The sequence below is a fragment of the Astatotilapia calliptera genome, chromosome 23 (assembly GCF_964374335.1).
Source record: "Astatotilapia calliptera chromosome 23, fAstCal68.1, whole genome shotgun sequence".
Taxonomy (NCBI): Eukaryota; Metazoa; Chordata; class Actinopteri; order Cichliformes; family Cichlidae; genus Astatotilapia; species Astatotilapia calliptera.
The window spans coordinates 22,927,071-23,503,786 of NC_137443.1; the positions used below are offsets into that span (position 1 = coordinate 22,927,071).

At 41.7% G+C, this 576,716-nt stretch overlaps 6 protein-coding genes and 3 long non-coding RNA genes across 11 annotated transcripts in view; 6 read left to right on the top strand and 3 right to left on the bottom strand.

Moving 5' to 3' along the window:
* Positions 1-2,392: 2,392 nt before the first annotated feature.
* On the top strand, positions 2,393-48,804 carry LOC113015963 (Krueppel-like factor 7). Its single transcript, XM_026158358.2, has 4 exons — positions 2,393-2,772; positions 32,063-32,690; positions 42,337-42,460; positions 48,598-48,804. Exons 1-4 carry the CDS (start codon positions 2,671-2,673, stop codon positions 48,647-48,649), a joined length of 906 nt encoding a protein of 301 aa, XP_026014143.1. The 5' UTR covers positions 2,393-2,670; the 3' UTR covers positions 48,650-48,804.
* An 18,115-nt stretch (positions 48,805-66,919) lies between these two features.
* On the top strand, positions 66,920-69,819 carry LOC113016291 (putative methyltransferase DDB_G0268948). Its single transcript, XM_026159019.2, has 6 exons — positions 66,920-67,169; positions 67,288-67,448; positions 68,419-68,632; positions 68,761-68,864; positions 68,948-69,085; positions 69,613-69,819. The coding sequence occupies exons 1-6, from the start codon at positions 67,062-67,064 to the stop codon at positions 69,698-69,700; spliced, it is 813 nt and encodes a 270-aa protein (XP_026014804.1). The 5' UTR covers positions 66,920-67,061; the 3' UTR covers positions 69,701-69,819.
* Positions 69,820-73,011: 3,192 nt separating this feature from the next.
* Positions 73,012-81,545, bottom strand: LOC113016739 (receptor activity-modifying protein 1-like). The gene is made up of 3 exons (XM_026159815.2): positions 81,186-81,545; positions 78,834-78,972; positions 73,012-73,462 (listed from the first exon to the last, which is right to left on the bottom strand). The coding sequence occupies exons 1-3, from the start codon at positions 81,238-81,240 to the stop codon at positions 73,207-73,209; spliced, it is 450 nt and encodes a 149-aa protein (XP_026015600.1). The 5' UTR covers positions 81,241-81,545; the 3' UTR covers positions 73,012-73,206.
* Positions 81,546-84,774: 3,229 nt separating this feature from the next.
* Positions 84,775-451,620, top strand: LOC113016400 (receptor tyrosine-protein kinase erbB-4). Its single transcript, XM_026159217.2, has 27 exons — positions 84,775-85,206; positions 262,393-262,544; positions 301,019-301,205; positions 328,958-329,092; positions 331,355-331,420; positions 334,157-334,275; positions 335,018-335,159; positions 335,873-335,986; positions 338,882-339,008; positions 342,686-342,759; positions 343,512-343,602; positions 345,894-346,099; positions 349,372-349,504; positions 353,648-353,741; positions 357,909-358,063; positions 364,833-364,877; positions 373,432-373,564; positions 381,474-381,596; positions 383,244-383,342; positions 390,471-390,656; positions 424,300-424,455; positions 429,611-429,686; positions 429,889-430,035; positions 438,330-438,427; positions 438,592-438,762; positions 441,542-441,827; positions 442,865-451,620. Exons 1-27 carry the CDS (start codon positions 85,140-85,142, stop codon positions 443,701-443,703), a joined length of 4,221 nt encoding a protein of 1,406 aa, XP_026015002.1. The 5' UTR covers positions 84,775-85,139; the 3' UTR covers positions 443,704-451,620.
* On the bottom strand, positions 359,493-363,206 carry LOC113016401 (uncharacterized). Of its 2 annotated transcripts, none has more exons than XR_013905110.1 (3): positions 363,165-363,206; positions 359,742-359,953; positions 359,493-359,658 (listed from the first exon to the last, which is right to left on the bottom strand). It is a non-coding gene; the product is annotated as an uncharacterized LOC113016401 (long non-coding RNA). The 2 variants fall into 2 exon arrangements; XR_003271232.2 differs by lacking the exon at positions 363,165-363,206 and adding an exon at positions 361,619-361,756.
* Positions 451,621-531,417: 79,797 nt separating the features above from the next.
* LOC145424179 (uncharacterized) lies at positions 531,418-532,429 on the bottom strand. The gene is made up of 2 exons (XR_013905150.1): positions 532,301-532,429; positions 531,418-532,125 (listed from the first exon to the last, which is right to left on the bottom strand). It is a non-coding gene; the product is annotated as an uncharacterized LOC145424179 (long non-coding RNA).
* A 1,103-nt stretch (positions 532,430-533,532) lies between these two features.
* LOC145424178 (uncharacterized) lies at positions 533,533-536,917 on the top strand. Its single transcript, XR_013905149.1, has 2 exons — positions 533,533-533,629; positions 535,329-536,917. It is a non-coding gene; the product is annotated as an uncharacterized LOC145424178 (long non-coding RNA).
* A 24,639-nt stretch (positions 536,918-561,556) lies between these two features.
* Positions 561,557-571,412, top strand: lancl1 (LanC antibiotic synthetase component C-like 1 (bacterial)). Of its 2 annotated transcripts, none has more exons than XM_026159276.2 (10): positions 561,557-561,676; positions 562,007-562,153; positions 562,243-562,360; positions 563,354-563,564; positions 564,393-564,540; positions 564,688-564,834; positions 565,240-565,422; positions 567,626-567,802; positions 568,583-568,655; positions 570,679-571,412. In XM_026159276.2, exons 2-10 carry the CDS (start codon positions 562,067-562,069, stop codon positions 570,753-570,755), a joined length of 1,221 nt encoding a protein of 406 aa, XP_026015061.1. In that variant the 5' UTR covers positions 561,557-561,676; positions 562,007-562,066; the 3' UTR covers positions 570,756-571,412. The 2 variants fall into 2 exon arrangements, with proteins under 2 accessions (XP_026015061.1, XP_026015062.1); XM_026159277.2 differs by having other exon boundaries at positions 561,565-561,684.
* Positions 571,413-575,231: 3,819 nt separating this feature from the next.
* mylz3 (myosin, light polypeptide 3, skeletal muscle) overlaps positions 575,232-576,716 on the top strand; it is a 3,190-nt gene continuing 1,705 nt past the window's right edge. The window contains exons 1-2 of the mRNA XM_026159374.2: positions 575,232-575,576; positions 575,943-575,970. Of these exons, the coding sequence (XP_026015159.1) occupies positions 575,574-575,576; positions 575,943-575,970 (31 nt within the window). The 5' untranslated portion in view covers positions 575,232-575,573. The remainder of the gene's footprint in view (positions 575,577-575,942; positions 575,971-576,716) is intronic.

Below are 576,716 nucleotides of genomic sequence, written 5' to 3' on the forward strand. Positions count from 1 at the left end.
GTCAACAGTTTACACATGCTGTGTTTGAAGTGTGCTTAATTTAATTTAATTTAATTTTAATGGGGAAGAAAATATACAGATTTCATAAGTTTTTTTGTTTTGTTTTGTTGAAAGAGTCAACAAAGAGTTTTAAACATGACATTTAGAAGATCAGAAGATGGTACACTGTGGTGATAAAGGGACGGACATGGCATTACACAGGTAAGCTGTGGTGTTTAAATGATGCTCAGCTGGTATTAAGAAGATATCCCCCACTTCATTACACCAACACCAGGCAGGATGGATCCATGCTTTCGTGTTATTTACACCAAATTTTGACCCTGCCATTTGATTGTTGCACCAGAACTTGAGACTCCTCAGACCAGGCAATGTTTTACCAATCTTCTGTTGTCTGATTTTGCTTAGCCTGTGTGAACTATAGCCTCAGTTTCCTGCCCTTAACTGACAGGAGTGACCCCTGGGTGTGGTCTTGCTCTATTGCTGTCTGCCTTCAAGGTTTGATGTGCTTTCAGAGAGAAGCTCTTCTGCATACCTTGGTTTTATTGGGTGGTTCTTTGGGTTACAGTTGCCTTCCTATCAGCTCAATGGAGACTGACCATTCTCCTCTGATGTCTGACATCAACGAGGGATTTTCTCTCTGAGAACGGCCGCTCACTGGAGATTTTCTCTTTTTTAGACCATTTTCTGTAAACCCTAGAGATGGTTGTGTGGGAAAATCCCAGCAGATCAGCAGTTTCTGAAATACTCAGACCGACAAACATAAATTGTCTTTCTTCTTCATTCTGATGCTCAGTTTGAACTTCAGCGAGTCATCTTGACCATGTCTCCATGCCTAAATGTGTCATGTCTCTGCCATGTGAGTTTAACAGTTAAACAGTATAGTTTGTGTCTGATGGCAGACTGACGTCATTATTATAATGGAAATTCACCATGAATATAAAATTTTTCACACAGAACAGTAAAATAAAAATAACAAATAATACGCAAGCACGTTTACGCACACAATTTAACCTAAAACTGCTGCAATGAACAAAGCGCCAGCAAATTTAAACTCTACACCGTACGCGGTGATTTAAAAACAAACAACAACAACTTAACAGTCTTAGCCCTTTGTCAGTTTTCGTCTGCCTCTTTGATAAACCCAAGGAACCGCATGAAGAATGCATAAAAACAACAGGATTTATCTTGTAAATATTTTACACCTCAGTCAGCCATGAAGAGATTCCCTAAACAGGGGCGAGCACACTTCGACTGTTTTCCAGAAAGCACATGGCAACTGTAGATGTCTCTGTCATGTGTTTTCCTCCTGCTATATGTTTTTATTACGGTAAACTCATGAAATTCTGACTGGGCTACAAGATGATTGTGGGTGGTGGTGGTGGGGGGGAGGGGGGGGGGGCTCACAGATAAAGAAAGGTGAAGATTTGAAAAGAAAGCAGGAAGACAAATAGAAAGGCAGGGCAAAGAAAGATGGAGTGAGTTGTGTCAAATGGATAAATGTCAGCAGGAACTTCATCATCTGTCTCCCTCCCGAAGATGCCATGTGTAAATTGCGGTGCCGGGGCCCTCAGCTAGCCTTCCCCTAGCGCTGTAATAAGATTAGAGACAGCAGCAGTCTCTGCCTCTCTCCTTGTGTGTGCGAGGGACTATTGAGCCCGTGTGGAAGTGTACAATTTCGATGGCTTACACGGGGCGCCGGCGAATAAGCGGGATTACTCACACCACCAAACAAGACTCATGGTGGAAGATTTGGATACTTATTTATCACTCCACACACACACACTCGCAGACACACTGTGAACTTTTCTTTTTCCCACCACGTTTTGCTGTGTGGGTCACTTTAATGAGATTCCTGCCTGTACAGTAATAGCACAGTCTCTGCAGAAGCCCTGAAACAACATTACAGGAGATTAAAACACCATTAAGTGCGATACGTTGACTCTAAACTCATTAAAAGCATAATCCCTGCAGGAATATGCTTTCCTATATTCCTGCAGCTCTTTTTTATAATTAAACATTTGCACTGTGGGGAACAATATAGGAGGCTATCAGCACCGCTCCTCGCTCCCGTTTGTTAGCACATGATGTTTACACCACAGCTTCGCCTCTCAGACTAGTCTTTCAGACCTTCATCCAAATCTAATATACCCATCCATAAATAGCTCACCTATCGAGCCCATATTTGGCGTGAGTGACTGGACACGGGAGCCAATCCTGCCCGGCGAAACCCCCCCTCCAACCCCGCCTCTGCACGCTCTCCCTGCCGCTCTAACGCCTCCCGAACCGCCCATTCGCCTTAAAAGGGGCTTGACTGACAAGCCGAACCACGCCCCTTCGTTTACCAAGCCCCACCCCCTCCTTCGGTTCCCCTATCGCGTGTCTATTTTGGCAACACGGATACGCATGGAGCCTCCATCACCTCCAGCCTCCTCTTTACGCACCGACTCCCGAGAATGCGCGCAGGTACGGGGAAGCCAGCCGCCTCGCTCAGCCGTTAACGTCCCTGTTTAAGGACTAATATGAAAGAAGTGGATTTAGAGGTCTGACAGAGCCCAGAGAGGAGGCACATACACACATATATAGATTTTTCCTCTTCTTCTCCTTCTTCTTCTGCTTCCCACCCCCTTCCCTGTGGATCATTCTTGTTTTCCCATCACCAGAGCGTAAAGCATGGATGTCTTGGCGAACCACAGTATCTTTCAGGAACTTCAGCTCGTGCACGACACCGGCTACTTCTCGGCCATGCCTTCGCTGGAGGAGAACTGGCAGCAGGTACGTGTCAACTTTCAGCTTTCAGCATCGGCTGTGCCAGCTTCAGCCGCGAGCTCGCAAATTTGCGCTCGGGATGCACAACTTTCAAAGAAAAAGAAGAAACACGCACTCGTGTATCTGGCAGGTTTTTCCCGATAAATGAGCAAAGTGGATAAAATGCGGACGCAAAGCAGCGCGTAATAAAGCTGTCAAATATGATGTAAGGGGAGGTGAAGATGAGCACTCGAACAGGGAGTGAATTAGACGTAAATAATAGATTTGCAACCTTCAGATTACTCAGGTTTGAACCCTCGTGCACGAAAAGAATTCCCCTCTCCTATCCATAATAGATCCCCCAACGCGTCTGGCTCTGTAGCAGCAGTTTAAGTGTTAACGGGAAGAAGGAGGTGAGGGAAGAAGCTGTCACCAGTAATGTCCACATTTTTTTATTTGTTCATATTTTTTAAATCCCCCTTTTGCTTCATCAAATTCAGCGGGTGTCTACGGAGAGATGCTGTGTAAAGCTTTGGGTTTCACGCGGCCACATGGCGCCGGGGTGCGCGGAGAGACTTCACGCCATCTGCGCTTACGCGTCTCTTCTTCTTCTTCTTTCTTCTTTAGTTTGTAAAACTGTTTAAAAAATGGCACCAGAGCTGGGTTTATTTATTCATTGCGTGGTGGTGATGATGGTGTGGGTGTGTGTGTTAGAAAAAAAATCTTCAAATCGGAGTTTTTTTTAACGAACAAATGATTCATTTTTACATTTTCCCCCTTCACTGCTTCGGTTTGGTGTCCCCCTGTCACTCAGAGGAGGGACATCTTCCCCCAAACATGCCTCCTACTTTCCTCTTTTCCATTTGTGTGTCCAAATAAGAGCCCACCTGCATTGCTGCTGATGATGCTGATGCTGGAGAGGATGCTTTCCATGCTGCACTTGAATTACCGGACAAGGAGGGGGAGAAAAAAAAATCACAGCACAGAAATCTGACGCCGGTATTGTTCATGAAATATGAGCTTGAGTTTTTCCCCACTTCTATGCTCCACGAGTAAAGGGAGGGAGGGGATGGAGAGAGAAAGAGGGAGAAACCGGTGCGTGACTGGTTGTGGCCAAGCAGCCTAATTGGCATCCTACTGTTAGCCACCGACGCATCTTTTCATAACAAGTCTCCAACTCCCTGCCTATCCTCCTGTCAGGGGATTTTTTTCTTAAATTGCATGTGGGGGGCATCATATGGAGTGAATATCTCTCTCTCTCCCTCTCCCCCTCTCCCCCTCTCTCTCTCTCTCTCTCTCGCTCTCTCTTGCTTCTCACCCACAGCCTGCATTTTAAAATCAATACCTAATGCAAATGGAAGAGAGAAGACAGCTGGATATGTGGGCAAAGCTCTTCTCTGTGAGGGTGGGAAATGTCAGCTCTCTTTTATTGGAATCGCTGTTTATGGGCTCTGTTTGGTCTTTGACTGTTTTAGATTTAGATCGGCTCGTTTTTTGCCAGGATGTCTGGCATCATTTTGTGTGATTAGCTGTAGTTTTGGGATTTTTAAAAAAAATGGTAAACGTAATTTCATAGATGAATTCTGTGACTGAATCTGCCCTCAGCCTGGGCTAAATGGAAAGATCAAACTGACCGTGACCTGCCTTTCTTCTGGCTAATACAACTCTGGGACCTTGGTGATGTTGCCTTGCCTGCAAATTGCCCACATGCAGTGTAGTTAAGTTAAAGTTAGCTGGCTAACTTCAAACCAGAGGCATTAAACAGAGAGACAAAAAAAAAGACAAATACTAAATAATGCCTTGAGGCGACTGTTGTTGTGATTTGGCGTAATATAAGTTAAACTAAATGGAATTGAATGAAACTACTACAAGATAGCGCTAAATACTTAAAACTTTTTAAACTTTTTAAACTGAACCCAGAGCAGTCTCTGGGGGTTGCTTAGGAACCCCCACACCCCCACAAAGCTAACTGTTGCACACTCACAATAAACAGCTAGTACGACTCACCTCCTCTTAAATTGATGTTACTTGTTTTGTACAAGATTTGCATATTTTACTTTCTCATAAGTAAGGTTAACTTAATGTAGAAATGTAACTGAGAGAGGTTCTACTTTTTAAATGTTCTTTTGTTTAGTGTTTTTGACTGGAAGTGGCTCCATTGTGTCTGGTCTAACAAGTGAAAGATCCTCGCTTTGGTTTTGGGAGGCAACACAAATCCAGAGATGGCTGCTGACTTTTAAGACTTTGCTTCTAGAAGAATTGTAGCAAAATGGAAATGCTTGTTGGCCTACTAAGGTGTAAGGCAGGTGGTGTTAAACATAACACCACCTGCCTTACACCTTACACCTGCCAGGGCCAAAATTCACCTGGCAGAGACTCCAAACCAGCCCAGTGGATGGCTTTGGAATATGTGAGGGAGGACATAACTTTTGGACTTTTAACTGTATTTTCACAAGTTTTACAGCTTTATGTACCGATAAAGACCGCCAAAATGTCCATTCACAACACACCAAAGAAATGAAATTGTAGATTTTTGTAATTTAAAAAAATTACCTCTTCCAATTTAAGTCCAAAGAGTCCTGCACTTTTTTCTTATATTAAGATGTCTCACTGATTAAATGTGTACCTCAGTTTCTGAAACTGGAGTTTCACCAGTCCGGCCCACATAGGATCAAAGTGGTCTGTATGTTGCCAGGAATGTAAAATAAGTTGGATATCTGTAAATCATGTAATGATGTGCACAAATGAAGCTAACTGTTACGTTTCATTTCTGTTGTAACAGTTAAGAGTTGGGTGTAGTCTCAGAATGAAAATTACTGAAATCTATAATTTAATTACTTTGGTTATTGTGAATGGCCATTTTAGAGCTCTTTATGAGTAGGAAAAGCTTTAAATCCTATTGAAATATAGTTAAAAGTCCAAAATGAATGCCTTCCTTCACATTTTCCCAAACCATCCAGTGCCTTCAGACTCTGGCCTCCAGGCCTTATGTTTGATGTCTCTGGTGTATAAGCTGTAAAACATGTAAAGATGGGCGCAAAACAAAAGAACATTTTCCTTCTATAGTAACAGTTTAGAGTTTGGGGGCAGTAACATTGTCAAGTCCAACTCAAGTGTGTTGTCATTATCCCGACTCTCAGGCATGCAGTTTTTACAGTCGCCTCTCAGTTGCTTTACAAGATGCATGCTTTCCTCAAAGCATTCAAAGCCTCCAGCCCCATTACAAATCACCAGAGGAGAAGGTTTCTTCTTCTTTTGGAAAAACTATCTATAGTTTAGATAAGAAGATCCCTGCAGCCTTGAGAGCAAAAGGATTTGAGCTTTGCAAATCGATCATTGTGCTCATCGTAGCAGCATGAAGATGCCACTGAGCTCCCCTGAATACAGGAATTATGAGCTGTGGCTTGCCTTAAAAGCTCCGTCTCCAGCCGAGGCCCTGCAGTTTGAGCGGTCCCCTCTGTATTCCAGGCACAATTTAGAATTCGATGCTTTTACGGCGGCCTGATGGCGAGATAGGAGGCCGTTGTTGTCGGCCCCTAAATGGGTCCCTGAGACGCGATGGCAAGAGTGATGACTGTGTCCCCTGTTGGTGTCTGCGAGGCATGATTCAGCCGGTTATAGGGGGATGGGGAGAAGAAAAGCAGTAAAGTGTTTTTGGAGGTCTGCAGATGGTACATTTGAGGCTGCTATTTGTTCCATTATTGAACCTAATAGTGCCAAGCTGAACTGCGCGCTGTCTCGCTTCCAAATCCCCGTACAGTTGGCTGTTCAGAGTTGGAACAAAGTGCGGGGCTGAGCTGGATTTGGAACAAGCAGAGCCGGTCAGAGCGCACTTATTATTTGTGGGACCCAGTTTCTCTCAAAGCAAAGAGCGCACGTGTTATTCTGCTGTCTCGCTGTCTTGGCTTCTCTTTCCCATGCTTGTTTAGGCTCCTTTGTAAACTGGCATTTTGGTCAGAGAAAGCCTTGGTTGGCTTTTGCTGTCGGTTTGCCAGCATCTGTAAAAAAAAAAAAAAGAAGAAGAAAAAAAACATCTGGATCAGATTTCAGGCCGACATGATGGATTTTTCAGTCTCCACTGATGACGTGTCCCAGTCCACCGCACCTGACCCTGATGGGCAGGATTGTAACAGGACACCACTGATGGCTCTCGGTCATTGACCTCGGGACACACTTTATACCCTCCAACACATATATTATCCCTCAGAGGTTCAGCACACACACACAGAGTACACACATGTAGTGCGACTGCCTGCACAAGCAAAATGTCTGCACGTTGCTTGACGGTGCATTATGGAGCTCCTATATGAGGACAGGCTGTTCATGGCAGCCGCAACCTCCATAAGCGAGCCCGCTTGCTCAGATGCATCCACTTACATCCAACTGGCAGCGAAGGCGACTCCGTCTGGGACTGAGTGGGGGGGTGGGCGGAGGATAGAGGTGGAGGAAGTTGCAGAGCATGCACATTCTCTCCACTGCAAGATTTTGCATTTCACAGTCTGGTGGGTTTGAACCCCACCCCCCCACCCCAGGAGTGAGGCGCACATATAGAAAGACAATCAAAAGGGTGGAGAAGCAGGATGTCCTGATGCTCAGAAGAAGTAGGGATGCTGATGGATGGAGTCGTTTCACATTTTGAGTCAGAGGGAAAAGTCGCACCACACTGGGCTCGTTTAAGCTGGAGTCAGGGCCAAAGAAACATAGAGAAAATACCCCCACTCACCCCAACACCATCCTCCTATAGAGAGACAGCGGTGAGGACTGAGAGAGCGAAGGAACCGCGCACATCCATACGCATCCACGTGCAGCCTTGGATATGTGTGTGTGTCCCAGTATGTTATGTAATCCTCAGTAGGCCACAGCTGCTTTCTCACACACAGCAGGCATGCTGGGGAGAGCAGCCAACTTGCGCTCCCGCCGCCCACCTTCCTGTCTTCCTCCATCCCTGGTTTTCCCCTTTCGCTCAACCCCCCCCTTTCCCCCCTTATTTTCTTCCTGCTTATAGATTTGACACAGTATGGATCTTTTGATCTCCGTGGGGCTTTCGTGGAGTACCTGCATCCACCACTTTTTTGGACCTTTGTCTCAAGTAATGAAGCTCTGGAACAGGTCTCGCGTGTTCTCCGTGACCTTTCGCCGCCTGAGATCTGATGTAATTTTATGCAAATTAAAATTAAATCAATCCTGTAGCCGGCACAGTTCAGCAAGGCAGAGGAAGGACAAACCCGGGACTTAATCTTATTTGTCTCAGAAGAGTTCCTGCGAGTGTTTTTTCGTTCCCGGCGTGTTGCTTTATTAAAATGTCACATCAACTCTTAAGTATGAGATGCGGAATTCCCCGAAATCGAGTTTGGGCCTTCTCCAAAAAGGCGAGGGTGGAGGGAGGGAGAGAAACATTAATTGTGTTTTAGTTTAGCTGACGTCTGGCTCTGTTCAGCCGTCTTCCATATTCATGTGCTACCTCATGATGCTGGAGTTCGGAATTGATTCCTTGCGGTGTTTTGTTTTTTAACCCGAGATCAAGCAGGAGATCTTGGAGATGGATGTCACGTAGAATGTGTTTAACATAGCCTGCTGGCCCGTGACGCAGCGAGGCATGAAAGGGAGTCTTTGTGCGCCGTTGCACACAATGCAGCGTCTTTGCTGGACTCTTCTTAAATGTTTTCAGCCACAAGGTTATCATTCTGATAAATGTGTGTGTGTAGTTAAAGAGCAACAAGTTCATCTAATTAGCAGACACAGCAAAAGCTGATGAGATAGTCATTTTGGAGGAGCTGCATTGCGCTTACATGCATGTCATTCATTATTTTTACCTTTTTCTTAATGTCTAGTAGAGGTGAGCGCATAGATCCAAATATCGCTAGTATCGATAGCAACACTGGTATCGGTATCAGATCGATACCAGCGTGATAGGATCGATATTTTGTTTCTGTCCTTAAAATTATTTTTTTTCTATTTTCATTCTTTTGAAGAAGAAAAACATTTGAACCTTTCTGTGTTGACTGTCACGTCTATTTTATTTATAGCCTATAGCACACTTAAACAATAGAAGCTGATCCAAAGTGCTTAAGAGACAGACACATTTACAACCCAGGTCTCCAAAAACTAAAAGCAGTTTCAAAATACATGAAAAGCAGAAAGGTTTTACAGTGTGTTTTTTTGTGTTAACTAATTGTTGTGGAAAGTAAAAATAATGTCTCACTGCTCTAGTGCTTTATAAAAGGTGCTGGTGTCAGTATCAGCAATACAGACCCTGTATTTACCTGGTATAGGATTGACACCAAAATTTGCAGTATTGCACAGCACTCGTGTCTAGAGGTTAGAGCCTAGTGTGTATTGCACAGGCCTGAGTGTTTGCTGCTACACGCGGGGGCCACAGGCTCATCATTTCACGTCAGGATGCATTTTCTTTGTATGCACACACAGTCGCGGGCAGGTGCACAGGTTTGTGTGCGTCTGTGTATCCTGTGTAATGAGATGTACGAGCGACCCTCTGACCCAGTAACATCCATTCTGCCATAAGAGCACTTAGTGAACTCTGCCACCTCTGTCTCATCACTCAAGCAGCCGAGAGGCAATTGCCAGTGATAGGTGCCGGCTACTGCTTTATGGGCGTTGATGAAAAGGTGGGAAGCGCTGATGAAAAAGAGGAAGTATTCATTTGTCTGACTCTCCGGTGACTGGCGCGTCAGAGAAAAGCCAGAGTAGGTGGTGTAGGAGAAAATGGCAGAGGGTTGGTGGGGTTGGGGGTGTTGGTGGAGGGAGAGCGGTGAACAAGCACATCTTTATGTATGGCTTCCGTCTGCGAAACGCTCTGCCACCCCAGGTTTGATTAACAGTGAGAAGAGAAGCTAGTCATTTTTTTCGCCTCACACCACCACACATGGCTTGGCAATGATTTTCACATCATTTGAGGCGAAATCGGGAAGCCGTTACAGCACCTTACAGTGATCCGACATGCTTCGCTGCTGCCATCCGGCTTGGCAACCGCAGGGAGGAAAGAGAAAGGAAGAGAAGTCTCAGACACTCATTTTATGCTTTGGAATCACCACCAACTCTCTCCCTCTCTCTTTATCTCCTGACTGTCTCTCTCTCGCTGTCTCCCTTCTTTGCTCTTTGACAAATTCTGAGAAGGCACTTTTGACGAAGTCACAGCCGCCTTGTTTGATTTGCCCTGCTCTAACCCTCATTTAAAGTCAGTCTCACTACAAAAAGTTGAACTCAGGAGTTACGCAATCAAAATTTGGCACAAAGCTGAATAAAGGCCCTTTAACAGGGAGCGTGTCACGAATAAAGCCGAAAAATAGTTTTCCTTCTGCTATTTCAATAAAGTTTATTGCCGTGAAAGGGTAGGATGACAGTGAGCTCCATGTTTGCAGCTCCGATCATGAGCGAGCAGATTAAGCATGTATCGGTGGATGCTGGCAGGAAGATATGTAGTCTTGGCCTTCTCATAACAAGCATAGCAAAACTCTAAAACATGGATTTAGCAAAATAATCACAGCCAGACTTATGATGTTGTTTGGTTAGTTAAAAGTGTCAGCTTTACAGAAACATTTCTTGAAGGCCTTAAAATCCACAAGGTCAGGTGAGCCATTTAGGGTTAAGGTTAGGTTAATCTCTATAAACACATGCTTTTTTATGAATATGCAGAATCAGTAGGAAAAAGGCATTTACAAAAAAAATTGGCCACTGAAAGATGAAGATTTTGCTTTTAAGTAACTTTTTGAAATTTTCCTGTATCTGCAAACAATGATTGGCACATGGCAGAGGAAGTCCTACCTGCTGGTAGGAAAGTGAAAAAGATTGGCCATTATCCCCCGACTCACAGTCATCAGTCAATAGCTGATACGTTCCAGTGGGGGTTAGGGATAGTTTACTGTTTAACCCATTTAATATTTTTTCCCTGTTTAGTTTACTCACTAACTTTATAAAAAAAACTGTGAGGCAAAAAATGCACAGATGACAGGTGAGTACTGTGCAAAAGTCTTGAACTACCCCTCATTTCTTTATATTTTGCTTCCAATGACTTTTTTGTAATTTTTTTAAAGTGGTTTTGACCAATAGTTCTCCAGGCTTTCTGAAGGGCTTTGACTGCTTTTTCATTCCTTTTCATCCCAGTCCTTGTACCTTTTTCAGATTTTTTTTTCTTAACATGTGTCTATGACTCATTCAAGCATAAGAAAGGCTCCTAAGTCAAGGGATGAGCCAGTTTTGTGGGAAAACCAATTTTAAATTGTGTCTTTAGGCACTTTTTCACTAGCAGCCTGTCATAAAAGCACAATTTGTTTCAATTTCTTTAGCTAAATCTATGAAAAATGCCACACGTAACACAGTTTGACAGGTAAAATTATATTTTTGCACCAACAGGTGATTCTCAAAGAGCTGTTAGTTGAACCTTGTCATATCTCGGCATGGTGTGCATGTGTCATTAAAAACTGAAACGTATAGTCAGGTTTTTGATCCACCATGCAAAACCATCTGGAAATCATCTGATTGGCCACAGCTTCATTTTTTAGCCCGACAATGATCCCCAAAACACTGTCAATGCAGTAAAATCATACCTGGACAGAAAAATACAGTAAAGTATTCTCAGTCATGGATCAGTGTCCCTTAGGCTACGTCCACACTAGCCTGGATAGATTTAAAAATGGCATTTTCATCTGAAAGGGCTCCGCGTCCACACTAGCCTTTTCAGTCATTTTCACAGAGTTGTGCGTCCACATTGAAACGGCCGGAAACGCTTATGTTCCAGTACTGCGCATGCGTGAAACGCAAGGCGATTCGAACCTGCCTCATTTGTGTCTACAGTTTATTTACTTTCTGGCTCTTTGAAAAGTTGCAGCAAACTGTTGAGGAAAAGCACCGAGTTTTTTAAATGGACTAACAATGAGGTGGAGTTGTTGCTGCGAGTAACACAAAAGTACAAAAGTACAAAGTTGCAAAAGCGAGTGAGAATTAAAGATTTGAAGAAAAGCTATCTGAAGCATGTACAGACTGATATTAATCTTTAATGCGGCTATCAAAATTGAGAGCAAACAAAACAACTGCTGTATAATGCCCTCTGCTATCTTTGTTTAATTAGTCACATGACTTAAATGTGTCATCGTTTTCAAAAAGTCTCAGTTTTCGCTGTCCACACTGCGATGTGAAAGCACCGTTTTCAAAAGTATGCGTTTTCGAGAGCGTTTTCAAAACACTGCGTTTTCCTTGAGTGAAAACGCCGTCTCAGTGTGGACGCGAGGCCAAAACGGAGAGAAAACTGCATTTTCAAATGAAAATGCGTAACATCATTGAAGCAGTGTGGGATCATGTTGCCAGAGAACAGAACAAAAGGCAGAAACATCCAAAGAAGAGCTTTGAATGTCCTTTAAGAAGCCTGGAGAACTATTCCTGAAGACGACTTAAAGAAATGACAAGAAAGCTGCCTAAGAGAGTTCACACCAAATATTCATTTTTAAGATGTTTAGTACTGTACAAACCCTGTTTTTGCCTTATATACTGTGTTTCCAGGTGTGTTTGCACACGTTTCTTGTTGTATTTTTCAATGAGAATGTGTACTCTGATTTCACTCCTACCTTTCCAATCGGATCTCCAGTGGTATTTTATATCACACTGATGAATTTAGTCACAGATTTCCAGTTGCAGTCACAAGTAAATATTAAGGTAATCCTACACTGTTGCCATGTAGCTGCTGGCACATTAAACATTTCTTTCTCGCTACACCCAGCTGGAGTTAAATCCCACCTTGTTTGTTTTATTTTATTCAAATAGTAGAATGCAATCTAAAAGACCTTGACAGTTTTAAAAAAAACTGTGAGTAACAACAGAAAGTAACTAAGAAAACCAAGTGTTCCTGGATGCTCACATATTCAGAAATCCCTTGGCTTTAATAAAGCCCACACATCCACACAATGTCCAGGCATTTTGGAGCCATAATCGGCTGTAGCGTTTGAAGCGTTGCATCCCCCTCCTCCAGCCTACCTGTTGCTAGGCAGCCTCAGCAAGCAGGAAGACCAGTTTTGGACTATTTGTTTGTTTAGCTGTCAGTCTGTGAGGCTAATCCCACCCCGAGAGACTTCTAGCCATCCAGAAACCAGAAATCCAGACATGTGGACCATCTCGCTTCAAAGATTGCAAAAGAGAAAGGGGCAAAAAGAGATGGAAAGGGGGGTGGGGGAGACAAGGGCAATTTGCCCAGAGTAAACACCGCTGCTTGTTGATGTCATCTGAAGTCATCAATCACGGCTCTAAGCTCTCTGTGGTGACAGCGGCAAGGACGTGACACTCTCTGAAACCGGCTGGATGGCCTATAAAGCAGGACAGTCAGCAGTGAAGAACAACGGCAGACTTTGTCGACGACGTGCTGTAAAAGTATTACAAAAGGATGTTATCTCAGATTGAGGTCGGACTCGGTGTGTCCAGTAAAGACATAACAATGCCAGTTATTGGTGTGTTCGACTTTCAGGTGCATGACATAAGCTCCTAGGAGTTTGTGGGTCTTTGCAGATTTGTATGCAATCCCGACTGTGCTTTGCATGTTGGCTGACATGCAAAGCCGGTCTGCACTTGTTCCCCCAGTGCAGTGGCTTGGTACTCCGAAGCTGTCCGGCCGGTTGGCCAGAGTGACAGGGCATTTTCATCTGTCATTATATCGCTCCCTCACTTTATCTCTCTAATGATTGATCTATTTGTTCTTGCAGCAGTCTCTGTTTCCTTTATCTCCTTTTGTATTTTTGTGTCATCCTGTTCCCTTTTCACCCATCCTTCTTTTATCTTTCTTATCTCCTTCATCTCGTTTATGAGATTCGGTTTCAATCTGCCTACCCCGATGTATTAGTTTCTCTGTCATCCTCCTCCTCAAAGCTGTTTCACATCATTCACTTAAAATTTAGAGAGCATCATACCTGTTTTGGCAGCTCGCAGCCAGGGGTGAGGACTCAGCTGGATGCTCGGAAATAGATAAAGCATGTTTTCCATTGTCAGCAGCTGACGCTAAATTCTCTGGAAGATTAAACTGGGTCCCAAATTACCCTAAAGACACAGATATCTCAAGCCAACTGGGTATGTCATGTAGTTTCAGTCATTCCAAGCCCCTGCAGGGTTGAGTTGTCTGAAAAAGATATGACTTGTTTCCTCGAAACCAGACGGATTCAGCTTGAATTGGGATTAGTCCGTATGTCAGAGCCTGAAAGCGCAGTTTTTCCACTATGAAAAATAATGTTTTAACACGCTTACTTGGGGGGAAAAAGGATGTTATAAGCGTTGACAGACAGAGGGGGTGAGAAGATTGCGCACCCTTCTTAACTCTTCGAGCGGCCTGGGAAGTGCCCTTCTGTGATTTAATGAGACCTGTGGGAAGAGCCATTCATCAGCATGACGGCATACCTCTGTTTCCCATTGTTCTGTTCTCGTATGTGGAGAGCACTGTGTGTTTTAGCCTTAATGATGGGCTGGCAACCCTTTGATTAGATGAATCTCCTGGTGCTAATTAAGATTTAGGCTGCCAAAAGACATCTGTATTTATGCCTTCCTCCCTCGCTTGTTCCCTAGAAGTACGTGTGTGTGTGTGTGTGTGTGTGTGTGTGTGTGTGTGTGTGTGTGTGTGTGTGTGTGTGGGGGGGGGATTTTGATATTGTGGCCTAAACTGGGAGTTTGGGTGGTGTCTGTCTTGTGGTCGACATAAGTGCAGGGCCTTGAGCAAAATGAGCATGGGTCATCCGAATACCAGAACCGTTGTCTTTTTTTCCGAAAATGCAGATTTTTTGGAATAGCATGTGGGTATAAAATCTCCCTGTCTAGTCATTTGGCTTGAATCGCAGTCGTTAAAATAAGGCATAGCTCTTTGATGCATTATTATAAGATATATTGTATTACAGATGGTGATAACATGCGGTACAAAAGATTTCCCATTTCTGTTTTCGTTGCACCGAGTCTTTTAGAGAAGGTGATCTGCTGCCCGTCTAGCAGGTGGATAACAGTTTGTTCAGTGACCTCCTCTCCAACACAGCTTAAAGAGTGTCCCAGAATAGACACAGGCCATCTAGCCATCCTCTTCCTTCTGACTTCAATCACCATCTCTTTGGTCTTATTCACATTTATAAGCCGGTGATTCCTCCCAGACCAAAACATAAAATCATCCGCCAGTGCACCGTACTCCTCCTCCTCCTGCCCATCACTGATACATTCACCCACTGCAGAATCATCAGAGTATTTCTGTAGGTGGCGTGACCTGGACTTGTACTGATAGTCTGAGGTGGACAAGGTGGACAAAAATGGATACAGCACAGTCCACCTTGGAGCTCTTGTACAATAAAATCACCGCACAGAGAATTTGTTCCCACATTTAAAAGTAAAGTGAGGGCCATGCTGTAAAAAAGGAAAGAATGTGGCAGTTTGGTGCAAGAAATAGAGATTTTCTTTCAACTTTTGAGGGAAATTGATGATAAAATGATTTTCATTGTAAACTAGAAGAACTATTAATACTAAAATATCCTCACCCACTGAAAAAAGAGAATTGTTGGAACAACATAATTGTATTAAGTCAACTGGTAACACGTGATGAACTTAGATCAATCCAACAAATTTACAACACAAAAAAGGGAAACTTAAGTTGCACAAATTTACTTAAATAAAAATATCAAGTTAAGGGAACAGGTTGTAATTTCAAGTAGGTGGGAACAACAAACCACCGTCAAAAAATCAGAAAGAGTAAGAATCATTTAAAACATTGCATTAGGTTAACTACAACTCAAACACCCTTTTTAGGAAGTCAGCATTCAATCAACTACTGCTATTTTGTCAAAGCTCTTAGGCTTCTGGACCTGATGGGATGTTACTGCCAACTAATTTATAGTCACTTAAATCAGAGAAGAAAAAACATTAGACTAGTCTAAAAGGCAACCTTCAGAAAACGCTGAAACTTAGCCGACAAATAGTTGTTGAAATGTGCAGCACTCTGCCTAATATGGCAAACACCCAACGTCAGATTTTGGCTAACCTTAGCAATACTAGCAGCAGTAGCCTTAAGTTTTATCCACACTAGCGTCAACATCCAGATACAGAATTTATCTACACCTGGCTTCTGTAGCACCAGTTATCATGGCCATCATCATGTTTTCGCATTGTTATATCACAGCAGATATTCGTATTTATTCATTTTTTCCTTCAAACCTAAAACTGAAGCACAGACCCAAGTGTACTTGCTTAAATGTGTGCGGATGTGGCTTCTGTAGCCTTTTTTACTCACATTTTCTCAAAAAAGAGAGAATCCATTATTCAATGCTATATCAATGAAAACAAACTATCTCTGTGGGGATCTGTGTCAAATCTTAGCAAAACACCATAGATGTGTTTTCCCTCATCTTTTAACTAAACTGATGGTGTCACATAAATGTTTCACTACCCAATTCCCCCCCTGTGCTTATTTTCAGAGGAAAACAGTTTGATAACTTATGCTAACAAGAATGAAGGCATCCCCACCCTCCGCCTGACCCTCCCTTACATCGCTCCCCCATCCTCCAAGCTCATGTGGCTACACGGCATACGCTCCCGCTCACCAGTTTACCACTATGTGTTATTCAGTCTATTGCCCCAGATATTATTTCATTGTAAAATGATGCCAATTAGTAAAGCCAGTCGCCAGTGGCTGTGGTCTGGCTCCTTCTCCGTTCCAGCGGGGAAAGTTATTTGGGTCGGCAGCTATTTTCAGCCTGTGATGTTGCCTGGAATACTTCAGGGAGCAGCCACTGTTTTATAAGAGAGCACATCAATAATTTTCATTGCTATGTGTGTGTGTGTGTGTGTGTATAAGCAAGAAAGAGACAGAGACAGGCAGGGTTTATTGGGTTTATGTGTGTGTGCGTGTGTTTATACGTGGGAGAAAAGTGGCTTTTTTTTCCCCTGAATATTCAGTGGAGCAGGTGGTGCGTGTAAACGTGCGGACTTGTTCCTGTCTTAGAAACATTTCACTGTAACTGTCATGACCTCCCGTTAATTTAAAATACATTAATTTGCCAGCCTTTAAACTTTAACCCCGAAATCTTAACACGTCTTTTAATCCAGATTTCACCCTTTTGCCCTGTAATCACCCGCTTTTTTGTGCTGAAAGCTCTTCTTAGATGGGAGGAGGGGGCGTATTTACCAAGTATATACAGGACCGATATCAATACTGATGCTTTTAACCTATAAAGGCAGATGAATCATAATCAATTTGAAAATTCTGAACACATTTTAATGATCACTAAATCACTGTAATTTTTACCTTTCACAACAATTAGCAAACACACACAAAAAAAACATTTTCATGTATTTTCATGCTTTTCATGTATTTGGGGTTTTTTGAACACCTGGGTTGTAAATGCGCTCTAAAGCACTTTGAGTCAGCTTCTGTTTAAATATGCTGCAAATGTGCTATAATTAAAACCATTGTGACAGTCGGCTCAAAAAGGTTCAGATATTCAGAGGTATATGTTTTCCACTTCCAAAAAACCATTATTTATTTAACATAATTCAGTGAGCTGCATACTGAACTTAGATAATGAAAACAAAATATCGATGCCATCGCACTAGTATCTGTCCAATACCGATACCAGCATTAGCATCGATACTACTGATATTTGGCTCGATCTGTCCACCTGTACAACTCACCAGGCTAACATAGACCCTAAAGGCCAAAGTCAATGAGTTCCCAACACCTTTCTCAGTGTGTCTAACCCAAGTCCCCTCTTCTCCGCCACACACCTGTGCATTGTCATGATGAAATTGGGGTGAAAAGTCCTCACACTCCTGCTGAAAAGCCAGCCGCTCTGCACCGAGGGGTGAATGGGTTCAGCCTGCCGCGCTGCCCCCGCCCATCCTCATACAACCTAAACACACACACGCACACACACTTTCACTCACTGACTCTCACTCCCTCGCTACACTATCGCTTGGAGGGGAGCCCAAAGCAGCGGTGGCGGTGGTGGCGAGAAGACGTCTTTCAATATTTTAAGCAGCTTGCGCTAATCTTTGTCGCTCAGGTTTGTTTTGAAAGCAGCTACAGCCGGAATAAAGACAGAACGACAGCGGCCCCCACCTCCTGTTGTGCGGCTCCAAAAATGCGCACACCCTTGCGTAACTTTGCGTACACTCGCAACTTCCCCCCCCGAACTAAATCCACCTTGGCCTTGCAAGGCTGTGCCACTGACCTGCTTTTGCTTGTTTTCTTGCCACCCCCTCTTCCTCCTCCTTTTTTTGCTTCTTAGCTAACCCTCAGATTTGGTGTTGTAATGAGTGACAAAGGCTTAAACTGTGGCTCCGACAGGCGCACAGTTACACAACACTTGCAACGCAAAAGCAGGGTAAACAGAATCTGTGGCTTCTTATTCAGCACGTAAAAACAAACCGTTTTGGGCTCTTATCAGTGCGGGCACGGCGCCACAGTTGCACTTCACGGTGTGTGGACGTGATTGGGGTACCGAGCGGGCCCTCGCTGACTGCTACTGTATGAGGAGGAAACAGAGTTTTTCCGCTTCACTGTTCTCTTTATCTCCCTCCTCTAGCCCTCTGTTATTTTCGGCCCTCCTCCCCTGTCTTTCGCTGCTCGCCGCTCTTTTGTTTCTCCGTGCCTTTTTCCAGCCAAGGCCCCATTCTCTTGCCCCGTCATTGTGTGCGGTAATGAAGATTAGCCAGGCTGCCGCACACAATGGGGTCCCCACATCCGGAGCGCAGACTCCCCAAATCCTGTCGCAAGCTGCTCTAACCCCGCTGTAAAACCACTGTTGTCTCCGACCCCCACTATCTGAAAAAAAAAGCCACCTCATACATATACATGTTGTGGTTCATTCCCATTGACACGAGCGTACAAGCATGACCATATGTACTGTGCTGTGTTGAAAGCAAATGGCTGAAATGTCTCCAGATTAGATTAGGATGGTTTTGACAGCTGAGAGGGAGCACTTGGCGACTCATACGCCGATAAACAGCAGCTCACCCAAATCCAGTTAAAGAGAGACAGAGTTCCCCTCCCCAGCGAGTGCAACACGGCTCAGTCATCGGGATTATACACCCCACCCCTTCCTCCATGGCCCGCTATTCTTTTTTTTCTTTTGCATCTATCTCATCCTCTTCTCCTTCATTCATCATCTTCAGTCTCAAGATGCTCCTTCTCTTCTCTTCCCTTTATCCGATTTCACCCTCACCTCTCCTACCCTCGACTTAATGCCAGAACAAAGACATTTTCCACACTTTGTCACAAGCTATTTAGATGGAACAGGAGAGGTCTTTATATTCGGTGCACTTTTGTTGTATCCCGGGCGCTAAGACCTCTTAATAACGTCTGTATTGCTCTCAAGGTCGGCAGATCTTCTCGAGTTCAATCTGTTTAACTTGTCGAGGTACTTTTGGGCGTTTGGAGGATTCGCGTGGTGCTTTGTCTGCTGTGGAAAGGATGGATTATCCAAACGTGTCAGCAGTTGTTTACTGTAAGGAGTACAGTAGCAAATTTCCGCAAAAATAGTCACACGCCAGCTTGTCATGTACTGTACAAACAGCTTAAAGCAACAGCGGCTTCCATATTTAGGAAAAGCTGTGTGTATACTCATTATTTTTCCAAAAGTTCAAAATGTGATGTGGAAATTGGGAAAACTCTGATCTAAGCCTGAAGCTTATAGAAACCAAGCAGAACCTTGTTTCTGTTTTCATTATTGAACTAAGTGATCGCTCTACATTTTTTATGCAACCTTAAAAAATATTTGACAGACTGATAGAAGACCATCTACGTGTCCCACTCAGTAGCTTTTCTGGAGATTTATATGGTGACCCTGAGTGGTTAGATGCTTTGTTCAACTTCCTTTGTGTTTGTGTTTTGTGGGCTTTTGCAGCCATTTCCTATTTGCTTAAGTTACAGTTTGTTTGACCTCTGCGGTCCACCAACTGAGCCAAACTCATTCTGACCGGTCCACCAACTGTTCCCCATCAAATTCAGTTTCTAACCAAAGGGCAACCTGACCTGCGGGCCTGAAAAATGAAGCCAGTGCCAAAAACTGCATTTCCTCTAGTGGCTAAAAGTGAGTCAGGTCCATTGATGCCCATGTGAAATTCTGCAGCAGAAATAAGCATGTGTAGAGACTGTTGTGGTCTAGCTTCATTACATCTATACAAGTGGTTAATTTATATATAGCTAATTTGTTACAAGTGGATATAGGCCTAACACTGAAACCACTGATACCTCTGGGATAGCAGTAATGACAACGAAGGAAAAACAAGTTGTTTTTTTGTTTTTTTAAGTTTTAGGGGGTTTAATAGTTCCCAGACCCCCCGGGTACCCTTAATGACGAGTTTTGGCATCTCTGTGTATATCAATAAAAATGTGGTTCGATAACCTTTAGAACTGGATCCGAGTTTTTCCAAGGGTAGCTGCAGACACAGAGCCCAACCTCACTAACTCCTGATGCACACCCAGTTATTTTGTTCCATAAGCAGGCTTGAAATATGACAGAAAGTGCTCAGTTTAGAAAAGAGCTTCAAGGATTACTCCTAGCAGGCTTTCAAGGCGTAAAGAGCAACCATCTCGTTGCTCCACCTCATTTTGCAGCCCTCCTCAGCTCTGCTCCTGAGGGTTAAAACCTGTCCAATTCGACTGCTCTGCTCCGGATTTCACTCTTTATTTGCTTGGATTTGTACTCCACAGTCTGTCTTCTCGGTTCAACTACGATTCCCCCGCTGCTCTGCACAGCCAGCAACCCACACACACTCTGGCCCACTCTTCGTAACTATACTCGCTACAGTCCTCTGTACTTCGTGTTATAGCAGCCTTCATCTCAAAATGCAAGTAAACAAAAATGCATTCATAGAATTAGAATTAATGATTAATCACTTTATGCACCGACACACAGACACACACATACGCATATATATATGTATATATATATATATATATATATATATATATATATATATATATATATATATATATATATATATATAGTTTTTGCCCTCATAGTTTAGAAGCTTTAGACTGTAAATATGCTCAACTACTAAAGCTGGGATTTTGATTTCAATAACATGATTGTGCTTCGAGTGTTGTAACAGATTTTTATTTTTATTTTTTTTTACAGTTTTCTTCTTTTTGTTCGACGCAGTCTCTAATAAAGCCAAAAAATATGTCCAAATAACGGACATGGCATTTTTATTTGCTCCTGTTGCGCAGTCAGCTCAGCATTTCCCTCCATGATGCTTCTCACATGGTCAAAACGGTGTCGATTGGAAGTTCTGAATGTCAGTTTTGATTCATTTTTCAATGAAATGCCCAACTCTACTTACCAGGCAACCTACATATCGCAAATGTCGAGCCCAGCATTTTATGTTACCTTCTGACAGCGGTGAAATTGACTCATTTTGAGGCGTTTAATGTATAGACGGTTGTCATTTGTTTTTCTTTTTGTCCCGAGCGTCCAAAAATTCACTTTAAAGATGAATAAACCCATTTTAGGAAAGGTCATGAAATACAAGATGAACAACAGGTCATAGTGACCCGTTGGCACTTCTAGTGTTAAAGTCACATACGGTAAAGGTTCTGACCACTTTGAGTGACAGCTGTGGCTGGTTAGCTGTCTGCTACTCCTCACCTCAGCTCATTTTTAAATCACTGAGCCGGACCTCTTGACCTTCTTTGTGGTGTTGGTGCCTTTTGGAGCATTTTTAATGCAATTATTTAACAATAATACGGTTTGCTGTGTGGTTAATTGTGTTAAACATGCAGGAAGTCCATGCTGCAGTTCAGCTCAGTAAAATTCTATTATTTTAATAGAATCAACCGTGCAGTGAATGCCCATAGAATATAAAATGTCTCATGTGTATCTTTTACTTTCCCTTTTGTACTTTAATACATCGCGATCTCATGACAGTTCCTATACTTCCATATACTCACAACCTGTGATCTACTGATTAAAATTGACTGATTACTTGATTTCAATGTTGTTGTTTTTTCGTATTTCTCAACATTATTTTGTGTCCCTGAACATGATTTTTCCATCATTCTGCTCTCATGTGTCATTTCACCTAATTATGTTGTATATGTGCAGTGACAGTAAATATATCATTATTAAGTCCATGCAGTTTAACCCTAATTAGCAGATGCCTGTCTGTGCATTGCATCCGTGCAGTTTGTAGATGTGCCTTGCAAATTGAGCTTGTCAGCATTAGATAACTCTACCATTCCAACCACTTTAAACCATGCATCCTTACAGAAGTCCAGTGGGTGATGTCACCTTGGCCCTGTTCATTTTTTATATACAGCCTAGAGTCGCGCTAGCCACACACCAGCGTGCAACAACTTGAAAGTCCTAACAGGATGGTGGGCAACATGTGTGAACAGTTAGTGGACCTTGTGGTGACATTGTTTTTATCACTTGTATTATTTGTTCATTTATTTATTTCGTTGCCATCCATGTTGTTTTGTTATGGGAAAACAGAGTGGGAGGTCCCCGGTGTCAGGGTGATGGGGATGTGTGCCTTTCTGTTGTGTCGGCTCGGAGAAAGCAGTGGGAAATGTCTTTCTGCTCCATTAGGCAGAGGTCACCAGGTTTTTATGCTCTGAGTGCTCCATCATTGTGGCTTTCCTGCTAGATGAAAGGTGCTTTGAAGATCACACACAAACAGACACGCACACACATAAAGCTCCCATAACTGAGGCCTTACTTACTGTGCTCCAATCTAAAGCAAAATAAACCTTATTCTCTTACTGAGGCAGTCGCTCTGCGAATGTAACCGATGAGCAAACCCTGCTGGATTCGAGGAAAGCGAGTCCAGCAGAGCAGGGATAGAAAAACGGCGCCTATAAACAGCTTCGAGTGGCCATTGTGCCTATTAGTGCGCCCATCCAAACAAAAATTGACTGCATATAAAGGAGGTGTCAGGTTAACAACCAAATGTGCATTATTCCCTCAAACCCTGTCAGCAAATTGTGATTTAACAACTGGCAGTGTCTGTTATCAGCTCGAAGCCCACACTGTGTAAAGCCGCCTCGAGCTGCTGCGTTGCCAGGTTTTGACGGCGGCTCTGATTATTACTGTGAGGCTAATGTCGCCTGATAAGGCAGTGTGTGTAATTAAGCTGTTTCCGTAGTGTGTTATCGAAGCTAGGTGAGGCTCGGCTGCCTGGAGAGATGGAGCTGTTAGTCAGTGAGGAAGAGGAGGACGCCTGTCTCCTGTCTGTGGCATTTAAAGCTTCCTGTCCTTCTCTCCCCTGTTTTTCCTCCCTTACTCCAATCTGCAGCCTTTTATTTCCTTTTTTTGTTGCATACACCACCCTGTACCTCATCTTCAACTTAACCTAAATCAAAACCTGCTCATCTTCCACACACTGAGGCCTGTTTCTTCATCTCTCACTTGTCTGTCATATGTGTCTCGTCTCACCGATTTAACTCGGTTTCTCCTCCTTCAGCTCCTTCTCTTTGTGTCTCTTCTCCCTGCTTCGCTGCTCGGCAGCCCCTGCCGGGGCATCGGGAGCTCTAAGATCCCTCCCGGCCAAACACCGCACCCCCTGCTGCTCTCTCCACTGAGAATAACGCAGCAGCATGAGGGCGCTCCGCTATTCAGATCAGCATAGAGGAAAATGAGGCGTTATCTCCCACCTGTCTCCCCCACATCCACCCCCTCCATCCTTCCCCTCCTTCTGGCCCTGTAGGCAGGTTACCCGCTCATATGGGATCTGCCGATGACGCGATGCTTCTCTCCAAGGAGTCTAGAATCTGGGGGCCAGCTTTCTTAAGTGTGCAAGGAGCAAACCCTGAAGGGGAGCTTAGTCGGGAGGGCATGCTTTTTTGGAGATTTTATGTGTGTGTGTGTATATGGGTGAGATGGGGTTGGCGAGGGGGGCGGGTGAGTATTGCTCAGTGAAGCTATAGATTACCGTCTCTGTCAGCTGCGACGGCCACTGCTGATGAGCTCCTGCATGGTATCATTTGGTATCGATTAGCAAACACACACACACACACAAATGCACAAAAGCTTTTGGCGAGATGGCCGCCGCCTCGGGCTACTGGTCATTTAGCTGTCACCTCAAAGTGATGGTTTGGCCCGGCTCACCAGATCAATGCGAGACACAGACCTTATAACACACTTTGGGCAGGAAAACACACACATAGCGCACAGACACACTCTCAGACATGCTCTCCGAATCGAGTGCCCGCCCAAACTTTTACTTCGATACAAGTGGGAGTCGTGTTTCTGGATTACAGATAACAAGATTTAAAAAAACAAAAAAAACAACTGTCCTAAAATGAAATCCAAAGAAAAAGAAATAAAGGATAAGACAATCTGGTTACTTGGTCGGCTGCAGGCAAGATGTGAAAGCTGATATGATTGTTACCTACCTGTAGGGTAACGCTGTGATTAATTTCTCAGAGGGATTTTAATCACAGCCGATATCGCAGCGTTATTGCATTCACGCCCCGTGAAAAGAGGCCGAGGCCGCCCCATTTTCTGTGACCAATGACATTGTGTGATTTAAACAAAAGCATACAAGAGGCAATAAACAGACTGTCACTTGGATGCGACGCAACAAAAGGCAGAGAGAAGCAAAGCCGCATGTTAATACATGAATGTTACTGGCTTTTAAAATGAGTAATCAAACTCCTGCTACATATGAAATTGGCCAAAACAAATAATCAATGTGTCATGTTGATGACAAAGAGATTTCTTTAGGAGGGGGGGGGGTGACAAACAAAAGCGCATTCTGTGCAACCTCTATTTTGTTCTTCTGAAAGCTTCAAAAGTCAGCACGGCTAATGTATGCACCCATCTAAAGACATCACTCACGTCTGTGCTGTAAATATTGTAACAGCTTAGTTTTGTTTAACAGAAAAACTGAAAATAGAGGAAAACATACAGACTGTTTTCTATCTAAAGATAAAGATTGCTCTCAATCCAAGAAAAATTAGCCAGGGGAGAAGTACCAATATTTGCAGGTCCTCTAATGCCACTTGAGGCTGGCTGAGTCAGTACTCCTACAGCTCAATAGTAAAGTTGCAGAAAATCCTGTTCATATTCTCCATAGGGATTTTGATTATGAGACATAATGTTGTAACCATCCAAAGTTGGCTCACTGCGGAATCCCAAGTCTGTCTGATATCATCTTTATTTTACCAAAAAACTTGTTTTATCCACAATAACATGGAAAGAACTACTCTACCCACAGTCCAAAACTGAAACAGCAATGTTTCTGATTGATGGAGGTCCGTGTACCACGGAAATGTTTAAACCCTAAATTACAGTGTGAAACTTCACAAAGCACCTGAGCGGTGATTGCAGTCAGGAACTAAACACTGGGCCATACCTTCTATACACAGACAAACTTTATAATATACTGTAATCTGTTGTTATACAACACTATTATTAATCCTAGAAAAGCAACAGTAGTGGAAAGAATTGGTTGTCATCCATATTGGACATGATACAACCATTGGTTGCTAGGGGAAAATGTGTATTATTGTAGTGGTATGTGGATGTTTCTGACTGTTGTTGGATAAACTGGTTGCAAAGATGGTGTTGCACCTAAATCCCTGGTGGCCCCATGATCGGAAGGTCGGTGGTTCAAATCCACTGAACAGCTACCCTGCAGTACCCCTGAGCAAGGTACTGTCCCCACACACTGCTCCCCGGGCGCCCAATGACTGCCCACTGCTTCACTGAGTGAATGGGTTAAATGCAGAGAGGAATTTCCCCAAGGGGATCAATAAAGTATACTTTCTTCTTCTAAAACCTCCTGGTGGTTGCTTTGGTTGCTGGCAGGTTGCCACAGTTGCCTGTTGATTTTTATATTTTTCAGTCTGGGCGGTGTAACACACTTGATCCTGCATTGCCACCATAGTTGTCACACATCCAAAATGATGGACGAGTTAACATCAAGTGGTTAGTGGTCACGTGTCTCTAAATCTCAATAAACAGCCAATTTAACAGTAGAAATTAAAAGCTTGTTACAAGAAGACATTTTGGGTTTTGTTTCTGATTTCTTCTTTCGTAACAGCAACACAGGATCTAAACTTTTCAATTAGTCACCAGCTTTAGGTTAAAGTTTTGCTTTTTTGTAACATGAATTCAGACACGAGCAGTGGTAGCCACTAACTGTCTGCTAGGCGTCACGGCAGCTAATTCATGTCACTAAACTGCACCTCTTAACGATATTTGTGGCGTCATCTAACAAAGAATATTGCTATAACAGCCTATCTGAGTCTGTAAGAGGTCTGTTTGTGCATTCACACAATAAGCTAACTAAGCTAGTTAGCCTAAGCTGGTAACTTGGCACGATATCCTCCTAGTTAAACATTGTGGAACATATAAAACTTCAGTACTAATGTTATTCCAGAAACCAGCAAGTCGCATCATAGTGGCTACATAGATCTTTTACATACAGTGCTGCCAGATTGCCTGGTTGTTTACAAATTAGCCTATGCTAAGCTAAATTAACCAGCTGTTTGCTCTAGCTTTTATATTTTCATTTCTTTTCATATAGCTAAAGGCAAAAATCAAAGAAATGCCAAAGTTTTATGTCAGTATAAATATCAAACTGCTATATCATTACAAATATCTTTGCTTAAGATGTTTTCGTAGCATTAAATTTAAGTTTTGTTTTTGTTTTTTTATGACAGTCAGACTTCACAGTGTGTGAAATCTCTAGCCACTACCGAGACTTTAATTCTCAGGAAAACTAAATATCCATGCAACACTGCAAAGAAGGTGCTGCAGGGAATGATGGGTCATCTCTGAAAAGATGTGACAGCATCCCCCCCACTCTCACAGCCTCAGTGTATTTAACAATAGTTCAGCATCACCCCTCCTGCTCAGGACCTCCTTATAGCCCTGCCCTTTTCAACCCTGCTAGCATCAGCTCTGAATATTATTCATAGCACCTTGTCTCTATCAAGGCATCTGTAAAAACTAAACACGATCATCCTAAAATTAATGAGCCATATCCACCCCATTACATTTATCTGTTTAGTGGTGTTTTGGGCCTTCCTTTAGGGCATTATGCATGCTCGTCTGTTCATATTTATAACCCAGGCTTTTTATTAGCAGCGTAGTGGGGTGCTAACAGTTGGGAGGCAGCATGCGCTTTGATGGTGATGGCAGGCGGCTCAGCGCAGGCCAAATGTGAAGGGAGGTGATGGAGAGAGAGAGGATCAGCTGCCAGGCCAAGGGCCCCCATGGAAGAGGGGAGGAGTGAGAGCGAGACAGGGAGGAGGAGAAATGAGAAAAGTCAAAGTGTGAAGAGTGCAAGTGAGTGAATCGGGCCTGGTTCACAGCTCTCAGCCCACTCGACTTTGTGAAAGGCGTGTGAGTCTTGTGATCAGCGAATATTTATCACACCTGCTGTATTTTAAGCCTCACTAAGCAGAGGTGTGTTGTGCACGTGTGATTTCAGAGTGTGGCTCAGTAAAACAAAAGGCAGCAAAGGAGGAGGAGGAAAGGCAGTTTAGTTCAGTTGATATGAGCTTGATCAAAAAAATTTACATGAAACCAGCTTCATGATATTTTTATTTATATTTTTGTGCCTGAGCTTTGTGACTTTGGAAGCTGAAATGTATTTTCTCGTGGACCGTTAAATAAGATAACTGTTAGATAAATAGGAAATCTCACGAGTAGAAACTCATGCAGCATGGAGAAAAGACGCATGTCTGATGGAAACTTGGTCCATGTGTCGCTGAACCTTTTTAAAATGTTTCTGTGCTAAATGATCTGATAAAAAGGAAGTTCTTTTCAGCATAGACAATCTTTTGTTTCTTGTAAAGGTTATTTTGAGCATTCTGAAGCCACAGCATGAAATTAACCAGAGCTGTGCTCAAATTGCAAACGATGGTGAGAAAAACAAAAAAAATGGCTAGAACAGCCATAGTAATACAAAATTTAATGTAAGAAAACCCTAGAAAACTCACATCATCTCAGTTTTTGAGATGATGATTTTCTTTATTAAGGAATAAAAGTTATCCAAACCTACTTGGCCCTGTGTGAAAAGGTAATTGTCCCTTTACACTAATAACTGGTCGGGCCATACTTGACAGCAAGACCTGCAATCAAGCGTTTGTGATAACTGGCAATGAGTCTTTCAAATCACTGTGCAGGAATTTGGTTCACTCTTCTTTGCAGAATTGGTTTAATTCAGACACTTTGGAGGATTTTCCAGCATGAACGGCCAAAACATTTCAGTCTGAAAAGTCCAGACTTTGACTCGGCCACTCTAAAGCCTTCATTTTTTTTTTTTTTTTTTTTTGAGTCATTCTGAGGTGGACTCACTGCTGTGTTTCTGATCATTGTCCTGCTGCATAACCCAAGTGCTCTTGAGGTTCAGGCCATGAACTGATGGCCGGACATCCTCCTTCAGAGCAGAAGTCATGGTTCCATCAATTACAACAAGTCGTCCTGAAGCAGCAAAGCAGCCCCATCACACTACCACCACCATGTTTGACTGTTGCTGTGATGTTCTTTTTATGAAATGCTGTTACTTTTATGTCAGATGTAACGGCACTTAAACCTTCCAGAAAGTTCAGCTTTTGTCTCGTCAGTCCACAGAATATTTTCCCAAAAGTCTTGGGAATCATCAAGATGTTTTTGGCAAATGTGAGACGAGCCTTTGTGATCCTTTCTGTCAGCAGAGGTTTTCTCCTTGAACTCTCTCATGGATGCCAGTCTCTTTCTTATTGTGGAATCATGAACTCTGACCTTAACTGAGACAAGTGAGGCCTGCAGCTGTAAAAACCCTTAGAAGTGGCTTTGTAACCCTTTTCAGACTGATAGATGTCAATGACTTTGTTTCTCTCCTGTTCTTGAGTTTCTTTAGATCGTGGTGTGTTAGCTTTTTTCCCCCTAATAATGCTAACAACATCTACATACATAATACAAACAAACCTTTTTGTCACTTTTGGAATCCCAAACAATTTATCACCATGTTCATTACCTTGTTCGCTAATTCCTTTTTGGTTTGGTTAGCATGGTGCTGCAGTGATTTGCACTTCGCCTTACAATAAGAGGTTTTACACTCAAGTCCACCGCCTGCCTGGGACATTTTTGTATGGAGTTTGCATGTTATCCCTGGGTACTCTGCCTTCTTACAAATGTTCAAAGACATCCATGTTAGGTAATTATTGATTCTAAAGTAGTGTTAGTGGAGACCTGTACAGGGTGTACTAGACCCTCCCAAAGACCTTGAACTAGGTAAAGGAAATTAATCGATAAACTAAATATGATTAAAGATAATATTTAAAATTAATTAATTAAATCCGATTGATAATGAACAAAATTCCTCCTAAAGTTGGTAAGTGTATCTTTCTTTTGGAACATCCAGGAGCAAATGCTGCAGATGACTAGTTGATTCAAATCGAGGCTATTTTTAATGTGAAGCAACATTGCTAATGACTACACCACCGTGCATGTAGATCTACTGTGTACAAATGGCATCCACGATTTTTTCTCTTTAAATACAGAATACAACAGAAAAAAGAAAAACAACAAATGAAAAAATACATGGATGTCTGGAGTTGCTGGGAAGTCACCCAACCACCCGCTTGAAGGAGGAGGAGGAGGTAGAGGAGGAGGCGGGGCTGCTGGAACGGCCATTGGATTGTCTCAGCTTATCTTGGCTCGCATGAAGGAATCATCCCGAAAGCCTTTTAGGAAACGGACCCTGGCTTTGTGCAGAGCCAATTGATGCCGACTCTCCAGATCGGCGTTTGTCCAAATGGAGTCGAGGCGGGCCATGAGTGTTCCTTTATCCTGGCTGTTGTGGGATGCTTTGGCTCTTGATTTCACACACACAGATGCCAATTGCACATTCACTTCAGGCCACAACGAGCAGTTTATGCACGTGCGTAGGTGTTCACACAAACACCCGTACAAGAGCTGCATGATTACACACACGGTAGCGCAATTATACACACGCGCACTTGCAATAATTACGCGTGCACGCACACACACACACACACACACGCACACACAAGACACTGGCATAATTACATGCGGCCACATACATACACCCACACCACTTCACAGAGGAACTGCTGATCAACTGCATGACCTTCTCTCTAACAATGTTAATGTCACCACCTGGGGGAGGTTGGAGGGGGGGGGGGGGGGGGGCTTGATGGAGTGATTGGAGTGAAGAAAGACAGATTCAAAGAAAGAGCCCACGATAAGCTTGTATTGCCCATCACCGCCTCACCTGGGGCCCACTTTCATCCTCCGTGCAAGGGTTAGCGTCTTCCCATTCTGTGCACACACACCTTATACATGCAGGCATGCACACGCATGCAACGCTGGAGTACACCCCCGGCACCTCGCCGTGGGTCGTAACCGAACATTTATCGTGCGTGAACCCTCCCCTACGTGCTTGCGTGCAAGAGGCCTGTGCCTCGCCCGCTGACAGGATCCTGTTACGGCAAATGTCACACTCCCAAAAAGGATTCACCCCCCCATGGAGAAAATGAAGTCAAGACCTTCGCTCACACTGTGTCACTCTCCCACCTTGTCCCCCCACCATCACTCTCCTTCAGTCTCCTTTTTCCTCCTCTTCTTCTTCTTTTTCTTCTTCACCTTCCTCAGCCCCGCTCTCCACTTATCCATTTCTATCCTCTTTTCCGCTCCCTTGAACTATCGCTGCCTCGCACACACTCACCTTGGTTTGCAGTCCTCAGCATTTTGCCGAATAAAGTACCTTTTAACTGGATGGTTTTTAGCGGATAATTAGTCCTCACCTTGGGAAAGGAAGGGACAACAATGCAGGAGGAAAAAAAGAAAAGTAAAAAGAAAAGCAGGTTGATTTTTTGGGTGGGGGGGCAATCGGTGGATGGGCTGAAGGTGTTAGAGGCCATGCTGTAAACAGAGCAGGGTTGCGTTTTTTCTATAGCTCACTGACCGACAGGTGCTTCTCCCGTCACGTTTCGACAGCTTCAATATTAAATTCGCTCCCAAAGAGAGAGAGAGAGAACAGCGAGTGGGACGTCTCCCTTCTCATTCAGCGGAGCCATCAACGGCAAAGACCTCTCAGACGGCGCATGAAAGAACGTATTTTTTTAAAGCCATCACCAGGTAAAAAACCCCCAGCAAAAACAACATGTAGGCGTACAGTCTAGGGAGGAGACACGGTGCATTATCTTCACTTCTCGCTGTAGATGTGGTCCATAGCAGCTTTTTAATTTGATGTCAGTATGCAAATACTGTAAGCAGTCAAGAACAAAAAAAACCCAACAACTCCAAATCTCTTTTTGTTCCTGGAAGAAAATGACTTAAAGGAGAAATCCCTCGGCAACACACCCACCCCTCCACCTCACCTTCGAAACAGGAGAAGAAAACGTGCAGTTTTATTTTTAGAAGGTGCAAACAAGGAAAGGGGTGGTGATGGTGGGGTGGGTGCTGCTGTAAGATTGTAAATGTCTCTGATGTGTTCAGTCTGCACAACCTTATTCCTGATAATGGAACTAGCTGCTCTGTCTGTCAGTGCCTATTTACACACAAATGAAGTGGCGAGTTGCACGCGCCCAGTGGAGCTGCTAGCCTCCATCTCAGCTGTCAAAACGGGTTAGTGGCTACAAGCAAAACACAACGATCCCTCGGATCAAACTGTGGCCGGCCATTCAAATGTAATAGCTTCATCCTTGGACATGGAGCGTCTCTTTCCTCCCCCCTACTCCCCAACCCCACCGTCGCACGCTCGCTCTGCCTCCTAGAACCTTGCCGGCTTGTTGGAAAGTAATAGACTTCTCAGGATGCCAGTTCGCACAAATCTGGGATGCAGCCTTTTATTTGCCCTCCGCGGGGAGAGGTGTTTGGAGTAATAGGGATGAAGCGGACCATAACTACAGCTGAATAAATCTTCCTATCTTGGCTCAGTGGAAGCCTGTGTGCACATGGTTTGTCAAAGCTCCATAAAATGTTGTTTGATAGGAGTTCTGTACAGTTTAGGAGTTCTCCTCCTGCTTTCCCCGTTGCCTCCTCTTTTTTCTTTTTTCTCCTCCCGTGCTACAGCGGTTGCAATCAATCAGTGTTTAATCAGCCGTCTTGCTGGAGTTGCCAGGTAATCCTGGCTGTCTTGGTGGCTATCTGTGTTTGTGTGTGTGAGTGTGTGTGTGACAGCTGGCAGAGCTGCTCTGTTGCCTGTGTGGGTGAGTGGATGGCACCATGCAGGTTTTTCTCTGCACAGCATGTAAAGGCATATCGGATGATCTGATGGGCTGTTGAAATTGTCAAGTGGGATTTGAGAGCGAGGGTGTGCAAATGACCGAATGTGTGAATTTGCCTGGGTTAAATCTAAACCGAGTGTTTTTTCTCCCGCTTTTTCCCTCCTGTAGACCTGCCTGGAATTGGAGCGCTATCTGCAGACAGAGCCCAAGCGTTTGTCGGAGCTCTTTGACCAAGACTTGGATGGCCTCCTAACTCCAGCCTACATGAAGGAGGATGGAGAGGAGGAGCTGTCAGACACCCTGCTCCCCAGCCTGCCGAGCCTCCCAGAACCACCGAGCCCACCTCCGGTGATCCTTTGCCCTACTCGAAAGAACTTCCCTTCCCCTGGCGCTGTGAGGAGAGACCTCAAACCCAAAGGAAAAGGGCTGGAAAATGTAGAGGGCATGGAAGGGGTCCACCAGGCTCAGCTGAGTGCCGTCACCTCCCTGACACCTCCGTCATCGCCAGAACTCGGCCGACACCTCGTCAAACCCAACCAGACGCTGACGGCCTCGGCTGATGGGACACTCACCTTGAAGCTGGTAGCCAGGAAGGTGGGGCTTAGCGCAGCCAGGTTGGTGGCGGGGCACACGCTTCCTGTCCAGGTGAAAGATGAAGATGAGGGGGCTGCATGTGTGATCGGGGTTGGAGAGCTACCAGAAAACAAGAAGAGGATTCACCGCTGCCAATTCAATGGTTGCAGAAAGGTGTACACCAAGAGCTCCCACCTAAAGGCCCATCAGAGGACACATACAGGTAGGAAGTCTTCTTCTTCTTCTCTTTTTATCTGCTCCCTTTAGGGGTCACCCAAGCACATCATATGCCTCCATTTCATTTCTAGCATCCTCCTCCGTCCTTCACTGCATCCACAAATCTTTTTTTTCTTTTGCTCCTGCCTGGCATCTTCATCTTCAGCATCCTTTGTCCAACATATCCATTATCCTCTGCACACGTCCAAACCATCTCATCCTTGAATAAACCTGAACTTTCACTCTGATGTACTAATTTCAAATCTTGTCCATTCTGGTCACTCCCAATATAAATCCTGTCATCTTCAGTTCGGCCTCTGAACCACACTCTCCAAGCCATACATCATAGCAGGTCTCACTACCATCCTGTAAACTGTGCCTTTCACTAGTGCTGCTATGCTTCTGACACAAATCACCCCTGACATGCGTTTACTCTCTAGTGAGTCTCTAGTCCTGCTGACGGTCCCCTGGACAGCAGGTATGGGCAGCAGTCCTTGTCCTCTAGCCTCTGTAAGCTTGGTGCACAGGAGAAGGTTCTTCTTAGAGTCGTCCTCTATCTCGCTGTGGACGTCTAGAGCCACAAAAATGACTAGCCAGCCTTCTGGTATGGAAACATGACACAGGAAGACCTGAGTCTAGCTGGTTAGTAGCGACTGTACTTTCAAAATAAGAGGACAGAAATGTTCCACAAGTAAATACCTTGCAGATGGCATCACTCATACGCAATTGAATACGTAATGCATACATAGCATATAGCTTACACAGCACAGGGCACAATGTCAGATTCCCACTATTAGAACTACTACAGAAGTATTTATAGTCTTATCATACTGTATGTGAAATTGACACACAATATTAAGTTTTCATTTTCAAATATCTTGTCAATAATGCCAATAAATAGTTACCTTTTAACTCCAATTCTGAATTTGAGCAGAATAGTTGGGGCACTTTTCAGATATGATTTCAGTAAGCCGCTTTCAGCGCGGCAGCTCTGAGGGCGCCTCTACAATCACAGGTAGCCCCTTCATGAACCTGTAATAAAACTGACTGACGCTCATGGTTGGTGACAGGTTAAAAAGGCTCAATCCTGAAGCTAAATGACCGCTGCACGCCGAGCGAGACACAGACAGACACCGAAGATGAAAGAACAGGATTCAAAGAGTATTTTCTTCTTTTTTATAGCACACACTCTGACTCTTTTCTTGTCTTTGGATGAGCACTGAGTTGGTTTTTTTTTTTGTGTCCGACCATTTTTCTTCTACCGGTGATGTCTCGAAGCCTCGCCCACTCGGGGAGATGCGTTTAATATGTCGGGCAGTTCTGTAACAATCTTCCGGTTTATCACAGTCCGTGCTTCCACCCTCCTGGGTTTTCAAATTTTTAGATAACCTCACTTGGAAATACCGAGTGCAAATCCACCTGCTACACATTCTTGGAACAAAATGCACACAAAACGATAAGGAATGTGCAAGAAGCAGCAGCTCTGTAATCACAGAACAGGGTCTGTGCCTTATTGAAATATCAAAAATGAAAGATAAAAATGTGACGATTTGAGAAAAAGGCAAAAAATCCCCCCAAAAACCACGACTCTTATCCTCACTCTTTCTGCTTAAGTACTTCTCTGAGCCAAACCAGGGTAGGTCCTCCTTGTCAAGGTTCTTCACATGAAGGAAGGGGGGAGGGTTCAGAAGCTATAACTCTCCCGCTCCTCCATCTCAATCCCAAACCACTCAGACCTCTGTCAGGGAGCTGTCCTCTGTCTGAGTAAGTGCGCAGTGATGGATGGATTGACCTGGATAGGCTGCCATTTCCTCGGTTTATTTCAGGCCTTGCCGTCCTCTATGCGTTCTATAAGTCTAGGTCAGTGTTTCTCAATCTGAAGTTGTCAGATTTTGTTTTTACAGGGTTGGTAATGGGATCATTTTTAAGAACAAGGGAAATATTTTTCAAATGTAACTTTATATTATAATCCCATGAGGCAGGACATGAGGGATAACCATCTCAGCATTTTCTCCAGTGTGTCAGAGATTGCTGTTATTAACTTGCAGCTTATTTAATAATAATAATAAATTTTATTTATGAGCGCCTTTCAAGTCACCCAAGGACACTTTATAATAGGATAAAACACTTAGTAAAACAATGGGAGAATAAGAACAATAAAACAAAAGCACAAGATAAAATGAACAAACAGTGGATTCACAGTGAATATGCAGATTTGAACAGATGAGTTTTGAGTTGGGATTTAAACTGGGGGAGAGAACCAATGTTTCTTATTTCTGGGGGCAGAGAGTTCCACAGCCTGGGAGCAGAGCAGCTGAAAGCTCTGCTTCCCATGGTGGTGAGGCGGAAGGAAGGTACAGCAAGCTGGATAGAAGAAGAAGATCGAAGTGAACGGTCAGAACAGGTAGTGGTTAACAGGTCAGAAAGGTAAGGAGGAGCGAGGTTATGAATGGCCTTGAAGGTGAGCAGAAGAAGTTTGAATATTATCCGGAATTTCACAGGGAGCCAGTGAAGTTCCTGAAGAACAGGGGTGATGTGCTGGTAGGAGGGGGTTCTGGTGATAATGCGAGCAGCAGAGTTCTGAAGCAGTGGAAGCTTATGGAGGGATTTTTGGGGGAGACCATGCAGAAGAGAATTGCAGTAGTCAATACGGGAGGTAACAAGACTGTGGACAAGAATGGACGTAGACTGGGTGGAAAGAGAAGGAAGCAATCTGTTAATGCTGCGTAGATGGAAGTAGGCAGAACGGGTGAGATTGTTGATGTGAGATTTATAGGAAAGTGAACTGTCTAGGATGACACCAAGGCTCTTAACCTGAGGAGAAGGGAAAACTGTGGAGTTATCGATGGTGAGTGAGAAATGGTTCGCCTTCAAAAGGTTGGATTTGAGCTCTTCTGTGTGTCTTCTTTTGGTTGGCGAGCTGAGAGCGATGTTATTTTTGTTCGGTCTTTTCTCTTCCCCCCACACTCCGAGAGAGGCGTTCAGCGGTATAATGAGATGGATATTGACATGTGATAGGTAGCCATATAGCTGTTTCCTTATTTATTTTAACCGCGGGAGGTACAGCGAAGCGCGTCCATCATAGTAAATGAAGTTACAGTGACTCAAATTGGATTGGGCTCCCCCGCCTTCTAAATTTATCCACTGCTTGGTTGACAGATCACCAGAGCTGTCCAGCGAAGACGCTACATGCGACTTGTTTACCAGCTCTGGCTTGCCTCTTTGAAAAGAAGTCATCATCTGAGTGTGAGAGATGATGAAAACATCACACCCTATGTGTTGGAACAAATTTGCACAGACATGCCATCATTGATTCCCCCAGCGTGGTGTGTCTACAACCCTTGTGATTAGACTCCATGCCAACTGGGCCAGCTATGGGGGACCAGAGCCACCAGTGCTGTCCAGTCACAAAATCCATACAGACAAATCACAAAAAGTCTCAATTAAATGAAACTGAAATCCAGAGAGCTGTGTGGAGTAGTTGATATTAAAATGTATGTGAAGGCTGAACCGACCATAGGAATCTGAACATAGTGATGCTACAACATGATGTAAAAGTCTTCAGCCAACGCTCATTTCTTTATATTTTGTTTCTAAGAATTCAGACTTTCTTCTGATGTTTTAAAGTGCTCTTGAACAACAGTTCTCCAGGTTTTCTTTGGACATTGCCTGGTTTTCCACTCATTTTCCATCCACTCCTTGTACCTGACCATTTTCAGAGGAGAGTTTTTTGTTTGTTAAGCCACTTAAAACTGACCTATGACCCATTAAAACATAAAACAAAGCACTGAACCAAAGAGACAAACCACCGTTGTGTCTACGCACAACACACAGCGTAGCAAAAAAACAATTTTAAATTGTAACTTTAGACTCTTTGTTGTTACTTGACTTGCCTGAAAGTCTAAAAGTAAAATCATACCTGGATCCTGGATAGAAAAACACACAGTGGAGCACTATCAGTCATGGATCGGCCTCCCCAGAGCCCGGACCTCAACATTATTGAAGCAGTGTGGGATCATGTTGACAGAGAACAGAACAAAAGGCAGAAACATCCAAAGAAGAGCTTTGAATGTCCTTCAAGAAGCCTGCAGAACTATTCCTGAAGACTACTTAAAGAAAGCTGCCTAAGAGAGTTCAGACTGTGCTGAAGAATAAAGGTGGTCACACCAAATCATGACTTTCAAGCTCATTAAAATTGTATTTCCATGTATGTTTGCACATGTTTCAATACACTGCTGTGCCATTTCCATAGCAGAATTAGGAATGGCTCAAGACTTTGCACAGTACTGTACCGTAATCTGACATCCATACTATATTTTGTGTTTAACTCGGTTAATTAACAGAGTAAATAGCAGAGGGGGCACCTTTATTTGTCTTGTGATATCTTTGAATTTTGAGATGGAGCATTCCAATCCATAGTTACAGTTTAGGTCCAAACCTCTGGAAACTTGAAAAACAAACCTCCAAAAACAGCGGCTGCATGGCTTACTCATTACCAATGTATTAAGAAACATGTCTTAAGCTGTTTTCCCACATTAACTTCAAACAATTTTAGAAGAATTAGTTTGGGATCATTTTGATCCTTTCTCACACGCAGCACACAGCAGGAAATAGTCTGCCTCGGATGCGTTCACACTGTTGGAAGTACTCCGTGTGGTTTAGGCGATAGAGCTGCTCGGGTACAGCGTGTATAGGAGGCAGGACACATGATGAGCAGTGGATTCATCAAACAGACATTACAAAGACGCTGCACTATGGAGCTGCCTGCTTAAAGACCCCTTTCGGGTAATGTCTAGAAAACTTTGGAGCTGCAGTGTCAATCAGCTGACTGTTTGGGAAGTTGTAGAAGGCTGCAGGAGAAGGAGCTCACCTGTCAATCATCTGTGCTGACGCTGTATCGTGTCTGGAGCTAGCTTGGTCCTTCCCCAGTGAATATGTACCTATTTTATGAACCATTTAATAGTTATTAAACCAAGATAACACCCCCATTTTTCACTCTGTTTATATTTATTTATAATGGCACTAAGTTAATATTATGACTTGACCAATCACTTCAACTATAATTGATTTGCCTCTCTTTAACTATTTGTCTAATTGACTAATTGTTGGGAGTGTCTATCATTGCACACCTGAATAGACAAACAGAGAAAAATTAATGTGGCAACCTCTTTTTATCACCCCCCTCTCTACCCTGTAAATTATTAAGAAAAATTTACATTAAAATGATTTAATGACAGTGCCACAACTTCCATATAGCACCATTAAAAACACACTTCCTCCCTTCCCCCATGGAGCCTATCAGTGTCACGTAAGGTGCTTTAACATAAAAGCAGTGAAAAAAGAACATCTGTCTTGTTATTCAAACCGGGAAGGTAGAATGATAAACGGGGAAAATGTCGACTTAAGATGACAAAGGGAGCCACAAAAGCTGAAGAAAGAGGAGAAGAGCGACGTGGAGTGAAACAAAGAGTAGATGAAGACAGAAGACAGGGATGGGGGAGGTACAGTGGAGCGACCCTCTTCAGAAAAAGACAGCAGTGCCACGGGCTCCCCCATTCACTGAGCCATTATCCTGACAAGTTTAAAGATGTCATTACTCAAATCCTCTTTTTCTTAGTTGTTATTTCCATAAATTACTGACGGAGAAAAGGCAACGATTTAATCTGGAATTAGACGGGCTGAGTTGAAATGACAGTGCCCTGTAGAGCTTTTTGTGAATAGGCTTATGGGAGATAAGGAATGGTACAATTAGATTTTGGGTAGGGTAAAACACGAGGACTGTTGGGTTATTCTGCCTTCGCTCTCTCGCTCTTTCTCCTGTTTCTCATCATTTTCCCTCTCTGGCTCTCTCCTCCTCTCATTCTGTCTCGGTCTTTTAGCCAGTACGCTGTCTCTCTCTGCATGTTCGCCTCTCTATCGGGCTCATATTCTGTCACTCTGCTCTTTTGCCACTTTTAGTTTTTTTTAAAAGGGGGTCTAGGTATATGTATATATATTTTTTTATATTCCTGGACTCTAATTTTGTTCTGATTGGCTGCCTTTTGTAAACAGAAAGCTTGAACAACAGTGAGGCGGGGCTTGTGTGCCTGACGTGACCATATTAGGAGTATCAGCTCTAAGTGACATCATACAAAGGAAAAAGTAGAAAAAACTGTCTGAAAAGGAGCATTTAGAGTAGAAACATGATCAGGTAGAAATGGAGGCTAAAAGCTGGACTCCTCATCACTGCCTTTGTTAGCTTTGTGTTAGCATGCTTGTCTTTGCAGATGCTAGCAAAGAGCTGAAGTTGTGTTAGGAGTGTAACGCGCTTGCTTCTATCCTGGTTACCATCATGCTCTTGTCCTCTAGTCCAACGTCAGACTATTTTTTTTTCTTTGTACCCGCCTGGTGTGCAAATAACCGAAGAACCTTTGTAACACAAGTAGTGACATAATTTCAGTAATAACTCTACCATATATTTTTGATGTAAGGCTATCTCTGTTATGATTTATTGTGAGAATGATGGCACCTCATTTGGCCTTTACGACCACAAATAGGCTCTTTCCACTCTTATTCTTTTAAAATATTACAATGTGTCTTTGGATATGTGAGAATATTTTTTCAATCAACTACAAAACTAATTTAAAGTGCCTTTTAAAAAAAACCTGCCAGGCACTGTGTTAGAAATGATTAAGCCTTTTATGAAAAAAGGCTTCATCCCATGCTTTCCCATCATCCTCACGTCTCTTACTAACGCACTTCAATTCTCCATTACTTCCTCCATATTTCATCTTTGTCTCTTCCCCTCGCTCATCTCCGAGCCAGCAGTGCTGGTTGCGGGGCTGGCGCCTATAAAGCCGCCTCTCCGAGAGCCTCTGTAATGACCTCTGAGACCCAAATGCCCTGCTTCAGCGTCAGCTAATGGAGGGAATGTAATTAACTTCACCACTGGCACCTGAGAGGCTGGAGAGAACGGGCGCATGGGTGCGTGTGTTTGAGCATTCGGAAGTAACAGATTACGCCTAATGGGATTACGGTGACTCAGGAAACACCCAGTTATCAGATTATGGATGAGAAATATGTGAGCACTCATTTGATTATTTTAAAATAAAAAAGCATTTGTAAAGATGGAGGGAGGAGGGGGTGGAGTATTTTGATTTTATGCATTTCTTCCCTGAAATGAAAAGGGAGAAGTGCCGGTTAATGGTGGATTTTATTAAATCATTCGGAATAAATAATTGTTTTAAAAAGCAGCGCCCAACTGTCCACAATCCTGATTCTTTAAATCATAACAATAATCCACTTAGCTCAATAATCTACATTATACAGGCAAAGTAATCCAAAAGTAACAGAAGGTAATCAGATTATGCTGCTGGGTTCAGGCTAATCCAGTGGATTAGGTTACTAATGGACGTTTAAAACTGTCAATCAGTCGAACTGTATGTTTTTACAAGTAGCATTTCCAGTCCGGTGTCTGTTTGCAGAGGCGAGTGGGTACCTGCTCTACTTCACTGTTTGGGCATCTTGAGAGAGAGCGGGAAGGGTGGATTTTTTTTCTAAAGGGGGGGGGATGTTGCTAGGCAACGGAGGCAGTGTATCGTTGGAGGAGTCGGTAGCTGAGTGGTTATGTACTGCTGCAGGCTCTGGTCTCTTAGTGCCCCCCTCCTCCTGCACCACCACTACTACTTCCACCACCATCATCGCCCCCTCAGCCCCGCTCCTCACCCCCGCCTCTTGCCCTGTACAGCTCTACGGCTACCGTCGCTAGGCAACTGCCTCCGTGCTCTGCCAGCGTGCTCAGTAATTGGCCGGTGGCATGGCGGCGTACCGTTGCCAGATCCAGCCAGCTGCACTGCCTCCTCATGTTTCACCACATACCCCCTACCCACCCCACGTCTCTCTTAGACATACACTCACACACAGATACACCCCACCCCCCTTGATCCCATTGCTAGGCAACGGATTCAGGCATTTCTGCCTCCCAGGAATTTCATTGGCCAGAGTCGGATGGCCCAAACCTGCAGCTCTGGGATGGAAGGGGACAAGACTAATTTCTGGATTTAGACCAAAAGCACTTTAAACTCTACAGTTTTTTGTTAAAGGGACAGTTCACCGCAAAATCGAGTAGTTTTTTACATTTATATATATACATATATATATGTATATATATATCGATATAGATATACATATATATATTTTGCCTCTGTTCTGCAGTCCTATTTATCAATCCAGATTGTTTTAGTCTTGCCCAATTGTGGCGCTATTGTGTGTAACTCCTGATCCTAGAAACAAAAGCGGTCCAGGAGAGCAAAAAAAGGTTAGGTAGTAAATGAGAATAAACCAAATTGACTGATAGACTCAGCAGACTCATATAAACTTACATTTAAACCACAAACAAAACTGATGGCCTAGACAGAGTCATCTTGGTGACTTAAATATCCAAAAGAACTACACTGAATGGAATAAATGGCACAGGTGTACCAGATCCACTGAAATTAGAACACAGGAAGTTGCACCATTTAAGTTCCCTCTTAGCTGATCTGCAATGGAAGCTAACTGTTGGCAGGGGGGTAATGAAATTAATAAATTATATAAAAATACAAAAAATTGGGGTTTATCTAAATATAAAAATAATGTTAATAAATGTTAATAAGTCATGTATGCAAAGTTTCATTGAGATTGGCCAACCCATTAAGGAGGAGATGGGGGTAAATACATATACATATGCAATGGATACGCTCCCATCATTACAGTCAGATCTTCAAATAAAAGCAGGTACGCTACAGCCAAAATCAGCATATAGACATGGTTTATCACTTTAAAAAAAATTGAAAAAGAAAGAAAGTACTGATTATTTTAGATCCGGCCTGAAATACTATGTGAATATCTCCCACATTTGGCTCACAGATGTGGCCCCTCCTTACTTTACACAAGCTCTCATTGCAGTTTTGACAGAGCAGTTGATCTATTGATTTTGTCCCTTTAGATAATCGCATTCAATGAATTAAGCCAGTAGTCGTGGTGAAAGCGCTCGAGCAGAGTTGGTCAGCCTCGAGCACCAGTCCAGATGGGATGTGACTGATGCAGGTGACATCTTCGGAGTTGGACGCAGCTGGCGGATTGTGGCCTCCTTGCCATTATGTGTCTGGCCTAATTATCACTACCCCCTCCTTCCCTACCAGCATATCTGCAGCCTCCTTTGCCTTAATCCACTTCTGCAACACTTCTCTCCTACTCTACTTTTCCCTCCCCTGGTCTCATCTCACCTCCTCCTCTCAGTCTCTCATCCACCTTGCCTCTAATCCTCACCCCTCCCTCCCACCCTCCCTCCCTCTCAACCTCTTCTCTCTCAACCCTCCTCTCCTCTTCTGCATGTTCAGCAAGATTGGAGACCAGTGGGAGCTTCTCCATCTCATCCCATTGCTCTCTTTACAGTCCCTAAAAAAGGAAATGGTGACAGGAGGCACAGGGATCTTTATCAGACTGGAAGCTAACATGCACTCACAATATACAGGACACACTCATTAAAATAAAAGCTCTGCCAATATCAAACAGGAAGATAAAGGGTTAGCGGCAAAGAGCTTTTTGCATGGGCGCAGAACAACAAATAAGCGTGTGATTGGTGTATGAGCGATCAAACAGGTGCTCACGTGTGCTTTTTTTTTACCCCCTAGGTGAGAAGCCATACAAGTGCTCGTGGGAGGGCTGCGAGTGGCGATTCGCCCGGAGCGACGAGCTGACGAGGCACTACCGCAAACACACCGGCGCCAAGCCTTTTAAGTGCAACCACTGTGACAGGTCTGTCAAAACATGCCTCTCCCTCCTTCTCCGTGTCTTATATGTTTTTCTTCACTTTTTTATCCGAGCGCTATTTGAAGTACTTCCACAAGCACAGCAGGCTGTGTTTTAACATTGTGTTTGGTGTAGTGAAGACAAGATGCTGGTTACACACCCCGAAATGTGTTTTGGTACTGACCCAGTTTAAAAGTGTGTTGGCAGGATTACTAATGTGCGCTCCAAGACCCAACTCGCTCAGTGTTTGAGCGAGTTGAGCTCAGTGTTTCAGCTCTAGACCCACATTAGGGACGGTGCAGCATATTAATAGTGAATTTACACACATGATGATAGATAGTCTTTATTTGGATTCAGAGCGGGACAGAGGTGTAAAATGAGTTTCATTAGCAATGAAACACCTAACAACCTGGGATATTAATTTAATTTGCAGGGTATTAAGTAAATAAATACTGGCTTTATTATCAGAAACACTGGCAATAAAGAAAAGATAGACACAGCCTTTGAGGGTGAAGCTGGTGCTATAGTCCATTTAATCTGTGCTCTTTTTTTGCCCAGCAGGGGGTCACTCGTCTGACTGTACAGAAATCTGGCAAATTATCCACATTTCTCATTTCTTACACACTTAGGTTAGGGTCTCGATTGTTAGCTTAGAGTTTTATTTAATACATGATGAAAAGGTACATAAGGCTATCCCGGGTAAAACTTGAGTCTTCAAGTGTGGACCTCACTGACCATCGGGTGATGTCATGGCTATCTTTTATATACAGTCATTAATCTCAACAGTCACTGACTTTAGTTTAAACAGTGGAAATTGGTTGAATTTGTAGATTTTTAGACATTTACAGGAGGGAAATGTATTTGGGGAATTGTTGAAGCCACCATAACCCTAAATACAGGTGTAAGTGTGTGTGTGGGTTACTGGAAATAAAGCCCCAGGCTGGCCCAGTGATTGGGCAGGCTTTCCGGTGAACTCGATAATCCCTGTCACCTGAAAAGTCCTTGTGCAGAGCAAGCTGAGCATCCGAGAAGTTTACCACACAAAAACAAAAACAACTAATGAATTTAAAAAAAATTTGTTAATTAACTTTAACTAACAGCTATTTTAGCAATAAACAGAAAAAAATATATAAATCAATAGTAAAGTCCTAATTTATGGTTTATTTATGTAACTAGGAATCCAAACAATCACAGGACCTCTAAAGAACAGGCACTTGGAGAAAGGGGAGAGGAAAACCACCATTTTAATAGGAAGAAACCTCCAACAGAACTATGCTCATGGAGCACCCATCCTCTCCAACTGGTTGGGGGTTAGGGGAAAGAGAAGAGAGTAGAGAGAGTCAGAACAAAAGGGGGAAAAAATGATTGAATCTTTAAATGACATCTTTTAAATGTGCACATTTAATGTTGCAAATGAGAGTGTTTTAAACCAAATCACAACCTTTTCCTAAACCTACCTAAGTTTGATGCTTAAATACACAAACTACAGTCTCCAGGTGATTTATAACCTAACAACTTCCTGCATATACTGCTTTTAACAAGTATTTTCAATAACAGTTTGATAATGCTCCCATATTGTTTATAAACCTACAATAGAAACAGTTGTGAAACATTAGCGTTAAATATTTGCATTTTTGTTCGTTAACATTTTAACAATAATTGTTTTTTTATGATAGTTATGATGGACTATTGCCATTAAACACTTTGCAGATCATAGATAATGTTTTGTTTGCTGTTTTGAATCAAACATCATATGAATCTCAAAGTCATGCACCTTTACACCCTTGACTGTCACCGGAAAGAGGTGATCTGTTATAGTTTGACTGTGACTCTTCCTAATTAGGCACCTTGGCCTCTGTTTAATTATGAAGCAAAGGGAAAGGGCTCCTTAAATCTGGTTCCACTGACCAAAAAAACCCCCAAACATTTTAAGGCAATTATTCACTTTTTAAATGATCAGCTTGCTGCCGACACAAAAATCTTTACTCCTATTTTAATTACACCCTGCTGTCTGTCTTTGATCTGGCCCTCGCTGACACCTCTGGGATCTCTGAGCAATATTGTCTACAGGAGCTACCACAATGCAGCAAGGCATCCCATGATAAAAAGCGTGCTTTTAAAGGATTTCATCACACACAAAAAAGGAAATTTAAAAGGTTCTTTTTGTTATTGCGCTACAGAAGAAAAAATTTTAATATATATATAGTAGTACCTGCAAGGTAAATACCGCCTTAAAATGTGCTTCCTCTGCTATACAGAGGCTTTTTGGTGACTTTTGTAGCTTTTTTTTGTATATATGTCCTTGGGTATGTGAGTGAGAACATGCAGTTATATTTTACGGTAGTAAACCATTTTATGGAGATCTTAGCAGAAACACCAAAATAGCTCTATGATGGCAACCAAACAGCAGTATTATCCTGTAAAGCTCATATTTCACAGTACAGCGCTGGATTGTTTTTACATTAAAAAGGAACTGCTGTCGTAGTTACAACAGGCACATTTTAATCCTGCTTAAGCTTCTCTCCAGTGCCTTATTGTAATTTAACTGGAAAGTTTCTTTCATTTGCCATTAACATACGGATATGTTTTCTATAAAATACTTTTATTTACTTTTACTTACGTGCTTACTTAAATTTATCTTCATATTTACTTTTTTTTAACTTACATTTACTTGCATGTTTTACTTACATTTGTTGCCATTCCTTCATTTGTTTCACTTACATTTGTCTTCACCCAAATTATTCTTGTAATTGCATCTTTTACATTGTGCTGACAGCCTTGTTTTAATCAATCATTTTCTTCTTTTTCTGGAAATTACATGCAACGCCATTTAATTATTCATGGAGCTAGAAATTAGGGAATAAAGATGTCATCTATTGTCAAAAACCGCTGCGAGCAAAAAACAGTGTGTGTCTTTTAAAGGACAGTGCAGTCTTTTTTGACAGTTTCAAAACTGATCACAGTGCAGGGTGTTATTGAATATATGACTTCTTGAATCATGCATAGGTTCATTATGAAAGGACAAAAAGAAATTCCCTCCTCACCTAAGGTACTTTGCCTTGATGCCTATTGAAAAGTGTGTATGCATATGTGTGTGTGTGTGTGTCAGGGGGCAGAGGGCCATGCAGTGTCAACTTAATCAGGTCTCAGCTGGAGAGACTGTAAATACAGTATCCCTCCCCCCTGATTTCCCACCTCCCCCCGCTACCAGACCCCCCTACAGGCACATCCCTAATTTGGGCCCACCTCTGTCATGTGTCACAGGATGTCCAACCCCTCCAGCCTAACACACACACACACAAGTGCACACACACCCTGCTGAGATGAAGGAAGAGGGGAAACAGGGGAGACAGAAAAAAGTCAGGGTGGAAGATTGAGGATGGGGGAAGTTGGGGGACGAGGGAAGGAGGAGGCAGACCTACGGTGTGCCAGCTGGTGTCGTGCCCCCGAGTCGTGACTCATACTTTACCATCTGTCTCAGCGAACGCACTCACAGTGACACACACACACACACACACACACACACACACAGAACACCCATGAATGTCTTCTGAGCCGTTCATTTATCCCACATGTGTTTGTACGGGTGCACACACTTGTGCGCACAAAGACAGTAACACACACACAGGTATGACAGTAAGACGGATGACTGGTGGCTCATCACATGTGACTCTCTCTCTTGGCCAAACACTGATTCATCAAGACGTGTTAGACAGTTCCCTCTGTCTCAGTGGAAAGAGCCAATCTGAAACCTGTGTCAAAAAAAAACAAGGTAGGAAAGGAACATCTTCTAGAAATTCATGACATGAAGGCATTAAGTGATAAATGTTAGAATCTGAGTTCAAAGAAAGACTATGGTATGTTACGATTGAGCTATAAAAATTCTTAAATTAACAGTCAAGGTTAAATTAACTCACATCCACGGCTATCATAAACCTCAAAAGCCTTCTGACTAATATTTAGAGGCGACGTCTCTAATGGCAAATAGGAATCACACTGCATAATCTTTGGGAAAACTGCCCTGCTTCTTACTGGATTTATTACCTCAGTAAACACTTCTTTCATGTGTTTGTAGTCTCTAGTATCAAGTCTTATTCTGGACAGCATTGTTCTCATTTTTAACTCATTTGGTCATAGAACCGATGGGCTTGTGCAATGATGAGGCGTCCATCATTTATCTGTACCTGTGTTCAAAGCAATTGCTAATTCTCCTAGAGAGGTGTCAGATTTTAGATGATCATTGTGTGCATGGTTTTTTTTACTAAGGCAGAGGTGGACAATTAATTTCCCCAGTGGGCCACATTAGAAACTGGGATTGTTGTGGAGGGCCACACCAATAACCTGAACTCAGTCAAACTCGGTATTAATTTTATCCCTTTGTAAGCTTGTGGGCACGACCCTCCACAACAGTCCCTGGTTCTCACGTAGCCTCTCGGGAAAATTAATTGCCCACCCTGATTGAAGGGGCCTCACCCAAATTTTGCTCAAGGTCAAGGTCATATTGATTGTTTTATGAGCACTTTCATTTTTAGAATGATCACTACTAGGGTATTCGTCAGATTTTTGTGAACTTGTATGGACTGCTCATGCTTATACTCAGACGAGTGTAAGCATTAGAAACTGGGACTGTTGTGGAGGCCCGCGCCAATGAACAAAATTCTGCTCCACATTAAATTTATCTCTCTAAAAACCTATTGGTGTGGTCCGGCCCTCCACAACAGTCCTAGTTTCTCATGTGGCCCTTTGGGAAAATTAACTGGCCACCCCTGACCTAAGGATTCTTAATCCAAATCATGCTCATCATCAAGGTCATATTGGCCATTTTACGGGAACTTTTTATCAGTTGATTTTAATTCTCATTAGTTTGTGCAATATAGCCAACCAATAGCAACAAAACTTATAACTTGAGCAAGAAGAGCTACTACCACGTGGATATTCTGATTTTAATTATGGTTCCAGGCTATTCTTTAAGATGTAGCTACCTTCTGATTGACAACTTGTTAATGAATGGTCATGCAGTGGTTTTTCAGTCAGATCCAGCCCATGCTTGTGATGTTTCTTCAACTGGTTGCACCCTGTCTGATATGTAGATGGTGTCAAAATGCTGTATAAATAAGAGTGTATTAGCTATGAAACACTTTCAATATTTTCCTTGAACCTTTAGTGTCATACTCATCTGTAACGGCTGGGAGTGATGCACTTTAACACTAGCGTGCTGTGGTTATTTATTCTGTCATAACAAAGGGACATAAAAGCAGCAGCTATTTTCTTAAACTTAGCCTTTCTTCTGTTTAGAGACACTTCCTAAAGCATTAGAAGCTTTGAAAATTCTGCAAATTGGAAGCTGTTTGTTTCTTTTTTCTGCACAGCATTAGTAAATTCATCCACTTTACTCAACTCTAAACCAGCCTCCGCCTCCATCCAAAATATTTCTCACACACTAATCAGCAAAACATCCAACTTCCAATTATCTAAAAGAAAGCAACACTTTCTTTTTGGAAAGCACTGCTTCTCTGGGGAACGAAGCTGTAGTGTTAGTTCAGCGAGCATGCCATAGAAACGCTGTTGATCTGGAGATGAAAAAGTAGGTCTCATAATGGCTGCATCTGTATGTAAGCAAGTGTGGCATAAACAAAACACCAGCTGAAAGCATATATTATGTCACTTTGTGGCAATCAGGTTGAAATAATCATTAGTAAAAATTATTTTTAAAACCCTCCCGGAAAAAAAAAAATAGGCCGACGTACTTCCAGAGCAATTCCATTTTTCACTCTGCAGCTACGCCCCAGCAATTCTGCAAGCCTGATTTCAGATGAGAGGCTTTGATTCATCTAATTTAGCTATCGTTTTACAGCACATGTTTTGCATGCTGCTCCTCCTCCCCACCACTACCACCACCACACTGTTTCAACAGATCCATCTGCGGGCTCTCTAGTTATTCATGCCGCAGCTGAAGTCATTAGGAGTGCTGCTGAAAATGCTGATTATGAATTAGTTACACATATACTAATTGCGTGTGCATTAGTGGCTCAGCACTCACTAGCTAACAGCAACATTTAGCTCAATCGACAAAACAAACTTCTTCCCCTTGCATTGGTAACGAGCTAACAAGCTGTTCTCTGTTTCTCTGTCTTTGGTTGCAGGTGTTTCTCGCGGTCGGATCACTTGGCGCTACACATGAAGAGGCACATCTGAGAGATTCGGGAGAGGTCAGCGGAAGAGTGGATGGAAGAGAGAGGAAAAGGATGGAGGCAGAGTGGAAGAAAGAGAGGAAACGTCTGCAGAAAAATAACACCTTGGATTTCAGAGAGAGACAGCAGGACGGATTGAAAAAAAAAAAAACAAGAAAACACAAGATCTGGTCTTTCTCGACTGGAGAAATTGAAACCACACAGGGACTACAGACAGAAATACAGGCAGACAGACAAACTGATCCTAAGTGGCTCTGTCAATCTGTGCACGACCAGTTGGTCCATGATTCCACGGTGACACATCTTCACCTCACAACCATCCCCCCAACTCCCCTGTGTCGTTTTGTGGACTATACAGACGCTCCATCCCACCCTTCATATGTGTCTCAGAGGGGATGTGACATGACGAGCGGCGGGCCACGTGCCTGTAGTTGGCAGCTTTTTATTTCTCACCCTTTGCAGTCTTTGCCTTGCTGTGGTCCCTCTGTGAAATGCTTCCAGCCCTGTTCATGCAGCAGTGCTCCACATGCCAGCTAGGACACCAATGCCAAACTGGACCAGTTGTACTGTAACTCTGGTGTACTGCGAGTAGTACTACTGTTACAACACATATTATTATTGAAAAGAAGAGTTCATTCATTGTCAATAGCAGTTCAGCCAAGCAAGCGCAAAGGCTGACTTTCACTCCCTCAATACTCACCACACCCTTTAGAATTCACCATTTCTTATATATCCAACAAATATTTGATAGTTTTCATCAAACATCTGTCTTATCTGCCAACTGAATCCATTCATAAATCCCTATGACTTCATGGCATATGAGCACTTGCTTGAATGGAGCGTTCCAATAGATCTCGAAGACTTGAAAATGGGAGTGTGCCCCACTGATGTGCTGTGAAGACTGACTGAGGTCATGTAGGCGGTTAGCTTGCTCTATGAACTTCCTTTTACCGGTTACGACTAGGCAAGGCTAACTTACCTACACTGTTACCTACACTGCGAAAGACTCCTAGAACATCAGCTGGAACTGAGTGGTTCATGAGATGCGAGATGGCTCTTAGGAGTGTTTTTCCTCTCTGGGATCTTAGCTCTAATGAGTTGTTGTCAAAAAACTGTTGCGCAATTGACTCTGTTGGCAAACTTTTGTAAAAATTTATCCACTGTCTTGAACCGGGAATTAATTAGGGACTCAACAAACGATGGCTTTCACGTACCAAATGAGCGTGGACAGCCAAATGCACAAGTTGAAGCAGCTAGCTTGCTGCGATAGCACACCGAACACAAACGAAAATCACTATGTACGTAAAGGCTATTTTATTTCTAGGAAATAGTTCTCCTGTTTTTTTGAAGAAAAAAAAAACAGTTTAAAAAGACAGCGTTGGAGAATTCACTGGCAGCCAAAAAACAATTAAACAAAAAAAAACCTCTGCAGTAGATGCCCAAAATGATCTCTTTGCACTTAAGAGTGATTGGCAACTAACTAGCCACTAGGTTCTGTCCTTTTCATACCATCCTTGCATACTACTTTTTCCAATTTAGCAGCTCTTAGCCTTTTGAGAAACAAATAATAATTAAAAAAAAGCACCATTTAACAGCTCTTTAAACATGGCCCTATGCAGAACAAAGGACATTCCCGATCAACATGTAGGACTGAATGCAGATTTCTACTCTGCCAGAAATAGAAGAACTTTTTGGAAGAAACAAATTTAACATGTTGCTGGGCCCAGAGGTGTGGTTGGTAAGATCATACAAGGCACCATTTGTATTTATACTTTTTTACTGTTAAAATGAATAATGGGATTTGGAAAACTAGCTAGTCACACCTGGTAACTTTTACTGGACCACTAAGAGGTCATGAGTATGGATTTCCAGTGGGTCTGGAGTGTGTTAGGGGAGGATCGGATCTGCTCAGTCAGCAATGATAACTGCCCCATCAGCTCACAAAACTGCAGTGGAGTGAAACCCACACGCACAAAGAGACACATACATTCACTCTGAGAAAACTGGAATTATCATCTGTCCTGTGTGACCTGACTTTACTTAGATACAACCAAGACTGATAAAAAGGTCATAAATGTCTTCGTGTCGCAGATGAAGGTAAACACAGAAGAGAGCTTGAACAAAAGTAGACTGTGAAGATACTGACGAAACTTTACTGAGGACAGTTGCGTCAAAGCGTAAATTCTTTATTTTAAGACTTTAATTTGTGTGCTTCGCTTTGAAGCAAAAGTTAACCTGCATCTGTTTGCATTTTGGAATAAAATACACAACATTTACTTTACTCTGTTACACCGGAGGCACATAACAGTTTGTGCATTAGTGCAGTCTAGCTCAATATTTTCTAGACACGATATAGTAGTGGCTCTGAAGGTAGATACAGCGTCAATAACTCCTTCACGTAGTGAACTTATTCTAAATGTGGAAGCAAGTCTGACGTTTATTTGTTCTTGAGCAAATACCTGTCAGATAACTTGTTTTTTCTCTCTCCTGTCTTTGCAAGGTCCATTTGCAAAGACAAAAGAGACTGACCACTTAGTTTTAAGGAGGCCAAGATTTTTCGCAGGCCTTCCAGATTGAAACTACTGTTAGTATTTAGCTGTGTCTCAACTTGCATACTTCCATACTTGCTGTTTGCAGGTGTGTTCCTTGAGGAAAATCCATTAGCTAAGTGAGGCATGGTAAAATGCTGCTATCCACTTGTTAAGTCCGACATTATTAGCCATTTCCAGGTCTAAATGCTGCTTCCCTTCCCAAAACACCAAGGCACCTTTAGAACAGTTGAAATTCTTTCAGCTCAAATAAAAACAATTACTATGGCTTTCTTTCAAGTGTAACAATAAAGATTCATGTCTAGCCTGAAGTATTCTAAAAATAAATAAATAAATAAAAAGACAATAATGCTATACATTTGGACAACAACAAAGATGGAATACTAAATAGTAGCAATGTTTGGAGAGTTAGAGACATTTGACTAATGGGATAAATGGATATTTGCACATAATAAGTGCTACCTGGTGGCTAGCTGCAGAGCTATAGCTAATACAAATGCAATAGCACAGGGAAGATGATGGATTTAAACTGTTCTCCGTGTTGAGGAAGAAGGCAAGAAGCTGTCCACAACTCGAGGTTAGTTATTTTTTTTGCTGTGTGGTTTAGCTAAAAAAAAAAAGAAAAAAGAAAAATCTTGGTCCTAAGCTTAATATAGTCACTGAAATCTGAGCTAGCCTAAGAGTGATTCTTTGGGTTATAGTGCACATAATGAGCTTTTAAAAAATGAGCTTAAAGACGTGATGCACATGAATATAAAAAACTTTAAAAACAGCTTTTTTTTCTATTAACTAAAACACAGCACAAAGCATTACGGCCTCAGACAATGCAGTAAATGCTTGGACCTGGAGACAGGGTTGATACGTCGTCACTTAACTAGTAGATTGTCAATTTATCTTCCTGCATGGAAAATTACTAACATAAGTATCGGAATTGAGACACAGATTAGAAAATCATGAATACTGGAAGCATTTTATATTTGGAAATGATGATTTGGAAGTCTTTCATTTCGTACCAGGCTAGCAGACCCAAGTTTTTCCTGCTTAGCTTCTCTCCTCATGTGAAGATGAAATGAAGAATTCAAGTTTAACCTGTGGGTTAAAATTGTATCATCGATGGCAGCTCTATGTGTGCGTATTTGAGTATTTCAACAGGGTGTTGAAGTGAACTGTTTCAACTGAATGGGAAAAGGGGGATTTATTCATTTATTCTTAGATTTTTATTTTGTTTGGTTTGGTTTTTTTGTGTGTTCACGCTCCTTACTATTCAAGGATAGCGGAATATTTTGGACTGAAATTTTAAAAGTTTAAAGATATGGATCCCAATGACAGGACAGTTTAAAATTTTGCCTGACTCTTGTTGTGAGCTGACAGAAACATTTTTTCTCTTCATGTATCTGCCGGGAGCTCGAGAACTGGGATTTCAAAAGTGAATGTGTTTTCTTGGAAAGGTCGTTTCATGTCGTCTCTGAGGATGCGGTTCAGTTCTGTGTCATCTTAATGAATGATTGTTAATTCTGCCGTGCCTGTGTTTTTCTTCGTCCGTTTGTATTTGCACTCTGAATTTTTTGGAACGCCCACTTGCATATCTGCTGTTTTTTGTCCGCTTGTGCACCATACTTCACACGATGACCCCTCGGTGATGAAACACTGGTCACGAAAGTCTGTATAGTAGCCGTTTTTTTTTAGCACAAAAGGTACATGCATACACGCTTCACGGATTCACATACATTGCAGATGTGCAGACAAACCTACACAAGCCGCATGCCTGCAGACACGCTTGGGCGCATCCACAAATGCGCAAATATGTACAAGCACATCTCGAATCCACGCACTCACAAAAACACATACAGACACAAACACCTATCCTGCGCTCTCCTTGTGGGTTTTTCCTACACCTTGTGAGAGTCGGAGATCCAGACTGCAGCTCTTGCTCTCAGCAGAGGGGGGTGCACACGCATTACTATGTGTGACACCACTTCTGTTTCCACCAGGTCTGAATTTTAAATCAAACACACCCCCGTTTTTCTACCAGCATTCTCTCATCACTTCCCCCTCTTCCTCCTCCCCCTCCTCCTCTTTGCCTCCCTACCCCCTTCCTTCCATTTTCTCAGATATGATCCCTTTCAACTCCTCTCCTCTGTCCAACCCCCCCCACCCACCTGCCTCCCAACCACCCTTCCACCTCCACCTCCCTTCTATTTTTCTCCTCTGTTCTCTTTCTCCTTTTCTTTCTCTGTAAAAAGTGTTTCAAATTTATCATTTGTATATTATGATGTATGGGTACGATAATGTTCTTTATTATGGAAAAATGAGAAAGATTTATTTTTGTTACCGGTTTGTTTCATAATTCCTTTTTTAAATTGGTATTGTAATATCTCTATGCAAGGAACTGTTCGGTGAATCGTTTTTATTTAAGAATGTAATTATGTGTAATAAATGGTAGAAGCAGTTTGGCATGGAGTATTCATGGTTCTTGGCTGGTCTTTTAATGGCAGTTTCATCCTGTAACAATATGCACCTAATCATCCATCTTCACATAGAATATTTTATGATTTCTTATCAAGTCTCAATCACAGAGCCATTCAGATTGTTAACAATACGCTCCTAGAGGACGTTCCACAAACCCTTTCGCTTTTTCTTCTGCCCGACCAGAGCACTCGCAGGGACCGAGTGATTTGGGTTTGCTGCAGTTAAACCAGCTCAGTAAAAGTGGGCAGGTAATTTCATTTACATCCTCCTATTTCTGCTATTTGCAGTAAACCACCCTTGGAAGAGTAAAAAGGGCTCTGATTTATCGTTTCTTTTGATCAAACACGGGAAATGGGCCAGAATACCTTTACTTTGCCTCAGTGCGCACTCTCGTTGTCTCCCTCCGAGGAAGCTACAGCATGTTAATTATATCTGGTACCAACCAAGGTGATGACTTATCCGCTATTCCTGCCTTTTGACCATGACTAGCTGATAAAAGGCTAATCGAATAACTAATGGCTAATTAGGGAGTAATTACTCCCTGGTAAATGGCCCTATGCAGCGTATTAATTCTCCTTGGGTCTGGCAGTGAGAAACTCCCATAAGGTTTTTTGTTTCATTTAATGCTCCCTAATTGAAATGGGCACCCTCATCAAGAAGCTTACATGTATCTGTCGAACTTAATGTTCTTTTATCTTTAATTACAGACAGGCTGCATATTATCTACCTAAATATACCTACTATGTCAATCGCAGAGACACATTATGAAATTAGAAACGATAGAGTCATTTTTCAATAAAGGTCGCACGTCCCCTGAATGGCTTTCAATCGTCATTTTCATTCCCCATGATGGAAATGAGGTTGTATGTGAGTTCACAGCAGAGCTAAATGGTCAAAATGTGTTCTGGCAGGAAAAAGACCAGAGAACCACATTCACACTAGCACATATATTCATAAAAGTACCATCATACAGGGTAATGTTATTGTTGTAGGGCAATGGGCAAAATTCTTTCGGTGCATTTAACTCTCAATTATGGCAAATGTCCGTAGCAGCTTGGCAGGGCTAAGATTTTTTCGCAGCATTTAGCTGAGCCTAACAAGAATGTAATGGGTGTTAAACAAATTAAAAAATTACTTTATAACTTATTGTGGGAAACATGAATGACTGGATTTCTTGGCAATCAAAGCCATTTCACTCAAAAGCCATAAGTCCCATTTCCTCCCCCCATTTTTACACTGATGTTGTGCTATTGCCTTAAATTGCATGTTGCCTGATTTAGACCTAGAACTGGTTACAACACATTTCTACCACCGGTGTCAATGCCAGAAAGCTGGTAATGGCAATGTAACACAAAACTGTTGGCCATAACATTGGAACCACCAAAGTCAGTGGCTATGGGAGGTAGTACCTAGGTGCTATGTGCAACCACAAGAAACTCCCGAGGGATTGCAGACAAGGTGAACAGAGCCTGGTGTTAGTAATCTTCTTCAAATTAACTACTATTTTTTTATAGTAACAATACATAATTTTCAGTCCCAAATTGTCAAAATGACAGCTTGTTCGTCAAAAGCACCAAGAAACAACTTGCTATGCACCTGCACCCACACTGTGTACGTGAAAAAGTTTAAAAACTTGCTGATTCAACACCAGAGCCACTGATATCAGTAAATATGGGAATAGCTACCATAAAACCAAGACCTTCATAGATGCAGACGCACATAAAATGACATAATACAAACCAATACTACGTAATATTTTGTTCAGAATCTAAAATTGGGGATGCTTCTTAAAATGCATGAAGGCTGAAATTTCACCAAAAAAGCACTGACACAATGTCGATGGAAAACATATAAAAACCTGGTACTAGTGCCTAAAAGTTGCAGTGGCATGGCCACAATCACAAAATTGTTCCCCCCATATTAAAGCCACTAACAACAGTGGCTGTCTGGAAAGACTAAAGCAAGAAATATGCAGATGATTTGCACATTAAGCCCCCAGATTCTGTCTTTCATAATCCTCTTCCTATAAAAATGACCCCAACTACTGTTGTTTAAGGTTTGTCTTAGCCTAACTTAAGCTTTTGCCCCATGAGTAGCGTAAGACAACTTGACAACTCCCTGCTAGTGCACTCAAATATGGGTGATCTCCTGCAATCCCTCCAGGAGGGTCAGTGTTCCGTGTGTTCCTTGGACATTAATTCTTCTTTTTTCCCTGTGGATTCCAGGTCATGCCCTGCCTAGTAATGTCTAGTGATGTTAGGCTTTCTGAGGTGTGCCCAATCCAGCTCCACTTTCTTCTAAAGATCTGTGTGGCTGTTGGTTCCTGATTTTTTCTTATCCACGGTCTTTTATTGACAGTCTTCTCTGGCCACTGGATCTGCAAGATTTTGTACAGACATCTGTTGGTGAATGTCTGTAGCTTGTGGAGCATTAAAGACTATGTAATACTGAGTGAAATCTTGGTTGTCTCTTAAAAAGCAGCGAGACAGTTTACTTGGGTTTGGGTCTTATAGACCTGTGATGCCAGCCTAGTCTATCTCCTGACATGTAAGATTATCTTTCTGCCAGTCTGATTCCTGAAACAAGTCAAGAAAAATACCTGAACATCAAATGGAATCAACCCCAATGGCATTTTCAATAAGTACTGCAAAAATATATTCATAAATCCATACACACGCACACAAAAAACCCTCTTTCAACTCAGTCCCATAGATTTCATTTCGTTCACAAATGCAAAAATCCAATCCACTTCATGTTTTACTAATCCCAAGTAGTTCACTGAACAAAAAACCCCTCAACTTCTGGGTTTTCCTGTCAATCTTGTGTCAATCCAAAACAAAAAGTGTGCCTGAGATTTCCAAAAAATATTGAAGCCAACAAAAACAAGACACAAAATAAAGGCAAGCAGTCAACCAGCTCAAGAAGGATCAATCAGCTGGTTGGACTTATGGCAAATAGGTTATTTTGATTGTTCACACTCTTGGTTGTTCAAGTGTGAGTAATATTGGCGGAAAAGTAAGAGAACCAACAAACCCAGTAGGATTCAGTCTCTGTGGATCACGAATGCATCCATCCAATAGTTATTGAGATGTCTCTTTCTGAACCAAAGCAGTGGCTTGACCAGGAGAAATATCATATCATCCCTCAAGCCATGCTAGAGGCTAAGAAAAGGATTCACACTGGAGCCTAATCTGATGGACCCGATGAAATAGCATTAAAAAATGGCTCACAATAGCCCCAAACCATGTCAGATCACACAGTTAGAATTGAAAATCCAAAATTAAACAACAACCCATTCCATGTATTTTCTGCTTTCCTGATAGCACTTGACACTCAGTGAATACAACGGAATTAATGCAGACACAGTGTGGAAAGAAGTGGATTTGTTATCCAGCTAATTACACCAGGGATGCCAAGCAGAATAATCTGAATAATAGGAAAACTGAGTTGATAAACAGAGCTGCTGAATCCTTGATTATGTGTATTCACTCACCCTGTCCCCTCACCCTGTTGCATCAAAGATAACATTTATCTGAATCAGGAAAAACTATAGGATCACATCACCCATGATAAAAGCTCATCCTATCCTAAATATGGATTTCAATCTATAGTAAATATATGAATAAACAGTAAATGCATCAGAATTTAATAAAAGGTGTCGACCTTTTTATGTGCATACACCTTTTCGTACATGCATCATTGACAACCGCATGCTTTGTATGAACAAAAGAGCTCTCTGTTTTTGGTTTTCCCAGGTATCAGGCAGGTAAATTATAAATTATTTGACAGACGAGGCCATTAAGGTTGTAAGAAAAGGCCTAGTTCTGAATTGGAAATTAAACTTAAAATGAAAAATGTATCATTTAACGATAAAAAATTCAAACCACATAAAAAAAATCCGCTTTTTAAGCATACTGTGTCATTGTTCAGCACCCCACAGGCGTACGACTATGCCCTTGAATCGTCTATATCTCTGCTCTGCTATTCACCCACAAAACACCTGAGCACATTTCAGAAACGCTGTCTTTGTTTTATATACAATGACTGAGCCATGGTTCCCACCACTGAAAGAGGGTATAAATGGTGTGAAGCACTGAATTGAAGCATCTGTTATGAAAGAAACCTGAATTCTTTAGGCAAGGCAGTGATTCACCTAACCAGTAGAATATAAAGCCCCCTTTATTTTACATGAGGTTGTGCAGTAGGAAATTTCACAGAGGGAGCTGCCAATGCCTGTGGGTGTCTTGTAGGTGTCTGGCAGCCATATAGTGATGTTGTTGTCACATCTGGCAACATAGAGATGCCGGCATACTGAGAATCTGCAACAAGTTTAAAGCCTCCCTCATCCTGTCGTAATCCATGCTCCAATCATCAGTGCTATCTGCCACTGTCTCCAGTGATAACAAGAACTCCTTAGTAAGATTATTAACTACTCAGCAGCTGATATCCATGAAGTCAGGCTTCAGTCTTTAGTTTCAAATTCAAGAGCATCAAAAATCCAAACAACGCTTTTGTCCTAACAGTGTTTGTGAGTCGTGGATTCTTTGGTTCCATGCCATGAACAGGCAAGCTCTTAGGTGTTTCCAATTATTGGGAATATGTCGAGGTGGCCCTCTGTAATTAAAGCCTAATCATGCTGGTGGATTCAGAGAAGCATCCTCATCAAGCTTTCATTACTATCCCTCCTTCTGATGCCTAGCAGCAACCCAGCCCCCTTTAGGAATGCTCAGATGGCCTAGTGCCAAATCAAATCAAGGTATTTTTTGGCTTTAATTTAAGAAGGCATTTTTGATTTTCTAACTACAATATATTGGGGGAGATTGGAGGGGGGAGGGGGTAATCCCCAGTCTCCAGTCCTATTGTTAGGCTCTAAAAGCAATTTTCTAAAGGTTCTTTGAATGCAATTTTGGTTGATTCTTCTGTCATATTCTTGTAATCTGACAAAATTCTTTAAACTAATTGCTTCATCCTTTGAACAAGTTGCACAGGCAAATATGTTCTCCCAATCATACACAAATATGAACCAATAAACCAACAATGTGAACCAATAAACTACTTTTGATTCAGTAAAAATTTTGTTTATCCAATGTCAGCAAGCACTTGGGGACAGTGACGAGGAAGAACTCCCTTTCAGCAGGAAGAAGCCTCAGTTAGAACTTGGCTCAGAGAGGTTTGTAGAGCAGAAAAAAGTAAAAAGTATAGAGTTGTCATTTTCCTATAACAATGAACATTATTAGTACGAGTACAATAAGTTAATTTACTAGCTGTATACTGGAGCCTAATCAAGGACATAAGGCCTCAGCCATGTAGACCTAAGGACCTGTTGGCAACTATCTGGCAACCACTGGTCAATAGGGGAGAAAAATATATATATTCCCAGATTGGTTGAGAGTCTGCTGACAGTGGCTGTCAAAACAGTTGTCAAAGCTCCATTCGTGGAGGTCTAGAAACCAGTCAGCAACCTGCCGGTAAGCATTAGTCACAAGGAAAGAGCATGTATTTAGTGACTAGTTGGTTGGTTGTTGCTGGCAGTCTCTAGCATCAAATTGGTTGCAAAGAGATACATGATGCTGCACTGAAAACCTCCTTCACATTGCTTTGGTTGCTAGCAGGTTTCTGCAGAAGATGCCTGTTTGTCTGCAAACACTCATAAACTGTCAAACTAGCAATCAAACAGCAGAGAAACTGAAGAATCTACTATTGTGACCAATTTCACAGAGCAACAGCCACCAACCACTCACCAGCCAGTTAGGAAAGACACATTTTTCCGATCGACCAATCTCTAGGCCTGTGTGACTGAGGCCTAACATTCACATTCACATCTACACCCCCAGAGCGAGTTGGTGCTCGGTTGCATCTGCATTTGATTGATCACTGGGGGGACTGTTCAGCTCTTCGCCCTTTCACTTATTTGGCTTTTCATTTAGATATAGAGCTGATGTCTAGGCTCATTAAATCAGCTGTGTATGGGGTGACTCGATGACTCTAGAAAAACATTTAAACAAACCGTGGCTGATTAAAAGCTGATTCTCTCGAATGATTCAGAAGCTCAGCGGCGTATTCCTTGCTATTGGGTTTCCCTGCCCACTATTTTAGGCTAAAACGATTGCTTCTGAGATGAGCTCAATTCATGAGTTGCCACCAAAATAAACACTGTCAATCTTTGCAAGATATATGCAACAATAGCTCTTTTTTTTTCTCTCCCAGAATGGTATTGCATTCCAGCTGTATAATATGCATGAGTCTGTACTTGTTTTTCCCTTCCAGCTTCTAAACGCTCTTCCACTTCAGAGAGAGGTTCGAATGAGACTACCGGTGAGCTCTTGTGTTCGGAGAGAGAGACCGAGCAGCTGGATAGGCTGGTGGCCTTGTGCTCTGAGACAGCTCAAATACAGAGTCATATGAGAGCACCTGGCCCTTCTATAAGCTGCTTGTTTGACAGACAGCACAGACACCTGGAAGCCCAATGAGAGAGTGCAGTGTAAAAGCCACTGCTGCTCTACAGAGCCATGCATTATGCAGGAAGCTCTCTCTCTCTCTGTTTCTCTCCCTCTGCCCTCTGCTCTGCGGTAAAAATAGATCAGCAGACCTGAGCGTTCAGCTCTTTTTTATGCTTCTCACTTTTACTTGGATCTCACCAGGTGCGGTGGCTCTTGGCTCCCTGCTCGCATTTCTTTGCCTGAATGTTTGTGTATCTGTGTGCGGGTTTAAACACGCACGTGTTTGCACACTCTTTTGAGAGTGTGTGCATGCATGTCTGCATGTCAACCAGGGCTGTTTTATCAGTTTTCCACTGAACTCGGCTTTCAATAAAAGTGGGATATTAGTCTCACACTGGTATTTCCAACCATTGTGGTGGGGAGGATATTATTTGGCAGTCACAGGTGGCGTGGCATTTGTAAAACCGCCGATAAAGCCTACACTGCAAGACCAAAAGTATGTGGACATGGCCAGGCTTATGAGTTTGGGGCTAGTGGGGTCCCTTGCCAACATGAAAACAAAGTTAGCTTCATAAAGATGTGTCTTTTCCAGTTTGATTAGCCTGCCCACAGAGCACAAACTATAACCGAAATCTAGCATCTGTGGAAAGAACTGGAACATCAAATATGAGCCTGGACCTGATCGGCCTCATCCAACATCTGCGGTAGGAAATCCCTGCAGCCACATTCCAAAACACTGCAGCGAGCTTAGCCATTAAAAAGGTTATGAACTGTAATAATTTTGATGTAAATCAAATTAGCTTTTTACGTTTATCCCCATTTTGCATCTGTTGGAGTACAGATGGAGCCTTTAATACGAGACTTCTTCAGAAACTGGCTGTACATATCTCAGTCTTGGGGTGTCGTGTTGGAAAGATAACAGTTATTTCCGCAACTTTGAGTTTCTGATATTTTTAGATTCAACGAGAACATTACAAATAATAGATTAAGAATAATAGTGCATTAAACATTTAATACATGCATGTAAGTATGCATAAACATCCAGCCTGCATAGGCATGTATAAAAGTCCCCTGCTGCTGAGCGCAAAGGCTCCCTGAAGATCATTGATCCGTGTCAGTGACCACAGTGATCTCTGCCTTCTCCCTGATTGCCATTCTACTGCTAATTAAACAGTCCTGCTTAACGAGTTCACGTTGATAACGAGGTTGGAGGGAAAGGTCACCCTGTCACGCTCACTTCAGCTGGACACCGTCAATAAAAAACCCTACACAGAGGTAATCATCCAAAAGTTAAAGAAAGGCAAGAGACTAAGAAACAGAATGTGGTGGTGCAGACTTACGTCGGCCATCAGAATTTGATTGGCTTGAAATATCACTTATTGATGTGAGGGAGAATACTGTTCAGCAAATACATATTTTATCTCTTTTAGCCATACGGTTACTAGTTTTCTGTGCTTCCTTTCATTATTTTAATTCTGTGCCTTTGAATGTTAATCCTTTGAAAGAGTATTTAGACCATCACAGAACACTAAAACTCTGCAGTGAAGCTCAGACTAATGAAATTCATTTTGCGCATTAGCAGCACTTTGTGATGTAATATAATGGCGACTATGTATGTTTCTTTTCCCATTATCTATAAATTTACATAACACATAACTGTTTTGTTTTTAATCTACTTGAATCAAAAAGATTCTTAACACTGCACATGATTTAATTAATAAGTTTGTCTTTTTTTTCTTTTATTATTTTATTTGATGGTCACACATCTGTATGTTCTCGGAAACTTAAATCAGCCAGCAAGGTTGCTCTTATATATTTAAGGTTTTTATATATGTAAGGGTTCATTTTATCTTGGAATAAATTAAGATAATCTGACAGTAAATGGCAGAATCACAGACACGTCCTGTAGACGTTTTCTTTGTGTATCTCACAAGCTAATCTTCACTGTGGTCCCTCTTTCAACCTCTTTCAACAAGACTAAAGTGCTTTTGCTGTGTTTTTCAAGCGAGCCTATGAACGTCCATTGAGAAGCCTGGAGCCAAGCACACACTCACACGACCTATATCTACTATCTGGCCTGCGCATCATTTATCTTACAGCGGCAGAATCAGGATAGATTGGTTCAATTAGACTGGCCTTTAATGTAATCTGTTTAATCCATTTCTATCATCAAAGCCAATACCTACCGCTCTCCTCTGAGAGTGGGATTAGCTGTACGAGTGCATCTCGGAGCCAGCGTCTCAGCTATAAAAATGGAGCCTCTGAGTCAACCAGATCTCCTCAATACTTGCGATATTTGTTTTCTTTACAAGTGGCTGTTAAGAAAACAGAGTGTCTCAGTGACGTTTTAATGGGTGAAGATTTAAGATCCTCATATCCTACCAGAGATTGCAAGCGCTGTTTGGCACAATGCCTGGTGGCCCAGTAAAAAGACAAGGAAAGACTTGGCTTCCGTTTTATTCTCTTCAGTTGATTTCATGCCTTTAATTGGGAAAAACCAGTAGCCTACAGAGCTGCCCCAAACATTCATTAAATCTGAGAAAGTTTGTGTGTAAATTCAACCTCAAAAGCTAGTGTACCTCCAAATTAGTCTTATGCCAAACACATTTTAAAATTAGATAGATACAAACTGTAGGCATTATGTAAACTTACATATTATTCCACTGTAAAAACATGCTCTTTCCATGTGAGCTAATATTTTTCAGAATGATTTAGAATTATAAGCTAACCTAACTCACTGTGACAACCAAATGAGTCATTTTGGACACAAAGCTTCAGTTTAAGGTGTGAATTTGTAAAATTTAACCTAAATTGATATCAGTAAGGTTTATTTCACAGGATATTTTAGTTTTGAACAATATTCACGCTAATCGAGCTAAATGTGAAACAGGCTAATATCTATACAATTCAAGCTAAATTGTTAATTTTCATTCAAGTTTTTACATTATAAGAGTTAACAAGATATGAATTTAAATTTCAGTTTAAATTTCTGGTGTTTTTACTGGTTTTACAATTCACATCAATTCAGATCATAATAATAAAATAGTGGTCTATAGTCTAATAGTATAGTTACAGTGGTTTTCATGTCAAGATGTGTGTAGGGGGTTCCAAACATTGCTTTCTATTGGGTCAAAATGATTCTATTGGGAGTTCTAGTATTAGCTAATAATAAGTTGTGTTGTGATGCAATTTTGTTTATTCCACATTTAACAACATACACTATATCAGACCTTCCCAAAGTGTGGGGCCCGCCACCTAGGGGCGCAGAGCCATGCCAGGGGATGAAAAAGGGGGAAAAAAACAAAACGCTTGGACACTGCTAGCACGGGCGCCTACAGAAACACAAAGCAGGAGATGAAGCATCGCTGAATATGTTTCCAAGCCAACTTCATTCTAAGCCAAAGACTAGAAAATATGGTGAAGCAAATCTTCCCTTTGGCTTCACCTGCACAAGTGCCGAGGTAGGCCTGCAGAATTGGTTTTCCCTTCGTCGGGAGCAGCGCTGGGCTGTTTAAATCACGGGCAAACAGTATCCCACATTCGTGATTTTTAGTTCACAAACACTTCTTGTAATGACTAACTACTCCTGACATTTTGGAGATATACATACTATACTATACTTTATACAGTAAAGTTACAGTGGGATACAAATAACATCAGGCTGATCCTGCCACGATTTGTTCCCCCTGTCTAAATCACGGACAAACAGTATCCCACAGCTGTTTATGTTTACCTATTTTGCACAGAGAGACATTTTTTGAAAAATGTATTGATACCAATGTTGAATATTATTACACAGGGGAAAAAAAAAACCACACGTAAAATAATCACACCGTGACGTCTCTGCCTTTCTAAATGGAGGGACAGTAACTGCGTGTGTATATGTAAGCGTGTAAAACCTGCAGATGGTAAGATTAACGGTATTTTGTCTCTATCTGCAATTCATCTCATGTAAACAATAACTTGGCGCACAGCGTGACGTGAAAAAAGGCACATACCTTTGACTTTGCATGACGAACTCTGTATTCCTCGTCCACACGTAAAAAAATCTCCGTTTTCGGTGATTCGAAACGCCGTTTACGCGTGGACGAAACAGCTGCGTGTTCAAAAATACCCGTGTAGGTGTGGACGCAGCGTAAAAGAGTTAGTAGTTTATTTTATTACTACCTGTAATTTATTGCAGATTACTTGTATTTGCTTAATTGTTTACTAAATGTTTGAGGTGTGAAATAAATAAACCGCAATGGAGCAAAACATGGGTGTGTGTGGTTGGAGGATGTGTTCGTGCGTGTGCACGCTGGGGGGCGCGAACATTTTTTTTGTAAAACAAGGGCGGCCCAGCAAAAAAAGTTTGGGAACCGCTGCACTATGTGATGAACAAAACCATTTTAGCAAAAGTCATGAAATATCAGATTGAGGATTTTTAAGGGTCTTTAGACGATTAATAGTTACTCTCATGCCAATTTTAGTGTTAAACAATAGCTAGCTATATGGGTTTTTATGATTATTTAGGTTAAAACTGCCATAAAATAATATATAAGCTTAAATAGTATTTCTTTTTTAATGCAGACACAGGTTTCAGAATGATTAGAAAATACACAATTAGGCTAACCTAACTGATTATGCTAACACAACCGGTTCAGTATTTTGGTTCAAAAAGAGGTCACAAACCTTACAATCAACTTTCTTCTTTTGTGAAATGTAACTTGGGTTATGAGTTAACAGATGCCAATTTTATGGGCCATAAACCATCTTAAATTTAAACAACTTAAGCTAAATGGGAAGCAAGGTAACAGGCTAAAATTAGGTATATGCGCAATAAAGTTCTGCAATAAATATGCAATACATTTGGTAGATATTAGTTAGTATTTAGTAGCAACTCAATTTGAAATAAGGGCTATTTTTTCTGGTGAACCCTTTCTTAGTTTAGTTGAATGGAAATCCCCTCTTATTAACACTTGTGCTAATAGCCAGGCTAAATTTAATCTCCAAATGGCTTCAATACTACACTCTCAGAGACTGTTTTCATTTGGGGGTTTCCATGATGCTTCCTTTATAATAGTGTGCTGAAGGAATCATGGGTCTGTGAAAATACTTCAAAAGCCATGACAAAAATTTCCCGCCCTCAAAAATATCACGGCTTTCAGACTGTTTTCTAAATTCATGGATTCCATCCAACAGCTGCAATCTGCTTCTACCTGCTGAGATTTCCACAGGGAAGTGGGATTTTATACTCAATCCCCATCTATCCATTCCCCTACCCTGCGTGTTTCTGTACTCACGCTGTCTGAAGAAAGAGGAAATGAGTGTGTGGGTATTTACAACTGCACATACATCTATTTTTTGGTTTGAATGCATTTTTATGATTTATACTGTACATACTCATCAGCCCTTATCGCCTTGCCCATAATTCCTGCCTTTTAAAACAGATACAAATTTAGGAATTCTACACTATATAATGTGCAAAAAATATAATTTTTCTTTTTCATTTCACCTGCTTTCATGGGGGGGAAAGCCACGTTTAAATAAAGTATCTGTAATAAATTCTCCTCCTGCTGTGGATTACCTGTGTGATTGCTTTTCAGTTGAAATTCCCCATGCAGCATTAGCAACACTGCTTGTCACAGTCGATGGAAGCGCTCCCATAGCTCTTTTTTACTGTGTCGGGACTGCCTGCAGATATTAAAGCAATATGTGAGGCTGTTTGTCTGACTCCACTGGCTTTGTGTTTTAATGACTCCTGTGTGTGCGTGTGTGTGTTTTTGTGGGGACACTGTAATAAGACATGGTGATAAAGACTTGGTGCAACACTGGTTTGAGCAGAAACACGTACATGGATGGCAACTTTGTGTTGCCATCACACACACACACACACACACACACACACACACACACACACACACACACACACACACACACACACACACACACATACAGAGAGAGAGAGAGAGAGAGCAGTGACCAGTTTAAATTGAATATAGCTGACAGGTTTGATCAGAGTTGATTGATTTGCAGGGCTGCACGCAGCCTCATGGTGAGGGTAAGAGTTGGACACCTTACCGGAACCTCCTCCTCCGTCTCCTCTTTACTCCAACCCCTGCCATCTCTCTCTCTTTTTTTTTTAACACAACCCTTATTGCAAACCATATCTGACAATAGATATTGAACAGGGAAGCAGGAAGGATCAATGTTTGTTGATTGGTAAGAAAATACAAGGCTGAGGCTGTTTGAAGAGCCTCCAACTTAAATTACTTCAGGATGTTCTTGGAACCAAAGTGTGAGGTTGAACAGATTATATGGAGTCGATCTGCAGGAGCAGATACATTTTTGAGTATAAAATATATAATAAGAGTTTTTATCAAACTTTAATTTTCTCCAGATAGTCATAATATCAATGTACAACTCTGTGTAAGAATAAACAAGGAGATGACTTCTTTCAAGTTCAACTGATGAAAAATTTGTTTTTAAATTATTTTCAGCAGCTGTCTGCTTCTTCAGCACACAGCATCATATCTATGTGAGCATTTACTGCCATCTGCTGATTGTTGCCTAAAGGTGCAGACGTATGAATGCACAGCACTGAATCTGTAGGAGAAGTAATAATAATAAAAATGCTTATCCATTCTTGACCAAAACTATAAGACAAATGCTATGTTTGAATATAAAGTCCTGAATATTTTTTGTAATATGCGTGTAAAGTTAAGCTTATTGTTGCCTGTGTAATGCATGTCATTCCCATCGTCATGTGCCACCTAGTTGATCATTAACTGCGACGCTACATTTTAAAAGAATTGATCCCATGCATAGTTTAATTGCGAGCCGTAGCACATGGTGCACAGTGCACAGCTCTGGCAGTTAATCTTCAACTCGGTGGTTAAATAAAGACGAGCTCAAAGTACCGAGTCATAGTATTCAGTCACATATTGCATACAGTCTGCAGGCACACTGCTGGAGCAACATGGCTGTGCGGCTCTTTGAGGGGAAAGATCATGCAGCGGCTTACCTGCAGTACAGAGTGGCACCCCAGGAGCTGGTCAGCACAGTTATGAACTTTATGGAAAAAAGGGTATGTGTTTATGCTTATGTGCTTGATAGCATTTGAACAAATCCTGTGTCTCTATCTATTAATGTTCTATTACATTCAGGCAGTTAAATGTACTCTAAAATCACAGCATTTCTCTTAGACACCAAAACCATTCAACCTTGCACTGGATGTAGGCTGTGGATCGGGGCAAGGGACGACCCTTTTGGCTCCATACTTCACCAAAGTGGTTGGAACCGACGTCAGCCCCGTCCAGATAGAGACAGCGCAAGCCAATAAGAACCCTCCAAATGTCTCATACAGGTGAAGGGGAACAAAATGTGGTGGATGTGAAATAAAGGCTGTGATTTAGATAAACCAATGTGTCAAAGGTTCTGTGCTTTCTTCAGCATCTTCATTATGTAATTATTTCGTTTTTTGGGGCAGTTCTTTAAGTAAAGGCTAATTTACGTCAATCATTCCTTGATTGTTGTAGATGAAGATAGCTTTAGATAAACATGGTTGTAAGTTCTTTGCAAAGAGCTTACCACTTTGGGTAGCATTCTCAAACAAAACCATCATAGAAGATCAAATTCTAGTGTTACAGGGGTCACCGGTGGCCTCATATTATCCATGGGACGTGGCCTTGATCAGAAGCACTTGGACCCGCAATCAGTACCAGGCAAAGTGGTCTTCTATAAGTCCCACACCCACCTGTCAGACAGATATTGACACATATTGATGTTCTTAACTTCAGCAGGTTGTTTCATCCGATCTGAGGTTAGCATCATGAGAAGGTCTTAGGTTTGAATCCAGGCACGGGTCTTTTCTCCCCTTCACGGTCCAAAGACAAACATGGAGTGAGATTAGTTGATTATTCTAAATTGACCTTAGGTGGGAAAGTAAGCGTGAATGGCTCTTACTCTATGTGTTTGCCTAGCAAGAGATTAGTGACCTGTCCAGGGGGTGTTGAACCTGCAACACCTGGGATGGGCTCCACTCCCACTTTCTGACTTGGATGGGCTGCAAATGGATGAGTGGTTTTAAATTTTGAAAGAAAACTCCAGAGAAAAAAGTGGCGACATGTTTGCACTGCCCTTGGAGACTTGAGCCCTAAACTAAATTACCAGCATTGAATTATATTATTCCTCTACAAATGGAAGAGAATCCAAATAAGATCATCCACAAAAGCAAGAATATGCTTTGTTATTCAAAGCTTTTCCCTTATTCATCTCTCCCATCTATAATGGGCCCTATTTTTTCCTTGTCCTGACTCTGTTCACCTTAACATCAGGCAGTGTCCAGCAGAAGAGCTACCATTTACATCTGGAGAGGTGGACCTTTTGAGTGCCATGACAGCAGCTCATTGGTTTGATCACCAGCGGTTCCTCAAGGAGGCTGACAGGGTGCTGAAGCCTGGAGGCTGCCTGGCTCTCCTTAGCTACACCATGGACATGGAGCTTGAGTACGGAGACATCTCCAGCACTCTCAATGACATATGCAAAGAGGTTCATCCCAAATCTAAAAGCTCATGTGCAGAAATAGAGTACTGATGTAGGTTTTCAGCCACTATAAATGAATGCTTTCCCCAAAAAGCTTTAAAGTTTGTCTTTGCTTTCTTTCTTTGTCCCACCAGTTTTATGGTGCCCTGCTTCCATTCCGAGATCCCTACATTGGAAAATCCTCTAAGAAGATCTACCTAGACATGTTCAACTCCTGCTCTTACCCAGACAAAGAGTGGTGAGTTCTCAGAAGCTTTGCCAGAAGTCGACTTCAGTTACATTGACCAGAACATACTTATTTATGAGTCCAAATGTGTCCAGGAACGAGTGCCTGCAGACGAAAAGAACCCTGCCATTGAGTCAATATATTGGCATGGTGGAGACCTTCTCCAGCTACCAGAAACTGAAGAATAAGGACCCCGCCGAGGCCAAACATCTCTCTGACCATATCAGGAACAAGTGAGACATTGAACTTCACCAGTCTAGTCGTTAACTCCTGGCCTTGAACCCTCACCTCCCTTCACCTGGCGCTGACCGTTGATTCCTGTAATCTTCCCAGCTTAATTTATTTCTGATTATCAAACTGGCACAGTCTGGGGCATTAATCAGAAAAGCCAAACATTGCTTGACTAAGCTTAACTGTTGAAGGCTTTTACTGCTTTGATAATATAGCCCCCATTAATTCCCCCGCCAGTGACATGAGAGAATAGCTCAGCAAGCACAATATATGGAGGAGAATTGCTGAGCCATAACTTTTACATGGATATAAGTATGACATTGTATTTAATTACTGTTAAAGTTTGGGAAGATTTAAACAGTTTCACTTTGTTCTGTCTCTTTAAAGAGTTTCACCTGCATGTTTGCCTAATTTAATGAAGGATAGAGCCTCTGGAGGTTGCTGTTAATTTACAACTTCACATAATCTGTCATCCAATAGTTCCTCTAAATCATAATGAACCATTCTGTCTCTCTGTCTTTTATCCCAGGTTGATGTCTGCAATGAAGGTGTCCTCTCCTAAGACAGAAGTCATGATGATTATGCATTATTTCTACTGGCTGGCGTGCAAACCTTGATCACTCAGAATGCATGAATCCTGTTTAGGATTGCTTTCCAAGGTTTTTTAGCTCGTCACCACTTAAAACAAACAACTGCCTTGTTAGACCCTGATTTTTATTAAAGATTTTAACTCTAACAGAGTGCATTAGCAATTTTTTTTGTGTTATTTTTTAATTGTTTAGACCTACTGATGAGCGCCGTGTTGTACAAGCCTCACAGCGCTTCCTTTTTTTTTTTATCTCTTTCTGAAAATGCAAATCAGAATTTTCTATTAATATTAACTCGAATCTGAATGAAATGAAGCTGCTCTTCAGTTAATTTTAGACTACTGACTATCAACTGCCTTATAGAAAATCTGAGAGTGAACACTAGATGGAGCCATTTTGTTGTAATGAAGTCCATGAAAATCTCGTGTGCAATCTTAAAGTCTTAAGTTTGACAAGTATTGAGTGCACTTTTGTTTCTTTTTGTAATAAGTAAACTGCAGTAAAAGAAAAAGTTTCTTTAAGTGATGTGAAACCTCTGTGTACTGTAATGATATGAAATGTGAAGTTTATGAATATGTAAGTACCCGAGCCTCTATTTTCAAATTACAAGTTATTGAAGTATAAAATGATAGATAGATAGATAGATAGATAGATAGATAGATAGACTCTTTAATATCTGTCACGTGAGCGCAGTGTTGGCCACTGTTTGCAAAAATTATAAAATAACGATATAATAAAATGAGGATATTTATATTTACAGTGGGGCAAAAAAGTATTTAGTCAGCCACCGATTGTGCAAGTTCCCCCACCTAAAATGATGACAGAGGTCAGTAATTTGCACCAGAGGTACACTTCAACTGTCAGAGACAGAATGTGAAAAAAAAAAATCCATGAATTCACATGGTAGGATTTGTAAAGAATTTATTTGTAAATCAGGGTGGAAAATAAGTATTTGGTCAATAACAAAAATACAACTCAATACTTTGTAACATAACCTTTGTTGGCAATAACAGAGGTCAAACGTTTACTATAGGTCTTTACCAGGTTTGCACACACAGTAGCTGGTATTTTGGCCCATTCCTCCATGCAGATCTTCTCGAGAGCAGTGATGTTTTGGGGCTGTCGCCGAGCAACACGGATTTTCAACTCCCGCCACAGATTTTCTATGGGGTTGAGGTCTGGAGACTGGCTAGGCCACTCCAGGACTTTCAAATGCTTCTTACGGAGCCACTCCTTTGTTGCCCGGGCGGTGTGTTTTGGATCATTGTCATGTTGGAAGACCCAGCCTCGTTTCATCTTCAAAGTTCTCACTGATGGAAGGAGGTTTTGGCTCAAAATCTCACGATACATGGCCCCATTCATTCTGTCCTTAACACGGATCAGTCGTCCTGTCCCCTTGGCAGGAAAACAGCCCCATAGCATGATGTTTCCACCCCCATGCTTCACAGTAGGTATGGTGTTCTTGGGATGCAACTCAGTATTCTTCTTCCTCCAAACACGACGAGTTGAGTTTATAGCAAAAAGTTCTACTTTGGTTTCATCTGACCACATGACATTCTCCCAATCCTCTGCTGTATCATCCATGTGCTCTCTGGCAAACTTCAGACGGGCCTGGACATGCACTGGCTTCAGCAGCGGAACACGTCTGGCACTGCGGGATTTGATTCCCTGCCGTTGTAGCGTGTTACTGATGGTGACCTTTGTTACTTTGGTCCCAGCTCTCTGCAGGTCATTCACCAGGTCCCCCCGTGTGGTTCTGGGATCTTTGCTCACCGTTCTCATGATCATTTTGACCCCACGGGATGAGATCTTGCGTGGAGCCCCAGATCGAGGGAGATTTTCAGTGGTCTTGTATGTCTTCCATTTTCTGATGATTGCTCCCACAGTTGATTTTTTCACACCAAGCTGCTTGCCTATTGTAGATTCACTCTTCCCAGTCTGGTGCAGGTCTACAATACTTTTCCTGGTGTCCTTCGAAAGCTCTTTGGTCTTGGCCATGGCGGAGTTTGGAGTCTGACTGTTTGAGGCTGTGGACAGGTGTCTTTTATACAGATGATGAGTTCAAACAGGTGCCATTCATACAGGTAACGAGTGGGGGACAGAAAAGCTTCTTACAGAAGATGTTACAGGTCTGTGAGAGCCAGAGATTTTCCTTGTTTGAGGTGACCAAATACTTATTTTCCACCCTGATTTACGGATAAATTCTTTACAAATCCTACCATGTGGATTCATGGATTTTTTTTTCACATTCTGTCTCTCACAGTTGAAGTGTACCTCTGGTGCAAATTACTGACCTCTGTCATCATTTTAGGTGGGGGAACTTGCACAATCGGTGGCTGACTAAATACTTTTTTGCCCCACTGTAAATATAAATATCCTCATTTTATTATATCGTTATTTTATAATTTTTGCAAACAGTGGCCAACACTGCGCTCACGTGACAGATATTAAAGAGTCTGGAGACGTTTTGTGTTACTGCAAAATCATCTGTGAAGACTAGAGGGCAGCAGTTGTAGACGTGTCAGGTGCTTCTGCTCCTACTCGCACAAAAAGTCATGCTAGCAGCAGTCACAAGAACACTAGCAAAAAGCAAAACTGTAGGGATACGGAGAGAGCAATGCCCTGAGGTCTTGTTGTTGCCTCTCTGGCGCAGTTTTTATCACTGATTTGCACCAAACGACAGGACAGATTGATGCCGTTTAGCTGACTTTAACTGTCTTTGTGTTACGATAACTAAGTGCCTGCTTCATTGTAAATGTTGCCTCAAAAATGATTAATAAATACACTGTGGAATTTATTCAAAGGTAAACAAATATAGAGGAACTATAAAACTGTAACATTGTTTATTTTGGCTGTTAAAATTATTTCATACAGTTTCCTCTCTTCATCCTACATTTGTTTTCTAATTCCCGCTCTCCTTTTCATCTCTTCACCCTCCTCCGAATGGCTCCAATCACGTAAGTCTCTTCTACTGTCAGGTGTTATTTATGCAGATTGTTTGTAAGGGCCACGATGTCAGATGGTAATTAACATAAATGGCTTTAAAAGTCCACTGAATCCAATCTGACCCACTGGAAGGTTTTAGAAAATGTGAAGTAGAGGACACATTTTGAACTTTTAGCTGTATTGTCATAAGTTTTGCAGCTTTTCCTGTTGCTAAAAACTCGACCCACATTGCTGTTCATGCGACACCAAGGTAACTATGTAACTAATAAACAATTAAATAAATTCCTGTTTTTCCAATATCTGCTATAGAAATTTCTGTAAAAAGTGTTTTGTGTCCCTGACGTAGGCGTTTTCATAGAGGTGAACTTAGCCACCAGAAGTGACTGGACAGACAGTTTTAATACCAAATACAGAATTTATTTCTATTAACATCTTTCACAACATGCAATTGTTTCACTGCAGCTTCCAAATAGTCAATATGCTCAATATCAACACGGGAATATGAAAAGAAAATTAAAAGAGCATGCTTTATGCTTAAGAAATGTCTTCCGGAACGCTCTACAAGCCCAAACCTAACACTCTGACGGTCCCTATAGCATTCCCTGTGTGCGTTTGCTCCTCCACACCACTACAGCAGTCATGAGCAGGGTGACCAGTACAGGCACTGTGATAAATGGGGCGAGGATGCTAATCGGTGGGTCATGCAGGAGCCGACCAGTCAGAGCGCAGTCATGAAAGTAGATCTGATGAATCTCCATGAAGAAACGGTCGACTATCTGATTTGGCCAGAAGCAGTTTATCCTCAAGGCCACCTGGTATGTGCAGTTTGTGAGTCCCTCATAGATCCTGCAGAGGACAGCAGAGCACAGGCAGATTCATGCTGAACTTAGTATGTGTAATTAAAGAAAAGATGTTACTAAAGTTGATCCTTTTTCTGAATGTTTGGTGAAACATTTTAAAGTAATCAAGCTGAAAACCCAAATTGTTACAGAAATATCGGCTGGAATCTTGTGATGTCTTTGAAACGTCCTTTCAGAGAGGGAATAGAGCAGGGTATTCCTGTTGGTGGGGAGAAAAAAAGGCAAAAGAGTGTCTAGAATTACCAGTGGGCTTAACACTGCTAAATATAACTGCTAAGTAGTGAGGAGCAGAGGAAATGGAGATGCATACCAACAGGGTACTGCCCTTAGTACAGCATTGCACCATACCAGGAGAGATTCTGTTCCAGACGGCCACTGTGCCTAACTGTGTTTCTGAAAGTGAAGTGATCACAAAATCCAACCCTTTAACCCTCTGAGGTGTGAGCCTAAGCCTGCCGTACCGTACAGAAAGGCAAAAACAGGCAAAACTTGATCTTCTTGTTTACGGTTAGTTAGGCTTAGGTTTGGGGTCAGCACCAACGACGACTTCGACAATGGCCATCCTGAGATGGTTTAATGAAGCAGCTGTGGCTCAGTAGGTACAGCAGGTGATCTCTTAACTGGAGGGTTGGTGGTTGGATCCCTAGCTGCTCCAACCTGTTTGTGAACTGTTGTTTTACTTCCTTAATTTGCCTTTTCTCCCCCTTTGTGACTGTCGTCCCTGGGTCACTGATTTCCCCTATATCTCGTTAGTTCCTTGTGTATTTATAGCGTTGCATTACCTTTGTCATTTATCAGTCCTTCTCCCTCATCACCAAAAGGTTTTCCTGTGCCTCAGCAGCTACGTTTACATGTACCTTGTATTACGATTCTAATAAGGTCCAGTGCTGAAACTTTCAGAGACAGAAGCACAAACGTTTTCATAAATAATAAACAACTCAGGGTTTAGTAGCTCGCTCAAGGTTACTTGGACATGTAGGTTGGAAAAGCCAGGGACCATGACCCGCTCATGCCCCTTGCTGTGGAGCAGTTGTGGTTTAGAAGGTAGAGCGGGTCATCCACCAATTGAAAATTGGGTGATATGATCCCCAGATAATCGAAGTATCCTTGGGTGAGATACTAAACTCTGAGTTCCTTCCGATTCTTCTATCGAAGTGTAAGTGTGTGCATGACCAAAGGCATTTATGAATGCATGTGAGACTGGGAGAATGTGGCTTGCAGTAAAAATTGCTTTAAATGCTCAGTTAAAGAGGAAAGGCGTCATACGAGTACTAATCCATTTACCATCTGTGAAGTTTGTTTAAAAAAATAAACACAAAAAAAGTGAGAGAATTTAGAGCCACACGATGGCAACTACTGCGCTGAACAGGTGATGGATATCTGACAACAGGAAGATATGATCAGACTGGTGCCAGAAGTAAAATAGCCACTGAAGAAGATGAAAGCGCTTCATCACTTTATCAGGTCTCATGCTGTTACAATTCGGTGGCTGCGCATTGGAGCAAAGGAAATGAACGTCAAAATGCTAAACTTTCAGCTTCAAAACATTGGTCCATAAACCAGACGATGACAACTGTCTTATATTCAGTACACGACTGAAGTGGAGTCCACGTCATACCTAATTAAGGAAAGCTATAACAGGAGTAAAAAGACTGATTGTATTGAAATGAGCAATGGTACATGTCTGGTCTTTGAATTCATGTTTTACTTGTCATTATTACTATACAGCCCGAATCCACAAATATTTTTTCAATACTCGTAATTTTCTCTGTACCGGCTGTTTTCCTGTGAGCCTGAACAGTGGCGTCAAACGTTGTTGCTAGGAGTTTGGTGATGCAACTGCCAGCCCCTCCAGCCTGTGCAAATTCTTTATGAGTTACAACTGAGCACACATATCCATGGACACACACACACACACACACACACACACACACAGTTATGTGCTGGACCAAGTGAGGACTGTGAACCAGGAGGGAAATCACACAGTTTTGACAGCAGCTTCTTCTTTGCGTCCCCCGGCTCCCTTCATCCTCCTGTCTGACTCACTCCCTGACTGTCAGGGTTTGGAAACAAAGCCACCAAGTACTGAGACGATATAATGGCCAACAAATACAGTAAAGCTTTCCCCTGGTGTTGGTGCATGAGAGAGTAAACAGATAAACAGATAGATAAACAAGTTTTTTGCCTCTAATGAGCTCAGAAATACCAGTCTGTCAGTGCACCTGCTAAGATATTAGTACTCACTTAGAGGTGAATGATATAAACACGAGGCCTTAATGTTGGCATATTAAAGACTTATATAGTCTGGGTGTGAATCCAGAACACTGCCATCAGCTGCTTCTTATAGCTGTTTAACTGCGAAATGACTGAGATATCAAAAATCCTCATGCACATGACAGCATGAGGACTTCAGCTTTTCTCACCATCATTCTTCTGTTACACTGATGCCAACCCACTTTACTCTCTTCCAAAGAGCCAGACTTTCTTGTGATATTTTTAAAGTGTTCTTGAGCAACAGTTCTCCAGGCTTTCTGAAGGTCTTTCAAAAGTTTTTCTTTGTACAATGGCTGCTTTTCACTCATTTCAGTCCAGTTCCTGGGAGCCATCCAATCACTGAGGATGTAAGAGTGGACAACAGAAGACGTAGCAGGCCTAAAAACTATTTATAGCACACAAACAATATTTAAAATTCATGCCCTTAAGAAGTGTCAGGTCTTTAAGAGATACATCTGTGCCTTCAGCTCATTTATCTACTGTTCACTGAAGCCTCATCAAAAATGGTCTAAGTGGAAGGGTGGCTTCAGTGACAACAGGTCTGATGGAGTGATGAATCCACATATGACACTCCAGCCAGTGGTGTTTGGGATCTTGTAAAAAATTTTGGAGTTATGAATGCACAAAAGTACCATCAGGTTTTTATACACCATGTAATATCATCTGGAAAGCATCTGACTGGCAACAGCTTCATTTTTCAGCATGACAATGATCCCAAACATACTGCCAATGCAGTAAAAGACCTGTATAAAAAAAATCACACACAATACACGTAGATATTGAGGGCTAGCAGGAGGGACCATGCGCTTACCTGCTGCTCTCTGGCAGGTACCTCCATGCCCTCCTGGGTTTTAAATGCACCTTAGAACACACATGCATCAACACTACAATGAGCGGGTGGAGGGAGGTTTGGAGTCTTCTCCCACCCCCATTCTCTGCGGCCTGCTGGAGCGGGGGGGCTAGGAGGAGGAGTTGGCCGTCCGACTGCGGTCTGGAGTGTGGGGCCTCCCTGCTGCTGCTGCCTCCCCCCACCGCAGGGAAAAGGGTAATACCACCTGGGTCTGGGTGCAGTTCCCCCTCCTAGACCCAGTTCGTAGAGTACGCTTGGGGAGTGTGATCGTGTGTACAGCGTCTCTTTATGTCTGTCTCCACGTTGGTTGAGTGTGGAGTAAGTGCATATGAGAGCAAGAGGGTGGGAATGGATGTTTGTATCTGTGTGTGCCTGTATGTCTGTGTCTATATGTCAGGTTGGGTGTCAGGCGCCATCTCTCTGGGGACATCTCAGGCCCTCCAAGGTTTGGAGGCCTATCTCCCCCTACCACCACTTCCCCTGCCAGTGGCGGACTCCCTCAGACATCGCTGCGTTGGTGGTTCTTTGTGTCCGGGGATGGGCGTCCAGGTACACACCGGCTCACTCCTTGGCGGCCGCTTATCGGGGCCTGGAGCCTGGGGCTCGCTCGGGCCACTTCGGAGGTGGGGTGCCCTCAGCCTCTCGGCCTGGGGCTCGGTCACTCAGGCACAGCTGGCTGCCGGCGGAGCTCACGGGCGCGTCACTGCAACTCCCCCTGGCTTCTGCTCCGCGGCTGCTGAGTGAGCCCTCATCTGGGACTCTCCTCAGCTCTTTCTGGGACAGTGGCGCGGCTGCCCCTCTGTTGGTCTTCCTTGGTCTCTTGTGTTCTGGAGGCCTCTGGATGTCTGGAGTTTTGATCTCCTCCATACCTGCTTCATGCCCTGGAGGACGGGGCTGTGGCCCCCCCACACCCTCTAGCAGATCATTACATGAAGGAACCTTTTAAAAAAACAAGCGCGTCCATGCTCACAGGTGTACACACGGGTGATCACACCCACAAACTACACCCTTTTTGGCTCCTACCTCAAAGCACACTGTGTTCTGTTGATCTTATGTGCTGCACAATAATGTTTAATATTTAGTATTTACTGTCATATTCCCATATATCATTATGATGCTGTTTATTCTATTACTCTTGTTCTCTTCTGCTTGTTTTCTTTTTTCTTTCTCAGCAGGTGATCCAGGTGATTGATATATGCATTTTTTATTTCTTTTTTTTTCTTTTTTTTCTGCTCATTCTGTTGGTTCTTGTTTTTTGCCCTTCTCCCCCGTCCCTCTTCTCAGCTGTTTCTCTTTCCCTCTTTCTTTCTCCCCTTCTTTCCCCCAGTCAAGTCTGTCCCGTATTCAGTAAGTGAAAATAAAATAAACAAAAGGTGAATCAAATGGACCATTACGGCAAGGCTGGGATGGTCAGTTTGGTAAAGTAAATCCGTTGGGCATCTTTCTTTGCCTTTAGACAACAATTCTGATGGCAAAAGAGCCAAACGGGACAGGCAAAAAGAAAAAAAAAATCACACACAGTGGAACACGACTTCAATATCACTGAAGCAGTGTGGGGTCATGTTGACAGAGAACAGAACAAAAGGCAGAGACACGCAAAGAAGAGCTTTGAATGTTCTTCAAGAAGCCTGGAGAACTATTCCTGAAGACGACTTAAAGATATGACAAGAAAGCTGCCTAAGAGAGTTCAGACTGTGCTGAAGAATAAAAGTGGTCACACCAAATATTCACTTTCAAGCCCATTAGCTTACATGTGCTTACATTAATGCTGTATTTACATGTGTGTTTGCACATTTCAATAAATCACTGCACCTATTTCCTACTTTCAAGGCAAACAATTTAAAAATATGAGGAGTGGCTCAAGGCTCAAGGAACTCTGCTGTATGTAACAGCAACGTAATTATTTATTGAATTTAGCATAAGACAGCAAGTCAAAAAATCTCATTAAACTGATCTCAAAGCCAGCCAAAATAAGCTAACTGTTCAGTTGATATTGTTCTAATTGTGTACCTGGCAAACTAAGTTGCTCCACCCTGGCTACAGCCGCTGCTCCATCTGTAAGCTGCTTTGCAACACACAATATCTGCTGTTTACCAGGGTCTGTGTGGAGGTTGTGACTCTATAAATTGCAATTTTTTTTGACTTACAAGTACAGATTCATGCAGGAAAATTTGTGATTTTATGTCCCACCATGCGTTTCTTCCCTTTTGCATGTTCGAGTCAGTGAACTCACTCCATTGTGTCCTTCCAGCTGCACCATAAACCTCGATCCAGATTTTCCATGTTGAATGTGAAATTGGCCAAGCAGAGATCATTGATAAGAAACGTGTAGACTCCCCTGTTACAGCCAGACACTGATGCAAGGACTTGAGCTACAAAGTAGAAACAGAAGTAAGACAAAAGTATTTAAAAAAAATTAAAAAATATCTGTACAGAATATATATCTGTAGCAGCATATGTTTGTGCAGCAAACAAGGTCATGTCCTGGCAATGGTAATTCCTACTGGGCCATTTCTTCCCTATTAGACTGTTACTTTCACTAAGAAAAGATTTTAATTTGCAGGCAAAGTCCCAATCCCATTTGTTTACTTCAGAGATGCGTGTAAACAGCCTCTAAACGTGGAGGCAGACCGCGGCCATCCCGCAGGACTCGAGGCTGAATGTAGCACCACGGAGGAGTACAGTAGGAGAGGGAGGCTTAATCTGGTGTAAAACGCCTGCGTGGAAACAAACAGGTTGTTGTTACGATCGAGAAACATGGTGGATCTCCAGCCTGTTCGGGCCAGATAAGGGCCGACTGTGTGCCCATTATATTTGCTCTGTCCCTGCTGGCTCTCCCTGCACTCAAAGGAAGACTGAATGTGTTGACACGGGAGCTTCAAAAGAGATGCTACAAAAGAAGAATGTGAGAAACTGTTGTGGCAAAGCAAGATCTGAACGAACGCACAGTAATCTCCTGAAAAAGGAGTGAATATTAGCTTGTCTATCATCTACAGTCATGTTTCACCAGCCTCTGATGGCGACTGCCGCTTGGAGGATTCACAGTTGCCCCTCAACTTGGCTGTTAACCAGCATTGTATTTGGATTACAATTTCCAGGAAAATGGAGGCATAGTTTGACAAATGTTCTTCTGACTGAAGGTTTATGCTCTATTGACTTTCTGCCTTCAACTCTGTTAGATTAGGAAACACGCATCAGTCCAATGGGAATCTTAAATTCAGTCAGCGTCTCTGAGACTCAACATTTATGGATTTTAAAAGCTGATTCTCATGAATATTAGATGATGGGATTTGAAATCATTTCCACAAATATTAATGATCCATGCTGACATCTCTAGAGTTTTACAGAGAAGGGTCTGAAAAAGAGAGACTAGCCAGTGAGCATACTTTGAAGAGGCTGACCTAAAGCAACAGAAGACCAAACTGGGTGCCAGGCTTGTCAGTAAGAACAGGAAACTGAGGCTACAGTTTGTGTGGACTCAGAAAAATCGAACAATCGAAGATTGAAAAATGTTGCCTGGTCTGATGAGTGTCCATTTCTGCTCGGATTTTGATGTCAGCTGATGAAAGCATGGCGCCATCCTGCCTTATATCAACAGTTAAGGTTGCTGCTGGTGGTGTGATTGTGTGGGGGATATTTTTGTATTTGACTGAAGAACCTTTAAGCACCACAACCTACTCACATATTGTTGGTGATGTTTAGTAATTACAAATTCCCAATTGAATTTAGATTAGGTAATCGACTTCCTCTCTATAGTTTTTTCAAGTTTCAGCTCATTTTTGTAGGTTTCAGTAATTGTTTTTTCCTGGTAAGTTTATATCTAAATTCCTATTTCAAGTGAAATTCAACAAAAGCACAGAGTCCCTTTTGTAAATTATGGTCCCAAATGAAACACATCTTTTTCCTGAAAGCAACTGCTGAACCCACAACCGCTACATCATTCTTTAATAGTATATGGTCTTTCCTTCGAGATTAATTTAAGGAATTCCCAGTGTGTTTCTGGATCAATATTCCCAAAAGTTTCCCAAGAATTTCTTATTAGAGGTTCAAGCAATGTTGGAGACATAATCCAGTTTACTCTCTAACATGTCACATGAGTCATATGGTATCACGTTTGCCTTCATTTTCAAACATTGAAACAAAGTTATTGAAAATGTAAAACCATGAAATGCACTTCTTCACACAGCTGCTACTTATGTTTTTTTCTTTTTGACTGGTTACGTTCAATGACAATGGCCTGCTGAGCATGCAAGAAGGTATATGAGGGCAAATGCTAGTGAAATGTAAGGTTGAGTGAATAATGGTGGGTTTTTCAGAATTTCTTCCAGAAACAAAGCACATAGAGCATAGTGAACTTTTAACAAACAGATCAAGTCTATTCATAGACATTATCGAGAAACCCAAGAAAACAAAATCCCAACTTACCTCGTCCTTTTTTCTGCCATAAATCATCCAAGCCTTGTTAATAATTTCTAAATAGACTAACATTTCAAAGACCTGCTTTTTTTTTGTCAAAGAAAAACATAAACAAGGTTTAAGCTGAATCCACCTATAGCGACTCTCTGCCTGAGTACCATGGACTCACCTGCCATCAGCAGCACAAACCCTGCTTTCAGGAGCAAGGCGGTCTCCAGAGCCATGCTGAACACAAACCCCAAAAAGTTTCACGCGCTCTGCTCACTCCCCGGAGATCAGCGGCAAAGCCTCATTCTAACTCCAATAGCCAGAGCCAGTGAGTCGGGAACGTCACGGTGCCACCACGTTAGAAACAAATTAACCGCAGTTCACGGTGTGCTGTCAACAAGAAGGCGGCAACTGATTGTGTGTAAAAGCCCCCCTGACCTTTCTCTGTGGCACCCTCCTTTCCCCTCCTCGCTGCAGCCCTAATCATAGAAGCGCTGCTTGTCATCTGAGCCCCTTGTCCGGCTGCTTTCTGGGTGGAACTGCTCACAGGGGACAAAACAAAGTCAGATACCAAAATTAGTTCAGTGTACAGTGCATGCTTTATAGCAGCAATTTAGAGTCTGGAAAAAACACTGCTGTTTTAATCCCTCAGTATTTACGTTTTTGTTGAATAATCCAATTATAACCATTTAACATCTAGAATTTGGATGGTTTTCTTTCATATATACATGACTCTCACAGCAGAGGCCAACTGTGAGGTAGCATGTCATCAGACTCATCACGACTCTTTAATTAAATGTCACATTTTCCCCATTCCTTATTTGTATTAGGATTAATGCATTAGTGTGAATACCCAGAGACATCCCCGGCGGTGGGCTCACACTGGGACCCCATTTCACAGCAGCAGCACACAAAGGCAGAATTCCCATTTTCATGTCACACTCGTATCGGCACAAATCTCATGCAGCTCGCAATGTCTGTAATTGAATGTTTTATCTGAGGAATTTTGCACAGGAACAGATTGATTAGTATTCTCAGCGCTGCTCTGCATTGTGCTGCCACCCAGCGTGGCTGTCTCTGCCGATGGGTGTGTGAGAGAGTAATCCAGTGGCTCCGATGAGTGTTTTCATGTGGCTGACTTTACAGAGTGTAGACTGACAGAGTGCAAGCTGCATCTTCTTTAAGTTTGTAGGTATTGTGGAGCTAAAAAGCTTTTGTTCATTTTGGTGTTTGATAGTGAATTTGTTCATTTCCATGTCTGCAAACAGCAAATCTTAATCATGAAACAAAATGCTAATACTTAAAAGGTACTGTAAGTATTTTTGAGGTTATTTAATAACATTTACTACATATAACTTATGTAACATATAGCATATATTTAATAACACAGAAGATAAAGACATAAAAACCTGTGTGGGCAAAAAATGCCTTAAAACAAAACAAAGCAAAACAAAACACCAATTAAGTGTTGGCCTTTGTGAATAGAAAGATTATGACTCTTTTTTTCCCCCTTAGTGTGTGCACAGATGTAATTATTCTCAAGTCAGCAGGCAGCTGGTCCAAAATAACAGAACCACAGTAACTGAATGCTCAGCTTATTGTCAGCAGATTAGACACATGACTCTATCGTCTCTGGACAGCTGACAATTACTGGCTAAACAATAATAACAGCTAGTTACAAGTTAAGGTAATTATTAGGCTTGGATGTCCTAAAAGTAGCACTTTCCTTCTAAAAAAAAACATGTGATTACATTTTCACATGACAGTTTTTTCAATTAGTCCAACAATGTTAGCTCTGCTTCAAAAAACTTTTCATCAATGCCAGCTAACAGCAGCTAACAGAGGCTAACAGCAACACACAGAGGCTAACAGCAGCTAACATAGGCTAACAGCAGCTGACAGCAACACACGGAGGTTAACAGCAGCTAACAGAGGCTAACTGCTATTCTTGCTGTTAGAAAGGTTCAGCACATCCTCAACAACTCATTCAGTATCAGTGTCATCAGAAGTGAGCTTCACAGACCCATCAACTTGTATTGGACTCTTTACAGCCTCCTAAATATGCAGATGTGAACATCCAGATACTGTCCACATCTGTATATTTAGGCCGAGGTAAACAGCAGACTGACAGCTTACACTCATTACAGATCAACATTAACCATCCAACATGTTATTTATATGTATTTGATATTTATGTGTTAAGTTGATGAATATTGGACCATTTCATTATGCTGTATTGGAGTAGATTTGAAACTAGAAACAAAATCACCCGAGGAAAGAGTCGTCCCATCCTGATCATTAGGAAGACTACGGGTTTAATGCGTCTCCACATTTTCTTGAACAAGATTAAGATGTGTGACCAAACAAGGCAACTTTTCTTCTAGATTTTAACGGACAGCAGAAAAAGAAAAAATGCAGAATATTAACTCCACGCTTAGATTTGATCATTTTATTGTTTCAATGTTCATTTTTTTAAAACAGAAAACCTTTAGGCCCTGTGATAGACTGATGGCCCATCCAAGGTGTATCTATGCAACAACAGCTGGGACAGACTTCGGCTCCCTCATGACCCTGAACTGGGTGAGTGGTTATGAAAACGGATGGATACGTATTTCACTCTGTATCTGTCATATATTTAGTGTCACTGTGATGAAGAGGTTAGCGCTGTCACTTCATAGTAAAAAGTTCTTGGGTTTGAACTTGTGGCATCTTTTGTTCACTTCACGCTTGGTGGATTTTCTCTGGGTTCTCAGATTTCCTCAAACAGTCTAAAGACTACGTGTCATCTCATAAATCATGACACACTGCTCTGCTATGTTAACCTAATTAGGTTAAATAGGTTAAAAGTACTGGTATCGTTGTTGGCAATACTTGGTATCATATTGATGCCAAAATGTGCAGTACTGCACAGCACTACTCAGCAGCTTTATGATCAAAAGGCTCAGAACCGAGCAGTTCCCCGTGAATTCCCCTAGAGAGCAGCAAAGGACACTAAATAAACCATCCCTTCAGGCACCGTGAGGCTGTATCAAGGATGGTCCTCACACTAATTCTCCAATAGTTCCAGTTACGGTCGAGTTTTCGCCTTACACGGATCGCAAATCAATATCTTTTTGTCCTCGTCGATTCGCCAGCTCGTTTCATACTTTCACGTCAGTCCACAAATAAAAAGCAGAGTGCAGAATATCTGTGGGCAGACTGGCTTGTAAAATGAGTGGCCCTGAAAATGGTACACTGCTCCAGCTTTTTGCCTTCACTGCGGCTTCTTCCCACCAGCACAATCAAACTTTATAGGCTGTGCCTCGTAGCGGTGGGTATTTGCAGAGGCTGACCCTGCTGGCGAAGCAGGAAACTTTCGTGGTGTTGCTGAAACTACACTGTGGGGTGTTCCACTGATGTCTTCTGTCTGTCACATTATAACCCCTAAACAAACTACTTCCTACATCATGATCAGGATCAGATATTAAGTAATTTGTCTTCCCAGCAATAACGAAGAGCACAGTGGCCGACACAGCAGCCAAACAGAAACCAAAACAAAACCTGCTCCTAACAGGTGTATCGACGGCAGCGTTGGAGCTTAATAGCCAATCAGGAGAGGCGATAAGTAGTGTGGGCGGATTTCCAAAAGAAAAAAAAGTATTAAACGCTCCAAATCTTTTGGATGGGACTTAATAGGGCGAAGGAGGTGTCGGTCATTCCAAAGGAGGCGTGTTCAGACGCCCGATACGCACACGCATACGCACGCGCGCACATCGCGCCCCCCCCCCCATCCTCCTCCTCCCTCCCCCCAGCCACCGGCGCGATGGCAGTGTGAGGAGTAAATGGCTCAGAGTATCCGCGGTGGAAAGCGACCTAAACACTGGAGTAGGAACCGACACGCAAACAGAACGAGACGCGGTGCGTAAAAGCTCTCCACGGCGCACGGAAACGGTGCCAGGTGTCCAAGAAGCGCAAAAGAAGACTCCGACGGGGTTTTCTTTTTTTTCTTTTTCCTTCCTCTCTCTCTATCTCTCTCTTTCGCTCTCTCTTTTGGTTAATTTTTTTACGCGTGTGATCAACGAGGATATCTTAATTGGACATGTGAGTTACGGGAGTTAACAAGAGAAGCAGGTTTTTTTTCTTCCCGCCCCCCAAGATGAAGTTCTTCCCAGCTTGCGTCCTCGTCACTTTGGCGGTGATCGGATCCTGTGCGGCGCAATCAGGTGAGTGCTTTTTGGGGATGCGCGTCTCTGCGCCTCCGTTATTCGGTCAGGGTCTGACTTGAAAAGCACCGATGAAGTGAGAGTTGAGACATCCAAAGAGCAACAGAGCCGATCCTTTTCTGTCCCTGCAGAGACTTTAGCAATAATTCCACTAAATGATAACTGAAGGTCGCCGGGTTTCTGACTCTTTCTGGTCCAAAACTTAACACAAGTTCACATCCTGGCACGCTGGTGCTGATTTCAATTATCGCTCTCGCACCTACAGGAAACTGTCATTCAACTGCATCTGCGTAAAATAAAATAAAGCTCCCCAAACTGTCCTTCTTCTGTCGTTTTAACACAGTTTTATTTTTTTTCTCTTTTTTTTTACGCGAGATATGCTGGTTCGAAAACGATAACATCAAATGAAATCTCCCAACAAAGAAAAAACATCTGTCATCAAACAGACTGCGAATCTGCGCTGATTTAGATTATTTAGATCCCTTCACTAAGTATGAATGAATGCGCCATCGTTTCAGTTTAATTCCCCAGAAGACTCGAAGACTAATATATTTATATATAAGACTCGGGCTGCACCAGTGGCACAGTTTTTTTTAATTCCTTACTGTCTTTGAATAATTTAGATGTAGCAGATATTCTGAGGGCGATACAGGCAGTGGGAAAACATCTCGCTTTCATCATCATCATCGCGACCCCCGTGGAGTCGGTCCCTTGACGAAAATCACTTTAATGCTTCTTCAGCGTGCCTGTTTTGGCTTCGGATGCGTCAGTGACACTCGACAGTCAATTTATAGTAAAGTTAATGGTGTTTTATTTATGTGCTCTGACAGATCTTTCCTTTGGCGCCCCTGTAGGGTGTTTGCTGAGGTTTTAAATCCCGCTGGGATGTTTTGTTTATGATGCATGATTTGATTGCGCTCTTATTTGAAGTAAATCATTAAGTTCAACTTTTTTCTTTTCTCCAATGGGTTTTTGTTCCCACGCTTATTCATCGATAATTCTAATTTGATTTGGTTTGGTGTGATATCTCTTCTGGAATTCTGTCCAGTTATTTGGAGTTCAGTAAGTGATCCATAATCTGGGCTCTTAGTTGACACAATCAAGTGTTTGGCACAGACTGCTGAGCCAAGGAAAAACAAACAGAAACGCACTTATGAGGCGGCACAACAGGAAAGTTGTCAGATTCATGTTCAGAGGTGAATTTGGCCCCAAACTTCCAAGGATTCCAAATTAAATTCCTGGATGCTTTTCCCCCTTCCCGCCTCTAAAGACAGCTCTGTTTTTCTTTGGCCTCTGCACATACACACCACCTCTCTCTTTCTCTTCCTGAGTCCCGGTTGGATCTTTGGATGCAAGGCGATGGAGAGGGTGGATGCGCGGATGGATGGGTGACACCCGGGATGAATGGGGAAGTAAAGTGGGACCCTCGCTGGTTTATTTATTCTCCGTGCATGCACTCCCACTCCGGGATATTTGTGATGCAAATTGTAGCCTAGGAATCTGAGCTATGCCTCTTGGGGAAAATGTTGTGTTTGTGTGCATTGAGCAGTGCTGAGTGTGCTGTCTTTCCACTCTTTCCTATAACTACCCCACCGCCCCACCCCCATCTCTCTCGCTCTCTCCCTCTTTATTGTAGGTATAAAAAAATGACAGCACACATCATATATCAATCCCACGTGAAGCCGTGCGAGGGTGAAGTAAGTCAAGGCGAAAGATGTTCACTTATAAAATGGTGATTGAATCTGTCTCCTGCTGCGAGACAAATGTCTGAAGCGGTCCTTCCAGTCAGCCGGTCTACAGGGGTGCACACGCTGTGAACTATGTGGGCGCCTCATCTGTGCCAAGCGTGGATGTTTTCACACAGCCAGAGAGCTTTCTCATTTTCAATTAGACAAACGTGAAACCCACAAAAGTCATTCAGAGATCAGCGATGACCACGTGGAAACGGGCCTGATCAGCTTTCTCATTTTAAACTCATGGAAGGCGAAAAGAAAAAGAAAACCTTGGCTGACTTCTCTCAGCCCTAATGTTCCTGGTGATTTGAGACTAAAGAAGTAAACTGGCATGCGTGACAATGCATGAAATTTCCACCTGAGAGAACATCCCCCAAAATCAGCCAATTACAGCTCCCCGGGAGTGAGGTCAGAAGGAGCAAGCCTGTTAATAGAGATGCTTAGGAGGATTTGTACCTTTTTGTCCCCATAACCAGGACTGTGTGTGATTAAAGCACAAAAAACACACTGATGCTGTTGAACCTGCACCTAATTTAGTCAGAGCTTCTTATACTGACCGTCTTGTTTGAACATCATGCAGTTTGGGGTTTTAAGCACATATACAGCCTGGTCCTGGTAGCTTGAAAAGGGTTAAGGAGGCTAAAGCTGGAACTGAGCAGATCATGAGAGTGAGGTTGGTGGCTCGGTCTCCGGCTGCTCCAGTGTGCATGCAAAAGCTACCGTGGGTAGTATACTCAAACCGGAGTTGCTCTTGATGCGTTCGTCAAATTTATCGCACATAGAAAAGAATGACGTGAATGAGGCGTGTTGTATGAAAGCAATTCGAATAATATGCAAAAACCAGATCATCTACCGATTGGTTAATCCAGCCATCAGTTTGACTAACAGAGCCAGTCTGAAGCATGAATATAATATTCAGCTCAGCCTCATAAATTATATATTGGTGAAATAGTGAACTAATTAACTAAACTAATTGATTAAAGCTTCCTTCAGCTGCTCCTTTATTTGAAAGGGGTCACCAGAGCGGTTGGATCTGCATATGTGATTTTGCAATCAGTGTCTCCAACTGACATTTCACGTGTTAGGCAAACGTACTAACCACTACACTATGAAGCAATACATAAATTAATTCATAAATTCACTTAATTTCCACCTGGAAATAAAAAAGAAGGGGAAAAAAACCTTTGAGAATTCTGGGAATTTTCAAATTCAGCAAGTCTTCCATCAAAAAACCAGAGTGCGACTTCAATAAATCGACTTCCACTCAAGGACTTGGAAACCCAGAGAATGTGCCACACTTGGGATATCTGACCTGGTCCAAGTGCAGGGACTATGATTGTGAAAGAGTGTATCAGTGCAGCCGTACATCCCACTGATGTCCATTAAAAAGCACTGTAAAAAAACTTTTTTTTTTGTGGGGGGGGGGGTTGTATCAAACTTGTCTTTCTGAGGTCATGAATAAACAGTCACACTCTGTCCTTGTAGTTGTGAAGAGGGTTAGTCATGTGTGTTCAGTCAGATTTGCACTTGTTTGAAGGATGGGGGCGGCTGAGTTAGTCTCTTAAGTGTCTTGAGAAGATGTGCCATGAAAATGTCACATCACAGATGACGGCTTTCTCTTGAACACGTTGTTTTGGCAGAGCTCGACAGGGAGAATTTTTGGCTTGCAACTTTTGATTTCGCTGCATGAAAAGCGGTGTTTGAGTCAGCAAACGGGACTGCACATTGCTGCGGAGGTGCAGGTTAATGATTGTTTGCAGGAATTTGTAGGCCAGGAATTGACAGGAAATAAAGTTTTGCTCTGATTGAGAAGCTGGCAGTTGAGATGGTAACGTGTAGGTCAAAATGCTGGGTAATCAGGATCAGGATAGTGAGGGTTTGTTTCAGATGATTCCCAGAACTTAACAGGCTTTAAGCGCCTGGAACCTTCCAGTAATCGATGACGTCTACAGGTATTTAATGGGTGGAAATCAAGTTTTCCGTGCCACGTTTAAGAAAAAAATATGGTTACCAAATATATTAGCAAGTGATGACTCCTTAGTGTTGTGGCTAACATATTCACTTCTTGGTTCAATTCCAAACAGAGACACAAATCCCCTTTGAGGTTGAGTCAGGAAGGGCATCTGATGTAAATCTCTGCCTAGCCAAGCACGTGCTACCAACAGATATCTACCAGTGTTACCTTAATAAAAGAAGCACACACCGGTAGTCTCACCATCCTCATCTACCGCTTTCTTTTTGGTTTTTTTTGTTTACCTCTGCTTCCTGAAACAACTGGCTCAAACATTTTAATCCCTCCAGCTCTCGAGAGTGCCTCACAAATGCTGCACTCACACGTGTGTGTGTTTGGGTGACATTTAAAGATCTCCTGTGAAATGGCGGAGGGGGAGAAAGGGGCAGCGGGAAGGGAACCCGCTGAATGCCAGTATCAAATTACTGGGCGTTTGTCAGCTGGCACACACGGAGCTGGCCGAGGCTTTGTAGAAGACTGACGGAAATGAGAATTTATTACAAGCTAATTAAGCTTTTTTTTTGATAGGATCAGTCTAGACCGCGAGGCCTTTATTTGACAGCATGAGAGATGAGGGGGGTGAAGGAATTCAATCTTGCTCTAAATTAGTCAACACGGCTATCATAACTTGATATCTGCCAGGCTCGACCCGTGCCAGGCTTCAGCTGGATGTTTGTCATATATGCCGGTGCGAGCTGATGGAGATCTGTACAGTTTCTGTGCATTTGTCAGTGTCTTCTGCTGAAAGAGACGGAATAATGCACGGCAGTTTGCACAGAAGAATAATAATCGCAGTTCAGCGAGGGTGACATTGAGGTGTGGGCTGTTATTTTCTTCCTCTGTCATAACCGGACAGTCTCAGCGGGCCGTAAGGGAAGCCTTACAAATGACTATGTGATGCATGGGGGTGATGGAACGCTTTTCCAAGGCCTGAGACAGCAGCGCGCTACCTCTCATGGTACTCACCAGCTGAATCAGCACTCAGATTATTATCTGCACGGGCCGAACAAAGATGACGCTGTCCTCTCTCTTGCTCTCTTTTCCAAAGGAAAAAAAAGTCATCTCTTTTTGACTCCTACTTTTCTTTCCCATGCATTCAAGAGCGATCCGGCAACGTCACAAGCCCATTTGCTTGGCATTTTGTTCGCCCGCCAGCTGTACAGAGGGGCCTCTGTTTCTCGAGTTTGTGTCCCGCCCAAATATTTACATGCGGAATCACAACTGCACAGCATGGGAGGGAAAACATCCAAGACTCGGGTGCAAAATAGCGGCTTTATTGGCCTCTGTAATCATCCCGAAGCTTCTTCGTCTCTGGCGCCGTGTTTGTGTGTTTGGCAGGACAGACTTTTGAACCCCCTCCCTCCATCACCACCCCCCGTGCTTGTGCTTCCTAATGATGAGCAGGGCTGGCTTTGGTTGTGCCGAGCCATCCGGTGCCAACTCCTAGTGTGAGTTAGATTGGCCAATCGAAGCCTGGCACAGATGCCCCCCCGCCTTTTTAGGAAGACTTAAGTCTCGCCCGAAAACACAGAAGGATTTACTGTAAACATCAGCGCGTCCACGCACTGTTTACGTTTTTGCATGCATTTTGATTCTGCGACATTGTGAGCTGTGTGTTTTAAAGCGGAAGGCAGCTGTATTTTCTCACTCAATGTAGTTTTGGAGTTGGGTGGTTCTGATTTCTTTCTTTCCCTTTCTCATATACAAACACACATACACACACACTGAGTGAAGCATGGCCCGGGAAAAGAAAAGACAGGAAAGACAGAGGAATCTTTTTTTTCCTTTCCTCTTCTGTTTCTTCTAGACCACTGGAGGGTTTGTTCAACCCGCCACTTGTAATTCCACTCAGAGACAAATGCCTCCATCCTGCGTCTGAGGGGCTTCCTACACACACACATACACAAAACCCGAATTCACACACACTATCGAGCATCGCAAATACACACTGATCTTGCCGAGCAGTGTGGATTGGCTTGCACAACCTCCTTTACTTTGTCCTTTATTTCATTACCTCTCTTCCACTTTCTGTCCGGCACATTTGTCATCTCCTTTCCTTTTCCTCCATTTCCAAATCCCTTCGTCTGCTCTTCTCCCCTCGCGCACACCTTGTCTCCATCCTGCTCTCATTCATTAGCATCGCTCATTGTGTGTCTCTTTCACTTCCCTTCGCTTCTGCTTTTCTTTCCACATTTTATTAACAGCTTCTTTTTTATTTCCTCGCCTTTCCGCACTCTTTCTTACTCTGCTTCTTTCTCAAAAATCACTCACACACTCTCTCTCCTCCTTCTGTTTTTCATTAGTCGTGTGTGTGTGCGCGCGCGCAGGGCTGTCATCGAGCACACAGGGAGAATGGAAAACAGCTCATTTTTTTCCAGCTTTAATTACGACACCCAATTTGTTTCATGGACAACATGCTGTCGGCAGCTCCTTCACACACCACTCAAACTGTCACTTACATGTGTGTATGCGTCTCTCTGTGTGCAATCGGAGACTCGCAAGGGTTTAAATGGGTTTAATTTTGTGTCGAGTATTTCAGTAATTGCTCATCTTAGTCTCGGTTAGGGTTAGCTTTAAAACTTAATATGGGCGATCGTGGCTCAAGAGTTGGGAGTTTGCCTTGTAATCGGAAGGTTGCCGGTTCGAGCCCCGGCTTGGACAGTCTCGGTCGTTGTGTCCTTGGGCAAGACACTTCACCCGTTGCCTGCTGGTGGTGGTCAGAGGGCCTGGTGGCGCCAGTGTCCAGCAGCCTCGCCTCTGTCGGTGTGCCCCAGGGTGGCTGTGGCTACAATGTAGCTTGCCATCACCAGTGTGTGTGAATGGGTGGATGACTGGATGTGTAAAACGCTTTGGGGTCCTTAGGGACTAGTAAAGCGCTATATAAATACAGGCCATTTACCATTTAAAGATTTTTTAATGGAGACTCATTTATGACGACCTATTGACGTGAAAGCACGTATCGCTTTTACTCTCAACAAGCAGCGGGTGCTGCCATGGGCACCTCGCTTGTGCCAAAGCGCTCACGGGCGGAGGATAGTCCTCCCCCAGCTTCTATCAGGGCAGGAGATGTTCGCATCTATGCGTCCAAACTGCAAATGAATCGCGCATGAGCGAAGCCGCTGCTCCCACACCTACTGTAACGCAGTCAGTTCTTCTTTTACTATTATGTTGTTTTGTGGATCACAAGGTTTAAAACTACTTATAAACACACACACACACACACACACAAAGTAACTCCACCAGAGCGCTTATTTTGGGTCACTTTTGCCGGTCCAAGCCCAAAAAAAGGAATAGGGTTGGAACTGTGACATTAAAAAAAAAATTGCTAAAAGAAATTTAATTTGTAGTTCTGAATAAACTCTAAATGCAGGACATTTCTAACTCACTTTGTCTCTTCCACAATGTTATTTTTCTCTCCTACAATGTAGGTTACAATTACATTAGCATGACCAATTATGCAAATTAGGCAATGACGTCATTTAGTGACTTCTATCGACTTTTATGACAGCCAATAGCGATTTTCCTTACTGAGGAGTTGGCAACACTGCAAAGGAAGCTCTAGCCAATAGCTATCTGCTAGGGTTCACCTAAATATTACATGCCATAGCTAGTGATCACGTTTGCTAGCATTAGCTGATAAGTTATCACAGTTACTTCTGGCTCCAGAAACTAAACCGGTGGGTCAGGTCACAATGGCTAGATCTGCAATTTCATCAGCTAGATGCTAAAGAAGTCATTTTGCTTACTGGTTGTGTAAGCATAGTGGCTAACTGTGTTAGCAGCTAGCTGTATTAGCTAAACAGCCAAATGGCTGCTCTCTGGGAGTTTAAGTTTAACACCAGAAAAAGTCGCTAGAGTTGTTGCTAGTCGCTTTAGAAAAAAAAGTCGCTAAGGGGGTCTGAAAACTCGCTAAATATAGTAACAAACTCGCTAAGTTGGCAACACGGTTCCTTTGTCAACATCGACCTGCTAGCTAAAGTAGCTACACATCTAATAATGATCATTTTAGGCACTTATAATATTTAATTTAATTTGTTAAAACACTGAGCTTGGCTATCTTATGAAGGAGGAAATTAGCTGTAGAGACCATTTGTTTTGTTTTAGGCTATGAAAAATTTTGTTTTGTCTTGTTTCATTAGGGCCTTTTAACATGCAAGTATTCTATGGTGATTGCCTCACTTACATACACAGTATACAAGATGAACCTAGTTACTGTGATGTCGCCGACTGGTCCAGTTTTGAAGCCTCGACTCCAGCATCGCTAGCTTGGTTGAAAAAAAAACCAAACAGCTGTGACGAGTGGGGATAGGTCTGATTGAAGCTGCAGGCTCAGTGGCTTTTTATTTTTTAAATCAGTGTGACCAAAACCAGTAACTATGACCATAAACTCAGCAGCAAAGTGTTTAGGGTGGTCAAGATAGAAAATTATTTTCGCCTAGACTTCTATTGAGGTTTTTCATGTGACATCATGTGCACATTGCCCAAGAGTTTTCCACCATAATGGATATGATCCAGCCACTGGTTCCTTTGGAAAACAATGTCCTTCCCCAAATTAGTTAGTAGTACTTTCTGGATGAAAACTTGCTAGCAGACTACCATTCTTGGTAGTTTTTTTTTTTTTTTCAATATTTACTTTGAAGGCAAGCCTTTTTAATTTCCAGTTTACATCATACTTTTCAAGTTCTACTGCTGCTCAGCTAGTAGTTAGCTCACATTTGCAGATAGACATGAAAAATAGGCAACCATGGCAGTCAACTAGTGACCAAAGCAACCAGATTTTTGCCAGTCGGTTGAGGAGTATATGTTTTCCTGATCTGTAGACCTATGTGACTAGAAGTTTAACATTCATTTTCTATACAACTGCCATCAGCCTCCAGGAACCACGGTGGTCAGGAAGCACTAATTTTTCCTTCATGAACGGTGGTTGCCAGATATTCGCGAGACTAGTCGCTACATGTCATTTGTCCAAAATAGTAACTTAAGCAAATAAGTTAAGTCACATGTTGCAACCACAGCTATTGTCAATAGAACATTTTCCATCTCATCTTGATGTTTAAGTTAGCAGTAAGTCTTGTTTTATTTTTCCTTGAATGGGAAAGGCATTGCTAAGATCATATTGAACTGACAGGGAACCCAAAAAATATAATAGTGAACTACATAAGCAGAGTTGTTCATGAAACATGGTACCTGCAGGTAAAAATTATCTCTTTGCCGCTATAGCACAAGCATTACATTCACAATGGTGATTAGCACAAAGTCCAGAAGCTTTATGGATAATATTAGAGTGTTTTCTATCATGAGGTTTAGGTTCTGGGAAGGCCTGTGGTTCTGAGTTAAAGCTTATATGGAATCAGTGCGTGAGCTGCACAAATACGTATGTGTGCATATGCATCTATTTGTGTATTTGGGCTTGTGTATACAAGTGTTGAATTTATATTTGCAGCGCTGTGCTCAGGCATGGAGCCAACACAGGAAGTGGGACAGTGTTCAGCTTCCTTTGATTGGCAGCACTTCTTTGGTGAAGCAGGATCAAGTGCCATCGACTCCGTCTTTCACAAACGAGTTTGTCTGAGCTTTTTCTTTTTAGTTCCTTTGCCTTCTTTCACTTGCTTCCCTTTGCTTTCTGTTCTGTCTCTCAGCGCAGCACAATAGAGGGCATTAGAATCACAATAGACCCCCCCTCCCCCCGCCACCGTAACCTTGACAAAGGCTTCAGTTTTAATGAAAGTCTGTAAGAAGAGAAATGATCACTGGTCTCTAATCCCTCATCTGTGCATGTGTCGACCTGACAATTCAACCACGACCTGTAGATTTTTGTCATTACCTTCATTGTGCCCCCCCTTTTCTGTGTGACTGCACACACACACACATTTATACGCACGTTAACTCTGTGTCATATTTTATTTCAGTCTAGTTGAAAACTTAGCTATTTTGGATGTTTATCATTAGTTCACACAGTGTTGTGTGTCTGTGTGCGTGTGTTTGTGTGTAATCAACCCCGCCTGGTGTATTGTGTGTGAGCTAATCCCTAGTAAGATATTCACGGCAGCTAATCTGTTTAATTACACTACAAATTAAGGATATTTACTGTTCCAAGACTTTTATGCGACACCCGCCTTAATCAGGCCTTAATCTGTCTGGCGCTATGAGAGTGTGTATTAGGCCATGTGTGCGCATGAGTGTGTGTGTGCGATTGATACTCTGTATGCTTAGGCATGTGCGACTTTGTGTCTATCAGGCTGTTCCTGCCAGAGTCTGTCTGTATCTCTCTCTGCCTCGGTTGCTTTCTGAATATTTGCCCACAATTAAAAGAGAAAAGAAAACAAGAGATTATTGTTTTTTTCCCCAGTTGTCAGCGTGCCAGAGAAAGGCATCATTTACAAGGATTAAAATTTAATATCGGTAAGATGTTGCTCTGCTATTTAAAGGACGCAAACTCAGATCTACACGAGCGCTGCTCTCCGCGACTTCGTCTTGTGTTCTGCTAATTCTGCAGGATTAAAAATGTGTTCAAACCACGGAAACAAGCTGTGTTCTTTTGTTAAGGGCAGAATTATGGAAGCAGGCAGCTGCGGTGTGTGTGCACTTCACTGTACATTTGAAATGAACGCAGGGTTTGTAAAGTCTTTACAAGTGCCAGTCCCTACAGCAGTGTTTTGGCTCTTTATTGCGGTGCTTCATTTTTTAAATAAAAATTAACAACAAAAAAACCCAAAAAACAGTTTGAGCTCCTGTCCATCAGAGTGATGAAATTTTGAGATTGATGGAGTGTTTTGGCTAGCTCAAATTTTTTCACGACATACAGAAAGGTTTTAGAGTTAAGACCTGATTTTAGAGATGAATTTAGAATACGGTCTAAATGTGAGTTTATGGTGAGGGTGAGCAAAAAAAAAATTTACCTTAGTGTTTGCCAACAATTTTCCACAATATGCGTCTTTTTGTTTTAGTACAGTACAATAAAACTATTTAAAAATGTCAAAAAATGTGAGATATTATTTGGGGATGATTGGACACGTCTTGGTTGTCGTTGTATCATGAAGGATCAACGTTCGAGCATAAATGATGGACTAGCTGCATTATAACCTGTTGAGCTTTTGACAACACGCACTGTATTCTTGTATGGTGTCGATGATATTTTAGTACAAATAAACACCAAATAATCCTCAAAAACGTTGCACCGCTAGCTTGCTAGCATTCTCATTGCTGAAAACTGGTTGTTGGCCCCTTCTTATCTGCTACATAGTTAAGACGGCGGTTGTTGAGGGTAATAAATGTGCCTTAGAAAGTTCGGAGTAAACTCTCTATTTACTAGTAGTACGGCACAAAACTGTTGTCGTTAGTCTGAACATATTTATGCAAATAAAAATGTAAGAATTGAAGTATTGAAGATTTTAGAAATGTTACAGCCACACTAGTGAAACGGGTGATTGTGCAATTTACACTGAGCTTGTCATCTGTTTTTTGTTTGCAGTGGTTGCTTTGAAAACGGTGACCGGGTCTGCAACCACTTGCAGACCCGGTCGGAATCAGTCAGCAATTGAATGTAATTTGTAAAAATTTAGATTTGCACTGATAAATCAATGAAAACTGCAATTGTTTGCTGTCTACGTATGCTGAAATTCACATTAACTACGGACTCCAGGCGGAACCTTATAGATCCTCCTGCAATTTAACTGCAAAATGACAGACGCACTCTGCAACCTAACTTTTACATAGGCATACAACCAGTTGAGTTGAGTCCCCTATTGTAAAGAGATGCGTTGCGGATGAGTTGTGTTTACTGGTACACACTAGCTCAGGGTGATTTCAGCGTGTTAGTCTACTTTTAGAAATTAGACATCAGTTATTTGCAAACCGTTGCCAATCTATCGGAGACCTTTTGCCAATCCAATCCAATCCAATGAATGAGTCAGACCATGACTATTTGGAAATAGGTTACCTCCCACCAGGTGTGCAATCATCTCGCGATTCCAAGTGATCAACCAGAGGGTGAGGCTGTTGCATGGTCGACCTCTGGCCAATGAGCTGGTCGCCACAAATCAGCAATCACTGGGTAACCACCAATTTTTTTCCAATTGAGGGGAAGATTTCTAACATTTCTTACCTTACCTAGTCCGACTGAGCCATTTTGTGTACTTTTTGTTGGTAGGTGTGTAGTTTCTGTGGGGTAAGCTTTGATTTGAATTTGCCTCCTAAAGTGGTTCTGATTTGCTGATTTTATGTTTCAGGCCACTAAAAGTAGAATAATTGATAGAATTCCCTCAGAATGACCTATTTTCCACATTCAAGTTATGAAGATTTAAATAAAAAAAAGTTGAGTTAATTTCAGTTTGAATTTATTTCATGACCAATTTCTGCTAGGAATTGTTTGTAGTCACTAAGTATCCATGCTGAGATTTTGTGCTGTTGGTGTTTGCCAACTGTGATCTGCAAGCATGCATGGTTGTGCACCCGTTAGTTCTCCACGTGTGTTTACGGGTGTTTATGTACAGCGTTTTGTACGAGTTAGAGGTTGCGTGCTCAGATGGGGCACGCTGTCCTTTCTAAATGGCCCCGCCCGCGATGCTGACCTGTAATAAATGAGTGGGCACGAGAAAGTGGCAGGCATGACAGCTGACTGGGGAGGGTGGGAATAGAGAGGGAGAGAGAAAAGGTGGAGGTGTGTGTCTGTTCAGGGGAGTGTGTGTTTGAGAGCAAAGAGAGACAAAGCAAGACAAAGCGTAGGTAAAAGAGATGGAAATTCTCTAAGGACAGATAAGGAGGGAGCATGAGAGGATGATGGGGAGACAATGGAGGAGGCACTGTGGGTCGGTCGTCGTGAAACAATACCCTGACCAGAGGTGGAGACACTCTCTCTGTTGCCACTTGTTCTTTTTATGCTCATTACCCCCAACCTCCCCACATTTTTTTTCCTCTGAAGTCACCTTGCAGTCCAGTAGAAATATGGCCGCTCCTTTGGCGGGGTTTAAAGGTACATAAAACTCGTGGAGGAGAAGCCGTGGATGTGTGTGTGTTTATATGTGCGTATGTGTGGAGGCGAGTCACCTTCAGCAGTAAGAAAGATGAGGGAGCGCTGGAATGAGTGCATTTATAAGAATCTGTTTGTGCATTTCTACGGTTTTGTGCACCGGTTCATTAATTTGTCTGCAGCTGAGAGGCAGAAACACACACAGAGGCGCACACCTGAGCGCTCCCCCGCGTCGCAACTTTTAACCAGTTGCTCTGCGGCAAGAACGCCATCGCTCTCGGCAAGGTGAACGTGAGCTGATGGAGGGTTATTTGCAAGATGGGTTAACAGAGGGAGAAAGCAAGAGAGGTGGTCTAATTTCGGCCGACAAGGGAGATGAATCATGTGTGTTTGTGTGGTTACAGTATGTATATGTGTGTGTGTGTGTGTCCAGCAGAGGTTAAGGTGGAGTGAGAGAGGCAGTGTGCTGTCTCTGAGGAGCACAGCTATCACCGCCGCTGAACGCCCCAATTAATCAGCCAGGGCCACACAGGCTCTTACTGTGTATGCGTGCGTGTGTGTGTGTGTGTGTTTGTCCGGCATCCACTGTGTAATTGTGAAGTGTGTCACGATCAGTGGGATGTGTCACTGTTTTGTTCTGTACCCATGGATGATGCTAATGGGGTCACATGTGTATCTAAGGAAAAGCAAAAGATGGCAAAAGCTTTATCTATGTGTTTATATTTTTACCCTGTTTTGTGAATAGTAAAATTTGAAAAACATGTCTCCAAATGGATCTACAAATCTACAAAAACTTCAGCCCTAGAAGAAAACTGAAAACAAATATCTGCCAGCACTGTTTGTTGTATCTTTTCTGATATTGTTGGACTTCTGGTGACTTAGAAATGAAGAAGGGCTGGATATTTTTTAAAAACGTGCACCAGAATGACAGAAGAGTTTTTCGGAAATATAGACATAATACTATGAAGCATTCCTTCTAACAAAAGAAGCCTGTGTTTTTGTATCTTATACTTGGCTCAACTACACTGTAACAGAAATTTCCAAGAATAAACCTCACCAAATCGGCTGAATTTGATCAAAGAACGTGTATAAATGATCGTTGCTTGACTGTGTTTAACACTAAGTGACGCAGAGGCCTTGAAGCCTCATTTTTAAAGGATTACTTCAGTGAATTAGTTTTGCTTCTTTATTAAGTTGATTGACTCATAAGACAAGTTAAAGAATTGCCAAAATCAAAGCGTAATATTCTAAAGCTGACGATAATGCATGCGTAGTTTTAGCTTCCTTTATGAGTCATGTTGAGCTAATTATGCACAATCCTCTTTGACAGCTACATGTGGTTGGGGACCATGTGGTAAAGACTGGATGGTTATATGCTGAAATCAACACTAACTTGCCAGGATATGCTGGACAGAGTCTGACTGATAAGGGATTTTTAAAGACCCATACTGGTACCAATATTTGTTGATTTAAAAATGTGATATTCTGATATATTGGCCAATATTTTGTTGTGTTTGTGGCAAACACAACTGCAGAAACTGCAGAAGACTTTCTAGTGGGACGATACATCATCAACGCTCTTCCATCTCTTATTTACTTTTGAAATTTTCATACATCAGTTATTATAAATTAGATACTGATTAATAAGCAAAAAGCTATTACCAGACGTTAATATCAGCCCAGTGATTCCATGGTGACTTGGTTGAAACTGAAATAAAACCACTGTGTAAAACTGATCTGATTTGAGCAAAGAATGAAGGAGGCCATCTGTAGTATATTCATCTGGAACAGTTATCATTGAACAGAGGTGGTGGTCTATGACACCATCCATTCACCACCTTTACAGTGGTCTTGAGATCCCTTCCAGGGGAATTCAACCCCCACTCACACTTTTGGCCACGTGACCCTTCATAACTCATGTAGTGACAGGGTGGGGCAATGTCTCACAAAGGATTCAAACCTTGGCTCGTGTAACCCCAACAATTCGCATGATGACAGGGTGGTTGAAAGACTCTCAGAACCCTCAAAATGACAACCCCACTAGAGGAAGTACCTTTGGTATTAGAGGTGAAACATGTTCAGGAACCTAGAAGTCTTACTGTCTTCATATCACAGACTTCAAACTGACCTGGATGACTGAGAACCTACACAGACATATCTGATCTAAAGCGTTTCAGCCTACATTGTTGTTTTTCATAACGTACAAAGTTTTGTACCTTGTCCCATTAGACTACTTTTTATGCCTTTTATAATACTTGGGGGGGCAGGGAAAAAAGCAGCATTTTGATTGTGAAATTGTTTTCCAGCAAACTATACCGTTTTCTGATTAAACAGAACAAATTCTCAACTCCCATAACACCTTAAGACTAAGGTAAACACTACAGTTGCTTGTCTTGTCTTACATATTGCCTTGTCTATGTTATTCAAATAGTACTTTGAAACATTAAGATCTGCAGCATAATTCACAGCAGTGCCAAGTTATAAAAGAAAGAGAAAATACATTAAAATATTGATCAGCTTTATTTGAATAAAACTGTTATTCAGACACTTAAAATGTCTCTATAGCCGAGGTTCATTGTGAGTCCATTAAATTCCATTCTAGCTGCATGCATTCATGTGTCTTCCTGCAGATAAGGACTGTGAGAAAATCCTGAGAGAAGTCGGCACAAAGAGTGAATGAAAGACTGACAGTGAGACATTTAGAAAAGCAGAGATAAATATGAGGGCAGATGGAGTCGAAACGCACGTGGTTTCATCGTCCGGCGTTTCAGACAGCACTTCATACTGTCATGCTGCTGCCCTCTGTGAGCCTCTGTTCCGCCTGAAAATGGAATTCTCAAAAGGCTTTCACTCCCTTGAAATCATGTTTCAACCGGGGGGCAGTGGGGCATACAAACAGGTTCACTCACAAAAACTCATTGTGGTCCGTCATAGCATTTTGTGCCGGATTATAGAGAGCTTTTAGAGTTTTTCCAGTCAGGAAACACTTTTAATATTTAATATTCTTTAAATATAGGAAAAAAAAGTTATGAGCCTATTTAATGCAGAAAGACAGTTATTTGTTATCTTCCCAGGACTATTTTATTAACATATTGATTAGTGATTATCTTTAAGCTTTCAGTGCTGGTCTCATTATCTTCATGCGCTTTGGTTAGGATTTACCATCCATCTATTCTCTTCTACTTCTGGTTTCTTGTTTTCTTGTCTGGCCAGGTTGATGCTTCGGTGGTCCTGGATATCATTCAGCTACTTCTCCAGAGAGGCTCTTGGCCCACAGTTGAACATACTTCATTTGTGCCCTCTAGGACTTTAATTGGCATCAATAGTTTACCGCTAGGTATATTCCATGACTCAGTTAAATTCAGTTTTATTTATATAGTGCCAACTCACAACAACAGTTGTCTCAAGGTGCTTTGGATTGTACAGCAAACACCCTACAATAATACAAAGAACACAGAGAAAAACCTCAGCAATCATATGACCTATGAACAAGCGCTTTGGTGACGGTGGGAATGAAAAACTCCCTTTTAATAGGAAGAAACCCCCAGCAGAACCAGGCTCAGGGAGTGGTGGCCATCTGCCACGATCAGTTGGGGGTGAGTGATGGTGGAGTTCAACTGCTGCTCAGGGACTCACGGATGAAGCAGCTGATTTTGCTGCTCAGTGTTGTTTGTCATGAAGTATTTGGCAAATGTAATATTTGCAGAGAAGAAAAATGTCATGTAAGAAAGTATGCACAACTTGTTTCTTCCTTTTTTTTCATAAACAGGAAAATGCTGCTGCTGTATAGTAGGGTGGGGCACCTCCCCAAATGATCACGACATATGGCTGCCTCTCTCTTCAGTTGAATTGAATGGAGTCAAACAAGTCTGTCTTGTTTTCTTGGACACAGCCATTGATATACTGCTGGAAAAGCAATATTAGAGATAAAGCTATGAGTATAGCTATGAGTAACGCATGTAGTGAGACGTGGCACCTTTCCGAGGTGTAGAGCTATCCAATAACACATTGCTAAAGGAGCAAGTAGCAAGTTGCTAGCTCTATTCCAAAACCACCAATCAATCCCAAAAGGCTGATTCTGTTCATCTGGACGTAGCATTTCCACTTTTGGGATTTACTTACCCGGATAATTGAGCATGCATGAAGACAATTGCTGGCTGCATGTTATACCTTCCTAGAATTTATCACCAACTGTTTGTTTAAGAGTTTTCAGGTCATCTTTGATCTAAATATTGTAATATAATATATCATAATATCCCAAATTGGTGATTTTGTATTGATTTTGACAACAAACACAAGTGCAAAGCACACCTCGGGATATAATGCAATCACTGGTTTTGGACTGACAATAGCAGGTTGGAGAATGTTCATACATTGCTTAACTAGCAGAGCAAATCCTACAAACATGCAAAACATAAGTATCAAACATTGGCTGTGATTTCATGAAAATGCCAGGGATTCAAACTTTAGTAGAAAAAGTGAATGCAGTTGACTCATTTTAGTCATTTCACTGGCCATCAAGCTTCCCAGAGTAAGCAAGTGATTTCTGTCACAGCTACTTCTCTCAGACTAAATGTCACGGTTTGACGGAGCTAGCAAGCAGAGAATTGATGCAAAAACATTTTTTCTTTGAAGTGAAGATAAGACAGTGAGGCAAGGTTGTTGTAGTGAAAGTGCCAGACAGAGAATACGCACACACCTAGAGACAGGCACTGTCAGGCTAAGCAACACTTCCTTTCTGGGCCGAGATATCTACTTGCGCTACATGTAACATGGGTATACAGTAAGCACACACAGACACACGTACACATGGAAACAAAGACTCCAGAGAGGGAGAGAAACAGCAATAGTAAGAATAAAAGACGAAAAAGAAGCTCTCAACAAGACAGCAAGCGTGATGTGTGTTCTTCTAGAGAATTACCAGGAAAAGGCAAGCAAGCAGAAGAAAGGGGGAGAAAAGGCTTAGGTGAGAGGAAAGGAAACAGTTGCAGCCCTGTGGGCTACACAGACTGACAGAGGAGGAAGTGTGGCTATTTGCCTTTTCTTCTTCTCCCACCATCTGCCCCTTCGATTCTCTTATTTACTTAATTAGAGCGCTGCATCTCAAGGCCACTGCTCCCGAATGGCATCAGCTGTGCGTGTGTGTCTTTGTGTGTGTGACCTGTGCTGAGTATTAGCATGTGTGCACATACCTCAGGCGTGCTTGTGCATGGAACATCCTGTTTGTGAGAGCATATGCTTGTGTGTGCAGGTGTGTGCGTCTCCACTGAAGGCTTGTGTGCTTTTAGGGCTAACCAAAGGCGAGTGTTGTTCAGAATGGAAGGAACAGGTAAATGTAGCACCTTCCTCTGTAAACAAAACCCGGTAACGTGTGAGGTCGAAAAAAAATGAGCGGTGACCTGTATTTTGGCTCAAACGCACACCATTACAGCTTTCATTTATTTTTTTAGTGCCTGACTCTGGTAATAGAATTTAAGCTCTCCTAAGCTTGTGTTATTAATTACCCTGAGCTGCGCTAATCTCAACATGGCAGTGTTTTAAAGTATTAGTTGCCCTGGACTTACTGTCATGTGTTTGTCAAATCTGATAATTTGTATCTTTTATTAGCAATCAGACACTGTATCCAGGAGTATATGGATAATTTAGCCCACATGGTTTTTTGTCCATGGGTGTTATTAATGGTTTGGGCACATATGTTTATGTCATATGTATACTGGTACAATAGTGAATAATAATGAGGTCAGCATACATGGAAGTAATTCCTTATGCTTCAGCCTGCTCTGAATATTCACTTTTTTCTGCTCTTCTGCGTGTATGATATCATAAAGAGGCTCTAGCTTCAGTTTGGTCATTTAATGCCCCAGTCTCACAGGCATAGAGACCTAAGCCCTGAGTATTCCCTACTTTGTTGCAAGTGGTTGCTGTCAGTAGGGAACAATGTTTATTCTGTGACTGGTTGGTGAGTGGTTGGGGTAAGTTGATTGCTGTTGCTGAGTAAAATTGTTGGCAAACAGGGTGCTTTGGTTTCTAATAGACCAACTGGAGTTACCCGTAGATTGTGTGGAGGCTAATCACAGAGTGGCAATGAAACTACGTAAATGTAGAGTTGCACCTTTTGAAACATGTTTGTTTTAGTGGTTAAGCACAGCTTTTACATTGAACTTTTAGTATTAGCAAACACTTGGCAACAGTGGGAAGGAAAAACCCCTTTTTAACAGGAAGAGACCTCCGGCAGAACCAGGGTCAGGGAGGGGCGACCATCTACCACGCCCGGTTGGGGTTGAGGAAAGTGAAGACACTAAGTGGTAGTCTCTTCAGTCGTTTTCCATTAAGTTTAATGTGAATCCCGCCCACTTTGCGTCACCAGCAGTAATTTTTTCTTGCAGTCGCTTGAATTAGCCAAATATAAATCTTTTTTCTATAGCTGTGTAACTATGAATCACTTCCATTGTGTATGGTACATAGATAGCTTGAGCCTTAAACCTAGCTGCAATTGACATTTTCTGTTTGCGAGCAACAACCAATCAGAAAAAAGCGGCCTTAATGGGAAAAGGTGCTGCAATAAGATAAATACAGTGGGGCAAAAAAGTATTTAGTCAGCCACCGATTGTACAAGTTCCCCCACCTAAAATGATGACAGAGGTCAGTAATTTGCACCAGAGGTACACTTCAACTGTGAGAGACAGAATGTGAAAAAAAAAAATCCATGAATTCACATGGTAGGATTTGTAAAGAATTTATTCGTAAATCAGGGTGGAAAATAAGTATTTGGTCAATAACAAAAATACAACTCAATACTTTGTAACATAACCTTTGTTAGCAATAACAGAGGTCAAACGTTTACTATAGGTCTTTACCAGGTTTGCACACACAGTAGCTGGTATTTTGGCCCATTCCTCCATGCAGATCTTCTCGAGAGCAGTGATGTTTTGGGGCTGTTGCCGAGCAACACGGACTTTCAACTCCCGCCACAGATTTTCTATGGGGTTGAGGTCTGGAGACTGGCTAGGCCACTCCAGGACTTTCAAATGCTTCTTACGGAGCCACTCCTTTGTTGCCCGGGCGGTGTGTTTTGGATCATTGTCATGTTGGAAGACCCAGCCTCGTTTCATCTTCAAAGTTCTCACTGATGGAAGGAGGTTTTGGCTCAAAATCTCACGATACATGGCCCCATTCATCCTGTCCTTAACACGGATCAGCCGTCCTGTCCCCTTGGCAGAAAAACAGCCCCATAGCATGATGTTTCCACCCCCATGCTTCACAGTAGGTATGGTGTTCTTGGGATGCAACTCAGTATTCTTCTTCCTCCAAACACGACGAGTTGAGTTTATACCAAAAAGTTCTACTTTGGTTTCATCTGACCACATGACATTCTCCCAATCCTCTGCTGTATCATCCATGTGCTCTCTGGCAAACTTCAGACGGGCCTGGACATGCACTGGCTTCAGCAGCGGAACACGTCTGGCACTGCGGGATTTGATTCCCTGCCGTTGTAGTGTGTTACTGATGGTGACCTTTGTTACTTTGGTCCCAGCTCTCTGCAGGTCATTCACCAGGTCCCCCCGTGTGGTTCTGGGATCTTTGCTCACCGTTCTCATGATCATTTTGACCCCACGGGATGAGATCTTGCGTGGAGCCCCAGATCGAGGGAGATTATCAGTGGTCTTGTATGTCTTCCATTTTCTGATGATTGCTCCCACAGTTGATTTTTTCACACCAAGCTGCTTGCCTATTGTAGATTCACTCTTCCCAGTCTGGTGCAGGTCTACAATACTTTTCCTGGTGTCCTTCGAAAGCTCTTTGGTCTTGGCCATGGCGGAGTTTGGAGTCTGACTGTTTGAGGCTGTGGACAGGTGTCTTTTATACAGATGATGAGTTCAAACAGGTGCCATTCATACAGGTAACGAGTGGGGGACAGAAAAGCTTCTTACAGAAGACGTTACAGGTCTGTGAGAGCCAGAGATTTTCCTTGTTTGAGGTGACCAAATACTTATTTTCCACCCTGATTTACGAATAAATTCTTTACAAATCCTACCATGTGAATTCATGGATTTTTTTTTTCACATTCTGTCTCTCACAGTTGAAGTGTACCTCTGGTGGAAATTACTGACCTCTGTCATCATTTTAAGTGGGGGAACTTGCACAATCGGTGGCTGACTAAATACTTTTTTGCCCCACTGTATAGTTTATTTTGAACTTGGAAACATGCAGTGCTACTGCAGTACAGTACAAGAATAAAAATGTGAGAAATTAGTGTAACAGTCCACTTTAAATATACAGTATAAAGTGACATTTGTCCTGAGTTTAGTGAAGGTCCTCTTCTGGTTCAAAAGCAAGCCCCAAATTTAAAATCCTTCACTTCACATGTGAAGTCCTGAGTTATAACCCAGTTACCCCTTGAATGCCGCATAGCATACCAGCAGGGCTCTTTGCTATGAGAAGCCAGGCTACTCTTACCTGTAGTGACAAGGGTTTGGGAAAGTAGAATGGTAGGTAGAGCCTTCAGCTCTCAGGCAACCTCCTGGTTTGAGGAGAACAGTCCTTCCACTTGTATTTAAAATATTGTCGACGCTTTACCTTCAATTAAAAACAGCCTTAAGATGACTGCTGTTGTGATTCTGTGCTAGTGGAATAAATTAAGTTGAATTAACGCTCTAGTGATTGCATGGGAGCAATTAATTATACCGAACACCGCTTTCAGTAAAGACAATGTGAGCAGCTTTTTGAAATGTGCGGGGTTGTCATAGCAGAACTAACTCATGTGCTCTAGTTTCCTTAAGTTTTGCGCGACCTCAGTTTTGAAAACACGTGTCAGACCATTGGCATACATTGCCGAAAGGCGACCCACCATATGTGCATTTAAGTGGAGATTTAGCCGAGTCCAACTAATACAGAATACCAGTGAAAATACAACCGCATTGCAGGCTGTGCACACTTTCTTTATACTGCAGCGGTGGCTGGGGAATAACATCCATCATTTTTGTGATAGAGGACACTGACGGGCTGATATCTGATATTTAATAAAAGGCCAGTGTCTGCTAGATAAAATGGCAAGCCAATATATCTAACCCTACATAGTATGACTGTTAGAGCTCTTATATAACCATGTGCACTTGTTTTTGAACGCCAATGCAGAGGAAAGGTAACTGCGCTAAAGAGAAGGAGAACTGATATAGTAATCAATAATAAAAACCCTCAAGGATTATGGATTATGGTAATTATGTAAATAAGTGGCGTCTGACCAATCACAGTGCATACACAACACAATTGTGTACTGATTGTTGGTCCCAGTTGGGCTTTTGGTTCTTGAACCAACAATGAAGGCAGAGTAGATGGTGAGTTGCCACCGCCACGTTCAAGTGATTTTTCAAGTGCCACGGGGGAAAACAGACATAATTATTGTCTGGAGTGTTTCTGCCACTTTTGAGATTGTAATCAAGCTTTGGCACTTGTTTAGAGGGGTGATTGGAGGACACGTAAGCAAGACGCGACTAGGCCTGCTGAGGCTGACACGGGAAGGACAGACTATAAGTCGCTCTCTTCCCCTTTTCTTTCTGAATCTCGTCTTCTGACAGATATCATCTCCCGCATCTCTCCGTCTCATTTTCGCTGCCTGGAAGTTTTTGAGTGGCATGAGAGAGAACGAGAGAGGAGGAGGGAAAGTCAGCAGTGCCGAAAGCTGACATGGCATTCTAAGTTTGTAACTGTGCTGCTGTTGCTGTTTCGCAGCACGCTGCTTCCAGGCTGAACGCTCTTTGTTGTGTGACATCAAACATACGAGATACCACATTTGCACTCCTCCAATCCCTTGGCGAGCGAGATGAACTCGGCGGCTCCTTTAACTGTATACATGCCACCAGAGACAGCATAAAGTCCCATCGAAGACAAATGGGAAAATAAAAGTGAAAGGCAGCTCTTCTAGGAAAACATTATGGGGGTGTTAAATTTCTGACGCACATCCCAACTGTTAGCATATCAAGTTAATATGGGCCTTTTATAACCTCTAAGCTTTGGTTTATTTTACCATTATTTCCCTGCTGATTTGTATTCCCACAGAAGAAGCACCTGCAGAAGTTTTATATCTGCATCATTGCACTCGCTATCCTGAAAGTATATCTAGTTAAAAGGGAGAAGGGAGGGAGGCACTAACGAAGCTTTGTAAAAGATGGTGATGCAAGAACCCAGTTTTATCAGTGGGAGGGCTGCCGTAATCGGCTATCTAGGGGAGGGAGGCAGTGGGGGTGCCTAGTTATCAGAGCAGCTTCACAAAGAACCTGCGACAATGCAGAATAAAGTAGGAGATATGTAAGTGTGGAAACACACACACACAAACACACAGTGTGCAGCCCTGAAATTAGATAACATTCATTTTTAAATTCTACACCTTATTTTAAAGTGTTTGCTGCTTTGAAAGGATGAAGTAATTAATTATTTTGACACGCAGTGTCAGATCTTTTTGCAGATGGAACCTTTGAAGAGCTGGAGCGTAAAAATGTGGGACAAATTTTGTGCACATAGTAACTGTCTTGGCATCACTTTTATATTTTACTACAATGGCAAGTCAAACTAAAAAACTATCAAATTTTAAAAAACTCTACCATTTGATTGATTAATTGAAATTACCAATAAGATTCCAAAGCCTGCAACGTGACATTGTTTTTGGCACAAATAAAGTTGTGGTGATAATAGAGCCTGACCGCTATACAGTTTTACAACTGATACTGGTGTTTGGTGATTTAAAGAGCTGATATATTGGACAATATTTCTTTTTCTTTCTGCAACACGAAACAATAACAGATTTCACTAACATATGCTATGTGCAGCTTTTCTGATTCCTTATGATAAACACAGTAACATTTAAAATAATCTTGTTTTAGTGTCACAACAGCTGGTGGACTCGTTTACACCCTGTGTGATATTTTCACTCAGTTGTTGTATTTGTGGGGTTGTGGGAAGAAGCTGCACTCATAACATGGCTGAAGGGTGTTTCTCCTGTCTCTTCTTTACTTTTGAAATGTTCTTTTATTGACATTTATAAATGCTGATGTCATTACCGATATATTCGTCAAAAGCTAACGTTGGGTCGGGCTCAATTGTGACGATTGTGAGATTTTGGTATTAAACAACAAAAAACATGACTTCTTGCCAAGTGACAGAGTAGTGAGCATGCAGGAAACATATATTTAGACACTGTACAAACTAGTGCTGTCAGCGGCAAATGTCCGTTAGCGAGTTAACACGGATCACCCGGTGGGTGGGGCTGCACAGCGTCAACCTGTTAGCGCGGTTAGCTCATTAACACGTTAGCACCGTTTTGGCCTTCATAGCTGATTTCTCCCTTCAAGATAACTATAAAGAAGGTGAAGGTAATTAATTGAAACCAATTAATTCACTTAATTAACTGAAATTAATTGTTTAGGAATTTAGCTAGTAGCATTCTCTCTAGGTTTTAGCTCAGAACCAATCAGTAACCAACAAGCTACGGTACACAGAGAATTTAAATTTTCAATTATTGTGCTCTAACTATTAATTGCTAGATCCGCTTAATCATCAGTGAGTCATAATGAAGCACTTCTGGGTTTGTTTGCTGATGTACTTTCTCTGTGCTGTAAATTTAGCGTGGGACAATTCAAACCCAGTGGCAGGCTGATAGCAGCATTTCAGTTTAGTTCAATTGGATTTTATTTATATAGCACCAAATAACAACAACATTCACCTCAAGGTGCTTTATGGTGTAGGGAAAGACCTTACAACAACAGAGTGAAAACCCCAAGAATCAGGTGACCAAATAACTATGAGATAGTAATTTGCGACAGTGGGAAGGAAAAACTCCCTTTTAACAGGAAGAGATCTGCGACAGAACCAGGGAACGAAAAAAAAAAAATTAGGCAGCCAATCTAAATGCTGATGGTGTAATTTTTTTGTGGCTGTTATAAAGAACAAACATCATAAGTAAGAATAGATACTAAAATGTTAAAACAACAATTAGCTATATCTCTGCAGTTATTTTAACAAACTGGGCAAAAAGTCTGTGCTAATTTCAAATAAAACTCTATCTCAGATAGCACCCCCACATGATCTGATATCTCCATGATGGTGTTAGCATTCAGTTAGCATTAGTATAAAGGTTAGCTAATGCTATTGCAAACTATCACTGGGAAAAGCATAAGTAACTAAAATGTGGCTAACCGCAAACCTAACAGGATAATATATTCATTATATTAAGAGAGTTTGATATAAACAAAGGCATTTTCTTCTTTTTTTTCCCCCACAATACAAAGCTACGACATCACAACAACATGACAGGTCAGTTGCAACGTCGTGTTGCATTGTTATTATGATGACGCAAGCACGACACAAACAGGGGGATATCAGATACACCTAGCATTCCACCCTCTAACCCAAAGATGGTCACTCTTGGTCCTGAAAAAATAAGATGTTAATGGCAAAAACAGTAAATGTGTGGCTTTAAAGCCACCATTGCATTGCATGACATTACAAAAATATCTCTCATACACCCAAGCTATAGAAGCAGTTTCAAATAGCTCTATTAACATCTTCATTTGTGCTTTTGCACCTTTGCTAAATCTCCATTTGGATTTTCCTGTAAATGCCGTGACAGCTGCCATCCGCTGTGATCAGCAAGCTGTGATACTTAAAGATATTAGGTAGGGAACATTCCTTCTGAAAACTCCTCAGTATTTGAAGACAGCTGCCTGAGCAGTGAGAAGAAGAGCAACAACTTCATATGGGGTTGTGTTGTTTGCAGATGGGGGTGCTTGTGTATACACACATAGCGTTTTGTAGGCTGTTGCTGCGCACATATAGTGTATATAAGACATAATTTAGCACATGAAGGCCCATATTAAAGCTAATCATCATTTAACACCGAGTGTATAAACTGCATTCAGTGGCAGACTGCAGCTGTGTTCATATCAGCACAGATTCACAGTTGCTTCCAACACACTCAGATGCTATGAGACTACAACGCTGATATAAAACTATACTGGCGCATAAAACACTTACTGCTCATTTGCCTGTGTGTGCCTGTATAATGAGCATCTGTGCTGTTCTTATGTAACGTTATTACCTTTAACAGCGCACCTGTCTCTTCTACGCCTCAGATTAAGAAAGGAGATTTGCTTTTTTCATTTATTTATTTATTTATTCATTTCAGAAGGCCTTTTAAATGCCAGCCGGCAATTGTCTTGGTGGGTAGTTAGCAAAAAAAACCAAAACCTTATACACGCAAACCTGCACGCGCTCAAACACACACTTCGCACAGCAGAAAAACACATTCTGTTGGGAAAATAGTGCTGCTAATTAGTGGAATTAGCCACAGATCAAAAGGTTCAATTAAAAAGTGGTGTTGCTGCGCACAGGCAGCGGGCCTGATTTGCATCACAACACATGCTCAGCGCGGACAAGGCGGCAAGCGACTGGACAAGACCGAGGGACTCCACAATATGGTGTTCACCTTATAGGGAGCGCAATAATAAGCAGAAACAGGCATTAACAAAGTTCATTAAAACAAAATATACTGCAGGGAACTTAAGAAGGCGGTTGAAACAAAGCTTAAAGTTTGAGTGGAGTTTATTATTGGAACTGCCTTCCTAAAAAGAACCCAAGACTAGCAAATTGAGGGAAGCTTTTAATGCATGCGACACACATTTTAATTTGTCCAAATGGAGTCGCACATGTGTCCGCAAATGAATCACGATATTAAAACATGCACACACACACATGCGCGCGTGCTAATCAGAAGCATGCCATTAATTTGCACAGAAGCGCACGAGCTCTTAAAACCTGCCGTGCGGTCGTCCGTACAGTGCGTGTTCTTAGCCTTTTGAGCTCCAGGCTTAATTAAGAGCATAATTAAGTGTGTGGTTTTATGGCTTTGCTCAGCAGGGTGTGTCGTTCTGTTTTTCACACACATGTGTGCGTGTGTGTGCACATGTGCACGTTTGCATGCGTGACCATCCCGGGAGCGCCAAAACATTGTCTCCGTCATAGCTTGGACCAGTGTGGCCAATTCACAGCAGACCGCTAATTTACCATTTAAATACCACATGTTTGTCTCCTAATTAAATACAGCCCTGGCACCATCATGCCAACATCCCCCTGCACCCGCCACCACCACAACTGCCTCTTTTTTTTTTTCCCCAGATGCTGTTGTTCGCTTCAGATTGAGTTCCACAGTCTAAATGTCATGTCAGGTGTAGTGTGATTTCCTGCATTGTTTCCTGCATGATGGGTTCATAATAGCTCGAGTGCCATTTTTCTTGGAGGTAAATGTAAGTCTTTGATTCTTGTAGTGTGTTTTTTTTCTTCTCTTTCCCCTCTGTTGATCTCTCAGTCACCTTTTTATCAGTGACATTTGAGGATGCATATCGGAGCAGACTGTGTGTTTACATGCACATATTTGCATTTCCGTAGTTGCCGTGTGTTCAGCATAGGGATGGGTATCGTTTAGGTTTTATCCGATACCGGTGCCAAATCGGTACTTTTGAAATGGTGCAGGTGCTTAAATGGTGCTTGAATCAGTTACTTCCTTTGCACAGTATCACCTTAAAGCATTTGTTGCAGGCTGCTGAGTTTGCATCTTTTGCTGTGAAGTACAGCCAGCCTTTGACCGCTTTGCCTTGGGCATTTTTAATCTGTAGCTCTGCTCTAAAAGAACGTACGTATACCTGGGCCCGCCTACTTAATTGTGCGCTGCTTTTTGGACTGGTTACTACCGTTTATGTCAGAACCGGTACCCATCCCTAGTTCAGCAGTTGAAAAAATGAGCCGTATTAGCATTTTTTTGATATGCAAAGATAAGCAAAGTTATGTTTCTTGGCTAAACGAAAGTAGTCTTGCCTGCTGTGTGATGCTAAAAGCTACGAAATTGTAGGCTAATGCATTTTAACAGCTGCAGGACACGTCATACAAACAACTTAACTAGATTTTCTTCTTCTTGGAATCCCTGCATTTTTAGCTCATCCAGCCGAAGGATGTCATTGGCTAGCTGGTTCACAGGTCGCAAGAATTGCTACCGCTGCTAAAATATTAGTCGGAGTTTAATCAAACTCCCACACTGCTCTTTCTAGGGTGGGGACAGCCACATTTTTTCATTTGAGGGCCACACCCTGACCAATCGAATGGAAAGATGTGTTAAAATCCCTAAATTTTACAAACATGTCAGATTACATTATACTTCAAAAGGACACCTCGTTCCACAAATGAAGAGCTGTCTAGCTTTGTTAGAAAACTTTAACTTCTCTGTCTCAGTCTGTATGATCAATTAAAACCTCATACCACACAGACACATTGATACTCATGAAATGATTTTCTGATATGACAAGTGTATCTGAGTGAGACTTATGCAGCTTACAAGAGTTCAAACCTAAATGACTGAAGAAAGAAAATCTTGCCTAATATGTATTATTTAGCTACACATTTTGTAAGTGTATATGTATACAATGTCTTCCGCACATGGTGTATTACTAGGTCTATTTTAGTATTTATTTTTTCATCTACCTCAAGGAACGATGCAATCTGTAAACTATTTGGCAATTGAGGTGCTGTTATTTTTAAAGTTTGGTCATAGCTGATTACTGAACAATGGGATTTCCAAGCTCCTGTCATCCTGGGCTTTGACAGAATAACTGCCTTGTCTTGGACTGTTGCAGAGATTGTGCTCCTTGATTTGTTCAGATGCTCTAATGCTATGTCCACACGTACCCGAGTATTTTTGAAAACGCAGAATTTTCTATGCATTTGCACCTTTCGTCCACAAGTAAACAGCGTTTTTGGTCACTGAAAACTGCGATTTTTAAAAACTCCTGCCAGGGTGGAGATTTTTGAAAACTCTGTCTTTGCATTTACGTGTGGACGAGGAAAATGGAGAAAACGCAGCGTCAAAGGTGTGCGCCTTTTTTGACGTCACACTGTGCGCCACGTTATTGTTTCGGTGAAATGGATTTCTACGATGGCAGACTTAGACAAAATACTGTTACTGTTAATTATACTCTCTGCAGTGTTTACATGCTTACATATACAACGCAGTTTCTGTCCCTCCACACATAGTACTCGGTTCTGCTTCTATGCGCCATCTTGGTTTACTCTTTCCCACCCAGGCTTGTAGACTTCTGATTGGCCAACATTTGTACACGGTTAGGAATAGATAGCCACCTGTTGCTTTGGCATGTTCCTAGCAGCGTTTTTCTTTGTTTTTGCCTTTACGTGTGGAGGGGATTTTTTTTTTTAAACGAAAACGGAAAATCTCAGTTTTCAAAAATACCCGTGTACGTGTGGACGCAGCCTAAGTAAGTATGTAAGTAAATTTTATATATACAGCACATTTATAATCAAAGCGTTTCGTACCTTTAGTCTGGATTGTGTACTCCACCCAGTGCACGACTGCTAACACCGGAGTTATGTGATCATTCTTTGTTTGTCCCATTCAGTAATCTGGCTGCAGCATTTTGGACTAATTGTAAATGGGTAAAAGATGATTGGCTAACTCCAGTATACAGTGCATTACAGTAGTTCAATGGAGGGTCCCTGTACAGCTCGTGATAACTGGTTCATCTGCTGCTGTTAGCTTACTGAGGCTGCAGAACAGAACCAGGGACCATTGGAGTCTGCTGTTAAATCCATATACAGGGTAAGAAACTCAGTGGAGAGACGGGAGACACTTACTCCATCATTGTCAGTATATTTAGCATGATTTATTCACGTCAGCTCTTATTGATTTTTTTTTTGTACGTTTGTTTTTTTTAAAAGATGTCAGCTGCAATTGAGAAGGTCCTTGGACTGTATTTAGCCCACGTGTGTCATAGATTACTGGTCACGTTCTTAGTTGATTTTAATTTTTAGTCATTTTTTTTCTAAAATACATCTCTTTCTTTCTGTTCTCCACACATTTCAATGACCTGTAGATTGTGATGGAATCTGAGCTGTTGTAAAAATTGTGGTTTACCTCAATCTGTTTATCCAAGAAAAGGAGCTAACACACTGAGTAAAAACCTGGTACCATAATGGATGTGACATCTTGTGTATGTATGTGTTTTCTAAAATTGGTTATTTGACTTTTTTTTTCTTAGATATGTGTAATTCATATCTAAGACTTTTTTTTAATGACTTGTCATGTCATTAAAAAAAAAACAATCATCGAGGACTGCTCTTCAATGCTCTGCAGCTTCTTTTTTATTTCTCATTCCTGCTCTGCAGAGGTGTCAAACATTTGTCTCTTAACTAGAAATAGAGATACCTGCGTATAAAAAAAAAAAACAACAACAAAAAAAGATGAGTAGAAGTTGATGCAGTGATTAAACTTTTTTACTCAAGTAAAACTGAAAAAATACAGACTTTGAAATGTACTGAAAGTATAAAGTAGCTCTTTGTTCTAAGCTAACTGAACCTCATGTTATATTAATATAATGATAAAATAGTATTAAGTATCCTCTCCTCTCGTTCTTACATCTATCTCCATCTCTGAGAGTGAACTTATCACACATTAGCTCTTCTTTTATCTCCCTGGGAAGAAATGCACCTTTAGCTGAGCTAGCAGATGTGTGACAAGCTGCACAGAAACTGTTTGTGTGTTTGCTGATTTTTGTTAAACGGTTTGAAAAGTTGTATTAAAATTAGCTGCCAATTTAAAACAAAAAAAGACATTACTCCATTTACACTTGCTCTTCAGCAGTGCTAGCTAGAAGCTGAAAACAAGGATCACAACTTATTGACTTCTGCACGTTCAACACCATACTGGATCATTCTAGCCCATTTGAATCCCTCAGTAAACTGCAATAAATGATACATTAATCATGTGTTTTTTGTCTCTTTCATCTGTATGTCTTATATACAGTATTGGTTGTGTGCAATAAACACCAATGATCAATCTTTTTTTAATTGACAAAAAAACAGACATAAGTGATGACATTAAAACAAGGAAGAGAAGCACGATACAGAACATCCGAGTGTATGTATGAGTATGCAAATAAGTAGCTGTGGTTCAGGTGGGAGATTGGCTCGTCGTAAGGGTTGGTGGTTCAATCCATGGCTGAAGTATCCTTAGGCAACAAGTCCTGAGCTTCTCCTGGTGCATCTGTATCAGTGTGTGAGCATAACTTTAGTGCTTAGGCACAGAAAAAAGGTACTTGTGTGAATGAGGCTTGTATTAAGAAAGTACTATGAGTGCTCATATAAAGTAGAGAAGCATGAAGTACTGTTTCTCTCCTTAGTTAAAATTATACAAGCATGTATTTGGATGGATCAACAGTGAATTAAGTAACACATAAACACTTAGTCTTGGTCTACTGTAAGCAGGGAAAAGGAATCAGAAAATATCAATGCGAGAAAATAATAATAGCAATAGAAGAGTCAGATAAATAAACACATAAACAATAAATTAAAAAATGGAGGGATCAGAGGAGGGTGGACAAAGAATCCAGAGGTGGTTTAGCGGGGTGAGGCTGGCCAGTATTTTGTTACTATTCGCTTTTTGTATTTACCTTCTTCCTCATTTTTCCCAACTCTTCTCCACTTTATCTCGTGTATGTTATTGTTCCCTCTGTTTAGGTTCAAATTAGTTTCATGTTAGAAAAGCGCATTGCGATGCACAATATGTAATAACCACCCTCAAATGTGTTAATCCTGAAGTAATGAGCCTGTTATGAAAATATAAATTTAGGGAGTACCAGAAAATTCTACTTAAATATAGTAATGAAGTACTTAATTTGCTCCCACCTCTGCTGCTCTGACACATACCTGAGTACAGTATTAACATTAAGACCGAGACATCACTGTAGCTTTTTGTTGGACTTCTCCAGTTCCTGAGCAGCTTGCTATGTCTTTGCTAAGACTAATCTACGCTATATTGCCCAAAGTATTCACTCACCCATCCAAAATCATTGAATTCAGGTGTGGAAGCGAATGGGAATGACAGCAACTCAGTAACAAAGTGGTAGGCCACATAAAACCACTGAGAGGGGTCGGTGGATGCTGAGAAACATAGTGTGCAGAGGTCACAAACTTTCGGTAGAGTCAATTGCTACAGACTTCACATCTTTATGTGGAGTTCAGATTAGCTGAAGAACAGTTCACAGAGAGACGTCACTGGACTCTAGAGCGCTTATCTGGGTTTGGTGGTTGCCAAGAGAACAGTACTTGTCTGATTGCACTGTGTCAAGTGTAAAGTTTGGTGGAGGGGGGATTATGGTGTGGGGTTGTTTTCTAGGAGTTGAACTCGGCCCCTTACTTCCAGTAAAAGGAACTCTTAATGTCTCAGCATACCAAGATATTTTGGACAATTTCATGCTTCTAACTTTGTGGAAACAGTTTGTTTATGCTCCGTTTCTGTTCCAACAAGACTGCACACCAGTGAACAAAGCAAGGTCCATAATGACATGGATGAGTGAGTTTGGTGTAGAAGAACTTGACTGGCCTGCACACAGTCCTGACCTAATAGTACACTTTTGGGGTGAATTATTAGACTGTGAGCCAGGCCTTCTTCTCCAACATCAGTGTCTCACCTCACAAACGTGCCTGTGGTAGAATGATCAAAAATTCCCATAAACACTCTTAAACTTTGTGGAAAGCCTTCCCAGAAGAGTTGAAGCTGTTATATCTGCAAAGGGTGGACCCACATGATTAAATCCACTGGATTAAGACTCAGATGTCACTCAAGTTCAAATGTTAGTGAAGGCAGATGACCGAATGCTTTTGACAATGTAGTGCATTTGACATTTGCTCTTTTTTAGCTGCTCCTTCAATCACAAAGGGTGGCTACAGAAGATAGCTCAGCATCTTGACGTAGGACTTCTGTCTCCTTCTGGATTTGAACCGGTGATCTTTCGATTGTTAGGCGAATGCACAAAGTGCTAAGCAGCAGTTTCTGTAGAAAAACAAAAAACTACTACAATTTCTTGTGACAGCTTTATCCTTCCAAGCCTCTCATTTGGCTGATTGGACTGATGTTGTTCACAGAAACGTAAGTATTGTGACTTACAATAGGATTTACAGCAATGTAACAACATCATGATGCTACCGTGCTACTCAGCGAGGGCAGTCCTTGTTTACATGACAAGAAGAGGCCACTCATCCTGAAAATGTTAACATGGGTCAAGTTTAAGGATATGCACAATCCCCCCGGGCTGTCGTGTTTTTTACAGCCTGAACAGTCTTGTTTTGTTAGTTTGAGGGCATGTCCGTGCCCGCAGCTATTTTGTGTTCAGTGTGTGTGTGTGTGTGTGCATTTATTCCCATGCTGCTGCTGTCTGCTATGGTGGCAGTTTGTAGCTTCATGCTGTGTTAAATGGGAGTGTCCAGGCTGTTCCGAGGCCTCATTCATCAGCCTCACACAGGAACAGACCTGGCTGCTTGGAAAACCGCCTGGGACACACTAACACACACACACAAATACACACTCAAATGCTGGTACGAACAACCTCAATGGAACAAATAAAAGCTTGACAGATTTTATTAAAGATATGTAACCACATGCAGTTAGTGTGTCAAAATCCAAGCTGCACGCACCGACTTGACCTCAAATTAGGACAGTTTGACACCGTCTGTGACCTCTCCATCCTCCTCGGTTTGCCATCGGTATTTTTGCCACCGTCCTCAACCTCACTTTGCTATTTTGCGGCCGAGTCTTTCACGCCTGATTCCATCTGCTGCTTGGCTCCCGCGCCGTTCACGTTCACACTGCAGCTACCGGTTGAGCCAAGCTCGCGCTGGCCGGCACTGGTAAAGGTCCAAACAATCTCCTCCAGTTGCATCGACAAGTGTTAAAGTGAGGGAATAAAAATAAAACACATTTTCTTTGATAAAGTCGAAGGTTAGAGTGTACACAAGAGGCACCTTCTTTCCGTCTGGGTGCTAAATGGTTTTGAGAAGCACTCAGTTTTTTTTCTTTTTTAACATTAAAAGGTGTGAGATTTGTCTTTGCATTTTCAAGGACCTGTATTTTAAAAGGTTTTCATGGTGGCCTGTGAAGCCCCAATTGTTTGTATGCCATTTGGTGAACCCTTTTATTCAAACTGCCTTACAGTGCTGTGAGTGCATTCCTTATTCACCAAGTATGACTAAATATCCTTTTTTGTTCATTACATTATTTAAATCAACCACCTTGAGAGACCATTGAATTTCAACAGGTTTTTTTCTTCTTCTCAGAAGTTGGTTTTGAGCCTAACAACAGCACAGCTTCAGAGTTTAATGTTGAACTACTTTGAAATTACCAGGGGAATAGAGTATTTTAATAATGTCTTGCTCAGAAATGATTTCAAGTAAGATATTATTTGGAAAATAAAAAGCCTTTTGAAACTTTGGGATTGCTCTTAACTGAAGTAGTTCTTGCCTTAGTCGACCACATCAGGAACTACAGTCATTTCAGCTGGACTGCTAGGCCTACAGACAACACTGTATTATAATTTCTGTCTGCAGTATTCGCATGCAGGGATTTGCTCAAAGATAGAGGTGGGGGAAAAGCAGCAGCCCGCTCCCAGTGCAGAGCACAGCAGGGATCAATCATAACAGAAATTCAGACGGCATGAAAAGAAGGCGCTGTGGTGGGTTGCAAAGCAGCTTGGAGATGCACGGTGAGTTTGGGCTCATTTAATTTTGCTTATTAGAAGCTTACCAGGACACTGGCTGAACCATCAGCTGATGTAGGCTGACACTGAGATCAGCTGATGTGATAATGCAGCCACATTAATTCCACCGTCAAGGATTTGATTGGGTTTTTTTAGAGATGGGCCGATATTACGTAAATTACTGGATCGGATATCGGAGAGAAATAAAACATGTAATCCGATCCATTAAATATCAAAAAAGTACCTCACAAAACTTGCGACATGGCGTAACTCGGCTCACAACTGTAGCACGTTGCAGCAGTATGTGTCACGTGATAGAGCGGCTGTGTGTATTTGTAGCCTCGCTACCAATCCGGCATTTCATCTCTGAGGAAGTTATCCCAGAGAGAAGTAAAGCAAATGTGTGAGTTCATCTCTGAATGTTTGTAAAGCATTCGTTAAGCTTAACAACTGATATATGGAGCGACTGCCTCTTCTCTCTCCCTCCCTCTCCTGCTGCTACTTCAATTGTGAAACTGATCAATGATCAGCTGATCGGCTTTTCTGTCGCGACTCCGTCTCTCTTGTTTGTTTATCGCCCACTTTGCACCAGAAAGAGGAAACCAGCGGCTGAACAACAGCAGCACGTTTAAGCTTGATAAGCTGTTATTAGAATTTATTTAATATCACTTTCTACACCAGGATCTTTTTCTACGTAGCTGACGGCTGGTAACTGTCCAGGGGCGGATCTAGCAAAGTTTAGCCAGGGGGGCCGATAGGGCATTAACAGGGAAAAGGGGGCACAAAGACATACTTTTCTTTCTTATTCTCACTTAAAATGTCTAGCTTTTAATCAATAATTATCTGAATCTTACACCCAAAGTTTTATTCTGATGTAAAAGTATATAAATGTATATATTAGTGTATATAGTAACGATTAAGTCTAATATACCCTAGTAAGCTATAGTACTTTTTCCTTTGGGAAGGTACCATCTGTTCAGTCTGCAATTCTGTTGAAGAAAGATGTTGAATCTATTTAATTATTCTTCAAAAATAATTGATTTCTGGGCATTTTTTTCACACTGCATCAAATTAAAGTTGATTACGTTGATTAAGCATCATGAGGTGGAGGGTGGTTCCTTATTATTTTATTTTTTATTTTTTGCTGGGAGTTTTAGAACCCTATTAGTTAGGTTGCTTACTCTTTAAAATACCAGAATAGGGAGGATTGAGTAGGTTTAAGTTCATTAGATTGATCATTATTGCTGAACTATGAAATATTTTGGGTGCAGTGTATTTTTTGCATACAGGTATAACAGAATAGCTTTAGTGTTGTTGTTTATTTAAACTTGAGTATGAACTTATACAAAAATGCAGCAAGATATTAAAAAAACAGTTTTATTGATTAAAAAACACACTATATCAGATTCATATAGATATCGGCCGATATCCAATATTTATGATATCGGTATCGGTATTGGACATAAAAAAGTGGTATCATGCCATCTCTAGTTTTTTTTATGGGTAGAGTTAAGTCCATCCATTTAAATAGAAGGGTTGTCAGTGTATCAGTGTTGTTAAACAGGCACATTGTTTTTTAATGTGTGCATGAGTGTTGCATCAGTCACATGATGACCATTAACCAATGCTCCACCTTGACGTCAGAGTCTGCAAATCCAAAGCAACCGTGGATACTGATCCCCAAGTGTAGGTTTATGAATGTTAGAAATGACACTTGTAGTAAGAGTGCTTTGAGTGCTCAACTATGTAGAAAAGCACTATAGGGCTTTGGAGTTGACGTCACGCCGCAATGCATTGTGGGAGCGCAGCTCCATTTTCGGGGTCTATGAATCAAAACAAACACACTGTGTTGGAACGACGACGACAAGAAACATGCTTAAAAGCAGCTCAAAAGAAAACGGATGGTATAGAGACCGATTGCGTCCAGAGGCGAAGCAGCGGTACTTGAAAAAAAATAGAGTGCATCGCAAATCTGGACCCATATGAAATACGGCAGTGGAGTAAAGACCCAGATGACTTACCGCCACTGTCCTACCCCGATATCTTCACGTATCTTGTTTGTGGAGTAAGCGCTTACACAGCGAACCAGTTTCGTAATTACAAGTCACTGGAGGCGCACATCCAATTAACAAATGGCTGGGTGCAAGATTTGGCTATTTTCAAGCCGCCAAACTCTGAGTACGTCGTCAAAGTAAGTCAGCTGGAGTGCATCGAGTGAAATAGCCATTTTCCACCCCCCACCATAATTAATGTTACACATTTATCATTGAACTGCTAAAATATCGTTATCATATTATATGCCCATAATTGTAAAGTACATGCAAATTAACACATTGATAATCGGGTAAATTATTAACGCCAATTTGTGTCCTTCCTGTCTCATTTCATTTATTGTCTTTACATCAACCAATCAAGTCACTCCATTCTATGTTTGATCGCAATTTCTATAACTTCCGAGACCACCAACGATGATATTATTCAGCTATAAAGTGTGATGTGAAGATATTTAGAACTTACCGGAATGAAAATGTCTTGAGCACACCAACTGATATCTGGAGACGTAACAGAACTTGATATCAGCTCGTCTCACGGCTGCTATCCAGGCTAGACGCCTTCGTTTGGTAATATCCGATACATGAGCTCCTTCATGTTGCTTCCAGGTTGGGAAAGCATAAAAAGACAATCGAAACTTATTCCTGTGCCGGTCGTAAGATCGAACATTGCAGCCGACCGCACAGCAAGTACGAACCATGGCTATGCTTTCGCTCCTTACTTAGACCCCCAAAATGGTGGATCGGGCCAAAATCCTTTCCACGCCCACCCCCGTGACATCACGCTCCAAAGCCCTATAGAACAGCTGTCCCCAACCCCCGGGCCATGGAGTGGTACCAGGCCACAAGAGTTGAGGCTTGGGTGTGAAATTTATGGTTTTACTGTTTTTATCGTTAACTTGGTTTCCCTTGTGTTATGAATAAATCTTTATTTTTGGTACCGGTACTGGTTTGATTTTGTTGTATTTATCCACAAACACCTTAAAGGCCGGTCTGTGAAAATATTGTCGGACATAAACCAGTCCGTGGTACAAAAAAGGCTGGGAACCGCTGCTATAAAGCACCAGCAACACTTGAGTAGAGCTTAAAACTCTGAGCTAACATCCTCTCCCAAATCCAAAGCCTAGCGATGTTTAACCCTGCCTAGATTTGTCATTCAAACCAGTGGAATTTCAGTGGCTGGATGAAACGTTCAACATTAAACTTCTTTAAAATCAAGTGTCACTGTCAAATTTGACTTGGCCATTATTAACCAATCATCTCGTACTATTTTTGTTGATACCACTGTAATAAGGAATGTCTCACCAGAGTCTTGAGAAACTGATTCAGAGCTTCTCTCATCGCAGCAGTGTTTCTTTTTTAGTTTTTTGCTCCCATAAAGTAAGCGGGAGATTTATATGGCTCCCCTTGACCTTGAATTTTCTGTTTCATCCTTTTTTACTTGTAATGTTAACTTCTTTTTCACTGAAGACTTATGCCTTTGTAGTGTGAAATCACTATTCCCCATGCTGAGTCACGGTAAAGGAAAATGAAGACGGCAGTTTAAGAAAGACAGAATGAAGTCGGGGGTGGGTGGGAGGGGGAAGTGTGTTTTTTCCCCTGATGAAATCCTGTGACCGCTTTTATCATCCCTAACAATTTGAAAGGCAACATCAGCAGCGGTGTGGGCACTGGGAAATTTCCTTCTTCGATGAACGCTTCAAAACGGCGACTAGAGAGGGAAAAAAGCAGCGTCGTCTTTTTCCTTTTCTCTCGGGTCTTTTCACGAGAGAAAACGATCATTTCGGCGCGGTTAAACGGTCACGTTTTGATCCAGATGTTTCTGTTAACTCTCGCTAGAGGTTGCCGGTGTCATCTGTGTCATTTTTCTTTACCGAACCAGTCACGGCTTCTCTTTCTAATGAGGTTAACCCCAATCTGGTGGGCTGCCGTCTTCATATTGTGCAGAGATCAAAGCCTGTGTTGACTGCATAAAGCTTGTTTACTGTTGTCAGGTGACCTTCCTCCCCGCACAGTAATACGTGGCGCCTGACTCTCATCGCTTCATTTTCACCCTTTGTGCAGTGTGAATTAGTGAGAAAATACATGCGTTCCTTTTTAGGAATCTTTTAGACTCACACAGCTTTGCTTCCTGTGTTGGATCTTTCTTCTGTTTGCTTCTTTATGTTCTGTACTTCCTCTGTGAGGTCAGGCCCCTTGATAATTAGACACCCATGCCTCCCCTTGGGGTAGGGGGAGCTTGGTGAAACATGTGATTGACAGGGGTGATAATCAGCCTAATGGCATCTAGTAGTGGTGGCGAGGCCAGCTGCCTGCCAAGGTGTTGAGAAAGCCTGTGGGAGTAGGAGGGAGGCTGTTTCTTATCAAAATCCACCGCTGGTGCTTTGTATGTGTGTGTGGAAGAATCTGCCAGGATGGGTGCACAGGGACACCACCGTAAGATCAGCTTGACTGTGAGCTTATCGTGCCCGTTCAACCCTGTTTTCAGGAAACTTCGCTAAGAGAAGCCAAATTTTTTCTCATTTCTGCTCTCCTCCCTCGTTCTTTTCTCACACCTCCTTTCCTGGCATTCCTTGCTTACCCATGCAGCCGTGGAGGTGTCATTAGCGCCGTGTCCTAATTAGTCCAGTGCCAGCTAATTGTGCTTCTGACGCTGTGTCTCTGGGGAGGCAAGCCTTGCTAATTTCAATAAGAGTAAACAAGCAAACCGCTCCCCACTGATGGCTATGGATTAATTAGAGACCATCCACTGCACGTGCCCACTGAAGTAAAGGGGAGGGAAGTTTGAGGAGGGGGGAAACAGAAAGAGACAGAATTAGGGGGAAAAAAAGGAGAGGTGAAAGAGAGTTCGCTCTTCAGCGTTGTCACGCAACGCACTCGGAGACTGATGCTCGTTTTCCGGAATTACCATCACTTTCATTTTGTGCAGGCTTTTCCAAAGAACGGCCCTCTGAAGCGGCAGATTCTCAACTGAGAAAACAACGCCCTGGATGTGTTGTTTGTCACAGGTTTCGTTTAAAAGATTGAACAGAAGCAAACCAGCTTGTTTTCATCTCATTGAGAGATTAGTGCACGCTCAGGCCCCAGATCGCTGCCATAAAGACGGCTGTTTCTATATAGTCTGTTTTCATTCTCAGAGCTACTGTGTGTGTTTCTATAATATTTCAGGTTGACTGAGCGTCCGTGCTCCTTTTCAGCAGAATTTTGCCTCGTGTCCATGCAGTTGCAGACACACTTCAAAGCTCCTCCTGAGCAAGTACGACTTTTTTTATTCTGCCAACTGAGCTGTTACACTTCGGTGGTTCTTGTTCCAGTGCCTTGCTCATGGGAGCTTTGTGTTTAAGGTGAGCGGGGCGGAGGGGGGGGGCTTCATTCATTTCAAGGCTGAATGAACTGAAGAGAGTTGTAAAATGTGGTAAAATAGATGTTTTACGTGACGTTGCCATTTGATTTTCTTTTCATTTTTAACACCGGCTACAATTTCCGTACAATGTCGTTTAATACCACTAAAAACTCTGGCTTTAGGCCTAAGATACCTTTTAACCCAATAATCCCCACTCATGCCACACCACTCAGGCCAGAGGAAAACCACGAGCTTTTGATTTTTAGGTGAGCTGACACTTTATGAGGAACAAAACAAAACAAATAATAATGGTAAAGTTTGTAAAATAGAAGCAAAATATGAGTTACGATGCATTCTGAAGCAGATCTAAGACATCAACCCCAGTCAGTAAATTTATATCTGATAGCAGGGAACTTCAAATGCATCACTTCTTTGCTTTGTGACTTTGTTGTTGTTAAATGAATCACAGTACAGTCACAAGAAAACATTCAAACTATAACGCCACGATTTACCAACTTGGTCTGAAGATTTGAGGAAGCAAACACATGACGAGTTTTTATTTATTTATTTATTTATGTAGTTTCCTTATTAATTTTTTTACATTTTCTTTGGCTTTTCCCATGGCAGATGAGCTGATGTGAACGGTGAGCAGGTGCCATGATCACTTCCACCCCCATATGAGAAAGTCACAGTAGTCAGCAGTCAAAGGATAAACTGCAATGTGCTTGCATATCCATCTCTGCGCCTTCCTTTTTGTGCTATCTGTGAAATGCAAGTCCTCACATCTCACACTGCTGCAGACCGTATCGCACTCTCCCTTCGCACCTAATTAATCACGCTATTGAACTTAACGCCACTCAACAAAACCCAGTTAGCAGGGAGAGCGAGGTGATTTGCCATCAGCTCTCCCACATTTTACCCCCTTTTCCTTTAATCCCACTCCCCGCCAAACGCATGTGGGATTGCATGCAGGCGGGTTCGTTTTTCACGGTCCAGCGCGCACTGTTTAATCGGGTTCACAGAGGGTCCTTCTTTATCACCACGAGTCTGTCTTTGTGCCATTAGGTCAGGAATTAACAGTCGAGCTCCACATCCGAAAGTGATGGAGGAGGCTTGTAAATCTGAGGCCGCTGACGGGGTGCCCAAGAGATGAATGGACTTTCATTACCGGCCTCACTGTCGACACTTAAATGCACACGCATTCAGGTGTGCGCCATTAAAATGTAAATATAGGTGCTCCTTTGGGAAAAACAAAAATACTAAATAAACTGTGAAAATGTGGCTAAAGACGAGCTGTACACACACACACACACACACACACACACACACACACACTTGCAGCGCACATCCTCTCACACTCTTTAATGACAGCAGTTAGAGCTGCCTCGGGGGAGCCGAGGTGTGGGCGCTGACGTTGTGATAGACGGTTATTTTTCAAGAAGACGTTAAAGTTAGCGCTCTCAAGTGTGAGCGTTTCAAGTTTTGTCATCCAAACATGTGGCCGCTGCCTGTGTGTGAGGCGGAAAGAGAGGGAGCGAAAGAGGGGAAAAAAAGGAGGGGGAGAGATGGGGGTATTGGAAGGATTTATGGGTGTAATAATGGAATCTCAGCGGCTGGGCCATTGACACTGAGGCATTTTCTCTCATCCTCCTCCCATTATTAGATGGATGGAACAGGAGGGAGTAAGCGCAGCAACATATGGGTGGGAGAGAATGGCATGCTGTTGTGCTGAAGCGCAAATCACATACTTTGGGGATCGCTTTGCCTTTATATCATCCCAGGCATTCATACATCAAGCTACATAGTGTGCAAAAGTTTTGAGCCGCCCATCATTTCTTTGTTTTGTAACGTAAATGGGAAATGCAGTGATTTACTGAAACGTGCAAACATACATGGAAAGTAAGTATACTGTATAAGGCAAAAACAGAGCTTGAAAGTCAATATTTGGTGTGACCGCCTTTATGCTTCAGCACAGTCTGAACTCTCTTAGGCAGCTTTCTTGTCATGTCTTTAAGTCGTCTTCAGGAATAGTTCTCCAGGCTTCTTGAAGGACATTCAAAGCTCTTCTTTGGATGTTTCTGCCTTTTGTTCTGTTCTCTGTCAACATGATCCCACACTGCTTCAATAATGTTGAGGTCCGGGCTCTGGGGAGGCCGATCCATGACTGATAGTGCTCCACTGTGTGATTCTCTATCCGGGTATGATTTTACTGCATTGGCAGTGTGTTTGGGATCATTGTCATGCTGAAAAATGAAGCTGCTGCTAGTATTACACTGATAGTTGTGGAAAGTCCAAAACTTGTCTGAAGTTAGTGTAACTTTAGGGAGGCTGGCGCTGAGGATTCGTGTTCATCTGACAGGGCTGTGAAGTTAAATCACATGAGAAACCTTGATGCAGAACTCTATTATTTACCATTCAGGGTAAACTCATTCCACACATTACAATTCATGGTCTTCTTTTGCTGCTAGATAGGGTGCCACAGCTGTGCTAGTCATGCTAATTATGTTTGCATTCAGGTTTAGTTTTTGCATCTTTACACTCGGTTTCGCCCCTTATTAAAATCCACCGATATTATGCTACATAGCTGCGGCTTCCAAGGCCGCGATGTTGTACTTCCTGATTATCTGTGCTGCTGTAAACAACACTATGACTCCTTATAATAATGTGATTTGTTCTTAAGGTCACTACTGAATTAAACAAAATTGCTCAGGCGCTGTTTTCCTTATTCAGCTGACTGCAAATAGATTAAAGCTGTAAATTATGGCTCTGCCATGCTTTCCGTCCAAACTGCTAATGAAGGATCTCGTCGTAAACTCAATTAAATATCTAGAAGATGTTTACATACTTAAACTTGCTGAAACTTCTCTATCTATCTCCAACTTTATAGCTTTTTTGCCTCTCTTTGGAGGTAAATATAATATAATAGCCATAACCAATGGTTAATATGTCCATTCATCCAACTGCCCATATGTCTTTAGCTACTGTTTTTAAGTTAGCAAACTCTTATCATCCAGATGTTCCAGAAATTCCCCTCCAATATGGCAGATTGGCACAGACACTACTCACTGGCCATCACTGTGCAACAAACACCTGCCGTTTCATAATTAACACCTGCTGTGTGATAACAGTCACCTGCACTGATTATTTAACGGTGACAAAATTGAATGTAATGAATGGCTAAACGTTTTCTTTCATGTTCATCATTTACATCAAAGCAGCATGCTCTTCGCAGACGCACTCCCACTGCAGCAATGCAACTTTTCATTAGTATGATAATGTCGTGCTTGTTTTCTGAGAGGAGATGAAAACCCCCTGAAATATACACCTTATTTTTGCTGGTGTTTGTATCCAAATTTCTTAAAAGTCATCATGTAAACCTTGTGTTCATAATAAATGTGATCATTTCTGTTGTACTTACAGTGTAGTTACTGGGATTTGACTTTGTAGTTGATAAAACCAGAGAACCAGAAAGTCCATTTATTGGTTTCTTTAAAGATTTCAACTGTTCCAAACTACATAATGGTAAATGGTCTGTATTTGTATAGCGCCTAAGGACCCCAAAGCGCTTTACACTATACACAATCATCCACCCATTCACGCACTGGTGATGGCAAGCTACAGTGTAGCCACAGCCGCCCTGGGGCGCACTGACAGAGGCGAGGCTGACACTGGCGCCTCCGGGCCCTCTGACCACCACCAGTAGGCAACGGGTGAAGTGTCTTGCCCAAGGACATAACGACCGAGACTGTCAGAGCCGGAGCTCAAACCGGCAACCTTCTGATTACAAGACAAACGCCCAACTCTTGAGCCACGATCGCCCCTGACCACGATCGCCCCTGAGGCTGAGACATGTGGATGCTGGCTTAAAAGTTGATATAGAGTGGGTGGTTATATAGTCATATATAATACCATAGTTGCTTTACAAATGTGGTTCAAAACCTTTGCTAAATTAAGGTTGACCTCGTATGCATATAATCTGCCAACCTGCAGTGGCATTTAAATGAAATGTCAGCCTCTATTATACAGTTTAACATTTTCAGCCTCCCCTGTGTTATAATTCTTGTGTGGTGCGGTGGGATAGATCGTCAACATGTGTTACAACCCATTAAAAAGAGTTCTCAGGCTTGCTAAGTTGAACTCAAGAATAGATATACTGAAGGTAAATTGATTCAGCCACATTTCCTCTTGTACCCCTCCTGCACTCCAATGGAGAAATTCCTTAAAGTAAAGTGATGCTGAAGGCCACACAACTCAGCATCTAATGAGAGGAAATAACATGCAGGCCACAGACGAAAGCAGGCAATCACAAACTTAACATTTTGAATTAAGCTTTAAGTGCGCTTCCATCAACAGAGCCAAAAGCTCTTGAAATGTAGTCGCACCGCTCAGTATTTCGACTCCCGCCCTCCAGATCACCGCTTCCTTTCTCAACTTTTTCAAAAAAAAGTAGAGTGTTGGCAGGAGTGGCGTCGAGTTGCCCTCACGTTCACCCGCTGTTGTATTTCAAACAAGAGAGCGATTGAAATATATGCTAATCCTCAGCTTGTCTGTGCTGCTATCCCACAGTTCAGAGCAGAATAATATTTCCATAGCCGTGTGGGCATTTTTGAGGGATTAAACAGGGGTTAGGAGGTGGTCGGGGAAACCCGGGCAGCTCTACCGTGCACACACTGCATCAGCTGACAGTCGGCGCGGTAAAGGGCGTTTGTTTAACTGTGATTGATGCAGTGTCAGTAATGTGGGAGACAGTGGGAATCCAGATTAGAGAAAATGACCCATGGGAGGAGAATGAGAGATGGGTGGAGGGAGATGGAGCGAGCGAGAGAACGCGAGACAGGCGAAACACGGTCTCTGTGAACGCCTGATAACCCGTTTTCTCACTGCGACACATTTCCACTTTGAAGCCCGGCGTATTGCAGAAACTAAGATATGCACTAGTTTCTTTTTTTTTGCTCCCCCACGGTTTCCTCTTTAATCTGTGTCTCTTGTTTTGTAAAGAAGGCTTAATTTCAGCAGGACACTGCAATGGCAATACCCACAGCTTCCTTTTGAAAGTCCAATCAGTGACTGTAGCTGAACGGTTTTCATGCTGTGTATGAAATTAAAGTGACGCGGGCCAGTTGGACTTCAGTGCCGCTGTCATGACTGGAATTTATCTTAATTTTAAGAATTAAAGAAGTCGTTTAAGAGCCCAGGTATCCATACTGGTGTCAGAGGAAACCAGTAAAGCTTTTGATCATCCGTGGAAAGATGGTGTTTGATTTCATGCTAAAAAATGTACTCGTGGTTGTTGTTGTTTTTAAAGGAAAAATGGTGGGATATGGGTTTCAGTTAATTGCTGTGCGCTGAGATACTGGGATTGGCATTGATTGGGAATTCTCACTAAAATCTATCCCCATTTTCCCATGAATAATGCCTTTGGGAACATGGGGATTTTAGCATGTATGCGCTCAACACTGATGAATTATTCAAACCTCATTAACTCTGTCAAGCAGCGTTTTCCTTCAATTAGTTTTCATGCTCTAACAAAAGCTTGCAAACAATATTCAACAGGTTTAAAAAATCAGTTTCCAGTTTGCTATTAATAATAACCGTTGTCATGTCCTCCCATTATAGTTTAAAGTGATAAACCTGGACATACAAAGAGAACACATCCCTCTGTATGACAGGACTTGTTTTGCTATTTTCTTGTAAACATGTAATATGACAGAAGAAATAAATTACATCAAAATGAGTCATTTGCATGTTGTTGTGCTAAATCAAATTTTCATATTAAAAACAAACCACGCGTTTCCGTGAGAGGAGCAATGGCACATCTGTGGCCAAGAGTGTCAAAATGCTGCAGTCGCCTCTTCTCTTTTGTCATAGTCTGCTTTGGCTTTCATTTTTCTTTGGTTCTTTTCATTTGTTTGGCTGATTTTCACATTTTCCACAGATCTTCCTTAACTTTATCTATATCTGTATTTGGATATTCCATGTCTTTCTCTCAGTTTTTTGCTGTTTTTTCCTTGCTGTGTTTTTACTTCCTGCCTTGGCTCTTTTTCCGTCATTATTAATACCTGAATGAGTTCAACTCAGCTGTCTCCTGTGTGGCATCGTCATTTTGTATCATAGTTTTTCCAAGTTTTGGTTGCCCTTGTTGTCGTTTTCGACAGCTTGACCACACAGTGGGGGGAAGTTTGTCAACCAAGAGACTTTAAGTCATGGAGACCAGTTGGTAACCATCGGAAGTTGGGATTCAGCAACCAGTTGCAAGAGTTTTCTAAAGTTTGCTGAAAATTGTTGTGAAACTGGTCATTAAGTCCCATAGACTGGTCTTGGATCTCCTGGCAAATACTGGTCACTAGGAAAAAAGTCTGTATACCACAAGTTATTGGTATGTGGTTTCTTGAGATTGCTGGTAGTTCCTAGTGTGAAATTAGTCAAAGAGTGTTATACAGTGCTAAAAACCTTACTGAGATTACTTTGGTTGCTAGTAGGTAGGTTGCAGCAGTCACCTGCAGTTTGCAGTGGAGATGGCATCTATTCTGCAAATGCTCGCAAAATGATCGCCAACTGGTAGTGAAATTATTGTGAAACTTGAAAAAGCTGAAACAAGCAATGGAGACCACTTACCTTCAAAGTAAAAGCTGTACCTACTATAGTAACCAACGCATCTCAAAAGGAAGAGCTACTATTACAAGTTTGATCACAACTTGGAGAGTAAATGCGACCGTCGGCGTCTTTGAACATTTTTCCCTATTGACAGGAGGTTGCTAGGGGTCTGTCTGTAGTCCAGCGTGAACTGAGGGTAAATTTATAGGTGGGTTTCTTAATATCACTAAGACCTAGGAACAGAGCTAAAAGCTGTCTGAAAGCTACTGCATACATATTAGACTGAGTTAGAAAGATATTTATGTGATGCAGTCGATGAAATGACTACACATCTTGAAACTGGACCAGTGTTTTGGTGAGGGTGAGCTTGTATGATTCTTGCGGGTGAAAAAGGAGAAAAGGTATACGGGTAGTCCATCCGTTGTGGCTTTAAGCATGGCCCCAACAGAAGGTAATGGCCCTTATTCTAATTCTCTAAAAGATGAGGGGTACGAGAGGTTCAAATGCACAGACACAAGAGGGAGGAAGGGACAAAAAAGAGAGGCAGGGGAGGGATGGAGAGGCCCCATTCCATGCCTCATTGAGTCCCCATTCAGAACAGCCAGCACTTCATTAAAAAACAAAGGCAGAAAAAAAACGGGCCGCTTGTTGTTCATATTCCATCACGAAGCACAGAAAGCCCAAGGAGTGTATTTGTTTTATCACAAGCACTGAGCACCCGAGCGTATCTCCGAAGGAGGCGGGCGGCAATTTTGTAATTTATGATAATTGTTCTCTCCAAAAGTGTAAATATATTATGACGATTATTTCCAGGGACGTACGCACGCTATCCAATGTGACGTTTCATCAGATGAGGGCTGAAAAATTACTTAAGCTAAAATGCGTCTGATGCTGGCAAAGTGAGCGGGGCGGAATATGGTGTCAAAACACTTGTACTTTCACACATGAATGAATGTAGATCAGTCATACATGCGAGCCCAGCTGACTTCAAATAACTCAGCGGCAAATCATGGTAACCTTTTTTTTTTTTTAGCTCAAACCAGTCATTCATTCAGCATTTCCCCCACATGCCAATGTAGGGTTTCCTGTGGCTTTTGTAGTTTTGAATGAAATTTATTTGTATAATTTTCATTTATCACTTTTAATCAAATTTGGATTTAATCTTTGGAAACTCTCAAAATGTCTAACTGTAGTTGTACGTTTAGCACATACCAAACATTTATTCCTCCCTTTGTGTGTCTCATTTTATAATCTTATTTGTTGCACAGTAAAGATCATCATCATCATCATCGTTTATTTGTATAGCACTTTAAGATCATGAATAATCGGTTGTATACGTGTTCAGAAGTATTTTCTTTCCAAGGAGCCAGTCTTGTAATGATTTAAAGTACTCTTGAGCCCTGTTTTTCTAAACTTTCAGTCCAGTCTTTGTACCTGATCACTTTCAGAGAAATCTTGCTTGTCCTTTTCATTGTAGATTGGAGAACAACTTCTCTTCAGTGAAACTTTTCTCATAACAAGTAAAAACAGTGAGTCAGCCTGAAGCTTTACGGGAGTTTAGAAAGGGGCGAAGTTTATATAGTGCTAGCAGGTGGCAGATTGATGGTTTATTCTTTCTGTGCATCTTTAGTGGGCAGATTGTAAAGTCTTTGATGTTGGCTAATTAATACTTTATGCTAGCGCCACTGTTTGTCTTTACAACGACTCATACACAGTAATATTGTCATGAATCAAGGGACTTGTAAGCTGATGCAACAACACGATGATATCTTTGCTTCAGCGAATGCATCTTTAGTCTGATCAGTCAAGCACTCGTGTTCAGCAACCCTCGCCAGTTCCCCACCAAACAAGAGATTTTAAATGTTACTTGTCATTACCTTCTTTGATTATTATCGCATGAGTGGTTTGTTTTGTTGATTACAGATATTGATCCTGGGTACCCAGCCAACACTTGCCCCTTTCTACAGTGTCAACAATTACTAGTAAAGTATGAGTATCCTGCTTGGCCTAATTGCAAATTGTGGGTTTCCCTGTTGATTGTGGTCTCAATTTGCAGAAACAGTTTACAATATGGTGCAACTGCTGCTGTCCTTGTATGACTGAAAGACTGTGTACATGGTACACAAACCTCTGGTTTGTCAAGTTCAAGGTAAATTTAGTTGTTTTTTTTCCTCCTAAAACTCTGTTGTGGAAGGGTCAGAGCAAAAGAGCACGGTGAGTTCTTTTTATCCGAGTGTCTATCTTTGTGTCTCCATCCTCCACGTATTGATTGTTGGCAACCTTTCACCCCGACTGTGAGTAATGGAATTGCCTGTCATGGACACGGGCCCTGGTCAAGGTCTTGTAAATGCGCAACACATGTTTGCGTGAACTCACCAATCGATACCTCGCTTGCTCCCGTGTCATGGAGAATGGAGCCTTCCGCCAGGTTGTTTCTGTCAGGGCATTATCTTGATTCTGGAAAAGTCCTTGAAATTCAGCTGCATCCTTCTAGATTTGAGTGCAGAGCATCTACGTTCAAACGATTCCTTTTTTTACTCACACTTTTAAGAACATCCTCCAGTCTTTTGCCTGGTATATTTCACATTTTGTCTTGATTTGCTAGACAAACAGGTGTAATGGCTTGTGAAGGTAATTCTTGATGTATTTTTAAAGAGTTTACCTCTAAACGAGGCCCTTTGAACACAGTGGACACCTGCTCGCACAAAATGATTGCTGGCATGAAAGGAAGACGGAATCTTGAAGTTGTGAGTCATCTTAGGGTCTTTGCTTGCGAAACACTTCCTCGAGGAGTGACTCATGTTTGCTTTTGAAGTACTGATAGGTAAGTTTCAGGTTTATTCCTTTTTAAAGGATAATTTCTTCCAAAAAACTCTCACACTGACAGCTGCAGACACAGACTGAGAAAAGAGACTTGGGGTCGGTCCTGGAGACTCAGAGACCGAAATGAGATGACATATCACTCAAGAGTCTATCAAATTTCATTCTGACAGATGGGACCAGTGCGGGGAGGTACCGCCTGGTGATGGGAAAATTGCAGTAGAAAATAGGGCAGCCTGGATTACGGAAAGGCGTGAGGTGGGGAGAGCCATTACGAGAATGTTTGTGGTGGTTTCCGCAGCCATGGTGAATTTGTGTTTGTGTGTGTGACAACAAGAGGACTGTGGATATTTTTGGAAGGGGGGGGGGGGGGGGGGATCATCCTGAGCTATACACTGCAAAAAGAAAAAAGGGAAAAGGAAAAAAAATAGAAACAGGGCCAAAGAATTTCTTTTGCCTCTTAAACATCCACTCATCCATCTGTTAATTTTCTTAACTCCTTATTCAATAAGGGTTGGGTAGGGGGCTTGAACTTGTGTTTGCTGGTACTGAAGGAGAGGCCCATACTTGATTCTTGAATTGCAATAGAGCACCTTAGGCTGCCGACCTTTAAGCCAGCATCGCTCTAATTGGCTGCACCTTGCAGACAAAATATCTGGACAGCTACTTGGGTAAAAGAAGCTGGAGCTTACATCATACTGGGTTAGGAGTAGACAAACTGCCTGAAACACCAGCATTTTAATTATTATTTTGGCTCCTAGAGGCTGCTTGCACATACAGTAAACTCATTATTTGATCACCTGGTATGTTAATGCAATAATATAATCCTTATTTAATTTGACAATTTGAAAAATGCCTTAAATAATCGTAAATAAAAAATGCTCTGTAAAGTAATAACAAACCTTTGCATTAAGTTTTCTTGACCATTTATTAGTCAGCATTTGTATTTGCCGAGTGTGTGTCTGTCTGCACATTTTCAAAAGTTAATTATTTACCCAAATTTCAGGAATTCAGATAACTAAATAAATAAAGTAAAATCACAAGAAAGCTGGCCAGTAATCATCCCAACAAACAACCCACTACTCACTCGGCCAATCTCTGATGGCCAGTTTATTTCTCCGCCTGCACAATGCGAGTATAAATACATAGCATTTTAGAGCAATCTATCTAATATTTGTCGAGACATCCATGTGTAGTGAAACTGGCTTACAATACAAGATAAAGTGTGTCAGTATTGGTATTTTTTGTAGTGGAGATTTAATGCGACTCAGTGACCTTAACCGTCACCTGACACGCAAATAAAATGTACACACAAACACGAATGCCTGGAATCTGGATTCCCCTTGAAATAGCAGAACCTCTTGTGCTGTGCTGATGACACACACACACACACACACACACACACACACACACACACACACACACACACACACACACACACACACACCAGGAGAAAGCACCCAGAATAGCAGGCCTGCCACATCCATTGCATTCCAGTACCCAGCTGGCTGCCCTGAGGACACACACACACACACGCACACACACACACACACACACACACACACACACACACACACACACACACACACACACAGAGATACCCAGTCGCACATTTCACTTGCATATTTTTCAGCACACACATGGATAATCACTGACCCCTGCCAAAAACATACCGATACCTCTTCTCCCCACTACACATTACAGACTTGTCTCCCATTAGTCTGATTTGGTGCGTAGTGCTTGCTGCTTGCCTCACCCCATCAATAAACAATGCAAGTTCACCCTCACAGGGCCTGTAGCTAATCCCTCAGCTGTTTGGAGTTGGCAGTGGACAGCCGAAACACTGGAAAAGTCTGTTCCTCCGCCAATTGCAGCACAGATCAGATATCAATTTGTCAACAGAGCTGGCTGGTTGGCTGGACAGCCTGCTGGCTGACTGGCTGGCTGGCTGGTTGGTACAGCGCCTGAAGGCAGAGGTGAGTCAGCAACTCAGACAGCCAAGAGTGGAGAGCCAGCAAGTCGGTATATTCAGCTGCAGAGAGTCTAAACTCTGAACTTTTTTCAGAAAAGAGTACTTAAAAAGAGTTAAGACCATCTCCATGGAATATAAAGGTTTTTTAAAAAAGTTTTCAAATGGTTTAACATGGGTTTTTCTTTATGCTGAAAGCAGTCACAACAGGCAAAACAGTCAACTTTAGACTTGCAATACGGTGTCATAATGACAGTACCGCACATAAGCGCAAAGAACCTGTGAAATAAGACAACCAGGAACAAACATTAGCAACACTGAAACACTTTGAAGGATCATTAAGCTAAAATCTCTCCTTTGCTCTCTATTTCACCACTCGCAGTGCATCACAGGAAAACGGACGCACATAGAGCAGAGTGCAGCACACAAACACACACCAGGGAGGAAAGCACTGAAGAGAAGGTGACATTCAGTAGATGACAACCTGTTACATTACAGTGAAGAAGAAAAAAAAAACATTCCCAATAATGTTACTTCGTGATGTCACTTTTGTTTGGTCATGTTTAGTCGGAAGCGTTCAGTTTGAGTTGCAGTCTGCAGGCAAGCCGGTGAGGAAGGTGGCGAGAACTGCATAATTATAGATTATCTCAGAAATGACATTATGAGCTCCCATTCAGTGTTTTTACAAGAAAAAGAATAAAGGTAAGTTTTAAGACTTTTAAAAACAGGTGATGTTAGAACAGCCATCCTAACATGGGCAGGGAGGTAAGCTGAGCAGCTGGTTCATGGACCGCAGCGATCGTGAGCGAACATATGGAGTTAGGAGCTCAGTTATGTGTGGTGGTGCTGATCCATTAAAAGTTTCTAAAACAAATAATAAAACCCTTAAATGAACTGTCAGGACGGGGGAAATGTGCAGGTTCAGGTTAAAAGAAGAGCTGCAGCACTTTGGACTGACTGTAAGCGATTAAGTGCAGCTTTGCTAAGGCCACTATTGAGCATATTAAAGTAGTCCAGGTGCATGAAAGCATGAATAAGACTTTTTGATTCTGGATAAAAGTCTCAAATGATCAAAACTAGCTTTAATAACAGATAGTCTGCTTATGTAGTATAAAATCCAGTCCAGTTTGACACCAGTGTTAGTCACCGTTGGTTTCACATAGGAATGCAGGGGACCCGGGTCCAAGAGATTAACACACAACACAAACACCACTAGGTCTGAACACAACGACCTCAGTCTTGCTTTCGTTGAAATTTTTTAAAAATGTCATGCACAGGTATTTTGAGCCATTTATGGTTCCAAATACCTTCTGAAGATCCCACAACAGAAGACATTTTACTGCTATTGTTTTCTTTGTTTCCAGTGTTTACTCTCACCTCGTTCTCGGGCCACGCTGATCCTGAGAATTCGAGTGGGATGGCAGCATTACTGCATGAAAACCAGCTTGAGTCCTTGGATGATGATCTGTGAACACCTTATTAGCTTTCTCTGGTTTGAGGAGCGGGTGTTTTATGCTGTTGTGGGAAATCTCTAGTCAGTCGCAGATATTTAAATGGAAAAATTTCCCCTTGTCTTTTCTTTCCTCTGCTTTCGTTCCCTTCACTCCTCAACAGGTTGTGGTAGTTAGCTGCCCCTCCATGAGGTCTTTACCTCTTAAAAGGGAGTTTTTCTAAACAGTCACTTGGTGCTTGCTTACAGATGATCGGCAGACTGCTGGGGTTCTCTCTGTAATATTTTAGATCTTTACGTGATAATACAAAAAGACTTGAGATGATAACTATTGTAGCCTGGCGCTATATAAAGCTCACCATGCCCACCATATGTTTCCCTACAGCACAAAGTTGAAAGGGGAGTTATTTGGGATTTGGTAAGAAATGTCACATTGCTAAATTAACAGCGACTTAATTAATATTTAAGGTCAAACTCTATATAATTAATGCAATTATTCCATCTGAGAAATTTAAGCTTTTTTCACCTCGATGACCTTAATGCTGGCTGTTGGTGGGACTCATGTGATCCACTTCCCTCATGCCTTTCATCCACTGTTTTTGGACTGTGGCCATTTCCCCCTGTTGGGGCCGTTGTCAGATCACAAAGGCCTCATTTTCCATTCTTTTGGCACGTAACTGAATTAAAATCTATTACAAAATGTGACAGAGCCATTAAGAAGACGGATAGTCAGAGTACTCTGTGGGTTTGCCCCGCCCTTTGTCCACCTTGGGGCTCTCTGTCTGGACAAAAGCTTGCCCTCTGGCAGCTCCTGCTGGGCATGGGGCTGCGACCCGAGGCGGTAGGATAGTGCACGCACACATCTGTTTAGGGATTGAGGTGGCATTAATGCCCTGACAGTGAGAAGTGTGTGTGGCGGTAGACCTGCAAGACCAGTAGGATACGTAAGTAGTCCAACTGCCACTGCACTCTCAAACACACATACATACACGCATTGTACAACCTCTCTTGGGTTGGTGTTAGAGGACAAGAGGTGAGGGACAAAAGGGGAGGGTGGAGACATGATGGATGACAGAGGAGAACATTGTGGCAGGAGAACTCACAGCTCAGTGGGAGGAATTTATAGATCGAACAGAACAGTAAGTACTTGTCCGTGTCATCTCATGGAGAGTGTAGGCGTAGGTGCGTGTTTGCGCATACTTACGTGTGTGCATTGGGTTGTTTTCCCTCAGCCTTCCGAGATGTCTGGCTGGGAATGTTTTGTCTGCAAGTACTCATTAGCCGTATATGGAAAAGCTTGTTTTCTTCTACGCTTTTCCCTCACAATATATATCGTGTAGTTCCTTCCCTGCGCGGTCTGTTTGTAGCTGCTTGTTATTCCTCTCGGACTCAGGTGTGTTCGAGGAAACATGAGGCTGTTCAAGGTTTCCTCATTGATTTCCATTGCAGTGGTGCTGACAACATTTTTATTATTATTATTTGGCAGAATATCGTCAACCCTGGAGAGAGAGACAGAGAGATGTGAAGCTCAGAAAGGGAAAAGTCTTAAAATTAGAATCACGCGCGCAGGTTAAATTTCTCATCTAAGAAGACAATCATGCCAATCCATGTATTCCATGTTGTAGATGGAAAATGTACAATGTATCCCTTCCTTCTACAACATGGATCAACGCAGGTTTCATGAAGCCAACTCCGGACTTTATAAAAATGAATGCCTGGTGCTCATACAGGGTATGGCGCTGAGGGAAACTTCCCCAAAGCAATCTTGTATCCTACCTGAGGTAAAAAGGAGTTGCAATTAGAGCTATCCCCATTCTCTGGGGCCCTAGGATTTCAGGAGCTCATGTATGGCGGTCATCTATCACCCCTATTGACCAATTACTGTTCCGAGTCAACCAGCTTCTAATGAGCTGCAAAAACACAATGGAATAAGAGTCGATACCGTGCAAATAAATTATTAATCCATGCCTTAAATTTTTATTTGCTTGCTTGCAGTTACACTTGGCACGGGCTGAAAGGAATAGAGCAAAGAAAGGAGGTGAGGCTGTGGCTTTTCCTGTTTTCTCTCTCTTTTTTCATGAACTCTAGTGTGGTCTGTAGCCACTGCTGGATAGGATGGATTATCCTCTGAGCTTAATAGATTTGAAGGGAGCTTTCTCTGCTTGTCTTTGTTTAAGAGTGTTGCCTAGTGAGCGTCTAGACAACTTTTTCAGCTGAATTCCAGCCATTATCAATTCAAAAGGTGTAAGAAGTAAGGCTGCTGGGTAATGGAAAAAAATTTGCACTCATGGTTATTATGGTCAGTACTGAAGTAATTGTTCTAAGTAGAACTTGGGAAAAATTTTCTTCTCTAGCTAACAGAGGATTTAGTTCAGTTTTAAATATAATGATATGAAAACAAATTCAATAAATGTAAAAGTAAAATAGAGACGGTAGAGGTGGTGTGGATGTGGTCGAGACTCAGCTCCCAACTGGGGGTGTTTTTGACTGTGAAGCTCAGTTTGTACAAGTTGAGATAACGAGAGACTCAGGTGACAGTTGCATCGTGCACTTTGGAGACCTGCACAGCAAACACAAGGAAAGCAACTGACCTGGAGGAACGGGGTGGGGGAGGCCAACAGCCAATCGACACCTCGTTTACACGCCACTGAAAGTGGACCAGGTGGGCGACCATTGGATATCCAAAGACAAAAGACAACGCGAGTTCAAATGAGGACATGAAAGCAAACAACTCTTAATGATGTTTCATCTGTTCTGCTGAAACCTCCCTATGAGTTTTACTTCCTTTCGATCGCTTCTAGTAGAGACTCGTGTTCCACGATTCGAGTGACACTGAACTAAACTAGTGAATAAGTTATGGCAACACACCAGCCTTGAAGAAAACTAGCTTGAGCCCATCATTTGTCTAGACATGAATTTAAGACTATATGATAATTGCCTAGTTGGAAGGTATCTTAAGAGGTACGATCAAAAATTTGTCTGACTGCAACCTTGGCTGTCATCACCAGTGTTGGGACTAACGCGTTATTAAGTAACGTGTTACAGTAACTACGTTATTATTGTGGTAATGAACACGGTAACTAGTTATTATGCCAAACCGGGAACCTGTTACTCGTTACTGGGATTTAGATAGGCTCGTTATTCGTTACTTCGTGTTGTGGCTATCGCGGAGCTTCCACAGATTCAATAACATTAGCAAGTGGTGGAGGCCAGCAGGTGGATGAAGGAAAAGGGAGGCAGGAGGAGAGACCTGAAGCGGCCGCTGGTCCGAGAGTGTCAGGTGAACTGAACTTCAGGTAAGAAGTTATGACCTGCAGTCTCTCTGGGTCAGATATGAACCAAGTTTAGGTGGAGTTTATTTTCGTTATGCTGACTTTTTCATACTGCGTGCTAGCTAGCATGACGGAGTTTCTATACAGCTGGGTGGTGCTATGAAGTTAATGATGTTGAACTTTATTTTGTTCATAAGGTTAATTATTAGAGTTGCCAGCTGTCCTGTAAAAAACGGAATCGTCTCGTATTCAGAGAAAATATTGCGCGTTTCGTATTGAGGTGAAGAGGAACGCAGTTTGTCCCGGACTTCAGCTACAATGAAAAAGACACAAAGCTGGAGTTAATCTGTCTTTGCTGCACAGCTGCCTCTTCTTCTCTCATCCTCTCACCCTCCCTCTCCTGTTTCTACTTCAATCATGAAACTGATCAATGATCAGCTGATTGGCTTTTCTCTCTTGTTTATTTATCGCCCACTTTGCGCCAGAAACAGGAAACCAGCGGAGGTCGCGGTAAACAACAGCAGCATGTTTAAGCTTGATCAGCTGTTGTTAGAATTCATTGAATATTAATTTCTAGTATCAGCTGATGTTTGCTGGAGCCACAGCTGTAAAAAAAGCTGCTGGTCATGATGTCGGTTTGGTTATCTGGTGAGAGGGAAACATGAAGATGAAACCAGGAGATGTCCTTACTGGATCATCAGAGCTGAACAGGTGATGGAGAAACAGGTTTACCTTTTAGGTGACATGAATGAGTTGAAGGGAAGTTATGAACTGTTTCTGAGAGACAAATAACCCCAGGATCCTTTTTTAGTAGCTGACAGCTGGTAACTGTGCAGGGGCGTGTCTAGCAAAGTGTTGCCAGGGGTCCATGTAGGGCATTAAAAGGGAAAAGGGGGGAACAAGGAAATACTTTCTTATTCTCATTTAAAATGTCTCACTTTTAAAAAAATAATTATCTGAGTCTTGCAACAAACAATTGATAGATTGAAGCATATATACCATCAGAACAGTGTACATCACTGTCACAAGAGTGTTTATTTTCATTCAAAGGCTTTATGATTTTTCCTATAATGGTGGGCGGTCTCTAGTCAAAATGCCCGGGACGATTTTTTTGTCCCAGTCCAGCCCTGTATGCAGCTCATCTGCAGCCTGGTGTTACCTACATCTTCCTATTCAGAAGGCAGAATTTCTGAGTTCTGAGTACAATCGAAAGCACCTCGCCTGCAGTTTTTGTGTTGGATGTAAAAAGCAGGCTAGGATAGAATCAGGCGTGGGATTTCTCTCGTGGAAATATGCACATTATTTTTTCCTTTCTATTGGTAGGTGGCACAGTGCACTTGTGGCAAGTAAGCAAGTTAGAAGACTGGCAAAGTTATGGAAGAAACACATTAACAAGAGAATTCTGAGTAAAACCAAAGTTACTTTCCCTAGTAACTAGTTACTCTGAAAGTAACGAGTAACTTGAAGTAACTGAGGTACTTTTGATAGAAGTAACTAGTAATGTAACTAAGTTACTAATTTAAAGTAACTTACCCAACACTGGTCATCACCACTGAAGTAGTAGTAGAATACTCCACGGGAATCCTGTTTTTAATGGGGTCTGAATCTCCTTAACTCAAAATGGTACCGGTTAATTTTGGGGTAGGGGTCAAAGTGGCAAGGTGCCAAATTTGGTGATGGAGCTGATGTAGTGAATGATGGAGCACATGATTTGCATTGTGCCACTGCTGGATTCAAAAGAAGACAAAATAAGAGCGTAAATACAAAAACGGAATTGTTGTCTCCTAAAACTCAAGTAATTAAAGATATATATATTTATATACATTAACTAATGATTTAAGTAGCTAAACTAAAAGGCAAAAATATTCCATTATTTTGCAGTACAAAGTACTGTATTTGCACTAAGATGTACTTTGCTGCAATGTATCAAACTGCAGAAAGGGCCCTTTGAGTGAAACAATGAGCAAGGCTACACTTCACAACCATGAGTAATTGTTTCCGTCAGTGAAATGACAGGAAGTTAAGAAAAAGTGGCCTTTAGAGTCCAAAGTTACACCTTCATTCTTCTCATGTTCTCCATCCAACAGCCTGTAAATGCACTCCCTCTAAAGTAATGAATTTCTTTTCATGTTTAAACGGGTCTATTATTATTATATGTTATTTAGTCAACGTAAAAGAACGTGTGTTTTGATAACTGATTGCCTTTCTTGGTGAACTAAGTGGTGGTTTGAGACAAACTGAGACAAACAAACCTTTAAAATGGACCTCTGGGTTTTTACACCTTATATTTATTCAATAAAACCAAGTAATAAAGTCAAACAAAATCAGTCATTAGTAGCAGCCCTATAGAATTTCTTGGATAACAAACGAGTGAACCTCCTTATTGTCAACCTAGCCTTTTCCAAGCCATTAAAGTTATGAACAAACACATTGTCTTCCTTCCCACCGCCTGCTCCCGACTCCAAGTTTCTTTCTGGGCAGATTTGCAGATTTCAACCAACTGGACCCAAAAGTCCAATATTTACCTAATTGTTTCCTGTGTTTTCCTGACCAGCAATTCCCTGGTTGGTACTTCTGTGTGCTCACTGTAGTTGCACTCCACTACAACTGTGAACCCGAGATAAAGTAAGGATCCAAGTGAATTCAGAACATCAAAGGACGTGCAACTCATTAGCATCGTTTGACTCTTGGTATTTTGCCATGTTGTCTCTTCAGCTCATTTGCATTTCTGTGTACCTGTGCAGGAACTAGTGGGACTTAGATGCTGCAAAAGTGATGCTCTGTAACTCTCAGATACAAGACCAGCAAACTATCTCCTAAGATTAATCTTGTTACATTGCTAATACACACCATAGGGATCGGCATTAACAGCTACAGAAACTATTCCTTCAAATGTTCCCTTGAGTTCCGTATGTACATTTCATTTGTTATTTTTCTTTATCTTGCAACACTTATCATCTTTAGATGACTGTGTAATGTTGTTTAGTGGACTCTCTGTGGAATATACAGGCAATCACAAGCATCAGCTTGTTTGTCTATTATCAAGGATGTTTAAGGCTCTTTCTAATTGCTGTGGTGTCTCCTTAAATTCACTTCATAAAAGATTATCGCAGAGTGCTTTTTCTTTTTTCTCTTTTTTTTGCAGGGACCTGTGATTTTCTGCATCAGTTTACAACAGAAATCTGTGAAGTTCTGTACTATTTAGGTTTTTAATCATCACTCATTTATTTATACTGTATTTTGTAGGGAAATTGGAAATAGGTGCAATAATTTAATATAGTGTTCAAACATTTCAGGAATAGTTCTTCAGGCTTCTGGAAGGACATTCAAAGCTCTTCTTTGGATGTCTCTGCCTTTTGTTCTGTTCTCTGTCAACATCAACATGTTGAGGTCCGAGCTCTCGGGAGGCCGATCAATGACTGATAGTGTTCCACTTTGTGTTTTTCTATCCAGGTATGATTTTACTGTATTGGAAGTGTGTTTGGGATCATTGTCGTGCTGAAAAATGAAGCTTGTTAATCAGATGCTTTCTAGATGGTTTTGCATGGTGGATCAAAATCTGACTTTTCTGTGTTAATTATTTATCAATTTTGACAAGCTCTTCAACATAGCCCCAAACCACGACAGAGCCTCCACCATGTTTTACAGATGGCTGTAGACATTCACTGTTGTATCTCTCCCAACCCCCTCCATCCATACTGACAACAATTTGAACCCAAAAATATCACCACTCCCTCAGACCTGTTGCTACTGATTTTCAGTGCCGTTCTCGTAGAATATGGCATACCTCAGTCTTTTCTCCCTGTTTGAACAGTAGATGATCAGCTGAAGGTCTAGATGCATCTCTCAGGTCCTGTGGCAGGTCTTTGATGGATTATTTTACTAATTCTTAAGGACATGACTTTCAGATACTGTTCATCTGCTTTAGACATTTTTTTTTATTGCTGAATGATTCATGGGTCATTGTTAAGTGGCTTAATAAATCAATGGTACATTTATTTGGACTTGAGTAGCTTAGATGTGGTTCAGCAATAGTTGAGTGAAGTTGAGTGAAAATAAGAAGACCAGGTAACAATTACGTAAGGCTGGTCAGCAAAGCGAATAATAAGCCTCCAATAATAAGTGCCAATGCTGCCCTAGTACTGGCAGTATAGGTAGTGTGAACCTTCAATTCATATTCATATTTGCGAGTAAAAAGACTTGTAAAGGCTGGTTCCCTCCCTGAGTAAAGCATATATGTAATATGTAACTTGTCTTCTTCTGTGGTGTCTTTATTGTATAAAGAGATGCATACAGTTCCCTTCTAAAATCTGCACCTATATTCCAAACATTAATCACAGTGTTCCTTTTATTTGCCTATCTAAAGGGACGAGTGAGCTCCATCTGTTCTCAGATTGACCACTAATGTGGTCAACCCCCCCCCCCCCCCCCTTTTCCACCGTGTCTGTACACACACACACACACACACACACACACACACACACACACACACACACACACACACACATACCTGATATAAATAACTTGTACAGGATTTGTCTCCATTTAAGGGGATTTGGTTGAAAACTGAAGGGGGGAGAAAAAAAAAGGAGACAGATTATCATCCAAAGCGCTGTGACCTCTGGCTGTGCGCCTCTCTCGCTATCTAACTACCTTTAACTTTATTTGGCTGTCGATTTGAAGGAGCCTTGCTGGGCTGGCTGCTGCGACCGCACACACACACACACACACACACACACACACACACACACACACACACACACACGCACATACACTCCCATTCACACACAAACACACTGAGCTATCCACCCATATGGCATCATTTAAAACTCCTGGCAACTCATGTTTGTGTTTATCGGGACAACAAAGCCCCACTCCTGGACCACAATGGAAAGCAACTAAAAAGGTTTCCCGCTCAATTTAGCAAACACGCTAATAATTCATTCCACAGCTAATATTACACTGATAGGGGTCACTCGAGGTCATGGCTGGACTGGGCACCGGCTTCCACTGGGAATACTCGTCTCCGTTCAAACCCTTGATAGCGAACCAACCGTAGCTCCTATTTGATACAAGCATAGTGTTAGGTGCTCCGAGTTAATCCTCTGATAAGGAATTACTCTTCCTGTTATGAATTAATAAGTGGATTATTCTTGTAAAAAAACAAAAAAAAAAGTGTAAACAGTCAAACTGCATAAGGGCACTGCACTGCATTATCCTTGATGCTTGCTCTTGAACATATGTGGAATCGCATAGCACATATTCTCCGAAGGCAGGGGGGGAAAAAATCATTACCTTAAGTTCAATTATTCAATTCATTGAATTCATTATTCAGCATTGTTAAAATATAGAGCTGCTCCTTACAAGAAAGAGAGGCTGAGGATGACAAAAACTCAATTTTCCCGGGATTCTTTAAAAAGTACTTAAACTTGTATTAGTTTTGTCATTTTTAACGGAGGAAGTGTCATTTGTGTCTAATTCTGGAACAAAAAAAAAAGCGCCCATGTGTAATTGAAAAGAAGCTTTATTCGAATCTTTTCTTTTTTGATTCCAGCCTCTTCCCGGCAGCTCTGGTCTTGTTAGTGAGCTATGTGAAACAGCAGATTGAAGGCCTCGGCCATGTTCTATCAATAGTTTAAAAGTGCAGCCCTTTTTGGACTTAGTATTCCCTGCAATTCCTGTTATTCACACTGCCTGCCAATGAAGCCCATGCATCTTGGACTTGGCTCTGACCTGCAGGACAGCGAGCTTTGTGTGTGTGTGTGTGTGTGTGTGTGTGTGTGTGTGTGTGTGTGTGTGTGTGTGTGTGTGTGTGTGTGTGTGTGTGAGAGATTCTTGGGCGGTGTGGAGTTAAAGGGGGCAGTCATGGAGGAGGTAACGGTGATGATAATGACTCTGAGCAGAAATAGCAGGACCGCTTTGTACTCCAGGGCAGGCAGATGAGTTATTGCGTGAAGGCGCGTGTACAGTAGTGCTCCAAACAACAAGATCAAATGCACATACACACTGTCATGGTGACCTGCTCTAGAGGTCAGCAGTGTTAGCGCTCGGCTCCCTGGGCCTGGTCACAATGAAAAATAGCCTCACGGCATGCGGACTGTACCTCGCGCGTGTAAGGGCAACCTCGCGCGGAGTTCGTTCACGACGTTCGTCCATGTGTTCCATTTTAACCGTCCTCGTTTACCTCCCCACGCTCGCCTCCCTCTTTCTTGCGCTCCGCTTGCGTCCAAGCTTGAACTCGCCCTGGGAAAATGGAAAACAATCAGAGGCAAATTGGCGCACTGCCGCTGCCTGCCACACACAAGTGGAAGGGGAAGTGCCGAGTGCTCTTGCAGGGCGCTCGCTGGCAGTTAGCGAACAGCAGCTCGCTGATGGATGTGAAGCAGAAATGATGCACGCTGATAGCACTGTGCCTGTTTCGGTCCCCGTGAAAGATAGATTGAGAGCGAGCGCTCCTTTTTGCAAAGCATCTGGCAACGCGGCCCTGCAAAATGTATTCATGGGACCATTCACATTTTCTGAAGTGCAGTTTAAAGTACTCCTGGAAATAGCCCGGGGAGGACGAGCAGTCACAACAATGCACGGCCGCTGCCAGCTTTCCTGTGTGAAACAGACGTACTGCACACTGTTGTTTTCTATTTTGCAACTTAATTGAGTGAAAAAACAACTCTGGCAAACTTGCTCCCCAGGTTAAGAGCGGTCCAGCAGTGGAACCCGTTAGCAGCAATGATGAGCATCAACATTGTTTTCGAGCCTGGAGTTGCCTCGTCAGCGCCCACCTAATGGAGAGGTGCTGCACAAATTGACGGACATACGGGGCAAAGGTTGGGAAAGTCAGCTCACAGGTGTGCGCGAGCGGGAAGGAGCACTGCTTTTCTGCTGATTGGTGAATTCGTGTCCAGTTTTGTTGAGCTCGGCTGTTCCATGCCGGGTAGCCTGACTGCGAGCTGACCGAGCTTCGACTAACGAATCTCACTGTTTGCCTGTTTTTACCTCATCTCCACAGGTAATGGAGAAAAATCTGCCTGGTTGATAGTGACAGTGTAATGAGGTGAATTGTGCATCTGTGTGCACATCTACTTTGGCATTTTTTTTGCATAAGTTTACTTGTGAGTGGAAGATGAGGGCAAATGACAGACTTTATATTTAAGTTGACTGGTTTAGCCTCATTCTTGCCTCTTAATTATTACATAAAATGTTGAACTCTAAGCTTGAGTCATAGTTGTTATGACTACATCTCTCTGTCTCGCTAACTGCTGACAGGTAGCACCTGTTTTGCCCACTATGGCCAGATGGACAATGCTCTAATGCACCTGCCCCCTCTTGGTAGCATTACCGCTTTGTGCCAAGTCTCAGTGCTGGCAGCTGAACTTGAATACACACACACAGTTGGAGCTCATGGATGCCCCCTTCCTAGCTTGGCATGCCTTGTTCTGAAATGCAGACGTAGTAAAATTAAAGGTGTGTGCTTACTCAAGAGGTGGACTATAAACAGTAAAGGCTCAACCAGAGCTGGTATTCTGTCTGGTATTACTACGCTTGGGTTGTTGTATCATCAGTCTAGCAACCGGCTGTAGCCAGCATGTGAGGTATACCTGTTCAACTGCTCGTTAATGCCAATATCTAATCAGGCAGTCAAAACAGTCACAACGGCAAAAGTAAGTCAGATAACCACTTATGAAATCAAGGTATGCAGAAGAGAATCTCTGCAGCAGAAGACCACACTGGGTCCCGCTCCTGTCAGCTGAAAACAGGGAATCTCAGGCATCTCCGAAAACATTAGAGCACTTATGCAAATATGTGATGTTTTGATAAATCGAGCAGATATTTGAAGTTTACACAGCACCGTTCTCGCATGAAAATATCTTAAAAGTTTATTTTGTGACCCAGAAAGAATAATATTTCAAACTCCGCCACTCTGTGTTCCTCCGCCACTGCCTCGTTTGAGTTTTGGAAGAAATGGATTCTGGGATATTGCATTTCGTCATTTCGAGCTGATTGGAGACCAAAACAGCCAATCAGATTTTTTTTGCATCCAAGTCTGTGATTGGCTGGTTTTGTGGCACAAATATAACTGTACAGAAAGAGTTGAACGTGCATGGGCAGAAATGTTGAGACCGCAAGCAACACATTGCGAGCAAGCGCAAATGCAAAAACTGAGCGAGAGGGGCTGCTACTGTGTGTGTGTGTGTGTGTGTGTGTGTGTGTGTGTGTGTGTGTGTGTGTGTATGGATAATAGCAAACACTGAAATACATTTTTTGCACTCAGCAATGAATTTTGTTCACTCAAATCTAGCATTTCTTCACTCAAAATAAATTTCTCCTCAAAAGGCAACACTTGCACCTGCAAATTCTTTTTATGTGCGCTCAAATCTTTTTACGTGTGCTCAGAATAGTGGCACAAAAATAAAAAAGATGTTGTCTGCTCAATTTCTGACATTTGGATGGTAGAGTCAGAATTTGGTGTGAACAACATGAAAGCATGGATCCATCCGTTCAGGGTGGTGGTGTTATAATTGTGTGAGTCATATGTCGATGGCACATTTTAGACCCTTAGTGTTAAGTTATCATTGTTTAAACGCTTTATGACCATAGTGTTTCCATTGTCTTGATCTATCACCAGATCTCTGAATGGGCACCTTCTGGGTGGAACACAGTATCATATCATGAATGCACAGCAACTGTTTGATGCTGACATGCCAGTATATCTGACATGATGGCATAATATCATGTCAAATATAATGTAATATAATTAATATGTAAGACAAAAGATATGATTATTGATTTTAGAATAATCTATTAAGGGTCAGACGGGGGAAAGTGTTCAGTCTTACAAATATCTCAGAAGGATTATTGATCCAAAACTGAGTTTTGAAGCAAACTGTGAAGCTGAGTCCAAATAAAAAGGCACCAGCGTCTCTCACATTTGAGGAAGCTCATTTCCACGATGATTAGATTTTTATTGGCTTTTATGAAGCCTGTTTTATCCTTGTCCTTGGTGGCATGGTTTGGATATGTATCTGTAAGGAACAGAAGCTCACTCAATTAAATTGTTAAATGGTCTAAGGGTCTGATTAGTAGGCCATAGCTTAACTCCACTGGATATCAGACAGTTACAGCGGCTTTACTTGACAACTTGCACCCTTTGCACACACTTTCTTCCTTCTCGACAAAGGCTTCTAGTCCCAGCAGAAGCCTTTGGGACTAGAAAATGTTGAGATTCTGACAGCTGAACATTAAAAGACATTTTAGTGGAGTAACAAAGTTTAAAAACAGCTTTGCTCCAGCGGCCATGGCTTTGATAAACAAATCACAGCTTTGCTATTGTGTGTGTTGCTGTGTGGATTCTCTACTTCATTATGTTATATTATGTTTATTAGTTGTCTGTTGTCTGTGTTTGTTCTAAGTGGATGACTCACTTACTGCAGACCAAATCTACCAGTGGGTACAAATAAAGTAACCTGACCTAGAATTAGCAAAAGCTGAAAGAACAAAAATCACAAAAAATGAATTTTGTCACCACCAGTTGTTGATATATTCGATCTAGATTCAGTGTGTATAATAGTTCACATTTTCCTTCGGAAATCTAGTGGTTTGTTTGCATTTTAAACCACAGAAATATACACTGTGTAGCCACATACTAGGATATCAGATCTATTTTTTATACCTCATGGTTGGTTCAGTGTTCGGTTTTCCTTTCATTCCTTTCATCAAATAGGCTCCAGCTAGCTGTTTTCCCTTACTTCAAAGTAGTTACCATAACTGGGGTCCATGATTGAAATAATGAGTCCAGCCTTCCAGGCAAAAACCAGGGCAAAAGGCCCTGACGCTCACATCTGATATAGTGAGTCTGCTAACAGCTGAAGGCCTCTCTGCAACAGAATCTGACAGCTGAACATTAAAAGACATTTTAGTAACTCTTGCTGATCTGTTGAAGGAGGGGTGAATGTGTGTGTGGGCGGGGTGCCTATAATCCTAAAGCCCCCCCCCACACACACGCACACAAAGACAGGTGGTGAGCAAAGACAGTGGCGGCAAAACAAAAAGGGGGACTTTGCAGGAGTCACTCCAATATCCCGCTGAGACCCGGGAGGAGGCGGGGAGGGAGCCCCCTGGAGTAAAGGCAGGAACACCTGTGTTTACTGGCGCTTCAAAACCGAGAGATGAAGAGTGAGAGGAAAATATACAGAGAGGAGGCAAACTTGGCACGGAGTGAGGCAGAAAGCTGGTCTACTTCCACTCTTCTTTCCATTCAGTGGGAAGCATGTTTGATTCGACTCTCCGGTTTCCCCTCATCCCCCGGCTGAGGTTTTGACACCCCTTCTCGTTTTCTCCCCCCCCCCCCCCCCCCCCCTCCCTCTGCTGGGGGGAGGGGTGGATGCGATTGAGCTGATTGGTGCCTATCTTTATCTATCGGGCCCAGTTGCACGCCTCAAAAATGAACGCTTTAGAGGGGGACGCTTACCTGTCGCCTGTTACCTGTTAGGTTGAATTCCCGACAAAACACCGAATGTACCATCAAACTTGTGACTCACAGGAAACAGAAAAGGGGGAAAAAAACATGCAGAAGCTCCGATATAAAACCAAGAAAAACAAGCCAGCGCCCGGGGCCAGCTTCTCTGACAATATTTTAAATAAAAATTATACTTTCCCTTGGAGTGAGTCACCACCGCCCCTCTCTCCTCCCCTCCTCCCCCTCCGCCTCAGACAGAGGTCAGGAAGGTGTCATGTTTTCCTGAAGCAGAGGAGGTGGGCAGCCTTGCACCTGCTCTCACATTTTCTTGGTAGCTGTCTCCATTTCCATTTATTTATTTTATTTTGTGTGAGTCTCCGTATTATGCGATTCCTCTGTCAGCGCTGTCCGCTGCTACCTGATACAAGGACGGGTTAATACAGAGTTACAATGCACGTGTGTTTGAATGAGTGCCGTTATTAAAAAGCGACGCTCTCATGATATCGAGAGCTGCTGTAATTGATCTGGTTTTTATTGAATTTGCCAATATTAAAGTTGCTATTGACTAGTATATTCTGCTCTGAGGAAGACAAATTTACAGTCCGCGATTGTAACAACGCTTTAAAGACGGCGTTTTCTGCCTCTCGGCCCGAGCGTCCCTTCTCCTCTTCCTGCTCTGCTGAGCGAAGAAGCTGGAAATGAAAAGCAAGCGCAAAGGAGTATCTGTTATCTAATGTTTGCGGAGGAGGGAGACAGCTTCCCTGATCACGACCCTCCTTGTACCGGTGACAACGAGACGAAATGTGCCTTGGTATTGGGAAGGATGGTTGGACCGATTGCTTTTTTTGTCCTGTGACAGATACACTCCACATGTGTCACAGCTGTGGACCTGTCACCTCGTCGAAGGAGAGAAGATGAGATAGGGAGAAGCAACGGGAAAGAGGAAGGCAATAAGGGTGCCACCGCCAACAACGCTGACAAGCCTGTCTATCAGCGAGCATTAAAATAGACATCAGCCGCCAATCTCGCTGTCTCTTCTTTCCAACAAACTTCTATTGTTTTGCAAAGAGGTAGATGTCTAGGACCTGCCTTGCTAAATGCTTGCAGAGCACCACTCACTGTCACTGCAAAGTGCCTCTTCTGCAGCCTCTAACATAGTCATTTTATGTGGCTGCAGCAGGGCCTGATATCATAGACAGAATCCTTTTATTGTCCTCCAAGGCTACAGTGGCTGAATTTCCTTTGGCCCAATATTTGTACTTCTCAAGAAAAACCCAGGGTGGTTAAACTCTCAAGGGGCTGGACTACAACATCGATGTCGATGCTAAAGTCAGTGACAGGTGGTAACCTAAAGGGCTAAAAGATGAAGACAAAGAGTCAAAAGCTGCAGTTCCTTGACTGGCCACACGAGACTGGCTGTAAAAGTGAATCAATTGTATTAATATGTTATATGTCCAACTTTAGAACAGCAGTTTTGTTGTTTGTTGTTAATTTCACCCAATTGTGACAGCTGTATTCACTTGGCTGGAGATCACTTGTTGCAAAGCAAGCAATCCTACCATATTCAAATTTCAAATATTTAAGTCATATGAAGATGATTATGTCTATGTGGAAATGGGCTGATATATCCTGAGCATAACCATGTATAATATGGTCAAATACGTATTTTTCGGACCATAAGGTGCAAAACAAAGCAGTCAGATAAATCTTGCTTCCTCCACTTCTGTACCATTGATTCATTAATGCTGAATTCTCTTGCAGCTCCTCTATTTCCATGTTCTACTGCTCGACTGATAGCCTCGGGTTTAAAATCCGCTTCATACACATTTCTTAACAGGTGCTATTTTGCACCTGTATTACTCTGCGAGGCTCCTGACTACGGTAGCCGTAATGCTCCGACAATCCATCAAGTGGTGCGGCTTCGTGGTTTAGCAAAGTCATAGTAAAACATTTTTTGACAGATTTTTGAGCGCCGTGTACATAAAATCGGTTTGAGGTCAGTTAACACAACCAGAATTCATGCATAAGGCGCACTGTCGATTTTTGAGAAAGTTAAAGGCTTTTAAGAACGCCTTATAATCTGACAAATATGGTAATAATGACGGCCCGCTTGCATGTTCTACAAAAACTTGTGCTTTGGTGGGTATCTGATGGACAAACACCAAAACAGTTCACATCACTGAAGTTGCACCATTTTTACAAACCAATTCTGGTTCATCTGTTTCATTCAACGATTTGCTTTTTCCCTTCTCATTCTCCGTCACCGCCATGCTTTTTCTACCATGTGCGTATGAAAACAAAGCCAATGCGCATTTCATTTTCTCATCATTGCCTAACAATACTGGTATTACCATGAACCGTATAATCTGGCCCAGCCCTAGTTCACAGGTGCCTGTGTATCTGCACTGCACTTTTAAGTCCAGTTTTCTAAGCACTCTTGTTAGCATTAGCTTATTAGTTATCACATAAAATAGTGCTTCCTGGCTCTTTAAAAACAGTTACAGTCGTCATGCTAAAACCAAGCCTGTCTGTCTGCTTTAGCCTAGCATGAAGATGAGGTAAACCAAAGTTGGTACCAAAATAGACAACTTTTCACATGGATTCAACAAACAAAACACGAGATTTTGTTATCTCGGCACAGAAGTAGATTACTGATGGCTTAATGTTTAAGTATGAGATATATCGATATATTTGCTATGGCTATAATAGAAGTTTTCACTAAAGAAGATTTAGAATTTGGATTTCTTTGTATGTAACCTTAGTGTTCTGGTCTCTCTGCCTTCTCACCTAAACAAGCATCCCACAAGTTTACCTGTTTCTAAACATTTAAAAAAGTGTGGAGGAAAGATGCCAAATTTGAAGCCGAGAGCTGTTTACAAGGTCAGTTATGAAACCAAGCTGAGGTTATTTTGTGTTTGTGTACACATCACACCTTCTCATCTCAGGCTTTCTTTGGTTACAGTTTAAAATGTTTTGCAAATTCTCACTGCATGCTTGAGAATTTTCTGAAGTATTTAAGAGACACTGCGATGAATCAGAGACATTTTAATATTTATGCAGCACAGAAAGGAGACCTCTTGCAGTTTGTTCTTTGAAGCGCTTTCAGCAACTTGTCTTATAAACTACATCACAAGTGAGCATCAGTTGCTGACCTCAGTACAAGATTGATTCAGCCATACATTTAGGTGTTAGTCATGTGTCGTGTTTACTGCTTGTATTGACCTGCCTCAGGCTTTCCTCAACACAGAGGCACATCAATATAAACTAAGCTGATTTCCATCTGACTACCTCACAACTTAAGCTCAAAAGTCAGATGAACAATACCAAGTCAATACATTGACTTGTCACACTTTTGGTGACTTAACAAAAAGCCAAGTATTTAAAAAGCTCTGTGAACAGTCATAATAAAAGAAAAGTACACTCTGTGAATGTGTCACGTTTTATGTGTCAAGACAGGTTTTAAAATTATCTCAGTGTCACCTCAGATGAACAAAAGCACTTGACATGTTGTAATTATCTAATTAACAGCAACTAACCATGAATATAGAAACACTGTGTTACAAACTACATGCATCCCATGATTCAGCAGCTTGTAGAACCAACCTTTAGCAGCGATAACTTGAACTAATGGTTTTCTGTATGACTTTAATAGTCTCTCAGATCATTGTGGAGGAATTTAAAATGTCATGATAGTTCAGTTCAATTAGATTTTTTGCCATTTGTTTATGCACAGCTCTCTTAAGATCCCACCACAACACTTCAGTTGGGTTGGGGTTCTGTTGTAGATTTGTTTGACCCAACTTGGGACAAAGTTTAGCGTTAGGCTAAACCTTTGACTCTAGAATCCTTTGATATACAGAGGAGTTCATGACTGGAAGATGTCCAGTCCTGTGTCTCCAAAACAAGCCAAAACCATCACCCCTCCACCAATGTGCTGACAACTTGCATGAGGTCTTTGTCCTGATAAGCTGTGTTTGGTTTTGTGCATTATGATCCGAGATCTCCACCTCGATCACGTCTATCCAAAGGAGATTGTTCCAGAAGTGTTGTGAAACCTAACCTGTGCTGACATGTTCTCTTTAGAGAGAAGAAGATTTCCCTGCAACCCTTCCAAACAAGCCACACTTGTTCAGCCCTTCTCTAATTGAGCTGTCATGAACTTGTAACTTGAACATTAAACATGCTAACTGAGGCCTGTAGAGTTTGAAATGTAGCTCTTGGGAATTTTGCAGTTTCTCTGAGCATTGCTTTTTCTGACCTTGGGTTGAAGGAGACGTCCAGTCCTGGGAATACTGCTGACAGTCTTGAATATTTCTGTGAATAATCTTTCTCAATGTAGAATGATGGACTACAAATAGTTTGGAATATCTCTTATATCTCGTCTCGAAATTTATGGGCTGAAAGAATAATAATAAGAATAGTTTCCATAACTTAAAAAAAATGTTTACTATAATTGTAGAATTAATGAGCCTCTGGCAGTGCTGTCCAACAGCCATATATCAGGTGTCCATTTTTAAATTAAATCACTACGTTCTGTGTCCTACGGTGTTATATTAAGACGGTTTCCATTGCCAAAATGCATTTTATCTTTTGCTTATTGTCTACAACAGCATAGTGTGTAGGATCCAGTCTGTAAAGGTGTTGCTTGCATAAACTTCAGTTGCACAGCTCTAAAAATATAACACAATTAATTTATCATGTGTGAAAAGTGGGCGTATCTATGTATTGCAGATAAAGGGGCTCTGTTCCAGAGTGCACAAAGAGCTTGACTTGTTCTAGACTCGTGCTGGGTAAAAATATATACAGCTGAAATGTCTTCTCATTTGAAGCTTGACTGCTGCTATGTGTCTGTGTTTTTGAATTAAAAGCTCTGTAATGAACAGGGCTCGTGTAACCCGTTCATACCCCCCTGCTTGGAATCGCATTTGAGCTACTTGCGTTGACCCTCTCGCCTTTATACAGAGTAGAAATCAACAGTAGCAGCTTGTGAAGTGAAAGTAAATAAAGTTATTTTTTTAGTTTGAAAATTAAAAATGAAACGGTAGGACATCTCAAAGGACTTTGAGTTGGCATGCTGTGCCCTTCGTTTCCTCACATAATTCTTCTGGATGTTGTATAATTCTACTTGAAATGAATAGATTGGACCGCAGGTTAATTGGACTGTTGGCTGCTCAAAGGGGCTTCTTGTGAATTTTGAAATAACCTCCCAAACAGTCCGAACGTGCATGAATGCAGTGCATAAAGCAGGCATTTGCTGGAATGGAGGAGGTGCAGCTGGGGCACCCAGTGGACTATCTCTGCTATGCAGAAAGCATTCGGACTAGTGTCAGGGTCGAAGTATTTTTAACCGTGCCTGCATACACACAACCCACAACGCCATGTGCCACCTGCTGGACCACGTCAGCTGTTGAATAACGGTGGGCATGAGGGGGAGGGAGATGAGATGCCAAGATGTGTTTCATGTGGCCTTTATGGTATTGTATCTCTTTTATACTTCCACTGAATCTCTCTGGCCAACAGGTGGAGAAATAAAAAAATATATATTTAATGACCAAACACAAAATTGAGATTATAGATAAATAATAATATAAAAAAATATGGCAGTTTACAGGGAAAGAGCCAAGGTTGGTTGTTTATTCCACCCAGGAGAGCCAGCAGAGGTGGTGGGAGATCAATACTTAGCAGATATCGGTGGTGCTATAGTCGTTATTTGTTCTGAGCCCTTTGGCTGTGGACATTCCTCCATTAGGTGAAGGCACAGGAGGAGTCTCTCACTATTCTTTCCATTTCTGGCCACAGCTGCTCTCATAGAGTAAACCAATGTTCAGATTGCAGCAGCTGGGCCCACCTCTAAACAAGACTAATTGTAACCTGATTTCCCTCTGCACCAGAGCCAATTTGTGAAGGCACGGGAATGACAACTAATCAATTTCCAGATTTTTAAGTGAAGGTTTTGAAATATTGATTTGTTCCACATTGACTCATTTCGTGGATCCTCTTTTCTTCAGCTCTTCTTTGAGGGTAGTTTGTAAGTTCAGGACGCTTCCCTATAGAAAATCTGTTTTACCTTGTGCCTCGCTGATAGAAAAGATGCAATCTGAGCGCCTCGTGCTCTTGTCCTTGCGACTTTTATGACAATTGGGCTGCCAGAGAACCGAGGGCCGAAAGAATATGAGCCTTGCAGGAACAGCGAAAGCAATAGCACCAAGGTTACACACACCTAGTGCACAAAGCACTGTGTGGTGTATGTGTGCATGGCTGTTCATGTCTGCACAAGTGATTATCTGCTCTGGATGATTTGCAGCAACTTTGGTCATTGTGAAGGGGCAAGGTATCCTGCAGGTCAGCACTCAAGGGCTGTTTTGTTGCTCAGCAACTGCGCAGATTGTACAGTAAACATATGTGAGGGGGATTTGTATGTTTGTGTGTGCCAGTCCACTTTTAACTTTCCACTGAGCTCTCATGCACTGGACATGACAGGCCATTTTGAAATCTGCACCACTCTAATTTTGGGTGAGGTGTGGAGATGAAGGTCTGCTGATACTCGACTCTGAAGTATGGCCAAGGTTTCAAAAAAAAAAAAGTCACTGTATGTTAATTAGAGGTAGACCTATTGCCCAATAACAGCTGAGAGACACTCCAGCAAGAAAATTGATTTCTTACAATAAGATGAGACACTACAATTCTTTTCTTTTTTAAAGTAAAAAGATAAAAAAAAAAGTTGAATGGTATGTAGCCCAGTGAAATAATATATGATAAAATACCTTGAACAATGCGAAAGCTACTCTTAGATCAAAGTAATCCAATAAAGTCATAAAAATATGATTTTGAATAAAAAAATATTAAATAATAGCATTTTTTTTGTGATTTGGCACTATATAACTCAACCTGAATATAATATATAAGAAGCTGGATGTTTTTAAATCAACATGACAAAAACAAAAATATAAAATACTATATATACTAAAATATATACTAATTGTGATAAAAATATGATTGTGGTGCAGTCGCCGAGTGAAAAACGAAGCACCAAAACCAACAACTTTAAAGGCACAGAATTTACTTTAAAGGTTTGTATCACACTCTCCACAGTTTCATAACCACTTAGCAAGCAGTTGGTGAGTGTTTGCAGACAAGTCTGTGTTCCATACAAAGTACACCACTGCAATCTGCTAGTGACCAAAGCAATCACAAGGAGGTTTTTGGCACAGCTTTGTGACCAGTTTCACCCAGCAACAGTAAGCAACTGCTTGCAACAACTCTCTGTACTTTTTATGATGTCATACGGAGGATATGACGAGTCTCCTATTGCAAAGAAATCTGTCGCAAATGAGTTGTTTCCATTGCAACATGGTAGCAATATGTCCCAAATTATACACCGCTTGCATAACATCACCAATTTATCTGAGAGCGACTGTAAAGTTGGAATACAATTGTTTGGAGGTAGGTTGCCTCCTAGTAGGAAACCCATGCAACCACCTTGCAATCAACAGTATTTCCTCAGAATTTTAAGGTTACAAACAGATAGTCAGTCTTAACTAATTGACAGGGGAAAAAAGAAAAAAATTGCCTAGCAACCACTAATTTAACGTAGTTGCACGTAGGTTGCTGTCCTGCCGTCACTCTAGTGTGACTGAGCCATAACCGACGAGTGACGTCGAAGGAGCTTAAGTGAAGGTTGCAGTCATTTAAGAAATATTAGAGAAAGTAGAATATACTGCAGTTCATTTTCAGCTGGATTTTATTTGTACAAAATGCTCTGTCCACTGAGATTTGTTTAAATGAGACAGAACCGCCTGCTTCTTGGTACACATTCAGAGAAAGCACAAAAATTAATTCAAGGTCTATCTTCTATTATACATAAATTCCTTCAATTAAAAAAGTCCTTTCAAGACAAGTTGCAATAATAATTGTGTATGTTTTCAATTACAGCTCTTAGAAAATCAGCATTGGCAGGTCAGACTTTTAAGAAACTGGAAGCTGCCAAAACAAATGCAGTGAATTTGTTGCATTCAAAGTGGTAAATGAGATGTACTTTAGAGTACTTATAAATTCACTGGGTGCTGGTAATAGGACAAGTTTGAATCAACATTGCAACATTGCTGGGTTAAAAAATCCTCATGAAAAAAAAAAAGAAAAAACACAGAAGTACAGTGAAATCTATAAAATCACAAGATCATGTAGATCAGAGCCAGTCGTTTAGTAGTTTTGACTTGGGTAAGCTGAGAAAATGACAAGGTTACTGAGATGCTGTTATTTTATGCATAAAGAACAATGTTGCAGCTGATGTCAACATGTGCTTTAGTTAGACTGGATGCCCCTGTTGTCAACTGAAACTACCATAGCATGAAGCACTAGCTTAGGGCGAAAATAATGTTACCGACATTCAAAAGCCTGTCAGTCAGACCTTGATGGACCCATATGCACCAACATTTGATGATTTGCCAGCCACCTCTGGCATGGACAAACTTCACATGTGAAAGGCTCTCCTCTAGTCGCCACCATCAAGACTTGATGTAATGTGACAAGGACAAACATAATACGGCTGTTTCATTGTCTCTGATCGTCTATTGTTGCAGTGTATTACTGATATCAAGTCTGGCAGGGATCGGATTGCGTTCCGGCACCTGCGTCCCATCAAAAACAAACACAGGGGCTGGTTTGATTTGCTGGATGATTTCCAATCCAGCTGCTGCTCTGAAGGCTCGTGGGAGGGAAGGCGACGAGGCGACTGATGGTTGAAACCACGGCTTCTATTCTTATGTTTCAACTTTCTTACACTGGACGATTGAGCTTTACATACTTCTGACCATAAGACATGTAGATAAAATTAAGTACTTGAACAAACAAGCAAAATTGTTGGTAGCAGCATTCTGGATTCAGTGTTATGAAGGTTAATTTAATAATTTGATGTGGATATTTAAGGAATCTCCCTGTTGCACTCCATTTCTGTCACCAGTAAGTTTCAAGTCATTTCCAGCTGCTGGAGACTAGCGGCAGGCCTTTTCAGAAAGAATAACAGTTTTTTGTTATCTTTTCTTCCATCTTCCATCTCTCAATAAAATTTCCTTTCTATGATGTACTTGGATGATGGTGCAGGTTCTGTGATGTTGGCATTTTTTCTCCTGCTTCAGGCTGTTTACTTGCTTTTTTTTCCATCTTTCTTTTTATCAGTCCTTCCTTTTTACCCATCCTAAGCACTCTTTGAGCCGCACACTCCCATCTGTGAAAAAATCTTCAAACATATTCTGTCCACTGTTGGTTGTACATAGTGCACAACAGGTAATGTGACATTGGTTTGTAAAAAAAAAAAAAAAAAAGATGTTGGATCATCAGTGACATATTGTGATTCATTTTAAAAATTGCATTTCCAAGATTTACCAGACTTCACAGCACATTGCAGTAAAGTGGAAATATTTCTTTAGAGTCCTAGAAGACATATATATATATATATATATATATATATATATATATATATATATATATATATATATTAGGGGTGCAACGATACTCGTATCGATATTGAACCGTTCGATACAGTGCTTTCGGTTCGGTACGCATATGTATCGAACAATACAAAATTTGTAATTTATTTTATCAACTTTCCTTCTGACGATGCTGTCTGTGTTGAGCGCTCAGTGTATCTGCGTTCGACTACTCCGCCTAGGCTGCACTGTCGAGCGAGTAGTCGAACGCAGATACACTGAGCGCTCAACACAGACAGCATCGTTCGACTACTCCGCCTAGGCTGCACTGTCGAGCGCAGATCCACTGAGCGCTCAACACAGACAGCATCGTCAGAAGGAAGAGCGCAGGGCAAGCTAGTGAGACAGAAGTTAAGCTCTCCTTGCAACATGGCAAATTGAACCTCCCCCACCCTCATTCAGATCTGGCGTTTGGAATTATTTTGGTTTTCATGTGACGTATGACCCTGAAGGTAAGCGCGTCATGGACTAAAGTAAAACAGTATGTTGGATGTGCCACGCAATGCTCAATTACATGGGTGGGAACTAGTGTGTTAGCGCAGTTAGCTCGTTAACGTGTTGGCCGTCTAGCCCCACGCATCAGGGGTAGCTCGTTAACGGAGATTTGCCGTGTTGTGGCGTTAACGTCATTTCAACGAGATTAACGCTGACAGCACTAGTGGGAACACAACGAATATGACTGCACATTTACACCGACATCATCCTAGTGCAAAGACAAGTGGAAGCAGACAAAAACAACAAGCATGCATGCTACAAACTTTACCCGAGTCATTTAGACAGCCGTTAGCACATGATTCTCCTTATGGGAACCTGATATGTTTAATATTGTGACGAGCTCAGACAAGGAGGAGACGGAGGTGTCGTTTGGTCTTGCTTCCCGTGAGCTACCCAGGGAGCACAGCCGTTTATTGACATCTGCAGAAGAACACTGCCGCTAGCTAACTGCTCAGCGCGGCAACCGCACAGCAACAACAACACACAGGGCGCCCTCTGACCCCGGAAGGACACACCGTCGCAGCGAGAAGGCGTCACCTGTCACTATGGCAACATAAACAAAACATAACTGTACAAACAGAACCCCGAACAGCCCTGACCCGCTACATAGCCCCCACCTAAGGGGTCAGTCGTCCCCGACGACCCCATTACCCCACACAAAGTCCTGCAAATGTCCAGGTGCCTTCTTTTGGCGCACCGGCCGGTCACGACCGGCGGGGGAAAAGTCACTCGGGTCAGAACATGGGGTGCCACCATCATCCCACTTCTGACACCAATGTGGCGAGCTCAGACAAGGAGGAGACGGAGGTGTCGTTTGGTCTTGCTTCCCGTGAGCTAGCCAGGGAGCACAGCCGTTTATTGACATCTGCAGAAGAACACTGCTGCTAGCTAACTGCTCAGCGCGGCAACCGCACAGCAACAACAACAACACACAGGGCGCCCTCTGACCCCGGAAGAACACACCGTCTCAGCGAGAGGGCGTCACTCGTCACTATGGCAACATAAACAAAACATAACTGTACAAACAGAACCCCGAACAGCCCTGACCCGCTACAATATGCTGCTGAGAATATAGCCCAGAAGAAGCGTATAGTATAGCTTTTATTTTGGAAAGAGCCATTTCTCTGTAATAAACTCTCTTTTCCAAAGATGAGTGATTCCTCAATCAGATTTATTTTTTTAATTACTTTTGTTTCAGCAACATTAAATTTAAAAACTGTACTTTTGAGTTAAAATATATATTTATAATTTTAATAAATGACAAATTAAAAAGGCATGAACATTTTTTTGTATCGAAAAAATATCGAACCGTGACACCAAGGTATCGAACCGAACCGAACCGTGAATTTTGTGTATCGTTGCACCCCTAATATATATATATATATATATATATATATATATATATGTATATATATATATATTCTTTTGTTTTAAAGTGAGGTTTGGCTACTAAAGCTTTCTCAAAACAGTCGTATCTACACAAACCACTGAGCTAGTAAGTAAGTCCACACCCCAGCAACTTCAAACAAACTTGTCTGATAGTGTCATATTCTAACCCAGTATCATGACAAAAGGTGAAATAGATACAGTGGACTGGTGTGTCTATTTCACGCTTTGCCTCTCCTAAATGTGAAATCGACATGCATGCAGAAATTGCCTCACCAGCAGGGGGAGATCGTATATAGAAAGCCACGAAGTCGGTGCTGGTTAAAAAAAATTGTTAAGTACATTCGAGAGTCCTCGTCAGAATCGATTAAGCTAGGGGGCTAATGTGTGACATATGTAAATGTGTTATTAATGTATGTTTAAACACTTTCCTGTGATTATTTTAATGTTGCTGATTTTACTGCAGTTTACTGCAACTTCTGCATGTATGTTGCTGTAAGTGTGAAACGGACATGGTGGTCCGGTGTGTCTATTGTCGTGGCTTTGCCGTGATATTGGGTTGCATATTCATAAAAGCTGATGTATATCAACTCAGTCTTCAGAGGTATGTTAAAAATATCCTCTTATCTAGGAATAAGTAGCTGTTCTTTGGAATCAGTAAAAGTTTTCATGTCTTCCAGAAAAATCCTCTGATTGCATGATGTTTATTTTATTATATAATTAATGTAAATAAATAATTTAACATATAATTATAGTTTTGGGTTTGCATGTTTGCTCATTTATAAACCTCTCACTCACAGCAGCGATCACACTTCTGTTCACCTCGTTGTTGGCAGCTTTGAGCCTTTGATGGTAGATTTAGTTATTTTTAATAGCCTTTGGTGGTGGAAAAAAACATAGAAAGCACCAACCAACAAATTGAACAGAAAGCTGGCCTATAAGTGGAAGTCTGCTTTTTCCCACTGCAAACCTCTCTCTCTTTTTTCGTATAGTGAGCCACACAAAGCAACATAAATGAGAATCTTGCATGTGCATACTGTTTTTCTCATGGTTTGCTACCCAGATGAAGGCTGTACTCTACTCTGAATGATAATTTTATATATACATACAGCTGAAAGCACAGCCCAGCTGTGGCCTTTAATTCATGATATATGTTGAGTTTATCAGACAGTGTGGTTAATAAAATAATCATTTATCTGTGTCATAGTTGGGCTTATCAAAAGAAAACAAATCCATTAAGCATTGTTACATCTATGAAACTGTTTTAAACAAAATCTATGCACTTAAATTTTGTTTTTTTAAAAGGGTTGTGACATTTTTTTTAATTTTATTTTATTTTTACTTCATGCGTCCACCTGACCCCGCCTGCCCTGTTGGCAGCACTGCTAAGCTCTTGCTCTATTAGAAATGGTGGGCTTATAGGCTGCTGATGAGAAGAAGTATGAATGTGTAAAAACGCAGTGCATGACATGCAACGCAGACACGGGAGGATTATGTGACAGGCATAGCTGGGAAATAGAAGAATCACTCCATCACTGAAGCTAAGCTAGTACCTGCACTCTGTTGGCTAAGTTTTGTGGTGAAATTTCACTGAGCTTCTATTGAGACATAATTTACTTTAGGAAATATATAAATATATAAATACAGGCTGACAACTGGAAGCAGCTTGGATAAGGTGTGTGTTTATTATTATACTAATATGTCAACAAATTGATGGCTCATGTAGCTAAGTGATACACTAATTAGCCGTGTGAACCTGTGATGGCTAATGCCTGGTTAAAACTTAAAACATCATTATCTGGTAAAAAATTACAGTTGTGGTCAGAAATATAGACACACATACTCTCCATGGGCATGGATGTCATGGTAATTTGCGATCATTTGCAGCCTTTATTCATTTATTGCTCTGGAGAGAATTTGAAAGATTTGGTTGAAATTATGACTTCTGAGATGTTAAGATTAAAAAAATGGTTTGATGTAAATAAATTATCTTTGAATCTGACAAAAACGAAATTCATGATATTTGGCAATCGTCTAAAGGAGGATGAAGTCATTATGTCCATTGATGGAGAATTGATTGAAAGAGTTACTGAATTTCGTCTTTTGGGTGTAATAGTAGATGAAAATTTGACGTGGAAATCACATATTGAGTATATTAAAAAGAAGATGGTTAAAAGCATTTATATTATGGGAAATGTAAGAGATTTATTAGATTATAAAACAATGGGCATTTTATATTTTTCATTGTTTTTCTCATATTTTAGTTACTGTGTTGAAGTTTGGGGGAATACATATGAGAATACTATAAAACCTCTAAACTTCTTACAGAAGAAAGTGATACGAATGATTCATAATGTTAAATATAAAGAACATACAAATATATTATTTATAAAATCAAAATTATTAAAATTAGGAGATTTAGTGAAATTATGCACACTATTAATTATGTTTAAGGCTAAAAATAATATTTTGCCCTTTAAGTTACAAAGAGTATTTTTAATGTGTTCAGAGGGAGAAGATAGCAGAAGGAAATTTTATTTTAAGCATCAGTTAGCTAGGACTACACAAAGATTAATGAGTCCAACGGTTAGGGGTATACGACTGTGGAACTCTCTTCATTATAATTTAAAGAATTGTATAAGTTTACATTGTTTTAAAAAGTGTTACATGCTTAAAACGATAACTCAATATCAAGAATGCGAATGAAATTGGAGTTCATTGAAAAAGGATCCATTATAATTTTTTGTTTTATTTATTTTAATTTTATTTTTTTCCTTGTTACTATGTGGAGTGGTATATTCTGATTGTAAATTTGTTGTTTGGTTTGGGTTAGGACCGGAGATAAATGTTAATATTAGTTTGTTCCCTGATTTTTGGTGCCCACTTGTAATATAAGTTGTATTGTAGATAGGGGGCAGGGTTTAATAAGAATATTTTCTTCTTCCTGCTCCTTTTCACACATGGTTGTAGTGCTTTATTGATAGAAAGTGTGGTTGATTTGTTTGATCTGTTGTACCAAGTGTGAAATAAATAAATAAATGAAATGAAATGAAATTTCTTTGTACTGCTCTTTTTCCAGCATGGAATAATTGTACTGCATACATCTGAAATTACTTTACTTATTTTTCTTAATTTTCTGGATTTTGTCAAATCCACATAACTCTGGGAGTCATTTCCAAATGACTGCAGAGATCATCGTTTCAAGTTTTTTAGATGTCTATTAGATGTCTGTCTTACCACTTTGCCAAGGTCTGGAAGAAGACCCAAAATGTCACCTACAGATGAGACTAAACTGGTTGGGATGTTCAGGAAAAGCCCAGGAATCACCAAGGCTCAAGTACAATGGTGGACTGAGAGGGTGCTGACCAAGAAAAAAGCCCCTGCTCTAGAATTGATACCGTCAATATCAACAACACCAACAATTTGGAGCTTCCTACATGGAGAAAGGTTTTATGGTCAAACAAAACAAAGATTGAGCTGTTTGGTCACAATGATAAGACATATGTTTAGAATAGAAAAGGCAAGGTTTTCAAAAATGAAAACACTGTACCAGCTGTCAAGCATGGTGATGATAGCAAGGAAATAGGCTTCCTCCGAAGGCCATCCACCCTTCGGAGGAAGCCTATTTCCGCCGCTTGTATCCGCAATCTCGTTCTTTCAGTCACTACCCACAGCTCGTGACCATAGGTGAGGGTAGGGATGTAGATCGACCGGTAAATAGAGAGCTTCCCTTTCACACTCTGCACTCTCTTCACCACAACAGACCAGTGCAGCGTCCACATCACTGCAGCCGCAGCACCACTGTCTGTCGATCTCCCGCTACCTTCTGAACAAGACCCTGAGATACTCAAACTCTTCCACTTGGAGCAGGAACTCGTCCCTGACCTGGAGTGGGTACTCCACCCTTTTCCGACTGAGGACCTTTGCCCTCAGGTTTGGAGGTGCTGATTCTCATTCCCACCGCTTCACACTCGGCTGTGAACTGTTCCAGTGCGAGCTGGAGGCAATCACTCGATGAAGCTGACAAAACCACATCATCCGCATCAAGTTTTTGTTTTTTAAAGTCATTAAACATGTATGCTGTACAACGAGGCCACTATGGAAAAAGAACAGTTTAAAGAGATGATTAAAAGCCCAAAATGCCCATGATGAGTGTGTGTGAACCTCTGACCACAAATGTATTTCCTTTAAAGGTAATACATCCATTTCACTCTATACCTGAAGTGAGTGGAGAGTGTTTTTTAAGCAGCATCCACTCTAGGCTATGAAAGCATTCAGAGGGCACCTTCTTAGTTTAATTTGGACAAATCCAGGTCAGTTTTGCTGTTAGAAAGGAGCATCACATAACTGACAAGATTTTTTCTCCCTATGCATTCTGCCATAGCAGAACAGTACATACTGTCATCTCCGTTATCAGCCCCATACATCCCATAGTTGTCTTTCCCCTTGAACACACTGCTCATTTTTGTTTGACACTTTAATGCCTTACTGATTATCATTGAAAGTGGCATTCAGGTCCATGTAGAAGCGCTTGAGTAAATCAGCCCTATATTTTTGCTTTTCCTCAAAAACATAGATTGGTCCTTCTTTTTCCCCTCTCTAACCTTATTCATATTCCTCTCACAGCAACTGGAGACACCATACTATTGCTCCGTACAGTAATCCAATGATTTTCCTCCATGTGGTCGAAGTCACACCAAGACTCCACAGGTCTTTTTATCCCCAGTGGGAAATGAGCGGACATCACTCACGTTGAGGAGATTGTGGCCCGGGCTTGCCCAGATGCTGTCTTCAAATTGCTATTGTCTTCGCCGGCTGCACTGTGTGTGAAATTGTGTCTCTGTGACCGTGTGTGTGTGCGTGTGGATGTTCTCACCCGTTTCTGTTGATCGGATGAAGACCGAGATCAGTTGACAGGTTCAGGCTTTTGCAGAGTACTTACCTGTTATTAAGAGCTGATCCACGGCGATGCACAAATAGATACCCTTTCATGCATGTAGATGCAAACAGTTTAATCCTTTCAGGGTATTTTACATTTGATCAGAGACAGCAAACGAAAGGGATATAAAAGACAGGTTGGGAGGCTTTTTTTTTTCTTTTTTCTCAAGCACGTAGGTGTTTTTGCTTTGTGCATTTGTCTGAGAAAAGTCATCGGGGCATGCTGCTATTTGTGTTATTTGTTTTTCAGCTCTTGTGCTCGTGTGTTTGTGCACAGCGGAAGTCGAGGTGGGTCACGCCGGGAGGACAGGCGTCGGCTCATTTTTTATCCCTCTCCCGCGCGTCTCGGTCAGGGGAGGCTTTGTCACCAGCTATCTGCCTGCCAGCTCTGGGTATTGTTATTCCAAAGTGCAGGCCGGTTAACATTTCTCTTGTCACTGCTACATCTCTCCCACAACACAGCAGGAAGGGGGGGAAGCAGAAGAGGAAAGGAGATGCTCCCCTAATTCTCTGCCCTTTCCTTTCTCTCTCTTTATCCCCGTGAGCTTTGCAAAAAGAAAAAAAAAGCCTCTCTTTTTATCTTCTTCTACATCTGTTTAATAAAACACTGGAAGACTTTTGCTAAAACAGAGCTGATGCACTTGTTAAACTTTCCGGGTTGTAACTCAGAGCTGGAACCTTTCAAGAATAGTCATGAGCGCCACGAAGAAATTTTTGATTCCCTTCTTGAATATGATACGAGAAAACTTGTGATAGGCAGGTTTTTTTTGTTTTCTTTTTTAGTCGGTCATATTTTTCTGGGCTAACACTCAGCAGGCACCATAGAGAATCACGCTGAGTCTCCAGTCAGCAGTGTGGAATACAACATTTCTCATATCAGCCCGGGTCAGCCGAGACTTGTGATAAATACCTGTATTCATCATCAAACTTGGTATTTACAAATATAATTTGCAGCAATGATGAATGCCGCTGATAAGCCGGATTCAGACTGACTGATTAGGCCATTACCTTGTGGTAATTAGCAGTAACACTTTGACATGAGGGAAGCTGTAGGTGTTTGCCAGATGCACACATCCCTTTGGACCTTTTCGAGTTGATGACAGGGCTTTCTGTGCCCATATTCCTCAGATTTATTTACCCTGCTAGAGGCTGGCAGGCTCAATCGCCCTGCAGTAAAGTCTTTTACGCGGTGTGCTGTTCGATTGGGAGCAGCTCATAACTCAGGCAGTCTATCAAATCAATGGGTAGCGTGTTGAGCACTGATTTAGGGTGGTAATTAGAGATGTTAATTGTTTTCATTACTCAGGGCCGGGGGAGAGTAGCACCAAAGAGAGAGGATGGAATGGGTAGTTCTGCCGCTGATCGAGGGGTTGCATCACTCACAGGGAAGCTGAATGACCTCCACATTGCTTCCAGATGGTATCTCCATCTTTATGTGACCTCCACTAATAGTAAAGATTCGGTATCTTTGACCTGTGAGTGTCTTTTGTGTGCCTGGCATAGAACCAGGAGGGTTGCACTTTGATATATTGGCTTCTGTTAAACAATCAGCTCTGAGGTAGAACATGATTTGCAGCAGAAGGAGAGTATTAATGAATACTTAAGTGTGGTACATCATAGCCCCTGACATTTTCCTCTAACCATTTAAACATTATTTATGAGGGCACAACGAAATAACTTTGCACTTCCAAGGCGAAACCATAAACTTCCCAAATGGTTCAAAAGAGACGATTTTTTATGTACGGCAACAACTGTGGTGTATTTGGTTAAATGTCAAATAGCTGAAGTGCGCAGGTAGTGAATTGTTCTTGATGGAGGTCATGGTGCTTCAGCACAATAGGAGCAAATAGGTTGTATTTAAATGTTTAAACATGATGAGGTTCATTTCATCATTTGAAAAACATGGCCACTCATATGAGTTTCACCACAAAAGCGAGGCAGTAGTTGATGATACTGAATATCACGTCCTTGGATGACTGAATTGCAGCTCTTTTATCAAATGAATGCCGTTATTGGGACACACAGTGATGAGTCTGGAGGCTCTTTGTTTTAGTTTGTGCTCTGTTTTACTTTCAATGGTGGCTGTAATGAAAAATGCAGTTTTGCAAGACTGAATTGTGTATTTCTTTCTTTCTAACTGTTTTCACACATCGACTCCAGGCATAATTGAGCATTACATGGACGTTCTAAGAAGCTAAAGCTGGTGGAGTAAAGTCAATTCATACACAATACAGCCGATTTAAACTCACGCAGAGATCGGCCAGAAAAAAAATGGCAAAGTTCAGAATTATAGTCCGTGTGTGTGTGTGTGCCAATGGCTTTTACTTGGATGCTATAGACTAGTTCTAAGTGTGAAGCATTGTCTAATAATGCAGTGATTGATGATGATTAAGATCACAATCATGCAACAGATTAGTGGATAAACTATTAAATCTAACACACAAATAAAGAGAAACCAACTTATGATCCCCACCATGACATTCGATACATATATGTTTTATTAATTTGCAATTACGCCGAGATCTAAATTCGATTTGATCAAACACTATGATTCAAAAACTATGTGGCCCATGTAAAACACAAGGGTGCTAAAACCCTTCTGTCATTTAGAGATGTTTTACATTATTGTGGATGTGGTGCAGTGAGGCGGCTTTGTGTATGAGACAATCTTATGTCTTATGTATTTAACAAAACAGAGACATCGTGAAACTGAACTGTGAGCTCCCATTGGGCAATTCGTGTTAAAAGAGACTGAACCTCCACCAACACTTGAGTTATGAAGAACATCGAAGTAGCTACAATGATCCGGTTAAAGTCAATCAAGATGCAGCATTTTTAGTGGGGGAAATGTTTCATCGCTCATCCAAGTGACATCTTCAAGCTGAAGAAGTTGCTGCCCAGCAAATATTTTAACAGCGAATAACTATGGGTTGGCGGCTTTTTCTCAATGTCTAGTAATGGTTAAAAATACGTCTAACATGAAAGGTTAACCAACCTTGTTAGACTTTCTAGCAATAGAACATCTGTGTTCAAGAATTGTTTACTTCTATCCTGTAATTGAATAGAGTAAAAGAAAATGAACAAAATATTCATAAAAGGTTTTAAAAAAAACATAGTTCATTGGTGACTTGAACTCATAAGCTCACAGTTTCAAGCACCTTTTCTTTTCCTCCCGGGCACATACATACATACATACATACATACTTGGCCAGTACAATCCAAGTTCACCCTCCACGCAAATGAGACCAAATTCTAAATGTAAGTAAACATAAATAGCTCAAAACTGATGTTTTCTTCTGAAAAAAAAAAAGGAACAGGGTCTTATAATACAAGTCCATATACATAGAGAAAATGCCTTTAATTTCTTAATTGCATTAATCACGTCTATATTTCTTTCTTCCTAAGAGATAACACAAATAAAAACAGCACTGACAATATCGGCATCTGTCCTTCTCGTATGGTATCTGTTCTTTGATGACCAGTTTTGAAAAGAGAGGTGACTCTGGGCATTCAGCCATGTTTTCAGACTGAACCATAAAAAGAGGAAAAGACCCCAAATTATTTTCTAATTTATTCAATCTAGGTAGCTCCCTGTTGAGTGTTAGCTAAACACATCAAATCAGAGTTTGTAAAGAAGCGAGGTGTTTTTTGTGTACCTTAGTTGGTTTCTCCAATAATTATGGAAATAATGGCAGCCTTAAAGAAGGTTAGTATTCATTATGTTTCCTGACTGACTTCTAAAATAAGCAGTCTTACAAAGCTTTGACAGTAATAATGCCCTAAGGTTAGTAATGTCTGTTAATGTGACCAAAGAGTTGTCACTGAACTTAATATTTTAATTATATTCAACATCTTTTGTTAAGTCTCAAGTCTGGAAGCATTACTAAGTGCTTAGCTTTTAACATTTAGTTTATATTTAGTCATATTTTAAGAGAGCAGAAAAAGTCTTTTTCTGCTCTCTTAAACCACATTGTTAGTGCACTCAAGTATTTTGTAAGAGGAAGGGAAAGACTAAAACTTGATTTCTAGGGTGGTGGCCTGACATGCATAATAGGCTGTAACTGTGTCTTGCTTGGTCATAATGTTAATAAAGTAGCTTGTATATAGCCGGTGTGAACATATGCAGTTTTTCTCATTTGGCAGTACATGCAAAGACTCAGTTGGCTTCTGTCCTTCATACATTTTAGCAAAAATAACTTGTTTTATTTGCTCCAAGTTCAACATGATAAGAACTCAGTTTTACTCATGATGCCAGAGTAATGCAGAAATATCAGCACACAAGAGTAAAAAAGAAAAAGAAAAACAACAAACACCACTCACTCCAACTGGGATTCAACACAGCACTAAATGCTCCCCGGTTGCTTGTTAGGTACACCTGTTCAACTGCTTGTCAATGCAAATATCTAATCAGCCAATCATGGCAGCAATTCAGTGTATTTAGGCATGGTCAAGATGACCCGATGAGGTTCAAACTGAGCATCAGAAAGGGTAAGAAAGGTGATTTAAGTGACTTTGAAGGTGACGCGGTTGCCATGGTGCCCGACGGTTTGGTCTGAGTATTTTAGAAATCTGAAATCTATTGGGAGTTATCCACACAACCATCTCTAATGTTTACAGATGGTCTTAAAAAGAGAAAATATCCAGTGAGCGCCAGTTCTCTGGGTGAAAATGCCTTGTCGATGCCAGAGGTCAGAGGAGAAAGGCCACACTGCTCTGAGCTGATAGGAAGGCAACAGGAAGTCAAATAACCACTCGTTACAACTGGTGTGATGAGTCTTGATTGCAGTTTTGCATAAACATGAAAACATGGCACCAATCCTGCCTTGTATCAATGGTACAGGCTATCAATGGTGGTTGTGTAATGGTGTGGCGATATTTTCTTGGCACACTTTCAGACCTCTAGTACCACTTGAGCATCGCTCAAACACCACAGCCTACCTGAGCCTTGTTGCTAACCATGAACATCCCTTTATGACCACGGTGTACCCGTCTTTGGATGCTATCTACCAGCAGGATAATGCACCATGTCACAAAGCTTAAATGATCTCACACTGATTTCTTGAACATGACAATGATTTCACCATACACAAATGGCCTCCACAGTCAACAGATCTCAACTGAATCGAGTACCTTTGGGATGTGGTAGAACAGGAGGCTCACATCGTGGATGTGCAGTCGACAAATCTGCAGCAACTCTGTGATGCTGTCATGTCAACATGGCAAAATATCAGAGGAATGTTTTCAGCATCTTGTTGAATCGATGCCAGAATGAAGGAGTATCCCAGTACTAACAATCTGTACCTAATGAAGTGAGTGTATGCGGAGATAAAGGCTTGAAAAGTTGCAAATATTCAAAAAAATACAGCAACTAGCTTTGAAATCTTGGTCAAACCTTTCAATTGTTGATAAACTCATTGTATTCAAGCACTAACCTGTCACTATCCAAATGAGTACACATTGTACATAGATATGTACTAACTGTAGCATGTGTGCACAGTATAACATAGCCATGTTAGTTATATTGTCTTTGCCTGAGTTTATATTCTGGTTCACAGATCACTCAGACTTTATTTGTATCAGGGTTTGCTTGGCTGCCGAGCGTCGACCCTTGTGTCAATGTTGAAACTCCACACCCGACTGACCTATCTTATCCCTTCAGAATAATGAGCATGCAGCTCATTGTACATATCTGTAAGTGACATTTCTATTGGGCAAATTAGTGTCAAATGTTACTATCTTTGGACAGGGGAGTAAGACCTCCCTGACCCTATATGGTGAAAGTCCTCACTTCAGCTGATTTAGCTGTTTTTCCCCTTTCCGGCCCTCTGATTTTCCTGCTCATCACAGTTACTCCTTCATGTGAGAAATGCCGCTCTGCTGCCTTAAAAAGAATATGATCTGCAATCTGTCCATTTTAAATAAAGTTCTTGAGACTGAGTGTCTCTCGCTTTGGAAAGATGTTGATTTGTGTTTGTGATCTCTTTTATCTAAAGATTTTTCTCCTTGCCCTATGCAGCTGTGTGAAGTATTCTCCATGGCCTTGTACGAGACTAAATGAAATCACTCATTTTGCTGCTCCATGCATGATTAGACCAGCTTCATTCTGGTCTGATGTTGGGTCTAAAGGGGACAGACATTAAGGAAGGCGTATATGACAGCCTTAATTCCTTAATTTGTGCATATTTCTTCTGTAGGGGCATTCACACTTCTTGTCTGTGCATGAGAGGGGGGGGGGGGGGGGGGATCTCCTTGCATAACATAATATAGTGATTTAGTTGATCTATTGAAGTCTTTGAGCCGTGCCGCGATGATGGGAAACTGCAGTCAGGAGAAAAGTAGGCATTTGATGACCCCTGCATAATGCCTGTAATTATGACAGCAGAGGATGGACATGGAGTTAACGGAGCCACCACATCAAAACACACAAACACTGGAGCCTGCTGCGCACCACCTCATCTGAATCGAGGCAGTTGCCAGAAATAGCCCTGATTGGGCCCTGAATAATTCAATGTCATTTTTTTCCCCTCCCCTCCCTCCTCCAAAAGGACTTGGGGAGCAATTGATGAGAGCGGATGAATATTTAATGGCTCAGAGTCTCTTGGACAAGCCAGGGCCTGGGATGACAAGCTCCAAGAAATCAAACAGAGAAGAGGAGAATGAGAAAAGGAGGTTGCGCAGTCAGGGGCAGCACAAACACAGAGGGGAGATATGAGTTCATACGCAGGCAGAGGCAAATGGATCTTTGCCATACGTCTGCGAGCAGCCAGCGCCACCGCTTTCTCTCAGGCGGCTGTCTCAGCACATTGTGGCGCCTGGTTAAAAGTTAAACACAAAGTGTTTGACTGCCCTTGTGAATTAAACTTGGATACTTTGCAATACTCGCTTTTGAATGGTGTCACATTAATTATTAAAATGTTGGGTTTTTTTAAAATAAAGACATTAAATGTCAGCAAACTGACCCCAGTTAGTTGGTGGCAATAGTGAGGTCGGATTAAGAGTACATTTTTAGTGAATCATGCATGAAGAAATGAATTCAATACAAAACATACTTCTTTTTCTTAAAAGAACAAAAAATTAAAATTGTAGATACCCAAGTTGTGTGTTCTTGACAAACATATACACTTGATCACATTGAGGAATAAAAAAATAGGAATGGTAGATGATGTTCAATATCCTAAAAATGGGTCATTTAAACCCATTGCTATGTGGTTGCTATGCATGAATAATATGCTTATATGAATTTTAATGGCAAAACCTATCAAGTCATTACACATAGGCAGCCTTTTTTGCATAGAGCAGTGCACAAATGATCCACCAGTGGGCAGAAGCCATATCAGGTTGCATACACCAGCTCCTGCAGGAAAGTATGGTCTGTTAATAATGTTTAGGTTGTTGGCATGGCAGACAGGAAAAAAAAAACAATCATCAAGAAAAATTACTTCATGCTCCAAAAAATATTGTGAAAATTGATTTTTAAAAAGCTCCATTGATTTTATTGTAATTTCTATTTTTCTTAAAAAAAACAGGCCTGTTTCCCCAATCTTCTGACTCCGTGTCGTTCGAGGTCCCAGAGTCACTTAATTAATCAATGTTTTTTCTTTTAACAAGAGTTGTTTCTCCCGACTAATTGGAAATATGAAGCTCTAGTTTGTAATGACTTTCTCCTCTTAGGTTCAGTTTGATGATTGATTTTTTAGAAATTCAAATGTTCTTATTAAGGTTTAATTCAAAATCCATAAAACGCAAAGCTTTGTAAGAAAGCTTCTATTATTCATTATGTATTTAAACACCCAGTGCTTGCGTTCATCCACCAAATTAGACATTTTAAAACCAAGGAGGATCTAATTTTGATATCTGATCTACGATTATGTAACTTAACTCTACGACTGTCCAAGGAAATGAAATAAGTTGATGATAAACAGCACGTCATGCAGCATTGAGGGGTGCTGACTGCGGCTGACCGGTGGTCAGACTGCATGCTTGTGATTTTAGAGGAACTTAGATTAGTTTTGTTACCTTCCTCCCACACAGAAAAGGCAAGAGGTGAGATTAAATATTCTGTCCTCGGAGTGTTGATATTCATGTATATTCACTGCGGAGAACACTTTTTGAAAATGAACAATCACAGACGGAAAGGTCACCGTTGTGCTGAAGTAGTGCATTATGGGAGTGGAATAATTGCTTTTCTCACATTAGTTCCTATTGTAATGAAATCCTGGCAGTGGCCCGACGTTGAATGACAGATTACGCTATGGTTCAATCACGCAAGCGTGGGTGCTCGTGTGTGGGTGTCGGCAGTGGGTGGGGTTGGCGTGGGTCATTTACCATTTCTAAAAAAAGAAAAAGAAAAAAAAAAGTGTGTCTCCCCCCCAAAGTCTCCACATTAATCATTTGTATCATTTTCAGTCCTTTTTAACTAACTGCGCCACTTTCATCGAGGGTTTGTGCTGTTGCACTCTAATTGTTTTGAAGTGAGAGCTATTGTCTGAAGAGAGCGAATGAATAGAGCATAATGACTTGTAATGTGGCATATTTAAAGACACGTAGCACGGCCGCGGAGCGGTAATTTAGCCGCCCTTTTTCTTTTTCCCTCTGTCTGTCATCCTGAGCTTCTGAACGTGTGTGTGCACGAGTGCAGTTAAGCACTATTTCTTGGCGGCGCACAGATCTTTGAAACCCAACTGTGTTAATCATGGTTTATGTGTGGGAGACATCAAACCTCCCTTCCCTTCGCCTGCCTCACCCGCTGGGTTGCGCACGCACACGCCGAACACACAAAAACACGCGCACGCACTGATCTCTCAAGGGCACCTTCACCCTACCCAACCCCCCACCTGCGTTTACAAGGCTGACCATGGGCGATCAGTTATGTGCTGTGGTGTCTTTCTATTGGAGAGATGAATCACTTTATTTATCATAGACATTTTTACGGGATGTACATAACTCCTCTTGCATCAGCTCAGTATGTTTTCTACACTTACAGCTCTGCATCCACGCCAGCTCGATGCCCAATGTGACCACCATCATCTTTATGTCTCGTGTCTATAAGGCCACAGTGGATTTTGCTTCAGCGTAGCTTGGCTCTTTTAACCGCGGGGGCAAAAAGCTCGAGAAATGAGAAGTCAAGTCGAGAGAGGTCTGTCAGTTGGACATGTGACAGAATGAAAAGGGGAAAGTGTAGTGCAATGAAGAGGCGAGTAAGGAGGTGAGATGAATAGGCAATTACTTTTCTTCACCTGCGGCATCCCAGCTGGAAATGATCTCCATTTGGTTTGTGTTGCATTTTGTACTAAATTTTAGGTAAATCTGATTTCCACAGGGAAGCAAACCTGACATGTACCCTTTATGGTGAGAGGTGCAATGTGCGAGTGTTAAGTGTTGGCCATGAAGTGTGAAGGTGATCTTGGATCCCTGGTGTGCTTTGATTATAGAAGAATGGGGATGGATAATGTCATCATTTTTCATATGGGTCTACACCTGTAACACAAACAAACCCCCGTCGTTGTTGTATAAGATGATTTAAAATACATGCAGAAAACTTTATGGACAACTCCAAAAAACATGGGTGTTAATTTAGCAGCAATCAAAATAAAACAGATATTGGTTGCATGTGGACAGCAACAACCACCAGTCATATGAAAGTTTAGCTTCTTTTTATATTTGTCTCTGTATTTTTTAACATTGACCAGCAGTCAGAGCAAGAAGCGATTCCCTGATTATTCTGCAGCCACACTGAAAACCCTGCAAAATTGACCATTACCCCCAGAAGCTTAGTAGGTAAGGGCTTGCCATGGGGTCTTGCAGATTTTGGAAGTGTCTGTTAACCCTCTACTGTTGGGAATTCTTTGTCATGGACTACTTCTGGATCTTTGGCTTTTATTTCTTTCTTGTACAGCAGGGGTGGGAACTCCAGGCCTCAAGGGCCGATGTCCTGCAGGTTTTAGATATCACCCTGGGTCAAATGATTCGTTCATTACCAGGCCTCTGGAAAACCTCACTGAGGAGGCAATTTAGCCATTTAAATCAGCTGTGTTGGTTCAAGGCACATCTAAAACCTGCAGGACACCGGCCTTTGAGGCCTGGAGTTGCCCCACCCCTAATGTAGAGGCTTGCAGCATGAAGTGCACTTGAATGAGTGCTTGTATAACATGATGCTGTACTAATGCAAAGGCATTGAAATTTGATGGAATCAATTCTGTGCATGGACTTTTTTTTATTTATTTATTTTTGTAAATGCCCCATTAAAGCAGGTCTGTTCAAATTACAAAACCCTGTGTTGGAACATATGACATATGATATTGGAGGAGGACAGGGTGGATGGAGGGGTCAATAAAACCTGTGCAGTCTGGCTGATACAGGATTTTTAGGAGCGATATCAATACTTGATTGACATTCTGACATACAAAGCAGAAAAAGATTCCCCTAATATTTGTTATGTTAGTTATTTACTGATTTATGCTGTGCACAACTGCTTGGATTGGATTGGATTTCGTTGGCCATAAACTCAAGAAGTCCATTTAGTTTTGATTGTAATTATCCTCTGACCCAAGAAGGGCACTCTAATTAATGCCACAGTTATACTAGTGAAAATGGTGGCTCAAGGCTTGGGCAATATCACAATTATTGATGTGCAATAATCTTGCAGCCACTGAAGCAATAGCTGTGGAGATGGGAACCATGTCTGCAACAACTTGCAGTCAGTTTTCATCTTCAAAACAACGGCAATAAGATCCAATCAGTCTGCCATCAGTTTACAATTGTGAAGATGATCTTTTCTTGCAATCTGCTAGAATTAACAATTTATATTCAGAGTCCAGCTAGAACATCAGAGATTGCTTTTATATGGGAATTTAATCAGGATACAGTCAGTTCAGACAAGTCTCCTAGAAAGCAGACGATTTCAACATATTAGCAATCTGTCTGTGTTCATAAAACAGACTATAGTTATTTGTAGACCTTTGCTGGTCTGTCTGAGAGTGATTGCAGTGGGCCTGAATCAGACGACAGCTGTTTGGAGTCAGGTTGCCTCCCACAAGGCGACCTGGGCCATCGTCATTTGATTGAAAGTGATTAAGGGTGTTGCATGCTCAGACTTTGGGTGACCAGTTAGTCATTTCAACCTCTTGTAATCAAATGTGAAAAAATTCTGTGCAAACATGGGGATTTTCCCAGTCACCAGAAGATTGCTGTCTTATTTTTCTCTAGTCTGACTGAGCCGTGAAGCTGGAGAATGCAAAAATGTATTGTTGTTACGCCACCAGTCTGATTTTAATGAATCGCAGAGGATGATGCATCTTCTTCATGCCTGTCTTTCTCACTCTTTCAATGCATTTGTAAACCTTTCATTTCTGGAGGCACTCAGCCTTACAGCACATATGCTTCTCCACACCAGTGACAGCGACTAACTAACATGTTTAGGCGGACTTCTGTAGATGTTTCTTCATCCATGTGGAAGCTTATCCAAGCCCATTTTCACTGTTTAAACAAATTCGACCTTTATGCTAATGACTCTTATGATGATAAAGAGACTAAGGCGAAGGGAAGAAAAGGGAGAACAGCTCTTTCCACTCCTGTAAACACACACACACACATAGGCTCACCCTTCCTTTATGCTGATCACAGCTTTCACAATTAGACAAACTGTGATAACGCTGTTTATGCAGCGGGGAGATCCATAGCAATTATGCTTGGAGGGCATTTCTCCTCCGGTGCAGGGTGGCGGATGTTGCTTACGCTTCACACAGACGTCTGCACATGCTGTTTCACAAATTCATGATTCCTCTTTGGGGGGTTTGTAGGGCAAGGGTGTGTTCTCGAATCCCTGCTGGGATGCATTCAGGGACGAAAAGGAGACAAAAAGGAGGGAATTTATCAAGAAAAGGAAAGGAAATAAAACCCCTTGCTTAAAAAAACAACAACTTGTCAGCATCTAAAGAAACAAACAGAAAAAAAATCTTTAAGCAACATTTTAAGATGAACATTTGCTGTCATATTGTTACAGGAGACGTTACTTTTTTTTTTTTCCATTTGCCAGTTATAGGCTGGTGGGTTACTGATGAAAGAATGATAGGTGGTATATTATTATCTTCAGTTCCTCAGTCTGAGGTAAACACTACCTTCTTATTCACTCCATAGCTGCTTCACAATTTGAGGAAAACAAACACTGTGGGTCCTGAAGACAACATCATTTTTATTTTATGACTGCGCCTCGCCAGCTATTCCCTGACTGAGGTAAACTTTCAGCTGCGTGACACTTGGTTAGAGGAAGCTCACTTCTGGCCCTCTTCCACTTGCGTGAGCAGTATTATGTGAGAAATATATATGTTGTGTCCAAAAAGGTATGCTGCGAACACTGAAAACAGTCATTTTGTTTAATTATATTCTTTGTAGAAGCACAAATACATAAATAACTCTGCTGCACTCGAATGCAGTCGGTCACTAATCCCCTCCGCATCCTTGGGAGCCCCAGTTAATGAAGACTGACACATCCTTCCACCCCCCTGTACACATGCACACACATGCATACCCACTTACCCCTAACTCTGCTCTTCATCCACTGCCTTGTTGCGCAGTCACGATCAGTGCAGCTTGAGCTTCATGTGTTTGGGGGGAGAAAAGAGGAATAAGAAAGAGATAGACTCTTTTGATCACAAGATGCATTCACTCTGCTGTTCTCTCCAATACCCCACATCAACAGCAGAGGCAGTTGTTGACTGAAGGACACATGATTAGGAGTTTGCTTTGGGGGGGAGTGAAAAGTCCCATTATTGTTTGGTTTGGTTTATTTTTCCCTGAAAGAGTTCTAATACTCTCATTATATCTATCGATTAAATTATCCATCTGTCAATTTGTACATTTTTTTAAATTTATTCTGGGTTAGGGTGTGGCTAGAGCCTGTCCCAGCCAGCTGCCATAAGTCGAGAGGCTGGGTCACCTCTAGAAAGGCTGCCACTTTAGGCCAATTTAGGATCTTCAGCTAACCTAACATGCATGTTTTTGGACTCTGAGAGGAAGCACGAGTACCCAGAGAGAACCCAAGCTGGCACAGTGAGAATATGTAAACTCCACACAGAAAGGCATGAGCCAGGAGGCACAGTGGTAACCCAGTGTTTGCACTTCGTGTCACTGGGATAGCATGTAAGGTCACATATTAGTTGGAAACAAAAACACAGGACTTAGCTTTGACCAGTCCTGATATTCTATGGTTTTACTTTTCCTAACTCCTAAAGGATGTAAATGATGAGCTAATAAACAGTAGCATTAGCAGGCTAACAAACAACAACAGTCTTTAAAAGACAGCTAGCAGTGTCATTAAGCTAGCTAATGGCTACCTTTCACAGTCTTCCTGCATATACATCAAGTACCCACACAATTTGCATTTGTGTATAACTTGTAGACATTTTATCTCATGGATGTAGCTAACATAGAAGTGATTTATGGCTGCATTCTACCTGAAAAAAAGCTGAGGTTTCAAAAAAACTTCCATTCCTTTACTGTAGAAGTCTATGGGAGAAAAACAGCTTTAACTCTTTACCTGTGGGATCACTTATGAGCTCTGTCACTCATTTCCATCTAACATCTTCTTTTATGTCATAGTTCAAAATGGTTCAAAATAGAGGATTATCCATGCAATGAAACTGCACCATCATTGGCTAAAAGCTTGTGATTGTCAAGTGATAGCCAATGAGGATGCTGTTTCATTCTGTGTTTTTGCAGCCAAGATGGCAATGGTGGAAATGCTCATCCCAAGGCTTCAAAACGGGACATGGGTGACATCATTTATTCATACTATTCAGCACTGCAGTTTACATCACAAGAGTTTAAATCACAAAAAGACTTATAGCTATTATATCTTTCATACTGGCTAATTTCTTACCATGTTAGATGTAAATCTTAAATCTTAAATGACAGCAAAAGATCAAGTAGCCCTCCACAGTACAATCCTGACCAAACCTTTGAATTGTATTGTCTCATTTCTGCACTCATGCCTTTTCTCAGTCCCCGCCGCTGTGGCACTTGGCAGCTGCTCGGTTGCCTGTTCCCCGATGCGTCTGCGTCATAATTCTCAGGCTGGCTGTCTCTGATCGATGCTGAGTGCACCACTCCCAGATGTGGTTATTCCTGCCTCCACACTTATTTTGTTTGGGAAACTGAGTTAATTCGAGGCAGCAAAGGCGTGTGTGTGTGTGAGAGAGAGAGAGATTTGAATAGATAGGGACTCCATCTGCACCCTGCACCCTGTCTAATAAATGCCGAAAGTGTAGAGGGATTGCATGTCTGTCTGTTAAAATAACACCAGAGGTGGACCTCTTTATATGTTGATACAATCAATCGCAGCCTCTTTCATCTCTCGTCACTTATCAGGCGGTGAAAAAGACACAGATCTTCCTTCTTTCTTGTTGTCTCTTTCAGTCGCACGCACTCTCTTTCATTGTCATCCAGCACATTGATGTTACAGATATGAAAACCTATCCAGCAACAATCCGCCTGATCTTTTGCCTGATACATCAGAAGCAATGTCTCTCTTGTCTGACTCCAGCAGCAATAAAACACAATATTCTTTTTAGCATGCCCACACATACCACAGTTTTTCTTCCCTTCATATTATATTTGACAGATAAAGCCAATCTTTATTCTCATAAAGTGCAAACTAAAAAAAGAACACATTTTCCCCAGCTTTTTCTCCTGAGTGGCTGCAGGGTACACAGTGCCATCTAATGAGGGCTCTGTATATTTTCGGAAATGAAGTGCCTGACTACACTCACTACAGTTGTCCTGTCTAATTTGCTGAAAAAGATGCACCTAACCAACCATTTAGTTCACATTACCGCCTAAATTGGGAGCTGTGCGCACTCTGAAATGATTACACCTTACCAGACAATAAGCAGTACCAACTGACCAGCATTTTTTTTTCTTTTTTTCTCTACTTTTCAGAAGCAGGATCAGCGAAATGGGATATGTCCAATATCCCGTATCTCCCAGGGTCCCTTCACTAGCGTCTTTAGATGCAGGCAGAATGCCTAATAGCTTTTGCTAATGAAGCATAGGTCTCACTAGAAAACTATGCTCCAGGAAATCCTGGTTTATGCTGGACAGCCTGGTTGGTTGAAGTCCAGAAACGATTCAGAGCCTCTATGACTGAATCCAGCCCTTCTTCTTCAGCTAAAGTGAAGTGGAAATTTGCCCTTTGGGTGGAAATAAGACCAAAGTACCTGCCATGCTTTGGTTAGTTGTCTTTCTTTGCCTGGGCTGATGAAACCGAGGCCTGAATTTGCTAATGAGAAATCAATGAGTGTACGGCAAGAAGCCCGAGGCGCCCCTGCTCCTGCGGTGTCATTCTTTTCATTCTTTTCGCTGCCCTCCCCTGTTCCCTGTCTCTCTCTCTCTTACTTTAGCCTGCCTCCCGTCTCGCATTCGACTGTGCGGTGGATTTTTGACACATTTCTCTGAATTCGCTTTATTGCGATAAACATCATATGTCTTCCTTTGAAATAAAGATCAGAGTGGCGTATTTACTTTACTGGCCTATTTTTTTCCTTCCGCAGATATCTAGAGCTTTGAAGGAGTGTTTGTGTTTGTTTGCGTCAACCCCGTGTAAATGCTCCAAGTGTGATGGTGATCCCTCTATCTGCACACTGCGCTGTATCTCCAAACTAACAAATTTGGGGGGTTTTTATAGAAAGAAAAAAAAGAAAATTGCTTTTACCTGAAACAAATCACCCCTGTGACAGGAGGGGACTGTCAACACAAGGCTCCTATTGAAATGCTGCTATTTAACGCAGGAGACTTGGATGTTTTGTACTCTGTCACAGCCAACTTCAAGAGCTATTAAAATGTAAAACAAACAAAAAAAAACAGTTTGGAAAGTTTTCCCTCCGATGGAGATGATTTGCTTTCTGCAACAGTTGTGGAGAAAAGAAACAGAACAGCCACAGGTTGGCTAACAAATTTGAGAGCTAGCCTGCATTTGTACCTCATGCCGCAGTACCGTCTGCTAGTTTCACCCCGCGAGGCATTTTAATTATGAATACTACGACGCTGACATCATGATCTCTCTTTTGTTCCCTCTCTCTTCTCTCCTCTAGGTAAGCCAAGAATCCTCCTTGCATCCTTACCAATGTGGCTTCAGAAAGGCCCTGCAGTCATGAGTAATGTATGGCTTACTTACCGTGATTCATCCTCATTATGCATGAGCATCATATGGTAAATCTGGTTTGTGCCATTATTCATGGCACACCGTGGGTTATTCATTGGGATTAAAGCTCTGTGGAATCAACATCCAACAATTTTTTTTTGCAGTGTGAGAGTTAGAAAACGGAGGAGCTAGACAGGGAGAGGGTGTAACAGTTGCTCATTTGTAGAGCGCTCTTGGATGTGCACATCGCCATGTATATCCTAAAGAGAGGAAGCGATCATCTTGAGAAGGCTGACCAGACAATTCTCTTTTTCTTCTATCCCACATGTTGAAAATATCCCAAATTTTGAGTGGCTCTGCAGCATATGCACTTTTCTAAAGTTCATGCTTTTACACAATGCATGTCAAGGGAAGGCTTTGTAGTGCAGTCAAATTAGGTTAGCTTGTCTAGCTATTTTGTGTGTGTGTGTGTGTGTGTGTGTGTGTTTGTGTGTGTGTCATAACTGACCTACAAGAGGCTAAAAACAGGTATGCTAATCCATGGATGCATCCCTACTGAAACCCAATTACTTACCAGACAAAAGAGCAGCAGATATATTAGAGAAGACCGTTTAACATCTTGATAACAGTTTTGCATAAAAAATGTTTATTACATGAACTGGTTCAGATTAAATCTGCAAGTTCAGCTTCACGTTCTGCCTCAAGAACCCAACTGTTAAGTCCAGTGTTTTAAAAAAAAAAAAACAAATACTGAAAAATACAATATAATGACAACAGAGTACACATGGGATACTTTCTTACAGGGCACTCAAACAGCACTGTTATATAGTGACGCATCAACTGTGAATTTATGGGCTGATTGTAACTTTCATTGTTCCTGATTCTGTCTTCCTGTTCAGTCTTTATTTAGTTTTTGGCAATATTGAGGGGGATTGACCCATACCAGGCTGGATTAAACAACTTGAATGTGTTCAAAGTACACTTTTAAAATGTTAAACTTAAAAAAATGTAAATATGTATGTGTATATCAGGGATCTTAAATTGGTCAGACCAGTGACACTCTCATTTCTATTGCCCATTTACACATGTAAGGCCGATTCTGACCCTCTTGCCTTATGTTTGACACCCATGGTGTATTTTGCACCTTGTTCAGGCCTATCATATCACTATATATCTGTGTATATACAGTGCCACTTACATATCCCAGTGTACACAACCTACTGAAATTAGACGTAGCCATAGTATATTAATGCTATGTAAGCATTTCGTTGATACTTATAACTTGCGCTGTGACAATAAAGTTAAATCTTATCTACTCTAATCTACTTTGATAATCGAAGCCACATATTAGTTGAGGATTTGTGATTTCAAATTGCTGTTTCGCTGCTTTTGCTGTAGTGAAGTGATCTGATTCCACCACTGCCACAGCTGACATTTTCAGTTCATGTCTCGATTCGTCATTTTGACGCCGCACCGTGAAAAACCCAAGCCAAGAAACATCAGCTGTCATAATTCTGACAGATTAGTGGCAAACCTGCTAATTGTCCCAACAGAACTTGTTTCCCGCTGAGAACATTTTTTTTTCCCTCCCTGACAAACATTTTTCAAATGGCAGTCATTCCTACAATGAGCTGATCGCACACCAGTCAAAAACATACACTTTACATGACAATTACAAGCACCTTTCTGCGCGGCGGAGATAAGAGCGAGGAAACGAATTGACCCCCGTCCTCGCCGTGTTTCCGTCAACAGTTAATTAATACCTGCCAAACATCTGAACCTTGCTGCTGCTTTTCATTTTTGTGTAATTACGGAGCTCTTTGAATCGATAGATGTTTGCATGCACACACTCACACCCATGCGGGTTTTGCTTCGATTTTTTTCTTCTTTCTTGCATGAAATGACAAACACATCTGCGCTGCGGTTGATTTCGAGGTGATTAGCTATGCGGCATTAGGCGGCGGCCTTGTCTGGCCCTCCTGATGTTGCAGTCAAAGTGGCCGGGGTTACACGCAGGCCGGCATCAATACCCTATTAAACCCATTTGCTCCTCTTCAATCTCTTTTGATCTGAGGTTCATTGTACTCCGTAACAGCAAAGATCACACCGGCAAGTGTCAAGTCCTCAGCACTGACAGCCGCTTCCATATTTCTTTTGAAAGGTGGATGTTCACTGCACCATTTGCGGAATTAATGAGGCTCTAAGTTGCTGTCAAAGTCAGGTTTTTCAGTCAGATTCTTCTATCTCACACTGAGCCTTTAAATTTGTAAAGAATCACCAAATGAAGGCTTCAGGAGTAAGATTCAGCAGAAGATTGTGCTGCATGAATTTCAACACTATTTAAGCACGTAACTGTTTGATTTCACCTTATAAGTATTAGTTAGCGTTTAAAAATTCAAGAAGGGAGTTCAAGCCGGGCCAAGCTAGCATGTTGACTTAGAAAAAAAAAATCTGCAAACAGCAGCATGCTGTGTAGTCGAAACTGAGAGAATAGCTGAACAGAATATTTAATTCATATACTGACTCCAATCCAACACCACTCTTTGAAAATCACTATGCTGCTCTCTGGTTTATGGATGGAAAATGAAACAACTATGAGCTTCTGGCAGACAAACAGACCTCATGCTTGAGTGACTTCTTCTGTTTTGCTTTCTGTAATGGGTATGAGTGCACTTTGTGTTGTAATTTTGCCTCTAGGCTTACCGCTATAAAGAGTGTACTCCCTCAAGCACTGTAAACTGCTGTTGTTAAGATTACAACTTCATAATCTTACTTACACTGTTCAGACATTGTTTACGATACTGTCCTGCCTTTAATAGTGGTCTGCCAGTTGGATCGTCAGATCTGACAGCGCTGTCAGGCTCAGCTGTCCTGACTTAAATGCTAATTTGAAGAATTGTTTAGCATGCTAACATGGTGACATGCTAGACATGCTAAACCTTGGGCCAACGCATCAGTATGTGAGCATTTGTGCTTTACTGTGTTAATTGTAAGTCTTTACATTTTATTTATGGGGTTAGCTGCAGGCTAGTCAGTACTTTGTGCATGTGAACATGATGGCTAATTCCAGTAACCTCTTTTCTCCTTTAAATTTCATTTCGCCCGAGGTCTCTTCATGATAAAACCCGACAGCTGAGCAGCAGATTCATAAAAAAAGATTTTCTTTCAATCGTTTTCAATCCTAACAAAACTTAAATGTAATTATATATATATATATATATATATATATATATATATATATATATATATATTTATATGATCACTTTAGAGAGTTTGAACACTTTCAAAAGTAAAATGCTGTGTTTTTATGAAATGTCTTTCCTCTTCTGTTTTCCTGTGGGAGATAGCTGGAAGCATTTATTAATATGGACTGAACTGCAAAGGTCACTGGATTTGCTATTTCAAAACAGAAACCCAATAGTGCCCCCTCTTTTTATCACAAAAAAAAAGAAAAGTGGTCTGAAATATTCTACACAGCTTCCCTCCAAACTTCAAAATCCAGACTGAACTGCAGTGCTTCAGAAATGGTTCAGAGAAGCCGACACAGGATGCAGCCTAGGAGGAAGGATATCAAAAAGGGCCAAAAGGAGAAAATAGATTTCAAGTCTATCCTTTAGGTGCATCTCAGAATGGTGAGATAGCATTTTTATACACTCTTGCTCTTTGCCAGTGAAACCGGGGATGCAGTTGCATTCAAAGGTAGATCTTTACACTTTGGTGCAAGGTTAAGATGTCTTCGGAGAAGTTACTTGTACGGGACATTTTACCAAGAAAATTCTTAATGAGACATTTTGATTAACAAGCTAATATACAGGCGATTGTTGAGGATGTCGGACTAATTTAGTCCTTTCACTAAAGGGATTATTTTGACTTCACAGCTAGAGTGAATTTACCTTTGAGATTACTGGGAATATTACTGTCAAACCAATCAAAATTAGATCGAAAGCCAAGTGTTTTTTTTTAATGCACATAGAAAATCATCATCATTCAGTTCAGTTGCACAAACCAAATATCTGAGAATAAGAGTGCAGGAGTTGACCCGTCGCTAGATTTTATGTATATATCTTCAATGTGGTAAATCATGGGGTTGAAGATACATTTTGTGTAGGTTTTTCAGTCTCGTGATAAACGCGCTATGGTTTGACAAAAGAAAGGGTTGTTTGTTTGGGTTCCTACTTTTAGCCTGATGAAAGGTGCTCATAGATTGGTGGTGCTGGTACGTCGTTGGCATCAGATACAGATCGCCTCTGTGGTCTTGACCTTTCCTTGGCCATTTACTGATTTTTGGCTTCTTCCTCTGCCTTTACCCACTTTGATCAGATATTCATGCAGTCTGTCATCCAAAGTCTTTTCAAATCTCTGATTTCTTTCAGCTCTTGTCATTTATCACTTCATCCTTGCTCTCTCTATCTCTGTGGGAGCCCCCTCTGTGGAGTGTACAAGCAGAGATCTTAAAGCGTCGAGTGGTTTATGGTCCAGATTTAAAGGCTGTAGCTATGTTTTCACTTTAATCTGACATTTTCTCGGGGGGGGGGGGGGGGGGGGGGTTTGTCATCTTTTATACCATTTCAGCCATTTGTATACCGTGGTCTTTATGTTCCCATCTATCTGCATGTATCATGGAATAGCTTGCTTTCCTTTTTCATGGGAATTTGATGTTTAGGAAAGTTAATGTCACTCATCTTAATAATTCATTGATAAACATGCAAGCAACACAGTTTGGTGAAGGTTTAGTCCTTATCAGAGATAGATGTCAGGTGGAATAGAATTAATTCTCATAAGAAACTAAATCTGCTTTCTGGATGTAGCACGGCTCCTGCAGACACCTCTCTTTGGTACTTGAATTGCTAAAATTTGCATGAATTCCTTAAAGGTATAAAAATAAAAATTCTGTTTGCTTTGGCTTGAGCGCTTTTGGCAAAAACATCTCAAACGTAACTGTATCAAGCGAAGAAAGTGTATGTCAACAGTTTTTTTGAGCAGCTCTTTGCCAATTCTCTTTGAGTCCGTACTGACCCTTCACAGAGTTTCAAAACCAGACACATAAGTGGTGTTTTCGCGGTATGTTACCCCCTAGCGACCATGTAAAATATAAGAGATGTCCCCTGTGACACAGCTACTTCAAGCCATGTCTAGAAATCAAACACATCAAGGAGCAAGCTCACATGTTCTGCCACTCGGCAGCCTCACAGAAATCAAGGGAAACAGAGTTCAGAGCTGGGGAAATATACTTCCTGTCTTTGCCAGTTTCAGCGTGATGTACATTAATTCAAAGTCAAAGAGGGGAAGTGGTTGAATTAAAGTGCCAGCCCCCCCGAAGGATAATAAAGAATTGAGCTAGGAGGGTGAGAGATGGTGGAAAAAGAACAAGGGAGATGAAGTAAAAAAGGGGAGAAAAGTAATACGGAGGTGGAAATCTTTTACTGCTCATTCTCTCCTAATGTAAGGCTCCCATGGCAGAGAGACAGAGAGGGCATGTGCGGAATGGCTGATGAGTCTCCCGTTGCTGTCTCGCAGACAGACGATTCCTCCATTTTACCCTGAAAGGCTGTAAAAACGTAAGCCATAAGTTAAGAGCTGACGGCAGTGAACTTTTGGCCCTCGGTTGACCAATGTGCTGAAGTGGGCCCGCACCGAGCTAAGATAGACCCCTTAAATCAACTTTCCAGGGGTAAGAGGCACAATGATGGTGCCTCTGGCATTGAGGGTGTGTATGTGTGTATGACAATGGTGAATTGTTTCTTTTTTTTTACTTAGGTTGCACTTAAGGCCCTGTTTATGTTTGTGACTTTTTTGAATTCGCTTAGTAAAATGTTATTTTTAACGTATTTTTCTTTGAAATCTCTTAGTTGGATCAGTCAGGCTGTTGTGCAAAGGTTTCTCTGAAAAGTTTTTGCAGTGTAACTTTTATGATTGAATGAACCGAATTAAATGTGACCACAGTTAAGTATTTACAACATAACTACTGTTGATTGGATTGCAGCTCTCTAGGTGGGAAGTCCAAAAACTTGAAGCTGATGGGGGTGAAACTTTGGCCTTCAATTGACAAATGGACTGAGAGAGACAGAGACGGTTGAGGTGGACCCGTTATGAGTGTAACAGTTTTCAGCTGCGTTGACACAAAACAAGTATTAATGAAACTTGAGACTGTCTACCAAAGTCTGATGTAGCCCCAGTGTTACTCTTTGTTTTTCTTTTGGATCATCTGCCACCATTTGGATTATCTTCTTCCATCTCACATCCTCTTCTGACACACAAACCCTCTGCATGTCCTCTTTCACTACATCCATAAATCTTAGTGCCTACAAGCCTTTCCTTCTTGCTGCCTTCAAGCGTGCCTGCTTTATTTCCTCGTCCTTTGTCTTCGTCAAACAGAACAACAGTTGGCCCTGACTGAAATCGTTTATATAATCTGCATGTTTGATTTGTCTAAGATTTTTTGCCGAATGCTATAGTTGACTCAACTCTCCCTATTAATCAGCGAGTGGGTTCCTGATGTTACTCATTGTTAATTTTCTGGAAAACTTTAGCCTTAACTTGTTGGCCATTACTCCAGAAACACATGCAGTATAAAGAACAACTTTATTGGCTGTCCATCACATTTGGTGGCCTTCATTGAGGTCAAGGTTAAGACAACCAATATTAAAGCAGCTCTTTGTGCTGCAAGTGTTGCTTGAACTTTGACCTAGCCATCTGCAGCTGTGTTTGAAACTTTTACCCTGTTTCTAAGTGATTTTGACTATTTCCATCCGCCATCTAAGAAAGATAAAAGACAGCCCTGAAACTATACTGTAGATATGCTGAAATGTTTAAATTTACCAGTTTACCACCAGTCCAGTAACTGGTGATATATTAAGTACATGCCCAGTGGTGATGAACATAAGCAATTAGTCATGGCGGATCCAGTCTTGAAACTCTAACATGCCCAGTTTTATTGTATTTTTTTGCTTAAAATAATCATTTTCAAAAATAAACCTAATTTTGTAGTCAGTAAGACTCACATTTTTCAACTGAGGTCAAAAACTCAATAGAATATTGTTTAATGAGGCCTTCTGGCAGCCATTTGGGGAAAAAAGTGCATTCACGCATTGGCTTCACTTCTCACATCCAGAGTCTACGCCCTTTTGTTATATGCAGTCTATGAATGTAGCTCTCTGCCACCAGCACAGACCTTTCTGTTTCTCTTTTGTAACACTATCTTTGGCCTTTCTTAAAATGTGGTTTTATGTAACACTATATAAATAATGGGACCAATAATGTCCATAATTGAACATTATATGTCTTTTCAACCCGTTCTCACTCCCAAAGCGTAACATTTTACGCTAGGTGACAAATCGTCACCATATTACGCTTTCGGCTACCCACCACGTTCCTAAATGACGACCTCGGAAAAAAGAGGACATATGAGAACCGTCTGGACTGAATCTACACATGTTCGCTCTTTTTCTTCAAATCGCTTAGAAACACGCTATTTAACATCATTAAAGACCTGGTTAAGGTCAGGAATAAGGTTATGGTTAGGGCTAGGGATAAGGTTAGGTTTAGGGCTGGAATACAGGGCTGGAACGTCTATTACCGCGGGAGTGTCATTCACTGGATTCCAGCCATAACCCGCCGCGTACCATAAGAACGCCGAAGGTCTCCTTTCGCGTTCCTCAGGAACGCCGCGGGACGTGACAAAACGTCGACATGTTACGGAGTGAGAACGCTCTGGTCTTTTACTCTTTAATCGCCTAAAATGTGACCTTTCTTAGCTGCGACGGAGCTGTACACAAATAATCGACCATTGGGATAGGCGTTTGTTTGGTTTTAATTCTAGAATTTGGATGTTTGAATATTCACTGTTGATTACTAACAAAGTTCTGAGCCCAGAAATTAATATTTGAGACGTCCCCAGTCAAATATTCATTGTCATAAGATCTGACAGCCTGTTTGTGTGCTTCAGTGATGCTTCAGTTGCTGATTATTTCTAAATAGTTTTTTCTATCAAGTGTCCTTGGAGGCATGCTTTTGTGTGGAAGATAATCAGGCTTTTTCTTGACTAACATTTCAAAAGTTAAGGTTTAAATTTGCATACCAGTCAAATAAATAAATAAATGGGATACAATAAAGGTAGTGTCAGGTCTTGGTATTGGCCTCCTCTCCTCTCTTCTCCTCTCCTTTCTTTCCTCTTATTTTGACATCGGATCCCAGCGGAGCTCTACCAGGTCCACTCATAAAAGAACAAGTGTGCCTGTCCATATCTTTGACAGCCACACACGCTGAACAAAGACACACAACAGGCACGCACACCTCTCAGAATTACACTTGTCACAGTGCTCTTACTTGATGTGATCCCCTGATGCGATCCACAGATAGCTATGAAAAAAATGTTTAACCCAGCCTCCAAAAAAACCCCAAAAACCAAACAAAAAAACCCCGCACTCATACCTGACACACTCCCTTACTGGAAAACCAAGCATATCGGCGGTCTCTAGAGTCGAATTCACTTGAGGATATCTGAATGAAAGATAAAAAAGCCCGAAATACGCTGCCTTCTATGCCAGAAAGCTGTGCCTCTTCTTATGTGGGCCTGCGTAATGCTAGTTAAAATGCCTGGCTGTGGACCAGTAATGATAAGTGACCGCAGAGTGGTTTCAGCACAGTTTTAGCTGTGTTTGTGCAGAAGCTTCACATCCTCAGTCCTGGGAGATTATTGGAGGGAAGAAGGGAAGGGAGGAGGGTGGTATGCCATCCATGTCTTTCCCCTCTCTTTTCCCCCCCTCATCCTTCTCTCCCATCTTCTGTCTCCATAGGCAGACTGCAGAGTGATGACCCACTCCCCCACCACCACCCATCCCCACCTCCACCACCCTCAGTCTTAGCTTCCTATTCCCCTCAACAGCCTTCACATTCACGCACCACATAATCGCCGCCTTTCCCTCCCTCGCAAGGTCACTCCTCTCCCATTGTGTTACCTCTCAAGTCCTTCTCAAAAGGCTCATTCAGATCAGTTATGGGGCTTTTGTAAATATTTAGTGCGGGCATATGCCACGAACCTCATCATTTTCACTCGCTATGTAATTCACTGGTAGATTGCCATGGAGTCGGATCGTGTCCTTGGTGCAGAGATACCGTGGAGCTGTGAATACCCAACACCAGTCACAATAAGGGCACTGAAAGTGTTGCTCTCTGGATATACAGTAATTTCAGTTGAGGGAATTATATGCAGTCCTATTCAATCAAGTTTAGATCTGAGTTCACATTTAAAGCAAATGTAGGTATATTTCTTCCAAGGCTGTGATGCTATTTTTATTTCAGATGATTTCATTGGTGAAAATTCTTATGTATGATATAGAATACATGGGGATATGTGAGAAATGAGCAGCAGCACGGGGATGACTCAGGTTGATGATTCCTTGTTTGTCTGTTTGGACATACCTTTAGTGTAATGTCATTAATTGCTTTAGTTGGATACCAAAGGTAGTGACTCAAAGGTTCCTACCATTTCAAGTTTTTCATAATGCAAATATTTAACACGCTTGCTGGTTCCAGTTTTATTTGTGAGGAGTTTTTGGTGTGCTGTCATGACAATTGGAATACAGTAAGTTATTAAAGATTTTTTAGCAATATAAATATTATTTATTTTGCATTTTCATGCATAAATTGAGCATAGTGATATTTCTGGCACATTCAGTCCACAGTGTTGTCAGTGATCAGCTTTGAGCTTTCCATCCCAATAATCTGTGTAATTTTTGGCAAATTTCAAGGATTATTTACGTTGCCATAGCACATCTTGCATGGTTGCAAGCCTATTTGCAACCCACATTAACCAACTTCCTCCTTTTCATACTGTTTCTGACTTAATATCTATTGTCACAGTTGCCTGCTTTCTGCTGTACTGGGGGTGTTGCTGCTGCTATGCCTGCCTCATGCTAGGGCAGCGAGGTGATCTGGTGGTTGCTACCGTACAAAAAAATGGAAGTAGCTAATGTGACATCACACATTGTTTTCAGAATTTCTAACTTGAATCCTTGAGATGAGTATTTCAAACATAACTATCATGATTAAAAGACAAAACAAAAGAACAAAAACAAAATAGATGTGAGAATGATGGGTGTGTCTTACAATAAAACTGCACCCACTGGCTAATGACTTTTTAATCGCAAGCTGTTAGCCAATGAGAGTGCCAATTTACAGAAATGTCTTAATGTCTTATTCATTATGACCCGATTTGAGTGAATGATCCTATAAACTCAGCAGAAAAGTGTTTACAGGTGTTCACTCAGAATGCTCTGTTCCCATAAACGTGTAGTTGCAACTATAGTTGCAATCACAGCTATCGCCATCTGGTGGCCTACAGATAAAATGCAAGATTAAGGCACTTCCACACTGGCTTCGTTTTTCTGACCCAGAAGCTACATCCATGTTTTTAACCATCTATGGCTGCTCCAGATAGAAATAACAGTCTTCCTGTTACTAAACTGGTCCCAACTAAATTGGAGATCATCATCATTCACAATACAAAATCTGTGCTAATTCCAGCTTTCCAAACACTTTTATTACTTTTTCTGTTTTGAATAATGCTGCACTGAATACGAGACAGATTCTGACAGGGAATTGGACCAGTTTGCATATTTGCATTTGGATCACTGCCTGGATCTTTTGCTTTGGATATAAAGAAAGGCAAATTATGCCAGCATACACACTGTTCCACTGCATTATTATCACCATAGTATAAAGCATGATTAAACAACTCATAAACATGTAAAAATGTTAGCTCTGAAGGCAATTACGTTTTGATACAAGATACCGTGCTGCTGATTACAAATAGAAAGCATTTTGTTTGACTGTGTCTCCATACGGGTGTTGTAATGTGTGTACTTTGCCATTGGCATGATACAAGTTCACTGAAGCTCAATAAATGGTGTGGCAAACTGTATCAAGCAGAGCTCTCTCAGCGAGCTCATGAGATTGGTTGATAGATAGATTTCACACTCTGGTGGCGCTTCACACCAGCTTTGGTGTTTTGTCAGGGAGCATAACAGGTGATTATTCCACTTGGCTTACATAGGGTGGTGGGAGGGAGCTGGGGTTGATACTGGGAAGGGGGGATACTGAATGAAAGGGAGAGCCAGAAGAAGAACTAGAGGACATAAGTGTATAAAATAAAGAGAAGAAAGGGAGATAAAAAATATAAAAAGACGAATAAAAGAATAACTCCATCGCAAGGAAGGCAAAATGAAATAAAAAAAAAAATACAGCAATGTCCAAAACTCTTGAGCCACCTCTTTCTTTCTATTTTGCTTCTAAGGAAGGTCTTTCTGAAGGTCTTCTCTTTCATGCTTTTTCTGCCCAGTTCTCGTACCTGACCATTTTCAGATGAATATTGGGAGTTTTTTCAATCTGCTTAATACCCACCTATGAATCATTGAAGTATAAAAAAAGGCTCCTAACTCAAGGGAAGAACCAGTGTTGTGTCTACACATAACAACTTAGCAAAGAACCAATTTTAAATTGTATTTTTGGGCACTTTGTTACTAGAAGTCTATTACAGCTATTAAAAACTTGGCATATCTCAGCATGGTGTGCAGTGTGTTTGAGGAAACTGTACAAGTGGTGGACTAAAGAAGAAGTTGCAGACAGTGTCTGAAAATAATGTCCTTCATAAATCCACAACACAAGACCTTCAGATGATCCATCTACTGTTCACTGAAGACTCATTAGAAATGCTCTCAGTGGAAGGATGGCTGTCAAGAAGCCGTTCTTAAGGAAGGGAAACAAGGAGAAAAGACGGAGCTATAAAAATGACGCAAGAACTGGACTGAAAATCGATGACAACAGGTCTGATTGGAGGTCAAGAAATAGAAGAGTTTCTACATCCATCTGTAAGACAGTCTGTAAATATTCCTGAAGACTACCTAAAGACACGACAAGCTGCCTAAGAGAGTTCAGACTCTATTAAAGAATAAAGGTGCTCACACCAAATATTGATTTTCAAGCTCGTTTTTGACTCTGTTTTTACCTTATATACTTTCATTTGTTTTTTTCACATTTCAATAAATCATTGGGCATATTTCCCATCTTCCTAGCAAAATATGCAGACACAATGGGTGGCTCAAAGACTTTTGCAGAGTATTGTTCATTTCAAGTGCTCATTTTTAAAATGGCTAAATTGTCAAAACAAATAATTAAGAATTAGAACAATGTAGTTCGCGTCACTGGCTGTTTTCTTTTGTTGTTTGTTTTTTTCTGCGATTTTTATTATATTTTGTTAATTTAATGGTCTCCTTAAGGAGCATGCGCTACTGGCAACGGCCAGTTGGAGCTGCACTTTCTTGTTTCACTGATTAAGGTATTCACAAATCAACTTAAGTGATAATTAAGTCATGTTTACTCTTTTTTGGCCAATCGAACTGGACGGTCATACAATTATATTTAAGATGTAGTTGTGTGCACCCAGTTGATTATTTTGTATTACTTCATCTTGCTGCTTTGTTTAGATCCTGCGACTCATTTGTTTTAAAAAACAAAAACATCCTCTGTGATTGCATTTGCTGAAAATTTGTCTGACAACTGCTTGTTCCTGGACCGATGCTCCGTCTCTAAAAGCACTATTTTTCATCAGTTCTTTCTGCCAGCTCAACCTCGCTTCCTGTGAACCCTTCTAACCTCCATCCTTAGTTGCCTTTACAGTCTGTCTGTGCTGGACTCCTGACTTCCTTTTTGAGTGACAGGTGACAAAGGGTGCAGCGAAATGCTGCATCAGCGATGGACTCCCTCCCGTCTAACTACACAGGAAGGAGGAGCGGCAGGAACTCTTTCTAATTGGCAGCTGGCGATAGGTGGATGGCTTTACACGCACATGCATAAAGGCGTGCTTAAACATGACTGTAGAAGAGAAAGGTCGACAGTTACACAATTATGTGTAAAGTGCCAGTAGGTGTGCGCACACAGTGATATTTCATATGACATCTTCTACAATCTTTTTAGACCGACACATGCAGACACACACAGAGACACGCAAGTTGAATGACAGGGTCAGACAGCTTTGGACACAGTTGATGTTGGGAAAGTTGTTTCTTCCAGTTCAAATCCTCAATATATGGCTGAACAAGACCAGCAGTGAAGAGATGTTACTCTCCCTGCTCCCTCTGGACCCTCTCTCTGTCTCTGTCTCCCTTTATATCAATAGTCTACCTCCTGCTCTTGCTCTCTTTAAAACACATCACACCACCCTGCTCACGTTTACCTTTATTTCAGACATATCAGCACACACACACAGAGACACACTCTTACTGTTTACTATAAATGTTTGCATGCAGCGAGGTGAGTCCATATGCTTGAGCCGTGTTCACATCGATTTCACTCAACGTCCGGCTAATGCTCGAGAGCAGAACCAATCGAGTGTGTTATAGCTATAAAGGAGCTCACACGTATAATGGAGTGTGAGGTTGCAGAGGTTGCACCTTTAATTAATCATCAGCAAAACAATTTAATACGCACATGACATCACTGCACAGTAAGACCAGGAAGTAGCAGAGCAGAATATATGTGATTTTTGTGCCATAAAGTTAGCACACATAGGATAACAGTTTTACTGATTTGATGTGTTGCAAACTCTAAGGCAGGATGGAATATGAGGTAGTTAAAAGATTAGTTTTGCATTTTAGGAAATAAAAATATTCACTTCAGTGATTTTTGTATGTTATATGTGACGTTAATGCTAGCTAGATGCCGGTTAGACTTGCATAAAAAATTGGAAACAAAGAGCTTGCCTGGTTTTGTCCAAAAACACTTGTAAATCTCATTTTTTTAGGGCCTTGGTCACACAGGCCTGGAGACTGGTCAGTGAGATGTGTATTCCCAGACCAGTTGGTGACTGGTTGCTGGCTGAGGTGGGTGTTGCACAAAAAAGCCACCTCATGAGCGGCACATTCACGCGTAGTTTGCATGGAAGATGCAGATTTAAACTCCAAACGGTAGTTAAACTGGAAGCCTTCAAAGTAAAAGTTGTGCCTTATTTTAAAGGCACAAACCACTAAATGAGCAGTTCTTCACAAACAGTTTCGCCTCATGACAGCTATCAACCTCCCGCTACCACTTGCAACCATTTGTAACATGTAGGCCTGTAGGCCGCTGGGGCCTAACATGTTACGTCTGGTTTGTTTAATCTGTACAAAAAGCTATATGTATTATTAGCCACAATATATCACACTGTAGCTTTACTGACTTCTTAGTGCTGCATTGTCTCCTGGAAACATAATACTGATAGCTGTTGTCATTGTAAATATTCCAGATGTAATTTGATAATTAGTCAGTTTCAAAGGTACATGTGGGGAGAATTCAATATCTTATGGTGGAAATGTAGGAGTGTCCAGTCTTTGTGATCAAAAAAGTAGTACAGGCTGACTTTAGCCTATAACAGATGTGATGACATCACTAAGTTGTCCAGTATATTTCAAAATACACTTCAAAAAACATATTTTCTTCAGATTATTTAATTCAGAGTTGTGGAGGAGGCTGGAACATATCCCAGCTGTCATAGGGTGAGAGGCAGGATACACCCTGGAGAGGTTGCCAGTCTGCTGCAGGGCTAACACACAGAAACAGACAACCATTCACTTATACATTCACCGGTTAACCTACCAAGCATGTCCTTGGATTATAGACCCACACAGGCACAAGGAAGACCATTTAAACTCTACACAGAAAGAACCCAGGACCTTTTGCTGTGAGTCAAAAGCGCTATCTATCACCATGCCAACGGTGGAAAAAGATGCTCATGCTAATTAAGAAATTGTGTCATAACATAGTTTCTACAACAGAGCAGATCTCCCTCCATTGTTTACAACACAAAGTACATTACAGCAGATGTGACAGAAAATGCATCACAGCTGACACGACAGTGGTGCAGTCAACCGACATCATCACTGTAATCATTTCTTTTTATTCATATAGCGTCTTTTCTGCAAGTAATTGAAGTGACTATAAAAAGAAAAATAATATATATATTACATAAAACATAAAATCAATTTAAAATACAAACAAAAAATGTTACAAAGGTATTATCCATAATATGAATGAATAAAATGAGGGACGTTTTCAGTATAATCATTTAGTATGTTGTATCTTCAAGCTGATGCTATAGCTTGGTATATTTGTACTGGAAAACTGGTTCTTAGCTGTGGTAGATTTAATTTATATTTTAAGAATAGTTGTTAGGTGGTTGTTGTGCATGTATTACCCAACTTTTGCCGACATAAATGAGAAAACTTTCATAAACTGTTGTAGGTGCATGGAGGCTATGTATTATTAAAAGTCTTTAGGACACATTATTCACATTTGTTAAGAAAAACAAATATTTTTAATGAATTGCATTTGGAACATTGAGTTGGTTTGGAAATTTCTGAAAAAAATTGCACCTTTTGGTACAATGATTATAGCGAGAGTAGGTTGAATTTATTTTTTTTAAAGATATCTTTATTGTGTGATTTAGTACATGTGATAATCCACTGTAAACACTATTTGGCATTGTCCAAAATGATCCAAAAATGGATCTTAAAATGCAATATAACATCAATTAAGAGGTATAAAGAAATGTTTATGTAATAAACTTCAAGTGTCATGTTTGATACAAATATTTCCAACACAGTTTCACGATGAAACATCTGCATCTGTATCTGCATTGGCTAATTTTAAAGTTGGTTCAGCACAGTGAATAAGCCAAGTTCCATCTATAAAAGGGGTTCAGAAACAAATACACAAGTGAGCAGGGAAAGATTTCAGTATAAGACTTCTGTTTTTTCAAACAGTACCAGCACTGGCTCAAAATTTCAGTATGTCTCAGACTTTAAAAAGTAGCCATCGGTTCCTTCTTACACTTATGGGCATGTCAACTTCTCTTCTAAGTCTTAGCAAAAAAAAAAAAAAAAATTAAATGCTGAAGTAAATGTTTAAATTTGCTTCAGCATCCCCATAAGCATGCTTCGAGTGATGAAGCAGGTGCTATTTAAATGAAAACCCTGAAAGACAGTTTATGGGATAAATGCACCTCTAAGACTTTTTTTTAATCCAGGAGCTGCACAAAAGAAACATTTAGCTGCAAAGCAAAGGGAGGTCTGCTCACTGCTGCTGGTGTCCAACAGACTGTGTAGATCAGACTGAAATATTCAATTCCCCCCAGTTTATTACATAAAATTGTATTTTGGCAGCCCCAGTGCAGTAGGCGGACACTCCTCCTCGCACTGCTCTCAATCTATCCCCTTTCCATTTCTACTGTCAGCTTCTTTTACCCCTCTCTATGTTTCCAGCGCAGATGGCCGCTGCAGACGGTGGCACCGCCAGCGTGTGTGTGTTTGTGAGCACTCGGCAAGCCCTGTAGTACGCATGTTTCCCCCCAATGACAAAAAAACCAGACCACGTGCACACATATATGAACTCATGGCAGCACAGGCGTAAAGACGAACATACTTTTAGCTACCAGAGAGAAAACCCTTGTTTTAGTTTTTTCCCCGTCCCGTCGGTCTCCTCATGTTTGTTACATCTCTGCTCTCATTACAATTCAGTTTAGAGTTGGGTGCCTCTGTGTCATTCACACATACGTGCCCGGCACCGTCACAAACAGACACATAAACACATTGCAATTGTGTGAAATCCTTTGCAAAGGAAAACTGACAGCAGGCACAAACTGAATCTCGCTTTCTCTGTTTGTAATAATGACACAGTCCGTGCACAGCTTCTTAATTTGTATTTGTTTGCTGCTGTTTTATATCGGGGGGGTACATATACATATACACAGTGTTTACACTGCAATGCAAATTTATGCCAGCAAACATCTTTCAAAGGGCAACTAAACTGTGAGTGTTTTTGCTCCGGATGCCTCTGAGTTTGTCCCCACTGTCAGTGTTGTCGACTCTCCTCTCTGCTCTCTCCTCATACACACAGCGTCACCTCGGGGATGCTCTCACAAAGAGAGTGCCTAATGAATGTGGAAAATGAGAATACCAGTTTGATGAACTCTGTTACTCAATTAGTGCAATTAATTTTCCTGTGGCGCTGCTGAGTAAAATGGAGTCACGGATGATTGAGCCACTGTTTCGCTATCTTATTTTATTTTTAGGCAGCTGCCTGCGTGCATGCCGCGCGTGTGTCTCTGAGAGTGTGTGCGCGAAGAAGAGAGAGGCTCTGGTGAAGGAGAGAGATTTTTAGAGGGAGGGGGGGTTCATTTTGTTTGTGAGCGGAAACAGAGATTGTATTCTTGCCCGCTCGCTGCACAGGACTAGTTTTTTTCTCCTTTTCTACTCTAAGCTAATACTATTCGCGTCTGATTTAGCCTGAACTGAATTACAAATATGTGTGCATTGGAAAGATGTGGAGGCATTGAAAGAGGCTGATTCACTCTGATAATCCAAACAAAAAAAAATGAAGTGAAATGAAGAAATGAAATGCAATAACACTTATTTAATATGAGTCAAAGAGAATTTGTCTCAATAAAAAGACAAATAACAGCACCTCTGCAGCGTGCTGCATGCTGTAACCTGCTGTAAACCTGCATACAGTAACATGTTCATGTACACAGATCAACATGTTGTCCTTTAGATCTGCAGGTGTTGTAAAGTTGCACCGAGGTAGCTGCTTATGCTTTTGTTTTATTCTACATGTTCTAGACATTTATATGTGCACATTTTGTCTGTATATTACAGCTGTAAATAACCTTATATTACAGTAAAAGTGGACCACAAAATATGTTAAATGAACATTCGTACTGTTAATCAGCTACGTCTGTGCACGTTGGTGGGGGTTGCCGAGAAAAACAAATTAATCAGGTCTCTCCCCATAAGTCATACGAATAATGCTTGAACTTGTAAATAGGAGGTAAATTAATTGTCTGCTTACAGTGGCACTTATAGTGTCTTGTGCTTGCTCTTCGCTAGTTACTTCCTGCCATTAATTTTAATAACTTATGGATTTTCCAGTGACCTTACCTCAATAATCCTGTCCATTTTCATTCAAGTTTGTCACAAAAGCTTGCAAACTGAAAGCTTTTTCCAGATGAAAACGCATTCCTGTGAAAAACTAAGTCCACCCTTGCTGCTTCCATAGGAATTAAGCAGGTAAGTTGCAGCCAGGTGCTGATCATAGGCAAGTGTGAGCACCTCTAACAGACACTTTAGCACTATGCAGGTCTGGAGCATTCAAGCGTGTATTGACACAATGCCAAGGGGAAACTATATCAGCAAAAGCAATTGTTGCTGCCTATCTATCTGGGAAGTGTTATAAGGCCATCATTCTACACTGAAGCTCCTTTCTTTCTTTCGCTGGATGCCCTTCTTGATGTAACCCTCCTTTCTCTTTCTCCTTCTTTTCTCAGACCAGAAATCTTTACACGTGGAATGACTGTTTTAACCCCAACGCTATGGATAAAGACTATTTATATGTGAAAAATAAAACATCTGACAGTCTTCCCAGGGATGGATGCCCCTACAAATTCACCCCAAACTCAAACTGTACAATGGTCAGAGAAACTGCAAAAGAACCCAAGAGCTACATTTCAGACTCTGCAGGCCTCATTTTTCTCTTAGTAGAGACATTTGGCCATAATGCACAGCGGCACATTTGGAGAAAGCCAAACACAGCATATCAGCAAAAACACCTCATGCAAACTATCAAGCACAGTGGTGGAGCGGTGATTATTTAGCCATCTTGGAGTCACTGAGTTGACCAACATTCCAACCTGAAAGAAATACTATGGCCTGATCTTAACAGATCTATGCATAAATGAAAGCCAACAAACCTCGATGAACTAAAACTGTAAAGAAGACTGAGCCAAAATTATTTCACAATGATGTGAGACTGATACATTTATACAGAAAATGATTACTCTATGTTATTGCTGCTAAAAGTGTTTTTACAAGCTGCTGAATCATCAGGAGGACTGTTCACAGGACTGCAGAGAGGACCTCTGTCAGTACCCTTTAAAAATGTTGTGTTCGCTACTAATCTGCTGATATGCCTGCTAAATTCAAATAGCTAACTAATCTAAGGTCCCATAAGGTTTGATATCAACTCTAAGTGGACTTGCCAAGTATTCCAGTTAATGCAAATGACATACAGGACATCTGACTATCAGTGATGCACTATCTGTCACAGTTTGTCAACTCCTGCAACTTGTTGAGCCTCAGGCAACACTTAAGTCTTGTACATTAAAGGCAAATATTTGACATGCATACACACGGAAACAGTGTAGCAACACATCTAATGCCACTTCCTACAAATATACATCTGTCACTGTTAGCTAGCTGTTTGAGTGTTTGAAAATTGTTGTTTGGTCCTCTTCTTCCTACACCATAGCCGTAGAAGTCTACATTCAGCTTTTTTGATACCAGTTACTTGCAGTATGCTGCATGTAGCAGTACATGTCGGCGTGAATGCATGTATGCAATTAAAAGTAGTATTGATGTGGAAGTGAACAAACTAGGTCACAGCAAAAGTGTTAAATCAAATCTAGTTTTGCATAGTTGGTCTTTGGAGCCAGAAGTATGTTAAGTTAATTTATTTCATGAAAATGCATGTATTTTTACAATCTCCAGCCCCCACAGTCTAATGCCAAGACTGTGCTGAAGTCAGTGTTTTGCTGAAGCCATTTGGCCAGACCAGCTTCTAGCCGCCCTCTCAGACCTGTTACCATGCAACCACGTCAAAGTGCCTGGCATAGGAGGGCCAACAGGCGGGAACCCGGCATGCCCGCAGATGGTAGGGCGGTCAGAACAGGCTGCGAGAATGGTACCGCTCACTGTTCAGACACACACACATTCACACACGCGCAGTGCTGCCGACTGTTGCTTTGTGTGCTAACAGCCAGGCAGGCTCAACTCCCACTCTGCTCTCTGACAGGCTAATTATTGTGACTCGTGTTGTAACTGTTGGAAGACGTTGTTCTGTGGTCACCAAGTTATTCTGCAGGTAGATACAACGCTGGTTGTCAAAAATATCATGTTTCTTTCTGGGGATACATCAACATAGGGAATGAAATGTGTTAATAATATATATATATATATATATATATATATATATATATATATATATATATAGAGAGAGAGAGAGAGAGAGAGAGAGAGAGAGAGAGGGAGAGAGGGAGTGACAGAGGTGAAAAAGAAAGATGTGTTATGCAATCTTCTTACAGGACAGTCAGAATTAGAATTAGCATTGTTTGGTCAGATTTTGGCTAAAGCCAACTATTGATATCTTAGATGGTGCTTGAGAGAGATACACGAGGCGCTATTGTTTAAACACATGCGATCACATTCTGCAAACTCAACAGCCTTGTTGTATTTCAAAATTATGAGTGTTATATGGGCACGTCTCCACCCTCTTTCTCAAGTAGCGGTAACAATCAGCCTGGGAGCGACTTAAAACAAACACGGCTTTGAGTGACAGGTGGGTGCTTTGCGATGCCAGCACGGCTACGGTTGGCAGGCAGCGGTGACAGTCGTCCTGCTGCCACACAAGCTGCTCCCACTGGTGAAACTGCAGGCAAGTCCAGGCTGGTCACTCCTTCTTGTCCTTTACTCCCTCCATCCATCCATTGATCTATCCACCCGTCCTGTTTTCCCTCTATCACTAGTCTTCCTTTCGCTGTCCTTTTATTTTTTTCGACTCTGCCTCTCTAGGTTACCTTTTCTCTTTTTCTAACCCGCCATCACACTATTTTGATCTAGTATCTTTTCTTTTTTCCTCAACTTTCTCTCTTCTTTCATCTGTTCTCTTCTCAATTTTATTGAAAGGCTTGAAAGAGTGCCAAGTTGGCTCCAACTAAATACACCAGTCTTATCAGTCCTGTCACACCAGCATTCATGATCTTTGCACCATATATTTCCATAGTATATACAAAAAATCCCCCCAAAATGAGTATTGACCTAATTAAAAAGACCAGCACAGCAACCTGTAGGGTTTAGTTACAAGGTTATAGCTCAATACTAAAGGCGGTCTAAAAGATGGATGGAACTACTGTGATGTTACCTATTGGTAAGCAAAGTCTCGAGATGACCATTTTCCTCATTGCCATCTTTGCGAAACTGGATGTGACAAGCAAGAACTGGATCTGATTGAAAAACTGCTAGCAAAATTACAAGTTGCTACCCAATGAGTATACCTTGGATAAACCTCCTTGAAACATAGAAGTATAACTTTAAAGTGACTGAGCCCATAAACTGATGAGGAAAGAGTCTGTACTGGTCAAGTCAGTGCATCATTTTCCTACAGACTTCAAAGGCTTTTTGGTAGCATAGGTATCTCCCCCTGCTGGCTATTAGAAAGAATTCAGCTATAAATCACTTATGAATGAGAACCAGAAAAACCAGAAAAAAAACTTAAAATCTGATGAAAACACAAGATCTGGAGTTTAAAAAAATAAATAAAACCTCTTCATTCGAGTTTGAAGACAAAGTGATCTTTCAGAGGCTTAAAATGCCAGCTCATAGCTGGCTTCAGGTTCTCGCTATTTCCCACATATAAATGTTAAATTGGTGCTTATGTAGTGCTTTTCTACTCTATGTAAGCACTCATAGCTACAAGCCTCATTCACCCATTCACACACATTCATACAAGCACTTTTCTTCTACACCTAAGTGCTTTTGACCTCACACTCGATGGATGCATTGTTGGCAACTCAGGGTTCAGTATCTTGCGAAAGGATACTTTGACATGCACACTAGAAGAGCCAAGGATCAAACCACCATCCTTCCGAGTGGCACATGGCCTAATGAGCCACTCCCATACATTTTCTGCAGTATATTAAAAGACTTCTGAAGACTCCATAGAGTCTATCAAACATTGGATAAAATAATCTCTAATTTGCCCGATGTTGAAATTCTCTGAGACCTGAAGATCAGCTTTTTGGTTTCAACCTTGAACCAACATAAAACTTTTTCCATAGCTGTGAGAACATATTTTAAATCTTCAGTTTATCTGTAGTTATCCATCCATCCATTTTCTTCCGTTTGTCCAAATCAGGGTAATAGTTGGGCTGGAGCCTATCCTAGCAGTCAAAGGGCGAGAGGCAGCGGTACATCGTGGACGGGTCACAAATCTATCGCAGGGTAACGCAGAAAGAAGCACCCTATAAGAGCTGGGATAGGCATGTTCAGCAGTTTGCTAGTCTTCTGTGGTCAGATCTACTTCACTCACTGTGCAGGCACTACTGAGCTTATTTGGGCACGACCTAATCCTCATTTCCTCACGTCCTTCCTTGGATCTTTGCCTTTGATAGGTACTAACCACACCACATACCAGGAAAAACGCCACATAACCTGGAAACATATTCCCCTTTACCCTTCTCATTTCTAAGCCACTCAGAAATCTGAGCTTGTCCTTTTTATAGTCTACTTTAAGAAATGCCACAAATATGCCAACACTTCACGGGTGAAATCCTAACCAGATAATAAATGTCATCCACTTCACCTGTCAGCGGTTTTATTGCTGTGCCAGTATCAGTGTGTAGATACATGGACATTCTCAAACATGGACAAATTTAAACAGAAAATAAAAATTTCTGTAAAAACTACTACCTACACAGGCAGTGTGTAAAATCTCTGCGTTCTCTTGTGTGAGAGTCATGTTCATGCACCAACTAGCTTTTGTGCAAGAGAATGGCTATTAACCAGGACGTCCAGCATCTCTCTTGCCCTTGATAATACCACCTAATTAGGTTATATGCAGTTTTTACCTTGTTGCTTATGTTGTTTTCACATCAAGTATTTAACCACAGTTGGGAGTTCAGTGTGTTTATATCACATTAAAGGCATGTGCAATTTTTCTTATCATTGACATCCAACGTTGACAGTTGCTGCAGGTATGTTTTTTCTCTCATTTTTCCACTTCTCTGACTCTTTAGGGTAACCCATCTATCCTCTGAGTGTGTGTGTGTGTGTGTGTGTGTGTGTGTGTGTGGGTGGGTGGGTATCTCAAAAGGCCTTCAGGTCCTGTTCTTTATGGGTCTTGGCTTATCTATGTGATTTTCAGTCCGGCACTGTGAGCAAGTGAGTGGCGGACAAGGCACAGAATCGATCGACAGCCACCACATAGGGGGAGGAGACGTGTGTGTGTGTGTGTGTGTGTGTGTGTGTGTGTGTGTGTGTGTGTGTGTGTGTGTGTGTGTGTGTGTGTGTGTGTGTGTGTGTGTGTGCGTGCTTGTGTCTGTGTCATGCAGAATATTGCATTAGGGCTGCTCTGACTGCGTCCTAATTGTTAGGCTGGAGAACAGATGGCAACGAAAGCTATGTCTCCTCTTGGTTCCCTGGGTGTCGCTGACACACCAGAACACAAACTTTCATTCGTATATTAACAATTCTACTCTCCCCCACAAGAAATGATTTATGTTATGCAAAGTTATTGCGTTGGGCCCTTGTTTTTGGGTACAGGCTGTTTTACTCGGCATGGTGTTCTAATTTCGACTGCGTGTGTTTATGTGTGTCAGAGTGAAGGTCTGTTGAGGGACGTGGCACCCGTGGGTGGTGTTTTAGCTCAGTGTGTGTGCTGTATTGCTACACCTCCACATCACTGCAACACCACAGGGTTGCAGCTTAACGCCTTAACCACTACATACTGTATCTCCCTGAGATACACACATGCACACTCAAACAGAAATAAACACTTGTGGTCAGGAACCCTGCAGATCTGATTGTGCTATCCCTCTTGGATGCTTATTCGCTACTAGAGGACCTTTTGCCTGTCCTACACAGGTTGGGACACACGCTAACATACATGCACTTCATTAAAGAGGCGCTACTTACAATTCATCTTTACCACAATACAAATAATTTAAATACATTTAAGTAGAAGAATCGCTGCAATGAATCAAAAATCGTGTATTCAGACTAGAGATGGACCGATCCGATATTACGTATCGGTATCGGTCCGATACTGACCTAAATTACTGGATCGGATATCGGAGAAAAATAAAAAATGTAATCCGATCCATTAAATATCACGAAAGCGCCTCACAAAACTTGCAACACGCCGTAACTCGCCTCAGAACGTTAGCACGTGGAGCAGTATGCATCACGTGATAGAGCAGCTGTGGCATGTGGGACCTGTCGGTGGTCTGGATAGCATTTGGAGCTTCGCTAGCAACCTGGCATTTCATCTCCGACAAAGTTATCCTGAGAGAAGTAAAGCAAGTGTGTGAGTTCATCTCTGAATGTTTGTAAAGCATTCCCACGTTAAGCTTAACAAGTGACTGCCTCTCGCTCTCCTGCTGCTACTTCAATCGTGAAACTGCTTAATGATCAGCTGATCGGCTTTTCTGTCGCGAGTCCGTCTCTCTTGTTTGTTTTTGGCCCACTTTGCACCAGAAAGAGGAAACCAGCGGCTGAACAACAGCAGCACGTTTAAGCTTGATAAGCTGTTGTTAGAATTTATTTAATATTACTTTCTACTTGAGGATCTTTTTCTAAGTAGCTGACGCTGGTAACTGTGCAGGGGCGGATCTAGCAAAGTTTAGCCAGGGGGGCCGATAGGGCATTAACATGAAAAGGGGGCACAAAGACATACTTTTCTTTCTTATTCTCATTTAAAATGTCGAGCTTTTAATAAATAATTATCTGAATCTTACACCCAAAGTTTTAATCTGATGTAAAATGTATAGAAGTCCATTACTGTATATAGTAACTGTTAAGTCTAATATACACTAGTAAGCTATAGTACTTTTTCCTTTGGGAAGGTACCATCTGTGCAGTCTGCAATTTTGTTGAAGAAAGATGTTGAATCTATTTAATATTTCTTGAAAAATAATTGATTTCTGTGCATTTTTTTTCACACTGCATCAAATTAAGGTTGATTACGTCGATTAAGCATCATGAGGTGGAGGGTGAGAGGTGGTTCCCTATTTTTTATTTATTTATTTTTGTTGTTGCTGGGAGTTGGAACCCTATTAGTTAGGTTGCTTAATATTTACGCTAAGTACTAAATAAAATAAAATACCAGAATAGGGAGGATGGTGTAGGTTTAAGTTTATTAGATTGATCAGTATTGCTGAACTATGAAATATTTTTTTTTGCATACAGGTATAACAGAATAGCTTTAGTGTAGTTGTTGTTTTACACTTGAGTATGAACTTATACAAAATGCAGCAAGATATTTTAAAAAACAGTTTTGTTGATTAAAAAACACTATATCGGATTCATATCGGTATCGGCAGATATCCAAATTTATGATATCGGTATCGGACATAAAAAAGTGGTATCGTGCCATCTCTAATTCAGACTAATGCTACAGTCGCATTCGATGGTTAGACATCACAGCACGACTGCAACTGTCTTCAGTCTTGTTGCCTTGGAAGTGGTTGCTTTGAAGATGAAGTTGCATCTGAGACCAGGTGTGCGACCACTCGGAGGCAGTTGCCATCTTCAAAGTGAGTTTCATGCATCAAAACGGCGATAAAACAGAAAAACCTTGCAGTCAGTCTGCCACAAGTTTTAATCACAAGTGTGATTGAATAAGGTCAAGTTAGCAATTACACGCAATCTGTTTCTGATAATATGATGATTAACTGTGATAAGTTTGTAAAAATTGTAAATCTGTTGCCATCTGTTGCAAATCTGTTGTATACAACCTACATACACAGAAATTCCCATTAACATCTTACATTCAGATTCCAGCCAGAACCTCATAGATCTGAAACCAAAAATTCAGAAATTGCTCCACAAACAATGAACTAGTTGCTGCAGAACGATGATTTAGCTTCAAAGTGACATATGTGTTCATCAACACTGCTTTTACATTGGGTTCCATATAAACAGAATACAGCCAGTTAGCAATCAGTCGAATTAAGTTCCCTACTGAAAACAGACACTTCACAGATGTGGTATGGTTACTGCATGCACACAGCTGCCTGTGGGCGCCTAGCAGCCTCAGCACCCGTACTGCCCTCAGCCTCGTCATTTCTTTGACATTTAAGTATTTTTTCCATCCGAGTTGGAACAAACTGTTCAGAACAAACTCACCAGCACATTTTGACTGACAGTGTTTGGTAGTTTTCTCTTTGGGGTAGCTGTCATTCATTATTAAACTTCACAATGGATTAAGGAAGGACCAAACATAGGCTAAAGTAAAAAAGTGCTACTGTGGTTAGCCCTGAAAAAGTTTAAGGCTTAGTTAGCTTATGTGATTTTTGGGGTCAAGCGGCCAAACATGCCCACACTGAACTGAATGTAAACTATAGTGTACAAGGACAAGCATTTTAGTGTATGCATGTTCAGGAATTGCAGAGTGCTGTGTGCTTTGCTTTTCACATAACTGTTTGCTCAGACTCATGTTTGTTATGTGCCAGTCCCAAATGGGTTGTGCATTTGTACTCTTGGCTTTGACTGTGCTTGCTTGCTTGTGTGTGTGTGTGTGTGTGTGTGTGTGTGTGTCTTTTGGCAGCCGACTACTGCCTTTAGTTTCAAAAGCGTTTCATTCAGAGCCAGATAAAATCCCTCCTGCTTATACGGCAGCGATCAGACGGCGTACCATGCAGTCGTCGCTTCAGGCTAATGCACACACACTCGCTTGCTCACACACAGACAGACACAGGTGGGTTTCAGCCTCCTGATGCGTGTGTGTAGTCTGTAATATAGCTGAGGAGCTCATTACACATCAAGAGTTCTACTTTTTTTTTTTCATTCGCATCGTCATCTCTCAAGGAAAAAAAATGTCATGGGCGTAAAAGAGAAATGCACAAATGGATCATGGTTTTTCTAGTGGCTGCCTCCTATAAAAATTTATTTTAAAAGCATGTTTGTTTGCAGTAGGTAATTTTCCCCCTCTCTGCATTTCTACAGGAGGTAAATTTTGTAAATAATTCATGCATCTGGTACTATTAAGCCTTAAAGTTAGAAGTGTTGCTATTTTGATTGAGTGATGTGTCGCCACAGGTAGCTGTAGCTGTCTGCAAGGTCTCACCTCGTCTAATTGCAGTCACTGAACTGGACCTCTCAAGTGTGTTCTTGCCCTTCAGAGCATTTTCAATGAACTCATCTGACAAACTGGCTACAGACTGTTCCACAGTTTTGCTGAGTGTAGCTTGATTATTTTATTAGTTTGTTGCTAATCAGCTATGGTGTCTGTGCAATGGATGCAGCTTGCCAGCCACGTTCGCTACTGCTAGGGTATAACTTATCACTTCATCATCTTGTCCAAATATGGTCACTTCTGGCTCCACTCTGCTAACTTTGAGGCTTCAGAATCTGGAGTCCAGAAACAAATGGGTGTCTGTGTTTAATTCAATTCAGTATAGTGCCTGTTCACAACAACTATTGCCTCAAGGCACTGCATATTGTAGGCGACAATATTAAAAATATAAAACAAAAGAGAACACAAAACTACAAAAAAGAAAAAGAAAAAATCAAACGACCCCCTGTAAAGGAGCACTTGCAACAGTGGGAAGAAAAAACTACTTTTTAACAGGAAGGAATCACAACTTCCTAGAATTATTACCTTTAGGCTGCACTACTGTAATTCATTGTTAATGGGATTTTCTAAAATTGCGTCAACTAAAATGAATGAACGGTTTCTTTGTGTCACTTTGAGATAGAAGGCTTCTAATTTTAGCAAATTGACCAAATGAAATAAATATATATTTTTAATATGCACACTGAAGGACATATTCTGGTGAAAAATGATCCAAGATTCCTTACAGTGTTACTGGAGGTTGAGGTAATGCCAGACTGGTTAGTCACCATGTTTCTAAAAAATGTTAGAGCCAAATATGAGCCAAATGTCTTTAAGACATTTCTGTAATTCAGCTAATGAATTTGTGTCATCTGGCTTCATGTATAGATAAAGCTGGGTATCATCTGCATAGCAGTGAAAAAGCTGTGCCTTCTACTGATACTGTCTAGGAGAAGCATGTATAAACAGAACTGGTCCTAGCACGGAGCCCTGTGGCACTCCATATTTAACCTGTGTGAGGTTAAATATTGAGGAGTGTGTGAGAAGGGCTGCTAATTTACATGAACAAGTTGGAGTCTCAGTTAGATATGATTCAAACCACTGCAGTATCAATTTTTTTTACATACAGTCTATGAAGAAAACATGCAAATGAAGCCATTATCTGGCTCCACAACAGCAGGGCGGATATGCTAGTAGTTTTCTCTGTGTCTTAATAAGCTGTAAGAGATTTCTCATGAGTGTTGTGTACTCTATCCAGGAAATGTGCAAGTATGTGTGTGTGTGTGTGTGTGTGTTTAGGGGCAAATTTGGAGTAGTATCCAAAGTGCTCGAGGCATGTGGCTATTTGAGTATTTTGAGTATAATTTCACCATAATGCTTATGAGCATATGCTTGAATGGGTGTGACAGTGTTTGTACACGTGTTTGACCTCAACATGAATGTTATTTTTTCCTAATTAGTTTGTTAATCATCACTTTTCGATCCCCCCCCCCCCTTTGTAAAAATGTGCACGCTAACAGAAGGTAAGCAAAGTTGTGTATGTGCAGGAGAGAAATGTCTGTGGATGTGACAGATGTGTGTGCGTGTCCGTGTATATGTGTGAGTGGCTATCAAGTAATGGCCAATGGCAGGTAGAAAGGTGATGGATTGCCTGATTAGTGGTCTGGCAGGGCTCTCCTCACAGATGGGCTGGTAGATGCGGGCATCTGGCCCTGACATGCACACACACACACACACTTTTTTCCTCAATCTCTTGCACTCTCTCCCACACACACATACACAAACACTATACGGGCACATACATTGTACATACACACATACCTGCACATGTGTACTCTATAGAGACATGAATGCACGAATAAAACTTTTTTCTCTCTTCTTCCACCATCTGTCCCTTGTCTTCTCTCCATCCCTTCCTTGTCCTCCCTCTGTCCTTCTCTCTCTCTCCCCCGCTGTGTGCTTGGGTCCCCATGCTTTGCTCGTTAGTCAGTGTAATTACCAGGGAAGGGGAACAGATTAGGGTGTTTACGCGCCAGGATGTTTACATGGGCGGACACACATGCTGCCTGTATCACCGTGCAAGGGATTAAACACGCACACACGAGCAAGGCAACAAAACACATTAGTCTATCCATGACTCTTACAAATCCAAGCATGGGCATTATCCTTAATATACGCATACACATAGGAGGAGGCAGTGCAGATATGGCATATCCCCACATCGAAAAAAGACATGCACATTGTAACAGAATATACCTGCTGCGAGGAAAAATAAGTAGAGATGGAGCAGATGGGTTTATTATACATGTTTGCTTTTGATCCAAAGTATACATTTACCTGCCCCTCATTTGTTGTCAGTACATTTTAATTCATCAACATTTCTAATTAATCAGCATTTAGCATAAAAATCATTATTGAGATGTTCCAAGCTACACCCATGTTGTTGGGCTGGCTGATACAAGAATATGTAACTATGGAAATGTCATGCATGATCACAAAAGAGGATCTTGTGTTTTCAGGGAACAATAAGCTGAAAAAAGGGGAATTCAACTAAAATGAGTGCCTTGAAGTGTGCACTGTGCCTGAGACCGTAGGCTGCAATACAGCCTGACACTGCAGCTGCCAGCAGCGTCAACATCAATATGAACATTTGACTGAGCTTTTGTAAGTGAATTATTACAGAGGATGAGAGAAGAAAAAAAATGTGTTATTATGGATATTGTGCCCGCAAGGTCAGAATATCAACATCTTTTAGAAAGCGCCAGTGATTGCAGGCTGCAAGGATTGTAGAAAGAATTCTTCTCAGTTCACTTTAGGCCTCATTGCACTGGTTGGTGACCACCCGTTTGGCAATCATAGGTTGCTAGGGAAAAATGTGTTCACAGACAAGTTGGTGAGTGGTTGCTGGAGATTGCTAGGTAAAAGTAGTTGCAAAGACGTAGACGGTGCTGCACCGAAAAACCTCCCTGCAATTGTTTTAGTTGGTAGTCGGGACCAAAGCAGGACATCTTTGTGACTGATTTCACCTAGCAACAAAAGCAACTTCCAGCAAAAAAACACCAAATGGTCAGGGAAAACACATGTTTTTCTAACAGTTCCCAACCAGTCCACAGGCCTGTGTGACTTTGTGAGGCCTAACACAGAGTAAGAAAAAAAAAAGAGTGAACTTAGAGCTATGATGAAGTTTTAGAAATATACATCAGGAGCCACCATTAGTTAGATAATGGAGCTTACCTTATGGCAAAAATAAAACACTAAAAATGCACCGGAGTGCAGGTCGGTTATGGGTTCTGCTTCGACCTGTAATAGCCATGTGGTTTTAATGTTGTGGCTAATGAGTTTATAATGGATCTATACGGGTAAATCTCATTACAGTCAAAGGCCAATAGTCATTATATCCATGTATTTAATATATTTATGAGTTTTCAAGAAAACTCAAAAAAGAATCATGTTATATGATGAATCAGTTGTCACTCAAAAACAGTGTATAGATATTTAGGATTGATCCTCAATTGTTCAAACAAACTGAAACTCATTGTCAAATGGGCAATAAGACCTATAATTCAAACACAACCTGGAAAAATGTTGACACTCAAATGACAGACTGAAGGTCACTTTGAAGTTTAATTACCCCCAGGCTCTGATTTACCCCTTGCACCTTACGCATCCCGTGCTCCACACCCTCCGTGATTTCCTGCACGATCACCGCTCCGTCGCCATGAAATTTAATTCCGTGTACGTATTTCCATGTCAGACCTGCAGGTGCTCGCCCGCTGAACTGAGCCAAACTGCTGACGTGACACCACGGAACCTCTTTCACCGCTGTCATGAAATTTCCCACCAGGGTTCAAGCCAACCAAGCCCCCTCCAGGCAGGGCTCATCTGATTGCGCGGGGGGATTTTGTAATGCTTATCCCAGCATTTGATGGCCCCCCTCCCCAAACTCCTTGTCTCTATCTAGCGTGATGATAATGTCATGTGTCGTATGCCTATTCAGGCTCAAAGTAATATCATTTGCAGCGTTTTCCTCTCTGCCTTCAGCCCTCGCTCCATAAAGCTAATCACAGTGCTTGGCTTTGGATTGGGAAGGGCAAAGAGGGGAGAGAGGGGGCTGCTAGAGGGACGTAAGCAGGGGCTAATGGCATTTTAAGGGTGGGGAACCACTCCCATTACTTATGATAATGAAAAGCTAATGCACACACCTTCACCCTAAAGGTGGATGCGTGCACATATAGACAGACAGACAGACAGACAGACAGATAGATAGATAGATAGATAGATAGATAGATAGATAGATAGATAGATAGATAGATAGATAGATAGATAGATAGATAGATAGATAGATAGATATTTAAGCAGTTAAAGAACCATTTGGTGCCTTTGACTGTGAAATTTTTCCTCTGGGTGATACCATGCAGAGGACACTGAGACCTCATTGAGTTAATTAAACCACAGTGAAAAGATGTAAAGGAATAAAGCCTGAGACTCATCGAGTGGTGCCGCTGTAAAAATGCAATTTTCAAGTTATGAAGTTGTTTCATGCACTGAAAGGGGGTTTCATAGGAATTCAAATAAAAACCGTTAGCCAGACATCTCATAAACCGAAGAGCTTTTGGAAACTCTAAACTGGGGAGTCATTATACCCGAGGCAGGGACGAGAGCCTAATAAATGCAGTTGTGGTGTGAACGTACTTGGCCTGTTGTTGTTGATTTTTGGGAGAGGGTTTTCACTTTTTTTTGAAAGTCACCAATTAGATCTAGAGATGCGTCGCAGGTTTTCAAAGTATGAAGGGCTGTTTTGTACGACTAAACTCTTTATCTTTTTCAGATAAACTATCCCCATTCAACTCTCCATGCCGTTATTGCACGTGTAAAGCATGTGCGGTGACAGGCTTACAAGCTTATAAAAGCTTGTAAAGTTTTCTAAATCCTCCCCACATGTATTAATACACAGGCACACATCCTCCCGCCAGCTCCTTGGTTCCCCCCCGTCTGAGCCAAGTAGACAGGTTTTGTGTAAACAATGCTTCAAAAGTGGGTGAAGTGTCCAGAGAGATGAAGGAGCGCCGTGCCTCCTCTTCATCTGCCTGTCAGCGTTCTCCTCTTTGCCACATAACACATCTGTGTCGCCTACTTGTTGACTTCATATCCTCTAGCTGCAGCCCTGTTATTGTGCTGGGTGTGACCTCACAGTAGTCCACTGAGCTGGACTACTGTGAGTTTAATTAACTTTTCTTTTGGGCACTGGTTTTTAATTCCAGAATTAGCAGTTTGAGTTGCTACAATTGGAGGATTATATTGTACACGTAAAGTGTAGGAATGGGTGGAGTTAGGGGAAGAATGGCGTGGGAACAAAGGTGAATGGGTGAAGAACAGTTGATCGAGAATGGGGCTGGGAACCACATCTCGCTTTGGCATTTTGGGACCTCTGGATGGTTGCAATATTATAGGAATTCCCACTTGTAAAGCTGCCTGACAGCTGCTTATACCAAGTTTGTTTAGCCACAGTGCTGGATTGTTGTTAGATCTGATGTGCTGAGAGTTGAGAAACCAGCCATACTACTTCTTCTTCTTCAGTCTTTTTTCAGTAATACTGTCATGAACTTTTATATTTGACATTCTACCTGAGGCCTGTGGAGTCTGAGAGCTAGCTCTTAGGTTGTGTTGTAGATTCTCTAAACGTTGCATGGTTTGACCTTGAATGAATTTGATGGGACCTCCTTAGCTGATAAGATTGACAACTGTCTTGAATGTTTCCTCACTGCAGGTTAATAGACTTCAATGTGTTTGAACATGGCTTTATAACCCCTTCCCAGAATCAACGACAGCAACATTTGCTTTTTGGTTTATGATTTTCCTCCTTGGCAGTGTGTTAACACAAACCTGAATGCTCCAGACCTGCAAACTGCCAAAACGTCTGCTTCTATAGAGGTGCTTACACTTGCTAATGATCAGTAAATCAAATGCATTTGATTAGCACCACCTGGCCGCTCCTTACCCTCTTAGTTGCTATGCAAGCAGTAAGGGTGTAGTTCCTCTTTTATATGACTATATATATATATTTAAAACATGGCTGAAGTGGAACTCTAGCAGATGCTTCACTCTTTTCAGTAAAATATTGCAATAAGGACTGTGTATGGATCACAAGTATCTTGCAGTTTGTTGAGTTTGTTGTTCTATTTTTTTTTCTTTTTAGTGGTGATTTAATTTAATTAGTGGAAAACTGACAGTGTTGTGCTGCAGTTTATGCCGTGTCTGGTATATTGGACAGGTGTATGACCTGTCGGCTCCACAACAGTCACATTACTGATGAATTAAAAGTTTCCTGTTGATATCTAACAGCAACCACACCATTAACTGGACATAATCTAAAGACATTCTTGTGTCTTTAAGAGCTGGAAGAGGAATGAGAGCATAGTCTTATGATCAATACTAAAGACAAGACACTGACGCTGTGAAGCAAATTATCAAGTAGTTTCAGTGTTTTGTGTGTCTGATCTCCTGTGAATGAACATATAAAAATAACCCTCCAGTGGGTCCCTGTGATATTTATGATGCAACTATCAGGCCTCTACACTATATGTAGTAACTTACTGATTCATTATTGGTGTGTATAAGCTCACCGTTTCATCCAGATGCTTTAACTTTGAACTGAATGGCGTGAATAGTGTGCCACCACATATGCACATAGTTTTTATTTGATATTATGTGTGCTACCTTCTATATTTGATGTGATGTATGCAGCATGCATACCTGTGTATTCATGTCTGGATGGGCGGTTAAAACATGCTCTGAAGATATATGGTGTCCCACACCCACCCACCCAGTTTGTCCTCTCAAGGTCGGGAACTACGCCGTATAAAAAAAGGAAAGACTGGTCTTTACACGCTCGGCAGAACACGCCTACTCCCCATGCCCCAGTCATCCTCGCTCCCTCCCTCCTCCTCGTGACTTTTCTTTCTCCTAATTTCCGTCTTTGTATTCCTCTTCTCTCCATCATAATCCCCCTTCTGGTCCTCTTTATACTACTTTTCTCTCTCTGCTGTAATTAGTCTTCTGTCTTCTCTTTCAGCACCACGCTTTAGCTCTAACTGAAAAATGCTCCACCTATGCACAATTTAAACACACCATCTAGCCCATTCGTTTTAAGGCTGATCGTTAGGATACTGAGCACACTGTGCGCCAACTGTGTCGATTGTCCTGGAGCACAAGGACGGGAATCAGTGAACTGTTGACTGCTTTTTGTTACAGAAACCTATCTGCTTAATGACACTGTTGCACTATAGGGCAAAAGATGCTGTGCTTTCAAAAGTCCAAAGAATGGGCAGGTTTTACATATTATGCATGAACGTACAAAATGACTGAGTTTTTCCTGAGCTGCACAGTAGTAGTAGTAAATGGGCTGAAAGTGTAGTCCCAAAAAAAGAGTAAAATGCTGCAGCAGTAAAATTACCGTAAGTTACCATAAATCATCAGCAGGCTTTTACTGCAATTAACAAATACAAGAAAATATGTGCTTTTGATAATGCAGGACTTGACCAAAGGCACATTTTATAGTTATTTAATAACATTTTATTTATTTAAATTCAAATATTTATCTGAATTTTTAGTGTAATTTTTCTTTGGGCTATATACCCCTAACAGCACTTTGGTCAACTCCTTTGTTTTCAATGTGCAGTATAAATAAACTTGACCTTGGAAAAAGTCACAGAGGGCAAGCCTTCAAAAGGGACATAAATATTAAAAAGGAAAGGTAAAAAGGCCAAAATAATCATCATGATTATTCTGAAAAGTACTGAGATCGAGATTATTCATTTGATTTTTGTGGGAAAAATGTTTAAATACATTTTAAATCACTGTCAGGTAAACATATCACAGTGTTCACGTTCACGCCGTGCTGCATTCCTGCTAATGTACTGATCATATATTTGCATTAATGTAAAATTGATCCTCTTTGTGTACATAAATTGAGTCTCTTAGAAAAGGAAAAAACTTTGAAATGAAAATAAAAAACCTTACCAAAACGTAATAAAAACTTAAGTCTGCTTTTACCTGCCTTTTATTTAAGAAAAATCTCTGTTAATTAAAAAATCTTCAGAGACAAATTGCTCCCACAAGCAGAATATAAAGTTTTTCACCCCATTCATTGTACCTGCATGACGGGTGTGAATAAAAGTAGTCAGCTGTCTTCATTCCTTTAAAACAATTTGCATGAATTACTGGTTTTGCTTCAGAAAAATAATTGCACTAGCATATAATTTTGCCCAGTGTGTTAACCATTTTCCCTGAACTTTGACGGGCTGTACAGCCTCGCTTTTAGGGACGTTGGACAATTCACGTTAGCAACGATTGCATTGTTTTTCTTTGGCTTTCTGCATTCGTCATACTGCAGTTTGTGGAGTAGTTGTGTCGCTCTGGTGCATAAGCACAACTCAACTCACTTTTTAAATTACCAGGCATTTGATTTTTGTTTCAGCGGTCTGTTAAATGTTATATGTCTGTCTTTTAATATAGGGTTACTTGTCCAGATGATATTCAGGAGACTTTAAGCTGCCGGGTTCTGGAAAGAGCTGTGATTGGAACATGCAGGCATTTGCAGTATCAGCCAATGATTTTCATCTAATTTTGGACATGATCGGCTGATACTGAACACGGATGATGTGCCAATAGAACGTAAAGCAAAATCAAATCAAGAAATCTCCTAAAAACCTGACCTGAAGTTTTCAATATCGGCTAGTCATATTCTTCTTGTTGTGTTGTTGCTTCATGGTGTAGTGGTTTACACATTAGCTTAGCAAGCAATATTTTGCTAGCTCAGTTCCAGACAGAGACGCAAATCCCCTTTGAGGTTATATCTGAATTGAATTGAATTGAATGAATGCTTTATTGGCCATATGCAGGTTGCCCCGCAGAGGAATAGGACCCCCCCCCCCCCCCCTCCCCCTGACTTGCACACATAACAAAGGCATCACATGGAAATACAGTCGGGAGATTGGCAGCGTTACAGAAAAAAACACTGAAAAAAGTACACAACAATGGGGCTAAAATCTGCCAAATCAAATATGTGGTGTTACCTGCTGAAGTGACTCTTGGTGACAAGGAATCAGCCGAAAGTAGCTTATGTTCATGTTATATATATATATATATATATATATATATATATATATATATATATATATATATATATATATATATATATATATATAGTATATTTCTATTTCCATTTACTTGATACTGATTGGGGACTTTAATTTTTAATTAATAATAAAATATTATTATTTTAATATTACTTAAATATCCACCTGTACAAAGACGTATGTACTACAGGACACAGATGCATATGAATCATCACCAGCATATGCTATGAAAATGTTCTGTCACTCTTTTTTTGGGAGATGTGTTTAATTTCTCCAGTTGGGTAGATAGAGAAGCTGCATGAGCTTAAATGCCTGCCAGTCACTATTAGGCATATCCCATCCTGGGAACACAATGGGCAAGTAAAGCTGGTCTGATCAGGCAACAAGAAAGTTGGCAATCATTGAGAAAAGAGTGGCACAATAGAGAGCAGACGGTTGGATAAGGTAACAAAATGAAAGATCTGTGGAGCAGGTGAGGGGATCTGTGCAGCCATGGATTGATACGTTCGCTAATCCCCGACTGTGTTGACAGGTGGGTCCAGTCAACCCTTCAGTATCTCTTTGCCAAGCGAGGCCTTCGGCCCACAGCGGACAATCCATGCCAGGCTTCAGCTCTGGGCATGGGGGCCACTTTCAAGAGAGGGAGAACAATGTTTACTGGTCAGGGCTCCCTGCAAAATGTTATTGTTTGGACATGACTCACGGGCCTTAAGGGACTTTCAAAATCTGCCACAAAGACAGCAGTAAAATTGCCCCATCCACGCATGAGTGGATATGGATCACAAGGACTTCAGCTTCTCTTAAACTCCCAAACCAAGGTTGCTGCTTAAATCTCGGCATTCCAACAGCACATATATAGAAATAAGACTCATTAATTAACTAGGATGATAATTTGGCTTTCTACTAATGAGTGAGAGTTACCACCTGGAATGCAGGCTGCCGGTTCAATGGAATTTAAGAAAACGTTTTCACAATCAGATGTTCATCATGTTTAAATAATAATAACAAAAAAAGATTATTGGTAACTCATCCATATGTTAATCCTGAAAATGCCTTCCTCACCTGTGTATGTTATTTTCTACTCCTGGAATATCTGATCATTCCAAATCTGTTGGTTCTTCCTCATCCAACTAAGAAAATTATTTCTTTATGCTTTCTGCAGCCAACACATGAAAAGACCCTGTTGTATCTCAAACATGCACAGGGTATTAACCTCAAAACTCACAAATAAATAGCAAGTGAAAATGAAATAAATCAGTGAGTAAAAAGCAAAGTTCAAACCACTAAGCTCCCAAACGAGATTTCACACAGCTTGCATTCACACACCTGGCTGACTAACTTGTGACTCAATACCACTTTAACTCTACAGCTTCTAAGGCAGCACTTCACTGCTTGATGAGATCGTATCAACAATAGCCAATCATTCTGGAGGCAATCTACGTCTAACTGCTTGTTATCTAACGTTCATGCACATTTACACTCCAATAACTGCATCAGAAGCAGCTTGGGGTTCAGTATCTTGCTCAAAGATACAGACTGGAACCACCAACCTAACGATTAATGGATGACCTGCTCACAGCTGACTGAGCCAAGCTTCCATTTGCTATTGCTATGAACCAACCTGTTACTTACTTTACCATAAACAGGGATGCACAGGGACGCAGGTGATGTCCTCCATGGCATTTTGAACTATATGCTGCAGAGCTCCTGCGAACTGCCAAAACTGCTTTTATAGAGTTCCTCAAACTTGCTGATGAAGGTGTATCTGATTAGCAGAACCTGGATGGTACCTACCCTCTACGGAAGTAGTAAGGATGTTGTTGTTTTTTATGCACTGCTTCTCTATTTTGTCTTACTTTTCATTAAATAAACAATGAAATGTTTTGTGGTTCATCTCAGGTTGTATTTGCCTCATTTTTAGACCTGCTGAGGACCACACTGCTTTTATTATGTCCTTATGGATAAAATGTTAGAATTTACTGTGATTGTACATCCTCTGTCCAGTCCAGCATTGCTGCGGTCATAATGCATCGACCCCAAAGGACTAATTGTGCGTATTTCTGCAACTCAAGCAATTTCTCACAGAATGACACTAATTAGCCATAGGTAGAACTGTAATGTGGAAGCAGCGTAGGCCTTTCGCAAAACACTGTCACACTGTAACCGGGAAACTAACCCGTCTCTAAAATATCTTTTTGACCCCCCCTCCTTGTTTTTTTTTTACTGTAGCATAATGGATTTTACTGTAGTTGCATCAGTTCCCTCTGCAGAGGATTCAGGTCCCACAATGGAGATCTGTGTAGAATCATGCAAGATCCTTTCCCCTCTGATCCAAAAATCTCCTACCATGAACAGACGTGTCGCTTGCTTCCCTCCTGTGTGTTATTTTGCTGCTACAGGGATGTGTGCAAAACAGAATAGCTGATTGGACCTCCTCTCTTTCCAAAAAATCACTTTATCTTTCTGTGGGCTTAAGTGTTACTCTCAGGCAGCCACAGGGGCCTCTCTGAGTCCCTGAGTATCGCAGCCTTGCCTTGATCTTGTTTACTTAGTATTCCACTAGAGGCCCAAAATGAAGGAGAGGACCTAGAAAAGGGAGAAAAAGAGGCAGAAAAGGAAGAAGAAGAAGAGGGTGGCTTCCTCACCCCTTTGCAACCTCTCCACTCTGCTCTTCAACACTCTAAAGAACTTCCACCCTCTGGTAACTTTTCAAAGGCGCCAGTAATGGTCTTTGAAGCAGCCATCAAAAATAAGTGTTTTTTATCCTCTCCTTTTTTGTCAGGCTGAATGCTCTGAGGGGTTGGATGACTTTTTGTCTGAGCTGTATGTATGAGAGGAAGAGAGAAAGAGGGAAACATAAAGAGACCAAGGGGTCTAACAACCAGAAAGCAAGGAAGTGTTTTTTTCTCTTTCTTCTGCACCTTTAGACCTTTATCTTAGTTTCCTCCATTGTTATGATATTCTTTCTGTTCCTCTCCCTTATTTTTAAGGGGCTGTTTTGTTTTTGCAACTTGCACGAATTCTGAAAGACAGAAGCAGTATATTTTTAATTTGTTTGAGTTTCTGAGGTTCTGTGCTTTGCACTATTTTTTAGCTTTTCATTCAGTGCTCATTTGTAGATAGATAAAGAGCCCTCTCTGATGCAATTGATTGAGATAATAGACTGAAAAACAAGGTCTGACTCTGAGGAGAACTTAAACCCAACCTGTGATGAAAGTCTCTTCTTTATATTAATGAAGCAACCGAAGCAAAATGGTCAATTTCAGGATCACTATAGTCAAAAACACACCACACACCACCGAGGTCAGTCCTTCCAAGCCAAGTCCAGTCCTTGGAAGCCAAGGGCTAGACTGGAGTGAAAATGAGTGAAATACACAGCCAATGTCCAAAGAAAAATTTGGAAGACCTTCAGAAAGCCTGGAAAACTACTGTTTAACACCACTCTCAAAAAAATGACAAGAAAGAAACAAGTATAAACAAATATGGTGTAGCTCAGTGTTGTTTTTGGCATTATTGATCTGCTCCGGGACCTTGACATGTGTGTATATGTAAAGAATAAATCAGCAGCAAGATATAGAGCATTGGTGGACTTGCAGATGCCGAGAAATCTTAGGATGGCTAGGATACAAGGCTAGGAGCAATCTTAGAATGGATCTTAGGATGGCTAAAGAAACTTAAATATGAGGTTTTCCTATTAAATGCGTTGAGTGGTATCAGCTGATCCATCAGCAGATGTGAGCTGGTATTGAGATTAGTTGATCTGAAAGGATTTCAGATGAATGTCACTTTGTTGTCCACCCAAAGTATCACTGTGTTTAGTGTGTTTCCTGCATGTTAGATTTCTTTAACAATTCAAATACGACAGGTGCTGCTGCTATAGGTGACTATTTCTTCGAGGTAAATAGATAATTGACCAATCATAATTTAGTAGGTGGGATTAAATACTGAGAGATTTCTTTTTTAAGACAGTAGCAAGCATGAAGTTAAATGGTAATGTAATCTGATTTTCTAAAAATTGTTTTGTTTTCAAGCACCTTTCTCTGAAATGCGGTTTCTCTTTATATGCGGGATGCAGCTTGAAGACAGTCACACTGTTTATAGTGTAATTAGCTTCTGTCTTAGTAAATCACAAGCCAATTTGAAGCAGCTTTCAAACTGCATCAATCTGCGTGTCAATCCTCGTGTCCTAAATCTGGTCTTCAATATCTGGCATGTCCCTCTTGGCTGCCTCAAAGGGAGTGATGCATTTTACATGGCTGGCTACAGAAACGGCATGGTTTTTAGAAAGAACAGAAGCAGAGTTGGGTAGCTGAGCATAGCAGATGAGCACCATCAGCAGAAAATGTTACTTCTTTAACATCAAATCCAAGAAAGCACCACAGCAGCAAACTCCACCTAAGATCTCATCAAAATCAAATATCCATTTGACAGTTAGAGGAAAACACAGCTTTTCTTTCCGTCTCTCTGTTTTTACTCTCCAAAGGTCATAGAGTGAAAGTCTGTGTAACTGTCTCGGAAATGTTTTTGGTATCAGTTGCAGCTCACCCTCAGCTCACCCGGCTGCACATCAGTGTTTGAGTCCACAGCAAGGTTTGGATGATGCTTCACTGGGTGGGTGACTTCTAATAGGATTGCCTGTGCGTTTGCTTCCTGTGTGTGATTTCTGTGGAATAGAATTGCTTTTTTACAGCACTTGAGTGGATATGTCCTGAAGATTTGCTCTTTTGTAACAATGGCTGTTGTGCTTTTGCTATCAATTAAATCCTGAAAGAAAACTGCCCTCTTGCTCCACTACAAATTACTGTTGGTCTCAAAATTGTGACTCTAGCTGAGCGACTTTATTGGATTTTTTAGCACTCAAATATCTGCCACTATCATCTCCTGTGATATTATATCATTGGTCAGCTCAATCCCTTGTGGTTCAGCAAAATCAACCTAAGCTGGTGTGGCTTGAATCATCAGTTTGTGATTACAACACCACCAAACCACTCTCGTTTTCCTGCGTCATCATAGTGTGTAAAAGTTTGGAATTAAGAATTGTGGAAGTTATTAAATGTTGTCTTGCCAACTGTGGCACCAGAGCAGAAAATGCTCATGAAGGTCATTCTGGAAAGGAATTACAAACTAGTGTATCTGCTTATTTCAGTGCTTCAAAAGTTGGGTTGGGATAAAATTTTTAATGACACATAAAGGTTTTACACAAATAAGCCAGGATTTGATTGGTAAAGTTGTGTAACATTGCAATCTATGCAGATAATCTTTCTAATAATTTTTTGGCCAAGAAATGGTACAAAACAAACATACTGATTCTCAATAAGCAAATACAAGATTTTTGAATTCCCCTGGTTTCTAGTTGTAGTCCAGGTACTGCTCAGACATGAGCATGGTGGCCAAAATTAATCTTAAATTAACTGGCTGATATCTGAGGAGTATTCAGATTTAAATAGATATCGTCTACCTACACCTAAAGACCGTATGTGAGGAGTCGACATAGCTACCGTGATGATTTGCAAAGCCAGTTATTTGCATTGGAGCCAGTGCCATTTTTTTTTGTTGAGCTTATGAGCTTATGCCATCAAGGCATCAGTCTGTCCACAGTTCATAAGAATTGCTGCACTGTTTGCCAGAATTTACTTAAAGTTGATGACTGATTTCCTAACGGGTCTGCATCCAAGCTGTGCTCAAGATCAAGGTCAAATTCACGTTGATGGTTTTATGGGTACCTTTCTGTTTTCACAAAAACCGCTGCTCCTCCTAAAACACTGGTTGGATTTTTGTGAAATTAGATTCATTTGTTCTGGGTATGACTGTTTCTGAACATTCTTGACTCAAATAAAACACATAACTTTCTTTCTGGGCGTCTGAATCATGATGGATTGTGAGCTGTTTGAGCTACATCAACATTTTGCTGACCATACTTAGATACGAGGGTGGAGCGCTAGTTTATCAGCTAATGCTATCTAGCCTAGGTAGCAAACTAAAACAGAATCTTCTTAGATGTGATGTTACTTTTCAGATAATTAAATTGGCAAAAACACTATAAACACAGTTAAGAGGTCTACTTAATGACTTGAATTAGCATAGCTAAAACATAGCTATAGCTACCTATGCTAACATCTGTCTTTCAGTCAAAATGGCCACACACCTAGCTTAAAATCTTGCTAAATTTTAAACAATTCACAGACCCTACACAGGTTGATGTAGTAAATTAGCCATAGAGACCAAATTTGCTTGTATCCCAGGCTGTAAACATTTATTCTTTATGCTGTAAAGTACCTCAAGTGGCCATTCCAGGAACTGAATTCTTTGGTCATTTAATGTTAGCTTCATTTTCAGCTCTTAGGTTGCCAATTGGACACAATATTGCATATCACCTTGAGATTTTAAATTTTCTAATGTTAGCTGACACATTCCAAAGTGGACAACATTTTACTTAAACTGTCCTCAAAAGTTCAAACAAAAAGAAATTATTAAAAATTCATAAAGCCATTTTTTTATATTTATCATTTTTAGTAAGGGCAGTAAAATCGACCCTTTCTCTGGTAGTATTTATGTTTTTTGTGTATTTTTTTATGCAGTAAAGTGGGAAAATGTTATTTCCAGAGTCAATTTTTCAGCTTGTATTATTGTTTTGCTTTTTTTAAAGAGTCAGTATGCTGACCTTATCTACATGTATTTTATGTATCTACTTGTATTTTCTAACTATTCCATTTAAGCTATTTTCAATAACCTTGCAGCTCTGCATCAATGATCTTCTAAGGTAACTGATTTTTCATGTCGGATGTTTTCTTCCGCAGAACTGTAATAGCCCATAGCTGCCCATTTATCAGGCAGTGCGATGCTTTGTTGTCACTCCACTTTAAGTGGATTCATATCTTCGAAGATGAAATGATGAATTTTACACATACTCCATCTTTTCCTGCCTTCACAACCCCCATAGCTGTATCCCCCCCCCCCCCCCCCCCCCGAGATATCCAGCAGAAAGGTAAAAACAAGCGTAGGAGGTGCTACGCATTCCTCTTTTGAACTCCACAGGAGTGAGGTGCTTTCAAATGCTCCCATGTGCAGTTTTTGCTGAGATGGGAGGAGGGAGGGCAGGTAGTTCAGCAAGCGAGGGACAGGAGAAGGAGTGAAGGAGAGAGAGAGGAAGAGATAGAGAGGCAGAGAAAAAAAATGGAGGACGGACGCCCAAGCATAACAGAAAGTGTAGGAATGGATTTGTGTATCCCGCTGGGGGTGAAACGGTAAGCCACTTTCTATGTTTTGTAGGAAGTGGATTGATTTCCCCTTCTGTGACCTCTGTCTCACTCGCTGCTGTTGCCAAGTGTGATACAAAAGTATTTTAACTGGAGGTGGAAATACAGCGGCTGCTGCTTTTGGAAACAGCAGAATCTCGGCACTGTCCAGTGCAGAAGTCACAAAGGTAGTGACTCAGGTGTGGCCTTTGTGCAAGTGCCAGCTTTTTATTACATGCCTGCTGAGCCCCTTCCCCAAACAGGAAGTTAAAGAAGCCAGAAAATGTAAGAAGTTGAGTTATTAGCATTTTATGAAGAACATAAAGTATATAAAGCCAGTTTCCTTAGTTATGTAATTGGATACTCTTGATTCTCTCCATGTAGTGCGAATTTTATGAAAAAATTGAAAATAATAATAATAATTAAAAAACTGTCTCATGGCCAGCAGGGGGCGATTTATCTTGTTGCAGTTTAAATATTTGAAGTATATGAAATCTAGCAGGAATCCTAAAACAGACATCTTTCTCACCTGACCTCAATAAACACATTCCTGGTAAATTTATGGTTTCAGCTTCTAGTTTCACAAAGTCTCACTGAATACACCATTATGGTGCAGTTAAAAAATAGAAGTAAAAATAGATAAAATGCATGAAAATGTAGGGTAGTGCTTTCATGTGATTGACAAGTAGCTACTGTGCAGATCCACCTGTCAGCCGAACATACTCAACGTATACAGGCTACAGCAGAGGTGTCCAAGTCCAGGCCTCAAGGGCCGGTATCCTGCAGGTTTTAGATCTCACCCTGGGTCAACACACCTGAATCAAATGATTAGTTCATTACCAGGCATCTGGAGAACTTTAAGACATGTTGAAGAGGTAATTCAGCCATTTAAATCAACTGGGTTGGATCGAGGACACATCTAAAACCTGGAGGCCTGGAGCTATAGTATTGTGCACAAGTCTTGAGACACTTCATTTCTTTTTATTTTGCTCCCAAAAAGCCAGACTTTCTTGTTTATTTATCTTTTTTCTTATTTATTTTAGAGAGTGTTGTGAGTCTTCTCCATACTTTGGAAAAAAAACTCAAAACTTTTTACAGTCCATCTATTTTTCAGTCCAGTCCTTGTATCTGACCATTTTCAAAGGAATGTTTTGTTTGTTAAGCCACTTAACACTGACCTATGAATCATTAAGTCAAAATACATAATTTGTTGTAATTTCTTTAGTCGGATGTGTCAAAAAATGTCAAAGATAACACAGTTTGACAGACACAAAATAGTATTTTTGCAACAACAAGGTGATTTCCAAAGATATATTTGCTGAAAACTTGGCATATGTAAGCATGGTGTGCAGTGTGTCCTTAAAAAATCTGAGGAAACTACACAAAATAAGTGTCAGGCCTAAAAAACTGACTGAAGCAGATGAGTACCTGAGAGTCATCTCCTTAAGAAACAGGAAAAAATCCAGCAAAAACCAGATGGAAAAAATTGTGCATCTCTCAGGACCTTGAGAAGAAATGAGGGGTGACTCAACACTTACATAGTATTGAATGAAGCATTTCTTTTATTTCTTTTATTTTTGATTAAATCATCTATTTAAAAAATCTGAACCCCATGAACAGAAATCAAGAATAGGATCCTTCCTACTTAATCTTTAACAACAGAAATAATGTCAGCCGTCCAAAAATAGACTTAATTCAATAAATACAAAAAAAATGCTAATTAAACTTATCAGTTCAGTAAAGTTTCAGTAAAGCTCATGATGAAAAGAGCTAACAGGGCTAATCTCACATCCCATGATGGGTAATATAAAAGACAGTTTACAGGACCGCGGGCAACTGGGTGATCTTTATTGTCCATTATTAAACAAAGACTCGCCCGCTAATTTGAGTCGCTTTCGTAGGAGAACTCGTTCTCGTTCACGCTCCCTCAGGTGCAGAAATTCTGTACATTCTCAAGCCTCCTTCAACAGGTCATGTCCCCACATCGGATCAGTGAAACATAAAATTAAAAAGACTCTTAGCCTTTTGACATCTCCTCTCAGGGCTTCAAAAGTTAATCTGTCCTTTGTTGAATTCAAATTAACTTGACCTTCCCCTTTACAGCTTCTGAGTGTGTGTGTGTGTGCGTGCGTGTGCTTGGTTCACTGAACCCTTTAAATGGCACAAGCCAAACTAGTGCTGTTTCCTAAATGATACAAGCACACCCCTCCCTCTTCATGAGGCAAGTACACAATTACCAGAAGGTGGGAAAAGCGGGAGTGGTAATCACAGGTGAAGGTCAAAGCAGCTGCTGGACTTGTAGAGGCCCCCGTGGGCTCCTGCTCCAAAAAAAAAAAACAGCCCCCCAAAAAATCATCCGACTTGGACGTCTGAGTAAATCACAGAGCTGTAAAACTGGCTCTGTCTACGCTGCCCACCCTCATAAATTGGCATCTCCCAGCCGCTAACCCCCCCCCCCCCCCGGTACTGCTGGCTTCACACATGCTTTATGACAAGAAGATCAGACCACTAAATGAATGGAGGCATGGGGGGCTCGTAAATCGTCCCTGTGATGACGGAGATACGGTGAGGGGAGGTCGTTTCACTCGACTCCCCAGCAAAAGACGAAGCTTGGCCCTCGGGGGGGGGGGGCCAACGACGACAAGAAACTTTCTTTTTGTTCTTTGCACAGGGCAGTGCTGGAAACTCGACACACCTCACACGCTTCCTGCAGAGTAGACGGATTTGCTTCTCACTGACCGATTTGCATGTTAATGAAGAGAAATTGATCCCCTCTAAAGTCCTTTTGTTTTAAGATGTAGAGTTCCCACTAATGCCTTGCTTATGGTACACGAAGACAAGCATGTTGACATAGAACCATTTGCTAATTATGCATTAATTTACTTAAGTAATGGCATCATTAACTCCCGTAGCAAATCTCTGCGTGTGTGTGCTCCTTTGAGATTAATTTTAATTTTAGCTTTTTATCTGAAATTATACTAAAGCCATGTTAACAACAATCATTTTTAAGTACAGTATGGGAACATTTATTAAAAAAAAATATCTATTTCACTAGAAGTGTGGAATTCAGAAAATGCCTCTTAATTGAATTCAACTCACCAGTGATTCAGCCTTTCATGCTATTGATTTATGCCAGTGAGAGACTTCATATTTTTTATCGCCATCTAAATTCCAGAGTTGTTCCCAAGATCAATACAGCTTAAAGTCTCATACATGTGTTAAATGACTCATCTACTGGAGTATTGTTTTCTGTCTGTGATGTTTGGGGCTTTGAGTCAGTCAGCAATAGCAATTTCACTTCCTTTGTTTTGGAGCACACACACACATGCTGCGTTTCTTTCTGTGCAGAGGAGGAAATTCATTTACCTACAGGGGGCCATTGTGCTCACGCAAACTGTTTTGAGGAGCCATTTTTCATTCTTTATGGGGCCATTTCATCAGAATCCCTGTTTGAAAATAGACAAACTCTCACATTAATTTTAGAATTATGACATGGTGGCATGCAAAACGCTGTTCTTTTCACTTCTCTAGCCTTGTGTTCAGGGTCAGCCACGCGCCCACCGAGGCAGTTTCCGGGGGCTAGGCTTTGCTCACGCCATTGAGATTGAAGACCGGTTGCTGCAATTCATCTCATGCACTGTGTCTGCTTTTTAGTAGCCTTCAAATCCTTGAAATGCCCTTAAAAGTTGAACAAACTATTCAATGATTCTGGCTAATGTATAGATTTTCTTCAAAACTGCAGATGTGCTTGTTGTTTTCCATTGACAGGAAATCATTTACTGGTATTGAGTAGCGACATTATTGACAGACTGTAGGTAAAAGATGGAAATAGCCATCATGACCATTGGTTGTTTTATAGTACGGTCACACTAGGCAAAGCAGCCCCAGAACAATCACACTACCACCACCATGTTTGACTGTTTCTCTGATGATCTTTTTATGAAATGCTGTTTTAAGTCAGATGTAACGGGACTCAAACCTTCCACAAAGTTCAGCTTTTGTCTCGTTAGTCCACAGAATATTTTCTTGGGGATCATCAAGATGTTTTTAGTAAATGTGAGATGAGCCTTTGTGATCTTTTTGGTCAGCAGTGGTTTTCTCCTTGAACTCTTCCATGGACGCCATTTTTGCCCAATCTCGGTCTTATTGTTGAATCATGAACTCTGACCTTAACTGAGTCAAATGAGGCCTGCAGTTATTTAGATGCTGTTCTGGGTTTTTTGTGACTTCCTGGATGAGTTGACAAAGCTCTTGGAGGAAACTTGGAACAGTGGTGAAGCTTCCCCGGAGTAACCAGCCCACGAAGTTTCCTCCATGTGTGGATAATGACTCTTACTGTGGTTCGCTGGAGTCCCAAAGACTCAGAAAGAACTTTGTAACTCTTTCCAGACTGATAGATGTCACTGACTTTGTTTCTCAGCTGTTTCTTTAGATCGTGGCCTGATGTGTTGCTTTTGAAGATCTTTTAGCTTCACTTTGTCAGACAGGTTTGATTCAACAGGTCTGGCAGTAATCGGGCCTGAGTGCGTTTAGTGAAACTAAACTCGGGTGGCCAGGTAGGTTTGGATGGCTTTCTTCCCTTAATAAGTGAAGTCATCATTGACAAATTGCATTCAGTTGGGTTGTCATTGTCAAATATTACTATTATCTCATATTATTACATTAAATTACTCACTACATCAAATGGCCACTCCAGGAACTGCAAGTTCAGCACTTCCACATCGTCGTGTTCTTCTTTCCCCCCCTAAGGGTTACAGTGAACCTAAGCATCTTCCTTCACGCAGTGTTTCCCAAACACTGTCTATCCCAGCAAGCCACAGACAACACTGGCAGTTTGCTTCTCGCAATGAGCTTTAAACGATCCCACGCCTCACCAGCTTGGTGAATATCACCAAGCGAGGCCTTGAGAGTTAACGTAAAGTCTTTCGTTTTGCTGTCTAATTGAGCTTGGCAGCTTGGCACAAACAAAAGCTGTTATGCAACAGATAAACAGATTTCAAAGAAACAGATTCAAAGGAGAAGTTTCAGTGAGTACAAAATGTCACAAGGCTAAATAAATCCTGATCACTTTCATGTTTATTTGTTTATCATTTCAATAATACTTTCATATAGTCGGGGATCAAACCAAAGGACGTGTTTTTTTTTAAAAATGAGGCCCTCGGGTATTTCTTACTTCGCTATTGTAACTGCCTGCCTTTGCAACACAAAATTATTCTTACAGCGCGCCATTGCCAACATTTCTGTGCTTGTTTATTTTTTGGAACGGTTCTGCTGTCGTTTGAATCTGCATGGATCTCTAGCATCTATTCGCACCATGGAAATGCTTTCTGCAGCTACATACACACAGTGTTTATGTAGGGGTGTGTGTGTGTTTGTATGTGTGTATGTGCTAACTGAATCGGTTGATCCCTGTGCTTAACGGATGGAACGGCCTGAGATTTGTTGCCCTGTGGTGCAAGCCCAAGGGACTGGGGTGTTTGCAGGTACAATACACACAATTATAGTCCGCTTGGTAAGACATGCACACAGACTCACTGCCAGGCCCAACACGTCAGTTACCCATATGTTCTTTGCACAATCCTGCCACAATCCTACTTCGGTTGCCATACTTCAGGTTTTTAAACTTTAACTCTTGCTTTGTTGCAGTCAGCACTCAACTTCTTATCCTGTACTTCCACCCTTTATATCATTATACATGACACTGAGCACTAGCTTCCCAGCTCTTTTCATTTCTGTATTCAGATTTTTACTTACACTGTACACGACCGGCTGAATCTATAAATTATGCATTTTCCTCCCCCTGGTATGTGTGTATGTGTTGGAGAATGCATGCAGATATGTCTGTATGTGTGTGAGCGTGTGTATGCATAGCAGCTGGGAGATTTCCACATGTCTCCTGGGTTCTGCTAATTAAAATATCTCCGGTCTTAATTTCACTCAGATTAAAATCACACACTAGCATCTCAGGCAGGAGGACTCGTCTAACTTGGGTTCAGCTGCCGTAGTTTTGGCACAGTTTGCATAAATGTGTGTGTGTGTGTGTGTGTGTTTCTTGCCTTTGTGCTCACAGACATTAGCTTTGTGAAAACCAGTTCTCTCCGAAAAGAGATTTCATGATTACAGGGCTAACCCAGATACTTGAAGACGCATGCATAAAATGGTGTGAATGTCTCGGCCCGTTTTGACACTCTTTTCGTTAAAAATCTCCCGAAGCTGACATTTTCTTGAACTTTTCCACTCTTCGTTTCCAATATTTCACGCCACCTTGATGTTCAAGGTGTGAACGTCGGCGCTGCTTCTCGATGGCAAACCCCATTAAAGGTGACTGTTTATGGCGTGAGGGCCTTCATTAGATGAGATGAGAGCAGGCGTGTGGATGTAGCCGTGTCATTAGCTCCATGTTCTCCCTCGTCCATCAGCGCGCTTTTATGGCACATTTCACTCCCAACTAGGTCGTTCGGGTTTGCCTGGGCAGATGGAAAAAAACCTCAGCAGCGTCGAAACATAAAGCAGGCTGCCGCGTAATGATGCACGTGCCAATGCCTTTGTACACAGATATAATCACACTTGGTCTTCCTGCATCACACTCCTCTTTTTGTTCGTTCACTTCATCTCGCTGCCTTTGTTTGCACCTCTGTCGTGCCCGCAAACTAACTCCGGGTGGCGGAAAAATAGGCAGACTCGCGATTATTCTTTCCAGTCTGCCTGTCAAACTCTCTCCCTCATACGCGGGCTGTGAAACGCAAACACACACCCGTTGCGACAGGCATTCTCTTGGGGAGGAGCAGGGTAATCATCCTGCAGCACCTCTGGCAAGGCTAATTAAAGCATCGCATCTGTGCCTTATCCCACATCTGGAGCAGGTGGCGGCGTCGCCCAGAGATCCCTCCCTTCCCCGCCCCTCCTCTCTCACGCCTCGTGACTGCACTGCTAAACAATGACAACTGCAAGGGCGTGCACAAAAGCCCTTCCTCTGTCTTTTATCTGTTTTGATTTAAACTCATGTCCACAGTCAGAGTTGGCACCACTTCTAGGCCAGCGAGGGGAAAGGTGGAGTGGACTCCTTTGTCTGTGAAAGAAGAAATCAAACACAAGATTAGTTAACGGAGGCCACAATGTCGTCCTGCAGCTGATCTCAGTGCACTGATGGCTCAGCTGATACCTGTCTGTAGACCTTACTGGCAAACATATTCTAATATGCACACTATTTAACTCTTTAGCCCTTGAAAGCGTACAAGGAGTAACCCTTGAATCTCTTTTTTGAACGAAGTGGTTTCAGCCATTTTTCAGGCCTGCTCGTAGAATGAAATGATATCAGAAGTTAGTGAGGGTGGGCTCTGTCTGTGCAGCTACCCTTGAAAAAACTATCTACTACCATCAAACCACGTCTTTAGTCGGGATATCATCTGAATTTCAGGAGCGGGACCTCCTTCACGCCCCTTCCGGCCACAGGCTACATATGTCCCCTTCACCGATACCTGCTGTTCTCATTTTCACGAGTCAGATGGGGTCTCTTTTCCCCATCAGAGCCTCCTCAAGTGGGATTTAGTGTAGAAACCACGGCCATTGCAGGCTGTATCAGCCCCAGTGTTGGCTCAAGTTAGACCTCCGTTTCTCTCCTCTCACTGTCACTGGAGCATTTTTCAACCGGACTGAGCCAAATGAAGGAAAATAATGCAGTGCAGCAGACTTCCTGCCTCTTCTCAAAATCATAGAACCAAATAAAAAAATCCACTATGTGGCATTAGTGAGAGAATAATGAAAGTGAATGATGAGTCTTGAGCTTGGTTTGGCAGATGTCCACCAAAAGGCTCGGGGTTGGAGGTGCGCCCCTCGAGGGTGTTAACAATGTGTTTTTTTGTCTGTTGAAATGTCACAGTTTTGGAAAAGAAAAGATTCTGTATGAGTTGAATCATTAGATTAACCCATGAAATCAAATGTTAACATTAACACCAGCGCTGTTTCCTGTTGTTTCCTCACAGTACAAGTCTGTCATTTCATGTACAGTTCAACAAAACATGTCTTTAATAACTTTACTTGCACTTGCTTTCTTATATACTATACTCGAACATTTGTCTTTTCCATCCATCCCTGGGATAGTCTCTTGAAAGCCTCAGCCGCTTCCTTCATTCCTTTTCCCTTTCCCTTTCCTGGCTTCCCTCTGCTGAATACTGACACAGAATCAAACCCTCTCAAACAGAAAATCTCTTTAAAGACAGATTCAAAGTCTCAATCGGGCTGGTGAGGATAAGCGAAGGTTTATACTAGCAAAATCAAGTCAGACAGTTCGACGAGGTGATGGGAATTGACAGAGCTGGGCTGCTGAATCACAGCCAACAGGAACTTCAGGAATCCTCAATTACACCATCCTCCTGAGAGAGCAAAAAGCCATCATCGTGTGTGTGCTGTTGTGATTGTGATGTGTAAACAATCAATCAAGTACCAATAAGGTAATTTGCAGTGGAGCTAGTAAAAGTTTCTGTGATCATCTGCAGGCACCGCTTCCCACTTTATTATCTCCCTTCTTTACTAAACCGTTATGGGAATTACCATTCAAATTCCTATCTGGCTGATTCTTGGTGACCAGCACGTCCCTAGAGGCCCAATGACACGCCTGTAACAAGGAGCTTATTGCAGCGTTATTGCCCAAGCATCGAGACGGTTCCAGGGGCCCGAGGGCACATGTGATTGTCCTGACAGGTCCCGAGGACTCGACTGTCACTGTCAGGGAGCCAGCGGGTTGGTTAGATGCAGTTGTCAAACGACGGGGCGAGGAAACGGAGACGGCAGCAAATACTTGGGCATATTTTGATGCACGCGTATTGCTTCGGCGCTCGTTCATATGCAAACAAACAGCGCGTATCGGAGCGTGACTGCGTGCAGGACATAATGGTGATCTCGCTGTGATGTGACAAGAGCACGCACACATAAAACACACACGCGCGCACGAACTCAACCTGGTGAGTCCTTCGGGAGCGCCTGACAGCTCTGCCCTGAGCTTCCAATCCGTCTCAGGGAGCTCCAAACACCCAGTGCAATTACTCTTTCTTGCTGACTGCACCTGCACAACATAATTGAGAAGGCTACTGGGGCTTTGTCACTTAAGGTAAAGATGTAAAAGAAAAAAAAGTGCCCTGGCTAAGCTGCAGAACTGCAGCACAGGGCTATTACACCTCAAACAGCTGGCGCGTCAGGGGGCACACACACTCTAGCTGAGCTCTCGCGTGTTTACTGAAGGACACTGCGCTGGACTTGCGAGGAAAAGTAACTCCGGATTGTCCACAGTAACTTTTCTGTGAAACATTCTGTGATAAATTTGCAAGATTTGAACTGTGCATACAGTTCTGTCAGCCAGACTGAGAGCATGAAATATTCATGCGCTGTCTGCCGTTCGAGGTTGGCATTAATGGTTTGAGAGTCTGTTTTAATGATCAGAGGTTTAATTAAGCTCTGGCAGAGCGACTAGGACTGGCTTCGTGAGATCAGGGGATCCCCAGTATCCCCTAGTTTTACTTTAATGAAACCAGCAGCAGGTCATTGTCTCTAATGAGGAAACTGACTTGGACCTCATTAGATGTATTTTATCTCTTTCTATATGTTGTGAATGACAGAAAAAAACATCCTAATGTTCAGGTCATTTGTGTTAAACTCTCTAGTAGACGTCACTCTGCCTTATGAATGAACTGGGGGAAGAAAATGCAAGTGATGCCACTTTAATTATTAATAAAGCATTTATGGTGCTCCGGTTTCTAGGATGATCTCTGTCAGTGGCTCTTTTGCTTGTGGCTTTCTCGATTAGGAGCCAAATTCCTTCATCGTTTCATGGATCACGTAAGAGAGACCTTGCTGAAGTCCACCTCTAAGTTAAACCACTGGAGGCCAGCAAAAACAAAATCTTAAGCTGTCATTTATTTCCTTCTGAGGTCCAGCGAAAACCAATAAAACAAGAGCGCATAAACAAGAAATGGCATCATTTTTTGTTTTTTTACTGTATTTTTTCATGCTGCACTTCAGGACCTGGGAACATATGTTTGCTCATGCAGCGATGAATGATTTTGACAACTGTAATCAGGGAACATAAGTGGATATCAGCAGAAAAGGCAAAATCTGATTAATTTGTAATGCTTGCCTGGTTGTTTTTTATTCATTTACTTTTCCCATCCATACGTTTGTTTGTGTTTATCCAATCTGGTCTTTAAGTCTGATGTCATTAGCTGTTTCCGGGTCCAAACTCCGCTTCAGGTCCCAAAATCAAACGAACACTGAGAGTTAAACACTAAAATAATAAAATGATCAGTGTGGCTGAAGTTGGGCTAGCTGGTATATAATTATGTGCTACATTGTGGCTAGCTACATAGCTATAGTAAGCACAGTGAAGCTGATAAACGCTAACTTTTTTCCACTCAATGAAAGTTAACACAAGGGACAATGGTTAGAGACAAATGCAGTCGCATGGCAGGATGCCTTAAATGGACCAAACTTCAGTCAGGAGAACAACTGAGATAATCCATCCATAATACGAGGTTTGTTATTAATATACTGCTGCATTGGCTGGGCTGTAGTTACATCATAAGGTTTTAAAAACTGAGCTTGAAAGCGTGCTGCCAATGAATAGTGGTAATAAAAACCGAGAGAGGCTGACAGTGATCACTGACTTTTTTTAGGGGCTTGTTCAGATTAAATAGAGCAAAATACAAAAACATTAAAACATGTTAAAAACACAACAGCCTTAATAAACACACAGTAGTTTGGACCTGGAAGCAGGTTTCATACGTCATCACTTAAAGACTGTATTGGATAAGCAGAAGTCACAACTTATGCATCGAAACTGCTCACACCTGTGAGCAATTCAGAATCACCAATTAACCTAAACCCACTAACTTTGGACTGTGGGAGGAAGCCGAGATACCCGGAGAGAAACCACGCAATTGCGGAGAGAACATCCAAACTCCACACAGAAAAGGCCCGGCCAGATTTGAACCATTGAGTTCTACACTTGCTGCAGGTTATGTTTGTAGAGACTCCACACAGTCTTTCTGTGTGGAGTTTGCGTGGGTTCCCTCCGGGTACTCCGACTTCCTCCCACCGTCCAAAGACATGCAGTTAGTGGTTAATTGGTTAATCCAAATTGCCCATAGGTGTGAATGTGAGTGCGAATGGTTGTCTGTCCCTGTGTGTTATCCCTGTGACAGACTGGCCACCTGTCCAGGGTATACCCCGCCTCTCGCCCTATGACAGCTGGGATAGGCTCCAGCGCCCCCCGCGACCCTGATAAGTGGAAGCGAATGGATGGATGGACTCTACAATAATAAAATTCAGTTAAAGATGATGGAGGTGGAGTCCATCTGACCCCTTGGTGAAAGACTCCCTAAATAATCCCGAAGACAGACACAACAGTGACCTGGTCAGTCTATAGGAAAGGTTTGTTAGTCGTAAACAATCTGGCACCAGTTCTTCTAGCTGCGTGTACTTCCCAAGATAGTGATTTTCCAAAGTGTCAAACAATTCCTCTAAAAGTTTCCACACTTTTCTGTTTCTGGTTTTGGCATTCTGCGCATCTAGACAAAGGTGCCTGGCCACTCTGGGCCCCCTGTTGTTCCAGCTTTACTCTCCATGCTTGCGGGTATTTGTACAGATGGATTACTGAGACCATTTCAAACAACATCCCTTTGATTTTCACCTGGATCTGCCCGTCACTCCAGCTCAGACTCTTTCTCTTTGTCTGTCCTTGCCTGAACCCACAGCCTAATATTCATGGATTTGTACATGTGCATTGAATTCTGTTGAATTGTTAACCAAATGCAAGATGGCATTAGTTCCTCTATACAAACTTTTAACAATACATTTCTCTCTATTTTTTCTCCTCACGGCTCCATTTCTCCATCATCTTTTCTATACCTCCGCCCCATCAGTCTGCTCCTTCCATCCTCAAATCCTCAAATTTGCTTCTTTACCATTTCTCTTGCATCTTCTCACTCATCTCCCATCTCCTCCTCCCTCCATCCCACCTGTGAAAATATATTTTATCCCTCTCGCTTATGTATTCCCCCCGAAGGCACACTAAGCTCTTTTCCTATCTCCTCCTGCTCTCTCTTAGCCCACTCTCATTCTCCCGTCTTTCTTATTCCATCATTTGTGTGCTAACTTGTACAGAATAGACACACTCCCTTGTCATTTGTCAACACTGTCAGCTCAGATAGAAAGAAGCCTCCTACCTACCTGCCTACCGCCCACCCTGCTTCTTTATGTCAAATCCCAGCACAGTGGAGTAGGTAGTGCCTAAGCCTTCTGAATCACATCCGATATCAAGGACAGCACCCAGTCACAGAGATTCGACCCTGTAGGTGATACAAAACTGTCACAAAAACTAGAGAATGTGCCAGTTGCCTTTACTGGAAATCTTCCTTAAAGGTAGAATGAGAAACCTGACTAATGAAACATGAACATGCAAAGACCTTCAGAATAAGAACACTAAGTCCTAGAAAATAAGACTCCGAAGGCTTCTGATAGCAGCAGCTTATTCCTGGCGCGCTGTCATACAGAAGTAGAAGGGGGAAAAAATGAACTAATCCTTGAAAAGTCAACTGGAGCGCAGCACATTGTGATTTGTTTGCATGTTAAGACATCTTGAAGCTTTTGTTTGATCTAAGCATATGACAAACTCTGGTTTCCCTAGTCCAGTTCCAATTTCTACACAAGTTAAGACTTTTCTTTTAGCTCATAAAAGAGCTGCCAGCACTCAGACACATTGGCATATGAAAGTATTTCTTTTTTTTTTTGTAGCGATTTAATCAGTTCAAAATTAATTTGAAGACAGAACCACTAAGTTATAATTCAATTTGTATTAAAGAGTTTTAGGTTCGTTTTGGTTCACCGGGAGTTCACAACCTCTCGGTTTTTGCTAATTCAAACATTGTCCTTAAGCGCATTCACTGAATTTCACTTTGCTTTACATTCATGAAAAATGAAAAAATGAATACATATTTCATTCCTGAGTGGGAATTCTGCTCACAGGGATGTCTGAGACCAAAATGTGAACGCTTGTGGTCATATGAGTTGGTTATCCTTTTAAGGAAAGTTGCATGAATTCATTTTGACAAGGACGCGTATGTGTGTCTCATGTAGTAATTAGAAAAATATACACTGCCTGAAGTTATTAGACTCCTAAAGCTAGAACCTCTTTGTAGCTCTGACGCTACACTTCATTTAACCTCCTACAAGAGTGAAAATGGTCATGGCTTTTGTTAAATGATTTCTTCACTATAGCATAACCTACCCCTCATCACATAGTGATGTTTCCTCTACACACTGCTTGCCTTCACATCGTCACTCGCCTCAAGAAAGGTTGCGGTTCATTTCGAAACTTTGCCACTGAAGCGTCAGAAGCAATTAAGCCTCAGCATTTGAGGTTCTGCTTTCAAGTCAAATGAGAAGGAGGGAGAATAGGTGGATAAAGGGGGCAGAAAATGAGTAAGGTCAGGCTGGTTGTGATGCAAAAATGCCGCATGCAGTGGCTGCAAATCATTTTAATCTACACCGTGATTCTTTGAAGATTTGCTTGCATAGTTCATGCAGAGAGATGTGGCGATAAGAAGATAAAGTCCAGTCTGTACAAACAACGTGTCCAACATTGCGAAGGTTATCAAGGACATTCGAGTTGCCTTTACATGGCCAGATGAAAAATCGTAAAAATATTAAGAGATTAAGAGAAGCCTGGTTAAATGCAGTGGTGGAAAGTACACGTATACGTCCATTTACTTAAATAATGCACTCAGTGTAAGGTTCTCATACTTTATTTGAGTACATGAAATATTTATAAAAAATATAGCATAGCTTTTGGGTCTAAAAGGTTAAGCCAAAAAAGTCCCTTAAACCTGCATTCTTTGAAATAGCCAGCAGAGGGCATTTCCTCTGGTTTAAAAAAGAAGTCTGATTGTACTGTGTTCTGTGACAGAAGGGCTAACTTGATATATGACATCAGTAAAAACTTTCTAGATGAGCTTACGGACTCAATCTCAAGTTAGAAAATACACCATGCTGTTCGTTTTTTTACATTGGGGTCTATTTAAGAGTCAAAAGAGGGCAATAAAGCAGAACATGCTTAGGAGTGGCTTACCTTTTTATTTACATAATTTATAAGTCAGATCCACCTCTTGCTGACCACATCCAGTTTCAAATCACCAAGAACCGTGACATCATTGGTGGTTATAGCCACCTTCTATATCCAGCCTGTGTTTCAGTAGTGTTTTGCACTGCAGTAGATTTCTGCTGTGCTTATCTACATAGTTAACATGCCACAACTGGGTACATTAATAAGCATACACACTTGTCACAAAAGGTGACCATTAGCAAAAAGTGAGTAGGTGAGTACTGATTAACTGTAGAAGAAGCAAGTGTGTGACGGAACAAGCAGCTAGACCAAAGCACATCAGAAACAAATTAAACAGAGTGGTTACTTACGTAACCTGATCCACGATAATGAGCTGCAAACCAATGTGGAATGACTAAATTGTGATAGATGTGGACGGGACTTTTACTATTCACAGTTTTTATATTGGTATAATGTAGCCAGTATAAGCGTCACCATTAAGAAAGAAAGTGTACTTTATTGATCCCCGTGGGGAAATTCCTCTCTGCATTTAACCCATTCACTCAGTGAAGCAGTGGGCAGCCATTGGGCGCCCGGGGAGCAGTGTGTAGGGACGGTACCTTGCTCAGGGGTACCTCAGGGTAGCTGTTCAGGGGAATCGAACCTCCGACCTTCTGATCATGGGGCCGCCACTCTACCTACTGAGCTATCCCTCCAAACAAACAGGCATTAACAAACATCTTCTCAATAAGACCATATAATTTCTTACATTTGTAAGAAAGTATCTAAGATGAGTCACACTTTGGAAAAAGCTTTTAATATTTAAAGGTCCACTTTGAAGGGATACATTGCTGTTTTTCTGCACTCACCTATATTTTTATGAATTTATTTATTTCTACAACATGAGGCTCTTGAGGCTTTTAAAATTCTCTTTAAAGACATTAAAGTTATAATAGAGTGTAAATGAAAAAAAAATTTATTGTCTGTCATACTGTGGAGGGCATCTGGAGGAGATGGTTTGGGTCCACTTGTCCCCTTAAAATGAATGGTCACTGCAGTTCAATACAATCAATAACTAACCTGTGTGACCACCTTTAACCTTTGACGAAACATATCTGCCACATGGCAGAGGGCGATGATGTCCCCATCCATAGGGTGAGAAGGGTCACTAAATGATTTCATGAGCGTGAAGTGATGTGAATTATATGCTGCTGCCTTCAGGGTCACCAGATGTCAAGCAAATTGAGCATCTATTGATTGACCTGTTTGACCCCATGAGAGAATATTTTTTGGAAGCATCCAATAGACTCATATAGAGCTGCGGGACCAGTGCCAAGGTGCAAAGTGACAAGACACCTTAATAAGACAATTGTAACCATCTGTAGTACAAGCAGAAAGCAACTATTGTACGGGTAACTTCTCAGAGGGAATCATGTTTGCAGTCAAGACTTTACAAGGGTCTGCAAAGGAAAGGAAAGGAAGGAAAAGGAAGGATTTCTTCTCTCTGTTCTTAGTTGTCTCAGGCATCTTTAAAGGCTCAAGACAGGATCGAGGTAAACGGTCAATATTGAGCTAAAAGGCTGGGTTTTGTTAGATCTTGCATGAATTCCTCAGATAATATAAGGATATGCTGTTGTCTCTGGGCTCCACTGAGGTGGAGGGGTAGAATTACTCACAAACTCCTGAGTTCATTACTACCCCAATGAGCAATAACCATCCCTCACTTAGCCGAAGCGCAATAAGCCCTTTAATTTCATAATTATCGATTGCTTTTGATGGCCACACCAAAAGGTCAAGATGAGTTTTTTTTTCTTTGCTCAGCTGGGCGAATGTGAAAGCAGGTTTAGTTGAAAGAAGAGTGAGGCGAGGGAGAGACTGACTCACACAGACAGACTCTCCCGCTGAGCGTTTGACAACTGGCAGGCTGATTGGAGACGGAGACACACAAACACGTACTCGCACATTTCTATCATGAAGAAAAAACTGTGGACTATACACATGTACCAGACACACATAACCGTCTGAGAAATTCGCACATAGATTTTCACAGCCTTGAGGACAGAGAGCTAGAAAACACTTTCTTTTACCTGGATTTTTTGAAACCACGAAAACGCCCACAGCACAGTTTGTAAGCACTCCCAAAGGACACCTCATTTGATGCAAGGGAACAGTTCAAAAAAAATCTGTTTATAAAGAATCCTAAACACACACAGAGTGGGAATCTGATTTGTCCTGTCTGGATATTATTGCCTTAAAATTCACTTCAGATCCTTTAACAGTCTCCTGCAGCAGCTCTGCATTTCCATCTCTGTTCCAGTGGCTGCTCCGCGCAGCTCTCTCGCCTTTGTATGTGTCTTTGCTCTTTGTTTGTCTTTTTCTTCTTGCTTTATCCTCAGTGCTGGCTTTATACCGCCTGTGGATGGAAGTCTTTTTTGATCCAAAAATGTTCAAAGGATGACAAGATACATGAGCTCTAATAATAAACAAAGAAAAAAAACTAATCCTTAGTTACATTTTTTGAATTAATGTTTGCTAGCATAACAAACAGAAAACACTATTAACTGACATACTGCCACTAAATGACTGCGATCACACGGGCCTAGATTACAGTGGATTGTCACTGTTATCCAGAGTTTGCTTGTCTGCGAACACACACCCACTAGTAATAGCAAAACTTGGAAAAAGATTGTGATCCAACTCATAAACAGTGTTCACTTTTAAAGTAAAAGTTGTGTCTTATCGTTAAAACCAACGCACTTTAAAAGGCACAGCTTTTACTTTGAAGGCAGCCGTTCTCCATTTCTGGTTTGTGTTGTGCTTTTCACAGTTTCACTACTGCCCAATGAGTGGTTGGCAGGTGTTTTCCAGGTAAACTGCTAGCAGTAGGTGCAGCACTGTATAGCCTACCTCTTCGCACCCCAGTTTGACCTAGCTTCAGAAGAAGAACATTTTCCCCCATTGATCTGTGGGTGCCAGGTGCTTACTGACTCTAACTCTGCTTGACTGATGCTTTATCAACTGATTTCACAGACAGCCTGCAATCTTCACTAACCACTTGCAAAATGCTCACTGCATCCATTGACCACTGAATTCATTTTTCCCTAGTGACCATTGGTTGCCAGTGCTTGCTGACAAGTCTCCAGGCCTAGTTGACTGGAGCCTTAGCTATGATGCATCGTCTACCAATGAGTCATTTGTTATCAAACAAAGTAACTCAAAATTAACAATTTAACTGACCAGCTTGGAGGTGACTCAAGCCACTTTATTTACATAAGACACATAGACCCATAGCTGATATTAACTAAAGAAACACTGCAGTGTTCAAATACCCCAAACTGTTGTTAACATTCCCATTTGATGCTAAATAAAATTATAAAACCTGGCTTTTCTTACTTCAGATTATATAAAACACTGTGTCAAATAATACTTGGCCAAGCTTCCTTGCTCTTTAGCAAGAAATATTAGGAAAACATAATAAAGTAACACCTAAAGTCCTGTTTTGGGGTCTTGCTGCTAGTGACTAATGAACTACAGTTCTAAGCTAATGCTAGCTATTGTTGCTCAAGACATTAAGCCTTCACACACTGGCACTGAAACAGTTACTGCTTAAAGAAAATGCTACAAATGAAACTTCTAATGGATGCAAGTAATTAGAAAATACAAATTAGCATCCTCATCATATATTAGTTAGTTTTATTTAAAGATTAAACTACAGAAGCTGATTAAATGAACCCACAGTGAAGACATAGATAAAATTACCTCACGCTTTGTCCTGTTTCAATCACCCCCTCACATACCCCCTAATGCTGTCATACCTACAATTCCTGACTCATCAGACACTATTGTCATGCAGCCTCCATCGGCGTGCACACAGGGCTAAGTTATTGGCCCTTTTTTAATAAGGCTATGGATTGTTTGAGGAATGGCACTGGCACCACTGTTGATTATATCGAAAGCCTGTTGTTTTATATCCTGCGAATGTCAGATTTCTGCTATTTACATCCCTCAACTCCTGGGCGCCAGCGAATGGTTATTGATTTTGCCAGAGATTAATGGGGGTGGCTGCGTGGAATTAAAAACAAAAAGACAAAAAGAGGGGCTGGTGGAGGAGAAATCGAGGGGTGTTTTGTAGTAAAGACAGTCGGCCTAAATGACAAAATGAGAAGAGGAAGATCAGGGATACTCAGGGACAAACTCAACTTTGCAGACTCAAGAAAACTCATAAAGCGATGTCACAAACCGGTGATCACGGAGCTTACACTTTTACTTGGATGAGTTCTAAAGCAACTTATGCACAGGGGTTTAAGTGCCTCATTTGGGTGTCCATCTCTGCCGGCTCTGTAAACAAAATAGTTCCATATTTCTGTGTTGGCACCAGTTTTTCAAGCAGTTTTTCGACGTGTTGGGATTCAGTTCAAGACTTGGCGGACTCTTTGATGCTGCTGCCATGTTTTCAACCAATTGTCTCTATTGAATTTTGCGCCTACAGCTACAGTTCATGGTCAAGATCCAGACTACAGCTCAGTCTGTTCAAGGCTTTCTTCTTACTCTTTAAAGAAAAAAAGGAGAGAAAAAGATACCCCTCTCAGGCACTCTGTTGCACATCAACAATCTGTGATGTTCAGAGTATCCCAGGAGTTATGTTTCAATGAAATTATGTTGTAATGTACATTTTTAAGAGATCCTACCTGGTGTTTTGGCTCCTTTCTTCCTTAGATTGTTGCATTGAGCTTCAGCTTTTCCTGCATTTCCAAGAATGTCTTTGAGAGAAATTCTTCTTTTGCCAAAAGTGTGGTGTGATTGCTTTGAAGGTGTTTTATATTAAGGAAGCTTTCAGTTGTATCACACAATTTTTCTTAGTATTAGGGGGAAAAAACATGTTTACCCAGTTTAGTTTTAGTGAAAGCAGACTAAAATGTATGTAGTTAGGGGAAACTCAGCTGTAATAATGCAAATGTAAATGTATCAATGACAATATTTTGATGAAAATATGAAATGTTTACTGTTGGGCATTAATCACATATCTCATCATCAGCCCTGGTATCAAGTAAATTATTATAGTGGATTTTCCACCACTTTCTTACTTTTTCTGATTTAGAGAATTAGTTCATTGAGACACAATGAGCTGGAAAGAAGAAAAAAAGAAAGAAACTTTACAAACATACATGGAAGATTGCACTAACTACCCATAACGTCATCCATGAGATGGTGAAGCCTAAAAATCTCCATTTTGACTCTTTGAAAATAGATGTGACAAACTAGTGAGTCTGCTGGCTGAGAAACTAAGAAGACTAGTGTTTCCACAAAACATGAAGGTTTGGTCAAACTAAATTAACTATTTGAAAAAATACCATGTCTCCCTCCCCTCACCCCGACTGGCCACAGCAGATGGCCGCCCCTCCCAGTCTGGTTCTTGCTTCCCACTGTCACCAAAGCGCTTGCTCATAGGGGGTCATATGATTTTGGGTTTTTTTCTGTTTTCTCTGTAATAGTGTCGGGTCTTTACCTTACAATCAAAAGTGCCTTCAGACAACTGTTGTTGTGATTTGGTGCTATTTCAATAAAACTGAATTGAATCTCTGGGAGATTTTTCTTTTTTACATTTTCAGCCCATAGTGCCAAGACAGCAATGGCAGAAAACCCCCAAAAAATATAAAACATATATTTCAGTTTGGAACTGAAGAACATTTATGTCAATCCAAACGTATGAGTGAAGCTTTGAAGGGCAGAGGAGACGAGGAAGAACGGGTTTTGAAGGAAGAGGAGTTGGTTGAGGTAGAAAAGTGAATGAGTGATAGAAGAGCGGTTCGGGGACCTTGGGAAAGAAGAGACAAGGACTGAGTCAGGAGAAAGAGCGCCATCAAAAAGCTGATAGAAGAGAGTGATTGGGAAAAATGTGAACGAGCATAAAAAAACAGATGGGTTGTGTAAGAGGAAGAGCGTAAGGAGATGACAGGAGCGGAATGAGGTGGTGGGAAGACATAGGGAGGGAGGGAGGCCGGTGACCGAGCACAGATAGATGAATGACATTTTGGATTCTCTCAGCAATAAAGCGTCTCCCTAGACACAGGCTGTCTGGGTTTAGATAGAGGCCGTCACACTGAAGGGCTCATTTGCCTTTCAGTTGCTCATTACATCCAACCCAAACTTATTTCCTCCGCTGGGAGGCCAGTGTCCCCCACGGCGCTCCGACTGTTGGTGTGTTTACACGTGCAGCCGGGCGTGTGTTCTTACACGCAGGATGTTTTTGCGTGTGGTGCATGGTAGTGCTTCTCTGTGTTTCTGTGAGTGTGTGTGGTTGAAAGCGTGTATCTTATCTTACTGGCATGTCGTTGGCGACGCGCCGATTTGCTGTGTACACAATATGAATGCGACTGCTGTTTTTGGAATAATTCAACTTAGTGAATCAAACATGCACACCATAATGTGATTTGTGACAGGACAGCGAAGCTAAATGCACTTGAAGCACAAAAGCATGCACGCATATTTACACCAAAGGCAGATCTTAAGCATATTCCTAGCTCTGATATTAAAACACGGAGGCCTCACAGCATAAATGTTCTCGAACCTTCGTTTATAATGATTTCTCCCATATGGTTTCTACTAATATTCTGCTTGGAGCCAACTCACTGGAACTGACACACACACATGCAAAAACAATCTTGTGTGTGCGCACATATCACGGAGTGTATGCGTGCGCTGATCACAGGCAGCCCTCCTGTGCTACATTAACTGCAAACCTCATTTCCTCACAAAGAGAAGCCACTGGCTGAAAATTGGCTGGGACGAGTCATTAAACCTGTGTCTGACTCACACACACACATGCAAACACACATGCAAACACACATCTGTTATACAAATGACTCCCCCACCCACCCACCCCCCCACCCTCACCCCAACCACAGACAGCCACCATCCACTCCCCCCACCCACCTGTGTCGGTGTATCAGGTGATTTTTCAGCACCCGCTGAGAAATGATTGGCCTTTTGAGGGAGGACCTCCGGTATGTACAAATGTGCACGTGCCTTCAAGTGTATTACAGACCTAGTAGCAGTGACTTCAGTGGTAAAAGAATTAAGACACGTTGAAATGTGTGGGAACAAAAAAAAAATGCAAAAAGGTAAATAAGTGAACAAGAAATCGAGAGGAAGTAAAGAAGGAAGTGACGGGAAACAAAAGAGGAGAAAGAAGATAAAGACAAAGATGAGGAAAGAGAAAAAAGTTGGTTAGAAAAATCAAAGAAGGACAAAGAGGAAGAGGAGGTAGGAAGAGGCACAACAGGGGGTCAGTCAGTGAGCATTAAAGGAAAGAGTCCCTGCTGATAGATGATTGATGGCACGAAACCCCCACTGGCCCCAGATCTGCTACCTAGAGCTTGCAGGGTCAACTAGAAGTTAAACATCTGGGGAAGAGTGGGCACCCTGATTAGCCAAAGCTAATAAAAAAAAATCCTTATATATGAATATATTTACGTTGGCCTTATTTCTGGACCCAAAGCAAGACTGAATTCAACTTTTTTTTAAATAAATGAATCACAGACACTGCTCATAACTTTAAAAACATCTTGCATCTCCTTTTGGATAACTTTCCAGACTAAAATATGTAAATATGTCAGTACACGGAATATTTCAAACTTTCATATTCACCAACTATTTCACTATTTCATGGACTAACAGTTGAAGTTTTTTAATCTCGTGTGAGGAGAATCAAAACATCTCATTGCCATGACAAAAAATAAGTTGTGAAAACATCTCAAGGCATCTCAACTTGTGATGGATGTTTTCTACATATTTAGCTGTTTTGCTTTAATAAATCATCTGGAAGCAGCCATTAAGGAGCTTTTATACTTTGGAGTTGAATTGAAGGACAGATTTCAAAATTAGCGGGCAGCAGACTTTGTTTGCAAATCTCAACTGTCAAATGTTGCTGTAAACAAATGCATGAAACATAATAAAGCATGAGGAAGTGTTAGTTATTATTAATATTCGTATTTTTCTGAGGTGAGTGATAACAGTGATGGTTGTTTCACTGTTTAAACATCTGGCCAGTGTTATGCTTTTGGGTGAGTGTTGATATTTACGGCAGCTTTCCTGTCACTGTGTGTTGCAAAACTGTGTAATAAAAGTAAGGTTCAGGAAAGGAAATAAACTGATTTTACTGTACAAGGACATGCGGGGAACCTGTTCACCATCAGTGGTGCTTTTATAGATGTAGATCTACAGTTACAGTGCTTAAGAATTTATTAGACCACCATCCTGTGTAAGATTTCTGCCACAGCAGACCTAAATTTACAGCATTGTTATTTATCAAAATGGATTTTTTTGTGTTTCTGGAACGGTTATTCCACCAGTATGTAGGAGCTCTTTAATCAGAATAATAAAATATAATTATCGTTGTTATAGATGAATTTTCAAATGAACTGTTTTACAAAAATAAAATACTAAAAAGCACATTATTAACTTCTCATTAAGATGCCTAATTATAGCTATTTACTTGTATTATTAAAAGAAAAAAAATCGTTCTTGTGATTGAATGTTGTAAATTATGACTTATGACTTGTAATTTTTCCTGATAAATAACAATCAAATTTTAAGATTTACATTTCTAAAATATTTGTGTTTTCTTGTTTTTATGACAAGTAGTTGAAGAACTTCATTAAGCACTGAACATTTACAGTTATAAACAGAAAAATTGTATCACACTGTAAAACATATATTTTATACAGAAAAGTAGTGTTATGATTTAACCGTATTAAACCATTGTTTACAGTAGATTGTAAATTAACAGATGGACACTTTTAAATCTAACTTTACTCCAGTATAACAGGTACAGTTGATACACTGCACTTTTTTCTTTTCTTGAGGGAAAGGTTTCTTTTATTCTCAGACCTTACTGACATCACCTGCAGAGAAAAAAGAAATTGTTGCTTAGTTCAATATATGCAAGGGACCAAAAAAAGTAAAAGTTTGCCAGATGCCGTCTCATCAAGCGGCACCTTCAGAGATAAGGATGTGGAGAGGAGGACTGATTAGGAATAGGTCAACGAAGTTCTTCAAAGTTTCTCAATTTGCAAATGTAGAAAAAATCTGTACTTTGTTCAACTTTTTTAGAAAAAAAGTATTTAGCGACCATGTATTATACAATTGTTGCTTTTCTGATTATTATTATTATTAATACCTTTATTTAATGAAATAGTCCTGATGACATTAAATGTCTTTTACTGGGCAAGGTAGTGACTACATAAAAGCAAAACATCCCAAAAAATGCTACAAAAACATAATAAAATGCAAGATCTACAACAGTATATACAAATACTCCTAACATAAAACATTAGCAGCCTCTCAAGAGAAAAAAAACAAACAAAAAATACATTCACAGGTCTGACTCTAGTCCTTATGAACACAAACAGATATTTGAAAAGATTCAACCTCAGGTCTTTTGGTAAATGATTCCAGGTCCAAAGTGCGTGGTAAAATCTACCAGTTATTATGATGTTACCAGCCTGGCAGTCAGTAGTCTTGCCTCGTAAGGCTAGAAATCCAGCCTCACTGAATGAACTAAACATAAGATTATGAATTTCATTGTTTCAATTTAGCATATAAAACTTTACTAGCGGTCACGCTGACCCTTTATAGTACATTTGAAACTGTACTAAAGGGCTTAGAAATATCATGAATATTGAAGTCGTTATTAAATGTCTTTAAAAGTTTTACCATTTTATTAACCAAGGGCAACCTGCTGCGAGAAAAAGAAAAGTACCCTACTGGAGTTTAATTTTCACTATCAGTCTTTTGGTAACAGTAAATGTTTTTTTTTTTCTCTGAGTCTCATTTGGGATGAAACCCTTCATTTCATATACAGTAAGCCATGTGTGAGCTGAGTCTGTAAGCTGTGTGGCTGCTTCGTCAGCATCACCTCAAGGCTGTGTAGCTTCTGACTAGCATGGAAGAAGAAAATGATGATGATGGTGATGATGATGATAGTATTGGAAGCAGTGATGAACTGCCTGCCACTGATGTGGTCCACTCTCCCGGGATTTTTGAAGCCAGGTGTGTGGGAGCGGTGATAGCTTCTCTTGAAAGAAGGGTTTAATATAGTGTCGGCCCACCCTTTGCAGCTATAACAGCTTCCGGTCTTTTGGGAAGGCTTTCCACAGGTTTAGGAATGTTTGTTGGAATTTTTGACCATTCTTCCAGAAGCACATTTGATGTTGGATGAGAAATCCTGGCTCACAGTCTCTGCTCTAATTCATCCCAAAGGTGTATTTTCAGGCTGAGGTCAGAACTCTTCCACACCAAACCTCCTCCATATCTTTATGGAACTTGCTTTGTGCACTGGTGCACAGCCATGTTGGAACAGGAAGGGACCATCCCCAAACTGTTCCCACAAGGTTGGGAACATGAAATTGTCCAAAATGTCTTGGTATTCTGAAGCATTAAGATTTCCTGTTATTGGGAACTAAAGGCCAAGCAAAACTCCAAAAAACAACAACACAACACCATAATCCTCCCTCAACCAAACTTTACACTTAGCACAGTGCAGTCAGACAAGTACCGTTCACCTGGCAACAACCAAACCCAGACAGATGCCAGATGAAAACACTTGATTCGTCACTTAAGAGCAGTGGAGAAGAGTTCTCTTGAATCCAGTGAAGTGCTTTACACCACTGCATTCGACACTTTGGATTGTGCTTGGTGATGTAAGGCTTGGATGCAACTGCTCAGTTCCATGAAGCTCTCTACACACTGTTCTTGAAATAATCTGAAGACCACATGAAGTTTGGAGGTCTGCAGTAATTGACTCTGCAGAAAGATACATCTGAACGCTACAATCCTCAGCATCTGCTGACCTTGCTCTGTGATTCCACTTTCCGGTTGAGCTGCTGTCGTTCCCAGTCGCTTCCACTTTGTTATAATTCCAACAGTTGATTGTGGAATATTTAGTAGCGGAAAAATGTCACGACTGTACTTGTTTCACAGGTGGCATCCTATCATGGTACCATGCTGGAATTCACTGAGCTCAAGAGAGCAACCCATTCTTTCACAAATGTTTGTACCCTCCACCGCATGTCCAGCATGGACCTTGCCCTCCAGCAGGCCCCGGGGACCAGTCTGCAGGTCTGGATACTTGATTTTACACACCTGTGGCCATGAAAGTGATTGGAACACCTGAATGAATATTTGTGGCAATATAGTGTCTATATAAGTAGCTTTGCATGAGACAAAATCCTTCTTTAACATGTGTTAGGCCTATACTCAGTCAATCCTTTGTCTGAAGCAGGCTCTTTAAGTTCCTTTCCCTTTAATTTCTTTTGCTTGCGATTGGCTGCCCCTTGTAAACTAAAGGTTTGAACAGCAGGTGGGTGGAGCTGCCTGTAGATGACCTTATGATGTAATGTTTTGATTGACGAGATCTTAAATGAACAAAGACCTCCTAAATCTAAAAAAAAAATGAAAAATCAGCATGCAGGATATGATCATACATCCACTGGCATCATTCTCTCATTTTTACTTTAAAAAGAAATGGACCTACTTTAATAGCTCCCTTCTGTTATTTCTCTTGTGCAGACCGGTCTAATCAATAATTCCGAACAATGAATTTGAAATGATTGCAAAGGTGACTGAGAGAGCACCAAATGATTTTCCGAGTGTCAGGTCATATTTTCCTCTTCAGGGCTAAACACTTGTGTAGTAAAGAAGAAAAAAAAACTTTTTTTTCTGCTTTAAAAGTGCAGTTATTGGTTTTCAAACTTGGGAGAAATTGTTTTCTTTGACCTTTATTGATCAGACTGTCCTAAAGCGGCACAAATAAAGCAGCATAAATTCTCACAAACTGAGAGCCATTCCCCTGACATGCATAAGGGATCACACTGCTAAGACCGTATGCCATGTTTGACTGTGACCTCGGTTAAGAAAGTTCAGGGGTTTGTGCCGTTGCTTTGAAGCTTCGAACCAAAACAAATACATGAGAGGTGAATAACTCAAAGTTTTCCACGATTCGCAAGAATCACATTACTTTTCCAGCACTCATGTCATCACATGCTTGTAAATCCTCTGTCAGTTTCAGCTGACCACACATTACTGTGGGCTTTAGATTTGTGTTTCATCGTTGAGAGATGTCTTGCTTGCCATCCTCTAATAACATTTTTTAAAAAGTCTTAAGAAATCCAGGATGGAAGTGGATGTTTGCCCCTCGTGCTGCTAAAACCAACTGCTGCAAACTTTTGCCCCGTGCACACTGCAGAAGGAAACTCGAGATGTTTTTCTTGCAGTTTGTATAGCAGATGTCCTTGGCGATGTGGGTGTAGCTAACTGTGAGCTAAAGCAGCTCCAAAACCATCCTTTGAGAAGAGCTGTGACCCCGTGCCCGAGCACCAAACCTGCCCTCTTTAACCTGTCATGTCATGTTCATGCTGGTCTACTGACCCTTGCTGCTGCCTCACCACCCACTCAGTCCACCATCACAGCTCCACAAGCAAGAGCCTTTTCTGCTGTTTAAAGATTTATGCAGTATTCTCGTAGTTCTTAATCTCAATTTTCTAACATAGATGAAAAAGAAAAGAAGTCAGACTTTTTGGACACATATACATTTTAACTTATATGGCACCCTTCATACCTTGATGATCGGAGGAAAAAGATGGAATAATAAGTAACACAATACAGTCTGTGAAATAGAATAATGCATAAAATAAGTATGAATATAAATAAAAGTGGTAGCACTTTATAATAATGTCACACTATTAAATAGCGCTTTTGAGGGCCCCGAAAAGCGCTTTACAAATGCAGTCCATCATTATTTTTATTATTATTATTATTACTATTAAGCATTACTAAGGTATTAGCAAGTCATTAGTTCAGCATTTATATACCATTACTCCTCCTTAGTATGCCATTTATAAATACAAATATGTTCATCTATCTGTTACACCATGTTCCGCTATCGCTGCTACTACATCACTATTAGTAATAATCATACACATAGTCATAATAATCTGTGTTTGTTAATGACATAGTAAGGAGGAGTAATGCTATATGAATGATGAATTAACCCCTTGCTCATACCTTAATCGCTAATGCTTATAGTTCCTAATAAATTTAATAATGTTTATTAGTGTGACATAATTATAAAAGTAAATAAAATGATGAAAAATGCATAAAATAAATAACAGCATATATATAATATTTAAAAACAAATTAATAACAAAAGTCAACAATACAAAAATAAAAATGAAAGTACAGACAAACAGGGAGTTAGCATTTGCCTGAACATGAAGCTAATGCTATAGTGTCTCAAACCTGCATTCATTGTAATGGCCAGCAGGGGGTGACTTCTCCTGTTACAAAACAATTGGCAGAATGCATAGATGTCTAAAACTACCTTACTTCCTAGTGATCTACATCCACAGTTGTCCACATTCTTTCTGTATTTACTGTCTCAGTTAGTAGTTTCAAGTATTACTGAATACAACATGATTTTTATTTTTCAAAAAAGCACCATTTAGAGTAAAGAACTGTAAAAACTGAATGCTGCACATAGGGATGTCATACCTACTATAGATTTCAATACCAAAATTATAAAAACGCGACTGTACTTACTTTTGTTTTAGTACTGTAGGTACCACAGCTAGCATATGTAGCGAGGCTAGTTCTCCCAGAACCGATGGGAACAATAAAGCTACACGTGGAAAATGGACTGCAGCTGCCGCGCTATCCCTAATCGTTGATAAGAAACATGCAGCAAGTAGCAACTTTTTTACTTGCTTACTTTTTTTTGTCTTTTTGAGCTGGCATCACCACTGTGAAAACAACTGTGCTCCTAGTCTAAAGGCGCAATTCCCAAAGTGTGGGACAGCACATTGGCCTTAACGCTATGCATATGACTGGGTAGCTTTAACAATTTATAACCAAAGACCTGTTGTTGTTTTTTAAGGAAACCCATCAATTGCTCCTGTATTTTGATTAGAGGCAAGATTCAGAGTGAAGATTGGGTCACAGCACTCTTGACTTTGGGCTAGCATTATATCCAATCATATAACATAAATTAATATAATGTAACGTCACATTACAGCTCATAGTAAAGTTATTAGCCTACTGGGTAAAAGTCCTATTTTTTCATCTTGTGTCCTGTCAACAAAATCAGCAAAAATAAAACTATATGTTAACACTGTAACAAACGATGTGGCTAAGGAGGTCACAATTTAAAACATCTTTATTATAAAGTTGTTTTAAAGCACTGAGAAGGCTATTTGGCTACAGTTTTACAGTTCAAGCCTCTTGTTGCTTTCAGTGGCCGGTTTCATGACACCGACGTCTTAAAAGCATAAATGTTTAACTACAAAATGAGCGTTACCAGACCAGTGGGTGATGCAATTGTATCTGCCTCTAACTCCGACAGGTTATGTTGTTCACAACTACAAAAAAGCACTTCTTACTTCAGCTGTTCTCTCAGACATAACTGTTTGCATTTAGTGACAGAGCCCTGAAATACCCTCCCAAACCGAGCGGGATTTACAGAAAAATGATCCGCTACATTATCAGATGCAATTTCGAATAACTGATAACAGCCTCGCTGCTTACTGTTCAGTCTCTTTACAGTATCTGAGAGCGGTAAGGGAAGGAGAGAGGAGAACTTTGGAAATATGAAACCTGCAACAGGAGGACAGAAACATGATAAGAGAGCAAACGCAGAGAGAAGGAAAGGATTGTAAGGAAGAGATGGCGTGCGAAATGAGAACAAGCACGGCTCAATATTTCAGTGAGAAAGTGCTTTCGTCTTTTACTTCATGCATGGGTCAGAAATGTGTCAAAATCACTGTGCATACACTCGCATGTCTCTACCTGTACCTTCTCCCCATTAATCTCCACTTTCAGAATCTGCTAAAGACTGTGTACAGCACTGTGCATAAATACAATGAAATCTCCATCCTCCTTGTTTTTTATTAGCCGCCATCAATATCACTCATTCCTTCCAGTTACAAAGCTGGAAACGTCATCAGCGTAACTGAGAACATCACTTCTAGTAAAGCGATGAGTCATTGCAGTCTGTTTTACTGCTGAGGGTGTGATCATTTTACTATGAAAAAGTCTTGCCAGTGGCTCGCTCTCTCTTTTCTTTTTACTGTTTGTCTCATTGCTGCACCTGTTCAACGTGCAGTCTCATTTCTCTGCTTCATTCACCGTCCTGTCTGTTTTTGTTTCCTCTTTTCTTTCCTGTGGCTTCTGCCCATTGTTTTTCCTTTCTTCACTCTTGCTGCTGATAAATGTGCCCGTTCTTTGTTTAAGTGCACCAAACCACCTATGTTTACCTTTTGCCTGACAAGGAGCTGGCGTGGCCAGATGAATAATGGTTCTGTCTGGAAGGAGCAAAACAGTGTGACGCTACTGTAGCTCTGCCAGGCCTCGTGAGGAGCAGTTGATGGTTTGGTCAACAAAGCATGTGACTTTGACATGAGAGCCTCCTGTTTACAGACTGTTTTCTGTCTTTTTAACTGTGGCCGTGAGATTTAGCTAACCTTAATCCATTTAATCAACTCAGTTTATGCAATTTCTAGTTGCTACCTGTGCAAGAAAAACTGCATGATCCTCCATCCATCCAACTTCTTCCCTTAGTCCAATTCAGGGTCACCGGGGTTCAGCCATAGAGTAAGAGGCACAGTACACTGAAAGAAGTGCACTGGCATTTAAAGGTTCTATTCCATGTTTTGAGTTTCCGTTTGAATAAGCTGAGCTGTTTCTCTGTGTTGTAAATGTAAAGTAGTTTATGTAATGCACCCCTCTGCCTGGCCTGTGTTTCTGCAAAAAACACCATTGTATATTCAACCCATTGTCCTGCCTGGCATATATCAGCTCCCAGACTGTACACACCGAGATACAAACGCACACACCTGAACCGTCAAGTGGACACGGCCTCGTGTCACCTGATGGTTTAACGGGGAAAAGAGCTGCAGCTCAATACTTACAACTCCCACCGATGGTTGTGGGAGAGAGACAGAACAATAGAAAGGACAGAAACAAAGGAATTGATGGCTAAGAGGCAGAGAAAAAGAAATTAAGAATTGAGAAATAGAGATGCAGAGCAGATGGATTCGGACACTTTTGAAACCAGCCCAGAGAAGAGAGCATTTACAGTAGAGCGCGTCGGTGTGAATGTTAATGCTCGGGGACGTCGTTCTCGTTCTCACAAATAAAAGATTGTGTCTCTCTTTCTTTCGATTTTGTTCCTTTGCCTGGTTTTAGCTTGCTTACTCACTCTGAATGAATGCTATTTCTCTCTTGTGTGTGTGTGTGTGTGTGTGTGTGTGTGTGTGTGTGTGTGTGTGTGTGTGTGTGCGGCTGACTGATATTGGTTTTTGAGAGTTGTTTTCGCCTCACTTTTCACCTCTTCCCTCTGATCTTTTATCACCACACAAACTCTCTCTCTCTCTCACACACACACACACACACACACACACACACACACACACACACACACACACTTGCAACTAGGTTTCAATAACAGATTATTACAGAAGCCTCGCTAACCTTTCATCTCTACACACAGAAAAAAGTATATCCTCTCACTCACACGGACACACACAAACACACACATGCGCGTTTATCGATCAGACCAATTTTAGAGCCTCACATAGACTTCCTTTGAGTTTGTAGCCACTCTTAAATCATTTCATCTAATAACTAATCTGTGTGTGTGTGTGTGTGTGTGTGTGTGTGTGTGTGTGTGTGTGTGTGTGGTCAGCAAATCTCATTTATCACCATAGTTCAGGTCCCCTCACTGCCATTCGGCCCCATGCATCCTGTACCCACAGCAATATGGTGGATCACAGAGGAGAGGAAGTGCGCTCATCTTTGCAGAGCCAACGATCCATAAAGCAATATGGGAGTTTATGAGCTCTCAATGTTGTTCAATATGAGGCCAAGTTCAACTATGCAATAGCCCTTTGTCTTTTTTTTTCTTTTTTTTTGTCTTTTTCTCTTTTTTTTGTTCTCTTTTCCTGAATTTCTTGCTATTGAGTGTGAAAATGTGAACTTTGGCTTTAAAAAATATGCAAGCAGGAGGAGAAACGCAAGTGGGTGATACTAAAGGACAGCAGTCATGCCATTAAAAGTTTAACTTACATTATTTTGAGCTTCATATAGATTTAGGTTGGAATTGGTTGTAGATTAAGTAACACACAGATGATCATAAAATACTGATTATAATTTATATAAGTAGAGGTAAAATAAATTATCTAAAGACTGATCAACAGCACCAACTGCAAAAATATAACTTTTTCAAACACAAAAATGAAGTACAGTGGAACCCCGACTTACGAAATTAATTCGTTCCCGAGGGTCTTTCGTAAGTCGAAAATTTTCGTAAGTCGAAGCACCCATCGCGCCTTTTGAGTGAACGATAGGCTATAGGCTAATTGCTAATGGCAACAACAATACGTCGTTCAAGTAGATCAGCGAAGCGCAAGTACGAAAGCCACGGGATTGTCACATGATTCGGAAGGCATTGTGGGCATTGTAGGCATTCTGGGCTCAGCCAATCAGAGTCAGCGGATTTCGTAACACGGGCATTTTGTCGTAACACGGGCAGAAATATTGCCGTTCAGTGCCTTTGTAACTTGAATTTTTCGTTTAACGGGGTATTCATAAGTCGGGGTTCCACTGCATCAACTGCATCAACTCACCACAGTTTTAATTAAATCCAAATTTCCAAAAGACACATCATGCAAAGTGCATAACAAGATAAGTGAAGCCAAAGTGAACGGACATACAAAGTACCGGAAGGATGCAAAACACACGAAAAGTCATTTAAACACACTGAAGCACAAAGAGAAGCATTCAGACAATTATGTGTCACGAATGGTGGCGTGCTGAGGCTTCAATAAAACCAAACTTTAACAGATCAACGGTTCAAATTAATCAAAGTCCAAAAATGCAAAGAACATTTTTTAAAAAGAAGCAAAACCATGAGGAGCTGGGAGTAAGTAGGAAGCCAAAAGAAATAACCCAGAGAGGAACATGAGGGAGTATACACAGACACCCTGACAAAGACAGAGGGGAGGACGAGTGTTCATGCACTGAGGGCTGACTGTGAATGAGAAACAGGCGGAAACAATCTGGACAGTCACGAAGGAGGAAGTAAAACTAATAGAAGGCATGATGGAAAACAAACCTTCAAAGTAAAGCAGAAAATATCAAAAAAAGAGATGTGAAGACAGAGACAGGGGGGCTAACAGAAAGCAGATCTTAAAATTAGGGAAATACAAAAAAAAGTCCACCTTTACTGCTTCCAGTGGAATTAAACGGGTAATCAAATGCACTTGATTATCTGAATCAGCAAGTATGAGCACCTCTATAAAAACAAAACTTCTGGCTTGCTGTTCTGAAGCATTCAGGTGTGTGTTCGCACAACGCTGAGGGAAAAAAGACTTTATCAGTATTCTTAGAGGGTTGGATTTTCCAAATTTTAAGACCTGGTAAGGACCAGACTTTAGACTTTCTTTTACGGAGCAGTCAGCTACAAAGTTGAAACCGCCTGATTATTGTTGTTTAGGTCCCAATCACGCCAATGGAGCATGGATGTAGGGTGTTTTCTGGGATACCGACTTTCGATCCATTGGTTCCTTCGGGTTGTTTAAATTTAGCATTTGGGCTTGTTCTGCTTCATCCCATCGATGCTTGGACAGATTGAGTGTCACAACAATAGTTCCCTCAAGTCCCTTTATATTACAATGATCCTAAAGTAAAAGAAAGAAAATCCAAACGTCAGACAACCCTAATGGCCAAGTTCTTGGCGACAGTGGGAAGGAAAAACTCCATTTTAACAGAAAGAAACCTCTGGCAGAACCAGGCTTAGGGAGGGGCAGCCATCTGCTGCAACCAACTGGGGGTAGTGAGGTTGGGGGGGTGGACAAAAGAAACTCTGTGGAAGACAGCCAGAGATTTAAGGCCTTGGACTTTTTCTCAACTTCCTCAAGCTATTCCGTTGTTGGCAGGGCATGCTGTCCTGCTGAGGGAGCCCACTGCCATCGGGGAGTGCTATTTACCTAAGGTTAAGTGTATTTTAGCCTTTTCCAAGGTCCCAAAACAGGAAATTTTAAGGACATCATGTTTCATTGTTTGATGAAAAATATCATCGTTAATTGGATATATAATGTATAATAAGTTAATAATAAACCATATATTTACTTTCAATACGTATATGATCTGGTGTGAGTGAATTAAGGCATGGGAAACATTTCCTTTACCATGATGTTCACCACTCTAGTTTGCCTTTGTCTATGGGAAATTTTAATGTTTGCTCTACATAAGACACAATAGGCTCATTCAATCTCTATTTCCTTCACTTCTGCTAACCTAAACAGTTGGTGCTGTATCTGAAAAAAAAAAGTGATTATTCTGTTTTAAAGTAAGACCTATTCGAAGTTGAACTGCTGACAAACTTTAATGAGCAGTTTAATTACATTGAGCCAAACTCCATCCTGGTGCCACGCCGCACGCACAAACCGACACACAAACCTCTGGTCGCGCCTGCGGTAACATGGCGATCGTGCCAGCTGAATGGAGCAGATGGTCGCAGGACTGAGGCTGGGGAGCTTGAGTGACTGGTGGAAATGCTGGCAGGGACGGAAAGAGGGCTTGATGGGCGCAAATATGAGGAACTAATTACAGTGGTAGCCACTGCATTAGTCGATTGTGTTGCATTTATCATGAGCACTGCAGACGGCCAGTTACATTACTTATTTTAGCAAAAGAGTTGAATATGGGGGACCAAAACTGTCAAGATTTTAATAAATGAGTCATAAAAACATAATATTCAAACACAAAATAGCATTAAAAATGAATGTAGGTAATAATTCATTTATAAAATCATTGTAGTCTATTTGTCTTGTCTCTCGTGTATTTTCTGATGTTTTAATTTCCTCGTGTAGTTGCATTTTTGCATTGTCTGTCCTCACTGTGTGTTGCAAAAAGTTTAAAAAGTTGCACTTTTTCTGTATTTGATGTCTATTTCTATTACTTTTGCTATATTTGTAGAATCTTTTAATTAACTTTATTTACTTTTTTGTATTATTTTCCTTTTTTCTCTTTATTTCACTCTTCTTTTGATGAATAAATGCGTGGCTGGTTTTGTGGTGTTATGGTGTTGCTCTTGACTCTTAGAAAGTTTCCTTGCTTTTCATGCCTTTCTACAGTATAGAGTTTGCAGTAAGGTAGGGAACAAAAATGGTTGTTTTTGTGCACGCAGCTAAAACTGGGAGAAAAGCCTACCCTTATCTAATTGCCCGGGGTTCCCACACACCAACAGAGTCGTGTCTACTCCCCATAATATCTTCAAAGTCTTGTACTCTCGTCAGCCAAGTAAAGTCTCCAAGTGAAACCCTCGGTAAAGGTCAACCAATGCAATTTGAATATCTTTGATTAAACGGTGTGCCTGTGCCAGACCTAGACTGTAGGTCAGTGCCTCAGAGAAATGATATCCACCCCTCTAACCCCACTTGTCCCTCCCCAAGTCTTCACTCTCGCGTCTCCCTCATTGTCGAGGGTCACGTCTGCTGCACTCCCCTTTCAGCAATTTATGTAATCCCTCAATCCTCGATTCCCTCCCACTGTTCCCTCTGTCCTTCAGCCCTCCCTCGTTCACGTTCTTTCACTGTGTCGAGCTCTCGTATTCACACGGTTTTAGTCCTCAGATCTCCGCTCCTGGATGTTTCTTTGTCTTGATTTCATTCTAACGCATTCGGAGCACACGCCAGTGAAGCGATTCATCAGCAGACAAGTGCTTTAGTTACAAATTCCACCATGTTCAGCCGTGGCTGTAGTTATAGAATAGAGTGAGATCAGATATATGGGATTTTCCATCAGTTTTACAAGAGGGGCAAAAAAGAAAAAGCTGTTTAAGTTATCTAGGTTAACTGGTTGTGCTGACCTTTAAGTGTTGTGTATGTATGTAATCAAGTTAGCTAGCCTGCTGGCCTTTAAGCATAATGACTACTGTGGTCATGAATGGCTGAAAATCATTAATTACACTGTTTGCGTTTCTCCCTTTTTGAATCTGTCAGCATAGTTAACATGCTCTGTAAGACAAATTGTCTCAAACGTGACCCTTTTTTTTCTTCTTCTTCTGTTTTTGTGTGTAGTTTGTCCTGGTACAGAGAACAAATTGAGCACACTCTCAGACCTGGACCAGCAGTACCGCACCCTGAAGAAGCTCTACGAGAACTGCGAAGTCGTCATGGGGAATCTGGAGATTACCAGCATTGATCGAAACCGCAACCTCTCCTTCCTCAAGGTACGGGGGTGAAACCGTCTCTGGTCCGTTTGCTTTAATGGATTGATGGCGAGCAAGAGAGAAAGACTGGGCGTTTTAGCATTCTGTATTGGGCAACAGATGGGATTCAGGACCACGGAGAGAGACAGGCAGAAAGACGGTGAATGTTTTACAATGAGAGCGCTCAGGCTCTGTCTCTGTTCACTCATTCTGTTTTCTCCATCGTAAACACTCACTACTTTATGGTCAGTGCAAAATCAAGATTTTTAGATAAAGGCATAATCCTCTTAAACCTTCACTGACTCATCATTGTGCTAAACTATGCATAAATCATGGACTACAAATGTGGATAGTAAAAGTGATAGTGGCTAAATATAGACAGAGATGAGGCTGGAATGTATTTTTGGAGACACAAAGAAAGAGCTGGAATGTTTCGGCATCTCAGTCGGACACAGAGATCCCAGTCAGGAGGCTTAACCCAGTTTTGATTATGTTCAAGATGTAAGGTTAACACGGCGCACACAGACAGAAAAGGTTTTCTGAACTCATTAGAGTTCATTTGTTGAGTAAAATGATTCTATATTACATATTTACGAGATCCAAATATATACTATAGTCAAGATTTAGAAAACACAGTCAGTTCATTTCAACATCAAGTACAATAGACGTGCTTGTTTTTGGTGTTAAATATAGATGCAATTAGCCATAAACTCCATGTTGCAAATATTGATAAATCGATTTGCGTGTCTGATTTAAATATTCTCTTTCTGTATTTAAGGCGCTCCCACAAATGTATATAGGACATGGTCAGTTGCAAAAATCGGACCCATTAGGTGATGCCAGCTCACATCACCCAATGGGTCAGTAGATGCTTTTCAACACATCCAGCTGGCAAAATGGCACATAAGGACCATTATATGAGCTAATTATAGTTGGTGCGCACATGCAAGCCACTTTGGAGCCCATCTCCACCCCTCTCCCTCCTTTTCGTGCTGTTTCTGAGTCAGTCAGTATACGAGTGGTCACTGATGTTTGCTACATTCTGCACTGGTCTCTCTCAGTGTTTCTCAGTGCTCTCCATGCCAGCAGAGCAACCAAATTTAAACTACTGCAGATAAAAAACAACCCCCCCCCCTTTTTTTGGATTGCAGAGGTGCTGAATGAAATGTATTTTAAAAGATAACCAATTTAACAAACTCTTAAAAAGTTGGATAATGCCTTTCAGAGACAACGCTTTTGCATTCAAGGCAGCTGACTCACTGAATCTCTTATCTGGTGGGAGTTACAATAATTTAACAAGCAAAGGGTTGAGAATTTTATTCACTTCAAGAGAACCCATAGATATTGATTGAAGCCCTTTGCCAAGACAATACAACACATCACAGTACAATGGAACTCATGATAAGAGGCAGTGGTAAGAATTACAATGGAAGAAACGTCTGTGAAAGACTGCAGGCAAATGAGAGGCACTCTGAATGCAAAGTGCCATCGCCATTCCAGCTGAACACAGTCATCTCCTGGGTCTGCAGCTGCTTTTGGAGTGTGTGTGTTTCTGTGTGTGTGTGTGTGTGTGTGTGTGTGTGTGTGTGTCATCCGGCCTGTGTTTTAAAATTCACTTTTTTCTCTACTGCATGCACACATACTGTATGTGCCACCAGGCCCAGTCCCTCCTCCCTGCTGTTTAATGAAGTGAGGTGCAGTCTAATTACTGGGCCAGAGCTATCAAATGAATACCATAAACAGTCCCATTAGGCCCAGCATCATTAGAGAAACAATTAGGCATCTGGGGGATTGTTAACTGAAAGTGAAGCGGGAGGGGGGGACAGTTGTAAAGCAGTAATCCTATTGGCTACAAGAAATCAGTGAGACCCCACCTGGATTTTTAAAAGCTCACTCATGGACCCTTCTAAAGCTTGGTAGAGTTTACCTGTAAAAAGTTGCATAGACAAAATCAATAAAAATCAGTTCTGACTTGTTGATCACCAAACAAAACCAGATGGAAATTGTTTTCTATTCTTAACCATAAGCAGTGAAGTCACGCTGCTTCCTGTTCCTCTTGCTTGTCAGTCTGCAACTTAAAATACTGCCCCTAAACTTGGAGCATATGCATAATGGTTCATGAAAAGTTCAGCATCGGCACATCATCTGCACATACACACATCTGAGCGCAGCACACAGGCTCAAACACGTTGAGCCGCAGGCAGCGTGGAAACGCTAGGACAGGGAAAATCAGCAGCTTGGGAGGAACATAAAGTATATATGGACGAATGGATGGCCACGGCACAGAGGGATGGAGAGGTAAAAAAAAGAAGAAAAGAAGGAGAGAGAGGAAAGAGAAGAGCAAGAGGGATGTCACTTTTATGGCAGGCAAAAACAGCTGCTGTGTGAAAATTACAGTGTGCAGCTATTGTGTGTGTTTGTGTGTTTATGAATGGGGGGGGGGGGGGGGGAGGTTGATACAGGGCAGAAGTGAGGAAGAGAGGGCAGCGACAGACATGAAGGCATGGTGATTTTAGCCTGGTGAGGTGCTGACAGTTAGATGGATGATATGGCTCTGCAGCCTTCTGTGGTGCAGCTTTGCTCTAAAGCACATTTCCTTGACTTTTACTTAGTCTCTGCCTCTGTTCAGTGCACTCAGATATCGCAGATTGGGGCCAATTTTTACTTACAAATACATCCTGATGCTTTTTTTCACATACCTTACAGGCCCACACAGGTGGAGCATTTTCAGTCACTGTGCAGCTTTCCTGTGTGGAAAATATGTCAAATTTCAAGACACAGTTTTAAATAAAGGAGATACTTGAAGCCTTTAATGTCTTGATTTCTTGGCTTTGATGGGAGGTCACATGTATTAAATTACTGCCAATGCAGAGGTCAGCTGCCCCCAAGTCGACCCCAGTCTAATCCGGAGGAAGGCGAATAGAAATTATGTGATGAGGGTATGAACGAAGATTTTAATAGATCTTATTATCAGGTCATACAGGCCACGAAGTCAGGCTCAGCCTACAATCCTGGAAGATCAGTGTTAGACAGATTTAACACAGCCAGCTGATGATGCAAAGCTCATCAATATGCTGATCGCTTTGCAACCCACCTCCACTTCCATCAGTGTCACAACAGTGTCCAGTATCACTGATGCCTGTTTTATGTACTTATTTTAGTTAATGCTTCACATCCTGTAATACAGGGCTTTTTAAACAAGTTTGCAGTATAGTAAGGATTTGTCTGAATGCACTCATTGGATTGACCAATAACTATAAGACCAAGGAACTCAGGTGAAGGGCAAAGCAGATATTAGTCATAGATAAGAAGTGACATCACTATCATCACTGTCAGCTGAAATTCTTAACAAGCAGTATCAGGTCTCGAAAGTTCCCAGACGTTTTCGTGCTTAGTAGAAACTTCTCTCTGAAAGTGTCGGTGGTTCTTTAGAAGTACTTTAAGCAGAGAGATGAATGTTTTGTGACCACAGTCACAGGTGTCTGAAGGGCATCACCATGCTGCTGCCTTGCATACCCCCTCTTTCTAGTTTGCTGGCCAGCTCCCTTGGACGTTGTCTGTCTGTCACTCACAATGACCTATTTTCCCAGAAGTGAAGCGAGGAGCCGCGCCAAGTGGCCCGCAGTGGCCCACAAGCAGCTAATGATGTCACCTAGGCTGAAGGACTCTTCATTAAAGCCGGATCAATCTGCTTGCTAGCGCTGCAAAACACAGGGCGCGATGCCAGGTCTGCAGCTGAGAGCGCGGCGGCGGCCGGGTGTCTATCCACGAAACCACGAAAACGTCACACGGCGAAGCGCTCGTGTTGCAGGGTGCGCTTTAAACTCTCTCTAAAGTTCCCCCAAGAGGACTGAATCCATCACAAGTTGGGGATACAAACACACATTCTTGGACACGCACACAGTCTTGAGCAATAAAGGGAGATGAATGACACGGTCACTGAGGTGTATACTCTATGTCGACATGCAGACGGAGACACTCTTTACTGAGCTTATCTCTGGCAAACACCAGCAAGGAGAGACAGAGAGAAAACAGAGATACAGCTTTTTTAACCGGGACTCATTTCTGCTTTTTTTTTCTTTTTTTTAAAGAATGGCAGCGAGGATGTGACTTCGGTTCAGCACAGCCGGGAAACAGAGGAGAGAGGAAAATATAAAGTCAGATGAGACAGGCGAGAAAAGAGACTTCTTCCACCAAAGGCTTTGAGCTGAAAATGAAAGCGTTCAGTTGTTCTGCAGCTCAGCTATTCTCAAAGCGTACATCCTGAGACTACGTCTGCTGCCTCTTACTGTATGCATATACGTGCATCCGAACGAGGCCACGCTTAAGCGGAGCAAAGGTCACTCGGCTCAGAGTGGTGCTGTTCGTTTTCTTTGATGAAGCTTCCTCCTTGCTCTTTTACGTCATAACCTCTTCGGATTTGGAGGGATTTTTCTTATTTTATGTCCTTGCTCTAACCCTCTGAGATCGGAGTGGTAGCCAGAGATTACGGCTTCTCCGTGTCATTATTCAGAGCTCTTCTGATCGCTCGCCTCTCTGTCTGAGAGTGCGGTCCTATGCCATTAATTTACCGCGAGGCAGTAATTCATACTCCACTCTATCACACTTGTTTCACCGTGTCTGCCCTTCAACATGTTTGCCATTCATCCTAGTTAGTTATGATATACTATACTGACACTTACTTTGTGTACTTTCTCAAGGTGTGGCCTCTTTTATACAGCGAGGAACATCTAAAAGCTTCTGAAATATAATATTATAGAGAATGATGTTCTAGGGGAAACCCTTATATGCCGTGGGGCCACTATGCCAACGTTGTTGTTTTCCATTGAAGCAGTCTCCTCTAGGATAACAGGTCTTTGACCCATAGGGCCCAGGGGGCTCAGCAAATGTTTTAGCATTCAAATTATAGAAATCATATGCTGTAGCTTTCATGGTCACCAAATCCTAAACCAATTTGTCCTCTAGAACTTGGACTTGTGTGGAGTCCTGTGTTAAACAGTCCACTACCTAAATTCTAGACTCTTTGTTTGGTGTATCTTGCTAGTACCTGGTTACACTTCCTTTTCTTCCAAAACTGCCTTAATTCTTTATGGCATTGATTCAAGAAGGTACAGCAAAGTCATGTTCAAGAAACCAGTTTGAGACGATCTGAGCTTTGTGACCTGGCGTGTTATCCTTGCTGGTAGCAACCATCAGGGGATGAGTACACTGTGGTTATAAAGGGATAAACATGGTCAGCAACAATCCTCAGGTAGGCTGTGGTGTTTAAACAATGCTCAGTTGGCACTGAGGGGCTGAAAGTGTGCCAAGAAACACCAAAAACCTCGAAGTGTTGATATAAAGCCGGACGGATCTATGCTTTCGGGTTATTTGAATCAAATTCTGATCCTAGTCAAGACTCATCAGACCAGGCAACGTTTTATTATTCCTTATTTTTTCTGGTGTTCCAATCTTCCAGTAGAGTTTCCATGCCTAATGGTACCTGGCAAAAGGAATAAAGAGAATCACTTGTAAATATTTTCATCACTGATTAAAAGCATCTATTCATTGTCTCACGTCAGCTTGATTTGATAATTGCAGAATCTTCCACCACTTGCTTCTCAATGACTCTAATTCCCTCTGTGCTTTTTTTTTTTTTTGGGGGGGGGGGAGACTGAGAAAAGAGCTCTTCCCTCAAAGTGAGGGATGTTATTTACATGGAGAGAGACAGAGAGAGGTACGGTACAGGGCCACTGTGGAGGTCAAGTACTTTCTCTCACTCTCCGTCCCTGCTCTCTATAAATGTTTCATGCTATTGTGCTCCACGTTGCTCAATAGCTGCCACAGGGCCTCTTCACCACGTAATGACACCATGATCCCGAGCGACAGTGGGAAGAAGGGGGGCTTACTAGCTGGGTGGATCGTACAGTTTCATTAGCCTCTGAACCGCTGAGGAGCTCATAAAAGGTTGGGACTGTCGCTTGGAATGGGGGGCTGTTAGCGCCTCGCGGGCGCCCAGCAGCGTTTGCATAATTACAGCTCTTAATGCTGAGAAAATTAGCACCCTGCTCGTGCCAGCCAGCACCCTGCCAGATCACGGTGGCACTGCCCCGATGTATCTTATAGCTCGTTAATTGTCGGATAATGGAGATGTCGAAGTCCAAGAGAAAAAAAATGGAACACTTTACTCTGTGTTCTTTATTTATTGAAAAAAATTTTGGCTCCTTTACCAGAGTGGAGCCTAGAGTTAAGTAATCTCTTAAGAAGAAGAATGGCAGGAAAGTAGAGACTAGAGAAAAAAATAATGAGTGAAGCATTCTATTTGTCGCAACGATTGCCTTGCTTCATACATTTTCAAAGGCATGAGAAAACATTTGGCCATAATATGTGTTTTTATTATCCGTAATGCATCTTTTTAGAGCTACAACATATGTGTGCACTTACTCTACCAACCTTTTTTTTAAAGACTTACAAAAGAATGAACATAAACGACCAAAAACATCTTGATGTCTGACAGCTAAGCATTGGCAGCTCTGTCATTTCCACCCTTTCTATCTCTTTGATTGCCAAAGATAAACAAAAGCTAGCAAAGTGAGCAGAAATGCTTCCTTTCATGTAAGTTGCTGCTTAGACTGGATCAAGTTATTACTTCTGCTTTGTTGCTGCAAGTGCAGCTGTTTTATTTGAGCACCGAGGTGCACGCCTTGATCATTTTTATGACTATCAGGCTTTGGTGCATTGATGTTTGTTTCATAACACATTTTCAAAGTGCCTGATGTTTTACTTTGGGGCCTATGTCTAAGTAACATCAGTGAGAACAAAAAAACACCTTTAACTAAGAACTGTATCTACCCAATGTACTTTACTGTGCAACTATCTTGAACCACCCCTCATTTCTTTATATTTTTGTTGGAAAATTGGAAATAGGTGAAAACATTCATAGAAATACCAAAAAATAAGAGTTTGCCCAACTCTAATGAGCTTGAAAGTCGATATTTGGTGTGACCACCTTTGTTCTTCAGCACAGTCTATCTATTAGGCAGCTTTTTCATCATTTCTTTAAGTAGTTTTCAGGAATAGTTCTCCAGGCTGCTTTCTGCCTTTTGTTCTGTTCTCTGTCAACATGATCTCACACTGCTTCAATAATGTTGAGGTCCAGGACCTGGGGAGGCCAATCCATGACTGATAGTGCTCTACTATGTGTTTTTCTATCCAGGTATGATTTTACTGCATTGGCATTTGAAGCTGCTGCCAATCAAATATTTTCCAGATGGTCTTGCATGGTGCATCAAAATCTAATAGTGCTTTTCTGTGTTCATAATTCATTAATTTTGACAAGGTCTTCAACACCACCGACTGAAATGCAGCTCCATGATGATTTTCAGTTACTATTTATCTTCAACGGATAGTTACTGAAGATCATGCCATATTTTTGGCTCTTTGGGAATCACCTTGTTGGTACAACATGGTTAAAAACTGTTATCAGTTAAACATGTTACCTTTTGTATTTTTCATAGATTCAAGTAAAGAAATGGGAGAAAATGAGGCTGCTAGAAACAAAGTCCCTAAACATACAATTTAAAATTGGTTCTCTGCCAGTATGTCTGTTATGTGTAGACACAAAACTGGTTCATCCCTGAAATTAGGCATTGCTTTTGTATGTTGAATGGTTCATAGGCCAGTGTTGAGCAGCTTAACAAACAAACCAACATTCCTCTGAAAATGGTCAGGTACAAGGACTGGACTGAAAATGAGTGGAAAAAGCAGTCATTTGAAAAGAAACACTTTAAAATACCTTCTGAAACCCTGGAGAGCTATTGATCAAAACCACCAGCAAATTCCCACAAAGTCTGGCTCCTCATAAGCGAAATATAAATAAATGAGGGACCAGAACTTCCCAGCCTTATATTTGTTGAGTATGACAAATCATTTATAAATGTGAAATATCCGATTGATATGATAAAGACAGAAAGTGATCATAAGTGTCTAATCTAGTGGACATCATCACATCTAAAATACTGTGTTACTTTTTCTTACAGAATAGTGTATCGTCTTCCAAGTTAAGCATCTTAGAGTAGCAACAGGGTTTAGCTAAATCTGGTGTTGCTATAAGCCCCTTTTGATGCACTGCCAAACTATCCATGACATACCCCGCTTCTTACAAACCAGCACTGGAAAAACCCCTGTTCCCCTCTGACCCCACATGGAGAAGTGTTCAAGTCAATGGCTGGATAACAGTGCCAGCGCTACTTGTGTTAAAAATATAAAGTTGTGTACTATTTATGTGTAGTTACAGAAATTTGGGTAAATGGCATGATCCGACCACTTTAAGAGCTTAATCTGATTAACGTGTGTGTGAGAGAGAGAGCTAATGGAAAACACTTTTCAACCATTAATTGTGATTAAACGTTTGGTATCTGAGAACAATTTTAGTTAATGGAGCTGCTTTTGAATAGAGTGCACATTAGAATTCTTCTGAGCCTTGATTAGGACGTGTATTAACTTTCCACAAACACACACTCTCCAACATTAGCTTAGCAGCCTAATGTTCAGGCTCTGCTATAGTTTGCCATCATTACTCAACCCCATCAACTCACCCAATTTGAATCCCCTTGATTCATTGTAATTTTTAATCAGAGTAGGCATCCTCCTCTACATTCTAGCAGGTTCAGAAGGGGGTCATCATTCACTGTGATCAGCTGTATGAAAAAGTAAAACACGAGGTAGTGATTGTAGCTTTACTATCTATTTTAACTTAAACCGGGATTGTTGGACTCTGTTACACGTTTTTACATGTTGTAATGTGCCTAGTAAAAGACAAAACACTGAGTTCAATCTCAGAACAGCAATGTCTTACTACAGCATCTCAGTGCCATATCAAACATGCGTGATTTAAGTCCGTCATACAGTCATACAGGTTGGTAGAAGTATGAAATCAGTGTGCCATTTGGCCTCTACATGGACTGGTGCATTAGCTTTAGCTGGTAATGGTTTGCGCCATGGCTAATCCCCAGGAGTTTTTGGAAAATACTCTGTGGACTAAAAATAGAAAATAGAGATGAAAATAGAACTATTTGAAAGGTTTCAATCCGGTTACATTTTCAACTATTACCATTGTAGCCCTTGCGTTATGTAGCAGGACTATGATCTAAAACACACCAACAACTTCACCTCTGAATTGCTCTGAAAAGATTTTGGAGTGGCCCGGTCAAAGTCCAAACTTCTGGTTGCACAACCAGCTGTGAGGACTATTTCTAGAAAATGATTTTCTTCCACAGAGACAGATAAGTCTGGATGACTTTTACCCCTCTAAGAAATGAAATCATCATTTGAAAACAGCATTTGGTATTTATGTAGGTTACCTCTGTCTAACATTAGAATTTGTTTGATCTGAAACATGTAAGTCTGAAAATTGTCTGAAAAACTGAAATCATAAGGCGGCAAATACTTCTTTACAACACTGTACAAACTATAAGAATAGTCTATTAACAACAATCTATAGATTTTATTATCTGGTAAAAGGAGTCTTCATGATCAGGACAGTTGGGTAAGAAGTTGGTGTTGGGTAGGTTGGCTGAATTGGGTAAGAAATAAAGGAGGAAGAACACATAAAATACATAGTAAAGTAGTGTATATACATTATTTACACACTTCCAAATATTGTGTAAAAACACAATGAAAAACAGGCCAAACCATAAATTTGGGATTTCCACTGTTCAACCTGACTCCCGTGGAGGCTGCAACTCCTCTCTGAGCACCGGGTGGGATTAGTAAGTGGTATAATAGTCACAGCTCCTGTTCATTACTGGACTAGCAGTCTAGCCTCCAGCACTGGAAAGTTGGAGCTGGAGTAACAGAAATAATGCACATACCTACACACACACACACGCATGCTGTACATTTTAAGGAAGCACGCACGTTCACGCAAGCATGAAGGCAGAGAACCTGCCTCACATTCAGGATCGGTTCGTCCTCTGTGTCATTGTGTGTGGTCGACTGCGCGCCTGTTTTTTTTTGTCTGCCTGATCAAAGCAGACGTGGTGCAGAGCAGAGGTCTCGGAGGTGAAATTAAAGTCTTGCTTCCTCCACGGTTTGGAGGGGGGGGGAGTGATTACCGCTAAATTAAAAGGTACGACCATAAAAGCGTGCCACCGCCGAACCCTCGCAATTCATCAAAATGATCCCACGGCGCGTCTTTTGCTTATCAAATTGTAAAATATTGTCCATGACAGTGGCGTAACAGGGTCGTAATTAATGCACTAAATCAATTCCGAATCACTCTGCGCAGAGTGGCCCTGCTGGGACGCCATCATTATCACAAATTATGGTGGCAGATGCATGGGGCCGAAAGGAATGGATAAAGCTCTGGCGGCGTCTTTCCCTCCTCTACAACAAGTTCATTTCCCGCTCTGTGACTCACCGAGTGTCAAACTGTGTGGCATTTCTCCTCACTCACACTTGTGCTACCTTATTACAAGGTGCAAATGGTTTTATTAGTGAGCGCTATTTTTAAAATTCACATCCTGAAATTATCCCTTCGCTGCCGCTGACATGTGGGGTTTGATGACAAAATGCGTGTCTTCATCTTCAAAGAGGTAAGTCACAGAGATGAATACATTATAGTTATGTTTTTTTCTTTTCTTCTGAACGTGAGTGAGTAACACAGAGAGACTGGGCATTAAAATACAGCTGTTTAAAGGAGATATTGACTCCCACAGCTGACTGTGTGAGATATGTATGGTGTTCGCTCCAAAAGAAGGCATTTTTCTTATCTCATATGAAGAAAAACCTAATCTTTTGTTTTAAAGGCATCTTTTATGATCCTGTAAGGACTGGACCAGATATTTGTCATAAAGATTGAACGTACCGTTGTTAATCCTAATGGACTCAAACCATACATGACTGGCTACACCATCCCTGACGAGTTGACATCCTCAGGATTTGGACCTTGAAGATTTGCGCCTACCAAAGAAGCCAAATTTATGGGACATCCACCCAGAAAGCAATGCTGCTGACCACAGAGACCACAGATAATCAATGACATTCAGCGACTTCAAGTGGCAACAAGTGAAATAACCACTGGTGATGTAAAATGGGCAACCCACATGACTGAGGCAACTACTAGTGAGAGCGAGGGACACCACTATTGACATGATGGCCTAATGATGGAAAGCAGTGGCTGGAGACTGCAACACAGTCAAAATTATTGTTACTCTGTGCAATGAACTTCTAGTGTTATTGCCTTTGAAATGGCTGTTTTGAAGAGGGCCAGGTCTGCAATCACTCAAACAGTTGCCACCTTCAAAGTGACTTTGGTGCGTTAAAGTGGCAATTTTACTGCAATACATCTTTGAAAATCACAAATCTGAGTGGAAGTAATCCTATTGTCTGTGTATGTAAACGGCAACAGAGTCAAGCCTGAACTACTTAGATCTGAAACAGAAATTCCTTCTAAGATAGTGACGTGGTTGCTGCAGGATGGTCATTTAATGGCAAAGTGGCAACCTGTCTGTGTGCCAAACGGTACAACCACTTCTTAAAACATTTTTCCCTTCATCATCAAATTACCAGAATACCTCATGTAACCTGCATACATTTACATATATTAGGGTAACCAACATAAATACAGCCAAGAAGCCCCGACATCCATGTTTTTCCTGGTGCACTCACTTAAAAGTTTTGAAACACAGATTGTTCTAATGAGAATCTCATTCATTCAGGTTAGAGTGAGTCAAGGCCATGGAATAACACAAATAAATAATGGAGTTTCTCTTGTCCTAGTCTTGTCTCCTACAGCTTCCCATGAACTTTCTGAAATCCTCTGATCTCATCTGCTAACTTATGAAAAGTTACATTATGTGCACAGTCCACGAGACTGAACAATTTTGTCTTGCTGTGCTTGTGCAACCATTCTCTGACTTCATATGCCTTTTTGAAGGCATATGAAGTCATTGCTGCAGGATATATTATGTATGCATATTGAATTTTTATGACATTTCCTAAAGATTTCGTGACTCGCAATGATTTATAAGATTTTTTCCAATTGCATATTCCGCAGTGTGCCCAACAGAAGTTCTTTAATTCTGTATAGTTCTATTGTTGATTTAGGCGCGGTGTTTGCATATGAAGGACCACATGATGTGCATGAGAAACACTCTGAATGTTTGATGGTCCCATATTTTTGTTATTTATAACGTGATGATGGAAGCAAAATATGTAAAGATAGGAGGGAAAAGCACCAAAGTCCTTACAGTCAAGGAGAAAAGAGGCACTGACAAAATAAAGTTAGAGGGAAGTCTTTAGTAGTTTTGAAAATAATTTAATGAGATTACGCTCATATAAATTGTCATAGCTGCATACTCTTACTACTACTACTTTATCATTATGTGTCCCTGTAATTTGGGACAAGCTGAGAAATTAATGGATACAATGCTGTGAAAAAGTGTTTGCCCCCTTCCTGGCTTATTTAGTTTTGTTTTTTTTCTAATAACAGGTTGTGCCATCCTTGGCAGCAAGAACCACAATCAGGCATTTTCGATAAGTGGCAACGATTCTTTCACATCACTGTGGAGGAACTTTGTCCCACTTTTCTTTGTAGAACTCGTCACGTCACAGTGCCTCAATCTGATTTAAGTCCAGCCTTTGATTCTGCCACTCCAAAACCTTCGTTTCATTTTTTGAGTCCATTCAGAGGCGGACTTGCTGGTGTGTTTCGGATCATTATCATGCTGTATATCCCAAGTGCTCTTGAACTTCAAGCTGTGAACTGTTGTTGTGGTTCCATCGATTACATCAAGTCGTCCTGAAGCAGCAAAGGTTCTGTTTAAGTGATTTCTTGTTTCAGCAGGTCTGGCAGTAACCAGGCCTGGGTGTGTTAAGTAAAACTGAACTCTACAACTCAAAAAACTGGTTAAGCTCTGTTGATTCACTGCTACAATCAGCTGGTCTGTTGACTGTAATGATATGTGGGATCAGATTTGCCCTAAATACCACTCATTAGCAGTTTTGGGATAAGTATTCAAGTGTTGGTTATGTGTAGGGGGTGTTGGCATTTTTCACACATCTGCTATCATACCAGGCATTAACACATTAATAACCCCAAATCTGGGCACAGGGACTAACTCAGATTACTGTACCTTAGTATCAATCCCCAATAATGTCCTCTCACATGTTCTAATTCAACTTGGTGACACATAGCTGTTGAGGTTTAACGTTTCTTCCGGTGCAGTGTTAACAGACTGAGAAGTCACACTGGTGCCAACATTTAGAGCACCCAGCCTTTTCCCTCCCGAGTCCCCTTTGCAGATATTAGAAGTGCATCTTAGCCTCGGATTCATTTATGAATTTGTGTAAATTGTTTCTCTTTTGGAAAATACACCCCGCATCACACTACTGCTGCTGCTGCTCTGAGCGGAAGCAACAAATTGCACTCCTCTGTGACATTTACGCTGCGTGCGAGTGTGAGCATGTATCTGTGCGTCTTACGATGCGTGTGCATTTGTGACTCGTCGTGTCTTAGTGCACCTTGCCTTTCTGTTGGTGTGATTGAACTGTTCACTCCCAGTTCTCCTACTGTGAGGTCTTACAAACCAGTGGAGGAAGAAACTGCATGATGAAAATTTACATTTTGCTGCATTCAACGGAAGTTGTTACTAGAATTTACTGAGATTATACCTACATGAGAATTATTAATAGGCTTCTACATATAATAATACTGTCGAGCCCACTGAAAAATGCCTGCTGTCATGCATGTGATCCATCTAATCCGTGGAGTATTCTCTTATGATGGATTTGAACTAGCTATTTCTATGAATGGCCATCCCTGCTGTGAAGAAACTCGAGCCCTTCTCAATTTGCACCCGAAATGCCGTCCAAAATTTTCTTTCTAATTCCTAACATAGCCTCTATAATTCTCGAGAGGGAAACATTTAGAGAACATGAAATACTAGAAAGAAATAGAAAGAAAAAAAGAAAAAAAAAGGCCTTAATTTTCAAAAAATGAAAGGCCAATTTTCTTTGGATTAGTATTATCACAGCACTTTGAAGGGAAATACACAAGAGTGAAGGGAAAGGTTTGCAATATAGTAGTTAGAGCGGCTATGATGTATGGTTTGGAGACGGTGGCTCTGACAGAAACACAGAAGGCCGAGCTGGAGGTATGGTACGATTTTCATTGGGAGTGATCAGAAAGGGACAAGACAAATTTGGATGCCGTGACAGAGGACATGCAGGGGGTTGGTGTGACAGAGGAAGGCTGGGGTGAGATGAAGGCACATGATCTGCTGTGGTGACCCCTAAAAGAACCAGCTCAAAAAAGATGATTTGAAAAGTAGGTGGTTTGAGGTGGAATTTTTTTACTCTGCAAACTGCAAACAAGGCAGATTTGTACAGAAAAAAGAGCTCCGGCTAACAGATTCTATTATATAGACACAGTCGGTGTTAAACGTGACCTTCTTTGGCCACAGAGAAAAAAAAACAAGTGAATACAATTGTAGCCAAAACTGCAAGAGATTTTTGATGGTTCTCCTTAAGTTTTCATTGGTTACATAACATGATTAAGGAGATTTCCGGCACAATTTCGGCTCCTTCCAAGGTGTTTGGAAGAAGCTAAAGTGAGCTAAAGTCGACTCTGCTCACTGTTGCTTGTATCTCCTTCTAAGCTTATTGGTGCAGCCCTCCACAACAGTCCCAGTTTCTCATATGGCCTCATGGTTAAGATTAACTGCCAAACCCTTGTTTAAATGACTCTTCAGGTCGCTGTGTTTTATCTTTATTGACACCATGTACAGCCTCTCAACATTTTTGGTAAACTGGTTTGTACAGCATTTCTTCTTTTGACATGTTGACAGTGAAAATAGTACAAAGAAGCTGAATAAAGACGTTCAGTGATGCAAAGGTTTTGTGTTACATGTGTTTTGTGGTTCCCAGTGTGTATATCCAGATTTTTTATGAAGATTTTCTCAAGGCTGACATTTTCAGATTTCATATTGTGAAACATCCTGACAACTCTTTGATAGATTGCCATGCAATTTGGTGCAGCCATTTATTGCACTCTTAATAACTCTGGTAGCCCTCTGACATTTCATCTAATATGATACTCTTGACAACTTTTCAGTTTGTCCAATATTCCAATTTATGATCAAACAAATTAAAAATAAATCTCATGACAGTCCCATCAAGTTCATCAATAACTGGTAAACACTGACGCGGAACACTTGATTGATTGGAGCTTACAGATTTCACCATCGCAAAACCGCGTACTGTATCATAAGAGCAAAGCAACAAAAATAATCTGCTCCAAGCTTGTAACACCACACAATTAGATGAAGCAGACACCAGCCCTGAAGTATCAAGTCAAACTTGGTTATTTTTACCTACACTGTTGTAGATCGTCTTAAAATATGCATGCAGATGGTGAGCAGTTCTCACCGGTACTTGTCAGCTTCGTTCCTCACAAGTAATCGTCAGGTTGGATGCAGGTTTAATTTATGCCTTGCTGTTCTGCTCAATAACCTCCTTTGCTTCTGGATCCTCAGTGATGGCTTGGACCTATTTTGTGCTATATTCTGAAAGCCGTGCCTCTTTGTGTCACACCATAATTAAAAGCCTTATGGAAGAGATATTATTCTGATTCTGCACAGTTTTATTCTGTGTCAAAGTATTTCTTTGCTAACTTTTCATGCTTCTGATCCATCTGGGATCACTATAAATGTGCGTAGCAGAGTCATTATATGTCAAGGAAAGAAAGGATACCAGTGTCTTCCCTTTTACTTACAAGATTTTGGCAGGAACTGGTGAAGAAAGGGACTGTCGAACTTCCACTCCTTAGTTGTAGAAGGCAGAAGTACTGTCACATTATCCTGCTTGAATCCATGTGTAGTACAGAAGGTTTATTCACTATTGCTGAAGCTAGCTGAAAAGGTTGGCACACCTTTCCTATCTGTTTGCTAAATATGAAGTTACCACAGTAACCGGCGAACTTATTTCAGCATGAAGACTGAAAACAGAAGGAAACAGCTTGCCTGGCGGTGTCCAAAGGCTCCGTCCAAGATTGTTTCTTTCCCAAAATATCTAAAGAGAGGAAAAGAAGCAGAAGCACACTTCGATACCCTTGCAGACACGATTTCAGTGGAAGCAATAGCTAGAAGTCACATTTATAATTTGTGTAAGGCAGCGTGGGGCTGGTATCAGGTGGATAAAGAGAGGGTCTAGTCTTCTGCTCGACAAAATTCTTCAACTCCAGTGAGGCATGATGTAAGCGAACACAAATCGTGAACAGAGAATTCACAAGTTTGTAGGCTGGTAGTGTAACATTACACAAAACATAGTGCAATATGCCAGAATGAAGAGACGCACCAGCGTGTCTGCTGGCCTGACTGCACACAGACACAGTCAAAGCTGAATAAAGGGGAGTTTAAGTTTGTTAAAGGCTTCAGTCAGAGATACATCATCATCATCATGTTGACAGCATGTTAGTAAAACTGACAGACTTTACTCTGACCTACAGTAGTAGTCACAAAAACACACACACGTGTACACGCTTTGTATTACTGCAAAAATAGGGCATCCGTCTCTGATTACGGCGCTTTGATTCTGGAGTAATGAAGTAATTTAGCCCTGATACGTGTCGTTCGCCGCAAAGTCCCGATGATGCCGCTGAAACCGATTTCCACGGAGACAAAATGGTGGATAAATATTCACTCTCACCAGTTCACGCGCACGCCTGCGCACATAAACAGACAAGAGAGATCAAATCTGACATGGCTGTAATCAGTTCCCCCAGCTGCCTGGTTCTGGCCTCAACGTGATTTTAGTTTGCAGATTCTTCTGTGTGCTTTTTATTAGAAGAAAACGAGTTAATGTCTTTCTCAGTGCGGTGAAAATAAACGTGTTAGCGCAATTCTGTGCACAGGTACTCTATGTGAAAGAGAAGTACTGAATTTGTGAGCTTCTCTATAGGACACTGAACGCCCTACCAACAGGAGAGGGGAAAAGGCAGTTAGTCATGTACTGAGCTGAAATGCTCAATTTTGCTAGGTCAGTTTTAACACCCTGAGCTGCTGGTTTTATTCAAAAGCTAGGAATAAATCTTGTTTCTCTCTCCAGAGGAGGGGGCACATCATTTCTACCACTTTGTTTTACCTTTATTGGATTACAATGATCTACTCTCGATGAGTACACCAAATCAATACCTAAAGATTTTTGAGTTACCGTAGTTAGTTCTGTTGCCTGCTGTGAAAATCGTGGGCACCACTGTTTGCTGTATGCTGTTGCTTGGTGGTCATCTATGACTTTTCAATTAATCTAAGTAATCTAAGTGTTGCGATAGCTAGTGCTGTGCGATACTGCAAATTTTGGTGTCGATCTGATACAAAGTAAACAGAGAGCCAGTATTGCCAATACCAATACTGATACTGTTAACCTATAAAGGCAGCTTATGTAGGATAGGGCTGTGTGTCATGATTTATGACATCAGTCATCATAAATCTGCAAATTTCCTTTGCCAGTCGAACCAAAATGCATCACTTCAAACCACGTGAAGTCCGCTTATTGGCCAGATGTATCTCGATCAGGAAGTAAATACAGGAAGAAGGCTGTGTGAGAAAACGGAGTTTACGTTCATTTCACAACTTGTTGCAAGGCCGTACGGACCATTGCACATCTATAGTACCTCACTGTACTATAGAGTCAATAACAGAGCCATGATTCTTATGTCCCTTCAGTGTTAAATGGACTCTTTATCAATGGGTGTTTTGCAACGGTACATTTCTTTGACAAGTAAAATTCTTGCTTTGCGAGAGTACCTAATTAGCTTAGAGTATTCTTCCAACAAGAAGACAATGTTTTAAATCATTAAAAGGATGAGTTCTTTCAGATTTTGTTAAGCAGCTTTGTAAGTATTATCTTATCAAAACCAATAAAGGCGAATAAGTTTGCAAATTAAAAGCTGTATTTATTCTTATTTCAATAAGCCTTTTTTTGATCCCATGCTACATCACAGTACTTTAAGAGTGTTCTGTGTGGGAGGAAGTGTGATTTATGTCCTCACTGGCCTCTCATAACACAATCATTAACTGTAACTGCCATCCTGTTTCCATACATTCACCTCCCTGCACACTGGGAATTCATGCATTTTGTCTTCTTTTTCCATTGACATATAAATTGATTATCCGGGCAAGTCTTGCATTGTCTACCTGTGGCTGGATCCTACCTCTGCATCCAGCCCAATCATCAATCACTTGGAGAGGGCCATTAAGCAGCTTTTCTTCACCAGAAGAGTGAGCCGACATTGGGCCTTGTATAGGACACCCAGCTCTTCCTTCTTTCTCTTCTCCTGGACTCTTCAGACCCCCCCCCCATGTAGCATATTTGCCTCTTCTCCAGATGGGGAGGGGAGGTCTTGCCGGCTCTCAAAAACAGTGTCCTAATATGAGATGACCATGAATAATGAGGGGCTTAAATATGAGATAGGGCAGCTAGGTGGTATAGCAGATAAAATGCTTCTTGCTATATCTCTCCATAGCCACTGTCAAGCGAGCTGAAGGTAGCCTGTGGCTGACGTGCACTAGCTTTGTCACATAACTGCATTATGTAGGGTCCCCAAAGGCTACAGCATAATGCGATCTGCTGTGCGACTGTTGCTGGGTTTCTACAACAACCTCACCTCATGAGTTATGTATTAGTGTTTTCGCTGCAGCTTAAGGATCAGATACTGTACTGCACTGTCACTGTTTTAGTCTTGCCTGCTAATGTGCCACAAACCTTCCCCTTTGGTAATTTTAATTTCAGAGTCAGGGTCTTTACTGTAAATGCGTCTTGACAACACAGACGCCTCATGGACGCCGCTCATGATGCAGGCCTATATGAGATTGTCGGGCTGTCTGAGACAATAAATATCAGTGCCGAAAGCCAGTAGCACAGCAGCTGCTGGAGGCACACCTCTGGATATCAACACACATAACCCCCAGCCATGCGCACACACACACAAAGCAAAGTGTCGTCACAAAGTCATTTTCAATGTCTGATGTTGAAACTGAAACATGTCCATCTCTGAGCTGCCTGACTTCTCTCGTCTTTCAGTTCTGGTGGTTCTACATGGACAACTGTACAACACATTTACTTAAAGAGTTCATTGCATTTATACGTTGTTGTTTTTTTATTAGGTTCCAGGAAATTGCAGTTACACAGATCCAGCTTCTTAGTCTCTTCTCAAAAAATCTTCTACTTTCTTTCCACATGAAGCAAATCCTGAATAAAACACTGAAAGATGTGTCAACATTTTTTTCATTAACCTTTTTCTGAGTTTAGCTGGGTCCCATCTTAACATAGATTTTTTTTTCCTAGCATTTGATCTTAATTAATATATAACTTGATTCAGGACAGTGCGTGAGAGTAGATACTTTTCCAGCAAAAGCCCTGTCCAATTAAAGTACTTTGATTGAGCCGGGCAAGAAATTGACCTTCCTTTTCCCTAATGTGCTGGCGGAGAAGTTAAAATACCTTTAAGAGGAGTACATTTCAAGCCAGTCTGCATCGTCATGAAAAGTGTTGTGTGGGTGTAAAGCTTTAAGGGACTTAAACATGAAGCTGAGAGGAGTTCTAAGAACTGCCACTCGAGGCTTGCTCCAAAAGGAGGTCGATTCCATTAGACTACCATGTTAAAATGGTCACCTTTGCTTTACACATAAACATGTTTACAGCTAAATACAAAAACTGTTTGGTTCTCTTAGCCCAGTTTGTAATGTTGGTGTTTACTAGAGATGGCACGATACCACTTTTTTATGTCCGATACCGATACCGATATCATAAATTTGGATATTGGCCGATACCGATATGAATCCTATATAATGTTTTTTAATCAATAAAACTGTTTTTTAATATCTTGCTGCATTTTGTATAAGTTCATACTCAAGTTTAAATAAACAACACCACTAAAGCTATTCTGTTATACCTGTATGTAAAAAATACACTGCACCCAAAATATTTCATAGTTCAGCAATACTGATCAATCTAATAAACTTAAACCTACTGCATCCTCCCTATTCTGGTATTTTAAAGAGTACTTAGCAGAAATATTAAGCAACCTAACTTGCAAACTCCCAGCAAAAAGAAGAAAAATAGGGAACCACCCCCCACCCTCCACCTCATGATGCTTAATCGACGTAATCAACTTTAATTTGATGCAGTGTGAAAAAAAATGCACAGAAATCAATTATTTTTCAAGAATAATTAAATAGATTCAACATCTTTCTTCAACAAAATTGCAGACTGCTCAGATGGTACCTTCCCAAAGGAAAAAGTACTATAGCTTACTAGGGTATATTAGACTTAACAGTTACTATATACAGTAAGATAAGATAAGATAAGATAAGCTAAAACTTTATTAATCCCTCGGGTGGGTTCCTCTGGGAAATTCGGTTTCCAAAAGCACAGCACCGACAGAAGTTACAGTTACAGAATATTACACACACACACACACACACACACACACACACACACACACACACACACACACACACACACACACACACACACACACACATATAAATACAGAGACATATATAAATAAAATATACGAAGGGGATAAATAGAATAAATAGGAATAAAAATAAAAATACAAGTGAATTGCACATTTCAAGTATTGAGGTCTATTGCACCATTGACTATTAACAAAAGTATTGCACAAGGTATTGCACAGTGAGGTGAAGAGGCACTACAGCTTAGTTGTTCCCCCCTCCTTTGTCCTCCTGTTTCCCCTCCCTCTCCCCTCCAGAGAGGAGTTAAACAGTTTGATGGCGTGTGGGACAAAGGAGTTTTTAAGTCTGTTAGTTCTTGTCTTGGGGAGAAGCAACCTGTCACTGAACAGACTCTTCTGGTTGTTAATGGCCGTGTGCAGAGGATGCCCAGCATTGTTCATAATGTCCAGCAGTTTTTTTAGTGTCCTTTTCTCTGCCAGCTTCATGCCGACCACAGAGCTAGCCCTCCTGATCAGTTTCTCCAGCCTGGATGAGTCCTTCTTTGCTGTGCTGCTCCCCCAGCACACCACAGCATAGAAAAGTACTCCAGAAACCACCGACTGGTAAAACATCCTCAGGAGCTTCCTGCAGATGTTAAAAGACCTCAGCCTCCTGAGGAAGTACAGTCGGCTTTGGGCTTTTTTATACAGGTGCTCTGTGTTGCATGACCAGTCCAGTTTATTGTCCACCCACAGCCCGAGGTACTTGTACTTGTTGACCACCTCCACCTCCTCCCCCTCTATCTGAACCGGCAGTGGACCTGCTCTGGACCTCCCGAAGTCCACAACCAGTTCCTTAGTCTTTGAGGTGTTGAGTTGCAGGTGGTTTGTGTGACTCCATGCGACAAAGTTCCTCACCAGACTTCTGTACTCCTCTTCTTGATCATCCCAGATACACCCCATGATGGCCGTGTCATCTGCAAACTTCTGAATGTGGCATAATTCAGAGTTGTAGCAGAAGTCAGAGGTGTACAGGGTGAAGAGAAGAGGGGACAGCACAGTTCCCTGTGGTGCTCCTGTGCTGCTGACCACAGTGTCAGACGTGATGTCCTTCAGCCTGACGTACTGTGGTCTGTCGGTGAGGTAGTCGGAGATCCAAGCCACCAGGCAGGGGTCCACCTCCATCCTGTTCAGTTTCTCCTAGAGCAGACAGGGCCGGGTGGTATTAAAGGCACTGGAAAAGTCAAGAAACAGGATCCTGACCGTGCCTTTTCCCCCATCCAGGTGTAAGTGGGCCCTGTGTAGGAGGTACAGGATGGCATCCTCCACTCCGACATCCGCCTTGTATGCAAACTGTAGTGGGTCCTGGGCATGTTGTACCTGTGGTCGGAGGAGGTTGAGGAAGAGCCGCTCTAGAGTCTCCATAAGATGTGACGTCAGTGCCACCGGTCGGAAGTCATTCAGCTCATTGGGCCGGTTCCTTTTGGGGACCGGGACGATGCAGGATGTCTTCCATAGGGCGGGCACTCTCCCCAGTCGCAGACTGAGATTGAAGACTCGTTGTAGCGGCTCCCCAAGTTCAGCAGCACATGCCTTTAGCATCCTAGGATACACCTTGTCTGGGCCTGCTGCCTTTCTGGGGCGAAGCTTCCTCAGTTGTCTCCTGACCTGATCCACTGTGACACTGGGAGATGTTTGGGAGGAGGGGAGGGGGGGAGATGTCTTGCTGCTGAGAGAGGGATTGGAGGAGGGGGGTGTCATAGTGTCAGGAAGGGGGGGAAGCAAGGGAGGTAGGAGAGTGGGGAGAGGACTCTGTAGTAAAGGTGAGGGTGGGGGGGTTGTGGGCTGGTCAAACCTGTTGAAGAAGTTGTTGAGTTCGTTTGCCTTCTCCACAGTCACCACCACTGTGCTTTTCTTGGTGTTGTGGCCTGTGATGGTTTTCACACCATTCCAGACCTCCCTCATATTGTTCCTCTCCAACTTCTGCTCCACCTTCCTCCTGTAGGTGTCCTTTGCTTCCCTCAGGCAGCGTTTCACCTCCTGCTGTGCTGCTTTCATCTCCTCCTTCACTTTGCTCCTGAAAGCCGTCTTCTTCATGTTGAGGACAGTAATGGACTTCTATACATTTTACATCAGATTAAAACTTTGGGTGTAAGATTCAGATAATTATTTATTAAAAGCTAGACATTTTAAATGACAATAAAACAAACAAGACAGACGGAGTCACGACAGAAAAGCCGATCAGCTGATCATTTAGCAGTTTCATGATTGAAGTAGCAGCAGAAGAGGGAGGGAGAGAGAAGAGGCAGTCGCTTCATTTAAGCTTAACGTGGGAATGCTTTACAAACATTCAGAGATGAACTTACACACTTGCTTTACTTCTCTCTGGGATAACTTCCTCTGAGTTTGGTAGGGAGGCTCCAAATACACGCAACCGCTCTATCACGTGAGCATACTGCTGCGACGTGCTAAGGTTATGAGCCGAGTTACGCCATGTCGCAAGTTTTGTGAGGTGCTTTTTTGATATTTAATGGATCAGATTACATTTCGTATTTCTCTCCGATATCCGATCCAGTAATTTATGTCAGTATCGGACCGATACCGATATGTAATATCGGATCGGTCCATCTCTAGTGTTTACTGGATACAATACTATTGCTTTATGTGCTGTTTATTGCATTAACAGCCTGCTAAAGGTTCTGCACTCCAGGGTTGGTGAACGAAAAGTCTAGAATCTTATTAGTGCTACACTCACTCTGGGGGAAACAATGGTTGGAGACAAGGTTATTATCGTTAACGAAAACTAACGAAATAACGAAAACTAGAAGTGAAAAAACATTCTCGTTAACGGAAATAAAAATAAAAACAAAAAAACTAAAACTGTAATGAGTGTTCACAAAACTAACTAAAATTAACTGAATTTATAGCAAAAATGTGTTTAGTTTTCATTGATATGTGCATGTCATACAATAGTCAAGGGTGAAAATGAAGTTTAGTTTCCAGATTTTTTTCTTGCTGTGTCTCAATATGCCAGCAGGTGGCAGTACGTTAGTCGAGTCGTCTGTGTTGCTGCTCCGTCCACGCGTAATCATGTCAGGAAAAGTCGGGAGTCCAATTTGGGATTACTTTGAATATGACTGTGTTTTGGATAAAGCAAGTGTCTTGTAGTGGAAAGAGACAAATTATGAGGGACATTTCTAAAGGGGAAAAAATCCCACAAACCTTAAAGTGCACTTGAAAAGTTCACACAAGAAGGCTAACCTAGCTTACCTTGAGAAGGGAGCACACTCAACCCTCATCCCCAGAAAACAGAAGCTAACCCCAGGCAAGGCAGCGTGATTCATCCCGAGACAACAGGACGGGGATATCTACATAACTGTGTGAGTCAATTGCCTTCAAAAGGTTTATCAATTCACTTGAACCAAAATTACGAACACCCGGTGCTGCAAGAGTTAATAGTCTCATTGGGGCCAAGATATACATTTTATAGTTGCCTGGTATCAATGGTTGTTCATCTGCCTTCATTTATTTATTTATTTAAAGAACCCATAGGTGGGACTGTGAGTTGTCTGTCTCTGCGTGTTAGCCCTGCGACAGACAGGCGACCTGTCCAGGGTGCAGGGTATGGTAGCTGGAATAGCAACATACCCAAGGATAAGCAGAAGAGCATGACTGATATGATGAAACTAGGATTTTGTTACACTTAATTATTGCAAACACAACTAAAACTATAACTGAAACTAATCAAAACTAAACTGAAACTAAGGATTTTCAAAAAATAAAAACTAAACTAAACTAGCAAACAATTGGTAAAAACTAATTAAAACTGATATAAAATTAAAAATCTGAAGTCAAAACTAAATAAAAATAAAAACTAATGAAAATTGCAAAACTATTAAAACCCTGGTTGGAGACCATGGCAATGACCAAAATTATTAGTGCAATGAACTCGCAAACCTGTGGCCTTTGAAATGATTCCTTTTGAAGATTGACCAATCCCAGTCCGTTGCTTCAAAGTTACTTCGGTTATCAAGATGGCAATGAAACATCAAAATGATGAAGTTGGTCTCCTGTCAGTGTACAGTGATGCACTATGTTGGACTGGTGCAGACCAGCTGTGTTCATGGTCACTGTTCAGTTATATTAGGGCTTATATTTAAGATCATAATCATGGTTTACTGAATTTTACCTTGTGTACCTGCATCATATTGTCTAGGGATTGAACCTCAACCAAAAACACTTATTATATGAATTATTTCTAATTCTTTTCCCCCATGATGTACTGCTACACTGAATCTTGCGGTTCCTCCACCTGCCAAATCACACTTTAATTCCTTGTAATGTGATGGTCTCTATCCAGTTTTTGATAGACACTTTTTTGTAACCATGCTAACCAAGCTAGCTAACACTAACTAATAACTCAGCACTCCACTCTCTTGTAACTTCGAAACCAAGAAAAATCATGTTTTTTATTAGGCCGTAGTACCAGGTACCTTTATAGTACCTATTCAGCCAAGTTCCAAGCTAACTGACTCAACCTGAAAATGACTGGCTGCATCCCACTGATTGGCCAGGGAGGTGTAGTATTGCCTTGACGTCCTCCATCGTTGTGTCACATTCAAATGACATCACAGGACCTTTGGGCCGCCTTGCTCTAACAACTCCATTGCAATGGCGAAAGACTGAAATCTGAAGCCGAGTAGGTGCCTGTGGAAAAGAGGCATATGTGTTCACCCTGCCGACCTTAACAAAGTACCTGAGGGTACTATTAGCAAAACTTGAGATCTGTCTTGCAAGTCCTTTTGAAAGCTTTCCCGAACTCTACACAGATACCTGCGCTGAATAACTCATTTTCACAGTGACATTTCATGCAGCTGGATTTTTCATTTATTCCAAAGTCAATGGCTCTCCTCTCAAAGGCCTTGGTTTTTTTTGTTTTTTTTTTCACAGGATTCCTCAAAATCTTGAATGTCACACCCGAGTGCTCTCAGCATACTTAGCAGCCAAACAGTCACATGAGGTGAAGGAGTGCATACTTCTCTTACAGAGCTCATTGAAGCGAATTGGTAAACAGGTCCCTGCCCGCCCATTGACTTTGCCGCCGTGTGGAGGAGTCAGATTGTGGTGGCGCTCCAGTCGGTTCAAACTGTAGAGAGTCGGCAGTCTTGCTGCTGACATGCGCCGCTGCACTCTCCTTGACTCACTGGCAGAGTGCTCTATATGTATGGAAATGAGCCATAATCACCATAATATGTGTCCCATCTCTTGTATTTTATAATGGTGTTATTATACTTTTTCCCTGCATGATGCCTTTTCTCCCCCCAGCGTTCCCCTTCTCCTTCTCCACTTTAGTGTACCTTCCCTTCTAAATCTCCCCCAGTGTCTTCTTCAGCCTTCCTCCTTCCTTCAAAGAGTCCTTCCTTCTTCTATCCCTCCTTATACCTCATTTACACGCTCACTCATCCAGATGACAGGAACAGGTGCACTATTAATTATGCTTTTAAACATGCTCCGCTTCCTTTCCCTTTATCATTACGCGCTTCCAAATGCTTCACCAGTCTGCACCCCCTAGACTAAACTTCTAAACTATTGTTCTTCCTAGGTTGTTGCACGTCTTCACTTTGGCTTCCTATGTCCTCTTCTTCTCTTGGTGCCAACGTTTTCATTACCACTCTCTAATATTTGCATATGTAAGGAGGGTGAGAGCAGCTCGTGCTGCTTTCAGGCCTGTTGGGTGAGGATTGTGACTTAATTGTTTCATTATCTCAAGATATCAGACTGTTTTCACATGATCATGTCTGACTATCTCATTATCTCAACACAGCAAATTGTGATTTTTGCCGTGCTCGTGTTTGTTATCCTGAGATAACAATTGAATTACATTATTATCTCAAGGTATCAGACATTGTTTTCTCATGAGCGTGACAAATATCTCATTATTTTGAGATAACAAATCTGTGGTTTTTCAGAGATCCAACTGCTTCACCCCGCTGATTTTGTCTAAGAGTCTATCCAAATCGGCTTAGCCTGATGAAAGGGACACTGTCAGAAGAAAAGACTGGAGTAGATTACATTAAAAAATAAATAAATAAATAGACCCGCAGTGAGACTAACGCTCCTCAGATAGAACTGTCAGTAACATCTACCAATGGATAAACAGTCTTGGATCAAAGCAAACCTTAACATAATGAGTTATTAAGGCAGGATCAGATGAGATCAATATTAGGTTTAAGGTCCAACGAAACCACATGAATAGCTTCATTGTCTCCTTGCTGTGAATAAATGGAGACAGTTCTTTTAATATTACTTCCTCACTGGGTCCTTTGAAAATGGACTCAAAGCTCTTCCAGAGGTATTCTAGTGGGTTCAAATTATCAACAGAAAGGGGCAGAAATAGCAACACATGTTCTTTTGTCAGGATTAAGAAGCTGTGTGCGCAGTTCTAATTTTCTCAATTTAACCAAGAGGTTTTTGGAGCATTCCCAACCAATTCACCCCGAAGCCAGAGCGTGCACTGTTCAAGGAGACTACTTCTCAGACTCTACAGGTCTCATTTAGCATGTTAAATGTTAAACTTTATTCACAATTAGAAAAAGACTGAATAATAAATATGACTTTTTTTGGAAGGGTTGCCAGGAGAAAGCTTCTTCTCTCTACAAAGAACATGGCAGCACAGCTTAGGTTTGCAAAGTTGGATCTTAACAAACCACAAGACTTCTGGAGCAATGTTCTTTGGACAGATGAGACCAAAGTGGAGATGTTTCATATCAGCACAAACAACTCATATGAACTGCCAGCACAGTTGTGGAGGGGTGGGCCACAAAATGACTGAAAAAGAAAAGAATCAAGGTGTTACAGTGAGCCAGTCAAAGCCCAGACTTCAGCCTGACTAAAATACTGTGTTGGGATCTAGATAAGATAAGATAAGATAACTTTATTAATCCCTCGGGTGGGTTCCTCTGGGAAATTCAGTTTCCAAAACCACAGCACCGACAGAAGTTACAGAGTTAAGATCTTAAGAGATCTTTGAATAAACAAATGGCTGCAAACTTTATTGAACTAAAGCAACACTGTACAGAAGAGTGGACCAACACTATAAACACCAGTATTAGCTGAAATGCCCATGGTAATACATAGGTGTTTTCTAATCTTTATATAAAAGACTTCCCTGAGTTCAGCTGTCATGACGGGGCTGAAAACATTTTTACTCATGCTGTAAAGTTGGGCTTTCTAACATGGCAGTCTGTGGGGGATTGACTCACTCACTTTTCACGGGCAGCCTCGAGTGGACATTTGATGAACTGCAGTTTCTAGGACTCACTTTTCCACTGTGCCGCTTGGAAATCCGATTTGAAATGCAAAACATCTGTATCACCGCTTTTTCCATTATAATAGCCCACACATCATAATCTTATCCCACATAGAGCATTTGTAACCACTGTCGCCAATTAGTATTAATTAAGGATCATAATAACAATCAATCATGCAGTTTACTGTGGTGCTGTGGTATGATAAGCTTTATAACATGCTTCATAATTAATGAAAATGAAATGAATAAAAAGAGTACATAAAAGTAATGACTCATAATCACATTTATAAAAACACATTAGGTTCATATGTGAACCTTTTCAAAATCACCCTAAACAAACATAGTTTTATTATTCTAGTCCATTTCTCACTTTATTTTTGCATCTGCATTGTACTATATTATTCCTGAATACCGCTTAATGCCTGTGCGCATAAATGTATAGCCCCTGGTGTCTGTGAAGGCCACACCAGACTGTAGGATTTACATTATTTTTGTCATATGCAGCTATTCGTTGAACCCTTTATGAAGGCATCTGCAGTTCTGTTTTTACTCATTTACTCAGGCTTTTATCTCTAATGTCTCTTTATGCCCCATAACTGAAAGTTAAGAAACATGAAAATATAATATGGTATAAAGAAATATGAGATGGTTAATAAATAATAAATGATTAGCTTTCATATATTTGCTCAATATTGATCTTTTATCGAGGCACTTTTAATGGTCAGTGAGTGAGGCTTCTTACTCGACTTTGAGCCTTTTGATGGAGCACAGGGGAAGAGGAGATTAAGTTTTCCTTCTTCAACTATAATTCTAGATACATGCAATATGCTATGCAGTTGAAAAGTCCTGAACAACCCCTCATTTGATACTATTTTGCTTTGAGGGAGTCAGGCTTTCTTGATGTTTTTTAAAGTGCTCTTGAACAACAGTTCTCTGTGCTATCAATGGTTTCCTCTGGGCATGAGTCTGGTTCAAAAACACATGATTTGTTTACATTTCTTTAGTCATATCTATGAAAATGGCAAGCTAGATCAATAACACAGTTTGACTGACATGAAATAGTATTTTGCACAAGCAAGGTGACTCCCAAAGAGCTCTTTGCCTAAAGCCTTCCATATGTCAGTATTGTATTTTGCAGCGTGTCCTTAAAAGAAAAACAGAGTAAACTAGAGAGTGGAGAACAAAAGAAGCATCAGGCCTAAAAAACTATCTACAGCAGATGAACAGTATCTGAAAGTCATGTCCTTAAGAAAAGGGGGGAACAATCCAGCAAAGACCTGAAAAAGGAAATTTTCACTTGCTACACACGGGACAGACATGACTGGGGGAAAGAAAAGGGAGAAAGAAAGAGGGAAAGAAAAACAGCGGGGAAGAGGGACGGTGATAAGGGCAAAAAACAAACACCAACAAAACAAAAAGACAAAAAATACATATATCAATCACCTGGATCACCTGTTGAGAAAGAGAGCAATATAATAAACAACATCATCGCGATGATCTATGTGAATATGACATCCATCCATCCATCCATCCATTCGCTTCCGCTTATCCTTTTCAGGGTCCCGGGGGGCGCTGGAGCCTATCCCAGCTGTCATAGGGCGAGAGGCAGGGTACACCCTGGACAGGTCATATTCACACCCTGTGAATATGACAGTAAATACTAAATGTTAAACATTATTGTGCAGCACGTAAGATCGACAGCACACAGTGTGCTTTGAGGTAGGAGCCAAAAAGGGTGTAGTTTGTGTCTGTGAGCACCCGTGTGTACACCTGTGAGCATGAGCGCACTTGTATTTAAAAGGTTCCTTCATGTAATGATCTGCTAGAGGGTGTGGGGGGGCCACAGCCCCGTCCTCCAGGGCATGAAGCAGGTATGGAGGAGATCCAGGCTCCAGACATCCAGAGGCCCTCAGAACACAAGAGACCAAGGAAGACCAACAGAGGGGCAGCCGCGCCACTGTCCCAGAAAGAGCTGAGGAGAGCCCCAGATGAGGGCTCACTCAGCAGCCGCGGAGCAGAAGCCAGGGGGAGTTGCAGTGACACACCCGTTAGCTCCGCCGGCAGCCAGCTGCGCCAGAGTGACCGAGCCCCAGGCCGAGAGGCCGGGGGCACCCCACCTCCGAAGGGGCCCGAGCGAGCCCCAGGCTCCAGGCCCCGACAAGCAGCCACCAGGAGTGAGCCGGTGCGTACCTGGACGCCCATCCCCAGACACAAAGAACCACCAATGCACCGATGTCTGAGGGCGTCTGCCACAGGCAGGGGGAGTGGTCGGGGAGATAGGCCTCCAAACCTTGGAGGGCCTGAGATGTCCCCAGAGAGGTGGCGTCTGATACCCGACCTGACATATAGACTCAAACAAACAGGCACACACAGATACAAACATCAATTCCCACCCTCATGCTCTCATATGCAATTACTCAGCACTCACCCAACGTGGAGACAGACATAAATAGACACTATGCACACAATCAAACCCCCCAAGCGTACTCTATACCCCAGGTCTAGGTACCCTTGCCTCTAGAGGGGGAAACTGCACCCAGACCCAGGTAGTGTTACCGTCTTCTCTGGGGTGGAGAAAAGCAGACTGCCCCGACTGATGCTGTACTTTTGAGAACTGCAGGGAAGATGGTACACGGAGAGAAGGTCAGGAAGGAAAACAGAGTGTTCCATAAAAAGGAAGGCGATGGCCAAGATTGGATAAGATGGTGTCATATTTCAGGAAATCTTAAATAGGCATTCAGCCAGTTTTTATTTTAACATATCAACATATCAAATAAGTGTTATTTCACAATATAGTCGCTATTATCATTATTTTTCCTTTATATGAAGTGGGGAAAAGGCAACTCAACTGGTGCCCTGCAACCAATCAAAACAGGCAACATGTTGACATCATGTCAGAAATTGCAATAAATCTGGGTGCAGAACAGAGCAGTGTGGGATCATGTTGACAGAGAACAGAACAAAAGGCAGAAACATCCAAAGAAGAGCTTTGAATGTCCTTCAAGAAGCCTGGAGAACTATTCCTGGAGACAACTTAAAGAAAGCTGCCTAAGAGAGTTCAGACTGTGCTGATTAATAAAGGTGGTCACACCAGAATATGTTAGAATTGTACAAACCTTAGTGTAGTTCCATGGATGTTTGCACATTTCAATAAATCATTGCTTCTCGTTCACATTTTCCTTGCAAAATAAAAAGAAACTATGGTGGCCCAAAAGTTTTGCCCATCACTGTTCAAAAAAAGTGTGTGTAGCTATTATTTTTTAAATTACCATGTCTTAAATTCTTTTTCCTGTAAAATAAAAGTTGTGTAAAGTCTTGGGTTTAGCCCAAAGGCACATCATGGGAGGACTTGCACTGGAGAAATCTGTATGCATATCTATCAGCTGTGTTTGCAGCGTTTCTCGAGTAACTGCAAAGTAAGTTAGATGAATCCATTACTGAAGGCGCACAGGCTATTACCCTAAAAACGTCATGCATTTTTGTTCAAATGGGCGAGCTCTGAATGCCATGTAGCTCATAGTCGCTTGATGGCATTCACCTTCTTACTAACTGTTGCTAAAATGTAAAATGATACAGTTGAGCGTGCGCGCCAGCCTGGAAGGTCTCGATTTCTCAAATGACAAAACTGTTTACTCATTTCCTACAAATACTCCTCCTTCCAAATCAGAGTTACTCTATTGCACCATCCGAACTGAATATCTGCATGTCTGTGCCTTACAAAAACATTCCCACATATCTGGAGGGCTTGCAGGTGCCTGAGCTCAGCAACTCCACCACACAGCCTCGGTTTCCAAGACAGCACGGGCACCTTCTATCATGATTATGTTGTGGGGAGTAAATAAAGCACTTTTTTGGCTTGTCTGCTTTGGACTGGGTGCCGTGTATCCTGAAGCTACAAAGTGCAATTTAGCAACATGTGAAATTCACATTTTAACCGGAGGTAGAGCAAAAGAAGAGAAGAAACAAGCCTGTCGGGAGCGCATGAGATTCTGTTTGACTGAGCGCTCCACACTAGGCCGCTAATTGCCTGCGATTGATGGCAGAAAGCGCTAGAGGAAACGTTAAACTTGCAATGCATCATGGGTAGTTGACCCGTGTCGACTCGGTCTTGTCTGTGCCTCTCGGCGATGTTTCTTTTTCACGCGTAGGCGGGGGTTATTGGCATACGCGAGGCCCGTGCGTGCATTCAGATTTGTGTGTTTGCGTGCGGGGCAGAGAGGACGTTTTGCACAAAGCCTTTGTGGCGCTTAGAACTGGAAAAACACTCTGATCCATCAGACTTCAGGCACGAATCAAAAGATACCATCTAAAATAATGACCCGCGCTGTGCAAAGATTTTAGAGCCCTTCTTCTTTCCCCTTTTTTGACCTGCTTCAATGGCTCTTTCAGTGGCCGGCTCAAGTCATTGTAGGGGAGGATTAAGGTGTGTGTGTGTGTCAACGAGGGTTCATGCACCTTGCTGGTACAAATTAGCCCTCCCACTCACCTTGTTAAGTGTATTTTTTTTTATTTTTTTTTCAAGAAAATACAAGGAAGGGGGAAAAAAGGCATCAGTTTTGGTGCCCACTGTCCACCTTGTTAAATCGGAGCACACAACGCCTACAAGGCAGCGGTGGGCAGCTACTCCGAGTAGCATCCTCCAGCTTCTGTGTTTGCGTTTCTGAGACAGAGCACAGTTGATGCGGCAGGAGGGGAAATGCAGGTGCTTGCGTTTACTTCCCCCCGGACCTCCCTCCTTCCCTCCCTTCCTCCTCCTCCTCCTTCAGCACTGAGGAATGCAGATACATATTGATCGAGAAAGCGTTCAGGAAAAACAAAACCCAAAAAAAACTATTTATGGCAACAGAAGGAAATTAAATAGTGTCAAACAAAATTACTGAGAAAGAGCAAAGTAATCCTTTCATTTAATTGGGTACATTACAACAAAAAAAAATCCTTTCTAAGTCTTGTTTTTTTTTTCCCTTTTCTTCCGCTCCTCTCTCCCTCTTCGTTTCCTTTGCTCCTGCTGGAAGGCTTTCCCTCGGTTGCCAAGCAACAGGGAAACAGTTTTTCTTTGGTTTTGCCAGTGGCTCCCGGAGGCTGGCAGGGAGAAGGGGGCACAGTGGAGGCACTGTGGAGTCTGCCAGCAGCCGAGTGCATGCCTACAGCTGGGTCGGGGTTGCGGAGCAGCCCGCGATGCCCCTGGCAGGCACCTGGAGGGTTACGGCGGAGTTGACGGTAGAAGGGGCGAGCTCGCGTAGCACTCCGGCCCTCAGGCTGTAAACATGAGGTCACGGAGGGGTCAAAGTGATGAAACGGCGTGGCTTCCAGCCGAGCGGGGCCACGTCAACCAAAGGCACTCGGAGAAGAAAGCCTTTCCTGAGCTCTTTGTCTTTAAAGGCTGAGTCACAAGTGGCACAGAGTTGCATAAAGTTGCACAACTTTCTAACAAACAGTTTGCAAAAAATATAGCAACACATATTTGAGAGAAAATGATTTCACTGAGGGGTTTTTGACAGGCAGTGGAGTAACTCACAATAGAAGCTCTTTCTTCTAATAAGTATGCTAATCAAAGCCTACACTGAAATGGATTCTACTGCTCTTTTATTATGTTGTTCTGTCTCTTTTCAGGTGATTGACACATTGTAATCTTGCTAATAAGCACCTCCAGTGTCTGTTTCCTTCCTATTGTGTTAGTGTTATAATAGGCCAACCTGGCAGGTGCATAGCGTTTGCTTAGCACTCAATATAAAAAGAAGCTAATCTCAGTTACCTGCTATTATCGTGAAACGCAGCCACCCAGTGCGCTGCGTCCTAGCTGTCACTCTCTGCTAATGTCCCCCGGGGGTCAGCAGCCAATCAAACCTCACATTACTCATTTCCTCCCTCCCCTCCCAACCAATCATCCACATCATTATTGGCCTGTCTCTGGTCATTAGGATGTCTCAGTAGCTGCCCTGTCGCTGGATATTTCAAATGCCTTTAAATGAGAGTTTACTATTTAATGAAGATTTCTGCAGGACATGAAGGCAAACGAATGCCATGAATTCATTTCCAGGGCTGAACACAGAGGCTTTTCTGGTGAATTAAAATAAAGACGGTCAAAAATTCAAAGGGCTCACCTCGGCTACAAGTTGAAATAATTGCTGCTTTCAGTTCAAATGCAAGACTCAAATATAAACCAAATCAGAGAACGTGAAAGGCCTGTGCCTGTATTAAATCCTTAACTTATCTTAATCGAGGAGGTGCACAGCAACTCTCTCCAGAAGGCACATTTGTGTAGCGACATTGATGCCCCGTACACTAAAGAAACACATGTTGACATAACCAATTTCTATCATCTAATGCTCTTATTGGTATTCAGACATTTGGTGACTGCAGTCAGCAACCTAGGCAGTTTGTAAGATAGCTTTGGGCAAAACACAGCAAGCTAGCTGTCGTTAACACGACAGTCGCACTAGAGAGAACTTGGAGACCATGACGCAACCAAAATTATTGTAACCGTGCACAATTAACCTTTCATCTTGTTGCTTTTTAAATGGTTACTTTGAGGATGGGGATAAGAACTGCAGCCACTCACTGTCAACTGCCGTCTTCAAAGAAACTTTTATGTGCAAAGTAGACGGTGATAGTCAGTCTGCTGTCAGTTCATAGTTGATTGGGGTCAAGCTGGCGATTACATGCGGCCTGTCTTTGATAATTGAGAAACGAATTGTGATAAACTGCAAATTTGTTACTGTCAGTTGGAAATCTCCTGTCATCTACATAAACAGAAACTCCTGCAAGAGACTGCTGCCTTTTGCCTTATGAAAGCTAAGATCAGTTCTAGCTCCACTATCACCCTGAACTAGATAAGCAGGAGAAGGTGAAGTAATGGATGAAAATTCAGAAATTCTTTTATAAATGGTGAAGTAGTTGTTGCATAACAGCAATTTAACAGCAAAGCTTGAAACCTTATTTTTAAACTGGCATGTAACCAGGGTTGAATTGTATTCTCTGTTCAGTACAGACTGTCTGACTGTGATTGGAAGCAGGTTTCTCCTATCCAGGTGACCTGTGCAATCCTGCTGCAAGTGTAGTCTGTCCTACCGCCCATCAGTCCGGGGTCTTTCTGTGTGGAGTTTGCATGTTCTCGCCGTGTTTGCGTGGGTTCTCTCAGGGTACTCCGGCTTCCTCCCACAGTTCAGAGACATGCAGTTAGTGGGGCTAGGTTAATTGGTAACTCTAAATTGCCCATAGGTGTGAATGGGAGTGCGAATGGTTGTCTGTGTCTTTGTGTTAGCCCAGACTGGTGACCTGTCCAGGGTGTACCCTGCCTCTTGCCCTAAGACAGCTGAGATAGGCTCCAGCCTCCTTCCCACCCTGAAAAAGGATAAGCGAAAGAGAATGGATGGGTGGATGTTTTTTGCAATTCTACTTTATACTTTACTCTAATTTCACTGTTCCATTACTGAAATCTGGCAGTTATTAGTTAAATATAGCTGACAAAGTAGAGACAGAATTGTTTGAAAGTAGATTAACACTGTTGCCTCAAAGCAAGATCTTGAGTTCAAAGGTCAGGGCCTTTTTGCGTGGAGTTTGAATGTTCTCTCTGGCTGCTGTGGCTTCCTTTCACAGCCCAAAGACATGCAATTAGTGTGTGTTAGGTTAATTAGTGATTCTAATTTGCCCATAGGTGTCAATGTGAGTGCAAATGGTTATCTGTCTCTCTGTGTTAGCTGTGCGACCCTGCACCTCGCCCTATCACACCTGGGATAGCCCCCCCCCATGACCCAGAATTAAATAAATGGAAGAAGATGGATGGATAATGGATAATAACGTATTGCAGTGAGGTTGCAGGTCTAAGGCACTTCAGTGTTTGGTTCAGTTTTCATGCCTGGAAGCTGTGTCCAGACACAGTAAGGACGCCGAAGGGCATTCTCGCTTTGATTTCTATGCCATTAAAAGTCATTGTGCAGCCACAGGCTTTTAATACCCAAAAGCTACACCCATCTGTTTTAACCCTTACATGGACTTGTTTATAAGCTAACTTTAGCAAGTGCTGTTGACCAATGGTATTGAGGCAAGGGGCATCGGTACAAGTAAACTGGAATCTGTGGAAAATTGATCCCGTTTTTTAACTAAGGAGAACAAGAGGATAATACTCACAAAAAGACGTGCACACTCGCACTTTTAAGAAGTAGTGGGTTCCAATTAGCTTGTCAGTGGTGGTTGGTAAAATGTGTTAGTGCACCATTTAGCAGCTGTTGTGTCTACATTATGTTTGTGATTATCTTTCTTTCTCTCTGTCTGTGAGTATAAGGAAGCCTGCACTGCTGTTTGAGTCACTCACATAACTGATGCACTGCCACAGCGATGGATTTTTAGCATCAAGGGAATAAGCTGTCTCGTAGATACACACACACATGCGCATACACAGATAAAGCTGCATATCTGGTAATAATACTTGATATGAAGTGGCAATTTGGTGTCTGTCTGATTGATGTGGCTGCCAGTTTTCTCAGTTTTCTTCTTATGAGGACTTTTTCTGTTGATGTGTCAATAAAGTGCTAGTCTACTGTTGACATTTAACCCCAAGTTTTCAGTTATTTTTCTTAATTTGTTTAGTGATGACCCAGGGTTGAGGACAAACGCTTTTGTGGAGAATTCATAAAAAAGAAAAATACTCCAAAATTCAAAGAGCCTGCCTTGGCCCCATCCTTATGCCTAACTTGGCAGATGAATAAATTTCCCCCGACAAGTGAATAACGCAGTGGTAATCAGTGTGATTTTTTGTGACTTTTGAGAAGGTCAATTGATGCACAATGAGGCAGATGGTTGAGGTCTTCCATGCTCTTCAGCAAGGCACTCAGCATGCTGAAGCTCTCTATTTTCACATTTTATGAGTCCCTCTCGGGCAGATTATTTTTCTTTTTTTTGTAGTTTCTTCAACAGCATATACTGCTGAAGCCTGTGAAAATAAATCAAACCGATACCATTTATATTTGAATAAGAAGAATATAAAGAATATAAAGATATGATTGCTTATTGGGTCTATGAATGCGATGTGCGACTGCAGATTCCCAACCCTAAAAGAACAGTTGAGGAAATATAATCAGAGAAGTGCAATCAGTCTGCAACTAAGCTGACATTTTAATCATTGTGGTCTGTACATCAAAATTTTTTATGTGGTTGACATTTCAAAATGCAAATAACATGCTCTCTGCACAGAAAATGAGAGGAATGCAATACAGCTTTGACTATAGTCGACAGAGCTAGCAGGCGTTGGAAGAGAGGAATTGGAGGTAAAAATGTAAGTTTCCATTCACTTACAGAGGGCCAGAGGGCCCAGTGGCGCCAGTGTCCGGCAGCCGCGCCTCTGTCAGTGCGCCCCAGGGCAGCTGTGGCTACAATGTAGCTTGCCACCACCTTGGCCACCACCAGTGTGTGAATGTGTGTGTGAATGGGTGAATGACTGAATGTAGTGTAAAGCACTTTGGGGTCCTTAGGGACTAAGTAAAGCGCTATACAAATGCAGGCCATTTACATTTTAACAACCAGTCGTACAACAGTGGGGGTTTAAATCTGAAGTTATGGACTTGGGCGTCATTTATTTATTGGTATCCAATCAATTGTCACATTGGATGATTCTTCAAAACCAGTTGGATTACTCCCTAATTTGGTCTTGGCAACTATGCTCACTGGCTACTGTGTTAAGCTAAAGCAAACATCTAATCGGCCGATCACATAAAAGCAACTCAGTATGTTAAGGCATGTAGACGTGATCAAGATGACCTGTTGAAGGCCAAACTGACCATAACACTGAGGAAGAAATCTGATTAAGGTGTTTTCAACATGACATAGTTGTTGTTGTTGGTCTGAGTATTTCAGAAATACAAAAAAATAACTTGAATAAAAGAGACAAACTGTTTCTCTGTATCTACTGCCGATTCATTTTCTTCGTGGTAGTTTCCATAACATTCAACAAAATATGCAAAAGATGGGACTTTTTGGTATCTTGTAATGTTCAGGTTACAGGCTAATCTTCTTCTGACTGTGATTAAACAAATAAGTATGCATTAGGTAAATGCCAAACTTGCATGTCCTGCAGAATCAACTAGAATGTGGGACATTGTACCAAGATGTGGAACCTCAGACAAGGATTAAAAAGGATGTTCAGTCCCTCATACAGACACACATGCTGTCAGCCTAGTCAGAAGAGAATTCTCTGTCTACTTTGAGCTGATAGAGACCCAACAGTAACTGGAATAACCACTTATTACAACCAAGATGGGCTCCAGCAACAGAAGATCACAGTAGTTGCTGCTCTTGTCAGCTAGAAACAGGAGACTGAGACAGGCTCGCCTGCTCTGATGATTTGCAAATAATGCTGCAAAACTCAAATGGTGGGGTCAGAATTTGGCATAAACAACATTAAAGCATTAATCCATCCTGCCTGAACGGTTCAGGCTGGTGGTGGTGGTGTAATGGTGTGGGCGATACTTCTCACACCTGCCTACCTCAGTATTGCTGTTGACCAGGGCCATCTCTAAGATATCCAGCCTGGTACTAGCAAGGTTAAATTCAAACTGGAAGCTGGTCCTGAAAACTGAATAAATCAGTTGTTAAATATCCTAGCTATGGTGAAAATATGGTTATACATCTATAACAACTGGTTAAAGTTAAGAATATTCGTGATTATGATTAACACAAAGGCTAATGTTGGCTAATTTGATTCGATTGTTCTTCCATTTTCAATCATTTAAAATTATAATTTTTTTCCTTCCCATACAGTCTATCAAAGAAGTGACCGGTTATGTGCTGGTGGCACTTAATCAGTTCGACTACCTGCCACTGGAGAACCTGCGGATCATCCGAGGCACCAAACTTTACGAGGGTCGGTACGCTCTGGCCATCTTCCTGAACTACAGACGGGACGGTCTGTACGGACTAAGGCAGCTGGGATTACGTAACCTCACAGGTCAGAGTTATGTCATGAGTGAAATGTATTTTGAACAATACGCTCAATAACCAGTATGTTCATGTGAAAACCTCTTCACGTTTCTCACTTATCTTATCTTAGAGGACAAATAAGGCAAAATAATTCATAAATAAATAAATAACCCAACCAAAATAAATATATTTTCATCATTTTAGTTATGATAATTCACTCTTAAAAAAGTGAAATGCTTAGCAATTTAAACTCCCTCATAAAATAAATAGCATCTTTTTTGTGAATTATGCATATATTTCCCAGCGCCCTATAAAACATGTTGCCGTTTTCGGCACTACGAATGCTTTGGTTTGACTTGTTTTTAACACCCACATATACAGCTTTAATAGGGCCTTTTTAATTAAGTCACAAATCGGAGTTCGACTTTTGAAGTTACGTATCTGCCGTGCTGGCAAATTAATCTTCAGTGTTGCCATATAGAGAGATCAAATGTCTGTGAAAAGTCCTATTTTCCTGTCAATTACATTTTGTTTACACACTCCAAAATGGGCTTCTTTCATGTAGTAAGTTTTTGGAAGTGATTGTGCCATGTTTTATGCAACAGTTGCTCCCCTTTTTTTCACCCGCTTGTTTTTGTTATGTCAGCGTGGATAAGCTAAAGTGGATTGTATTTGGAAAGGGTAGCTTTTTGTCTGCGCTAAATTTATTTGTGCATAAGGTCTTTGAGTCGCGACCTCTGCATCAGCTAATCTTTGCCATTTTGATGTGACCCAGTGGTAGAGCGACCTTCCAACTGCACTCAGAATAACAGAAGCAAGGACTATGTTGTATTACAAGCTTTGAAATCGTGTTTTTCCTGCAACTGCTTCACTGTCTTACCGAATTACATCCCTGCCACTCAATTTTCTCATTATTTCTATTAGTCATGTGATGTTCACAGATTTAATGGCAGTGCGGCTGCTAAAAGGTTAGTTTTTCCCTGCATGTCGAGGAGTCAGATGTTACCTTTATCTGCCAGCTTGGCTCCAGCATTGCCATCCCTTCCAGAAAGAAACACAAGATGTCTCAGGAAGAACGCTGGCTGACGGACAACTGTCACATGTGATCTTAGGAGAAGCAGTAGAGTCTGGGGGGGTCATGTGTTCTCTTTTACAGCATAATTTGACGCTGTACTTTTGGGAACTGCAGGGAAGATGGTACACAGAGAGAAGGTCAGGAAGGAAAACAGAGTGTTCCAAGAAATGAAGGCGATGGCCAAGACTGGATAAGATGGTGTCATATTTCAGGACGTCTTAAACAGCCATTCAGCCAGTTTTTATTTTAACATATCAAAATATCAAATAAGTGTTATTTCACAATATAGTCGCTATTATCAGTATTTTTCCTTTATATGAAGTGGGGGAAAGGCAACTCAACTGGTGCCCTGCAATCAATAAAAACAGGCAACTTGTGTCACATGTTGACATTATGTCAGAAATTGCAATGAATCTGGGTGCAGAACAGAGCAGTGTGGGATCATGTTGACAGAGAACAGAACAAAAAGCAGAAACATCCAAAGAAGAGCTTTGAATGTCCTTCAAGAAGCCTGGAGAACTATTCCTGAAGACGACTTAAAGAAGGCTGCCTAAGAGAGTTCAGACTGTGCTGAAGAATAAAGGTGGTCACACCAAATATTAAATATCATGGTTGTTAGAATTGTACAAACTCTGTTTTTGCCTTGTATACTGTAATTAAATGTTTCAATAAATGTCTCCAACTATTTCCCATTTTCCACACAAAACACAAAAAGGAGTGGCTCGAGACTTGTGCACACCCAAAAACGAGGTGTAAGGAAACTATATCAAAAGAAAATGAAAAAGGGTGTCATTCATTTCGTTCTGCATGAAACATGAATCTCTATCTGGCAGAAGAAAGGCGTTCCTGCTGTCAGAAAGGGCAATGAAGGTAAAAAGGCAGTGATGGGAACTGAAAGGAAACAACTCTGGACCTGGGATGGGCATTGTAAGCGCACACCCGGGGAGGCTGTCCTTTACCACATCAGAAAGATTGAGCAACTGAAGGAAAGAATATAAAATTGCTTGGAAATGAAAAATGTCAGTTAAGAACTGCCTGTGTTTGTCTAAGTCTCCTCATGCTCTGTATTATACAGTATCAGTCCATCTCGTTCATTTTATAGTTTAGTAAATGGGAAATGCCTGTTAACTGCTTGTAGACAAGACCGCAAAGGACGGATCACGAAGCCGTTTTGAGTCTGTAGACAGCTTCTGCTTTGTCTTTAATCTTGTTGGATTCTGGAAGAAATTTGTTGGATTCCTTTACTTCGGCAAAACAAGATGAAATTCTTGTTCTTCCAACACGGATGGAGCTAAATCTTCTCGAGTGTTATACCATGGCCAATGGGAAAAATCACATCCAACACGTATGTCCTCTAAAGCACAGCCAAAGGACAAAGACAAATGCATGAGGATCTGCCAGTGACTGACGATTGTTTTTCAAACCAAGGTATCAGAAGTAATTTGTTAGAATTGAATCAAATGAATTAATAATAGAAGATCATTGAGCATACGGTTTATTGTAGCACATTTAGGGTTTGGGGTTTCCTTTTTGTTTTCTTGCAGAGGAGAATGCCAAAACATACAAAAAGGGAAGGATAACAAACTGGCCAAGCCACTGAGACGCTTCTGCTATATCCCACTTTATTGTATTTTGCCTGAGGTTTCTTCTCTGGCATCGATCTGCCTACTTTATTCCTCTTTCCTGTGGGCATTGTAATTTATCCTGCATCTATCCTGCACTCTTGCTTCAGGCAATTTCTTTGTCCGACGTCTCACAGACGAAGCAAATTAAGCTTGGTGTAAAACAGAAGTCACGTGTGTTGAAGTATTTTTGTTACGTCTTTGAAAGAAGGTTCAGCAGGAGCAGTAAAATGTTAGAAGCCCATACATCACCGCTGGTGTTCAGGAGGTTGTTTGGCAGAAATTTATAGTTGGCTCTTATGCCGTTGACTTTGCAGTGGTGTTTATTTATTTATTTATTTATTTTTATGATTGATGACCAAACAGTGGTCCATATTGAACACCTGACAGATTTAGTTTAATATGCAGTGTTTTATGGAGTTGGAACGCTGTGATAAAGGACTCCTGAGAGAGGACACGCTGACATCCTAAGCCAGTAAACCGGTAGGACGCCTTCCATTTCGACCACCCCTACAAAGAGAGCGAGGCCTAAGAGCACCTTTATCCCTGAATGACTCATGATGGGCAACACATTGCTCTTTTCAGTTCCTGTGCTGCAAATAACATGGACTGAAAGGATCACACGCAAGGTGAACAGGAAATGTCATCTCATTGGCCAGCTTGTGTTTTGATTAAGTCCTCCCCCCCCACCTTTTTTTCTCTCACAAGAAACAGCTCAAGCAGGTCCACCTGTTCTCTAAGGTGTTTTGTTTCCCCTGAAGTGAAACGATTGCGTGATCAGTGTGCTTCATAAGAAGCCAGGAACGAGACAATGATGCAATTACTGTCCAGCATTTCTGCGTCGTTCCATGTTATCGAATGACGGTAAGTCCAGTAGTTTTTGTGCAACTATCGGGCTGTTGACGGTGGAAGAGAAAGTGTAGGATCCTTTCCGAGTGCAAGAAGTTTCTCCCTGCATTATTTATGCCCACAATGCATAATGCACATCTCCAAATTTCTCTCTCCCCTTTTCTTTTTTTAACATTTTTCTCGAAGCGTTTGGAGATTGCGTCGAGCCGCAGAGGCAGAATTTACTTTGGGTTTCCTGCCTGTCTGCCTGGCACTCCTCCCGTGCCCCGTTTCAGCACATAATCAGGATGGGCGCTTCACAATGCTAGACTTTAGTCCATACCGCCTGATCCCAACACACCCCGGTGCCGCAATTAAGCCAGATGCATATAGATCAGTGCAGTTCCTCTTGATTCCCTCCACACCTCTCCCTGGGAAGAATGGGAAGTACAGTATCTCTCTCTCTCTCTGTTAAGCTGACAATTAGGCCAGCAGATTATTCTCCTTTCCTTAACGACGAGGAAGATAACATGCACATTTGCTTAGATTCATGTATGATGTAATGTACTCATTTGTAATTCATTTTCTATCCCACCACTGCGTCCGCCATATCTACAAGGGATGTATGCGTGGCCAAGGAAGAATATATTCAGCATTTCTCGCTGCACACAATACATTAAACAACAGCTTTTCGGCTACTTTATCCCTCTGTGGATTTAGTACACAGTAGGTGTCCGCAGAAAGCATGAAATTCAATTTGGCTGCGGAGTCAGTATGCATACAGTTGTGCAGTCTTCATGGCAGCGAGGATATAGAGTAATCTGTGTTAAAGTGACTCCTCTGATAGTGACTTGTTCAGCTTCACCCTGTGGTCCTCAAGCTCTTTCTGAGCCAGTATATAACACCCATAGGAAGCCACGAGAGCTGTGTGCATACATACACCACGGCTCGCTACACATAGCAGTGCTAATTACCCCATACGGCGCAGCAGTGGGTATCGTAAGCACCCGAGCTGATGAAGTGCTGCGTGTGAAATGGTTTTCAGATCCAGTTTCCGCCTCTTTCTTTGCTTAACTTTTGCTTTGTTTTCGAGCTTATTCCCCCCCTCTATTCCTCCCCCCCTACCCTGTGAAATTGCCCATTTGGATGCGAGCCAAATGGCTCAGCATGCCCCAAAGAGAGCTCCGACTCCAACTTCCCATCTGGCAGCAATGCCCCCTTTGCCCGTGTGCAGAAAGCAAAGCACCAGTTTTTGCCATCCCCCTGTTCGTTTATTCTGACAACCTCTCTTCTTTTATCGCCCACTTTCATTCAGGCTCACTGGGGGGAATAGTGACACTGCTATGTTTTCACAACCTGGCAGCATCCCAAGGATCCCCTAATTTAAAACTAATAATTTACTGCTGCTGTCTCGCTAATTGCAGCATTTTTGTGGGCATTTTGAATGCATTTAGGCCAAATTACCAACAGCAGTTACTGCTGAGATGAATTGATTAACAGACTTGATTATAATTAACCCCATATGCATCTTCATTTTTAGAGCATGACTATTGATTTACCAGGTCACGGGGATTCTAAGTTGTTTATCATTTTCACAGTCGCTCAGCTTGGCTAGATCAGCTGAGCAGATGGTGATTTTTCTTCGTGTTGGAGGAGATTTGTGAGCGAATGATCACCAGATCACTCCAGTATCAGTTGAATGCATCCTGATCCCCAAACGTCTGATGCTAATAAAGATATTCATTGGTATCCATTCTTTGACCCTCCAGTAGTGACAACAGTGGATACTGTGAGATATAGTTTCTCTCCTGGAGAACACAAAGATGTAAGAACCACGTTTTCCAGCCGTAAAGAAGTTTGCATCCCATGTACCTGCCGCTTATATTTTTTTTGTAAATCACTTTTTACTTTCACCCTCTGTTTATAAAAGTGGTTTCTTTTACTCTTTCTTCTCCTTGTCTTTTTGTTGTGTTCATGTTTCTGTCTTCCTGTTTGTCTCCTTAACTTCTGTCTTGTCTCGCTTTCAGTTGCTTCCTGTTTTATTTCATGCACTTTTTGTCCTTGCAGTTTACTTCCCCTTTTGATCCTTTTCCTCTCCTTATCATCTTGATTCAGTTCAGTTGCCACCAGCAACCACCAGTCACTTCTTCCTTGTGATTGGTTTTGTGACTACCAGACTGCCACAGTCACCCAACTTTTAGAAGTCCTTGTCTGTAAACACCAACTACTAGCCTAGTGTTAGTAAATCTTGAAAAAGTTTGACACTGACAAAGAACCTACACCTTCACAGTAAATGTTGTGACATATTGACTTTTAAGGTGAAAGTGAAGGTCTCCGTTTCCAGTCTGTGGAAACCTTTTCAAGTTTCATTGCTGCTCAGCAAGTAGTTGGTAGGTGTTTGCAGAATCTGCCCTGGTTGGGTACATAAAGTCAGTACTGCATAACCTCCAGGTACTCTTAGCAACTGCCAGAAACCTTCAGCCAGTCAAAGAAGAGTATGTTTGCCAGGAGATCACTGATGACAGCCACCTTCCTTCAACAACCAGTTACTAAATGGTTGTTGAAGATACCTCTCTCACCCAAAGTATCTACCAGTGGGTTGCCATCTAATTTCTAGGCTTTATCCCCGCTCATTGCAAAATAACACTTAAACACCGATGTGGTTAATGGTGATGCCACAGTGTCTATTAAAACATCTGTATGTAACGAACTGTTAACATAACCTGGTGCAGCACTTCACTGATGACAGTGAATACCTTGTGCATGATGGCAGCAATGATGCCAGGAACATAGGTTATGTGTACATCGCATTAATATAAAACCAGTAAGGTTTTGCATATTTAAAATGAATAAGAATCAGACATGCAAAAAAAGCCTCTGTGTAAGCTGCGCATTTCTCAGCTACTGAGAATGAGCAAACTTCCTCTTCTTAAGTTTTAGAAGTATAATAAAAGCTGGATTTGATCTATACAGTAAATCCCTGCAGTGGAGAGTACAAAGATCCTGCACATCAAAGCTATTACATCCTCTGTTTATTCTTTTTAAAAAGCATACACCTAAAAAGAGGAATCCTGTAGCTCATATTAAGACAACTGACTCTTGTTGCCTTTTATTCCTCCACGCTTGCCTCCATTTGTAACTTTTCCCACCTCTTCTTCATATCCCAAACTGGCAATTCAGAGAGATATGTTTGTAGACAATAAATGTTAGGCGCTCTTTTCCATTTTGCTTCCAGTTTCCAGCAGCATTCCTGTTTTCCCTGTTATGGAATAAAAAAATTAAATAAATATTGGGGTAAAAAAGCAACCATGATAATTGTGTTTGGAATTTGTATAGAAAAAAAAAACTTCCAAGGCCTCTTTATTTAACATAAAGCTTGTGGTGTGATCTCCAAAAAGTGGTGTAATTACTGAAAGATCAAATAGAGCAAAAGCGGCTAATGCTAATACCCACTCACACTCTGGACTGTTATGAGGAAGAGGGAGAGTAGAGGGATGGGGCCCATTAATAATGAATCCAGTGTCATCATTAAGGCGGCAAATGATTAAAACATATCTCCCAGCTTCAAACGCTGCTTTGGTACCCCAGAAAATGCTGCAGTCGTGGATCTGCAAAGCAAGAGAGCCCTTCAGTCTGCTTGTGAAATAAAGTTTTGCTTTTTTTTTTCTTTCATCTTTATCCCTCTTTTTGGAGTGTTGAAAGACCAAAGCACCAGCATTCCTTTTTGAAAACAAAAAACACTTCAGAATTATGTAATGTAATGCAACCCGTAAATCCACACGTTTCTTACATATGAACTTTCATGCAAAGTCAGTTTGGAAATCATTTTGCAGCACATTCCTGAGGGCTCTTACTTGTGCTGGCACTTGGAGAAAAGGCAGCCGGGCCAAAAGAACCTCAGTCAAACCTGCTGTCATCCTGCTGTATGTCTGCACACAACAGGACGACACGTCTGGCTTTAATTTTTTCTTCTTTTCACATCTTATTTCCCATACTTTTTTCTCTTTTTGCACACAGAAGTCGCTGGGACTGTGCTCAGTTTTATTAGTGTAGTTTTTTCCCCTTTCTTTTCCAAGTTCTTTGACAGGAATACCCAAGAGGCTTCAGGGTTGTCTCCATTATTGGCTGTGGCATGTCTGGAAGGAGGGCAAAATGATCTCTAATGGAGTGGTAATAGTACCCCAGGGCAGTAAGCCTGCTTCCCAGTGCCCTGTTCTTTGATGTTTGGATTCACTTCCACTGGCTGACACATTGTACTTTATAGGTCAGTGTTAGCTGACCGTGGCTAACTGAGTTACCTGCACACCTGAAAGAACTCCCAGAGAGCAACAATGGCTTTACACCATAATACCATATAAAGCCAAAGAAAAGCCTGTTTGAACCCTCCCCGACACTAGTGTATGCAAAATTTTCTAAATCCCTCTTCTAAGGGAGTCTGCAGCAGTCGATCTATTAGTCATAAGTCAACAGGCCTGATAGCAACTCTGGCAATGATGGCATTGATCTGTCAAGATCACCCAGCATAAACAGACTGACTCATCACTCCCTGCTAGCATGCACCAAGCTCAGCACATCAGAGACTGGGAAGTTACTTACCCAAGAGGCTTCCAAATCTACAAGTGGGTTTATATGAAGTATTAAAGACTGCAGTCACAGTAGAGTTTTTAATGTGATCTACAGCTAATTAGAAATAAGGAGCTTTATGTGTCACCATACTGGTTGTCAAATACTGCCTTTTAGAGTGCTAACAGTCTTTTTTTTAATAGCAGCAAAGTTCAAATTCAGAGGCAAGAGAGGTTGCAGCGGTTTAGGTCCCAATCAACAGTCCCACAGAGTGCATGGTCCAGTCACTAGGCATAGCGACCAATTAATGACACCCTAGTAACCTGGTTAAATAAAAAGGTGTATTCCATGACTGGTTGGTAAGCGATTGCTAGAGGGTGGCTACTGACATAACCACTTTCTGGAGAAAAAATTGGCTGCAGAGACGTATACAGTGCCACACTGATTGCTTTGGTTGCTATCATATTGCTGCATTCACCCACGGTTTGCATGAAAGATGCCAAACGTTAGTGATAAGTGTTGGTTGCAGTGGCGATGCACTACTTATACATTGAAGATGATGATTTCCTGTTTCCAGTGTGTGTCACACTTTTTCAGGTTTCACTGCAGGTCAGCAACTAGTTGGTGAATGTGTGTAGACATGTCTTCCATGCAAACTATGGGCAACCATTACAATCTGCTAGGAACCAGCAACTGCAAGGTGGTTTTCGCTGCAGCATCATCCTCTTTGCAACCAGTTTCACCTTGTAACTCTAGCAACCACTCGACATCCAGCTGGTGAATATTTTTTTTTCTGACTCACTTTTACTCACTAGACTCTTGAATAATCAGGGCCAATCTTATCTTAGAAACCTCATGATACCGTGTCACCCTAACAGATCACTTTGCTTTTTGATAAAGTTTATACAGGGAGTGCAGAATTATTAGGCAAATGAGTATTTTGTCCACATCATCCTCTTCATGCATGTTGTCTTACTCCAAGCTGTATAGGCTCAAAAGCCTACTACCAATTAAGCATATTAGGTGATGTGCATCTCTGTAATGAGAAGGGGTGTGGTCTAATGACATCAACACCCTATATCAGGTGTGCATAATTATTAGGCAACGTCCTTTCCTTTGGCAAAATGGGTCAAAAGAAGGACTTGACAGGCTCAGAAAAGTCAAAAATAGTGAGATATCTTGCAGAGGGATGCAGCAGTCTCAAAATTGCAAAGCTTCTGAAGCGTGATCATCGAACAATCAAGCGTTTCATTCAAAATAGTCAACAGGGTCGCAAGAAGCGTGTGGAAAAACCAAGGCGCAAAATAACTGCTCATGAACTGAGAAAAGTCAAGCGTGCAGCTGCCAAGATGCCACTTGCCACCAGTTTGACCATATTTCAGAGCTGCAACATCACTGGAGTGCCCAAAAGCACAAGGTGTGCAATACTCAGAGACATGGCCAAGGTAAGAAAGGCTGAAAGGCGACCACCACTGAACAAGACACACAAGCTGAAACATCAAGACTGGGCCAAGAAATATCTCAAGACTGGTTTTTCTAAGGTTTTATGGACTGATGAAATGAGAGTGAGTCTTGATGGGCCAGATGGATGGGCCCGTGGCTGGATTGGTAAAGGGCAGAGAGCTCCAGTCCGACTCAGACGCCAGCAAGGTGGAGGTGGAGTACTGGTTTGGGCTGGTATCATCAAAGATGAGCTTGTGGGGCCTTTTCGGGTTGAGGATGGAGTCAAGCTCAACTCCCAGTCCTACTGCCAGTTTCTGGAAGACACCTTCTTCAAGCAGTGGTACAGGAAGAAGTCTGCATCCTTCAAGAAAAACATGATTTTCATGCAGGACAATGCTCCATCACACGCGTCCAAGTACTCCACAGCGTGGCTGGCAAGAAAGGGTATAAAAGAAGAAAAACTAATGACATGGCCACCTTGTTCACCTGATCTGAACCCCATTGAGAACCTGTGGTCCATCATCAAATGTGAGATTTACAAGGAGGGAAAACAGTACACCTCTCTGAACAGTGTCTGGGAGGCTGTGGTTGCTGCTGCACGCAATGTTGATGGTGAACAGATCAAAACACTGACAGAATCCATGGATGGCAGGCTTTTGAGTGTCCTTGCAAAGAAAGGTGGCTATATTGGTCGCTGATTTGTTTTTGTTTTGTTTTTGAATGTCAGAAATGTATATTGGTGAATGTGGAGATGTTATATTGGTTTCACTGGTAAAAATAAATAATTAAAATGGGTATATATTTGTTTTTTGTTAAGTTGCCTAATAATTATGCACAGTAATAGTCACCTGCACACGCAGATATCCCCCTAAAATAGCTAAAACTAAAAACAAACTAAAAACTACTTCCAAAAACATTCAGCTTTGATATTAATGAGTTTTTTGGGTTCATTGAGAACATGATTGTTGTTCAATAATAAAATTATTCCTCAAAAATACAACTTTCCTAATAATTCTGCACTCCCTGTAGTTATGGCTGGATCCGGTGACCCTAAATCCTCCTTTAGTTTTGGTACAATAGGTCTAGGCTGCTGGGAGTGATGATGCACTGAGTGCTTATTCTTCAATTATATTTGGCATGCAGACTGGAGCCAGGGATCGAAACAGCAACTTTTCAACCAGTAGATTACCTGCTCTACCTGCTGAGCTACAGCTGTCCCATATGGAGGCTGCCTGATTGCTGGGGATTCCTCTGTATTATTGTAGTGTCTTCACCTTCCAATATAAAGCACCCTGAGGCAGCTGTTGATGCGATTTGGCGCTATAAAAATAAATTTGAATAGAAATGAATTGAATAACATTGTTAAGCATTTAATGGGACTGTTTGATAAATGACTTCTGAAACATTTTTCTAATGAATTCAAAAGTTAATAAATGCACTGTGGTTATAAAACTAAGAATTAAAGGCAATAATGCAAAAAAGCAGTCATTTTCACAAAGTCAGACGGTGAGTAAATTGTCCCCTGCTTTCTCCTTTGTCGGAACATCGATACTTTTCGTGCTTAAACTCAAACAACTGCTATTCAGAGTGAAACTGCTGTGTGGCGAGCCCGTATGAGTCAGCGTTTCCACCCGGCACTTCTTGGAAATCCAGTCTAATCAAACTAAATAACCGTGACTTCATCAAACTTGCTCATTAGAGCTGAATTAATTTTTCGGGAGATTAGAATTGCTTGTGACCAGAGTCTTGTGTTCCCATTCTAAATGATCTGAAGCACAAGATGTAAGCATCGTTTCATTCCTTAACAGAGAGAGAGAAACCTCAGTGTGCTCGCTGATGTGATACAGGACATTACTTGACATTGCTGCTGTGTCAGGATGATGTTTTGTCCATCGGATGGGTATGTGAGGTTTTTTTTAACCACTCTTAAAGACAAAACGAGGCTGTATCCGGTCGCTGTCTGAGAACAATTATATTCAAAGCGGCTGATTGTTTGTCTCGCCCACGAGCCTCGCGCCACCCTTTTGACATTGCTACATATTTGCATGCTTTGGGCTCTTGGAGTGGTGAAGGTGTGTTGTGCAGCTTCCTCTCTTCACTCTCTCCCAGGCGTCCGTAACCCGTTTGACTTTGTGCTTTAATGACATTTTTGGGTCCACTATTTTTTAAGTCTTCCCCCCTTGAGATTCCCCAAAAGAATGAATCCATTAGAGTGTTGAGCAGACCAGTGAAGGACTGCGTTTGCATCTGCTGAAGAGGCCACGTAATCCAAAGCTAGAATCCAGCAGAGGGGGGAAAAGGAAGTGTCCTGCCGGACTGGCTCACAGTACCTGACGCTAAATATACAGTAGAACCAGATGGAGGTAATTTACTGGTCATAGTTGATTTGCTAATGCCTGTCTGTGTGTGTGTGTGTGTGTGTGTGTGTGTGTGTGTCGGTGTGTCCTAAATTACCCAAGTGGAGGGATGAGTGCTGCAGCTCTGTGCCAGAAAATGACAAATTGCCCATTTAGCCCATTGTAACTGTCAGTTCCAATGCAGAGGGTTAGTTCTGTTTTTAACACTTCTTAAGCATTCTGTGTCATGAAAATATGTAATGAGTCTAATCTGAATTACAAAACGCACGTCAGGGCTGACAGAGTGCATGCATGCTCGTGCACATTTTTCTGCACCTCTGAGGAGAACTTTTCTTTTTTCTCTTCTGTTTTTTTCTGGCACCCTGACTCCAGAGTGGACATTTAATAATAGCCCACATTTCAAGTTATGAGCTCGGCCGCGCAGGCAGTTTTACTGTCTTCACAGCTCCCCTATGGTCCATTCGTAGCGCCCTCTAAATTTAAGTTTGATGTTCTTATCTTGGACAATTGTACCAAAACACCATTTCCAGCACAATAATAGAGCAGAAAGTGGACTGACTGTCGGGCTTAATCCGCTGTAAAACGGCCTATCACTGGTGTTGGAGGGGTGGACACAGCAACACGGCCTGCAGTTCTGAGCTTGTTTGTACTGTGAAGCTGGCAATTTCTTTGATGAGTGAGTTCCTTGACCTCGAGGTCAGTATATATAGAAGTAAATCACTTTTTTTTTTTTCAAATTTCTCATTTTTTAAAGTTTATTTTCACTTTAAAAAAAACAAATCAAACACCCTCACCCAACACACACGCACGCACATCATCGGCGTTGGCTATTGACGACCGTTCGTTACCCTTATTAGTATTCAGCGGCTCTCTCATGGTGTTTGGCTGACTCTTTTGTTTGTCCGCGCTGATTGGAGGGGCCTCTGGTTAATTTAGATGCAGGGAAGCCGGTGACAGAAGAGGGCTTATTAGGGTGAGCCCATCCGGCCTTAAGTGCAGAGTCTCCAGTTCCATTTTCATTTGCCTCCATTATTGAATTTGCTGGCTTCTCATTCACCCTGATTGCATTTTGTGTCACCTCTAAAAAAAAAAAAAGGGGGGAAAGAAGAAGGTAGAGCTACTGTGAAACTCCGAAGGGACGCTCACACTGAGATGGTTCTGAAACCAGTTTGAGAAACGTCTCTGAAACTTTTCTTAATCTCGATGGCTGTGGAACCTGTGTGCCTGTGGGTGTCAGAGAAAAGGATGAATTTAGGAAAAAAGGGGGAATGTTTATGTCTCTGTGTGTGTTTATAACGTAGAGAGGGAGCGTGACAGATGGGTGGAGCAAGAGTGGGCGGAGGAAAAGAAGGAGAGTGATGGCAGGGATTCATTTAGCGTCCATTGAAGCTTTAGAAGTTTCAAAGAAAAAAAACAACAAAAAATTGTCATCTCTGCCGCCTCCGCCTCCTACACCGCTTCCATAATCTCCTAACGTGAAGCATTTTTCATAAGGATTCATCGCAAAACAATATCATTCGAGACTGCGAAATTTAATCAGGGGCTTTAAAACACAATTATGGTTATCAGGGAGGACACGGCTGCGAGCGCTCCCGGATCGTGGAGGAGGAAGGAGGTTGGGAGGGTGGAGATGGTAGAGTTGCGGTGAAGAGGGGGGATGGGGCGGGGGGAGGCGAAGGTGGAAGGGGGGGGGACCTCCCCCGCACTGTCTGCACCCCAGCGCTCCTCTCCCATTTGTCACCGAGCGCAATATCTCTTTGGCTGGCAGAGCTAATAATGGAGAAGTGTGTGTGTGGGGGGGTGGAAACGGGACTCTGGAGACCCACCTCCGCCTTCCCGTGAAGATCAGATAAGTTCTCCTCAAGTCAGAGGCCCAGAGCCACCGCGGATTTGCTTGTAAGGGCTGTATCATTTATAAGACGCAGCAGGAGCGGTTGACAGCTTTTTAGGTGTGTGAATAATGCAGGCCTTTATAAAAATGTGCAGCGGCGGGAGCAAAAGAAACGTTTTCCCCTCCTCCTGGAGAAGAACAACGCTTTACCCACTTTGAGCTTAGAAAAGTTCACTTCATTTCGGCCGCTTTCACGACCCGAGCTCTTTTGCTGATGTGTTGCTTTTTATGTGTGTGTGTGTGTGTGTGTGTGTGTGCCTCCAGGCAAACCAGTGGTTGTTTTCTGTCTCTATTATCTTGGCAATCTGCAGCCATTTATCTACCAGCGGCTCGTTTGCAGGCTGGAGACTTAACAGTTATTCACGGGATTTGGAAAGTCGTCTTCACTTAAGCAGCTACTTTCTCAACACACTGGGTTGTTTTTTTTTCACTCCCCCCTTTTTCCCCCCTCTTTATAGCAAACATGCTCCAAGGCACTGTACAGTAAAGTTCTTCACAACTACACACACACAAACACACACGGAGGGTTTCCTCGGGGACCGACTGCTTGTTTTCTAGTCACATCATGTTTTCACCTGAAGTCGTGGGCCTGAAGTCGTACTGTAAATTGCCCGAGCAGAGAAATCCGCAACTTTAATTACGGCGTTTTGATTTTGCTCAGATTGGCCAGGTGCATACACATCAGTGCACACTCAGATCCTGCCAACCATAGTACCAATTAACTATGCGGTTCATGCGCACACACACAAACTCGGGATTCCCAAACACTGTGTGTCTTTTGTTCAGGAAATCTTTTTGTTCTCTCTCTGCTGGAGTGGAGGCAAGTATATGGCGGGCATTCCAGCCATAAGATAAAAGAGACTTTTTTACACTAGAATGAAAAAATGAACTCTTTATTGTTCCCCTGGTCTTACTGATCCCATTGCGCTGTATGCTTGTAGCCTCCTGTCTGTGTGTGTGTGAGTATTTGAGTGGAGTTCAAAGTGCTCTACGATGGATGCCAGTTGGCTTAGCACAAGGGAATTTTGTGGGTGGATATTTTGTGTTTTTGTTGTGGATCCCATTCTTGGGAGGATGGTGGAAGTAGTCAGACTAAGGTAACCACTTTTTGTTTTATTCTGTCTCCAACTAAGTAAACTGTTAGTTCAGTCATTCCATTAAACTCAGCCGCAATCCCAGCAGATCAGCTCTTCTCGGTGCCATCCTACATCTGTGGATTTATGGGCTGATACTCTTTCACCAATCCATATTAAAGCTGCTTTAGGCTGTTGAACCCTCTGACGTGCAGGCCTCGAGAGCAGCTGGCAACCCCTAACAACTTCAACTCGCTCGGGAAAAAAAATATATTCCCCAATGGATTGGCAAGCGAAATCTGGAAAACTCCTTGTGATTTTTTGCTTTGTTTTCCACATTCAGATTGCTGTTGTTTGCTGTTTGCATGGAAGATGCTGCAAACAAATCAGTACTAACTTACTGGGTGATAGAAAAGTGCAGTGCAAACCGAAGACCAAGAATATTCACCTTCAAAGTTGTGCATCACCACTGGAGCCAACACACTTCAAAAGGGAGAACTTTTACTTTGGTTTGTGTCACACTTTTCACACCACGTTCTCTGCCAGCCTCTCTCCCTTCTGACGACTGGGGTCCTTTCCCAAGTAAGGAGATGCACTGCAGACATATTTGGTGTCCAAGTCCGTGGCCATCCAGAACTTGATCCCAAATTTGTCTGGCTTGGTTGCGATATACTGTGTGAATGGACAACGAACCTTGGTAGGGAACAGCTGTTCATCTATGGTCATGTGTTCTCCTGGAGTGAAACTCTTAGCACAGTTCTCGTTGAAGCGTGTCCAAATGTCGGAGATCGCCGCAAATTTGTCTGTTTTCACCCGTTCTGCCTGCGCGTCCTTGTCATCAAATCGAAGGTGTTGCATAATTGAAATGAATCTATCTCGGGGCATTGTCTCTTTGATTACTGGCACCAGAAATCTTTCTGACCAGCAATCCACAATGACACCAACAGGACACATAATTGCTCTTACAAACAGGATTGAAATGAATGCCATCAGTTCATGAATTGACAAATTCCAGTCTGGCTCTGTTCTGCGGGCTTGATGTACCGCGCACTCTCGATGGTCTGCAGCAATCCCACGTCTAAGAGGCAAACGAAGCTTTGGAGCACACTTGTAATCTTACGCTGTCAGAAGATGCAAGATAAACAAATAGAAAATGGTAAATTTGCATGAAGCTCACTCTAAATGGGTTTATTTATAAATATCATATGTAATATGGCAATGACAAACCTTAGCAGACTCTGTGGGTCCAGCTTGCGCAGTGAAGCACGAGCTATTTGTTGCTGCACTGGGCATTCCAATGTTCTCCTCAACCCACACAGTGCTGTCTTTTGCCGTGTGGCTCTGGCTGGGCTTCCCAGTATCACGGGGCCTCTTCTGTGGAGGCATATTGGGTTCTTGTTCCGTCTCCTTTTCAGATTCTTCTGAGGAGGTATCAGTGGCCTGCTGGACAAATGAAACCTCTCCTCCATCAGAATATGCTTCGTCCATTTCCTGAAGCAAGGCAAAGCCTGTTGCGCGGAGAGGTTCTTCCTGCGTGGCAGTGATACGGAGGCCATCCTGATGTGTGTTCTCAGAAATGCAAACAAGAAATGATTCTCCCGCCTGGGTCGGTCTGCTTTTATGCACAGCACTGTGCTGTAGTCAAGCAATGCCACTTCCTCACATACACAGTGACAGTGGAACAATGGAAGATCTGTGCTGAGAGTCAAGGAAGGTGTGAATGTGTGTCTTTCATATTTGCAGGTCAGTCAATGTGTGGGATATTTTGTATAGATACGGCAGGCATTTCTGAAAGTTGTAACACAGAGGTTAAAGGAGCTTGTAAAGAAAAGCGTCTGGACTTCTTAAAGAAGTCTTTTTTCCTACTCAGAAATCTACCAGTGACAGAAGCAATTGTAAGGAGGTTTTAGGTGCAGCACCATATACCTCCTTGCTGCGAGTTTTGTCTTGTTCACGCACCATCTTGTCTGGGAATACACATTTTTCCATAGCAACCTGTAGTTGCCAAGTGTTCATTGACCAATCTCTAGGGTTGCATGACCAAAGCCTTAGCAACTGATTTGACTGGAAAATATATGTTTTTACCTTTGACTAATGGTTTCCAGATGGTCACAGACCAGTCTCTACACTTATGTGAGTTGTGCTTTATAATCACTGTGCATTTGCACATTTTGCAACCCACCTCCACTCAAACTCATTCTTTTACCATTGCATAAAGCCTTCTCTTTACTTACAAGATGGGTAAGTTGGGTGGGGGCCTTGCTGCTACTTTCCATGCCCTGTGCTCTCTCTCTCTGCCTTACGCATTCTGAATGTGTTCATGCAAAGTTGGGGCGATCCTCAACACCAAATATAAAATATCTCAAGCAGAAATGACTTCCTTCTTTTTACTTTTGATTATAGTTGGTCTGACTGAACAGTTAGATTGAAAATCAGCACAGCAAACAGAACACAATCTCTCTGCCTCTCCGTTTCTGTAACTTTACTTCATTGTCTCTCTAGTGAGTCATTATTTTCCAGAGTCACAGATTTGTTGCCGTTGCAGTTGTGTAATGTTCATCGGTGTTCCCTGAAGAGGTTGCACTCTAAGAAAATGAAGGCAATTTGTTTCATTCCCCAGTTCGGCACCTTCTGTCATGCCAGCTGTCAGCGCTGTGTCACAGGCCACACAGAGCACCAGGAACTGATGCATGTAAATGACTACAAAGAGCTTACACGTCTCTTAGACAACACACATACACACACATACCATAATTCTGAGATAAAAGACAATGTTCAAACAATCCTTTTGCCTGCTGAGTCTCCAGTAAAGGCTTCTTGAAAAAATATATTTGTGAAGGATGACAATACTTGTAAATTCACGCAGCATTAATTCCCTCAGCGCTAAACCACATTCATGCAATCCTTTCCTTTCAGTTACTGTATTTCCCTATTTTTAAAACAAAAGATTATTTACTCTGACTGATTCTTTCCACTGTGTTAAAAATGCTCTTCTGTGTCAACGCTGAAATACTGTTTGTTAATGCTTCAGGATAAAAGTCTTAAACATTCACAACTTGAGGTTCTGCAAGCTGTTAAAATACTTTTGACAATAATGGGAAGGGATTCAAGTTCACTGGACCCAAACTGATCAGCCTCAAGATTAAAACCACATTCGTAATATAGTGTGGGTCCCTTCCCTTGCTTGCTGTGGCATTGGCATACAACCTATGCAGATGTCCTGTGGTGTTTGCCACTGGGACATTGGCAGCAGAGTGGGTGATCCATGGATTAAGCTTGCTCCAGCTTCTCAATTGGGCTGACACATGGGGAGTTTGGATGCTGGGTTAATACCTCAAGCCTAGTTTATGGTCACTGCATTGGATGTTGTGCATCACCACAGCCTCTTAACCATTTGTGCTGGTGCTTGAGAGACAAAGCGCTCGCTTCAATCTTAACCCGAATGAAAGGTGTCGCAACTCAGGCGCAACCACTAGGAGAAAAAAGAATTGAGAAAGTCAAAACAGGAAGCAAAGTGATTGTGGCGTTATTTTCAGAATTGTCTCTAGACAGTCATTTATGTTTGCAAAATCTCCCTCTCTGTAACATAAGAATCATCCCTCTGGTGACTAAATGACCATCTGAAATGACACCAAAGCGAAGAATGGCAGTCATAACGTCATAAGAGCAGTAATGTTGGGTGTTAAGGAGGTGTTGAGTTCTTTTTGGGTTTTCTTGAGCTGTTATTTGAAGTTTTTGTGGTGCTGCTGGGTAGTTGAGGTTGTGCTTGGTCTGCACTAAAGTTGAAGTTGGTGGTATGTGTCAAATTCAAATTCAAATTTAATTTGTCACACACACACAACCATACACAGTATGACATGGGGGGTGAAATGCTTGTAGCTGTTCAATGCCCGACCATTAAATGACAGAAAAAGGTTTTACAGTATTTACAATTTACAGGTTACTACAAAATTTACACATTAACTTAGAAATTTACAGTAAAAATGTGCAAATAGCAGAAAGAGATTATAAAGATTATAAATTACAGGAAGTGTGCATAAAGAAAAACCAGAGTGCGTGTGGTGATGTGATGTGTGTGAGAGTCCAGTCTTATAGTGACGTGTTTGGGAGAGTCCAGTCCTACACCTGGTTCAGGGCCCGAATAGCCTGGGGGAAGAAGCTCCTCCTCATTCTCTCTGTTTTGGCCTTAAGGAAGCAGAAGCACTTCCCAGACCTCAACAGTGAGAAGAGTCCATTGTTGGGATGGGAGAGGTCCATCATAATCTTCCTAGCTTTGGACTTGCACCGCTTGGTGTAGATGGACAGCAGGTCAGGGAGCTCTGATTGAATGATGCGTTCGGCCGAGCGCACCACTCTTTGCAGATCTCGTCTGTCGTGCTTAGTGCTGTTCCCAAACCAGGTGCAGATGTTTGCCGTCAGGACGCTCTCGATGGTGCAGGAGTAAAAGTTCTTGAGCACCTTCAGTGGCAGATGGAAGTCTCTTAAGTCTTCTGAGGAAGACTTTCTTCATGTGCTAACGGCTGTCTAAATGACTCGGGTAAAGTTTGTAGCATGCGTGCTTGTTGTTTTTGTCTGCTTCCACTTGTCTTTGCACTAGGATGATGTCGGCGTAAATGTGCAGTCATATTCATTGTGTTCCCACTAGTGCTGTCAGTGTTAATCAGAAATGACGTTAACGCCACAACACGGCAAATCTCCATTAACGAGCTACCGCGGATCGCCCCGTGTGTGGGGCTGGACGGCCAACACGTTAACGAGCTAACTGCGCTAACGCAGTAGTTCCCACCCATGTAATTGAGCATTGCGTGGCACATCCGACATACTGTTTTACTTTTGTCCATGACGTGCTTACCTTCAGGGTCATACGTCACATGAAAACCAAAGGTCACATCTGAATGAGGGTGGGGGAGGTTCAATTTGCTATGTTGCCACAAGAGCTTAACTTCTGTCTTGCTAGCTAGCGCTGCGCTCAGTGGATCTGCGCTCGACAGTGCAGCCTAGGCGGAGTAGTCGAACGCAGATCCACTGAGCTCTCAACACAGACAGCATCATAAGAAGAAAAGTTGATAAAATAAATGAAAAATTTTGTATTGTTCGATACATATGCGTACCGAACCGAAAGCACTGTATTGAACGGTTCAATATCGATACGAGTATCGTTGCACCCCTAGTTATTTTCTCTTGCATAGTCTAAGCTTAAGGTACTCGCATTCTAAACATACCAAGGAGAGTGCTCTGTGAATCATATCCATAAAACTGCAAACAACATGAATGTCTCTCTGTAGTGGAGAATTTATGGCATTAAAGTATCTAAATTTATAAACAACAATCCGAACAAGTCGGAGACAATGTATTCCACTTGATTTATATGTGAGGGGAAAAAAAATCTCAAGAGGCTTCACAGTGCTCTCCGCATTTCGCTCTCAGTCACTGAGTGATTAATTGGCATTTAAGAGGTAAAGCTGCAGCTTAACTCTCCAGCTCTGCCGCAAATGTGAGGCTTTGTCGACCTGATGCAACTGATCTCCAAGATGCTCTTTGGTGTTGGACAGGAAGTAGTTATTGGGATTTTCTGCATTTATGTAACAAATTTCTCACTTTTGCCTGATTATTTCAGAGGCATTGTTTTCTGAGTGTTTTAAAAGCTTCTGGCTGTGTTCGTGTGTGTGTTTGTAAGACTGTGTGTGTGCTTGACTCACGGAAAAGAGGGCATCCGACTGTGAAAAGAAAGAGTGATCATCTCGATTTCTCTGTTCCCCATGCTCAGCAAGTCAGCCCATCACCGGAGTGAGAAAGTGCTTTTAATGCTGGAGAGGATGGGTGGGTCTGAAGGGGGTGGGTGCAGGGTGGAGGGTGACAAGTACAGAAAGATGATCGTAATACAAAAGGGCAGTGTGGATGGCCCGAATGCACTCAGCTTGAGTTGTGTGATACGTGACACACCCGCCCTCGAGACAAGACAATAACAGCAAATGCATGGACTCATCAACCGAGGACAGATCACTATTACGGACTTATTCATCAGCATAATTAGGGAGAGAAAGAGATGTGGGACAAGTGGCTCGCAGCACTGATGAAAGCTCATCAGCAGGCTCCCTATAGAGCTATGGCCACTGATTGGTGCTGGGGCCATCATTGCCTAGGACCTACTTCAAAATAGAGGCTCTTCCCTCTGCTCAACGACAGTAAAATGAACTTAATTGGCTTGCGAAAAGCAGCTTGGCACAGGGATCATTTTTATATCCCTAACAATCTGAACACTTATTGGCCTGTTCTCTACTATGTAAGTGTTGGATACACAATGCAAATAAATATCTCAGTGAAATCTTAAAATGCTGCTCTTACCTCGAGTTTTTCAAAAACATTTGTTCCTTATTTTAGTTTCTAACTTTGCATAACCGTTCAAGAGTCACAGAAACATTGTCAGGGCACTCCAACTTTATTTTCCTTCCCTCACTAATGTCAGTGACTCACTGCTTCTTAATGTCAGTGATCTGAAAATTAAAGTCAGTGCTGACCCCCGCACCCCACCCTCCCCCACCTCAGAGAAGAGCATAGAAAGCAAACAAAATGTTGAATATAATTATAGAAGCTGGGATGTGAAAAGGTTACTTCCACATCCGCTTCCACAGCATTATGAGGTTTCCTCAAGTGTTCAGCCATTAATTTCAGACCTGTGTTTTTGCCCTTTAATTGGTTAATTTATCAAGTTTAACGACAGCTCCCACACTTGTATTCGTTGTGCAGTTTTGTTTGTGCTCCAGAAAGTTCTCAGTGATAACTGAAGGGATACATATCTATTGATATGTCTGACTTCAATATACCCAGTGGACTGTCATGATAACCTATCGTATAAACTCTAAGGGGAAGAAAAAAGAAACAGCTTATTTACATTATCATTAGAAAGGTCATAAATACAAAATAAATACTACAAAAATCAGTAGTTGCCTGGTGATTTTATTGATTTTGTTTTTTCACATTAAGCAACCCATTGCAAGCAGCTGAAGTGGACACATGGTACCTCAACCTTTGGGCAAACACTTTCAGTCAACAGTCTGTGGCACAGCTATTTCAAAAGCAGCAAGATCAAAACTTAATTGCACACTTTCACAATAATTTTGATCATGCCATAGTCTCCAATGCTATGTAACTCACTGGCATTTTGGCTGTCCCTATCCTGTTTTTCTAAGCTGGATTTCATCTGTAGACAGCATAAAACATGGGTGTAGCTTCCAGGTCTAAAAAGTGAAGCTAAAATGGAAGTGCCTTAAGCATGCATGTTTTTTTAATGGCCACCAGTGGTTGATACCAATAGAGGTTTCATGAGTTACATCATGTGCATCAACTCGATAATGAACCCATCGCGATGTGTATATAAAAATCAGAAAAACAGCTTCATTTAATCAATTTAAATCCTAACATTGTTTCAAAAAGACCCTAAATTGAATAAGCAGAAGAAAATTAATGGATGTTTCAGAAAGAAGGAGGAGTTATGTTCATTGGTTAACAACCTATAATTGACAAATTATTGGCCAACGAATGTGCTGATTCACCATCAGTCCTGCCCTTCTCTTGTCATATCCAGTTTTGAAACACCAAAAAGGCCAAAAGCAGCTTGAGCCTTCAGAGCAGGAGCTGCCCTTCCTGCTTTGGTCAGCTGGAGCTCAACTCATGTGAGAAAGTGGTTTTCATAGTGATTTGGTCATATTTGGACAGGAAGAGAGAACTGCAGAGTTATTAACTAACTCACACTGGCTTACAAGGTTGGATAGGAAGGAACATCTGTAATTTGCACTGATATTGAATGTTAAGTTTAATCAAACCAAATACTGGATCCCTGTCGCTCAAAGCAGTCAAGCTGTAAATAATGCATAACCTTAACCCCTAAAGTAAAATTAGGCATTTTGACAAGTCTGCAAGACTGAGTTTTGGAGCCATTCTTCATTTTCTTCATTTTTCTTAACCCCCCTAAAGTCTCTTCTGACCATAACCCTTAACCCAAGCAGGTGGTTTAAATAAGGCTTACAGTGTGGATATTTAAGTCACTGTTTATCACTTTGAAACAAACCCTCATTTTATTCCTTGAATGCCCGCACTGTTATATTGTTCAGCAACACTTTTTTAGAGCTTGACTGCGCTAAATATGAAGCACCATCCTTTATGATGGAGCATTAGAGGGAGTCAGAAATGTGGGGTTTATGGGACTGAGTGATGGAGAAGAAAGAAAGTAAATGAATTCAATAAAGGTGGTGTCATTAAATTAAGCCATTTATTCCATTTTTCAGTTTTGCATTTGATGGAATTTCTCCAGTGATCTCCTCTTATTCCCCAGCACAGTTCTATATCAAATCTAATCTCTGATTCAGCATGACACTTCGACTTTTGCTATGTGATTCTTTTTTTCTCCATCACAGTGAGGCACTTTATTTCACTGCCAAGAGAGCTGTAGCAAAATGCTGCACCAGAAGCCGTCTTGAACCAAACATGACCTGACCGTATGGCATTAGAGGCCTCAGCGGCCGTATACATGCATAAAACGGCATGACTAGGAAGTGTCACCCAGAGGAGCTGAAGTCTTTTGGTTGAACATATAGACGATCAAAAGGGAGACAGGAGATTTTTTTCTTTTTTGTACCTATTTTAGAGACTGCATAGTAGATCATAGTGTATTTTTCTATGGAGCTGAAATTAAAGAAGTGATGTGGAGCTTTGTGATTGATATGAATATTACTTCATCTCAAATCCTTCCTGCTTTGGTTAGCTGGAGCTCAATTCATGTAAGAAAGTGTCTTTCATAGTCTCCTATAGTAATATCCCACTCATTCAGACATTTTCTTTATCATTACAATGGGTGAAATCTGCTACTAACCAACGTATCTCTTAAAGAATAAGACATTTTATTGCACAATTTACAGATTCATACGTTGTAATTGCTTGGATTGGTTATGCATGTCATGACTGGAAGTTTCTCACTTTTTTTTTTTTACTGTAGAATGATGGTTACATCCAACTTTGACCACTGACCCTTTTGATTGGACTCCCACAAATTGTCATAAGTATAATGTGTCATCAAGACTGCAAGGCAAACAGTGTTAATTAAGGCCACGTTTCAGACCTTTGTCACTGATATCAATGTGAGTTTTGAGTCTGTAGCCCAAGAATGATCAAACTACTGTTTGGTAAATGCATTGATGCAATGTCACCTTGCTAGTCCATTTGAACACTCAGAATTACACACTCTCTAGCATTCATATGCACACTCACTCCAGTGGATGTATTGGGGGCAACCAAGGGTTCACCTTGAACTTTGACACACGAACTGGGTTAGCCAGGGATCGATCTGATGACTTTCCGATTGGTATTGGATAGACTGTACCACCTACCACAGTAATTCTGCAGAATAAGAGTGAGCCGATGTCATTAAAGGTGCTCAGGTGTTGGGAAACTGAAAGACATGCTTCATGTAGGTCATGTGTTATTAACCACATTTCCCTAATGATAATAAAAAGCAAAATGAACCAGGATTTGGTCCACAATCTTAGTCAAGACTTGTCTGAACAACTATTCCATGATTTATCATTGCATTTGCTTAATATGTCCAGTTCATTTCACGACCACCACTGACCGGACCAGTTTTCCTGTATCAAATAAAATATTTCTATATCTAAGATCAAAATGATCAAAGTGAACAGAATTTTTCCGCAGTGTTTTACAAAATGAGTTTGAAGGTGCATACCGCAAAACCAAGGGAAGATGCATGACTAGGGTTCATGGTTGAGTCAGAAATAGTATATAAAAAGAGGAGGGCCTGGGGAGGAGGTGGGTTACAAAGCAGCTTGCAGATGGACAATCACTGTTGTGTAAAGTAATGTTTTCAATGCAGTGTATATGGGTTTCCTGAACTGATTGGGGGGCGATCGTGGCTCAAGAGTTGGGAGTTCGCCTTGTAATCGGAAGGTTGCCGGTTCGAGCCCCGCCTCGAATAGTCTCGGTCGTTGTGTCCTTGGGCAAGACACTTCACCTACCGCATACTGGTGTTGGCCAGAAGGGCCAATATATGGCAGATATGGCAGCCTCGCCCCACAGGGCAGCTGTGGCTACAACTGTAGCTTGCCTCTACCAGTGTGTGAATGTGTGTGTGAATGGGTGGATGACTGGGTGTGTAAAGCGCTTTGGGGTCCCTAGGGGGGACTAGTAAAAGCGCTATACAAATACAGGCCATTTACCATTGTGTGGAAAGGGTATTAAGTGAATCGGGAACCTCAGGAATTCGCATGATAAGGTGGGGCCAGGTTTCACAATGAACACACCCGAAACTCTGGCTGATTGGGACCCACACCCAGTTTCACACCTTGGCTCAGGCGATTAGAGGATCATCAGGGGGTCCTTTTGTCCCTCTGTGGGGGGTTACTCCCACTAGGTTTATATCTGGGACTCTCCACCATTTGACCTTAGAACTGAAGAAGCTTCTCGGATGAGAGGTGAAACGTCTTCAGGCAACTTAAAGAAGTCCAGACGCTTTTCTTTGCAAGCTCCTTTGACTACGATGACCTGGATGACTGAGAACCTTCACAGACAGGTATTAAGTGAACCATTGTCTGATGTGGGTTGAGTAGGAAGGTACATCTGTAGATCAGATGAGATTGCTTAATGTGCAACATGTTTCCAGAGATTCATATATTCTGTCAAGTCTTTCTTTTCCAATTTCTTGCAATTGAACGATGGCCCCATGCTTGAAAACAGATTATAAATAAATGTAATTAAAGGAAAATTAGCTGAACCTTGCTTGTTTGTGCTTCACAACATTTACACAGCATTAAGAGTGCTTTATGTGCCTGTCAAACACACTGCACAAAACCTGCTTTTTAGTGTGTCGGCCTTTATTTACAATGCCGAACCAATACTATGTCTTTTTTCAGTTACTGGACAAAAAAGCCTTCAAAAGCTTTTCAAGGTGTTACCCTAGCATAGCACACCATTATAAATCCTCACTTGCAGCTGCAAAATATGAGAGGCAACATCTGCTGAGTCTGTAGTTTGACATAAACTAAAACATCCTTCAGAAACTTCAAGGCTTTACAGTGTTTTTATCTCATAGGCAAGACACGTAACAATCCAGCGAGGGATGCTCACTTCTAGCCAGTTGTAAAAAGAGGTCATTTTCAAGCAAAGTAGGGCCCTCACCCAGTCGTGGTGGAAAGATGCCTGACACAAGCAAATGTCCGATGAGCCTGTGTGTGTGTAAAACCTATAATCTTGACCTGTTACGTGCTCCCTGATGACCTTGTCTATGTGCACAGTATGTCTGAACTAATGGGTTGTTTGTTCAAGGATCTTTAGAGGCGTGAAGCGGCTCAACAACAAAGCCCTCTATCACATGAAGGAGACTTAAGGGAAAACACGAAATGCACATATGGACACATCTGCCGTCTGAAAAATAATTAATTGGGGTTCGGTAACGGATGGCCGTTCATTTCACAGCTATTTTTGAATGCTATCAAAGCATGCTGATGGTGCAGTCCATGTGCTATTTGTACAAGCTTCTTCTTCCTTTTTTTTTTCTCTCCAGCCGCCATCCATGAATGTTAAACACGCCCAGATAAATCGTCCATTGTGACGGGAACATGATTACATGAAGCTGCGGCTGTAGGCCATTCAGCAGGCAGACAGAGCGCCATGTCACCTCTAAGAGAGCTTTGAATAAATGTCCCCGTCTCCACCAAGGCCCACTTCTTTAATCAGGGTGTCGGATGGTAATGATTAGCTTCCTGTGTGTGTGTGTGTGTGTGTGTGTGTGTGTGTGTGTGTGTGTGTGTGTGTGTGTGTGTGTGTGTGTGTGTGTGTGTGTGTGTGTGCTTCTCAGCAGTCGAATCATAAGCGCACGGCGTTAATAATCTGCCTGGAGAGACAATGCCCTTCTTTACCTTCAGCTAATCCAGCCCTAATCTGAAGCACATTGTTGCTTCTTTTTTCATTATTAAATTTCATTTATTTTGACAAGTACTTTCATGGAATCATATTCAAGGAGAAGGAGATGCAAGATGATTGTATCTAAATCCCCCAAATAGGTTAAATTATATAGTCTGCTGGTATCCCAGAGAGAAAGAAACACAGATGGGGGCTGTTTTTTCCCTTCTGCTTTGGGTCACAACTCAGGAGGGGGGGATTACTGCAGCATCATTTCATTCAGTCTCTATATCCAAAACCTGGATTAGTAACAGGGAGAGGGATTAGAATGTATTATCACTATCCATGCCCAGGCATCTGTTAAGGGCACTGGTCCTTGAAAGGAAACATATTTTTGCTATTAAGCAAATGCTGGTTGAAGTGCCTGCCTTTGTCTTTGGTGTGTTGGCTCTCACTGTGGAGTAGGTCACGAAAAGCTCCAGTTCCAGTTATTTTCTATGAGACAGTTTGATTGTTTGGGCCGCTTAGGAGTCTTGAAGTTAATAATTCAACAATAAAAAGAAAAAAGTTTCAAGATTTAAGTGCATCTAAACTCCGAAGCTATGCGCTTTCTCTGCTCCAGTTTTAATTAACACAACAAGTATCATGTCTGCCTGTGACATTCAAACTCATTAACTCTGAAGATAAATGAAATTACTTAATAATACTCAGCGCATAATTAGGAAATCAGACTGGCGTATAGTAGGAGTTTCTTTAAAATCCATTTGCTTATTTTTATGAGGTACTTTCTATACAAATATCTTTGGACTTGGCATAGAATATCTGTGTGCATTTGTCAATAGCATTTATCGTCATGCTCAGATGCGCTTCAGGGAACAGCATATGCAGCGTGGTACTTTGAGACAAAGAGAAGAGTTAACCTTGAAGTATTGATTTTCTGCCATCGTGCACATGTACTCTATATCCACGGCTATGTGCTCATTTGTCTCTTTCTCTCTCCTTTCTGTTTTTCCTTGTGCAGAGATACTGAATGGGGGCGTTTATGTTGACCAGAACAAATTCCTGTGTCACGCAGACACCATCCATTGGCGTGACATTATCAAGAACCCCCAAGCTGAGCTGCTGGTGGTGCCGTCCAACAACAGCAACAATGGATGTGAGTACAGAGTGAGGGTGCAAACCGGTAGAACCAGTAGTTTTTGATTAGATTAACCTTCTGACCTCTAAGTCACTGGTGATGCCCCCAAGCAATGAACACTTAAGTTCTTGTTTTAAAGAAGAGGTCAATGGGATTTTATAGGCTAAAAGCACCCCGGTAGACCTGAAGTGGATAAATAGAAGAAGATGGATGAATGAAGGATGGAGGTTTCGGAACAAACCGGCAAGAAGCTATTAATCCACATAGCCAAAAGTATACATACAGACTCAAATATATACTTAAATCTTTTAAAAGTTTGGTGTTGAAAGTTCAATAATGTCTTTTAACTCAACAATACCAAGCCCTGTAAACTTCTCATTAGTGATCATGATAGACTACAACTGGTAGTTTCTCTTTGCCAGCATAAAAAAGGTTTGTTTGACAGCACTAATGGGGTTAAACACTATTCAAAGCAATGGGAAAGTCCAATGAATTCAGTGAAGCTCTAATAAGAATAATAGGAGATTTTCACAGCTTTGGAAGGTCTCTACCCGCCATTTCTAAACAACTGCAGTTTCCAAAATCATACAGTCATTAAATATGTGTCATTCCACCCTGGAAATAGAACAAAATTACCATGACATTCATGCCCATGATGAGTGGATGTAACCTTCTGATCACAACTGTATATACGTCATATACAGGTTTAATATGACAGAAATACTTCATCTCTGGCACTGAAACCACATCCACAGCTGTTCAAACCTTCTGTTTGCATGGGGCAGCCAATTATAAGAAAGCTGGCTTAAGGAAAAGTTAAAGGAATGAAATAGGACTGTTTCAAGCAGTAAATGAACTAACAGGCAGTTGCACTAAGGCCCAGTATAAGATACCTAAGGTTCATTTTAACTGTGAATTATGCAAAGCTTCTCTACTAGAGTCCAAGAATAAAAATGTGGAGCAAGATATGAATGTAATAGGTGCCCTTTAAAGTATCGTCAGTGAAATGTTAAAGTGGCACATTCCAACATACTGTAGAAACACACACACACACACACACATCCAGCAGCAATCACGCCCTATCCTCATTCTGTTTGCCTGGCGGTCATTTGGAAGCAAAATCACATAGTGTTAGATCAGCGCGTGAACCTTCCTATTGTAGTGGTATGTTAACGACTTTGCAGCAAGGCCCATGGAGCTGCTGTCTGCTGTGGTCTTTTTAAATCTCAGTGAATCTGACAGCTGGTTTGAAGCTGCCCACTTCCCTTGTTACCCAACCGCCTCACCCCCTTTGTGGTCCCGGCTGTCCCTCAGCTCCCTCTGCTTTGGCCATAACAGGCGTCAGTATCCGGCGGACATTCTGTCAGAGGAACTGGCTGCTAAAGACAACTCTTTCAAACTTTTCTGCGCATTTATGGGCAAGCCTTTTGCTCATTTTGAGGGATGGAAAGCAGTTTCTTCAGGGTCTCTGTATCAAAACGTGTCAGGGTGAACAATGGGGACAGCTGTGGCGCCGAGTGGTAGCAAAGACATAGACAATGGGGCAAATGAAAAGGCGTTATGACCTTTTTTTTACACTTTGCAGAATGAACAGAATACAATCTGACTAGCATGAGCAGGGATCAGGACATCATGCAAAGCCTGTTTCTAGACAATAAAGGTTGGGGAAGACACTGTACAAGTACAATGTGCGTGAAACGTTGCTATTTTGTTGATGAGATGCCACTGATGTAGGAGGAAGGGGATGAAAAGAAACAACGAACAGAGGAGGTGGGCCAAAAATGACAAGAGAGTTTGTGGGAGTGGAGGTTGCCAAATTGAGGCCCTTTGCCAAGTTGTAGTTAGTATTTAACATTAACAACCCCACAGTGGGAGTGGTTGAAGGGGCCGGGTGACAATCTGCCTCACTATTCCACTTACTCTGTAATTAACCCATAGTCAATTAAGTCTTGATGATGGGCCATGGGCAGATGAAGGCTGTGAATGCTCTGTCAGGTCCCACTTTGCCTGCTAGCTCTTGACGGAAGGGAGAAGAAGCCTGTCTTTCATGCTCATGTTTCTCACAGGCCATGAGTCGCCAGTGACTTGAAATCTATTGTTGGATGAGCGGAGGAGATTCGACAGTTCTGTCACTGTCATTAGTCAAGCAGTTTTAAGGGCATGCACGAGCGAACGATTAGGTGTTTGATGTGTGTGGGGGCAGTGTCTTTAATGTGTGTTTGTGTCAAAACTACGTCTGAAGTTTGCAGAGAGTTCTCTGATGTACGGTGTCTTTTGCAGGCAGACGCTGTCATCGCTCATGTAACGGACGCTGCTGGGGCCATCAGGAGGACCAGTGTCAAACTTGTGAGTGCACTATCGCAGTCCCACCTCAAAACGCTGATTCACACGTGATGTAATGTATTGCTTTCCTGGTATAAAATTAAAAATTATTTCCTATTGCCCTTTACTGATATCACATGCATGTGTAGCTTTACTTCTTTGCGGATAAGGCCAACTAAAGTCCACATTAGGTGTTGGGTAGTTTAATGTCAATCAGAAGACTTTTACCCTGCAAATAAGGGGTGGATCAACTTGGCCAACAATCCCTGAACTTGCTGGTTAGACAAACATCATCCTTTGGGCTGGAAAACTTTTTCACAATAATTACTTATATTGAAAGCTCAATTTTCCATTTGTCTATGGTGCCAAGTTATAAATCCCACTCTGATAACACAACTCCAAAGCTACACCCTTTATTGTAAAGGTAACACTGTGGACCAGTGCTACATGTATTGAAGTTAAGAGTGGTGTCAAATAGCTATGCACAGAGAGAGACAGTCATGTGAAAAAGAACGTTTTCACATTACGTGGCCCTCTGGGGTACATCTCATGATTCAGGAGCTCGCAGAACCACCTTTAGCTGCAGTAACTTGAAGTAATACTTTTCTGTATGACTTTATCAGTCTCATCATTTTGGATGAATTGTGACCCACTCTTCTCTACAATGTTGCTTCAGTTCAGTTCACGGGGCCGTTGCAGCACCTTAGTTTTTATCTTTTTCAGCCATTCTGTTGTAAATTTGCTGCCTTGCTTTGGGTCATTCTCCCGTTATATGAGCCAGTTTGAAGTAAATTTAAGTTGTTGGACTCACATTTGACTCAAGAGTACTTTGGTAGTACATGGTGGATTCAATGACTTTAAGGTGCCCAGGTCCTGTGGCTGCAAAATAAGCCTGAATCATTACCCCACCATCAATCAGCTGATATGTGTTTGTGCTGATATGCTATATTTGGTTTTGTGTGTCATGACCAAACATCTCCATTTTGCTATCGTCTGTGCGAAGGACATTGTTCCAGAAGTCTTGTAGTTTGTTCACTTGCAACTTTGCACTTAGCTTTACTGCTATGTTGTTTTTTTTTTTTAGAAAGCAGAGGCTTTCTCCTGAAAATGCTTCCAAACAAGTCTTTTTCTAGTTGTACTCTTATGAACTTGAACATTTTAGATGTTAACTGAGCCCTTTAGTGAACCAAGTTTCATCATGGTAATGGTGTTTTAGATGTGCCTATATGTATAGACAGTCTAGTGTTATGCCAGTAAGCTATGCTAACCAACCTACGACTCATTTGCCTAGCATAAGTCATTTCATTTAAAAAGAAAAAAAAAGTACAACCCACACAAACAATAATTCATTTTACAACTGAAAAAGTTTTTCAAAATCTATTTATGCAAAGTGCAATAGCAGAACTCAACATAAACACTGAGAAGTAGGCTAATGAAATTCTTTTAAATCACTTATTAGTTTAAGGCCAAGTGACCCCTTGTTTTTACTGACTGGCAGGAGAAAATTAATGATACTGTAAAATCTGCTTTAAAATAATCTGTAATCTCCAGTAATCTGCTTTGGGATAGATTTGCTTTTTAAGCTTCATGAGGACTATCCTATTTTTTTCTTTTTCTTCTCATTTTTATTAAAGTTGGACACCAAGCTTATAGCCAATATCTAGAAAATGTATTATTAATTATAGGTAGGAAATAACTGTTCATCACCGTGTAGCAATACTTGGCACATAACAAATAAAAGGAAAAAAATGAGATACCAAAGGAAGGAGTTTAACTAGAGAAATGTTTGTCGTTCATATAATTACAGGATGTTCCCCTCATGGAAAGACTTACAGAGGCTCTGGCTTGTTTTTCTTAAACTAACAGACTAATAGATTACAGAGGCTTGGGTTTTTTTCCACTACTGCATCATTATGTTCGCAACTCAGCACAGAGTGAGCACAGCAGTTTTTAATGCCTGGGCTTCAAGCTCCTGCTGACTCTCTGGCTGGTCTATATCCTTCTTTATCAATACAGTGTGGGAGACTGTCCTTTATCAGAAATGTTGGCTGATGAAATGGGGACAAGCCACACATTACTAATGATACTTACACAGCTCCCGTTAAACTAGTTGAAATAAAATACAGAGAAGAAACTGGAATGGCAGTAAATATTTCACTGGTTACTGCAAAAGTTGGCATATCAGCGAGTAAAGCCAGGCTTTCTGGGAATCAGAACAGTTGGACGGCGTCTTTGGCCAATTGACTCGCTTGGCTGAAAGCACCCATTGTATAAACACTGATATGGCGAATCTGTGAGATTCAGTTAATTTTTTCCAAACTTTATGTATCTAGGGAAAACCAACTGGGTTTCCACAAGCAAAGCTCCCCCTTAGATTCATTCCTGGACGCTGTCAAACACTATTTTCAGCTGTTCGGTCTCTGAGCTGAAGCTTCGGAGCAGTTAGAGGAGAAGAGTCCTCTTCAAGGGTTTCCAAGGAGGTTCTTGAGACAGAAGACAGTGCTTCATGTTTTTAAAGTACGTCTGTGCTTTCTAGGCAGTGACTCTGTGGTCGCAAACCAACTTGGCTGACCTTTAGGTTGCTGAAGCCCCAAATTTCTTCCTGCCTACATGCGACTGTGAGCAGTTGTGACTAGAGAGGAAGGTTGAGCGTGGTGGTATTGTCTCTCTTTATGAGTGTGAATGTATGTAGATGTGTGTGCGTGTCTGTGTGTGTGTGTGCCAGACCTTTAAAATTCAGTCTTTCCACTTCCGTTGCAGTGACAAAAACGGTGTGTGCAGAGCAGTGTGACGGTCGATGCTTCGGGCCTTACGTCAGCGACTGCTGCCATCGCGAATGCGCCGGCGGCTGCTCCGGCCCCAAGGACACGGACTGCTTTGTACGTCACACACACACACACACACACACACACACACACACACACACACACACACACACACACACACTTTCTCACTCTTTAACTCTCTTTACTTCTTTTATTTCTGCCTTCAACACACACGTACAGTGACCAAAAAAGAAAGAAAGAAAATCATCCTATCTACACTCATCCTTCTTCCCATTCCACATCTTTTGTCCAACATCTGTTTGCCATCCTCCCCGCCCGAAAATGATCCACTTTGTTTACCTGCTGATAAATTGTTTGTCATTTTATGGTGCTGTAAACATCTTCCACAGCGGCGCTCTTTAAAGGACAAATTGGGGATTCTGTGTCATAATTAATATCCCTTTTATCACCTCAAGTTCTACCTTTTTCCTCAAACTGGTGCATGACTTCCCTGCACATGCTGACAGGGATGATATTGTAGTTGTAATTCACAGAAAGGCTCATCCAATTCAATTACTGCTGTTTCCGCCTGTGGCCACAGACGACAAATCACTTAAGAGGTTTATGGGAAAACATTTCACCATTTACATCATGGCTGTGGATCAATGGCTCCAATTTTTCTCCCATTTGGCGTTCAAAGAGACAAAGGAGGGCCGCATGATTCGCATGTCGCAATCCCACGTAAAAATGAAATGCTGCTGTAATACTCTTTCGCTCATGGTGACTTATGCAGGAAAATCACAGCCCTCCCCATTTGCCTTCAACCTAGCTCACTGCGGTTGTATTCCCTCTGCAGGCTTGCACCAATTTCAACGACAGCGGGGCCTGCGTGACCCAGTGCCCTCAGCCCTTTGTGTACAACCCGACGTCCTTCCAGTTAGAGCACAACCCCAGGGCGAAATACACCTATGGAGCCTTCTGTGTCAAGAAATGTCCACGTAAGTCTGCACCTAGTTCTCAGCGAACGCAGTGGACATCCAAGCAGCTGCAAAATGATCTGGTGTGTGTGCCATTACACAACGCTACGCCGCAATAACATAGATGCTGATAATAACGCTCGTAAATAAGTCTTTGTTTTTTGTTTTTTAGAATCTGTGCTGGCGTCTGTTGATGAGTCATTTATCCCCTGTCAATCCTGAAATTGGACCCCAGGCAATTATTTCAAGTCAAGATAGATTACTCAAACATAAATCAAACATAAATAAAGTGTGTATCTCAATCAGCTAGTTGCTATGCCATCTGCTTCAGCTTCTGGCAGCTGAAAAAGCTTAGCTCGTTCTGTCATGGATGTGCAGTTATGGTAGTGAAATATTTCAGCGAACGTGCATTAAAATTTGAGTGACATGAAGAGACTGCATGTTCGACTTCTACTGATCATCAGATGATCATACCACAGTATGGCTTTCCTGTTTCTGCAACCAAGTACTTAGCTAATTCATTACTGTTTCTCATTGATATAGACCATTAGTTTTGATCATTACACAAATGTGATTAAAATACAATCAGTTTCATACAATTAGAGGGGTCCTTCCAGGAATGTGCTTTGATTTTTATAGTATTATATTTCAAATTTACTGTAGGGGGTTGTATGCGGTATGCTAAAAGACTGGTGAAGTCCTCTAATTCAGATTTTTGCTGCTTTTTCTATCAGATAACTTTGTCGTGGACCACAGCTCCTGTGTGAGAGCATGTCCCAGCAACAAGATGGAAGTGGAGGAGAACCGGATTAAAATGTGCATCCCTTGCACAGACATCTGTCCAAAAGGTAAACCCAAGCAGCGATTTCTGAAAATAAAGTGCGAAATATATAGTTCCTTCAGTCAACTTGTGCTGAATGTCATATTAAAGTGTTTCATGCCTGTTAAACACGGTGGACCAGTTCTGTGAGTCAAACTACTGAAGTAGAAGCCTAGCATACACCTAGCAGGGAAGTTACTAATTAAACAAAATGAAACTTAAACCTAAAGGAAATACATAAACAGGAAAGTTACAAAACAATTTGCATTGCCTTTTGGAGACAAAAGTGCTAACATTAGCTTATAGCTTAGCAAACCACCCTCTGGCTCTAAAAAAACAAGGTAGCAAAAGCTGCAATTCTAAAGTTATAGGTATAAAGCATATACAAATCTGTGGATAAACCAGGTGATTTCAGCAAGAATATCTTTAATTTCCTGTATGGAGAAACACAAGAGGGACCATAGAGTAAATAATGACAGAGCAAGATCTGACCTACACAGTCATTTTCAGTCAAAACAGAAGCTAGAGCAGCTGTTCGTCATAAATTCTCTATGCACTTGTAATGCAAGATTTTTCAGCTTTTGTTGTGCAAAGCGACCACAGTTAATTGCTCAAAAGCTTATTCTGTAATAGGTTCAGGTCTATGATTTGTCAACTGTTCCCCCAATCAGTCGCCAGAAGTAAAAAACTAATAACCATATTTCTATCCCAAGGGAAAAATTCCCCAATCAAGTAGTTGCTTGAGATTGGCAGTTGCTATGAAACTGATTGCTAATGTCCCAATCATGAAGCCATAGAGACCAGTCAGTGATGCAACCACACTGAAAACCACTAGCAAAATGCTGCGATTGCTCATAGTTTCAATGGAAGATGCAAACTTGTCTGCAAACACTCACCAACTACTCTCTCAGCAGCAGTGAAACTATGAAAACTGATCCAAACCAGAAAATGAGAACATTTGTCTTCAAAGTAAAAGTTGTGGCTTTAGCAATGTGTTGATGGCAGCAGGGAAACACAACTTTTACTGTGACCTCAGAGGGTTTCCATTTACTTGTGGGGATCTCGTTTTGCTCATGCTTGGACAGCAGTTGGACAGTTTTTATATATAATGCTGCAACTTCCACGCAAACTATGGTCAACTGCAGCAATCTGCTTTCAACAAAGGTGATCCCAAGGAGGACTTTGGTTTCGCACCCTCCAACAACCACACACCAAGCCATCAAGGAGTGCACCAACTGGTCTCTAAGCCTGTGTGACTGAGACCTAAGATGGATGTTTGAAAAGTGTGGCCAAGGTATATTTCTGTCTCATGGTTTCTCATGGTTTCATATTAATTGACACTTGGAGTAACTCATAAGTCACCCTGGGGTGTTTTATTGCCCGTTGGCCTGGGTAGTTTTGGTTTAGGCTGTCAAATTTGTGCTGTTGAATGGATAAACCATGAAAATGAGCAGATTTTTATCTATTTATTATGATAGCATAACAATAATGTACAGGTATAATGTGCAAATCAAACAAAGTGAAGTGATAATCCAGTTTGATTCTCATTTTTCCCCCTGCTTCTACGGCTACCAGGCTCACTGCACTGCATTTACTGTATGTACAAGAGCTTATGCAGTTAAAACATTTTAATCTAATAGCTTTATGCTAACAGTGATGATACCAAATCGACACGAGCCCAGAGGAATCACTTAAAAAGCTTTATATAAGAAATGTAATTTATTTTCACGGGAGGCAGCTTAGCTTTTTTTATGTTACCGTGAATGTACTTACAGCTCAGATATTGATTCCAGCGACCCTTCCAAAATCAACATCTTCTTTCCTGTATGAGCCACGCCGTGCAGTGCTCACATCTGTAACATTCTCAGCAATGCAGTAAACTTTATCTCATTTTATTAATGAAGTCTTCTCTAAACCTTCCATATTGTTGATTTCAAACATTAATAGTTAGGTCCTAACGCAAAATTAATCTCTGCGCATTTCATTAAAGGGGCTTTGGCTACATGACACTCATTTTCTCTTATCACTGCAATGTGTATCCAGTGCATACTCATTACATCCTGTTGGAAGTTAAATATGGCATAAATGAAGGTCACGTGTTTGATCCCCACAACAGTCGACATGGTAATTAACACAAAATAGTCTCATAATGAGAAACTGCTCCTACCTGCTCAGTAATTACAAGTCATTTTGCTGGAAGACCGTCTGCTAAATGCCTAAAATGGCTAATGTGAAATTAAACAGCATTACTTCAGTTCAATACAGAGGATTAGCCCCGTCATCACATTGTTCTCACAAAGGTAACTGATCTGACCTCTCTCTTACGGAGGCAAGGCAACAGTGTTTTTCTTCAGGTTCCATGTATGGGCTGTGGCATCCATTGATTGGCTAATCCCTTGATTACATCGTCACATAGCAGGGAGGGGTTAATGAGGGATAGCCCAAAGAACTGTGGGAAATGATAACAAATTAACATTTCAGATATCGCGTTGGCTGGTATAAATCACTATCAAAAACTGGTTACACCACTTAATGCCAGCCTTATTCATCATCCCCTCCGCCTCTGTCAGAAATACTTGGCTCACACTAGACCGCAAGTCTAATTAATGCAGATGTAATGAATTCATTATAGGGAGGAATTGGCTGTGGATTGGCCCATGCTTTCATCAAAGGAATTCCAATGCATGGAGAGGGGCCATGGCCTTTCATGCACACCCAAAAGCAGGACCATATTTTCATAAAAGAGTATGAAACATTACAGTGACAAATGGCCAGTGGTCATTTCTCAAAATTAGGCCTTTGCAATATACAGGGACTTCAGATATGCATTAAAGTAGGTAAATTCTCCATTGCTAAAGCAGCTAAAATGGTCATTTAAGTAGTATTTTTAACTAATTGTGTGTTTCGATGTTTGTTGTTTCAGTGTGTGACGGTATAGGAACAGGAAGCCTGCAGTCAGCTCAAACAGTGGACGCCAGCAATATTGATAAATTTGTCAACTGCACCAAAATCAATGGCAACCTCATCTTTCTCATTACTGGCATTAAAGGGTGAGTGCCACTCACACTCAGTGATTTCACACAAGTTTTTGTTAAGCATATTTGATGGAGCACACACAAAAAAAAGATTTGTTTTTACTTTTTTATGTGTCATACAATTTCAGAACTTCTAGATTAACATGCACAAACAAATTTTATCTGTCTATGTGGTTTTTTTCTATGATTTTTTTTAAAACTAGAAGGTGTCAAACTGTACATTCTTTGAATTACTGAGGTTTGATAATCAGTTTTTCTTTTCTGGGAAATTCATCTGCTTTGGCAAAAAAGTAACTGCCATACAGAACAAGAAGTTTGGATCCAGATGTCTTCTGGCATCCCCATTGTCCCCACTGATGACCTTGGTGATGGAATGGGTTGGACTGATACTTATATAGTGCTTTTCCACTCAGAGCACTTTCAATAAGCATCATTCACCCAGCCACACAAGTTCATGCAAGTGCTTTTTTTCCATGCCTACGCACTTTTGACCTAGCATTCACTTGCTCATACTCCTTTCGATGTATTGGGGATTCAGTGTCTTGCTCTGAAATACAGGTTGGAAGAGTCAAGGTTTTTAGCAGATGACCTGCTCCACCTTCTGAACCACGGCCGGCCCCAATACCCATTGGGTTCTTAAATTGGGTGCGGTGAAGATGGTGTCTAGTACACAGTTTGGTCTACTGACGAGTCATATAGATGCTTTAAAGCGCTTGAGCTGAAGGCAACTAGGGATTCTTGAAGACATTTTACTTCACGTGTTAAGCGTTATTAGCTGAAAAAGAATGGACAAGAGTTGAAATGTCTTCAAGAGCCTAAAAGAAGTCCAGTTGTCTTGGACTCAAGCACTTTATCTCACACTCATATACACACACGCAGACACACACACATCTCCATTGCACTGTATCGTCCTGTTCTGTCTATTGTTGCACTGTCTTGTCTTGTTCATTTTTGCTGTTTTTATATATTGCACTTTGCATAGGCCTGTGTTTGTCCGTTCAAATTCAAATTCAAATTCAAATTCAAATTTTATTTGTCACGTACACAGTCATACACAGTACGATATGTAGTGAAATGCTTGGACAACTGCTCGTGACCTAAAGAAAACAAAAAAGGAAAAGGCTATGAATAAGATAGGAAATAAATATGAAAAAATAAAAAGGGTAAATTTAACTAGGAAGGAATAAAATATAAATTAAGGTTAAAAATGAAATAACTGTACAACACAAATTAGAATGAAGGGTAAATTTAACTGGGAAGAATAAGATAAAATATATAAATTAAAGTTGAAAATAAAATAACTGTACAACAAAATACACAATATAGAACTATATAAGAATGTATGAAGAAATCTAAATATAAATAAATATATACACAATAACAGCAGCTGTACAAGTATTAACCGGAAATGAAGAATATAGTGACCAGTGTTGTGCAAAAACAAAGTCCCGAAAGTCCAGTGTGTGTGTAAGAACCATATGTGTGGGTCAGTACTGTGTGGTGGTGTGATTGAGAGACCGTATCGCCTGCGGGAAGAAGCTCCTCCTCAGTCTCTCTGTGTTGGTCTTCAGGGAGCGGAATCGCTTTCCTGACCTCAACAGAGAGAACAGTCTGTTGTTGGGATGGCTGAGGTCCTTCACGATCTTCCTGGCCTTGGTCCAGCACCGCCTGCTGTAGATTGAGTGCAGGTCAGGGAGCTCGGAGCGGATGGTGCGCTCAGCTGACCGCACAACCCTCTGTAGAGCTCGTCTGTCCTGCATGGTGCTGTTCCCGAACCAGGTTAAGATGTTTCCCGTCAGGATGCTCTCTATGGTGCACGAGTAAAAGTTCCTGAGCACCTTGGAGGGCAGTTGGAAGTCTCTCAAGCGTCTGAGGTGGTAGAGATGCTGTCGGGCCTTTTTCACCACGGTGTTGATGTGACAGGACCATGACAGGTCCTGCGTGATGTGAACTCCGAGGTATTTGAAGCTGTCCACTCTCTCCACTGGGCACTCGTTGATGACGGGGGTCTGGTAGTTCCTCTCCTGCTTAGTGCTGAAGTCCACTATCAGCTCCTTTGTCTTACTGACGTTTAGAAGGAGGTTGTTCCTCTGGCACCAGTTCTCCAGATTCCTAATCTCCTTCAGGTAGGCCGTCTCGTTGTTATCAGAGATCAGGCCCACCACGACGGTGTCGTCAGCAAACTTGATGATGGTGGTGGAGCTGGTAGTGGCCACACAGTCATATGTGTACAAAGAGTACAGCAGGGGGCTCAGAACACACCCCTGGGGGGCTCCAGTGCTGAGAGTGGTGGAGGCTGAGACATGTCCGCCCATCCTTACTGCCTGTGGTCTGCCAGTTAGGAAGTTGGAGATCCACTGACACATAGATGAGCTGAGTCCCAGATGCTCCAGCTTGGTGGTGAGTGTGGAGGGAATTATGGTGTTAAATGCAGAGCTGTAGTCTATGAAGAGCATTTTAACATAATTCCCCCTTCTAGTGTCCAAGTGAGTGAGTGATGTGTGGAGGAGATGAGAGATGGCATCGTCTGTGGAACGATTTGGACGGTAAGCGAACTGTAGTGGGTCCAGTGTGTCTGGTAGTGAAGAAATGATGAAGTCTCTGACCAGGCGTTCAAAGCACTTCATCACTACTGAGGTGAGGGCTACAGGGCGATAGTCATTGAGAGAAGCAGGGTGGGGTTTCTTCGGGACAGGAACAATGATGGACTCTTTGAAGCATGTGGGGATCACCGACTGAGATAAAGAGATGTTGAATATCTCAGTGAACACAGGAGCTAGCTGGTATGCGCAGTCTCTTAGGATACGACCTGGGATGCCGTCTGGTCCTGCTGCTTTCCTGGTGTTCACTCTCTTGAAGGCTCTCCTTACTTCATGCTCGGAGATGACGAGCACGTTTCCGGTGCTGGCAGTATCTTCCTGTCTGCAGCCGTTAGCGCCGCTAACACTAGCATTGTTGGAGACCTTAGCTGCAGCCTCGAAGCGAGCATAGAAAGTGTTCAGCTCGTCTGCCAGAGTCACGGCCGCGTTCGTCATACCGGTTGTTGGTGCTTTATAGTCCGTTATTGTCCTTAGTCCCCGCCACAGGCTCCTAGAGTCACTCTGTTGGAGTTGTAACTCTAGTTTCCTCCCGTAGCGCTGCTTCGCCTCTTTCACCGCCCTCTGCACGTTATATGTCATATGTAGCACCAGGGTCTCAGAGGAACGCTGTCTCATTTCACTCTGTACTGTGCCACTGTACATGGTTGAAATGACTATAAAAGCCACTTGAACTTGAACTTTAGCTCATCATACTGAGTGACTGAGACTCTGTACAGACATACTGTACTTTTGCCTTCAAGTCGATCCCTACAAGTGACCACATTCTAGTTATGCATAGTTAATAAACCCACTGTTGGGGTACTATGTAGGAGCAGCAATATGTGCAGTTTTACTGAAGGACAACATAGGCTTCACTACATGGATGAAAACTTTACACACAAAACCACTGCACATGGAGAAAAAAAGAGAGCAGTGAAGGTCAGGGAGCGCTCTTACCCTGTCAGATACTCTTAACAGCATCCTGAGGACAGAATGATTATAAATCATAATTTGGCTATCGGCTTTAGTTGGCTTAAAAACCTTAATGAAACGTTCATTTATAAAGCCTTGCTTTAGCAACATAGACTTATTATGCTTTATACTTCTCTTCAGGGATATGTATCACGGTATTGGGCCTTTGGACCCTGAGCGCCTCAACGTGTTCCGCACCGTGAAAGAGATCACAGGTAAGACGGCCTCACTTGGAAACACTGAATACAAGAAGAATTACAGGGTGTGTTTGTGCATGCGGCCGTGTGAATTATTTGGCCTCTAAAGTAGTGAAAGAAAGCTTTAAGAGGACAGCAGATTTTTGCCAGTAAGCTCAAAAAGGAGCTCTGGTGCATATAATGTTATTGTGTGTGTGCAATATCTCCATAGTTATACGTTCTTTCACTGTGTGCTGCTGCTGCTGTGTGCATCCTTGTGTGTGTACTTATTCATTAGCTATTAGAGGCCTTAAGGGATGAGCAATACCTCGTATACAAACCCTTTTGTCATATTAAACCGCGACTTGAGTTGAGCCAAACAGCTAATGGAGTGAAACTGCATTTTCATAATGAAAACCTAAGCAATAAGAAAGAGCAATGGCCATTCTATCCCAGCCATTTCCTGCTCCTATCCCTTTTAATGTCATTTCCACAGATGCTGATTTGATATAATCTGTCATTAAAGGCAACCAGACAAATTGTGCAGAATATTAAATCCATTCTTTTAATTAGCAATATTAAATATTAAATATTGTCTTCTGCAAGCGCATTTCCTACAAAGAAAAGGGTTTCTTGCTTGAACTTCAGAGCAGCTCCGTGATCTGAAACTTTGGATGTAGGCAACAGAAGGGTTTTTATCCGTTGCTCATTATTTTTGTGCTCCTTCATCAAATACCGCCACATACTAATTAGCACATGTTCAACCACTTTGCCTGACATGTCTTCTTTAGGTTACCTCAACATCCAATCCTGGCCTGAAAACATGACAGATCTTAGTGTTTTTTCCAGCCTGGCTACCATTGGAGGCAGAGCTCTTTACAGGTATGTTTGCAGGCATGCCCACACTAACTTTCTTCTGTCCATCCATGGATTTTCTTCCACTTATCCATTTCAGGGCCGAGAGACTAGATTCACCAGATTGCCAGGCTGTTACAGGGCTAACACATAAAGACAGATAGCCAGTCCTGTTCACAGTTAAACCTACAGCCAGTGTAACCAGAATTTGAAGGCAGGACCTTCTTGCTATGACCTGACGCGATACCACGCTGCCAAAATTGGACCATTGCAGGATAAATCATTTGGGTGCACTTACACTTTCCCTCTAACCATTGGAAGGCTTCCCTGTGAGTAAACTACGGTAGCTGCCCCAAGAAGGCATTTAACTATCTCTGAGTATTGTTCACAACAGAGGAGCAGGTGGATTGTAAAAAGTTGGATTGTTGGGATGTCAGCAGTAACGTGGGTATTGTACTGGACTATTGTGGTGAAGAGAGACAGTTTCCAAATCACCAGCCAATATATATCCAACCCTCACATATGGTCTGGGGTAGTCACTAAAAGAATACATCTGTTAAATGCTGGAATTAGTTTCCTTTGTAAGGTGGTTGGCTGTACCTTAGAAATAGAGTGAGGAGCCCAGACATCCACAGGGAGCTGGGAGTAGGGCCACTCCTCTTTTGCATTGAAAGGAGCCAACTGTATTGGGTTTGGGCTTCCAATCATGATGCATCCTGGACAAAAGCTCTTAGAGGTTTTCCAGCAAAGCCCAGGTGGGAAGACACCTTTTAAGACCCATGTTTACATCTCATCTGGAAAATGTCTAAGACAGAACAAGGATGTCTATAATATCCTGTTTGCCCACGTAACAAAACTGGATGGATGTTGCAGGTTTGCAAATGCGTGCGTCTGAGCGAGATCAGTAAAGAGGAAACACTGCAATATCACCGCTTTCTGCTCATTCATTACTGAGGAGTAATAATAAATTCCACAAAGCTATACAGCATACATTTAAATAAATTAAAATAAAGCCATTATACTCACTTAACTCCAGAGGGATTGTTCATATTACACTTGTCTATAGACAAAATGCTTGTGAAATAAATGTAGTCAAACTTTTCTTTCCTTTCTGATCGTTGAAAATGAAACAGATGCTTAAAATGATAAGACTCCGGGACGATATCAACATATTTGCATGTCAGAATATTCCGAATAATTGATGAAACGTCTGTATGTGACAACATCCCACCTTGATACACCTTGAATTGAGTTGCTATGGCATCTAATATGCTGTTTGATGCATGCAACTTTTCAAAAATTGTAGACCAGTGTTATCAGCTGCCCTTGTCAAGGAGAGACCTCGTAGGCTGCAAAATGATGTCACAATTCTGCAGAAATAACCATGTTTGAAGCCTGCAGCTAAATTATAGTATTTCTATCTTTGCCAAAGAGGTTATGTGATTGGTTTGTGCTGGCTGTCTGTTAGCAAAATTACTCAAAATAGTGATGCACAGATTTGCATTTGCCAGAAGAAGGACTTAGCTCAGCTGGTTCCTGGATTCTTTAGAGAAAAGTTGGCAAAATTGGCCATTTCGAGCATTTTATGGTCTTTTTTCCGAGAGCATCATCTAATTTCCTGCTGTTTCCTCTTTTCGGATGCTCGCCGTTGGAGCTGGTGAGCCACCGGCAGGTTTTTGCTCACAGAAGCTCTTTGAAGCGCTGTTGTCACACAGCTTTGATTTGCCCTGTTTTGATAACAGGTTCTGTGTTTGCTTGCAAGTGACAGATTCGAGAGAGATAGTGCTGCAGAGTCAAAGGAGGTCCAGTCGTGTTTTGTAAATGCCCATGATGTACATGTAGCTCAGCAGTGCTCGAGTACAAGTCCGAGCTAGAGAAACCTTCTGCATCTGCAAAAGTTTCTTTATGTCTGGTATTTCTTTTTTTTTCTAACATTACATTTTTAATAGGAGTTTTTTTTTCTCTAGCTTTACGTGACTTCTTGTTCTTCTTTTGTCTGACTCTTAGCTTAACTCTTAATCCATTTTCCCTTTCTCCCCTCATTACTGTTCCTCTCCATCATATATTTTCATCCCACCCTCTAACCTTGTCTTTTCCTTTCCTTCCCCCCCCCTCCTAAACCCTCAATTACTCCTTCATCCTACTTTCTCTTCTTCCATCTTGTTAAAATTGCTTTCCAAATCTTCTTGTGTGCTTCCAACTATTTCTTTTAAATTTGTTATTTCTCTCTGATTTCCTTTCTTCTCCCTACTCGTCCCCTCTACCCCTTCTCCCTTTGCCATGACTCATTTCCTTTTCTATTCTCTCTTCTCTTTCAGTGGAAGTGGTATTTCTCTTTTGATCTTGAAGCAGCGTTGGATCTCCTCACTCCAGTTCCAGTCGTTGAGTGAGATCAGCGCCGGGAACGTCTACATTTTCAACAACAGCCGCCTCTGCTTCTATAACACTATCAACTGGACGTCGCTATTTAGGACCCCGAGCCAAAAAGTCCTCGTCCGTAACAACCAAGATCCAAAGGAGTGCAGTGAGTAGATGTGGTGTTAAGACTATTAAAGTTTTTAGCTTTTGCAGACCTCTGCACCTTCTGAGGGAGGAATCAGCGTTTAAGCAATATTGCATCATTACGCAGTGTCTTAGCTGCATAATTAATCCAAAATGGTTCAAATTTTGATGCCAAAGTAGGGTTCTGAATAGTTTTTAAACCTTTCAAGAACTCCTGCTCTCCTGTTTTTTCCTCCACGTAATCGTACTGAGTGTTTCAGGAGGGGTGTGAGCAGCACCACTCAGAAACTGTAGTTTTATTGCATTTTGACTATTGCTAATTTGGGTTTGGCTGGTGTTCAAGTTTGAGAGAGTGTGACAGACAGGCTGTGGCTGCCAGGAAAACTAGGGAAGGTTCCAGGTGAGGTGGACAGAGCGCGTGGCAGGTTGGGAAAAACAGGAGAGAGGTGACGGGAAAATGACATGAAGCTGAGAGTGGCAAAAGAAAATGTGGCAGCAGGAGACAGGGTGGTGGTGGCAAATGAGATAAAGGACCCGAGTCACGTGGAAGCAAAGAGCTACTGAAGAGGCCGAACAACACAAGGGACAAACTTGGCTGGGTCAGTGTTCAGTGTTAGCAATGACCACATCTGGTACACACACATTTCATAACAAAGGGGTCAGTTAAAAGGATGATTGGATGGATAAATTGCTGGAGTAATTTCTGAGCACCGGTTCTATGTGAGGACAAGGCCATGCGAAATTTAAATTGCAATGAAAGCCGATTGGGTAAAAGTGATGTGCTAGCTGGCTAGTTTTTGTTAGCTGCTAGCATCTGCTTTTTGGACTAGTTCATGTGAAAGTTACCTGCAATAAAGTAGACAGGATACGTTTAGAGTATCTTTTAGAAGTTTAAAGTGATTGACTCTCAGTGTGGGTTGGATTTTAACAGTATAAATGGTAAATGGCCTGTATTTATATAGCGCTTTACTAGTCCCTAAGGACCCCAAAGCGCTTTACATATCCAGTCATCCACCCATTCACACACACATTCACACACTAACATTATAACATTAAAAGTTAGTGTAAGTTACTCTTTAATGCTACACAGATGAACTGAGCAGTCTGTCAGAGTGAATGCGTCTCCGTTGTGCAAGTGCAATGCAAATTTCATCCACTATATAGTGCTCTAAGAAATCCTTATGATGCATGAAAAATCAGTGTACAGTAATAAAATCACTACTACTCATCCACATCAAAAGGAGTCAGCTGAGGTGGTTTGGGCATCTGACTAGGATGCCTCCTGGGTGAGGTGTTACATGCCATTCTACGAGGAGGCCCTGAGGTAGACCAAGGACATGCTGGAGAGATTACATCTCTCTCTGTTGACCAGCATAAACCCCACATAAACTGGAGAAGGTGGCTGGGGGGTGAGAGGTTTGGGTTTCAGCCAGTCCCAGACAAAAGGCAGAAGATAGATGTATGGATGAGGGAGTGACTGAAAAAGTGGATGATTTAACCACAGCCACACAATATACTAAAAGAGAGAGAAAAAAACAGCAGCCAGAGGCACAAGAAAAGGGAAAACAGTAGGAATGAGACTAAACGACAGCCATAGCCATGGTACCATTAGCACTCTAATTACCTCTACCCCAGTATTACACACTGACTTGGCCAATTTCATGGGAACTGTCATGCCTTAAAGGTATGTTAAGTATAATGCTTGCAATGGGAAGTGGAAGCGTGATGGAATGAACAACAGGCAAATAAAGGGACATATTGCTCATATGATTCCACAATACCCAGGGTAATGAGCTTATTTATAATATTTGTGAGGATTTGTTAGAGGTGGTTGCCACTAAAGCTTTCTGTGTCTGAGATGGAGATAACTAAGCCGCCATAGTTTTTCACGGTCCTGCCACACTGCGGTTCATATCATTAGCCAGTTAATGAGTACGGTGTGTGTATTAGAGATCGATCGATGGCACCTTACACAGGTCTCTTCATTAGGCTCAACCCACTGTCTACGATTGACTGTTCTCCTGTTGACAAAGGGTTTGGCCCCCACCAGGCGACACTCCCGGGGATATGTGTGTCACTCAGCGATTGAGTGTGATGAGCATTATTGATTGTTGTGGTTCAACAGGAAAGGGCGGGGGGGTTACAATTATAGTGGATGTGTTCTTTAATGGCAGAGATGTGGGGAATACCAATGTTTACTCACTCAGGTGGGCAGAAACATACAGCAGTTTGAGCTTCCGATAGCTGTAGAAAAAAATATATAAATGCAGTCCATTTACAAGCACTGACTTATCTCCTAGGCATGAATACAGAATAGATATACACACATTGCTACATTTATACACTTATAATTTGGGACAGGCAGCAATGTTATAGACATCTTAAAGAAAAGACATTCTGCCAATGAAGTCTGTGGGTTCCCCAAGAATCAACACTGACTTTCGACAGTCTTGTGATCCATTTCGCCAACTTTTTTCATCTTGTGCCACCAAGGGGTCAAAGATGAAAATGTGTTAATGTCTGTAACTTTTGCACCATTCTTAATTTTTAGATTGAGAAGACAATTGCATCAATTATTGGAACAAACCGAGTTCAGAGGACTGTACAACCAATTTTATGTTGTTAAAAAAATAACACAAATGATCTTCAGGTATACATATGTCCCTGCTATCAAAATAGGAGGCAGAGTTGCCATACAGGAAGTGACGTGAGCAACACTTCTATCAAGCCAAACATTGGTGATCCTAGGACCCAGTTCTTGCAATTGCATTTCACTTTTCACAGTCTCACTGTTTATTGCAACAATACTAGCAAAAGCCACCAACTACTTAACAATCATTGGGGAATACATGTTTTTCCTTCATGTCCACTGGTTGCTAACCAGTTGCCAACCAGTTTCTAGGTCTGTGCTGCAGGACCCTAATTTGTTTAGTACTGATATGTGTAGAGATGTTTAATAAAACTGTTAAGCACTTTGGTAGAACTTGAGAATTTTAAAGTTATTTTTGTGTACAAGAGGACAAAATATAGTGCCTGTATCTGATCGTACTGTGGCGTATCCCAAGACACAGACATTTCGAGGTGTTACGTAACCACAATATATAACTGATATATAATTGATAGCTGATAGCCAGACCAAGGATCATCAAAGATATAAGCTGGATATTAGCCACATACACACTTAACAGGTGATCGTACCCCAACACTTGTTTAATGTGTTGACACCAAACATCCTCCCTGTTGTCTTTAAAAGAAAATTATACTATTTTGACCATTTGAACATTCTCCTCACAGTCCAACAACGAATGGTGTGTGACCGAATGTGTTCGGACGATGGCTGTTGGGGACCAGGGCCAGACCAGTGCCTCTCTTGCCGATATTTCAAGCGAGGCCGTACCTGCGTTCAGTCCTGCAACCTTTTTGATGGGTGAGTAGTCGATTCATTCAGTAAAAGTCCTTTCCTTCCTCTGACACATTCTGAGCAAATGTTGTACGTGGGTCTGGAAATATCTTTGAGTAGATCTGACTTAAACTGTGAAAGAATAAAAAAAAAACAACACATTTCTGATCATTGTGGTCCCAGGAAGCTGGATTAATTCCTCAGCAAACAGCCATACGTGACAAGCAGCAGAAATAAAATCAATTTAAACTGTTTTAATGCATGAAAATGAAGTCAAAACATCCTCAAGGGCTCTGGAGGAGGAGAGTCTAATTGCTGATTGGCATGAATGTAATGAGATGAACCAATAAGGAATTTTACAGTGCGAACAGTCAGAGGAACATTTGGCTGCATATTACACCCACTGTCCAAACTCAATTTAAGTATACACCATTGTTGAAGCACATTTCATTTCAAATCACCCATTTGGACTGACAGACATGAGTGTTTACTGCACTGAGCAGGAAAATGAAGCAAGCTGTTTCCGAGTGTCCTCACAATCCACTGATCTTCGCTGTGAGTAATTGCATTCAGGTCATCCCTCTATGTTGCCAAGAGGCACATCAAAAAGATCACTGCCAACTCACCTGGGGAGAAACCCTCCTTTGTAGACGTAGTTTCCAGCCTTTTTCTTGCTGTTCTTGAATGAACGGGGAGATGCTGTGAATCGCAACACTTGAAAGCATCCATCTAAAATAAGACTGTACCGGCAGCATCTGCCACAAGATAAATATGACTTTTCTTCCAAGCGGTGTGATGTCAGGCTCGTGTTTTCCTCAGGGGAAGAGGAGAGCGCGTGTGTAAGTGTGTATGAGAGCGAGCAACCCTCGGTCATGTTGACTTGTTGCTGGTCCTTTCCTGCGCCGTTTGTGGGAGGGAAGCTTTGAAGTTGCCGGGGAAAACAGCTCATAGCGAAGGCTTTGAAGAAGACGAGGAAAGGCGCATGGCAGGGAGCGGCTGAACCACACTTGTTTCCAATACTGTAAATACAGTCAGTCACAGTGAGGAAATGCAAGCAATATTCAACAGGCCCACTTTTTGTTTTGAGTCACTGGCCTGACTTGTGGAATCAGAACATCCATAACCCAAAGGCCTGGTGTAAGAAGTGTCTACCTACCAACAAAGAGTGCTGAGTTGGTATTTACTTGCTTTTACTGTACATTGCTTAAAAGCTGCTAGGTGTAGTCCCTGACTGGTTGGCAAAGATTCCTGGCAGTTTCTGGCTCCTGCTGGGTGAAATTGGTCGAAAACTACCGTACTATCTATTTCAACTACTATCCGCAGGGCAGTACAACTTGATAAAGTGCGAAACAATGTAGACAGTTTGCCTTCCAAGTAAAAGTTGTGGCACTGAGGCACTTTTTTCTGTAAAAGTGAACTTTTTTAAAATTTCTGGCTTGTGTTGCATTTTTCACAGTTTGCAGCTCAGAGAGTAAGTGCACAGTGTTTGTAGATGAGTCCATCCCTTCATTTCAAAATACGACTGCAGCAACATGCGACTGACCAAACTTTTTACCAACCGCTTCAAATACTGATCAAGGAATCTTCCCCAGTGACTGGAGTTTGCCATGGGGTCACTGTGTTTAATATCATTATTCTTGCTATGTACATTTTCTTTATTCTATGGCATGTGTCTTGAAGATTGTAGAAGTAGATACAAATACACTGTTGAATTGTTGAAGAAAGTCATATCATCTGCATAAAAAAGCCACATCATGGCATATCTAAATTGATTTTTTTTTAAAAAGTGGGTACAGCCAATACTGTTCTGTTACGGTATGTGAGTTATATATAGTTTTCACCTTTAAAAAATCATTTTAGTCTTATTTCCACAGTCTGTACACTAATTTAATGACTGGATATGGACAGCAGATTGTCATAGCGCTGCTTATTTTCAGCACTTTTGCTGTATGCAGCATAGATTTGCTTAATATTTCACTTTGTTCTGAAGCTACTGAACTGTATATCTCTCAAGAATTTAGTGTTAGCTCATTAAAAATGTTCTCGGGATGGTGATTTTAAACCTTAAGATTCTTCAGCTCGTTCTTCTTCTGTGTTTCCATTGTTAATGAGAAGAGGCACTAATTCCCTTCAGTTTATACGTCTGTTGAATAAAACAAAGAGAGAGCAAAGGAGTTTGGGGGTGAGCAGGGAGGACTGAAATGCAATCCCACTGGGGTTGGGGGAGGAGGGAGGGAGGGAGTGAGTGAGGGAGGAGCTGAATGGGTTTAATTAAAAAAATTTTAAAAAGTTGCTTTGGTGGGTTGACCGTGCTGTGGCTATTTGGATGTTTGGATTTCTGAACAGCGGCCACAGCCCTGCTTAAATTCCACCAAAACAGGACTAATCCCCCATCAGGTCATCCCCCCAGTGGGGCTTTGGCGCGCACTACCAGCTGTGAAGGAGGCCAATCAGGAAGAACGGCTTTGAAGGAATGGAAATGACCCCAGAGAGCATGACTGCAGAGGTCTTTGTCTCTCACCCATTCTGCTCCATGTATCTTTTCTTCCACCTCAACCAAGAAAAGAGATATCTCTCCACTGCCTGGGCCTTTTTTCCCCCTAAAGGATTCCCCTGCATAGTGCCTCGGAGAGAGGAATCTAATTTATTTTGGAACAAGGGAAAAAAAAGCTGGGGGAGAAATGCAAAGAGAGCTATGGGAGTTTCCCACTGAAAACATCATTAATAAAAGGACCATCTGTAGCTTACACACTCTGCTTTTTGGATGTGTCAGACAAACTGCTGTGATCATAAAGAATCAATAGGACCATTTAAAGAAAAACTACCCTGAAATAAAGGCTCAGCAAAGGGAAATCTGGGATTTTATCTTCATTTTTATTGCCTTTTAATGTGAGCTGAACACTAGAGTGTCAGGATGTTTAGTTTCTCTTTTTTTTGTTGCTTTTAAAACTACCGAGTCTAAAAGGTTTTCATCTAATATTACCCACATGAAAATGCATAAAAACCCACATACCCGCAGGAGATCCAAAATTCTCAGTGCCACATCTTATAAAAACAGCTCACAAGGAGGAATCTGTGGACTCTTTATTCCACCCCAATAGCATCACATGCAAATATGAACAAAAATCATGCACGTGCACGCGCGCACACATACAGTCCCTTTCATTATCCCGCTGCTGTGAGAAAGAGGTTTGTTTGTAACTGGGCGAATCCTCCTCTGAGAGCGTCTGTCCTCTGCATTGGCTGATCGATCCCTCTGATGTGAAAAGTGGTTTTGATCGGCAGCAGTTGTTATTGACAGCAGCCTGCCTCCGCCCGCCCGAGACGCCGCACTTCAAAAGTGAAGATAATGCGCTGATTCGGACACAAACAAGACAGGAATTTTTAGATTGAGAGTATGCGAGTGCACACACACAGACACACACACACACACACACAATCACGCACAGAAACACACCAATATACACATATAAGGATTCAACAGTAAGGCCTGGGGCTATGTGGAGCTCCTGCCAGGGTAATTGCAGTGTATAAACCCAATATCGAGCTCTATTGTTTACTTTCTTTCCCCTCAGAAGCGAAAAAACAAAACCAACATAAAGTACACATTAACCGGCTGACTGAAGCGTTTTAGACGTTGCAGGAACCGCAGTGATTCTTTGATAACGGGATGAAAAGAAAATGTGTTTGGCTTTTTTTTCTTTTTCTTTTATCACACACTCCCTCTGTCTCTTCACTCTGGTCCTATCAAAAGCAAACTCCCTCTCTAAATGCCCTCTCCGTGGCCTTTCATACCATCTTTCCCGTTCCTCCTTCCCTCCCACCATCTCTTCTCCTGCTTCCTCCACCTTCCACACATCCCCTCATGTTTGCCTATGATTTAAAAAGACGTTCATTATTCATGGACTTTCTCTGTAAGCATATTGACCATACTAAGCCGTTAACCTGGTCAAATAGTTTTAGGTAGCTCGCTGCCCTGCATGCCCCTTCAGCAGAGGGCACTGCATCTTGGAGATGACCCAGATAAACCGGTTGTTGTATCACACTTGATTTTGTTGAAAAAGGCCTCAATGTACAGCTCGTACTTGCGGCATGCTCTTAATCAATATTTCACTGTGCTCTCAAATCTATAATACATGCATTCCTATTTTCATTTTTCTTATTTATCAGGGAAGAGCGTGAATTTGCCAATGGATCCGTGTGCCTGGCGTGCGATAGCCAATGTGAGAAGATGGATGGAAACACTGTGACATGTCTCGGTCCGGTAAGACCCTCAGTCTCAACTTCCTTTTTACTTAAGAATACATTTTATAAATACAGGAAATAAGCTGTTTAGATTAAAACCACTCCTCATTTTTCTGTGCGAGATAGGGGACTATCTTCTACGTGCCAAAGTGGATTTCCAACTTATTTTGCTGTGTTTTGCACACAGGATTTCCGAAGATATAAGTACTGTTTGCAAAGGTGAATGGTAGGTTAATGGGAGGGATGATAAAGTACTGTAGCTACTTTTGGAGGCATGCTTTTGGCAAGCACCCATGCACACAGTCAAAAAAAAAGCAAAATGAGATTAGATTCTGACCTTCCGGTAAAGTCACTTTTAGAATGATCGCAATACGACTCTCCAAAATGTTTCCTTGCTGAAATGTCAGTGGAGAACATGCACATCTGCATGCATGTGCACAGAAATTGTACGCAGCAACACCAAATGCAAACAAATCTGCTCATGCAAGGCTGCAGCTGCATCATTATCATGCTAGGGTATACGCCAGTGCTCGTATCAAACCTGCAGGGACGCCCAGAAAAGGTTGCCAAACGTCTCAGGAGTTGCAGGATGATTAAAGGGATTGGAAAGCAGAAGAATCCACATATGCCAAAAATAATCTCCACAACATAACTGCGGTAGGTTTTGCTAAAATTCCTGTGAATTACTATATATTTTCTGTACTTTGTACTTGTAAAAAGCATAAAAAGAAAATATAGTAAGCTGACAAATCAGTCTAGATGTTGTAACTGAATACAGATCTCAGGACATGATCAGAATTATTGTCAACTAAAGTCTAGAGACTGGTCAACGACCCTCTGTCAGTGATGTGTATTCCTTGACCGTTTGCTAAGCGGTTCCTTGAGGTTGCTGGCTGTTGACAGGTGAAATCCTTCACAATGAGGATGCTGTACCAAAACCCTCCTTGTGATTTGTTTGGTTACCAGCAGATTGTTTGCAGACAAGTTACTATTCTTCATATAAAACTACAGGTGATTGCAGCAATCACCAACGAATTCCCGAGGTGTGGTGAAAGTTCGAACCAGAAACAAAGAACATTTCCCTTCAGTGGAAAATGCGTGCCTTACTACAGCAATTTTTATTTTGAAGGTGAGACAGCTCACCTTCAAAATAAATATTTTTAAATATACATATGGATGACACCAGGGGCCAGAAAAAATACTGAAAGAGCAAGACATGAATTCAATTTCAGCGTGATTCAATTCAGTTTTATAGATCTAGCACCAAATCATAACAGCAGTTGTCTTCAACTGCTTTATGTTAAAAGGTAAAGACCCTACAATAGTACAGAGAAAACACCAACAATTAAACAATCCCCTTTGAGCAAGTCCTAGGCAACAGTGGGAAGGAAAAACTCCCTTTAAAGAGGAACAAGTTTCCAGTAGAACCAGGCTCAGAGAGGGACAGCTTTCTAACACGATTTGTTGGGGGTGAGGGGAGGAAGACAGGACAAAGACACTGTGGAAGAGAGCCAGAGATGAAATGAGATAAACATGACTGAGTGAAGAGGAAACACTCAGTGCATCATGGCAAGCGCCCAGCAGCCTAGGCATATTCTACTGTAACTAAGAGAGGATTCAGAGTCACCTGATTCAACTATAAGCGTTATGAAAAAGAAAAAGTAGAGAGGGTGTCTGTCTCCCGAATCCAAACTGGGAGCTGGTCCCACATCCTATTACAGCACTGCACTCTGTTCCAGTTAGCTCAGTAGGACGACCCATTCTCTCACAGATGTTTATAAAGGCAGACTGTATGGTTAGGTACTTGTTTTTATACGCCTCTGTCAAATGGATTGAAAACACCTGAATTCAAAGATATGGCCATTTGTGCATATTGTGTATGTGACTTATTCTGCGTTATCAAGACGTGCGAATTTGAAACCAGGTACATCCACGTGGTTATGAGAATATCCTTGGAAACTTTTTCTGAGCTATTTCAAAACCCCTGGACTAAATTACTTGTGCTCACATACAGTATAGAGTGATTACATCCAATAATATCCATTACAATACTGTTATTTAATTAAATTACCTGCTTGTTGTTTTTTTCTTTACTATGATGAATTCTGAATCCTGGTGGCATAAATACTGTAGTGGGACAAATGTGGGTACGATCTATAACTGTACAGGAAGCTGATTTTACAGCGCAATGTTTCATTACGAAAAAGTTGCATCTAATGTGCAGCATGACTTGTTTCACGGATTCTAGTGACTGTGTGACTAACCTTTTATGACTGTCTGAGGGAGAGAATAACAGATGAAGAGAGAGAGAGCAGCTCCTCAAGGATGCGCAAAGGCTGGTGACGTTGGGATGCTGGTCACAGCTGAGCAGTGAATAACACCAGAGTCAATCATCCACGGGTGCTCAGTCACACGCAGACGCACATGCGCAGTGTCCACGGACATACTTAAATGCATTCGGACATCTGTATGCATCTGCCCTGCTCACACACAGACACGCAACTACGCAAAATGAGCATAATGTTTATTGATGGTGTGTGTCTAAATGTGTCAAGTGGTGAGAAGCTGTCCATCAGGTCGCCGTGGCTGTCGTTAGCAGCAGAGCGTGGAGCTGAAAAGCCCAGCCGCCAGAATGCAACTTGTTCTTCACAACACACACATACACACACCTCTGTGCAATTTTAAGCTTACACTTTTGTCAGCACTTCGTGCACACGCACATAGACATTCACACAAAGTGTACAGTCAGTTTTCCGCTCCCATTCTAACTTATTCATGCTCCTGCTGCAGCTGAGCTCGTGTTCACTTACCTCTTGTCGTCTCCTCCATCACTTTCAGTGTGCACTTTTTTTTGGCACAACCTGACTCCCTAACCATTTTCCCAGTTTTATCAAGGATACAGTGGAATAAATTCCAGGCACTTTAGCTCAACATGGATTATACTGCCAAAAGTGTTCAGTCTCCCATCCAAATCTTTTAATTCAGGTGTTCCAATCACTTTCATGGCCACAGGTGTATAAAATCAAACATCCAGACATGCAGACTGCTACTACAAAAATGTGTGAAGGAATGCATCACTCTCAGTAGCTCAGTGAATTCCAGTGTGGTAATGTGACAGGATGCAACCTGTGCAACAAGTCCAGACGTGAAATTTCCACACTACTAAATATTCAATCGTCAACTGTTAGTGGGATTAGAACAAAGTAGAAGCTACACTAAATCACACTGGGGTCTGTGGATGCTGAGGCACATATTGCACAGACGTCACCAACTCCAAACTTCACGTGGCCTTCAGATTAGCTCAAGAACGGTGCGTAGAGAGCTTAATGGCGCAGGTTTCCATGGCAGCATGGCTGCATCTAAGCCTTAGATCACCAAGGGTCGGATGCAGTGGTGTAAAGCACCCCACCACTGGACTCTAGAGTAGTGAAGATATGTTTCCTCGAGTGACGAATCTTAGTTCTCTGTCTGGAAATCAAATGGAAGAGTCTGGGTTTGATGGTCGCCAGGGGAACAGTACTGGTCTGACTGCATTGTGCCAATTGTAAAGTTTGGTGGAGGGGGGATTACCTTAGATCCAGTGAAAGAAACTCTTAATGCATCAGCATACCAAGACATCTGTGGGAACAGTTTGGGGGTGGTACCTTCCTCTTCCAACATGACCAGTGCACAAAGCAAGGACAAATGAATTTGGATGAATTAAAGCAGAGCCTATGAGACAGGCCTTTTTGTCCAAAATAATTGTCTGACCTCATAAATGTGCTTCTGAAAGAACGGTCAAAACTTCTCATAAACACTCTTAAACTTGTGGTAAGCTTTCCTAGAAGAGCTGAAGCTGTTATTGCTGCAAATTGTGGGCCAACATCACATGGATAAAGAATGGGAGGTCACTCAAGTTCATGTGTGTGTTAAGGCACACGAGCAAATACTTTTTGCAATACAATGTATAAATCATTGCTTGGGATTCATGTGGGATTATCGCTGTATGAATTTCCATGAACTTTTTCTTAACTTTATTTTTCTCCACTGGTTTCTTTTAGCTCTTCACCCATTATTTTGTTCTTGTTTTATGTTATCTCCTCTTACTGCCACCTTTACCTCCTTCTTCTTTATTCACCCCTTGTCTACCACCCTCTTTGTAACCCATCTTCTCATCTCGCTCCTCCTTGTTGTGCTCTCCTCACAGGGCCCAGACCAGTGTGTAAAATGCCTCCACTTCAAAGACGGCCCTAACTGCGTAGAGAAGTGCCCCGACGGGCTGCAGGGAGCCAACAGTTTCATCTTCAAATACGCCAAGGCCAACAACGAGTGTCATCCCTGCCATGCCAATTGCACCCAGGGGTAAGAGAGGGATGATACATAAAGATGTGTCTATGTATAAAAGTTAATCCGTTTCTTTCAAGTGTCCACTCGCCTTCATAGTTACCCTGAGCAGCTTCTGGCTTTGGTGCTTTTATGCTGTTAAAAGCATCATGGAGTCATACTGCATTGCACTCAGGAGGTATAACAGACAAGGACCACCTCTCTCCCAAGGAGAGGGGACTGAAAGAGGGAGAGAGCATGATTTAATCTTGCAGGTGCTACATTCTTTGACCTGTTGCTAGATTTGGGGATGCCCTCCAGTCAGGGGTGGAATGTATTGACCCTTAAGGTACAGTGCAGATGAACTGAATGAATGAATGAAGGGACAGACAGTAGTAGGGGAGATATGAAGTCAGCAGGCAGAGTGATGTGGGAAAACGATAAAGAAGACATAGAGGAAAAATGGCTGGCTCTAGGTAAAGAAGCAGGTGGAAGAGTGAACAAGAGCTGCATGCACCAAAGATCCAAAAAGGACCAGATTTAGCTCATTAAGGAGTGAGCAAGATAGCATTTGCCATCTTCTGCTTACATTTGAATAAAAATTGGGGAAACTGTCTGTGCTTGCTGTAAAAAGCACATTTAGAACTCATCCAGGGATAGCTGCCAAAATAGGTGTGAGATGATAATGGGGATTAGTACTGAATCAGTTATTCAGTTAATCTATTGAGACTTTGTACAAAAATGACAGTTTATTGCTTGTTTTTCTATTTCATATCATTGCAAATATGTTTTCATTTTGACCCATAATCTGAGAAAACAAGCCGTAAGGACAGAGGAATCTGGCCCTGGGAAAATGAGATAGCCACTTGTTGATATTTGTTGACAGATTTTTTTAAAAATTGGCAATCACTTAGCTGAACCTTTTAGTCTCTTGAGCCCAGTTTTTTAGCCTTAATTCTAGCATTATGAGTGAGAGAGGGTACATAATCATCTACACCACGAATATTCTTAAATTGAGTTGAATTTGCCACTTTATATCCAATTAGCTACTCGTGTATTTCTTTAAGGCATAATGTAATTTAAAAGGCTGAGTTTCGTATTTAAAACATAATCATATAGTTGTCACAGAACAGGACATTAGAGACTAAACTGTTTTGTTATACTAAGCTATAAATATGATTAATTCTGCTGTAAAGTTGGGGATTTTAACATGGGGTGTATCATGGCTCACTTTTGGAGTTAGCCTCAAGTGGCTATTAGTAGTGTCTTGTTTTGCATATAAGTAGTGGGTTTTAAAATTGGACTAAAGTAATAGTTTAACTTTCAGAAAATATACAGATTTGCTCTCTTGCTAACAGTTAGATTGACAGCACCCTCATTAGTACATTACGCTGGTGTCACAAAACGGCTGGAGGCCGAGTACCAAAAATGAAACCCACGTGCAGATTACCCAAAGCGGAGGCTGAGGAAAGGTTTCAACAAAGGTTTATTAACTAGCACAAGAATGATGTTTACGATGGCACTTGGCTTTAGGCTTGACACATGGGGCGTGAGGGTCTTGGCCAGGGGAAAGGGATAAAGCAAGGGGACAGGTCCAAGAAAGCAACGGCAGCTGGCTGGTGATTAGCTACGTACTGGAAGAGAGGAGAGCAGTGTTAAAGCGGTAGCCAATGAGGAGTTCTGGAGAGGATGGAAGCTATGAAAATCTTCGTCTTACTGTGCAGGTGGGAGATGGAAGCATTGAAGGAGAGGTAGTGCGGTCTGGGTGGGTTTGGTGGTGTGTGTCAGCTGTAACTGAGCGGTGAAGATCCTGTGGTGGTATAAGGGCAGGAGGGCAGGCAGGTGAGGCAAGGAGATGATTCTGAAAGCAGGCGGGTTAACCAGATTTCCAAGATGAGTGGTTCAGTGTGATGGAATTTCCAGGAGTAACTAGAACACAAGATTGCAAGGTAAGTAAAGCATTGAGAATCATAGACATGACGCATGAGGCCTGGTTACCAACATAGGGTAGTTGACGAACTGGCGAGGAAGCAGTGTCAGCAAGCAGCTTAAATCTCTAACCTAATTGCCTCAATCAGCTTCAGGTGAGGGAGGCTGTAGGCCCTGCCCATGGGTGGATACCAGGGAGGTCCAGACCTTCAGCGGAATTTTCCAGCCACACCTAGACAGTGTTGCCAACTTAGCGACTTTGTCGCTATATTTAGCGAGTTTTCAGACCCCTTAGCGACTTTTTTTCTAAAAAAAGACCCCTTAGCGACTTTTTTTCTAAAAAAAGACGTGAAAGCACGTATTGCTTTTACTCTCAACAAGCAGTGGGTGCTGTAACGCAGTCAGTTCTTCTTTTACTCTTTTACTCTTATGCTGTTTTGTGGATCACAAGGTTTAAAACTACTTATAAACACACACACACAAAGTAACTCCACCAGAGTGCCTATTTTGGGTCACTTTTGCCGGTCCAAGCCCGGGTAAAGGAGCAGGGTTGGAATAGTGACATTAAAAAAAACAATAATTGCTAAAAGAAATTTAATTTGTATTTCTATATAAACTCTAGATGCAATTTAGGACGTTTTTTACTCACTTTATGTCTCTTCCACGATGTTATTTCTCTCTCCAACAACATAGGTTACAATTAGATTAGCATGACCAATTATGCAAATTAGGCAATGACGTCATTTAGCGACTTCTAGCGAGTTTTAGGACAGCCAATAGCGATTTTCCTTACTGAGGAGTTGGCAACACTGCACCCAGACCATGATAGCTAGTAGCCAAAACTAGTTGGAAATCGGCTTAGCCATGTATAGAGACAGGAAACAGGTTTATAAATGTCCCCATTAGCTAACCCATCAACCTCCAAAAACTGGGCAGATGTTTGTGTTGTATATAATTTTGCACAGAGCCAAATATTTTTTATTTTTTTTTAGCCTTATTTGCTATTTGGCTTAGTTTATTGCTAAGCTAATGGTCTTAGCTTAGCAGTAAACTAAGCCAGTTAGCATTAAACTAAGCTAGTCCTTAGCTTTATTTTTTTCATAAAAATAATGAAAACGGTGTAAACCTTCCTATCATATTCTACCCAACAAATCCAAAAGTATTATTTCCCTAAAGGTTAACCTGTGCCCTAATGCTCTGAAGGATGTGATAACATCACTTTTTTTGCTAAGTTTAGCGCAACCACCAGCAGCCTTTTATCTGTCTGTTCATATTGATTGAATTTTATCACTGATTAACTTTTATATATCATATATTATAATATATTATTTATGTGCTGTTTTTGTTGTCTTGAAGTTGAGTACTGTCTGTGTGCTCTGAGACAACAGATGTACATTAGCAGCTAGGTATCACCAGTGCACTTAGTTTTAAATGTGTTCTGTTCCTTTTTAAACTATAAAATAACTAAATAAAATGTGGCAGATTTAAACACACAGTGAATTTATGTGAGTTTCTTAATGTTCTACAAAATGCCTGCCAATCAAAGTTATAAATAATAGTTTAGCCGTCACGTCTCTCCCGACATACTTTAATACTGAGGCCAAAGCAGTATAAGTCTTCAAAAGAATGGCAGTTGTGGTTGTGGGGAAAATTTACCGTTCTTACCTGTTTATGTTTTCATCCTCTAAAGCTTGTTTTTTGAAGCCAGTATGGCTTTGGCTTTGAACTTGAGCCCAGGCCTTTTTAGATTTTCTGCTAGTGGGGAGACTATTATGGAAGAAGCCGAACAGTGGGGACTGGTAAGACAGACAGAAGATGATGAGTGAGGTGCTGAGGTGGAGCTTGTCGGTGGTCTCTGCAAACAAAGTTAGACTTCTGAATCCTAGCAACAGGGCTGGCGAGACGATGTGCAGTAGAAAGGAACTTAATGTTCTTTCTCTAACATGGCAGGAGGTCATTTTATTTTACTGCAGCTAGCCTGTAAATGTTGATAGTATCAGTGCAGCTTTAAAGAGACATGGAAAGGAGAATTTTCGAAGTAGAGGGGATGACAAAGGATGGAAAAGGTACAAATTATTTACAGATACACAAGTTGAAGATCAAGAATATTATATATATATATTAAGAATATTATATTATATATATATTAATATTAATATTATCTTGTATAGAATCAGCACCTTGTTTAAGGACACGTTCACATGGCAGGTCACTCATTAGACGACTTTCCTGACAAAAAATAATCCCTGGCTTGTTGTGTCTGTTGTCAGAAAAGTCCTTTGTTCTCTGCTAATGCAGAAAGAAAACTGATTGAAAACACACACACACACACACACACACACACACACACACACACACACACACACACACACACACACACACACACACACACACACACACACACACACAACACAACACTGGATACAGACACTGATTACTTGCTAATTAGCTATTTGGTACACCATTTAATTGACAACCAAGTGACTTTTGAGGAGCCACAGTTGTCACCGATTTAATTCCAAAGTTAGCCTGCTCTCCTAATTTGCTAAGCAATTTGTTGTGTCGTGTGTGCTCACACAGCCTTTGCGTGCACACACACCGAAGCATTCAAAACCTGTTCTCCTGTGTCTTTCTTGTTGTTCAAAAGTCCTCCACTCAAGGATCTGGAATTAATGAGCAGCTAAGAGTCTACTCTAATCACTTCCAGCTTACCTAGTGTTAACAACACTTCTTACTGATCGCTGTGCTTTCACCACCATCCTGCTTTGATTGTTCCGATAGGAAGAAACAAAGATAAACTTGTATTTCTTGTTCTTGGAGAAAAAGATAAATGTGATTCTTCGAAAGATAAAGAGTGATATCTCACAAGAAACACTACAGCATTCTTCCTTTCAGTCATCAAACATTTCACGGCAGGGCCAATTAACAATGAAATGATTGATAATTTAATAAATGTGATGGAAACATGTATTGTAGACATTGGAGAGACTAAATTCTTTCAGCAGAAACCTCACTGATGTTAAATGGACTGAAAAACAAGATGTGCAAAGAAAGAATAAAGCATAATTAAAAGCGGTAAAGTAGGCTTACCTGCAAATTGTATACAAGCTCAGAACGTTTAAGGTATAAGATGTAGCTGCCATGTTACATTGAGGCTACATTGAGACTTTGATAACATTGCTCACAGCTAGATGAGATATGCAGTACTTACTGATGGTTGTCATAGCGAAGCTATGGACCAGGGTGTCCAACTCCAGGCCTCAAGGGCCGGTGTCCGGCAGGTTTTAGATCTCACCCTGGGTCAACACACCTGAATCAAATGATTAGTTCATTACCAGGCATCTGGAGAACTTCAAGCCATTTGAATCAGCTGTGTTGGATCAAGGCAACATCTAAAACCTACAGGACACTGGCCCTTGAGGCCTGGAATTGGACACCCCTGCTTTAGACTATCTTAAAACCATAGATACCCCGAGTATCTATCCACTGTAGTTCACAAGATCATCTAGGAACTCAGCTGATCAGTAGGTGGTGATTTTGTACATGAATGTTAGGTCTGCAGCAGAAGTTACCATCACCCTTGTGAAAAGTACATTTTTGTAACAATAAAAACGCAGCATTAACCCTGAACTAAGCCCTCAAATACTCCACGTTGTAGTGTAGGCATCAGGTTTTCCTAAGGCAGGAAGAATCTTCAAGGAAATGTATAATGAGGTCAATGCGTTCGAAAGGCTCCACCATGGGTTGACCCATACAGGCCTCGCCCAAAATACAGATAGCTTACCCAATAAAATGGTTAACTCCAAAAAGCTTGTCGCACATACGTATACAGTCACATTGCTCTTTTACCTCTGTTTTTCTCTCTCCACCAATCCTTGAAGGAAACACATGCTGCTATCTATCAATTTGATCAATTCTAATGCTTTACTTTGTTTTTTAGGGAGTAGGAAGTCTTGTCCATCTGCCACGTGTCTCTGGGCAGGTAGCGTGCGGTGGGTTTTGAAAGCTGCTTTTGTAAATGTAAATTTTTGTAAATACAGAGAGCGGAAAAACCCCAAAGAGCTGAGGAGATTTGCATATTTAGGTGATTATTATCTGTGTATTCATCACTTGGGCGGCTCCTTTTTCCTCACTGACAAGCTGTCATTATGCTCAGCCGTTTATCAAGCAGACATGCAAACAGTATAACACCACTGCAATAAAACTGTATGCCATAAAAGGCTTTAGATTCTTTTAAGAAATATCCCTGCAGCTTCCATATTTAAGGTAAATGCCACTTTATAAAGCTGTGTGAGGAATGAGGGTGGCTGTTAATACCACTAGAAGGCCCGACAGTAAATCCTGTCATACCAGAATATGTGAATCTTGACCTCCATTCTCTAAAACTTTAGATCACAAGTTCACACCCAACATTTCTCAACCTCATTACTGTTTTTTGTCGCTAAAATGAGGAAATGCTCAGTGGAGTCAGAAATGGCCTTATTGTGCTCTTTTTTAAATTGCCGTTATTAATCTTTTATAACTATTGAAAGTTTTCTTTTTAGATTGATATTTGTCTCTTTCCCATTGATTTCCCCATAGGTTTGAAACAGCACTTTGGTTTGAACTAAATGATGTATGTTGGGATGTTTGTTGGGTTTTTTGTCTCAGCCCAGAAATCCATTGAAATAGCACATGAACCAAATGAGAACAAACAAGCCTTCCAGCTCACACACCTCTTCGTGTCATATTGACAAGCGGTCAGCCATGCTCGGGATTCAATATTTCACAGGTCCCTGCCCAGTGACAGCTGATTGACGTGGAAGAAAAGCAACATGAGGTTTACTCATAACCTGTCCCCGATTTAATGGATGATCTCTCTGGTTTCTCTGCCCTGCAGGTGCGTCGGGCCAAGACTCCAAGATTGTGTTGGGATGATGGACAGGTAAGGCATCTCAGGATACATTTGTGATGTGGGACTGGGAGACCACCATCAGATCCTGCTAAAACTCATTAAAGTTTCTGTTAAATCCCGTACCTTATGATGCTCATTAACAACAGTGTAGTCCATCTGACAGGTAACATGGGAATCTTATGTTGTTGTCTAAGCTTGTGCTAAGCCTTCGTCTGGTCCAATTATGTTACTTTGACTGTGTCTGATATGTGTAGATGGAACCAGCAAGGGGAAAAAAAAGAAAACAAAAATCCTCTGAAAACCTTAACAGATGTGGGATAGAGTGTATGGAGGACCAAAAGTGCCAAAAGATATTTACAAAATGTTTCTTTAATTTGATTATAAATGATGATTTTGGTCCTTTGTATGTTGTAAATTTTTGCTTGAAAAACTGATATTAGCAACATTTTTATATTTATATTTTATATTTATATTGTCCTTCTTATTTAAAATTTAATTTTACATTTTTAGTTAACTTTTTAATTTTAATTTCGTTATTATATTTATTTTTCAGTGATGGCAAAAGCAGTACTTGGGTGGCCAAAAGAAAAATATACATTAAGAAACTGCCATTAAAAGCACCAGTCTTTATATTAAGTATATTTATACGTTTTTGGTCACGTTTTTATTTTTATTTTCTTCTTTTTACATTCTTTTGAGCATTCTAAATAAGACCGTCTGTCATTGGAAGTGTTCTGTGGTATCAGTTTTTTATCCTTTAGAGAGACGGCATCCTGCGGTGAGATGATTGCTAATTTCTAATCAGGCTGAAAGCCCCCTCCTCGTTTGGTAATGAAGCAGAAATGCACAAAAAAAATTCAAATTAATAACGGGGAAATAATACACATAAGCAAATGAAAACAGAATTGAGTATTCTTCTAATACTTTATCAAATAATTTGTTTATACGTTTATTTAATAATGTCATGGTGCATTTAATGGCTTAATTTATTTATTTATTTTTATATATCTGTTTACTTGGACTTGTCATAGTGACACATCAGTTTTAGGCCTTTTAACACATTGGAGAGGGTATAAAGGAATTGTGAATCTTTTAAATGAATCTTTTCATTGATAATTAAAAGATGCAAAACTGATAACACTTTAATAACTAACTGATGATGGGAAGCCACTTCTGTAAAGTAGCTGTGTAAAGTATGAAGATGGAAAGCTGTGGGAAAGAGTAAAGAAAAAATGAACTTGTCAGCACGTTTTAGCTCCATTTTGATTATTATGTTGACAGACCACCACCAGAGACTCCTGACATAATAGCTAGTTCTGTAATTACAATCACTGATCTGCTACGTTAGTGTTTTTTCATATCTAAGAACATTCAGGTTAAATTGGGTAAAAGACGCTACCTCTTTTTTGATCCACAGCACGGTGAATCATTTAAACACTCAGAATTAGAATGGCAGATGGTAAATATAGTGCACCAAGTAGTGATTTCATTACGTGCAGGGTCATAATCAGGGTTTAGAAAATAGTGAGGCTTTTTTTCACTTAATCTATCACATTTTAGGGGTAAAACGTTTGCCCCACTGACCAGTAGCCTAAACTTCTAAATAAACTAGATCAAAGCATTACAACACAGTCAAATTTTGAAAACTTAAAAAAAAAAACAGCTTTCCTTTTCTGGTATGTGGAAATATGGAATCATCCCTTCATTTGAAATGTTAAAAAAAAGCATTTGGGAAAAAAAGTTACTACACAACAGCAGAAACCATTCGTCATGAGTCACACTTCGACCTAACACCTCTAAAAGCAACCCAGTCAGAGGCACAGTAGGGCCTTTTCAGAGTCTTTTCAAAGTAAAAGCCATCTCATGATCCACCTAATCCCCACGTACAGACAGAGGCTGAAGCTCTCCAAACCTGTCGTGAGGACCAAAAAACTGTGGAGCAACGAGGCTGTGGAGGAGCTTCGCACGTGTTTGGAGACCACAGACTGGGACACAATGAAGGCTGCTTCTAACAGCTTGGACGAGTTTACGGACACTGTCACCTCCTATATCCACTTCTGTGAGGACAGCATTGTGCCATCACGCACCAGGGTGAGTTATAACAATGACAAACCCTGGTTTACTCCTAAACTCAAAAAGCTGTGGCTGGAAAAGAGTAAGGCGTTCAGAAGCGGAGACAGGGACTGCTACAGAGAGGCCAAGTACAGGTTCACTAAGGAAGTGGACATTGCCAAACATCAGCACTCTGAGAAGATGCAGCAGCAGATCTCAGAGAATGACTCGGCCTCTGTGTGGAAAGGTTTTAGGAATATTACAAACTACAAGCCTAAAACCCCCCACTCCACTGATGACTTGCTCTTAGCCAACACCCTTAACGACTTCTACTGTCGTTTTGACGAGCCATCAGGCAGCCTTCACACCTCCAACGACCCCAACAATAGAGGCACTTTGGACACTCATTCCCCCACCTCTCCCCCCTCCATAGAGCCATCACCACCTTCAAACTGTTTACCTGCAACACCCGCCCCCTCACCCCACACAAAAGAGGATTTCACACCACCTCCTCCGACCACAACTCTTCATATTCATGAAGCAGATGTGAGGAAGCAGTTTAGGAGTCTGAATGCTCGGAAAGCTCCCGGCCCAGACGGTGTGTCTCCTGCCACCCTCAGACACTGTGCAAACGAGCTGGCCCCAGTGTTTTCTGGCATTTTCAACTCCTCACTGCAGGCATGTCATGTGCCTGCCTGCTTCAAGTCCTCTACCATAATCCCTGTCCCCAAGAAACCTAGGATCACTGGACTAAATGACTACAGACCCGTGGCTCTGACATCTGTGGTCATGAAGTCATTTGAGCGCCTAGTTCTCTCCCATCTCAAGACCCTCACGGCCCCCCTCCTGGACCCCCTGCAGTTTGCATATAGAGCCAACAGGTCTGTAGACGACGCCATCAACATGGCCCTACACTTCATCCTGCAGCATCTGGACTCCCCAGGAACCTACGCCAGGATCCTGTTTGTGGACTTCAGCTCTGCCTTCAACACCATCCTTCCAGACCATCTCCGAGGCAAGCTTTCCCAGATGAATGTGCCTGATCCCATCTGCCGGTGGATCACTGACTTCCTGACGGACAGGAAGCAGCACGTGAGGCTGGGAAAGAATGTCTCGGACTCCCGGACCATCAGCACCGGCTCCCCTCAGGGCTGTGTTCTTTCTCCTCTGCTCTTCTCCCTGTACACCAACTGCTGCACCTCCACCCACCAGTCTGTCAAGCTAATCAAGTTCGCAGATGACACCACCGTCATTGGGCTCATCTCTGACGGGGATGAGTCTGCCTACAGGAGGGAGGTTGAACGTCTGGTGTCTTGGTGCAGCCACAACAACCTGGTGCTGAATGCCCAGAAGACAGTGGAGATTATTGTGGACTTCAGGAAGCACACAGCCCCACTCCCCCCCATCATCCTGACTGACACCCCCATCACCTCTGTGGACTCATTCCGCTTCCTGGGTACCACCATTACCCAGGACCTGAAGTGGGGGCCCACCATCACCTCCGTCATCAAGAAAGCCCAGCAGAGGATGTACTTCCTGAGGCAGCTGAAGAAATTCAACCTGCCAACACGGACGATGATGCAATTCTACACTGCAATCATCGAGTCCATCCTCACCTCCTCCATCACCGTGTGGTACGCTGGAGCCACTATCAGGGACAAACAGAGACTGCAGCGTGTTGTGCGCTCTGCTGAGAAGGTGATTGGCTGCAGACTCCCATCTCTGCAGGACCTGTACACCTCCAGGACTCTGCGGCGTGCAGCCCGGATCTCAGCTGACCCTTCTCACCCTGGACACAGTCTGTTTGACCTGCTCCCCTCAGGCAGGAGGCTCCGGTCCATTCGCACCAGAACCTCTCGCCATAAGAACAGTTTCTTCCCCTCTGCTGTTGGACACATGAACAATAACCACATGACTGTCCCCGCCACTAACACATGACCCTACGCTGTGTCACTGCATCATTTCATGTCTGGCACTGATCACCACCTGCACTCATGTATATATCTTTCTACGTAGCACTCATAATTCTTACTCTCATGTATATATGTTTGGCACTGATCACCACCTGCACTCATGTATATATCTTTCTACGTAGCACTCATAATTCTTATTCTCATGTATATATCTCATGTATATCTCATGCACATATCTTTCTTTCTACATAGCACTTTAATTCTTATTGTCTGCACTGAAGCACCGCAGCAATTTCCTAATGTTGTAAACCTCAACATCTGGCAATAAACCCATTCTGATTCTGATTCTGATTCTGATTAGAGCAGCGATCACCAACCCCCGGGCCTTGGACCGGTACCGGTCCATGAGTCGTTTGGTACCGGGCCGCGAGAGTAGAGGCTCAAGTGTGAAATGTATGCTTTTCGGGGTTTTTATCGGTTTTCAGCGTTATTTTGTTATTGTTTTTATCGTTAACTCGGTTTTCCTGGGTCTTTTCACGTGTGTTATGAATAAATCTTCTTTTTTTTGGTACCAGTACTAGTTTTATTTTGTTGTAATTATCCGCGACACCTTAAAGGCCGGTCCGTGAAAATATTGTCGGGCATAAACCGGTCCGTGGCGCAAAAACGGTTGGGGACCGCTGATCTAGAGCGTCACATTACCCCAGTTTTACTCTTTTTTTCACTGACTTCCTGTCTATTTAAGAATGGATTTTAAAATTCCGTTGCTTGTTTTTAAGTCTTTGAATGGGCCCCCCTCCCCTTATTTATCTGAGCTTTTAAGTATCCAGACTCCTGCTACGGCACTAAGGTCCTCTACTGTTCTTATAATACTTGTAGGCCCTACACTGTGGACCCGCTACCCCTGAACACCAGATCTGATAATAATTTAGGGGCCTTCATGTTGTTACCCAAAGCTCGCCTGTTTTCCCTGGCTTTTAGAGAATTTAGTGCTTTCGGTTTAGTTGTTTTAAATGTGCTATGCAAATAAAGTACAAGTTGAAGGTGCCAATTTTTACCATCCTACAGAGGTCCAGACATCAATTAACTCATAGCTGGTTATGCCCAATGTTGTGTGTTACTTTTGTTGGCTAATCCTCTCCCAGATTTTTGTGCTAAAAGGAAACACATAGGTGCATTTGCCAAACTGTTGAACTTTTTTATAAAACCAGGATCTGATATTGAAATGGGACTTGGCTGCTATTATATCTTGGCTTAGTAAAGTACAAAAACAAATTAAAAAGATCACACTTTTAAAATACAGAATTTTATTATTATTATTAAGATACAAGACTAAATGTTCAAAAGGCTGAAAGAGCAGGTGGCAGCAAGAAATCCCCAAAATACATAAAAGCAGCTGCGTTACCAGCTACGGCACAGAGAACCGTATTACTATTATTAACAAAAGGGCAAAACAACAGCAAGCAAGTAGGGTTAAGAACATGTGGTGAACCTAAACAGCCCGAGGACGACAACAGTTCTATTAAAACACCCATAAAAGACAATTAGAGCAAATTCTAAAGAGAGACGGAGTCATTAGAATTTAACCAAACCAGTATACCAATAAAAACAGAAGCCACGAGGTCCTCTTAAACCCAGAAAATTAGACCTTTTTACTTTCCTCTGGGAGTCTTTTGCTGAGTCTCTGGGTTCTTCTTCTGCTCTTACAGCGGCGTTATTCCCCTGTCTCATCTGATAACCCTGTGTCACTTGTCTTGCTATAAAACCTATCCTCCTAATTAAAGTAGTCCTTTCCCTTGTTTAGCGCTGTCTCACTCTGTAATTTGTGTCACTGCCAGTTTCTCATCTTCTTTTGTTTGTTCTTTTTTCTCCCCCCTCCTGCCTTCTCCTTATTTCTCACCTCCTATCTACAGCTCCCCCCACCCCTTACACTTCCTTTATTTGTTGTTTCTCCTTGTCTGTCTTCCCCTCTCGACCTAATCATTTCAAACTGCCGCATTACTATTCACCACATGGCCGTATATCTCATTATGTCGAAGCCCACAGCCTCTTTGTAAATTTCAAGCTCCCCCTTCTTTAAGTCCATCACAATCGATATGGCAAATGCTGCGGCACCTTACTCTACCAGAGCACCGTGGTACACAAGTCTTCCATTAGCCGCTAATGGCTTCCACAACTAATAGAGTTTTCAACTTCAGGTATCAGGTGGGAGCAGGTGTTATTTTATGCTATGCGGTTGTGTTGATTCTGCCATCGGCAAGAAGGGGAAAATGGAATACAGATTGGAAAGAAAGAAAAGAATGAGGGTAACAAAAGAAAAGAGTGTTATTAAGAAAAGAATTGAGTAGTAGCGTAACACTAGACACAAGTGAAAGGGGTATGTAAATGGCAAATGCATTAGTGCCATCATTAGTGAAGAGAAATAGCTTTTAACTTCCAACCTTTAGGCTTGCCTTAAGCAAGATTCACCTCAGAAGATGGAGAAGCAATTTGCGAAGGGTAGGTACTGTTAATTTCTCATTTGTTCGAAATTTGAAAGTCAGTGAAAACTAATTCGTATGAGTTGCTGGGCTTGGATTAACTATAAGGAAATCCAGCGCGGTGTAGCAGAAGCTGTGGCTCCTTTAATAAAGCAAGTAAAAGGATCACATAGCCTCAAAGGCTTTTATCTTCTGACCTGTGAAAATGGAAGTACCCTTCAATTAGAAATTGCTCTGTGCTCTATAGGGTGGGACTGTTTGGTGAAATGGGTTAGGGAAGGTAGTAAAAATAGCTGTGTGTGTCCGAGGTTGTTTATTATTGCATGTCGCTGCAACAACATGAGGGAAGGTGTGAGCAACTTGAGAAAGACTGGCCACAGTCACATTAAGGATTGTGGGTGGTTGCTGGTGGGAGATTGGACTGTTTGAAGAGTAAGGCATGAGTCGGGGAGGTGATCTAAGAAGTCATGAGCCATGCAGCAAGGGCAGAAAAAAGGAAAATACTTGCAAGGAGAGTTAAACCAACCCGGTTTTCATTCCAGGGGCGTCAAATACTGTCTCACTGTCGAAGCTGCTGGTGTCTCAGAGATAGGTGCAAAGTGTCCTTTGGCATCTGTGCGAAGACAGCCCTGGTCTCGCAAATCATCTCATATGGACCCATTGATGTCATTTAAATCAGCAGTGTTATTGTTATGTATATTATTGTTTTTCACCTAAACCCAACCCAATTATCTTAATAGGTTTGGTGCATAAACCAAATAAATTTTAGTGTGCAAATCAAACCAACAGCTTTTGGTCCAATAACCTAATCAAGTAGTTCTTGGTGCATAAACCCTACAAAGTACTTTTAGAAGCTCAAAGCATGACAAGTAGTTTTTGATCCCTAAACCTAGCCAAGTAGATTTTGGTATCAAAACCTAATCAAGCAGTTCTTGGTGCATAAACTCAACTAAGTAGTTTTAGCAGTGTAAAGTCCGCCAAGTAGTTTTTGGTGTCTAAACCTAGCTAGGTAGATTTTGGTGTGTAAAAACAACAAAGTATTTAAAGAACACAAAGCCAGACAAATCTTTAGTGGGTAAACCAAAACAAGTAGTTTTCAGTCCAAAGACCTAATCAAGTAGTTCTGGGTGCATAAACCCAACTAAGTAGTTGTAGAAGCATTAAGCCTGAGAAGTAGTTTTTAATGCCCAATCCTAGACAAGTAGATTTTGGTGCATAAACCGAACAAAGTAGTTTTAGACGCATTAGACGTAGACACATAGGAGTGTAAAGCCGGCCAAGTAGTTTTTGGTATCTAAACCTCATCTTAGCTTTTTTTCCCCCTACATCTAATAATTTAGACTTTACTGAATAGTTTTTGGTACGTAAATCTAACCTAGCAGGGAGAAAAAGTGAAGAAAACAATGCACAGCTTCTGTCTGATAAATGTGCAATTTTCTGTCCTACTGTTTCGGACTTCTGTTTCCCCTCACCCAGACCGATCATGGCATCCCGTCACATTTGCCTTGTTCTGTCATAGGTGTCTTCACCAAGCACCTCAGGCACATTTCCTTTACCTTAGAATACAAAACAGCTTAAGATGACTGTTGTTGAAAACTGGAGCATCAGTAAAATTCAATATTTAAAACAAGACTACTATGTTATCATCCAGTGTTGCTGTGTGCAGTTAAAGGGACACTTTGTCTATGAAACATCAGCGGCTTCAGTATTAGATGCCCGGTGATGAGTGTGTGTCAGCCTTACATTAGAAGCATTTTGACCGATTAAAAATCGACAGTTTAACTGTGCGACACACGGCACAAACAAGCTATTTAATTGCTGCTAGCAGATGCTGAAAAAGGCTCTTAGCAGAACATTGTTTGTTTTCCACATGGCTCCACTGACATCAAACGATCTCTTAGCCCAACAGAAATGGGCCGCTCCACTAATAAACTTTTATGGCGATCTTGAAGCGAGCATCGCATTTTTCCGGCAGAAGACTCAATTTGACCTTCAGGGGTTAAATCTAAAGGGTGTTGGAGCAGATTGGATAATTTGTCAGCACTGGCTGAGGTTTGCACTTTATTGCAGTGTGCTCGTTAGTTTCTTAATGTTTCAGCAGTGTTCATGTTTTTTTTCTCTCTTCCCCTGTCTCTACAGGACACCCCTGATAGCAGCTGGAGTCATCGGCGGCCTATTCATCATCGTCATTCTGGCGCTCAGCGTGGCCGTTTATGTTCGCCGCAAAAGCATCAAAAAGAAGAGGGCCTTGCGGCGTTTCCTGGAGACAGAGGTGAGAGAGTAGAGGGTAGAGCAAACATATTGGGAGGTTTCTCCTCACCTGTGTTTTCTGAATGCTTTCAGCTGAATTAAGTTTCCTTAAAAGGTTTCATTGCACTAAACCTTTAAGGAAACCTTGAAATATTAAACCTTGGCTAAGGTACTTAGCCAAAGCAGCCAGCGCAAAGGAAGGTTGGAAAATTATGCATGGTCACCGCTGCCCATCGATCTGGCCTTGAAGAAGGTTCATTTCTGGGAAGCGTTAGAGAGCGGAGCGGACTTCATTATCAAAGGCGAAAGTCAAAGATCGGGAAGGGTGCAGGGTTTATATAAGCATCCATGCTTTGGTCCATGCCTTTTATGGTGCTACAGGACTCTCTCACACTGTTTCCTCCAGCAGTCATATCATCACTGCAGGTCCGCCGAGTTGGCCGTGCCCGTAGGTGGGGTAGGCTGCTTGTCATTCTGGATTAGGATAATTTACAGGTAGAGGCAGCAGTGTTATAGACAGCTGCCAGGCAGGAGATGGAATTAGAGGAGGGCAGCCATGGGCAGTTTCTGCCTCATCCCAGCCATGCACATCCATCTTAATCAAGCAGGCCCTGCTCAGACAGCCGCTTGACCCGGAGGGAAGTCTTCACTCCGTGCAGATTCGCTAATGTAGTGTCACGGAGCAGGAGGGGGTGGCTGAGAAGGATTCAGGTTGGGGGATGGGGATCCGCTTGACCCTTTTTTCTTTGTTTTTTTTGCATTTCTCTGTTCAATGTTCATTCAGTGCTGCAGCAGGAAAGCCTGAAATAAGGCCAGCATAACCTTTTTCCCCCTCCCCTTCATTCCCTGAGGGGACGTGTAAAAGTAATTAGACATAAAATCTTAAACGCCTCTGGCCCAGGGGCTACACAGATTAAGAGCAGGTCACAGGTTCCGCCCACATGCTCACATATTAGCAGCCGTGGAGTGTCCTGAGCTGGACGTTTAACCTCAGTCTTTTGGCGGTTACCGCGTACGAGAGCATCAGCCGAACGGCGAAAGGACAAAAGCAGTGGATCGATGCCATTACCTGACAGTTGTGATCGGTGCCTGAATATGTAATTCCCCTACTGTAATTTAAAATAATAGAAAGATTAAAATTTCAGTCCAGATTCCTGTTATTTATTGCTGGTTCTAGAAGGGATTAGGTTCTCCATTTGATTTTCGTTTTCCCTTAAATGTATCATCTCATTGTGCATGCACGCACTACTCTCTCCATCTGAATGCTTTCCCGCGCTCTCGCCCTCCCGGCATCCTTTAAAAAAAAAAAAGACCATGCGCTTTTGCAGTTTATATCACGCTTTTTTTTTTTTTTTTGGCTGATGAAACTACGTGATAGGCTTTGGACGGCCGAGTGCAGATTCTCTATTCAAACGAATAATGGAGCTGACTCTGTGTCTGTGAATGGAGATCAAGCTTGTCTGGATGAGGGATTTGGGGGACGGCGCCGGGCTCTGGGACTCCCCCTCTCTCTCCTTATCTGCCATAGCTTTTTTAAACAGAGTGCTCACCTCCTGCGTCAGACGGGAGGGAAAGATGCCTCCAGTGCATGCTGTCAGAACGTGATCTGAGCGCCCGACTCCGCATTTCCATATCAAGGACACGTGTGAAGGCTGTTGCACTGTGTTGACTTGCAAAAAAAAAAGGAAAGAAACACTCACACTCACTCTGCCATTTCACTGTTCTCCCTTTCTTTCAGTATTTTCTCTGTTTTACTATTCACCGTCTGTCTCTCGTCGTGTCCTCACCTTCTCGTTTTTTCCCCCATTTTTGATCTCTGCTTATCTGTCTCCCTCCCTCGTGAACAGACGCTTTATTCCTCTGTCATCTTAACTTCCTGTTTTTGTTTTGGTTTTGGTTTTTCCTCCTTCTGTCTCGCTCTCCCTCACCTCTCTCTTCACCCCCTCACATACTGTGGAGCCTTTTTGATGAAGCCCCTGAAAACAGATTGCTTTCACACAGGGGACAGGCGGCACAAACAGCAGCAGTCCCCTCACTGCTACAGCGTGACCCCAGGGTTTTGACCTTTGAACCCAGCTCAATGAAGTAGGACTAATGCCTTTGAATCCTCCGATGCCCCGCCCCTCGATCCCCCTCATCTCCCCCCTCCCCCCAAGGTCCTTCTTCTAGCTCCTTTGTACAGGCGTGAGTGTTTCAGCACCACGGGTGAGGACAGCTCCCCTGCTGCTCATACGCTCTCTTACATGAAGGGTTTCAGCATGGACAGCTCCTGTTGTTCACCCCAAGGCAGGCTGACTGAGCAGAGGCATGGGGAATCATCAGAAATGCATGCAACTGAAGTTTATGTTAAATTTAAGCCAAGATCTGAGAAATTCAAACCAAATATGACACCTAATATGTCACAGCAAATGTTAAACAAAGAGAATATACATGACACGCATTGTGGAACGTATGAAAGTTAACCCTCTGAGGCTTGAACCGTGAAACCTTGTGGCGAATAAAAAAAGAGATTAAATATCACATTGCGTAAATCAGGTTTAATTTGGAGCTTCATTTTTGCTACAGATGACATTTTTGTTCAGTTTTATTGCTTACTACACTGATGATGTAGCAGTCTCAAAAATTCAAAAAACCCCATGTATTAAATATGATATACTTGGCATTAAAGGATTAAGGTACAAATTTGTGTTTTATATTACATCCAGCCTCTCGGTTTTCTCATACATAAGGATACATAGCATAAAATTACATAAACCTCTTTAGAAAGGGCTAATCACCTGGGATATACTCCAAATACTCTGAAGCCCAAAATCATCCAATGAGAGGCACTTCTGCAAACCGAAGCGCCTTGTTTTTTGGGGTTTTCTTTTTTCGAGAGGTCAGAGAAGAATGTCTGGGCTGGTTTGAGCTGACAGAGAGGTTACGGTAACTTGGATAAACCACTCTTTACAGCAGTGGTGAGCAGGAAAGCATCTCAGAAATGCCCAGCATGTCAAAGCTTGAGGCAGACGAGGCAGAAGACACAGCTGAGTTCCACTCCTGTCAGCCAGCAAGAGTAATCGGAGGCAGTAGTGGGCACCAGGCTCAAAAGAGCTGGACAGTTGAAGACTGGAAATAAAAAAACCCAACATAGCCTGGCAGAAATCCCAGCTCTGCAGAGGTCTCGTTTTTTCTTTCTTTTGCTGATTAGCTGGATCAGGTGTCAGGTGTGTTGTGCTAATCAAGAAATAATCAGGTGTGGGTTCTGAGGACCAGGACTGTTTGTTTCTGTGATTTGATTTCTTTCCTCAGTGGACTTTTTATAGGCATGCACTGCGCTTCTGTAACGAGAGTCGTAATCAAAAAATAAATGGACTCATTAAAGAAACAAATACTCAACTGAAGGCATCGGTCCATTTAGATATCTATGTATCTACATTTTTGTTGTTTCTTTATATTACTGTGTCTAAATTGTTATGGTCACTTTTATTCTTCAGCACAGTCTGAACTCTCTTAGGCAGCTTTCTTTAAGTAGTCTTCAGGAATAGTTCTCCAGGCTTCTTGAAGGACATTCAAAGCTCTTCTTTGGATGTTTCTGCCTTTTGTTCTGTTCTCTGTCAACATGATCCCACACTGCTTCAGTAATGTTGAGGTCCGGACTCTGGGGAGGCCGATCCATGACTGATAGTGCTCCACTGTGTGTTTTTCTATGCAGGTATGATTTTACTGCATTGGCATTTTGGTTGGGGAGCATTGTCATGCTGAAAAATGAAGCTGTTGTTAATCAGATGTGTTCCAGATATTTTTGCATTGTGGATCAAAATCTGATGGCACTTTTCTGTGTTCATAATTCATCAATTTTTGCAAGATCTCCAACACCAATCTGGATTCATCACTCGTTTAGACCTATTGTTACTGATTTTCAGTCCAGTTTTTGTGTAATTTTCATCCCTCAGCTTTTTATCCCTGTTTCCTTTCCTTAAGCATTTTTGACAGCACCCTTCCACAAAGACCATTTCTGATGACACTTCAGTGTTCAGTAGATGATCAGCTGAAGGTCCGGATGCATCTCTTATCTCCTGTATCAGGTCTTTGCTGGATTATTTCCTGTTTCTTAAGGATGTGCTTCAGATCATAGGCCTGACACTTCTTCTTTTGTCCTCCACTTTTCCTCAAATTTTTTAAGGACACACTCCACACCATGCTGAGAAATGCCAAATGTTTGGCAATAGCTCTTTGCGAATTACTTTGTTTTGTGACAGCCTGCTAGTAACAAAGTGCCTAAAGATACAATTTAAAATTGATTCTTTGTTAAGTTAACTGTATGTCTAGACAAAAACACTGGTTCATCCCTTGAATTAGGAGCCTTTACTGTGCTTGACTGATTCATATGTCAGTGCTAAATGGTTTAACAAACAAAAACGTTCAGGCACAAGGACTGGACTGAAAATGAGTGAAAAAGGAACCAATGTCCAAATAAATATTGTACTGTAAAATATCAAAGAAGAGCAGAAACGTTTGGAGTAACAGACAGTATAATACATACCGTATAATCAATGCTAACAACAACAGGGAAGTTAAGTAGGAAAGTAAACAACACAGGCAATTAATTTACAAGTAAATGTAAAAAAAAGAAAAACATTATTGATTTAATTATTTCATAATCAATCCCTATATTTAGTTATAATATTATCTTTGGTTTATTTAAAGTCATATTTATTAATTCATCAATTTTGGCACATTAGGTCCTCCATATTTTCCAAACTTAACCTAAAGTAAAGAACTTTTTTCTTTTTAAATGATAACTGTGAAAGTTACTGAGTCTTTTTCAAGTGACAGGAGAGATGAGTAAGAAAAAGTCTGTTTCAGTCCATACAGCAGTGGAGGAATTAGTTACTGCTCGCCTTTCTCCAATATAGCACTCTTGTTTAAGCACTCTCGCCAGATTTGAATAACAAAGTCAATATAGCAAATTAAAAAAAACAAGGGTTGACCCAATGTACTTTCTGGCTGAGGCAAACTTATTAACATTCAAAGCCGCTAACCCCCCACCCCACCCCCCACCACACACACAAACACACACACACACACACACACACACACAACCCGCATTCGAATGAAGAGCAGACGATGCTGGTTGTTTAATAAAACAATGTTAGGTGCAAAGAAAATTCCTTTTTTGTGACCTTGTATGTCTCAGTCCATGTGTTTGAGTCTAATAGTTAGATGGCTATCACATTTTTACATTTGTAATTGTGAGGTTATTGTTATACAACATGTTTGTCTGGTATAAATTCCAGTGACCCAGTTTTAACCCCTATTAAATCACTGGTGCTTTCGTAAGTCCGACATCAGTCACTAAGAATCAAAATAAGCCAACAAAGTTCACCTGAAAATTGACCAGGCAGCAACACAGGCCCCGAGACCACCTACTGCGACTGCTCCGGGGCAAACGCTTGTGGCACGACAAAGTTGTTTCACCTCAATATGTTTCAATTACAGCCAACACAACAAATGTAGCTCTTTGAATGGGTAATGCGAACATTAAAGCATGTACCCGAGGGTTTGCAGAGCAAGTTCATGTTTGAAGACACTGTTTACTTATTCAATACACAATAATTCTGTGAATGTATTCTAGCTCGAGGCTTGAACATACTGCTTATTTGTCCAATGAAGCATCCCAATCCTCTCCACCGCGCCACCAGTGAAGCTCATTTGGCAAAGGCACGGTGCATTATTAGCTGGTAAATAAAGTGGCGTGGTGAGTGTGTGCGAGAGTGAGAACGAGCTCAAGAGAGCTTCGTCGGCTACGGGTCTGTGTCTTATTTAATAGACCTCTCCTCTCCCTCTCCTCTCCAGTCCAGTCCAGCCTCATCCTAATGAAACAATAACAACTACAGCCTGTCACCATCTGCTCTTATTACTGCTCCATCACCACCTCCCTGTGCCTCATCTCTGCTCTCTCTTTCCAAATCACTCCATTTCTCTCCACCCACAGCGGCAATTGTTTTTTTTTTTTGTTATTCTAGCAATGTATGCACACACACCGAAATGCAAAAAATGCGCTTTGCACAAATACCATGCTGATATGATGGATGTGACCAAAGCTTGCCCTTTCTGTTGAGGTAAATACATCCAGTCAGCAACCAGTCATTGCTAGAAAATTTCATATTTCATTTAAAGCCTCAGAGGCACACTGTATAGACGCAGTGATATACCCACTGTTTGTAAAGTCTGTCTTGGCTGTTTGGAGTCGGAGGTGAGCATAAGAGAAAAGACAGCTAAGTTATCAGGTAGAACTTGGAAGATTTATTAACAAGATGCAGGCATAGACTCTATGGGTGACCTTCAGAGACAGGTACCTGCTAATCAGGGTGAAGGAACATGCTAGCACTTTAAATGGCGGGGTTACTGCAACGTACATTGCAAAGAAAAATAAGAAAATTGATGTTTGGAGTTAAAAAAAAAAATAGGTCCATTTTCTTGACCTTGGAAAGAAAATTCAGTTTCTCTCCATGTTAGATTTATGATCCAAACCTTTTAAAACATCTCACATGTGCCCCAATGTGATACAGCTGTGGCCGTTTGTTTCCGCACTTCATCTTAACGCTCGTACAAAAACGCGATTTTGGTGCGCTACAGACCGAACGAGGTTTCAAACAGCACGTTACCGTCACTCGATCCACTCAGTCATCCTCTCATCGCTCCTTCCTTTCCCTCTTTCATCTCACTCACTTCCCCCCGTCTTATGAAATTTGTCATTTCCCTTCCCCTGCTCTAACTCACTACCTGCAGTGACATCTCAGCGGGCTTTACACTGCGCCTTCAGGACCGGCTATAACGATAGCCATTAAACGACGTGTCATTGCCGAGCTGCGGGCAATGTCATCTATTCTGCAGACCGGACCGGCGCTGCGATTGCCGGTCCTATTGTGCTGATGGTTTTATATCACATTGAGTAAGTGCTTGTATGGCTGACCGACTGATATATGGTCTCATTATATTGTTTGATGGTCGTGGCCAAGCCGGGTGATTATGCCGCTGATAAACCGCAGCGAATGAGGGACCCGATATGCTCATTAAGACACGTATTGATCAGGTGCATTGACTTTGTGTGTGTGTGTGCTTGATCTGAGATGTGTACTATAGGCTGCCTGGATGAAAATGTGTGTGTGGCTTTCTCTCTTGCCTCTGGCTCAGATCTTTTCACGGCTCGGTTACAGGTGCCAGCTCCTGCTTTTTTCATACTTAGTCGCCGAGGCTTTGTTTAGTGGCTAGCGGTGAAGGCGGGTGGCCAGGCCAGCTGCTGGGATGCTGCTCAGTGTCAGCTGTTACTGGCAGGGAGGCGGCGTGCGGAGGAGGCTTGTCATAACCTTGAATTGGAATTGTTTTGTATGTGCACAGCTGGTGAGCTGCTGCTCTTTGTCGACTGTGATAGCAGCTGACACCAGACTGTGATTTGCCTAGTGGTGGGCACGCTGCTGTCCACTCTGGCAACTGCCAGTTCTGACAGAACTCCACATTCACACCCCCGAATTATTTGTCTTTCATAAATGTGTGTGTGTGTGTTGCAGAATCATAACTATCAGGGCCGTACAGTCTCAGTTTTTTGGCTTCTTTTTTTATTTGCTGCAAATAAAAACCTTGTGTTCACCTTCCACCGCTCTTTCCTAGACTTGCTTTTTACTTATTATTTTAAATGGAGCGGCCTCACCCTGCTGCATGCTCCCGGTGGCTCTGAAGATGTGTTTTAGCATTCACAGTGCCAAGTAGCAGGAGGTTAAAAATATTTGGATTTGATGTAAAAGAAAGGCACACTTCTAGTTTTCGATAGCTTTGCAATAAAAACAATAGCTGCCAGGAGGTTTTCTTCACATTCTTGGCACCAGATGAGACAGAGAGTGGGATAAATAGTCTTAATATGAGTGTGTCTGTGTGTTTTGCTTCCTCAGCTGGTGGAGCCCCTGACCCCCAGTGGAACTGCTCCAAACCAGGCCCAGCTGCGGATCCTGAAAGAGACAGAGCTGAAGAGGGTGAAGATTTTGGGTTCGGGAGCTTTCGGAACAGTCTACAAGGTCAGTGTGTGGTAAAGCCATCCTGCAGACTCTGGTGCCGATCAATATCAAGTAAATACAGGGTATTGCTGATACCTTTAAGTTGTAAAGGCAGCTTACAGTATGTAGGGGACAGCAGTGCTATCAGATGCACTAATCACTGTTTAGTTACAGCTTTCTGATTGGCGTAGACATAGAGTATGGCACCAACCTGTGAGCACATCTCTCTTAACCCTGCCGTATAGGCTGAATCACACCAGTCCCTGCTTCTCCACAGCAACATATTTAAACTGTAGATGATTTGCTGGATATTGGTAAAATATTTGGTCAACTTCACTGTTATGACACAACACTGACAAATTAACACTACTGGAACTTTTATGGCCCTACACTGTAAATGTCCAAGTCAACAAAACATAAGATTTACATCATTTAAGTAGCTTCTTTAAGCTAGCTACGTATTAATGATGATCAGTTTCTTGCTCTTCTCCCACACGGTGACATTATTTACCCGTCCAGAGTGAAAACGCATGTAGCTGACCGTCCTTTGAAAGCTTTCATCCTGGCAGTAGGGTAAGATGAAGGATTCTTTAAAAGATACACATAGATGTGACTGAAGTGGAGCTCTGAGTTAGAAATCGCCACTTGGGATTTAAATAAGGAGAGATCATTAGCAGGAATTGAACATCATTTATTGATGTACGGAATTCAATTTCAGGTATTTACCGGTTAGACCAGAATGGCGGGTGGGTTGCGTGACAGCATCTGCAAACTAGAATGACAGATAACCAGTGATATTTAATGTCTGCAGAGTGGAGGCTGATGGGCCTGAAGGAGGCAGGCAGAAAGATGACTGGACTACACCAGTGATGTCACAATGAGCTTGACTGCATGGTAAAGTGGTCACGTGACTGAATAGAAATTCAGTTGTTGACAATCAACACCTGATGTTCAGATATCTTTCATAGGTCATATTTGAGGGGTATTTTTTCTAATGTCCCCAAAAATAAACAAAATATAGACCTTATCACGCAAGTGTGGAGGGCAATACCAATACCAGCATAGGTGTCAGACCTCTCTCGGTTGAAGAACAACCTCTGAACAACAAACACAAACCTTTTCTTTTGTCACAGCGTTTCCTGACAGACACAAGCTGAGGGCAGCTCAAGGACCTGGAACAGAAGTTGCTGTTTGCTTGCCAAATTCGCTGCCCTTGGCAAAATTATTCATAGCACCCCGAAAATCAGCAGAATCCATCAAATAAATACTGCACGTTCTACCGCTGGCTCCAAATTCCTCTGGATTCCTCTACTCATCTGCCCGTTTTAAGGCATATTTTATTTAAATTAATCTGCATGCAATTTATGGCAGTACAATCCCACAGCAGTTTGCTTTTAGCAGAATTTAAGCCTCGTAAAGTGAATTGAAATTGTGATATTTGTCTTTTCTAATCGCTTTATCCAAAGGGTTTTAAACTTAGTTATGCACGAGCTAATTGTTGAAGGCCAACGGTATTTTTTGAAGATGGGGTTGGATTTATTAGAGCTGCAGGAGACAGTTAAACACAACAACCACCATTCAAAGTCAGTTCTGCGGTAGCTCTGTGTGTGAGTGTGTGCCAGGGGTTGTTTATTGGGTACATTTATGGTGATTGCTTGTATATTTCAGGGCATCTGGGTCCCAGAAGGTGAGACGGTGAAGATCCCCGTGGCTATTAAAATCCTCAATGAGACCACCGGTCCTAAAGCCAACGTGGAGTTCATGGACGTGAGTATTTATATCGCAACAATTTGTATCTGTTTTCGGCCGTGTGTGTGTGAATGTGCGTGCGCGAGCCATAAAGCGTTGTCACAGAGACTGCCGGGTCTGTCGCTTTGTGGAATCGTGCATTTGGCGGTAAATTCTTACGAGAGCACCTTCTCAGTCGGAGCCTGTAATAAAGTGAACTCCACCACGCTGTACAGCCAGCCATGTATGGAACAAGACTCTATTAAAGAACAGCACTAGTTTATGAGATATGGCTTTATAGCAATGCAGGAATGATGGAAGGGAGAGGAAGATGAGGAAGGGCAGGCGGTGGAATTTCCATTTTTTTCTTTCTTTCCTTTTTTTTCAAATACACAAGCTTTTGTGTCTCATTTATCACAAGGTTGTGCAAAAAGGTGCCTCATCATTATACAATTGTGGATGCTGGATCATGAACCCTTTCATCTAGCTGTTCATTTCTGTCTTTTTAAAAGCAAATATCCCGTTGTTTTCAAATCCACCTTTTCATTTGGGGGGATTTTTGCCTCTTCTTGATCTTATGTGGCACTGAAATGGAGTATTGTTGCATTTCAGGTTGCTGATTGGGAAAAACAGGTCAGCTTAATGTCTCATTATTGTACTCTATGCATGTGACGAACATGGTCTGTGTTTTGTTTCTTTCCTTTAATTCAGCCAGAATAAAGATTTGAATAGATTATAATGAGAACGTAAATGAAATAGCTGTATGTGATATGCAGATGTTGGAGAACAGCATAAAAAATAATGAAATTGAATTGTTAGCAAAACAATGTGGATAAAAGGTTATCAGTAGCATGCAAAAAAAAGTTATTAAGCCTCGCAGTTGTAATTATTAGTCAAGTAAAGTACCCCGTCTTTCAGTTTTAAGGTTTTAAAAAGTTTGTAAATACAAGCTCAGACCAAGCAGACATGCCATAAGTCGCTGCGTTACTAATTTTAGGCAAAGATAAGTAAAAATGCAGAATCAGAGTGTGAAAAACTAATTCCACTCTCACCGCTTCCACATGAATTAAGGGGGTAGATAGCAGCTTGATGCAGATTATTAAATACTCTTGATTACCTGATCATCAGGAAGTGTGAGCACCTCTATAAAAGCAGACGTTTTTGTCAGTTTGAGTTATAAAGTCATTTCCAAACAATCTGAAGTCCGTCAGTCTGCAGTGAGAAAGATTATTCACAGGCAGAAAAACATTCAAGATAGTCCCCAATCATCCCAGGAGTTGACATCTCTGCTAATTCAGTCCAAGGTCAGATCGTGCAGTGTTCAGAGACACTGCAAAAAACCCAGTAGCTACATCTCAGACTCGACAGGCCTCACTGGCACATGGCATTTGGTTGCGGCGAAAGAGAGAGAGTGATGTCGATAGCAGATTTTAAAATTTGAGAGAGATTTGTGATCTTTTGCGTGTTTGGAGTGTGTAGTTAGCGTGTAGTGTAGTCAAAGATGCCACCAGTGTCTCCAGGGAGACAAAAGGAGGAGTGATACACCCCGGAGGTGTCGGGGCAGTAATGTGCCGCTCTGTCTGGTGCTTGAAGTGGCACAAATACTTTGTGTGGCATCTTATTGTGGGACCTGATGGGGAAAACACACCTGAGACATCGGCTGCATTTAATGCAAACAGTTGTACCTTTGCTCTTTGCTGCATTTGTACATAATCTTTTAAAATGTGCAATTTATGTTTGCATTTCAAGTTATGAAAATGCTTTGTTTAACATGTTTGTGGTTGTTACAGTAAAAACATCGAACTTTTTGCGTCTCAGATTTTGTGCTTTTTTTTGGTGATTTTAGTTCCATTGTGTTAAAAGGAACCCCGGCTATTAACACATGTTTGCACTAAAATATGCATTTTGCTTTCAATAACACATATGTGGTATTAAAATACGCCAAATGTTTTCCTTTTAAGCACATTTTGATATTATTTGTATCCCACTGTAATTTTACTGTATAAAGAGCTAACATCTCCAACATTTCTGGACTAGTTAGTCATTATAAGAAGTGTTTATGAACTAAAAATCACGAACGTGGGAGACTGTTAGTCCATGATTTCGAAAGGCCAGTGTATGCTCCCGACGCAGGGGAAACAAATTTTACCTAGTTTGGCACAACGGCTTCAAAGTTTTGCTGCACTGTGTTGCATGGAGAATCTGTAAAAATAACGATATCGTAATTTCACTGTATAATAGAAATTAGAATTCTATTAATGTTTTTATCATGCGGTTATGCGATACCATGGATAGCTGCTACCATAAAATTAAGCTCTTTACACCAAACGCTCTCAGTCGCCGTTGCCATTGGCAAGCAGTAGCCGCATAGACACCAGTAGTTTTCCCTCACTCTCGCGTCCTCGTGTGACGGATTGTTTTCATCTTCATCTAAAGTAAGTACTGGTTGACTATTTTCATCATCTCTCTCGGTTTGCTCTGGTTGAAACTGGAGAGGTTGAACAGAAGCCATTTCCAGTGCGCTTCTAACTGTGAACTCGATGTGGTGCAACCATGTGACGTCACTACCTAGAGTGCATTGAGAAGTAAATAACGATGGTGACCTACTGGTAAACTGGTTTTATATAAAATGTGCTTAAAAGGAAAATATTTGGCGTATTTGGATACCACATATACGTTATTGAAAACACAGTGCATATTTTAGCGCAAACATGTGTTAATAGCCTTTAATGTGTTAATACAGTATGAAAAATAACTGCAAAGTCAGACATGTGAGGTTGTGCTGAAAAGAATGATACCTAACAAGGCAAGGTAAACTGTTTCTAAAGGTGAAATCGAAAGTAGTCAAAAAACAGCCTTTTATAACCTTGAACCCAGTGGGTCAGTACAGTTAAGCCAGAGGAAGCTTATTTAAAGAGTAGCGACACTCCCACTCACATGTGCACTTGGACACACAACCCAGAGGAAGGTGTCCACGCTGGATGAACGCTAATTGGACTGATATCATGCCGGAGTCTGGTATCCAGTTCTCATAGACCATCCGTGATCCTTACACGTAGCATAGTGCTAACAACTGCGAGACAGATGGCTACACACAGTGATCAATACTAAGAATGTTAATGCAAAAATCAAACACTAAAATCATTATTCACAACTAGCTGACTACCAACCACAGTGCGAACCACTTTATTCTCTCTCCCGTCGCACACACAGCTGCGCTCCGTCCTGTGTTTCCCCATTTCTGGGCACTTTTTTTAATCTGTGCATCTTTTCCCTCCCTCCTTTTCATCGGTCCCTCTCTTCCTCTTTCTCGGTGTCTCTCCCAGTGGGCGTCCCTGTCCATCCAGAGCCAATATGCTCTGTCTGCTGGCTTGTTAAACAGCAATCTAAAGGCAGGCTCACGCTTCGCCACTGAGAAACTGGCCACTGGAGTGCCAGCTCCAAACACTCTCTGAAAGTCCGCACACACACACACATAACCAAACACGCTCTGTGCAACAAAAAATAAGCCTCCCCATGGGGTGAGGGAGGCGGGGTGGGGTGGCCTTGCCTGCGAGAGGTGCAGAGTGAATTGCTCGTGTTTGCAAATATGTGGATTTGACTCGATTATGTGACGTGTGAAATGCAAAGGCCCTGACAATACATTCATTTAATACATCTGCTCCACTTTTGTAGCACTCGCGCGCAGACACCCACACGCACTAGCACAGGCGCAAGTTTCTATCAACTCTTGTTTGTGCAAGTGTGTGTGAGGGGGGCAAGTGAGCAAGGGAGCGAGATGGAAAAGGAGGGTCAGCCGGCAGTAATGGAGGTCGGCGCTCAGGGAGATGAGAGGGAAACCAAAACACACGCACACACACACACACACACACGGGCAAATCCTCATAACATTTGCCCGGAGAGTAGAAAGCAGGAGCAAGAGTTTAGCCCGACACAGTTTACGACTCCCAGGTCTCTATTGAGATCACAGTCTGAGAATAAAAGTGCTCTTCCCCCTTTTTTTCCCTTCCTCTCTGGATCCCGAGGCGAGGCGCATTCCTGGTGCAGAGGTGGCTGATGGCGAGTGGTTGGGGGCAGAGGGGGAGCAGGTGGTTTTAAGAAGTGAAAAAGTAGTGGCACAACTTCAGTGCTGCGAGGCTCTGCTTAAATCAGGCCACTGATGGTGCCAAAAGCCTCACGACGGCCTATGGCCCCGCTGCTGTTTAGAATTAATCTACTCGCGCACCACCCACACTGCCACCACCTCTCTCCCTCTCAGCTCATTCTTTAGCATCTAAATTTAAAAAGGCACCTCATCTATCCATCGGCTGCCCCGGGGCCAAGCCTGGATATACACCTCCTCAACCGCTTGCCGTATGCAAAGACGGAGAGAGAGAAAGTGTGCGTGTGTGTCCTTGAGGGCGTGAGTGTTTTCGAGAGCTGCCAAGAGAGTGTGTCTGCATGTCAGTGAGAGAGAGAGAGAGAGAGAGAGAGAGAGAGAGAGCCCGAGAGAGGCAATAGGAGACGAGAACGAGTGAAGTGAGTGTTTCTGAGCGATGGCACTGAAGTGCAGCTTCTGCTCAGCCGTAACGCGTATACGCGCCGGCCACAAGTATCGGTCCTCGCCATCATAACACTTCATCACCGGCACACATCCTTCTGCTCGCAGCGCCGCAATAACAATTACCCAACGTTGACTCCCAACTGTTCAGACCCCTGCGTCCATCTGCTGCAGAGAGAGACGGAGAGGGAGGACAGAAAATGTATTTACACGCCAAAATGACAACAAGAGCGAGAAATTCTGAAGCAGCTTCTGGAATCAGAGGCGCAGTAACTTTGTGTTAGACAGCAGCGTGGATTCTAAGCATGCACGTTTCACTGTGTTTTTTTTCTTTTAATTGGAGCATCATTTAAGAACCTCTGTGTGTTGTGCATGCTAAAATATAGATTAAAAAGGCTGTGTTTGTGCAGCTTTGAAGAAGGGTTCTGCAGGGTTTTCTCTCACTATGAGTTTACTCAGGGCAGATGCTGTGCATGCAGATATAGTAATCATCTCACAAATATTAATTTATGCATCTAACTTCATTTCTATTAGGAATTCTTTGGTAGACACTGTAGTGTTATCCAAGGGTAACAGCTTGATCTGTCATAGAAAAAAAAGGATAATAGAACCTAATGCTGCTCAATAAACTTAATATTTATAATGTTGATTGTTTTCCTACAAAAACCCAGAATAAAGATTCCAACATACTTTGAGCCCAGAGCGTCAGATGTTATGACAACGTGTCCTTTGGCGTCAGTGCCTTAAAAAACTGGGTTTACGGAAATGTTGAAACAGGAATGTCTTGACAACTTGATGACTTTAAAGAGTTAAAGTCGTCAAGTTTTGTTTGTATGAGTTCCCATTAGAGGCGGGAATCACCCGACACAAAACAATGTTATTGTGATTTTGAACATTTTGCAGTATCTTGAGTTAGAGTTAAACGTTGTCAATACCTGCTTTATTCAGTGAGGTTACCTCGCCTCCGTTATTGTTGTGTTGCAAAATTAGGCTTGTTAAGCACACTAAAACCTGCCATAAATGTTGACGTAACACAGTCAGTCTGCAACCAGTCTGTGATTGGATGGGGTCAAGTTGGCAATTAAATGCAGTTTGTTTCTGATAAGCGATTAACTGTGATAAATCGTGGAAAATCATTAAGATTCAATCAGACTGATACCAACATGTTTGCAGCCTGTCTGCTTTTATAAATCAGAAAGCAATTATTTGCAGACCTTTAACAATCTCTCTGATAGTGTTTGCAAGCCGTCCAAGTCAGACTGCAATTGTTTGCAGAAAGGTTGCCTCCTATCAGGCAACCTGTGCAGTCGCCTTGAGATTAAAAGTGGTCACGAGTGTTCAACACCCCCAAACTCTGGGCAGCTATTTAGTCACGGGTCACTAATGTTTCTTTTAAATGTCCAATTTTTTTTTTTTTACTCGCCTTCCTGAGCCGTTACCGTGCTCTGAAGTACGAGGTAGCTTTATCAGGCTAATTGTGTCTAGTGTGTGATGGTTTTTAGTTGAGCTGATTTAATATAAGGCCTCTCAGTTAATATTATGTCAGGATGGCGGTGCATAAGATGAGTACTTTGTAAGATTTTTATTTATGTAATAAAATATTGATATTTTGTGTGCTTTTATCCACACAATATCACTAGATAAATATCATTGTACAGTTGTGCACCAATCTCTACTTCCTATGATATCAAATTTAAGTTGAAATAAACCTCAGTGTTTGCGTAAATTTTACCACAAAGACTTCAGTGAGATAATGTGAATGTTGAGTGTGTGAAAACATGGCAGTTTCCTGGTTGATAAACTCATCTCATTGCATCACCATCTTTCCAACATCTAAAAATGAACTGTTTCCCTCTTTAATCAGCATCAGTATTTTCACAGCTAGTGCATCAAGGTACCAAAGTGCCAAACGGCTCCCTGTGTGTGTCTTGATGATGCTAACTTTTTTCAAAATATCAGATTTTTTTTTTGCACCTACAACACCTGAAAAAAGCAGCAGATCATTTTAATTTTGGATTTTATGTCTACTAAACCTGAATTATGCATGATATATTATGAAGTCATCACATTGCCTAGCAACCACCAAACACAGACTAATCAGACAATACTCCAGAGTGGGCAGGTACAGTAATAGTATAGAAAAAGAAGCAGGACGTTTCTCCATTGTTGTCCGTCATTTTAATTGGTGGAGGTTTTATTGAATGGTCATGAATTTGTGACATATAGGAGGATGTTGGTCTCAGTTTCATGTTTTTCCTTAAACTTTTTAACCAGGTCACAAACAGCCCAGTGTGGGTTGTTTCCACACGCTAAATGAGCAAATTTTCAGGAACTAGATTACAAATAAATTTTCACACATTGCCACCTTTTGAATCAGGTTCTTTTTTTCAGATTTCAGTGTGCCAACTAAAAATAACAAAAATATATATGACTACAATTTAATGATATTGAAATTGCGCAAAAAGGTCAAAGGGGGAAGCTGCAAGCTTAAAATTGTGTTCAATGCGACACAAATATAGTACAGAAAGCAAAGAAGCTCCAAAGTATCTGAAGAGAAGTTTCTTGAACCCTGTAAGTCAGCAGTCTTCTTAGTCCATTTTTGTCCTCCTTCCCCCCCTCTCACCCAGGAGGCCCTGATCATGGCCAGCATGGAGCACCCCCACCTGGTGCGTCTCCTCGGTGTCTGCCTGAGCCCCACCATCCAGCTGGTCACCCAGCTCATGCCCCACGGCTGCCTCCTCGACTATGTGCACGAGCACAAGGACAACATTGGATCGCAGCTGCTGCTCAACTGGTGTGTCCAAATTGCAAAGGTAAATGACTATAATCAGGTCGAAAGAGGACGGCGTCTGTTTGTGCTGTGGTGTTTGTGCATTACTGTACTGCTGGCAGGTGTGAGGGCGGCATTGGATTTTATGGATTTGTGTTCTTGTTGGACGAGTCTGCCTTATTTTTTTTCATCCCCAGCCAAAAATTTGGCTGAAGGTGACATGGAGAGGCTTGCCAAGTGCAGTGTCAAACCGAACGAGTGTGATTTTTTTTCTAAAATATGATCTCATTGCACTTTCCAAATTTGTATTTAAACAGCTTTCAAAACAATTTTTGAGCTGCTATCACAAACACAAATGTCCCTAAGCTGCCGACCTTTCAGTTGGATGCTTTACTTACTCGGGTTTCTGTTGTAGTTTTCCAGGCTTTGTGGAACTGTATAAACATCTACATTATGCAAACCCAGAGCAGTCATAACAAAATCAAAAATCAAAAAAGCAGCTGCATGCATTTGAAAAACAATATAGAGCGCCGCAGTGTGTTGCTGTTGAAATTCAGGTGTAAATCAGTTTTCACAGCCCTTTAAATGACATGATAGGTTACTGACGGTGAGCAAGACTGAGGCCTAGCTTGCCTTGGACCTTGTCCTTGAAGCACTCGACATGGAGGCCCTGATCATGGCCAGCATATTCTTTCAGCGTCATAACAAACATTTAAATTACAGACCCATTCTTTGCTGCCCAAACAAAATCTGCACTCAGAATCGTTGAAACAGCAGTAAGGCTTGAAATACTGTGTGCGTGCTTTTGCTTACCCAAAGAACATTTGTGTTTTGTTTGCAAATTAGGTTGATGCAGCCAGAGTGCTTGATAGTGTAACTGCCTGGTAAGATTTAACTTCTCTGAGTTATAACTCTGGGATGGCAGTGGGGTGCCTGGCTGCAATTACATGCTGTGCAGGCAGACATCTGCTGTGATACAGAGGCATCCCCCCATCAGTTTTGGAAGCGGTACATGCAAAAGAGGATCTGACAGAAGTCTGACTTACCGCTGATCACACTGATCGCAGTTAAGACAAGGGAACAACTTTTGACTTTAATGCTGTTAAAGTTTTGGATTCTGAGCGCTTCTGCCCGTCGAGGTTTAAGTCGAGCAAAGAGACAAAGGAACCAGCTCGACTGTGCCTCCAGGAAATGTTTTTGTAATTTAAAATCGTAGCTGTTTCGCTAGCTGGTTGGTCTGGATATACATCAGAGGTTTTGGACAAAGTGAACAACTCCATCGTATCTGCGCTAAACCAGTCGGGATGGTCCGAAAAACACAGCTTCATTTATGCCATTAATCCAACTTCAAAAGGAAGTGAGCAAGCTTTCCGTTTCCATTTTGGCAGCGCCCCATTTTCCCAAGGGGTTGCCACAGCAGGTAGCTCTGCATATTTGATTTGGCAGATTTTTACACCTGTTACCCTTTCTGACGCAACCCCTAATATAAAATGTGTCAGAATCTGAAGTGGAAAAAGTCTCATGAAGCAAATAAGGGGGAAAAACGGGGGGATTATAAAAAATATCTCAGTATAGTTGTAAAGTTTACATACTTCATTATGCTAACAAACTCTTTAGATTAGGATTATCGCTGAAATTTCAAACGAAATATAATACTCAGGAAAATACCCAAAAAATTCACAGTCTTTGTTTTTTGTAAAGATGAGAATAATACATCAATCACATCACTGTTTTCTTTTTTTCTGATGTAACAGTGAATTGATATATGACAACTATATCTTAAGATGCTCTTGCTGGTACAATTTCTAAAAATCATTTTTTTTTATACTTAATATCTTTTTAATCTCTGGATTTAGGAATAGTGGGAATAATGTATTCTGTTAACATTGCTAATGTTACCAATAGGAAGCACTAATAATGTTTGCTGACTAGGTCCAATATTAATATTATCTTTTTGTTATAAGCCATGGCCACTAGCTCCTACCATTATAATAACTTAATAGATCAGCCAGTGTTGCTATCTGATAATTGCTAATAGTTTAATGGCTAACATTAGCATGTGCACCAGCTATGTCAACATTTATGATATAACTGTTTAATATTTTAATATTGAAACAGAAGATTTACTGACATCTAACATACCTCATAAATTGTTTAGTTTTGACATCAGCTACTATTCACGTGTTCAGCTGCTAGTGAGGGGAGGGGCTGTGACCTGACGGTCTGCAACGGTTCTGTGGGAAGTTGTGTCAGTTGAAGGAGGCAAAGTTGACACTGTTCATATCGATAATGTTGATAATGTTGATCCAATAATAATTCCTAGTATTGATTTTTGGACCCTGGTCTAGAAAAGGAGGAGCAACATTGGAACCCATTGGCTGGGGCCATTTATCAGACAAATATGACCTCCTGTCGCGTTCAATGGTCATTCATTGCAGTCTAGCGATGAATGAGGAGAAATTAAAAACATCAAACAGAGGACATAATTAGCCACAGCCATAGCCTCTACTGTAAAAATAACTTAATAAATCGACTAATGTGGTTAGCAGGTAACTGCTAATTGTTAAACAGCCAATGTTAATGTGTGCACCGGCCAGGTTGACATTTAGTACTTTTCAAACAGGAACTTTCCTGACCTTTTGTAATTCATCTTAAAGTGTAGTTCAGTCTGTTGATATTAACTACTTTTCATGCGTTCAGCTGCTAGTGAGGAGAGGGGCTGCTACCAGCGGTGCTGTTTGAAGTTGTGTTTCAACTGAAGGTGGCACTGTTCGTATCGATACTGTTGCAAATGAGTATCTAATCTGATGATAACTCTTAGTATAAAATAGTATTTGAGTAGTGTTTTATTTTTATTTTTTCTTTAGCAACGCTTTGCTAGATAAAGTGCTAGCAATATGGGAACCCACCAGTTAGGGTCATCAGACAGACATGTAACATGCTTGTCTACAGTCTGGGAATGAAAGAGGAGAAACTAAAAACATCAAACAGAGGACATCAGATAAGAACCTGTGGTTGTAAATTAGCTTTGTAGCCAACGTGTTCATTTTTTTTTAAATATCCAATCGGAGTTTTAACCCGTACGCAGTCAAAGTTCAGCCAACTGTAGTTAGGTAAATACACTTTGGATTGCAAACTGAAACCAGATTCTGGTTCTTCACCTACCATATAATATATTACGTTTATTATGCAGTGATCTGATTTTCATATGTAGTGAGTGAGAGCCTGAATGGCTCTTCATCTGTTCCAGCAGGTCTATCATTTTTGCTTATCATTACTTTGATGACTTGCTAATCTTTTATTGTATCTGCTGCTAAACTGATAAAGCTGTCAAACATGGACCTTACTGTACACAGGCAGTGCTGGTTTTTGTTCTCAAAAACTGGTTCTGTTTAAGTTTTCATCAAATAACGTACATGTGCACTTTAAAGCAATGTTTGTGTAGTAAATAAGACCACAGTAAGAAATGCCTACTGCACCAAACACTGTTCTTATACACGCAGGCCCTGTTTTCAGCTATAAACACACTAACACCACACTAATGTTAACATTAACCCCTGAAAACTGGTGTGATAGCATGACAAAACTGTGTGTTCAGAATGTGTATGAAAAGCGATTCACAGAGTATTCTTCAGATAATTGCCTGTTTCTAAAGCACTTTTTATCAGAATTGATTTGTATTGGCAAAGTATTCTCTTGTTTCATCACTCTGAGTCAGCGATGAGAGCGTCGGGTTCACAGGGTTAGTGGGAGGTGGGTTAGCGTGAGAGGGCTTAACCCTTTATTCTCCAATGATAGATGATTCCCAAGAGCCTGAGGAACAGGTTACTTAAGGAGGTACTTATTGCTGTAATTGGATTTAGTTTCACCTGTGGTAGCAGGAGGGGAAATGTCAGGTTGTGGTAGTTTTGAAGGCGATGGAGAGCAAGGGGAGACTATTCAAAACCATCCTCTACCCTTCCTGTACTGTGGCATTCAACTGATTGTGACCAGTACCAATAACAGCTGTTCAGTCTTGATGTAGGGTTGGAATGAAGCTGCTCGTCTGATTGAAAATCGTATTTGGATAATTTGTTTTTATTGAGTGAATTAGTGAATCGGCATAGTGGAGGAATAGAGACAAACTGTTCCTGTTAGCCCTAAACAGGCTTGTATTTCCCTTTATTGTTTCCATTATTATCAATAACTAGCAGCTATCAGCGTGCTGGCTGGATTGTCACCACCTGGGGCTTAATGACAGGCCATGATTTGCAATGTTAAAATGACTCATCACTGAGAACTACATTTGCAGTGGCAGCATCTCAGTGTGTTGTTTGAAAGGCTTATTTTGTTTCCAAGGTAGAGTATCAAGGTCAAGGTCAAGGTCAAGGTCAGATTTATTTATATAGCACATTTCCAACAGCCGATGCTGCACAAAGTGCTTAACAATAACAATAAAATTAAAAACTACAGTGTAATACAATAATAACAATAGAAACAATAAAATAGAAGAGTTAAAACAATACTAACTAATTCAGATAAATCCAAAATGCTTGGGTCATAATGTGTTAAAAGCCAGAGCGAAAAAGTGCGTCTTTAGTAAAGATTTAAATTGCTCAAGAGTTTGAGCAGATCTAATATTAAAGGGGAGACTATTCCAAAGTCTGGGACCTGCCACAGAGAAGGATCTATCACCACGAGATTTGAGGTTAGTCCGTGGAATGGACAACAATAGTTTTGAACTAGATCTCGTGGGTTTTCCTGGAGCATAGGCAGAGAGGAGTTCTGACAAGTAGGGGGGGGCTCGGGCGTTGAGTGACTTAAAAACAAAAAGTAAGAGTTTAAATTGGATCCTGTAGGGGACAGGGAGCCAGTGTAAAGAGGCTAAAATTGGGGTTATATGCTCTCTCCGTTTGGTACCGGTTAGCAGGCGAGCAGCAGCATTTTGAACCATCTGAAGGCGATGGATGGTGGCATGATCTAGGCCATAATACAATGAATTGCAGTAGTCCAATCTGCAAGTAAGAAAAAGGTGGATGATACGCTCGAAGACGTCAGCCGGAAGGTATGGCTTTATCCTGGCTAGCTGTCTTAGCTGAAAAAAACAGGACTGAACTACTGCGCTCACCTGCTTATTCAATTTAAAAGAACCATCAATGTAAACTCCAAGGTTTTTTACATGTGTTTTACAATACGAGGAGAGGGTACCCAACGTGCTGTCGATATGATTGAAATTGCCAAAAATGACAACCTCAGTTTTGTTTTCGTTTAGCTGTAAAAAATTTAATGATAACCACTGTTTAACGTCGTCAAGGCAGCGTAATAAGAGCTGCGGTTGATCTGATCCTGATTTTAAAGGTAGATAAATCTGTAGATCATCCGCAAAGCAATGAAATGAAATGCTGTACCGCGAGAAGATGGAGCCCAATGGCAGCAAATAGAGTGCGAAGAGGGCGGGACCCAAAATAGAGCCTTGAGGAACGCCGTATTTAAGAGGAGCTAATTTGGAGTTGTGGGGGCCCATATTGACATAAAAGAACCTTTCTGTCAAGTAGGAGCGAAACCACTGAAGGGCAGATCCTTTTAGGCCAGCATGCGATTCTAGCCGTGATAACAGGATGTCGTGGTCAACCGTGTCAAAAGCTGCTGACAAGTCCAACAGTAAAAGGGCAGCAGGGCTGCCAGAATCCATAGTTAAGAGAATATCGTTAAAAATCCTTAAAAGTGCTGTCTCAGTGCTATGTAATGATTTAAAACCAGATTGAAATTTTTCTGAGATCATATTAAAATCGAGGTGTGCCTGCAACTGTAGATAGACCACTTTCTCCAAAACTTTAGATAGAAAAGGAAGCTTTGAGATGGGCCTGTAATTAGACAGAACAGTTGGGTCCAGGTTTTGTTTTTTAAGAAGAGGCTGAACTACAGCTTGTTTGAAGCATAGTGGGACGCAGCCTGTAGTAAGAGACGTATTAATCAATTTCAGAATAAAAGGGCCAACAATATTAAAAGTGTTTTTGACCAGACTCGGGGGAAGAGAATCAGAGGGGCAGTGTGATGATCTTAGGCCACTAACTATCGCGGTCAGGTCCTTAAGGGAGACGGGATCAAACTGCTCTAAGACAGCTGAACACACAGGTGGAGGGCTTTGAACTGAGACAACAGACAACGAAACAAGGGCCGTAATCGATAAGATCTTGTTATTGAAAAATGCTAAAAAATCATCGCACATACTTGGTGAAGAAGTAGCTCCAGGATTATCACATAAACTAAAAAAGCGATTAAGAATGTTAAAAAGTACCTGAGGCCTATGACCGTTTGCTGATACTAAGTTTGAGACAAATTGTGTTTTTGCAGTTTTTACAGCTTCTTGATAAGCAGAGAGACAAGTCCTTAAAATCTGTAAGGAAACATACAATCTGTCCTTTTTCCATCTCCTTTCAGCGCGTCTGTAGTCGCGTCTGAGGGAGCGGGTGTAATCGTTCAACCACGGTTCTGATGAATTCTTAGCGCGCACAGTTCTGAATGGTGCAATAGAGTCCAGGATATAAGTGCAAGTAGAATGAAGAATAGCCGAAAGGTCCTCAACATTTTTACAATTGGAGTTCAATATTCCAGAGTCCATAAAGGCAGCAGAAAAGGCAGGTGCTGTTAGTACATTAAGCGCTCGCTTTTTGCGCAGTGGGGCGTTCGACTTGTCCATCGAGCAGCGTAGTGTTAGAGTGAACAACACAGGAAGATGATCGGAAATGCGTAATTCGGATATATCCGTGATGCACACTTCCAACCCGTGGGAAAGCATCAACAAAAACAAAAATCTAACAAAGAGTAAAGAGTCCTGACTCAGGGGTGACTCTCAGACGAGTTCTAATCGTCGAAGGCACTGGAACTTTTAACTTTCGTCAGAGGATGTAGGGGACCTGTAGTCTTTATTTCCAGCTTCTTTTTCATTTAGCTTTGTGTGATTCCGAGTTTAAAATAATCTTTTTTAAGATAAGCATTTAGAAGAAAGACTTTATTAGTTGCAGCTTGCTACTTCCAGAGTTGACTCCCTTTTCCTTCCCTTCAGTTTCCTGTTCTTATTTGGCAGGAGTGGCTCTCGGTGTGGTCTTCTGTTTTAAGGTTCGCTGTGTTGTGCGTTCAGAGATGCTCTTATGCAAACTTCGGTTGAAACAGTGTTGCCAATATCAGCTTGAAGCACACTTAATCAAAAATGAACACATCTTTCTACCAAGCTGTTTAATGAATTCAGCTTCCAATTTGACTTTTCAACAGCCTGATTAAAAAAATGAAAAAGCCTGGTGCAGTCTAGAAATAAAAATCAAATAGCTTGGCAACCCGAGTTGCTGAGAGGCTAGTATTTATAATCCGAGCTGCTAGTTGCACAATTAATGGGCTGGTCTTTATATATAGTCCTTTTCTTCTGTTCCTGAACACTCAAAGCAGTTAAAACATGCCACAGTCACCCAGTCAAACATGCACTTTTTGCTATGCTTAAGTGCTTTCCTTCAAACATTCACCCACCAATGGATGCAACTTGGGGTTCAGTATCTTGCCCAAGGATAACTGGCATGCATAATGGAGAAGTCAGGGATCAAACCACCAACCTGACAGCAGCCTTCGACACTGTAGATCACAACATACTGCTAGCCCGCCTTCAACATTGTGTCGGTTTAAAGGGCACTGTCTTAAAGTTTTTCCAGTCCTATTTGAATAATAGGAGTTTTTCTGTTCACCTTGGTGAACTGTCATCTCCCAGAGCTCCTTTAACCTGTGGCATACCTCAGGGGTCCATACTAGGCCCCCTGTTGTTTATTCTGTACTTGCTCCCTCTGGGCGATGTGCTCCGTAAACATAATGTGTCCTTCCACATCTTTGCCGATGATATTCAGATCTACCTCCCTCTGAGGTTGAACTGCAATGTTTCTTTGCAGCCGCTACTCTCCTGCTTGTCTGACATTAAGACTTGGATGACTCTTAACTTCTTACACCTTAATGAAAGCAAAACTGAAGTCATTGTGTTTGGGCTTCCTAAAGATCCCAACTTCTCTCTTGACTTTTTGGGACCCCTAACCTCCGATTGCACTTCTTCCATTAAGAGTCTTGGAGTTATTTTTGACAATGCTTTTAAACTTGATAAACAAATCAGCTCTGTAGTTAAGGGATCTTTTTATCATTTACGGATTTTAGCCAAAGTCAAGTCTTACCTTTGCAGGAACGATCTAGAAAGAGTGGTCCATGCTTTTATTACTTCACGGCTGGACTACTGTAATTCCCTCTATGCTGGCCTAGATCGTTCCTGTCTACATCGCCTTCAACTGGTGCAGAACGCTGCCGCTCGCCTGTTGACCGGTTCAAAAAAAAGAGACCACATCACTCCGGTTCTCTGCTCTCTCCACTGGCTCCCAGTTGCTTTTAGGATTGATTTTAAAATCTTACTGCTGGCTTTTAAGGTTTTAAATGGCACTGCACCTTCTTACCTGTCAGAACTCCTTAGTACTTATCGCCCCAGGAGATCTTTGAGGTCAGCCGATCTGATGCTTTTAGATGTTCCCAGGTATAAATTAAAGACAAAGGGAGAGAGGGCGTTTGCTGTGGCTGCACCCAGACTGTGGAACAGTTTACCTCCTCACGTCAGATTCTCCAAAAGCCTAGAAACTTTTAAAACTGCTCTTAAAACTCACCTCTTTTCATTGGCTTTTAGAAAGGTTTAATTTATTTGTTTATTTATTTTTTTATTTGATCAGCGAGGTGTTTTACGAAATTGTGTTCTATTGTATTTTTATCTGTATTTACTGTACAGCACTTTGGTCAGCCTTGGTTGTTTTTAAATGTGCTCTATAAATAAACTTGACTTGACTTGACTTGACTTAAAAGATGACCTACTCTAACTCCTGTACTATACTATAACCAAATATATTCAGAGTGATCCCATTATTTTCCCTTTTCAGCGTATCTCTAGCATACTACATGGATTTGTAAGAAATGTGAAGAATATAGGTCCATATATTGCTACCTGAATACTTTTTATTCGAGAAGTATCAGAACTGATCCCAGAAACCCATGTTTGATGTTCTCTAATTAAAAGGTACATATACAGGTACTTTTGAAAATCAGTGATTTTTAGGAAATCTCACATGAGTGACTGTGAACATAGCTGTGTTTTTTTGTATGGGGGAAAATTGATGTGTTGTGTTGGGTTTGAACCAGAAAGCTCATGCTGGAACACACAAAAAAATGGTTGCCTTTCAAAGGTATAGTCACGTGTATGACCTGGTGTGGTATTCAGCCAATAGAAGAGAATCAATTTGACTTCTTATGAGCCCCACCCCCTTCTTACAGTAAGGTGTTGCCAGGTACTGCAGGGAGCCCATTTAGCAGCATGGGTTTTCTAAGCCACACAAGCCCAGTGCACGGAGTTAAAAATGCTCACAGCGGGGGACCCAGGTAGCGTGGTTCTTTTGTGTTAAGTTAGCCTCTTGGATCCTCCTCACAGGTCCTCCATCACATAGCTCTAAGATATTTTTCAAGCCAGAAAAAGACTGAATTTCTCTGTGGTGTATGTTTTTGCATCCCTGTCTATCTGCACACGTGCTTGTGTGTGTTTGGGCATGTGAGCCGAATAAATAACTCAGAGCCCTCTTCTCTGAGTGATCTTGGCACTCTCAAGGTAATGACGAGGAACCTCTTCTCCAGGAGAAAGAGCATCCTTCAGAAGGCGCACAATTTTCTAGCAAAGGGGAAAATAATTTCCCCTTGCTCTTCAGTTAGCTTTGAAAGAGGTGGGAGGAAAAGGTATATAAAAAAAAACACAAAAAACAGAGTTCAAGAAACAGCATACAAAAGGTCGCTCGACATATGGCACCAGACCAAGCATCCACTGTGAACTGCTGCATACGCATTCATCAAACGCACCCCATTGTATCATGAGTACTAGCAGTGATAGTCAGGTCTTTACAGAGAAACACTTTGACATTTTGTGAAATCACCTGCTTCAACTACTTGGTAAGAGTTGGACTGGATGACTGATAGCACTCATGTATGTCCGGTTGTTTTTCAGACACTGGCGAGAGCCTGGTGTTACCCTTCAACTAAGCTCAACTACCAGTGGCTCCAACTTCACATTTAATGAACAGACATGAGTGTGTTACCGGCTTTCTCATCTAAACTGCCTACAAGCAGATTTCAGGAAAATGTCAAGCTTTTTTTTTTTTAGCTAAAGTACAACTGCCACAGTTATTTAATAACAAATTCAGAAATTTCAAGATTATTGCAGAAGTTTTACCAGTACACTCTATTATCAGTGGTGAAAGTATTACATGTAACATGCAGACCAAAAAAATGCAATTTAGTCTGATTGTAACAAGTTTGCAGTGCCGGTGGAGCAACTTGAGGAATCTTATCATGACATTTCTAGGAAAAATCAGTGGTTGCGACCGTGGCTCAGGGGGTTGGGAAGCATATCTGTAACCGGAAGGTCGCCGGTTCGATCCCTGGGCTCTCTGTCCTGGTCGTTGTGTCCTTGGGCAAGACACTTTACCCTACTGGTGATGGCCAGAGGGGCCGATGGCGCGATATGGCAGCCTCGCCTCTGTCAGTCTGCCCCAGGGCAGCTGTGGCTACAACTGTAGCTTGCCTCCACCAGTGTGTGAATGCGAGAGTGAATGAATAGTGGCATTGTAAAGCGCTTTGGGTGCCTTGAAAAGCGCCATATAAATCCAATCCATTATTATATAAATATTTGGGGTTTGAAACACTGTGGACACAATTACACAGGTAGGCTGGTGGGAGGGAGCCTGTCTTTAAGTGACCAAATTCCAAATGGCACCAGTTGCATTCATTCTCTGTTTTGCAAATAATTTCTGTCTACTTTATGAGTGCAGACAGGGCCAATACACTGGAATCAGTCTGAGTCACTCTGCACTGATGGGCTTAACTCTTTTGCAGCATGTCCCTTTGCCATAGGGGACTCAAAGCTGGCTGCCAACTGGTTGTATTCTGGTTATATTCCTATAAAAAGGAAGGTTTCCAAGCACCTGTATCATTTTACAGTTACTTCACTATCTGCACCAAATTTGTTGTTATCTGTTAAGGAATTGCTGAATCTGTTTAAAATCTATGAGGTTCTGGCTTCACTATCTTAATGTGTATAAAGTGCAATCAAAGCAATACAACAGCCTGAACGGCATTTCATAAATCTGCCTCTAAAAGTTAACAACACATCCCTGATACAAATGTAGCCACTGTCCCCTTCCCAAATAGGAAAGATTGTGTTAGTATTGCTTTAAAATGCTATTTCTGGTGCTTTGTGGACAGGTGCACTTGGGTCAGGTGGTTTTCCCCTCAGAAGCATCTGGACATAACTTCTAGAACTCATGGCGAGTGTGCTGTTGACCCAGTGCGCCTTGTTTTGCTTTTAGACTAACAGATGTTTTTTGGGGGTCTGGGTCATAGCTGAATACTAAGTTTATCATCACATATGATGATCTTCCTGAAGGTGTTAACAGTTTGGACTTTGTGGGTCCTGCTCCTTAATTGTTTCATGCAGTCCTGCTTAAGAATTGTCCATAACATCCAGTGTAGTGTAGCTTTAAGGCCGTAAAAAACTAATTGGGAATTCTAAAGTACAACTACCTGAACAAGCATATTATTTTGAATAAAATATAAATATAATTTAGTTCCCAGAACAGTTATGGAGCTATCTGTGCATGCTGCCAAAACCATGAAACCCTGGCACAGGAAGGCTGTTTTTCATTTTTCACCATACTGTAACGTGGTGGCAACTTGCCAGTCCCCCCCAGCACCGCTACCACAACAACTACACAAACACCCGCCGTATGTGGGCTCTGACCCGGGCAGGTGACTGCTGTGCCACAAATTGATTGGCCGAGGCCTGTCGCCAGGCAGTGACTCTTCATCACTGAGTGTTTTGGGCATTGAGATAATGGCCCCCATTAATCTAGAGCCACACTCAGGGCTGTTTCACTCCCACTGCCACACACGAACACACACACACACACACACACACACACACACACACACACACACACACACACACACACACACAATGACTGACACTCACATGCACTTGCACACATAACCCACACAGAGGTCTCTTTAGATGTGTGTGAATAGCCTCTAAATTATAAGTCTCGATCTTTCCTTTCCTTTTTATGCTCTTTCCTTTATCCCTCTGCCGGTTTTCCTCACTCATCTGTTGTTTCTTTTCCTCGTTTTTTTTCCAGGACTTCCTCTTTATGTCCTTTCTTTCTTTTTTCTATTTTTATTACACTCATTCATTTTCCTCTTCTTTTCTTTTTGACACCCTTCTTCCTTTTCTCTTCACATTCGATTTTTTTTTTCCATCATAACCCCGTCCTGTCTTCCTTTCATTTATCCTTCCCTTTCCCCTTTCTTTGCTCCATTTCCATTTATTTCCTTCCTTTCTGCTTTTCTTTCCACATCATTTCTTTTTCCTTCTTCTTTCTCTTTCATTTCCACAATATTTTCATTCTTCTTCTTATTTTGTTTCCATGTCATTGTCTCTTACTTCCTTTTTCTTTTCTTTCCTTTCATCTGTTTCAGTTTTTTCTTAACTAATTCTTTTCTTCCCATATCCTTTTTGCACGTCTTCCCATCCTTCCTTCCTTCTGACTTAATTTTGACATTTTCTTTTCTTATAGTTTCTTGCTTGTTTTCTATATTTCTGTATTTTCCTGTTCTGTTTTTTGCCATTTGTTTTACAGTACGTTCAATCTTCTTTTTTAATTTTAAATTCCTTCTTTAATTCTCTTGTTACCCCCCACATCTCCTGTCTTTCCTCATTTGTGCCTATGTTATCATTTGTTTTCTTATTTTGTGTGGTCCTGTGTCTCTATATCATGTCCTACATTTCCCACTTCAGCCCTCAGATCCTTAGATGACCCCCCTGTGCTCATATTTACACGTGTCCTCCTATCTGGTTCTGCATCTCCTCTATATCTCACTCAGTGAATCTCTCTCCTCCCTCTTTTTCCCGCTCCCTCTCACACTCATATTAGGAGCATTTTTTTCCATTAGGTATTGGATTATTAATGGAATAATTAGTAATGGGATGTATTTTAATGAACAAATCAATCACTGAATTAAATATGGGTTTGAAACTGAATGTATGCGGGGCTACAGTAGTCTTTTAATTTGGCTCCCCTCTCCCCTTTCCCTCTCTGTCTTCCATTCACGGTCTCTCTCCTCAGGCTCGGTATAATGAAAGCAGAATACATTCAGCGAGTAGCTGTCCTGCCACTAAAATGATTGGCTTTGGCAGGGAAGCTCTGGCTGGACAACGGTCTCCACTGGGGTTTTTTTTTATGGTGGGGGGGTAGAGGTGGGACGGCTGTAGGAACGAGGGGGTTGTATCTCGGCCACTGTCAGCGTGTGAACAGTGAGACAGTGGGGTCATTTGTATTTGTACCAGTGCACGTGACGCCCTGCAGGAAACACCTTGCAGTCAGATTTTGGACTCTGCTGTCACTGTGGCTCCGTGCTAACACTGGCCTCGTAGCATTTCTGCACACTGTGTGTGTGTGTGTGTGTGTGTGTGTGTGTGTGTGTGTGTGTGTGTGTGTGTGTGTGTGTGTGTGTGGGGGAACAAGCAATGACACAAACCCCTTCACACACACACCAACAAACTGTAAAATAAGGCAAAATCAGCAGGGACTTTTTTGTTCATGCGTGTGTGCTCTTCCACGTGCAGTTAGAGTTGCATCCTGCGGCGGCTCCCCGGAGATGCCACCCCAATGGCACGAGATCCAATCTGGTCAAGCTTAGCGTGGAGCCCTCTGTGTCACTCACTTCCCTGTGAAACGCCTCTCGGTGCTGAGCAAACACATCTCGCCTGCACTTATTAGCCCAGCCTTAACACTTCTTCTTCCTCCTTCTGCTGCTTGTTCTCTTTTCCCTCCCAACACGTTTCCCCTCATATTACCCTCCCTCGCTAAAATAACGGAGTCAATCTTTTGCTTGGAATCAAATCATCTCCCTCCTGCGCTCGTGTGTCTATCATGCCATCGCATGTCAGTGAAATGTCTCAATACTCTCAGCATGCAGATGTGGACCTGGACAGGTGTGTTTTCTGAGATGAGATTGCCCTGATTTGATGGTTTTGTTTCCCTCCCGTTACACAGTTAAGTTTCCTGCTGGAAAAGTGAAAAAGAAGGAGTCACTTTTCAGGGCACAAAGGACAAAAACCCTGAGGCTGGGCCTTTTGGAGTGAATCAAAAACATCTTTAACATGTATTTTCACATGTTACATAAACAGCAAGATTTTTGGAATTCACTTTTTGAATGATGTAGTGATGCTAATACTGTTTCTTACTGGTATGGTTTGTACTGACAACGTGCAGGCATGTAGGGGGTGATATATGGGGTTGTAAATATCATGTTACTCTGGACCTCTGACCTCTCCTTCAAGGTCAAATAAGGTCAAACTTTCATAAAATCTTATCTTTAAAACTGCGTTTAAATTTCTGCTTCCTTTTTTATTGGCAACATTTTTTTATGCCAGGATATAACAGTTTAAATAGATAACAACATGTTCAAGGTTCCTGAAATAAGTATCACTGTTTTTGGAAAAGTAAGTGAACTTGTGATCAAAACGCTTGATATTTATAACTAAACATTTAAACTAATTTTACTAAATTGGTGTAGCCGCATGAATAAAATAATAATTGTGCTCAAAATTATGTCAGGTGTATTAAAATGAGTTTCAGCAGGGCTAATAACAAAAGCCTGCGCTTTGCATTTGTTTTTACTGCAATACAGTATGTTTAAAAAAAAAAGGAAGCAAAGGAAGCACAATGAATACATACAAGATACTAGGAAAGGAAAAAAACTACATAGCAAGAAATTATATTAGTCAGACACTCCATTAAAAACCCTCCAGAAGGCTCCAAGGGCACAAACAGAGAAATCGAGTTACTCAGTCACCCACATGGATCAAAGAAGCTGCGACCTTTATTTGTACCAGGCTGTAAACATTATTTTAAACATGGGAGACTTTGGGAACTGACCACATTGCAGTTCCTCAAGTGGCCACTAGAGGAACTGTAGTTTTTACCTCTTCTCAGCTCCAGAGGTTACCCATGGTAACAATGATATCACAAATCAGTCATCATGTGATATATGATAGACTCGTTATATAGTAATAATAATAATAATAATAATAATGGATTGCGTTTATATAGCGCTTTTCGGGACCCCTCAAAGCGCTTTACAATGCCACTATTCATTCACTCTCACATTCACACACTGGTGGAGGCAAGCTACAGTTGCCTCGCCTCTGTCAGTCTGCCCTGGGGCAGACTGACAGAGGCGAGGCTGCCATATCACGCCATCGGCCCCTCTGGCCATCACCAGTAGGCGGCAGGTGAAGTGTCTTGCCCAAGGACACAACGACCGAGACTGTCCGAGCCAGGGCTCGAACCGACAACCTTCCGATTACAGGACGAACACCCAACTCTTGAGCCACGATCGCGAGTAAGACAGTTATCTAAGATTCATGGCAATATTTGTATAGAAGAAGAAAAAATGGCCGCCGTGTACGTGTATCATATTGATCCAGTGTGTTGATGCATCTATTCTGTTCTGTATTCTGTTAGCTCTCGATTAGCTTTCCTCTTAAGTCTGGTGTCATTATACAATGTGTTTATATTGTGGTATCAATAGCTTGTCCCTGCCCTATTCGCTTATCACAGTGTTGACTCCCATTGTCGTGTAGCTGATAAGTAAATGAGACCAAACGACTGTAAAAATGCTCAGTTATGCAGTAAACTCACTGTATCGATTACTATTTTTTCAGTCATTGTTTGGTTGCCGTATCATAGACCCAGTACATTTTTCAACAAGCAGAAGAAGAAATAGAAATCTCAGTTTACTGCTATTGACATCTCATTTCTACATTGTGCCTCTGCTGTTACAATCACATCTACGGTTGTAGTACTGTGAATAGGAACAAAGCCGATGTCAATATAAATGTTTAAGTTGAGCAGTTGGTTTGGTGTACAAAGATGTCTTTGATTTCTCTCTGTAGTGCCGTGATACCCGAAAAATCCTCCAGTGCAGGGTTTGTTCTCTTGTATAGAGTTCCCTCACAGATCTTAAATCTCTCTTTAGCCGTCATTGAAACTACTACAGCCAACTGCCTGCCAGGGTCTGGTGAAGATAACAGTCTGAGCAGACTCAGAAAACCCCAAAAGATAGTCATCAAGCATCTTCTGAGAGTTATGCTTACACAATGTGCTAGTAAAAGCACAGCCGTTTATGTGAATAACTACACAGTTCTGCTGTGATTTTTTAATACACTCAGTATTTGGACCCTTAAAATAATGCAGTAGGTTTGTCAAAGATGTTATAATAACCACTGAGGAATTACCTTCATTTTGACCAAGTGTGTCACCTTCCTCAGAATGCTCATTTTCAGGTCTCATGTTTAAAATATAATACATTATTAATTAACAGCAACACCTTTTAGTTTACACACCAGATATCTCTCCCCATTGGCGTCCTTTAGCTGGGAATAAAAGGCGCTGCAGCGGAAGCAATTAACCACAGAGTGATGAAAATGTTTCACTGTGCACTGAAAAGCAATTACGAACTGAAGAGTAGCATGATTCCTGTCAACAATGTCCATTTAAATTCCTGTTAACATCTGATGAGCAAATCTAATACAGCCAGGAGGTGAAACATGTTTTTCCACGTGCGTGTGTTCATCACTGGCATGTTGAACATAAGCAGAAACTAGTACACGCGTGGTGTATGTCAGGGAAGCGGAGAAACATGATTTTAATGTGCAGATTTAAAAAAGCTTACTAACTTCAACCCTGTTATGTCTCTACTGTTGCTAATGTTCTGATATCTATGAAATCAGAAGTGGCTGAGCTTGAAATGTGGCAACTTCTTGGCCTAAAAAGGTGAGCCAAAACTGCAGTTTGTTTGGTCTCTAACTGATTCGCATAGTCAAATGCTGTTTGCATGGAAGATGCTGACTTGTCTGCATCTTGTCTGCAAGTATTGGTCATCTACTTGCCGATTGGTATTAAAACGTAAAAGTAAAATCAACAAGCTTTTTGAAGATCCTTTTCACTGCTGCTCTGTAGGCAGTTAGCTTGCAGACGTGTGGGTGTTTCAATGACTGCAGCAACCGGATAGCAAACAAACCAATCATGAGGGGGTAAACCTCTTTGCAACCACTTTTCACCTAGCGGTTGGTAGCAACCACTCAACAACCATTCAGGGAATACAGATCTTTCCACAGTAATCAGAGGGTACCAGGGGGTCACTGAGTGCTTGTATGACTGCAGGAATGGATTTAACAGACAGCCAACAACCACGACCAACAACTAGCCAACTGCTGGCTGTAGATCCAGAGGTAGAGTGGGGTGTCGACCAATTAAAAGGTTGGTGGTTCGCTCCCTGATCCTCCAGTCTGTGTGTCAAAATAACCCCCAAGTTATCCCAAGCGCATCCATCGGAGTGTGAATCTTAGCCGGGGTGTGATTGGGTGAATAAGACTTGTAGTAGAAAGTTCTCTGAGTGCTCAGAGTAGACGAGTGCTATGCAAGTATCAGCCCATTTGCCATTTTTCAGACGGTTGACAGCTTGTTTCTTGACCTCTGTGACTTACTAGGATCTTAAAACCTCCATTCAAGTCACTTTGAAGTGTGGTTTCGCTTTGGAGCATTTTAAATCACTTATATGACAAATAACATATTTTGTTTTGTGTTTAAATTTGCAAAATGCTCCTTGACAGCCAAGCTGCTGGGCATTGGCTGAAAACTTCACTCAACCCTCTTGTCCAAGATATGGGCACTACTTGCTGTAAAAAAACAATGCTGTTTCCAAAATATGTTATACTACAAGTGGTGACATTCATTTTTAACACTCTATTTTTGATGTCAGCAGGTTTTTATTCCACATCCATTCAAGTGTCCCTCCAAACAAACTGCTTAAACAGATTTGAGCACTTTCTAAAGCTTTTTTTTTTCCGAATCCAGATATGACAAATTGTCACTGGATGCCAGCTCTAGCAGTGAAAATAGCACATTTTAAAATCCTTCACACCAAAGGAGGATATCATATATTTTAGCACGTAAGCCAAATGATTGATGAATTCCTTTTAGTCTATATTTTCCACTAAAAACACATTATATAAAGTTATAGTGAATTTATTACTGTCAGCAGGCTATATGGTAGTGATCCATGTTCAGCTCTTTATTTCCCCGGGGCTTCATTAATAATGCAGTCCCACAATTCTTTGCATCTGAGAGCTTGTCGGGAGCCACATCACGCCATGATTACCAAACAACCCATAATACTATCTTTTATGATAAGAAACAAAAACCAAACCAAGTGATGTGTTTTCCTCCAACGCAAACACATTCTCAAATTCTTTCACACACACACCAGCCGGTCCCCAGGAGGACGCACATGTCCCTGCTGATGCAACAAAATGAGGAAACAGGGCGGGGGAAGACCGCAGAGGAAGAGTATGAGGTGATGAGTGGAATGGGCGGCGGAGAGATAAGCCTCTTGGGTCTTTCTAATTATCTGTAAGGATCAGCAGTGCTCAAGGATGCATAAGGGGAGGGATTTGACTGCCAGATCCACTGGTAGGAAGGCCTGATTGGATCGGTCACCTCTTACCATACATCCCGATTACTCACAATGCCTGGAACCGAGACTCATTAGACACAGACGTCCGCACGCATGCAGATGAATGGCGGCAGGTGGAAATTCGCAGGGATTCTCCGACAAACACTTCATAACCGTGCCTTTCTGAAATGGCTGCAAACAAGAAACAACTTTCTTCTGTACTTATTATGGAGTCCTAAACATGTCATTTTAACAAAACAAGCATAAACGATTCTGCCAGGTTGCTCTGTGAATCAATTTCGTGCAATCAGGATTTCATTTTCTTTGCTACGAGCAGCCTTATTACAAACAAACGGGATGAAACGGCGTGCTGAAATTAAAGCATTTTTGTTACTTATTTGTGTGCATGCGTGCAATGTCAACAGTAAAGTGTCCCCTTTCCCGTATGAAAAGTAGCCAGTGGGCAGAATAGTCTGTCAGCTTCTCACCGAGATAATTACCCTCTGTGATTAAAAATTATAACTTCTCAGTGTCACAGCGAGCAGCAGACAAATTACAGGCATTACTGTGAACGCTGGACTGTGTGAGTGTATGGCTTGGTGCTCAGCTGATTCAAATCAGGATCAGATGTCCTCATTGTTCTTTTTTTTCCCCCTCTTCTCCTCCTGTTTGCTTTCTCTCTTCCTTTCTGTCCGCTTCACCTGTCGAAGTCACGAGGCCGCTGAGCTGCTGATGAAACCCATCATTACCGTCCTCTCGGCTGCCCGCAGGCCATCCTAAACTTCACAGGATCTCACTTGAGTGCTGTTAATTGATGCTTGGATAGCACCGTCACCCCCACAAGGACATTTAGTTACATGGCTGAAAATGTCATCTTTTGTTGCAGCTGAAGCAGGAGGGTTTTATTTAAATTTTACTCGAACTTCCATGTTTCTGCAGCTTTACGCTACGGTATATATTACCCGTATTTCCTCAGGAGAGATGAAATTCATCGCACTGAAAGGGGGAAAAAAATCTTCCTTTTAATTCCGTTGCAGAAGCCAAAAAAAATTATTGACATTTGCTCGTGTAAATTCGCCAGCAGCGGTCTGTTATTGCCTGCACAGTGACATTTTGGAGGGATCTCTCTGTCCCACAGGGGAGTTGAGATCATGGCAACGGAGCTTAGATATTTTTACCTTTGGTTCCCTCTCTTGAGGAAAGATATAATTAAGAAAGGAAGGAGGAAGACAACAAGCGCTGATAAGTTCTGACATTGTTCCCTCCCACTGAGGGGTTTGCTTTTACGTGCTCTGTCTTACCTGCGTACGGTGGCCCTGAGCTGCAAAATACAAGAAATCATAGAAACATTTTAAATATCTGACACAAATAGAAAGTGTTTAATAAAAGTATGATGATGGATGGATGCCAACAAACAAAAAAATGGATTACCAAAGCTTAAAAGCTACCAGAAAACAGAACAGTTAGCATAAATGCAACAACTTAAATGTTCTTGCATCATCATCCAAATACTGATGTAGAAATCTGTAAAGAAACAAAATGTGAGGTTTATTTAGCATTATGAAGTTAGTTACTTGTAACAACAAAACCCAAAAGTGAAACTTTCCTAGAGAGCAGAGAAAAGAACTAGAGATCAAAAACAACAAGAGAACTAAACTAGAGAACGCATCAGATGGTCGGAGAAAAACAAAGCAAGAACATGACTACACACTCACCAGCCACTTTATTAGTTATGCATGTTCAACCACTTGCTAACACAGATATCTACTTATCCAAGACAAGATTATGGTCGAGACAACACACTTTTGAACTGATCATCATGGTTGTTGATGCCAGATCGGCTGTTCTGAGTATTTCAGAATCTGCTGATCCTACTGGGATTTTCTCACACAGCCATCTCTAAGGTTAACAGAGAATGGTTTGAAAAATACTGTGAGGCAGCGCGACAGCACAGCGGTTAACCTGGATTTGAATCCACCATCTGGCCTTTCAGTTTGGAGTTTGCATGTTGTCCTCTCCAGGTACCTCCCATAGTCCAAAAACATGCAGTTAGTAGAGTTATGCTAATTGGTGAATTTAAATTGCCCATAGGAACGTGAGTGTGAATGGTTGGCTGTCTCTGTTTCTGTGTTAGTCCTGCAAGAGACTGGAGACCTGTATAGGATGTACCCTTTCTCTCACCCTTGGTAGCTGAGATAGGCTTCTGCTAGAAGAGTACAGATCGTCTGAAAAAGACAAAATATCCAGTGAGCAGCTGTTCTCTACATGAAAATGCTTTTGTTGATGTCAGATGTCAGAGGAGAATGGTCAGACTGTTCCAAGCTGATAAGGCAAAAGTAAGTAAGTCTTTACTACCACGGTGTGCAGAAGAGCATCTCACCAGGTCCCACTCCCTTCAGCTAAGAACAGGAAACTTTATCTATAATTCATACAGGCTCACCAGACTTTATAATAGATAACTGGAGAACTGCTGCACAGTCTGATGAGTCTTGATTTATGCCACCAAATTTGGTGGCATAAATGGCTGGGTTGAGATTTAGCATAATCAGCATGAAAACATGGATCCATCCTGTTTTGTATCAATGGTTCAGTCTGCTGGTAGTTTAATGGTGTGGAGGAGGGTTTCTTGGCACACTTTGGGCCCTTGAGCGCCAACTGAGTATCGTTTAAACACCATAGCCCACTTAGTATTGAGTATTGTTTTGAGTATATATATTTGAGTATATATTGAGTATTGACCATGTCCATCCCTTTATGACCACAATGAACCATCTTCTGATGGCTATTTCTAGCAGGTCAGCACACATGTCACAAAGCTGAAATCATCTTAAACTGGTTTCTTGAACATAACAATGAGTTCACTGTACTGTTTGACACTGTCATGTCAACATGGACCAAGATCTCTGAGGAGTGTTTCCAGCACCTGGTTGAATCTGCGCCATGAAGAGTCAAAGCTAAAACAAAAAAATATAAGAAGCTGGAGTTACAACCTTAAGACAATCAAAAGCAAAGCAATCCAAACAGAAAGTTACAAAAGAGGAACCTGAAATCGTATAATACAACAGAACTAAAGCGTATCATTGCAACACAAAAGCCCAGGACCATTGCAAAGATGCTGCCAATCTAGAAATGTTACTCTTTGTCTTTAGTTGTCATGTTTTGCACCCCAGTGCCACCATACCCTTTGTGCACACAGACGCACAGATCAGCAGCTCTGCTTGATAGATAGCTACAGTTTCTCCTGCTTTGTGAAACCAGAATGGCTGAATGCGGAGTAAATGGGCCCACACCCGGCGTGCTGCGCCGCCGCTTAGCCGTCGTTACATATGTCCCGCTATGCCACATTCACCTGCATCGTTCATTAGCCATCCAAACCATCCGGCGACGGTGCGAGGGTAATTCAAACAGAATGCTACTTTTTACGCATATAATCTCTTCTTTGGGGAACAAATTTGACTCAACTTTCTGTAACAGCATTTCAGAATAAAATTTGAATTTGTTATGCGCTCTCAATTGAAGAGACTGGCTCACTCTCACTCCCGTCTATTTTCCCTCGCTCCCACACAAGCGCACAGCGAGGTCTTTTTCACACACATGCTTTGGAGACTGCCAGCTCTGTGGGAAGGCCTTCCATTCTATCTCCAGCTCAGCACACAGCGCATGACAGACGACCACCTGCGCCACCTGAGCGGAGCCATTGTGCATGCTCCTTATCGCACTGGTCCCAGTTCCCGGCGTGTGGACAGTTCCATATTGCTCATATTGTTGCTGCCTCCTCACCCTTTCTGTGGGGCGGCTGGATTTTTTTTATTTTCATTTTTTTCTGGGTGGGAGATGGGTGGTGGTGGAAGGGGGGTGCACCACATGCGGTGCTCTTATCACTCCCTCTGGAAACAGACACATCACCTTTTGGTTCCTTGGAATTTTTTCTTTTAGCCTTTCTTAACATGAATTCCCAAATAAAGTGAAGTCCAGGGAGTCGGTGCACGTGTTTCTACCTGAGAATTGGATCATTAAAGCTATTTAACTGCTGAGAGTCCCCATTGAAACTGCCGCACATTGGTAATAATTCAGCAAAAACTGGATCTGCTGACTTGACTTGGATATTACCTGTTGTAGTCCACCGTGTCCATCCTCCTCTTTCTCCTCTTACCTTCCAGCTGCTCTCCTTTATGCCCAGCATCTGTTATTCTGCAGCACCACTGCTGAGGTGCACCGCTCCCTGCAGTTACTCCTCCACTCCACTCCCTTTTTTTTTCATGCGCTTGTTTTTCTACATTACCGAAGACTCAGATCTTCCTTCTTCTTTTCTTCCTGTTAGATAGGAGGTGCTAATGGGTTGCCGACCAGCCGTGACCTCGTCTGTTGCGTGCTTTGGAAGACTTTTAGCCCCTGTAAGCAATTCAGGAGCCCGCGGAGATGAAAAAGACCTTCGGTGCTGTTTAAAAATGAGATTTTATCCCACTTGCTAGCCCTACACCAGGTCAGAAAAAGGATAAACTATTCACAATAAATCCCTCTGCTTTCACAAGCTATTTAACGAACACTTAACAAAACAACAAGGAAACATTCATTCCCTTCTATCTTGCATATTAGTTCAGATTTCTGACCTTTTTCTTCTCTATATAGAACAAAAACTGAAGCAAGTGGTGTAAAATATGAGAAAAGGTCTGCATATTTTATTCCAACGCAGCTCACTCAGTAAGTGGAAACATAAAAAGGATGAGTCAGAGGTAAAGACAGCTATGACAAGAAGAAGCATTCCTCTGCCGAGTCTATTAAGTGACATTAGAATAGCTAAAGCAAAGTTTAAATAGCTGACTAAACACTGTTTAAAGTTGTTAATTACACAGCTTTTGTGCCGCAATTACTCGTCACCTTTCAGCCAACACATCCAGGGGGAAATGCAAACTGCATCTAGGAGATAAAGAACTACATTATATTGCTAACACAGCACTGGTACTTGATACACTTGATACAAGGTAGGATCGACCCAATTTTGGTAAATCTGTGTGAATCATAGCCTCAGTTTCCTTTTCTTAGCTGACAGGAGTGCCACCCAGTGTGGTCCTCTGCTGCTGTAGTTCATCTGCTTCGAGGTTCAACATGCATTCAAAAGCATAAATGCAATAAACTGCTGCCGTGTGATTGGCTGACTAAATATTTGAATCAATGCGCAGTTGAACAGGTGTCATTTTCTAATAAAGTGGCCTGTGAGTCCACATAGTTCGTTGCCTGAGTTTACGTGTGCAGAGGAACCAATAAAATGGACAGTGTTTAATACCTTCATAGAGCTGTGTGTCATCAACTGGTAGCATTTGAACAGCTGAATACCCGCCAGCCAATCAAATCATATGTGATTTTTTTTTCTTTTACACCATTTTTGTCATTTTTAAAGAGTCATACTCGCTTACTTTTTTCATCTGCAGTCAAAAAAAAGTAGTTGTGTATGACTTGGATATATATAGTGCATTAATAACTGGTGTTTTGCCAGTGTATGCACAGACAGTAGACCACGGCTGACCATGCCAACGTCCCAAAGCACATCCTGACTTTTACAAAGGTCTTTGCAAAACAGCTATTGAAAAGTTACACAGAGTAAATGTTTTTGGCAGACAAAAAAAAAAAGTAAAATTATTTCAAACTGCTATAGCAGCACTTCATGCTCAGAGGGCTTCAAACATACCCCCGGTGTCATCTGGGATTAGCAGCAAGGATGTTAGGCCCTTAACCTTGCTGCTGGGAGGCGGGGGAAAGCTGCAGTGAACATGCTCAGCGGGACCTTTCATATACGGTTCAAGCACATGTTGTCCGGAAACTGTGGCTTTGCCTGAATTGGACAGACGTATTCAAATGAGCTGCTGCTGTTCACAGTGACCATTCATCCAGTTGTGCCCCAGTGTCAACATTAACAGCGAAATTGTGTTACACAATGAGAAAGCTGACTTGCCATTTAAATGAAATGAGATGAGCAAATACAGAGGATTCACGTCTGTCCCTCTTCTAGCTTCAGTGTGAATCACTGTATTTGTATTTCAGCTCCTTTTTTCATTTAGCTTCAGTAACTTGGGGTCATTCTACATCCAACATATGAGTGAATGTTACCAAATGTCCTTGAAATGTTTGCATGCTCACCACCACCTTATATTTTTTTCAACTTCATTATCGGTTCTCATGATAAAACTGACTTTAAAATGCACTTAGTCCACAAGAGCCCTTTTTTACCTTTACTTATATCAAAAACTGATAAAGTTACATATTGGGAGGTGTAGCATGTCATTCGTTACTTGTTAGAAAACTCACAGGCAAACTGCATCTTCTCTCTATTTATCTACATCAGCCTGAGCATCATCATCTTTCCTTCAAAGGTCAGCCGTAAACATTTACTTTGAACTTTGAGTGCATCGGCCCGGTGGGAGGTTTGGAGTGACGCACGGTGCCAAATGTAGCTCTTCTTCTGACGCCGACAGCTTTGCTTTTTGCCACAGAAAAATAATGGCTGACAGAGAGAGAACAAAGCGATTTTGCCTTTTGGGCACATAGACAGGTACTTTACTCATCTGCTGTTTCTTCAAGCTGTTCTGGGGTTCCTGCAGATCCTGAAATAGTTATAAATATTAGGCTTTAATTGGTATTAAAATGGGCTTCCACAAACCTTAAAAATGCTAGGAGACACAAATGTTTTCTGATGTAATCTGTCAGTTAAAATCTGAAAAGAATTCATATCATCTTCCCTCACATTTATAGAAGAACCAAACTACTTTGCTCTGAGGAGATGTTCAAAGCAAACGATGTGGGGGATCGACAATTTCAATGAAAACAGGCAGTTTCTGAGGCACAGCTGAGGCTGGTACCACATAAGGCGAGATGTATTATGTGCAGGAAGTGTTGCAAACTCTTTTAAGGGATTTAAGGCAGTGAAATCCTGCAGTGCTGCCAAGCTCTATACGCCCTTTTCCTTGCAGTTCAGCTAAAGCCGCCTACCACACTGCTTGACCTGCCCGTTACATCTCACATCAGCTTGTTTAAGCTCAGGGAACGACTGAACCAAACCACAGAAATCAAACACCGAACTCATTTTGTAATTTCTTCAGTTTTGCTTATTGTAGAGTTTATGTTAAATGTTATTGTTATCATTCACCTTAAATCCAACTTCTTAAGATGCGGGACCCAAAGCCAACTAATAATCAGACTGATCATCCAAAAGTCCAAAGACACCCAGAAAACTCTCAACAAACAGCAGTTTAATGACTATGGTAAAAAATTGCTGGTCTGAATATTGCTTGTGTATTTAATAGCCATTTAAAAGCAATCATATTTTAAATGTAGCTCCAAGTGTGGCATTTTAGCCTTTACTGCAATAGGAAAGTGGAGAGAAAAAGAAAAGATGACTTCAAGGCAGATTCAAACCCAAGCTGCTGCATTGAGCTTACAGCGTATTAGTTGCCAGCGAGATAAACCAGCACCAAAGTGTGACTCTTCAACAGAATGTCAAGTGGCACTAACTTTAGCATTGTTAGCATTTAATGTGTTTCAGGTTAACTGAACATGGTTATGTGCTATTCTAGTTGAGTGGATAAATGCTAGCTTCCTGTCACTCCTGAGAAGGCTGTTCCAAGTTTTCTCCATGTGTGGATAACGGCTCTGATCGTGGTTCACTGGAGTCCCTAAGAATTTTTTTTAACACTTTCAAGACTGATCGACCTCAGTGAAATTGTTTCTCTGCTGTTTCTTGTGGCATGATGTTGTACTTTTTGAGAATGTCAAACGGGTTCTTATTAAGTGATTTCTTAATTCAACAGTAATCAACTGGGGTTAATCAAAGTTCATTCGTGATTTAAAAATCACAAGATTGTGTTAGATCTTAAGACTATATGAATAATTATGAATAATTAGTTCATCTGGTATTTCTGGTGACTAGTTGTGATGGTATCAATGCTTAATTGTCTGGCTTACCAGTTGTGCAGTAAGCACCTTTGTTAAATGATGTATTAAACCAAACAAGTTCTTCAAGAGGTCACAGGAACCATCTTCACCGTGTACAGTTCAGGGAGCATGAAAAGACCGCTGTGTCAGGGTCCTGGGTCTCCTGACCCAGCGTTTTAGTTCTTTGTGATTTTTGTATTATTGTACTTGGTGTGAGTTTCTAGTTTCGATCCCTTGCCCTTCATGTTTCTCTATGTCCCCTCTGTTCTGTGTAAGTCTGTGTCTCCATGTTTGATTTCCCCTCTGTGTCTCTCGGTTCTTAGAGTCCTCTGCCTTATGGTTTATGTCTCTGTGTTTCTTAGTTGCTGTCTCCACTGTGTCAAGTTCGCGTCTCTGTGTGATCCTTCCTGTTTTACTTTGAAGGTCCGTGTCTTATGTGAATGTGTCCTGCTTTGCTTGTCTCGTCAGTTCTAATTTCCCCCAGCTGTGCTCTCCTTCTGTGTCTCATTCTCCTCGTTACTTCCCAGTGTATTTAGTCCCTGTGTTTCTCTGAGTCAGTGTTGCGTCGTACCCTCAACAAGCTGTGTGTGTTTTGCCTCCGTGTTACCAGTGTTTTGTTTCCAGTTCCAGTTCAGTGTTTTCTGCTTCAGTGTTTTAGTCCACCAGCGTTTTTGTTTGTCTTTTGATGCCTTTAGTTAGTAAGAGGGTTTCCAGCAATAAAGCTGCGCTTTAAGTTGAACTTCTGTGTCTGAGTCCTGCATTTTGGATCCACCACTCCTGCTTGCACGCCTGCCACACAGCCAACCATGACAGAACGACGCAACCATCAAATGGATCCTGCGGACTCACGGTCTCAGTATCTCGCGCAGTTGTGGAATTACTGCCGGGAGGTAATCCACGCTGAGGACACCCCCAAGAGACTCCTTCAGGTGGTCTTTTTCGACAACTTTTTGTCTTCCACCCTCTGCACAGCTGGTTTTTTGGACATTAACGGATTAAAACAATTAATAACAGCGCTGAGAGCCAGGATTTGCTTCGAACTGTTTGGCATGGGCGGTCCAGGCAAGGTAGTCAGCTACCCTCCTGGAAGCCCTCGCTGCCTGGTATTCTCAGCATCAGCATCTGTTCCCATCAAGCTTTATCACTAAATCATTCCATCCTCCCTTAAGAGAGGGACTGCATCCTCGTTGCCTTCACCCCAGTACACCAGTGTCACCTGTGTCTCCAGCAGCTCAGCTCCCAGTGTCGCCTGCTCAGCAGCCACTCTCAGCCCAGTTAGCTCCCCCGCAGCCACTCTCAGCCCAGTTAGCTCCCCCGCAGCCACTCTCAGCCCAGTTAGCTCCCCCGCAGCCACTCTCAGCCCAGTTAGCTCCCCCGCAGCCACTCTCAGCCCAGTTAGCTCCCCCGCAGCCACTCTCAGCCCAGTTAGCTCCCCCGCAGCCACTCTCAGCCCAGTTAGCTCCCCCGCAGCCACCCTCAGCCCAGTCTCCAGTGCCACCCTCAGCTCAGTCTCCAGTGCCACCCTCAGCTCAGTCTCCAGTAGCTCCAGTGCCGCCTGTAGCGCAGGCCCCAGTAGCTCCAGTGCCGCCTGTAGCGCAGGCCCCAGTAGCTCCAGTGCCGCCTGTAGCGCAGGCCCCAGTAGCTCCAGTGCCGCCTGTACCGCAGGCCCCAGTAGCTCTGGCTCCAGCATTACCGGTTCCACTCGTTCACTCCATGCAGGGAGAAAGCCTAAGTCCTACTCAAGGTGCTTTTCATGGTTCAGCCGCCATTGGCACTGTTTGCCGCTCCAGGGCTTCCCCAGAGGCTAGGTCCCAGTCCTCAGCTGATGCTGGACCCCTGGAGTTTAAGCAGCCACCTGGGAAGTGCCCCGTGTCAGTGCTGTCTGAGCAGGGCCAGTGCTCAGCACAGCACCCATTTCCTTCATGTCTGCCAGTGGACTCCATGCCTGCTGGCTTTGTGATGGCTTCTGCTGGAGGGTCCAAGGGGCCCGTCCAGCCTTCGTCTCGTGTCTCCGCTGGAGGGTCCGAGGGACCGCTCCGGCCTTCGTCTCGTGTCTCCGCTGGAGGGTCCGAGGGACCGCTCCGGCCTTTGTTTCCTGTTTCCGCTGGAGGGTCCAAGGGACCGCTCCGACCTTTGTCTCCTGTTTCAGCTGGGGGGCCCGAGGAGCCCGTCCAGCAGCCCTCCTCGTCAGCTGGTGGTTCCGGAGAACCACACCAGCCTCATGCCTCGTCGGCTGGAGGGTCCGAGGGGCCCGTTCAGCCTCCTGTCTCCGCTGGAGGGTCCGAGGGGCCCGTTCAGCCTCACGCCGCGTCAGCTGGAGGGCCCGAGGAGCCTGTCCAGCCGCCACCTGCGGCTGCCTCGTCGTCGCCTGGTCCAGCTTCATCCGAGTCTTCGTCCTCGCCTGGTCCAGCTTCATCCGAGTCTTCGTCCTCGCCTGGTCCAGCTTCATCCGAGTCTTCGTCCTCGCCTGGTCGGCTTCATCCGAGTCTTCGTCTTCGTCCTCGCCTGGTCCGGCTTCATCCGAGTCTTCGGCTTCGCCTGGTCCGGCTTCAGCCTGTGCTTCGCCTGGTCCAGCTCCATCAGAGCCTTCGGCCTCGTCTGGTCCAGCTCCATCAGAGCCTTCGGCCTCGTCTGGTCCAGCCTCCGTGTCTTCAGCCTCGCCAGGCCCAGCCTCATCAGAGCCTTCAGCCTCGCCAGGCCCAGCCTCCGTGTCTTCATCCACGCCTGGTCCAGCTTCTGCCTCGTCGTCGCCTGGTCCAGCTTCATCCGAGTCTTCGTCCTCGCCTGGTCCGGCTTCATCCGAGTCTTCGTCCTCGCCTGGTCCGGCTTCATCCGAGTCTTCGTTTTCGCCTGGTCCGGCTTCAGCCTGTGCTTCGCCTGGTCCAGCTCCATCAGAGCCTTCGGCCTCGTCTGGTCCAGCTCCATCAGAGCCTTCGGCCTCGTCTGGTCCAGCCTCCGTGTCTTCAGCCTCGCCAGGCCCAGCCTCATCAGAGCCTTCAGCCTCGCCAGGCCCAGCCTCCGTGTCTTCATCCACGCCTGGTCCAGCTTCTGCCTGTGCTTCGCCTGGTCCTGCCCCGCCTGGTCCTGTGCCCACCGGGCCTCAGCCAGTACGCTTGACACTGGGGCGCCGCCGCTGCCTTCCGCGCGGCCGGCCCCCTGAACTGCTCCGTCTCCTTCGTCGCCGCCGCTGCCTTCCGCGCGGTCGGCCCCCTGCACTGCTCCGTCGTCTCCTTCGTCGCCGCCGCTGCCTTCCGCGCGGTCGGCCCCCTGCACTGCTCCGTCGTCTCCTTCGTCGCCGCCGTTGGCTTCCGCACAGCCGGCCCCCTGACCTGTTTGGACTCCTGTGCTGTCGGCCCCCTGGCCAGCCCCCTGCATTGTTCTTTTTTTCTGGGCTCGTGTTTTGTTTTGGGGCTTTCTTGTGCTTTGGTGTTTTTGTTTCGCATGTTTGATTTCCCCTCTGTGTCTCTCGGTTCTTAGAGTCCTCTGCCTTATGGTTTATGTCTCTGTGTTTTTTAGTTGCTGTCTCCACTGTGTCAAGTTCGCGTCTCTGTGTGATCCTTCCTGTTTTACTTTGAAGGTCCGTGTCTTATGTGAATGTGTCCTGCTTTGCTTGTCTCGTCAGTTCTAATTTCCCCCAGCTGTGCTCTCCTTCTGTGTCTCATTCTCCTCGTTACTTCCCAGTGTATTTAGTCCCTGTGTTTCTCTGAGTCAGTGTTGCGTCGTACCCTCAACAAGCTGTGTGTTTTGCCTCCGTGTTACCAGTGTTTTGTTTCCAGTTCAGTGTTTTCTGCTTCAGTGTTTTAGTCCACCAGCGTTTTTGTTTGTCTTTTGATGCCTTTAGTTAGTAAGAGGGTTTCCAGCAATAAAGCTGCGCTTTAAGTTGAACTTCTGTGTCTGAGTCCTGCATTTTGGATCCACCACTCCTGCTTGCACGCCTGCCACACAGCCAACCATGACACGCTGTTCTCTCAATACCAAAAAAAATCACGTAATCCACGTATCTTTTCAATCATCTCTAATGATCTAATCACCCTTTTATTTCTTTATTATGCTCCATGACTCAGGACTCGGGTCTTGATTGAAAGTCTTAAACTGTGCACTGGCAGACGGACCCTCTCGACCTGAAACGCTGGCTGCCCCCAACGTCCCTCCCCCCGGGACGCTGCTGTTTATTGCCCAGGGTGGCTGAAAATTAATTGGCTCCTTGAGCTGCTCTACGTTCCCCGTCAGTGCGATGGCCTCCCCTCATTGCCCTGTCACTTTAAGTCGAAGTGTATTAATGGACTGTGTGGGCCATTGATTCCTAATTTCTCTCGACGTCAACAGGCGGGATAAATACGCCCGAAGTCGGTCGTCTTCTGGCTTATTGTAATCAGCATTGTTATTGATCGCCTGCCCGACCCCCCCGAAGTAATCTATTTTAAATACACTTTCAGTAAAAGAGGGGTGCTCATTGCCTAGTCAGGACACATTGTCTTCATATTAGAGAGGAAAGCCACAGATGTAGAAAAAGGGAGACAGGAAATACAAGTAGGAAGTGTCCTGAACTGGGAGATAACGGAGAAAGCAAGTGAGAGACATGCAAACTGGCCGATGGATGCGTTTCACGAGGAGCTGGGCACCGTGGTGAAATATCGCTTGCTTTTGCGTGTAGGTGGTGGTCTCTGGGTGGTCACTGTCAGTGTGAGTGCGTGTGCATATGTGTTTCTACACATCTGTCTCCCCGAGACCAGCGGATGATGGATGAGGACTCAGCTACCAGCGAGCCAGACGTTGGAGCGATCGATTTATCCTCACATTCGTCTGGGAGGAGGAGGCGTGCGGCGGCTCGCCACGGTGAACATTTCAACACAGTGTTCCTCGATATGTGCCCGCGTGTCCACGAACACACAGGCATATACTGTATTTTCATAGTAAGCATTTCAAATGGGCAATGATTCTCTCGCACCAGTGGATGCGTGAGCCGTGGTTTGAATTCCTCATTGTGCGCTGACCATAATGACCACCAAGGTGTTTTCATTGATCCGCCTGCAAAATGGCATCCACTTGTTTAACATCCAGAGTAATAATGCTTCAGCTGGCCCAGCCTCGCCCGTCTACCTGTTCATCTGGCAGTTTTCTTCAGATATGACTGCACAAGACAGGAGAAGAGTGAGTGTTTGTGCTCACATATGCATGATAAGACGTGCCTGTTTGCGTGTGTCTGGCATTCTCTGCTTGACTTCACGTGTGTCCATGCGTGCGCTTGCACAGCCACAAATGGGTTTTTGTGCGACTGTCAAAGAGCCGCTGCTCCGTCCAGCCCATTGAGCAACAAATTAGGGCCGCAAAGCAAAGTTGTCTCCAGTCTAAGCTTTGTTGTTTTTCCCCTTACTCGCTTTGCTCATCAGGTGTTCATAATCAACGTTAACAAATCAGCAGGGCATCCATTGTTCTCCCTGCCCAGCCATCTTGAAAATGGCCCCAATTACTGAGGACACCAAGGCGACGTGTCAGTTATGAGTGAACAAGATTGCATTTGACTTGGACGCGTTACAAGACGTAGGTACTGATGTTGCACACTTCGGTACAAAGCCAGCACCTGTTTTTGTTTTTTTAACAATATATTGTGAATGTCAAAGAGCTTCTAGAAGGAAGTTTCTCCACCTGGCAGTCATTTCGGTAGTGCTTCGGGGCTCTTATTTTAAATCCACTGTCAAAATGAATATGGAAAGAGCTTTTCTGTTATCATCGGGGCATAAAAACTGTATAAAGCCACCAGTCTAATGTGACAGAAATAACTTTTAAAAATGGGTATTCTTCCTGAAAAAATTGGCTTTTGAAGCTTTTTCAGGTCACACTTCTTCTACGCATGCTCGCCATTAAACAACTCTATGACTTCATTAAGAGGTCAATCAGTATTGCTGACGTCACACCATTCATAATGAAAAACTCCATGCATTCATCTTTTATTCACATATTTGTTACTATCAAAACGAGAAGATAGAAATATCTTGAGCGACCCCTCGTTTCTTTTTGTTTTGCTGCTTCAAAACAGCTTTCTTGTAATTTTTGTAGGGTATCAAAGTTTTTCTTTGGACATTGGCTGCTTTTTCACTCATTTTGAGTCCAGACCTGACTGACTAAGGAAACTGTGGAACACAGGCAACCACATCAGTCTCGGATTGGCCTTCCCAGAGCCCGGATCTCATCATTATTGAAGCAGTGTGGGATCACATTGACAGAGAACAGAACAAAACGCAGAAACACCAAAAGAAGAGCTTTGAGTGTCCTTCAAGAAGCCTGGAGAACTATTCCTGAAGATGACTTAAAGAAATGACAAGAAAGCTGCCTAAGAGAGTTCAGACTGTGCTGAAGAATAAAAGTGGTCACACCAAATATTGACTTTCAAGCTCGTTATGATTGTACAAACTCTGTTTTTGCCTTATTTACTGTATTTACATGTGCGTTTTCAAATGTTTCAATAAAACACTGCACCTCTTTCCCATTCCCTTGCAAAATATAAAGACATGAGAGGCAGCTCAAGACTTTTGCACAGCAGTGGATGCCACCAAACAGTTATAAATGTCGTGAAACTATACTCCAGCTAAGTTAGTTATTTGCTGTTTGTTGCCATTTTTGCATTTACTGGATTCTGTTATATGTTTCTATTAAGGTTTCCACTGAGCACATCTCTCTTTCTTATAAGGTCTCTGGCGTTTACAGCTTCTACGTTTAAAATGTGTGTCATCATTGACTCAGTGGCCATGAATATCAACAATTCAATGTTCTCTAACCACAAATCTGTGGTGACATCACTGTCATATGAGTGCTCACAGTTTGGGAAATTTTAGACTGAGAAATGTTGAGTTTTGTTTTTGGACTCTGACAGGCAGATCGTCTGCGCCAAAAAACTGACATCTCTGAAATGCTATAAAAGCCGACTTGGAGTCTCCATCTCTTTGAGTCATGTATATGAGAAGTGCTAACAATGAATGATTGAGTCTAAATGTCTGCTTGGATGTGCAGTTAATGACAATGACAATTATGACAATAATTTTATGTTAGTGCTGACATTTGCCACATCACCGATCTCAGACTGCTTCAGTCTTGAAATTTAAAATGATGAATGACTTCATGAGAGGATTCGCAGTCAACTCTTTCTCTCTCTGTCTCAGGGAATGATGTACCTGGAGGAGAGGAGGCTGGTCCACAGGGACCTGGCAGCTCGGAACGTGCTGGTAAAGTCTCCCAATCACATCAAGATCACCGACTTCGGCCTAGCCCGACTGCTGGACGGCGATGAGAAAGAATACAACGCAGACGGGGGAAAGGTCGGTGTAAGTGGAAGAGTGTTAATCTTTATGTGTGTACAGCGCAATTTCACATGCGGGACAATTGATATGAAAGTACTAAAACTACAAGACTTGTGACAGGGAAAACCGTACATAAATGACACTTTTCACAATAATATACATTAAATTCAGTTCATTTCAATTCAGTTTTATTTATATAAACTTGTCTCACTTTATCTGAGCAAAATCACAGTAACTGTTGACTCGAGGCGCTTTATATTGTAAGGTAAAGATCCTACAAGAATACAGAGAAATCCCAAACAATCAAACAAACCACTACAAGCAATCACTTGGTGATGGTGGGAAGGAAAAACTCCCTTTTAACAGGAAGAAACCTCCGGCAGAACCAGGCTCAGTGAGAGGCAGCCAACTGTCACCCTATATCAGGTGTGCATAATTATTAGGCAACTTCCTTTCCTTTGGCAAAATGGGTCAAAAGAAGGACTTGACAGGCTCAGAAAAGTCAAAAATAGTGAGATATCTTGCAGAGGGATGCAGCAGTCTCAAAACTGCAAAGCTTCTGAAGCGTGATCATCGAACAATCAAGCGTTTCATTCAAAATAGTCAACAGGGTCGCAAGAAGCGTGTGGAAAAACCAAGGCGCAAAATAACTGCCCATGAACTGAGAAAAGTCAAGCGTGCAGCTGCCAAGATGCCACTTGCCACCAGTTTGGCCATATTTCAGAGCTGCAACATCACTGGAGTGCCCAAAAGCACAAGGTGTGCAATACTCAGAGACATGGCCAAGGTAAGAAAGGCTGAAAGACGACCACCACTGAACAAGACACACAAGCTGAAACATCAAGACTGGGCCAAGAAATATCTCAAGACTGGTTTTTCTAAGGTTTTATGGACTGATGACATGAGAGTGAGTCTTGATGGGCCAGATGGATGGGCCCGTGGCTGGATTGGTAAAGGGCAGAGAGCTCCAGTCCGACTCAGACGCCAGCAAGGTGGAGGTGGAGTACTGGTTTGGGCTGGTATCATCAAAGATGAGCTTGTGGGGCCTTTTCGGGTTAAGGATGGAGTCAAGCTCAACTCCCAGTCCTACTGCCAGTTTCTGGAAGACACCTTCTTCAAGCAGTGGTACAGGAAGAAGTCTGCATCCTTCAAGAAAAACATGATTTTCATGCAGGACAATGCTCCATCACACGCGTCCAAGTACTCCACAGCGTGGCTGGCAAGAAAGGGTATAAAAGAAGAAAAACTAATGACATGGCCACCTTGTTCACCTGATCTGAACCCCATTGAGAACCTGTGGTCCATCATCAAATGTGAGATTTACAAGGAGGGAAAACAGTACACCTCTCTGAACAGTGTCTGGGAGGCTGTGGTTGCTGCTGCACGCAATGTTGATGGTGAACAGATCAAAACACTGACAGAATCCATGGATGGCAGGCTTTTGAGTGTCCTTGCAAAGAAAGGTGGCTATATTGGTCACTGATTTGTTTTTGTTTTGTTTTTGAATGTCAGAAATGTATATTTGTGACTGTGGAGATGTTATATTGGTGTCACTGGTAAAAATAAATAATTGAAATGGGTATATATTTGTTTTTTGTTAAGTTGCCTAATAATTATGCACAGTAATAGTCACCTGCACACACAGATATCCCCCTAAAATAGCTAAAACTAAAAACAAACTAAAAACTACTTCCAAAAACATTCAGCTTTGATATTAATGAGTTTTTTGGGTTCATTGAGAACATGGTTGTTGTTCAATAATAACATTATTCCTCAAAAATACAACTTGCCTAATAATTCTGCACTCCCTGTATATTCATTATATAATTATATGTAATTAGTTTTTAAAGTGTTTGAATTGATGATATTTGTTACATTTCTTTTTTCCATCCTTAGTTTTATTTCTAGCTCCACACTGGCCTTGTTAGCACAGCCTGATTAGTTTCATAATACATCTGTGCGCAGCTCTTGTATATTAAAATACAAGCACTTAGAGCACTTACAGCGTTAAAAGAAGACAACAGTGGAGCAAATCAGAAACAACCTGACAGCTCGTTGATTCACGAGAGCTTCCTTATTACCTCCCAATCAGTGGCTTTACAGTTAAAAAGGAACCAGCTGTGCGATTCTTTAAATATTGATTGGATCATAATTATCTGAGTGCACAAATCAGTAATTAGTCCCATTTCACTGCAGGGCAACCTGCATGTGACGAATAAAGCTTTGATTGATTGATTGATTGATTGATTGATTGATTGATTGATTACAGATTAATCACTCAGTAACTGTTTTTGTTTTGGAAGGAAACACCATACTAGATGCATACTACTACTTCCTTGTTGGATAAGGAATACTTTACCATTAACTACCTTTTCTGTATCACCATGAGTAAAGAATACTTATTAGTTACTTATTTCCTAGGGACTGTCACTTATTGGTTTTTGTCTGTTCAATCAATAAGGCAAAGCATTTAAAGATACAGTCATATGAAAAAAAGACCCCGAGCTTCAAAAATGACACCTCACGATTCGGTAGATTGTAGAACCAAAAACTTGACGGAAGGATTTTCAGTCTCTCACATCATTGTGGAGAAAATCTAAATCGTGCTGCCATGTTCTTTTTAAAGAGGAGAAGAAAGGCACAAGTCACACTTGTTCAGTGTTTTTCTACTTCTACTTGGGATGGGTCTCATCTCAAGAACGACGAGTCAGCATACAGAGAGGAGGTGCAACAGCTAACGGACTGGTGTAGAGTTAACAACCTGTCTCTGAATGTGGATAACACAAAAGCGATGATTGTTGACTTCAGGAGAGCACGGAGAGATCACTGTCCACTTACCATTGATGGATCATCTCTGGAGGTCATCAAGAGCACCTAATTCCTTGCTGTCCACCTGGCAGACAACCTCTCCTGGTCCCTCAAGACTCGCTCCATAACCAAGAAGGTTACAGCATCTGTACTTCTTGCGGAAGCTGAGAAAAGCCCATCTCCCTCCATCTATTCTTACCACGTTCTAAAGTGGGATTATTGAGAGCATCGTGAGCAGCTGCATCACTGTCTGGTATGGTAACTGCACCGTATCGGTTCACAATACCCTATAACAGATAGTGAGAGCAGCTGAGAAGATCGTTGGAGCCCCTCTCCCCTCCATCGCGGACACTTATAGCACCCGCTCCATCCACAAAGCCACCAGCATCGTGGAGGACCCCACACACACTCTTTACCCTGCTGCCTTCTGGAAAGAGGCACCTGGGACCTCACTACCAGACTATGGAACAATTAAAAGTGTTACCATAGAGAGCTTTGAAAACTCCAGTCAAAAGCCGGCTCAGACAGTCAGGGGCTGCATAGCTGTAAAGTGAAGAAGACACAACCTCTGTTACTCTATCATCACTCATTTCAAATGTCAGCACAGCCAGTCACACACACGGCAGAGTTGCAGTGATTAATCTCAGTGTGTTTTTCTTTTGTCAGACAACTTTGTGAAGATCAAATAATGATCTTATCGGCGTCAGAGCAATAGCGGAGAATTACTTTTCATGTCACTTAGCAGGTAGTATCCGTACCCCGCGATCAAATCACTGTTTTGTGCCCGTTTAGCGGAACAAAAACAGACACACGTGTAAATGAGAACAACAAAATCATAAGTGTGGCTTTGTTTAATCACAGCAGAGGTAACGATGGAGATAAGGAGGAACGTCAGCGGGGTTACAGCACCGTGTTGGCTCCATCTGGCCAGATATTAATTGCCAAGCTTAATTTTGCTGTTTATCAACCCAAAAAAGGGAGAAAAATAAGAAGAAAGGCTGTCGTTTTCATATTTCAGTCATTTAGACGCAAGTAGTTATCTTTACAAGAGCAAAACAAAACAAAAGCACTGTGATTACAGTTTCAAATTTAGAAAAATTAACGCTTTTTGGTTCATGAGCACCTGAAGTAGCATGGACGTACAACAAAAACCCCAAGGAATGTGTTATGTTGAGCACATTTGGTCAGAAAAAACAGTGGTGAACTTTAGCACAATATAATTTAGAAGCACTTCATGCAAACAAATAACGTAGCCGCAGCTCCCAATCAGTTTGTTTTGTTTGGGGAACCAGTCTGCATTAATTAGAATCGCCTTCTCTTTTTCCCCACCCCACTCGAGACTTCCTATGCAAATGTCCTGATCAACTCCCTTTATTAAATTGGCTCATTCATCGCTACACCCATTCAGTTGGAGGCCCGTAGGTAGCCACTGCATCTTGAGTTGGAGCAGTTATCTCTGGACACGAAAAGGGTGGTGGGAGTGGGAGTGTGGTTGCGGGGTGGGGGGGCAGTATTTTCATAAACCAGGCGAGTTTGATTCAGCCATTCTGAGTGATTGGCTCCATGTTGGTATTCACTGATGCCTGGAAGAAAAAAGAAAGAAGGGTGGGGGCTGTTGTCAGCACATCTACACGTATGCCATAAAAATAGACGTGCCGTGGGAGATAAATCAACAGAGATGAAAGTGGAGGTGCCATACCACATTTCCAACCTGAAGCAGTTTCATTTCCTCCCTTCCTGCTCATTTCCCCAAAGAATGTGTGTGTGTGTGTGTGTGTGTGTGTGTGTGTGTGTGTGTGTGTGTGTGTGTGTGTGTGTGTGTGTGTGTGTGTGTGTGTGTCTGTCAGGCTACCAAACGAAGGGAGGGGCTGGATTTTAAATGACCTCACATGCAAAAGGACACATAATTGCCTTGCTCAGTAGACATGCTGAAAATCCAGTCAATATGGAAATCACACAGTGGTCGGGATTTGGCGCGACGTCTGCCGTCGTCCTTGTCGGGAATGTCGAGAGATCTGCTGTTATTACTGTTTCGCACCCCTTCCCGCTCTCTTTAGGCTGCTCGGATAAAGTGAGACAAATGGCCGATACAATCTCATTTAGCATCTTAAAAAGCGCACTCGCTATTGATGATTTCTGAGTCCAATCAATCACAATACTTGAGTAATATTGAGCAAAGCAAAACTATGGTTGAAGGCGCTGTCGATTGCCCAATAGCTTTTGAATGCTGGAGTAAAAGAAATGGCTGCTTTTGAGCAAACCAGCATAATGGAAAGTTGTCTGCAATTCAGGTATAAATGGATCAGATGAATGAGAAGCTAATAGTTCAGATTTTAGTTGTTTTATTTTTAATGTCTCTCCTCAGATGCCCATTAAGTGGATGGCTCTGGAGTGCATCCACTACAGGAAGTTCACCCATCAGAGTGACGTGTGGAGCTACGGTGAGTGTATTTCTTGTAGGCGTCAATGTTCCTCGTGCTCCAGCGACCTCAAATCCTGTTTAGTGTATCTGCATTTGCATTTTCACCCGCTCCCTGTCTCCTGTCGTTCTCTGGGTCCCTCTGCCTCACCTTTCCCATCTTTCTCCGTCTATCTTATTAATATTTTTGTTTTTCTACTCCTCTTCCGCACAACACACTCCAGGAGTGACCATCTGGGAGCTGATGACATTTGGAGGCAAGCCTTACGATGGGATCCCCACGCGAGAAATCCCAGACATCCTGGAAAAAGGCGAGCGCCTGCCCCAGCCGCCAATTTGCACCATAGACGTCTACATGGTCATGGTCAAATGTAAGAACACACACACACACACACGCACACACACATGTCAGACTTCTTCCTGTGTCTGAAGCAAAGTGATGAGCGGGGTATAATTTTACATGTGAAAAGAAATGGCATAGATAAGCTTGCTTCTGATAAACATATCTATAAATAATAACCACATGTGAAAGTCTATTTACGCATTTACAATTTAGTTTAAGTTTATTGCTGCTTTGCCAATAAACATGGCTTCCCTGCTTTTCATTTTCTTAATATGTATCTGGTGTCAACAGGCCACCAGCTTACAATAAAACTGTCTGAAGCTAAAAGCAATGACAATGACATAACAGCAGAACCTGTAATATTTACTAATTAACACGTAAACACACAACAGCGTTAAATTTGCTTGGCTCTCGAGAGCTGCAAGTTCTTTGGAAACTAGCATGAAGTTACTAAACTAGAAAAATAGCTCATAACTGATCAGAAACCCAAAACTTTTTATTTTTAGATATAAAGAGTTTATTTAACCATGCTTTCTCCACTCTACAAGTTAGGCTTGTAGATTAATTTGACATGTGAACAGAATGAATTGAAATTAACACATAGATCCTCCTGATAGAAGAGCGTCAGAAATATTAAAAGTTATATGTGATGGCTTAATCATTCCATGGATCTTATTGGGGTTTGGACACATATCATGGTAGGTATCCTCTAGAGACAGCATATAAAAGATGTAAACCTTCATGATATCAGTTACTGGATATGCTACAGTAATATCAGGGAAAACAGTGGATGGAGACCATGGAATGACCAATTTTACTGCAACTGTGTGCAATGAACTTGCACTCTTGTTTCCTTTGAAAAGCTTGCTTTCAAAAATTGAGACCAGATCTATGATCACTCCCAGTTGGTGGTCATCTCTGAGTTGACTTTGGTGCGTTAAGACTGGCAGAATGGGGTCAAGTTTGCAACTGCATCAATTAACTGTGATCTGTTGCTATCTGCTTCACTTTTGCCATCTATGTACTCAGAAATTCACATTAACTACTTAAATTTAGAATCCAGCCTGAAATTAATACGTTTGAAATAAATAAGTCCTCTGCAAACAGTGACGTGTTTGCTAAACAGCCATTTTACTGTTAAATGGCATAGGTCCTAGCTTTTATATTGGAATTTAACCAGAATACAACCAGCGGGCAAACAGCTCGGTCGATTCTCCTACTACAAAGAGACGAGTGTAGAATGACTCAGATTTATTGCAACCTGTTGGAAAGCTATCCGTGTTTATAAATTAGATGGTAATTATGTTTAAACCCTAGCTATTTGGAGTCAGGTTGCCTCCCACCAGGAGAGCTGTGCAATGTGGTCAAAAGTGGTTACAGTAACTCCTTGCAATCAATCAACAAATGCAAAACAGAATAAATGTCACTGATTCAACATTGATTATTTTCCATTTCCAAGAAGATTGCTGTCTTATTTTTACTCTAATATGACTGCTGTTTTGAAGCTTTTGGTGTTTATAGCATATGAAGCTAATAAGCTAGCAAACTTGGCCAATAGCATGTTTTGCACATTGTGTGATACTGAGTAATGTGCAAATTTTGTCAGGCTGAAAACAGATGTGAAACTGTACTACTGGAGTAAATTAACCAACTCCTTGGAGTATGTCTCAGTATGCTGCTATTAATCTAATGAATGCCAAACAAGATCATCCACAATCAAAGTAGTCTCACCTCTACAAAAAGCGGATTTTTAAACCTTAATAGAAATGGCTGAGTTATATGAAATGGCACCTACTGTAAAGATGTCATAAATGAAATGAAGGGAGCTTTAGAGACCAAATGCATTTTTGTACCAGCATGTAAACCTGTTTATTTCTGCTCTAAAGTCTATGGGCTCTGTACTGTTTTTGGAGCCTTCCTCGAGTAGTCATTAGAGGAGCTACTGCCTCGGCCCCAAAGTTTGCTGCTTGGTGTTACAAAACTCTAGATCCATATTATATATTAGTATATAAGTTTTAGCAAATTCCTTATAGCAGTCATTCAAATATTGTTGTTGTCTAAGCAACACATAGCAGCATGAAACAATGTTATAGAGTAGCACTCCAATAAAGCACGCCTCGTGGAGAACATGATCAAATTTATTTTTATGCCATGTTTATTCACTACTGTAATTCGGCTTAAAGTGTCACGCATGAGTTGTAGTTTAATAATAAGGCTCAGATGTTAAATATTCATCTGGTGAGATGTTAGTTGGGCTCTGGGGCTTCATTTCAAGGCTAGAAGAAAAGCTGGTATATGGAAAGAAGGAAAGTAGATGAGCTGTTGTCATGAAACTGTGATGAGATGCTGGTTTATGGTCTGCAGCATACAGCCCAGCCCTCACTGGGGATAATGCCCACATCCTTGTTGGTGTCATCCTCCATCTGGACAACCACATCTCCCCAAACGCTCCCTCAAGCCAGTACAGCTCATCCAAAAATCCGCCTTCTCCCATCCTCCCCAAATTCTCCCATGTCTTTCCCATCTTGCAATCGTTCCCCTGGCTGAATTCTGTACCCTGTTGCTGGTGTCCATGGCTGTGGAGGGACCCTCCCTCCCATATTTCCAGGAAACTTTCCAGACTTGTATGCCAAACCATGCTCTGAGCTGTGCCAGCCTTTGGCTAGTTGGCTGTCCATCCACGCACCAGTCTGGTATTCACGCCGCCCTGTCTGAACTCAAGTATGTCGGAGTGACTTTTCTGTCACTCAGTCTTCTGTTGTCTGAAAATCTCCCCAAAAATGACCTCACTTCCACTCCTCCCCACTGACTTTCTTGTTTTCCCTCTTTACTTGTGATTCTCAGTTATTTTTAATTATCTAATCTTTTGTACCAGTGTTGTATCTCAATACATTCTTATGGCTGCTTGTAGCGCAGTGAATTTAAGCTTAGTCTACTGTTCCACTCATTGTAATTCACTCTGCAAAAGCTTAAAATGGCAAATGTGTTGAAAGAGAATAATGTGATCCAGCTTAGAGCTTGATATCAAAACATATTCCCATGACAAAAATGTTAATCCAACCGAAATGTCATAATATCTAATAGTTGCCAATGGCTTTTGACAGCACAGAAGCAAACCATGAAAGCCCTGCAGCCATTTAGCCTAATAATGCCAACTTATCCTCTCTTTCCTCCTGGTGGAGAAATGTAATTTTTATGTGCTATGCTAATTTGTCTGGACGTGTCTGGACACTAATGTTGTAAATGCTGAGGTCAGAGAGGTTCATTCAGCTTAACAAGCAGCAAAAATGCTTATCTACACCTGATTTATTAGGGTAGATGTCTGATACACAGTACACCACAGAAGCTTTGAATGCTAAAAGTAAAGGGAGAATGCTTTCAAAGCTGATGAGTTTGAAGTCAGCTGTAGTATGAGTACCCTTTGTCAGTTACATTTCTGTAGTTTTGCCTCTGTACACCATCAACATATGATCGAACTACTGAATTTAAGCTACAGTTCACAGGATTAAACAAAAGTGTTGCTTTAACTGTTTAGGAATTACATTCATTTTTATACATTGTCTCACAAGTTCCATAACCGGTGTTGGTCAAGTTAATTGAAAATAGTAATTAGTTACTAATTGCAGATTACTTTTCCAATAAAGTAATCCCGTTACTTTACAGGTTACTTATTTTCAAAAGTAATTAGTTACCTTACTACTTAGTTACTTTTTAAAAACATGATACATAAAACCATATAAAGCAATAGACCTTTCAGCCCAATTCTTTTTTTTTCATAATCAATCATATAAAATCTGTGAATTCCACATTCCTGTGGCAGCGTGCTAGGTGCTTGCTCAGATTTGAAGTTTAATATTTACGCTGTAGAAAGACGATTTTTCCAAATAGTAATCCCTTACTTTACTTGTTACTTGAAAAAGTAATCGGATTACAGTAACACACTACTTTTAACACGTTACTGCCCATCCCTGCCCATAAGTAACTGGACAACTGAATGACAAGCAGTTTCGTGGTCAGGAAAGTGCTGTTCCCTCATAATTACATGACAAATTAGAGAACCACCTTATAATTTTACTTTTAATTTAAAGATCACAAATAGCTCTTTCAAACTATATATAATCGTGTAACATTTTTATCAATGCTTTCTAATTATGTGTTTCTGCTGCACCACCACTGCTCTCTCCTCGTCATCTCCACCTCATCTTCTTCCTCCTCACCACGAACCTCGTTTCCTGAGCTGACATCAGGGCTCTAGCACATGAAAACATTATTATTTATCCCTGGTATTGTCACCGATACTTATTGTCAGCAGATTAGACTTTTGACCCTCTCACATCCTCATATCAAATGAGTCGATTTGCTAAGTATCAGAGTCCAACAATGTTAGATCCACTTCAAAGAAAGTTTGACATACACCAGCTAACAGAGGCTAACTCCTGCTAACAGCGGCAAAACCAGCAGCACTTACTGATGGAAAAGTTTAGGATATACTCAACAACTCACCTCAGTATTACTGTCAAAGTAAGCTTTGCTGACTTTCTCAAAGTTTTAAGCCTCCTCCAGAGCAAATAGATGTGGACACTTCTCACTTGGCATATTGACAGCTGAGGTAAACAATAGTTTCTCAAGGCAAAGAATGGGATATTCCACAATGGCCAAGTCAGTGACCTGATCATAACCCAAAAGAGCATACTTCTCAGTTATTAAATGCAAACCTGAAGGCAGAGAGACCCACAAACAAGCAGCAGCTGAAGGCTGCAGTAAAGGCCTGGCAGAGCATCTCAAGGGAGGAAACAGGATTTGCTGATATCCATGGATTCTAGACTTCATGCAGCCACTGACTGCAGCAGATTTTCATTCACATATTAAAAACAGTCCCTATATTTAAGATTGTATGTCTGATTACTTTTGAACCTCAGAAAAAGAGGAACTGTGTGTAAAAAGAGCTGTGATTCCTGAACAGTTAAAGCAATACTATCATATTTCACCCACGTAGTGACCGGATGCTGTAGAACTATCTTTTAAATTCCGTGATTTGTAGTAACAACAAGCACTTTTTTATTCTTGGTTGTGCGTGGTGTGTTTGTCACTCGTAGTCATTGTGCAGCTGACACAAATGTCGTTCCACTTATCCTACTCACTATATTTCACCCTTATTAATGTAGTTTACATTAGTGAGTGGCTGTTTTAACACCATGGAGGAAAAATCATAGAATAAGTGATTCTGACTTTATGTGATCCCACACTTAATCAGGGGCAGGGCTCCTTGTCTTCTTGTTTTTTGGCATTACCTTTTAATTAGTAATTTTATATTACTGCTTATCATCCCAGCAGGTTTAAAATCTTTAGAAACGGACTATTTTTTACCCACCAATTAGCAAAAACTAACAGTGAGCGTTGTGATCAAAAATAACCCAAACAGGTCAGGCACAGAGTCCAAGTAGCGGGAGAGTCACACTGCCCAGTCAGAAGCCGGAAGCAGGCTCAGCAATCGGCCACATTAATTCTAATTGCATGTTGACTGCGAGCCGTTTGTTTGTGATCTCATGGGCCGTCACACTGCGTGCCCCACCGCTTCTGCACCACCCCAATAAAAATGAAATAGAGTTTGATCGCTGGAGTAATTACACCTCATTTAGGTAATGTGCCTGCGTGGGGCGTTACAAGTGGAAATTTGAACAAAGTCAAACAGGCGAAGTGACAGCTGAAAGGGTCAGGCTTTATTTAAGAGGAGCTAGATTAAAAGTGGTGCCCAGAATGTAAGAAATGCACATAAGACTGCAAATTTTTAATTCGATAAATGCCATTAGAGTATAGCAAGGTATATGCAAGTTTTTTGTAACATAAATACATGAAAAAGCAAACAATAACATACAATAAACCCCCTACTGGACTGCTGGAAACACCTCACTTTAGCCATCGATGCTGCAGAGTGTGTTATGGAGATGTCGACAGTGAAATCAGCAGCTCTCCTTGCTTACGATCTAATCCGAGCTAATACACCACCTGGCATTTTACCTTCAGGGGTTTGCTGTGTTTACTGCTGCAGTAGCCTGAAGGAGAGAAATGTGGTTTACAAAGTAAAATAAAAAAAACTTTTTTTATTACAACCTCTGAGTTGCCCTTGAGCAAAGCAGTAGAATTAAGTCAAAGTGAACGGCACTGTTGCTCATTCAGCATTCCTGAAATAAATGAAGGTTGAAGGTACACAGTGGCACAGCTTTCATTGAGTGCTTTCTCTTAGATAAACCGCGCACAGATAAAAGTTTAACAAAGCACTACATTATCCAGTATAAAGTGATAGCTGGAAATGTCCCCTTTTACCATTTCTTACTGAAGTGTATTCATGGAGCTGTTGGATTGCACCAAAATGACACTTTTTTTGTTTTTATCCAACTGAAGAAACAGAATATTCACATTTAGTGCGATCTAGCTGAAATTCAATTATTATTATTAAATGGTATTTCATGCAAGAGAGCTAATAAAGACAAATTAAATACTCACAGCTCTCATATTGATGTTTAAAGCGTTTTTGATTGATTCACAATATCAAGTCGTGCACTGAATAACACGCAAGGAAACATTCCACCCTAATCGCTGTCGGTAGATGCCGGTTGCATTCAAACAACACAATGAAAGACACTCATACCCTGACAGTTGGTTATTAATATTATTGCATGGATGTCAGTATAATTTGATTCTACCAAATTAAAAAGAATAACTGGGGAGAGAGAGGGCAACCATCCTGTAGGAAAGTAATGGAACAGAGGGAAGAAGACACGTCTAGGGAGAGCAGCGGCTGATGAAGATGGTCGGGCAGGCTGAGATGGAGATTTATGATCTATTCATAACGCCTGTCTAGCATTTGATCATGGCATAATGTATGAAAACCACCATGGTTACCTTAGAAACCAGTCGCAACCCTGCCATGCTCATGCATCATCAGTGTCCTCCGGTATTTAGAGACACATCACTGCACCCCTGGCTGTATTCTGTGATATGCCAGCTGTTTGTCAAATATTATTTTGGTTTGAGTAACACTTTGCAATAAGAGATTCAAAAGTGGGGAACAGGAACTACTGAGTAAATATGCTTTTACACTGGGGATAAAGACGTTATTGGCAAGTGTGACGTAATCCTGAAGCATTGAGAAATTATTGAGGACCTCTAATGATAAATCATACAGGAGAGGGTAGCACTAACAAAAAGACAGGAGTCAGAGCGGTGGAAGAGTGGAAAATGCTAAGATTTTTACTGGGAGTGACCAGAATGGTATTCATTATAAATGAGTACATCAGAAGGACAGCTCAGGGTTCAAAGATAACGTTAGAGAGGCAAGGCTGAGATAGTTTTTATTGGACAAAGGGTGTAGAATATGGAGATGGAGGAAGGTGGGGGGGTACCACAGAGGAGGTTCGTGGATGTAGCGAAGGAGGACATGCAGAGGGTTGGTGTGCCAGAAGAGGTTGATAAAGGTTGGGTAGGATGTGGGCAGATTATCTGGTGTTCCTACACATAAATGGACCAGCCAAAAGAAGAAGAAGAAGGGGAATGTAATAGCAACGTAGTCCTAAAGTCATGATGAATGGCTACATAACTACTGATTAATTACTGAGTAACTACTGAGCAAGTATGTGTTTACAATGGAGTGTGGAGGAATGACTGCTAAGGATGACAAAGCAAAGAGAAACTGCTGAGGAACTATAATGATACATCAACTGAGCAGATAAAGAAACAACAGGTAAAGTAGTTCTGAAGTTATGAGCAACTACTTTGTAACTAGTGAGTAACTGCTGAGTGATATACTTAATTACTTGAGGTAATAAAAAAGAATGACTAAGCAGCAATAAAGAAGCAATTAGTGTTTTGTTCTGCTGTGTTTGATTTATTGAGAATGAACTCTACATATGAAAAAAAAATGGACCTTTCCGGATTTACGGATGATTATGAGCTAATCATTACCTTATGATTCACTAATAGTGTGTTTAGCAGCTGGCTCTTAAGTATTTAATAGCCCTGGGTCAAGAGTTATTAGGGAAGTACTAAAGAACAACTCATTAACTATCAGACTGTTCCTGATTTGTTGTTCCTATTTCTTTAGCAACTATCCCCCTCTTAGAGTAATACACAGGGCTGACAGGAAGCTGCAAATGCAGTAAGAGGCTCAAGAGTAGTCCTTCTGAAAAATGAGCAAAGAAAAAGGAGACAGCTGGGATAAAGGTTAAGGAATTGTAGACAATTAATAAACTTCTCTCTGTATATTTCTCTGCTTCTTTTTCTAACTCCACGGCATTCTTCCTTTGCCCTCTTTCTCTTCCCCAGGCTGGATGATTGATGCAGACAGCAGGCCGAAGTTCAAAGAGCTGGCCGCCGAGTTCTGCAGAATGGCCCGTGACCCACAGCGATATCTGGTGATTCAGGTGTGTCCTTTGATAAAAACTTTCCTTTGTTTCTTTTCTCTGCAAACATTTACATATCGTGCAGACACAAAAGTATTATCTGATGCATCTCTCGCTGCAATCTGTATGCTGCTGGAATTAATTTGGTGCTCGGCAATTAAAACTGTTACACGTGTATAATTCAGGGAGACGACCGTATGAAGCTTCCCAGTCCCAATGACAGCAAGTTCTTCCAGAGCCTGCTGGACGAAGAGGACCTTGATGACTTGATGGATGCCGAGGAGTATCTGGTGCCTCGAGGTTTCAACATGGCCACTCAGTCATGCACGACCAGGCCTCGTGTTGACCCCAACAGGGTAAGACCACTGACGAAGACTGTGTTATACTGCATTTTGGAAGCATTTGTGTGCCAAACACTCCAAAGTTGTTAAGCATCATAGATGATCTCCAGCAAAAAACATCTTTAATTTTGTGTACGTGCCTCTTCTCTTTTACTGTCCTACAGTATATAAATGCTCAAGGTGGTTAAGAACCTGCAATACACTGATGATTTCCCTCTACTAATAACCTGCCTCCATCATTTCCATCACAGTGTGTGTGTCTTAAACCTGGACTCTTTATGCAGTAGCTCCCCAGGCCCCAGGTTTCATTACTCAGAGCGCCATAGGCAAATAACAAGCCGCTATCTTAAAATGCTGGAGTCGTTTACAAATAGACAATGAGCACAGGCTGGGCTGCTTGCTTTGCAGCATGCACCATGCGCTGCTGGCCAGCCCATGGCTCCGCATCTTATACAACTTTAGCCCCACGACCTATCCATTTGCCAGTGGCTCTTTGTTCCCTGACAGCCGCTCACATACGCCAAAAAAACCCACACATGATAATCGAGTCAAAGTCCTACTTGTTTAAGGTCAACAACCAGATTGGCAATTGAAGATCTTTTGATTTTACAATCAGAAGCTGCCGTGTGCCCAAGCAGGGAAGGGTGTATAAATCCATCAGTGAGCTGACTTTGCCGAAGGAAGTTAGTTATTCAGGTTGTGCCGCCTCAGACACAGTCCGATACAGACGGTTATCTTATCTGTGCTGATTTGCTCTCACTCGCTCACACTTGAAAAGACGAGCCGATAATGACTTGCTTTGAAGAAGGGATGAACAGAGAAGTTTGGAGGAGGAGGATGCTGATTGCAGTAGAGGGAAAACCGTAGGAGTAGGTGGACGAATATAACCCCGGGACATTTCCCTCTTTTCTGTTGTGTTTTGTAGATCTGCTTCCCGTAATTGCTGCTGTAGCGCTAGCAGCTGGCAAGAGTGCAGAGAAGTTGGCCTGGATTAAATAGCCTGCAGCAAGCCAACACAGCTCCACAAGAAGCCCTTTGCTTCATTTGTCATGTTTTGTATACTCTGGTGGGCCTTTTTTTTTTTTTAAGGTTCAGGTGTTTGTATCATAGCTTTGCCTGGCTGCCCCTCACAGTCCCTGGTGGCTGATGACTACACCAGCAGAACTTTGTCTGAGAATTTTACTTCAAAAGGCAGCAGCATGGGTTAAAGCCTCACTGCTTTGCCGCAGTTGGAACAAAAGTTGTGTACGCTAGCTTAAACTTTGTTGTTATTAGCTTATTTGCCATAGATATTATATCATCAAAGAGTTAGACAGTACCCAGAGTACCTCAGACCAAAGATATTTACAGCTAAGTTAATTCAGAAAGTATCTTAATCAGAATTTCTGGCAGAGAGCAGAATTCATGGTTCCATCAATTACAGCAAGTAATTGAACTGAAGCAGCAAACTGCCACTACATTGTACGGTATGATGTTCTTTTTATGAAGTGTTGTGTTAGTTTTATGCAGATGTAGTGGAACTCAAACCTTCCACAAAGTTCAGATGTTGTTTCATCAGTCCACAGAATATTTTCCAAAATTGTGGGGCATCATCAAGATGTTTTCTGGTCAATGTGAGACTTTGTGTTTTTGTTTTTGGTCAGCAGAGGTTTTCTCCTTGAACTCTCCCTTGGATGCCATTTTTGCCCAGTCTCTGTCTTATTGTTGAATCATAAACTTTGACTGCAGTTCTTTAGATCTTGTTCAGTCCACTTTTGGTAGGCCATTCACTCCTGGGAAGGTTCTATAACCGATTCAATTCCGATTCACAAGGTCCTGATTCGATTTGATTCAATTTTGACTCAGACAGTCAGAAATATTTTAATTCTGATCATTTATCAGTACATATCCATATTTTTTATGTCTATGTATAAAAACAAAGCTGATACTTGAGACTTCATCAGAGGTTTAAGCATCACAGCAGATGCCTATGTGTCAAAGTAACTGAGGATAAAACGCAGAAAAACATGAAGGAGATTTTCCTGCCCTGGCTTTTTATAGCAGATTCTGCAGTAGAACAAAAACTGAAGCAAACCATGAATCAACCTATGAACGTATTACCTGCTGCTGCTGAAGTGAAGCAGAGCAAAGTTACAGAGGTGTTAACATCTTTCTGTGGAATCCGTTCACCTGCTTTTTAATCGTTTAGTGTTTTAACTCTTTGGCAGTTTTTGAAATAGTTTCGTGAGCCTGAGCTGAGATTCTGGCATTTCTGGCAAAATACATTCACATTTAAAAATTGATTCAGAATTTTTAAGAATCAATATCACATTATTCAAACTAAAATCAATTTGAAATGGAAAATTGATTTTTTTTATACCCACCCCTAATAATGGCTCTCACCGTGGTTTACCAAAGCCTCAGAAATGTTTTTTATAACAATTTCAAGACAGATAGATGTCAGTTTGTTAAATCTTAGCATGATGAATTGATATTTGAGATACTTTGGCCTACTTCACTTTGCCATACAGGTTCTTGTTAAGTGAGTTTTTGATTCAGTAGGTCTGGTAGTAAGCAGGCTTGGTTGTGGCTTTTGAAATTGAATGTAACTTTACAAAAACATGTGGTTAATCACAGTTAATTCGTGATTTAACAATCAAGCAGGGCAAAATAGCCTTACTTGCACTTCTTTAGCAGAGAATCAGCTGTGTCATACACTTATTTGCTCCGACTTGGACTTCATGGCCCCTCTTGAACTCATGCTATGCTCAGTTTTTCTTATCTTAACCCCAATCCCTGCCTCTCTTTACTGCAGAATCAATTTGGCTATCGAGATGGTGGTCCAAATGCTGCAGAAGGACCCTTGGCAGGCACACAAGCTTGTGTGAACCAGGATGCCACAGGTGGCCCGAGCCCAGTCCTGGAGGACCAGCGTTGTAATGGAAGCCTGCATAAGAAGAGCCTGAGCCAGGCTGGAGGGGAAGACAGTGGGGGTCAGAGGTACAGTGCTGATCCAACCATCTTTCTGGGAGAGAGAGCATTGAGAGGGGACACTGATGAGGACGGATACATGACGGCAATGAAGGACAAGAGCTCCTCAGGTACTCATAGTAAAGCCTTATGAGACTGTTGTGGCCACTTGAATCATTTAGAAGATAGTTAATCCAGTTTAATTTTCCAGAGTATACATTAGAAGCAGAATTGCTCTAAAGAAGCTAAAAATAAGTTCAGGTAGGAATTCTGCAGTCCTGCAGGGTATTTAATAGTAATGATGCATAAATGCATTTTAGGAGCTGTATTTAATCCACAGCACATAGTAGATAATATTAAACTTTAAAATAACCATACCTAATTAAAATAATTTCTTACTAATCTAAAAACAAAACTGTGTAGAGGAAGTTAAAGATTGATTGCGCTACAATCATCTATGCAGCTCCACAAACAGAAACATAATTAAAATTATAAACAAGTACATAATATATGTGCACCTTTCTCTCTGTCTTGTCATCTCTTTGTTCATTCACAGAGTAAATACGATCCTTTGTACGATAGTCGGCCTGTCAGTTTTCCTGTTCATTTCATCTCATTCCATTGATTAAAATTCCTACTGAGTTTCCTTCGACGGCGGTGTATGTCAGCTACTACTACAGAGTCATGTTTTGCCTTTGATCATAATTCAGTCCATCAGCCCTGCTCTTGCACTACCGTCTTTGATTTTTTTTTTTTTGAGCAGCTCAAAATATAACAAAGCCTGCAGCAAAATGCATCTGATGCAATGTCAAGGAGCGGAAAAGTGGGCAAAATCAATAGGTTTCTCACCCCACTATTATAGCGCTTGGAAGCAGTGAAGAGGGGTCATTTGTTGGCATTTTCAACCCCGGCAGATGGAGTTTCCAGTGCCAAAGAACTGCTGGCAAGATGCCCGTCTTGTCCTGAGTGCCTGCCATTAACGCCATTATCATCTCCATCTTCTCTCCTCATTACCGAGTGATCTCTTTCTTTTACTCCATTTCATTCTCTATTTCCTTTGTTTTCTCACCTCTTGATTTAATTTCTCCAGATTTTTTGTTATTGCTGTCTGAACTGTTTTTCTCTTCTTCTAATTCACTCTCCTTCTCATTCATTTTCTGTGGTACAGAATATCTGAATCCCATTGAGGAGAACCCGTTTGTCACGCGACGTAAAAACGGCGAGATCCACGCCCTGGATAACCCAGGCTACCACAGCACACCCAACAGTCAGCCCAAAGGAGAGGACGAGTACATCAATGAGCCCCTCTACCTCAACACCTTCCATACCCCCGCTGAGCTGGGCCTGGAAGCCCTGAGGAGAAATGGTCTGCCCCTACCCACCCAACCTCCTTCTTCTATCTCAGCCACAACCTCAGGCTCCCATCTCCCGCTTACCATCCAGACTAGCCTGCCCCACTACCCCCTCCCCACAGCCCAACCATCTCCATCTGGTATTCCTTGCCATCATGGTCCACCGACTCACATCCTCCATGCCCACCACACCGTCAAACCTGCAGGGCAACCTGGCAATCCAGGTGGCAGCTCTGTTGCTCAGAGTCAAGCAGGAACTACTGCTCAGGCTCAGGTGAGCCAGTCGGGCGCCCTGTCCACTTCAGCCACCATTGGGCATGGCAGCCTGCCAGCCTACCAGAGCTACGCCACCACACACCCTGCCAGTTTGCTGAAGCATGGAGGGCAAACATCAGGTAAAGCCAGCGGAAAGAAGCTGAAGGTGACCTTTGACAATCCAGAATACTGGCAGCACAGCTTGCCTCCCAAATCATCTAACCAGGCAGCCTCAGATGGTGCCCAGGGAGGTTCCACCAACGCCAAGCTCTTCTATAAGCAGAATGGACACATACGGCCGGCAGTAGCTGAAAACCCTGAATACATGTCTGAGTTTTCCCTGAAAGCTGGAACCATCTTGCCACCTCCACCTTACCGGCAGCGAAACACTGTGGTCTAGATTATTCCATTTAACAAACGTTCCCCAATCTTCCTCTAGCCTCCAACAAGCCCAACATCCTCTCCAGTTCCACGGTCCTACACAAAGAGAGAGTAGCACCAACCAAGGCTGCTCTCAGCCCTGCCCAGATAACAGGCCATCTGCTGTAGATTGTAGCAACATCTGGAGGAGGTGGACCGAACCAAGCAGAAGCAACTCAGACCCCTGAACTGTCACTATAGACAATCTCGTCCATCTCTGTTCTGTAGATAGAGACTGTGCTCCATGTCATTCAGAATGTCAAGGTTATGGTAGTTTTCAGTAAAGAACAGATGCTTAATTATCACACAGCAGTGGATGGACTGTATCTGGGGGTATCTGAACTCACTGCCAGCCACTTGGGTTTCAGATTTGTGAGAGGAACAAGAAGTTTTACTAATCTTTTTGCTTTCTATTATAAAGTTCTGAGGAGGAACAATATTCTGCAAAGGGTTTCTGAAAGACACAATCACATAGAACAAATACAGTCTGTTAGATGTCAAGATGCCTGGTTTTCTGAATGACATTAGAGTGAGGTAGCCAGGCAACAAAAGCAAAATATGGAGGAAGAAAAGACAATATAGAGTGGACAACAAAAGATGGAGCACTCATCAATCATATTCAGTGATTTTGCCTATAGGATTATACCCACCGTGTGTTCTTTTATATGAAATATGTGAATCTCATCTCATCCTTCTACTGTAACTGTGATACTGTGATGGACAAAACTACAGTGATCTTTTCTTTCACATTTGTAGTTCAACCATGGACTTTTTAAATTGCTCGAGAATCTGCAGGGCAACTGCTGTTCTGTTGGTTTTGCTTGGCTGCTGTCTGTTTGGAGAAGCTGACTAAAACAGCTTTCCCAGGGCAAATGGTAAAAGGGAAACCACACTGTAAACACTTTTATAATCACGGGTTTCAGTGCTGAAAAGATTTTTATACACTGGTTTTCCCATTCAAGCTAACTCGGATGAGAAAACCTGCTATGAGCTGTAGAGTACTCCAGTAAAGCAGCTGAACTCAAAATGGTGTTCAAAGAGAGAGAAAAAACTACAGAAAGGGGAGGAAAAGTTCATGAAAGTTTATACAAACTGACTAATGAAGACCTCAAGGAAGGAACAAGACAGCACCAGCAGAGCACAGTTAAACAGACTACTTTATATGTCTATCTGTCTTTATGTTAGTGTGATTGGGATTAGTGTGTGCGTGTATGTTCATATTTTAGCAAGCTACAGATGATCCCACTGGGGGGTAAAAGTCAGTGTTAATGGAGTCGAAAGCTAAAGATCTTCAGTACTAACCAACGATCGACTCTATCAAGGCTTTTTTTTCCTATGTTAAGTATAAAACAAACCAAGCTCAAATCAAAAGATCATTAAAAGCCCCAAACTGCACCAAATGGCACCAAATCTCTGGAAGGGTTTTATAGATTTAGGGTGTCCTTAGCTAACGTTACTTTCTTTGAGTTGATCAAAATCAAGAATGTGAGGATTTATCATTTTAGTAACTGGAACTGGAGCTTGTCTCGGTCATGGTGTTTGTTATATTCTCGATTGCTTGGTCCGAGAAAAAGTACAACTCTAGACTACTTTTGGCCACATAATTCTTGATTATTTTTGTCCACATCTGATCTAGATGTTTTTTGCTTCTTTTTTTTTACAGAATCATGTTTTTTCCAGACCCCACCCATATTCTTATTAGACTGTTAATTGGTAGCTAATTTCATTTTGGCTACTAGAAGTGTCAGTGGTTCCTACCCAAATTGTTCACAAGGCAGAAGTCGATAAGCTAACCTTGTCTGCTAGAAAATGTATTTTAAAGAGCAAGAAAAAATGATGCTTTCAAATAAGTCAGATGTTTCAAAGCTAAATTTATTCTTTAGCATTAAAGCTAACTTAAGCCTCACATGCACCTCCATAGAATTGTAACTACACCTTGTGGCAACATAGATCTCTGATCTTGCCAACGAATATGTGGCCATAGATTGTGGCTAAATACAGAAAACTTGACAGTAGCTTGAAGTGTATATATTTTATTTATATTTCAACCAGGACAACTATAGTCAGAAGACTGTTGTTTTAGTAATTTCTGTTTGGAGGTATGGTTCTATTCTGGGCTAATGTAGAAAGCACAAAGCAGGAAGACTCCTTTCACGTAAACTATACTTCTGTTTCAGCTCTACGCCGTAACTTATACCATAACCAGACCCCATTTTAACCCTATGCCGCAACCTTCTAAGTAACATGTCGTGCACTTCCCTAGAAATGTAACTACATGTCGGGCCAATGCATACCACAACAACTTGATGGTGTGGAAGACCTCAGTGTAGGGATACAAGGATTTTCCAATTACGTAGTTAGTTGGGATGTTGAGATTTCCCACAGTAGTCTAAATGAAGTTTAAGATTTCACAGAGCAGAAATAACAACAAATGTGAAAAGGAAGAGTTAGCTGGATGTGGGGTTGGCTGCTTCCAAAAAACTGTCATAAGGATGTGTAGAAGGGTACTAGCTGAGACATTAGCTTATCCGCTGGGACTGTGGTGGAGCTTGACTTTGTCACCTAGCTGAACTTGGCCTTTGCTCCATGTATGCAGTTGTGGTCAGAAGTTTATATCCACTCATCACAAATATCATGATCATTTTGGGCTTCTAATGAATTCTTTGAAACTGTCTTTTTTCCATGGTGAAATGACTGTATAGTATACATATTTAATGGCTTTAAAAACAAAAAATTGGGCTTTAAAGTTTTAAAAAGTATCTGGCATAATTCTGGCTGGATATTTGGCCACTCTTCTTGGCATGCACTGAAAATGTAAAAAGTAAAAGAAAAAAATTCTAAGCTGAAAAATAGCACGACATTCATGCCCATGATGAGTGTATGTTAACAACTGGCCAAACCAAGTTCATAAAGCAAGTTCTGTTTTGAATACATGTAATTTTTTTTAATGCAGCACAGGGTAACTGGTAAACGAAATTAGTACTATACTATATGACATTTTTTTTCAGTTAAAACTATAATGTTATGTTTTCCAATATTAAGTTAGTATAGTTTTCATTAGTTTCTTGGTGAATCACCAGACAGTCAACTACTGTTACCAGTATTAATAACTGTGCCAATTTTTAACATACCTAAGAAAGTCATTTCTTGTTTTGTTTGATGTAATTTGCACTTTCAGCACCACTGAGTTTTAAATTAATTAGTCTAGCCACTGTTTAACGAAGCCTCTAATCTATAAAGGCTTCACATCTGTTCTTAGCCCAGAGTGATATCGTCACTCTCAAGAAATCTCAAGAAAATAGTTCTAACCCTGACTACTGATGCCTGTGTAGGCAACTTGCCAGTCAATGCTGCTGAAAGGACTGTATTACAGCCGTTATTTCTTCCACCAAGCCATACACAACACCTGTGGGTAGGGGAAAACACTGCAACGCTTGCCAAACTTAGAAGTTCAAGATAAAACTTGTGTAATGTTGGTTTTTCTCAGAGGTCCTTTTGCAATATCTCCTTTATTTAGTTGAATGAATATGAAGAAAAACTTGTAGTTCTTGAACCTTTAACAACAACGGTATTTTTCATTATTTGTGGAGCATAAATATTGCTTTGTCATAGTTTCAACAACCTTTCATCATTCTGCTCTGCCAGAGCCCAGCCCTGCCTAAGCTGTGTTCTTGCGTAGGTTATTTATTTTGTGTATTTAAAAGTGTGTGAAAGTGTGCTTGTCTCAGTCTATGCACATGTAACGCTGTATGTGTTTATCCTCCCCATGGAGCACTTTGATCAAAGTCGCGGGTATAAAGAAAGGATTTCCACTCTTCGTTACTGAAATATTCAACTTGTTTATCCAGCCGTTTACCACTTCAGAAAGCAATAGCTTTAGCAAAAGTACAAGGAAGGAACTGGGGCCAAGAGGTCATAAGGAAAACACATTTTACATGGTACTTGACCAGCTTCAAGAATGTCCTTGTTTCCATGTTTTTTCGCTGACTTCAAACAGTATTTATAGTAGTGCTTTGATGCTGTCATGATTAATTGATGAAGGAGTATTTTGTAGTCCTTTTTCGAGCTCTAATTCAGTGAAATAGAGACAGCATTTAATATCAATGTGAAATATTTATGGTGCGTTTGAGCTTGTTTATACTGAGCGATGGAAGCGACTGCCAAATCTGGGTTTCAAGAAAAATGAACAAAAATATGATGGTGGTCGAAAGAAAAACACACGCCTTGGTTTATGCCTGTTTTGCCCTAAATTACACTGCAGACCCAGGCAAAATGTGTGTTTGAATCAAGAACAGATTGAAGGACTGATGATACAAATGGTTTCAAATGTTCTCAAGAGCACTTAAGAGAATCCGAGGCATCCCCACTCTCCCATTTTTGATCTGAGTCATTGACTTGTTTGTTGACAGAAAGGTAGGAAAAAGCACCTGAAGTTCCCCTTCTGTTAAGTCGTGTTTTTTCCCATCCTAAGACCTTGGTTATCCTTTTAGAGTACCAAAATGTGTTGCGTCTATGTGGAAGCATTTTTTTCCTCTCTGAAGACTAATATCTTGTGTCTTGTTTCAAACTAATTTTGCCTTGGTGTTACCTGCTGCTATTTGTCTCAGTCCTTAACAGGCTTGTGTTCGTGGCAGTTCAAAAGCATGCCAGGGGGAAACACTGCTGGTTAGGCTGATCCTTTTTATATTATTTTCTGGGTTTAGGTTTTTGTTTTTTGTTTTTTACTGCCTCCTCAAAGCCAAGGTGCAAAGGCATGTAGCCATGTCCTGAACCGAATCCTTCAATATTTTATCCTCAAACACCATACAGGCTTCAACAAAGTCTATTGTATAGTAAATATTACATTGCATGGTTCCCAAAGTGAGTGTTTTACTGCCCTCCACCTTCGTATCTCATTTATGACAACATTATACTCAAATTTCTGTCCAGTGTGGGAAAAATTAATCAGATATTTTTTATCGAGTTTAGTAGCACAAACTGGGAATCCTTATTTCTGCGATGTTTCATGGGAATTTTTGTGTGTGAGTGTAGTACACCCCCACCCCCTCCCTACAGTGTCTTTTTAATATTGAGTTTTATCCTTAGTATCAACGATGTAACTTCTTTTTCCCACTATTGTGTTGGCTACTGTACATTCTTCAACATGTTTGTTATTCTAGCCACGTTTTTCGGTTTCTTGACATTTTAATTGCACAAAAGAAGAAAAAGCTACTCTTAGCTACTCCCTTATTCACAAGGGGTTGCCATAGCGGGTAGCTCCACATATTCAGTTTGCTAGATTTTTACGCCGGATGCCCTTCCTGATACAGCCCCGAAGGGATTTGCGTCTCCTACCGGAAATCAAACCAGGAATCTTTCGCTTGTTAGGCGAATGTATAAACCACTATACCATTGTCCCTCATAAAAGAAAGTCATTCATTTTCTGTATTCAAATCATTGTATCAGTATAACTGTACAGAATCTTTGGGATTTCCTCCCAGATTTATCTAACACACTTCAACAACAAATGTGAATAATATTTTTATAAAGCACCGAAATGGCCGACTTGGTGAATTTGTAAATAAGGAGGCGATGCTTTGAATTTATATTGGTCTTCTCTCCTACTGCTTTTTTCTCCTGCTTATATCGACTTGTACAAAAAGAGCCGTACATATTTGCTTTATGTAAGTGTACCCTTTTTACTAATGGGTATTTCATTTTAAAAGTGCTTGTTGTTCCCTTCTCATGTGAAACTCTGTTCAGTGGCCCTGCTTCAGACCTTTGTGGCTGTTCACGTGTAACGTTTCAGTTTAAGTGAACACTGTTAAACACTACACAAATAACAATGGGTGGTGTCTCACTTTGAATACTTCCATAATAGTAGCATATTAGCTTGATAGTGTAGTGTTGTCTGAAATCAGGCACGACAAGAGGCTGGACTATTGGAGCATTTTACCATGGCTGTTATGTTAGCTGGCACATTTTGTTCATGTTTACATTTGTCAAGTTACTTACTAAATGTAATACTAAATTCTTCTGAAGTAATGTAAACACAGCAACATCAGTCCCAGATTGAAAAATCTCTTGCTTTTAGCTTTCCAGATAGCTAGCAATAACAAGGATTGTTGCGCTAGCTGCAACATTTTATAAACATATGACAAAATGAGCTTCTTACCATGTATAACACTTTTCTGTCATTGCAGATGTAAGTTTAACATGCATAAATATCAGTCGATGCCATAATGCGTGAAATATCAATCCCGGGTTGCTAAGCATCTGCTGGCGGTAGCTAGCTAGATAGCGCAGACTGCAAGTCTCACACTAGATGGCGCATTTAGTGAATTTATCAAGTTGTTGAGCCTCTGGTCAGATATCTTACACTAAAATCTCTATGAAGTCACAGAAAACTACCAGACAATACCACAGTGCAGACAACATGCCAACAACACAAAAACAACTAACTAGCTAGTATTAGCTCAATATCTGGCTCTAATTTGAAGATCAGCTGTTAATGCCTTAGTTTCCACTACTTAAGGCCAAAGTCAGACAGGCTGTGCGACGGGTTCATCATTCTCCTTGCAATATCTGATCACTAAGGAAAGATGTATGGTCCCCCACCAGTTAACAAGTGGTTGCTGGAGATTGCTGTCTGTCACAAATGGGGTGCTGCATCAGACAGCCTCCTTGGGATCGTTTTGTTTGCTTGCATATTGTTGCTTTTGCCTGTAGTTTGCATGAAAAGCAGCCACTTTTCAACTATGCTCTCTGTAACTCGAAACAGAGAACATTCACCTTCAAAATAAAAGCAGTGCCTTATCATTGGAACTAAGACATTTCAAAAGGTGCAACTTTTACAATTAAGGTGAATATTTGCCAATTGTGCCACACTTTTGACAGTTTCACTACAGCTTAATGAGTAGTTTGCGAGCATTTGCAGGCAAGTTGGACGCTTCCATGCAAACTGGAGACTGTGCCAGTCTAACAGTGGCTAAAACAATCATAAGTAGATTTTTGGTACAACTCTGTATGCCTGTTGGCAACCAATGTCATACTAGCAACCGCCAACAACCTCCAGCAGCCATTTGCATACTGTTTGTGGAATATACACTCTTTTGCCATGGTGTTCACTAGCTGTTAGGGTAACCCCACTCACTCTAGGCCTAAGTGAGTGAAGGTTTTAGCAATCAATTTCACAGTCATTGCTCGCAACAACCAGCAACCACTCATCAACCAGTTGGGCGATGAACATTTTTCCCTAGCAACCGGTCATAATCAGATTATTCCCAGCTGGTCTCTAAGCCTGGGTGAATAGGTCCTGAGCAACATTCAGAATAGTGCATGTGTCAGAGATTTACAGTTAACAAACAGTCAGGTGAATGATCAACACTATTCACAAAATAACGGTAGGGGTGGCAGTACGCAAACTGAGACACATCTGATTTACTTTTCCAATGCCTACCATGTCAGTCAACCAAGAGAACTCAATGCCATCTTTCTAAATGTCATAAAACTGAAACCTGTGGTCCCAACTAACCTATATAAACTGTGTTTGAGAGTCAGTGTTACCTTCTCTGCTTACTTTCAACTCGAAATATTACTGAGCCAAGTCCACCCTCTTACTCCTCTTTTCTGCACAGCCTTCACAATAGGCCCTGATTTCATTTAATTTGTTTTGCATGCTTTCAAAAGGAGACATAGTGGAGAGAAGGCGTCATCGCTTGCTCCTCTTTGCGTACTGTTGGTTTTCAATACTTTCCCCTTGTCCCTTTACCCAACACCGTCATTGCTGACTTTCTCTTTGAGTACTTTGAAACCATACCCAAAGCTTTATATCATAGAAATACCGTTCCTCATGTTTGTTACATGAATCTGTCAAAAGTATATTTTTAATTTAATATAAATAAAGATTGATTCGATATATGGTGTGGTCGTTTGTGCACGTGTGTTTAGTAAGTGTTGGGGGGGCTTTCTTTACTTGATATGTACTTGGGAAAGCACCACTTTAAAGTTTTTATTCTTGTTATGAGTTGTGTATCTTCAAAATCAGCCAAATCAGGGATTGCTAACCTTATTAGGAATTCTGTATCTTTTTCAAATACCCCTCAGTGGGGAAGCTCAAGTCCTCAGCCCAGATCATAGGTTTCCTTGCTTGACACGCCACCCTGCTGCCTATAAATAGAATGGAAAACGAAAGCTGCTTTCAGATGCTCTAATCCACATGCTAACAGCTTCAATAATAAAATTTAGCAGATGGTGTCTTTAATTAAGGCAAGGAAGCTCTCAAGTTACAGTTATATCTGAACATTTCAGAAACTTGCACTGGAGACGAGATGCTGCACCGCTACACGCTTTCATGCTCAAAAGGACTTGCAGATGAAGACCAGCTGCATCAAAAAGGTCCGCAGTGTGCTCGCCTAGCTTCCTCCAAAACCTCGCCTCAAATCAGATAATGTGTGGATACAACATTTTGCTGTCGTTTTACTCTCGCCCCGCGCTGCGCTTAATACACTGTTTACCCAAGTGTTGGTTATGTAAACTAGCATAGGCAACATCTTTGCTATGCAAGCGCTCCTTCATTCCACTCCGAGGCTTTCATTTCAATCATAAATAATACAAAACTGTCCAATGGCAGAATATGAGCTTTCTGAAGTCACTGCTATTAATACTAATAAGGCAATGGGGTGCTTTAAGTAAACAGTGTTTATGAACTAAAATCCTCCCCCTCCTTTCTCGTCCTCCTTCTGCCCCTCTCCCCTCTCTCTCTGTTAGTTTCCTCAGAGCACCGAGACTCGATTAGTAAGCACATCGAGTTCCACCACAGTAATTTAGAGAGGTGGGCTTCTACTGCGGATGAACAGTATTTGAACTATCTCCTGTTATATATTCTTATAAAGCTGCTTATTTAAAATCTATATTAGGTCTGGCTTCTTCAATGACTGTCCAGAAAAATGACGTTTCCCATTCGCTGCATAAAAAGGAAATTTAATTGATACTCATTCCCTTCCTAGCACCGAACTCACATAATAGACAGATTATCTTGAACATTAAGCACACTTGCCGACAAGACTTTGCACATTATCACCCACACCAGACAGCAAAGGGGGGAGAGGTCACTGTTAATTTGGCAACTGCTGTATAACCATTTGTCAGTGTATTACAAGTCTCCTTTAAAGCCATTCTTCCATTGAAGCCTGCTATCGCCGCCAGGAGACGAGGGTTCAGCTCCATCCCGGAGGCCTGTAGCAATTATACTTACAGCTGCCCTGTACACCTGTGACATAGCTCGACGATGACAGCTCATCGCCAACAGACTGCCACTGTTTAATTGCAGCGTGTCACCTTGACGGGGTGTTTTGCCCACATCTCCTCGCACCAAGGAGAGACAGCTTTTTGAAATGGAGCCACAAGATTGATGACCCTTTAATATAGCAGCCTGGGGTTTGACTAGTGCTTGTTTTTTTGTTTGTTTTCCACCAGAGTTTCATTTATTGTGGTCAGAAGTACTCTCAGCAGGATGTGGACCCCAAGTGTAAAAAGAATTATTCCATGAATTAGGAAGGCTCTCTTGAAATAAAGAACAATTGCGCTACTTATACAAATTCATTGCTGTACTTATATGCACTTATTGCCCATATAAATTCAGGAAGACAGCTTTATGTCAATGAGCTACTTTCTCTAAAGATTAAAATGGCTGTTTTTCCATTTTAGTGTACTTATTAGGATGCAGATAACGTGTTTTTGATTTAATGCTGACACATTACCAAGACCTTACTTAGTCTATGTGCTGCTGATGTGCTGGAAAAGTGGATATATGTCAATACTGTTCAAAGTGTACCATAGAGCATGTCTTTTTTGCATCAGCCAAAAGGCATACTGAAGTGGAATTGTGTTTTAAAAAAAGAAACGAACAGAGAAACATACTCACACGCCACTTTATTGGGTACATTTTGCTAGTATCAGGCTTAACTTGTTGTTTTCAGAGATGCATACATTCAACAAGGCGATTAGCAGTACACTGTTGCTGCAGATTTGTCATGTTCAGCAAACCAGTTTCAGATGATCTACACTTTGTGACATGGGATGGACATGTTCAACAACAATACAAGCAAATATCCCCCAAACCATTAACACCACAACCAGGCAGGATGGATCCATGCTTTCATGTTGTTTACACCCAATTCTGAACCTACCATTTGAATGTTGCAGCAGAAATTGAGACTTGGCAACATTTTTCCAATTTTGGTGCAGCCAAAATTGGTGTTTCCTGTTCTTAGCTGACAGGAATGACACCCAGTGTGGTCTTCTGCTGCTTTAGTCCATCGAGGTTCAATGTCTTGTTCATTTAGAGATGCTCTTCTGCATGCCTTGGTTATACTGTTACCTTCCTGTTAGCTCAGAGCCATCTGACTGTTCACCTCTGACCTCTGACATCAACAAGGCATTTTCACCCAGATGGATGTTTTCTCTTTAGAGTTACTACTATTAGTTGTCCGGACATGTTTACAGATAAACACAGCGTTTAATTCATTTCTCACACTTGTGCTTATGAGTTCGATTTTGGAGAAGGAAAGAAAAGGGACATCCACACAGACACCACCATCCGAACTCTTTATTTACACAGCCGTATGCACATCACTTCAACATGTGGAGACGTTCATAGCTTGCCATACCAGCTGTTGCTTGGTTACAGTTGTGAAGCTACATGGGAGTGTGAGACGGTTGGGTATTATTTGCTCTGCTGATGTTATGATATTATCCTCTCTCCGAAACATCTGGATTCCGTAGGATTCAAACTGCCACCGAAAAAGCTGCTAGAATTGAATCATAAATCTGTTTCTCTGTTAATCTGTGTCGTTACAGCGCTCCTCTTCGTCATGTTAGTGCTAATCTGACATCATTACTCTAACATATTGCACCTTTTTAACTTCAGATGGCATATTTACATTGTAATAACACAGGGAAAACCGCTTGTGGTGTTGTGCAATTAATGTAATGTGCAATTAAATTCAGAACGTGTGGGTTACGCGGTTAAAGATATGAAGCATAAATCACAGTTATCTCCCATCATGGGGCCATATCTCTCCTGCCGCGCCACGGCTGCACATGGTTAATGTTAGCTGGCAATTTTCATGAGTTATATCCAGCGCGATCCAGGGCTGAAGCAAGCACAGAATCAGGGGCAAAGCCACGAGTTTTGCCAGCATAATTAACCTACGTGATCGTTAAGTCTTCACAAAGCTGTAAAAGATTGACTCTTTCCCCTCCGTTTAACCTCAGGCCGGCCAAACCAATCGTGACGGCATCAAATATATAGACTGTGTATGATTTCAACGAATGAACTCAGGATAAATGTGAGCGTGATCCTGCGGTTAATCTTTCAAATGCATGCATGTTGTTTCATAGCTATCAGAGATTTCAAAGGACGTTTTGCAGCTTTAAATATGAAGCTATGGTAAGCATCATTAGTATTCCTCAGCAATCCCTCCAAAGCCACGCAGTTCCAGTAAGTGGTTATTTAGTCTAATCGTTTAGAAAATAGCTTTGGTATTACACCTTTTTTGCTAATTTGAGGAAAAGTTATCTACCCTTCAACCCCCCCACCTAAAGCTAGGTGAAATGTTTATTACTGACTCAGCTGCAACCTGAGGTTTTAAATCCTGGGATCTGTCATTTTCAAACTCAAATAAAAGTTTCCTGTTTATAATTGAATATTTCTTTAAAACTCCAGGCTGCTGTTGTTGTTAGATCATCCCTTTTGTTTTTCACCAACCAGATTGGAAACCGGGGGGACATGCTAGCTCCATGCCTGAGGCTTATGCAAAAGTCTGGGGGAAAAACAGAACCAAAGAGACCTATCTGCTGCCTCCCACTGAAGACGCTCAGTCCAGTCTGCAGCTGAGGATTATCGTGTGGAACGCAGGAGGAGGAACGTGAGACAGCAACTTCCTGTGAGGCAACTTTTCCACACAACATAGTAATCAGAGCAGAGACGGCAGCAGAGGAGAGAGCAGAAAACAAGAGAAGGAGAGTTAGAGAGGAGAGGCCAAATGGAGGTAAAGGTTGGGCACAACAGCCTGAGGCACACTGTCGGGGGCAGAGAGCTGCACAAAATCACCTCTGAAAGGGTAGCTGGAGCTGCTGTTGACTGAAATCATAGCAATACTGTGAGAGGCTTGATTTTATAAAATATTTTAGGAAGAAAAACTTGTGAGGTAAACTAAAAGTGCAGTAAACAGAATGCGTGCTTGCTATTCCTTCTACACAAATTTATACGTGCTGATTAGTGCGAAGACCTGTTTTACGGTGAAAACTACGGCTCAAGCAGCTAGAGTCATCACTTCAGGTTATGAGGCACCTTTCAGTCGATGTTGTGTGTGTGGTGGTGGTGAGGGGGGGCAACCCCCCCCCCCCAGATTTCCAGCTGCCATGTTTGTGTTTTCTACAGTTGTGGTGAGAAGTTTCCATCCATTAATCAGCCTGAATGCCGTGGTAATTTGGGGCTTTTAATGGTTTCTTTGAACTGTTCTTTTATCTCGGGTTGAACGATTGTACAGAAAACATCTTTGATGACTATAAATATAAAAACTGAGTGTACAAGCTTAAATTCATTTCGGTTTTTCTCTAATCCACACATGCTCAGATGTCTACACAGAAGCTCAAATATATACATACACTGACATAAATCTTTTAGTAAGTGGTGCTCGAGCTTCTGAGGCCTGTCGGCAGCCCTCTGTATAATCTGACAGACTCGGATCTTTGGTACTTATATATTAAAAATCGACACAATTGTACAGCTGAACAGCGAGCACAAATTCGCCCTTATGGATAGACCTCAGGGATCCATGTCCTCTCGCTGAAGGCACTATGCCCACTCAGCCCAATTCTATCGATATACTTTGGCTAGAAGTTACAAACAAATTAATGCAAGTTGGTAGTTATTATTATTACATAACTACCAAATTATCACTGATAATTTATAGCAGTGCAAGTTCAGTTTTGGTTCACACAGTAGTGCTTCTGGAGACCTGGTGGTAACCACTGGGTGGATGAGCCCATGCAGGTCAGACTTTGGGAAGTATCCCTCATGTCTCTGTAAACTAAAAAGAGGTCATTCTTCAGCTGTTTGAAAATTGCAAAACAAATGGAAATGCATATTGTGCACTCAGTCAGCTGTTGATCCACTCTTGATAATTTGGGAGTTCTTATGGAGCTATTTCTAAACAACTGCAGATTGCAAGATCAAACAGTTTAAAGAACTGTACTTTATACAAGTTATTCCAATGCGTGAACGCTTTGCAGAAGACTTGAGGAAGACCTGAACTGTCACTCTTAGATTAGAGGAAAGTGGTTTGGATATTCAGGAACAACTCAGAATCTGCTGAGGCGCAAAACCTGAGGCTCAGAGTTTTACATCATCATGGACTGAGAGGGTGGTGACCAAGAAAGGATGCCCTTGTCCAAAATCGATGACTTCAAGCTCGACTGAAATTTGCAGCTGCTCACACAGACATGATAAAATGAGGTTTTATGGTCAGATGAGACAAAAATTGAGTTGTTTGGCCACAGGGACAAGAGGTATGTTTGGAGGAGTAAAGGTGAGGCTTTCAAACCCAAGAACACTGTAGCAGCTGTTAAGCATGGTGGTGGTAGCATCATGCTCTGGGGCTTTTCTGCTGCTAGTGGTAGTGGTACATTACACAAAGTGGATGGAATAAATACCACAAGCTTGTTGATGGCTACCAAAGCATCTGGTCTAGGTGTAAATTGCTGAGGAACATTTAACCAAATATTGCTGTGGGTGTTTGTCTGTTTCTGTTTATTGTTATTTGCCAGAACACAATTAACTTAAAATGCTCTGATTTTTAACTTACATATGAAACATGTTATCTCATCATGTGTTTTGCTGGACGTCACCTCTTACAGACTAATTTCATGTACAATCAATAGCTGCCTTGAGTTTCTCATCTCTGGCTGGTAGGTCAGGTACTCCTTGTCCTCCACCTTTTTTCTTCTTTTTCTTATGGTCTGTTCATCTTTTTTCATATTACCTTTGATGTCAAACCTTTTCTTTTTTTTAACTCATGGCTCAGGGAGAGTCTTGCAAGGATCGATATTCAGCACCTCCATTACTTCAGCTCAAGGATTTTTTTAAAGCATTGTCATCCTGTGGAAACCCTTGGGAAAGGTGCGCTTTTCCTGCTTCCATTTCTTTGTGCTGCTTTTTTGCCTTAGAGTCGCAGGATTCTCTCTTAAAGCATCGTTATATCTTTCTGCCATTTACCTCAAGGCAAACATGTTTCTTTAAAGGCCATAGAGTAAAGAAGCCACAGAAGTATGCAGATAGCATGCAGATGTAGATGACAAAAAGCCTCCTTCATTTTGATTCACCATGGTGGTATGAACAAAACCAGTCAGTGTGTTAATTTCATGAATCTGACTGTAATTTTGTGTGCGTGCTTAGTTTATGCACATGACAAGAACATTTCATAGTGAATGAGGCCCAATATTTTTGGCGCAATCAGCACTGAGTATAGACGTCCAAGGATGGCTGAGAATGACCGAGCTAAGATAAACTAGCGATGGCTCACCAACCGGACATAGTAGTGGTGGATAAGCAGAGGAAGACACAGCTTTACAAAGTGAGGAAGAAGGAACATGAGAAGCTGGAGAAGTACCAAGGGCTGAGAGAGGAGCTTAAGAAGATGTCGAGGGTGAAGGTCACAGTGGCCCCTGGGGTAATCGGAGCGGTGGGTGGAGTGACCTCCAAACTGGGCGAGTGGCTCCAGCGGATCTCAGGAGAAACATCGGAGATCTCTGTCCAGAAGAGAGCAGTCGTAGGAACAGCTAAGACACTGCGCAGGACCCTCAAGCTGAAAACTGCCTTTTTTAGTTGAAATATAAGTCGCACTGCATCTGAATAAAATTTTTATAAATGTAGAAAAGAGAGCATTTCTAGCATTACATTATTTTATTAATTCATGTTTATGTTTTTTGGGGGTCCTCTTTAAACAATTTCACTATAGCATCAAATCTACCAACCAAAGGAAGCCATTCCCAAGTTGGCAGCCGACTTAAAGGCAAATTAGTGATCACTTTTCCAGACTGCTCCTGAAAATAATGAACACACAGAGTGATTTTTTTTTTTTAGTAATTTTAACTTTGGCACATCTGGACTTCCATATAACAGAACATTGGTTAACTTCTTTTTCCTGCAGCTTCCTCGCACAAACAATACAGACAAGATTACAGGTAAAACTGCACATGTACTCCTCCACACACCCTTTTTCTCCCCTTTTACCGCTTACTGAAGATTTTCACAGTGAGAGGTTTCTGACTTTAACTTCCTCTTTCCTGCGGTGACCCATAACAACACACACACGCGCACACACACGCGCACACACACGCGCACACACACACACACACACACACACACACACACACACACACACACACACACACACACCTACACACACCTACACACACACACACACACACACAGTGGCCTGAGGACAGAGATGGAGAGCTCTAATTTCCACAGGGCCCACAAAGTCCCTTCATCCCTCTAAACTCAATCTCGTCTCTTTCTCCCTCACAAAACTACACACACTGGCAAAATAATCACACACCCACACACAGACACACATATTTTGCAAATGTGTGCAGTCTGGCCATGTACGCCAACAAAAAAACATCTCTTTACTGTTTTCTACCCAATACTACATTATCTTTACCGAGCACAGTTTATGAAGCAAAATATACATTTTTATCCTTTGCATCCTATCCAACTCTGACTATCTTTGTTCTTTTCTTTTATTACCTGCCGACTCAATCACATGTCGCTGTGGATAAGAGCATCAGCTAAATCCCTAGCATGTAAAGAGGCTTGGAGACGTCCAGATGGTCTGTGGCTGCTCAGTAATTTGTCAAAGAAAATGATGCTGAACAGTGTAAGAAATTCAGCAAATACAGGCAGAAAGCATTCTTTCTCTTTAGTTGATGGCAAATGCTGTTTAAAGATGAGGCTGGCACGGCTTTAGGTTTTGTTTTAATGTGCGGTCCCATGAAAAATAGAGCCAACGGTTAATTTATCTTCACACTAAGTGTGCATTATACAGCCTATAATCGGGAAAACTGGTGTCTTTGAACCTTTGTAAGAGTCCAAAAAGCAATAGTTTTGCCTTCTGTAGAGCCTTTAGTCCTCTTTAGCAAGCTGAAGCCTGGACATACATTTTGAATGACATCATGCTGATGAATCACTTATTAAGAAATGCAGAAAACACCACAGATATTCCCAATACAAAAACTCATGAACATTTATTTTCTTTCTTTCTTTTTTTTAAAAAAAGGCCTCTTCGCTGTCTCTCCCCTTAACTCTGAACACTTTGATGTGGCCAAATGGAGCAGAGGGGGCATCTAACCGCCGCCTACCTGCCTCTACTTTCATCCAGGAGTAAGCCTAATAGCCTGCAGAGGGATTCCCACAAATGCAAGAAAGTCACAGTAAGCAATACTTACTTTTATATCCTGAAGAGCTGTGATTTAATTAATGTAACCACCGAGGGAAACGGGCGGGGGTGCTGCCGCTGTGATGAATCAAAATGAGCATGTGCGTGTCTTTGTGATGGTTCTCGGTTATATGGTACCGCTGGAGCATAAACGTTGTCTCATAGGTATGTGTGCGCATTTGTTTCTTTTGTAAACGCGTCAGTGTGTTTGTCCTATCGGCTCCTGCGGTGACTGAGTGGCTCTAATTGAGTGTGCAGCTCACTCAGACAGGAGGTCTCAGACAGTGTTGACATTCAGGCGGTGGAAGGCCACCATTGGGGATGACAGCTGATCATTCTTCCAGCCAGCACCCTAATTACACAGAGATGGAACGAGGGAAGGGAGGAGGAGCAGGGAGAAAGTGAGAGAGGGAGACTTTTTAAACAACAAACAGGTTCCGGTTGCTTCCAATCAAGCCTCCCGTCCCGCTGTTTCGTCCATTCATAATGGCTTCCCCCCCACCGGTGGGTAGAGAAGCAGCCAACACCCCCACTGTCTTCCTGCTCTCTGTGACCACACTGCTTCCCCCACCTGACTCTCTCAAGCTGGCATCTTTCCCAATTATACCAAGTCGCGAGCTTCCGTGTGTGATTCGAAAAAGCATCTTCCTGTGTGTGTCTCGCTCTTTCTCTGGAGCGCACACACGCACATATAGAAATGTACTGACACGCACACAATCCCTTTGATGTATGGAGTCAATCAGACCTCATTGGACAGTGCTGTGATAGCCTCGGGATATCAACAGGGCTGCTCTCTGCTCACCCACACGATAAACTCTTTATGTGTCTACAGGCTTTTGGAGTAATAACAGTATCGCTGGCCTTCCTCACTCTTCACCATCCAGTTCAGCATATTGATAGCGCTCAGGCATGTAGACATGGTCAAGACGACCTGCTGAAGATTTAGAAGAAGATTTAAGTGACTTTGAATGTAGCATGGTTGTTGCTTCCACATGGGCTGATCTGAGTATGTGAAACTGCTGATCTGCAGGTACTTTCTGATACAATCACCTCTATGGTTTACAAAAAATGGACCGAAAACGATAAAAATATCCAGTGAGCGGAAGTTCACTGGGTGAAAATGCCTTGATGACCCCAGAGGAGGTCAGGGGAGAATGACCTGACTGCTGATGGGGGGAAAAAGTAACTCAATTAACCACTCGTTACAGATAAGATGTGTAAAAGAACATCTCTTGAAGCAGATACCCTGCTACAGTAGCAGAAGACCACACCAGCTGTCACTCCTGTCAGTTAAATTGAGGCTACAATTCACACAGACTCAACAAACTTTGGACAACAGTAGATTGGAAAAGTTGGCCTGGTCTGTTGAGTCTCAATTTCTGCCACAACGTTCAGGTGGGAGGGTCATAATTTGGTTTTAACAACATGTCTGACCACTGTCTACTCATAGTATGCAAATACATTCACCCACTCTTTTTGAAGGTTATTCTGTTTTGCCCTTTGGTGTAACCTGTTCAAGGAAAGACTCATCCACTCACCTTCCTGTTCTGTTCTGCTGAGCCAATGTAAGACCTCTGCTTGACAAACTTCACTATGTAAACTAACATCTTCTTCTGGGAAGTTGCTAACTGCGCCATTCTTTAATAAATCTAACAAATCTGCCAACTATTGTCTGAGTCTGCTTTTGGGGGTTGTTTCTTGCCAAACCATGACAGAAACATCTGCTAGTATCTTGTTGATTCTGTTGGTTTAATCCACAAAGAGCAGTGAATATACAGATCAAGCCCACAAAACAAGTTATTCTGTGACTAATTTCTAAGTAATTCTTTTCTCCAAATTAGACACCAGAGCTTAGGATACCGAAGCACCTTTTGGCCCCTGGAGGCATGCCAATATGGACCAAAATCTCTGAGAAATGTTTCAAGAAACTCGTTGATTGGACAACACCAAGTCCATATCTAAGCTACAAAACAGGAACCATTCTTGACAGCCTTCACAGCCCAGTCATGCACACTTCCAGCACAGGAGCCCAAAAACCCATTTGAGTAATGCATATTATACAGGAGTCTGTGTATGAAAGTATATTCTAACCATCAAACAAATGCAAGAAGGGCAATTGCAAAGCAAAGAAAGGTGTAGACGGGCAGTGAAAGTGTTTACAGGACTGATAAGGCGTTCGCTGCAGTGTTTTCATTTCGAGATCTCACCTTGGCTCTAGTACCATTCTACAATAATCTCCATGAGTGCATAAGCACCCTCTTGTGAATGTTTAAAATCTTTTAGCCATTATCAGGGCCTGCAAACAGATGCTTTGTTGTGGCCTTTTTTTAAGGAGTGGCAGTAAAAAGATTAGCTCCTGTATGATTCAGCACTTTATTCAGTCGCTGTACAAAAACACATATTTGAGGCACTTGTGCTCGATATGAGTACTACTATTGTATAATTCTACTTTATTACAATTAGAAGAAAGCATAGTTTTTTTAACGGTACAGTTATAAATGAATATTTCACATTTGGAGTACTCAAAGCTTTGTTGGGCTTACAAAACATGACTCTAATTTCACTGGCTAACTATAGCAATACTTTGACCAACCAAAACAGCAACATTTTAGGCTTTTGATGCTATAAGAATCAGAATCAGAATCAGAAACTTTATTGTCATTGTCATGAGAACAACGAAATTAAGAATGGTCCCCGATCATTGCATCATCCCTAGCAATATCAAAATATAAATAAAACAATAAAATTCAATAAATAAAATAGATAGAATACTTAAAATACTAATAAGATATAACAGTAAAACATTCACATACATTCCCACACACATGCTTCAGACTGTGCATAGATTAACACAAGAGTGGCGTGATGGACATTTTTTTGTAGTATTCAGATGTGTTATTGCAGTTGGATAACAGCTGTGTTTGAGTCTATTAGTCCTTGCTCTGATTGCCCTGTACCGTCTGCCTGAGGGCAACAGTTCGAACAGGGAGTGGCCAGGATGTGAGGTGTCTTTTATGATGTTTTGGGCCTTTTTAAAACAGTGGGCGTTGTGTAGAACTTCCAGTGTGGGGAGAGGGCAGCCAGTGATCTTTTGGGCGGTGTTAATGATCCCTTGGAGTGCTTTCCTCTGAGCCCCTGTGCAGCTAGTGTACCAGATGCATATGCAGTAAGTTAGAACACTCTCAATGGTGGCTCTGTAGAAGGACACCAGCAGTCTCTGTGTGATGTTATTCCTCCTGAGAATTCTCAGGAAGTACAGTCTCTGTTGGGCCTTTTTCAGCAGCTCGGAAGTGTTCACACTCCAGGAAAGGTTCTCCTCTATATTGACTCCCAGGAAGCGGAAGCTTGCCACCCTTTCTACACAGTCCCCATTTATGAATAGTGGTTGGATCTCTGCCTTTTTCCTTCTGAAGTCTATTATGAGTTCTTTGGTTTTTGAAGTGTTGAGGAGGAGGTTATTGGCCTTACACCATGACGTCAGCTGCTCCACCTCGTCTCTGTACGTAGACTCATCTCCCTTGGAAATGAGCCCCACCACTGTGGTGTCATCTGCAAATTTCACAAAGATGTTGCTGTGGTGGCGAGGAGTGCAGTCGTGTGTGTAGAGAGAGTAGAGCAGTGGACTGAGCACACAGCCCTGGGGTGAGCCAGTGCTGAGACTCAGGGCTGAGGATGTGTGATGGCCAACTCTGACTCTCTGTCTACGGCCCGAGAGGAAGCTATTGATCCACATGCAGGTGCTGTATGGAAGCCCCAGGTCTTGTAGCTTGGCCACCAGTTTGTGTGGAAGGATGGTGTTAAAAGCTGAGCAGTAATCCACGAAGAGCATCCGCACATAGCTACCATGCTCTTCCAGGTGAGTTAATGCAGCATGGAGTGCTGTGGCTACAGCGTCTTCCGTGGATCGGTTTGCTCTGTAGGCAAACTGGTGTGGATCCAGGCTGCGGGGCAGGGCTGCTGTGATGTGTCTGCGGACCAGCTTCTCAAAGCATTTCATTACCACTGGGGTGAGTGCCACCGGTCTGTAGTCATTCAGGCCGGTGATGTGGGGCTTCTTAGGCAAGGGGACTATGGTGGAGGACTTCAGGCAGAGTGGGACAGACGCCTGTGCGAGGGATTTGTTGAAAATCCTGGTGAAGATCCCAGCCAGCTGTCCTGCACAATCCCTCAATATTCGACCTGGCACACCATCAGGACCCGCCGCCTTCCTCGGGTTAACAGCCTGCAGCATGCGCCTCACCTCGTGCTCTTCCAGGGTGAGGGTGGTGCTGCTATGGGTGGCGTGTTGCTGCTGTGGCTCCAATACCTCCGGTACCCTGGTCTCAAAGCGGGCAAAGAAGATATTCAGCTCCTCTGCCAGCTCCAGGTCACCGTCCGCAGCTCCGAGATTGATCTTATAGTTGGTTAGGTGCTGGATGCCTTGCCACACCTGCCGGCTGGTATTACTCTTCAAATGGTCCTCGATCCTCCTCCTATAGTCCCCCTTTGCCTCTCTGATGCCTCTCTTCAGGTTGGATCGGGCTGTGGTGTAGTAATCCCTGTTGCCAGACCTGAACGCAATGTTCCTCTCCTTCAGCAGCTGCCTGACCTCCCGGGTCATCCAGGGCTTTTGGTTGGGATAAGCCCGGATCCGTTTGACTGCTGTAACAGTGTCTATGCAGTGTTTTATATAGCAGAGGACACCGTCTGTGAACATTTCCAAGTCCTGATGTTCAAAGATATCCCAGTTAGTCCTGTCAAAACAGTCCTGCAGCTGCTGAGAGGCACCCTCTGGCCATATGGTAATATTCTTTGTGATGGTAAGAGCAGTTTTCTTGAGGGGGGCATATGCAGGGATTAGAAACAGTGACAAGTGGTCAGACTGACCCAGATGTGGCAAAGGTCTGGCCCTGTAGCCCATTTTGATGTTGGAATAAACTTTGTCCAGAATCTTGTCACCCCTAGTGGCACACTTGACGTGCTGGTGGAATTTGGGGATTGCTCTTTTTAAGTCTGCGTGATTGAAGTCCCCTGCTACGATATGTACAGCGTCAGGGTAAGTGCTCTGTTTATTATTGATGTTTGTATGCAGGAGTGCGATCGCAGAGTTAGCATTAGCATCTGGTGGTATGTAAACAGCTGTTATTATGACAACGGTGAACTCCCTAGGTAGGTAGATGGGCCTGCATTTAACAGTCAGATATTCAATGTCCGGTGAACAGTGACGGTCTATTATCACTGTGTTGGTACACCAGCTGTTGTTCACATACATACAGAGCCCCCCTCCTTTGCGCTTACCGGAGTCCACTGTTCGGTCATGTCGCTGTGTGGTATAGCCTGCTAGCTCAATAGCAGAGTCTGGAATGGATTGATGTAGCCAGGATTCAGTGATAAGAAGGATGCATGAGTCTTTGATGAAGTTATTCGCTGCTATTTGCAATCTCAATTCGTCCAACTTGTTCGCGAGGGATCTGGCATTTGTGATGAATAGGCTGGGGAGCGGTGGTTTGAGTGGCTGCCTCCGTAGCCTGGCTAGCGCGCCGGCCCTGCAGCCTCCTTCTCTCTCGACGCCGCCTGCGCCTCCACCCCGAAGGGATAACAATCCATGGGGAGCCCGGACTCCTCGCTATTTCCACCGGTATCTTGTGTAAGCGGACAAATTTGCTAGTCACGCTCTCGCGGTAGCTTACTCCAATCTTGAGGAGATCATGTCGGCTATAGATGTTATTCGCTTGGCTGGTAGAACACAAAAACAAACATAAGGCGTACAAAATTATCCAAACATAGCATCGATCGGTAGAACACTGAGCTGCTGCAACTACGTGCGCCGCCATCTTGAAATCTTAGACATTTCACTAAACATTTTTGTGCTTTTACTTACATAACATTTTAAAGACTATCAAATAACATATTCAAACCAAACTACAACTTCTGACAAGTCAGTGTGGAATGACCTTAAACATTATTTCTAACGACCTGCAGGGTGCGAGTTCAGAAGAAGCAAGATTTTATACAAGTCGCTGTGAAAACGTCTCTCGGCTCCATTTTCCTGATGAGATCGTGATTTTGTAATTTTCGGCCCCAACTGGAGTCAAAAGGGAGAATAAAGTTGGGTAGGCTTTACGGTGGACCTACTCAGTGATTAATGAGGTGTTACAAAGATCCATCAGTCGCTCATCAAAAAAAATGATGCCAACAGCCAAAAGATTCAGCTTTTATGGACTTCACTAACTAACAGGAGGCCATCTCTTATGCAGAGTATTAGCTATAGAGGTTTGTCATGTGATGTCACGTGCACATTGCTTAAGAATGGTCCATCATATTGGATTTGGTACAACCCCCATTTGGTAGGAAAAACATGTGCTCCCTGACGAGTTGGCAAATGGTCTTTTGCTTCCTGTCACTAGGTGAAACTGGTCACAAAGACACTGCTGTTAAAAAAAACAAACCCTTGTAATTGTTATGGTGTTAGAAGATTGACAGCTGCCTGTAGTTTGCATGGAAGATGACAACTTGTCTGCAAACACTCACCAACTAATCACCAAGAGGTAGTAAAACTAGAAAAAGTCAGCACATACAAGAAACGGAGAAAATTTGCCTTCAATCTAAAAGCTGCACCTTTTGAAACATGCTGGATGCAATGCTGAATGACTTTGTTACTTTGAAGGTGAATATACTTTCATAGTTTTACAACTGCTCAGAGACTAGTTAGTAAGTTCTTGCAGACAAATCTGCATGTTCAATGCAAACTACAGGCGACTGCAGAAATCAGCTACTGACTAAAGCAATTCCAAGAAGATTTTTGGCAACCAGTTGTAGAATAAACTTTTTTCCATAACTGCCAGCACAGTCTCTATACTGGTGTGACTGGGGCCTTATTCACTTGTCACACTGTCACACATCCAAAAGTTAACAAGTAAATGCCACATGATTAGCAATCACATTACTATTCAACCTTAATAGTTAGAACATGCTAATTAGTTTAAATAGCAAACAGCATCCATAATTCACTATGAGATTAATGCCAAATCATTAAAATGAATTTATTCAGGAAACAAAAGAGCTGACTTTTTAAATATTCTTTTAGTACAGACAAATGCTGAACAACATAACTTGTCTTTCATCTATAGCAGCCATGGGTTTTTATAATTCACGACTTAATGTCTTAATACAAATGCTATATAACAATATTGCCCCTCTACAGGCCTCATGACGGTAAAAGAAGTCAAAAATCATTTTTTAATACCAGGCTGTCAGCGTGGTTTATAGTGCTGTAAAGCTGGCCACGATAATATGGGAGTCTATGGGGAGTGACTCACGTTTGGAGCCAGCCTCCAGTGGCCACTAGAGAAACTGCAGGTTTTTATTTTGGGGTTTTTTTTTACCCCAAAGGGTCTCCACTTGTAGCCGTATTTTTACAGCATCGTATTTTTACTTTTATCTTAGTCAAGAATGTAAAATACTTCCTCCACTTCATGCATCTTTTTTATGCTTCCTATGCAGTTAAACCACTGACACACAGATCACACAACACTCAAACACAATAACACAGAAATGTTTTATGAATTAAAAAGCACCAGCGCATACGTGCACACACACACCATGCAAGCCTGCAGGATTCCACTTGAGATTCATAAGCATTTAATGAGTGTCTAGTGGGTGGCAGTGTGTCTGACCTTGCTCATACCCCTCTCTTATTGCCATACATCACACAGAACCCTGCGGACTTGAGCATGACAGGGAGATGAGTGACAGCTCTTCACATGTGAGCCTGATCACATGTGAAATGAAAAAAAGGGGGTGGGGGGGGGCATGTGAATAAGATATGTGGAACCACGTGTAGCGACAGGGATGGTGTGGGTAACATCAACAGTTCCACGCTGGCTCCATGTGTGTCTACATGTGTGTGGTCGTTCCAACATAGTTGTCAAGTGCTTGAGCGGGCCAATCTCTCATCTGCCATACACTCAGATGAACTGACATACAGCCAAACCAAACCGACATAAAGACAGAGCGGAAGGCATCACTATGCAGCTCAGCGGTGCAGTTTGTCCTGACCCTGTCTGGGGCCGTCTCCTCTCCGCTGATTCTAATGAGCTCCCCGGGGATTAGACTTTGGCGGCCAGCGTCCCAATGAGGCACAAGAGGGGGCGGGTGGTGTGGGGACGGGCAGAGGGACAACATCAATACGCCCACACAAAACAGTACACACACCTCGACACAAAAATACAAACTTGTTTTAGAGGGGGAGTGCTGGAATTTCATGTATCAGCGACATACTGTAAAAATCAATTTTTAGCACATCCATCCAGGTATGCAGGTGATTTTTACAAGTATACCCACATATATACTGTATCAGTGCTTTCTGTGGATGTGATCAGCAATTAATTTAATTATCATTTTAAAATCAATTTAAAATTCCTATTGTTTTGTCTTTGTCAGTGCTGAAAGTCTGACTATCATATACAGTCACACACACATGGTACATACACCCCATGATTCAGTGGCTTTTAGAACCAACTTTAGCAGCAATAGTAATCATTTTCTGTATGATTTTATCATTCTCTTACATCGTTTGTATATCCTATTACCCCTTCGTTGCTTCAGTTCATCCATTTATGCACAGCTCTCTTAAGCTCCTGCAAGAGTAGCTCAATAAGATTGAGGTCCTCACTTTAATTGGTCTATTGTTATTTTTTCAGCCATTCTGTTGTAGATTTACTGCTGTGCTGGGATAACTTTCCTGTTGCATGACCCAATTTGAACCAAGCTTTAGCTGTTAGACAGATGGACTCACATTTGGCTCCAGAATACTTTGGTATACAGAGGAGTTCATGAGTGTAAGTTGCCAGGTCCTGGGGCTGCAAAACAAGCTCATTTCATCACCACTCCATCATTGTGCTCGACCATTGGTATTGGGTCCTTGTGCTGATGTGCTGTGTTTGGTTTTCTTCAAAAGTAGTGCTGACCAAACATCTCCACCTTGTTCTTGTTTATCCAAAGGACATTGTTCCAGAAGGTTCAAATTTGCAATTCTAAGTTGTACAGCCATGTTATTCTTAGAGACAAGAGGCTTTCTCCTGCCACTGTCAACGGTCTGAGATGTAACTCTTATGTTTTTATGTAGTTTTATCTGGCTATTGCACAGTCTGAACTTGAGGTCAGACCAGCAAACTACCAAAACCTCTGGTTTTATAGAACTGCACTTGCTGATGAACATGTAATCAACTGTATTTGACTAGCAGCACCTGGCTCTATGGAAGCAGTAAGGGCTGACTTAGTTATTCCCAGGACTATATCATCATAAGATCTTAAACTCAGAAACACACTTTACCATTAAAAAAACACATATCCCCCCCCCCCCCCCCCCCACACACACACACACACACACTTCTTTAATGAATTTCAAGTTCTAGCAGGTTCTATGAACTCATAAATGTTTTGCTTTAGAGCCAATAGGGGGCAGTGTAGGTACACTAAACATTAGCATTCATTTTGCATCTTGTTTGTCACCAACAGGCAAATGTAGGTCCTGTATATACTTTCTTTAAGACCTGTTTTTTTTTCACCAATGGCTGTCTTTACCAACTGCTGAACATGGTGCTGTATCTTAACCCCGATATCCACTAGCTAAATGATGTTAAAATACACCTAAGAGGTAGCTAATGGCTGTGAGTGTGTCACTTGTGTAATTTTATAATATGTAATGTTGTAACATAAAGTACTTGACATGACATTTATGGTAAACTTGCACTAAGCTGGACTACAAGTGACCTCGAATAAAAGAAAAAAATGTATAAATAGCTATATAATTAGCTAATATAGCTAATTATATAGCTACATTCATTACACGCATATTTAGCTAATACGTGTAATGAATGTGTCAGTGTGGGTTCTATGTTGCCCCACACAGGAAGTTTCTAACAGTGTAAAAGCTCAAAATTCAAAAAGAGCTTGCTAGCAGCATAAAACCTAGTTTCTTTGCTAGCCTGTTAGCTAAGGACTCAAATGCTTCTGGCTGCAATGACACTTCCGCCACTTACCTGAAATCTAAGGAGACACAGTGTAAGAGTTTTTCATAACATGATTAGGTTTGATTTTATACTCTTTCATTTTCTTTGATTTGTCAGATAAGAGTGGTGAGATTGAAAATTGTAAAGATTTGTTTAAAAAGACTTAAAAGAAATGTTAAAGTTTTGAATGCAAGACTATCGTCGTTTTCTCTCCAGACTACCTTTACTGTTGAAGCTGATGTAACTATAATTAAAACAGTTATCCATTGGAGGATAAACCTCACTCACAGCCTGTATATTTGTGCCTAATTAGATTTAAAAAGCAAAAATAAAGTCAGTTGTTTTTACATCATCAAATGTTTTAAGTCCAAGAAAGTTTAACATTCCATTTTCCAGAAGCTTTCAGGCATATTATCTACAAACCGCTATCTAATTCACAGTTTTTAAAGTCATGTTCTGTCTTTGCAAGTGACACAAAAGCCTTATAAGTCTGCAATTTCCCTCACTGGTATCAAAGGTTAAATGGTAAGAGGGCTGATCAGGTATTGTCTGCACTAGACAAGCTCATTAATGTGTCACAATTCATTATCAGAGCCTTGTCCTCACCTTGTCAGGTGGCTAATGGGAATATCAATCATAGGCTTCCCCATCACGACCCTTCTCACATCTTTGCTTCGCATCTTGCCTCTGTTGACTTCTTATCCTCAAATACCACCAGGCCCAAACAGATCTGTCTGGAACAAATGTCAAACACAATTCGGCTCAGGAGTAAACACCCACAAACATGGCTGACATACCGAGTGCGGTTCTTCTTCTTACACCTCAGAGGTGCCCGCTGCTGTTGTTTTACAGATGTTACCCAGCTGTTATGCACAGATACAATGTGTTTGCCATGATGGTTTTGTGGACAAGTGATGAACTTTGGAAGTGCTTACAGACATAAGAAAATAAGTGCTCAGAGTCATACGGAACATGAAGAACAGAATAGGATGAGATAAGAAACATCAGACACAAACGAGGTTCATTTTTAAATGTAATTGATAAAAATATATTAATTAATTTGAATTATTTAAGTTATTTTAAAAAGTTTTGAATATAAGTAATTTTGGAAAACCTTTTTAAAAGGGTATGAAATCAATTTTTATTAAAGCATTTAGTTTAATTTAAATCTTATTCATTTATTTTAATTCAAAAATAATAGTGTCATAAGATTAAAAAAGACACAACAATGTTAAATCTCAGTCACACAGCCCCAGGAATTTGTAGGGAACCCCCAGTTGCTAGAGAAAAATGCACATTCCCTGACCAGCTGAGGAATGCTGAGGATGCTGAACCAAAAACTTCCTTATTTGCTTTGATTGCTTACAAATGACCATGGTTGCCAATGTTTTTCTTGGAAAACACTAAATTGTCTGCAAACGCTTGTAAACTGGTTGGCGAATGGTTGCAGGAGGTTGCTAAGTGAAAATAGTGGAAGTTAGTTGCAAAGAGGTATATGGTGCTGCACCAAAAACCTAGTGATTGTTTTGGTCGCCTATAAGTTGCATGTGTCTGTGAAGGTTCTCAGTCATCCAGGTCATTGTAGTCAAAGGAGCTTGCAAAGAAAAGCATCTGGACTTCTTTGCTTGAAGATGTTTCACCTCTCATCCGAGAAGCTTCTTCAGTTCTAAAATCCCTCTGTGGGGGGATACTCCCACTAGGTTTAAATCTGGGACTCCCCACCATTTGACCTTAGAACTGTAGAAGCTTCTCGGATGAGAGGTGAGACGTCTATAAAAGCAACTTAAAGAAGTCCAGACGCTTTTCTTTGCAAGCTCCTTTGACTATAAGTTGCATGGAAGACACAGACATGTCTCCAAACACTTGCTAACTAGTCGTCAACTGATAGTGAAACTCAATGTAAACCAGAAATGGAGACCATTCACCATCAAAATAAAAGTCTTTTCAATTTTTACTTTGAAGGCAAACACCAAGAGAGTAGGATGTGAATGTTTGCAGACAAATCGCAATCACTCCAACCAGTAGCAGCAGATGGCCGCCCAACCCTGAGCCTGGTTCTGCTGGAGATTTCTTCCTGTTGAAAGGGAGTTTTTCCTTCCCACTGTTGCCAAAGTGCTTGCTCATAGGGAGTCATATGATTGTTGGGTTTTTCTCTTTATGTATTATTGTAGGCTCTACCTTACAACATTAAGTGCCTGGAGGTGACTGTTGTTTTGATTTGGCACTGTATAAATAAAATAAATTGAATTGAATCTGAATACACATTTTTCACTACACGAGGCTGCAAAAGGATCCCTGACCAGTCTCTAAACTAAGCGACTGAAACCTTAATTTTTCACAGCCGATCTGAGACAAACACCACTTAGCACACAGTGAGTGCACTTGTAGAGGAACCAACACTAAGATTTCAGCATCTCTGCTTGGGTAGCTTTGAAGGTGTTTTTCAGGTGTATGTGTGCTTTGAGTTTTAGCCACACCTCAGCTTCACTTTACCTAAAAGGGAAGGCAGAAAAAAACAGCAAATGCAAGCTGAACACTCTGCTCAACAAAGAGTCGAACAACTCTTTCTGTTGCCCCAAAAACACATAGCCTATGTGGAGACTGTATGAGTGACAAATGAGGGTTGTTTCGAGGCCGTTATTAAAAACAAAACAAAACAAAAACTTTTTGAACAAACTTTCAGAAAAAGAGGCCTCGAGCAAAACATTTGTCCAGCTTCTTTTTTATTTCTCACGTGTCATTGCAATGTTATTTGCCAGTGTACCAGGAAGCAGATCTTAGCTTACAAAAAGCTGATTTGTGAGCGAAATTAGTTTTAAAAAAATGCCTGGTGTTTATTCAAATAATGGCTTCCACCACTTAATCACACCTGCGTTCATCTGAATGAAAACATTCATTTAGGAATTAAAAGTGTCTCTTGTGTAATCACTTTAATTGGTTTCTGAAGCAATTAAACAAACATAATAAGAATCAATGGTGAAAGTTAGGGGCTTTTCATGAGAAAGCTTTTTACATGGTTATCCTTTGATTTCTCCCAGTTTAGATGTAATTAGTTATTATAGTAAATGTCATGGAGAAAGCCAGATCATCTAAATGAGTCACAATAATTACTTAATTATTACTGTAAATCTTGCACCGGTAATGTATTAATTCCTTTTTGCATTAATGCAGCAGGTTCAGTTAAACCTGCGTAGCTTTATTCATTTAGCCCTCGTGGCTTATAGCTGAATAGATGCATTTCCATACTGTGATATAATAACTAGTGGCTTGTTTAAGAGAAGCTAAGTAACTGTCAAAGGAGCAAAGAAACCTGGAGCAGAATGGGAAGTATAGTGCTTAAAGAATGCCGTGAATGGCAGGTGGTCAGGAGGCCAACTCTGCATTCCCAGACTATTTCTTCTCTTTGTTCTCCTCCTCTTGTGTTTTCTCTCTCTTTTGTTTCGACTTGATACAGCTCCAAGGCGGAGAGGAGTTCATCGACTTGGACAGCTCGATAGCAAGCGTCGGTTCCAGAGCTCCTGCTCTCAAATTGCCTGTAATTTCATTTTTGTGTTTAAATATGTGTTTCTTGTCAGGTATGTGGCGGCAAGAAGAAAAACAGGCACACAGACAGCTCTGACAAGCAATTACACCACAGCTTGTTTGGGAGGCAGATCGGGATGAGCTCTGGTCTGCTGGCAGGGCAGAGGATTCAATACTCCAGAGGAGAAAATGGCCATAGGGAGAACAGTGGTGAGGAAACCACGAGCACAGCCCTGGCTTTTATTTTATTCTAATTCCCTTTGTTGACTGAACATAGCCGGAGTTGTGGGAGGAGATTGTCTGGGAAAGGGCAAGCAAATAAGCCCTCAGCAGGACGCCTCAATTGGTAGTTTGACTAAACTTCACATAAAATTATATTTCAAAAGGTTTTGTCAATAGTATATTTTGGTGAGAAAAGCACAGCAGCCTTGTGGTAACAGATAGATTCAAAATGTAGATCTAAAGAGTTATGATTATTTTATTTTATTGTTTTGTTTACTAGTTTCTGTGTCTGTCCGTGTACCTGCTTTCATACTGGAGGTTTTATAGTTTTCCAGTTTTCAGGAAATTTACATAATGACTGAGGAGTCAAGTTGTCTTTGGGTGAATATAAACCCACTGGACACTTCATTAGGTACGACTTACTAGTAGATGGTTTGTCTCTATTTTGCCTTAAGAGCTACTTTAATTCTTCATTGCACAGATTCAACAGAGTGCTGGAAACACTCTTTAGAAATTTTGGTCTATGTTGACATGATAGCGTCACACAGTTGCTGCATGTTTGTCGGCTGCACATCCATAATGAGAATCTCCTGTTCCACCACATCCCAAAGGTGCTGTGGAGACTATTTGAGTACAGCAAACACGTTGTTATGTTTGAGAAACTGGTTTGAGATGATCTGAGCTTTTATCAGAACATAGTACACTTTGGTCACAAAGGGATGGACATGATCAGCAACAACACACAGGTAAGCTTTGTTGGGATGGATCCAGGCTAAATAAATACTCATCTGAACAGGCAATGTTATTCCAGTCTTCAGTTTTAGTGAACCCTTGTGAACTATAACCTCATTTCCTGTTCTTGGCTGACAGGAGTGGCACCAGGTGTGGTCTTCTGCTGCTGTAGCCCATCTGCTTCAAGGTGTGACATGTTTTCTATTCAGAGATGCTCTTCTGCATACCTTAGTTGTAAAGAGTGGTTATTTTATTTACTGTTCATATCATCTCAAAGCAATCTAGCCATTCTCCTCTGAAGGCATTTTGTCCAAGAGGATATTTTCTTTATTTTGGATGATTTTCTGTAAAATTTGGAGATGATTGTGCGGGAAAATCCCAGCAGATCAGCAGGTTCTGAAATACTCAGATCAGCTCCTCTGGCACCAACAATGCTGCTTTGTCACTTAAAAAAGTCACATAAATCTTCTTTCTTCCACATTCTGACGCTCGCTTTGAATTTAAGCTAGGCGTCTTAACCATGTCTACATGCCTAAGTGTGTTGAGTTGCTTCTATGTGATCGGTTGATTTGATTTACACCAACCTGACTCCAAATTCTTGGCTTCTTGGTTGCATTTAGTGACAAATGGCGATAATGGTGAAAAACGCTGACAATCATTTTTTTAATAGTCTTATCTACCTTGACCACTTTGGTGTGAGTTGAGATGTTGCTTTCTCTTGAACATAATGTAACTACGTGACACTCTCTTTATGCAAATATTCAGAAATAATGTTTCTTTCTTTAAATAATTACAGTTACTCAAAAAAGCAGATTTCTCCTTGGAACTTGTTTTTTTTCCTTCAGTCATATCACTCTGTAGAAGAAAACATTGTGTTCATGACAAGAGGTCTACTGTAGCTGCAAACTCTGATTGTTTGGCAGATGTAGGCAGTGAAAAGAAAATAATTCCTCGATGAAACTGCTGGGTCGTGATATCTGGAAGAAACATCGCTGCTGAGTTTTTCAGATTTTTTTTTTGTTTAGTGCTTTGAGCTCCTCGAGACAAGAGTAAATCAAATCATCATATTCAAGAGAAGGTAGACATCTGAGCAGCCAAAACAGTCAAACTGAAACATCCACTCACATAAACATGAAACTGTCCCTAACAGAAACGTACGCTTCAGTTCTTTAAACCAGCTAGCACTAACACTGCTGGAGTTTTAGACAGGACTTAGGATTTTACTGGATGTGATGATTAATCGATGACTTTGCTGGAATCTGATATTTTTAGCATATGCCAGCTGGCAGAAATGTCTGCTGTACACAGTCTTACAAAGTGCAGGCTATGTTTAAATTGGACACATCACTGGTGTTCAATAACGAGAAAAAAACCCTGCATCCATTAATTTTCTTAACCATTAAAAAAACAAACCTGAGGGCGGTTTCTCCTTAGGTCAGCTTTATGGCATGGCGTCTCGCCAAGGCTACAGCCTTCACAGCCATTCTGTCATCAAAGCTTGTATCACTTTAGTGAACTGTAGGGGTGTGGCAGAGGGTGCTGACAGTGGTTATATCTGATGCACAACCTTCCCATTGTGCACACATATGTGGATGTCAGAGCCAGTGGCTCAGGAGGTGGCATGTGACAGATGGGCAGGGCAGCTCAACTGTCCTCGGTCGTGAACCAGGAAGTCTCACCCTCAGAGGGAGTCCCAGGGCAATGTGCGGTGGCTCTGTGGGAAAGAGTACAGTTAGTCCATTCTCAGATGTTCCATTAACTTGATTAATGGCCTAATTACTGCCAGTAAACACCGCCAGGAGATAAAAAGCAGGAAAGGGGAGGAAGGTTGGGGAAGTAGAACCAAACTGGCTCATGGTCAATCAATTGCGGTTGTTCTTTTGTTCCTAAAGAACACAAAACAAACTTAGACAGCTTTTTTAACCTTTTTTTACCTGGGTTTTTTTCACTGAGAGTAGTGCTGCACCAAGTAACATCCTCATGGGATGAAAACTGGAGCCAGTATGCCTAAACCTGCAGTTCCTCTAGTGGCCACCTGAGGTTGGCTACTAAAACAGCTAAAATGCTCTTTAGTGAACTTTTATTAACAACCTATCGAAGAAGCCTGTACATAAAATGTAAAAGAAAAAAAATGTATGGTCCCATTCGAACATATTTAATCAAATGCTTGATTGGAAGTAAGAGGTTGTGACAGGGTTGATATTTTAGGGAGCAGAACCACTTTAGGAAGCGTATTTAGAGCTGGGGAACAGCCACCCAGCGATAGGATATTTTAAATGTTCAACTTTGAGGTCTGGCAGACACTTACAGCCGCTTTAATCAATTAAACCACCAAACGGCAGATGGTAAAGAGTTTGAAGCTAACTAACCAGTGAATAAATTAGAACATTTGGCAACTACACTGGCAGATATTTACCCCGCAAGTCGGTAGACACAAATGTCAATATTGCAGTGTTTAAATGGGAGGTGTTCCTGCGTGGGGTACAGGTGTAGATTCGTATGAAGACCTTGTGTAAATTGGAACTATTGATTTTTTTTAAATGTATTTATTTATGTAAAAGTTTGCCGCAAGAGACAACGTTTACAGTTGGTTTTAAAAGCTTTAAAAGACTAGAAGGCCTGTTCATGCAAAAAGATTCAAATCGTCTTTGCATGTATAATCATCACTGGGAAACAAAACCTTGTTCTTGTTTTTCTGTCTCTCTGAAAATAGTATCTGGCAGGAAAACAAATACCTCTAACAAATGTTTTGGAGTAGCGTGTCTGGTGCCCCCTCTGCCATCCCCGTTCGCCGTGTGGGCGGCTCGCTTCAGCCTCTCTTCCATCTCCCTTCGTCTTCTTCCACAGATGTGGGTTGAGAGTGTTGCAAGGCCTTTGCTCTCTCATAGAGAGAACCAAGGAAGCGAGCCTTCATCCTCCTCCACACTAGTCTGAAACGCAGCCAAGTTCAGCGAGGCAGCCGCGACCCACCCCGTGCAGCACTTACAAGCAGTTCAGAGGCTGCATCCTGCTCCGTGACGTGGAACAGAAGTGTGGGCTTCTCTGGTAGTCGGCAAAATAAGGTGTTGAAATGAGTGGAATTGATTATGTGATTTATGTATTTATGTAAAAACAAGAATTAGTGCTATGATCAATGTGTGGGCAATATACGTGAAAAATTCATTGACTTTGCAGGGGCTACGTCCAATTACTGCGTTTATATATTTTTCCATAACGTGTGCAAAATCTTTGCAAGGTGTCTCTTTTATTTATGATGTTAATGATTGTAATGTAAAGAGTGTTCCTAATGACTGAACTTCTTTACTAAGTTTTCAATTCTTTAAGTCCATAAATCATTGAGTTGTTACTCTGGGCTTCATTTTGAATGTTGTGAGGGGGATTCACTGTTACTTCCCTCCAAACTGAGGTCTTTGGTTCTTTCTCAGTAACATGCGTATAGAATGGGACTCTTTTATATTGTTTTCATTGATTCTGTCATGGCAACCTTGTAACAGAGCCCTGCTTCATAATTGGATTGCTACATGGGACACAATAAGCTTCAGTTCCTCCAGCTAAAGCTGGTGAGAGACGGCACAAGGTGGAAATGCTTGTAGGGTTTTGATGCAAAGCTGCTTTGAAATGTGTAACAAAAATCACATTTCACAGAAGATGCTGTAGCATAGTGTTGTAATATTCCCGTAAAAGGGTTTGAAATGAAAAGAAGCATTACAGCAAATGAAAAAAAAGTTGATCTGTGTACTCATTTCATGAGGGCTTGTACCTTGTGCCTCAAACAGGGAGTAGACTTAATAATTATATGATTAGAGTTTAATGATGAAGGATAACGCCTATTTTCTTGTATATATCCTCGGGCGCGTTCGACTCTGTGTTATTGAGGAATGCTAAATGCTCTCCTTTCACTGGTTTCGAGTTTTACAGTAATTGGGCGAGAGTCAGAACATGCCTTGAAAGGCTTACCAGAACAAGAAAATGACTGTCAGAGACATAAAACTGGATAATAAGGACACCATCCTGTCAATCCAGAGTGTTTTCATTTTAGTTTTAATGATGGACTCTGTCAGTGGGTTGTCACAGTTTCAGTGGGACCACATCTATTTGTTTTGAGAATTTTCTTTGAGTCATGCGGCACAACAGCAACAGACAGGTCTGCTTCAGTTTAAGCTGTGGTTTGGCGATAACTCTCAAACAAAATGACACAGCCGTGAAAATAAGTGTTCCTGCTGGCTGCCATGTATCCTCCATACAAGAAAATATTAGAATTTCAGTGTTTAGTGAGTTAATTCTTCACTGAAAAATCAGCTTTTTATTTATCAGCAAATGTGTTTTTTATACTCCACTTTGTTTTCAGGCCATTTTTGTAATTTGGAGGGAGTTTTATCAAATACTAGCTTAGCATTAGACTGTATATAAGGTTAGTGTCTTTTTTCATGGTGTAACTAATGGCTTCTGTTTATTTCTGTCTGCATCCATTTATCAATAAATTAAATGATTAAAATAGAATAAACAAATTAAAAGTTATATATCTGTTTGTATGTATGTATTTTATTTATTTGTTATTGCACTTTCAATCACTGGTTTTCCTTACAATAAAACATTTCTATTGGGCAGGCCAGGCAGCACTGCTTGCCCAGTGATTGGGCCCAGTTGATTCCATTGCCTGTTTACATCAACATTATTGCTGTCTCAGGGCAGCAGTTGCGTATTTGGTGGGCTAAAGGGACATTCTAATACCAGTGGATCCTGAAAATTATGCTATACTATACTATTTATAATGTTTTCATTTACTCTGTTAAATCTGAGTCCAGCTTTCAGTGCTGTACATCAGATGATCTTATTAAATAAATGACACCAGGTGGTGGATTTGTTTGAAGCAGCATCAGACTGGTTTAAATCTCATCTCACAAACATCTCCCTGCCTCTTGGACAGATAATTGTCATTTTTATAAAAAAAAAAAACCAAAAAAAAAACCCCTCGCCATTTGTATGCAGATGAGATCCAGCTGTCCCACTTTTTCAAACTTAATGAGCTTTTCAAAAACCTGTTTGACTGTGTTCTCAAAGTTCCTCTGCAAAATCTAGCCTCTTTGGGATTATTCTGGACAGTTCCCTGTCTTTAGACTGTCACGAATGCTCAAGTTTTTATATTATTAACAGATTCTCTGTTTCCACCAATTTTAAGTTTGTTCAATCTTTAAGGCCCCCGTTATATCCTGGATCTTTTATTGACCTATACTTTCAACTGGTCCTTTTGGTCTTCCGAGCAGAGATTCTTGCTCACTCACTCTTCAATTAAAAGCACTTACATTTAATGACCTGGATGATCTTAAAGTAGTCTGGATTATGTACAGTGCAAGACTTCATACACTGAACCTAAATATGCAAAATTTGTTTCAAGTTAGACAAAGAAACCATCCACTGAGCGGAAACTTTAAGAAGTTTAATAAACCACCTGCAACAACTAATAGTGAATATTACAGTAATACACTCAAGAGAGTAACAATGTGGAATAACTACACAGTGGAAATGAAAACCAGTTTATCATTGCTTAATTTCACACAACTATATAAAAATTGTAAAAAATGAACATGAGGATGATTTGACTCGGTAAATATTTAGTTTGCGTTTTTTGTTCATTTTTACATGAAGGGTTAGGTCTTAAACTTCTACTCTTTGGGACAAAAAACATTGATTCACACATGAGTTTGTGCATGTTTGGTAGCATCCTCATTGATGTATTTTGCTTTTGTGTTTTATTTTATTTTAAATAAACTTCCTAACAACTTAGCTGATGCCCCACACTGGTTTTTAAAACATGCAGAGATCGGGCTCAGCTAAAGACAAATATTCAGACAGGCGTTTGGTAATTATGTGTCTGGGTAACTTTGTGTATCTGTTTTATTGGTTTGCACTTTGTGACTTTGTCTGTGGAAAGTGCTTTATAAATGAACTTTACTTGTTTTCATTAGCATACCTGTGTCGCTTTAATAAAGCAGGGCAAGCTGAGACATCTGCAGTTTTGGGGTTGTTTACACGTGCATTATGGATACACCTGTGGTGGTTTGTTCTTCAGATTTATTTTAGGCATTCAACCTTTATTTGATGGGTTAGTAGGGAGAAGACAGTGTGTCAAAAGACAGAGTCTTCCCTGCAATGGTCTTCAGCATGTGAAATGCTTGCTCAACCAGGTGAGCTGTAACAGCGCCCTGAACCCTTGTTAGGGCGCTGGTCTGATGGGAGACTGACGGAACACCAGTGAGCTCGAAAAGCTGCTCCTGGCTCTGGTTTCACTGCTTTCAGATCAGTTACAGTCTGCGTTATTGTGCATATAAAAATTTAATCCAACCATGTTTCACCACGTGAATGCTTTTAATATGTAATGACAACCTAACCCTGAAACAAAAGCCGACGCATGCATCCTGTGAAAGCAATGCCAGAAACTCTTTAAAATGAAAATATACTTAAAACTCTAACACATAATAAATATGCTCAAGCAAATGGACTGGTACTTAATGTTTATTTTGCTTTTGTGCAAGCTTCATCCACGTCGGTACCACGCAGGATTTCACCGAGCTCCTCAGAGCGACCCATCCTTTCACAAATGTTTGCAGGACCAGCCTCCACGCCTAGCTTCTTGGTTTTATACACCTGTGGCCATGAAAGTGACTGGAATGCCTGAATTCAATAATTAGGATGGGTCAGTGAACACTTTTGGTAATTAACTCCTAATTTAACCCTGCTGACCACTGTTGTCTGAATAGATTAATGAAAATAAGTTAACTCATCCTAACGCAGACTAATGCTTGTTTTAATATAATTAAGAGTCTCTTTATATCTGTCATTTAAAGGAGAAGAAAAAAATTAAAAATGTCACCGAGTTATACGTCTAACGACAGAAGAATAATGAAGATTCCTTGTTCAAAAGATGAAGAATTACCACAAACAAATCAGTGGGGTTAATGTGTATTTTTAAGGAGACTTTAAAAAAGCTGCACATTTCTCCTGGAGGCTTTATAAACAGCAGACATGACAGGCTGAGTTATAACCGGTCTCTATAATTATTGCAAATCACTGGACGTCCACAGCTCATATCGATCCTCTGTAAAAAGAGGTGCAGCAGGAGCGACAGCTGTAATTTGTTATGAAAGTTTTCAGATGTCCTGGCTCCCTTGTGGTTATTGTGCAACTTAGTAACCATCCACAGCCCACAGCCGCCCCCGAACGGATCTTTCATCGTGGTTCTTTTTTCTGTCCTGTTGCATTTGTGCAAAGAGAAATGGAGAGCCCAGCACCACAACAGATTGCATCTCACACCCTCGCTGTCCCCTGAGCCCACTCAGCGACCAGTGCCATGCTGCCACTCTGGACGCAGGCACTGTGTGGCAGAATTCATTAGCAGGCTGGCATAAGGAGGTCCACGCTCGTCGGACGCGGGGCCCAACATTTCCTGTGTCACTTCCTTTTGAAAGATTCTCTGTCAGTCACCCGAGTGCAAGGCCCCCTTCACCAGTGAACGATTATCACTTAGCCTTGTGGTGAAGATCCCTGAAAACGAGTCATTGATTCAGGAAATGAAACTACCTTGAGCTAAACTAACTGTGTGTAAACACACTTTGTCGCTGCACACCAAAACAAATCCATACGGAGCACACAGTCCTTCATGAGGGATTTTCAAACACCTCGCTTTGTCACAGCTCCTGGATTGTAGTGGCGATAAATAGATTGAGGCAACCAATTCACAGTAGAAAAACCTTTGCCGGTGCGCTCTAACCTCGTTGCTGGCCACATCAGGCTCTTATGTTTGGCCTTTTTATTCAAATTACATTACAGTCCATTGGCCTTTTGGAGCAATCTCCAATTCAGAGTCTTGAATTGAAATGAAATAGAAACAGGCACTCCTGCAAAGGCACAGCTGCATCAGCACGGTAAGGTCATTGCGGCTCTTATGTTTTTCAAATCACCTCTCAATAGCTGTCTGAAAAAGACAGAGGATAACATCAAAACTGAAAGTCCAGGCCAATAAATGTTTAGTTCGGGGAGCAATTTTTGGAGGTTGCGGCAGTTCATTGTAATCACATTTGAAATATTCTCGATTCACTTTGTTGTTGCTGCTGCTACACAAAAGCCCGAACAGCCCCCGAATCGCTACGCGCTCAGAAGTAATATTTAGCCGTCTGTTCTGCTCCTACAGTTTTGCTTTCAGTCTGGGAGGAATCAAGGATGTTTTCTCATCTCCACATCTGGTATCATCTGCTGTTTTCATGTCCATCAGCTTTAACTGGCACCGGATGAGCACAGTTGGTCAGCGCTATTTTCATCCAGTCTGCCTGTTTATCTGTGTGTCTACAAGTTAGTCCCCAGAAAGGAGGAGAGGTTGCAGAGATGCTTCTCATTACATATTCTCCCTGAAGAACTCCACACTATGTTCACTGAAAACTCTGGCTCCCGAGACAGACTGGCTGACTCTCGCTCTCTTACAAATAAACATGACTCCTGGTTTTCCAAACCTGAGCTGAATCGCAAGAAGGGAGGAGATCTGAAAGTGAGAATACTGTAGCATACTGTAGTTGGGTGTTTTATGTAACCGCTTTGTCTCATTGCTGCAAACAACCAAGTCTTTAAACTGTCGCATGCTCCTGTAACTATTGGAAAACGTAGTTTGTTTGTTTTTTGTTTTTTTATTTCTAAAACAAGAAAAATTAATGAGGCACGATCAGATTTCTGACATAAGTCATCAATAGTCGTTACAGCAGCGATTCCAGCCTCCTGCATGACACAAGATCAGCTCGGGCTATATTAATCAAATGCATCATGCCCAAATGGAAGATTTTCTTAAATTACTTCCTTCCCAACACGCCTCAGAGTAAACAGTGATTCCCCCGTGCGCCTCTGTTTGACTCACAGTTAAATCTGTCCTGTCTGAATGTAATGCCATATGCATTATTGAGGAACAGTGTGGATCGTTTGGAAGATCAGGTCCAACAGCACCACCCTCTGATCATCCTGAGGGACTACAGAAGGTCCTTCAGCCTTCATGATTACAAATCATGCAATTGGAAAATGTATCATCTCTGAATACTAGCAAATACAAGCACATCAACAAGATTTATACTATATATATATATATATATAATGTAGTGCGAATGGTGTTCAAATCCTTCCCAGCATCTGAGGCGCTTTGACAGCTTTCTGCAGGAGCAAGATGTGAAAAAAAAAACAAAAAAACACAAATACACACCGAGTAAGCACTTTCACTAGTTTGTTTCCTTGCCTTGACAACTTCCACCAAGTCGCTGAGCTAATCTGACACTTGTCTCACTTGTCCACCTCTCCCATCAGTCGGTATTCTAAACTCTTCAAACCCGTCTCCCAAGAGCCCACGGACGTTCTGGGACCGGCTGAAAATCCCCAGCAACATCATGTCAAGAGTTCCTTTCCTCCCCATACGCGCTGCAGACAGAGACGCTGGCCCATGCACACTCACATCTACACACTCCTGTCTGTCACCGCTTACCACCGGGGTTGCCGCAGACATGCGCTGACATCACAATTAAACCGAGAACGCCCCGGCACTGCACGGTCATCCATCACACGCACCCACCGGTCCCAAACACACACACAGATCAGAGGGAGAGAGAGAGAGCAGTGGCAGGAGTGTCTTCCTGCATGCTAAGAGGGAGGTTTGCATCTCATGCTGGCAGCTCCACAAAGCATCTTGATTGGGGTGTGAAAATAAATTTTCAGCCTCAATCAGCCCACAATATGCTGCTCGTCTTAAGCGGATTTTCACCCCAAGATAAAAAAGAATAAAACGCTTCTCCATTTCTGGCTTCCCCCTTTGAGAGATCGGACGAGACCTTTTGATGCGGTTTTGATGACACGTATACGGTAATATTATCACTACCCTGCAGTTTTCCTGCTAATATCCTCCGAGTGAGCGCTCAGTCATGGCGCAGAGGTGAAGATAATCCCCTGAGTACCAAAGAAGATGCCCTCGCAGGAGCCCCTGGCACTCAGCAGACGGGCGGCCCCGTGATTCTGATCTCATCAAGCGAGCACGTCCGCCTCCATTAGTCTCTGGCATTGTGCTCGAAATTGCTCTGACTTGTCGGGTGATTACCTCAAATGAACAATTAGGCGGCTGGCTGTCACAATAACTTGCTAACCCGTCTGCGAATTGGCTCACCGCTTTTAACAGCTTCTGCTGCTGCTGCCATCAAGGTGCTCCAAATAAATGATCCATTCTGGAGGGGAAATGTCAGCTCATAGCCCTCATAATGAATTGGTGCGCAACATCTAGTCGCATATACTGTAATGGGATGATGAAGGAGATAATGCTGTTATTGGACAATGAATAAGTTGGCAGCGAGCTTCTTGAAGACATCAGTTTTTTAGTGGGTACGTTTCTGGTTAGTCATTTCAGGGCAGATTTGAATTATTAATTAGGGCTTCTGTGTGCATGTGCCACGCTGGTTTGTTGCTATTTAAGTGAATGCAAAATGCAGGGGTGAACAAATGCATTGACCTTCATGGCGGCACTCCCCATTTGCAGGAGTCAAGAGAGCTTCACTGATCTCACTGTGGAGAGAGTGAGCCACAGATACTGTCTTTTTCCATTCCCTCCAACCTCCACCTCTTCAGAACCTGCAGCCCACTGTGCATACATTGCAGCTCAATTGCCGACAGGTCAGGGAGTCAGTTGTGATGCGATTGTAGCCCTAAGCCTCTTGCCTCAAGCAAAAATAGGGTGCAGTTATAACAGTTACAAAGATCTTGCCAGTCACTGCTTTGTAATTCCACACCGTCATTCATATATATATATATATATATATATATATATATATATATATAGATAGATAGATAGATAGATAGATAGATAGATAGAAAGAAAGACAGTTATTTTTGAAATTGGGGTCTTCATTTCATTTTGTATTTTACAACTAATGTATAATAGTAGAGGATCGTTTCCCAGGTGGGGACGAATCCCAACATAACTCACTGTCTATCGGTCTATCAGTGTGCTGGCAACATGCACTAATTCAAAACATGCTGAACCTTGCTTCAAGGGGAGCCAGTGAACGAAGCCTGTGGCAATGGGCTGTTTGATGAGTACAGATGAGTGAAAACATTCTGAGTGACCCTGCCTCATATACAGCTGGTCTTCACTGTCCACTAAACCGGCCTCGACCAGCAGAGGCACTGACACTGAATGCAAACAATTTAACTTTTTTTAAATAGTGTTTTTTCTTATAATTTACTCACTTTATAATCAAGGAACTGACCCCACAGCCCATTGTTCATTCAGTGGGCTGGTTTCAGTCATTATGCAAATGTACTGTTTATAAGGTTGGAAACCTGCAGTCAGCTGAGACTGAAGAGGTCACTTGGATGAGTGACGAAACGTTTCTCCCACTGAAAATGCTACGTCCAGATGAACAGAATCAACCCTTTTGGACTCACTTTATTAACTTATGTGTGGCACAGTGGTGCAGCATTTAGCACTGTACTTTATGTCCTGTGGTAGACTGGAGAAATATCCAGGATGTACACTGCTTTTTTCCCCATGACAGATGGGATAGGCTTCAGCCCCACCTTGCAATCCTGAGTTAGACAACCATAAGAACATGGATGGATAGATGGATAAGAAAGACCTCTGTGATGGAAAATGCAAAACACTTCACATCGTTAATTCAGTTGTGCTCACTTCATTTATGTCTTGTTTGTGCTGTGAGGCTGTGTAATGTTATTGTCGGTGTTTGTGAGGCCAAGAACAGTGTAAAGGTTTAGTTATCAACAGGCCACCATGACTCAGACTCCTGTACCAATTAGTGGCTCCTGTCAGTGTTTTTGTTCCCGGCTATTGTTCAAATGTTAATAAACCCAGTGTTCGTGTAACAGTGCGGTGTATGGGGCACAGGGATGCAACAGTGAGATCACTGTTTCTTAACACGTAACAGAAATATTGTGTAGGTGGACTCTTTGTGGAAAAACAACAAAAAAGAAATCTAGACCCTTTATGAAGGCATTTGTTCTTTAGTTATATTCATCCAAAAATTTGCTTAACTAACCTCTCCTGCTTCTGTGTACTATAATAAAATTCCTTACGTACTCTAACAAGGCAGTTGATTTGGAGGTCAACGGAAGTAAAAATCCCATTTATATTCACCACAGGGGTTTTGATTATGAGCCATAATATTGTAAGCCTCAAAAGCAGAGTCACGAGGAGGTACGACAGTGAAACAGTGGTATGTACTTCTCTAGAAAAGTCTGTATAAAAACCTTGTTTTAAGAAAATAATGTGATTTACTGGCAATGCTGTGGAACGGAACCACTTTATCCACCAGGACCACAGATTTTTGTTTTGTTTTGTTTTGTTTTTGTAGCGAACGTTGACTTTTTTTTTTTCTTTTTTTTTTGTGTCCCGTTTGGATCTTTAGCCATCAGAATTGTTGTCTTAAGGCCAAGAAAGATGCCAAGCGGATTTATTTTACCAAGTGGATCATCATGGCCTTGCCATATTGGTCCATTTGATTGACCTTTATTATAATTATGAATTTATTTTATTTTCGGTTGCTACAAACGGGACAGACATGACTGGGGGATAGGACAGGGAGAAAGAATGAAAGAAAGAGAGGGAGAGAAAGAAAACCAAAGGGGAGAAGAGACGGTTTTGTCTCTTGTGGTTTTGTAGACACGTGACGGTAAGGTTGATGGAAAAATTATTGGTAAAGCACCTGTGGAGAAAAGTGGAGTGTATGGTTACTGTAGAGCTCTATAACTTACCCTCTTAAGTTGACATCTTTCAAGTTATGCCAACTTGTTGAATTTTACACTGCACCAAACCTATGAAGTTTCCTTATTCTATCGGCATTAGCAGCAGATTCTTTATTTCCTAGAAGCTGAAGTCATCGTAATTTGTATTTGTAATGACACAGCCTTGGTGCAACAGACTGAAAGGCTCTGTCCCCATGTACAGCCATGGTCAGTGTAATTTAAGACCAACAACAGTAACAACATATAGAAAGGTTAAAAAAAAAAACAACTGTACTTACTGTCATCAGTCACTGTTACAAAAGAAATTAGAATTATTATGCTTTGATAAGAATAGTGTCAACACAATCTTATTAAACACTCTAATATTAGAAACATTCAAAACTGGCATGTGAACTGAAAAAGTGAATACAGCAAATTGTGCGCTCGGAAGTTCACAGAGATGTAGATGTTCAAAAATGATCTGCGTAACCTCACAACTCCCGCTAATGACAGCTACAGCGGCACCACCACTGAGGCATGCTCCCAAATTGACTCCTAAATGAAGATTTCAGTGTAGTTGCTTGGCTACAGAGAGGTTCAACGCAACAAGAACAAACAGGCATTTTCAATCGTGACCTTTCATGTGCACCACTGTTAGAAGATAAACAGCCTTTTAAAAACGAAATCCAGAAGAACTACAAAACATTTGATGGTTCAAGGTTTCACCTGCACAAATTTGTTGCTTTTGTTGTACTTATGTTCTTCTAAATAAGGGTTTTGTAGTGATGGGGATATTTAAAGGTGTTGGGGAAAGTGTAGTGGCTGCTAAATGTCCTCAGTACACTCCTGCCATAGGACACTGACATCTCTTATTGATGTTTCTGCTAATACTTTATTTTTGTGTATTTGTTTCATTTGTAATTGTGTGAAAAGAAACTTTCTCATTGAGTTTTTCATGGCACTGTTTCAGACACATCCTAAAATAAACCTTGGTGCAATAACCCAAAGATCTTTTGTTCTGACACCAAAATGACTTTATGTTTTTCAGAAAGAAGTCTTAGCTCTACTTTTTTATTTTATTTTAAAATACATCAAACTATTTCCAAATAAAAATCTACCACAATAAAGTCAAATAAATGGTGGATCTAAGTTTCGGGGCAAGGATACAGCATAAAACCAAAGTATAGGGACATTAATTTGTCCCTATACTGTCCCTGGTGTGATATGTATAATTCTAGGGTGATTTATAGTCATGACGACTCAGGTTATTTGTCTTTTACATTTCCCTTTTCATCACAAGTGCAACACAGGATCACTATTCGTCACTGTGTTGCCCATCGCTCTCCCCAATCCTCCAGCTCTGAACTGGGAGAAAATCTGGTCTGCACCGATTTTCCAGCCACGGTGGGAAAGTCATCAGAAGCCTCAGCCATTGGTTCCGGACACATCTGAATGAGGCGTAGACATCCACTAGAAATGTAATCTCTATGTGTGTGCAGCTATGTGAGTATGTCTGTTTCTACCTCTCAGCCAACTCGAGGAGAGCCCCCGCAAGGAAATCCTGCATCAGTTCAGACCAGATTACCGATCAGAGTGTGACCAATGTCAGAAAGCCGAGAGCATAGTAATGCGGCCTAATGGTGAGACTAGCCCGGGACTCTTTAATGGTAATGAATACACAATGGCGGCCCAAGGCAGGATGAGAGGGAGGGTTGGGTTGAGGGAGTCGTGACCAGACTTGAGAGGAGGGAGAGATAACCACACTGTGTGGGAAAGGAGAAGAAGGTGTAATATTTATTGTGTAGTTCAGGGGAGCTGACAAAATAACAGAAACATGTAACCAATCCCAAGCTTACTGTTTGTTTTTTACCTCTGTATTTCGACCACAGCATATTGCAAATCAAACAATAAAAACTTCATTACCCTCTCCAAATCTGGCATGTTATTTTACCTGTTAACAAGCAGCAGTGGATGTCCCAGATGTTGCAAACTTGTGCTGCGGAGGCAGACGTTTTTACAAAACTGCAGTTGTTTGAGTGGAAAACCAAAAATGTCAGATGTGTGAAGATATTTTCTGGATATTTTTGTAGGAAATTATAATATTTCTGTTTGATGAGCAATGCAGCCATAGAAGCATTAGGTGTTAAGCATTGGGTTGAACACATAACACGATCCGATATCATTGCATTGCTGTACTTCCTAGATCAACAAAACTAATGTGGGTCTAGGTTCAAGTGACCAGTCACGTTGTAATGATGTCATAGTTTTACAACATGGAAACACTATGAAGCCACACAACAAACCCTAACCCCAACACCTTAACTCTAATTACAGCCCTGTAACCCTAACTCTATCCATGATCACATCCTAACCCCCAACTCTAACCCTGACCCCACACGCCCCCTTTTTTCCTGAGTGGACATCAGCAGGTTTTTCTCAAAGCTATGACACCACAGGAACGTGATTGGTCAGATGCAGTGTTGATACAGGAACAACACAAACAACACAACACAAACACGAGGATATCAGATAGACCTTAACATATATATTACATACTGTAGCTTCAGTGAAGCGTTGGAATCTAAATCGGAAGATTGTATAAATGAAACTGTGAGATAAGAGTGCATTGATACATGCATTTAACAACTTACTGTAGCTAGTGAAGTACAAACATAAAGGGAGGCTGTTTGGCGGGAGGTGGAGCGGGTTAAAGGTCATCGTTTCACATATTTTTCACTTTTACAACTGCAGATTCAATGTTAAAGTCTGCCGTCTGCATTCTAATAAACCTTCAGTGCAGCTGCTGGTTTGCATACTCTCGGTGGTATTAAAATCAATTTGCATTGGCACGATGCACTTTAAACAAAGAAATGAAAAGGACACAAATTTGGCTGTGAGCTCCTTCCATACTGTGTGTAAACAAACAGGAACCTGCTGCGCCCACCACAAAGATGCAAAAACAAACTCAAAGGCCTTGGAAAACAGAGTTTTACTTCAGAGCAGATATTTTGAAGGGGAAACATTTACAGCAAAATGTAGTAACACCAAATTTTTCTGTTTTAGTGAAATTAACTATCCTGCTTTCCCCAGAGAGATTCAATAGCATGACACAGCTGCAAGTGCATCTAAAGAATTCAGTGAACAAGTTCAGGAGTTTACAAGAATAATGAATGTTCACCAAGATCTTCTCAGAGTGCCAAACCATAAACTCAGTGTGCAGGAGCTTAGATTCAGGTAAGTCCTTCAACTTTCCCTCCGGGGTGAGCTTTCAGTTCCCAGATCCCAGGGAGTTCTAGATAATGTTCTAGATAATGGGTCAGGCAGGTAGGTTTTCCACGCAGGCCAATGGGAAGACAGACAGGTAGGTGCTACAAGCAGATTAATACATAAGCAGATACATTTCAAAGTAGCAATGAGGCCTGGGCTGTAGTACCAGAGAAGAGCCGTGCCAGTGAGTGGGAATGGAAAACAGGTGCATCTGCTTGAATCCACGCCCACTGCTGGTAAGAGGTAAACACACACATGGACACAGCGATGTACACATGTACTACTTACAGAGAGACAGACAGAGTAATTAGAAGAGCAAAAAGATGGAATTCACACCTGGAGGACGGGGAGGCAATGACACGAGTGTATAAAAATGCCTCAGATTGTGTTTAAAATCTTAATTTGCTGAATGCACAAAGTAACAACAGCAATATTTCTCTCAGGTGCAGAAGCAGAAAATGAAATTAAAATACTGAAGTGCCGCAGTACCTAATTATTACCTTGTAAATACCTAGTAAATACTAAGTACTTACTACGGAAGGAATCTACACGGAACTCAGAACCAAGTCTCAGTGAAACATAAGACCAGCGTCCAACACAAGCTACAATATTAGTTATATGCTAGTTTTTTGTTTGTACGTCTTATCTGTCTCACGAAATACAGTGAAAAGGTTAAATTAAAGAAAAATAGCTGCACAACTTGAATGTTATTCCTGGTATGGACACTACAGAATGGTTGTTACAATTATGAACTGTTTACCCTGGAAATGTATTTTCTTTTGGCAAATTTGGGAAATGTAATTATTTTCATGTACAGATAAATGTGATGTAAGTTTGAGTTCTGTGGACCTGGTGGCCCCCTCCAAAAACCAGATCGAAGATCATCTTTAAAACTTGCTTTTGGGCAACTTTTTGTGATATTTATCTTAAAATGTGCAATATAACGACAGTTTGGAGGCTATTTGCACTCATAAGCAATCAATAAAATGAACAAACAATCAAGAAAACCAGCATCGCGGAGCATGACGTCCGAGCGGCATTGAGGAGAGTGAACACAAGGAAAGCGGCGGGGCCAGACGGCATCACTGGCCGTCTGCTGCGCTGCTGTGCTGACCAGCTAGCAGGTGTGTTCACTTACATCTTCAATGAGTCCCTGGTGAAGTCTGTGGTCCCCACATGCTTCAAAAGATCCACCATCATCCCTGTGCCCAAGAACAGCAAACCCTCATCCCTGAACGATTACCGGCCAGTTGCACTGACCTCGGTAGTAATGAAGGTGTTTGAGAGGCTGCTGAAGAACATCATCTCCTCCTCCATCCCAGACACCACAGATCCGCTGCAGTTCGCCTACAGATCCAACAGATCCACAGAGGATGCCATCGCCCACGTCCTACACACCACTCTCAGCCACGTGGACAAGAAACAGGGTAACAGCGAATGCTGTTTGTTGATTACAGTTCAGCGTTTAACACAATAGTGCCCTGCAGACTGTTCACAAAGCTCAGGGATCTGGGACTTAACAGCCGTCTGTGTGCATGGGTGTTGGACTTCCTCACTGGCAGAACTCAGGTGGTGAGGGTGGGCAGGTGCTTCTCCAACAGCATCACCATCAACACAGAAGCACCTCAGGGATGTGTCCTCTCGCCACTGCTCTACTCCCTCTACACTTCAGACTGTGTGGCCACCCATGGCTCCAACACCATTGTGAAGTTTGCTGACGACACAGTGGTGTTGGGTGCCATCTCCAACAACGATGAGGCGGCCTACATGGATGAAGTGAAGAATCTGGCATCGTGGTGCCAGGACAACCACCTCCAGCTGAACGTCAGCAAGACCAAGGAGCTGGTGGTGGACTTCAGAAGGGGTCAGCACAGAGACTACAAGCCCATCATCATCAATGGAGCTCCAGTGGAGAGGGTGCAGTCCTTCAAGTATCTTGGTGTCCACATCTCCTCAGACCTGACATGGGCTGCCCACATTCAGGTCCAGACCAAAAAGGCTAGGCAGCGCCTGTATCACCTACGACAACTGAGGAAGTTCAGGGTCTCTCCAAAGATCCTCAGGATTTTCTATACAGGCGCTGTGGAGAGCATCCTCACACAGAACATGACATCGTGGTTTGGGAACAGCTGTGTGAAGGACCAAAAAGCTCTCCAGAGAGTGATCCGTACAGCAGAACGCTGCTGCAGGATTGCTCTCCCCCTGCTTCAGGACACCTACACCAGGAGATGCCGGACTAGAGCAGCGCAGATACTGAAGGACCCGTCCCATCCTGGCAACAAACTGTTCCAACTTCTGCAATCAAGGTTCCGCATCTTCCGGGCAAGGACAGAGAGACTCAAGAGGAGCTTCTATCCCCAAGCCATCCGGACCCTAAACACACACACCCGCCCTCTCACATCATCTATAATTGACTGAGACAGGACTCTTCCAGACACTAAACCAAGGCACAATGTACATTTCAATTCCTTTAATTTTAAATATGTTAATATTGTCTATCCTGTAAAATAGTCAGATGTCTATTCATATTAATGTACAGAACTCACCTGCTTGCTGCTACTACTGCACATTCACCCAATGTATATACTATATATATATATAATGTTCTTCCTCTACCCCCCCCCCCCCCCCCCCACACACACACACACAATTTTTGCACATGTCGAGGAGCGTGTCAGGCTACATTTCACTGTGTGTTATACTTGTATAACTATGCATGTGACAGATAGAGAACCTTGAAGAAAAAAAAAAATTTCAATGATTTACAACCGAAATCTGAGTGATTTTCATCACTAGGACCAACTTTATGCTTTCATAATTATAAATATATTAATATTCATTAGAAAATAATGTTATGTCATACCCAGTTAAACCAGTTTTGATCCATTTAGGCTTCACCTCTTGCTCAGATTTGTCAACATTGTCAGTCTAATGAGCCTTTAATGCATCTTGTTTATTGAGACTTTGGATGGTGAGTCAGCAGCTTTCACATATTGTTGTGTTTGTCTTGCATTACATAATGAGAGGAACTGACAAACACCCTCCATAAACTCACAGAGAAACAAATGGAATCTAACGTAAAACCGTATGGAAAGAAATAAAACTAAACTGAGATGAAAACAAAAAATTCCAAAGTAAAAATGAACAGTTTAGGAGCACCACCGCTGTTTACTCTGGAAAAAATGGTCAACCAAAATAGTTGTCCAACATATTCCTCGAGCTAAAACTACAGCCTCAAAAAAAAAATCTCACAGAGCCCAACCATAAAAATGCCTTTTAAATTTTAAGGCATTGAGGTTTTTCTTTTTTCCTCTCAAATAAAATGCAAATGTGGAAAGTTTTAGTCTGTTTTCTCATTTAAATTGTTTTGCCAGGAGTGGCAAACAAAGATGAAAAAGAGTGGGGAGGACAGAGGGGTTTGCAGCTGAGCTTGTTTTGTAGTATTTCTCATTTAGTGTCCCTGTCTGTTGTGTGCAGAGCCTTACTCTCCCCATGTGATGATTCTCAGCCTGTGTGTAACAAAGGCTTCCTTCAGTACCACGGCCAATAAAAACAGGAATTAAGGATGATCAGAGTGGCTTCTTCGAGCTTCTCTCTACACTGACTTCCACTGACTTTCTTTGTCTTTATCTTTCTCTCTTTTCACCTATCTTCAAGGCATTTCTGGGTCTGCACCGTTTGTTGCTGGCATTTCTATTAGTGAGCTTGATTCTGATCGGAGTGAGGCTCACAGAGGAAGACGTAGAGATAGGGACACATGTGGAAAGGATACACTAAAGAAACTGCATGTGTGAGATATATATTCTTGAATGGTGCTACAATTACTTTAATTACATTAAAGACCATTTTTCTCCCTTAACCTCCTAGGACCTGGCGTCCACAAATGTGGAAATCACATTTTGGGTTATTTAGACTAAAATACTCAAGTTTGCTCTACATGGGCTGAAATCCACTTACAAGGACATTATACTGCTACTGTTCTATCGAAATTTTAAACGAATATCCTCATATGTGGCTCTTATTTTTCTTAAAAACAAAAGTAAGGTAAAAAAAAAAAAAAGATCTGGTAATTCTTTGTTTTTGGAAGAGTGCTGTGGAAGAGTTCGGGTCTTAGGAGGTTTTATATATATATATATATATATATTAGGGGTGCAACGATACACAAAATTCACGGTTCGGTTCGGTTCGATACTTTGGTGTCACGGTTCGATTTTTTTTTTTTTTTTTCGATACAAAAAAATGTCCATGCCTTTTTAATTTGTCATTTATTAAAATTATAAATATATATTTTAACTCAAAAGTACAGTTTTTAAATTTAATGTTGCTACAACAACAACGTAATAAAAAAATTAATCTATCTGATCGAGGAATCACTCATCTTTGGAAAAGAGAGTTTATTACAGAGAAATGTCTCTTTCCAAAATAAAAGCTATACTATCCGCTTCTTCTGGGCTATATTCTCAGCAGCATATTAAACATATCAGGTCTCCATAAGGAGAATCATGTGCTAACGGCTGTCTAAATGACTCAGGTAAAGTTTGTAGCATGCGTGCTTGTTGTTTTTGTCTGCTTACACTTGTCTTTGCACTAGGATGATGTCGGCGTAAATGTGCAGTCATATTTGTTATGTTCCCAGTAGTGCTGTCAGCGTGCGTGGGGCTGGACGGCCAACACATTAACGAGCAAACTGCGCTAACGTAATAGTTCCCACCCATGTAATTGAGCATTGCGTGGCACTTCCGACATACTGTTTTACTTTTGTCCATGACGCGCTTACCATCAGGGTCATACTTCACATGAAAACCAAAATAGTTCCAAAGGCCAGATCTGAATGAGGGTGGGGGAGGTTCAATTTGCCATGTTGCAACGAGAGCTTAACTTCTGTCTCGCTAGCTTGCCCTGCGCTCAGTGGATCTGCACTTGACAATGCAGCCTAGGCGGAGTAGTCGAACGCAGATCCACTGAGCTCTCAACACAGACAGCATCGTCAGAAGAAAAGTTGATAAAATAAATAAAAAATTTTGTATTGTTCGATACATATGCGTACCGAACCGAACGGTTCAATATCGATACGAATATCGTTGCACCCCTAATATATATATATATATATATATATATATATATATATATATATATATATATATATATATATATATATATATATATGGGAGAAAAAAAATATATATATAGAAGGAAAAACAGGACTTGCAAAACTAATTGCATTCATTTTAAGCACTTATTTGCCAGAGCTAAAGCTAAATATTTAATAGACAGTGTTTCAACTGCTTCTTGTGTTCCCAAATGATTCAGGCTGCCCTATTTCATATTGACAGTCAAGAAAATGCAACAAAACCACAGTGTCACAGTGTTTTTGTGCCGTTTTCCCTCTTTTCACTGTTGCTGCTGCTGCACTTGGGCAATTTTCCAGATTCACCTTTTTTTAATCACTTCTTCAACTTCTCCTATCATCTGTTAAAAAAGCGGATTCTGATAAGATAGTGAAAAAGATGGGATATCATGTGAAAAAAAAGGCAGACTCTAGATAGATTTAAAACATACAGATCTCTTGAAGTCTCTCTTTGCCTTAGGAAATCCATTATTTGGTTGATTACCTCCTCCTCATGAAGCGAACTGCCGCGGCGAGCGCGACCGACGGCAGTCTAAACGGACTCGCATTAAAATGCAGCTCGGTGTCCGCGCAGTCTATTGGATCCAATCAGAAGGTGAAATCTTTCAGCCAATTTGATCTGTTTCAACACACATCCCCACATTATGTTCTACAATAGATTAGACGACGGGAGGGAAAAGGCATCAGCACATGTTCTCTTTTGTCAGCAGAATGGTGTGAGAGTCTGTTTAACTCTGATTTAGAAATAATGAAAAATGTAATCTGTTACACGATCAGGATGAGAAAGTACACACTAGAAATGCCTACTTTTTTAATGTGTGGCCATAAATTTCACATATTCAACATTGAAGCACCACCTGTTCAGAGTCGGAATTAAGCTTCGCACAGTGCACCTCAATATACACTTGTGATTTAATTCAACTCGATTAAGTTTTATTTATATATAACCAAATAACAACAACAGTTGCCTCAAGGATCTTCGGCTACTTGTAATTGATTGGGGTTTTCACCTTTAAACATGCTCAACAACAATTTCGTGCACCATCATAGTCACAGTGTGCACATGATGACGAGCAGCTATCGTTCAGTTCATGCACTCTAGCGGCCGCTTTCTAAAGATGTTATTCACTTTGGTGGGGCTGTGCAGTACGATCTCCAGGTCAAGAACAATTTGCTGCCGTGAAGGCGTTTAAGTATTTCCAGGGGTTTGTTCACACTGTCACGGATGCTGTATTGTACTGTAAGCAAAGCCAATGATATACTGGCAGTGTTGGGGAGTAACGGAATACATGTACCGCCGTTACGTATTTAAAATACAAAATATGAGTAAGTGTATTCCGTTACAGTTACCGTTTAAAAAGGTGGTATTCAGAATACAGTTACTTTGTTGAAATAAATGATTACACGGCGGTACTTTCCTGTTTCATTTCGTCGCGGGTCAGGACTGTTTGGGTTTTGTTTGACAGCTATGCTCTGTTGTTCCAGGCGGTAGCGTTACGGTTGCCATGGTTACAGGGTGACGCTCTCTCTCTGCATGTTTCCTGGGTGAGAGAGCGTCTTTTTGTTGTTGTTGTTATTGTGCTAAACTGAATGCTGACAGAATGCTACAAGCATAGCTCTAAAGAATGTAGCATCATGGGCAGTGTAGTCCGTGTTGCAGGGAGAATGGACTGCCATACTCGTTATGTGTCTGTGAGCGCGAGGAGGGAGAAAAAGGCGAGTGGAAAAGTAGAGTTGTCATTGAGCAGAAACGGGAGCTGGGAGCATGTAAATATAATAATAACCACTGCAGCCAAGAAGAGTGCCTGACGAGCCCAGTTGTAAGTAAGCTATTAAGACTCGACTGTACACCGTGTTCGTGTTTTCCTCCGAAACAATAAGTTCCGTTGGAGCAGCCTTTCAACGCCTCTCCACACAACAAAGTAAAGCTATTTTTCGGCTACAGCCCTACACGGAACCCGACGTATTAGTCAGAGGTCCCTTTACTACGGTTCGGACCTTCAGTAACAGTAATAAATCACAGCAATAGTACATTCACGTAGTTGTAAAAAGCATGATAATATATTAAGTAATCCAAAGTATTCAGAATACGTTACTGTCATTGAGTAGCGTAACGGAATACGTTACAGAATACATTTTGGGGCATGTATTCTGTAATCTGTAGTGGAATACATTTTAAAAGTAACCTTCCCAACACTGTATACTGGTTCCTGTATTGCCACCCTCAACTATGGACATGAAGTTTAGTTTGTGACCAAAAGAAAGAGATTTCTCCAAAGGTGGCTGGGCTCTGAGCCGGTGTACAGTCTCCACTCCTTCACATTGAAATGAGCCAGTTAAGACTGTTGTGGGTATCTGACTTGAATGTCCAACGAGTGCCTCCGACAGGTGAGGGTCTTCTGGCAGACCCAGGATTTGCTAAAAAAGACTGAATATTTATGTGCTACCCCAGAAGAGCTGAGGGAGATGGGGATGGGTTCCTCTGCTTAGACTGGTGTGACCCTGTTACCTGGACTTGGAAAATGGATGCAGCAGAAAAAGGATGAATGCAACTCTAGACCATCGAGAGTATCTCTGTCCATCATGTGCCATTGTCCCATTATTAGTACTGTTAACTTTATATCCTGGTCTGAGAGTAACTTACAGTAGTTGATGTTGATTCATAATGAATTTTGGGTTGGATTTCTGTTAAAATGACTAGGCCCTACCGTTTTGGTCATCTCTGCTCTTGTCCTTGTCCACATCTCGTCTATATACAGAACACTCATGGAGGACCCTCATCAAGTCCTCTTTTGGACTCAAATGATAGCATATGATTACTTTAAGGAAGCCTAGATGAACGACAATATAAAATATACAGAACACACATAGTTTCCGTCCATTTGATTTTCAATAGATGCCTTGTAGCTGAAAGACAGCGTCTTTCTTTTGTGTCATTTTCCCCCCCTTCCATCAATGTGCATGCTCCATTAGCCAGGGTCTTGCTGGCAGTGTGTCTTCCATTTTAGAGCTGTGGTTTACTGCCAGCATGCTTGGTCAGGCTTGTGATTCACAGAAAATGATGAGGTAAAGGTTGAGGCCTCGCCAAAAAAATATATGGCTGTAGAAATGGATGTCCTAAATTTGAGCCACTTTGAAGGGAGCTGTGTGATTTAACCAGCCAGAAAGTTTAACTGCTTTTAAGTTGTTCACGCTTCGAGCCTTCGGTAGCCCCAACATTAAGCATCCTCTTTTGTTTCTGCAAGTAAAATTGTATCCAAGCACCGCTGACTTTTTCTTCGTTGTCTTTAAAGCTGTCTTAATTTGTCATCATTGCTTATGGAAAAAGCTAATGGCGTCTCTCCCCTAATTGTGGAGATGAGATAAGTAGAACAGCTGAAATCAATGAAGGGGGGAATTAAGGAGGACCCTGGGGTTTCCAACTCCTTTTTTCCAATCAACACAAAAGGAACAAGTTTCTCTAAATCCCCGAGGACAGGAGGTAGGAAATTCCTCTAGGCTGCACCTCTCTAAAGAGAAGAGTACAATCACAGTGCATAAAACAACCACTCGGTGTCCTCTTTGCATTTTAAAGGTTCACCAGTTTTGGTAATATTTTATTGACAGTTTTTGCCTGGAATCATCTGCTTTTATGTTTATTGGCAGTTCTCGGTTTAATTGCATCATTATTTGAATTTGAAAGTGCTCTTTCTAATGTGGGAAAATGTAAAAGTGCTGTACATTACAAGAAAACACAGGTGGGACCTTTAAGGCTGACATTTCAGTTTCAATTAATATATGCGGCCTATCATCTGAGGACTTTGAAAGTGTGCCGTCTCGGAGAAGCTGGGGAATTATGGAAATGCAACTTCAGCAAAGGAATCGACTGCCCTCAGCTAGGAAATTACACTGCCACAAAAATAATTAAAAGCCATGTCTAATTTAAATACATGCTTCTGCGCTCTAAAGTACCCCTCATACCTCTCGGCGCAGGTCTGGAAAATGCCGCTTCCACAGGTTTCGGGGGTAGGGGGGGGGGGATCACCCACGGGCGTCTGCGCCGGAGCAACAGTGATTGGACCTACCTTTAGAAAAGTGTAACAGAGAAGAAAATAAGATGTAACCCTTTCAGCAGAATCTAAATGGTGTGCGTGTGTGGCACAGAACAGTGTGGACTCATGCAGAGAGAGGGAGCAGTAAGGTGAAATAGAGCTGAGATAAAATAGAGGTGACGCAGGAGAAAAATGGGCAATGCAGATGGAGTAAAAGGCAGGGAAAAGCATTTTTTCACACTGTTCTCAATATGTGGCCGTTCCTAAGTCTTCCATATACACTCATCTATGTGGCTTGTATAGGTAACGGCCCTATTATGAAGCAGTGAAGCGCCTCAGGCCCTATCTGCGGTCTTGCTGACAAAACTCTAATGTATAGGGCCCTGTGCTCTCTGTGCTGGGATTCAATTAGACTGCCTAACAGTGGGGCCTGCCCGGAATGGGATGGAGGAGTTAGAGCCCTGTCATATGGGCCCAGTGGGGCGGCAAGCCTCCACTCTGTCTGCCTAATACTGGTGTCACAGCTGTAGGGAGAAGCCCACTGCCTGCAGCTCTGACTGACTGAATTAACTCACTATATTTGTTTTGGTTTTTTTGTGCGTCTCTCCTCTCAGCGGCACTATTTCAGGCTTTTATTTAAAGGTGGTGCTTTTGTCAGCCACGGGTTGTGGATTTATGCTCTTTTCCTAAATTCAATTCCAGTATTTACACTTCTTAGCTCAAGAAGGCTAAGAAGTGTTAAGATGTTTCTTAAACGGCAGAGTGAGCACAAACGCTATAAAATAATTCCATTTATGCTATTGTGTTTCATTTTTATGATTAGGTTTGGGGATTTTTTGGGGGTTTGGATGGTTGTCTTTTAGCGACCCACTTTTTAAAAATGACAAACCACCAAACACAGACAACATCTAAAAACTGTACATAACCTCCAGAAACGTGAAGCCAGCACTTTGAGCTGGCATTCTTTCTTGTGGCCAGCAGGGGGCGAGTGCTGGTTGGTTGCAACTGTGTAGAAATCTATGAGGAAGTGACCAATTCTCACTAATAAGCTGTGTCCCAGTTCGTGGGCTGTTTCCTTCGAAGAACGCAACCTACGCATGCTGCGTCCTTCATAGACCACGAAGGCCAGAATCGACTGCCAATTAAATCCTGTGACGCGCTGCCCCTGTTGCCTAGCAACCATGACAGTAGGTGTTTGACAAAGATGGATTGGCAAATCTTTATTTTACCTAATTTGTTTTACTTTGTATTGTTTGTACTGTCTATGTTCTCGCTTTATTTGCTTGTTGAGATGTTTCATCAACATGTGATATACAGAGATGGGCAGTAATGCATAACGCGTTACTGTAATCCGATTACTTTTTTCAAGTAACGAGTAAAGTAAGGGATTACTATTGCAAAAACGGTAATTAGATTACCTTTACTTTCCCGTAGGAACGCTGCGTTACTGCGTTACTAAAACCGTGATTTTTTTGCCAGAATGTCTCATGACAGTGACGTAAGCAAGTGTGACGTTCGTGACAACAGCTGTGTGCAGATAAACAATGGATAATATATCGAGTGCGGGAGAGAGTATGAGCGTGCAGCGTTTAAAGCGTGGAAGTACTGACCTTACTTTGAGTTTGATTCCATAAAAAGTGACAAAAACATTAGTGTCTGTTGTGGTGGGAAGAAAACTTTTTACAGCGAAAAAACCCCCCTAAACTTCCAAGCAAGCACAGAGAAACTCGCGGATTCTTCCACTGACCGCTGCGGCACACCTGCACCAGGGTAAACCTCCGCCTACCCTACTCCTGCTTTACAGATGAAAATAGAGCAAAAGGACCGCTAGTCTTTGGCTTTATTTATTTTCTGCTGTGTTTTACTTGCATCTATTTGAAAGAGTGAGTGTAAACACAAAAAAAATATTATATGTGCTGGAATGTGCAGAAAATAGGTTTAAATATTAAACAAATTTCTTCCAGTCACAGAATGCTGCATATAAGTAAATTTTTGCTTGATGCATAAAGTTAAAAGATTAAAACTAATAAAACAAGTTTTAAAAGGAGACTTTTCCATTTGATTACATTTTATATTATGTAGAAAAAGTAGAATTGGGCTGAAAGATCTATCGCTTTATTACCTATTCAGGTTGTAAATCGTGTTTTGGAAAAGTAACTAAGTAACTAAGTAATTAATTACTTTTGAAAATAAGTAATCAGTAAAGTAACGGGATTACTTTTTGGGGGAAGTAATCAGTAATTAGTTACTGATTGTGAGGATGAAAGAGGACTTTGTCCTATGAAGGATACATCCGATGGATCCTATAAATCTTAGCTTACGTAGTTTATGAGTCAGAAAAACATTAAGTTATTATGTAAAGTGACGCACTGTGGAGTCGAGCAGGTGACCGAAAGCTGGGCAGGTAAATATCTCTGCCTCCAGAGGATTTGCCTGGGTGGCTGTAGCTCAGAAGGTAGAGCAGGTCATCTGTTAATTAGAAGGTTGGTGGTTTGCTCCCTGGCTGCTCCGATCTGTATGCCAAATATCCTTGGGCAAGATACTAACCCCAAGTTGCTCTCTGATGCATGCACTGGAGTGTGAATGGTTGAATGAGGCAAGTTGTGTAAAGAGCTTTGAGTGCTCAGAGTAGAAAAGTGCCTTATAAGAACCAGAACATTTACCTCTGTAAACATTTTTATGCTGGGATCATGGGCTCTGTCACTAATTTCAGATCACACTGAATAACAATTTAGAAAATAAAAAAATGTAATTCTTGGTCATACCATGTTTTAACACTGAGGATTACTCATGTTCAGCTCATTGTCTAGTCCTTAGCCAGTCAGACCCATCAATCTTGTTATGCTGGGGGGGGTTTAAAACCAAAATGAAAGCCAAACGCTGGGTCTTACATTCCCAACTTGTCACATATTGGTGTCGTCTTTAAATACAATGAGAAGATGTCATTTTCTTCAACCACAGTGGAGGCCACAAGCCAGTGTACTCCCAGTTCTGGATAAATTGTGAGGATTGCTTGTTTGGAGGAAGGTGGGACAGACGACGATGCAAGGGATACAACGAGATGGAGGCTGATGATCCACTTTCGCAACTCCTAAAGAAAACAGCTCAAAAAAAGTCTTAAAGCACGTCTTTTTAAGTTTCCCTCCTCTCGTTGATTCTAATTTTAAGACTTTTTGACTTTTAACTCTCTGATGTCTTCAACTGTTATTTTATCCATACTGTGATTTTGTTATTTCTTTGCTTATTAGAAGTCCTTGACTGTTTTGAAAGGTCACAGCAGCTAGTTTGAGGACTTCTTTAATACAGCACGCTATTAATGTGGCAGCTATTCTCTTTGGAGTAAACTAGATGACAAAACAGCATGTGCTTTAGTCCATGGCAACTTTGATTAAATAGCTGTTTACATATGAACATGTAGTGTTCTCAGTGTTGGGAAGGTTACTTTTAAAATGTATTCCATTACAGAATACAGAATACATGCCCCAAAATGTATTCTGTAACGTATTCCGTTACGTTACTCAATGACAGTAACGTATTCTGAATACTTTGGATTACTTAATATATTATCATGCTTTTTACAACAACGTGAATGTACTATTGCTGTGTGATTTATTACTGTTACTGAAGGTCCGCGACTCCGAACTGTAGTAAAGGGACCTCTGACTAATACGGCGGGGTCCCTGTCGGCTCGTAGCCGAAAAATAGCTTTACTTTGTTGTGTGGGTCAACTTTTCTTGCGAGAGACAGAGAGAGGCGTTGAAAGACTGCTCCAACGGAACTTATTGTTTTCGGAGGAAAACACGAACACGGTGTACAGTCGAGTCTTAATAGCTTACTTACAATTGGGCTCGTCAGGCACTCTTCTTGGCTGCAGTGGTTATTATTATATTTACATGCTTCCAGCTCCCGTTTTTGCTCGATGACAACTCGTACCTTTCCACTCTCCTTTTTCTCCCTCCTCGCGCTCACAGATCCATAACGTGTATGGCAGTCCATTCTCCCTGCAACACGGACTACACTGCCCATGATGCTACATTCTTTAGAGCTATGCTTGTAGCATTCTGCCTGTTAGCTTAGCACAACAACAACGAAAAGGCGCTCTCTCACCCAGGAAACACACAGTCGCAGAGAGAGAGAGCGTCACCCTGTAACCATGGCAACCGTAACGCTGCCGCCTGGAACAACAGAACGTAGCTGTCAAACAAAACCCAAACAGTCCTGACCCGCGACGAAATGAAACAGGAAAGTACCGCAGTGTAATCCATTTATTTCAACAAAGTAACTGTATTCTGAATACCACCTTTTTAAACGGTAACTGTAATGGAATACAGTTACTCATATTTTGTATTTTAAATACGTAACGGCGGTACATGAACACTGAGTGTTCTATACAGTCTATAGATGCGCTTTCCAACAGGCCTTATCTACTATAAAAAGTGAGAGGCGCGAACTTTTGCAGAAATTTTTTTTCCCATAAAGCGGTAAAAATGTCTTGAAGGTAGACAAACTATTTCATAAAAATAGATTTCAGCATTCAAAAGTTAAAGTGACATTCACCTTGGTAGAAGTGGCAGGTTTCATTCATGCTCAAATTGGGCAACAATCATTCTGAAGGAGGACGTAACTCTATGAATGTTTCTCAAATAAAATCTTTAGAGAAGATTAAGTAATTTTGTCAAACAGCATTTTCAGCTCCAGAAGATTAGTCTACAAATTTCTAGCAGCAGGGAGATGTATAAACATTCATTATGTGTGTTCATAAGCAGAATGGGAATACATGCACCTGCGTAGCTTATTAATATGTTTTAAAAGCTTGTGCTGATGATCACATTTAAATGAAAGTTGCTGAAACCTAACTGCAGGGGCGATTTTAGCCCATTTTCAGGGGTGCTTCAGCATACAGTACTGTACTTGTTTGAGACGTAACATTTTAACACCAAAAGTATAGATAACCCCGCCCCCCCCTCCCAAAATGGTTTGTTCCAGCTCGCCTCTCCCCTACTCTGGCTCTAGCACCGTTGCTGCCAGAGCGATGGTGGCTGAGACGCAGCAGAGCGGAGGTGTAAGTGGTTGGCTTAAAACAGGACATATTAGCTGCATTTAACCTTCAGTTACTCTTTATATAGTTAGGTAGGAGTCAGACCATGTTTCTTTTTAGCTGAAAAACATTACACCCAGGTAACCTGCAGTGTTGAAAGCGTGTTTTCCGACGATGTTTGCTGTTCTACAATCCGTCCTGCTCTGTAGTAAATTCAGCGACATTTGACCGTCTTGTTGCTCCCATTGAAATGTATATAACCTATTTAAAATCTAAAACTTTAAGTTGTCGGCAGCCTACTGTTGTTACCACTGTCCTGTTTGAAATGGATACTAACTAGCTAACTGACTGAATGCCTATTAACCTTATAACTCCTGTTGTGTGTGTGTGTGTGTGTGTGTGTGTGTGTACAGAGAGACAGCCAGGTTCATAATGGATATAAGGAATTTTTTTCAAAAAAAGGAGCCACATTCAGGTAAAAGTGTAAAATCAAATGATCCATCAATCAAGAATAATGTTGGATCAGTGTTTCAATATTTATATCTTTTATTAGATTTTCGTGTGGTTTGGTTATTTGCCTTTTGGTTGAAAGTAGACTGAGAGAGGACTTTTTGTTAGTGATCTTAATAGAATTTTTTTCATATTAATGTAATTTTTCATCTAATTGAATACAATCTGTTTGTGTATGATTGTCAGTCTGAAGAGGGAGAGAGGAAAGAGGAGAAAGTACAAGGTCAGGAAGAACCAGGTAAGAAAACAGACAGGGAACAGTGACAGGCACAACAGAAACTGTTAAACTTACAAAGAGAAAAAAAACTAATTTTACTCATACAATCTGGAGGTTGTGTTCTCCCTATATTAAAGCTGTTATACAGAATCTGCAAAACAAACTGGGTTGAAACATTTTTGACCCTCTTTAACAACATTCCAACATAACATTATAATGGCTTGGGGAGATTAAAATTAATGATATATTTTTATGTGGTTCAGCCACAACTCTAAAGTCTTGCTAAATTTTGGACCGTCCAGTTGTCTGTATGACTGCCGCAGTACGTACATCACATTTGCACACTATCAGAAAGTGCCAGACAGCCCTGGTGGAGTGAGGAGCTGTAAAGAGAAGCAGAGTGCTCTGTTTATATTCTAAAAATGTTTTAAGCTTGTTTCAAAGATTCTGTCAGAGGTGGGACCAAGTCATTGTTTTGCAAGTCTCAAGTAAGTCTCAAGTCTTTATCCTCAAGTCTCAAGTCAAGTCTCAAGTAATGTCAGGCAAGTCAGAGTCGAGTCTCAAGTCACTGGTGTAAAAGTCCGAGTCAAGTCACAAGTCTGAAATTTTGAATTTCAAGTCCTTTCGAGTCGTTAAAAAAAACGAAAAAAAGCATGTTGCAGTTATATGCTAAATGTAAATATTAGACCATGTAATTTTTAAATCTGTGTTTTTCTCAACACATGACAAAATAGTGAACTTAGAAAATATACACAAATTGTGAAATTGCACCTCTTTAAAATGCAGCTCAATTAAACCTAGCTCCAAGAATAATTTTCACCGACAGTTCTGAGATAAGCTGCATGTTATTCTTGGATGCGGTTGTAGGACCGGCTTTAAAATCGCATGACAAAAATATCATACATAAATAAATGATTTTTTTTTTTAAAAATATCATTTAAAAAAAAAACTGCATCACCAACGTAGCCTGGAAAACATTTGCTAGTTAGATGAAGTCAGCTATCTCATCGTAGCATATTTATATGCATATTTATAATTATACGGTTCTTGGAGTGAGTGCATACACTCATGAAGTTTAGTAACTTCAGGTCACTGCAACAAGCCCAGGTACAGTTTACCGACGGATGGGTGCAGGACCTTGAAACGCACCGTGTAGAACGAAAGACCATCGTACGTATCATAAGTTTACCAGTCTCACAAATCGTCATCATAAATACACATTCCTTAACCGTTTATTAATAGGACCTTTGAGCTCAACGGTAATTAATTAGTAGTGGAAATAATTTCTGGTAGCGTCACAGAAATGTAGCAGTGACAATAATACTGTATGCTGTAATCGTACTGGGCAATTAGTGATACAAAAAACCTGTTTTATCCTGTGAATAAAAGTATATGTTTTTGTCAATGTACCATAATAACAGAAGTGAAACGCAATATTGTGTCAGGACAATTCACTATTTATGCACAATAAATAAAGGAGCATAGCGCCACAATTTCTGTTCAGCGCCAGACTTGCTTGTAACCTATATCACCAATTATGTTAAGAAAAATGACGTATTAACTACAACAGCAGACTGACCTTTGTGGAAATGCTTGGAGCAGACTAACCTGTGAGCTGGAGTGTTCTGGGACGTTATATTTGATCTTTGAATGGCTGCAATCCAGGCCATCCGTCGCGTCTTTGTTACTTCGGAAACATGGCTCGAACAATTTCTCCTCAACGACGTAATCCGATAACAACCGATCTCTTTACCCGTCGGCTTCCCGTGGCTGTCATGCGACCGGCTATTGCAGTTAATAATACAACAGCTTCTTGACATTTTTGTGTTTCTTTTTATCGCTGTATAACTGATTTTAATTGAAAGCCTGCGTGCGCTAGTACCGCTTGCCACGAGTTCCCAGAATCCTTTGCGGTTCTACCCGTGAATGACGTCACATTTTCAATCTCTATATAATATGCATGTTAAATTTTATATTTGGGGTAAAATATCAAGTCTTTTCAAGTAAACCGGTTCAAGTCCAATTCAAGTCCCAAGTCATTGGTGTAAAAGTCCAAGTCAAGTCACAAGTCTTAGAACATTTTTTCAAGTCAAGTCTAAAGTCATAAAATTAATGACTCGAGTCTGACTCGAGTCCAAGTCATGTGACTCGAGTCCACACCTCTGGATTCTGTACAGCAGCTTTAAATGTTTTCCAAAAGCACACATACACTTATCAGTGTTTCTCAAACTTCTTACAGTGTGTACCACCCGATAAAAAGGTCAAGCTCTCCTAAGTACCACTATGAAAGCATGAAACTCATAAATCTTGCAACACAAAATTAGTATTATTAAATTAGTAAAATTAGTATCTGTAATAAAGATTTTTTCATACATTGTATACATTCTACCACAGGCAAAGTTGCCTCCATTTTTATAGTTTTTATTAATATTTTGTAATAATTTATTTGTAATAATTTCTTCTGTTTTGGGAGTGTATTTTTATGTATCTGTATTATATTATACATACACATTAAAAGTGAATCTCTGTCCAAAAAATGCACTCAGTTTACTTTTTACTCACTATGAGCATCATTCATTATTCTTGCCCAGTAATTAAGGTTAGGATTTTTTCTATTCCAATCCATTCTTCTTTGGCAGCATTTAAATAATCTTAATCAGATTTGATGATTTTGTTACAGACTTTTCAAAAAAGTGTTTTGCTTTTCTTTCATAAATGTGGGATTAAATTGTGTTAAAATGTACAAAACAGTGATGTCATGTTTTGTGACGAGGACCCAGGCACAGAGAGACTTGATGAATTTAAGAATCTTATGATTTAGTAAAGAAATTTGCAGACTTGCACAGAGATGGTAAAATTATGATGACTGATAACGGAGACGAAGACAACAGACGATGAGGACAGGGAGGAACAGGGGTTTAAATGCACCAAAGAGAACCGAGAGAACTCGGGACAACATTTAAGGATGCAGGGACTGGCAGAGACAGGTTTATCTTGCCTGGCTGAGCAACTTTCTGGGTGCTCAGCACCCCAAAAGCTCTGATCCTAGAATCGCCCCTGCCTAACTGCCATTCTTACGTTCACCCTTAAATGACATATTAATCTGGATGAACCCAGTTCATACCTTTAATTATATCCAGTTATTCGAAAACATGGGACTGAAAAATGATCCCAAAAACATTTGTGAGTGAAAAATAAAAGAATTAAGGACATGCTTCCACCATTCTGTTCCTAATAAGAGAATTTTATATTTGTTCCTTATTTTTTGTGGCAGTTTTGAATTACCATAAATAGGGTCCTGCTTAGGACAGTGTTTGAGTTTTGATGAACTGAGAGACTCTTGAGCCTGCAATTTTTCATCTTTAATGTGGAGCCCACTTTAATCTCCTATTTGACATTTTCTTGCAAACTCCAAAAATCACAGCTGTCTCTTATAACCTTCGTCTGATTGGTGCAGCTGCAGAACACCATATTTTTATTTCAGTCTCCCTTCACCTCCCTTGTGAGGCCGTGTCTGCAAGTCCAGCCAAACAACTTTCCCGCCATGGAGGCCAGATCGGAATGTAATCAGCAACAGAGCCTCGGAAGCACAGCCCCGCGTCAAAACACTCAACGTGAGCAGAAAAACGTAACCAGGTAGAGCTATGCCTTGTGCTCTCCTCTCTGTCCGTTGCTGAGGCCGGAGTCAGCGGGACGGTGGCCCCACTGCTGGTGACTCAGTGTGGGATAATCAGTGTGCAGCCAGAGTCGGGATTACATCGGAGCAGGTAACGCGGAACGGTTGGCTGAGGGCGAGCAAGGTGACAGGGTTGAGTAGGGAGTAGGGGGTTCTCTTGCCATCAGCAGACCCAGCGTGAGATGTGATAATCACAGCCCACCGTGAGCCCCATAGCCTGTCCGCAAACCAGCTATTACTGAGTGCAATCACGGAGACGGAGGCCCATCAAAAATAAGGAAACAAAAAGACACAGCGGTACCTGCTTTTCTGTCTGATAGACACACTTCTGTTTGGGAAAGGCATAAATGAAGTTACTGAATAAGCTGGAAGATTCGGGTACTTGAAATCAGCATGAAGGTGTGAATCAGAAGATAATATTTTTTCCACAATAGCAAAATGTTAAAAGCTAAAATTGTTGTTTTGGGGTTTTTTTTCTTTACAATCAACACTTATTAAGCTATTAAGAAAAGAAAACCATATGTTAGCTGCTACAGGCTCCAGCCTCCCAGCAACCCTGAGCTGGGTAAGTGATTACAAGAATGGATGGATGGATAAGTGTCCAATATATGCACCACAAAAAGTGAAGTATTAGCTAATTTACACAGTATATTATGAAATAATTAGACTTACATCTTAAAAGGGTGTATAAATAAATAAATCCAAACAATTGAAGAAAATGAAATTTTCTCCAAACATTTTAGTTACTTAGTTATTTAAAGGTCAAAACCTAATTAGCATACAAGCCATATAGCTTGTATGTGCAGTGAAGCATCATGAGACAGCGCTTACATTTTGGGGAAATGTTGTCTATGCTGCTGCTGTCATCAATCAGTCACAATGTATAAATTCACAAGGCAAATTAAAAGAAGTCAAACTAGCAGTTAGCATTAGTCTTGCTAACTGTCTGTGTCTCCTCTAATTGTATAAATGTTTCACCGATATTTAAAAATAATCTGCTGCTCCTAGCTAGCTAGCTAGCTAGCTAGCTACCATTAGCGTTGGCATTCTCATTGGTGCTGGCAAAGTACCTTCCTCACGCTGGCTGAAATTGTCTGGTGGTTCTGAACTTGATACAACATAACCAGAAGGGAAATCACTGAGTATGATTTTAGTCCTCTGCCAGTGGTATATAATGTGATGATTCCTTAAGAGATGTCCGCCATATTGATTCTTTGTTTCTCCCAGCAACCCTCCAACCATTATGGGGGTTGCTGGCTGTCACTAGATTAAAATAGTAGCAAAACGTTTGCTGCACCAAAAACTTCCTGTAGAATGCTGTGGTTGTCTGTACTTTGTGTTTAAGAACCCAACTTGCAAGCACTCGCAAACTACATACCAATTGGTAGTGAAAATCTAAACTCTGAATAGTCAGATTTAAAGTTACTGTTGTGCCTCAGTGCTTCATGCCTCTTACTTTGGAGACAAACAGTCCATATTTCTGGTTTTTGTTACACTTTTCACAGTTTGACTACGGCTCAGAAAGTTGGCATGTCTTTATACATAACTCGGCACTTTCCATGCAACCCAGGGGCAACCGTGTTAGTGACCAAATTATTCACAAGGAGGTTGGTGTAGAATTATATATCTGTTTACAGGCAGATTCACCTTGAGACTGCTATCGACCTCCAGCAACCACTTGCCAACTGGTCATTTTTCCCTCACACTAGGTGATCACTATGTGGTCTCTAGGCCTATGTAACTGGGGCCTTATTCACCGACCATACAGCGTTACCTGTCAACAATGTCGGATAAATTATAGAGGTCACCTGTCACTGGGTTTTCCCTTTGTCGTAGTCTTTAAAACTTTAAACAGCCTCTTTTTTGGATTCTCCGTGGTTCGTGGACAGCAACTGCTGTTACTCAGTACTTTGTGTACTGTAGCCATACTTGCCATAGTGAACATGTTTGGGTGCTCAAAATAGCAAGCATAAGTAGAGAAATACAAATAATGTGTTTGTGTACTCTGTAGCATTAGCAAGATGCTAGATTCAGTTTTTCATTGGGTTATTATTATTGTGCCTATCTTCACTCTTCACTCCTCCTCCTCATTTTTCCCCCAGACAGCAGCATCTCTTTAATCTAAATTTGTTTATGATTAGTCAGCTGAGAGAGTGGCCAAGCTGTTTAGGAAACAGCTGCACTACAATGTTAATAACTGTGTATCTACACTATAGGCAAAACACTTGCACATAAGGAAATGGCAGTACCAGCAGTGGCTCTAGCATTATTCATGTCTGCAGAGAAGACAGAAGATATTACAGGCGAATGATGAGTGAATGTTGAAAACATTTTTATTTTCCTCTTTTCCATTACAAGTTAATCTTGCTCCATTTAACAAAAAATAGAGCTACAGCCCAATGCAACCACGGTCACAATTATTATTATGAGTTCTGCCATAGATGTGCGTGCGGTTCTGCCGGCGATAAACAAATTTTCTATTTGTGTTATTAGTTCCTGCCTGCTTTCTCTGTTCCTGTTACTTTCTCCTGTTATTATACATTTGATAGTTGAGATGCTGTGCACAATGAGTAGTTCTTTCTCTCCAAATGGCACAGGGTATCAGTGATTGGATGAAAGTATTAGATTAATTTAAAAATTGGCATCATGTGAAGAGAAAGTTTTGCGAGAATAAAAGTGATTAAATAATTTTTCTGCAATAAGTTGAGTTTTGATAGTTTGTCTGTATTATAAATATTGTTAAACTCTCTGTTAGGCTCTCATTCCCAGCTACCTGTCCTACTCATCAGATTTGAGATAATTTGCTAATTTGGAGTTTTGCCCATACATAATAAATGTTATTTTACCTCTGAGATGTGCATTGATATCATCAGCACAAAAGGTTTTTTTTTCATTTAATGTACCTAATTGCATTGCTCTACACGGATGAATGCACACAATGAGAGCGGTTTTGTTATGGTAACTGCCAAACGTACAATTACAAGTCCCATTAACATCCTTTTGAAAAGAACGCTGATGCGCTAAAGCGATGGACTTGGATGCACGAGGCGAAATTACAGGCAGTCGATAGCCCCCTGTTCACTGATTGTCACAGAAACACAATGGAGTCTTTAGTAGCTTCACAGAAGAGATGGAGGAATGGTGTTTCCATCTCAGGGGTGACCAGGCAGGAAAGTGATGGGGTCATTTTAAATTACACTTTAATTACACTTTAATTCAACAGACGATGACAGTCATTGTCGCTGTGCTTTGTATCAAGTTAAGTTCCTGAGAGAAAAAGTTATTTAGTGCCTCGGCATACTCTGGTAGACAAGTGACTGTTTATTTTATTATTATTATTGTTCACTTTATGTGCGATGGTGGAGGGGGGGTGATGGTGTTTATCTTTAGTCTACATCAAGCGTAAGTGTAAATGGAGCTGTATGTTTGTGTCTGTATGAATACTTTAGGTACTTACAGTACATTATATTTATTAATAAATAATTATGAATAGAAGAGTATGGGAACATCTCCCATCAGTTTGTTTCCTATTACCACTGCATGACCACGCACATGTCCTGCTCTACTACATAAATGTCCACTAATAGGCCATTGCTAGGCAGCGTGATGACATCATTATGTAATATTCAACGTTTTTGGATATAAATGAGACAATATGGTCGTGAAATGAAAACAGTAGAATGTTTTTCTAAGGTGTTATAGGTGTATAAATTCAAAAATTGTTTAATTTTAGACCCTTAGGCAAGGCAAGGCAAGGCAAGTTTATTTGTATAGCACAATTCAACAACAAGGTGATTCAAAGTGCTTTACAGAGACATTAGAAACAAGAACAAATAAAAAGCATGATTTAAAATTGATTAAAACAAGCAAATAAACTAACTAACTAATTAACAAACAAACAAACAAACAACAGTATATAAAATCAAAACAGATTATTCTGCCCTCACTGCTACACTGGATACAGTTATGCAGATAGATAAACTCCTCGACAACTGACAGGTGTATCGTCCCTTTTATTGACGCTGCCTTCAATTATCAACAGAGTGAAACTACAAACAGAAGAAATAAGCAATATTCAGCCTATATATTCACACGATAATGCAAATCAGTTGGCTAAACTAGCTAACATTGGAAAGAAAGTAAATCTGAATACAGTACACCTTTAACCATAAAAGTGCATAAATAATAGCCAATATAGCTGCATTAACTCTTGTTCAACTTAAATACTCACAAGCGATGCTTTCTGTAAAACAACGAAGAGGATGGATGCAGATGTTTATCTGAACAACATGCTGAGTCAGTCTTTTCTCAAAGTGTGCTGCATTACTAACTCTACAGCTAATAACAAACAAATCTTGGCATGAAAGAACTGTAGCGACTCTTGCTGGTGGGAAGAAGAACTACACCAGCACACTCCCCGTCTGACATCTATTGGATGTCATCACCATCTTTAAGGATCAATGTCTCTATTAGTATTTCGCAGCAGGAGTACAGTCTCTGTCACTGGTCTTAAGAAGGTTTTAGATATTCCTCCAGAAGTGACCTTTACCTCAATCTTTCTGACATGTCCGTCTTGGCTAGGAAAGGTCTCAACAACCACCCCCATGGGCCAGTGGTTTCTTTTAGCTCGACTGTCCTTTAGAAGAACTAGATCTCCCTTTTGAAGGTTTTGACTCACAGATTGCCATTTTCTTCGCTCTTGGAGTGTCGGCAGGTACTGTGTTTTCCAACGGTGCCAGAAGACATTTGAAAGATGTTGCACTTGTCTCCATTGGCGTCCGAACATATCTTTATTGTCAAAGTGTCCGGGTGGTGTAGGTGGTAATCCAGTTTTCTGCGTAAGGAGGGTAGCAGGCGTAAGAAGAAGGGGGCAATCTGGATCTGATGAGACTGGTAGTAGCGGTCGAGAGTTTACAATAGCGGTTACCTCTGCTAGAAGGGTAACGAGAACCTCATGGGTCAACAGGCGAACTGAGTTGACAGTTAGCATAGAGTCCAGTATGCGCTTCACGATGCCGATCATGCGCTCCCAACTTCCTCCCATATGAGAACTATGAGGAGGGTTGAAGATCCATGTGCATTCATTCTTGGATAAAAAGTCTTGAATTTCCTGGTTGCCGCAGTGTTTTGAAGTTATTCCGAGCTCCTTGCACGCTCCCAGAAAGTTGGTCCCACAGTCGGACCTCAGCTGCTTTACTGGTCCTCGGATAGAGATGAATCGTCTCAGAGCATTGATAAAACTAGACGACTCCATCGTCTCGATGACCTCAACATGAATGGCCCTGATGCCCAAGCAGGTGAAGATGACGGCCCAGCGTTTGCTGCTAGCAAGGCCTCCTCTTGTTCTCCGAGAGCTTATTGTCCACGGTCCAAAGACGTCAACTCCGACGTAAGTGAACGGGGGGCAGACTGTCACACGATCGATGGGTAAGTCTAACATTTTTTGCGTTTCTGTGTTCCACCTGAGCTTGCGGCAAATTACACAGTGGTGGATGACTGAACTGATGCTCCGTTTCCCACCAACAATCCAGAAGCCAGCGGATCTCATGGCTCCCTCTGTGAAATGGCGCCCCTGGTGCTGCACCTGTTGGTGGTAGTGTCGGATTAGTAAAGTAGTTAAATGGTGGTTGCCTGGGATGATAATGGGGTGTGCCTCGTCGCTTTCCATGCTGGCTTGTGAAAGGCGACCACCAACCCTGAGACAGTCTGCATTGTCTTTGAAAGGAGAGAGTTTTCTGAGAAGGCTCTGTTTTGGAATGTCTTTTTGGGCTTGAAGACATGTGAAGATGTCAGGGTAAACCTCGTGTTGAAGACCACTCAGAACAACGCTCTTTGCCTTACTGTAATCTTCTGGACTAAGACTTTTGCAGATATGCCAGCCATGACACCCTTTTGGGGGAGTGCTATTCCTGTAACACCTTGCAATATGAATGAGCCTTGCTATTGCTCTCAACAGTGACCCCCAAGTAGAGAAAGACGCAAATCGTCTCGTTTCGAGGAAAGAAGCCACGACATTGGTTGAAAGTGATGTCACTGTTGGACGGATCTCAGGATCTGATTCAGGATTGACTAGTTCAAAGGTATGTTTAGTCACTTCAGGGGTTGATCTCAGTAGGTAATCTGGTCCTTTGAGCCATGTGCTTGATGAGAGTGCACTAGCTGGGATTAATCTTGAAGCTATGTCGGCCGGGTTAAGCTCTGTTGGAACGTAGTTCCACTGCTCTGGGTTGGACGATTTTCGAATCCTCTGTACGCGATTGCATACATAGACGTAGAATCGTCTGGATTCATTCTGTATGTATCCAAGTACCACTCTGCTGTCTGTGAAAAATCTTGTAGAATGGAAGGGAACATCAATTTCCTCTGTGATAATGTCAGCAATCTCGACAGCAAGAACAGCTGCACATAGCTCGAGCCTGGGGATTGTTATTTCTTGCTGCGATGCGAGTTTTGCTTTGCCAAACATGAATCCCAGTTCATTGTTGCCTTCTGAGTCTGTTAGCTTGACATAGGCTACTGCAGCGATAGCTTTTGTAGACGCGTCACAGAATATACAGAGCTCCCTTTTTTCTGCACCATTGAAGGATATAGAGGTGTACATTCTCGGTATTCTGACTTCTTCGAGAAGTTTCAGGGACTCTTTCCATGCACTCCACTCTTGGAGCAACTTTTCTGGGAGTGGATCATCCCATTGACATATGTCTGTGGAAAGTTCTCTAAGGAGAGCTCTGCCTTTGATGCTGACCGGAGCTGCAAACCCGAGAGGGTCAAACAGACTGTTGACAACTGAAAGTACCCCTCTGCGGGTATAGGGCTTCTCAGCAGTGGACACTTGAAACGTGAATTTGTCTGTTGCAATGTCCCAGCTTATTCCAAGGCTTCTTTGCATAGGTGGAATGTCAGCTCCTAAGTCGAGGTCTTTTAGACCTTTGGCTAGATCGTTTTTGTGGAATGCCTTCATTACGTCCACGTCATTGGATGCAATCTTGTGTAGCCTCAGATTAGATGAAGCCATAGTGTCTTGAGCGTTTTGCATAACAACAATGGCATCAGTACTTGATTGGAAGGAGGCAAGACAATCATCTACGTAAAAATGTCGTTCCACCAGATGTTGTGTAGTGATGTCTTGCTTGTCTCGGTCCTCTGATGCCCTTCTGAGTCCGTAAGTTGCAACCGCGGGCGACGGGCTGTTGCCAAAGACATGTACAGTCATTCTGTATTCCACGATCGGTTGATCCATGTCATTGTTTTGGTGCCAGAGGAATCTCAAAAAGTTCCGGTGGTCCTCCCTGACCACGAAGCAATGGAACATTTGTTTGATATCGGCTGTGACTGCCACCTTTTCTTCACGGAGTCGCATCAACACACACCCAACAAGCTATTGTTGAGGTTGGGCCCAGTAAGAAGAACATCGTTGAGGGATACTCCATTGTGTTGTGCGCTTGAGTCGAAGACAATGCGTATTTGTTCCGGTTTGCGCGGGTGGTACACGCCGAAGAAGGGGAGGTACCAGCACTCTTCTTCTTTAGTGAGTGGTGGCACTATCTCAGCGTGGCCATTGTCAAACAAAGTTTGCATAAAGTCTGTAAACTGACCTTTTACCTGAGGGCATTTGTTCAGCATGTGGCGTACCGATGTAAGGCGTTGCATAGCCTGCCGCTTATTGTTCGGCAGCTGTGGCCTGGGTGAACGAAAAGGTAGTGGCGCGACCCAACTGTTAGCACTGTCCTGGTAGACTTCCTTATCCATTATCTGTAAAAAGGCCCTTTCCTCCTGTGAGTAGCCGAGGCTCTCGTCCAAACTTGTTTGTTTGAAAACTGTTTCTCCAATCGAAGAGTGCTTTCTTCGCATTGGGGTGTTGACCTTGCTGTAGCCTTGCGAGTTGAAACTTTCCTTTACCTGAATGGCATTTTTGCATGGAAGGAAGTGACTTGGACGACCATTGTCTAAGATGTTCGTTTTGAAAATGTTAGCACGCACGGGTTTGTGAGCTCCACCCAGGCAAACGTTGCCAATGATCACCCATCCAAGAGCTAGCTTCTGTGCAAATGGCACATTTGGAGGTCCATTGCGCTGGTCAAGAACTTTGTGTGCTTGAATAACGTCCCTTCCAATGAGCAGCAGGATCTGAGCACTCTGGCCGAGAGCCGGGATTTCGGTTGCGATTTCCTGAAGGTGGGTGTGGTTTCGAGCAGCTTCAGCTGTGGGAATCTCACTGCGATTGTCGGGTAGCATATCACACTCGATAAGTGTCTGGAGCTCAAGACGTGACGTGCAATCTGCCGATTCCACAATGAAGTTAAAAGCTCTCCTCCCTGTCACTTCCTCCAATCCAGCACAGGTTCTCAATTTATATGGAAATGAGTTTCTTGTGATGCCAAATGTGTCAAAAACCGATGATTTTGCGAGTGACCTGTTGCTTTGGTCGTCTAGGATGGCATAGGCCTTAAGTTTCTTTTCAGGTGAGTTCTTTGGGTACATGAACACAAGGCAGATCTTGGCACATGAGTGACTTTCAAATTCACTTCCACATACTTGTGTGCATGTCGAGATAGCTGTGGGCCGTGCTGCATTGCGCTCCCCGCCGTCAACTGTTACCGGCTCTGCAATAGTAGCTGTCGCAGTAGTCGTTGATGCCAGTCCCGGATGAAGAGCTGTAATGTGTAATTTTGAATCACATTCTGTACAATGTATTTCTGACTTACATGTCTTTGCCTGGTGGTTTGTAGAAGCACAGCATCTGAAGCATATCATGTTTTTCTTGAGATAGGCCTTTCGCTCCTCCAGTGGCATTTCCCTGAATGCTTTGCATTTTTTGAGAGCATGAGGTCTTTTGTGGATAGGACATTCCTTATTTGGGTCCTCAATGTTTGTAGGAGTTGATTTCGGCTCCGTACTGACAACTTCGGTTCTGATGACTGAGATAGGTTCTCTTTTAGCGTGTTTTTCGTAAAGTTTATTCGTCTTTGAAAGGGCAGGAGGAGGCGGCACAGACTGCCTAAAGCTGGGGTCGTTGCGCATTTTTGCTTCTCTACTGATGAAGGCCACAAATGCAGAGAATGGTGGAAATGACACGCAATGGTCCTCTTTGTATTTAGAACCATAGTTCATCCATTTTTCTTGCATAGCATAGGGGAGTTTTTCCACCACTGGATTAATGCCTCTCGCTGTATCGAGGTAGAGTAGACCTGGAATGTAACCTTCACTCTTTGCGGCATCTATTTCTAGGAGCAGGTCCTGTAGTTCTCTCAACAGTTGTGGATCTTTGTATGAGATTTTTGGGAAACGGTCCAATCTGTCGAGCAGTGCGTTCTCTATAGCTTCGGGGGAGCCGTAGCACTCATTTAATCTTTCCCACACCTTAGCAAGTCCTTCAGAGGGATTGTTAATATGCACAGCTCTTAAACGATATGCATATTGCACTGATTCTGTGCCAAGCCATTTAATCAGCAAATCCAGTTCCTCACTGGCCGTTAGGTTTAAGTCACAAATTGCATTCTCAAACGAAGATTTCCATCCCCAGTAATCTCCTGCCTTGTCACTGAACCTTCGGAGGCCACCGGTGAGTAAGTCGCGTCTTGCAAGAAACCTGGCTATGTCAGAAATGTTTCCTTGTTGCATGCTCACCTTATGTTCAAATCTCGGTGAAGTACCTGGTGACATTTTCTGCATTAATTTCGGAGACTGGGAAACGTTTTCTCCTTTGTCAGTACTCAGAGGTTGAAGGACATATTCCTTTAAGGTGTCCGACCTGGTTGGCTCTTGTTTTGGCGTGAGGAATGTGACATTTGGTCCAGGCATTGAATTATACTCGGTATGGCCAATTGGGCTTGTGCTGTCTTTGATGATGAGCTGGTCTTTCACATAGTTAAAGGTGCGTTCCAAAGTGTCAACCCTTTGAGGTACACTCACGTGTTCTTCTTCAAGATCATTGACTGCTGTTTCAAAAACTATTGCTTCGGCGTGTGCCGCTTCCGCGTCACGTTCTTGTTGGAGGGCTTGTAATGTGGCCTCTAGACGGGTTTCCTCTACTTTAAGCTCTGCTTTCTTAACTTGCATTTCGATTTCCTTTTTAGCGTATTCAGCTCTTTTGCGTGCTGCTTCAGCTTTGGCTCGAGCGTTTAGGGCGGCCATACTGGCAGATGACCTACTTGTACCTTTTGACCCATATGATTTCTCTGAACGGACAGATGATGCTTTATCGTGTCTTGCTTCAGACATGGTTGATGTAGCTGAGTTGACATAACATCCAAAGGTTGTCTTGTAGAAGGACGCTTTTTCACTATTCTGCCCTCACTGCTACACTGGATACAGTTATGCAGATAGATAAACTCCTCGACAACTGACAGGTGTATCGTCCCTTTTATTGACGCTGCCTTCAATTATCAACAGAGTGAAACTACAAACAGAAGAAATAAGCAATATTCAGCCTATATATTCACACGATAATGCAAATCAGTTGGCTAAACTAGCTAACATTGGAAAGAAAGTAAATCTGAATACAGTACACCTTTAACCATAAAAGTGCATAAATAATAGCCAATATAGTTGCATTAACTCTTGTTCAACTTAAATACTCACAAGCGATGCTTTCTGTAAAACAACGAAGAAGATGGATGCAGATGTTTATCTGAACAACATGCGGAGTCAGTCTTTTCTCAAAGTGTGCTGCATTACTAACTCTACAGCTAATAACAAACAAATCTTGGCATGAAAGAACTGTAGCGACTCTTGCTGGTGGGAAGAAGAACTACACCAGCACACAGATAAAATCAGAACAGTAGATAAAATCAGTAGTTAAATGTAAGTTTTGAAATTTAAGCTTAAAGTGTGGATTTGGTGCTTTATTCAAATGCAGCTGAGAACAGGTGAGTCTTCAACCTGGATTTAAATAAACTGAGTGTTTCAGCTGATCTGAGGCTTTCTGGGAGTTTGTTCCAGATATAAGGAGCATAAAAGCTGAATGCAGCTTCTCCGTGTCTGGTTCTGACTCTGGGAACTGATAAAAGACCGGATCCAGATGACCTGAGGGATCTGGATGGTTCATACTGGGTCAGGAGGTCATTGATGTATTTTGGTCCTAAACCATTCAGAGCTTTATAGGCCAGCATCAGAACTTTAAAGTCTATCCTCTGACGGACAGGCAGCCAGTGTAAGGACCTCAGAGCTGGACTGATGTGGTCCACTTTTTTGGTCTTAGTGAGGACTTGAGCAGCAGAGTTCTGAATGAGCTGTAGTTGTCTGACTGATTTTTTAGGTAGACCTGTAAAGATGCTGTTACAGTAATCAAGCCTACTAAAGATGAATGCATGGACTAGTTTTTCCAGGTCCTGTTGAGACATCAGATCTTTTATCCTTGATATATTCTTGAGGTGATAGTAAGCTGACTTTGTTATTGTCTTAATGTGTTTTTCTAAGTTTAGGTCTGCATCCATCACTACACCCAAATTTCTCGCCTGGTTTGTGGTTTTTAGATGTATAGATTGAAGTTCTCTGGTGACCTGTAATCGTTTTTCTTTGGCGCCAAAGACTATTACCTCAGTTTTGTTTTTGTTTAGCTGGAGAAAATTGTGGCACAACCAGTCATTGATTTCCTCAATGCATTTACCAAGAGCCTGTACAGGGCCTCGGTCTCCTGGTGACATTGTGATATATATTTGTGTGTCATCTGCATAGCTGTGGTAGTTTATTTTGTTGTTCTTTATAATCTGTGCCAGTGGGAGCATGTAGATGTTAAACAGAAGGGGTCCCAAGATGGAACCTTGGGGAACTCCACATGTGATACTTGTCTGCTCAGATGTGAAGTATTAAATTATTGTTATTATATGTTACCTTATATATGTAATCAAAGTAGTTGAATTAGAATACTGCTGTAGATCACATTATACCCTTTAATATAGAGTGTGTGAGCTGTATGTAGTGTAGTTCTCATTATACTTTTGAGTTAACAGAACATATTCACATATTAGTTCATTAGATAAATGTGCATCACTCTGTATCCTTGATCTGCTGGGAATGTGTTACACTGTTTTCTTGACATGCTTAATTGTTGAATCATGAAGAGAAGGTTGTAAGCAGGAGACTCTGTGTCTAAAGACAGGGGAGATAGATAGACCACATTCCACACCCCCACCTTACAGAAAGCAGAGAAACAACTGCCGAGGTCATAACTTAGGCGCTGTAACAGAGAAAAAATGTGATGTTTTGGCTTTTACGACTAGCTGGGGGCCACTAGAGACTATAAAAAGCTGAGCAACCCGTCACCATTTTGAGACATGTGCCTGACCCTCTGGTAGCATCTCTCCCGTCCGGACGTTCTAATGCTCTTATTGTTGAATTGTATGCAAATAAATGATTGTTGATTGAGCATTTATACACCGAGTATTGTCCTTCCTTCAGCCCAAAGATTCAAAGAACTGCGTGTTTTCAACAACTTGGTGCCGTGTGACCCGGATCTTTGGTGTGCTGAGGAGGTGCAGATTTGACCTTTGGTGAGATCGTGAGGCGAGGTGAACAGAGGACCGGTCCAAAAATAAAAAGGTAAGCACAGCCTGTTGTATTATAAATACCAAATGTGCATATTGGGCTTTCCAAATTAATCTGTTCACTGAGTCACATGTATTTTCACAGTAAATTTGTCGGTGTCTGGTTTTTGGCGCAAGATACTAACAACATAAGTTGAGGCTGAATTCCAGTGTGTTAAATAAACTGCTTCTACCGAGAAACTAATAAGACACTACGTTGAGCTAGTTGCAGCCACTTTACCTTCCACATTTAATTTTGTCTAATACTGGCTTCTGTAGCAATAATACGTTAGAATTTCTTCTGAAGACGCGGCCATTAGTCCAGTACATTGAAGTCGAGGTTTGTTTATTTTGTTTATGGTGTCAGTGACGTCCTGGCTTTTGCCGGCTATGAAATAGAAGTTGATTTAAGGAAAAGCAGATGCTGGCTTCACGGTGCAGTTGGACGCTGGCAACGCGAGAGCGAAACACGTCCGTAGGTTTGGTTTATGATACGGCGTGTTCCGGTGGTGCGGCCGTGAAGTGCAGTAGTGGTTGGTGCTAGTTTTAGTACATTGGATAGAGGTTTTGACGGTGGTTTGTGGCGTCAGTCGAGTATAAAGGGCTGCGGCCATAATACAAAGTAAAAATTTAAGTAAATAGCAACACCTGGTTTATGATGTCAGGTATAACTTCGGGGATGCAAGCATCACTTTTATGATGCGACTTTGCCCCGTGGTGGCGGTTGTTGGGTCTGTGTTTCCACAAACCCCGCTAATTCTAGAGACTTATTCATCATGAAGAAAACAAGACAGTCGATCGATCCATTACTTGCACAAGGGAGGCCTCGTCTGTGTCCAGCACGACAAAGAACCCCAAAATGGTGGCCTCCTCTCGCTGCCTTTTATTGACAAACTTCAAACAATAGTTTACAAAGCACCTCCCCTTGCAACCCCCCTTTGGTTACAAAGACAAGGCACTGTATGTAAGTGTGTGTGTTATATATGTGTGTGTGTGTGTGTGTGTGTGTGTGTGTGTGTGTGTGTGTGTGTGTGTGTGTGTGTGTGTGTGTGTGTGTGTGTGTGTTTGTGTTTGTTGGTCAAAGGGTCATAAAACCTAAAAGCAGGAACAACATCCTTGGTCATAAAGAGGGTAGTCTTCCCCCACACCCAATGTATGGTTTACCAAAGATAACACAGTGAAACCATACAAAGGGTAGGAAGCTCTACCAAACATCAAACAGATCTTCAAGTTAGGATGTATCTACAATAAAACCTCCCCCAGCACAGAGTGGCTGGAGAGGTGGTCAGGATCAAAGGAATGGCTTTGATCCTACTGCTTAAACTAAGACTATACAAATTTAAGAAACACAATGGCGACATTCAACAATTAGACTTAACATTTCCCTCCTTTTTGTCATTGTATACTTAAATTTCAACTTATGCACCCTTTGTTTAGACAGTGTCAGTGTAGATTTCATTCATGCACAGTAAACTACATCCTATACATAAGCAAATCAGTATCAACAGTTCAAAAACAGGAATTAATGTTTTCAAAAGAAGATGCCACCAAGGACCAGACGGTAACCAAGCTATCCAGCCTTGTGGCGGATCTACTCCTGTCGTGCAATTCATTATGTATTTCTTCAAGTAAACAACTGAATGTCAAAGGTCAAACAAGAAGAATCATCATTCTCAAAAATCATATGTCACTACAATCCAACTGTATACAGACATAGGTATTTAAACGCATCAGTTGACTTTATTGTTTGTCCATGTGGCTCTCAGCTAACTTCAAAGCTGCAGCAAGTCAACACCCTTCTTTATGACTCCTATCAACCCCCCAAATCTTCTCACTGTAGGCATCCTGTGGGGGTTAGAGTCAACTTGTGAATTATCTGCATTTACAACTCTTCTCCTGTCCTGTTGTCACCACAGAAAAAGCTTTGTAAAGGAAATTGGATCAAGCTGTTTTGATCTTCTTGGCTCAAAACCTCAAGTGTTCATGATGTAAATGTAGACAAAAGGCTTCTCTGTTTACATCCTTCTTGCAGAAGACAAAAGAATAGGTGATGTTGCCATGTTCCATGGTTAATCTCCAACTTGGGCTAATCCATTGTCCTTCGTACACATAGGCAATTGGCCTGTTTCCAGTTCGTTTAACTGTATAATGTCCTGCAACAAGTCATATTCTTTGAGTCAGACGAGCAGGTCTGTCTCACCAGAGCAGTTCACCTTCCCAGCTACTGGTGAATCAATCTTCCATTCAGGTTCAGAGCAGTTGAAAAGTTGGCAGTGTTCCTGGATGTGTTGCTAAAGCAACCAAACAAACTGTCTCGCTCCAAGTGATGCTATCCGGTTGTGTTCTTAAACTGCCACCAGTAGTTGGTTGAAAACCCATGCGGGTACTGGGTGTGGTTCGCTCTGTCCCAGTGCGCTCCCTGTCATCCCACTCAGGGTCCACAGGCACAAGAAGATGCACAGCACATTCCCAGCCATTCTGATGAGTACCTGTGGCTCAGTTGGTTTCTTCACCGGATTGAGACGAGGGGCCCTGGAGGCTTTCCCCCCCCTTTGTTCCCGGTCTTCCTGCCACTTACTCCGAGCTGGCCTGGATGTGTGTCACCTTCTTGCAGTGCGCTTGATATATCCAAGTGTTCCTTCCAGCAATCTTCACTGCTGTGGTCGTCGTCAGCAGCATCCGATATGGACCTTCCCACCATGGACTGGACCAGCACTTCCTCTCCATGGCCTTATCATCATCCAATCTCCAGACTTCAGGCTCTGCTCCTGCGAAGAAACAGAATCATCTGGCAGATCATTTGTTCTCATGACTACTTTACTTTTAAACATTTTCAAGCATCTAATCTGCTAATATGCTCTCTCTTCTGCTTTTCTATCATCACTACAGAAGACTGGAACTCTAACTCTAAATCCTCTAACATGTGTAATCTCAAAGAGTCAGACCATTCTCTGTTGGAGTAATCCTCGTGTACTTATTCTATACAGTCTAACCATGTCCTGCCTGTCTTCCTAAATCTTAACTTTACTGTTCCATTAGTTCTCTCTGCAAAAAAGTTTTTTTTTTTAAAGTATTTAATAATCCTAGAGTGAGTATAACGACTGCTCATCTCCCTCCTGTTTGAGACATGGTATAGCCAATGGCTCAAAATAGCAGCAGTCTTATACAAATTATTAGGCAGTACTGGTGTATCACACAGATAAAAAAAATCATCCTGCAAGCTTGCTCCCTCTGTAAGTCACAACTGTTTTCCTGCTGTAGGTGAGTGGGCCTGCATGTCTGCTAATGCTGTACTGATAAAAGGTTAACACCATGTTTAACTAAAGCTGCCTCTTTTGCGATCTTATCTGCAAAAACTTTCCCTAATGCAACCGGATCTTTCCCTCACATGTGTGCTGCACATTTACAAACGGCAATTCTACTGGTTAATAACACTGCCTCCAGCAGATTTTGCAAGAGTTTGGTGTGTTCTGCAGGTTTCCCTGTAGAGGTTGTCACACCTCGTCTCACTCACTGCACTACAAAGAAATGTACAGTAGCAAATGTATACTGCCTATCAGTGTATATTGTCTCTCTACAGCTTTACACGCTTCCGTTAAAGCTAGCATCTCTGCTGCTCAAGCAAACATGAAACATGCTAGTTGTCCTACATAGATAACTCTCTCTCACTGTCAGCTACAGTAAAACGTGTTCTAGTCTGTCCCTCTGCTGTTGTAAAACTCAAATCATCAACAAACCAAACCTTTCCCTCAACGAGTGGCACATCTATTAAGTCATCCCTCAGCTTACACTTCTTCTCCTCGCGCTCTCTACACTCATGAGAAGTGCCCTCCTCCGTTGGCAAAAAGGGTTGGACAGATTCAGAATTGTGCACCACTTTATGGTAATATGTGTGGTTATGAGAGTAACATTAAAGACAAGTGTCTTGTAGGTGACAGAAATGTAAGTTTAGTCTGCAATAGTAAACATCTACCTCGTGTGGAACTAACAGTGTCAAAGGGTGAAATAAACTATTGAAACATTGTACAGCTTAAGCTGCTGCACATACTGATCTCACGCATGGAGGTAAAGCACGAGCAACTAGAGCTAATCTTTTAGGATAGTAAGTTACTGGCTTCACTTGTGGAAAAAGTGCTGTTAGTTATTTTACAGTCACCTTGCATTTGTGCTGTTCACAGAACCACAAGTCCATCGCTGGACCTCCTCTGCGCTGTCACTTTTTGGAGCTTGGCACGCTCCCTCAGGTTCCATTTTGTGGGCGATCCTCTCAGTCACTCCTTCTCATCATGGCACCTCATGACATCTACAAATTGAAAAAATGACACTCCTCTCGCCACACGGCTTTCGCCATGTGTCAACTCCCCAATGAGACATGTACAAGAGTGTTGCACTGTCTCCCTAAAACAATCTCCAGGGTTTGTCCCTTGGAGCAGCTTCACTCCAAGCTGTAACCCTGTGTAAGAACATTAATCAGCACTTAAATGTTCAGCTTGTTTAACTCCCAGCTCCTGTATCACAGAAGACAAAGTCTTAAATTTAAACAACTTCACATTTGCAACCAACTGTAGATCATAAGAGTAATAAAGTATTCAGCATCACAGAGACAAGTATCATTGCAGGTTTATTCTAAACTCATTAAACTCCTACGTTTTCCCATAATTTATTCCAAATTATTTAACATCTCAATGTTATTCCACATTGTAATCAGTGAACTTCACTTATAGGCCATCAAAGCCTCATCTGAACATGGATGCACCACTTGCATAGGTTTAATACTTGTAAATAAACAGCTAATCACACAAATCACTGCAACAATAATAGAAAACATTGTTTAATGTTACTTCTGGACCCCACCTCTTGACGCATGGACACTTCTCATGCGTCAACTCACCAAACCTGGATCCCTGCCTTAAAAACTGGCTCCACCAGGAGCCTGCATACACAAAATCTGGAATAAAATCAAACTTCCCACGTATAAACAATTATATCAAAAAAGTAATACGCATTCAGCACGGGCGAGACAAGTGTCATGTGCAGGTTTTCTCAAATCATTAAATCACTATCATTACCATAATTCGCCTCAAACATGGATCATCCCATGTGCTCAGTTAACATTAATGTAATCGGTGACTTCTCGTAAGCAAAGTCACTCCACTCATATATTATTATGGGTCCAAAAGTGGCCAGCAAATGAGCCCATAATAAACTATTCCATAAATATCGTAATCTCTTATTTGTTTTACTCATGTCACTTGTCCGCTTCTGCCGAATCCTCCACAGCATTCTCAGAGAAACAAACATTAGCAGACCTGTGGTCAGACGGAGGTCAGACACAGGTCAACAGGTTCCAGAGGTGCCATAAAAACACCATAAAGTTAGCTAACCCTAGCCGTGGAAAGAATGTCATTCACATATAAACCCAGAAATCCTGTAGTGGGAAAGAACATCAACCAGTTGTCCTGGTATAAATCGCATAATCAATTCACATGAAGAACTGGCATGCTGTAAGAAAAGAAAATGCAAATATTAGCGCTGCGCAGGTGTGTGCATACTTTGTCACAGTTATCTCTGTGAGCAACACAAGGTAGTGAATGACACACACATGGTAAATTCACAGACATAGAATTTAAACTAAAAAGGTTAAATTTTCAGAGTTCACATAGTCATGTGACCCAAGTTTCCTCCTGTGGTCTCCTTCTGCTCCTGCAACAGAGACACACACAGAGACACATCCACACCTTTGTCAGGTGGGGGTTGACTTCACACAATGGTGTTAAGTCAGTCAGTCTTGTCAGCTTTTGTCAGTCAGTCTTGTCAGCTTTTGTCAGTCAGTCAGTTTCCCATTTATTTTAAAACTCTTACTCATTCACTCAGTGATTCCTTCTTTTGCTAATTGTGGAAATTATCGTCGCATCCGTTTCCACGCTCAGCAAAACAACGTCATTTCAAAAAGAAAAATAATTTAGACTGGATTTTCTCGTTGAATCCTTTTGGACAGGAATTTGTTTCCTGATTGTCCCAAATAAGAGCCCATTTTAATTTTGGAGAAGCTCACTTTGCAACAGTTTTCTTGACGACGCTTCGATTCTAATCGTGCAGATCTGCTCAAACAGAGATCATCAAACAAAACTTTCAGTGCACCATGAAAGTAACAAAATAAAAGAAAGAAAATAAAGGAAATCAAAGAAAATAAAGGAAAGATAGGCCTTGTTTAAATCATGACACGTGTTCTTCATGCCAGGGGGATAAATCGTAACAACCCAATTGGCAGGTTCAACTTTAGTAATAAAAGACAAATCAACAGCCAGTTTAATCTCAAACATTCATCCAATCAGCCATACACACAACATACAGCATAACCCTGTTGTCTTAGCACATAATAAGTTTTAGTTCTCATGTAACTAAATGTGTGCCATGGTAAAACTTCTTCACACACTAGAAACTCACAATCAGCTCACTCAACTCACTCATTTAAGACCTCTCATCAGCATTCTGTTTCCTCCTCTATGATGCAACCATCTGTCCTCCTATAATATTCAGTCCACTAGTCTATGTATCACTTTCATCTTACTAGTGACTTGGACAAGATGACAAACAGAATCTCATGCTTAAGATGCTGTCTGGTCTCATGAGTATCATTGTATGTGTAAATGCATGTAGGGTTAGTATAGTTAATGCATTTTCAGTATGTTTTTGTGTTCATCTCTCATCACACTTTCATTATTCTCATCACTGCTTAAAACAACACACATCTCTCTCTGTTTTTTTTCTTTAACTGTACTTTTCTCCAAAACAGAAAATAGCATTACAGCTGTTTCAGACTTAGAAACACCAAACACTCTTCGTGCTATCATTCATCCACACAACTATTTTATTTCTTTTTGTCCACTGGGCAGGTGACCTGCAGAATCACGTCTGCCCCAGCTGGATACCTTTCACACACACCATGACGTCAGACACTCTCACACTCGCGGAATTGATCAGGAGAAAAACTTTCTTCATCTTCACACTCTGTTACAGAAACACCATATGGTTTTTTTTTTTTGTGTTGTGTCAGGGATGGATATGTAGTTGTAACGTTTGTGTTCACTTTCTTTCCTTTCTGTCTCCTCTCTTGCCTAGTCTGTCTTGGACTCAATGCTGCTCCTAATGCCTCTCCATATTCATCCTTTAATCTGCCTCTGCTCTCTCACGCTCTTCTCTGACTCTACTTTCTGCTAACATTCTTGCTTCTCTCCTCTTCTGAGTCTGCTCCAGCCACAACTTAGCAACTGCTAACTGCAATTCCTTCCTCTGCTTCGCTTTACCTGTTTTACCTGCTACACTTACAGATATTCTTTCTACCAGCATTTTACACTTAACTTCCACTAATGTCCCTTCAAATCCACATTTCTTACACCAACAACCTCCATACTGCGTGCTGCCTGGTAAAATTTTCTGCATAAATTTTACATCTCCTTCTAAGGCAGACTTACACATTTTATTCTCTGTCCTCAGGCCACTGTGTGTGTGTGTGTGTGTGTGTGTGTGTGTGTGTGTGTGTGTGTGTGTGTGTGTGTGTGTGTGTGTGTGTGTGTGTGTGTTTGTGTTTGTTGGTCAAAGGGTCATAAAACCTAAAAGCAGGAACAACATCCTTGGTCATAAAGAGGGTAGTCTTCCCCCACACCCAATGTATGGTTTACCAAAGATAACACAGTGAAACCATACAAAGGGTAGGAAGCTCTACCAAACATCAAACAGATCTTCAAGTTAGGATGTATCTACAATAAAACCTCCCCCAGCACAGAGTGGCTGGAGAGGTGGTCAGGATCAAAGGAATGGCTTTGATCCTACTGCTTAAACTAAGACTATACAAATTTAAGAAACACAATGGCGACATTCAACAATTAGACTTAACAGCGGTCATAATCGCAGAGAAAGGGGTATTTTGGTCTATGGTGCAGTGTGCTTTAAGAAGATCTAATAGTTGAGCTCAGAGGTTTCTGTGTAAAATTCCCGCTGAGGAAAAGTGTTGGGTGTGAGTGTGAAAGCGCGCTCTGGGTGAGAGAGTGTGTGTGAAGCTGCGAGGCGCGCTCTGGGTGCTGTCTTGTGGGTAAAGCGCGCACTGAGTGAGAGTGTGAGTGAGGCGCGCTCTGAGTGTGTTTTCTGTGTGGCGTGTGAAGCGTGAACACAGTGACAGTGACGGTTAATGTGTTTGATTAGGAGGACATTAGAGCAAATACACATTTTAGGATCAAAGGTTGATGCCTAGTGTACCTGTGGAACTTTGCCCTAGGAGTGGCGACCCTCCTGTCCGTGGACGCGTGGCCAGGACCGGCGGCGTCCGGGTGCCGAGGTGGTGACTTGGGGAGGTGAGGGCCCCCGCATAGCTACGGAAATAACACTGGAATGGCCGTGTAATCACGGGTTCACATTTATTTCCGGACTAGAACAAGACACATTTTGCGAACAAACGTTGAGTCTAGATTTAGTAAAGAAATATAAAAAGGTTGAATTCCTCGTTTCAGTGGTTGAAATTGTTGTGTGCCTGTCCTCTGACGAGTGTGAAATTAAAATAAAGAGGGAATTTGGAGCCACATAGAGATAGACGGGCATAATTGGGTGTATTACTCTGTGGTGTAATAAAAATAAAAAGGAGAGATAGTAAGAGGTGTGCAGTGGAGAATTATGGAGGAGTACAGAGAGGAATGTGTTGGGAGACTGGCGTACAGTTTACGCTGTCAAGGTAGGCGTGTTGCCTGCTTATCTGTTTAACAGTGATGAAAATGAAATTAAATAAATCTCTTAGTGTGTTAATACAGAAAGCTGCGGACCTGGACCAACTGCCCCCACAAGCACAGCGGCCGAAGCAAAATTATAGGTAATGGGAACCACACCCAGCACGAATCAGCAGCTGTGAAAAAGACAGCAGCGAGGAGAGAATTAGAGGAGAAATTAAGAGAAGTCTTTAACACATAAAATTGGGGCCAACGGACTTGTGGAGGTTGGGAAGGCGTCCGGAGCATCACAACAAAAAGGTGAAACAAAAACACACACAAGCAGAGAAATCTGAGAGAAAGGCTCCTTTTAAGGTAACGCCTAGTTTGAGAAAAGATAAAATTAACCTGCTTTTATACAAATGCACATACACGCAATGAAGAAACAGCTTACACTCATGAACACGTGAAGATTTTCCAGCAAGGTTAAAGAAAAATTAACATACTTAAATGATGAAGTCTATACATTACTGACAAAGAAACCCTCTGGGTTGCAGGACAACAATTTAACAAAAAAAAAAAAAAAGGAACACTGGTCTAACCAACCAGGCAAGACACAACAAATTTAGTGGTTAAAAGATTCAAATTGTGACATGTTTTCTGTTGATTGATTAATAAAAGTGATTACTGAATGAAAGAAAGTTCCATTTTTGGGCTTTTAAACATGATCTTAAGAATTTTAACATATACCGGTGTTGTCCTGTCAACTTGGTGGGTTAGGAGTTGATTATATCGGGAGAGAAAAAACAAAAAAAGGGGGAGAGAAGGCTGACACAGGGCCTGGTCCCGGTGTGTCTCCCCTCTGAATAACACAGCCAACACAACATCATTTTCCTGTTCGTTTGTTTTTGTTTTTTGTTTGTTTTTGTTTTGTTTTGTTTTTGTTTTTTCTATACATATTTAATTACAGGCTGCTTTGCCGGCCCTGAAAGCCGAGGCTGACTGGACTCCTGCTCTCCCCCATACGTGACACTGACCAAATGCTGCAACAGCTGGACCCACAACAACGACCTGAGAATGTCAACAGACCTGCAGGAATGTGATCTCATGCAGCCGAGACGGAGAGCACTAAACCTAAGGCCCGTTTCACTACACGGGGGAAAAATTCCCAGACTGCGTCAGCTGACAGAGCTGTGACGAGACGCCCGCCAAGCCCGAATGAAAAGTAAGGCCGAGCGAAAGAATGCTGACCTTGATAACTTTGCATTCACACTGTGCAGGACAGTGATGGACCAACACGGATGATCGGGTGGCGAAAAAGGGCGTGACCGAGACAGGAGGAGTAACTGAGGTCAGAAGGCACCTCAGAATGGACAAAAACACAGAAGAAGATGCAGGTTTCACCTGCGGTGAACATCGACACTGGAGAAAGGACTGCCCCAATTGGGGTCAGAACCAGGACGGACTGAATTTTGAGCAGCAGCAGCAGCAATGGTCGCAAACAAACTGAAAAGGAGGGGGGCAGGACCCCAGGGCACGCTTCAGGCCGTGGTTTACCCAGAACACCAGAACAGGAAAGTGATGAACACAAACACCCACACAAACACACACATCTATATGCACTGACTCAGAATGAAGAGAAACACACACACACACACACACACACACACACACACACACACACACACACACACACGTCTCCAAACACACAGATTCAGAATGAAGTGAAATACACACATGAACACGTGCACTCGTTGAGTGAGTGAGAAATGACACACACACACACACACACACACACACGGGAATGTTGATTCACTGAGAAGTGATGCACACACATACACATGCACACGCTTGTGCAATGAAGAGTGATCCACACGCACACACACATACACGCTGATGCAATGAAGAATGCTTTGCTTATGCTGATATGCAAAATGCTGCACACAAACATCCCAATGCATAATTTTTATGAGGAGCCATTGATTACCATTAAAAACTTAGAATGTGTTATATGTCACCCAGAGGGCATTTATGTAGATTTTAGGAATAAGCTCTAAAACGGTTTGGTTATGAAAACAATGTCTGTGCGTGATGTCTGTTTATGGCTCAAGGCCTTGACTGAATTCTTTGCTGTGCTTCACACAGCCCTGATGAGGAACAGTGGCACAGAGTGAAATTGATGAATTAATAGTGTAAGTTTAGGTCGGAGTACGGCATTTTCTGTGATTGAGTTTTAATTCAAGGAGGAACAAAAGGTGTTACGGCACCTGAGGTTCTCATTCCCACACAATATTGTCCCGGCAGGAAGCAAAATGTTCCTGTGAATTTCTGGTTGATTGTTTGGTTTTGTTTAGCGCTAGCTTGATTTTATCAGTGAGCTTTGGCTTGTGTTCTTTCTCGTAAGCGAGAGAGGGATAGTTTTATGCTTGGACATGTCTGCAACGGGCCCTAGTTTGTGTTATTTTAGTAGTATTTTGTTGGTTATGTCTGTTTTCGTTTTTGTTACAGTGCACTGGAGAAAAAACATCTGAGAGGTGTGATCCACCGGTGGTGATATGTTGATATTTTGTGAGTTCATGATTTAACAATCAGCTCTTTAAACAAGGCCTGAAAGATTGAAATTTAAAGCGCTATAAAATATTATTACTGTAAACAGTTGCAAAGTGTGCTTCTCCATGATTGTAATTGGCTTGGGAGAAATTCACTTATAGGGAACACTGAGAAGTTCTGAGTCTAAAAGGATTGCACCGAGTCAATCCGGCCCAAAAAAAAAACAACAAGGAATTGTTTTCCTTTAAAATGATGACGTCATCTTGCTGGTGATGGATGCTCGAATAGGTTGCGCGTGAGACTCCATTATCAGCAACATCTGGTATGAATGTGTGTGGAGGTATGCATGTGAATGGACTGTGATGGACTGACGACTAAAAGTTTTGACTGACTTGATACTGAGACAATGACTGCACCCACTTTAGGATTAGTAAATGCCAATAAACAATTCATAAACAATTCACCCAGCGGACAAGAGAAGGGTGGATGCTTCGCTTTGTTTTGTTTTGTTTTTTCAGGAGCAGGAGGATAAGAGAGACTGGAGGAGGAGACTCTAGCTTCACATAAGTATGAACTGCAGACTTAACACTTTGGTTGCTGATTTTGAGTTACCGATGTTTGCATTAAGAAAACTATGCTATATTAGCTGTGTTTTGAGTAAGGTATCATGTTATATTATTGGGAATGCCAAATGCTACAGTGGAGAAGACTTTTTGATATCACTCATGACTGGAATATGTTACTATTAACCACAGCAGGCCACTGTAAAAAGTCAATTAAATTTTATAGAGGAAAATCGCCAAAATTGAACAATACCTATGAATGACTGGCCACATTCAGAATAGAGATATGCAATAACAAACATTGGTCCACGTGATTTAGGTTCTCACTTGAAATAGTAAGTTATTAAATGTAGAATATAATCGACAGGGACATTTGATAGGATGTGGTACTGCAAAAGAACAAGAGCAAAGTAAATAAAGAAAATATTGTGTTTAGTTTGGATAAATTAAAATTAAAATGTACCATTACACTCAGAGGATCAATATGGAATAAAACATATGCAAAATTTGTATGAAGTACATAACTGATAACTGTTCTGTCCTGAGTGTTTGTTTCTAGAGCACCCACTTGACCACACCAACAGTTTCTCGCCACCGAGGAGGGGTACTTGCAAAAAGAATAAAATAAAAATCTGAGTTTAACAAAACATTTTAAATGTAAATATCAAGCTTACCTTTCTTTTTCCATGAAATGTGCTTGTGGGCACGCCAGCCATTTTGAAAAGGTGGGCAAAACAATTGGCAAGGCCACACCCCCACACATGTGATATAATTTTAAAGGTACTGTTGCCCTCTCTAAGAAACATCAGGAATTAGAGGAGTGGCAAGTAGAGTATGCGAGCTACAAGCAAAAACTAAAATGGGTACTACAGTGTGCAAAAATGAAATACTGGGTCATCAGGGGGACATGAGGGACATTTATAAAACTAAAAGTCCCACTAACCTTAAAGTGCACTTGAAAAGCTCACACAAGAAGGCTAACCTAGCTTACCTAGAAGACCTCATCAGGGGGAGCACACTCCCCCTCCTTGAAGAGCTCACCCACTCAACCCGCATCCCCAGAAAACAGCTCACCCCAGATAAGGCAGCGTGATGTATCCCGAGACAACAGGACTGGGACATCTAAATAAAGGTGTGAAACAATCGCCTTCAAAAGGTTATCAATTAAATTTAACCAAAATTAGGACCACTCGGTGCGGCAAGAGTTAATAGTTATTAGTCTCAACACCCAAGGATAACCAGAAGAGCATGACTGATATGATGGAACTGGGATTTTGTTACACTTAATTTTTGCAAAACACAAATAAAACTAAATTGAAACTAAGGATTTTCAGAAAATAAAAACTACACTAAACTAGCAAAGAATTGGTAAAAACTAATTACAACTGGCAAAAAATTGAAAATCTGGAGTCGAAACTAAATAAAAATAACAACTAATGGAAATGGCGAAAAGTTTAAAACCCTGGTGCAGAGATTGGCAAATCTGACCAGGAAACGTTATAAAATGGATTGTCAGGATAGTCAGCGTTAAAGCCACTTTTGACAGTCCATACTAGGATGGCATTGGACATCTTCGGGGCGGAAAAGGGTTGGTGTGACCAAGGTGTGGTTTGGCTTGTTGTATGTATATTTCAAAATGTTACAGCTCTGGATGGACCAGTTACCAGATATGATGTCACTAACCTTCTCTTTTAAGTGTCTAGCTCCAATGAATTGACACATGGGAGTGTGTCAAAAAGGGGGAGTTGAGTCCGAACATCAAACAATGGTGTTATGAGCATTTTATGACTTTATTTGTGTGTTTAATAAATTAGCGATGGTAAAACTTAAGCTTATAATGTGTTAGACTTAGAAAGGGTTCACTAATTTTTTATTTCTTTTACACACACATAGATTATGATTAGAATAAGTCCTGAACATAATATTTTAAACCAAATTTGAATCATTAGAAGAACAATGGATAACAATATTAGATTATCAAGGCTAGGGAGAGAGGTGTTTTGGTTTTCTGTCTCTTGCAGAGAAAGGAACAGACACCAGACGGGGACCCGGAGATGTGAGGACCCTTCACAGCAGAGACAGATGTAGGGACTGCCGAGACAGCAACTGGGGTCAAGTGTCATGACGTTTGGGCTCCTGGAGAAGATGGATCCCACAAACACAGCAATAACCATGAAGGGGTTGGCGAAAACCAGGAACACCAGACCAACGAGGTTCGAGAGGCTCTTGGCAAAACGGGGGACACGCCGGTGAACCCAAAACACACAGATCCTTGTTTGAAATCGGAGCAGAATAATCCCCAGAACTGTGCAATGACTAAAGGGTGGTCTAACCCCGGAGGTCGAAGAAAGAAGCTGAGAATCACCCAACTGGAAGACACTGGTAGCTGCAGCAATAAAAATAAAGGTTAAAAGCTCCTTAGACAGAGGTTCTAGTCTAAGTACATTTGAAAGGTATAAGGGGGCATTAAAATGGGAGTGGAAAACTGGAGCACCAAAATAAAGCTGTGGGAGAATTGGGGAGTGATGGGAGAGTCATCTGTAACTGCTGTTATGGTTGTAAATCTAACTTTGCTTGCATCTGAACTGCGTGAACACAGAGGTCATCCCACATATGGTCCACCCGTTAAAGGGGGACAGAGGGCCTCAGGATCAAGAAAACTTGGACCTTGCGACCCTGGAGTGCATGTTGTAAGTGATCTCTTTCAGAGATCAAAAGGGGGAATTATTAAATTATTCTGTTATTATATGTTACCTTATATATGTAATCAAAGTAGTTGAATTAGAATACTGCTGTAGATCACATTATACCCTTTAATATAGAGTGTGTGAGCTGTATGTAGTGTAGTTCTCATTATACTTTTGAGTTAACAGAACATATTCACATATTAGTTCATTAGATAAATGTGCATCACTCTGTATCCTTGATCTGCTGGGAATGTGTTACACTGTTTTCTTGACATGCTTAATTGTTGAATCATGAAGAGAAGGTTGTAAGCAGGAGACTCTGTGTCTAAAGACAGGGGAGATAGATAGACCACATTCCACACCCCCACCTTACAGAAAGCAGAGAAACAACTGCCGAGGTCATAACTTAGGCGCTGTAACAGAGAAAAAATGTGATGTTTTGGCTTTTACGACTAGCTGGGGGCCACTAGAGACTATAAAAAGCTGAGCAACCCGTCACCATTTTGAGACATGTGCCTGACCCTCTGGTAGCATCTCTCCCGTCCGGACGTTCTAATGCTCTTATTGTTGAATTGTATGCAAATAAATGATTGTTGATTGAGCATTTATACACCGAGTATTGTCCTTCCTTCAGCCCAAAGATTCAAAGAACTGCGTGTTTTCAACAGAAGTTACCTATTGATACAAAGTATTTCCTGTTTTCTACGTATGTTTTGAACCAGTTTAGTACAGTTCCTGAAAGACCTGTCCAGTTCTCCAGTCGTTTGAGTAATATGTTGTGGTCAACTGTATCAAATGCTGCACTGAGATCCAGTAAAACTAGGACTGACATTTTTCCACTGTCTGTATTCAGACATATGTCATTAAACACTTTGGTCAGAGCGGTTTCAGTGCTGTGGTTCTGTCTAAAACCTGACTGGAAGGCATCGTAGCAATTATTCTGTTTTAAGAAGTAACTGAGCTGTTGAGAAACTGCTTTTTCAATGATCTTACTTAAAAACGGGAGATTTGAGATCGGCCTGTAGTTGTTCATTTGTGTCTTGTCAAGATTGTCCTTTTTCAGTATAGGTTTGATTACAGCAGTTTTTAGTGATTCTGGAAACACACCTGATAATAAAGAAAAGTTGACGATCTGTAACAGGTCTGACTCTAAAGTCTTTGAGACCTTTTTGAAAAAACTTGTTGGCAGGACATCTAAACAGCAGGAGGAGGAGTTCAGTTGACCTAAGATGTCCTCCAGGTCTTTGCTGTTAATAGGTTGAAACTGTTTCATGGTGTTTAAACAGTTTTTTGGTGGACACAGTACATATCCTGGATCTGCTGTTGATGTACCAATTGCTTGTCTAATTTTTTGGATTTTTTCAGTGAAGAATTTGGCAAAGTCATTGCAGGCCATGGTCGAATGAAGTTCAGCTGCCACTGACACAGGAGGGTTTGTTAGCCTGTCAACTGTAGAAAATAAGACCCGAGCATTATGGCTGTTTTTAGTGATGATGTCAGAGAAGTAGGACCTCCTTGCATTCCTCAGTTGTAAATTATAATTGTGAAGTTTCTCTTTATAAATGGCATAATGAACCTGGAGGTTTGTTTTTCTCCATCTGCGCTCAGCTTTCCTACACTCTCTTTTTTCATTTTTCACCAGTGTGGAGTTTCTCCATGGAGACTTTTTCCTTCCAGAGATAACCTTCACCTTAATGGGAGCAATAGTGTCCATTACATTTAACATGTTAGCATTGAAGCTATTGACGAGCTCATTGACTGACCCTCTGGACAGGTCAGGTGTTAATGGGAAGACCTGGTTAAAAATTGCACTACTGTGTTCAGTTATACACCGTTTTGTGATCACTGTTGTTGATATATTTGTGTGGGCTGAGATTTTACTTTCAAAGAAAACACAGTAATGATCAGACAGGCCCACATCAGACACAGTAACCTTTGAAATGCTCAGGCCTTTGGAGATCAGTAGGTCAAGAGTGTGTCCTCTATTATGTGTGGCCTCTGTTACATGCTGAGTCAGCCCAAAGTTGCCCAGAGTGTTACTCAGGTCTTTAGTCCCTTTGTCCTGAGGGTTGTCCACATGAATGTTAAAATCCCCAGCAATAATTACACAGTCAAAATCAACACAGATCACAGACAGCAGTTCACTGAGGTCATTAAAAAAGTCTGTGCAGTATTTGGGAGGCCTGTAAACATTAAGAAACACAACTTTGGATGGGGCCTTCAGCTGTAAAGCCACATATTCAAAAGACTGAAAACTTCCAGGAGATAGCTGCTTACATTGAAATGATTCATTAAATAAGACAGCAACCCCTCCTCCTCTCCTGCTCGCCCTGACCTCACTGATAAAACTGTAGTTAGGAGGGGTCGTCTCGATGAGAACAGCTCCACTGTTACTTTGGTCCAACCAAGTTTAAGTTAAAAACATAAAATCAAGGCTGTGCTCAGTGATTAAATCATTAATTAAAAATGTTTTCCCAGCTAAAGATCTAACGTTTAATAAAGCCAACTTAAGTGTTTTAGAGGTATTACTTGTCCCCTCGTGTTTGGGAGCAGTCTGTGGCACACAAGGTATGTTTACTATGTTTAAAGATCTTTTAGAGTGCAGCTCTCTGTGTTTTGACCAGGCCACATGTCTCCTGTCACCTAAAAGTACAGAAATTTTAAAACCTTCTAGTAAACAGGGTCCCAGCTTCTCCTGGGAAAAGTCATCACTGCCATAATCCTCACAGCCCGGACCCTTCACATATCACATATCAGACTGCGGAGACAGGGCATGAAGAGGAACTAAGGGGGGCGAGGCTGGGCAATGTGACTTCGATTGCTCTGTTGAGGGTGGGGCTCGATGGCGAACCTTTGGCCGCTCTGGTGGGGGGTTTATGGGGGACAAAAAGGGATTGGGACGGGGGGTAGATCTGAGCCCAGCATTGACCCGCTCCATCATCTCCTCAGTGAATTTCAGGTGTGGGGAGGAGGGAGAAAGGGAGGGGGAGGAGGGTTATGGCCTGTCAGGGGTTTGGGGGACTGGGGAAGGTCGTGGTCCCTTGTCCTGGTCGTTGGTGTTGTTGAGAGAGTTGGAGGCAAATAGGGACCCCTCTTCTTGCCTTAGATGTCTCTCCTTTCTGAGGCTCTTCCTCAGATGCCATGGATGTCTCTCCTTTCTGAGGCTCTTCCCGGGTGGGGGCAAATGGAGCTCCTCCTCAAGGTTTCTGCTGGGCTTTGTCTGTTCTTGGAGTACTGTTTGTTCCTCTTTATGAGATAACTCCTCGTTTATCTCAGCCTTGGCACCAAGCACGGATGGATGACGTATGGAATAAAACAAGTTGGAGGTGAACAGTTTCACCCCTGACTTGTTAAAATTAAATCCATTTGCTTTGAAAAGACGCCTGCGTTCCCAAAAAATATTAAAGTTGTCGATAAAATGCACTGAGTGGTCAGCACATGCTGATATAAGCCATTTATTCAGTGTAAACAACCTGCTGAATCTCTCGTCTCCTCCTCTGACGGGCGGTACAGGTCCACTGATGAATACAGCTGCATTCAGAGAGTTTACAGTATTTAATAATCCAGTAAAGTCCCGTTTCAGAACCTCCGACTGTTGTTTGGACACATCGTTTGACCCTGTATGCAGAACAATGTTTGTCACAGTTGGATATTCATCTGCAATTTGAAGAATTCTCTCCTTCAGGTTGTTGACCATATCGTTAGGAAAGCAGAGGACTTTAGTGTTCTTACCGCACATCTTTTGTACATCCTTTACGGCAGAGTCACCCACAATCAGAGTTTCAGGCCTAGCCTTTAGCTTTCCCTGTGGCCTTTCACTTTTCAACAGATTTTCAGACCTTATTTCGCTGCTTTTAGATGGATGGTTGTCCGATATAGATCCAGGGTCCTTTGATAGTGGAGCAAATCTGTTCTGCAGTTTCACATTCAGTTGTTTTGGAGGTTTGTTGTTAACCTTCCTATTCACGGTTGTCCAGTCCGGTTTCCTCCCGTATACAGGGGTAGAAGAGCTTCTCTGTCTCATAGGAAGTGAAGGCCAGTCGGTTTCAGAGATTTCAGCTCGCTGTGCCCTGCCTGTGATACGTCCTCCCCCTTCCAGGAGACATGATTTATGTCTTGGTTTTGCACCAAGACAGTCTAAGGGGGGATTATCACTTGAGGATTTATAATAATGCACAGAGTCTACTTTCTTGGTCATGTTATCTGTGCTCCTTAGCTGTGTACTAGCTTGCTCATCGCCATTGTTTTGAATCAAAGGCAAGGTTGTTTCATTTCCACACAGTCCATTTACCTCCACGTTTACTTCTAAGCGATGAATTTTTGTCTCCAGTACTGCAATCTTCTGCAGGAGGCTGTGGTAGTCATCTGTGGAGAGGGAAGGCATCTTGTTGCTAGTTAGCCTAGCGGTTAGCACCTTTCCAGGCTATTGAGGCTGCTCGGTGCCCAGACGCTGTAATCAGGCTTCAGCTGTGTCTAGGCCACAGACACATGGAGCGCTGAGGACAAGGTAACCATAAAATGTTGCTGTTTCTGTTAAGAACACTCTAGTCCTAATGATCTACAAGTGTCCAGAAGTTATCGCAGGTAAGCTCACACGGAAAAAAGGGAAAAAATCAGCATAAAAATCAATAAAAATCAATATAAGAAGCAAAGCATTCAAGAGCAAAGAGATGAAGCGTCCATACTCACAAAGGGGAGGAGCAAAGTTAGTCATAAGTGATAAAAATAAGCACAATAAAATTCACATTTAGTGGAAATAAATTAGATGTTATTGTCGTGAACTGAAAATGACACAGTTCTTTTACAGGGTTATAAAGGTGGGTCATTTTAGTCCATTGGTAGGTGGTTGCTAAGTAACCCAGTGACATCACAATTTCTGATCTAGACAAAAAGCTAAGATGTCTCTGTGGGCTAAATTTTGCTGCTCAGTTCCTGATCGTGTAGGGGGAGTATGCGGACAAACAAACGTAAAGACAGCCAGAGAATTAGTGAATGTGTATATTGTTAAAACTGTTTTTGTTTTTATTACGTATTCAAGTCATGGGGGGGACGACAGAAGCATCATTTTACAAAACATTGAGGTAATGCTGCCTGTCCTTGAACACACACAAGTAGACCCCTCGGTCATCCTGAGACATCCTGTCTTAATGACAAAAATAAAAAACTTACAACATTTTAAATGTTTTTTATTTTTCAGGAATACTGCATTTTGGGGCTACATGGCCATTCTTAATCTGGAATACCCTGCAAGCACCTCGTACTTATAAATTCTCCGGTGCTCTATATTTGTTAGTCACCATCACACATCTAAATTTGTTTTGAAATGAATTACCTTGAAAATATAATTTTCGGCTGCAGCTGCTGATGTTCCTGATTAAATTGAAAGATATCTGAAAACACCTGTAGGACTCACGGTGCAGCGATGTGAGCCGAAATTTAATTGAGCATCAGGTCTGAGCGAAAATATACAGAAGGGTATTTCTATTGTGATGGATTTTATTGTTGAGCTCTAAAAGCATTGCGGGTTTAAGTCAGTGAAGCGTCTGTGCAGCCCAACTGACAGAATTACTGGGAGGAGAGGTAAAGTCTTTGAGAGGGGTGAAAAATATTTTAGAGTGTCCTCAATTAGATAAGCAGGGACAATCACAGCTGACGGAGTCAGAGTACACTGGACCACGGCTCTCCAAAGGCAGATTATAGCTTGAGTGAGATAGTTTGTGGGGGGCTGTTATTCTTTAGACATTTGTTATTTTGAGTTTTCTGTTTGTGTGCACACTTTTGTGATTTCCCATTGAGGTTTACACCTTAGAAGAGATTATATTCAGAATCAGGGTTAGGGTTAAACACTATTATCTATCTATCTATAAACTTGCTTTCTCTGCAGCAACAAGGTTTTTGTCCCATTCTTTTCTGGCAAATCAGTTTTAACTTAACACAGAACTGGATTATTATCCTGTCTGGCAGCATCAATACGTCTGAAATGAAAAACAGATCATCAGAATTCATGAAGTGTCTGCAAAGGCTTTTCCCCCTCCCATCAGTTTATGGATGCGAGGACTTTAAACAGGTCCAAATTTAAATACTAATTCATTGCTTTATTTAGTGCCTCTGTGTATACATTTTAACTTTTTTTTAGCACCATCCATGGATTTTCTTATTGCTTATTCCTGAAAAATACATTTTTAAAAACCGATAAGTACGATTAAGAAAGAAGTGGTCTATGAATAATCCAAGATCTATCCCAATCCCATTTCAAAAGCTTCTATCCAAAAGCAAGCTGTGGTTCGGTGCAACTTTTCTTGCAATATGATTATCATTATGGGAGGAAAAGAATAGCTTGCAGAGGCTTGTGATGGACACGCACATCTGTGGACAATGGCTCCCTCTGAGAGAAGGAACGAGGCTTCTCGAGGTCGAGAGGCTTTTGTATCAACATGCCTCGCTTTCATTGGCACTTCGTTGTCTGTGTCCCCACGTGGGAGACGGGATGTCAGCTGCCGTGCTTTGACAAAAGAGTCGAGGAGGGACAAGAGCATGAGCTACAGTCTCCTCAGCTCTTGTATTCTTTCTGTATATTTAGTCACGTTTTTCCGACAGTAAAGTCTTTATATTTTAAAAGGTAAATATAGTATCAGGTTTTATCAGAAAAACAAGTTAAACCAACTGGAGAAAAATTATTCTTTCAGTGCCCTGTCACTGTTTTTAGGGTGGGTTTCAGGTAGATACTCATAATAATAAGAAACACTATAAGACAATAAGAAACACACATTTATTTAGTAATCGATTTTCAATTATTAGATTAATATTAATAATCTTAATTATTATTTAATTGTCATCTTCAATCATCTTCAGGGAACATATATTTGTAAAAGAAACATAAACAAAGTCTTCAATGAGCTCAGAAAAATAGAACAACAAAAATAGAACATGTTTCCATTTCCCTGAGCCTGGTTCTGATGCAGGTTTCTTCCTCTTAAAAGGGAGGTTTTTCTTCCCACTGTCACCAAAGTGCTTACTCATGTTTGTATGATTGTTGGGGTTTTCTCTGTATTACTGTAGTGTCTTTACCTCACAATATTAAGTGCCTTGAGGTGACTGTTGTGATTTGGTGTTACATAAAGTATATTGGATTGAATTGTATATTAAAATGTATTAATAGAGGAAAACACAGTTAAATAAAAAGGCTTTAATTTATGATGTGGTTCCCTTTCAGTATCTACAGGGATATTAAAAGTGTGGTTTGCCAGCAAAACTGCTGGTTGAACCTCATGATTTCTCATAGATGCTACTCTGAAGGTGGTGGTTCTGAATGTTCACTTTGCTAGCATCCTAAAGGAGTTATGACAGGTGTCCTTCATCCAACATGTTGGCCAACATAGTTGAGAACGTCTGTTAGGATGATAAATCAAAGAGTGTTCGTTTACTTGCTGTTTCCACACAAAACTCAGATCCTAACTGATCTAAGACCAGTGAAAGCAGAACTATAAACTGCTTATCTCCCATCAGTTTCCCACCAGAGACGAGCGGTTAATCCACAGACACAATAATATTAATCACACTCAGACTTAAACCTGCGTCCGACCAACTGTGACCACAAGATGGCAGTCATTCAAACAGCAAGAAGCCAATACATTATAATATAGCAATATAACATAGAGCCACTGATCTATATTATACCGTTGTGCAGCTAATTATAATAAAATCCACCGCCATGCTACTTTCTAAACATTCATTCTTTACGTTATAATTATCTACATGAGATTCAAAGTCCGAATTATAGCAACCTTGTTAAAATTATTATGACATGGGTAACATGTAGCACACACAAATGAGGGGGTATTTCATTTAACTCTTAGCAAAAAAACAAAGCCCCTCTCTTTTTCCACCTGTTACCCTGGATTATGTTCTTTTACACAATTGCGAGGCTCTTCAAAAGGCTTTGTGAAATGCAAGGCTCTTTCTGCCTCTTTGAAATATTTCTTCTCCTGTTTGCTAATCCCTTCCTCTAATGATGCTGGACCCTCACTCTCTGCTCGAGTCCGTAGACATCCTCAGGACCCATTTCTGCATTTCAAGCGAGCAGTTGGCAGCACGCACACACATACATGCCGACAGCCAGGAGCGCTTGGCAGGACCGCACCCCATTCTTGCTCATTATTAATGAAGGGGTCAGGTTGGACTCAGCACTAAGCTGGAAACATGAGGTGATTTAAAAAAAAATGAAAGAAAGAAAGAAAACAGAGTGGACAAAGCAGGCTGCGCTGAGACACAATGACTAATGAGTAGATCTGTGTTGCTGTAACATCACCGTTTCCCATGCTGTGATGTGCGTTTGGTCAGCTTGCATGAAAAAGGCATAATTGGGTGAGCTGGTGCTTGTGACGAAAGGAGCTCCCACAGAGCCGAGCTGTGAGAGCTGCTACTCCTCAGCAACTGAGGATGTTATTCAGCAGGTAAATGCAAGTTATTACCTAATGCGACACCTGTGTTTTAATATTTATTTGTGAAGGGGGATCGCTGCGGGTTCAGACTCCACATAAACACAACTATAAACATGCTTGTTAAATTCTTTCTTTATAACAAGCCGCATTGGGAGACTTGAGATAAATTTAGAAGCCTTTTGCAGTTTGTCTGCGCTCTGTGGGAAAACATCTCAGTTCTGGCAGGTTGCTATTTACTCAGGAAAATGAATGAGAGTTTACCTGTCACATAGCTCACCCTCTTCTGCCAAATTAACCGACATGATGAGTACAGCGCAAAACCCCAAGCCACTTATTCCTATTAATACATCTCGAAAATCTGTGTTAAATCATTGTTGGCATTCAAAGCGTCTGTGGTACGTGATATATGTGTTCATGCTCTCCTGGAAAGCAGATATTTACGTGTACCTTTTTCCTAAAGGTGCTACTGGGAGTAAATTGGTAGTAGCAGCAAGGAAAACAGTAATCTTCATTTTATATATCCTTTATTTGTTGCATAGGAGTAGACAACGTTTCCCTTTTTCACCACTGACTCACTTTATATATGTTTTTCAATGTATTAGTGTTAACTACAGCATAGTACAGAATATTTTAGGACATAATTTCCAAATATGAAAAGTGATGAATGCTTCTGCTGGTCATCGAGAATATCACCATCTCATGTCAGTGCCTCCCACTGACACTAGGCAAAAAAAGTCTTGGGGGTCTCTGGTGTTATTGCTGGTTTTAAGCCCTGACACACAGTCAAGGGTTAAAGGAGGGTTAAAGGAATTGGAGGCCCAAGATCAGGTGTTACAGCATAGCACAGGGAAAATTAGATTCAGTTTACTTTTATTTATATAGCACCAAAACTGTTGGTTTTATTGTAAGGTAAAGACTCAACAATAACAGAGTGAAACCTTAACAATCAAACGATATCCTGTGAGCAAGCAGTTGGCGAAAGTGGGAAAGAAAAACTCCCTTTTGAAAAGAAAAAACTTCCAGCAGAACCAGACTCAGGGAGGGGCGGCCATCTGCTGTGACCGGCTGGGGTTAGGTGAAGAAAGCGTGACTAAGGGAGGATTCCCGGTCACCTGAACCAGCCCTAACTATATTCTTTATCAAAAAGGAACGTTTTGAGCCGAAGCTTAAAAGTAGAGACGGTATCTTTCTCCTGAATCCAAACTGGGAGCTGGTTCCATGAGCCACAATAGATTTTCCTTTGCGTACATGCTGTGATAAGCTACTGCTGCTCTGATATTCATGGCTCTTTGTGGATTTAGCCAAATGAATCCAACAACTTACAGGAAGATGTTGCACAATCCGTGTGACCCCTTAACACTATGAAGTGAATCAGTATCACTTAAATATAAACTGATGTCTGCTGCCCTTTATGTAATCAAACACTGGCCAGGAACAACACAGCCAAGAATTAGTATCCTTCAGCTTCTCTTGCAAAACATCAGGAAAACATAATTCAACTAGATCTGACACCTGATATATACAATCTGATCTGAAACGCTAAACAACGATTCAAAAGTTGCATTTGAAATTACCTGCCACTTAAAAAAAACCTCCAGGAACACTGGCTTTTTTCTTGTAGTACAAGCCAGATTTTGACTATCAAGAACAAAACGTTATTGACATCTGCACCTTGAACGCATTGTATTGAGGACTTTAAAACATTATAAGAAAGTCTGGCTCCTTGTAAGCAAAATGAAAAGAAACGAGGGTGGCTCAAGACTTTTGCACCGTTCTGTACAATAAATTCTGTCATTAGCAGTATCTTCTCCCACACATTTTCATTGCTACATCTCTCTCTCTCTCTCTGTGTGTGTGTGTGCCTGCAGGTCTCTCCAGAGGTTAACGGTCAAACGCAGCATTGATTTTAAAGCCATTTCTCCGAGGTCCTTCAAACCTCTCCGATCTTTTAATCTCCACCCCTTCTTCGTCTCCAGTCAAAGTCCAGAAGTGATTGAGCTTTTTTTTTACTGTTGATTTAATAATTCAAGCTTGTTGTGTTCTCTGCGAAAAAGTATAAAAACACTTTTAAACATATTGAAGATCCACAAATTGAAATGAAAGAGGTACTATCTTCCCACCTGAAAATGTAGGCCAGTACACATTTGCCATAAACTGCAGTACCTTAAAAACTGGGTTCAAAAGTGACTCAACCCCCATAGGATTCCCTGTTAAAGTACGGAGCTTTGCAGAAGAAATAACCACATTTACAGCATGCTATGTGCTACAAAGAAAAGTGTTGGTAGCATGATAATTTCATTTTCTAGAACAACTGGGGTGAATCTTTTTCAGAACTATTTTGATTGCCAGGGCTTAAAGACACAGGTGACTATAGCCAAATCCTGACCATGACTGCTTTGAGTCACTAGACTGGACATTTGTTGTCTTGTTGTTTAATTAGTCAACAAATAATTTGGGAAATTAGTGCAACTGTGAGTTTGTGCACAGTAATTACCCACCATGTGTGTCTGTGACCTATAAAGTCTATAGATTACCTAGCACACCACAGTCCCATCTAAATATGGTTCCTTATGCTGCTGGCGACATCCATCTTTTATACGCAGTCTGTGTAAAAAAGGTCACATTTTTAGCAAACTTGATTGCATTTAATGTGGAAAAAAAAACACAACAACACAACAGCATTATTTTGATTTAACAACCTATACCGATCACACTTCTTCCTCTACTGTTCCTTTCGACCTAATCTGGGAGAAAAGCAACAGCAGGAGTAAATTATGTGAGAAAAACGGGCAGACTTCAGGACAATGTGTAGATGAAGCACCTCTGGCTGGGGGCTGGACTGCTAGCGGGGATCCCTCTCTCTGCAGGTGGGAGGTTGTGTGGAGCCTAGGCAAAGAGCGAACCGCCAGCCTTATGATTCCCTCCACGTCGCTCTGATTCCCAGCCACTAGCAGATCAATAGCAGTCTTTGAGCAAAGCAGAGGCCCTATTGTGGATGCGCTCACCGGGGCCAAGCTATCGCCACCATTGGTGCAGCTAAACCATGACGGATTCATCCCGGCCTCGTTCTCCCATTAGTCAGCCACCACGGGTGAAAACACAGAGCTAAGGTCCCCTAATGGGAATTTAATGCACTTCAATGTACCTGCAGCCAAATAGAAAGAAAACGGTTGCTGTTTTTCCCTCCACAGATGATGACTCGCAGTGGATATTAGATCTCCACAGTCGGAGAGGCCGACATGTATCATAAGTAGTGTCTCTTTGTGTGCCGAAGCGGCTCCAAATTGGAATCAGGGACATTGAGTGCACTTATGTGCCCTGGCTGGGTTTGGGGCTCAGTGGATGGATCGTTTCTTTTACTGGGAAGGAATTGTCTGCTTAATATGGAGCAGGAAGTGTGTACATGTGTGTGTGTTTGTGAATATTTTCACCATTGAAAAGTAAAAATTTTCTCTTGCAGTGTCAAAAGTGAGTGCCTACATCAGACTGCATTTTCATGTGGACAGATGTGGAAAAAGATTCCACAAGCATCAGGATGCTGCGTAGAGTGTAAAGAAAAGCAGAAAGCAATGATTTACGTACTTCATTTTATGGAAAACACATCTGATATAAGATTCCAGCTGCACAACGGTCCTGGGTCTTCTTTGTTGCAGTTTTCATTTCACGATGCTCCGAACGTTTTCAGGTGGTGGAAGGTCTGAACGACAAGCAAGACAGTTCAGCATCCGGACTTTTCTACTCTGAAGCCAAGCTGCTAATAGATGCAGGATGCACTTTAGCATTGTCTTGCTGAAACATGCAAGGCCTTCAGTGAAAAAGCTGCAAATTCCATAGTCACAAATGCACCCCAAAGCATCAGAGGTGTGAATAGAGTCATGGTGTCCATGACTCTATTCATACCTCTGAATAGAGTCATGGGGAGTGTTGAATAGAGTCATGGGGAGTGTTGAATAGAGTCATGGGGAGTGTTGAATAGAGTCATGGTGTCCATGTTTCAAATTTACATTTTTCAGAGCACATAACAGTTTTCCACCTTGCTTCAGTCCATTTTGAATGAGCTCGCACCCAACACTGATTTTTGCCCTTTTCGTTTTTCGCACAGAGGTTTCTACACAATTTTAGGATGTTTTAATTTTTGTTTACTGTAGATGATGAAAAAAAAAGCTGAGAAATACTTTTATGAAATTGTTCTACAGTGTGTAGACTATGTGTAGTTTTCTGTAGAACGTCTGCCCATTGTCAGCTTTGTTAAATGCTGCCTGTCTAAGATGCTCTTTTTATACCAAATCATGTTAGTGATCTGCAGCCAGTTCCTCATTAGCTGCCAGATGTTCCTCCAGCTCTTTCCTTTTAGGTACCACTTTTCCAGCCTTTTTGCTGCCACTGTTCTAAGTTTTTAAGACATGTTGCTGTCTTTTAATTCTAAATGAGTTAGTATTTTTCTCAAAATGATACACTTTAACAAGAAAACAACATAACATAATACCAAATAAACAAGCTCCAGCTTCCATTTATGCCTATTTGAAGTTGAGAAAAGCATGATATTTTAGTCCTTCACATAATATTGTCAGGTAAAGACCTTGAAGTATTAAAGAGAAAATACCAGAAATTAGACAATTCTATGTGAGCCAGCACCTGGTGATGGTGGGGTGGAAGAACGCCCTTTAAGAAGGAAAAGATCTCCAGGAGAATGATGTTCAGACAGGGGGGAACCATGTCAGAGAGTGAAATTAAAGAAAAGAGAAAAAAGAAGAGCACAGCGAGTCATTGCATAGAATATAGACAAGAAATATTCATCGATTTTTCCAAACCATTGTGTATCCACTTCTTTTTGCTGCTTTAGTTCCACTTGACTGAGGTCTTAATTGATCTAATTACTCGCTCAATTTGGTTTTCCACTCCAAAGTTCCCTTCCAAAATCCTCATTTTTTAGCTTTTGCAGCACATGTAAACATTTTAATGGTGTCCATGTTTAAGCACAGAGCAGAAAGTAAACACTGTTTGTAATGCTAAATGCTTTGCTGAACAGATCAGCTTAGAAAGTATTTCATACACAGTTGTATTTCTGTCTACGAGTCGAGGAAATGCTCATTTGTGAGTTGCAGCCTGTTGTGGCCAGCTGGGATTTGCAGAGCCTCAACAGGCCTGCTTAAACAGCATTAGACCTCCAAGCCTTTAATTTTGTAGTGTGTTTTAAACAAAATTAAAGCATTCAGCCGGTAAGCTGTGCTGTTAACTTTCTTGTATAATGGCCCTTCCCTTGCTTTATCAGCACTTCCAGAAAGTGTTTACTATTAAGATTCTCTGTGATTTTGAATGTTCAGTCAGCCAAAAGATCATTGGGTAGCACAGAAGGCTGTGCTCTCTATGCATTACTACTTTGCCCCTTTTGTGTTGTTTACGCCAAGGGCTCTGACGCTGACCCTCCAGCTTTGGAGAGGGCAATGTGCTGGGAATGGCTATAGCTGGTGGCTGTAACCCCGTGAAACCTCCCCTGGACAGACAAGGCTTCGTGAGCACACAAACCCCAAGTGTGTGGGGTTGTGGGAGGGATGAGTATAAAACATGACAGTATTGGCAGGTCCCGGGATGGCCAGGTCTCGAACGCCCCGCCAAGGTGTTGGGATTCATAATGACCCTGTACTGCTTCTATCCAATGTGTATTGAGCGCTTGTGACACATAAAACTGTCGTGGCGTGATAAGAAATAACCACTGTCAGCCCACATCTGCGCTTCAAAAGATTTAAGCACGGTTGGGAGGAGAGGGGAGGCGGGAGAGGGTGGTGGGGATGCAGAGAGAGATGGACCAGAGATGAGAGGAGGCACAGAAGAGAGGGGGGGAGGCAAAGGGCAGTCTGCATGGCAGCTCAGCATGAGTCATGCAGCTACGACAAGACACAGGCTTTTTCAGAAAACACGCTTCGGTTACTATGGCCTTGTCGCTGGTTTGCTGACAAATATCAAAATAGGGATTCGAGGCACAGAGCTCTATGTCCACTTTCAAATCATTTTTCCTAGTCTTCACATCTGTTTCTAGTCGAGAAATCGGCCGTCCCGGTTGGATTGGATATAGGCCACAATACAAGAAATGTGCAAAAGAAAAAAGAGTTCACACATGAGCACATCAACACTATCACATAAGAACGTATAAGCAAGCTGTAGCTTCTGTTCATGCTTACAGGAAGTTGAGAAAAACACAGGATGTTAGTCCTTCAAATGATTGATGCATTTGACAACTTTTCCCCACCAGTGACTCAATCGCGCTGAAAGCTGTTAACATCCCTGGTCCAGCTGAAGCCTTAAGACAGACAGCTTTCACAATACTGTCTGCTGAATTGGTTTGTTTTGTTTTTATCTCTTTTCTTTGGGTGCCGGATCATCTGTAGTGATGTTCAGTTGCGGCTTGTTCCCCACAAGCTGGTTATCTGTTTTCCACATCAAAAAATTTGCTGTCTTCTCCACAGTTAATCCGGATTTTTTTTCTTTTTTTTCTTTGATGTGTCACATTCTCAAACCTTCTGCATTCACCAACTGTGAAGATGACCTGTTACTAGTCACATTCACAGCACCTGGAGTATTTAGTCCCACAAACATTTTTCAAAGTCAAGGAAGTAGAAGGTTCCTTCAGAGGTTTCTGCCAAAGTCTCCAATCAGCTGTTTTTACTCTATTCTACATTTTTATTGTCAATCTGTGGCATGCAGTACTCACATTGCTCAAAAATAATGCTTTTACAGTTAAATATTATGAGGTGTTGGCTGAAATGAAAAGCTGCGAATACTCAAAGAATTAGGCATCTGGCATAGTGTTGGAAGTCCAAAACCCCAGGAGATCAGCAGTTTCTGACGTCAGCTATGTAACATTCAAAGTCACTTAAGTCACCATGCTTCCCCATTCTGATGCTCAGTTTGAACGTTTCCATATACCACAATGCATTAAGTTGCTGCCATGTGATTGGTTGATATTTGTGTTAACAAGTGGTTTAACCTGATATAGTAGCTGGTATATTGGGTGGTTAAAGGGATGGCTGGTATTTTCCTCCTTGTACATCCCAAGAGACTGGCCAATAAATATGCACATTTGCCTTACAGTGATACAGTTATCCTGTCTCTAGTCTGTCTGTTAAACAATGTTTCTAGCTTGTGCACAACCTACTGTATGTTAAAGTTCCTCATTTAACATAAAAACTGTTTCCCCATAGGTTGTGCATCTAAATTAACTCAGGGAATAAGAAAGGTAAACAGCCTTTGATGTTTTCTCCCCCCCTTCTTTTGCTGTGATGCTTTCAGGCGCAGTGGACTAATGTGATTTTGAGTGATGAGACGAGCTCAGCGTGTCTTCTAACTCTCTGAGGGGGTTCCGGGTAGTTCTACCTGTTAACCGACGGTTAGCCTGAGCGTCTGAGCCTGCCACCCTGCAGAGAAGCAAGAACTTCTCTGCAGGGGGACGAAAGAGAAGGGAGGTGGAGAACGATGAGAATCGTGTGCCGCTTCCCAATCATGTCATTGCTCTCATAAGTTTTGTAAGTGGGTGACTCTCTGCAAAAGTCGGCAAAACTACAGTATCTGCATGCCTGAAATGAACACAACTGAAATTAAAACCTTCATCAGTTTCTTTGGATATTTTATCCAAAGAAACTGCAACATTTTCTGCTAAAGGTGGAGTTTTGATTGTATTCTCAGGTATCTCTCTGATCTTTGTAGTGACTTGAAGTCAGTGGGTCATAGGTGGAACAAGCTTATAGGCATTCGTCATTATTTAAACTAGTGTCATGAAGTAATAGAGTTTGTATTGAACATGAAAGTGGCCACCGGAATCACCTATTAGTCTCAGGTCTTTTGGAGCCTTAACTGACCATATTTGGTCAAAGGGCTGAATGCCGTTATCAAGTACCTCTGGCTTTATTAGCATGGTGCTTTCATTAGTTGTACAGTTGCATTTTATTAACATACAAAATAAAAAACCTGAATTGAAGCACAACTAAGGTTTGCAAAGTTACATCTCAACAAACCACAAGACTTCAGGAACAATGTATTTTGGATAGACGAGGCCAAAGTGGAGCTGTGTGGCCATAATGCACCAAAACCAAACACAACATATTAGCACAAACACCTCATACCAGCACGGTAGTGGAAGAGTGATGATTAGAGTTTGTTTAGCCTGGGTGGACCTGGGTGGAAATCCTTGAATTGACCATAATCTCCTCTGTATACTAGAATCAAGTGTGAGGCCATCTGTTTAACAGATAAAGCGTGGACCAAACTTAGTCATCCAGCAGGACAATGATCCCAAGCACAGCAGCAAAACTCTAAACAAATAGCTGGAAAAGAAAAGAAGTGCAATGGCCCAGTCAAACTCCTCAACCTGACAGATGCAGTGGGACCTTAAGAGAGCTTTGCATGAACGAATGCCTGCAAATCTCAATAAACTGAAGAAACACTGTATAAAAGAGTGGTCTAAAACATTTCCACAACAGTGTGTTACACTGATTAAGTCATTCACAGTCAAGTTATTTCAGCTTACAGTGGCCACTTGCGGCATTGCAATTTTCCGATTTTGACTTCATTGTTTAGTCCCAGATTTTGCTGCCTATTATGAAGCCATAATAAATTTCATGTGACTTCTAGCACTGTCATCAAACCAGAATCTGATAATTATACCTGCAGAGCTAACGGCAGGTGCATGGTGGTGGTGCATACAATAGATAAACATGCTACGTGCTGAACATCAGTGTGGATAACTCAAAAGCAGCGCTGTGCCTAACTGCTCACAGAGCAGCAAGAGGTAGATGAATATTGTTAATTTTATCATAAGTTCACATTTAATGTCACCTGTAAATACGCTGAAATTACATCCAAGCCTTCAGTGGTTTCAAGTGCATACTGTTTGTCTCTTTTGCAAGTACAATGATGCATTCACCTGTATAACAAAAACACATCAAACACTCATTTTAAATCTGGTGACTCATCAGCTGCTTTTGTCAGAATCTGCTGTTGCTTTCCTCTTCAACCTGTTTCACTCACTTGTACTTTTTCTACAGCTATTGTGTAACGGCTTTTATCACTCCAGCTCTGAGCTACCAACAGGTTGTCCACAAATCAAGAATCGAAACCCTTCTTTACCCTCCCCCCACCCATTACTTGTCCTGTATGTAACCAAAGAAAAAGAAGTATAGAGAGCACGGGTGGATGTGGGTGGTATGGCAATGGTGCGATGGATGTTGTTCAGGATGCCCTCGTCTTTTTGTGCATCAGTGTGGTGCCTTTTAATGAGGATCCTGTTTATTAAGTCCACTCAGGGAGGCTGTGCAAGTGCTTAGCATTTGCTCTCTAATTAGGAAAGCTAAACAGTCCCAGTTGCTGAGGATCAACCATCAGGGGGGAGGGAGGGCACTCGGCATGGCTGTACATGGGGTTTAGCCTGCACAGCCAAATACTGAAGAAGGAGGAGGGCAAAAGAAACAATCAAATACAGAGTTAATGTCACTGCAGACAATAGGCTCAAATTTTCTTTAAAGGAAGGAAATTGATATCCATGGTCATAGCAATGATGAAGTAAGCAATCACACACTAAGCACCAGCAGGGACTACAGTATATGAGGGTAAATACATCAAAGAAGGCCAAATCGCTGCAAGGACTCCACCTAGTGGTGTAAATTGTTGATGAAACACTGTTTGTTTGTTTGTTTGTTTGTTTGTTTGTTTGTTTGTTTGTTTGTTTGTTTGTTTGTTTGTTTGTTTGTTTGTTTGTTGGGTGGTATCACTGTGGACACTGACCACAAGCTGTCCGTGTCCCCAACTATCAACCAAAGACAGCTGCACCTTTTATGAGCGTGTAAAAGAGCAAGCTGAGGTGGGAAACATGCTTTCCACGTGCAACACTGGCAGAGCCACGATGAGGATGTTGACAGGGAAAACAGCAGCATTCTGCCACAGCTCCTTTTCATCCACACATTAAATGCCTCTCTGATTAGCCTGTTCCCTCGTCACGCAGGCTGCCATTAAAGTGCAAGCAGAGACAAGCGCTGTTTAGATTAAGACCCTGATCAAATTTTCATAACTCACTTTCAGAGGGGGCAGGGAGGGGTGGATGTAAAACTGTGTGCGTGGACTGTAATCAGCTTTCTTTGTCTGCATTCATTTCATTTTGATTAAAACTGTGTCACTGATGATAATGTTTGTATTAGTTGAAAAGAGCTGAAGCTGATAGTTTCGCTTGGTTGTTGCATTAAAGTTGCTGCTTTTTAATTTGCAAAACCTTTTCAGTTAGCAAGCAAACTTCATAAAGTTTTATTCTCCTCTTACGTTTAAGTGGAAGTAAACATTGAAGCTGCTTCAGTTGGAGGCACTATACTCAACAAACTGTGTGATAGTACCATTTCTGAATTTCTGTTTCTACATCATAGGCTATTGGTGATGCAATGGTCAGACTTCAACTCTTCAACTCTTGCCTTCTGGGTTCATGCCAATCTGCTGGGGCTTTTCTCTGTGGATATGTGTCTCTGTGTGGGTTTTCCATGTCCGTGGTGCATGGTGGCTGGGCTAGATTTTAGCCCAACAACCCTGGCTGGCTATGTAAATAATAAGTAAGTTAGGCCCCAGTCAAACAGGACTAGAGACCATTTGGTAACTCGCTGGTCTTTAGGGATTCCCTGACCAGTAGGCAAGTGGTTGCTTGCTGTTACAAGAAGAAATTGGTCACAAAGATGTCGACAGTGCTACACTGAAATCCTTGCGATTTCTTTGGTCGCTCTCATTTGGATCTTGAAGTATTTGGAGTAAAAGAGGAAGACTTGTCTGCAAAAACGTACCAAGTGCAGCAAAAGCCAGAACTAGAGGAATTTTGTCTTCAAAGTAGAAGTCTTGTAAATCATGTTGGTTGCAAAGGTAAGGCACAACTTTTACTCTGAAGGCGATTGTTCTTGGTTTCCAGTTTGTGTCATGTTTGCAAATTCTTCAATGTCAAAGATTTGCAGACTCTTTGCGACCGATTTCACCCAGCAACAGCTTACAGCAACCTCCAGGAACCACTCATCAAGCGGTTGAGGACCACACACTACCTAGCAACCAGAGTTTGCCAGGTAGGTCTTGTTGGTTTGTTGGTTTGTGTAACTGTTAACGGGTACATCCAATAAGAAAGATCTGCAGTCACTCCTTTTCCTTTACATCAATTCCACTTTGCAGTGCTTTCAAATTCAGTTCTGCAATCATCACCCTGTCCACCGGGAAAAATCTTCATTCCCTAACCAACTGGCGAGTGGCTGCTGGAGGCTGTTGCTGAGTGAAATCAGTCGCAAAGAGTCTGCAAATCTGAAAAACCTGTGTACATTACATCAGCTGCCTTTTGCTTGAATGTAGCAATGGTAATATGTGTCGTCCTTGTATAAATAAAATACAGATACTTTTTTTTAAGAACATGCTGCACAAAAACTCTCCTCGTGTTTCCTTTAGTTGATAGCATAGTTTTTACCAAATTCTCCTAGCGACTGCAAGCAACCACTCATCAACTGGTCGATTTGACCTTTGGTTGCCAATCAGTCTCCAATTGGTCTCTAGACTTGTGTGGGGCCTAACCGAGAATGCCAGTTGCCCAGATGTAGTGACTTGTGACACCAAAAGACAAAAAGACACCGAAGCTTCAAAATGAGTAATCCAGAAACCAGTGAGTGACATCACATTACTACATCTATCATTTAAATCAAGTTTATGATGATAAATTTTGGTCATAGACATATCTTGACCATATATTTCTGCACACACATTCACAATTTATCTAATTATGTCTTGTGCCTCGGTGCTCTGCGACCTGCACAGTCGTTCTATATTACATATTTCTTCAAATGGGATCAAATCCACAGAGTTTCATATCTGCCTGTTCGCCGCTCTGTGTTTGCTTGTCATGTACTGGATGAGCCCAGGAGGTTTAGCACTGTGGTATAACTCGTGTACACTGCTCATGTCTCTTTCCTGAGATAGCAATATTACAGTGAGCACACAGCACCCTCCTCGCTCTCCTTTGTGCTCCCTTATCTATTTCTTCTCTATTGCTTTCATTCATCCTCTCTATCTTTCTCTCGCTCGTTTCAGTCGTTCCTCTTTTCCCTCTGCTCCATCTCAAATGATTCGACTTGTATCTGTCTGCACCTCTCTTTCTCTCAGTTCTTTCCTCCCCCCTTTACCTCCTTCCCTCTCCTAGACAGTTGACTGGTATGGCGACACCAGACTGCGTGTATTTTTAGCGCCGCCACAGATGGGGCCATGGCAGCATGTCAGAGACCAGAATGTTCTTTATCTCAGCTGTCAGGCCGTTCTCCGGGATCGAAATGGATCCCGACCACTTAGAGAGGGAAAAAGGGAGAAAGGAGGACTACTAGCTTTCCCTCCTCTGTTTGTACCACTCCTCAAATTGAGGGTTTTAGTCATGTCTTTTGCTATGGTTAAATAACTTCTGCTGCATGAGGAAGGTGCGAATGGAAGGTGGTGAAAGGAAATACTCTCAGGTGCTGTGTCAGCCCCTTTGTGGGAGCTGTATCTAAACCTATGATCGAGAGGAGGTGAAATTGCGGGTCAAAAAAAGATTTATCACAAAGGCGGGCTCACTGAAAGGACCGAGTGCAGCAGATATCGCCGCCAGGCTTTGTGATAAAAAGATGTTTTCCAACAGACTGAGTGGAAAGAAGATCCAGCTTTGCTAGTGTCCTATAATCACACAGCTGTGTTTGTTACTGTGACCAAACCTGCTCTTAAAAGGCAAAATAAATGTCTAAAGCAAGCTTTGTGCATCTCTGCATTAACACAATACACCCCCTGGCATAGCAGTGATTGTGAATAGTAGAATTTAATTCACCCACAACCTCTAGCCGCAGTGCTGGACAACAGAGAACAGAAAGCGCCTCTTTGTGTCTCTGAAGATCTTTGTTTTTTCCTCTCTTTTGGAGAGCGAGTAGAGGAATACGCTGCAGGCTACAGCCGGGGGTCAAGTGGTTGACTTTGTGCATCACAGTTTGGAGTCTGCAGAGACTCTCCTCCTCTGGCAGCGTTCACTCACTGTAGCAGCAGGCCGGCCGTCCACGTGAATATAAAGGAGTGGCGGGAAACCGAGAGAGGCAGTGAGAGAGGGAGGTGATGGGTGACTGGGTAAATCAATCAGAAATTATCCAAAGTTCAGTTTGTCGGGCTGTCACGTTGTGTCGAGGTCACTTGGATTGTATTCAGCAGCTGTGAACAAAGAGCTAAGGTATTACTTCTAGTGTGTCTCAGTAAAATAGACATACTAGATAAAAAAACACACTATTTAAAAGTGTTTTGCCTCCAAGTCCTAGACAAATAGCAATAAGTGTATACTGCTTGTCTTGTCAAGTATATGTAAAGCATAAACATTAAATGCACTACACTACCAAAAGTATTCAGTCACTCATCCAAGTCATTTATTTCAGGTGTTCCAATCACTTCCATGGCCATGGGTGTATAAAAGCACCTCGGCATGTAGACTGCTTCTACAAACATTTATGAAAGAATGGGTCGCTCTCAAGATCTCAGTGAATTCCAGCATGGTCCATGAAAGGATGCCACCTGTGCAACAAGTCCAGTTCCAACATGAATGCAAACCTGTGCACAAAACACAGTCCATAAAGACATGGATGAGTGAGGTTTGGGTGGGAGAACTTGACAGGCCTGCACAGAATCCCAAACTCAACCCAAGAGAAAACCTTTGGTATGAATTAGAGTGCAGACTGCCAGGCTTTCTCATTAACATTCATGTTTGGGATGAGCCCTCATGAGCGATGTGTCTCCTTGCAATAGGGAACTTGACTCAAGTTGTTGTATTCTGGCTATATTCCTGTACTAAAGCAAGGTTCCTGAGTGTCAGTGTCATTTTGCAGTAAAATTGTTGCCCTGCAGCATTGACCTAAAAAAAGGGCCTAAATTTTACCTTTTAATTTGCTGTTAAAGTTTTTACCAACATTTACAGTATTCTCTATTTATGAAAACTGTTATTTGTTATGAAGAGGTTTCCTCTATTTTTATATAAAACAGCAGTTTGTTATTTGCTCCTCATTTAGCTCCTCTCTACTTTATGCTAATTTAGCTAATGTTAGCATGCTAATTCACTAAACTTATTTGGTAAATAAGTACTTAATGCACCAACTAGCCAATATAGGAATCTAAGAAGAATGCCCAAACTTCCTGTATAAAAAGTATAGTCTGTTTACCTGCATGAAGCTAAATCCTGCTCGAACAAGCCTCAGCCTACAAGCAGAAAAAAACAGCTTCTGCTACTAAAATCCTGTCCCTTAGCTAAAGATGCTGCATTACTCATATACAGCTATCTGTTTACAGGGATCAAAATCACAGTGAGCATCCTACAAAGCTGATGTTGGCAATGACAGTGTTGACGAGTTGCTTGCTGAACACTGAAGTCTTTGGAAAGGAGATAACAGCTTTGACTACACATACAAATACACAATAATCAACATATTGCTGGTTTTGTTCTTTTTTAAATGACATTTTCCGCCAATGAGAACTAATATACAGTTCCATCATCTTTATCCTTGAAAAATCTTGCTCACAGCAATAATGTTAGCATTATGATACAGTAAAATTAGGTTTAAGTGCCTGATTTGGTGTCAGCTCGAATGTTATTCTGGCCTAGAAACACAAACAAATGATCAATCTCACATCTATTTAATGTTTTCCTCCATGAAGCCATTTCTCCTGGCAGCACAGTGGGAGGGAGACTCGGTTCAATAATGTGTCTTTCATCGCGAAGCTCTAATCAAGCCCCAAGGTCTCCTTCTGAATCTTGTCGCATTTCGGAACCTCATTTCCATTCCTTGTCCCCGAAGGCAAGGTAAAACAGTCCCGAGGTATATGGGCAAAGGCTCTGTACTTTGTACTGCATGAGTAGCCTTCACCTGCAGCCCGGTCAATTGATATGGAAATGACTGGGAGAGCCAAGTTTCTCTAACTGAAAGGAAATAATGGAGCATACACAGACATAAAAAGCAGAGCGGTAAACAGAAAAACAAAAGAATGACAGTGATGACTGAAGCAAATCGGGCGCTAATCTAATCGTCAGCTTCATTTGCACTTTTCAAAGACAAGGTCACATGAGTCATCAAGATGGGGGGTGGGGAAGGACAACAAACAATCCTGCTCATAAGCGACTCGGGAAAAAAAATGTTACATCAAGTTAAGATGAGTGCTAAAAACTCTGCAATTCAAGGCTTGCAAAACTTTGATGTTATCTTAAAAGCATTTGCATCATAATCAAAAAACATCAAATAGGCTGAAAATTTAGTCACAAAGGACTGTTGGTACGAACATTCGCCTGTACTCTTGCGGGAACCTATTGAAGTAAGACTAGCATAGCTGGTTTATAGTTTAATTAGGATTCAGTTTTGATGTATTTTAAAGTCTTAAACCCGAGAACGATCAAAGCCCTTCAGAGGATGCATCCCATTGCAATCTCTAATATTGCCGTGCCATAACAATGTCCTCTTCTCACAAAAAGAAGACTGCAGATCTGGGGGCAACTTCTATCTCTGCAATAAGTCAGAATATGCTAGGAAGCTCAGCAGAATGCCAATCAATATCACTTCCCTGTGACTACAGTAATTATCATCACCATCCACAGGAATAATACCATGTGGTTTGAGCTCTGCAGAAGGTCAAGAGCAGATTGGTGGCACATGATGTTTCCATGGTAGCAGTTTGTGTGACCTGCGCTACACCTCGTGCCCAGGCATTTAGGCCTTTCTATTTATATTGGAAGTCATTAGACTCACCAGTGTGGAGTCTTTAATCATAAAATTACAAAAAAGGTGACAAGATTAGCTGAGGCGGGTTCACTGACGTAGGCGACTGTGACTGAGCAATTACCATAAAGATCTGATGATGGGCTGAAATGCCTGGGATTAGACACCTGTGTGACAGTCACTCTAAACTCCTAAATAAGGTTGTTGGTGCAGTTTTCTGACTGCGGAAACACTGATGTTTATCAGGCCATAAATCACCACTTAATTCATGGTGAAGTTAAACTGTATCTAATGGCACTGGGACACAGCTTAGCAGAGGTAATTAAAACTAAAAGCGAGGAGTGGAAGTAGGCTGCACAACTCACTGTATCATTTTCCTTTAATAAACGCACCATGGCATGTTAGATCCTCCTAGGATTATGGTACATTTAAACTGCACAAGAACTCCAGGGATCTCAGTGTGTCCAGTTAGGAAGTGCACAGTGTTGTGAACCAATTTCAGCAGCTTTGGTGAAAATGAATCTGACAGCTGGTGCACTGGACAGGCAACAACACAACCCCCAGAAGGGTAATGGTGTTACAGGAAGAGACCATTTCTCCCTCCTTATTCCTCCTGATTCATCTTTTTCTAGTTCTGCTTATTGCTAGTGTCCTTGTTAGTGTTGGTAGTCCTGTTTTAGACTGTTTAAAAAGTAGGACATTTTCAATGAATCAACAAAAATATTTTTATATTTACAGGACAGTCTAGGCAATGAGCAACCAGAGGCTTTCTTCTTCTTCTTTTTGTAATTTTACAAATTTCTTTCATACAATTTAAGCCCAAAGAGTCATGCTGATAGAGTAGATCAGCTTTATCAGTTGAAAAACTGAGAAACTGAGTTGAAACTGCACTTCTTTTTCGTATATTAAGATATCTCCGGGATTATATGTGTACTTAACCTCATGTACACTGACAGAAAGGGGAGTTTCTGGCACACTTCAGATCAAACTGCGCTGTGTAGGTGGCTCACGCCACGATACAAAATGAGTTTGACGTCCCTGAGTTTCTGAGCTGCAGTACCACTCCTGCCGCAGGAGGTGTCAGTAGTGAGCAAAGCAGTGCGGATGTACCGTCAGCTAAAAGTGAAGACAAAGAAGAGTAAACACCAACAGTGCAGCGCTTGCAAAGGTACCAAGGTGCAAATTTCTATTTTATTTTCTCACCCTGTCATAATTTGAAGGTATAAAGTCGTTCATTACTTTATAACAACATAACCTTGCAGCTAGCGGCTAATGTTAGCAGCTAGCTTCAGCTGCGTAATCAGAAGCAGCGTAGTTGAGCTTAGCTGTCATGAGTTGGTGTGTGGGGGTGTGGAGCTCTGCCTAGCAGGCTCGATGCTCCGTGTTGTTTTATATTCTATGTTACAGGATCGATAATTTGCTATTTTTAGTCTTGCTTCTATTACACGATCTTCGTCTGTGCTTCTTGCGGCTTTTACATTGCCTCTTTTCCCTGCAGATTATTTTCTGACCCAGATAAAATAAAAAACAGCGCAGCAGCAGTAACAAGGCTCTGAAAATGGACACAAGAGCCTTGAAGAATCCCTACCCCGACTATGATGGGAGCCTCGCATCCACACAGGCGTTTTTTGACTTTCAGGGAAAGGTAATGCATTAAAAAGAAGTGTGCGAGCATGTCTTTCATGTCCACCATGATATTTACAGTTTTTGTTTTGTATTTTTTTAAACCCTTAGCTCACACCAGAGTTTGCCCAGCGGCTGAGCAGCAAGATCAGCGAGCTGTTAGGTGTCATGGAGAATGGGCTTAGGTCTGCTGATCCCAGAGACTGCACTGCTTACACTGGCTGGGCAGGTGATGATAGCATTACACAGCTGGGATAAATAAGTCAAGTAGCAGGGAAATGCACGTAACTGTGCACATGCTGTGAGACTGTTCTGCCGTTTACCTGTATGCAGCTTTACTTCAGTGAGACCTTCTTTTTTTTATGTGGACTACTAATGAACATGAATTATTGTGTAATTATGTCTTCCAACAGACTGATACCTTCTTCTAAACGTAATTAATTAATTAATTAATAATACATATGAGCGAGTGCCGTGGTGCCATTTAGCATAACCTTTAACCTCCACTAACTTAACTCCACTAACTGCATGTCTTTGGACTGTGGGCAGTCTTGTCTTTTGACCACGCATACACAGAGAGAACATCCAAACTCCACACAGAAAGTCTCCGGCCAGATGGTGGATTCAAACCCTGGACCTTCTTGCTAAGCCAACATTAAGCCAGCTAATGTTAGGCTTGAGTGTCCTAAAAATTATACTTTGTCTCCAATAAACAGTAGTTTTATAAGAGTTGTTTAAGTGTCCAGGTACAACAATGTTAGAGCTGCTTCAAAGAACATTTTGGTAAGGCTTGCTAACAGCAGCTAGCAGAGGCTAACAGCAGCAAAAACAGCAGTGCTTGGAAAAGTTCAGGATATCCTCAACAACTCACCTCAGTATCACTGTCATTAGACAGAAGGGGGCTTAATGGACTCATGGACTCATATTAGACTTTTACAGCCTCTCGGAGTAAATAAAGGTGGACACTTGTTCTTCGTCTTGAATAGCATTGACAGCTGAGGTAAACAGTACAAATACATTCAGTACAAATAAATGGCAGCCAGAGTTGTTTGTCCTAAAGCAGCGATGGTAGCTAGGATTATGCAATTGAAATGGGAGGGCTAAGAAAACAAAACTCAGTTGACTGAAATCTACTAGCATCTAATTGCAAGATACAGTATACCTTTAAATTAAGAAAAAATTTTGGGGCGCTTTCCAAACTTTCAACATTGTGTCTTAAAAGGCATCGCCCTGCTCTATCTGCACCTCCATGATGTGTTCAGGGAGCCCTCGTTCCTTCACAAAGCTCTCGAGCATGTCACCCAGAGCCTCAAGTGCCTGACCCGGCGCCATGACGTCACCTTCCTGTGTGGGGATGCGGGGCCGCTGGCCGTGGCTGCTGTCGTCTTCTATCGCCTTCAGAGAGTGCAAGAGAGCGACGAGTGCATCAACAGGTCAGCCTCATATAAGTCGGTATAAGTAATGAGTTTAGGTGTACATTAAAGTGTACTACGTAACCACCACTGTGTCTGCAGCAGTTTTCTCCTTTCTTGGGAGGTTTCTCTTTAGGAAAATGTGTTTTGATGCCAGATTTCTTCTCCTGTTTGACAGGCGATAGTTTTCCTGGCCCAAAAAATGTCAAATGCACTAAAGAAAATACTGAAAAAGGCTTTTTATTTTATGGATTTGCTGTGTAACGTCACTCCACTGTTACTGAAACGCTCTTTAGCACTCACATTTGCAGCATTGTTTCCCTGCAAAACCTCACCTCCTGTGAAAGACTTCTCCTTGAGAGTCTTCTGTTACAGGTTAGAGGCACGTCTGCCTCTGTGGGGATCTCCTCCATGATGTTGTGAAACACATAGAGCACCAGTCTGAGCCTGTGAGCTGCAAAAAGAAACATTTTGTCCCTGTTAATAATTTAGACCCCCCCCACCCCCCCTCCGTAGCCATTAAAATATGCAGTTTGTATAGCCTACATCATTGTGTTGCGTGCCAGCATGTTTTCTTCAATACAACTGCACTTAGTATTATTGAGGCTATTACAGCTTTATTAAGTATCTGCAGTATGAATCAAATGCACTCGAATGGAGCCGATTGGACCAGTTTAATTTCCAGCTTAATGGTCCGGATCTAGTTCATTTAACTGCCGGAGCAGGAATCGCATTTATGATATAATTAATTGTACGCGCTTATAGGTCGTCATAAATAGAAGGTCTATTTTAAGATGTGGTTCAGTGGTGCAAAAAATCTGTCACAAACTTCCTGTGCCTCTCCACCAGGCTGATGCAGTACCACCAGACGGTGGTGAAGGGTTCGGGCGAGCTGCCAGACGAGCTGCTGTATGGGCGGGTGGGCTACCTCTACTCACTGGTCTTCATCAACCAGCAGCTTGGAAAAGACAGGATTCCAGATGGATACATCCAACAGGTGATTCAGAAACAGTGCACTCAGTCCAAAGTTTTTTATTTTGTTGTATTTTCTTTGTGAGAGCGACAGTTGCCATAGAAACCTCTAGGTTTAAACCATTTTCTCTCATTTATCTCCACTAATTTATATTTTTGCTTCTTTCCGCAGATCACCCAGGCTGTGCTGGAATCGGGTGAGCACCTCAGTAGGAAGTTCCGGGTCCAGAACCAGAGCCCCCTGATGTACGAGTGGTACCAGGAGCAGTATGTGGGGGCCGCCCACGGCCTGGCTGGCATCTACTACTTCCTCATGCAGGTGGAACAGGATCCTGGTTTTAGATGCAAGTGGAGTAGTCTTGTGCTTGTGCAGGCCATATGGGAAATAATTTTCTGTGGTTTTGCAGTAATTCGGTGTATGCACTTTCATTCGAAGGGATCTATGGCTGCACCAAGAACTCTGAAAGCTGAAGTTATTAAATTTTCAGTTCTAAGAATCAAAGAAAACATACAAATCCCTCTCCTCGTTTAAGAAGCCAAGCCTGCAAATATTTGTTATGCCATCTAAAAAGTTAATTATGCTAGCTCCAAAGTTAACTTTCTAATAAGTGCTCTTGTGCAGAAGCTAATCTGTCTGTTTCCAGGGTACCTCGCGCTCTACCAAAGTTGCCACCTGTCACCTTTTTTTCCCTCCGCTGAACTTGATCTTACCCCTCCTTCACAGCCTGGCTTTGTGTTCTCGGAGGAGCTCGTGCACAGGCTGGTGAAACCCAGCGTCGACCACGTCTGCCGTCTTAAGTTCCCCTCGGGAAACTACCCTCCCTGCATGGGGGACGATCGAGACCTGCTGGTGCACTGGTGCCACGGATCTCCGGGGGTCGTGTACATGCTCCTGCAGGCCTACAAGGTAAAGACTGAGAGCTTGAAAATTTGATTACTCATTTGCAGAAAGAAACAGTGAGTCTGTTCAGTCTGTTTGTGTACCAGGTCCTACATGAAACTGCATTTAGTTAGTCTGTTCACCGGAACAGTGTTAAGCAGAAAAGTCAGCAGTTGGCTAAAAGTAATGCATAAAAGTGCAGTTGTATGGATGTTGTTAGGGTTCAAATATTGAGGAGGGATACAGGAGGAATTCCAAAATAACAACACTGATCCAGCCGGGTGGAGTCAAACGATGATTTTACTGAACACGCGTGGAGACATGAACACTGTTACACAATCAGCATCGATCTCTCTCGAACAATACACAATCAGTTGTTTTTATACCATCAGGGAAATTTATAACGCCCCCTCATGCGTTAAGCAGATACAATATATGCATACGTCAAATCAAAACCACAATGACTTTTAACACAGTTTGCAAAACAACATCGCCTTGTCTCCATCCCAGGTGTCTTCCTGTCGCTGCCGGACGCTCGCTTATCGTCTGGAACATCAGGCACACATGCAACAAACTGTTCTTTTGCAGGCACAATTTTGCAGTTGCAAGCTTTTACAAAATATTATTTGAACCTTCACCTACCCCTGAGTCTAACTGCTGTGTATGTGTACGTGTGTGTGTGTGTGCGTGCGTGCGTGCGTGCGTGCGTGCGTGCGTGCGTGCGTGGCTCGACCTCACACGAACTTTGTCTTATGAGAAGAGAGGCCAATTTCTCATGTGCATAATAACCTAACTGAAACTATATTTGTAATATGTTGAATAAATGTTTTAATCAAGAACTTCTACTAAAAGCTTAATCAAAAGATATAAATGTATAAAAGACAATAATGAATAACCTGGTTATTCAAATAGCATCCTCCCAACAGCTCCTCAAAGTAACTTACACTTAGACTCTGCTTTAGTTCCACTTTCACAAGCACACTCTGCAAAAGCCTGCGCTTCCTGTCTACTTTGGCACAGAGTGTACTCAGAGTTAGGCCTTTCTTTTATAACCCAACAGAATCAGCACATACACATTTAAGATTATAACAAGCATTCAAAAGCATTTAAGATTATTGATTTAACTCAACAGTTTAAAGTGGTTATAGCTGCACCTGTAATAAAGGCTAATTGGGTACCAATATGTTTAAACATCTGAATACAATATCAATATTAATTATTAATGCAATGGTAATGATGATGATTATTAACAATAGCAGCAAAATATTTCTCTAATCCCCACAATGTGTTAGCTGTAAGTATGAATTTAAAGATTAAACTGCATTAATATTTTTGTTAACTGTCCATAAAATTAAATAGTTAAAATGCATAACTGTGCAAAAGTTTTGAGCCATCTTTCAGCTCATTATATTTTGCTCCTTGTCGGCACCTATTTCCAGATTTCCTAGCAACATATAATGAAATGAGGGGTGGCTCAAGACTTTTGCACAGTACTTTAGCTAGGTGAACTGGTGGATAAGCAGTTCACCTGTCATACTGTCATTATATTAATGCTGCTATCCTGTATATATTGTACATACTATTGTTTGAGTACTTACGATTGTTTTTTTGTACTTTTTATATTTTACATTTATATTTATTATTGAAACTTGCACCAAGGGAGTGGCACTCCAATTTCGTTGTACTCTGTACAATGACAATAAAGGCTATTCTATTCTATTCAAACCAGTCACTAAACATTGTGGGCAGCTGTTAACTGGAATAGTCACTAAAAGCTGCGGGTAAAGGGTTGAAATAAGTTGTTACTTATGGATGGTTATAAACAGTTAGCTAAGCCTAACTGACAAATTAAAGGGGTTCTGTGGGGTACTTTGTTAAAAACCACTGTCTGAGAAACACAGGGGTCATCGAAAGACTCATAGTGCCATCTTGTGGTGAAGTAGAGTCATGTTTTAATCTCATAAAATTCTCCCTTTTCTGTCTAAATTGAATAATATTGCCAATGAATGACATTTAAAGGACAAACAGTCCTCACAGAACATATCCACAGAACAGTTTATTTGTAGTATTTCTTAACTTATCGTGCTACATGAGACAGAGGGTATCGTTTATACAGTACCGCTGAGGTTCTCTTTTTAACTTGGAGGTTTTTTTTAATTCAGATCTCACAGAAATCAAGATCTGCTTTATGCTTATCACAGTTAAGATGATGACATGTCCCTCATTCCAGGCTTTCAGAGTTCCTCAGTACCTGGGCGACGCTCTGCAGTGCGGGGAGGTGGTGTGGTGGTACGGCCTGCTGAAAAAGGGCTACGGCCTGTGCCACGGCGCGGCTGGTAACGCCTACACTTTCTTGGCGTTGTACCGGCATACGCAGGATCCGAAGCACCTGTACAGAGCCTGCATGGTGAGAGGACATAAAAGCTCTTTAATAATGTAATCACTCCTGGGCTGCAGCGGCCAGTCGTCTGATCAAATAACCGCAAATATTAATTGCGTCGCACCAGCAGTGCATCCATCATAATTAGTGTCCAAAGGCTTGATTAATGCCTCCACTGTCTGACGCTGTAGAGTTATGACTAGGGGTTCCTCATAAGAGCAGGACGTTTTTTATCCCTGAAATTTTAATGTGTTTGTAGAAAGCCACGAGAAGTCCTTTTATAATTCCATTTTTGAGTCTCTGTCGCGTCCTCCCTCGACGCTCAACGACTTTGATGTGAGACGCAAAAGTCATATTGAACTTCAGTTCAAAGCTTAACCAATCAGAACGTAGTTGGTCACTCGCCAGCCCTAAAATTGAAAATTATTCCAGAAACGATGGGCATGTGAGAGGCAGGGCCTTTTATGTTTATTGACAGCAGGTCGGTCGCTGTCTGTGCGAGTTGGCGTCAAAGTGTGGCTCGCTAGCCGCTAGCGAGCTGGTCTTGGATGCACTCCAGATGGCAAGAGTTCCACATGTGCTTTCATTAATATGAATCTATTCATAGATGGAAATAGACTCTTCAGATGTGTTGCCTGCCTCCAAGCACAACATTGTGGTCGTAATCCGATACATCGACAGATGCTCGGATTTCACAGAGAAGGGCCCGATTTTTAGGACTTGTTGACATTTGCTCGCTGTTCTCCGGAGACGGATCAGCAGTCCAGTGTCATTACTGTTGTAACATTAATTTCTCTTTCGCTGCAGTTTGCAGACTGGTGTATGAACTACGGCAAACATGGATGTCGGACACCAGACACTCCCTTCTCTCTCTTTGAAGGTAATGCATAATGGCAGATCCAACCTTCCAAAAATATCATGTTATGCACAAAAGGGCATTTTTTAAGTTTTTGTTACATGTGTCACAGATTACAAGGTAAACTAAGCACTACATTTTTAGTGATGCCATTTTTCTGGGTTTGGTACATTGTTAGATATTTAAGACTTGCTGTTGCCAGGTTGCAGGCATGGCTTACATTGTAGTAAGAATTACAAGTGCAAATAAATGAGTCATGCTGTGAGATTACAGGAGTAGTGCAGTGGAAATTGAATAAGATTATTTTGAAAGGAGCTAAATTGGCTTCTGTGGTAAGAAATATGAACTTGTAATCACAGCCAGCTGCTTCACACATGTTCATCTGTCCCTCACACATAAATGCACAATGTACTGCCAGAAGTATTCACTCGTCTGCCTTCACAAACACATGAACTTGAGCGACATCCCATTCTTAACCCATCGGGTTTAATATGATGTCAGATCATGCTTTCGCAGCTATAACAGTTTCAACTCTTCCTGGAAGTCTTTCCACAGGTTTAGGAGTGTTTATGGGAATTACTGACCGTTCTTCCAGAAGCACATTTGTGAGGTCAGACACTGATGTTGGACTAGAAGGCCTGGCTCACAGTCTCCGCTCTAATTCATCCCAAAGCTGTTCTGTCGGGTTAAGGTCAGCACTCTGTGAAGGCCAGTCAACTTCTTCCACACCAAACGTGCACATCCATGTCTTTATGGACCTTGCTTTGTTCACTGGTGTGCAGTCACGTTGGAACAGGAAGGGTCCATCCCCAAATTGTTCCCACAAAGTTAGGAGCATGACATGGTCAAAATGTCTTTGTAGTCTGAAGCATTAAGATTTCTTTTTATGGGAACCAAGGGGCCAAGCTCAACTTCTGAAAGACAAGCCCACACCTTGGCCCCCCCTCCACCAAACTTTACACTTGGCACAGTGAAGTTCATGGAGTACCATTCCCCTGGCAACCGCCCAACCAAGAGTGGATGGAGAAGTGTGATTCGTCACTCCAGAGAACACGTCTCAGCGTGGAAACCAATTCCATAAAGCTCTCTCCATACTGTTCTTGAACTAATCAGAAGCCACATGAAGTTTGGAGGTCTGTAGCGATTGACTGTGCAAAACGTTGGTGACCTCTGCGCACCATCCACTTCAACGCACTCTACCATCTACCACTCGATGTCTGAGTTGTTAGCATTCCCAATTGCTTCCATTTTGCTATAATCCCACTAACAGCTGACTGTGGAATATTTAGTAGTGAGGAACTTTCACGACTGGACTTGTTGCACACATGCCATCTTATCACAGTACCACTCTGGAAGTCACTGAGCTGCTAGAAGCAGTCTGCAGGCCTAGGTGTTTGATTTTATACACCTGTTGCCATGGAAACTTTTGGAACACCTGATTTTGAATGGGTGAGTGAATACTTTCTGCAGTGCAGTGTTAAAGCAGCCAGGGTTGCAGGTTTAACAAAAAGGGTACAAATATCAGCTTTCTAATAATTACATCAACCAAACTGATTCTCTGTTACTAAGTGAATGTAGAAAACTGATAAGCTGCCTTACCAAGGTCAGTTTTCAGTGGTAGTGGATGTATCCACTGCAATATTAAATTATGAGATAATGCTATAGTTATATTTGTGTACAACACACAGACGAATGTGTTTTTATTAGAGAAACATATAAATAAAATACCAGAATCTTCAGTCTTTGGATTTCTGCCCCAACAGCAGAAACGTGGTGGAGAGGTTCAGTTCAGTCTCTAGCAACAGCAGTCAGCTCCAGCTGTCTGGGTAGTCTGTTTTAGAGACGATTCAAAGTCCTGCTTTGGTAATCATTCAAATATAACTGTATAAAAAAACCCATAATGACTCATAAGTAAAGTATATAATTCATCTGATAGGAATAAGTGATACATGCATGAGACCACAGCTAGCTGACTGGGGAGGCCATATTATTGGTCGTGTATCTACGGAAACTAAACTAACTAAACAGTGTCCCTTCTTCTTATCAGGCATGGCAGGAACCATCTACTTCCTGGCTGACCTTCTGCATCCAATGAGCGCCCGCTTCCCGGCCTTTGAGGTGTAGAAAGTGTCTGCGGGTAATGATCCCAGACCCACACTGGAAATCATTGAATAAGAAGACCCACACCGCTCTGCTCTTTGTCACACATGGGCACCGCAGTCATGACGGCTGGCTTTTAATTCAACATTCAGACATTGTGCCATGTTTTTCCTGCTTTTCCCACCTGGAAACGTCATGTGTTATTAACAATACATTTCCTGTAATGTTTTGGAAACGTGTCAAGGTTGTGAGCTTCCCTAGCATGCCCCAGCAACTCCTGCTCTGTGAACTAAAAGGAAGGGAACTAATTTTAAAATGAAAACATGGGAAAGCTGACTGTAATTTTTTTTTAGCACTTAGCTGTATATATCTGTCTGCTCTCTGTAAGTTTAAATGCTTTTGTTTTCTATTGTCTTTTTTGGGTGTAGAAATGTCTGGTGCAATGCTCCGTTGCGTTGCACCAGACGTAACGCAGCTGCCTAGTTTGTCGATGTTGTGCAGCGGTGAAGAAAAAGCACAGAGGGGCAGCAGAGAGCCACAAAGTTCACTCAGTGGTGACTTCATTAGCAGTGTATTTATATCTCATCAGATGTTTTTGTTTTTTTCTCATTATCATTTGGTGTATGCAAGCAAAGTTTGGGTTTAAACTGGCTTTAAGTGATAAATATTGTATTGCAATGAGTTGAATTTTCTGTTTTTCTTCCTCTGTGGGACCATTAGCTCATCTAATCCAGTCTTTTCCATATAAGGCTCATGTACCAAGCAGCAACACAATGCCATCTCTCTTTTTTAAGCTCCCTGCCAGAGCTTCTTTATGACCCACGGCCAGCTTGGTAGGAGGAGGTGGTGAAGGGGGAGGTGGCTACTGTACCAGGGAGTCTTGAGACCTCAGTCTTCGCAGAGCAAACGCAGCGTAGGAGAAACTCAATACCACCAGTGGGAATGAGAGTAAAAATAGAGCTCATCTGTCCAGGAGGGGAGTGGTCTCCAAAGGCATGTGCTTCACTGTGGTTCACGCGCTCCTACAAGTATCTTCCAACGTGTCCGTTCTGATGCTCAGCAGCTGATTGCTTTGTGTTACATAGACGATGACAACTTAGGCAGCCTAGCAGCACTATAAGTGTCTTTCCTTCCTTTTGGACCTACTTTAGAGAAAACATTTATTCTATTTTAACAATCGTGTATATATATATATATATATACTTGTCCAAAAGGCCAAAAAATGTTTATGGAAAACTGCTGTATTCTTACAACTGGTTGTACTTAAGGAAGATCATAAGCATGTAGTAATGTGCAAAAGTCTTGTTCCATCCCTCAATTCCCGGTGTTTAAGGCAAAAACAGAGTTTGTACAATTCTATCGAGCTTGAAAGTCAATATTTGGTGTGACCACCTTTATTCTTCAGTACAGTCTGAACTATTTTAGGCAGCTTTCTTGTTATTTCTTTAAGTCGTCTTCAGGAATAGTTCTCCAGGCTTCTTGAAGGACATTCAAAGCTCTTCTTTGGATGTTTAAGGACATGACTTTTAAATCTTGTCCATCTGTAGTTGATTTTTCAGGCCTGACACTTCTGCTTTGGTCCTCGACTCCAGTTTCCTCAAATCTTTTAAGGATATCCTGCACACCATATGCACTGGAGACCTATTGCTCAACACCAACTGACAGCAAGAAAGTCTCGCTCCTTGGAAGCAAAGTATTATAAATGACTTTTGCACAGTACTGTAGCTGGTATTTATACATAATTGGCATATTTTTCATTAATAAGTTTATATTAATGAAACACGCAGGCATATATAGTCTCCCTCACCTAAACCAATCTGCCCTGAGCCTTCTACAACACTCAGTGTTAACACACAGGGATCACTGCTTCTAGGCTGTTACCCACGTGGAGTCACATGTATGTGACAGCAGAGATGAGCATAAATTTAACCTAAAAAAAAACCAAAACAGATTTCTTCTATGAAATTCACAGCTTTCTAAATTTTCAGAACATTTTATATTTGAAATAATAGTTTGTATCAATGGTACTGTCAAGTTGACAAGTAGACTTTCATAAGAACAATACTATACCAGAAAGACTGTACTGACAATACAGGCCCTGAGGCAGAAACCAAACCAGCAATAAGCACACCAGTTATCACTGACATAATTTGAACCAATGAACATGACTATAAAATGACCTGTGAACACCAGAGCCTCCTTGTTGTTTGGACCTATGTGTTGTTCCAAATAGAAAAAGAACTGCCAGAGGAACTGAACAATCTAAATTAAGGATGGAAAAAGGATACAAGAAGACTGGGCACCGACAGAAAGTCAGTCAAAGCACAGCTGCAGCAATAATCGTGCTAACCAGCAACTGACCTCCTAAAATGACACCATGGGCAGTGCATTACTTGCACAGTCTAGCTCTAAGAAAGCTAGCGCTTCAGATTTGGCACAGGGTTTATAAATGGAAATGGCTCACAACACATAGCATAATGCCATCCTCTATGGACGGCACCCTAAGCGAAAAAACACTGCTGGCTCTTTAAAGGAAAACTACAAGATTGAATTTTGCTAAAGAATTCCAAAAGAAGACTTCTGAAAGTTGGGCGCACGCGGTCCACAGACGATTACCATGTGAAAGGTTTTGGGAAGACTGGTAGATTGTGTATATACCAAAATGCTGGTTGACAGGATGGCTCCCAGTCTGCAGATGCCTAACAGAACAATGAGGAAACTGCCAGAATCACACTACAACCTGTCCTAGTATGTTGTCAGACTTGAATCCAATAATCGCCTTTTTAAAGAGAAAAGCAGAGCAGCTGAAATCAAAGAATATCAGGACTCTGTCAATACTGGCGTCCCTCTAAACAGACAGCAATGAACAAATTATTTTAAAAAATGAAAGATTCGTATGAATCTGACAGCCTCTAACCAATCAAAGACTCCTGTTATCTCTATTTTCCCTGTCTTGTCTCTATTTCTGCCTCCTTTTCTCAATTGTTTTTTTTTTTTGTTGCCTTCTTTGTGCCTGTTTCATGTAGCTGCTATGATGCTATATTACCTACTATCCAACTGTTTACTTTTAGGGTCTGGTCACTATCTCCTACCTTCATTTGTGGTTCTGCCCTGTGATACCAAACTAATTATCTAATTCGAACCAAGAGTCAAATTCTACCCAAACTGAACTGATTGGATTGGATGGACGGACGGACGGACGGACGGACGGACGGACGGATGGACGGACAGATGTCAGCACAACTTAGAGTTGGGAGGATGGATGGATTGATTCAATTAGATTTATTATTTATCCTTTCAGAAATTTGTGCTTCGGGGCGACTGTCAGACAAATAACCACAACAACAATATCACAGTTACAGACATTAAAGACATCTATGTCATCCCACATCATAACAAATATCACCTGGATGTGTTCAGCAGAGTTGTACAAGGTATAAACGACCTCGGGGCGCGAGGTCCTCACAAAGCTGGTGTACTGCTGTCTTGACTATGATGACTGTGTGTTACGTCTCTGTGAATGTCTCGCCCCGTCCCATCACTCATGACTCCCAAAGTTGGCACATACTATGCTGTTGCTGACCTCTTACTGCCCATGTTTACAAAGCCAACCGAGTTTGGTCTTATAAACTACAGAGAGTGGAAACACCAGACAATAAAAGAAAATTTTAAAATGCTTTCTACAGATAAACGATTAAAAATAATCTCTATGCATCTATGAATCTAAACTGTTGGGTAATAATTGTATATGAGGATTAGTTACTATTACTTACATAAAGTAAGGATAACCTTGATGCTTTGAAATTGTGATTTGTAATAGGTGGGCTATAAATAACTTGAAAAATGAAACTGCACTTCGCAGAATCGCAGGTAATGATTTTAGATTTTTTTCCAGTTTTTTAAATTAAGTTTGTTACATCAAAAAATGCATCAAGAAATTCATTTATTAAGATTAATCTTATTGGTTCTTTCTGTTCCGCTGTCAGCACCATGGAGAGCTCTGCTGAAGATGGAAATGAAATTGACTTTTAAAAACGTCATTTATTGTGCTATGAATGTAGTTCTTAATAACATAACCTACATTATGTAAGCTTAACTTTGCTCCAGTGTATTTGCCTATTTATTAATGGACAAACTGATCAATTTTTAGTTAGTTGAAGCCAGCAAATCTGCACATTATGAATTTATTTGTTACTTGTCCTATTCTGAGGGTAGCGCTGTGAGAGCAGATCTTTTTAAGGTCTTTAGAATTGTTATAAAACCTGTTGTTTTCAGGTTATCTGCCACTCAGTGTCAATGTTTTTAACACATGCCTGAATGGAGTGAACTTTTCAAACGATTTTTTGCCCGGTTCTGTTATTTAACCATAAGAGGAGGAGCAGTGGGGCTGTTTAAAAATACCACCCTGTAAATGAGCTCCTCACACCTGGAACCCTCCTCAAGTGAGCCTCAAGGAAGCTGAGTTTTCTGCATTTTCACTCACCAGCTGTACATCTCTTTCCAGAGGAGAGAAGTCTTAAGTGTCAATGCTGCCAAAAGCATTTCGGTTGAAATTGTAATGCATTCACAGACTCTTTGAAATCTTGCAACCGTTCTTTCAGCCTTCTAAAAATAGCCCTGTCCCCTTCTAAAGGCCTACTCCCACTGCTCCGAGGGCGTACAGCTCTCCTTTCCGTTTGCCCTAAGAAAGTTAAAGATGTTCCAATGTGTCATCTGATCTGCCCATTAGCATACGTGACATCACATGCCCGGAATAAATAAGAGGGGTGCTTTGACCATGGCTAAGGACCACACTGTCTTGGGACTTCAGCTTCTCATCTCCTCCAGCTCCTGCTCTCCAAAATGGTGTGTACGAACTTCTGTTTTGGACCTTTTGGGTGGGGCATTGCTGATGGAGTTACCTTTTTTTCCTTTTAATTGGTTTGGATATGAGCTCGATAATGACCCCAAAACTGAGACTTTTGCTAGTGAGGCAAAATGAAGACTGGCACCCAGGACTAGAGTCTTGGAATGCATTCACATGTCTATGTTTAATGTCTAAAAAGGCTAATATTCTAATGCAAAGAGGCCGTTTTAGAGTTTCAGCATCCATCATGTGTTCAGAATCCTTTGGACAGTTACATAAGCTGGATATACTCATTTTGTTTTTCTTTATTTCTCTGTATTCTGTGTGTTTGTGTATTTGTTAATGTGCCTTTTCAAATGTGACAGACTGAGTTCACACCGGACCAGATTGAGGGTAAGTGAAGAAAAAGAAAAAGAGAAATTTTGCCTCATATATGAAGGCACCAACCTCTCAATCAATGTGCTGGTAGGTATTTACGTCTAGCTTTTGCAATTGTCACACGAACCAAACTCTCAGAGTAGCTCCAGGCTTACTTAGATGAACTTTTAATCTGATTAAAGTGCTAGAAAAGTGGAAGCAGAGGATGAAGAGCGCCATGCCATTCTACCAACTTCTCCAGCTGTCGGGAAAGATTTCAGACATGTCTATTCTCAGCCTTGTCTTGCAAGTCGCCATTGTCCTTATTCAGGAGGGGCGTTAATCCTTAGGTCAGGGTTTAAGATGCAGTGCTGGTGGCATCAGCTTACACAAGAATCTGAATCACCCCATACCTTTTTTGTTTAACTGCCGAAAGACATGTCCTCTATAAACATGCCCTATGGGATATATTGGGGTCCCCATTTGGACATGGATACTTTTGTGTAGTTAAAACTCTTCCAGTTGTGTATCCTAGACTTGCAGGCAAACCTTTAACACGTTTTCAATCAGGCTTATTTGTTTAGTGCTGCTTCTGCACATTCTGGTACAGCTATACTATATGTCTAACATTAAGTTCCTTTCCAAGTTACGGTGTTAATTACGGCCCAGTCAGCATTCTTGGCTTTGACTGCACGGGGGGCCATGTCGCTATGTCTCTAAATGGCCTGCATTTCTCTGTCAGGGTGTATCAGTTTGCACGCAATGTTGCTGTAAATGCAAGT

What these genes read in the sequence shown, in the direction of transcription:
- LOC113015963 (XM_026158358.2), top strand. Translation starts at nt 2,671, where the DNA reads ATGGATGTCTTGGCGAACCACAGTATCTTTCAGGAACTTCAGCTCGTG. An exon ending in TGGAGGAGAACTGGCAGCAG is followed by an intron (nt 2,773 to 32,062) that starts GTACGTGTCAAC and finishes TCCCTCCTGTAG; the next exon opens with ACCTGCCTGGAATTGGAGCG. An exon ending in AAGTGCAACCACTGTGACAG is followed by an intron (nt 42,461 to 48,597) that starts GTCTGTCAAAAC and finishes CTTTGGTTGCAG; the next exon opens with GTGTTTCTCGCGGTCGGATC.
- LOC113016291 (XM_026159019.2), top strand. Translation starts at nt 67,062, where the DNA reads ATGGCTGTGCGGCTCTTTGAGGGGAAAGATCATGCAGCGGCTTACCTG. An exon ending in CCTCCAAATGTCTCATACAG is followed by an intron (nt 67,449 to 68,418) that starts GTGAAGGGGAAC and finishes CCTTAACATCAG; the next exon opens with GCAGTGTCCAGCAGAAGAGC. An exon ending in TCTTACCCAGACAAAGAGTG is followed by an intron (nt 68,865 to 68,947) that starts GTGAGTTCTCAG and finishes AAATGTGTCCAG; the next exon opens with GAACGAGTGCCTGCAGACGA.
- LOC113016739 (XM_026159815.2), bottom strand. Translation starts at nt 81,240, where the DNA reads ATGGCTCTGGAGACCGCCTTGCTCCTGAAAGCAGGGTTTGTGCTGCTG. An exon ending in GTTTGTGCTGCTGATGGCAG is followed by an intron (nt 78,973 to 81,185) that starts GTGAGTCCATGG and finishes TCTACTTTGTAG; the next exon opens with CTCAAGTCCTTGCATCAGTG. An exon ending in AGCTGGAAGGACACAATGGA is followed by an intron (nt 73,463 to 78,833) that starts GTGAGTTCACTG and finishes TGTCCTCTGCAG; the next exon opens with GATCTATGAGGGACTCACAA.
- LOC113016400 (XM_026159217.2), top strand. Translation starts at nt 85,140, where the DNA reads ATGAAGTTCTTCCCAGCTTGCGTCCTCGTCACTTTGGCGGTGATCGGA. An exon ending in GCAACCTCTCCTTCCTCAAG is followed by an intron (nt 262,545 to 301,018) that starts GTACGGGGGTGA and finishes CTTCCCATACAG; the next exon opens with TCTATCAAAGAAGTGACCGG. An exon ending in CCAAGATCCAAAGGAGTGCA is followed by an intron (nt 346,100 to 349,371) that starts GTGAGTAGATGT and finishes TTCTCCTCACAG; the next exon opens with TCCAACAACGAATGGTGTGT.
- lancl1 (XM_026159276.2), top strand. Translation starts at nt 562,067, where the DNA reads ATGGACACAAGAGCCTTGAAGAATCCCTACCCCGACTATGATGGGAGC. An exon ending in CAGATGGATACATCCAACAG is followed by an intron (nt 564,541 to 564,687) that starts GTGATTCAGAAA and finishes TTCTTTCCGCAG; the next exon opens with ATCACCCAGGCTGTGCTGGA. An exon ending in TGCTCCTGCAGGCCTACAAG is followed by an intron (nt 565,423 to 567,625) that starts GTAAAGACTGAG and finishes CCCTCATTCCAG; the next exon opens with GCTTTCAGAGTTCCTCAGTA.